Raw genomic sequence first — 576,716 nt, forward strand, 5'->3', positions numbered from 1 at the left:
CGCACGTCTGACGGTTTCTGTAAAAACGAAACCTGTGCACGTTCGCTCTGCTCAGACAGACAACGCGCCAAAAGTAGTAAAGGTGCGCGCTTCCAGCCCACATTTACTCACAGACGATATGAGTCCCACGGGACCCGCTCAGCCCTCCCTCACTCAGCTAAGCGCCATAGCGGGGTCGAGGACGAGCGCTCTGCCCGCTGTCATCAGCGCGCCCCACGCCTCGAATGCCACAGACATAACGCCTGTGTTACAGCACACCGAAGCGCTTCCGTTGCTCAGCCAACAGAGTGCGCTTCGCATCCAACCCTTAGCCATCCATGCAGATGCATGGGCAGCGCTTCCAGGGGTTTCGGAATGGGTGCTAAGCATTATAAAGAGAGGCTACTCGCTACAGTTTTATCGACGCCCTCCCCGCTTTACGGCGCGTGTCGAAACTACGGTGAATTCGGAAGTAGCACACCTACTCCGAGCCGAAATTTCAAAACTGATGAGCAAAGGGGCTATAGAGCCTGTATCTCATGCTCAAAGCGAACGGGGGCTGTACAGCAGATACTTTCTGGTTCCCAAAAAAGACGGGGGCTGCAGACCCATACTGGATCTGAGACAGCTGAACAAAGCATTAGTGAAACGCAGTTTCAGAATGCTTACGACCAGGAAAATCCTCGCGCATATTCGCGAAGGAGACTGGTTCATGTCAATAGATCTGAAGGACGCGTATTTTCAAATACAGATAGCGTCACGTCACAGGCAATACTTGAGATTCGCCTTCGACGGTCAGACATACCAGTATACAGTCCTGCCATTCGGTCTGTCCCTAGCACCTCGCACATTTACGAAGTGCATGGACGCAGCGCTCGCCCCTCTCAGACTCAGAGGCATGCGAGTGCTGAACTATTTGGACGACTGGCTGATTCTGGCTCATTCACGATCAGAGCTCGTGGAGCACAGGACCATGTTACTCGATCACCTCGAGAAACTCGGTCTCAGAGTCAATTGGACGAAGAGTTCACTGAACCCCAGTCAAACGATTTCGTTTTTGGGCATAGTTCTGGACTCACAGTCTATGACGGCGCGGCTGTCGCCACAGCGCGCGCTCGGCATTCAGCGCGCAGCGAGATCTCTCCGCTGCGACGCGTCCTTCCCGCTCAAGACGTTTCAGAAGATGCTAGGTCTCATGGCCTCAGCATCGCCAGTTCTTCAGCTGGGCCTGCTCCGCATGCGCCCCCTACAGTTCTGGCTGAAAGCGCGGGTACCACGCAGAGCGTGGACTTCTGGTCGATTGCGCCTCAAGGTCAACCAGAGCTGCGTTACAGCTCTAGAACCTTGGACGGTGAACGACTGGTACCAAACAGGTGCAAGCCTGGGGACTTCCTCGAGAGTGAGAGTGGTGTCTACGGACGCCTCCACCTCGGGATGGGGAGCGCTGCTCGAGGGCAGACCGTTATATGGCCTGTGGTCAGAACGGGAAAAGCTCCGACACATCAACTGTCTGGAAATGCTGGCAGTAGAAAACGCGCTGACACGTTTTCGTCCCCATATCAAGGGCCATCACGTCTTAGTCCGTTCGGACAACATGTCTGTGGTGTCCTACATAAATCGCCAGGGCGGTCTCAGATCCCGAGATCTGTACAGGTTGGCGGAACGCCTCCTGGTATGGGCTCAGCACAACTTGCGCTCGCTGAAAGCAGCTCATGTGCCTGGGATACAGAATGTGGGTCCAGACAGGCTGTCCAGGAACAACATTCCCGCGGGCGAATGGTCTCTACACCCACAAACAGTCCAGCTGCTGTGGGAGAGATTTGGCAGAGCGGAAGTGGACCTCTTCGCGTCCAGCGAAAACGCTCACTGCCCCGCGTTCTTTTCCAAGAGCGAAAGCGCGCTGTCCCAGAGGTGGCCGCGCTGCCCGCTCTATGCTTTTCCCCCCGTCTCCCTCCTTCCAGAGGTGATAGAACGAGTGAGGGAAACGAAATGCTCAGTGCTGCTTGTAGCACCACTCTGGAGGAACCAACCTTGGTTTCCAGAGCTGATGCAGTTGGCAGACACTGCCCCATGGCCGGTGCCATTGAGAAGGGACCTTCTCTCGCAGGCCAGGGGCTCGATTTGGCACCCTCAACCGAAGTTGTGGGCCCTACACGTGTGGGCTCTCAACGGTTACCCGCTGATTTCTCAGTAGGAGTGCTAAATACTATCACTCAGGCTAGAGCACCGTCGACTCGACGGCTCTATGCCTCAAAGTGGTCGGTATTCTCCAGTTGGTGTGTGGCTCGGGGATGCTCACCCCTCGACTGTGAGGTAACGGAGGTTCTCTCCTTCCTTCAAGAGCTGTTGGATAAGGGCAGAGCCCCATCCACGCTCAAAGTATATGTGGCGGCTATCGCAGCGTTCGCTGAGACAACGCTCGGTCAGTCGATAGGAAGGAACGATTTGGTCATCCGCTTCCTCAGGGGAGCTAGGAGACTGAACCCTCCCAGACCCCCGTCGGTCCCTGTTTGGGACCTCTCTACGGTCCTGGAGGCCATGAAAGGTTCCCCTTTCGAGCCCATCCAGACGATTAGTCTCAAACATCTGTCATTTAAGACAGTGTTTTTGCTGGCCCTTGCTTCAGTGAAGCGCATAGGGGACCTGCACGCGCTCTCGGTGAGCCCGTCGTGTCTGGAGTTTGGGCCTAGTGACTCGAGAGTCATACTCAAACCTAGGCACGGCTATGTGCCGAAATCCCTCAACACGCCGTTTCGGGCTCAGGTTATATCCCTGTCCGCCCTGCCGGTGTTAGAAGAGGAAGGAGACTTGAGCTCTCTCTGCCCTGTCAGGGTTTTAAGAGCCTATGTGTCTCGCTCTGCTGCCTTTAGACAGACTGAGCAACTATTTGTCTCGTTCAGTGGACGTTCCAAGGGAATGGCTGTTTCGAAACAAAGCCTATCCAGATGGATAGTTGACGCCATAGCGTTAGCATACACCTCCAGAGGTCTTCAGTGCCCGCTGGGTGTCAGAGCGCACTCCACGAGAGGCGTTGCCTCTTCGTGGGCCTGGTCTAGTGGGATATCTCTACAGGATATTTGTATGGCGGCAGGCTGGGCCTCGCCGTCTACATTTATCAGGTTTTATAACCTCGAGGTTCCCGCTTTGCAGGCTAAGCTGTTATCGGTGTAATTGAACACTGAGAATGCAAGCACAGTGCGTTACTACTATCTTACGGGCAGTTTTACGTAAGACCCATATTCCCACTTTAGTCAAGGGTGTCTTGTCTAAGTGATGTCTTATATTGCGTCTGCGGACGCAGCCACATATCAGAACGGAGAGTTCCTCCTCTTGTTCTAGGACTCTATGTGAGTCCCTCTGGTGATTGTGCACTGTAAATCCTGGGTCCGCCTCCAGGTTTATGGTTGTTAATCCCTGCACGCACGGCGTCTTACATTGGGTTCCAGCAGCGTCTTAGCTAAGACGCAGTACGAGAGAACTCTCGTAAGAGAACGTACTCGGTTACTAACGTAACCTCGGTTCTCTCTAGTAGAGGGAACGAGTACTGCGTTCCTTGCCGTGCGTACGATTCACTTTGGTTCGCTTCTTCGTTGAAATAAATCAAGTGAGTCAGCCTTTTCGAGCTACCTTTATAGGGCGAGGCCACGTCCGCGTCGGCGGGAAGTGGCCTCATTGGTCTGATGTTGCATCAGCCTGCGCTCGATAGGCTTATGCATTTGCTAGTAGAACAGCCAATGAGCAAACGAGCCGTCTTGCCTATGGCTGCATACTGTTGCAAATGCGTTTTACAAATATTAAAATTAAGGATAATTTTTTGCTTCAATATTCGTGAAAAGAGACTTTTCCCGCAGCGTCTTAGCTAAGACGCAGTACTCGTTCCCTCTACTAGAGAGAACCGAGGTTACGTTAGTAACCGAGTACGTTTCTTCCAGCTTAGAGGCTTACGGAAATTGAAATCTATTTTATCTTTTGGTGACCTAGAGACAGTAATTAATGCCTTCATCTCAACAAGGCTGGACTATTGTAACGCCTTGTATGCTGGTATCAACCAGTTTTCATTAATGCGTTTGCAACTGGTACAGAATGCTGCAGCCCGCTTCTTAATGGGGAAGGGAAAGTTTGAGCATATCACCCCTATTCTATTGCATTTACATTGACTACCGGTCAAATACAGAATTGAGTACTAGGTTTTGACTTTTGTATTTAAAGCCTTGCATGGTCTTGCTCCAGTTTATATTTCAGACCTTATTTGTCCGTACTTTCCTCGAAGATCTCTTAGATCATCATCTGAGAGATTATTAACTATCCCGCACTCTCGCTTGAAATCAAAAGGTGACAGAGCGTTCTCCGTTCTTGGTCCTAGACTGTGGAATTCGTTACCTCAATCTCAGGTCAGGTTGTCTTCTTCTTTATATGTATTCAAGTCAGCACTGAAAACGCATATTTTCTCTCAGGCCTATTCATAATTGTGGATATGTAGCCTTAGTGAGTTAAATTTTTTACTATGTAATTTGTACGACTTTTGTTTTTATTGTTTTTTTGTGTGTTTTTATTGTGTTCCTGTGAAGCACCTTGGTCAGCAAAAATGCTGTTTTAAGGTGCTATATAAATAAAAGTGACCTTGACCTTGACCTAAAATGATGTATATAAAGCACCTGACAGAACCCTTTAAGGTTGTATATAGAGCTTTTTCTTCTATTAGTGTAAAAGTGGCAATCTGCAGCACATCCGGTCAGCATTTAGAGATAACTGAACACTTTGTGTACAAGCCCTGTGAATAACCCTAAAACAACAATTTGACAGGTTATATGAATTAACTGATGCCTTCATTAATCTGTTTATTGTTGTTGTCCTCTTTGGTCCATGTGGAGATTGTGTGAAGTAAGGCCTGTTCCATCATGCCGTCTGCATCATCGGACACTATGCACAGATTATTTTGACCTCCCCTGTCACCATCTCGTCTCCCACTCACAGCACAATAGGCTCCTGCTATCATTCCCAGATCACACCACATCTCTGACGGTGAGCCTGCAAATGACATTTTTCAGGATGACTGTTCTTGTGAGATGATACAGTGTGGCGGAGCATCAGACCCATCCTTTACTGTCACGTCTGGACTCTATCCATCTCAGCCTTTCACCTCTTGTACTGCTATTAGCATTTTGTCACTCTGGGTGTTTAAAGGCTGCGTGCTCTTTTAGACACTGTAGAACGTCTTAAAGCTTCTCTATAGCGGTGCAACAAAATCACCCTAATGATGACTGATGAGGTCTTCTCAGATCATATGATGCACTATTCACTGCTACAGTTTAAATACAAACACTTCCCTTGCAGTGCTTTTTTTTCCTAAATAAAATGACATCTTTATTTGCAGTTCTGCAGCCCACCGAGAACATTACATTCAGCAGTTGGAACTACTACTAGTGATCAACATTCCAGTGACCTCAAGTAAAGCCTGCTGAAATTTAGCAAAGTAAGCAATACTGCATTCGCTGCAAAAAATAAAAGAAAATAAATTGTTGAGAAAACTTAAAGATTCAATGCAACATGATTATTCTCTCAATAACTGTCTTAAAAAAATTTAAAAGTAACACTACTTTGTTTTGTCATTTTGAATTTTGTTTGTTCAAAAAATGAGAGAGCTCAACGCGCAACAACTGAAGAAAACACATGCAAATAGAAAAAATCACATGCAAATAGAAAAAAACACCCGCAAATTAAGAAAACATCTTCATCAGTTTCACAACACATGTGTGCTCCAAATAACACAACCAAATACAGAAACACGCTGCAAAAGTTCACAACACAACCAAATACAGAAACGCGCTGCAAATAACACAGACCACAACGGAAATGTTTCCAGGGGAACCAAATAAGTGACGAACCCGGCTGGGACGTGCTTATTTCTCATGAGCATCCCTATACCCTGCTCCCTTCGAAGGGCAGACGGTAGAGCTCTTGAAGTGGGACTTTGGAGCGAGCAGGGCACTAGTGTGCCATTATGTAGCCGTTTGGAACGCACTTAATGAAGGGAGCAACGAAAGACAACGTAATTTCCTCATTATTTTCACCTGGGATGTTCCCATGACAACGAAGCACAATGCCCATCAGCTGAATAGCAGTTCTTACGACAGAAATATAATGCTGTTAACATAACGGTTGCAAATAAATATATTATTTTTTTACAAAAAAGCTTTTAAAATATGTGTTACATATCTGTGTGTGTGTCTCAACTTTAAAACTTTGGACCCTACATTACCAAACATTTCTTATGAAACTTTTCTTTATGAAAATAATTCCAAATAAACATTTCCTCATGTTCTTTTTCTCTATCTTTTTGGTTTATTTATTTTAGTTTTTAGCTCATTGTTCTTTTCTCATTTTGTATTCTGATGACATTGAACATATTGTTAATACATTTTGTATATTGTATAAAAGTTGTATGTCATAAAAATTTAATCTCTGTATGTTTTGCAACAACAAAAAAAAAAAAAAAAAAAAAGTTAAAATAAATAAAATAAAATAAAATAAAATAAAATAAAATAAAATAAAATAAAATAAAATAAAATAAAATAAAATAAAATAAAATAAAATAGTCTTTTGAGCTGTAAGCACGTCCCAGACGGGTTCGTCACTTATTTGGTTCCCCTGGAAACTGGAAACATTTCCGTTGTGGTCTGTGTTATTTGCAGCGCGTTTCTGTATTGTGAACTTTTGTGTTGTGGTTGTGTTGTGAACTTTTGCAGCGCTTTTCTGTATTTGGTTGTGTTGTGAGTATTTGGAGCACACGTGTGTTGTGAAACTGATGAAGATGTTTTCTTAATTTGTGGGTGTTTTTTTCTATTTGCGTGTGTTTTTTTCTATTTGCATGTGCTTTCTTCAGTTGCAGCGCATTGAGCTGTCTCGGCCACCGTAAAAATGCCTCATTTAGCCAATCATTTTTTGTCAGACTCATTTTCAATAAGTTACTAAAACTAATCTATCATTTTGGTAGCCATATGTAGTTTAGTTTTATGGGACACTTAACATGGGAAGTGAACTATGCGAGTTTCTGATGGGTCAGTTACCTTACAAAAGAAAGATATCTGGGATGTGGTTTTAACCCTCCTATTACCTTTGGGGTCAATTTGACCCCAATCAGTGTTTAACGTCTCTATACATACTTTAAAACATTTTTTTTGCTTCATATTTAAAGACTTTTCCTAATTTAATGGGGACAACTGGGTAAACATAAAATTAACATGATGATAGGTTTTCAATGCTCTGTACGTACTTTTGTAGCATCGGTGTTCTTTGGGGTCAATTTGACCCCAGGCTCATTTTGCTGTATAAAACATATAAGAAATATCAAATTTTTTGTTGTTCACATTGGTGATTAGGCACAAATCCCACATTTATTTTGGATGATATTGAGGTCATTATAAGTTGAGATTTTATGATCTTCAAAAACCTTCCCTCTGCTTTAGGGCCCTAACCTAACATTACCATAGGCCTACTTCAAGTATTGCGAGAACCACTGATAGTTCACACGATATAGTGGAGGGGGGAATCATAATTCTCACAAGAAATTAGATATTTCCAGTGCCAATTATATATTTCCAGGGAAGGGAAAACTTTGATATTTTGTGCCGTGGGGGAGGGGAAAACATAATATAGGGGAGGAGCAAATGTATGAAAGCTTCCACAGAAGCCTTATAAACCATTTCTCTTTGTGCTTTGTGAGCTCTCTCTTTATGCTCTTTCTCAATTGAAAATGACCTCTTAGCAAAGTTTTTTGGGGGGGTTTTTGGGTTCTATACGGACCTGTTCGCCAGCAAGACACCAGTCGACCCGCCCGAAATGCAGGACGATGCCATACCAGCCATCCCGTCAGTGTTGACCAGTGAGGTCAGGCATGCGATCCAGAACATCCAGAAAGGCCGGGCGCCAGGGCTGGACGGAATCGAGGCTGAGCTGCTCAAAGAGGGTGGACCGATGCTTTGGGCAGCATTGGCCAGCCGTTTCAGCCGTTACATGGCGCAGAGAAGAACACCAGATCAATGGAAGACGGCCAAGACAGTGCTGTTGTACAAGAAGGGTGACCGTGAACAGCTGAGGAATTATCGGCCAATCTGGCTCCTGCCGACTGTGTACAAGGTTTTCACCAAGGTGCTGTACAACCGACTAGCCAGGCAGTTGGACGAACAACAGCCACCCGAACAGGCCAGCTTCCGGTCTGGCTACAGCACAATGGACCACATCCACGTGCTGAACCAACTGCTCGAACGCTGCCGGAAGTACAAGATGCCCTTGGTACTGGCCTTCGTAGACTACGAGAAAGCCTTCGACAGCGTAGAGATCAATGCCGTACTGCTCGCTCTACAACAACAGGGCATCTCCTACGAGTACGTGGACCTTTGCAGGAGCTGAACAGCGGATGTGCCACCAACATCACCTTGTTCAACCGGACACTTCCCACTTGAATGACAGGGTACAGCTGTGGCCAAATTAGAAATTTTTGCTGCTTCAGTTGTTATGATGTTGATTCACATTTTTCTAGATTATTGTGCCGAGTGATCAGAGGCATTGTACATAATTTCAAAAAGCTTTATCACAAAACCCCAAATTTCACTGTTTTTGTCCATGGCACCAAATTACCAGCTAACATCATTTTACTAATCATATCATCAGCACATAATTGCTATAAGGAAGGAAGAAGTGCTTCCAATCATTGTGTTCTTCTGTTAGCAATGGTTTCCTCCAAAGAAAGATGGAGGATCATCTTTGCATCAAAATGGCCTCCATTTACCAGATCATCAAGAGCTTCAAGAATAGAGGTTCGGCTGCAGTGAAGAAGGCTTTAGGATGTCCCAGAGTGTCCAGCAAGTACCAGGAACTTCTCCTCCTGAGGAATCAGCTAGGGAATCGTGTCACCACCAGTGCAGAACTGCTCAATATTGGCAGCTGGTGGGTGTGAGAGCATCTGCACACACAGCGAGGCAAAGACTTTTGGACAACGACCTGGTGTCAAGAAGGGCAGCAAAGAAGCCACTTCTATCCAATAAAAACATCAAATATTGGCTGAAATTCTGCAGGAAGTACAAGAATTGGACAGCAGAAGACTGGTGCAAAGTTAATGTATCTGATTAGAACATCTGGAAAATCGATTGTCCAGAGAAGAAAAGGTGAACGCTACCATGAGTCCTGTGTCGTGCCAACAGTGAGGCATCCTGAGACTATCAATGGGAGTGTCATATTGACCCCAAACCCATCCTTGATAAAATATATTGTATAATATAATAAATAAAAAGCTATTAAAACACCAAAAATATATATAATTTTTGAATTTTAGATAAATCAGTGACATTTTATAGTGAATTGCTAATTTGTCCATAGTCGTGCAATAGGTATTCTGGATGTATAAGGGGTGGGGGTGGGGGTGGGGGGTTGGTGGTGTTTTATTTAAAGGGCTATTTAAGTAGTTAACAAAGAAACATAAAGTACCTGACTTAAACCTTTGGGGAAAAAATCAAATTGTGGGGGTTTAAATTGCTGGGGTCAAATTGACCCCAGTGGGTAAAAGATGTTGGTAGATTTGAGGGTAACAGGAGGGTTAAATGGTTGTACATAGACCTCAACACTTGACTCAAACTTCAAGAATAGTGATAACCAACAGATGACAATTACAAAATAATTACAATAAACCTAACCCAACTGGACAATTAATTCATGCTGAAGCGCATTCTGGGAACTCACAACCCCTTGATCTTATTTCTGAATTATGCTGATCTAACATGGCTGTGGATTAACTTTATTTCCTCTGCACTGTATCTCTGTACCTATACCTCAAAAACTAAAATTCTATGCAATTAAGAGTTTTATACCTGCTACAAATTGTGCAATTGTAGCAATCCTAAAGATGGTTACAAATCACGCTACGACACGGATCTAATAAACTTGGGTATGACATGTATGTACAGTCTGTATGATGATGACACCTATTGAATTGTAGGCTACAACGCAAGTTAGTATAGAAGAATAAAACGTAGTCATCATGTGTGCTGAATAGAGGAAGCGAAAGAGGAGAATATGAATGCGGTCATGGCTAGGGAAAAGAGGCCAACTTGGCATGCCAATTTTGTAAGTGGAGTTTGAGGTAAGTAGTTTTAAGTTTTAGCGCCATGTCAGGTTGATAAATACGGCATTTCATGTTGCATTTTTATTGGCTAGTCAGTAGACATAGCAGCAAACACAATGTAAGATGATCATGCTACAGTACATTTCTGACACTGTCAGAAAATTATCGCAGGCTGTCTTTGGTCACAAATCTGTGACAACAGCCATCATTGAACCTCTCACTGTACAACATAGGATCACCATTTAGGAGCCACGACCACAGATATCGCCACGATTGGTCATCTTTCATCAGTGACAGCCCAAAATCGTACAATGTGTACCAGGTATTAGGGCCCATGTCCGAGTGTGCCTCAGTCAGACTCTTTAGTTAGGCTTTTTAGTCATCCCTAGTCAGCCATTTCCAGTGCACTGAATCATTCCCTCCCTAGAATGCACTGTAAAAACATAGTGAGCATCGGCTGCTCTATGTTCACTTAGCTAAAATGGTGTCATATGTCTCAAGTCTTTAGATGTGTTTTAGTAATGTCATTGTGTAGTGTCTTATTGTGACTAGTGCCTTACTGTGACTAGTGCCTGAAACCACAAAACAGAGAACAGGGGAGTGCAATAAGAGTGAGTGATGAATCATTGGATGTGAATTGTGAGCAGAAAGCAAGACATGGAGAAAGAAGGAAGATTCCCTCCAGATCATCTCCTGGCCATCAGAAGTGGATGCATTCATCTCAGATGTTGATTGAAGCATTTCACTTGAAGTGAATGTGTGAGCGGCAGACAGCAGGACGAAGAGACATTGACATCAGAGAGACGGCAGTGTCTTGACCAGTGTGTTCTGTGTCATCTCTGATATTTCATTATCCCAGGGCAAGAAGACATCTAAACCGACTGCCTGCCACTTAATCAGAGAAGCATTTCTTGTCCTTTAGTCCATTCTTCTCTCACATCTTTATATGCCAGTAAAGTTCAATAGTGTCATGTGTTGATGAATGTCAACTGCTGTGGCAGTTCTCTCTCTCTCTCTCTCTCAAAACACACACACACTCATACACAGACATCATGATTATTATACTTTACATTTTATCCCCTAACCCTAAACCAACCCTTAAGAAAACAGAAAAAAAGATTTTTACATAAAAAAATAATAATAATAATAAAAAAGGAACAACAACAACAACAACAATTTAGTGTGATTTATAAGTTGTTTTCATCATAGGGACTGAAAATTTGTCCCACAATGTGAAAAATCTCAGGTTTTGCCACCCTTGTGGGGACATTTGGTCCATCCACACACACACACGCATACTCTGTTTCACTATCTTTGTGGGGACTCTCCATAGACATAATGGTTGACACCATGAGGAAGTTGTGTGGAGGTTTGACTGGGGGATCGGGGTCATGCGGGTAATGAGCGCTTTCTGTCTCCCTGTGGCACATCAGAGCACTGCCGTTCGTTCCCCTGGAGCCCACCTACATGTGCACGCATGTTCTCACTGATGCTGTGGGACAGCGCTGTCTTACCTCCTGGCATCAAGCCACTGCATTTACCAGTTTACAGTCTCAGCTTCAGCAGCCATTACCTCAATCACAACTGACTGACATGAATGGATAAATGAAGCACAGACAAGAACACAGAGGAAAGAGTTCATGCAGCACTACCACACTGATCACATTTCAACACGGAGCCATTGATGATTAAACGTGCTGTTTGTTTAAGCTTATGGGCCCTCTGGTTTGCTTGAGCACAGAGCCCCATCCCTGGGCCTGGCTCCAGGGTGGGGTCCCAGCTGCGCCATGCCTGGCAACGTCTTGTCATTGATTTGATTTGCTTCATAATGGACTTCTGAACCACTCTTAGTCTGACCCGTCACCTAGGACCTGTTTGCCTTGGGAGACTCTACCAGGGGCATATAGCTCCTAGGATCATTCGGGTACTCAAACCCCTCCACCACGATAAGGTGGCAATTCAAGGAGGAGTACCTTTAAGTCATGATTATGATTTACAAAAGCATGCTCTTTTTTATGTGGTGGAAATGGGCTTCCATACAGCACATTATTCAAGAAAATTATTTTTGGGTTTAGTTATTCAGCAAAATCCAATTGGCTGAAAAGTCTGAAAGGGCACAATGCAAGTCCAAAGTCACACCACAGCCAGTGAGCAAGAGAGCATACATATCGTAGTATAAATATTAACTAATTAAGCATTTTCTTTGATTATAGGCCAACTGTGTTAACCAAATGCTTCAAAAAGGACAGCACTGTATATCTCAGACAGTTTAGTGGCAGCCCAAGGCTTTTTAGAGTCCTGACACACACACACACGGCTGCAAGCGCTCATTACATGTATTATGCTAATAAGCTCAGGCTACTGAGGATGAGAATACATTTGCATTATGTTGATGCCCAGATCCACATTAAATTGCATCCAAACCGTGAATCTGGCTTGATCCAATCTGAATGGGCTGTAATTTCTAGGGATTTTATTTAGACTACTTTCAGTTCTGTTTTTAATCATCAAATAAACATGCAAAGATTAAATGTAGTTTGTGGAATCACAAGATTATTGGACACACAAACAGAGGTGCTGTATAGTTTAGCTTGAAAACAAGAGAATTGATTGCAGCCAAAGCCATTTCACAACAATTTCAGCAAGATGCTACTTGATTGCTGAAACATCTTGGCACTTTAGAAGCTTATTTTTACAATAAAGTTATTGAAATCAGATGTGTTTTTTTATGTGTTAAACACTGTAGTCCAGCTGCTTAATATGCTGCAACAGACTGACTTTGAATGCCATTAACAAGATTATGTGACTTAAACGAAACCTGACTTGATTAAATTGTTATTTTGAGCGACTGGAAATTGATCAGTTCAGCGGGTACAGTACTTTCATCAGCTGGCTCCGAACAAGCAATTACTGCACTAACTGAACAAATTACATTAATTCATTATCCACTATTTTTGCCTATCCTGATTCCAGTTATAATTTGAAAAACACAGTTCCTGTTGATGGGAATGTAATTTCTCAACATATGGTGCAGTCCCATGCAAGCCAGCATATGGTGAACTGAGTTTAATTTTCACACAAATTTTACACAAAATGCCTGTCCATCTGTTGGATTACACTAACAAAGTAGTACTATGTTTATAAAACCATATAGGCTGAGAGAGAGAGAGAGAGAGAGAGAGAGAGAGAGAGAGAGAGAGAGAGAGAGAGAGAGAGAGAGAGAGAGAGAGAGAGAGAGAGAGAGAGAGAGAGAGAGAGAGAGAGAGAGAGAGAGAGAGTCCATTGACCTCAGAGGAACCTCGAGTTGGGACAGACAATTTCTTGAGAAATAAAAGTACCTAAAATGCTAAGACGATTCTTGTAGAGAATCACATTTAGTAGGGGACTGTAGCAGCAGGTGTTGATCAAATATCCTGGAGGTCAGTTAAATGACATAAAATGTGAAAGTATTCTAACCCAGATTACTTGTTTCATCCATATGATGCAGTATTTGACCTGTCATTCAGCTTCTGAATTTGACTGTTGTAGCACTCAGCTGAACCCGCACACTGCTATTTCTGCTCCCAAAGAAGTCTTCATCAGGCAAAGAAAATAACAAACATGAACAATTTTTATATCAACTTGATGAACAATCACACCTGACATGGTCAATCAGTGAATTAACCAATCATCCAAAAAAACAATGAATTCCAATAAAAAAATAAAATAAATAATAATAATAATAATAATAATAATAATAATATATATATATATATTATTATATATATATATATATATTATACATTTATTTATATATACATTATACATATATATTATACATTTATTTATATAAATATATTATTATTTATCCTATATATTACAGAAATGTAAAGCAAAACAAAGACAGAAACACTGCCTGTATGTATTGTATATATGCCTGATTTCTTCCCTAGTTCAACATCGAAGTCATGCTAAAAATATAATTATTATTAAAGAGACAACAGCATTTAGCTCTCAACACTCAAACAAGAACTTTCAAAACTCAAGCACATCAAACAAACATGTCATATGTCGCCCTTTCAGGTTAAAGGGATACTCCACTTTTTTTGGAAATAGGCTCATTTTACAACTCCCCCAGAGTTAAACAGTTGAGTCTAACCGTTTTCAAATCCATTCAGCCGAACTCCGGGTCTGGCGGTACCACTTTTAGCATAGCTTAGATCATTGAATCGGACAGGCCCATTAGCATCTCTCTCAAAAAAATGACCAAAGAGTTTCGATATTTTTCCTATTTAAAACTTTCTGCGTAATAATCAAGAAACTTTGCTGCCGTACCATGAGTCCAGCAGGCGTAATGATATGATGCAGCGCCTGAAAATAGGTCTAATAGGCAAACTTAGTCCTGGTCACGTTGGAAGTTACCGAGCTGGGGACTATTTTCAGGCGCTGCGTCATATCATTACGCCTGCTGGACTCATGGTACGGCAGCAAAGTTTCTTGATTATTATGCCGAAATGAGAGTATAGTTCCTAGCCATATCAGAAAATCACAACTTTTCATTTTCCGTCGGTCTTAGTACACGATGTAACTACAGAAGAGTCAAGTTTTAAATAGGAAAAATATCGAAACTCTTTGGTCATTTTTTTGAGAGAGATGCTAATGGTCCTGTCCGATTCAATGATATATGCTAAGCTATGCTAAAAGTGGTACCGCCAGACCCGGAGATCGGCTGAATGGATTCGAAAACGGTAAAACTCAACTGTTTAACTCTGGGGGAGTTGTAAAATGAGCCTATTTCCAAAAAAAGTGGAGTATCCCTTTAAGCACTCTGAATTTGGGACTTCCTGCATAAGGATGAACACACAAGCAATTCTTCTCACAGACAAACAGCTTTGTTATGAGTATTGAAGAGGAGCTTCAACCCAATAGCAAATAAAACCTTGTTTCTTAGGTTTGACTGGAGATTCTCACACACAAACGCTGGGGAGAAGCGGAGGATCTGGGCTATAATGGGGGATGATGGATTCTGTTGTGTGTTGAGGGATTGACCTCCTCCAACCCCGGTGGCCACGGTGCCAGCCGATCTGAAAGGTCTTGCACATAAACGGGATTAATGCAGAACCCCGTCGGCAATCATTACACATTCTCTTTAAAGCATGCACCACAACTCCAAATAAGCATTTGGCCTGCCGTTTGTAAATTATTCAAAGCAGAAAATTGAAAGTAAAATCGCAAAGGGAGTAGATTTAGGGAGGAGGGGAGCTTGACAGAAATAGATAAACTGGGAAAGGACTGTCTCAAAGCAGATGGGAAGAAATGTAATGGGTTTCATGTCAGTTTGCCTGTGTGTGCATGTGTGTGGTGGGGGGGGGGGGGGGGTGGTGGTGGTGGTGGGGGGGGTTAACACCTTCAATAGTATGATATCCAGCCTGTTCAAATTGTAATAACTGTTTACCACACGCTGATTGCAATTAGACAGAGCTTTCAGACACTTACTATGCATTTGTATATTTGCACTCCAACACCGATATACAGCCTGAGATCACATTGGATATCTAATTTAAAATTGGAAATAAACTATATGATGATTTCAAACATTTTTAAATAGAAATTTTTTAAAGTAAAATGAATATGGTTTCAGATTTTGTGACTAATCAAATTCAACCCAACTGTGTCCAAAGTTCACAGTTTTAGAAGAAATGGCCTTAATAAAGGGTTCTGTCAGGCACTTCATATGTAAATTACCTTTTAGGGGTTCTCATTATTGGATCATCTTATTTCATTAAATTTAATTCATATTTTTATTTCATTTAACTTTTATGAATAAAACAGCTTACATACTTTATCATTCGGAAAAAAAATAAAATGACCTGTTAAACATGGAAGTATTATGCAATAATTTAAGATATGTCTCCTTATATAGAACCTTTTCGGCATAAAGCATTCTTTAAAGTTATACCCCAGATTTTTACATATATTTCACACTCTTTGCCTTTAAATTGTCCAGCGACAAAATAAATGCACAAAAAATGTATAACAAAATGGACTATTTTCTCTATAGTCCAGTTGGGTTCTGTTTCAACTCAAATATTCTTTGTGTAGCAATACATGCAGTGTAATTCAAGGTTAGTTGAGACATGCATGGATCCTCTGTAGAAGTGTCTCAAAACAGAAAGTGAATATATAAGGGGGCTTGTGTTTCATCACAGAAATATGAACAGATGCTTCAAAAATAACACTTACTTAATTTCTCTGCACTTAAGCAAATTACAACTTAATTAAACACTCTACTTTTCATATATTTCACATGCGTTTCCTCAGGTAGACCTAACATAGACTGAAAATAAATTTGGAGGGTGTAATTGTTCTGCCTTTGAAAACCCGATCATATTTTCAACCAAGACGTGAAAGAGAGACTGTAAACAACAAGAGTCTTCAGCAGTGGCCCATTTTACACCTTCATCCAGTGAACAAAAGCTGCTCGAGCCATGACAAGAGCCTCTACAGCAATAAGCTTTGATGAAATATAGTTCAAGGAGAGATGCTGCATTTTCACTCACACCATGTCTTTGTCATTTATTAGTAATGGAACATAGGGAGCTTCATAAATAACCGAGCATTCTGTCCATTCTTCAGCACTGAAGGATTACGCTCACACTGAGTAATAAATGTTATTACCCAGGTGTATGCTACGATAGAGGTGTGTGGAAGCCTGTACTTTCATGGTTTCTTGCTCCATGGTGAACCAGTGTTCCTTGAGCTGTGACGCCTTGAGCAGAAAGCAATCCTGCGTATTACGACAAAGCCAAATAATACGCCTCCGGTAAATCTCTATCAGTAAGAAACAGGTGTTTGTAAATGAGTAAACTGTCAATCTACAGCATTAAACAGAGGCGATGCGGAGCAGTCAGTGGTCCTCTGAGACACCAAGAAAGAACAGCTAAACTCTGCAGAGGCTTATTTCACCTGCTCTCTAGAGATCATTCTTAATGGAACAGTTCAGCCCAAAACAATCATTTTGCCTTTATTTCATTTTTCTAAAACTATTTTCCATTAAATATAGGTCAGTTGATTGTGTCCTAACTCCTAAAAATGGTCCAAAAAAAAAAAAAGAAAAACCACCATAATGCTCAAATAAAAAATATATAATAATATAATAAAATAATCTTTGTAGACTGCCATTTGATTCACTTATTTGTTTGCAATTAGAATAAAAAAAAGTTTTTTTGGAGCATGATGCAAAAAATATTCATCCAAATTTCTCCTTTTGTATACAAAAAAAAAAAAAAAAAAAAACCTTAACAGCATACGTGTTTGGAACAACTTGAGGGGTAAATAATGACTGAATTTATATTGATACATGAGCTTACCCTTTAATGTGACTCTAGTCAAACAAATGCTGTTTGATACAAAAAAGAAACAAAGAGTCTGCTCCTCTTTGCTTTAAAAATCAATAGATTCATTAATCACCAAAACACACATTCACTTCACAAAAGCCCAGATAATCCATTCAGCAAAATCAAATACAGCAGTCACTGCCAATATCACAACAGCACACGGTCATCGCAGCCTTGCTCCTGCCGTCATCTGTGAAGCCAGCTTATTTATAACCATATAACAATGTGCTATATGTGCAGTATGCAAATCGACTTGAAATAATTAAACCGTTTTAAGCACATGCAAATGGCTGTATGTGCGGTGGGCTTCATTAGCGGAGGGGAGTGTGTAAGTAATGTGTCGAGCAGGAATAACTGCTGCCTGAGAGAGAACGAGAGAGAAATAAAGGGGGACGGGATGAGAGTGGGCATATGATACGCCTGAGAACAAAGACAGAGTTAAAAAGACAAAATGGCCCTGACATTACAGCATTCTGCCTCTTTCCCCCTTCAGATTGCCTGGCATTCATCTCTGCACTAATTCTCCTGACTAGTCCTGTCACAAACAACCAAGATAAATCCAGCTCTGGAGCCACTGTAAAGCAATTATATAAGCTCCTCCAACAGCGAGGCCCTTGATCGGAGCTCATTAAACACAGCGATACACCGCTGCCTGCGTGTGTGCAGTTCAGGCCACTGTCTAGTTAGAAAGACTTTTATAATTATGCCGACTGCTGCTATTTTCCCACTGGTGCCTGCACCAATAAAGGTTATGGAAATTAACAACCTCACACATTGCCTGGCTAACAAGAACTGCACAGGAGAAGGAGGGCGAACTGATGGCTTTTTTTGATTGTTTCGACAAAATGCCAGGACTGATCTGGTTTGCCTCCCGATGAGAGAAAAGATACAAGAACATATTTAAAATCTTCAAAATGAATCAATGGGCCTGATTGATTTACAGATTGTGATTAGTCACTGTGGTCTCACTCTTATGTTAGTGTGTAACAACTGTAAACTGTGACCGTTGTATCTGCTATGATAGTTTTATTTATCTCATATTACTCCATATGCTCTGGTTTGTTTCCCATCATTCATGGTCATGAGATCATACAGTAAGTGAGTTTTCTGAATTAACCTGATTCTGGTTTAAGGTCAACAGCTAAATCATGTGCAGGACACAGGGAGACCACATCATCTGTCAAACCAACCAGCAACTTCACTTCAAAAACATAGCTTCAATTGGGTATGGCTTGATAAACAAACCAAACCGTCACACGGTGACCAGAGGGTGTCTTACCTTCAGTTAAACCTGATTTCAAACATCTAAACTATATTTTCCAAAAGGAAATGAACATCCAGATTCCTCCAGAGTGTTCAGTGGGTTTTTAAAAGGAATATTCTCTCTCTCACCTGGATGTGATTGATGGTGATTAGAGAACAGACTCAAAGGAGATTCCTGTGCTATTCACTATGAGAGAAAAAGAGGCTCATTAAAATAATATCTTAGAGCTTGAATCTGCGGAGGCAAAGGATTTTAAAGAGAATATGTTGAAGGACGTTCTCACTGAATGACAACAAAACCAACAGCTAAAGAAATTCATTTAGTGGGAGGTACACAATAGAAATAGACTGCATAAAATGCATCTATCTTCTTCCTGTCTTTGAGAAGAACTGATATCCTGTGGATATATAGCTTTAGATTTGAGGTTATATTGATCATGTCAAAACAAATGGCTCGCCAGCCAAGAGGATTCCGAGAGCGAGGGAGGAAAGAAAGAGGGAGGGAGGTAAATTTAATCCTAAAGTGAGTGGAAAAAGGTTACTCTCGGGGTCAACATCAGCATTATTGAAAATGTCATCTATATGAGATGGACACGTTAGTTTCACTGACACAGAGCAAACTCATGGGTCATACATAGCCTTAAAGTCACATTTAATTGGAGAATTCCCCAAGTAAATAAAAAAGGTGACATTTTGCCTCCTATCCGGGTCCAGAATGCTAAGCTGACTACTGGCCTGAAATGTCAAGATGGAATAATCTGAGCTGATATTCCTGTCCTATAGTTTCCCTTTGCCCCAAGAAAATCACAAAGGTCAAGCTTTCATTTGACAACCATTCACTTGAAGCAAAGGACTTATACAGTGAACACAGAGAAGCGCCTGCATGGTCAATGACCTTCAGACTAGGACATTTACAGGAGAGTTTGTGAACAAACACAGGATCACATTCAGAGACCACTCCATCGAGATGTGACACTGGTGAGGTTTTCTGCATTTTAACATCTCTTTTCTGGCTCATCACTGGATTAAAAATGGAAACTAAACATGTTTTTTTTCCAAGATATCTGGACACCCCTCGCTTAATTACTGTTTGGAATGTTTACTAACATTTATTAAATAGTAAGCTACTATTCATATCTGAACATTTCTGTGAGCCTTTGCCAGTTGGAGCATGTAAATTAAAGAATCATTTCAGGAGAATCTTTGAGATCTTGATCATAAAGCCCAATTTATACTTCTGCGTTGAACTCAAGCCGTAGCTACGTCGTAGGCTGTGTGTAGCGCGCGTACCCTTCGGCGTACCCTGACGTGCACCTCTCCAAAAATGTAACAACGCGTCAACTCTACGCGGACGCAAGCGCTGTGATTGGTCTGCTAGGACCGCTCCCTCAGGTTTCACATGCTCCCTCTGCGCGCATCAACACGGACAACGACGCAGAAGTATAAATGAAAACCAACGCGTTGCCTACAGCGTGGAGGCTCCGGCGCAGAAGTATAAAACAGCCTTAAGGAGTAAGGAGAAAGCTGACACTACAGTAGAGTTATATATTCTGTAGGGTAGGGCATTTATTATAAAACAGTGAGAAACATCACCAGAAAAAATATTAATTTCATTACTAATAAAAAAATTAAAATCACCTGAATTAGAACGTCCAGTAGGAACTAGCCAAGATTATTTCAATGCACCTCAGTGACCTTGTGAGATGCAACTTTGTTCGACGTTAATTTGGAAAACTATAAAATGAAGCATGAAGCTCTTATTCTGATTCAGACTAATGGCTCGTTTCCACCGAGCGGTACAGTACGGTACAGTACGGTACAGTACAGTATGATTCGGGATGGTAAACCCTGATCCAGCTTGCGTTTCCACTGCCAACAATGCCTTACTGGATAGGCGTGGTGTAGCGATCGAAGTCATTCTCGCGCGAAGAAGAAGAAAGCAACACAGTAAAAAACAATGGAGGACATACAGCAGATCTTGTTCTTGCTTCTCGGCATATTTGATTTTGGTACAATTCACAACTTCTGACTATCGAAACGGAAATAATTGCATACCGTACTGTACTGTATTGCTCGGTGGAAAGGAGCCATAACTGAAAATGTACCTTTCAAAACATAATAGCGAAGTGCCGTACAAAATCTCTTATTTGATGCCTGTACATGAACCTGAATAAAACATGCAGCAGAATCTCAGTATCCTACATAAACAAGTAGAGCAGACTGCACTCAATAAACACTTTCTAAATGAGAGATTCTGCTGGTCTTTTAGCTTTTTCTGATTAACCAACCTTTGATCGTTTAATGATCAGTTGCATTAGAGGTAATTAGCTGTAAGATTGTGTTCCTCAAGAAAATTCTTAGAGCCTTGAGTGTAATTACTCGCTGGGACAGATGAGCCGTTCGCACTGGCAGTATGGACGCAGTGAGGTCATATAGAGTCTGTATAATGCACTGCTGTGCCGTTTGATTGAGTAATTGCATAGATGGAGTATTAAATCTACTATTCGAAGCTCTTGATTACGGAGTTGAGAAGACCTAATAGATGGTTTACGATGAATGAGAGAGTCAATTAATGAGGTGAACGAGCTCTAAAACGAGCTAATTATTCCCTAATGATATCTTTAATGGGGGATTGAAACAATGGCATCTACTCCAGAAATGCAGAATTTATCTGACTCTCATGGAATGTTCTCCTTCGCTCTGGAGTAATGTTCATCAATAAGGAGGTGCTTTTCTCCAGAACATAAATTAGATTCATAATATTGTCAGAATGTAATGTCGAGTCAAGTCACCTTCATTTATATAGCGCTTTTACAATACAGACTGTTTCAAAGCAGCTTTACAGTGATAATAGGAAATATATGCAACAAAGATTGTTTTGGCTGTACAGAAGCTCTAGAAGAACGTCATTGTCTTGCTTAAGTAAGTTTTTAATTTATTCATTTCCGTTGTAAAAATCATTAGTTATTAATTTAGGGGCCATTTTACACGACACCATTTTTGTGGAGAAGAGATGAAGAGATGTCTTATCGATCACAAGTTCAGTATGGCATACCACAAGGCCCAGTACTAGGACTGTTGCTGTTCACTCTGTACATGCTACCCTTGGGAGATATCATTAGGAAGCATGGGATTAGTTTTCACTGTTATGCCGATGATACTCAGCTCTATGTCTCTTTGCGCCCTGACAAAATTAGCAAATTCAAGAAATTAACGGAATGCATAGCTGATATAAAAATTTGGATGACTAGTAATTTCTAATGATTGGACCAAAAACCTCTGCACGTACTAACCTAGCATACTGTCTATTGATGGCTGCTCTCTCAAGTATTCGTCGTTGGTTAGGATATCTAGGTGAAAGAGTCTCTATGTGATGGGATTTATCTGACCTCAATGACATGAGACAGCAAGCAGACGGTCGGTTTAGCCAGTCTGTCTGCTTCCTGACCTGAGTCCCAATGTCATGTTTGAGCTCTAAAACCATGTGCCATATTACTAGAGAGAAAAGGGGGCCAGAGCAAATTACAGTGCCAGACATTGTACTTGCGAGTTCATTAATGTTGATTTTAATGATCTCCGATGGCCGAATTCAGGCGCTCTGGGTCCCAGCAAACATGTGACTATGGTGGCTGGTGTGTCTATTTTCACGTTCCGTGTAATAGAATCGCCAATCACAAGGGCACTTTCAACAGGAATCTCAGTGGGTGTGTCACTGAGTAGGGAGAACCTGTTCTAATCGGAAAGGAACCACGTATAAAACACCTGTACTATAGGATCCTCCACTTATACTGACTTTTAAATCAATTACACCCAGTCCACACTCCAGATGAAACAAAAAAGATGTAATTCCAGAAGATTCCATATGGTGTGCTCTGCAAAAGAAAGCTGTTATTTTTCTCAGCTGTCCCAGTTCTCCCAGGAGGATAGCAATAATTTTCACACAGGCATGGCAGATTTATCACTGCTATCTGGGGGGGGGGGGAGAAACAGCACAACAAATCTTTTGTTTGATTCAAACCGAAAACAACTGTTAGGTCTGCTGGAAGTGGGACAAAGCTCCATACAAATCATGAATATGGTGCATAGGTTCATGAATATATAAACCATACAGTATCAATGCATCATTTAACCTTAATTGAAGAGTGACCCACAAACCCCAGCCTGTTCTGGGCCCTGACTCTTCTGTGCATGGAGACACTGTCATAAATCAATGTGTTTGCTTCATATATTTATTAGTTCAAGTACAAAAGATTCCACTTGTCTTAGCACCAGTTTACACTTGGTATTTAGATGCATTTTGGTCGATCGGATTACAAATACAGGTGCAAACGGTCAAAAACATTTTGAGCTTGTCCACTTTTGACCACTTTCATGCCCTTTTTACACCTGGTATTAAGATGAGTTTTGGTCTATCGGATCACAAGTAGATGAGGGAGACACATTCCCGTTTACAATCTGTCTCTTTTGTCCACTTTCAAACATTTCTGTCTGGATTTTTTTGAGGGAAAGGTCTATGGCAGGGGAAATGTATATTTTTTGTATGTCTAATGGACAAAATAAGCTGGTGAAATTTAGGTATGAACACGCCCGGAGATGACGGAAAAACCGTTTTGTTTCTGCTCTGATCAAAGAGCAGACAAGACCCTTCCGAACGCTGTGAGTGCATGTTAGAAATCAGGAATGATAGGAGAACTTTGTGCTTGGTACATTTTTTATTTTCAAACCAAGCTTGGGTCTCCAGCCAACAAAGTTTAAATCCCGTCTGACTAGCGCACTTCCCATAATGTTTATGCATTAGGTCAGTAGGCGGCCTTTTGTGGCTGTTCCAACACATTCGACCATATGAACATCTACACTACAGGTCTTCACAGAGGACCCGAGACCCAACCCGAGACCCGACCCAGGACCCAATCTATTACTTCAGGTCCCGGGTCTGTTTAACATTGTGTGTAATACCCCAGTCGATCGGAGAACACCTGGCCGTGATCAGAGTCAGTCAGCGCTGTGCATGTGTTTTGAAACTTGCAACTTGTAAAATTAGGATGACAAAAGTGTGAGCCAGGAAATAAGGTGAAAAAAACACGACCCCAGCTATCAGAACCAGAGCAGGCGGAGTTAATGCAAGCGCGCTGTGATCATGAGTTTTCCTGTTCCTTTTGTGTGCAGCAGTAAATGCAAACAAACTCCAAATCTCAAAAACTGCTTGCAGCCTTGCACACTCACATTTAAATAACATATTTCAAATCGGCAACAAAATCTAAGATGAACTGTCACTTTTTTTACGTTTTCTATGATGCTCAAATTGCGTTAAAAAAAGCGTATATTTAAGGTTGTGCCGTCTCAAGCGCACACACTTTCATTCTCGCATTTTTATAATAATTTTATGAATGAACTGTCTTGTTATATCTAAAAAAAATTCTAAAAAATAAGTAATGCTAACGTCAGCGGCCATGGCACTGAATGAGCCATTGTTGTTTTAGATTAGATAGATCAAAAGGGCAAACAGTCAAAGTGTTACAAGTTCTCCACCGTCTAGGGTTGGGAGAGCGTAACAGGATTAAATTAAATCAAAACTTAAACGTGGAGGGTTCCCTTCAGTCCCCTGCCCCAGAAATGTGAGCCAAAACTTGATACAAGTGTAAAAATATTTATTGTGTAGAAGTGTTCAATCTTCGGGAGAAGATCACCAAAACAGCAAACAAAAGAGGAAACTTACTATTGGAAGGAGAACTACATGACCTACACAGGTAAAAGAAAATAAATTAACAACATACCAAAACTAACCAAAAACATGGATTAACGTATTACAAAAGAAAAAGGTGACTCAATCTCCCTCCTGCTTTCCATAACAGGTAAAAAAAATAAAAAATAAACATAATAATAATAATAATATATAATATATATATCACTGTCTGACAACAAAGCTATAATGCTGTTTTGACACCCAAGCACACACAAAAGATGAACTGCAATACACCAGGACAACGCACCAATTTCACACTCGGTTACTACAACACACAAGTCTGGTGCAGGGGAGAAGTGAACCTCCTCAAGCAGTGTTCAGTCTACTCTCTTATAGCTGTGTAACACTCCTTACGAGTATCAGGTGTGGCTAATTAACTGCAAGGCAAGCAGAGTGAGGGAGAGACATAACAAAAACAACAATATTTAACAAAGTAAAATACATATCAAAAACACTTCTTACATAATACGTCCCCAGGACGTAACAAAAGTTATCTTATTATGTGAATTAACTCGAGATACAAAAAAATGCATTTGTCATCCGTGGAATTTTGAAGCAGGAATAATGAGTGGATTAAGCATTAAATAAATTTTTGGACCCATGAAGACCTACACTACAAAAGCAATCTGGTCAAATGCATTTTTGACTACCTTTGGAAGTGGACAAGCTCAAAATGTTTTAGACCCTGTTTACACCTTTATTTAGCGTCGTCCACTTGTGACCCTATCGACCAAAACCCATCTTAATACCATGTGTAAACAGGGCCCCAGATGCAGTCGAAAATGTATTGGACCAGATTGCATTCATAGTGTAGACACTCAAGGTGTTAGAAGGCATTTGAACAGGCACAAAAGACTGCCTGCTCTCCGCCTACTGATCCAATGCATAAACATTATGGGAAGCACGCTAGCCAGATGGGATTTAAACTTTGTGGCCTGAAGACCCAAGTTTGGTTTGAAGACAAAAAACATATGCGTTCATATGTACATTGGGTGACCTTGTTTCATCCATTAGAAAGATCTGAAAAAGCAGATACATTTACCCTGCCCATAGACCCTCCCCTCGAAGAAATCAGGACAGAAGTAGTTGAAAGTGGACGAAAGAGATGGATTAAAACACCAGGTGTAAACCTATATCCAAGTGAAACGGCTTCTCAAACGAGAACAAATGTAGGGCAGGACTTGATTTTGTTCAATTGATTGGATGGTTGAATGTTTGTGATTTGCTATTGGTCGATCTCATGTGATTGACAGGTTGTCCCACCCTTGTGCCTGTAAACGAGAAGAGAAGAGAAGAGAAGAGAAGAGAAGAGAAGAGAAGAGAAGAGAAGAGAAGAGAAGAGAAGAGAAGAGAAGAGAAGAGAAGAGAAGAGAAGAGAAGAGAAGAGAAGAGAAGAGAAGAGAAGAGAAGAGAAGAGAAGAGAAGATGCTGCAAGAAGGAGTGGAAGTTATTTTGATTAAAGATTACAAGGCACATGAATTAAAAACATAAAAATAATAATAATGATGATGTGCACTGATAAATCATTAATAATAAATACTGCTATATTCCATAAAAATAAGAATTGTTCATTTTGATTTCATGGTGACTTTAAGTAGAAAGATGTAGTTTCACTTTTATTTGCGGTGAAAAATGACGGGGGTTTTTTTTTAGACGTTTTGTTAGAGAAAATTGTACTCCTGCTTCAACATCCGAAAGGTGGCTTCCTATCCAAAGTGAACACAAACTCAATGAGAGAGCTACATGTGCTGCTTATGACAGTGGATTAAAGTTCAGAACAAGGGTTTCTTTGTTACAAGGGCAGATGGTTGCATTGATGCCCTGCGGGATGCTGACCCAAAACCCTAGAGCTTACCAACACCTGGCATGAAAACCACAAGTTTCCTCAAAGTACTCTATATGTGATTGCTGCCTCATTTACATCTGACACGACCCTGTTTGTACTCGCATTACATTTTAACTAGCCCTCATACACAGTAGACTGGGTTCATGCTACTCGTTAACCAGTGACAGAAGATAGTGTAACGCACGCCTCAGTAAGAGTGTTTCAATCAAAACAGCAGGTGCGCAGCTCGACGACAGGCCTGGGTGTGTTTGTGTATGTGTGATTGTCTCTGTGTTGACATTCAGATCTGTATCAAGTGCATTTGGTGCTTCCAGGTAAAATACACGCTTTCTGCCACTCGGTAAACAGTAGTTATATCAGATATGATGAAGCCGTTGTATATAAAACAGAAGATTAATTTGCTGGTTAACTAACAGATCGATGGCCATCTGTCGTTGTGAGTGTTATAGCTCATGAACAAGCGTATGGATCAGACGCAGACTGTCACGCACAAATGGAATGAAGCCTCCATCATAAGAGGCTTTGCAGTATAAATATTAGCATTATCAATTAGACACAGGTGCCTGTATTTACCACGTTCCTCTGAGTGAACTCATACAGTAGAGGATCACTATGGTAACAGGGTTTTCTTCAGAAAGTCAGTGTGTGTGCTTATGAGAAGCAGAGCAGAAATTGTGAAGCATTTGCAGAGGTGCTGCCTGACCCGACACAGAACATTCAACCCTAGCCACATCACCGTCTGTCAGACATCTGATGTGAATGCCTTTACACTTCCAAGTCATCATGAAATGGAAGTTGTGATAGTCTTTTCTTCCCTATTGTGACATATTTCTGAGTGAAACGGCTTCTGGAACAAGAAGAAAATGTAAGTGGGAGGACTTTGTCCATGGGGAATTGATTGGATGGTTGTGGTTTGCTTTTGGTCGCTCTCATGTGAGCAACAGGTTCTCACGCAAGAGGGAGGGGAAGCTATTTTGATTAAAGATTGTGAGGCACATGAATAAAATACATTTAAAAAAGATGTGCACAGATAAATCATTTATAATAAATACTGCTATATTCCATAAAAAAAAACAAGGATTGCCCATTCTGATTTCAGTTTTTATTGGATAGAAATTTGGATAAAATTAGGATTACAAATATAACAGGGTAAAGGTTTAGGAAATAACACAAACTAAAGTATGTCAACATGATGCCATCACACAGTGTGTTGGAGCTACACCAGGCTAATCACATTCAACATTTGTATTAGTTTCTGTACAGAAGTTGGGGTTGTGCGGTATAACCACAATCCTTTACCATGGAGTGAGTAACTGTAGTGACATAATAAAGTTATTGCATCCAAAAGATTGTTTATATATTAAATAACAATGCAGTGTTTACTATTTTGAGATAATCCTGTAAAAGAAATACACTAGCATTCAAAAGTTTGGGCTAATATTTTTAATGTTACAATGTTCAAAAGTCTCTTATGTTTACCAACACTGCATTTATTTGAACAAAAATACAGTAAGCACAGTTATATTTTTAAATATTTTTAAAAAGTAAATGTTTCCAATGTGATTATAATTTAAAATATAAGTTGTTCCTGTGATGGCATTTTCAGCATCATACTCCAGTCTGACACATGGTCTTTTAGAGAGCATTCTAATATGCTCATTTGCTGCTCAAGAAACATTTCTTATTATTATCAATGTTGAAAAAAGTTGTGCTGCTTCATATTTTTGTGGAAATTGTGATGCAGTTTATTTTTCAGGATTCTTTATAGAAATAGAAATAATTTGTAATATACATGATTTTACTGAAACGTTTTTTTCAGTTTAAACTCTGCTGAATAACTATATTTATTTATTTATTTATTTTTTAATCTTACTGAGCCCAAACTTTTGAACATTGTACTTAGTGTATTTTTTTAAATGAAAGTTGCTTCATCTCATTTGATTAGTTTCAATTTTTATTTGAAAAATGATGGAGACAAAGCCATTCATAACAAAGGAATTAATCAGTCTGAAATCAGTGTACAACAGTCAAACTAATATTACAAAAAAACATTTATATAACATTAATATAACAAAATCTGGTCACTCTTTATATTAGATATCATTAATTACTATGAACTTACAACAACACAAATAAGTACAGTGTACTTATTGTGTTCTTATTGTTTTGCAAAACACCTTTGCTGTAATTGAGGTGGGATACGGATAAGGTTACAGTAGGGACAGGTCTGGTAGTATGGGTATGGTTTAAGGGTGGGTTAAAAGGTCAGGGACGGTCAACAGTGTAATTATAGATGTATTTACAGAAATTAATTACAGCTGTAATTACATGCAGGTATTTTTTTTTATATAAGTACAATGTAAAAACATGCATGTACACAATACGTTTATTGTATCAAATGATTAATTTAAATGTTAGTACATAGTAGTTAAAGACACCTAATATAAATTGGGACCCAAAACCCTATCTTCTGACTGGATGAGATACATTTGAAGTATTGTAAAATATTCGATAGAAACACACCTGTGACACACATTAGATACATTTTACATTAATGAACAAGGTAAAACTGTGTTCTGTGTCAGTTTTACTGAAGGAGCTTCAGTGAAATCCAGCATACATATGAACTACACTGAGGGTTAATTATCATAGGACAAGGCACATTTCACTAAGTGGGAAGATCGAAAGGACATTGTTTTTGTGTCTGATCCAATTAGATTTATAATTAGCTATCAACGATTGCATGCTGTGTGGGGAGCATTGTAGTTTGCTGTGAAAAAAACAGACTGCAAATAGACTGGTGAACTCTAGAAATGCTCTAAAAATGACCAATCTCAACACAGTCGACATAAAAGCAATCAGAATCATCCCTGTGGCCTTTAATGAGCCAAGGCTCTTGAGATCCCATTGGCTGTCACGACCTACACCGGGACACATATCCTGTCCCACAAGGCATGTTCAAAAAAGAGTGAGACATTAAATCAATACGTCAAATTCGAATTGAACCTGACAATCATATCAGTAACATGGGAGCAAAGTTTACAGTGTCAGACCGATCAGTCAATATAAAATATCAGGGTCCCAGTGAACCTGGCTGTCCACATCCAGAGAGAAGTGGGCCGTACGCACAATAGAGAACACGTGCCATTGATCTCTGGGTAGGCAGAGGCAGGGGAGACGTCTTCAGGAGCAGGTGTCAGCATGTAGAGTGGGTCTGTCTGCCGTATAGTTCAGAGAGTCTGTCTGTTTGGTTCAGTGGGCAGCCATACCACTGCCACTACAGGCTCCATATGATCTCAGACAAGATCGTGTCCTGGGGAAGCTTACACTGACAGATTAAAAAAAAAAACACAAAAGAAAGATGCGTATTTACAGCTCTGATTGACAGGACACCTGTTCTGTCATGTCAATGAAAGAAGAATCAAGAAAAAGGTTATTCAGTTCAGTAGAGTCTGTAATGGACATCAGACTCCATTCTGAACTAAAGAAACTGTCCCATCCAGCCAGAGATCAATTAAAGCATGCTTCTCAAAGCATACATCTCACTGGAAAGCCAAAACAACACAGAGACAATCCACTTAATGCACAAAAATGAAGCATTCAGGTATTCTCTTTGGACAGTTTCATCCTGTATGCTCAGCATAGATCAGAAACTTTTTGCACTAGTGCCTCCATGTTCAATATATAAAGACTTCAAAATGTATATCCTTTGCCATCTCAAAGGTTAAGCTTCTTAGATGCGTAGGGTACAACGGGGCTAAAGGCACAACTTAAGAAAAATGCGCTTTTCACTTCTCCCATTGTGTATGATTGCAGAAACAATTTATATGTTTTTATTGAACATTGATGAAGCAACAGATTTTGTGTGAAAATAAATCATAAAAGTGTTTTGTTTAGTTTAAAAATCTTATAAATATATGAAGTGGCAAGATGGACCTTTTACCTCACACACGGGGTAAAAGGCTCACCAGCATGGGGCAAAAGGCACTTTTTTTAATTTAAAAACAGTTATTTATACAGTTTTTAATAATATCTAAGTTAATACTTGTCCAAAACAATCACGGAAAGTTTATACTATTTTCTGTTTATTTTGATAAATAAGTTGATTAATTTTTGTTCAATAATTATACTGTCATTAAAATGTTTATTTAAAAAAATAAAAAACAGAAACAAACTTTACAGTAGTAACAATAAATATGATATTTTGTTGTATGATATGATTAATATCGTATTTTTAAATATGATGGTTTCATTATAAATATGGTGATTGTCTCTAAGGTGGACACCCAAATTAATATATGATATTTACCATCTGAATCTAACATGTCATGTCAACAAATGGAAAAGTCAGCCAGCTATTTATTATCATGTTAATTATTGTGTCTTTAGCCTCAACAGCAGGGGTGCTTTTTACCCCAAATACCATACTTTTACAAGTCAAGTCAAGTCACCTTTATTTATATAGCGCTTTTTACAATACAGATTGTATCAAAGCAGCTTCACATTGATAACATGAAAATAATACAACAAAGTTTGTTTCTAGAAGAAAATTGCATCATCTTCCACCCATAATAAGGCAGATTAATAATATTGTTGAATATTAAATGTCCCCAAATAAGCAAGCCAAAAAAGTAGTGTTATTGAAAAACTGTTGCTTTAAAGCAGAACTCCGCAACTCTAGCGAACTCTAGTCACTTCTTCACTGATTTTCCCTTTTGTTGTCGCATGTTTTCCTCACAAGCTCCCCCTACAGCTGTGGGGCGTATATTTCCCAACACTGTCGTAAAAAACTCACTTGCGGCGGCCTCCTCCCCCTCTCTACCGCTGCTCATGTGCGTTTGTTATGATCGGAGCAAGCCAACTGTATCGTGTGGAGCTATGTCTACCGAGGTGGGTAATAGATCATACATGCGTGTGTGTTTATGTCGAATTGCCGTAAAGCAATTAGTGTTTCGCGCTCGTTCTCACTTCTCACGAGACTTCCAATTTCTATCTTGCCGGGACGGTAGTCCCCAAGTTGCAAGGTTGGTTTTCCGCCTGGGAACGCTGGGGGGAGCGGGGAAAGTCACCAATATCACCAGAACAGGTTGTTTAACCATCCAAATAATTTCTAGACAGTTTAATTAAGTAAAAAAAGTTACCAAGTTCTGCTTTAATTACCTTGAACAAAACTGAAACCGACCTTTGTTTCAAAATATATACAATCATTTTAGCGATTCTCATTTGCTACTTAAATCTACAACATTTAAAAAACATCAAATATTAGATCAAATTAGTAAAGAATCAAATTAGCGCTGCTGTCCGCGATCGCGACAAGTATCAGCCAAATGTCCACGTGCATCTTGAAAAGCTGATGTTTTGGTAAGTTTTTGTGCCATTTAGTGGTTTAGAGGAAAATAAAATCAAAGTTGCCTTTTACCCCGGTGTGCCTTTAGCCCTGTTGTACCCCTATGTATCAAAATGTTATATGCTCTGTAGCAAGACAGAAGCTTTATGAGACATGGAAACCAGAGTTTACTGAATTGTATTCTACTTTTATTCCACAAAACAACACAGTGATTCAAACTTAAGGTTCTCCCATTGAGTGAAACTGAAAACTTCTTCCTACATCTTCCTAAACTAGCCTGTGTGACAGCAAAGACTCCAAACAGCTGTTGAAATGCCATTATACTGCAGTCTTTACTCTCAGGGGCTGTAATTGCTAGCGCTCAGAGCCCAACACTAGTGCAATATGAAGAAATAGAGTACGGTAGAGTTATAACTACAACAACAAAACAGAGTTCCAAACGCCCACATATCATCAATTACGTCAACAAGTTCCTTGCCATGCCGGGAAATAGTCTTTTTAGTAAAACACACAAATTCTCTATGGCATTCGCAAGCTACGTGTTTAGTTCAGCAGCTTAAGAGGAGAAAGTGAACAAACAAACAAGTGTTTGGACATAACTGCTGTTAATCTGTCCAATCAGACATGCTGGTCCGTTTAGTATATGTTATGTGCTTCTCTTTTGCCCTCTGCCGTAAATGGATGTGTTAGGATGGAGGTGCTCACAGTTCTCTTCCTCCTCTCCATTAATTAACATTACTGACCCTGGCCTTTGAGGGGGCTCCGGAGAGATGGCAGGATAAATTTAAAAGTGTCAATAAGCCAGTCAGCGCTTGAAAAGGGGAGTGTTAACGTGGTAATGTGACAGCCGAACAAGTCTGGAGAATGTCAGAGGCAAAAAGGTATTACCATCCGCTCTGACAGTCCACAAAAGCCATTAGCCCATCTAAAACTGACAGCTCCCGATCTTGTTACTGGGAGCTGATGCAATGCGAATGCAACACCGTCATTCGCTTGTTCCCTCTCACACTGACTCTCTCACTCTGTCTCTGATCCCTCTCGTTGTGCCTGATATGTGGCTAATCAGCAACGGGTGACCGCAGAGGGACAGTACGGACCCCTGCTGCTTCACTGCTCTACTGAGGAGCCCTTTTTTTAATCAAAGAGCAGACGGTGGGGTCCCTGGCAACCGTCTGCCACCAGCGCCCCATTCTCTGGCCCCGAGACAATGATTTCGGGGCCTTTTGTCCTGAGTCTTGATTACATCCATCACATAAGAGGCCTGCATACAGTGAGAGGTGAAGAGCACACACAGCATATAAAATGAATCCACAGCACAGCAGAGACAGCGATATCTCACGACCAGTTAGTACGAATTCGTACAAGTGAGTAAAAGGTGGCTAATAGGTACGAATTCGTATGATTTGTCTAAACCCCAGTGATGGGTAGGGTTAGGAGCGGGGTCAGGGTTAGGTCATTCGTAAAATATGTACGAATTGCTGTGAGATCAGGTTGGCAGAGAACACATCTGGAGAAAAATACGAAGTATGGAGAGGTTTGGACCAGCGTGAAGCTGAAGTAAAGGTACTCTTCCTTCAGACTTAATAGCACGCTCATTAACACTGCGAGAGACCCCACATTATAGTCCAGATGTTAACAAGTACTTTCAGTTGTTCTTTGTCAAATTGTTTAGCCACTATGGACCTTAGTCAGAGTAGACCACATGTTTTATCTGATGTGAAATGAAACGAGGCTGTGATGGATAGAAATACGGCCCCCAGAAACAAAACATTCTGGAAAACATGAGTTGTACAATAAACGCTCAGTACTTTCATGGCCAATATTTTTGTTATTTAATTTTTTTACTGAACAGCTGCTGCTGGTGTCTGGTCTAGATTTAACAAGCTATCTTTGTGGTCATATGTACATGACTAACATGCTGGTCTGCTAGTCAAATGCTTTTGCTGAGTTTGGTCAGTTGTTGACCAGAAGAACACTGCTCTATTTAACATACTGCTCATGAAAATTTGAAAAGCAAAAATATAACTTATACTTCGAGCCATGAGGCCAAAATCGAACTGTGTTTCCACTGTCGGGCCAGTAGCTCTGCAGCGCTACCCTAAAACTGGCCCTAAAACTGGCCCTTAACAAGCCTCTTTAGAACAATGTCACAGGACCCCACCATTTCACCAACATGGGGCTAGCTGACCGAAAACTAGCTAGATTGCAAAATGAACATGACGTTGGGTCTTTACTTAAAGACATTAGACTCCAACACATCAACACATACAGTAGGCTACTTGTTCAGTCACGATTGCTTCCATTTATTTGTGATCATAGGAATGCACAAAACAGCTCCATGAAGGCTTTTAATTCCAAAAGCTTACACAAAAATATTGATAAAATAATGTTTACGTTGCATGTCTTTAGAAAGAATGAGCATTTCTTTTTTATATAATTGAAGTCTTTATTTATTTGTAACATTTTTAACAAAACCAAATACCCCCAAAAAAAGAAGAAAAAAAAAGACAGCTTCCAAACACATTATTAATTCACATTTGCATTTTGGGCCCATTATCAATAACCACTACAGACAGACACAAAAAAGATACAATAAAATCAAATTATAAAGTGCCTATACATGTAACACCACAAAAATAATAGACTTAACAAAAGAGAAGCGCACAAAAAAATAAAAAATAAAAAAATCAATCTCAGTCAAAAACCCGTCCCCAAGATTTGTCAAAACCCTCCATATCATCATTAATCCTAGCCAAGAATTTTTCATATGACACAATTTTCAGCATATTTTCTTTCCACCTGTTAAACTCTGGAGGAGATGGATCCTTCCACACACTTAGAATCACTCGGGCAGCTGTAATCACCCCCACCTTTATAACCACAAAATCATATTTCAAAACTCCCGGTAACACAGACTGATCCCCTAATAAGCACAATCTTGGTGACATGGGTATTGTCAAGCCAATCCACCTTCCTATACTGTCCAGTACTCTTTGCCAAAAGGGGTAAACTGTCCCACATTCCCAAATAGCATGCAGAAATGTTTCCAGCATATATTATTGGGCATAATTCCCATTCTGTGAAGTTTGGAAGGAGTGAAGTACTACAAATTAATTTGTACTGAGTAAATTTACCCCTGGCCTCTCTTATATATTTATTGGAGTGTGACAGAACTTTGCACCAATGTGCAATTCTTTACCAATGACACAACTCTCTGCCAGATGGTCCTCAAATTTTCACATATCTCTTTTTTTAAATTGTTAAATAATTTGTAGAAAACAGCTGCTCTATGTGCTGAACCAGACAATTCTAAAAACTCCACCACAGCATTTGTGCTTTGAGTAAATTTTCCTTTGGTAATACAATCCCTTATTTGTAAATATTTCCAAAAATTAGTTTTCCTAGTCAGACCATATTTTTGGGTTATTTCAACAAAGGACATAAACACTCCCTCTGAATAAAGATCACTTATCCTGTGTATGCCTTTGACAAGCCATACATTCCAACATACAGTTTTTTTCCCAATCTGTGCAGCAGAGTTGTTACATAACGAGGCATAAGGTTGTCTTAAATGAGATGCTCCACAAATCTTGTGTACCTCTACCCAGACAGCTTTAGAATACATGAGTACCGGGTTATGATGAAAGTCTTGTCCATTATTAGCTGATCCCTGTGAGAGAACATCCAAGGGTGTAAAAGGGCTCACTAGTTCCTGTTCAATCTTGATCCAGCTCAGTTCAGAGTCCAACCCTGTCCAGTGTTTGAACAGTCTTGACATTTCAAATGCTAAATTATACAGTTTCACATTTGGAAGAGCCATTCCCCCAATGTCTCTAGAGGCCCACATTTTCTTTATATTAACTCTTGGCTTCTTCTTGTTCCACAGAAAATCTTTAATTATCTTCTCAAATTGACTAAATATATGTAAAGGAATTCTTACAGGTAACATCATGGAAACATAATTGAACTGCGGGGCCACCACCATTTTAATCACATTAATTTTACCCCATAATGAGATTCAATTTTCCCCATTTATCCAGATTTGTTTTTATTTTTAGGAGGAGAGGTTCCATATTTGAAAGGATAATGTCCTCTAGGTTTGGGTTTAATAATATTCCTAAATACTTCATACCCAAAGGTAAACACTTGAAATTAAACCTATATATTATATATATATTATAACCTGACAACCTTGAATATGACTCAACACATGTGAGCAACGCCGAAAGAGATTGCATGGGATCAGTTAACACTGCTAAGATGTTGTCGGCATACAGAAACAGCATGTGTTCCATACGTGAACACCTCTGATATCTGTATTAGCGCGAATAGCTAGAGCCAGTGGTTCCAGAAATATCGTGAAGAGCAGTGGGGACAAAGAACACCCCTGACGGGTCCCGCGTGAGAGATGGAAAAAGTCTGACACCAATCCATTTGTCAAAACTGCTGCCCTCGGACTGGAATATATAGTTTTCACCCAGCTACAAAATCCAGGCCCAATCCCGAACCTTAAATGGGCTGCCATAAGAAAGCCCCATTCTACCCGTTCAAAGGCCTTCTCCGTATCAAGCGAGAAGGCCGCCACCAGGTTTAGACTAGATTTACTTTTGTGTATGAGATGAATAAGTCTTCTCATGTTATCACCCGAACACCTATTCTTAATAAAACCAACTTGATCACCATTGATAATATCTGGCAATATCTTATCCAAGCGGGAGGCTAAAATCTTTGTCAAAATCTTACAATCAACTCCTAAAAGGCTTACTGGTCGGTAATTCGCTGTATCTGAAATATCCCTATCCTTTTTTAGGAATAAGGGAGATTAGTGCATCATTAAATGTACCCGGTAAAGAGCCTATTTCTAGTGCCTCAAGATAAACTTTATGCAAGACTGGAGCCAGAATATCAGTGTATTTCTTATAATATTCAATCGGGAAGCCATCCAAACCTGGCGACTTCCCATTTTTCATTGATGAAATAGCAGCTCTGACCTCTTCTTCCGTTATAGGTGCATCCAGCCTTGTTTTTTGTTCACTAAAAAGAGTTGGTAATTGTAGACCTGAGAAAAATGTCTCCACCTCCTCCTCATTAAGCGCACCCGCAGAAGTATACAAATCTTGATAGAATGATTTGAAAATTGAGTTTATTTCCTTTGATGAGGTTACCACTTGTATCTTTTTTAATCATTGATATATTGTTTAGGTTATCTTGCTGCTTCAGTTGTCTCGCTAATAATCTACCATTCTTTTCACCACCTTCATAAAATTTTGTTCTAAGCCTAAATAAGGCATATTCAGCCTTTTTATTATAAACATAATTTAACTGATATTTATCATTTATCATTTGAATATTGTCTCGCCAAATCCTTCTCCAATTCACGTATTTCTTTTTCCAAAGTTTTTTCTCTTTCTAAATTACTTTTTTCAATTTTTGTCGCATATGCAATTATCTTTCTTCTTATATATGCTTTGGATGCTTCCCAAACTGTGGCTACTTTATTTGTGGAACCCATATTGATTTCAAAGAAAAATTTCAGATCCTTTGTTAACTCCTCACCTCATCTCCGGCCAATATAACCTGCCCCTCACGATCACCTATTATCTTGTTAATTCCATGAAAAAAATCTGGCTCCTCTTTATTAGGTGCATAAATATTACACAAAATTGTTCGAACCCCGTTAATTAAAGCTTCCAAACATATAATGCGCCCTTCCTTATCATTATATTTTTTTCAGCATCACAAAGCTTAAATTTTTATTAATAAGGATCAACACACCATTTTGTTTGCTTGAATATGAACTATGAAAGACGGTGCCCACCCAATCTCTTTTAAACTTTTTTGCCTCTTCCTCTCCTACAATGTGAGATTCCTGGATAAATGCTATATCTGTATTTTTAGATTTTAAGTATGTCAGAACCTTCCTCCTTTTAACTGGGTTCCCACATCCTTTTATGTTCCATGATATTATTTTAATATACCTATTCATCTTTATCTTAAAAAAAAAAAATAAATAAAAAGTGGAGGGATACTCCCTGTGCGCTTTACAACCCTGGCCAAAGCCAAAAACATTACACAACTCAAATATATATAGGCGCTCAATATTACAAAACACATCTGGCCCATTCCAACTAGCTGTCTTAGAAAAATCAAACATGAACAAAATGAACACCCTTCTTTGCATAGCAACCCAGAACAACGTTGCTAAGCGACCCCCACCTCCCCTCCCTCCCCTCCCTCCAATCCCTCCCAGCCCAAACTAACTATAGCTTGAGTCACTAAACTTTACTTGGTCCGTGAGACACGTTAGATGTCCAACGGCAGCACCTCCCATGCAGCCCCGTTATTGTTTGTTACCTTATAGTTTTCAGTTGACAAACACTTTTCCATATGTTACATTAAGTCCCGCACTCCTCTAAGTCGACTCCTGCAGAAATTTCTCAGCCTTCTTTCCATCTTTGAACGTTTTCTTTTGTCCGTTCCACATAAAAATAAGTGTTGCAGGATAAGCCAGCCTATGCCTCACTTGTAGCTCTCAAAGACGCTTCTTCGCTGGGTTGAACGCTTTTCACTTCTCCGCCAACTCCCTCGTAACATCCTCAAAGGAGGAAAGCTTAGCGCCTTCCCAGTCGATCCCCCGTTTCTCTCTGGCCACTCGTAGTACTTTCTCCCTGGCAGATGAACGTAAAAAGCGGACAAGTATCGCCCTTGGAGGTTCATTAGGATCCGGCATTGGTACAGGGGAACGATGCGCACGTTCAATTTCAAATTCACTTCCAGAAAGCTCAAATGCTTTATCCAGAATCTCCGTCACATATTGATCCACTTTTCCGGGTTACTCCACACTCTTTAAGTCCGATAATCCGCACATTATTTCTCCTACTGCGGTTTTCAAGGTCCTCCGCACGTGACCACAACACCTCCAGCTTCTCCTCGCATTTGTCCACTTTTGCCTCAGTAAGCGCGCTAGCATCTTCAATGTCTGATATACGCTGTTCCACCTCTCCCAGCCTCACTTTTATATCTTCCTCTGAGTCTTTTAGTTCTTTAGTTGTGTCTTTAATAGTGTTGACATATTTTGCCACCACCTGAAGAGTAGCATTCGTTTTCTTTATTTCTTCTAAAACGACCTTTTTGCTGTCGCTCCCCGTGCTCTCCTCTATTGCCGTTGGAGGGGCGTCATCAGTCGCAGGTGTGCTCTAGCTCCGGGGTCTGGTCCGGGAGCTGAGCCGGGGCGAGGCTAATGCTAGCTTGCTTCTTCCTCGTGGTAGCTCCCTTGAAAAAGTTTGCTTTGTTATTACTTGCCATTTTTCCGAAGGCTGCAGTCCTGGAGAAACCTCAAAGTCGACAAAGGGTGTCAAAATTATGACCACAATTGAAGTGTATGTCTCCAAATTCAGAACATTAATCAACGGGCTTTAGGAGCTCCTGCGGCCATCTTCCTCGGTGGTCCCACGTGACTCAAGAATGAGCATTTCTGATTTTTTTATATAACTTCCATGAAATTATGCAATTCGAGGAGGATTGAGCAATCTCTCCATCTCGGCTTGTAGATCTAGCATTCTGCCCACTTTGAATCAGACAGAGATAAAGTAGTGTGTAAGATTACATTTATTTGAATGAATGAATTATAGCATTTATTTGAATTAATTATCGAGAGAGAGAGAGAGAGAGAGATGAGAGAGACAAGAGACGCGTACCTGCGTCTGTTTAGCATCTGTCTCTATTAGCAATGAGGCTGCATGAGTTTAATTACTTTAAAATAGCGATATAACCCTCTCGTTTCTGAGTAAGATATTGTAGCAATTCAGTAGCAAAGATATTTTAATATTAAATTAAACTTGCTATTTTATTACTTAAAGTTTCTGTGCTCCTGAATGTTTCTCTGTGAGCAAAGCTTCAGTGAGAACAGCGCATTAATAAAGAACAGTGATTCAGCTGACTTGGAACTACCTGTGCATTAAACAGTTTTATTGCACACCTTATTGCAAACAATAAATAAGTGTATTTATTATGACAATAGTTAGCATAAGTAACTATTAGCATAAGTAAGTAGGCTTTCACATCGCATAGAAATATATTTGTGCCTCAAACAGTGATCAGAATACCAATGGGATCACAATCGGAAGTTATTTCGGACATTCACTGGTGTCTGAAAGTAAGTTTTGAGTTGAAACGTGTTTTATAGAATGTCTTAAATGTTTATGTTAGCTGGTAGCCTGATATGATGACGTGGAATGTGAGCAGTGGTGTCAACACTCTGCTAACTCAGATAATAAAACCTTTTTTCATTACCACTCCTCAACTTTGGACCAAGATATGCGGTTGGCCAAAAAAACCCGGGCGTTGGCCCAGAGGAGGCCCAATCAAGCACTGGAAGTGACAGTGGAAACGTAACTGGCTCTGGCACCCACAAGCACGCTCACTTTTGGTCTGACATTGGAAACGTGGCTATTGTGGATACATTTCTATTTCTCTATCAATGCACTAAAACACAGACCATGAATAGCACAAAGACCACAATAACAACTTTCACATTGCTTTGAGATGTTTAAATGAACGCATGCAATGCTTGAGTCTTTGGGTTTATTTTGCTCATTTCCATTGGCTAAAGCATTATTTTCATCAACTTAAATTAGATCGCATTTCAGTCAGAGTACGACTAAAATGAATGAATATGACAAGATGAAAAATGGACAAAATTCAAAGGATATTTTCAACAAAAGTATATGACTACTATGACTAAAACTGCCAATAAACTCTGCTCGAGGTACAGGTGGCTGTACTATGTGTGAGATGAGAACTACTGGAGCAGGTCAAGCTTGAACCCTGCAGCTGATAAGTGAACTCCAAATTATTTTCTTCTCATTTTCATTGGAGTCCAACTTCTGCAGCCAAGACAGTGGCTCAGGAATCAATTAACAAAACCAACAGTTATTCGAGAGCCAAGACACTGACCCTACTGAGCTATAGAGTCTCTTCTCCTGCCTGCAGAAACTCACTTTCAGCATCTTAAACCACAAACTCCTGCCTCAGAAAGCCCTCGAGCCTGCATGTAGCAGCTAACAGCATGAGCAGCTGCGGCCCATATCGACTGCCTCCAACAGATTCGTGCAAGGAGTCATTTCTTTGTTTTCAGTTCAAGCTCATATAGAAAACAGGAGGGAACTGCAGCATTCCTGATATCAAGGAGGGCTTGCAAAACTTAACGTCGGCTTGTATTCGAGTGAGACCAAGCAAATATTACTAAATCCACCCAAAATTACTTCAGCAGAACCAAACTCATGAAGGCTATACTAATTCAGCAGGAAAGAAACTACGATAAAGAAAGAGCACGCAGACATCACCATCTCCAGAGGCTTGAAGCAGTTTAGCACGGATGCACAGACAATTCTCCAAGGCACGTACTGACCTATAAACTCCCTGCTGGGCAGAATCTGCAGCACCTGTAAAATCAATATCTCTCTCCCACTAGATGGAAGCCATTGTTGATAATTGTTTCTGCTTGCAGTGTTTTCTTACGCTGTGGCTGCGGTGGACCTGGACAGCAGAGATACTGTATTCAGCCTGGATCCCTAGGCTTCTCTCACATGGGCAATTGGAGTGCTCTCTTATCAGGTGCACTGAAGCGAGGAAGGATTTGAAGCCGAACTGGCACACAGTGCTCCGGGTCTCCTGGTTTGCTCTGGAGAATGTCCTGGCATCGAATCAAACGCTGAGTCCATGACCAACCTGATTTGACTCAGTCTTGGGGGCAGAAGAGGGTCTCAGGCTAGGATCAAGAGAGCGGCGAAAGGCTGAGAGAGATTATCCTCAACAGGAGAGAAAGCAGCAATAGGGGTGAGATGTGAAGGAACGCTGCTCTTGGGTAACACTTTAATTTAACGTGACGTAGTTACACGTTACTATATATGTACTTAGCATAGAAATAACAGTAAATTATGCACAATTACAAGTAACTAACCCTACCCGTAACTCTATAGTAAGTACATGTAGTTAATTAATATTACTCAATACTTATCTAAGTAAGTACAATGTAACTATATGTCACCTTAAAATAAAGTGTAACCTGCTCGTTTTGTATAGTGACGCACACTTTCTTCAAGCACAGGAAGCAGAGGGGAGAGAGAACGCTGATTGGAAAGAAGTGTCTCAAATTACCCATTCCATTGATCCAACTTGCCACTGAGGTGCCCCTGAACAACAGACATAAATGCCACAATGCACGTTAATATTGGTGATACACAAGAATAATAGCGCACACGGGTCAGCAGATCCCAATGAAGGAGCAGAGGCCAGACAACCCAATCTCACGGCAATTCGTGTGAATTTTACAAGATGGCTAAATCATACGAATTCATACGACCTCACTAGTACGAATTAGTACGATTTTTGATATTTTACGAGTTGCCCAGTTCGTATGAATTCATACGAATGACCTACCCCTGACCCCGCCCCTAAACCTAACCATCATGTGGGTTTAGACAAATCATACAAATTCGTACGAGTGAGTTCGTATGAATTCGTATGAATTAGCCACCTTTTAATCACTCGTGAGTCGTGAGATAGCATTGGGTCAGACAACTTAGCTGCATGCATTTTTCATACTTGAGTGTTTGCTAGGCAAAATGCACACTAGATTATTACAGAGATATCAGAAGAATAAGAATGTCAAAGCAGAATGAGCAAATAGCTTAACACTTCACATATTTTATTTAAAGGCATGAACATTTGTTCAGTTAGTTTTTAAAGCAGTATGAGGCCAATCAGTAGATAATTTGGAGAAGGTCAGAAAGGGATCTGTGACAGTATAGCCAGTAATCCTTCATTTGGTGTGATGATTTCAGTTCTTGGGCAGACCTCTGTAAAGGAGCTTAAAGCCATTTCACAGGACCAGGTGCACTGTATGAAACTCCTTTCCCTCATGACGGCCCCAGATGCAGTGCTAAACAAACTCCAATATCAGAAAAGTCAGTGCTGAGAGATGTCTTCCATTGCTTTTCCAATGTCTCTAAACCAGTGGTTCTCAACCTTTTTAACTCAAAGACCCCTTATTATCCAACCCAATTTTTTAAGGCCCAGGAGATATTTAAGATTTAAGATTGTCAAATGTTTTATTTATATATTGAATGATTGTGGTTAAAAAATACATATTTTTATTATCTCAATTTTTTTGTTTAATTTTAGCCTTTTAATTAACATTAGAGTTAGATTGTTTTAATATATTCATAATAATTTATTAATTTAAAAACATTTAAGTCATCCTGGAGAATTGCTGAGGTCCCCGAGTGGGCGCCCGACCCCCGGTTGAGAAACCCTACCCTAAACCACTTAAAAACTGGGCCTGAAAACCCTTTGTACAAAGATACTATGATGTTGTTTTGTTGTTAATAATTTGGCCCACAAATTTCAACCCCAGCTTATACAATATGGACAGGACTTTGTCAAACTAGAAAAGCTTCAAAGCGCCAAAATGGGAAGAAAGAATAACTCCCAATGAGAAACTCTTCCCTCTGGAGATGTGTAATCCTGCTATACGTCTCTTTGTAGATACTATGTGACCTAGAAATGTTTGTATCAACTGATAAAAAAAAGAGGATTGTTGCTGCGTAGCTTCTGCCACATCATCACAATATGTGCCACTTTTACCTTCCTGGTAATTAAAATTCAAACTCCTCTTTTCAAAGATTGAGTGGGTAAAAAAAAAAAAAGACATTCGCTCTAAGAATCAGTTTTTGGTCTTATAACAGTGGGAGATAAACAGCTTGAAATCACTTTGACAGCCTGTGTTACTCTCATCACATACCACAGGGGATTTTAATTCCAACCTGTGAAATTGTAATTGCTTCTCTAGCCAGCACTAGAGGATTGTGGGTAACAGACATTTTCAAATTCTGTCAGCATTGCCCTATATGAATTCTCAATTTCTCTCTCAAAGCCCTCTGTGTCTGCCTGTTTGCTTGAACAGTTTGTGTTTTCCTTCCCAGGTCCCCCTTGTTCTCTGTGTTTGGAGCCGCTATAGTTGACACTGAATTAACTGAAGCTGTCAGGGGACTGTTTCAGAGCAGCAGCGCCACACAAAATAAGATGAATATCTCTTCAGGGTGTGCGTCAAATTCCTCTTCTCCTCGTTTCTATCTGTTGTGTGGTACTTTGTGTCTTCCTCTCCTCCTCTTGCAGTGAGACAACTTCATAAATTAATTTAATTGTGTTTCATTTGTATGACCCCTGCTTAAAGACCTGTCAACAGACGTCCCATCACACCGCAACCAGAAAAAAGCACAGACAAAAATAAAAGACTCTTCTAAACAGAAACTAATAAGCAATGATCAAAACGACGCCGCTCTCTAATGCAGCGTTTGTCGTCCCAGAGAGACCTGCTGAAGAGAAGAATAATGTCAGCATATATTGTCCTCTGATGTTCAGAAGATGGCATCAAGATTTTGAGGTGGGAAATGGGAGAAAAAATCCTAGTTTATTATTTCATGTCTCAAAATGTGTATTTCTTACTTGTAATTTCACCATTGTAACTCCATAAAAGTTACTGAAGTCGAATCTGCCCATGTAATTACAACTACTCTGAAAACTGTGCTAAGGTGAGTCTGAGAGGATAGAGAAGGGGAGGTAAAATCCATAGCCATTAAGTATTTCACTTTCAGCAGTTAGAGTGCTGAGAAAAAAATACACTGCCAAGGAGACTCGTCTCCCTTGGTATATCAACCAGTCATTGTAGAGATGTAATTTACATGATAATAATTTGAACTTCTCCCATTGATAATCTTGAAACTACCTTAATTACGGAGGGTAGATACAGTACAGGTCAAAAGTTTGGAAACATGACTATTTTTAATGTTTTTGAAAGAAGTTTCTTCTGCTCATCAAGCCTGCATTTATTTGATCAAAAATACAGAAAAAAAAATATATATATATTATATATATTATTACAATTTAAAATAATTGGTTTTCAATTTATTATACTTTAAATTATCATTTATTTCTGTGATGCAAAGCTGAATTTTCAGGATCATTACTCCAGTCTATCACATGGTCCTTTAGAAATCATTCTAATATGATGATTCATTATCAAAGTTGGAAACAGTTCTGCTGCTTAATATTTTTTCATAACCTGTGATACTTTTTTAGGATACTTTGATGAATAAAAAGTAAAAAAATAAATAAAATAAAAGCACATTTTTAAAAAATAGACATTTTTTAGAAATTATTTTGTAACAACAATATACACTACTGGTCAGTAATTTGGGGTCAGTCATTTTTCTGCAGTTCTTTTTAACCTTTTATTCATCAAATATATTAGGCAGCAGAACTGTTTCCAGAACTCATAATAAATCTGAATATTAGAATGATTTCTAAAGGATCATGTGATAGACTGGATGTCACATGTGACACTGAAGACTGGAGTAATGGTGCTGAAAATTCAGCTTTGCATCACAGGAATAAATTATTTTTTAAAGTATATTCAAATAGAAAACTATTATTTAAAGTTGTAATAATATTTCACAATATTACAGTTTTTTTTTTTTTTTTTCTGTATTTTTGATCAAATAAACGCAGCCTTGATAAGCATTGGAGACTTCTTTCAAAAATATAAAAAAGTAATGTTTCCAAACTTTTGACCTGTACTGTATTGAATATTTGATCACCATTACATTTCCAAACTGCCATTTGAGCAGCAGCTACAAAATGAAAATAAAGGCCTAAGTTGGACATATAGGCTTCAGCTATCATCTTCACTAAACAGCCAAACATGCTATTTTAATGTAGATGTTTAAATTGACAGCAGGGTGGATTTTTTTCAACTTCAAATGCTAGTTGAGTGAAATTATATTTATATTGTCTTGCTGTATATGTGTAATTTCATTTTCCTTTTTTTTTTTTCTCTCTTTTTTTGTAAAAGTGGCAAATAAGTGCCTCCTCTATTTAAAAACCCACCAACTGGGACTGGAAGGAACCTTTGTCCAATAATCTACAAACTGCCTTAGGAAGCAGAGAGTGTGACACTACAGGGCCACGGATGTGCAGACCTGGGGGGAAAAATCCATACTGGGAATACACAACTAAAACATACTGATCATGAACGTTGGACAATTTTCAGCCACTGGACAGGATAGTTTCTCATTCATCTCTTAATTAGTAGCAAAACAGTTTGGTAAATTAAACACAAGCTGAGCAGTAGAGGACAAAGGTAATTAGCTGCACTCAGCTGGTTGGACAGCAGAATAACCATCACTCACTATCCACATTCATTTCATTTTGTGCCCCATTATGGCTCAGTAACATCATTACATCACTCCAAATAGTGTAACTTATCTTCACTTAGTGGAAGTTGTCGGTCATTAGGGCAGATGTGGAAGTAGGGCTCTCACTGTGGGGCTGTATGTCAGCTGTAATTAGATGGCTCACTTTCACAGTTGATAAACACAACTTTGCTCTTGGGCTGCATTCGTCTATTGTTGGTCGTCTCTCTGATTACCTCTAGCAAAACGGAAAATCTACCAGCTCACCTGTGTTTAGCGTGGTGACGCTAATAGCTTGTGAATTGCACAGCAAAACTGTGTCTTTCTGGCTGTGTGTAAATCCTGTTTTTCATGTCAGCTCTTCATCCTCACCCTAGTAATATTTCAAATCTGTCAAAGTACAGTTGATTGCTCTTGCAGCCTAAGAAAAATAAGTGTGATCGTTTGACTTTCTGAAAAAAAAGAAAAAAAAAGATACTCAGTATTTATTCTTGTTCAATCTAAAGTGTTAAACTAAAACTAATACCTAGGTTTATCTCTAGGTTGTTCATTAAAAGTGAACATGTGGACGCTGGTAAATATTCAACGCTTTCGTACGATTTGTCTAAACCCCAGTGATGGGTATGGGGTAGGTCATTTCACATGAATTCATACGAGTGAGGTCGTGTGAATTCGTATGAATTGAGATCGTGTTGAAATATCTAATCATGGCTGTGAGCTCAGCTGTAAAACCAGCTAAATAAAAATGGTGTAACTGTATTGTAAAATGTGAAGTAAAGTAAAAGTCAGTGGTGGCTTGTCAGGGGAGGCAAGGGAGTCACAGCCTACACAAAATGTTGAGGTGAAAACAGAAGAAGGATGATTTACTGTTAATCAAATTCCCAGTTATTCATTTAATTCTGTCGATGCAATTCTGTCAAATCTGTCGATGCAACTACAATAGTTTGGAAAACTGTGCTAAGGTGAGTCTGATGGGATAGAGGGGGGAAGGAGGAGGCAAACTCCATAGCCAGAGACTTTTTACCAATTTCCGTTGGTTTAAAAAAAAAAAAAAAAAAAAGGCCAATCTCCATTGATTATTTATTTTTTAGCAGTTAGAGTGTTGAGAAAAAAACAACCATCACAGATGAGGATAGCCTTCCTTGATATATCAGCCAATCATCATAGAGATGTACATTACGTGGTATTAGTTTGAATGGCTAGTGCTGATAATTTTACCAACTACCTTAAGTAGGAGTATAGAGATATTGAATATTTGATCAAATTTACCAAGCTACCATTCGAACAGCAGATCCGTATTGCCAGACGTATGATAATTATAGTATTTGTACGATAATTTTGACCTCTGTACGATGTACAATCAACAATGAAAAAAATCCCATAATGTACGATAATTTCAGAATTTTGTGACACTTCAAATGATGGTCGTTGTAATCATAGGGCTTCTATACTCATTGATCTAGCTGTGGATTCTACGTCTACCGTCATGATTGTGAGGAGAATGTGAACGTGGTGTACACGTCTACCATCTCATCTCACGTTATGTCTTCTCGCCCAATCATTGTGGAGAATGGCTCTCACGAGCAGTAAACGGTCTTTTTGTATATTGTGTACAAACTTGTATATCATAAACATGTCATCTTTGTATGTTTTGTAAGAAAAAAAAGTAAATAAAAACAAAGTCAACGTTAGCCGCGGCGCTTAGGTCAGTTGTTTCCAAGCTGAGGTCGATAGTTTAGCAATAAAGTAATTTTCAGGTTGTGCCAAAAAGTTGTTGATATAGATAAATAGCTGTATTCTGTACGTTTGACTCGTGCACAATCATTTTCTTCCAAATACGATAGTTTTGGGCTTCTGGTATGATACTTGGACATTTCCAATATGGCAACACTGCAGCAGATACAAATTAAAAATGAAGGAAGACCCCATGCCTTAATTGGATATAGGCTACAGCAATCAGTTTCACTAAATGGCCGAATGTGCTCTTTAAACACGGACATTTAAAAGGACAGAAGGATGGATTTTTGCTTCAAGTGATAGGCTAGGTGAGTAAAATTATATTTATATCGTCTTGCTGTATGTCATATTTACATTTCCTGTCTAAAAGTGACAAAAAAAGCAATTTTAAAACAGTTAATGAAAAAAAAAATCCTCGAGAAGGGATCCCCCGACCTCTACTATTTAGTGTGACTATTTTAAAACCCACCAGCCACCAATGGTAAAAATGTAAAAGTAAGAAAGGTTTAACCCATTTCAAGTAATTATAATGTAGGTCTCACTTAAACATTTTCTTAACACACATCATACCTGACAGCTAAAAAAAAAAAAAATCTGTACTATGTAAAGAGACTATTCATTAATGTTAATGCAGTAATATTTTTAACTTTGAGGTGTGCTTTGATGTAAGGTAAAGTGGGTTCGTTTTTTTGCCCAAATTCCTCTGACTAAAGCAGATTTTATGATCTAAACCAGTGGTTCTCAACTTTTATGACTACAAGGCCCCCCTTTGTCCACAAGAATATTCAAAGACCCCATGAGTTTTGCATTCAGTCCTGATTTACTGGAAAACGATATTTGCATATATATATATATATATATATATATATATATGGCCCTATTTTAACGATCTAAGCACATGGTCTTAAGCGCATGACGCAAGTGCACTTAGGGCGTGTCCGAATCCACTTTTTACATTCCACCCAGTCTAGGATAGGGGAAGCAACATTAAAGTTAATGATAACTAAAGTATTAACATAAAACAAAAGTTTGGCTCAAAAAGTTACATACCAGAAACAAAAGAAATGTAGTACAACAAGGTTTATTGGTATGGGAAGTGTAAAATAACTTTTTTCAGGAGTGGGAAAAGCCAAAAAAACTAAAAATAATACCTTTAACTACAGGGACGCAATCTACACTTACCTTAAGGAAAGAAAAGGAAAGGAAAGAAATAAAATAGTTCCCTGACTCCCTCTCTATTTTAAACAGGAGAAAAGCATAGTATTACAAAAACAAAAATGGTACCCACTCCCTAGAACTTACAGTACAAGTTTAGTCTATATACAACATTTACAAGAGAAACATCAGATCTACAGTTTAACTGTTGGGTTCAGCAAATAAGTAGTGTCTACATCAACGTAACACTGTTTATACAAGCTTTTAACAACAAAAAGAAATAAAATGGGTACGTTTTGTAATAAATCACAACAGGTTAGCAACTGACAGGATAAGTAAAATAAGCTTTGTAATGATTCACAACCGAACAGCAGCAGCAATGTACATTAACAACAAACAAGGCAAGCCTTGCTTTTCCTTGAAGACCAATCCCAACCGAGCAGTCGTCAGCAGAGGTGAGCACCCTCACCTGGCTTTACCTGCACAGAAGAAAAAGGCAGAAAAACGACCACTACTGCCACTTAGCAGCCTGACATACATGACGTTCAAATTGATAAAATAAAATAAATTATACCGTAGGACTTAACAGTTTAACGATGGGCAAAATGGCTGCATGATCTAAAAGTGTTGTCCCTATTCTCTCTTGCAGTCTATTTCAGTTGCCTCAAAATAGCAACGCGCCTGAACACACCTCATTTTCAGACCAGCATGCCCATGGACGAACAAGATGGGCGCGAATGCATTTGCTATTTAAACAACCTGGCGCAGGACGTGAAAATGATAACTGCGTCGGGCTGAAAGTAGCAAAAAACACTTGTGTTGCGCCTGACGCCGCATTACTCCGGGTGTTTGATAGGGCACATAGTGCCTATTGTTCAGCTGAAGTCAGTGTGGTGTTGATTCAGTACCGTTGTAAAGATCATCAATTATTAAATTAATTAATTTAATCTATAAAGAAGTTCTGCAGAAAACAGCGATGTCATCGTCCAGCTCAGTTCAGTTATCATCCAATAGTGTCAGTGTGATCAAATCAATAATATTTGAATTTTAAGTGTCCCCAACTATGTAAGCCAGAGGCGACAGTGGCAAGGAACCCAAACTCCATCAGGTGACAGAATGAAAAAAAAAAAACTTGGGAGAAACCAGGCTCAGCGGGAGCCAGTTCTCCTCTGGCCAAAGAATGAACACAGTGTGATTATGATTCCGGCTGCATCACAAGTTAGAATTCAGATTGTGGATCGGTAGCTTTCAGATATTTAATCCAGTTCCTTTTGCTTGAAGATCAAACCAAGTTTTCCAAGACTGTAAGAATCCTAAAAATAATAGAGTTGTAGATGAGGTGAATTAAAATAAGAAATAGCATGCTTTTTTTGTTTTAGCTTGTTCTGTCCAATTTTAAAATATTTTAAATCATCATCAGGCATCATTGGAAGTCTGCCTAGTGGGCCCTGGACTCCCAGGTTGAGAACCACTGATCTAGACATTTAATTATTTTAATTTAATCCCTTTCTAATAATGGCACAGATATTTTTTTGTCACATACATGGTTTCTTCTACCAAAAGAAAGCAAATGTGGTAAATGTTAGGACTGTCCCAGTCTCCCCTACACTACACTCATGTACGCATGTGTGATTATTTCCTTCTATCTATCTCTCATGTTGTGATGAGAATCTCTGATAAGACTGGCAAGCAGGGAGCATAATTGCTTTGGATTTGAAGTGCTCATGTCAAAGGTCCTGGTGCTCAGAGGAAGTCCAAGTGATGGGGACAATTTCCACTGTCATCATTCATTGTGCAAACAGGGATGGGGAGACGCTGCTCCATAATGAACGCTGGAGACACTGCAGGTGAACAGCTTGATTAAATGACATTACCACGACATCCATTCACAGTTCAGTGCACACAAAATGACGAGAGACCAAACAAATTAGCCAAGCTTGAGCAAGGTTTCTGTGGCAAATGGCCTGGATGAGTGTGTAAAGGGATTCACTGCTATTGACAGGTGCCACTTAACGGCAGAATGTGCCTCCATTCAGATTAAAGGTTTTCTGACATGCCACATCAAAACATCATTGACAATATAATTGACAATTGTCCCTCAAGTCATTGGAGGTCACAAGTATATGGCCTGGAAGCAGATGTCAATGTATTGCAATTGGCTAGAAAGCTTTTGTGCCTCCCATTGGCTTCTGAAGATGATTTTACATATATTATTTTAGTTCTGCACAGTAAGGCCTCTTTCAAAACAAAATATTTAGCAATGAGATTAACATGAAAATATGCTTAAAGTAGCTTTAAGTGATGAAAAAAGCTGTTGTTTCTCTGATGTTTGGATGTTCAGGTGTGCGTCACTCAGAGCGGTTATGAACATCCATGTTGACACACTAAATATTTATTTAGGTCTCTCCCCAACGTATTCAAATAACCTCAATCGCTCAAAGTCAAAGGCATACGCCTCAACACAAGCAATGCTGGCAAGGGACCAAGCAACTAAACAGAAGCGCTCGTTGTCACAATGGCTCCTGAACTCCCAGCATGCATTGCAACAGCAGAAGTGTGTGTGTGGATTAGATAAAGCAGCGGGAGACTCCAATCCAAGACACAAGGGCCACCCAGCTAAGAGAGCATATGAAAAAGCACTGAATACAGTCCTTGAAAACCCCTGCCAACCCAAATGTGTTTGACTAAAAAACAATGTGACAGAAGCAGTCTGGAAATGGTCTTAACGGGATTTAACAGGAAACATATGAAACATGCCATTTGCACTGTGACTTTCAAACAGACCCTGTTGTTTTGGTGTCTGATTAAATGGTTCCTTTCATTCTGACAATAGAGTATCTGTCTCACAGAGGTTCATTTGGGGTTATTGACACTGACAAACGGCATTATGCAGACAGCAGAGACATGATTGGGGGTAGAAACGAAGCATTCAGACTCTATTTACATGAAAGTCAAGAGTGCACTAAACCCACAAGATTCTCACTTTCCCATTACAACAGTAAAAGAATAATGTCTCATCAGCAAAGCAATTGAGCCATATTGACTCAAAATATATTTTCATTCGAGTTTGTCATGACCTGTGTTATAATTTTGAAAAAATAAATTTTATTTCCACAGCGTTCCTTAAACCGTTGGTTGTCTATGTTTAACATCTCTGATGACTAAATATCTTGTTGTGTGTTAAAATGCTCAATTAAACATTGTGACTCAACGGCCCATCAACAACCTCAAGCAAACAGTCCTGAAATAGAAAGTGAACACCGTTTCTCTATAGTATTCAATAACAGGCTTACAAGGGAGTGGTCTCACTGCTAGCAGCTGTTGAGTGATTCAATATAATACTTTAATAAGCACAAAAAAAAAAACCCACACAAAAAAAAAAATTCATACATAAAACTGCAGACCTGCGTGTTTATGAGTAGAATATCCCTCAGGCTGAACTGACAGCAGCTCTCTTCACAAAGCTATTTGAGGGACTGAACTTTCAACACCTCCAATAAACAGTGAGCTGGCAGCACTCATGCACGGAATTATGGGTCATACCGAGAGCAGGGCCTCTATTCGACAGCTCCATACTAATGGTTTATGCATATGCATGTGCGTCTTCATTGGAGCAGTACAGCTGGAGTCGTCCTCTCTGTCCTGTCTGAGCTGAACAATTCCCCTTTGGCTGTGTTTACCGTGGACAAATGCTGTTTTGATATTCACACACACGCAGGCATCGACCTGCCAATCAGAGCCCTCGTGCCCTCTAGTCTTTTCAGAAACTAGTTCATCTGTGAGGCTGCCAATTAAACAGCACAATGAAAGACTGGAGACCCTCCCAGAAGCCCAAGCGGATGCAGAAGTCTGCACATACAGAGCCAGTAAAAACACTTAGAATTAAATGACACTGTGCATGAAGGTCTCAGATGCAATGTGCTGCCATTCAGAAGGATAAACCCACAAAGTTGTAAGTGAAAACTGCTGTGTGAAAGATCAAAAATGGCAAAGCTTCTGTCAAAAATGTTGTTTAACTGTTGAATGTTTCTTGACAATTTGTTTAATGTCAATGGGAAATGGCTTTCACAACCAATTTAAAAAAGAAATTGCATATTCCTTGAACTCACCTTGAAAATACTTTATCCACAGGCAATTGGTGTGAAGTGGGCGTTCCATTGACAAGATTTTTGAGATGCTGCATCACCTATAACAGCAGCCTAAAACAAGTGGTAAATAGAGTATAGCATGTTGATGTATTTTTGTAGGCCATCCTGTAAGTTCGCATCACCCTGGTTCCTTCAACAAAAACCCAGTTATATTTTTTTCCATTGGCTTTTGGATTATTGCATAAAATAAGCTGACCTACAAAACTTTATGATTCTTACGTTCATCATGATAAATCGTAACAAATTAACACAACTTTCACAAATTTTGAAGCCTAAATACATTCACCAGCTAAAAAAAAAGCTAAACGAAGGCTATAAATGAACTACACCAGTCACATGACTTCATGTCACCACCATTCGACAACTTTCAGTCTTAATTTAAGGATAATTTTCCTTAAAAGTAAGGGTTAGAATAGTTTGCAAGAGTGTATCAATGCAACGAGGCTGTGAAAGCAGACTAGTGAGTTTAATGTGCCTGACTGCCTCTGTAGCCCAATTTAGACACTTGTTAGCAAAGGTTGTTAGCAAGACAAGTAAAAAAAAAAAAAAAAAAAAAAAGAGCTATTACTGACGTATTTCATGCTGTAGAATAAAACATTAAAATATTTTGAGCTTGTTAACCACAGATCTTTAACCAAAACAAAACATTGACTTCAGGACGATGGAACCAAAATGACTAAACGCTAACTCACTTCTGGGTTTAGGCAGACACAAATAAGTCATCCTAGCAGCACTCTATAGATATTTGACTATTATATTGACCCACGTTCCCTGAAATCCAAAAATGATTTGAGTTGTTTTAGAGTAAAGGCCCTGATATACTTCAGTCGAAATCGAAAAACTGATGTGATGTCATTTCGAACCAAATCAGGCCACAACGAACTTCATTTGGAGTGTAATTGAGAGGAAAGCGCACTGCACATATTTACATATTCATCTAACTGTCGCTCTCAGCAGTGTGGGCGGCGTTGGATGCTAACAGTATATTGCTGGTCACGTATTTCAAACTTCGTTTTACCCCTAAGCGAAGAATGAAAAATAACTTTGCCGTGAATATATCAATATTATCGGGGCCTTAAGTAAGAAAGGTTAGTGAATAAAGAAAACAAAGAACATGCATTAAGACAGATAATGGAGTGAATTTTGATTTCTTACTGAGTTTATTGCATTTTGAAATGAGAACAAACAGGAGAAGAGGTTTTTTTTGTGTGTGTGTATTTTAAAACAATCCAGAGTCCCTAAGGAAAAAGCACTCTTCTTTTGATGACCATCCCCACGCTCAGAAAGACACACGCTGCTTCTTTCACAGTCATTTCCATGGTGTCGAGGTTACTGCAGTCTCTTCTCATCTGGCCGGTTAGTGTTCTCTAAAGAGGCAGAATTTCCTCAAGGGAGTGTTGTGAGAGCGCTGCTCCCCTCATGCCGAGCACACACAAGGAGTGTTGACTACATCCCAGTGGACTGGCGTCAGCTCCGCTAAGGCTTCGGTCTACACTGAAACGTGCCCAGGGATCCCTGCTTGCTTAAGGTTTTGCATGTCCTGCCATTCTGTACACTTGTGTAGACAGAGCTGGCTCCAAAATGCCTGCACGGATCGCTCCGCTGTCTCAGCGAGGCTTCTCAAAAGACACAGCCTCTGTTGCAGAAATGTTTGAAGAACACACAAACAACATAAAACAAAACTATTCCTGTGGTGAGGAACTGTCAACATCGTGCATCATTCTGTATATTGTACACTCCCATAAAGACATGTAGTCATTGGTGCAGTTTGAGGGCATTTTTAAGTTAAAAGAGAAAAGAAAATGAATTTGTAGGATTGGCATGATGTTTACAGTCACTGTACTTTATTCCCGTAATATTTGAGCACAAAGTACATGTGGTTTCTTTAATATAAACAGTCCTTTAGCACTTCATTATGTCAACAAGAATATTATATTTTCAATTAAGCTGACATTCAAGAACACGGATGATAACACACACCATGCCAGATCATAAACACACTGTAGCTTTACAAGCACACAAAAAAGCGACTGACCTCCTCATGCCAGAATCCCTGAGAAAACATTCCAGAATCACAACCAAGGAGACAGAGGAGAGTGTGTGGAGTCTCATTTATTAGACATGCTTTTAGCTGGGAACAAAGATGGGAAGAGTCTGTTGCTCTTAGCCCAAAGCCAACAGTGAGAACACCTGGCCCGTAAATGAATGACTGCTGGGACTGAAAATGAACATAAAAGCCAAAGACGCTTTTAAGTTGTGCTAAAAGGCAAAGGGGCTTCAATTTCTACAACAAAATAAAAAATAAAATAACATAAAGAAAGCTATTCTAAAACATCACAACGCTTGCTGTCACTTGAAAGCAAAAAAAAGGTTTCAGTCTTTAAAACCTTTAAACTTTAAAATTGGAGTCTTTAATCTGCAGTAAAAAAAGAAGAAAAAAAAGAAGAATAAAGAAATATTACTAACCATCCAACATAAATTACCTTTACTTGACCTTAAAACACAAGACATTAGTATTCGACCATCGGTTTGAGTCCTTTGGTCACTCCACACACTTATAAGGCCTTGTCCGACACATCGAGATGAATTTACAGTGTCAGTGAAGCTCAATCACAAAAATCATGATTATGGCAGCCAAAGCAAGTCCAAAAGAGAGCAGTTTGAGTCCATCACCATCAAATCTCCATGACCATCCCACTAGCGCAGAGGATGCAACAGAGGCACGGACTGTCTTCAGCTCCTGTGAAATGAAAGAGAATTGAAGATAAATACGAGACAGAGATAAGACAGCGATAAGAGTGATCTCAGTCTTATGGGTCATTCATATCTGTTACTGTACAAGTGATGTGTTAGTGACTCCTGCTGCCTTTTGCATGGGGACCTTCCTAAAGCATGTTAAAGCTCATCTCTGGGTCTGTGCTCAAACAAAAAAAAGCATTCAATAGCTTTATTCTCTACTTTCATGTGTCTTCATTCCACTACTGAAAGCCACGAAAAGCACCTGCGCTCAGCGGCAATCATGGGTGGTTCAACAGAAATAAAGACCCATTAAATACTGAAATCATATTCAACATCATCACCTGTCCTGCACTAATCACAACTCAAAAGAAAAAGATGAATACTGTGACAACAGTTTATGGTTTTATGCATTTATGCATCGATGGTGTTAAATCATCACAATCGCTGGAGCATGAGAACACTTGGATGGAAACTGACTGTGTGATGTGAAATGAGTAAATGTGTGCGGTCCAGATGTCATCCATCTACATCACTCTGACAGGATGGTGACAGAGGGCAGTTGTGCTCGAAAATGGAAAGAGAATTAAGCACAACTTCACATCAGAGGACACATCAGAGACTCAAAGGGTAAAATGGTTGTAAGTGGAAGTCGTGTCCTCTCTAATGTGTTGGCACATTAAAGGATCATCTATAATGGACACAGTAATGGGTTGATGTCTCACATAAGGACAGGCCTGACAGCTCACCCAATAATATGTGTTCATTTCTGTACCCCTGATATTAAATATAGAGCCTCAATCTGAACGGCTATTTTGTGATTTTAATATTTTAGGCTGTCATGGTGTTAATAGCCATGCAGATTGTAATTTGAGCCCACTGCCCATTGCATTTCTGTGCTTTTAGGAAAGTGTAGGTGGTGATCTTTTGGGCAGTCGGAACATTATGAAAAGTGATATTCCTGGGCAGCCATCTTTAGCATCTCTGGGTCATTAAAGACCATTACAGAGAGCGTATATTGCTTTAATGTTAAAAGAATTTAATGAAAGCAACAATGTATAATTCACCTCAGATCTTCAAACAAGAACGTTCAAACTGTGAACTCAATGTGAACAAACAAGTGTATTCAAATGACAAAGACTGTTTCAGTCACCCAGTATATATTTTTAATCATGTTAAAGAGGTCATATTTATGTTTTTGATTATTTGCTAATCCATTTCTTTGCAAGTGCACTGCATCTGCAGAGAGACTGCCCACACCCTCTTCTGATTTTTTATTGATTTTGCCATATTTTGAAGTCGTAGCTGGAATCTTATTGCATCGCATCTGGTTAGGGCACGGTGTAAGTGTACATTACAATAAGCTTCCATTTGTTAACTACGTTATTTAACATAATCTAACAATGAAAAAGACTTGGCCTTTTCTGGACAGACAGGAAATCATGGAAAAGGGAGAGAGGGGAATTTGACCGGGAAAGGATCTTAAGCCAGGACTCGATCTCAGGTTGCCTGAAGTGCAACTGCATACGTTGGAGGACTTGCACACATAGCTATGGCTCCAACAATCTTAGTTAAAGGGGTCATATAATGGTACATGCACTTTTACAAGTTGATTGTACTGAAATGTGTGTTGGCAGTGCCTGTACACAACCATCATAAAATGATAAAAATCCATCCAGTGTTTTTTTTTTTTTTATCTTCTTATGTTTTCCCCCATCTCAAATCAAGCCGTTCGATTTTGTGACGTCACAAAATCGACGCCCCTCCCACGATTATTGATTGACAGCAGCGTTTCAACACAGACCCACCCTCGCCCGTGAGCGAGCTGTCAATCATAGCCCGCGCGTCATTGGTGATAGAATGGCGTCTAAGCGATTGTGGTGTTCTGTTCTTGGGTGTAATAAGGCACACAGCAGTCATTTTGATATTCCTAAATCCAAACCGCTGAAGACGCAGTGGCTGAGTTTGTTTTCGAAGGGAATATTCCCCAAAAACAACGTCAATGCTTTCATGTTTGCGCGAATCATTTCACACACCAGACTGCTTTACAAACGAGGTCAGTATAAAGCTGGTTTTGCTAAGAAGCTGCTCCTGAAAAAAGGATCGGTACCAACTATTCGTGTTCCTGCTGCACCTACAGAAGAAGAAGTGAGTGTAACGTTTTATTAACCTTTATATTAATATTTATATTAATCTTTGCAAATCGCTTGCTGCACGCTTCACGATGAATGCGGCTGTTTACACTCAGGGTACATTACGGCATGTTTTCTATGTACGACGTTCTCAATATAATTCATAATCCCACGCTTATAATGAACAACGCGTTATGGTTATTGTGTTATTATTAAAAACGGTGTACGCACAGAACAGAGGGGCGGGGTGAGCAAAGCTCATTATCATTTAAAGACACATGCACTTAAACGGCGTGCTGAAAACAGAGCTGTTTTTGACCAGGTAAAATGAGTGTTTTCTTACAATACTAATGAGAATTTTTAATTGAAGTATATTACAAACTTTTAATTTAGACCCTAAAGAATCATATTAGCTTGTACAAAAATGGCATTATATGACCCCTTTAATGTACATTTTTAAATAAAAAAATTATTTATTGAATTTAATTTATATATTTAAATTCTTCAAATAAACATTTACTGATACATTATTATAACCAAAAGTTGTATTTGTTAATATTATTTAATGTATCTGAGTAAAGATGAACAATTGTATTTTTATTAAGTAATGTTAACAAAAATGTATAAATACAGTAACAAATATATTGCTTTGTTAGTTAATGAATGAACTTTTTATAACTTTATTACTTGAATTACTTCAGGAGGCATTTTAGGTGTCACTTTTCTGCTGAAAATCGACTTGCGCCAAAAGAGTAACCTCTGACATGACGCTGAAACCTTTTTGCACAAGTTGACTAACATAGGCCATCTGCCGGAAGCTAGTTATTTTAGTTTATAAAGTTTTAAATATGGATATTTTTCTTACAAAAATGCATCACTTTGTTTCAGAAGGCTTTTATTAACCCCCTGGAGCCGTATGGATTACTTTTATGATGGATGGATGCACTTTTTTGGACTTCAAAATCAGGAGCGCCATTCACTACCATTATAAATCTTGGAAGAGCCAGCATATATATATATATATATATATTTTTTTTATATATATATATAATTCCGATTGTGTTTGGCTTAAAGAAGAGAGTCATATACACCTGATGGCTTGAGGGTGAGTATCATGGGATAATTTTCTTTTTGTGTGAACTATCCCTTTAAGGCGTGACTGAAGATATCATAGACAAGGGGGCATTTGAACACTAACCATGAACATGGCTGGTTAGTTAGTAACAGTCCTTATTGAGGAGAAGTGGCACTGGCAGGTATGGTCATGGTAAACACAGGATTTTTTAAATCAAACTTAAGGCTTTTTAAGACCTGCACAAATGAAATTAATTCCATATAGAGCAAGATGGTAACATACTAAACCATAAAAAAAAAAAAAAAAAAAAAAAAATGTAAAAACAATTCAAAACAACTTTACAGTTCAAATAATACAGAATTATAAACATTATTTCAGCCTTTAATCAATTTATTTTTTAAGAAAAGGGATGGGTCAGAATTACAAATTATTATATTTATATGAATTAAAAAAAATTATTACAAATTAATTTAAAATAACTTTATATCTATATTTCATCCTAATTGTTTTGGATTATTCGAAAACACATTAGCGCCTTTTCAATACACTGACTGAATGAAAATGCAATTTTACTCTCTGACAGTATATGCCGCTTATGGATGGCAGAAATATGGCATTTGCAGGTATGATATAAACACCATAAAGTAAACATTTTCATAATAAGCAATCTTTTGGCATAAATGTGCAACATTCATTGATTGTGAACTTCTCTGAAACCACAAGCCTGTAACAGCGCCACGTTTTTACTTTGAAGCATGCAGCGTTCACATTTAATTAAATCCACTGCTTTAGAAGTTTAATAATAATTAATAAATAATAATAATAATTCATTACATTTATATAGCGCTTTTCTCTGCACTCAAAGCGCTTTACATAAGGGGGGATCTCCTCATCCACTACCAATGTGCAGCATCCACCTGGATGATGCGACGGCAGCCATATTGCGCCAGAACGCCCACCACACACCAGCTTATTGGTGGAGAGGAGACAGAGTTATGAAGCCAATGAGTATATAGGGATAATTAGGAGGCCATGATGGACAGAGGCAACTGGGCAAATTTGGCCATTTGTTACAGCGAGGACCTCGGTTTAGCGTCTCATCCGAAGGACAGTGCTCTTTGACAGTACAGTGTCCCCGTCACTATACTGGGGCGTTAGGACCCACACAGACCACAGGGTGAGCACCCCCTGCTGGCCTCGCTAACACCTCTTCCAGCAGCAACCTAGTTTTTCCCAGTAGGTCTCCCATCCATGTACTAACCAGGCTCAACCCTGCTTAGCTTCTGTGGGCAACCTGTCTTGGGCTACAGGGTGATATGGCTGCTGGCCAAATAATAATCACATTAAGCCATATAACGATTCTGTTATTTCTTTCCCCTTGAAATAATAAAGACGTTTCTCTAATAGCAATTAATTTAAGTATTTAATAGAATTTAAGACTTACAGTAAGAAACCGCGGGAACCCTGTATCGTGGGCCTTTTAGTGGCATCTGTGCGTCTCAATGTGTATCAGGTTCCAGATGGTGCCTTCCTCTGCCGAGTGTGACTCTGTGTGCGAGTTTCTGAATGGAAACGTCGTCATTGTGCTTTACCAGAGTGGGATCATGTAGCAGACCCTCCACCCTCAGATGCCCTACATTAATCATTGTGCCTTATTCAAGCACCACCCCACCTCTTGAGATTGTATCCCACAATTTCTGGTCCTAGGGCTATCAAGAGAGCAGTCTGAGGCATTCAGTGCATTCACTTCTGACTCCCACATGACCGTAACATGTTTAGAACTTTTTTTGTGACTACAGTAGAAGAGATAACCTGCTCTATTTAACACGATAAAGTGGCTGAAAGTTCTTTAAAAGCACACAATCCATGGCCTCAGATTCTGAAAGCAGCCCATCTACAAAACCAGAATTGCTATTCAATTTCCTATTGTGCTAGACATATCCTATTCAAGGACGAATATGAACAAGTAAACTGTTCTGCGATGACTCTTATCAGAAGAAAAGCAAAGGAAAAGTAAACTCATTGTGAAATGTTTCCCTTGGGTGTGTGTATTGAGTCTGCGTCCCCACTTCAGCGGGCCTAGAACAGAACCCTGGGGATCTCCAGTGATGAATAATATAATCCAAGAGACGTTCTGCTCTAAGGAATGTCTGAAGTCGACATGAGGTTAGACTTGAGTAATGTAAAGCACCTCTAAGTCTCTGACTGCACTACAGGAGAGCGCAGAGGAACTGGTTGGAGTGTATTAAAACTTTCAGCTGTGTGGGGAATGCCTTTGTACTGAGCGGATATTCAGTGCAATTACTTGCCACCCATCTCATCCGAGGCAGGATGCCTGTGATGAATGCGGGTGCAGTAATACTGGATATCTCCTTAGCAATGGAGATGTGAGTTCCAGTTATCTGCTGATGCTGCACTACATATATTATAGGCCATGCACAGAAACCCTTGCTCAAATCCTCTGCCTCTTCCTCTTTCATCAAATAATCTGCTCATAGCTAAGAGGGAGGTTCATATGAAGAGTGTATTTCAGAATCCTATTCCCTTGTCAAATTGGAGCAGGGGCTGATGGAATGGCAGGTCCCATCAGCTTGTTTAAAAACTTAAGCCGAGACACGGCAGGCAAAAACATAGATTTTTCATGCAGTGGTCAGTTTTGAGATTTTGGGCTAGTTTACTCCTTCAATATGTGTTCTTTCAAGCTGCTATAAAGAAAACGTTGAAAATATACATTAATTTATTTTATTAAACATATGTCTTTATCATATGTTCAGATCTATCTACCGAAAATAAATGCAAAATCGTGCATATTTAATGAGATAATGCCTAATTTGCATAATTAAACATACAAATTTCTAAAACTTGTAATACATTTTTTTATATACTTGTGTAAGTAATAAACTGAGGAAGTTTCATGGTGATATTTATTATTGAACATTTTTACCCTATTCACCTGTAGTGTCTCGCCTTAAAATAAAAACTGGATGGGTCAAACCATTAGGAGATAATGGCTGTGGATTAAGAAGAGCAGTCTGCAGAGGACTAAACCATTCCTGTCATCATGTTTCTATTTTTGACTGGTACCTTGTGCTGGATCGATTTCTACATTTATTTTCACTTGAAAATTAGACAAAAGTAGTTGTATATTTAGATTTTTTTTGAAAAAAAAATGAAAAAAACAAGGAAAAAAATACTAACTAAAACCTGAATTGAATTGAACTGCACTTGATGTCTTGTGTGAAATTCTAAGAAAAATGAAGTAAAACCAGTTGAGAAGCACCAGAATAAAAGATAAAAACATTACCAGACTGTCACGGTTATGCTAGTTTGGACTTTTTGTGTTTCTCCACCTCCTGTCTGAGTTAGTCATTTGTTGTTATGGACACTGATTATGTTCAGCTGTGCACTAATTAATTATGTCATTATTGTGTTTAAATGTTCAGTTCCGTTTCAGTTAGCTTGTCTGGTGTCGTCAGTTCATGGATGAGTTGTATGCTACTCTGTTCTTGTGGATTATCATGTGGACCTATTAACCCTCTGGGGTCCTTCGTTTAACAGTCGGGATTAATATATATATATAAAAAATCATATTTTTTTTTTTTTTACTTGTTTTTTATAATATTTTTTCTTTTCTTTTTTGGTGTTTTGAGATAATTTTATGATTTTAATTAATATTTATTCAATAATTATGACCCATTTTTTCCCATTGAATATAATAGACATTTTTTATATATATTTTTTTTTTATTATTTTTTTATTAAAAAAATGTGTGTGTGTGTGTGTGTGTTTTTTTTGTACTCTTGATGTTTTAGAGATTCACCCCTTCACCGTTGAGTCCTTTTTTTCTGCATCCTGGCTGATTTGTAGATTGTATGCACAAAATTCTGTGTTTTCATATTTTTGACAATTTCCCATTCATTTCCTATGGGGGTAATTTTTGACCAAAGAGCAGAAGTGTGACGTGCTTGGATCATGACCCCAATATTTTTTGTGTGTTCACATACCTAATACCATAAAAGTCACCAAGTTTCGGAAAATTCCGATGAAGCTGTGATTTTTAAAAATTCAAAACAGATTTTTGTAATCTGAATTTATTAGTGTGTATGTGTATAAAAGTGTGTTTGTGTGTGTGTGTGTGGATGTGTCTGTTTTGCACTCTTGATGTTTTATAGATTAACCCCTTCACTGTTGTGTGCTTTTTTTCTGGATCGTGGCTGATTTGTAGATTGTACGCACAAAAAAACTCTGCATTTTCACATTTTTGCCAATTTCCCATTCATTTCCTATGGCGGGTCCATTTGGACCCGAAGGTCCTGAGTGTGACTATTTTTTTTACAACCACTTAGACTATTCAAATCCTGTCCCCAATTTTTTTGGGTGTTCATATACCAAGTACCAACAAAGTCACCAAATCTCGGACCATTCCAATGAAGCTATGATTTTTAACATTTTTTTATTTAAACGCTTCGGGTCCATTTGGACCCGAAGGACCCCAGAGGGTTAAATATTGCCTGTTTACGTTTATCTTCATCTTCATGTGTGTTTTTACAACCACCTGCGTGACACAGTCTAGTTTGGAGGGAGCCAGTGAGTTTTATTTCTCTCTCATTACTCTCTCCGTCTGCCAATATCTTTTCCTTTTTTTTCTCCTGTTCTTTCTCCTCTTTTGATGAATGTCAGTTAGAGTGACCGCTAGTGCATGCTGCATCCAGACACCACATTGATTCATGTCTGCTTCATACACACACACAAATCTAATGAGTGTCCGTCGATAGACTGTGGCGGCTCAGACTGAGGTGAGAGGCTCAAGGACAGGGACGCTGGGCCTCCAGACACCTGAACGATCTCCCGCCCGGCTGAGGTGATAATCCACACACACACACACACACACACACACACACACACACACACACACACACACACACACACACACACACACACACACACACACACACACACACACACACACACACACACACACACACACACACACCAGCCTGTGATCCATCTATCTCAGACGCTTCACCATGGGGATTAGACACAGCCGAACCCAAATAAACACTGACAACATCCAAACACAGGAATATACTAGAATGGAAAAATCTTCTTGTTTTGATGCTTGTCTACACTGAAGTCAAGTCAAGTCAAGTCATCTTCATTTATATAGCGCTTTTAACAATGTAGATTGTCTCAAAGCAAGAACAAGAGCTGAAAATGAAGATGTCCATTTTGACACCTATCCCATTATGAAACATTTTAGGAAATGATGTGAACTGGACTTGAATCTGTGTTGCCCACATGAGCATCAATGTTTCAGCATCAGCATTAAAGCATCAATGTTTCAGAGCATATAGACTAACCACTAATAGCTCAAACCCATATAAAACAAACAAACAAGCAACTTGAAGCAAGCAAGCAAAACATAACAAATCAAAACAAAGTACTTGACTAATCCAGAGTAGGGCTACCACTATATCATATTTTAACTACACAATTATTGTGACCAAACAAATTCACTAAAATTATATTAAGTTATTTATAGAAATTTGGAAATTAAGAAAATAATGCTATCAGTCAAATTTATCTTTAACTATTTATTTAGCGTTTCTCAGTTCTGGCCAATGAATCACACTGGAAATACGATTGTATGGAGACAGAAAGAGAGATTTTTGATCAGCACTTCCTGCAGACTCCCATGTCTAACAACAGAATTGTGTTCAGTAAATCAAACCAGTGACTAAACGGTCAACTTCACATTGTTGCTTTTAGTAGGATGAAAATAATCTGTTATTTAAACTGTGATTCAATTATATATAGAAAGCGATCAAAGAACACTTCCTTTACTATTGCTGGAGCTGTCAATCAAACAGTGCAAGTTTATCTGTGACTGAGTTCTGGACTCTCGCCAAAACTCCCATTATAAAGTCCCTTTTATCTATAGTCTTTGGTTATAATCAACACATCTCTTATTTACATTGTGTTTGCACTGTTAGTTATGATGAAATCATTCATTAGAGTGCAGAAATAGAGTTGCAATGACTAGATCACAGCATTCATGTACTCAACATGTGATCGGCTACAATGCTCATCACTGCAACCTTTCATGCCACGATCTAAATATAATGCCATAGATATAATGCTATAATCAACACTTTTCACTATTAGTAAACCTTGAGAGCTGTAACAAACATGCTAAAAGTTTTCGAGAGAATTCCACATGTAATACTAGCTATTTCATATGCAAAGATGTCAGCCAATCACAGCAGTGGGCGTTTACAATGAAGTCTCACAGCAGACACGCCCCTGTTCAAATCAGAGGGAAAAATCTGGGTAGAAAAAATGCCTTTTATTTCTAAATTATGACAATTTCTGATGAAAAATCACACTACTATTATAAGTACACCCCAGGAAACAGTTAAATGCAGTTAATGACCCCTTTAAATAACATGATTAAAGAATTTCAGCCAGAGCTGCGGCTTCAGTCACCCATCAGGAACATCAACGCTCAGACCTTCAATCTCAGTGTGCATATACAAAGACCCAATGCAGCCAACAGTAATCACTGTGCAATATTTTTTCCAGACATCCAGTAAGCCTCCCATCAGGGTCATCAATCAAGTTACTGACACTGCTCCTCTATCCATCAGTGACTGACCAATACAAACAACAGGAAAACCTCATCTGTACATTAGTGTGAACATTCAGTCTAAGACTGTAGAAGCAGAGACTTTGCTGTTACAGCTTATCAGAGAACTCAACCCAAGAACAGAGCGAGCAGAGAGGAATGGGATGAGCTCAAGGATCCCTCTTCAGTTTGATATCTGGCTTTGCAGTAACAGTAGATACTATGAAGCCATCTTATCTGGAAAGAGAGGAACCAGAGTAAAGAACAAGATCAACGTAAATAACTAACGGTAACCCCTTACAATAAGGTTCATTAGTTAACATTAGTTAATGTATTAACTAACCTGAACTAACCACAAGCAATCCATTTGTTACTGTATTTGTTAATCTTTGTTAACGTTAGTTAATAAAAATACAGCTGTTCATTCTTAGTTCATGTTAATTCACAGTGCCCACCACAGATATAAATACAGCTTGAATCATTTGCACATGAACAAACAACAAACATTTACAGAAATAAGGCAATATGTGCTTTGATAAGCACGTTCCAGCTGGCTGTAGTCACTCAGATGGCTAACATCAAAATAGGCTAGAAGAACTTACACTACGGTTACACTTTATTTTACAGTATGTGCACTTTCAATGTACTTACAGTATACCTACCCACGAAAGTACTGAGTAATAAGGTAAAACCATGGGTTAAGGTTAGGTTCAGGGTTAGTACCTAGTTATTACCTAGTTAGTGTCATTACTACAATAAGTCCATAGTATGTACATGCGAAACAGGACTGTAAAATAAAGTTCTACCTACACTACCATCACTTCATGTTTCTCCTTCACTTTTCTTGATGGGATGCGTGTAGGATGAGACTCAGGACAGGAACGTGTCCACATCCATTACAGAAACAGCCAGTGTCAGCAGGGAAAACTTGGCCAGTGGCTCTCCATATGATGTAAAGGTCCAGCAATTACAATTGCCACTGGAGAAACCCGCTGACACACACACACACACACACACACACACACACACACACACACACACACACACACACACACACACACACACACACACACACAGACATAGAGAGAACAGTGTCTTTCAACAGAGCAGGGCCGTGTTTGTCACTTCAGAATTTCTCTCTCATTGTCTCTCTCAATTGATCGGAGCAGTTTCAGTCATGGAGCGATGAACATACACACGTGTTATAAGACTTAATTATCTCAAACTTATTCACACACATACACTCTCTGGGGAATCTACAGTAAGTTCCAATTAGTCCTTCCTGACCTATCAATTAACATCAGTTAACACTAGCAAATCTAATTAGCCCCTAATAAACAAACAAACAAAGGCTTTATCATGGGAGAACACAGAAACATCTAAGATCAGAATCAGAGGAAAATCCCAGAACTGCAGCGTTCTACATCATTACCTCATGTAGTGCTGCACAAGCCATTTCCCAAACACACAGCTCTTACTTTGGCCTTACACGGGCACCACAAATGTTGAGCTTTAGTCACATCACTTAAGGCAAGTGAGAGTGTCAGATGATTCCTTCCCAAGTTACTGGGCACCATCACACCATTCAACACACCTTCTAGGTTCAGAATAATGTCTTTGTTCAGCATTTCCTTGCTCATCAGATATCTGAGATCAGCACTCCACAGTCTGGGATCATTGCTGGAGGTCAGCGAGTGCAGTTGCAATGCAGTGCCAGAAGACATCACATACACACCTGCAGTGGCACAGCACTGTTCCTCCTTCCGTCAGCTTCCGCTTCACTGGAGTAACAGCTCCATAAATCAGCATTCAAAGCTGGATTCATCTCTCTGATGATGTATACGTGTCATTCTGCTCTCTTTAAAGCAATATAAGCATTTGACAAGCAACAAAAAAACAAACAAAAAAAAAAAGATGAAAAAAAAAGTACATGGACCAAAATGGCCATGAGCATGGGAAATTTCAAGTCACAATGCATTTACACTAGCAGAAACACGTGAGAAGCTCTGCTTTTGAAGCCCAGCAGGTTTCCACAAGTTTCTGGGAGTTTTTTTGGTCTGTCAATGAACAACTATTTGATGAATAGATAATTTATAGCTTCATGTCTGACATTAATGGCAGCAAATACCATTGGTTTTTGCATGTCTCATTACTGTTTGAATATACGTAAATATGAATAGATTTGAGAGCTTCCACAAACAGGAAGATTTTCAGTGAATACAGATACTGAACAATATGACCAAAATAAATGTTGACAGAATTTGATATGCATTCACTACTATTCAAAAGTTTGGGGTCATTAAGATTTTTTTCAATGATGTCCCTAGGGAGTATGTGTCCTCGTGTGTCCTCCACAGGGCTCGCAAAATTTCAAAATAGCTGGTAGCAGGCACAAATTCTGGTAGTCCGAAATTAATTGAACTAGCCCATTCCCACAAAAACATTTTTATGTAGAAAAATTGGATAGGAGTCAAACTCACAAATATCAACAATGGTACATAAAATAATCAAATTACAATAATCAATTCAAATATGCATTTGGTTTTAACTGAACTGAAATTTCTATAAATTTCTATCTTCTTCATCTGAAGAACTCTACATTCGTAGAACTGAAACGTAAATCTATGTGCCTCTTAACATTTTAACACACACAACCAAGTGTCAGCGACTTTCGCAGTTTTCTCCACTACGCACCTGATCGTCACATTACAATTATTAAAATTCTCAGTGTTAAGCATGATGATATGATAACATGTTACACTGAAGTAGGCTGCTTTAAAACTAACATTTATTTAAATGCAAAATTTCCTTAATAGCCTAAACACAGACTTTACACTGTTTATGTCACTGCAACCTCCCGAAAACAAACAAGAAATTAAATGCATTCAGCCCAAGCAAAGGCTGGATATAGGCTTTATTAATTTATTGTCATGTACATAGAGCGCTTCACAGCTGTTACACATCACATACCTAACACATCATTTGTCCTGGTAAACTACTTCTATAATACTCTCACAAGGTACTTGACTTTCCTTCCTTTTGATTAGTTTTTAATTTGGTAAATTAGTACATCAAGGAAAAAAGAAGAAGCTTTAAACAGTTAATATTTCCAATCATTATTTTGGAAAATTCTTATCAGAATAATTTGTGTATATTTTTAGGTAAAACTTAAGTTATATGTTTTTATATACTGTCTAGGTGGTCTAGGCATATGTTATCCTTGATTTGTTTTCCCTGAAGAGACATATGCTAGTTTTGAAAACGAAAGTAAAAGAATGACGCATGTTTGTTGCATTTTACCATGAAATGAGAGTTCTATGTCTTTAATTAAATCAACAGTACACATTAATGATTTATCTCTCATCGACCCGCAATTAATCAGATAAGTCAAGAGAGTGAAAAACGCAAATCAAGGAAGGAAGTTTATTTCACTATTTAAAATAGCCCGTCGGACAAGGCGTGATACATTTTGGTAGCCCGACTGGAAGATACAATAGCCCCGGGACGTCGGGGTAGGGATTTTGAAAGCCCAGCTCCATGAGTGATCTAGGAATGACCCGACTGGCTGTCTCTATTTGTCATTCTGTGCTAATTTGTGTCTGCTGTGTTATTTTTCTAGAGAGGAGAGAACACGTCCACACAGAGGACATCAAATGATCCTTCAAAATGTGATACACATTTTAATTTCACACCCCATCAGATTTTACTGCTGCCCTGGCAGACCATTAAACGCAAAAGACAGAGAGGAGGAAAAGAGAAATAAAGAGAGATTAAAAATACGCTGATAAGTGGTCATGGTCATCTAACAGAGGCAGTTCTGAAAAAAAGGATAAAGATTTTTTTCTGGCAAGCTACAACAATCAACTCTTACTTAATGCCAGATGTCTTTGGATGGGAAGCACAAGGATTCCTCCTCTCTTCAGGATTGCTGGAGAAGATATGCACGCAGCCAGAGGCGGTAATAAAGCAGCAGGACCGTAGTTAAATGGAAGGAGGTCTAATGGTGCAGAATGAACTCTGTAAGTAGTGGCGATCTGCTGTCTTCATATTGGACCGAGTTCACTAGCTAAGCACTCGGAAGCTCCAGGCAATGACAGAGAAACGTGTGTGGAGAGATAATTAGGGCAGCAGAATATCTCGCTTGCACGATTCCTCTCTCAGAAACACTTTAAAAGTCACTGTTCTATATGAAAGACATGAGCACATAGAGTTTATAAGATTCTTCTAGCTCCTTCATCTGACATGAATTGGCCAAAGAGTTACTAAGAACTGGATCCTCACCGTACAACACACAAGTTTTCAACCCTTCAAGTCATAAACTTGCAAGACTAAACCCTTTGATATCAACATCCAGACCAAGTCAGTCAGTCCAATAATCAGGCTGACCATTTGAGTTAAGTGAATTAGAAAAACAGCTTTCATGCAAGACACTGCCATGGAATTACTGGAACAACTAATGGTAATGGTGAATGGCTGTGGCAAAATGTGCTCGAGGTAGTTCTGGTTACCTTTAGTTAGTTGGTAAACAAACAAACTAGCTTGGGCCTGCATACCTGCAGCGCGTGCGTTCCATTTGGATAAACCACACACACACGCACACGCACACGATCCAATCAGCTGTTCTGCTTTTTCAGCAAAATTTAAGTGGTTATTTAATCTTAAGATTAATTGCTTTTTTATATATGAATCACTTTTTGAATACCTTATGTGTAAATTGCTTTGAATAAAACAGTCTATTAAATGTAAACGTAAAACAATGATCAACCCATATGCACTCATGCCCAAATTGTATGAACAAACTAAAGCTGAAATATTCCTTCCACAGAAGGAAGAAAGTCAAACAGGTTTGGAACATGAGGGGGAGTAAATGCTTGCAGAATGACCATTTTTGGGTGAACTATCCTTTTAAAGGTGCTTTTTGGAGGATGGAGGATGGTGGCTGGTCAATCAGCATGGACCAACTAAAAGCTTAAACTAGCTTGAAATTAGCTATTATATTGGAAACATCAGAAAGCTGGTCTTTTTATTTAACAAGCCAGACCAAGACCTCAAGATAAAGACAGTAAGTCTCACTGCTGCCAGGCATCAAATGGTGTTTAAATTTATACAACACAGAGAAACTTTCATTAGACTTAGACTTTCATTTAGCAGGAATGACGTCCTCATTTCTTTTATCAGTTCTCTATGTAATTTAAAGAATGTACATTCTACATTAGATTTGGTTTGCTCAATAGTTGATTCTTGTGTGTAGGTGGCTTCATGTACTATCAGAAATCCTGTGAACATGCTTTTTGAATTTCACACTCTCATCCTAATGTAAAACAGACTGCAAACAGAGTGTGAAGTCTGGACTCTCTGCCTCCAATCTGTCACGTCCATCTCTTCAGACAGACTGAAATAGGGTGCTGCTCACACCATTCTCCTTCAGACAGACTTTCTGGCAGCTTAGCGGTCAATTGGCCATCACAGGCTCTAGGCACAACTGACTGTTCACTCATCCAGCTTCTGCTGATCCCTGAAAGGACCCCATCATTACTACATCACATTCAAGCTATCAGACTGCAGCTGAAGCTGTTGTGCTTCTAAACACCTCAAAAATACTCCACAAATGAGGCCACTGTAAAGAGAGGGTAAACTTGGCTTTTCCACTGATTGCAAACCAAAACCAAAAGTCAAGTCACCTTTATTTCTATAGCGCTTTATCCAATACAGACTGATTCAAAGCAGCTTCACCGTAATAAACAGGATCAGAATGAATGATGCAAACTTCATCAAATATGTGACCCTGGGCCACAAAACCAGTCACATGGGTAAATTTTTTTAAATTGAGATTTATACATCATCTGAAAGCTGAATGAATAAGCTTTGATGTATGGTTTGTTAGGATAGGACAATATTTGACCGAGATATTTGAACATCTGGAATCTGGAAAAAATTTGAATGAATTGGTCAATGAGAAAATCGAGAAAAAGTTGCCCATTCACTCACAAAAATAAATGTTTTATATATTTATGGTAGGAAATTTACTAAATATCTTCATGGAACATGATCTTTACTTAATATCCTAATGATTTTTAGCATAAAAAAACCCCAATAATTTTGACCCATACAATGTATTGTTGGCTATTGCCCATGCGACATGTAACTGGTTTTGTGATCCAGGGTCACATATGAGAAATTATACAATTCTAAAGCAGGTCTTAAAAGACAATAGTGTCATCATTCAGCTCAATGATGATTCAGTTGAGTTCAATAACTGTTTAAAGTTCATCAATAAGGAAATGAGTTCAATTCAGCTATAAGTAGCTCTACAAAAGACAAAAGTAGCATTATTCACCTCAATTCAGTTCAAATTTTTATTCTCATCCAGCAGTGTCAGTGCAGTCAAATGGATAATATTAGTGAAAATTAATGGTCTTTTAAAACCCCACAGTCACTGATTCTGAGCAATTTGCCATCTTCAGAATAAAGACGTGTAGAACAAGCTAATCCGAAAAGACATGGTCAAGTAGACTGACCTGAGGGAGTCCAGACACCTGGCCCTTCTGAAGAGGCTGAGCAATAGAGGGAGTGAAGACCTGCGCATCTTCCACTGGCTGTCCCTTCATGTAGTGCTTCCCTGCCTCGTAAATATTCACTTCGATCATCTTCCCTTTGAACTCAGGCTTCTTTGGCACCAGCACCTGCAGATACATGAAGGAGAACATTTTACCAGGTCAGTCCCTTGAGGTTAAAATCTCTAAATTCATTATAACAAAATATACAAAACAGCATCATGAACAAAACATAACACAATAGGAAAGCAGGGGTATCTACAGTGTTTAGCAACAAATATAATCTACAGCTCACAAATGGATTCTCATTAATCTTTAGCTCTGAGATCCATGATCATATTGAACACTTTAAACTGACATTACACACCATTAAAGTGAATGTGTAATACTGTAATACTGGAAATCAATAGCATTTGACACATCAAACAGTCGAGCCATTGGTCACTGCTTTCACAACATGCCTTCCACCGTATCCAGTCCACACATACATTTTAAACTGCTTGTTAAAGGTTCTCACACACTCCTCAGGACCTGTTGTGCATTTCCATATAAGAAGCTTGTTTTGAGCTTATAAGCACCACATTGACCATCTTGATCAGTGTTGTTATTGGTTTCCTCTAGTGGTAAAAAAGAAAGAAAAAAAAGACAAACAAGCATCTTTTTTTTTCATGTTCGCATGTGCTGTTGGGTTCTTGATGCCGGGTCGCCATACACTCCCTTAATCCCATAGCATCGGACACATTCCGCTGAGACCTTAGATCTGCACGAGGACTGAGGGGAGATGAATCAGTCCAGACGTGGAAGCTGAACTGGATTAAAAAGCTGTGCAGTTGGATCTATAGGGGTTTACATTGAAATTGCCTTCATTACGCTGAGCGGCAGATAAGTTTGGAGCATAAAAACCAGCTTCCCCAGATATGAAAGGCTCGGCAGAAGCTTAACGCGCATTATGATTCATCAAAACACCGACGTATCAGAGGATCTGTCGAATACGTTTTCAATTAGGCTGGGGAAATAAATGTGTTTTCCTTTTCCTCCATCTCTGCCCTGACCAACGTGTGCCATGAATTTTAATACTTTAATATGAGAAGAGTTTTTTCCCATTTACTTTTTCATTCAATTACACAAACCCTGAAGGTCTAACACTAACATTTTAAGGTGGCAGATAAAATACCGTGCATCTTTGTCTCGTCTCTATTGAGATGAGTCCTTCTCATTCTTAAAAAGAAGGGTATTTCAGAGGCTGTGGCAGAGGACAAGGCAGCGTTTCTTTGCCATCTTCTTAAGTCTTCTCTTGAGTCTTTTTGAAAGCACACATCTGTGGCGGCGCTGAAGACCGTGAGCGTGTGCTTGAAGAACACATGAGCAGGATGGTGGAGGACCAGGACGTCATGCTGAGGGTGAGGAGTGTGGCTGGTTACTGTTTGGTTGGCGGTGATTTAACCAGAAGAACTGCTGATTTACACACATGGTGGAGAGCACACACACACACACACACACACTGCTGCTTAAGGCACAGAGGGCGGAGCTTCAAGAGCTTGTGTCCTTTTGGTGCGTTCAAGTCATCTCGTATAGATCGTATTTACGAGTTGAACGCACTTGAACGCCACCACAATGTCGTAAATACCAGTGGGGAGTTCGGGATTTTCTTTAAGCCCCGATCTGTACGAGTTGGGGGCGTGTCAGTGATTAACATGGCGGAATACACAATATGTAAAGGTATTTAGCTGTGATATTGTCAGGCTTTTCTATTTACAGAGCAGTTAGCTAATCGCCAACACAGAATATGATAGTCTTATAATATAACAATGCAACATGTAACGATGAGTTGCAGTGGCTTCATAAATTATTTAAAAACATAAAAATACAAAGTACACCTGATGCACATTTCTTTGTTCTTCATTTTCTAGAACAAGAGTTTAATAACCTTACTGTATTTTTGTGTAATTAATTAAGAGAAAGTACTCCGCCATCTTGAACCGATGAAAGTGACTTGAACGCACATGTCGTTATAAGCGCGACTTCCCACCTCGTACGTACGAACCTCCCAGGAGGACTTGAACGCACCATTTTACCTCACACCGACATGCACTGAAAATTTCAAAAACTTTTAGCCTTTTATGTTCAAACCGGAGTCAGACAATGATGGAGAGACTCAAGAAGAGGTGACAACATGTAGAATGCAACAGGACATCTCTGTGTGGTTAGCTGATGAATTTATGTAGCTTATGTGTAGTTATCTTCTAGTCATTGATTAGCATATCTTGATAATCTATAAATCGTGTTCTGGGGGCGGGGTTTATGTAAATTCTAGGGTTGGTGATGTCACTAACCCTGGAGGAATCTTGTGTAGTCCCTACCAGCCGTTTGTTGTAGTCCTTAAAAAGGAATTTCTTTAAAGAGAAAATATCTCCCTTTGCTTTGAACTTTGAGCGTTGCAACTTTGCAGATGTTGTTTATGCTCAAACAGCATTTAGTTAGCAACCTAACTAAAGTTAGAAAAGTGAAATCATAATCAGCCACCCCTTTAAGGCATGTTTTCAAACATCTCATGATGCTGGCAGATGTTTTCACTCATTTATGCTTAAACCTGCTCGCTGCTGTCCTTGACGAGTCTGAGCAAGGCGCTGGCTGCTCAAAGACAGACTGGGCTTAAGCCCCAAACAACCTGAGCTCTTAATCGGCACCATGTTCATGGTGATCCGTTGAGTAAAGCTGGGCTCTCTCTGATGGATGGTCAGTCACGTCTCAAACACTCTGGAGAGCATTCCAGCTTAGAGACTGCAGATCAAGGAGGAAAAGGAGAATAAAAGGAGGAAAAGAACAGAGGGCTTGGACTCCAGATTAGACCTCCCATTCTTTAATGTGCAGCCCCATCCTCAATCAATGGCACTGGAGATGGCTTTCTGCTGGCCATTATAATGGAAAGATCAATGGCAGCTGGCGGGATGGGTGACCTCTATGACCTACAATGAGCTGAGAGCCACAGCACTGCGCTTGTCTGTGCTCACGACTGAGCTCTCCCTCAATCGGAAACAACTTTTTTATAATAACATCTGTCTCACTTAAGAACATTAACTAGTTAGAAAGGAAACCAATGGCTTATAACAATTCAGAAGACATGTGCATTTAAAAAGTAGAGGAAATAAAACTTTGGAACCGAAGCATTGCAAAACACATCAGGCACCATATGTCTTCATATGGCCAATTCTACAAAAGTTTCTCCTTGCGTTCCATGGAAAAAAGAAAGTCATATGACATGAGGGTGAGTAAATTACTGCATTCTTTTCATTGCTATTTCTTTAACTCTGAGGTGATTCTGGCATTGTTTGGAGACAAACGTCTCTGAAAGGGATTTTCAAATGAGAAGCTGGTGGAAAAAGAAAACGTTAGTAAGATCAATCTGTCTGAGCAGTGGGAAAAGCCAGCTCTGAAAGTAAATGGCCCGTCAATCATCACGTCAGCCTGAAAATGCAGTGATGGCACCGGGTCATGATGAGAAATGCTGGAATAGTGCTGCTGCTTGTATTTCTGCTGTACATATGAGGTGAGGGCTAGATTGAATTAAAGAAAACACAATCTTGTTCGGTTCACATTCATATTGTAGACCTTATGGATCTACAAGTTAAAAGGCCATTTTTTTTCCCCCACAACACTGCTCTGTTCACAATCAGTGATGGACGTTCTGGATAAAAGCTAACATTTTCGTCGGCTTACAAATCACTTAAATAGTACCTTGTAAAATCTTTCACATGGGGAGATATGATCAAACCACTAAATTCTCCAGAAAAAAAGTGAGAGAAGCTTTTTGCCTGAAGACAAGCCTGCAAACATCTACAGCAAACTTCAAACACTTGGAACACAGGTGTTCATGATATATTTGAAGATGTCTTAAAAGTATATTTTTTACTTGGACACTCATGCAGCTAATTGCAGCTGAGTATTTTTCCCATTTTATATTTAAGTGAAGTGTATTAAGCGCATTTACAAGAATAACTATTATTTGTATTATTATATAAATATACAGATTTAAACAATAAAAACTCAATCAGACATGAACTTATTATTCATCTTTCAAAATAATCTTACGATTCATACTATATGAGTATATTTGTCTAGATATGCGTCGTGCTTGTCGGTGTGACAGGTGTTGAGTGTCCCTAATATTTTCTCTGGCTCTTGGTTCATTAGAATTAGTTTTTCCATCTTAATGTTTCTGTACATCTCAAATGGGAAGACATGCTCACTGGCGTTTAGCTGCGTCTTGACATTGAGCACACCTGTGCGGTGCAATCACTGAAGCGTGTTAGGATCTAGTGGCTTTATAAAAGTATGTCTAAGTGTGGTGGTGTCATTCTCCTATGTGTGTTCATGTTCTGTGGGCAGAAAAGGTCTCTGTTGGCTTCTATTTCCTGTCGCTTTTCCCTGGTGAGTTGCCTGATTTATTGCTCTTTCTCACAGTCGCTATTCACAATATGTCTAAATATGTAATTGTTATTAGGTACGTGTGGCGAGAACAGTTAGCATAAAGCCCACTATAGAGTAAGAATTTAATCTGGGAGGTAAGAAAAGTATTGTTTTGTTTTTTTGTAATCTTGTCGGAATTTATGAAGTTTATTCGTGCTCTTACCACATTTGTATTTCAGGTGCGGCCTGAGAGCGCTAGCTGCTGTTTCCTATGCCTGTTTCATACTGAACTTTCACAGTCCAGTCCATACGGCTGACTGTTTCAGACTGCTGTAGACACCACTGTTTTTTACCGCTGATAATCTGCCCTGTTGATTTGTATGGTATATCAGTGATGAAAAGTGTTTGACATCTTCATCTTTTGTGTTTTTACTTTATTTTCCTGGGTAGTAAAATAACCCAGGTGGCAAAGTTGGGCTTTCTTAATACTTTTAGCCAAAGGTTAAATAGGCATGCTCAGTTTAAATTTAAACGTAAAATTTAATTAAGTGACATTTAAAACCTTGGCTTTTGACATGGAAACGTTTGAAATAAAATCAATTCTTCACTTTCTCTCATCTGCTTTCATCAACACTGAATGAACAATCATACCACAAAAAAATATGAACCACAAAGTAGTTCAGACATCATCACTGTTGTAGTTCAGCAGAATATAACTACTACTGTAAGTCAAAGGCAGATTTGATTACAAAGACACAATTCCATTACTTGGAATAAAATAAAAGTTTAATGTAAACTCGTTTTATTTCAGCTAGTTAAAAGGGCAACATTTCTCATTTTCATTTAGTTTAAGTTGATGTACTAAAATGACTAAAACTGAAATAAACAATAAAAATCGATATTGGCATATAATTTTTTTTTTTTTTTTTTTTACAAAAACATATACTAAGATTACTAAAACTAACTAAACTTAAAATGAAAAATGAAAATATAAAAATGAAATGTATTTCAATATATTTCTAAATTACCACTAGTCAAAGGTCAACTTGTACCTGCTCATAGAACTTGTTGTGGGCGACGTAGTATTGGGAGTCAAAGGATTCTTCAGTGACCAGGACATGCTGCCTCTCACCAATCTGTGGAACAATACAGAGAAACACACATGAACAGGTTAAAGTGCATCTGAAAGACACAAACAGACTAGCATGCGGCTCCTTAAAGGCGTCTGTGTGTTTGTAATGGTGATGAAGAGCTGTCAAAAACAAGCATTTAAAATCCCCTTGCAGACCTGACAGCAAACACAAGTGTTTATTAGCTTGTAAAAGATGACATTCGTACATTGTACATATGAATTTAACTCGATGCATGAGACAAACAAGACCATCATTCATTCACATCATTATTATGTGCTAATTGGAGGAAATAAAAGGGGCTGCAGCGCATAAGAGATGGATGACTATTGTAAGCTGTACGCTGATATTATCTTATGATGGAAAATATCTCATTCCATTCACACTGTCACAAAGCCTGTTTTCAAGAAGCCTTTGTGTGCAACCATGGATTTACTAATCACAGTAGTTAATTTAATCCACAGATAGACATTTGGGAGAATAACACAAATCCAAACACACGCACACGCTTTTAGAGGAAGCACAAACGTGTGTGAACTGTGTGCGAAGCCTGCTATGCCTTCAGAAAGAAACAGATGGGAAGGTTGCCTTGAATGATGGGCAGAGAGACGCTTTATGAAATCCAGATTGCCCTCTTTCTATTTAGATGTAGCATCTGGCCTTTTGAAATCACAACTAACTTAATGTGCTTTGCGGAGCCTATTGGCCTGTGAAAGGGGCCCTCTTTGTTCGGGACCTCTCGGCCGACTGCAGGAACAAGAGACGCAGACCTGCTTATGTCTAAACCGCGTGGTTGAGTCCTTGTGCTCATGAAAATTTTCTGCTTATCCAGTTGGTAAATCAACACACACACACACACACACACACACACACACACACACACACACACACACACACACACACACACACACACACACACACACACACACACACACACACACACAAGGGTGAGCTGTACGCTTCCAGAGCTACTGAAAACCCTGCAGATGAACTTCATTGTGGTTCTGTCACAATACATAGAGCATTTCTGCTTGATGAAAATGGGGAAACATAAATGCAACCAATTAATCTTTCTGTCATGCAGCGGCATTCAAATACTTTTAAAAACACAATCTACACAATGAATCACAAGGGCTGTGTCCGAAAGCTTAAGGCTGCTGACTTGTTGCCTTGATGCCCTATCAGGCAATGACTTTGAAGGCTTGTTTATGCTTATTGATAAGGCTGTCAACATGGGACATCCAGTGCGTCAGGCATCGCAAGGAAGTTCTCACGGGCTGGTTGAGGACCGAGCGCCAATGCTAAAATAGCATAAAAAATGCTAAATATTTTTTTTTTTTCCTCTCCCATCTCTCATCTCTGTCTCTCCTCATCCTTCCGTCTCCTTTTCTCTCGCCTCATCTGTCCTTACCTCCCTTATGAACGAACTTCATAACAGTGTTATACTTCAGCAGTAAATTCAAAAAAAATTAATTAACACTGTTATGAAGTTCGTTGAATCACAAGGGCTGTGATTAGTAGTTTCTAATACTACGGATGAGGGAGTGATGCAAATTTCACATCATTCTCTCTTCTGACTGCTGTAATAAATCTCTCTTTGTTTTTTTTTTTACCTCTTTTGTGAAGTCGTGGAAATGCTAACATGGATTTCTTTCTTTTTTATTGGAGCAAATGGGAATACAAAAATGTTATTTGCGGTCATCTCCCGTTCACCACTAAGTTTAGCCAGCTATGACGACTTCCGCTTCTGAGAACCCCAGGATTGTGAAAAGGGTTCATTGACTCCAAATGGCCTACACAAGCTTCAGATGTGCATGAAGTGAATAGGATTATTCAAGTTCCCTCAAAGAGCGTGTAGGAGTTTCTCTTACTCTAGCCTGAGGTGATGAGGAACACTTCTTGTTAATGTTCAAAACTGCCCGACAGGCAGAGCGATCACAGACAAGCCTCCTCGGGTTCCACACATCAATGCGAAGCACTAAAAAGAAACAAGCCACATCCTCGCAGGAAAAGCTGCTTACCATCATGTTCTACTGTGGGCAAATTAGCCAGACGAGAACATGCTTCCTTAGCAAGAAGCTGTGATTTATGCACACACTTTTAAAGCGGTCAGCACACTACACAGGTGCAGGTCACCTACAAATTAACATTCTATCAATATTTACTCAACCTTGTGTCATTCACATGCTGATATTTTCTTTTTGGAACACAAAAGGAGGAATTATCTTCATGCAGATTTTTTTCTATTTAATCACAGTCCAATTCATAGTGACCAAAGTCTGTCAAGCTCCCAAAAGGTATACCATAACAGTATCCATTTAATATTTTGGTTACACTTTATTTTAAGGTGTCATTGTTACAGTGTGATAATACATTTAAATACTGAGTAATATTAATCAACTACATGTACTTACTATAGGGTTAGGGTAGGATTAGGATTAGGATTTGGTTAAGGGTTAGTTGCATGTACTATGGTAAGTACGTGCAACATATGCAACAAGGACACTGTAAAAGTGTTAGCAATATTTTTATATGATGGACAGACTGAAATGGACGTTGCTATTCACTGAAGACCAGCTTTAAGCATTCTTCTCAGCTCGAGCGGGAAGGACAGACTATGATTTCAGTCTTTATGAAGTTTTTAAAGCCCTAGAGCATGTCTAATGATGAATTCGGTGAGGGGTGAGAAGCACATCACCGTACTGAAACATACATCAGAGGAGACAGAGACCAGCAGTGCTGCCACGCATCCTACCGATGATAAAGAATGTCCAGCATCAAGTTTGTTCTGGAAACACTAGCCCCCTGCCTCTGCCATTTGATCACAGATATAATATTCCCTCTTAATAGAGCATAATCTAGGTTGTGGGATGACAACATCAAGAAATCAAACAACAAAGTAAGAGCGAGGGATTACGATCCTGCAGGATACGGTTCCTGATGACGGCTGACGGTTTTATGAAAGCACAGGATGAGAAGGAGAGAATTTTTGTTGTGGAATCTCTTCTTCAGTACTGTCGTGAACGAAAACAAATAGAGCTCAGTTGGATTTGAATCAAAAGAGAATAATAATTACACAGGTCTGCCTGCTTATCTGCAGGGCTTTGCGGGCGACGTGAGAGGATTCACATCAGATGCAGACGAGCCTTTCAGGAGATAAAGACTAGCTGACTCTCTGGCGAGCTTCACGTCTTCAAACACTCTAGTATTCCATAGGTTAAGCTCAAAGATTTCTTCAGGGAACATGAATTTCTTTAGTTTGTCAGGAATCACACACTGTTAGACAACAGACGATGCAGTGTGTCAGGATTAAGATGATGATCATGTTTTAATTGATAATTAATCAATTAATTAATCCAAACAACAATCGGAATGAATTAAACTCAAGCGTTAGTTCTTTCAGCAGAATGAATAGCTTTGTCTGTTTCCTTACTGCATAAATGTTCCTCATAGTTTGGGTGAAGTGAACTTTCTCTGAACGTCATTATTGTCTGTCTGTATGTTCAGACACAGTGAGAGGCAGTGCTATCAGAACACATTTTTATCATTCCACAGCACTGCTTTTACATAGTTTTTCTATAACGTGATAGTTTGCTTCACACATCAAATGTCACTTAAACTCAGCAAAATCTGATAATTGTTTCAGGCAAATCGCTCCCACACCGACTCAACTGAAACATTTTCATCCGTGCAGAATAACATCCAGCAGAACGAACACATTCAGAACATAGATGGCATTCAACGAACCACAGCAACACTTAACTCACTTAACTTAACTCACACCGCACTCCAAAATCTAATTGCGGCCCTGAAACTTAGTGTCTGCTGTTAACGTGACGACCCAACGGGACTTAATGAAGACAGTCACGTTGGATTATATAGTGTTGAAAAGAAACAAGGACAAAAGAGTACACGAGGAAGTAATTAAAAAAGAGAAACTCATGTTGAACATCACAAATGAGAGAAAAACGTCACTGGTGCATGTGCTATTTTTACATTTAATTTAAATGAGGGTGTGCAGGAGAAAACACCACTGACACACACACACACACACACACACACACACACACACACACACCAGTGAGAGCGAGGTGATCTGCAGCAGAGCTCTACTGGCATATCATGATCATGAGCAGCTTGTCTCATTAACAATCACACAAACACTGGAACTTTACATATTCATTCTTCTTTACTTCATCCTTAATCATTTAATTAATGTTGCAATTTATTTATTTTTCTTAATTGTTGATAATTACTTTCTTGGTTATTTGCAATGACATTTTATATTCTTTATTGTTTTTCAATAAAATTAATGTTTGAATTAATTAATAAAATAATTTATTAATTAAATTTAAATTAATTAATACAATTTATTTTTGCTAATGTTCAAAAACTGGAATTTACTGATCACTGGAAAGAATTGCATTTATTCATTTTGGCAGATGCTTTTATCCAAAGCTACTTACAAATAAGGAAGTGTTTTTAAGGAGGCAATAACACGAGAAGTGCTTGAAAAAAAAGGTTTTTTTTTTTTTTTTTTAATTGCCTTGTCTAGTGCAAGCTACAAAATAGATATAAGAGAGATATAAGAAATAGTTAAAGCATTGAAGACGACTACAGTTAAATACTAGTGGAAAAGATAAGTTTCAGCCGTTTCCTGAATATTGTCATGGATTCTGCTGCAGATAGCAATAGGAAGATCATTCCACAAATACTTCCCCAGTCTAGTAAATGGACAGAGCAATATAAAACATTATCACAGAACATGTGTCAAAGGCATTTATCTGCATTATACAGCTTCAAACAAACCTCGTCCAAACAGAATTCAGAGTCTGAAATATTAGCTTTAAAATAAAGCTTTACTAATATCAGGCTATTGCTACACACACCCATTTGTCAAAATTTAGCAAGAAAAAAATAATTTCATTACTTGCTCAGAATCACAGTTGCTCTGTAATGGAGCCACACAAATGATGTGATGGTGAAAAATGTCTTTCATCACTGATGTTTCTCATATTATTCTGACTAATACATCTGCACAAACCTGCACTAGCTCCAAGTGATTTATGGTTCAAATCAGTATCAGCCCGTCAGATTACAGCCACGTGGGGAAGTGAATAAAGCTTCATTAGTGTTCTTGAGTGAGTCATGGCACCACGTTCAGCTGAGAGACACAGTGAAGTCTAAATGAGAAGGACTTTGCTCTTGGTTTTAAGTGTTTCAGTGATTTCAGCAGTACACATAAAGAGGCATTTGTGTTCCGGTGGCACAGACTGAACGTTCATTCTGAAGAGCTCCTGTGCGTTTCACTACATTAATCAGTGCATGTGTGTATTATGTTCTGCTCCATCTGATCAGTGTTGAGTGCTGATGGTGTGTTTTGTCGCACTGGACTCCCTTTGCCAGATCACATGTGACCAGCTGGTTTCTTTTACATTACACATAAACAGGCAGCACCGACGGCATACAGTCAGCTCATAGCCAAATATTTCACAAAGCACATGCACTGAGAATCTGGCTGCACACAGATGAAGTGATTTGTGCATGCATGTACACTAAAACAGAGATGTATTCAGTATGTGTATATATGATCTGTGCTAAGATTAGAGTTACAATCCAAAAAATGAAGGTTTCAGATGGAAACAGGTTTTCACAGCCTGATGCCACAGGAGGATCCACAAAGAACTTCAGTTCTTCAGAAAACCATCTGTATACTGTCACTTTAAAGAATCCAGAAAACAAAACACTGATCTGATGCACAACTGACCCTGTTTACTTTAATACATGTTCCTGATCTTATTGTGAACAATTCTTCTGAACAAGTTATTCCAAAGAAAAACAGATTTAATCAAAATGTTAAAACTTACTTTGAAATATCTTTTACCTTCTCATTGATAAAATCAAGACCTACGTGTACCCTTGTTAAAATGAATGTTATGGAAAAAAAAATGTGTTGCAAACACCACTTCACCTCATCTATACAGTCCAAAAGAACAAGAACCTGTGAAGAACCGGCTTTTGACGAGAAGAGGTGCCGCGATCCAGTTGGATATCTTCTGTGCACCCTTCAATTCTCAAGACAGGGGTGTAAGGTCAAGAGTGTTGGATGGAAATGAACTTTGTGATTCAGAGAACTTTGTGACTCTGTGAACGATTGACTGTTTTTCAGCAGGACAACATGATGGACTGTGATGACAAAAAACAAAGGAGAAAGGCTAAGGAAGGACAAGAGGAATAAAGGATGAAAACATGGACATGGAGTGGTGAGCCACTGTGAGGGTTTGTTTTGCTCCAGCTCTTCAACCTCCAGTTACTGTCCACAGCACAGAAATTACTCCAGACAACACGATTCATACAGCTCCAGTGTGTCAATCTGAGGAGCTCCACGACTCGTACAGCTCATCTCAGTCTGAGGAGCTCCATCATCTAAAACCATCACATCTACCACAGAGTAATTCATGAATGAGTAAAGAACACCTATCTGACCTTTCAAACACATGATCATTGTAGTTTCCCATCATCAGATGAGGTGATGCTGTGTCTGACGTGACAGTGACATGCACAATGTATACACAAACATACTGTACTTAATACTAAGAGTCAGGTTAAACATCTCCTTTTGTGTTCTGGACTATTCCAAGAATGGAGAAACCAAGGGAGTTGATTTCTGCTGTAAGGCAGTATTAATCTTTACCTGTCTGTATGCTTGTTTGTGATGCCTGATTGTGTGTTAGTAAATGAGTGTCAGAGGGAGGTGATGCCTGATTGCTTCATCAGCCATGTCTGTGTGCTGATTGCGTCCAGCAGTTATATATAAGAATATATATAACAGCTTTCATAATGATGCGGAAGAGATGGAAATTATATCTCTAGAATATAATTACACAAAATGCTCCCTGTATCGCTTTTCATCACAAAACAAGTACAATCAGCATTCACCTTGAGCTAATGATATTCCTGTCAGCTAGAAAAAAGTCGTAATTTCAGCCCTGTTTGTCTGACTGAACCTATCTGTCTTCCGGCCATTCACACACACTGTAAATGTCAATCTCATAAGAAGTTTTTGCCTTTTATTTTGGCCTGCTATTACAGTCTCCAGTGAGTACTTGCGATCGCTGATGATTCAGTAACTGCATCACTGACTACGTTACATGTCGATAAAGCGTGTCAAATGCTGCTCACAGACACTCACTGTCACTGCGCTTGAGCGTCTGTGAACTGAACTTCACATGTGCCTCATGTGATCTGTCTCAATGCATCAGTCATTCATTTGTGTAGGCGAATAGTTGATGCTTCTTTTTTGAGCTTTTCAATCAAACGGCTGCTTTCTTTGTGAAAACAGTGTAAAAGTCTAGTTTTGGCTCCTCCATTTGTTTCTGTGGTTTGAGTGATCAGATCTCAGACATATTTATGCTCCTGTCCAGCAAAGTCTAATGTTATTATCACCTCATGGTCCTGTCTGTTTCATGAGTCACCTTATTTCTATAGTGCTTTATACAATCCAGATTGTTTCAAAGCTACTTCACAGCAAGAAACAGGCAACTAATAAACAATGTATATGTTTACATGTGCATTAATAATGTAATTATTTCTAATAATCAGAGTAAAGTTTTAATCACAGTCAGATGTTTACATGACACGAGCAGAACTCTTCACTCCAGTTTACATGCAGAATTCATTATTCTTATTATTTCCTAATAAGTATGGTTATACCACACTCAGACAGGCATGCAGTATGCATGTTACCAGCCATTGTTCTAATCTACTCATCAAATTCAAACTACATTTTTATGGACGTACTAGATATTATTTAGCGCTGTGATGAACATCGCAATGCTGGGTTTGCCTTTGCGTTCTTTACGCCGTGTGGATGAAGATACGGAGCAGAGACTGCGCAGCACGTTGTGTTGACAGAGTTTAGTGATTTAAAGAAGAAAAAACTTCAGAATAATGCCACGGAGTTCATTCATGAACTTGTGTGAACAACACACGGCATCCGTGTAGAACTGAGTACATGCGCACTTTGGTCAGAGCGGTAATAATGAGATAAAGGTGTTTACATGCCAGTTTATTGTGATTAAAATCAGTGTATGCCACAGTTTAATGCGAATATGGCTACTACGATTATGAGCTTAATCTCATTAGATTGATCAAGTATTGCGTTTACATGAGGTAAAGTTAAATCACAATATTGTCAAAATCCCATTATAGTCACATTATGAGGGTGCATGTAAATGCACTCAATGCAAAATTGATCAATTAATGTAAGATAATAGTGTCATTTCTCAACTCAGTATTGATTTAGTTCAGTTTAATAATGGTGTAAAGTTAATCAATTATGAAACAAGTTCAGCTATAAGCAGCTTTATCGGATTAGAAGTTTGGTTCTAATCCGATAGTGTCAGAGCAGTCCATTCAATAATTTTACTGCATATTAAGTTTCTTTGTGTCAAGTGTCAAGAGAGTCTGAATCCAACTTAAATGCAAATACTGTAGACATCCTAGAAAGATGTTTTGATCATTTGAATATTCATCAGTCTCTCTGTTCTGTCTCTCACGCTTCTCTTGGATTGGATCGTGAAGTGGGCGGGGTCAGGGAGAGGGAGGGAGTGAGGCATTATCAGCAGAAGTGGGTATGAGGAGGAGGAATATGTCTGACTAATGCCAGGTTCACTGGGACCAATCACAAGGCTTCATTTTAAGATGATTAATGACAGCGGGCCGGCGGTGAAGTGTTGCTTGTTTGAATGTGTGGTGAACACAACGTACAGCCAAAACCACAGGGCTGCTGACCTGTGCAATACTGCTCAATATATATATATAAAAAAACAATTATTAATATCATACAGCTTGACTTCCGACATGGTTTATGTTTGTAAATATGCCTACAGCTCACATATAAAGGACATAAGCAATTCACTGAAATCTCGCTCTTAGTCTCTATCTATTTCTCACACACACATACAGATGCAATGAGGCAACTGTAGGCCTGCTGTCTGAGAGCTTCTTCAGAGAGCCTCGAACCGTCCCGTGGACCAGACGCTGGAGCACTCTAACACCATCTATAATGCATGATGAATCTGCTTCTCTTATGCCAAGTGTGTTGAACTAAAGCACGCCTCTCAGAACTAGAACACTCGCCATGTTGGATTGTGACATGAGATCAGAGATGAGAAGCATTTGCTTTCTTGAGATCAAGAGAGTTTCCTTCATCATGACAAGAGGAGAAGAGAGGACAGCTGAAATGCTGCTGTCTCTTCTCTGAAATGTTCTCTCCATTCATCTCTTGCAAAATCAGAAACACTTCTGTGTATAAACAGGTCAAGAGAAGAACACTTCCTTGAAAAATACAAAACTTCAATGAAAACCATTCACAACTTATAACAGGTATCACAGACACATTAACACCTGATTCATCAGTGTCATTCACTTGTTCCTCACTTACGGTCACAGTAGCTCTGGTTAAGGAGTCATGCGACCTAAAGCAAGATCGCCTGAAGGTGTAGGTGTAGTGTGTTTGTTCAGTGTCAGTTGTCGGGTCACATCTGAATATGCTGCTGTCTGGATGCCCACACAGACTCAATGCAACAGATGCAAATGTGTGTGTGTCTTTAAAGAGGCGTACTGTGGATGACCTGTGTGGGAAGACAGGGATCAGACGTACAATAATGGCACCCCATGTCACTGGTGTTTTCACTGAGATTGTGACATATCTACCTTGTATATGTCAGTTTATGTATAAGATGTTTTTACATGTACAGCTAATCTAAAGCAGTGAAAGTGAAGCTCTAAGCAGTCATAAAATCATAAACTCATCAGGCCCAACATCCATCATGCTAGCAGTCCAGAACCATTAAATACATTAATAAATAAATAAATAAATAAATAAATAAATAAAATTGTAAATAAAGTATATCAATAGCTATTTGGTCTCAAACTAGTCCCTACTGAGTGTTAATGTAGTGCCTAATTTAAGCTAGATTTGCAACCATGTTACTAGCATAACTATCACTCAGTACTAGTTTTAAAAATAAATTAATAAATAAAACATTTGCATACCAGGGCAGTAATCCAAGGAATCACACAAAACTCAATGCGGAGACACTGCTCTTTTCGGTTAGTTATTTGAAAAAATCAGTTTGAGGATGTTAGTTTTTATAAGTAACAATTATCCATTAACATCAGATTTACAGGAGGAGCTTCAGGCGGGATCTTCAAAGAGAGTCATGTGATATGATCACTATATTATAATATATTCATTTATTAGACTCTCAGGACACACCTGGTACCTAACAGGATAAATCAGATTTGAAAGGTGAAGATAATAAAAGCAAATGACAAACAGTTCGGGATAAGTACTTTGAAAGATTTGGGGTAATTTGGAAGGGAAAGAAAAATCCTAGTCTCATCCTTAAACCACCATGGATTATTCACAGAAATAACAAGAGCTTTCACATCATCTCAAACGCTTCATGAGAGTCAGGTGCTCAGGTCATCATCAGTCTGCAGAGGAACATCTTTCAAGTTCAGGTGCTTTTTAGTAACACTATTGACTTGATTCGCTTGTGACGTTCATGACATCCATTCAACGAAAGATATTGAGACTCGTCTTGTGTGAGGCACATCTTTGCGTCTGTAAAAATCTTAAGTTGTCACTTGTGAATGGATAAAAATGTGACTGAAGTCTAAACACATTTCACCAGTGCTGCTGTGACATTATTTAACAGAGCTGCGAGAAACTGCTGAATGCTTGCAATCTCGTTTAAGGTTTCCTCACTCCAATGCCAAGTTCACGCAATAAGAACTTGTTGAGAAGCTCAATGCCTTTTCACACATTAAATCTGTGATATATCTCTGATTAAAGCCCTGAAACAAACTAAATCCAGCACTCATTTGCTGTATGAGAGAACAATATCATATGTATCAATATAATATCAAATGCTGTTAATGAGTATATAAAGGTAATGGTGGTCAATCGCTGAACTGTACATGTCATGCTCATCCTCCTGTAGAATAAGATGGAAAATGGATCAGACCCTGTGCTAAAGGAGTCAAATCGGCAAACATACACAGACATTGTAAAACTGCAAACTAACAATAAACTAAAGCAAGCGTTATGTAGAAGCTCAGATGTCATATCACATCAAGTCACACAGGAAAATAACAAAATAAATGATGCAAACTTTATTAAATATGAGACTAATTCAAATTCATCAATTATGAAACATGCTCAGTTCAGCTATAAACCCCAATTGTGCAAGCCAAAGGCAACAGTAGCCAAGGGGGTTTTTTGTGAAAAAAAATGGAAATGGCAATTATTGATAATATTTTGCAACTTTAGCGCATACATTCTAGGCCCATAAAATGTCGCGAAAACTAATTTGGAAAATACATATAATAATTTTTGTCTACAATCTAATAAAAGTTAATCCAAAAAAATATTACAACTGCATATTGTTGCTTCTGAATATTGCTTGATGATCAAGTCTAAATAGTCTTTATAACAAAGTTAAAAAACATGACATTATTTAATAATTTATTTAATAATACATGATAAAGTTTTGTTTCAAATGCATGTGGAAAATATAGCGCCAATCTATGCAGCTCGTCAAAAATAAAAATGGGGCGTCTGTCAAGGAAGGCTGTTGGAGTTTCCAAAGCTGACAAAAAAGAAAGGTAAAATACACAACATGTTACTTCTGTATTTGAAAAAATAAAGTTAATGTCATAAAATCACCATTTCATGGTCTGTGGCTGTTTACTTGACATATGAAAAGCGCAAACAAAACAATTTTATAAATACAATTTATTAATTATGGAACATAATTTTATCTAAAATTAAAAAAGTGGGTTGAATCCAAAAAGCTCTAAGCAAATTTTAGATAGACCATTTAAAAAAGTTAAATATAGGCCTACACAAATAAAAGCTGCATCTGTCTCTGAAAAAAATCAGCAACAATAAGATCGATTTGATGTAATTGAACTAATTTGGTTTGAATGATCGGAATATGCGCCATGTCAAAATGCGAGTGGCTTGACTGCATGTTCAAGGCTAACATTAAAGATATGACCGCACAATTCACTGCCAACCCTTTTTATGGACCCTAAAATTTAGCATAGGCTATAGGACAAATGCTGCCCTGTGTCCAAACCCATGGGGTTCGTTACATAAATGCTGTTACAAGCAGTCCTGTCAGACCAATATTTCCTAATTTAGTAATAGGCTTATTATTATTTGTGAAATAGTAAGCAGTAAACTGGCGAATTCTAATTGTCTCATTACTCTCTGCATTTTACAAAAAATTAGGATGCAAAAGATACACTATCATTTGTGATATACTTGAAATTATGTAAGTATGGAAACATATTTTTTGCCAAACAACAAAACTTATGCGACAACATGTTTTTTTTTAGGGATGACGACATTACGCACACCTTTTTGTTTCGGTAAAAGGCTAATTGGATTGAAAGGCTGGAGACAGCAAATTTTGCAATCTTTTTTTTAACGCATGTCACTTTGTCAATAACAAAAAGTGGGTGGAAACTTGGTCAGTGGCATATCTGTCAGAATTGTCCTTATGGTGCTTCTTCAGATGAAGACCTGAATGAATTATGTCCGGTTACTGTGCCTCAGATCACCTGCATTCAGTCGCTCAACATGGCGTCACACACGTCTGGAGCGCATCTCCACCGGCGTCCCTCTCGCCTGTCTGTACATTAATCTCACGCTCACACTCTTCCCTCCATTCTTTCTTCTCTCAGAGGCACACGCTGTTTGTTCTCAATGCTTTTATCCGCTCCCCTCTTCCCCAGCAGGATTAGAGGGGATGTTTCTTAAAAGAAACAAAGCGCTCTATCTCTGGGCTTGTCGTATTGCTCCATATTTCATGGCTGCTGAGGAAAAGCAGTGAATGAAAGCAGATGTTTTCATGCCGCCTTTGATGGGCGACACCACAGGAGATATCTGGAGTTACACATTCACCAACGGAAATGGAGAGAATTATGCCTCTCTTCTGGTCATGTCAGAGCTGCTTTCTGTCTTGATGGAATAACGGCATAAACACGATCAGGATGACATCGACATGACGTGGCCTTCAGCACTCTGACAGACATCATCATCGTCCTGGATGATGACATCACTGTTTTCTCCAGAGCTGCTTTATAGCTGAATTGAACTCATTTCATAATTGATGAACTTTGCACAGTTATTGAACTGAATCAACACAATCAAACTGACTGCAGCTTATCAGCGACTCTATTGTCTTTTCAGAGCTGCTTTACAGCAAAATTGAATTCTGTTTCCATCACTGATCTTTACATTCCTGTTTATTAGTGTAAAGCTGCTTTGAAACAATCTGTATTGTATAAAGCACTATATGAATAAAGGTGAATTGACTTGAAACTGCATGGCAATGATAAACAGCCCTACTTCACTTTGCATCTGTATTGCGTTTAACATTTCTTCACCATGGTAACATCACTGTAACACAGGACCACTCATGACTAATTGTGAAAATCAAAACTAGTACGTTGTACAGACAGATTCTGTCTTCTATTTAGTTCAATTCCTGTTTTAGGAAAACTTTCAAACTCAGACAACATGCTCTGAAGTCTAAGATGTCTTACAGCAAATGAATGGGGTTAGATAGTGAAGACACCTCTGAGAAGATCTGTGATGGAAGACGAAGGAGAGTTGAAAGTAAAGCAGACGTGAAAGAGATTCTTCTGTCTAGACATTGTTTCATCCTGCCATAGAGGATTTACCACTGCTGTAGGCATGGAGTCATATTTGCTTGCAGAGATCTCTACAAACACTGTCTGAAGAGCCCAGGGTTTCGGAGGCCTGGGTTTCCCCCGGTGGGATCTGACTCCATGTCTCTTGCCAGACCTTCCGTGGAGAGCAAACCGCTTCAGCTCAGATGCCTCTGGCTGGACGGACAAACTCAATTCCCCACTTCTGAATATGTAGGGCGGCTTAAGGCCCAAAGGCAGCATGTTTTAAGTGAGTGTCAACAACAAAATCATTTTGATGATCACAAAACACCATCCATGCTGTGCTGGAGACTCATCAGCAGAAAGCAGCTGACAGCCGATGTTCATTAGCAGTCGCTCATGTCATTATACACACCTCAAACACTGAACCGCACGAGGTCGTGAGCTCCGTCAGCAGAATAAAACCAGAGAAACAGGCACTGAAGCTGAAACAGTCTGAAAGTAAAAGACTATCTAAGATCAAGAACAGTCAGTGTCCACTTTTAGCCTTCATCTTACTGGAACAGTAGAAACATTTTGGGATGCAGTTTTTTATTCAGTGAATGTCTAATGTGACAAGGATTGTCAAGTCCCGAAAAATTACAATAAAAAGAATCTTCACATAGAAATTCATCATAAAATCAACTGTGCATGTGCATATTAAAACGATGAGACAAATATAAACCAATGGTGTGTTGGTGCCACTAATAACAATTTAAAATTTGGCCTGAAAGTAACAGCGAGTATAGACTTTTATGATACAATCGTGTTGCTCTCTTTTTTTCTAAAGCTGGACAGCGGCTGATCACCATATGCTTTCACTGTATGAAGAAGAGCAGCTTGGACATTCTGCTAAACAACGTCTTGTATGTTCAACAGAGGACATGAAGTCACAGGTAAAATCTCGCCAACACACACACAGAACAGTGTTCTATGAATATCAACATTAATTCGTAGGATTTTACAATAAGTTTCATTTGTTTAAATCAGTTAACTATGTTTGTTAAAGCATTTATTAATCTCAGTTAATGTTAATTTCAAATTTTTTATTAAAATCAAAAGTTATAACAAATGTATTGCTCATGCTAATTGGTTACCATTATGAGATCTTATTGTAAAGTGTTACCATTAATTTAATATTGTTTAAATGTCTATGAAATGTAAAAAATGAGTTCCACATCTTCCGTGGTGATGATTTATGTGTCCACAATGTGAAAAGACAACACATCACAATGGAAGATTTATGATCTGATGTTAAACGTGGTACCACGTGTACTTTATGACCTGCACATCTGTGTGTGACTGATCGTGCTGAATTAACAGATGGAAGCAGATGAATGAGATGGATGGATTTTATGAGGGGTCAGAAAAGGAGAAGAGCAGATTCCTGTCGCCCTGTTAAACCTCCTGCCCTTTTACCACATCATAATCGACTGCTGATGATATAATTCTATCTCTGAGATACATCCGGCTGTTCAGGGATGCAGTGAGATCAGCAAATGAAGACAAGCACAAACATGAACTGCTATTATAGTATGAAAAAATCTGACCCGCTGCAGTCAGTGTGGGTTCACCCTCATCTGTCCTACATGAGGACATGAGAGCAAGTAAATGATCATGTTTGGGTAAACGATCCCTTTAAGAGTGTGAATGGCACTGGCACACTAGAGAGATGACAGTTCAGAAATCTCAACTGTTCATCTGAATCTTGGGTACTATACGGTTATCCGGACCACACCACACCACACGTAAATAATTTATCCGGGTTATCCGGACCACACGTGACCACGTGAGAAATAGGTGTGGTCCAGATAACCGTATAGTACCGAATCTTGTTTATACATCAGGACTAGTTAAATTAGTTCATAATTAACAATTAGTAACAATTAGTTCACTTTAATTGTTATCACTGCAGAGACACAAAATAGAAAAAACTGAATTTGAACTACAGAAATTGCTGTGAGATTGGAGCAGTAATGCTTTTTATAATAAATCATCATCACAGCTGGACCAGAATCTGTCTTTACGATAAATGCTGTCAAAATAAATTGTTCTGATTGGAAATAAAGGCGGCAATGAGCTGCAGCTGAATTATAGCAAATGAATCCATGTTTGCCATTGTCTTAAATGTGTATGGGCAAACAGATAAATTTAAACACACAGCATGGGATGCTGAGATAAGGTACACTGCTGAGGCCACTGGGAAACACAGCACTGCTGCTGCTACTTGTGATGCAGTGAGGTCAGAGGAAGAATTCTGAAGAACATTCTGGGACTGAAGTTATCTCTCACACACACACACACACACACACACACACGCAAAGCCCTTCTATAAAGCAGAGGTATGTGTTTCTTTGCTTACATACTAAAGAACTGAGCTTGATTCAAAATGTTCACTATCATGTTGAGTCCGACAGCAATAATCAAAGCCTGTATGATCACTTTGAGGTTATTGTGCAGATATGCAAATCATCATCTAACAGACAGATGTCAATCAGCTCTCTGCACATGCATGTATATGTATGCATGGATATTTACACTTTAAGACAGTGGATTATCAACTCGCATTGATTTACAGCATTAAAGGAATGTTGTCCCAAAGCTGTATGACTGTCTTATGTGGAACATAAAAGTGGATAGTTTGGAGAATCCATTGAATTTCACTGTATGGACAAAACAAAAAGACTGGGATATTCTTCAAAACATATTTTATGTTCTACAGAAGAAAGTCCTACAGGTTTGGAATGACATAAGGGTGAGTAAATGATGAAATTATGTTGTAGGCTGAAATAATGGCATATGACCTGTTCAAGGCAAACTAGAGTGAAAGACCTGTACATCCACAGTGCACAGAAACCTGCTTCTGTCTCAAAACAACAATGAGGATATTCATCCGAGCTTCTCTCTGCGTGCTAAATGAAGAGCTGTGAAGGTTTGACCCTGAAGTGTGAGATTTGGCCTGAGTGCTGGCCGAGAGCTGAGCACACACATCAAAGACGTGTTCACTGTTGTCTCCAGGGCTCAACACACACTGAACATCATCAGGTGTCTGCCTGCAGCTCACACGCTCACATATGAGGAGTGGATCGATGGAGAGACGCAACAATCCCCCTCCTTTCATGTGCTCAGAACTCGCTCTTAAAGGAAAAGACTTGCACAAACCCAGGTTTATTTTTTCCGAAGTGTTAACAACTTAGTGTTAACTAACAATTGTTGCAAACTGGTAATACCAACAAAATATTTGTGCATTCCTGGAACTGGGCACTAAGCTTATTTAAATGACACTTGCCTGATGGCTCATGCTACTGGCTAACCTGGACGTCGACATCACTTCAGTGGTTTGGGAAAAGCACGTAAAAGTCCAGGCAGAAAGAAAGTAGCGCCTGCACTAAGCCATCCGGCTGATATTTAAAAATAAGCTCTAACTTTAATAATGTTCGACCAAGGGAAAAATAAGGGGGGTGTTTGGCTCGAGGTAATGGTGCAAAGGACCCTAGGTTGATTTTACTCCGAACCATCCCTTTAACAAGAAATATCATCAATAGCTACCCTTACATGAACCCAAATGATCTGTTAGCAGTCGGATCGAAAAGGCTTCATATAAACACCTCAATCGATTCGATTGAGCTCGATCCGAAATTAAATTTCGATATGATACATTGTGCACGTGTGCAGTGCCGTGACAAGTATTTATTAAAACCTTTTTATAATAAGATCTCGGTTTACATAAATTATACTTCTATGAACGTGCATGTTTATTTAGGTCTTACTAACTGGTCATGGAAGAGGTTTGCCAAAATTTAAAATAAAATAAACAAATAGTTTGTTTTTTTGTCATTAAAGCAAATTTCAAAAATCATCCAGGTGGATGCTGCACATTGGTGGTGGTTGAGGAGATTCCCCCTTCCTTGTAAAGCGCTTTGAGTGCCTAGAAAAAGCGCTATATAAATGTAACGAATTATAATTAAAGCAAAAACGACAATAATTAAATACTCGAGGTAGCTCAAATGACATTATTGCAGTGAACACGGCAACTGGCCACTGTGTATGTGCTGAAGTTTGTAATGCACACGTAAAAATTTTTTTTTACAAATGTAGTGTTCATATGTAAATAGAGATTCAAAATCTGAAATGGTATTGGATTCATTTGGATTTACAATTTTTTGTTGAAATTTGCAGGAATTTGCAGCTTTACTCGCAAACTACAATTCATGTTCATCACTAAGGTGAGAATCAGACCTGTTATAAATCTAAATATACTCAAATTATTTGAATTAATTGAAAAGTGTACTATCCAAGTAGTAATAGTAGATGTTTGCTGCTGTTCCATTCTCCGGCGAGGTTAGTGATCATACTACATGTGTACCGCACCTAAGCCTCTTCCCATCAGGCCAGGGATGGTTTAGCGAACCACGCCTGGGCAGGGTACAGGGCAATCACACTAGTCAGGCCAACCAGACTTTGGGGGTCAAACGTCCTCATGCACAGTTCAGATCTCCAAGTGAGAGAACACCCTCAGAGACAATATCTGACAGACTTTAAGGACAGTTAAGGACAGAGGTGTGTGCTGAAGTGAGCACCGCACAGGACACCTGCTGCCTGATATTCATGTAGAAATTGTGTTTATGTTCAGATAAAAACAGCCGCTGTGTCATGCGTTTCCTTAGATAGTGTCAATAGAAGCTAATTTCAAAGACAACTTGTACTAGCTTCTAGATAATACAATCTTACTCAACAGCATTTGCAAATCCGAACAATAGCCCATGATGAATGCTAGTGTACTGATGTCCTCATGGACAGCCGTTGGATGAAACACACAATGAAGTATTAAATCACAGGCTGTTATTAAGTCATAGCTCAACAAAAGCCATAATCTGGCTCTGAAAGCGCCTGTGCTGTTTGAGCAGATGATTATGTCGTTGTAAGTGGACTAGTTTCAGGGGGCTTTAACATGAAAGGCTTGTTAAATATGGCTCCAGATGTGTTTGTCCACCTACCTACATGCAAAGCAGGACATAAAGCAGATGAGAATACTGAGTCATCACTTCAGCTCACTATAAGTCACATTAATACAACATAAGCAAAACTACACAAACCACAACAACAATGCTCGCTGTGACTCGTCCACCACGGCCACGGACACATCTGAACGCTTCACTCACTTAAAAAAAAAGACTGCATGCATGGTAATGCTTTTAATTAACCAGTTACTGAGATATATTCTGTACTGAAATATGAAATTATAAGAAATACTTTTTTAAACAAATTTAGTTAGAAAACCTTTCTACATGTAAAACTATTAGACATCCTGAATGGGAACAGCAGCTCTGCTCCTAATCCTACTGTTGTCGAACACAATTTATCACAATCACTTTTTTCAATTCTTCACAAAAAAGACAATCCTACAATGCATTGCAACAAGTGCGGTGAACAAAGTTATCAAAGGGAAATGTCACCTAAAGACAACATTATTTCAATCAATACTGAAATTTATTCATAAAGATTAGAAATGGGCACTCATACCCCCTGTGCGTGTGTGCGGATGTTTTTCTATCCCAGTGGGGACTTCAACCTGAATGCACACCGACTCATGGGGACTCGTGTCACCTAAATTGAGGTCCCCATGAGGAAACAAACTCAAATTATTTAGAATGAGGTTTTTTTGAAAATGTAAAAATGCAGAAAGTTTTCTGTGATGGGTATGTTTAGGGGTCGGGTTAGTGTAAGGGGATAGAATATGCAGTTTGTACAGTATACAAATAATTGAATGTGTGTGTGTATGTGTGTGTGTGAGAGAGAGAGAGAGAGATGTTTCTGTCATCACGTGTGGTTGATAGCTGGTATCATGAGACAGATGGTGGACAGCAACACAATTCACTAGTTTGAGAGACTGAACTAGTGACTCTTAACCACAAGAGTTCTGAGCATTCAGATGCTGATGTCTCATGGGTAGTGCATTACTAAACTAACCACATATTGTTGTGACACATCTGCTTAAAGCTTTGAAGAGTTCTCTCAGTGAGATGATGAGTCACGCAAACCACAAGCTGTTCAGGACGTTTCTCCACGTGACACCTGCTGAAGAGTTTACAGGACTGTAGCCAAAGTTCTGAGAGCATTCCTTGTTAGCTGGGTATCAGGATGTGCTACCAACACTGTACTAGGGTATAGTTTATTTAGGGTTAGTAGTATTGTGTTGGCAATCAGCACTGTGATTAACATGACTGATAAAATCTCTATATCTAATACCCAGAATATCAAAATCGACTGCTGGCGGTAGATCCTTTTCCTATTTAGCACCAAAACTTTGGAACAGTCTTCCTAACATTTCCCGGGAAGCAGACACACTCTGTCAGTTCAAAGCTAGACTAAAAACACATCTCTTTAACCTAGCATACACATAACACATTATAGACTTCTATAATTCAATGTTAGGCTGCATAAATCAGGTCAGCTGGAACCGGGAACACTTCCCATAAATCCTGATGTACTCGTTACATCATGAGAAGAATGGCATCTACGCTAATATTAGTCTCTCTGTTTACCCCGAGGTTTTCCGCAGTCCGCCAGATCCAGGCCGTCCTGATGAAGGACCTGCGCCTGGACATGACGACAGCGTAGTCCTGAAGTGTCAACTAGTCTCTCCCCTGTGAAGGCCTCCTTTCCTTCCCTTTACCTCTGTACAGATAAAACGTTGTCGGGATAATTCCGGTTCACGTGGTTACGCGGAAGCGATAAGAATTCTGTATTATAAATTTTAAGGCCAGACAAGTAGTTTGTTGAGGGTTGGTCTGTAGGGAAGGACTACACGCCTGCGCACATATATTCAAACGTGCATACCTATAGACTGAACTCGTAATACGCATGTGTACGCCATCAGCGTTCTCAAAGGTTCGCGTTTTTAAAGTTTGCGTAGAGAAAACTTAAAGGGCCCTATCTTGCACCCAGCGCAATTGACTTTGTACACCGACGCATGTATCATTCCTATTTTGCACCCGCGCAAAGCGGACTTTTCCCTCGGCAGACGCACGTCGGTTAACTAAGAAATACACTTGCGCTCCCCTGGGCGGTTCAGCGCAAAGAGGAGGCGTGTTCCGGCGCAAACGTTCCCTCATGCTATTTTACAGGTTTAGAAAACAATTCCACCACTGACCGAAAAAAAACAGTTTAAAGTCAGTGGCGCGTTGTGCATGTTATTCATATGCTATTTTAAGAGCGCATGCTTGGCCTTAATCAATGTAGCGTGTGCACAACGCGCATACAATTTGATTCTCTCATCTACACACAGACGCAGAAGTTATCATTTTTGCAAATCATACATTATTACGATAGATAGATAGATAGATAGATAGATAGATAGATAGATAGATATACGCCTGTTTAACCGAAGTTAATTTGGGTGTGTTTCTCCATTCCCAACGTCCCTGACGAGAACGTCGGTCTCCTCGGCCTTGAACCGCTCCTCGCGTGCGTCTGGCAAATCCGCCGTTATAATAGGAATCTGCTTTAGAACAAGCGTGCCTGCTCTTAAAGGGAATGTGAGATGTCGCTCTGATTGGTTTATTTCACATTACGCCCAAACCACACCTATGAATAATGAAGCTACTTCAGACCAACCCCTTTTAGATTTGCACCCGGCGCAAGAGTCATTTATCCCACCGGGAAAATAGCAACAGCGCCCAAGACCCGCCCACAAAGTTACTTGCGCTTTGCGCTTGACACTTGCGTTTCAGATCGTTAAAATAGGGCCCAAAGAGTTTTCTGTTAAAACGGTGTCGTGTTAGCGGCACCCTAAGTTAATAACTAATGATCGTTGCGACGGAAGTGAATCAATCAAAACTAACTTTAGCTGGACAATAACTTTATTCTAGAGCTGCTATAAAGCCAAAACAATCGCTATTACTTTAATTTCCTATTATCACTGTAAAGCCGCTTTGGAACAATCTACATTGTTAAAAGCGCTATATAAATGAAGATGACTTGACTTGAAACAAATTGAGTGTGAATCACAATTTACTAATAACTATTGTGGACATCCAGCAAAATATCTCAGTTCAGGGTTTGATACAATATCTGGTGAGTGACTAAATGATGACAGAAAAAAACATACATGTCTGGATTGAGTTCAAGTCAGTTCAAGACTACTTCTGGAAATATTTCAGTCCCCCAATCCAACACCCCCTCCCCCACCACAATCCTCTTGAAAAAATAAGAGTTGCATAAAACATGAAAACAACTTGATTAATAAAGTCTTAGCACTCACTCATGTGAATCTAATAGATCATTAATTAATTGCACTAATTAATTACTAAATTAATTCAAGACTCAACATTTCTGATTTGAAAGCACAGATTCCAGATCCAATTAAAAAGTCTTAAAATACTGCCAGCTGTTCCTGTGTGGAGTTTAATTAAAATGCAAACCTCCACAAGAGCACAAGGTGAGACTGAATCAAGGTGCGTCAGCTGAACGGACAGGAGCGGCTTTGCGTTCATGCCTTCTGACGGTTTTGTGCACATCAGCAGGTGTCCAAATCAAACAACAATCTACAACTATTCAAGAGAGAGCTGCAAATCAAGCGTTTCCCACCTGCCTCTGAAATAATGACGTCAGACAAACAGAGCAAACTGGCCTGCTGTGTGAAAACCCGATTTATTTTACACCCGAAACATGCACACAGAAAGCCGCTCCTCAGACAGCGCGCCAGTACAGATTTGAGTTCTCTTTAACATCTTAATTGCACTTGAACAGACAAAAAGATGTTCGGATGCATGTCAGATACACGTCTTGTGTGTCAGGTCTTAAAGTGACAGCAGCCTAATATACCAGCTGCAGTCTATGTCATTAATGTTGATAAAAGAACAAAAGACAAAGAGAAAATCATTCATTGCTTTTGTAACTTTAGTAAAGATTAATCTTTATTTAATTTATACAGAGAAGAATGTGCAGTCTTTTTTACATTGATACATTTATTAAATGTTTGTATATTTCCGACCTGACCTATAAAGCACTGAACCAAAGAATCCTGAATAAAATAAACATAACTGTTTTCAACATTGATCATAATAATAATAAATGTTTCTTGAACAGCAAATCAGCATATTATAATGATTTCTGAAGGATCGTGACACTGAAGACTGGAGTAATGATGCTGAAAATTAGCTTTGCATCACAGGAATATATTACATTTTAAAATCACAATATTATTATTATTATTTTTTTTGTGTGTGTGTGTTTTTAATCAAATAAATTCAGCCTTGGTGAGCAGAAGAAACTTACTTTAATCGAATGACAGCACTAATATAAACAAATATGTTGCAGTGTCCGAGTAGCGTGCTTTTTTATTGCCATTTTTCCTATTACATATTTTAGTAATCTTTTTTTGTAAATATTTTACTAATAAATTAGGAAAATTTTTGTGAAATCATCTTCAAATTTGGATCTTGGTAGACATATGGCTTTGATTTTCTTTTGATTATTTTATAAAGCATATTTTGCATAAATAAAAATATTTTTTTACAGTAAACTTCTAACCTTCTTTAATTTTTCTGCGCTTTTATTTTTTGAAGGGCTTTCACTTTAGAGTGTCTTCAAAAAAAATAAAAAAAATAAATAAAGACCAACCATAGGTCTGTATTCCAAAGCAATGCACTACAACCATTTAAGTTCAGATCTATGCTCAAAAAGAAGGGTGAAAGTTAGGTTAGGTTAAAGAAGAACAAAATAATTACAGCAAAATTAGAACGCAAAGGAGAAGCTTATGATGAATAAACAGACACACGTCAAGCTCATGTACAGTATTCCAGTGTTTCTTTCTCTCAGAGGAGCCGGTGACCAGCATGAGTGAGAAAACTGTGAGCATGAGTGAAACTGAGTTCTTAATGTGCTAAACAAGTTGAGACTCAGACTGCAGTGTGTATGTTTGCCGGAGCTTATCTTCTCTTTATTGTGGTGAAGGATAAAGATGATGCCGACTGCCCTGCAGTAGGGCTCTAGACTCGCACTGTGTCCCGGGCCGAGCGCAGAGCCCGTCTGTATTGTACGGCTGCTCAATAGTCTTTTCACTGTGATTGATGGGCCTTGTTCACTGCCATCTGGCTGCAGATAGATCACATAAATCACTGCCCCGAAACGCAGGGCTCCTGCGTTCATTATGCATCTGTACAAAATATCAGCCTCTTTAGTGGCCATTCACTGGGGCCAGACTGATGCATGAACAAATTCTCACACACGCACGCACACACACACACACACACGTTTAACTTAACTATCTAAATGGGATCATTGCATAGACTTCTATTGTTTTTTATATACAGCTAGCTACAGATACTACCGACTAACCCTTACCCACACACTAACAGAAAACTTTCAACAATAGAATTTTAACAATAACAAAACAAACAAAAAATACTTTGTTTATATATTGTTTTTTTTATATTGTTACCCAGGCTGCTTCACACACCCACCTCAAAACATGTGTCTCAATCTCACACACTCTCAGAGCATCAGACGTGTCTGCACTTACCATATACCTAACCTAAACGATTGGCACGAATAGGAACAAAAAACAAATAACTAGGAACAAATTTCAAGATTTGTGAAAATGACTGCCATGCATTTTATGTGCATATATGATTATGTAAGTCTTAAGTACTCATTTTAAACCACCTGCTTTATATGTAGTGTACGCAGTTGCAGCAATAATGAAAACAAATGGCTTTTCTTGAAAATTAAACAGGATACATGTAGATTCACGTTATTTATTCACGAGGTTTGACGTGAGGTTTCCACTGATACCAGCTACCTGAATACAAAATAGAAAATAAATCCCCACACAAAAAACACATACACAGAAATTGTTGAAATTTAGCAAAAGTGATGTACATAAAGGGAGATGGCATTAAAATTGCCAGCAACAAAAGGGAGGGTCATTTCTATTTCCCCAAACGCCCTCCTCCTCCTCCGACGACGACTCCGTTGTGCGCCTGTAATTACACCTTTTTGAGCAGAGCGAGGTTAGTGTAATTACTTCATTCACAGCACAGGATATTAGCATAGCTAAGAGGGCAATTTATTCAGCTTGGCAGGAGACACGTCTGTGTGTTATTGTGGAGATGAGTTATCCAGCCGTTGACAAACGCTGAGATCCCAGACGAAACCTTACAGTCATAATGGCTCTCTCTTTCCATCCATCCATCCGTCAGTCCCTTCATTTGAGTTGCTGTGATTGGATCTACCAAATCTGCCTACCTGGACGTGTTCAATCCCACTGCTGAGCATTCTGGTGTTGTCTTAATTGTGAACATTTTTACACAAATCATGTTGTAATCCTGCCCGAGGCTGCCTCTAATGAAGTGTTTTCTACAGTGAGTAAAGCAGTGAGACTATAGAGTCAGTGAAAAGAGATGTGCAGGATGCAGGAAGAAAATAAAATGGGATTGGGCTGTAATCGTTAGGCGATAGGGCTAAGTAGATCTGTGTGTCGTCTGCATAGCTGTGGTAAGCAATTTGGTTCTTTCTCATTATTTGGCTCATTGGGAGCATATACAGGTTGAACAGGAGTGGCACAAGAATTGAGCCTTGAGGGACTCCACATGTCATGGATGTCCACTCAGACTTATGGTCTCCTATACTCACATAATAACCTCTCCCATCTAAGTATGACCTGAACCATTTTAGGACTATCCCAGAAAGCCCCACCCGGTTTTCCAGCCTGTCAAGAAGTATGTTATGATCGACAGTGTCAAATGCAGCACTGAGATCGAGTAGTACCAGCACTGATAATTTGCCTGTATCAGTATTTAAGCGAATATCGTTTATTATCATATGAGTTTGGAAAACTCCCAGAGAGAAGTGAGGCATTTACCATTCTAGAAGATCTGCTTCTAAAATGTTTAACACACTTTTGAAAAAAAGATGTGGGAAGTGTGTCAAGAGTGCAGGTTGATGATTTTAAGGTGCTGTACGGTTTCTTCCAAAATTTTGCCATCAATTTCTTTGAAATCAGACATAGTAACTACTTTCTCAGGTGGTCTGATCTGTCTGACCCCAGCGCAACTCAAGGATGTGCTGATCACCTTTCTGATATTATTGATTTTCTCAGAGAAGAAAGAAGCAAACTCACTGCACTTGCTGTCTGAGAGCATTTCACTGGGAATCTGGCTTGGAGGGTTTGTCAGTCTCTCTACAGTAGCAAAAAGTAGTGTTGTTTAAATTGCTGTTTATGATATTTGAGAAGAAAGTCTGTCTAGCTTTGCCTAGTTCCATATTGAAAGCATGAAGGCTGTCTTTGTAGATGTTATAATGGACTACAAGTTTTGTGTTCCGCCACATGCGCTCTGCTTTTCTGCATTTTCTGCATTAAGCTCTATATTAGTAGAAAACCTGTAGTATTTTCGAATTACCGTGCTTTCCACTCTCATATCCCCCTGAGACGAGAGATTTCAGTATTTTTTGTCTGGAAAAAATCCTCCGATACGCAAAAATCGTAATTTTGCATCATCAGAGGATTTTTTGGCCAGAGGCTAAAGACATGTTTTCAACCCGCCCATAGAGGGTGGGATCTCACTCACAGAATGTACACATAGTGTCAGCCATCTTTTTTTGGAAGCTAAGCTAGCAGGCTCTTGTTCTGTGGAGAAAGCTGAGTAGTAGGAGAAAGCTGAGTAGTAGGGGTTACCATCCTCTTTTTCCCGGACATGTCCGGCCGTCGAGATCGTCCAAAATGTCCGGGATTCGGCTTTTGCTTTCTGCAGTCGCCATACATGAACGCTAAACAAGTGATCGGTTGATGTGCGTTTTAACATTGCTAAGAAAATTCCCGCTCCTCCGTGAGAGATACGAGACCGGTGCGTCTCACAGGTGTCGCTCATCAGTAATCACGCCACCGGCCTCACGTCGTTCTCCCGCGGTCCTAGCCTCGTCCTGCTCGCCACAGTAAACATGATGAATGGCGACTGTAGAACGCAAAAGCCGAATCCCGGACATTTTGGGCGATCTCGAAATCCCGGGCAGACTCGTCACGGAGACTCACTAGTAGCCTAGTTGTTTAACTGCGCTCTCTTACCGGTAGGCGTGGCTTGGGAGTGGCTTAGGGCAGCGATGCAAATGCATTCTGGGAGTTGTCTTTCATCCACATAAGCCAAAAATAAATTTTCTGGCTTTTCTCAGTCTAGAGAAAGCTCCAAATTCAAAAATAATTTCACATTTCTTCTACATAAATGACCCATTTCAAATACACATTCATCTTTCCAGAGGTGAAGTATCCCTTTAAGTGTATTGACCTGCTTTTTATTAATTCATAAAAAATAAAAAATAAATGACAAATTCCGTTAAATTCCGTGTTATACAGTAAATTCCGTTTTTATGACTAGATTGTGTCTGTGTTTTCCACATCGAAGAAATCATAGGGCCCTAAATGTTGCGTTGTAGCTGATGTATGCAGGGAAATTACTCAGTTGCTCAACTGGTCCTGAAAAATCTTTGTAATATCTGTAATAGTAATATCTGGCCCAATTTTTACTCGCATCTAAAATTTTGGTGTCATGGCCGGTAAAACATATTTATGGCCAGTAAATTTGGCAGGTGTGGCAAAAGGAAGGAAGGAAGGAAGAAAAGAAGAAAAATAGATAGATAGATAGATAGATAGATAGATAGATAGATAGATAGATAGAGACCCAGTATTTTTAGATGAATGTGTGTCCATGAAGACACAGCAGCAGATACAGAACAAAAGTGTGTGTTCTGTGAAAAGGTCCAAACCCCAGAGAGAAAAACGGAGAATTACTTCCTGTCGAGGACAGAGAGGAATGCTGGGAAACATCAGAGAACCAAGCGCTCAATTGAATGCATGAATCCCTGCCACTATCAAGGCACCTGTGGAGTTCACACAGGATTTACTCACTAATGATCCCAAACCAAGGAGGATATTAATAATAACAGCTAGAAGTTACAAGTTTAAAATACAAAAAAATTGCTTGCTACTGTATTCTTGTGCTCATTACTTTTTACCAATGTAAAAAAAGTTTTAAAGCATGAACCGAAAAATTACATTTTGTCGTCATTTACTCCAAACCTTATGAGTTTCTTCTGTTGAACACAAAAGAAGATTTTTTTAAACATTGTTGATAACCAGATAGTTGATGGTAGCTATAGATTTTTTATCCTACTATGGAAGTCAATGACAAACATCAACTGTTTGATTACCGACATTCTTTAAAATATCTTCTTTTGTGTTCAACAGAAGAAAGAAACTCATACAGGTTTGGAACAACTTGAGGACGAGTAAGTGATGACAACATTTTTGGGTGAACTAACCCTTTAATGAATAATTTATGTAACTTGGGTTTGATAAATAGGTGTAACAAAACAATAAATATTACAGCACTTGTAACTTCTTGGATAGTAAATGTTGTTCCATTAAACCAGTAAAGACGTGGCTCATCACTGACGCTGATTCTGAACTCAGCATCCAGCATAACCATCATCTGTGGATTTTACGGAGCACTTTAGCGTGAATAGAGTGCTGTGATGTCAACACGCTCTGCTGCAGGCTTGCTTTAGGAAACACACACAAACACGGCTGACTGTGTAATTACCACGCTAACGGCTGACCACAGGGAGCTAGGGGCAGGCTTACATTATGCAAATGATCTGATCTGAGGCCACTTGTCTTCCTTGCATGCAAATTTCAATCAAAAGCAACATGGGCCTCGTGAGTACACAGACTGAAGCAAAGGAACATACAAACATAAAGAGACACACATGAGCAAATTTCAGACAGGAGCGCAGCTTCAGATCACAAGATAATGGTACTCCTGATGGAAATCAGCTTCAAATAATGATCTGCATTTTCTGAATTAAGAGCTCAGACAGACGGTGTATCCTTTGACCTTCTGGTGAAACCCACACGAAGGAATCATGATGTCTTTACTCTTTTTCTAATTACACTTATTCAGAGAGAGGGGGAGAGAGAGAGAGAGAGAGAGAGAGAGAGAGAGAGAGAGAGAGAGAGAGAGAGAGAGAGAGAGAGAGAGAGAGAGAGAGAACAGAGGAAAACAGATGCATGAGTAAATCTAGCAGATCTTGTTTGAGTAAGACGCACTTTGACAGTTGCTTTCAACGTCCAAAAATATGTCAACAAGTGCCTGGGCCAGAAAACAGGAATTCAGTAACACAAGAAGGGTGACGCTGCATGAAGATGTCTGTCCAGTTTACTTACATCAGCAAATATGTATTCTGAACCTTTCTGTGAACACTAAATCTGACTCCAAGTTTTATTTGGAGGGTAAAAACTGACTAAAGCATCATGCCAAAGATCACGATCCCATCAGAAGAGCGATCACTACTCAGATTTTGACCATTTATCGTCATCATGTGTGTTACAGATGGAAAGTGAGGGATTCACGGTATCTTCTATAAAACCAAAGTACACGTTTATCCTGTCTTATTGTACAGACTATGAGCCCTATTTTAACAATCTAAGCACAGGGTCTAAAGCGCATGGCGCAATTGCACTTAGGGCGTGTCCGAATCCACTTTTGCTAGTTTAATGACGGGAAAAATGGTGGGCGCACACGCCGCATGGTCTAAAAGGGTTGTCCCTATTCTCTTAATGAGTAATGGGTGTGTTTTGCCCGTAACGTGCAATAAACCAATCAGAGTCTCATCTGCCATTCCCTTTAAAAGCCAGTTGCGCTCGTGCCATGGCGGATTCGCTATTTACATGGCGGAATTTGCAAGCGGAAAAACTGAACGCTTCTTTAGTGAGGAAACGGATCTGCTCGTGCGCGAGGTTAAAGTGCGCAAGCAGACCATCTACGGGACAAAGTAGACGTGCGTTGTGGACCCGCCTATAGGCACACATTACTAACGCACTCTTTAAATAACAAAAAAGAAATATTGACTTGCGCAATTGACTTTAGACGAGGTCTCAGTTCGCAGTGGTTCACAGTCTATTTCAGTTGCCTCAAAATAGCAACACGCCAACAATGTGCCTGAACACACCTCGTTTTCAGAAATGGCAAACACAAATGCATTTGCCATTTAAACAACGTGGTGCAGGATGTGAAAATAGAAACTGCATTGGGCTGAAACTAGCAAACCACACTTGCGTGCCTGGCGCCGCATTGCACTGGGTATATGATAGGGCCCAATATCTTCCTTTGGTGAGCATGTCACTACATACATATGTGTGTATCTAAGCTTTTTTAAGAGTCTAAGAGTTGTGTGTAAAGCAGGTTAAAGGACAGTAGACTCATCTAGATAGAAATAAAAGATCTAGGAAGAGATGCACCATGTGCAGTAGCTGTATTGGCTAATACTAGACTTATTGTCTGTCAGCACTGGTCTGAAGCTGGACAAAAACTAACCATTGTATATTTTTAAATCAACATTCATTATTGATTTTTGGCCATCAAACATTATATTGGTGTTTATTTCATTGCTAGCTGCTTAATGCATCACCTTCATGCATAAAACACAGATCAACGTCCACTGAAGCAGGGAGCTGGCAATCCCAATGACATTCATAGAAGCTGAAAGCATGAAATATTAAAAACATCTCTCTTAGCAGCACTGCAGTGCTCTTTTGTTAATTAAGAGCTTCTCTGACCATTTTCTCAGGCGGCTGAAATGCACTAATCAGTGCAGTTCTGATTAGTTACAGTAATGTGGCATCAGAAATGTGACGAGAACATTCTGAGCCACTAACTGGACTGATGCTGGATTTTGTCTTTCTGTGATAGAGCCACAAGGGCTGGGCTCTGCTGAAACTTTAATGATGTCATTAAAACAGCGCTGGAGGGCCAACACAACTTCCTGTTCCTGTCCAACATCACTCTACTATTCATAATCATCTTTCTAATCTTAGCTTTTGTTTAGTAATAAAATCACTGTAATACTATGCGCACATTAATTTTTTTTTTAAAACAACAACAATTATATATTTTAATATATCTTAAAACACAGCTTTCTCTTACCTTGTGGTCATAAGGGTTGTATGAGTGGAAGAGAGCGGAGAGATCTTTGGTTCTTTGTTTTTTCTGTGAAAGTGGAAAAACAACAACACACCAATATTAATGAAAGAAAATAACTTAGAGAGTCAAAAAATGATCTGAAGGCCAACTAAAATGACATGAAGACATCAGACAGTGGAATGAAGCAAGCAAACACTTAAAGAGAAGAAAATGAGGATATCTGCCCTCAAGACCTCTGTTTCTGTAATGCCTATAAAAGCCTATAAGTCCTTAATTTGTAAATGCAAACACTGAGCACCGAGGAGATGAATGATGGCTTTTAATGCAGTTAATTATTATGAGCAATTATTCAGCGTCTAGTTGAAGAGTAGTCATGTTTTACAGCCAATGGGGACGTGAAGAGAATTTTCGAAGAGAATTTAGGCTTGTTCGGCACTGCACAGACCGATTGGTTTATGACATCAAAGTATGTCTATGTCATGTTTCTATGTTTGTCTTGTGTTTGCCATGTGCTCCTCATGTCCCGCCTTCTTGTTTCCTGTTACCACGCCCCCTTGTTTGTCTGTCCTCGTTTCACTAATTGTGCTCACCTGATCCTCATGTGCTCTGGTCCCTTCATATTGTGCCTCTTTCCCTCATGTCTTTGCTGGTTCATTTTGTGTATGTACTTTGTGGTGTTTTCTGGTTTGTGCTCTTGAAATTAATCCAAATATCAGATTATCCTTGTTACTATTTTGTTTTGCTTAGCTTTAGCTTTGCTTAGCTTTAGCTTTTTAGTTATTTTCTTCAGTTCTTATTTTCCCTGTCAAGTGGAAGTCTTGCTTCTCTTTAGCGACTTTTTTTTTTTTTATCTTAGATCTTACATTTTTTTTACGTTTTTCATTAGTTTACTTTAGTTTTTTCCTGCCCTGTATCCCGAGTTCCCTAGCCACTGACTCTTATCTGCCTGGCAGCCTGACTGGTGCAGCTATATAACCCCTGTTTCAAGCCTCTGGTTCCCTGAGCCTCTACCGGGTGGCAAGACTGGTGCAAGACTGAGAAAATGAGTGTCCTGTTGAAAATGATTCAAATAACCATTGGTTTGATCTGCATCTGTCAATCTGACTGACACCAAACAGCACAAATAACAAAACGGTCACAAACGTATTGTTCCAAGTCAAGACCATTTCACAACATCTTCAGCTCACTGTCAGACGTCCTGTGACAACATCCATATCTCTCTAAGTTCACTTAATTAAAAGGAGCTAAAGCAAAACATTTCTTTAATTTACTTAATTGTCATCTGCACTTTATTTATTACGTCAAATTAAATTACATTTGTAAATTAAGTTAACAATCCATTTGTGTTGGGAATTAATCATTTTAGTTGCACTGACTGAAACTAAGCAGTTAATTCCTAGTTCCTAGCATGCTTTGCATAGGGCTGGATCAGGGAAGTAAATGTTGCAATGTTGCTATTTATTGTGTTTTAGTAAAGGGAAAGATGTTTAAAGTTCAGGTATGTCTGACATTTAACAGAGTTTCTGTTATGTTGATTTGCAGAGTGAAATATGTTCAGGGAACAGTCACAGTTTCAATATGTCAAATGAAATTGGTGTGATCTTATTGAATGAACATACATTTTACTCATCTGTACAATTAACCTAGTTTAAGTTAATAAATCTATTCAACTGTGTGAAAATGTGTGCCATTTTTTAGGTTAGAACAAACAAGTTATTTTGAGTGAACTCAGTCAATTGTGGAGTGATCTTTGGTCCTGCAGCACACCTTCTGGAGGTCTGATTTGCACGACTGGACCGAGAGAGAGAGAGAGAGAGAGAGAGAGAGAGAGAGAGAGAGAGAGAGAGAGAGAGAGAGGAGGCAAGAGGTTAGCGAAATCTCAGATAACAAAGATGGAGGCCTTCAGAGAATACACTCGCACTCCTCAAATCACACATCTTCATTCGGTAGAAAAATAGTAACTGAAATTTGATCAAAAAAGATGAACCCCAGAGTGACCTCGAGAGACTCAATATTTCAGCCTATTTGGGCCGCAGTCCTGAGATTACACCAGCCTCAAAGCAGCAAGCTGAGGTGAAAAATCATCTCGATAAGCCAAAGAACCAATTTTTTCCCTTTATTTGAAGTCATAGCTCAGCCTCACAGATGAAGGACAATGGCAAGATGGACAAAGGTCACTGTAGGGTTTTCGAAGCGTTTACATTTGACTCAAGCAGGTCTAAATGAGACAATCTTATCTTGTGGTGGAGTACTGCAGGAAATTGATACATTTCCACACAGATCTACACCTCAGGTTCCTCCTCTGCTGTGTCCCTGTGTATAAAGAGTAGGAAGACAAGCCGCTCCACCACTGCAAACAGATCACTTTGCACAGAGTGTGAAAACGTCTCAGGCAAATGGATATAATTTAGAAGCAAGTTGGTATTCATAAATCCAAAACGAATGTGCATCTGACACCTCAACAACTATGAAAGATGACACCTCATAAACTGTCCAGTTGCTTGATTCACTGCTCACATAAAAAAAAATAAAAATAAAAATAAAATAAAAAAACTTCACAGCAGTGAACATAACGGATACATCCGCCATCCCAGGACGAGTCTTTGGTTAGGGCTGGGTATTGTTCAAAATCTTTCGATCTGGTGCCATTTTCGATACCTCAGTTTCGATACCGGTTCCTAACGATACTTTTTTCGATACCAATTTTATGAAATCCATTTTAACAAGATTACATAACACATTACCTCAGAAAATTTTGGTTTTATTTTTTCAGTTTGACTCATGCTCCTTAGCCAGTGCACAAAGGAACAAAAAATGCAAAAAGGAACAAAAAATGTTTTATAAAGAGCTCATGCTCACCAAAGCTTTTTTTTTTTATTATTATAAAAAATACAGTAAAACTTGTAATATTGTGAAATAGTATTACAATTTAAAATCTTATTTGAATATATTTCAAAATGTAATTTATTCCTGTGATGTCAAAGCTGAATTTTCAAAATCATTACTTCAGTGTCACATGATCCTTCAGAAATATGAAAACAGTTTGCTGCTTAATATTTTGGAAACTATGATAATTTTTTTTTCATGATTCTTTGATGAATGAAAATGTCAAAAGAACCGCATTTATTTAAAAACGAAATATTTTGTAACATTACACATGTTTTAATGTCACTTTTGATAACTTTAATGCATCCTTTGCAAAATGCAAAAAATGCTGACTAACCAACACATTTTTGAACGGCAGTGTACATTCAGTAGGTTATAATTGCAATATAAACACTGTCAGAGTGATCAACAAGGTATGTCCTCATTTACCAGTCGAAGACGAAGCAACTTTCTGCTATTATGTTTACTCCGTGGCCGTGCACTGTCAAGGTCTTAATCATATTTGTCGTGGTACCGGTCTTTGCTGCAATTATTTTACCGCAAATACTGCATCGCGCGCTGTTGGCATAGAGCCTGGAGAAATGTACCCACACTTTTGATCGACTTTTCCACATCTTTAAGGTATTATGTGTGTGTGCTCGCGTCTCATATGTTCGCGGAGAGTTTGTGTGTGTGTGCTCGCGTCTCATATAAGTATGCGCGTGGAGAGTTTGTGCGTGCGTCTCATATGAGTAGCCTATGTGTGCGGAGAGTTCCGCGCTTCTCGTGTGTGTAGAGTTACGCAAACTCTACACATGTACATGTGCGTGAGCGACTTTATATGTGTTGTTGTGCATTTCATATGTATTTGTTTGAGCACTGACATTGACGAGTTAACCCCTTAGGTATCGAAATCTGGTACCGAACAACATGTCATTTTTCGATACTCGATAGAATCGAGGCATACTTTACATTTATGCATTTGGCAAACGCTTTTATCCAAAGCGACTTACAATGCATTTCAAGGTACACATTTACATTCTTATCAGTTCTTGTTTTCCCTAGGAATTAAAACCCATGACCTTGGCGTTGCAAGCGCCAACACACTAATGTTTGAACTACAGGAAAGCTACAAAGCTACAAAAATGAACAGCATACAACAGAGCACATATTGAGGAACACTATCCACAATACAATGCACTTAAATTTAACTTCTATTTCTTGTGTGATGACAATGAAATAATACTATCTGACTTTTAACTTTTTAACATTACTTTAAAATGTAAAGTAACCATTTATATTTCAATGATGATAATCGCTACTGCTGTGGAATAAATGCAAAGTCACGTCACAACAGTGACTTACATTGCATTCATGCTACATTTCTCATTTTTGTTTATACATGTGTGTTGAACATATTACTTGTTGAGCATGGTGTTGCTAGCATCATGCTCTACAGGTCGATCTACAGGATAACTTTATGTGATAATGTACCAAACTGCTGTTTGAAATGTTCATCACTACTTACTGTTCTACACTACCGTTCAAAAGTTTGGGGAAGATGTTTTTAATTAAAGAAGTCACTTCTACTCACCAAGGTAGATTTATTAGACAAAAGCACAGTAAAAACACAAAAATTGTGAAAAAAATATTACAATTTAAAATAACCTTTCGATGTGAATATATATTTAAAATGTAAATTACATGTAGTGATGCTTCATATATTTGTGGATACCATGATACATTTTTTTCAAGATTCTTTGATGAACAAAGTTCAAAAGAACATTTATTTGAAATATAATTTTGAATCTTTTGTCACTTCTGATCAATTTAATGCATCCTTGTTGAATAAAATTATTTTTCAAAAACTTTTAATAGGCAGTGTAGTAGTTGTAAACACTATAAGCAGTACTCAGTGTCTACAGTGAGCAGTACATTAATATTCCATTGTGAATATAGCATTATTTACAAGGTGAGAAACAGGCCCTGAACAATACACTTGACAAGCATTGAAACATGCGGTGTACATGTTGTGTTGAATTCGGTGAACAAAGAGGCCAAGATTCTCTCCTCTAGAGGAAGTGCAGTGACGACACTGTCTGTGCACCATCACAACTTCCATTCACAGTCAGTCTCATAGATCGCACAAGACCTCAGGATCTGCTGCTTCACCCACACCTTGTGCGGGTGAAATAGAGTCTGAGATGACGCACGGGAAAGATAACAAGCAAGCTGTAGCTCTGGAGAAGATGTTTCTTCACGGTGACTGAAAAATGGCTAAACGATTTGGAAATGAGAAGTCTGTTTTGTCTAAGCGACACCAGTTTAGTTGTTGTTTTGCTCCAGTTTTCCCCATGAAGCTGACATTGGTCGTTCCAGGCCTTGCCCATCTGTCTTTGTTTTAAGATGAATTTGTTTTCACATGTGTGGGTATTCCTTACTGATCCCTGTGCAGGAATGCTCAGAAAAACTGGCAGAAGCTTTGAATCCAAATCCCTCTAACTTTGACTCTAGGATGCTGCCTTAATTTCCCCTGGTTACAGACAAGCCGCCAAGGCAGACGAGCTGTCAAGGTAAACACCTGTCCAGCTAGTAAGAGCAACATTCCAAGAGATCATTCCAATTTATCTCCACTAACCCTTCCCTCATGTGGGAGTAATTATGCTGTTCTGGAGGCTCCCAGTTTTTCCAGCTCTGCCTGCATGCCAGATCTCCTCGGCCTGAGCGACCATTCGACGCTGATAACACAAAGCAATCCATTACTCTGACCAAGCCATTCATCACGCTGTGGCGGCTGGACCTCAACTATGAGATAAACGTGCTAAGAAACCAAAGCGCCCAACCATCCCGTGGCCCCTGGCAAACTCGACCCAGATCGTTCGGTCCCAGGCAGACATCTGGAAGTATTATTAATGCGCCATCCTGCCAGAGCTGACTATCTCTGATGGGTCTGGTAGAGGGACGCCCCTGTGCGGATGTAGCAGGTGCACCAGGTGGGTCCGGGAGATCCCACAAGACCCTCCATCAAACCTCCATGCTCCCGCAGCTACAGCAGGATTGACCCTGCTGTCATGATGAAATCTTTCCCAACATACTAGAGCAAAGAAGAGCAGGAATAACTCCGCTAGTGGCACACACATTCCAATCTTATCACACATGCTATAAGAACAACTGTTCTGACCCACAACATGAGTAATGAGTCATATGCATAGGTAGGAACCCCATCTACAATCTAACACAATCTTTAATACCAGGAAGATCAATCTGACACAGAAGACGTCTGATTGGGCCACTGCTTGCATATATGATCTTCATTACCTCTGATAAATAGACAGTGAAAAAACATCATAAAGGAATTGAACGGATTCTCAGAAATGGGCAACCCCATCTTCATTAGGGTTAATCACCATTCAGTTCCTCGGATCGCTGATGTTTTACATTACTGAAGGTTCCTGTAACGTGGGATGGATCGATCCATGCTGGAGAGGCAGTGTGCGATCACCTCAGAGGGAGAGGCAACAAAAGGAATGACATATGAAGAAGCTTTTATAAAAGAAACATGCAGGACGTTAGATGAAAGATGATCTCGGTGGTGAGAGCAGAAACACTGACTGTGATAGTTACACATCAGCAAGTCAAATAAAAGGAGAGTGAAAACACTGACTTCAGGAAAGGGTCCAGGAGACAATTTTTACGGGAGCACACATTAACACTGAGAATGTGCTGATAATAACGAGAGCCACACCAACAACTGAGACACAAAAAACAATAGAAGAGTTCTTTACATCTGACAGGTTTTGCTGCACAAAATCGATGAAGGCAGCTAAACTGTTCAAATGTGGATAGAAAGAACTACGGGAATCTCCATGTGTGAAGCCACTCTTCCTCTAATAGTTTGAGCTTCATTAGTCAGTTTAATTGTTTCAGTGGGGTCTAATCGCTGAGAAACTCCATAAGGCCATCACATCTGGGAGGCGTCTTCCAACAGCTGCATTACATAATGAAGAGTAATCGACAGGAAGATTCGCATTTACCTGTTGTCTGGAAGCATTTGTTAACAGGTAGGGTGATTGAGTATGGGTCCTGGTACTATAACCAGTGCTGCATATTGTATGAAGTCCAGAAACAGGCCATACTTCATCCTCAGCAATCTATTATGGGCAATCGGATTTGATATTATTACATTTTCAGCATAAACTCAGCCTGTCATTACAACATTTCAACAGTGTAATGCCGTAAGCCTAAAAAGCCATTGGAAATTCACACGCTCTTAAATATGCTGCATTTCACTCTTAAAGGCAGGGTAGGTAGGACTGTATAAAAATAAAAGATCCAAATTTGTTAAAACTTTCTATATATATCAATACATAATTAAAATGTAAGTACTCTGAAAAAAAGAGTATAAAAATCAAGTGACTCTAGACCGTTTAATCTGTATTAAACACAGCTCATTATTTCGATTCGGGACGAATCAAAGGATTGGCTTAGGCGACTGTCACTCTCTCGCAACCATGGCAACCACCCTTTTGCCACGGGATCTGCCCACTTGCGCGCGCACGTTTGATTTGAGGAATTCAAGAGGCACGGAACCTAGGAATAGCAAAACAATGGCAGAGAAAGAGCAATCAAAATTCACATTACCGGCATGCAGTTAGCGAAGGCAAACAAGGCAAAAAAGGAAGACAGTACAAGAAAAGGTAATGAACAAAAAGTCTAGATAAACAAAGAAATAAAACGTGTGTCAATATCGGCGTAGCTTTCCAGCGACCACCCCGTCCTCAGCCTCTACTTCCTCGGACCCTAGTTGCACGCCACGGCCTCTTGCACGACCTCCTCTGCTTCGCCCTAAAATTATTTTTATTTTACAAAAGGACATTTTACAAACCTACATTTTGCGCATGTGCTCCTGCACGCAGTTTTCCAGTCACAACACAGCAATCAAAGGAGGACGCGCTGAAAACTGTAATGCTGTTCTCTTCCTTCATAACTCGTACTGAGAAGGTTTGAGTTGCAGAGGAGTTTGTGACTGTTTCAGCTGTTCAACCACATCAAAGTTTCGTAATTAGTAAGTCCGTGCTTTTTCTCTTTTTGTTCTTATGTGCTGAAGGGCCGCTGTGCCTTGGTGAAACGGTGTTTGTACGTGAAGAGCTCTTTTCCAAAACGCCATAAACCTAAAAAGCTGCCTCAAAGAACCAGCAAAAGTAATGATTATGAATGTGTAAAATATTGCAATAAGACATTTTAATTGTTTATTAATTTCTGTGTCGGCTGCAAAGATGAAGTTGACGATATTTGACTCGTGATCTTCGCAGTAGTGAACGCACCAGAGAAATGCACATTTATTAGGCTACATAGTTTTATTTTGTTTTGGATGGTTTTGTTTAGAACCAGATTTCTGTAAATATATTCCACATTTTTTAGGCCTGTGAGGCGAGGCTACGTTTCGGTTCACGATGATATAATCTCCAGTTCAAGCACCTTATGTTGTGATTGATAGCCTATATTTACTTTATGTATTTAATCCAGGAATGAAAATATTAATGAATTAATGAAAAAAATATATATTAAAATTAAGATACAATTAATACAAAACGAAATTCGTTTTAAAGAAAGGCTTTGTGGTTTCTGTTTTGAGGTCTCTGTTAAAGTTTGAAAGTCTTAGTGCAGCTTTCAGAGCGCTTGCGTCCATAGTGGAGAACTGTCAAGTAATATTGTTTTTTCCTCATAAATGCAAACACGAAAAATAAAAGACAAAAACTTTTTTAAAAAGACAAACCATAAATAAAAAAAAAAGAAAATAAAAAAAAGATGGATTTATAGCGTTTTGGGGGAAAAAATGAATGGATTTATACCGTTTTGAATTTTTTTTTTTTTTTTTACTTTGAATTGATCATCAACAATATTGTTGTTTGATTTAATAATCACTGTTGCAAGAAGTGCCTAGTTAAGTTTTTTGTTTTTTTTTGTAAGTGGAAAAGGTAGGGGCTGCCACAGATTCTGTTTAGTTAGCTCCTTTATTGTTTTTTTTTCTATAGCCTAGAATAATATAGGTCAAATGCAGCAAGTCAAAAGACCAACTGGACCTTCTTTGCCAGTTTGCTCACATTTCTTTGTAGGATGGCAAAAATATCGCCTGAATATCGATATCTAGATATTGGAAAAAAATATCGAGATATTCATTTTTGTCAATATCTCCCACCCCTACATGCAGAACACCATATATGTTATGAATCTTACACGAAATTCATCTTCATCACAATGTAACTGATGGTAATGTAAAAAAGTGTATCAATGCAACCTGTTTTTAGCTTATATAACTAGCTCGTTAGCGAATCAAAAAAATATATATTTTAAATTTACCAATATCAATATGCTAGCTTGATAGTGAGTACTTTTTTTATTACATGTGATTCTGACATGATGTCACTACATGCACTGTGCTCCTTCCTCTCTGCTTGTCTCAGGTAAATAATGCGTCTTCAGCTCAGCGGTTGGAGTCGCGCGTTCATGTGTTTTGGGGGCGTGGCTTTGGAAGGAGCTCAGAAGGGAGGGGGTGGAGTGAATGGAAATAATGAGCTGTCTTTAAAACAGTCGTGAGAGGTCTACAGACACTCGATTTTTATACTTTCTTTTTCAGAGTACTTACATTTTAATTATGTATTGATATGTACAAAAAGTTTAAACAAATTTGAAAAAGAAGTTTTTTAGACCATTCCTACCTACCCTGCCTTTAAGGGCCGTTCACACCAAGAACGATAACTATAAAGATTTGCGTCCACACCAACAAACAATAATGGTCTGTTTATTCTAAGCTCGTGCACTGCAGTTTCAAACTGTGTACAATGTCATTGAACATGTTTTTGGTCGCCATAAATTCATTTCAACGTTACAGCCAAACTGTTTGAGATATCAAAAATCCACTTGCAATTTAGCATCCTCAATGTCTTGGCTTCATGCTTCAAGCGTTTTTCAAACAACCCTAAATAGCCGACTTCCTGTTGGGCAGAGCTAATGATATACAGTGCGGTGGTTCGGATTGATGAGATCTATATGTGTACCGAGTTCCATACAAATCCGTTCTTGTATGTGTCCAAGATGATAACAAGAAAAAAATAGGGCCTCCACCCCCTTGGAGCTTGGGCCCTAATAATAATCCTTAGGAAAACAATAGTTAAATAAGAAATTAAAACTAATTAAATAAGTGAACAAGTGAGTTTGAGTGAGCGAGTGAACAAGTGGGAAAGAGAGATACAACAGAGCATCAGTATGAGATGTACATGAAGACACTATATATACACACTATACAGTATTCTCGTAAGAGCTTCACATTGAATGAAGCTCTTTGAATCTTCTGAAGAAGAAATTAAATATGAGTAAGGTAAAAAGAGTAGTGTTCAGCTAAAGGTGTTTTGCATATCGAATTTGATTTATAATAATGTAGGATTAGGAACACTCATGAAAAATACTCGTGATAAATTCCTTTCATTTATTGATTTATTAAATTTACTGATCATGTTTTATTTATAAGTAAAACTTTATGATCATGAGTTTAGAGTTTAGTATGAGACAAGTATAATCATGAGTTTTTATTTATTTTATCGGTGCAGATCTGTTCTCTATTTTTAGATCTGTTCTCTTACATTTACTTTCATAATAAACAAAACTGAGCATGAGTAGGTAACACTTGTTATCATCTCACCACGTGTGCTGGAATCTGTTCCATCTTGGCCGCTGGAGTTCCAGGTCGTGGGTAGAACTGGTTGATAAAGAGGCTGGGAAAGCAGTACTGCCTCACGAGTTCCATTGTCTGCTCAAAGTCCTCATCCGTCTCACCTGGGAAGCCGCAGATGATGTCAGTGGCAATAGTGATGCCTGGAACCCTACAGGAGTCGGACACAAGACATTTAATTATTTAATTATTTCCCATTTAACGCATCAAGGGCTATATTGATGGCAAACTCAGAAGTAATATAATTTTAATGTAATCATAATAACAATAACATTAATTGTATACAATAATTTAACAATGTTATCTCTACAAAATAAATACAAATAACAACAATAATACCAAATATAGCTGCAAGCAGCAATTATCGGGGCCAAGCGCAAGCAGATGACAGGATATGCCAACATGGCTGAAGGTGTCAGACCAACTGCAACAATGAGCAATTAAAGACATTTAGAGAGGATTTTAGGCGAAATGGCTGAAAAATCATATAAAAAGTAATTCAGAATATGATTTAATGGATTATCACTTTCGACCAATAGGTGGAGCAGTTACAAAACTGATGTGATGTGGTCAGAGTGAAGTGACAATGACACATACAAAGTTTGGTGTCAATATTTCAAGGGATTTCAGAGATAAAGCCTGAATAGTGCTTTTGGCATCATGCCTCAACTTTGCTGCTGCGCTATACGAAAACGGTTTCGTCTATCGACACGAAATCCATAACTTTTAGTCGGCACAGTCTGGAGATGATACGATTCGATTTTGGTGAAAATCGGACAAACGGTCTAGGAGGAGTTCGAAAAAGTAGGTTTTGAATGAAAATCAAGATGGCGGACAGGAAGTTTGGCCAAATAAGGAAAACTTGGTATCTATGTTCTCGGCTTGACCCAGGGAATCTATTAAGACCAGTGGCATTTCAATAGCCAGATTTATTCAAAAGTTATTAGCCTTTTTGGAAATTTTGTTATAACTTTTGACCACTAGGTGGCGCTGTCCCGAAATATTTTGGGTACCTTCAGGGGATGGAGCTGATGGCACATTCTGAGTTTCGTAATATTACACTAATGCATTTGTTTAGTATAGCATTTTATTTCACAAAACTGTTTTGAAGTCAATGGGAATTTCATGTTTTGTTCTGTTATAGCGCCAGCAAGAGGCTCAGTCACACCATTTTTTTTATGTGTCCTCAGAGTGAGCCCATACATATGTGTGTCAATTTTGGTGAAGATATCTCAATTCGCTTCGGAGTTATAGACATTTATATGAAAAAACACGTAAAAAATGACTGACACATGACTTTGATTGGAATTTACTACCCCTAAACATCAATATTTTTGCATTTGGGCATTGGCGTTTAGCTATCGACCTATGTTTCCAAACTTCTGACGGTGGTTTCGTCTCGATCGGACTAGCGGTTTCAAAGATATAGCCAAATGTTTTTTAAGCGCTGAATCACAACGCTACACAAACCGTAAGGCGAAACCTAGCATGTTTGGTATCGTAGGACTCGGCAACGATTCAGGAGTCTAAAAAGATGAGTTTCGTGAAAATAAGTTGATCACACCCAAAGTTATAAGCATTTGAAAAAAAAAATTCACCACTAGGTGGCGCTGTTTCGAAACTTCTCAGGCTCATTCAGGGCATTGTGCTGATGACCCATACCACGTTTCGTAACAATCCGTTCATGCGTTCTTAAAATACAGCATTTTAGCACAAAATTCAAAATGGCCGACAGCCAAAATGACCGATATGGTCAAATTTGATATCAGTCGACTCGGCATGTTGCCCTGAATCTAACAAGACCAATTTTATGATTTTTGGACAAACTGTTCAGAAGTTATAAGCAAAAATAGCCATTTTTCATAACTCCGGACCAGTAGGTGGCGCTGCGCCGAAACGCAGCATGTAGCCTCAGGTCATGCTTGTGATGACATGTACCAATCTTGGTCTGAATCCGATAAAGCATTGCGGAGATACAGCCCTACGACTGTTTTCGCAAGCGCTACGTAAAATTTGTTTGAGCGTTATTCGAAAACGGTTTGACGAATCAATTTGAATTCCATAACTTTTTGTCAGCACTACCTGAAGATGATCTGGTTCAATTTTCGTGCAAATCGGACAAACCGTCTAGGACGAGTTCGAAAAAGTAGCTTTTTCAGCACATTCAAAATGGCGGCCATATTTATATGCCGGAAAATTACGTCATACGGTGCAATCGAATTGGCATGAGCTCAGGAATCAGAGAAAAAAAGATTTTTGTTGATTGGCCTTACGCTTCAAAAGTTATTAGCAAAATAAAAGTGAAAGTTTGGACAGGTGGTGGCGCTAGAGGGAATGACTTAGAAACACCAAAATTGGTGTATTTAATGTTGGGACTGTCCTCTATCAGAATGTCAAACCAAAACAACTTTCCCGCAATCGGTTCTATGGGCTGCCATAGACTCCCAGTTGGAAGAAGGAAGAATAATAATAATAATAGGAACGGGAACGGATACAATAGGTGCCTACGCACCTTCGGTGCTTGGCCCCTAATAAATATAGCTGCAAGCAGCAATTACCGGGGCCAAGCAGAATAAGACGACAAGACATGCCAACATGTCTGAAAGTGTCAGACCAACTGCAACAATGAGCAATTAAAGACATTTAAAGAGGATTTTAGGCAAAATGCCTGAAAAATCATAGAAACAATCATTAAAAATATGATTTAATGGATTATCACTTTCGACCAATAGGTGGCGCAGTTACAAAACTCATGTGATGTGGTCAGAGTGAAGTGACAATGACACATACAAAGTTTGGTGTCAATATGTTAAGGCATTGCAGAGATAAAGCCTGAATAGTGCTATTGGCATCATGCCTCAACTTTGCCGCTGCGCTATACGAAAACGGTTTCGTCTATCGACACGAAATCCATAACTTTTAGTCGGCACGGTCTGGAGATGATACGATTCGATTTTGGTGAAAATCGGTCAAACGGTCTAGGAGGAGTTTGAAAAAGTAGGTTTTGAATGAAAATCAAGATGGCGGACAGGAAGTTCGGCCAAATAAGGAAAACTTGGTATCTATGTTCTCGGCTTGACCCAGGGAATCTATTAAGACCAGTGGCATTTCAATAGCCAGATGTATTCAAAAGTTATTAGCCTTTTTGGAAATTTAGTTATAACTTTTGACCAATAGGTGGCGCTGTCTCGAAATAGTTTGAGTACCTTCAGGGGATGGTGCTGATGGCACATTCTGAGGTTTCGTAATATTACACCAATGCATTTGTTTAGTATAGCATTTTATTTCACAAAACTGTATTGAAGTCAATGGGAATTTCATGTTTTGTTCTATTATAGCGCCACCAAGAGGCTGAGTCCCACCATTTTTTTTACATGTCCTCAGAGTGAGCCCATACATATGTGTGTCGATTTTGGTGAAAATATCTCAATTCGCTTCGGAGTTATAGACATTTATATGAAAAAACACGTAAAAAATGACTGACACATGACTTTGATTGGAATTTACTACCCCTAAACATCAATATTTTCGCATTTGGGCATTGGCGTATAGCTATCGACCTATGTTTTCAAACTTCTGACGGTGGTTTCGTCTCGATCGGACAAGCGGTTTCGAAGATATAGCCAAATGTTTTTTAAGCGCTAAATCACACTTCTAAATCAGAAGTTATAAGCAAAAATAGCCATTTTTCATATCTCCGGACCAGTAGGTGGCGCTGCGCCGAAACGCAGCATGTAGCCTCAAGTCATGCTTGTGAGTACATGTACCAAGTTTGGTCTGAATACGATAAACCGTTGCGGAGATACAGCTTTACGACTGTTTTCGCAAGCGCTACGTAAAATTTGTTCGAGCGTTTATCGAAAACGGTTTGACGAATCTGAATTTGAATTCCATAACTTTTTGTCAGCACTACCTGAAGATGATCTGTTTCAATTTTCGTGCAAATCGGACAAACCGTCTAGGACGAGTTCGAAAAAGTAGCTTTTTCGGAAAATTCTAAATGGTGGCCATATTTATATGCCGGAAAATGACGTCATAGGGTGCATTCGAATCGGCATGAGCTCAGGAATCAGAGGAAAAAATAATTTTTGGACAGGTGGTGGCGCTAGAGGGAAAGACTTAGAAACACCAAAATTGGTGTATTTAATGTTGGGACTGTCCTCTATCAGAATTTCAAACCAAAACAACTTTCCCGCAATCGGTTCTATGGGCTGCCATAGACTCCCATGGCGGAAGAATAATAATAAGAAGAAATGGAACAGATACAATAGGTGCCTCCGCACCTTCGGTGCTTGGCCCCTAATAAGAACCGGAACAGATACAATAGGTGCCTCCGCACCTTCGGTGTTTGGCCCCTAATAATAAGAACCGGAACAGATACAATAGGTGCCTCCGCACCTTCGGTGCTTGGCCCCTAATAAGAACCGGAACAGATACAATAGGTGCCTCCGTAACAGTGTAATGAATGATGAAATAAACATGAGAAGTGTTAAATAAAAACACTTTACCACACAAGCAGCATCATCGGAACAATCTTTACAGCATCAACTTAGAGCACTCGAACCGATGTGCAAATTGTCCGTGCAACAAAATGCAGTCAATGTAGCGAGTGAATGTGATTGTGTGTGTTCTCACACAGGTCTCAATAACCTTATTAGCAGCTTCAATAACCATCGACTACTGACTTCCACTCTGATTAAATTAGGACCTCTGCAAAGAAATTGGTTCATTGATTTCTTTGTGCATGCATTCTCTTATCATTGATCTTTTAACCAACAGTAAACAAAACAACTTGGAAACTGCCTTCCGAGCGAGTTGCTTGGTTGACAGGAAGTCCTATATAGTCTGTACTGGACTTGTTCGCATGCGTCAACTTTTGGAAAACATGGATGGCATTCATTAGCCATAAATCCATGAACCCTGAACAGGAAGGATTCAGATCATTTTAAGTTTCTAAGTCTGTGGAAAGTGCTCAAACTATCTAAGTGAGAATCTAGAAAAAAGGCTGGAGGTAAAAATGTATGTGCAAAATTTCTATTCTTACATGACATCTGAAACACTTGAGGCACTGGTGATTGATGGACTAAACATGTAGAGGAAATGACAAATGGCTGTGCCATCAATGAAACATAATCACTCTATTTCCTGATATCTGGTGCTGTAGATCTTCTTTCCCCATGATATTATTCCATTAACCAGCCACAGTGCTCCCATAACTCTCACTTCCACACATATATTTATCTCCTCTCTTTGGTCAAGTCCACCATAATGTCAAGTCAAGTCAAGTCACCTTTATTTATATAGCGCTTTTAACAATATGGATTGTTTCAAAGCAGCTTTACAGTGATAATAGGAAATTACCGTAACAGATTGTTTAGGCTTTACAACTGCTCTAGGATAAAAGTTATTGTCCAGCTAAAGTTAGTTTTGATTGATTGATTCACTTCCGTTGCGAAGATCATTAGTTATTAACTTAGGGGCCGCTAACACAACACCGTTGTAACAGGAAAACCCTTAATACGCTCCGGCCACCCATCCACACAAAACAGTGCCTGTTGTCTCGAGAACGCCCTCCCTGAAATGCACATTCATATGTGAAATGCACATAATGCACATCCTTAATCGCGTTAGGGTTCTTCCTTACGTTTCTGGCAGATAACCAGAATTATTGATTATTGATATATCTCTAGCACTGGCCTTCATTAATATTCACAAGGACTTGTAGGCAGTAATGCGTCTCGCCCTTTCCAAAGGAAGAGTCACTGATGGGCATGGTGGAGAAGGTTCAGGTGTTAGCAGGGCCCGCTAATATGTATTCTGTTGCTTTTCTTTTCATGCCATTTCTCTTTTGCCTCAGCAACTCCATTCCAAGTAATTTGCAAGACTTTAGCACCAAAGGTAATTCACAAAGGCTACGTACACACTGTAACGTTTCAGGAGTGACAACTGCATTTAAATGCAGGAGTGATTCCCCTAAATTATCGTTCCATGTGTGTACGGATTGTGACTAACTCCCGAAATGGTGATTATTGACACCGTAGTAACCATAGCAACATTGTGGCATCTTTGGTATCAGCTATTCTAACTAAAGCGATATTACAGTTACAAAAGATTTGCTGTGTTAAGAAATTTTAATGAAAGCAAAGTCGCCGGAGGCATCGTGTTTTGTTTATGTTTTACAGAGAACAAAGAATCACAGTGTTGCATTATAAGAGTTTTTGGGCTTGTTGTTTAAGTTTGGCTCATACAGCAATCACGTTTATGGAGTTAATAAATTGAGCAGAGGCGGGCAGCAAAATTTCTTATTTTCAGCATAAAGCATTTCCATTTGTTTCATTTTTTTATGGGCTTGTTCTTGTTCACTGATTTGCTTGCAAGATCTAGCAACACAAATAAATCAAGGCTCGTACCACTTTCTCTGATTTCTTGAACTGCAATTAAAAAAATATTTATTTTAATGTGCATCAGATGTATTTCTCGTCTGTCATTTCTCACATCTCTCGTTGTAGCCTAGATCATTAACAAATAGTTATTCAGTTTAGTTCCACACACGCTGCGTAGAATTTTTGTAAATGCGGTTGTCAATACCTGCAATTTTCAGGAGTTAATTTGGTTGTAGAATGCAGTTGTCACTTCCGTAAATTACTGAACTGTGTGTGTACAGAGCAGGATTAAGCATTAAAAGGTGAATTGACAACAGCATTTAGCTGCAGTGTGTACGTGGCCAAAGAAGCCATCAGGAGGTGTACATCAGCAACAACAAACAGCAAACAAACTACTTCACATGATGATGGAAGATGACGGATCAGTATTGAAAAATATAGAAAAGTTTTTTTTTTTTCTGAGAATGAAAAAAAATAATAATAATAAATAATAATAATAATAATAAAAACTCAGAACAAACAAAGACCATCAAAATCAATAAGTTACCATTCTTACACTGAACATTGTTATGCACTTGATGATGCCTTAATCTGTTAAAATGTGTAATGTCCTGAGACTAGTTAAGGTTAGGCCTGGTTTTATCCTGTCTCATCAGCTCCTTTCTTCCATGGCACACTAAAAGGAAGACTATTTTTGTAGAAATCTCCAAAAAGAACACAAAAGCCTCATGAAGGTATTATAACTGTTGACACACGTCGTTCCAAGCCATCATAAAATAGAGTGTATAGAGATAGAGATGGCACTAACAAGTTCATTTCAAACTGGACAACAACAACAACAACAAAAACTGCAGTAGACATGGGACCACTCAGGCATTTGGTCAATTTGGTTCTGATCAAATGGGCCTTGTTTCACTACTGGAACAAGTGCACAGTGTCCTTCCTTATAAAATAAACCTGTTAGTTCAGGACATAATTGACCTGAACATCTCAGGATGACACAAAGACAAATTAGAAGTGCATTAGAGGAATCAGAAACATCAGGACTCCTCATCTTTCAAATTCAGGAAGCCTTGATAGCTCATCACCGAGCGTTGAGAAAAACATGCACTGGAGAGCCAGTGGAATGGACTGCTTTCTTCTAAATCCATTATGTTTCCCAGCTCTTCAGCCTTTCCATCCTTCTGTGGAGAAAAACAAACTAAAGAAAAGAAGAAAGCAAATGACAGAATTGGATTCTCTCTAAAGCAAGCAGCCCCTTTCTGCATCTACTGTCCGACAATAGTTGCCCTGTGTGTGCTGGCAGATGGAGGCCCTTTGATGCTTTGTTGGCTTGTCGAACATGATTGCGGTCCATTCCATTTTTGGGCTTATTAGAAAGCATCACTCCCAGGGTCACAGTCACAGTTGCTGACAGCTACCGTCCCTCGAACGATACAGTCCAGCGAACGCCCCAGATCTGAACTACAAAACACTGACATGAAAGGCAGAGGTATCAACATGGAGGAGATCCAGAAGAGCAAATGTTGCAAAGCAGTTAATGAGATGCATTGAAGGAAAATAAACAGCAGCCACCACAGGAACGGCTTTCACAATGACAGTCCTAGAAGCTTGAATAGTACATGTTGGCAAACAAACATGGCCTTGTTTGTTAATCAGCCACTCAATCAGAAAGGCACACACCAACCAAGCAGACCCTGATTGTTAGGTCATTTGATGTGAACTGTGGTGCCAAAAGAGAATGTGGACATTTAATTGGAAACAAAACAGCGAGACAAGTGGCACATTGTTTGATAGTATGTGATCATTAACAAGCCTCTAAATGTCGAAAGGCCACATAAAACTAAGTACACAAATAATGGCCCATTTCTCAGGAAGCAGAAATGCCACAGAGCAATGCAAGTTCCAGCTGAATAAACTGAAAAGAAACAGGAGACCTGAAACTCAATCAAGCTCTGCTTCAGAATGGACAGTAATAGGATCTTCATGAAGCTTGGAGAGGTCCCACTGTGTGTTTTGGTGTCAATGTTTGGTGGATGGGTAAAACTGCTTCTTCTGCATCTGTCAGCCTATCAATCTCTCATGCCAGAACCTTTTGGCCCCTGTTCATGCGGTGGATCAAATTACGGTTTGGCACGGAACTGGAAGAAGCCACGTGTTGAGCTCATCCTCATGGCTGGAGTGCTCATTCCCCTGGGTCACGGAAGCAACCTCAAGAACACTGCATGAAGATCCTTATAAATACACCGATATCTATCCACTGAACAGTATATACTAAACAGTATGTACTGTCGTTGTGTTTATGTATCGAGGGTGCTATGGTGGAGAGGAATGCCGAGCAGGGTAGTTGGACCACTGTGCACTTGAGGACTGTAGATGAACTCCATGTTAGATTGAGCAAGGACATGGGAACTGGACTTGATATACCTGTTGGATTCATTAAATTCATACATTCCACTGAACAGAAAATCCTTAAGAGGTCTTTCAAGAAACTTCCCTTCAGGTAATGTGTGATGAGACCAGGCTCATCTAAGAGCATACAACAGAATTCAACATTCAAACACACACACTCCATGCTCTAGATCACACTGATTTTCATCTCCTGTGTTTACACTTTATTCCTACCTGCACTTAAAATCACTGCAGAACGTTTCCCAGTGGGGCTTAAATCCTTTTAATTAAAACCTTCTGGATATTGTCAAACTTTGAATTAGATTGGCATGTGTGGGGCTAGAAGGGTTTATGAGAGGAATTCACTCTCTGTAGTGAATTATTATAATTTCTTTGTTTGTAGAGGCTCTGAAGGTGTGGGGCAGAGTAATACACTTCTATAGACGTTGGGCTGCTTTCAGAGGTGTATATTTACATAATAGATATACGAGAGTGATAAAATGAAGGCGCAAACAACGGGACAACTCAGCTAAAATAAAAGGAGCAGGGATAAAAAGAGACGAGGCAATCTGTGAAGGTAAACATTTACTCATTCATCCAGCATAGGAGGGCCCCGCTACCCATCTGTGGGCCGCCAGCATCCCAGCTAGAGCGGAGCAGGCCAAGCTGTGAAGTGGAAACATGGAGCCCACCGGCAGTGCTGTGAGTGGTGGAGGTAACATGTAGCAGTAAGCAGACGTCATGTCAAACTGTGAGCCTTTTGAAAAGCCTCTGGAAATATGGAAATAACAATGGAAAAGTGGTATTCACAGAAATTATACCATTATGGGCTCCTGGAAATGGAATGAATATGTAAGAGTGAGATGTAGTGAGAGCACAGATATAGATCCTTTAGTTAGTGCATCTACGTTATTCCTGAACAATGTTCTTCCACATCAACACTAATCAGTTAAACATGAAGGAAATCGAACAGTGTTTAACTACAACATGCCAGTCAACAGTTCAAAAGAACACCATCACCAGTTTATGTCGCATTAAACTCCTATACTCCAGTGGTTTTCAACCTGTGGTCAACTAGATGGCCTCAGTGATCCTCCAGGGGACCGATTGATAACTTAAAATTAATTTAAATATATTCATATAATTCATTAATTGTATTTCTAATACGTTAAATAAATAAAAAATTTAAAGCAGCACCTCTCTAGTACGTATTCTGTTGTTGTTTCAGAGCAGCCCAAGCAGTTTCTCATCGTGCTGTGTGAAATACAGACTTGAATTGCAGCTCAAAACACCCAACCGCTTCATGAACATAGGATATGCAAACTACATTTCTCAGTTGGATAAATTGTAATGAAGGTAAAGACGGTTACAGTGACATACAGGTGTCATACATTAGGCATGTGCGAGTCGTTTATTGATGCGCAAACAAACCATGTACGTGTGCGCTCTGGACCCACTGATCACTATAACATCGTATTTCTGGCATGAACAGTTCAGTATATTCAAGTTGTTGTCAAAATTAATATTCGACTGTGAGTGTCTTATAACAGATGCTTGCTGAGGAAGCATGTTTTGGAGAAGTTTGTGAGGATCAGTGGTGTTTATGTACACATGGGCATCAGGCGCTCTAAACAGACATGATTGCTTGTTCTGACAGAGGAACTGTTCACTGATGACATCGACCCGCCTTCAGATCGCTGACTTTCCACACATTCAGAATGTTATTACTTGCAGTATTGATTTGGAGAGGAGGGGACCTTGGAGTAAAAAAGGTTGCGAACCACTGTCCTGCACTATTACAAGCTGAAAAATTGTATGGGGTAAGTTAATCTGATAATAACATGCATATTCCTTCATACATTAAGGTCTGAGAGAGAGCGGATTTCTTCTGGCTGTCTGTTCCATGTTCAATCTACAGTACACAGTTTTTTATCTGACAAATAAACAACAGAATTATACTACATATTCACATCATTCACACACTTTATAAGATACATGGATGGAAACTGTCAGCAGTGGTGTAATGTAACAAAGTAATAATACTTCGTACTTTAGTATTTTTTTGGTAGAATCTGATATTTGATGATTTCAATTTCCGGGTTGCGTCCATTGTTGGAGTGGCTGAGAAGCGTGCGCTGTCATTATACAGTACGAGAGCGGCCTCTAGAGGAAAAATAAAAACTATCACTGATGCCTCATGGTGTTTGTTTTGACACGTGACATGAGGCTGGCCGCTGCACAGAGCGGGACACTTCAGAAACGGATTTAAAACAGACAACAAAATGGTATGTTATACAGTGTACAATACAGTACATGTTTTCCTATCAATATTAAGTAATTATTTTGTTGACTAGATGCTGCATTGGTGGAGAACAGCATATTGTTTCCGTCGAGGCTGAGTGGACGCTAACATTAGTTGCTCAAGCGGTTAAAACAATGTGACAAAAACACACGCAAGTCTGACCCAAATGTTTAATGTCATGATTGTTACCATCTATTTGCATTAGTTTATATCCATTTGTTCCCTTTTATGCATTCGTTATCCAGCGAAGTTGCATATTTAAAGCTAGAGAAATAGCACATAGACAAAGCAAACTCTATCCTCATGCAGCCGACAGAAACATCACAAATCAGAAATGCATTCAAATTCAGTTCTTTTTTATCGTCACTGTAACACATATTTTGATTAGATAATCATCAAGTGCTCTAAAATAGAAGCAAATAACGTGTGAAAGAATACATATAATAGACGTGTCTAATTACAATGCTATGGCCTTTGTGTAGATATTTAAAGATGACCATCTTTAAGCATGACTGTTTGGATTTGTATGAAATGGTAACACTTTACAATAAGAGTCAATTTGTATAATTAAGGTTAATAAAGTATTGCTCATTGTTAATTTCAACATGTAATAATACATTTTAAAGTTGTCTCTTACATTAGTTAATGCACTATGAATTAACACAATTTCAGACTCAGACAGCCCATAACACATGGGTTGCAAGTTTTCTTTTCAGCTTTTGTGAGCTTCTGACAAGCCAGAAACCTAACTAAATGCAACACATTTCATCCAATGTCCCCTTTAAGTACAATAAATATCACATACTTTAAAACTTTTACTCAAGTAATATTCTAAACAGTGACTTTAACTTCTACCAAAGTAATTTTCTAGTAAGACATCTATACTTTTACTCAAGTGTGGCTTTCAGGTACTTTATCCACCACTGACTGTCAGCAGTGCAGAAGTAACTCCAGGATCTCCTGCCACCTGAAGGGTTAGATATGGTACATCACCTGGATAAAACAGGCCAGAGTTTACTTCCAAGTATGGGTGTTTAAGCATTTGAACATCTCCATGCTGAAGGCCATTAGTTAAAATCAGAATTCAGCTCATTGCACATCCATGATCATAAACGTTAGATGAAACACTGAACATACAGTACAGTATTCATTTTCAGAGACTGAACGAGACGAGAGCTTCTGTTGCAGCTGATTTGAGTAGGTGTGATGTATTGATACACACACCAAGTATCAACACTGCTCAAATTTCAGAGTAAGGACTTCCAGATTTTGGTATTCGGTTACAGTAGGCTATCACCAACAGAATCCTGAGCGAATGCGAATATGTGTAAGCATAAAATTACTTACCATTCACCACATTACGCTTCAGCGAGTTTCAGCTGTGGCCACACTCGTCTGGCCTTAAACATGCGCAAGGAAACTGTGGACCGTTTACACGTCATCAAATTGTTTTTTACATTAACAGAACTTAAAATTAAATAAATTTTTGATTAACTGAAAATGTTAAACTCTGACAAGTCATGATAGTATATTTAATCAATAGGCATAATTTGTGTGTCATCCCAGCTCAATAAAATAACAATTACAAGTAAAAAGTCTAACAGCATCTCAACTTGATTTTTTATTTCACAACAATATATATATTTAAGTAATGACTAAAGGTCCTCTGAATTAGTTTTTAGAGTGATTCAGTTGAGAAGGGCTACAACAACGAATCGATAAAATTGATAATAATTGATAATGAAAATAATTGTTTTTTCAACAAAATTGGTCGCATTTAAGAGTTTTGCATGAAGCCAGTCATGGTGCTTAACATTAGTGAATAACATTTGTATGGACAAAACGCATATGGAAAATAGTTGAGGACACATATGCTGCACCCCATACTATCAGTCCTAAACAGTATTGAAAATTAGAATTAGTGTGTCACAAATAAAAGATATCAGGATGGTGTACTTTTTACAGTTAGAATACGAATAGTTATTTTAACGATGTCTTACCTACCAATCTGGGCCTTCAAAGTGTTAATTAAATAGCTGTTAATTTCATTTAATCAAAAATATTTTAATTTGTGTTACGAAGGTCTTACGGGTTTGGACCCACATGAGGGTGAGTAATTAATGACAGAATTTTCTTTTTTGTACTCTACTAAACAGTTCACTTCACTTCACATTTAAAAGTGTGCGCAATGTTATTTATAAGTATCGTTTGCCATGTGCTATATATAATCACTAACATTATTTTATTTATTTATTATTTATTTTTTTTCAGACCTGAGTGTGTTGACCAGTTTCGACCGACATCTTGCCAGATCTATCCAAAGTGGGTGTAACATGTTGGCGTTTTTTTCTTTTTTTTGGTCTCTTAAGGTTAATTCACTCACTAGTTCCTCTCATTGGGCTGGGCAATTCACACTTTTCTCTTAGACATTGTTTTATCCTCTTAAAACTGTTATCATTATGTTTAAAAATATAATGCAGCATCATTTCAAAAATAAAGATTCTCTTTATTTATTTACCCAGATGCCATCCGAGGTGTATATGACTTTCTTCATCAGAACAGAAATGCATATATTTAATCTGGAGGAAATTCAAGCTCTGTAGGTATGGAATTCCAAAGCTGCCAATATTAAAAATAAATAAATACATAAATAAATATACAAATAAATGTAAAAAAAAAAAAATATATATATATATATATATAAATAAATATACATAGAAAAGCAAAAAAAAAAAAAAAACAAATAATTATTTATACATTTATTTCCTTATGTATATATTTATTTATTTATTTATTTTCTATTTATTTATACATTTATTCATTTCTACATTTATTTATTTCTACATTTATTTATTTTTACATTTATTTATTTCTACATTTATGTATTTCTACATTTATTTATTTCTTCATTTATTTCTTCCTACATTTCTTCCTGCGTATGGTAATGAGGAGGGCGTGGTTTACCTCAGCATAGCAATCGAGCTCAGAGTAAGCGAAGGCGAATGGTTGAGGCCACAGTGACACCCTGTGGCGAAATACAATAAGTATAGCTCACTGACGTTGATACGGTCTGTGACTGCGAAGTATATGGTCAAAATCCTAAATCTTACTGTGTGACATGGATAGGCTACTCTTTATTCCGGACATCGCCGTAGAACATCGTTTGGTCTGGATTTGTAAAATGTCCTGGGCTAACAAACATGAAACAGGGACTCTGAAACGGAAGCGCTTGATATTTTCCATTTTTCGGTCAGAATTCACGGAAAGGAAGCAGGGCACATATAGGCTACAGTGAAGTCGACGCAAGCATATTGACCAATGCTTTTGAAACGAGACCATTGCATTTTAATGTAGCCTAATTTCCAAAAACAATACTGACAGCAACAGAAACATTTTTTTTTTTTTTTTTCTATTAAGCGGTGGTAGTCTTTAGCCTACCTCCATAAACTCATGTCCAGGGGCAACCTTATTAAATGTATGAACATTGATGAATTCAGTAAGAGGATAAGACTTTAGGGCAGTTAGCCTACCACTAAAATCCAACCAGAGCTTCATCAGAGCCATCAATACAGAAGAGATCTTAATGCATTTACACAGCAATTAGCCTACAAGTGCATAAAAATATTATGAAGTGTTTTACATTTTGAAGACATAAATATGACATGATGGAATCAATGAAGTGATAGGCCTACGTTTAATATGAAACTAAAACAGACACCAGGTGGCAGAAAGTCACTGTCTTAATGAGTGAGTTTAATCCACTCGTTTGATTCCTTAAAATACACCGAATCAAAAACAACTCGACGTGTTGAAGCGGTTCAGCTGTGGATTTGTTTCTGATCATTTCTATTTAGGCCTATGCGTTATTTAAATAATAATAATAAATAATAAATAAATAAATAAATAAATAAATAAATGAATGAATGAATGAATGAATGAGTGAATGAATGAATGAATGAATGAATGAATGAATGAATGAATGAATGAATGACCAAATGTTCCAAAAGTTGGCAGAGAGGGGTCATGTTCGGGGAAACAACATATTTGTTGATAGGCTATTTTTCGGGGCCATGAGTTTAATGCGCAAACTTGCGTGACCATATAGCAACTATACAGAAATGGAAATTACGAATGCATTAATATTTTGTTTTGAATTTAAGAAAAGTCGATTGAATATTTACAGGTTTGTATCTCGTTATTATTTTCAGAATAGTAAAAAAAGTCTTTGTAACCAACCATAGTGATCAAATACCGAAGCTATCTCTATCTAATAGGCTACTTCAAAGATCAAATCAAATTATTTATTGTTAAATTTTGTAAAAATTTCTGTAGCCCAAAAACTGCCAAAAACATAACAAAAAAATAGCTAGTAGCCTACATAACTTTTTAATTTGTATTATTATTATTATTATCATTCTTTCTTTCTTTTTATTATTATTATTATTATTATTATTAGGCTATTGTTATCATCATCATCATCATCAGCTGGCAAACCATTATGGAGTCTATTTAAAGGGAATGATTGTGGCGGGGAGTTTGGTCAAACTATGGCAGTGATAGCCTACAGCGAATAACTGGTTGAAATAAAAGACGGCGCCGTCCACAGAGACATTTCTATGTGCACTATTTCATCCGTGAAAACCTTAGTCCCCTGGTTATCATGTCAGAATCTGCAATTCAAAATAAATGTTGCCTGCCACGGCAGCAAATTCAGCAGCTTTTAGATCTTGTTGTTGATTTTGTCAAGACAAACCCGACGGAGCTCAGCCCGAAATTCAACTGCTGTCGCTCTTCTCTTTCTTTTCTCTCCGCTGTAGCTGTTGATTATGTTTTGCGTGTTGCGCTTTTATTGAGATCATCCAATAAAATTAGTGATTTACACCAATAATGTGATGCGCGCAATTAACCCTTCTTGTGGAGTAAATGAATACTATGGCAAAATATATTATGATAGTATAAATGGTAGCCATACTATAGGCTACTGCCAGTTAGTGTAGCGGGTTGATTCGCATTCAAATGTGAATCAACCCGCTACACTAACTGGCAGTATAGTAAGATTTAGGATTTTGACCATATACTTCGCAGTCACAGACCGTATCAACGTCAGTGAGCTATACTTATTGTATTTCGCCACGGGGTGTCACTGTGGTCTCAACCATTCGCCTTCGCTTACTCTGAGCTCGATTGCTATGTCTGAGGTAAACCACGCCCTCCTCATTACCCTACGCAGGAAGAAATGTAGGAAGAAATAAATAAATGTAGAAATACATAAATGTAAAAATAAATAAATGTATAAATAAATAAATGTAGAAATGAATAAATGTATAAATAAATAAAAGAATAAATAAATAAATATGGAAAAAATATATATACATAAATAAGGAAATACATGTATAAATAATTATTTATTTTCGTTTTTTTGCTTTTCTATGTATATTTATTTATATATTTATTTATTCTTTTGTTCTTTTTTACATTTATTTGTATATTTATTTATGTATTTATTTATTTTTAATATTGGCAGCTTTGGAATTCCATATGTAGGATGCATACAATGCAAGAAAATGGGTTCCAGTATTGTGATTAATGTAAGAAACAAATCAATAAGTAAAACATTCTCTACTTTAAACTAGTGCTTCTGACCAGGGCTCTGATACCGTTTGAAATATCAGAATTTTCATGTGAAGGTCATTCTTCTGTTTGCAATCAAAGCATCGTTTTCTACTCACATGAACATGCCATCATACTTGTGTTGCACAGCTATGCAATGAATTTAGTGCAGACAGGAAGAGCTTTTTTGTTAAATCTTTATTTGTTTTGTTTACACCCATTGTTTTGCTACATAAGATATTAATTGATCAGGTTCATGCATCACTTTTGGACTTTCCAAATTATTGTCTTTCATTTTCATGGTATGCATCTAAAGATTTTGAATTTCTTTCTAAAAATGTTTGTGTTCTGCTGAAGAAAGGCACATCTGATGTGCAGATCTGGGATTGTATCAGGGTAAAAGAATCATGAGAATTACATTTTTGGACAAATTCTTTAACCCTCTGGGAGTCACACTTGTTATCTTCGCGGTCAAAAGTGACCGAAGAACACCAGAAAGTTAAAGGATTTGTGTTTGTTAAAGCAAGTGCTATTTTCCTTTTTAACTTACTGTTTGTATTTATGCTGAGATTCAGTTTGGGTCAGTTTCAGCCAATTTGTAAATGCCTATTTTTTGCTTGTGTTTTAATAAATAGAAAATGTACCATAATCTAGTTCTTCTTTATTTATTTTCTCTCCATACTAGAAATGTTAATTATGTATTATGTATTTTTTTTTTTATGTATTGTAGAATTATTGCTGTAACCATTGCTGCAAGTACAATTTAAAACTGTATTGAAATGGTAGAATTACGGTTAATGGCTGGAACCACAGCTGCCAGAACTTTACTGTGAAATTACAGCATTGTTGAAACCGTAAAATTACGGTAAATGGCTGGAACCACAGCTGCCAGTACTTTACTGTGAAATTACAGCATTGTTGAAACCGTAAAATTACGGTAAATGGCTGGAACCACAGCTGCCAGTATTTTACTGTGAAATTACAGCATTGTTGAAATCGTAAAATTGCGGTAAAGGGCTGGAACCACAGCTGCCAGTATTTTACTGTAAATATACGGGTGAATTTTTTTACAGTGTGGATAAACAAGCAATGAGGATAAAAGGAAAAGTTGACTTAGCTGCATTGAAGACACATTCGGAAATGTAAGGAGGGTGAATATTAGACAGATGTGACGAGGACGCTTTGATCTTCCTCGGGAGCATGTGGGGTGGGCTGATCTTGTCTGAATCTTGCTTTTAAGGCCCGGTCACATTAGTGAAAGACGGTGCACTGTCAGTAGTACTGCTTACTTCGGAGGTCAGTACCAAACCAAGCAGTTAATCTTAGTCAACACGGCAACACGTTCAAGGTTCAACAAACTTGTATCCGATGCAAATTCCAAGTAGGGAACACGTTCTTCACGCGAAATCCCTTATCGTGTGTATTCCTATTGAGATTCCCCCGCACCATCTAATTAGATGGAGTTTTGCCATTTAATTCGCTCCTGAGCCACACAATGAAGCCACTGAACGATAACTTAAATAGGAATGCTGTGAAAGGTGTTTTATTCCTATAGGTAGACATATCAGCTGAGCATCAGTTTATGAGAGCTTGACTAAGGTGACCTGTGTGTCTAGCACAACGGACGGCACATTTTCACTGTTGGCACAGTTTCCTGTCTGCCTGAGTGAATTGCGTTTGTGCTTCGTATAGCTTTGTTTTTAAACTCTATTTTCTATATTTCCTGCCGTTTATATTGCTTAATATAATTCAATCATCACAATATATCTCATATTAGGGGTGTAAAAATGAATCGTTTCTACGATGCATCGCGATGCAGACGAGGACGATTCGGTATCGGTTCAGTAATAGACCATAAACGATTATAATGTACTGACGCTTTTCTGACGTCATTTGTCACGTACGTGCTTTGTCGCGGTAGCATACAATGGCAGAGGGAGGCGAGACGCGAGTGCGAGAAAATTAAAAATGCTCCAACTACTTTAAAAGCCTACATCTGGGCACATTTCGGCTTTTATGATCAACCTGGTAAGCACGACCTGCAGAAGACGCGCTGTATGCGCTCATGTCACGCACAAATAGAATATGCAGGAGGTAACACCACTAACTTCATAAACCACATTAGCCGTTTTCACCCCGAGCTGTTAACGCCTGGCAGAGTCTGACTGCTTTAGAGTAAGCGGATGAGTTCCAACGCCGAATCCGCAGCCAAAAATAAATCCTCCACCCGCCCCAATAATTTTCTCTGATTTAAGTATCCACACCCGATGGTCAAATTACAATTATTCTGTGTTACGCGTGATTATAAATGGATGATCATCACCTTCAACAGTGGATTCGGCGACGGTTGATGCGCGCATCTTTAATGGTAACATAATACACTGATTAATGAGCGCTGCTTTTAAATGAACATTTCTTTTGAACAACAGATTTTCCTTTTCTTAATGGCATAAACAAGCTTTACTCCCTTGAAACTTAAACTGTCTGGAATGTCACTGTTTCTGTCACTGTGACTTCCCGAACAGGCGAGCACACGCACAGACACACGCGCACATCACTTTTGAAGTAAAATTTTAAATTGAGGATGCGGTGCATCGCGATATCGAATTGAACTGAATCGATGACATGATAATCGTAATCGAACCGAACCGTGAGACCAGTGTCGGTTCACACCCCTATCTCATATTATCTAATATTGTCCGTCACAGTGATCTGACATCACTAGCTTTCATCTAAATCACTATCACAATGCACTAGCATTTCACTAGCCTGTTAACCTGTTAACCGTACTTACCATCTTTTTTCTCTCACGTGCTCGTGGGTGACTGTGAGACGGCATAGTCACGAGACACAACTCCGCTCTTCCGTTCCGATTACAACATGAAACAGGTTCTCCCCCACTCAGTGACACAGCCACTGAGAATCCTGTTGAATGTGCCCTAGTTATTGGTGATTCTATTACACGGAATGTGAAAATAGAGACACCAGCCACCATAGTCACGTTTGCCGGGAGCCAGAGCGCCTGACATCAAAGCCAATTTAAAATGCTGGCTAATGCTAATTGTAAAAACTCTAAGATTATTTTTCACGTCAACACTAATGATGTTCGACTTCATCAGTCAGAGATCACTTAAATTAACATTAAAGAGGTGTGTGAACTCGCAAGTACGATTTCAGACACTGCAATTTGCTCTGGCCCCCTTCCTGTTCGCCGGAGTGATGAGATAGTGTGAAAAGCCGTATCCGGGCCATATCCAGATCAGATGGAGGACCTGCGCCTAGACACGACCACAACGCATCCCTGAAGTGTCAACTAGACTCTGCCCTGTAAGGCCTCATCGACAGGACAGCCATCAGCACTGATCCTCAACAAACTCGTCCCATTTTTCCCCTGTTATCACTGTAAAGCTGCATTGAAGCAATCTGTATTGTTAAAAGCGCTATATGAATCAAGGTGACTTGACTTGCCAAAACTGATGCTATATGCTTGATCTAAATTATACATTTGGCTAATATATTTCTTTAAATTAGATGTAGGTTTGAAATTCTGCATAACACAAGTAATCTTATTTTTATGAGAGAAGTAAAAGTAAAGGGACTACTGTTGAAGTAGCGATGAACTGTGTCAACCTTATCATTTAGTCATCTATGGAGCATTCCCAGACCGTAGATTGATCCAATCACTCCCTGGGTATGTGCTATTCATTCAAGTGAGAGCAGGACACATGAAAGAATGAGGACACAACCCACTAATGCAAGGATGATTCATAAATCTCAAAATCGATTTATTAGTCTATGCTTCTTTCTGTTGATGGGTTAAACGTACAGTATGTGATTTTTTCTCCACTAGGGGTCGCTAACCTATTTACAATAACAAAGGCGTAGTTTGATGACGCAACATTTGCTAAGAATTATGGATTTTGTCGTCAACGTCAAGCCGACCGATCTAATAATGTATATGGATTACTGAATACATCGATGCTTTTATCATGACTGTGATATGAAGCAGGTCGGGATTGCTACGACAGCTATCAGCTCCAAAAGCGATGCGAGTCCCGCGGATATAAAAGGAATATGGACATTTCATTTTACCGAACTACACGCAGAATTACTACTCACAGGTCAGTTTATTAGACAAATTAAACTTGTGAGGTAACGCAGCGCTGTTTCACTTGGTCTAACATTACACTATCACTCTAAACTGCATTTGAATGTGTTGAAATGTATGTGTTAACGTTAGTTTGTCTGTATGAGACTAGCAGTAAGCTAGATCAACATTAGAATAACATACAGATCATATTCTAACATTTTATCATTGTTGAACTATATAACATTGATTAGTTTTATGTAAATGTGCTCACCTGTTTAATAAAGTACATGTAGGACCGGTCGAAGTCTCGGATGTGGAGCTCTCGTTTATATACTGTCTATGGGAGCTCTCGGCATCTCGAAAACGCCGCGCTGATATTGATTCTCGTTTTAGTTCTCCTTTTTTATCCAAAGTCTTCTTGCCATGGTCCATAATGTTTGAACGAAACAACAACAGCGTGCAAATAGACATTGCGAACTACACAGTTGTCCGCATCAGTTTGGTTACTATCAGAGGGCTCTGGTTCATAGCTCTGGTTGCCATGGCAGCACCAGCGGAAACCAGAGACAACACGGATATGACGGCATTGACGGCGACAAAACGGAAATAAAGACACGGTCCGTGTCTTCGAATTAAAATATTAATTTCTCTGGATTTAGAAGTTAATTGGAACTGTCGGGATAATGTAAATACACAACTTTAAAAAATATATAACATAGATATAGTGATTTTTTATATTTTTAAAGCAAAAAAAATACATATTGTGCCTTTAACAAAACTTTTTTAAACATTTATTGCGACTCCCATCCTTAGTGCTTTGTTACTTTTAATATGACAGTCTCAATTTTCAAATTCTGTCGATTTTGTCACGAAATTCAAACAAATGATGCTTTGGCACTCTTTAGTACAGTGTGATAGGTCACCTCAGTTCAAGCAGCAACAGCGATCAAGCACACATGAATGGTCATCATCTCTTCCTTAGTACAAAATAAACATGAATGAACAAAAGGTATATTGAAGATACAGTACACATTACTCAAATGTATCATGCCTCATGTAATCGCTCAACCAGTGTTTCAACGGGGGATAGACGGCAATAAAACAGCTTGTGAACAATGTCACTTAATGTAACATATACCTCAGGAAACCCATTCAGTTGCCATAAACTCATTAGTTAACCATAAATAAATTCTCTAGAGGAGATTTTTGATAAATATATGCACTAGATTACATTATAATTTTACTTAACTGTTAGAGATGTCTTCATTAATGTTTGTTTGAATAAATATGTAATGAAAACAAGTTATTACAGCCACAGTTTATATTTCAAAACATGGAAATGAAAAATTAAACTTGGTGCACCACTGCAATTCATGAAATTAATTATAATTTGTAAGCAAAATTAGGCTGCCACCTTTCAAAGCAGCATTCACATCCTTAATGTCTTAAAATGCTGTTAAAATGTGAGGAACTACCTAGGACAGGAGAGGACAGGCCAGATTCAAAAATATGGACAGGCCAGATTCAAACCTAAATGAGAATGTGTGAGAGACGTCAACCTGAATCTTTTAACAGATCTGCACAAACGTCATAAATCAGACTGCGCCGACTTAATTACAACCGAATCCAAAAGAAGGTCCACTGTGTAAACACTGCTTTAAGGTTAAAAATACAAACAGTCTGTCTGCCTGTCATTGCAAGCAGACAGAGGTCAAATGTATCCAAATGTGGTGACATTTTGGTCCCCAAGTGAGTTTTGCTGATTTAAAACATTGAGTGAATGTTAATCTGAACATATGAACAAACTAAACAAAACTCCAATGATGATGATAGCTGGTTCAAACACTAGTGAGCTGATGTGTGCTATCGTCTGAGAGAAACTCCAGACATAAATTATTGAAGAACACACTGCATGTGTGTGTGTTCTAGTTTACTGTAATGTAAATGTAATGTTTTATTCACCTACTTGCATAGAGTTTATTTTTAAAATACTGACCTTAAAGTGTCTATGTCGGCAGATCACTAGGTTTGGGACAGAGCTCTAGTGTTTCATTATGTACTTGAAAAAGACTATCTGAGAGAGCAGATGTTCCCACATATAAGACACAAGAGGTTTATCCCACTCCAATCTAGATGTGAAAAATCACACAGATTCATATACATTCAACGTGGAATGCTGCCAAATAAAACACTTTACTTTACATTTCTCTTTCTCTCTCTTTTAATTGATGTTCTGCTGTTTACACACAAGCACAAACACACCGCAATCACCAGCTAAAGAAGAGCTCCAAACGTGTGGACTTAAGGGATACAATAGCTGTCAAACACGGGGCCGTAGAGCAGCTGGCCTGATCTGAAACTCATATTTGAACAGATGTGTTTAAATTACACCTCTCTAAGTCTGTCAGCGTGTGGACTGTGAATGCAGCCAGAGATGAGGACAGACGAATCTTCAGATAGATGGCGCTTCAGGTGACTGTATCTGGGAGTGAGAAAGGTCAGTTCACATGGATCATCTACTGCGGAGACTGAGCACAAAAACTCTCTAAACCTGTCCTGACTCCTGCTTTCATTCTCTAACTCCACTCGTCTCAATGTTGGGATACAACCAGACAAAACACTTTATCATCTCTCACACACACACTCCTTAACGTCTCTCTCTCTCTCACTCTCTCTATAGCATTGGGAAGTCCAATTCAACAAGTTCAAGTTCAATATGATGATATTAAAGAAACATGCTAGATAAATACTGCTCTGATGGTCCTGTATAAACTGTACAATCACACTCTTAAATGGTTTCAATCTAGTTTTTGTTAGTAGCTTATAATGAAGCTGTTTTAAAGGGCAGCTGGACTGGCCTCTAAATGATGAGCGAAATGAAGGTTTCTGAAGCAGCACTGCTCTCTGCGGGCCACACGGGTTCAGTCTGCATGAGCAACATCAGGAGGGACGTCTGCATAAGTGTGTGGTTTGTTCACCCCTCGCAGGGTGGGCAGGTTTCTAATTAAATGAACATATTGAGCTGTCTCTGCGCATTTCCTGCTGGTTCACGCACACCAGCAGTGCTGAGCTCTCATGGCCTATCACTCTCACAGTCTCTTCTGTGGTTTCACTCAACACTTGTTTTAAACTCATGGAAAGTGACCGTTGCTGGTTTTCACATACTTCTTAGAATACATACGTATCGTGTTCTTTATTTTTGAACACCTCTCCAGTGGTCCAGGGTCATGTTCTCAAGTCTCAAAAATGATAATCATCGTCATGTCAAGAGAAACATCTTCTTTTATCAGCCCTGAAATTCATAGAGGCTGGGTTTCATGCTAACACTCACAGCTGAGGCAGCAGCAAACTCCCTCAAAAGAGCTGGATCAAGGTGTCTAAGTTATGAGAGGAAAATTGAGGGATCCAGGCCAGGCGCCCATCATTAAAGAAAAATAGAAGCAGAATAGATGACAGGCAGCCCTGAAAAAAAATGACCCTCTTGACAAGTGCACTTCTCCATTGGGCTTGGGCTCTTCAGGGTTATTAAAGGCTCCTCTCATTCACAGGTGCTGGATTATGGATTTTTTTTTTGTTGTTGGCTTCCTGCCTAAAGGTGTCTTCCAAGCTTCCCCCCAAGACCTGATGTCCATGGTGAGAGTTGACCATTATACACTTGTTAAGCTCGCACATATGTGCTCCTTTCTGATCAGAATTGTACTGCAGTGTATTTCAGCTTTCGAAGTCCAGAAGAAACAGTAATCTAAAGGTCATATAATTCCAGTGTAAGTTTATCCAGATCGTAAAGACTTCTCCAGTGCACAGGGAGCAAACAAAAATTAAAAGATTGGTGGCATGGCAAAGTCACTGTCATCTCAGCAGTGGACTTTCTTTTAGATTGAGCTTGAAAAACCTGCAAAACAATCTACTCAATGAGTTTTTCTTATTTACCATGCAGTTAAAATATCTAAAAAGCACTGAACCAAGATAAATGTATACTTGTGAGGCAATGCTGCATAAGGTATTGTTGTCAAGTGAAGTTATCTTTATTCACATAGCGCTTTATACAATACAGATTGTTTCAAAGCAGATAAACAGGAAAATAATGATTCAGTGATGTAAACAGACTTCTGAAATCTGCTGTAAAGCAGCTCTAAAAAGACAACAGTAAACAGTCATTATTCAGAGTTTAATCAGTTTCTCCTTCAAGGACATCTGAATGTTTTTCAAAAATCCATCAAAAGCAGCAATATCAGCATTAAAAACCCCTTACCAGTCAGGGATCACTGGTGATCCCAGATTATTTTAGTTCTAAATATGTTTGAGCTTATATATCTCAATATTAATAACAGTCTGGTTAATTTTGAGTCTTGAACTATAAACTCTCAAGTGTTGGCTTTCTAAATGTATGTGTGTTATGTTTCTATTCAGAATTACTTATGAGCAGTAACCTTTTTATTTTGGGCATTTCATGTATGCAGCACTTGCCAAAATTAGGGGTGATGGGGAAGGGGTTAAGTCTCTTCTCTGCAGCCAAAGCATGCGTTTCATTTCACATGTTTAGATGCTGATACAGTATGTGCATTAACGTGTGTCTCTCTCTCGCTGTCACATTTAAAGGCTGTAGCTCCAAAGGTCAAAACAAGTCATTTAGATTGAAAATGTGCTAAAGCTCAGACAACGGTTTCTTAGGAAAGCAATGTGCTCAAAACATCCGTCTTAGAAGAGCAGCTCAAATGATTTCCAGTGCAGAGGTCACAATCAGCCCACTAAATAATTAACCGCTCAAAGCAATCAGTTAGCTTGATGTCTCAATGACGCTCTGTGCACGCTTCATTAGTCCAGCCAGAGGAGGATAATGGGGCAGCTCGGCTATGGGTGGAGTGGGACGGTGGGATCGCAATACATACTTTTAATTAGCTGTAGTGAGTGCTGGATATAAACTGCCCGCTATCACTGCGTTTACACCAGACAACTCATCACCACCCACAATGTAGCAAGCGGCCGCAGCTGGTCAATCAAGTGGAAAATCAAGTCTTCTGGATCTCTTTAATTTAATTTCATTCTGCTTTACGGAGGGGAAAGATGCTGCTTACCAGAGGACATAGTATATACTGGATGACAGTGAGGATCACTGGAGACCGTACAGGAAGTTAACACTGATTGGATGGACTGAGTGTGTGCAGTACATTGCACACAGACTTTGATTGGGGACTGGGTCTGATCAGAATACCTAATCTCCAGCATGACCAAAGGAGCCTCTCACTGTCCATGGTCCTCATTCACATGACTAACACACCCAGTAAATAACAGCAGAGAATTCTCACTCGAATGTGAAACCCGTCGCACTTGAGTTGTCAGTTGTCACAACTGACAATCTGCCATCTGGGACATCATAGGAATCAGTGGGTTCATCTGAAGACTTGTGAACGTGGCTACTTCTTAATATGAAGAAGTGTGCAAGCGTAAAGTTGAATTTATCCCTCGAGATCCAGTTTCCAAGCTGAAGTACCATGTAACTGACACACACACCACCTGTTGCTGGAGGCCTTTTTGGCTCATTTGACACGTGAGAAAAACAATCTTTGTTCCGTAAATGGATTTAAGACTCCAGAGCACACGCACGTGCCTATTATTAGAGAAGCCGTTGACACGCCTGAACACACATGTAAAAGAGTGGACCAGCTCACACATTCACACAGTGCATTGAAAAGTGAAGCCAGAGATGTTCTAATCCTCCCAGAGGCTGAGGGCAAAATGACCACTCTCCTCGCTCACGCTTATCAACACGTTGCTGGGGATCCAACAGTATCATCGGTGTCTCATTCTTCTACAAATGAGGTATGTGCATCATATTTGGTTCCTCCATGACTTCATGAGCTCCCAAGGGCTCATGAAAAGAGATCCAGGTTCAAACATCTCTCTCACTCAAACTTCATATTCTAATTTCAATGTTTTAAAACTGAGTTTTACCTTATAATAACTGGAGAAATGGTTTCCGATATCGCTTAGTTCTTGTGCTGCGACATAGGAGAAACGTAAAAAAAAAATTACTTCCCATGAATAAATTCTTGTCTTACAACTGCAGACAACAGGCGACAGCACAAGCAGCCCACATATCACCTGTAGGCCACTTACTGAGCGTTACTCATTAGATCCAGTCAGATTCCCTGAATTAATAAACAGCCTGGACACAGAGTCTTGGTGTACTGGTTTGACCAGTCGGCCTGGAATCAAAAGGCATGCAGGTTTTGTGCTGATTCAGTGAGGAAGAACATTCAAACAAACAAAAAACATAAAAAAAATGTTGTTGCACTTAGTAGCATGTAAACTAGTCATCCATGAGTACGACTGGATATTGTGTTCAATTTTGGAATGAGGGAAAAACAACAGGTATTGATGACTTTTGGATGGAGATATTGTGACCTCAAGACTACACACATTTTAGACACGTTCACTCTACAGTCATTCATGAAGTGGAATTTTTTTTAAAGCATTACTCGAAAGAGTTATTCTTTTTTATATTAAGCAACAGAAAAACTAAAACCAAAAGCACATTCATTCAAGCAGTTGCGGCTGCTAACACAAGGTAATGTGGTGAGTGCAGGAGGCACCAGCAGCCTCTCACCGGTCCAGTTCAGCACAGTTGGCCCAGCAGATGGCCTGTCAAAAGAGGGCTTCAAGGGAGACAGGTCATCCCAAACGCAGATGAGCCATGGGGCGAAGAGAGCTAGAGGAGCTAAGCTGTAATGGCACAGGTGGAGAGTGTCCTACAAGAGTCTGTCTGGCGTGTGTTCCAGACAGTATGTGCCATTTTATGCTGATTTAGCATGAGTCTGGTGTGAATATATAAGAGAAAGAGAACACACAGGACTGATCTCTGGTCAGAAGACAGGGATATGACTTCCAGTAACACCTTGGCATGCCCAGTCCTGCAGGTGGCGAGCTGGTGGAGCAGGTAAAAGACTATTGGCACGGCTGTTCCACCATCTGGAGGAGTCAGACCCTCAGTGGGCCTCAGAAGACCAAACACGGCCAAAAGAACCATCTCAAGAGAGATCCGCTCCCCGCACTGCCTGAAGTAACGATGAAGATGTGATGCACTGGAGATCTGTGCCAGTGGTCCGTAAACATCACCAAAACAACAGCAGGGAATCTGAGTTTTTATTCTTCAGAGGCAGGAGGTTTTTAGGTCAAATAAAAACCTGGTACGGTCCAGCTTCAAGAAGCATTGTGGAGAACATGCGGGCCTACACAAACAAACCGCTGGAATGCTTCAGATTTCAATCCGAACAAACGCAGGCATGCTTGCTTGACTCCCGAGCACCTTCAGGAAATGAGCTCCACAAAAAACAGCTCCCTAAAAGCACCAAAGAGATAACAGAGTCCCAATAAACACTGGCTGTTTGCTTTCAAGACACAGGGAACCCACGTGTGAAGAATAATCAAAACTCACTCTTGGTCTCCAGGTGATCTTTACAACCTTTCCAATCATACAAAATCATCAGTAAGACTGACCCATGGACTCATAAAATCACATGCACAGAGGGAAATTAAGCGTAACATACATTTGCAGGATGATGGAATAAATGCAAATGAAATAAAAGCAAAGTCTATCTGGAAATATGAAACTATTAAATTAATCTTCAGTATACACTGGCTTTCAATTATCACACAATGTTTCCCAGGGGTTGGTGCTGTTGAATCTCCTGTGCTAACTGTTTGATAATTCTCTCTGCCACCGAAGCATATTTCTACCCCAACCCTGATGGACAGAGTGCAAGAACACAATTAAGAAAAAGAAAAAAAAGAAAAAAAAACTGAGGGTCATTGTAGGACGTATCCGTCTATCTGTCCACAAAGGGCAGATCTTCCCACAGGACGCCATTAGCTCAGTCTCTCTTCTGTGTGTCCTTTCTTAAGTCTGGAGACGGCAGACCACCGGCCTCCTCCTGCCTGATTTGTATGCAGCGGTGTGGGTGGCAGGGTCGTGTCTGGCCCACCATAACTCAAATTAAATGCGGGAGATGTCCTCCTACGTGATCCTGCATTTTCTGCGGCAGGTGCCGAATGTGGGGACCACAAAAGTGGATACGGGTCCCTGGGGAACTCCAGCACACATGGGCCTTAAAGTGTAACATGTAAATGAAATGTCAATTTGGTTTATCATTGAACTTTACAGCAATTAGAACTCAAGTTCAAAGGCCACAGGAACTTTCATACTGCAAAATAAATGCCAACACTAACTCACAGAGGAGTGTGAGACCTTAATTAAATCATGAAAAGATGACTGTGAGAGTTCGAGCGAGATCTGGCCATTTAATATAGCACTCTCAATATGCCACTAACTTACTGGAGTTTCCTATGCACTTTTACATGCTAAATTACTAAATCAACTGAATAGGCCTATGGAATCAGGAATGAGGCATTTATAAAATCAAATATCTGCCAGCCGTAAGTTTGTGGTTTAAGTTCATGAGACAAAATAAACTCTGAAGATGCGTTTACAGTGACAGTCATTCAATCACTAGATGTTGTTCAGCTGGTTGCTAGTAGTAGAGGTCTGAACGGGCTTTAAATTGAAGCTCAAACCCGGCCCGTTCCTGAGATCATTTGACCCGACCCAAACGGTAATGTCAAAAAGTTTAAGACCGAACCCGACCCGAACCTGAAATCCGTTGCTATGGCGATGTACTTGTATTCTTGCTGCCAAAAGCCAAGACAGCTTTGTAAGACCTACACTGCATGTAACCGCTGAGCTATTTATTGGTTAAAACGACAAGATCATATTGTACAAGGTTAAAAACATTTAAATGTGTATGTACAGACACAGCAATATTTGACTATTTGACTTATCACGCTTCATTTAAAGGGATATTTCACCGCTGGAAAGATGAATGTGTATTTAAATTGGGTCATTTATGTAGTAGAAATGTGAAATTATTTTAGAAGTTGGTGCCTTCTAGACTGAGAAAAGCCAGAAAATGTATTTTTGGCTCATGTGGATAAAAGACAACAACTCACAGAATGCACTTGCTTTGCTGCCCTACGAGGCCACTCCCAAGCCACGCCTACCGGTGTGGGTATACAGGGCAGTATCGGAAGAAATGATACAACTAGGCTACTAGTTGACTCGAAACTGAAAAGACGCCATTTTATCGTGAGATCCCACCCCCTATGGGGCGGGTTGAAAACATGCGGAACTAGCTCCTACAATTGGCTGTAGTCTCTAGCCTCTGGCCAAAAAAGCCTCTAATGACACGAGAGGTTTTTTTTTCCATACACAGAATACAGAAATCTCTCATCTCAGGGGGACATGAGGGAGGGAAGCACGGTCATTCGAAAATACTACCGGGTTTCTACTGATACAAAGCTTAATGCTAATCGGTGAAGTATCCCTTTAATATACCGTTTGCCATCATTCATCATATTGTACGTTTTAAACATTTAAATACACATAAAATAGCTGATAGCAGCCTACTTTTGACAAAGCTGAGTGTAGAGAAACGCGGCTATTTGATTTACGAACGAGCTGTGCTCATTTCATTCATAGAGTTTTCACTCATTTGAATATCAATCATATCACGTTTTAAAACATTTAAATATACATAGAAAATAGTAGAAAATGTTTATGATGCAGTATTGTATTGATAGTACTCTTGACAGAGACAGACACAGAGACGGCAGAGCGGCTATTTGATTTGATTTCACTTCACACACACATTACTGCGTAGTAATTTTAGAGGTTTATGTATAATTTTGTGCTATCCCCTGACTCACCTGCTATCCAGTAATTACGAGGAGTGATTGTGACTTAAAAATATTTTTTATTTATAAATATTATTTGGTAGAATTTGTTGCAGTGCAGCTTTTGCTGCATCATTTGGCACTGTAATACGGTTTCCCTCAGTCATTTTTTGCCTTATCGCACTCATAGTTAAGGTTTGAGTGCCGTCTGCTGTGTTGTGACCAAAAAAGTGTGCAAGTACAGGAGCACACGTGAAAATAGACCCCTTCACGGTTGACGTCACAGGAATATTCGCAGTTCGCAGGTCGGGGTCAGAAAGTTCATTCCATCCCATTGAATTGTGTGTTAACCAGAGAATTTCTCGTCAAGAAAAAAATGCCTACTTGTTGCGTCGTGGACTGTGAAAATCACACCAGTTGTGGAGTCAAGTTTTTCAGAATTTCTGCAGGATCTCATCCGTTTAAAAAAAATAAAAAATAGACGACATCTGTTCAGATGTTTTTAGGCTACAGTCTATGGTTCAGATAGATACTGCTATCTGCTAAGTAGCATGACACAGGTCACAATTAATGCCAGATATCGAACTTCACCTAACTATTAAACCAGTCTACAGTTTACAGAAAACATTTGTTTACTTACCAGGGCTTAACTCTACCGTTGTTGTCACAATAACTGTCAATAACACAACAAGCACGAGCATCTTTGATCGTAGCATTGTCCCAGTCTGCCCGTTTATAAAAAAATAAAATAAAATAAAAAAAATACACATACAAGTGTTACATTTGAAAAAATACTGTTCGATAGAACTGCTTGGTTTGTTACCACAGTTATCTGCGTGCTTCCTCGGCGATGAAGTTCCACATGTGCGGCTATCCAACACGAAAATGCATGCAGCAAATAAGCCGTTCACAATATTTTCTTCAGATAACTCCAAATTTCTCCCACACACTGGACTTGATTTTTGATGACTGTCGACAACTTTACAATCTCCTCTAGATATTCTTTTCTTCAACTCCTCAGCATCCATCTCGACGACTGCAAGCAGATCGCGCGCGGTTATGATGCATTTTTAAAAGTGAAAGAAGCCTAGGTAACGTTATAGATCCTGGGAGGGCGTGGCGCGTGGGCACAAATAAACTGATGTGGATTTTAAATTATTTTATCAACTTGAAATACAGGCATATTTTTGTAGATGTGTTCCTAAAAATATGCATATATTTTTACGTTTGCATGTGATTGTTTTAAACCCGTGTTTAGACCCGTGTTTCCCCCGTGTCCGGTCCGACCCGCCCCGCCCCACACCCGTATCCGACACAGTTGGATATTTTTCACCTGTTTGAGCAAAATTTGCGGGTCACCCGTCCGAACCCAGGCAGGACTCTAATCAGGCAGACAATCGCCATTAGCTAAAACAAGTTTATTATGGTTCTGTTCCCATTCCTGTGATGGCAAAGACAGTGCATACCCTTGACACAATATGCCGGTCTATTAGCCGCACCATTTTTCTGACCCCATGCTGCGCACGCACCCAACCTAGGCGTTCGATGTTTACAAACATTGAAGGGGTCTATACACACTTACTATATAAATTATATATATTTGTGCTCCCGCTCACATGCACTCTTTCTAACAGTCGACTAACATTGCCAACTCTCATTAAAGACTTGTAGTAAGGACGACAACTGACTGCATAATGCAAAAAAAATTAACTCACTTAACTGTTGCATTCAAAACTCTAACGAGCTGAACAATTCTATGTGGACTTCATTCCTGATATGAGATAACGTTTATTTGGCAACACAGGCAGTGTGAGTACTTTTAAGCAGCACACAGAAAGTCAGTCTCTGGGATAATCTGATCATTTTCTCTAAATGGGTGTATTCAGAACTTCAAGAGTCCACATCCCGCTGAAGCTCACATCTGCACTCCTTCAGGAGAACCATGCCTGCAATCCACAACCTGCAGTTTCAAACTATCATGTGATATCCATTACATGAAGCAGAGGGAGCATTCCACTTGCAGTTACATGCGGAGACAATGCATTATCCTCTAATAGTGAGAACACTTTAAACACTCAAGTGACACTACTTTGGGCCTAATCAGCAGTCACTGATCTGAAATCTGCACTTAAAGGCCCTATCCAGGACAGGCTGATGAACACAAACGTTCCCCTGCTCTTAGGGAATAAAAAGGCTGTGAAGGTCACGACATGTCACAACTCTACTTGTATTCTTTTTGCATATTGCTGTTTACTCACCTGCGCTCATGAAGCATGTGTGACACGGGGTATCAAGTTTCATCATTGTTCTGACATGCTAAAAGAAAGCCCTCAATAACAGCCTTTAGACTCCAATTCTTTCTGTCTTGAGGAGATGTTTTCATGTGTTCTAGAGCAGGGCAGCAGAAGAACTCTACATAAACCTCAAGGGTTTGTAATGACAGGGTAGCCTGAGGAGCCAGTGCAGGCTCGTCTCATCCGTTCTTGTGCACCACCATGCATTTCCCAGTGCCTGCTTTCAGTTACAAATTAGACTCTCCAAAGAAAACACTCAAATACAGATGGAATATCTGACATTTTTAGGCTTAATAGCATCCCTGGAGATTGAAAATAGGCCTGTGTCACAAACGTTGTTCCAGTCACAAAGACCACAGTCAGCTCTCTGTTAAACATCAAACCTACACATTCTTCTGATTTTTTGTTGTGCTGTGACACACAATTTGTTATCCAGACATCTGAGACTCTGGACACTTGATCAACATGTGGGACCTACTGATACAAAAACACTTGTTTCTTATTTTGATACATGACTATTGAAACATTTCATCCTCTAAGCGTAGTTAGCAGTGCGATAGCTGTGACCAAATCATTATGATTATGAAAACAGACCGTGCTGGTGAAGCTTAGCTCTGCTTTATTTTAGGCTACAAAAACCTGTATACAACCCCTGTTTTCATACAATTCACAAACATCTTATTACAGTGGAGATAAAAGGAGACATGGCACAATTACACATTTACATAAGCAGCGTTTTGCTCTAAAGTGTAAGCCGGTTCCTTCCATGTAATTTCATTCAGCAGTTTAGATGTTAAGTTAATCACACACACTGTGTTGTCAGAAACTAGCTGCTATCCAAACACCACAAATCAGACACGTGGAGACACCAATCCATTGAGTCATAAGAGTACACAGAGAACGGAAGAGAGTCGAGCTTTCAACAGCGTACACCAAAACTTCAAACTCACCAGTGATGCATTTGGTCTACAAGTGAAGTCATTTTCATACATCAACCAGCCTGCCAGCAGGAGTCTCTCTTTAAATAACCAAACTAACATATCTTAAAAGAGAGGTGAATGAAAATAAGTCCTCCATTCACATTGCATCTAAAATTAGAAGTGAACTCTTATGTCTTTTGGTCCAACTTTATTATTATTATTCCGCCGTTAAACTGATAACGTTTTATCTGATTATAACTGATTCCACTGTTTGTTTTTTTTTAGGAGTATTTTGACAAACTACTGTTCAGAGGCTGTGATGTGACATCCAGCAAATTAACTGCTATTAGAGAATAATCAAAAGACAAGCTGATTTAAATGTAGTTTTAACAACAGCGGTCCAATGCTAGAGCCTTAAAGTACACCAAGATAAAGCACAGAGGAACCTTTCATACAAATCAGAAAAAAAATAAGGTTTTCTCTGAAAAAGCTCAGTGTACTTGAAGTTAAGGTTCTAGAGTCACTAGCCGTGTTTCCATTACAGATTTGCGCAAAACTTTGGGATATGTTCTAAATGTCAATAATAATAAAAAACTATTGCGAAATTATGGCGTTTCCATTACCTGATGGTATGCAACCAAAACGGAATTTTTTTCCTCTCACGATAAGTCATTAAAAAAAATCATGGCAACAGATGTTGGTAGGTTTACCTATATTCCAGCCACCACACAAACCAATGAAAATTGCATTTTCCATATTTTCAATTCGCAATTTTAATTTGCGCAATTTGAAGAGTAATGGAAACGCAGCTACCGTGGCTGTCCCTGACCAACAGGCCAGCTCATCCTGGACTAGCACTTCTGTTCTAAACTGATCAATGAAAGGGATCTATTAGCTAGTGCATTCAAAGTGAGGATTTATTACTGTCATTGGACAGAGTTAATGAGCCATTATTTATCTACTTCCTGTTTTTGTCAGGCCTACATTTGCTAAACTGGCAGGAGCAGCTCATGTGTGAAATGTGAAGATGTCTAGCATACTCTCACATTTAAGCACAGAATGATCTGCCATTTCTTTCAAAACATCTGCAGAAGGCTATGTAAAAATCTGCTGATTGACTAGCTCCACTTCTCTTAATTATTTGCATAAGACAGACATTTATCTGAGCTTTTTATGTTTCACAGACAGACAGACAGACAGACAGACAGACAGACAGACAGACAGACAGATAGACAGATAGACAGATAGATAGATAGATAGATAGATAGATAGATAGATAGATAGATAGATAGATAGATAGATAGATAGAGTTTAATTTAATCAAGTTAAATGTATCCCTCCTGGCTGTCATAATTATATTCTTATAAGAAATGTCCAGAGTGCAGATTTCTTCTGTATGGACAAGTTTGGTAAAACTTCTAGAAAGATTGCAGGCGAGTGACAGTGCAGTCAGAAGGCATAAACAGCTCACTTAATTACTATGAGGCCACTGTTTATGCAGCTCTAACACAGAGATAACACACATCAAGTTATTCCAGTTACAACTGATGGATTACACAACAAGTTCAACACATGGACAATTAACGTGTGGTAATGTAGAAGAGAGAGACCAGAACCTTTAAGCAGGATCAAGATTAGTTGTGATTTCAGTGCCTCTAGTGTCACCAGAGAGTAATGCAAAAATGACGACTGTTTCCTGAACACTCCCCCATCTGCCATTGGTCACACAAATACAAAGTTCCGTCCCTAAAACCATTGGTTGAGTCAATGTTGCTGTGTCGGTTATGCTCAAACCTAAGGTTTTTTTTTATTATTTTTTTTATAAAAGCAATATTGTGAATGCAGTCACTCTTAAAACAACCTCAATTTAATTATTTGTCTGCTGTCTGTGATGTCATGTTCTTGTGATGTCATCAGTGATCGATGTCAACATGATGTCATATTCCAGGGGCTCCAGAAAGGGAATGCTGACAGACAACATTGTCCAGGTACGACTGACCTCCTCGGCACAAACAGATCAATGTATTATCAAAGTGTTACTCTTTTCATAGAAACCTATGAATAGATCATCTAAAGCCATCTATTTACATTAAAGCATTAAACCAGTATTTCAACAGAATAAATTACCCATCCTTCTCATGTTTCATCCCTCAGGGGGAAGCAAACACAAATCCTACACACGACACACCTAGAACCGGTTTCACAGATTCCAGCTCTTGCTCAGGCGGCAAACACAGGGGTTTGTGCCATCAGAGCCGATGTGAGACAGAAAACAGAGTTAAAGTGGGTTGATGCATGTGCGTGACAGTGAATGCTATGAGGTGACGAGTCATTTATTATACAATAGTGTGGATGTGTGTGCGCGCTTTGAGTCAGCACGCTTGACAAAACAATGACTCATATCAAACAGATTAACGAGACGGACAGAGTTGTCAAGAAACTCTAATCCAGGCGGAATCAGAGCGAAGGAGGCGGGAAGCCGTGTGGCGGGAACCAGTGCAGAGTTTCAGGACACAAACAGCATGACTCAGGGTGGCAAGTGAGCAGAGCGTGTGCCAGGAGTGGGAAATCCCGCCAGTCAGACGTGAGAGCGCCAAAACTTCCCCTCCTGCCTCAAGAGAACCTGATCCATTGCTCCTCTCCGTTGTCCTGTGTACATGTGAAACATTAACCTATCCTTAGTCTCACTAACTACACACCCCCGCGCGTTGGAAAAAGTAGAATAGAATTCCTGTCCCTGAATAAATATTGACCAAAAAGAAAAATGTGCTAAATGCAAATAATAAGATGGAGTAATCAAAAATGAGAAGAAACATATATTGTGTTGCTGATGTCCAGTCAAACCCTTCTGTCCACCTCTCTTCACACAATAACATTAAATAAAAGAGAGGTGCATCACAGTACAGATGAACTCCACACAGCAGAAAGCTCATTTCCTCCATCGGGAACTTGGAAGCCGAGGGTATGGCAGTGTGTTAAAAAGACATCTGAAGGAAAAGACTCAATGATTTGGTGGTGACTGTGGTAACGATAGATTATGACCGATGGAGACTAAATGTGTTACGTGATCAAGCAGAGAATCAGGGCTTAAACATCAACAGGTAATGCTGCGTGTAACTCAAGGACAGGAATGCTAGTGAGATCGCACAGTACTGAGAAACATAATGACTAACTACAAATACATTATCGCCCATGAGGCTGTTTGTCTAGAGAATGCAACAGACTACAAAAGAGGAGTCTGTAAACATCAGTTGTGACTCTCTCCATCACTGCATTTGCACGCTCACACATGCTTCAACACGTCTCAAAGCAATTAAAGCACGAGACAAGCGGGGGCAAGTGAAGGGCCAGGTTCAGCTACTGACCTGAAAGAGCAGCGGATTGTGAACACTGGACTCACACATGAGCTGATGATCTGAATCATGAATCACCAGGAGCATCTGAATCAGAGAACAACGGATGCTTCACCTAGGATGACGACAACTGCTGTTTCAATAAAACAACACTGAATGATCTGTCTATAAAACTTTACATTCAAGTATTTAGATCTTTTCACATTTATATTGTCAGTGTAAGAAAAACAGAAAGAAAGAAACCACATGTTGAACAGATATGCCACTAACAAAGAATGTCTCATGATATCAACGCTTCTCAACACTGATCTTCATCCAAACGCAAACATTTACAGACCTTAAAACAGATTTATTAGGGCAAAAAGTGTGGTCATTCACCTTTAAAGTAGACAGAGATCTCAAAGTAATTTTACAATACTGAAAGATACACAACAGTTAGAGCCCTTTAATCGGAGGCTCATGCTTCAAATTCCTTACAGATTCCTACACTGCGGTTAAATGTTAAAATGTCACTCCCTCCTGGCTGTGGTCAGAGAAACTTCTGACAAAAGAAGTGGAGAATAGAGTTTGAGCTGATCAGGTGCTAAGAAAGCTGCATTTGCAGCCGCAGGTTCTTCAGTTCTCACGGCTGAATGTGAGGGCCTCTGACAGGCCTACGGGTAAAGAACCTTTGATAACATCCTGTCATGAGTCAAATGAGTAAAGGCTCATATGTCACTCAGAATGTTCTCCACATCCTTAATCTTACAGCCCTGAGAAAGAGAGAGAGAGAGAGAGAGAGAGAGAGAGAGAGAGAGAGAGAGAGAGAGAGAGAGAGAGAGAGAGAGAGAGAGAGAGAGAGAGAGAGTCTCATGCCATTTGTTGGCCAATGTCCTTAACCAGGGTCCTGGCAGATCTTCAGGACTTCACAGCGAACTCAGATGTGGTATTCGGAGGGTTCACCACACACACTGACCTCATTTGTGGTCTTCTCCACAACTTTTTTTTGAGGCTCTGCCAATGGCATAATATTCTACTCTTCTGTTTTCTTAGAAAGATCTCCACAGATTTATGGATCCACAAAGGACATTATTTCGAATCAAGGCAGCTATAGGATGCATTACACTGATACACATTCATGTTCTCAGTGAGATTTTGCTATATCGTGTATATTGCAGTATGTAAATATATACACTTAAGTATATAAGTGTCATTATTGACATTTTATAGTGATGAAACTCATGAATGAGACAATACAATAAAATAAAAACTCATGAATGAGACAAAGAGTGGGACGTGCCTGATGTTAGAAAGAGTTAAGCGGCATTAGTCGTGAAAAAGAACCCTGCTGAAACACGCGCAGAAAGCCCCGTCTCACAGTGGGCGATCACAAATTCAGTTATCTTTCACTTCTTATTGTACTCGAATGGACGAATACACATACAATTATGTCAAAATGCCCATTGTGTGGAGTATTCATGTAAACAGTTGATAATGTCTGAAGTGAAAGTAAACAGTTGGGTGTAAACCGGATGTGCATCAGTATAATGGATCTGTGCAATCGGTCTTAAAGTTACAGCAGTCCAATATATCTGCTGCTATCGGTGTCGTTAATGTTAATAAAAACAATCACTCAGTGCTCTGACTGAATAACTTTTGCAGCATTAATAAGAATAAATTTAAAAGAAGACTATGCAATATTTTATTTTTACATTTGATTATTCATTGTCTGTACTATTTCTAACTGCATGTTAAATAAACCTATTGTACCTGAACAAAAAAATGTGTTATATTGTATTTGTCCAATTGTTTGTAATTTGCTGCTTTGTTGTTTTTAATAAAACATTTTTCTTTCTTTTTTAAACGCTTTGGAGCCATGTGAAGTTGGTTTATGATGGATGGATCCACTTTTTTTGAGCTTCAATCTTTTGGTTGCAATCCACTGCCATTATAAAACTTAGAAGAGCCAGGATATTTTTTTATATAACTCCGATTGTATTTGTCTGAAAGAAGAAAGTCATATACACCTAGAATGGCTTGAGGATGAGTAAATCATGGGGTAATTTTCATTTTAAAGTGAACTAATACTTTAAACACTAATAGATCTCTTAAGATCTCAACATTTTCACTTATTACAATCTAGTTTGACTATTTCCTTCATACAAAAGTTCTTATTGAGAATTAACAGAGGTTTAGATGCTGATGTTTTAAAATATCTACAATAAACATTGTAAAATTAACAACTAATATTATAGTATTACATACTTTTATCAGAGGTTTGACTCAGGTTGTATCAATGAATCAGGCCACAACATGATGAATATATCACCACCAATAAGTAGGCAACATCATCTGATCAGAATTTCTCTTGCATTTTCTTTGCTTTAACAAATGTGCTCTAGGCCCTGTTTACACGTGGTATTAAGAAGCATTTTTGTTGATTGGATCACAAGTGGACGACAGTAAATACACCTGTAAACAGGTTCTGAAACGTTTTGAGCTTGTCCACTTTTGACCACTTACTTCCAGAGATAGTCAAAAACACATTTGACAGGATTGCTTTCGTGGTGTAAATGCTCATGTGGTTGAATGCCTTTGAACTAGGGCTGCAACAACTTATCGATCAAACTGATAATAATTGATCATGAAAATCATCTACAACAAATGTCATTATCGATTAGTCACGTCTGCCCACCGTGCATGGAAAACTCCGGCCAGTCGCGTCAAATTACAGCACAGAATAATGCATTTCTATGGACAAAATACATCTAAAAATAGTGGAGGGAAACAGAGTGAGCTGCTGCTGGAAAGGTACGTGATCCAAGTTGCCCAAAACATGAGAATTCTTTATTTTGAGCTTCAAGCTAAGGCCTTAGCATAATGTTTAACATGGCTTTGACAGATGTGTGTGCTGTTTAATGTGATATATATTTCCTGAAAAAATAATAATTTTACAGTTATATCCTTATCTGTAAGTGTTACAAATTCACGCGAGTATTCCCATTTGGCATGAATGCTCATCCTGACAGTCTGTGTTAAACTTCAGACCTTACTGAATAAGAGCTGGCGCGCATGCATGACAAACAGACAAGCATTCTCAAGCATTATGAGGAAGACAATTAATATTCAGCGCAAAAATATTAATTTAACTGAAATATCTGTTGTTGGACTTTGAATTTAGGTTTAAAAGTCAATAAGTAATTCAAGTATTTTATGAGAGTGGCAACTGTAAAGGGATAACAGCGTGTAATTGAATATAAATGCAAGACATTTCTTACATTTACAGGGTAAAGAAATGACAGTAACAGGTGTCCAGAGTGAATGTGTGTTCCTGCAGAACATTCCTCTTATCTGTTAACAGTGAGTTTGTGGGGGTTTTTTTATTATTATTTTTTTAATCTTTATTATCATCTTCATTTTTAATGTAGGAAATTTAAACTGTCCTTTTCCTTTATAGCTCTTTTGCACATAGCATAGATATAGATATATTCATTATCAATGTTTTCATAACATTCAGTTAGCACGTTTGTTTGAAGCATTGGCCAAGATGTGGAATAGTGTGTTTTGTCAACAAAAAAAGAAAAAGTAATCGACTAATTGAAGAAATAATCGATCAACTAATGGATTATCAAAATAATCGTTAGTTGCAGTCCTACTTCGAACAGTCACAAAAAACCGCCTACTGACCTAATGCATAAACATTAAGGGAAGCGTGCTAGCCAGACGGGATTTAAACTTTGTAGACTGAAGACTCAAGTTAGGTCTGAAGATGAAAAAGTTACCAAGCACAATGTTCTCTCACTATTCCTGATTTCTAACACGCACTCACAGCGTTTGGTGTGGTCTGGCGGATGTCAGAGCAGAAACGAAAGCTGCTGCTTTCCGTATGTTTTCCGTCGTCTCCTTTCGTGTTCACATGTAAATTTCGCAAGCTTAATTCATCCATTAGATCGAAAGATCTGAAAAAAAAACATACATTTACCCGCCAATAGACCCTCCCCTTGAACAATTCAGGTGGCTCTATATAATTCAAATGACTGAAAGTGGACAAACATTTTTTATTTTACTGATACTGTTTGTAACTTTACAGAGTTTTAAATACAATTTAAAAGAAAAGAAAATTTTTACAGTGTAGCTATTTGGATCAAATGCTGCTTGAGAGGTCTGGAATCATGGCTGCTGGCAGTGGGGTTCACAAATACATAGAGAAGCAATCGCTCTACTCAGAAACACCTTTAATGACTTCACTATATTACCGGGGAAGCAGACTCATCTTGAGCTCGTTCCACGCCGGGTAAGTCCACTTATTGCACATTATCGCTGCATTCATCAAACGCTAGTGTCATTAGCCCTGTTCTCCAGACTGGAGTTTGAATCACTTTAATTTAGCATGAGAGAAGGTGATTGTAATAGCTTGGGCTTTTAGGAGTCCTACTCACTGAGGCTTAAACACCTCTCAGACAGACTGACAGGATGCCGGAGCTGATGACTTCAGATTGAGAAAATTGTATTAAAATGACTCTTTTAAAGTTCAGAGGAAGCAATAAATGGGGTTTGTTGGCAACCCGGGTGCGAAACGAGAAGTTTGGAAGAGTCTTAATCAGGAACCAGTGCAATCCATATGATAAGGAATTTCATCTCATGTCCAGCAAACAGGCTGGCAAAGTAAACCTTCATTGCAGAAAAACAAATGATTCTTTAGCAGGCTGAACATAGGAACAAAATAAATCCGTTTCATTTTCTCATCCTTCCTTTTCTCACCCCATAACCAAACTCCTCCTGTGTCATGTGGAAATGTTTGCCTCTACGCTCCCAAATCAACCACAGCTGTCAGACAAGACCTCAGGGATCTCCCCAGTTTCTGACATCAAGGGCCTTGGTTTTTCAGCGTTACTTGTCTAAAGTTCTGCTGTGAGCAGAAATTACGTGTTGAGTCGTCTGAAACAACTCTGTGCCACTTGATAAGGAAACAGGAGTTTGACCTCTGCTGCACAGCTGCTGGTAAAGTGAGCTCTGTGTGTCTGAGGTATAAGGGTCAGTCTGTGTAAAAGATAAGCCTCTTCTGGGGCTGCCTACAGATGACTGGCCCTGAGCGCTCTAGGCTCTTAAAAATGAGTGATGGGCATGAATGTGTCCTCTAGGAGGGAAACTACTGCAACTTTGACCCGAATGCCACTAACCTTTCAACGCACCATGTATGGCACAATTTTAAAATTGAGCAAGAAAGACCCTTCATCCTTCTGATGACATCATAGTAACAAGCAGACAAATGTGCACCTCTGTACGGACAGAGTATATCCATCGTCATAGTGACCACTGGGTGGGACTGTCCCTGTCCTTTCTGTTTATTTGTTTGTTTGTCTGTTTGAGTATGTATGTGTGTGTGTGTGTGTGTGTGTGTGTGTGTGTGTGTGTGTGTGTGTGTGTGTGTGTGTGTGTGTGTGTGTGTGTGTGTGTGTGTGTGTACTTGTGAGGGCCATATGTCCTCATTAATATAGTTAAATATATGACAACCAATTTGTGATGCCATTTTTGTGTGTTGGGTTGCAAAGTGAATCAGATTGGAAAGTTTGTTCAGTAGCTGCATTTACATGAATCCTAATAATCCCAGATTCTCTGTGGGATAATTTCTAACAGGAGCGGGGCTCTTAGCATCTCATTGATTTTCTTTCTTATACACATCTTATATAATGTAGCTTTAATATTTTGTTGTAATAATTTTGTTTCTTATTTCTTTGTTTCTTTATTTTCCCTAGACTTATGTTTGTTATGAGTGGTTAATGTTATATTTGTTAAAAAAAAAAATAATAATTTGAACGCTGGTGTTTGATCCCTCGTTTATGTTGCGGCTTGAAACGAGCTGGCCGTAACATAAAATTGGGATTTATATAATACTGAAATCGGATTGGTTTTGTTTGGATTGATGAAAATCATTGCATGTAAAAAACCTGCTCAGTCTGAGCCCAGGGTGTAAGTCACACAAGTTTGTCCAGGTCGTTTCTTCCACAATCAGAGCGTATTTTTACTGAGAAACTGAGAACGTGTCTGGGAGAAAGAGAGAGAGACAAACAGATGTTTTTTTGTGACTCTTGTCGGTAATCAGGTGTAAATGTGGCTGTTGATTCAGGTAAGAAATCGGTCAGATCAGCATCTTTTGACTTTATGAAGGCAAATGATCACACTATAACTACAGCAGCTATCAGCAGTGTTTGTGTGTTGAACATGTGATGCTGTACTCCTTCAGTAGATTCCCTGCCATCCTCTTTTACGATTTTCAGTGTTGAGATAAATGGTAAAAACCATATGAGTGAGAATAGTGAAAGCAAACGAAAGGTAACGTGACTTTCTGCCTTAAAAAGTTTTTCTATGAATGTCATGAAATGCCTTTAAACTACAAACATCGATATCTGACTGGCCTCGATCATTTCCTCCATACGTACCCATGTTTCAGTGTTTCAGACTCATTGATTTGCTCTCCAACAAATGCACTCGAGCACAATAATCATAAACAGTAATGAAGAGCTTATCAAACTCATAAAAACTGACATTTGCAAAATGTCAAGATTTAATCCATACTTTTGAGTGTAGTGCTCACTTCATACACCATTACCCAGCATTCAACACATGGATGACAAACGTCAATCTGAGTAAAAGAGCATTAAAAGAATAAAGAGCATTTCTCTGTCTGGTTATCAATGCACATATGATCGGAAGCGCCAGTCAAGTGTCCATCATGAAGAAACACAGTGATCATTAATAGGTAACTGTAGGTACTCACTTCTCCTTGAGGAAGTCCATGACCTGTCTGAAGTCGGCACAGCAGTACTCTCTCTTCATGTCCATCAGGACGCTGTCAGATGCTGATTGGACAGGCACATGGAGGAAGGCGTAGACTCGCGGGTGGTTAAGGATTTTGCCCATTTCCTGTTGGACGGAAAAAGGAAGGTGAGCTACAACACAAATATAATGTGATAGAAAAAGAGAAAGAAAGCTTTGATTTACACCCCTGTAACATGACAACACCATCAGCAAAGCTAAACTACCTATGAAACAACACATACACAACATATGTGGCACTAATTTGTTTGTGTTCAGATGAGATGTCTGTAGTGTGTCTCTCACATCAGAGGTTTAGAGTAACACAATCTAACCGCGTCACTACAGCTGCTCAGGGTTAACTTAGACAGCTAATGTTTCACTGCAGAGCTGCAATAGAAGCTGATGAACATGTTTGCTCATCTGTGATTGATCATCTGTGAGTGTTCAGAGAAACGTCCACAATGCTGAAACCCCATCAAACACTATTTAGAAGAAAACAACAACAAAAAAACATCTATGCAAAGTCCTTGTATTTTTGTCCCTGTGATGTGAGAACATCAAGTCTTCCTTTCATAAACCATTCCAGGCACATTACCCTTAAGAGACAGAGAAGCAGTGAGATATTGGTTACAGTGACGTCTCTCTGTTGTCCTAGAGAACAGAGAGATCAGGGTAAGACAGCTTCTAAGATGATCAGCGGCTGGGAAGCCAAGCTAAACTCTCCAAACACTGAGTCAATGCAAGAGAGCTGTTCTATTGATCTTTCTATTCATCAAAAGAATCCTGAAAAATAAAATGTATCATGGTTTCCACAAAAATATGAAGCAGCACAACTGTTTTCGACATTGATCAGAGTTCCCAAACCTTGGTCAATTTTAAATTCAAGGACGTTTCAAGGACTTTTCAGGTCCAATACCCTCAAATTCAAGGACTTAATGTGGGGACACATTTCAAGTGAGAGCAAGGTTACATCGTTTCAGCCTATTTTTGCAACGTTTCACGGTGTGTCTGTGAAACGTTGAGGTACCATCGTAGTAGTTTTGTGCCCGCGTGAACGTCATGGCAATGTGAAACACTTGACGTAACGTGTAAATGCGTGTAACAAACATATATCAAGCAAGCTAGTATGCATAGGCCACAAAGTGTTGGCGAAATAACACATTAGCAGACCGGAGGGAATAATATGGAATTTTTTTCCAGGAAATTTCTTGCACATAATAAAGTCAAGCACTTTCAAGGACCTGTATCTATGTATGTTTATTTTCAAAAACTTTCCTGGGTCTTAACATTTTTTTTTCAGATTCGCAAACTTTCAAGGACTTCAAGGACCCGTGGGAACCAACAAGGAACGTTTCTTGAGCAGCAAAAAAGCATATTGAAATATTTCTATAAAAATTCTTGAGAAATTTGACTGCAGCGTTTTGAACCAATTGAAGATGAGCTACCTGAGAGAGTACAGAGAATTGCAATAATCCAATTGCGATGTTATAAAAGCATGAATAGCTATCAAGAGGCAACAACACATGTTTGTCTAATGTTAACCAACTCTCTAGAAAAACACCGTACCGGAAAACACAGGGGAAAAAAATTCGTACACAATTAGAATTAAAAACCAGAGACTAAAAACTCAAATTTCCCAGAGCGGTATTGTTAAACTCAAATTTGTCGAATGAACCAAAAAATATATCCTCGGTCTTGGAATAGTTTAGAGTTAAAAAGTTACTGGCTAAACAGTTTTACCTCATCAAGATAATAAAGATTGTAATGCAGAAGGGTAGTTTCTTTTTACTGACAGGTAGATCTTAGTATCATCCACATAAAAAATGTAAGGTTACTCCATTCTTTCTCAGAATCGTACTCGTATTAATATATGAGCCCTTCTTTGAGAACAACTCTTTGATCCATTGAACTTGTAAGTCAACGTAGTCTCTGCCTGTATTTCATTTGAGGATGCCAGTATTGCCTCCCAGAGGCATACTGCCACCCACCCTCATAAATCTTCCTTTCAATAATGTTCCACCTGCACAACTGCCAGGCTCTGGAGGATCCTGCAGCGAGAGGTTCTTGGGATTCCAGAGACACCAGCAGCTTCAAAAACCTGTTTGCTGCTCATCAGTGGCTTTTTTTTATAGCTGCCATTTTAATAGCATTAATTTGTCTGACAAACTTTCCTTAAGCTTTTATCTGAAGAAATTCTTCTGTGCTGTGAATTACTCAAAAATTGTTTGACAGTTTGATGATCTCTATTCAGTTTTAGATAAATATCAGTTGTTTTTATCACTTTTCATCTTATGAAAATTCTTTCTTCCTCCTCATATTGCATGAGAACTGTGACTTGCTTAATAATTTGGAAGAACAAATATGAATGTTTATTTTCTTGAAATCCTACTGATATATCGCATAATAATTTGGAACACTTTATACACACAAATATGTATATATACACATATAGTGTGTGTGTGTGTGTGTGTGTATATATGTACACATTTTGTGTGTGTGTGTGTGTGTGTGTGTGTGTGTGTGTGTGTGTGTGTGTGTGTGTGTGTGTGTGTGTGTGTGTGTTCCAAATTATTATGCAAATGATTATTATACAGTACATTCAGCTCTGGAAAAAAATAGGAGACGACTGCAAAATTATCAGTTTCTGTGGATTGATTATTTATATTTTTCTGTTTGAGTAAAATTAACTCTTCATTTATTCTACAAATTTCTGACAACATTTCTTCCAAATTTCAAATAAAAATATTGTCATTTAGAGCTTTTTTTTAATATTTTTTTATTTTTTATTAAACCTCCTGAATGTGATCAGCAGGAAGATGGATGCTCGCCACCCATTAAATAAAGCCAAGCTGCTTGAACTGTTTTCGCCAGGAGAGGCATAAAGTCACCCAACAGCCATGCGACCAACTGATAAGGAGCATACCAAGACGCATGAAAGCTGCAATTGTAAATCAGGGTTAATCCACCAAATATTGATTTCTGAACTCTTACAAAACATTAAAACATTTGTGTTGTTTAAAAATGAACATAAACTTGTTTTCTTTGCATTATTCGAGGTCTGAAAACACGGCATATTTTTTCGTTAATTTGATCAGTTGTCATTTTCTGCAAATAAATGGTTTAGATGCAATATTTTTATTTGAAATTGGATTAAATGTTGTCAGTAGTTTGTAGAAGAAAAAAAAAAAAGAAAAAAAATTTTTTCACTCAAATAGATACATATAAATAATATATGTATAATATACACACAGAGAGGATAGGAGCCATTGATTATGGCTTATCATCTCAATTAAACTTCATTGTGGTGGTGAACCCCCCAGCTGATGAGTCTCATCTGGTTCTCTTGTGCATCTCTGCGTGGGCTTCTACATTACAGAATCAGAATTAAAAGAATTAATTAGTTTACAGAATAGTGACTGATTAGCAGTGAAGATAATTTGGGCCCACTTGCTCTGGGACACGTGAAGAACCTCAGAGTGAACAACACGTGTCACATGATCGACACAGACATGAAGCTCGACACAAAACGCTGCATGACGGAGCCAGTCAAACTGAACGTCATCAGACACCTACAAATTACTTATCGAGGATAGGACAGCAGACTCAGTAAAAAAAATTAAAATAAATGTAAAAAACAAAGGGGAGGAAAGGGAAGGAGGTCTTTAACCTGACTTAAGAGTACAAATATATGGTTCCTCCTGTCAGCTATGGTCACTGAATGAGCGATGCCCATCACTTTCGTTCATTCACAACGAAGTACAAAGTCACTTTTCAGACCCTTTACCTTTTCTGCTCCTCTCTGGTGGAATGATGTGCAAACCTCCACCGAACTGTTGAGACCATGACATCTTTAAAGAAACAACTGAAGACACACCTCTTCTGCAAGCACTTAAACCAGACCACAAGGCAGAACAAAATTATTTCCTATTTCCTCTCTGCATTTCTCCTCTTCTCTTCATTCTGAACTCTTCTGAACTCTATTGGAGTTAGACAACACATGTCAGGACCTACTCATTGTTACAATCACAGTCTAGATCTAATATTATCACATGGAATCAATGTTGATGCCGTTAAAATTCTACAGCAGAGCAATGACATCTCAGATCATTATCTAGTCTTGTGTATACTCCATTTAGCCAAGGTTGCAAAGTCGACTCCGTGTTACAAATATGTTAGACCTATCACTTCTGCTACTAAAGATTGCTTTATTAATAATCTTCCTGATCAGTTTAATCTTCTCAGCATCCCAGATAGCTTAGAAGAACTCGATATTGCAACAGAAACTTTTGATTCTCTCTTTTCCAGCACTTTAGACACAGTTGCTCCGTTGCGCTTAAAGAAGATTAAAGTGTAAGAAAACAAAACTAGAGTTTTTTTCACATTTTGTGGCGAGAGAGCACGATTGTGTACAGAGAGGCCTTAAAAGCTGCTAGATCTGCATATTTTTCAACCCATTAGAAGAAAATAAACAAAACCCTAGGTATTTATTTGAAACAGTGGCTAAATTTGCGAAAAATAAAGTTGCAACCCCAGACGTTTCCAAGCAGGCACAGCAGTAAAGACTTTATTGAATGATTTAGATTTATCTACCGATCAGTGGTATCTGTTAAGATCAGTGGTATAGCTAGTTAAAACCCCAAACCGTTAACTAAAACAGCAATTTCTTTGCAAAAGGAATAAAAAGCTGTACAAGAACACTAGTCGGTCTTCACTGAAGAGCTATCTTCACAGGTAAGAAAAACAGTTTGATACTATGATAAATAGTGAATGCTAAAGACCTATATTTTTGTGAATTGGTGAATATTCAAGTTAATATTTTTTCGTGGCCACAAATTAATAATACCTCAGCACGTTTTACTAATTTGTTCCCTCGTTTTAATATATTGTGGCCACGTTGTAATTCGTTAAATCAAAATGAGGGAGGGAATTAGTTCAATGTGTCCACAATTTATTTAAACGAGGGAACAATAAGTCGTCGTAACAACGAATTATTTAGATCAGTGGACAGGGCGCATATAAGAACGAGCAGAGAGAGAGAGAGAGAGTCCTGGCTGCACGCACGCACTCTCACCGTCTTCAAACAACACGAGCGCTGTATTGCTCTCTCTCCCTCGTGCATATCAAAATCAATTGACACCATAGAAGTAAAAGGTCGGAAGACCGATTGTGTTTTATAGATCAGTAGTTTGTTCAAATAAAGTGTTTGATTAGTTAGCAAACACATGTTCAGGAAACGCATAATACAAATTGTATGGGTTAATGTACAAGTAACGGTAAACGGACTCTGCACGAAGCTCTTTTGAAGCTGTCAAATGGTGTCACTATTGGACAATTAATTGTGATTATTGCTGCTCTGAGGTTTCTTATAGGCTACTGTTGACTGTTTTATCAGTTTTTTTTTTTTTTTTTTTTATGAAGAAGCAGCATCACTCTTGCCTCAGAGAAAACAACACGGGAATAGCGACAATTGTGCATATAAATTACTACTTATAGGGCTTGAATTACAACCTTTGGGCAGTTTTTTTACATCCTTTTGTGAACGTCATTTTACACTTGGATGCTGCACAGCGGGTCATCTTAAAAGTGCCATCGGAGCTACCAATCTCTGTATAACGGCCGTTGGAGCCCTCTGCTGGTAGGGAATCGTAAGATGGCCACTCGAACACTTCCAGTGGCTTCACTGCCGACTGACAGTTTAGAACGTCATGAGCTATCCAGACATTACATAGATTTTGCCTATACCGACTAAGCTATTGAAAGAGATGCTTCTAGAGGTCATTGATCCTCTTCTTAATATCATTAATTCATCTTTGTCTTTAGGATACATACCAAAAACGTTTAAGCTGGCTATGATTAAACCGCTTGTTAAAAAAACGCAACTTGATCCTACAGAATTTGTCAATTACAGGCCGATCTCAAAGCTACCTTTTCTATCAAAGATACTAGAAAATGCAGTATCCTCACAACTATGTTCCTTTTTAGAAAGAAATGGAATCTGCGAAGATTTTCAGTCAGGTTTTAGACCGTACCATAGTACTGAGACAACTCTCATTAGAGTCACAAATGATTTGCTCCTATCATCCGATGGTGGTTGTATCTCTCTCTTAGTGTTACTTGATCTTAGTGATGCATTTGATACTATCGACCACAACATTCTTTTAAATAGACTCGAAAATGATGTTGGCATTAGTGGAATTGCATTAGCATGGTTTAAATAATACTTATCTGACCGTTATCAGTTTGTATCAGTAAATGAAGAGATGTCTTGTCGATCAAAAGTTCAGTATGGCATACCACAAGGCTCAGTACTAGGACTGTTGCTGTTCACTCTGTACATGCTACCCTTAGGAGATATCATTAGGAAGCATGGAATTAGCTTTCACTGTTATGCTGATAATACGCAGCTCTATATTTCTTCAAGCCCTGACGAAACTTACCAATTCACAAAATTAACGGAATGCATAGCTGATATAAAAAAACTGGACGACAAGTCATTTCCTACTACTTAATTCTGAAAAAACAGAGATTCTAACTATTGGACAAACAACGTCCCCACGTAATAATCTAGAATACTGTCTAACACTTGATGGCTGCTCTGTCAAGTCTTCGTTGTCAGTTAGGAACATGGGTGTGCTCTTTGATACAAATCTTTCATTTGAAAGTCACGTGTCTAGTATCTGTAAAACCGCATTTTTCCATCTTAAAAATATATCTAAATTACGTCATATGCTGTCAATGATAAATGTGGAACAATTAGTTAATGCGTTCATGACATCAAGGCTAGATTATTGTAATGCTATTATGGGTGGTTGCCCTGCACGCTGCTTAAACTACAGCTGGTCCAAAACACAGTTCTTACCAGAACCAGGAAGTATGATCATATTAGCCCAGTTCTGTCAACACTGCATTGGCTCCCTATTAAACATTGTATACATTTTAAAATATTGCTGATTACTTACAAAGCACTAAATGGTTTAGCTCCCCAGTATTTGAGCAAGCTCTTAACGCATTATAGTCCTTCACGTCTATTGTGATCTCAAAATTCCGGCCAGTTGATAATACCTAGAATATCAAAATCGACTGCTGGCGGTAGATCCTTTAACTATTTAGCACCAAAACTTTGGAACAGTCCTCCTAACATTGTCCGGGAAGCAGACATACTCTGTCAGTTCAAATCTAGACTAAAAACACATCTCTTTGACCTAGCATACACATAACACATTATAGACTTCTATAATTCAATGTTAGGCTGCATAGATTAGGTCAGCCAGAACTGGGAACACTTCCCATAAATCCTGATGAACTCCTTACATCATAAGAAGGATGGCGTCTACACTAATATTAGTCTCTCTGTTTATCCCGAGGTTTACCGCAGTCCGCCGGATCCAAGCCGTATCCAGATCTGATGAAGAACCTGCGCCTGGACATGACGACAAGGCAGTCTTGAAGTGTCAAACAGTCCATCCCCTGTGAAGGCTTCCTTCTCTTCCCTTTATCTCTGTGCAGATAAAACGTTGTCGGGATAATTCCGGTTCACGTGGCTATGCGGAAGCGATAAATAATTCATTGCATTGTACATTTTTAAGGCAAGACAAGTAGTTTGTTGAGGGTTAGTTTGTAAAGAAGGACTACACGCCTGCGCACATACAGTATATATTCAAACGTGCATTACAATGGACTAAACACGTGATGCACATGTACACGCCATTTGCGTTTTCTTGGGTTTCCGTTTTTGAGTTTTGCGCAGAGATAACCTTTTTTTTTTTATTATTCAAGGCTTGCACCTTGACCATATTTCAGGGTTTGCGTTCTCGAGCCACCAGGCACTGTTTTGTGCGGATGAGCAGGCTAGATCGCGTTTAAGGTTTTCTGTTAGAACGGTGTCGTGTTAGCGGCCCCTAAGTAATAACTAATGATCTTTGCAACGGAAGTGAATCAATCAATCAAAACTAACTTTAGCTGGACAATAACTTTATTCTAGAGCTGCTGTAAAGCCAAAACAATCTCTGTTACTGTAATGTCCTATTATCACAGTAAAGCTGCTTAGAAACAATCTATCTTGTTACAAGCACTATTTAAATGAAGGTGACTTGACTTCTCTAGCTCATTTTCTTATCAAGTTGTCTAATAAACCTGCAATTGTATATTACAGACACTGGTTGGCTCTTTGACAAGTTGCTTTTGTTCCTCTTTCGTAAACTGTTGGATAAAAGCGTCTGTTAAACGCATAAATGCAAATAGAGTACTAGTTGTCTGATCACCTGCAGCAGATGTGTTTCAGGTAACAGTTTCCTCCTCCCAGAGGGTTAATGATAATGATGCGACCACTGAATGTGACACATATATCATCTCTCATTGGTCAACACATGACATTGTTGAGCTCCCACAACAGTCCCTATAATTCATCCTCTCAAACATGGAAGATAGTATTATGGAGATTGCTGAGGGAGTGTTGAATATTAAATATGAGGATGTGGTTGTTAGCTTACAGGCAACACACAGGCAAGCATACAGCTTTAATTTCAGAGCAGACGTACAGATCACTCTGGAGTATCAGATCTGATCAGATGTGAAACACAAGCGTTAATTAACAAACATAATTATTCTTCATTTTTGTATGTCCTGCACCTTGTAGCCCAAAGCATAATTTAATATGCATGCTATTTACTCAAGGAAGACATTTATTTATGCAGTCATGCTAATATGTGCTCAGAGCTCATTATAGGCGGACAATAAGCCAAACACACGTCTCGCTTGCTTGGGGGGGGGGGGGGGGGGGGGGGTATGGGGTAGTGGCTCTGGCAGATGGCACACGAGATCAGTGACAGCCGAGAATGATTTAAATGCCTGTGAGACGCGTCTATGACAGCACAGAGACCGGCTGATGATGCAGTGGTCACACGCTCCACTAACACATCACAGCAGCCCTGTGTTTAAACACTGAGTCCAGCTCTACTCCTCAACCTCAATCACAGGAGACAGTCTGATCCAATCATTCCAGCTCTGTATTGCCTAAGGATGGCAAGACTACCGACAATGCTTACATGCTCAGTTAAAATAAATAAAGAGTAGTTAGCAGTACAGCATTGAGAATGGAGGAATTGAACACATCAAACTAACCAAGCATGCTGTTTTCTTATAACACGTTTGCTGAACACACAGGTTTGCTTTATTTTCAGACACCATATATATGTGGCCAGCGTTTATATGCTTCCCCCCCTCCAAGATCACTCTGTCATGAGCACACACAAGCTAAAGCATCAAATAGTGGCAAACCAACCAGGTAGTGCAACCCCTAATATCTCCACGATAATATTACATTAATCATCTATCTACATAATTAAATGCAAATACTTCTTTACATTTAATGAGGTCTAATCCTAGGAGATTGACAGCCTATGAAAACATACTGCACATTTCAAAACCAATTAATTCTGAACTTTGCAACTCATACAGAGGATATCAGGATATATACTATTACTGATCCTCAACAAACTCGTCTCCATACCGGCATGATGACTCCGTCTTCCAACCAGATGGAACTGGATAATATTCTGAATGTTCTGATCCAATCTGACTCCTGACCTGTAATGCTGCCTGGACCATAATCATACACCGTTCGCTCGTTGGCCAGAGGAGAACTGGCCCCCGACTGAGCCTGGTTTCTCCCAAGGTTTTTTTCTCCATTCTGTCACCTTGATGGAGTTTTGGTTTCTTGCCACTGTTGCCTTGGCTTTTGGCTTGCTTAGTTGGGGACATTTAATATTTAACAATATTATTGATCTGCCTTACCAAGGTGGACAATGACGCAATTTTCTTCTAGAAACAAACTTTGTTGTATTATTTTCATGTTATCACTGTGAAGCTGCTTTGATACAATCTGTATCGCAAAAAGCGCTATATAAATAAAGGTGACTTGACTTGACTACTATGTTATTATTTTTTTTTGCCCTTTATTTAACCAGATAAAACTTTGAGATTAAAAATCTCTTTTGCAGAAGTGACCTGGCCAAGATGAGCAGCACATTATCAAAAAAAAGTAAATCACCATTACATTACAGGTACAGGTATGTGTTGGGTAAGAGGGCAAAGATATGGAGGTAATAGTCCCAAAATGGATTTATAAATAAACAGGTACCAATGTTTACATCTGCGTGTTGATAATGACGACCAATCAACTCTGTTGTACAGATCACAGTGATGAGTATTGTATTTACAATTTAGTATAAACCTAAGTAACACAATGATACCATGTATCCAAAGAGCTTAAAAATGTTGTAGTTGCTGATTTACACAAAATATCCCCATAATCAATGACTGGCATAAAAGTGGCCGAGACTAGTCTTATTTTTGCCTCAAATGAAAAACAAGATTTATTTCTATAATAAAATCCCAGCTTTATTTTTAATTTAGTCCTTAATTGATTAAGATGGGATTTCAAAGATAAGGAATCATCAAATATAAAAATGATAAAAAGTAAAGGCCCCAGAAAAGACCCCTGAGGAACACCCCTCATAATCTTTAAAGGTGCAGATGAATGACCTTCCATCCACAAACACTGTGTCCTGTCCAATAAATCAAGCGTAGCGTTAGTTCTGGCAGGTCACGTTAGTCAAGCTCGCATCAGCAGAATCTCTCCGCAGAATGAGGAGACGAGGGCTCAAAAACACAACACACACATTCATGAGAACAGCGGTTTGGTGCTAAAATACTTCTAACTAAAGACAAAAACTAAAGACCCCAAACTAAAGATAACAAAAAAAAAAAAAAGAGAATTTATGAATAAAAAAAATTAAATAATAATTCTTCATATAAGTCACACAACTTTTCCAAGTCTTCTGAAGTTACATGATGTTTTTGCATGAGGAAAAAACTGAAATTAGATTGTTATTCACAAAGTCTCTGTCGTATAGCTCTCAAATCCCATTCACATTTGTAAATGAAATACGCATGTAATATAACAAATTTCAGTCTGTTCTTCACAAAAACAGAAGTCCTCGTCATATTCAAGACATAAGCACCATATATACACTCCTGGGCAAAACACTAGAGATGCACCAATTCTGATACCAGTATCGGTATCGGGCCAGATACTGCACTCATGTACTTGTATTCATTAAAATGCTAAGATACAAACAACCTAATACTTGTGACTAAGAAACACAGACAACAGAGCAAACAGACAGTAGAATGGATATTTCAGAGAAGGATGTCTAAGAAGTAAATGTATGGAATTGATTGTATGTTAAACAAAATTAAATATGTACGCATTTATGGCTACTGGACACAAGCTGAAAAGCGAAACACATGGAGCTGATTAAGTGCGCAGCGGCACAGGCCAAGCTTGTCGAGCACATCCCTTTTTCACAGAAATTCCTGTAGATCCCTGTTGTAGTTCGGTTGGATATGTCAATAGCAAATAATGTTAAATGAGGCACATATTACTAGCATTAACTGGATGTAAAAAGTGAGCAAGAGAGCACACATCTGTATTGCTGATTATTCATTCGGCACACATACGATTTAGTTTTAATCCAATTACGGATATGTATGTAAAATCTTGAACTGTTACGCGATTTATGTGTATAACGAATGGTTCCCTAAATTATTACAGAACGTTTACAGGACAAGGAGTTTACTGTGCACAAACATCCGAAAGCCGCGTCCCAGACAGCGCTTGATACTGCATTGAATTCTCTTTCACGTATTTTTATGCTTGAACTGACAAATTTACACAAACTTATGTAAGAACGCCAATATTTGCGAGTATCCTAGTAAACATAGTTGGTTGTGCCTAAAGCGAACGTAAAGAGTTGAGAAATAAAACGCATGTGTAACAGTATATTTGATCTGTGCATTCAGTCTTAAAGGGAAAGCAGCTTAATAAACCTGCTGCCGTGCATGTAATGTTAATAAAACAACAAAGGACAAAGAAATCACTCACTGCTCTTGACTGAATGACTTTTGTAACTTTAATAAAATTAATCTAATTTGATTACTTTATTCCAATTCTATACCAAAAATAAAAGTATCGGTACCGGCCTCGTTCTGGAAAAAGTGGCATCCCAACTAAACACTAAGCTTTTAATTGTCTTGACCACAAATGATTGGTCAGAAAATTAGCTAAATTTAAGCAAATGCACTACTTAAAAAGCCATTGCTGTCTCAGAAAAACATCAAAGACAGAATATGGGAAGTTTCAGGCAGAATATGGGAAGTTGTGAGTAGAAAAAGAAGTTGCATGGTGAAGCCCCAGAGCAGTGTCTTCAAAAATCTGCTGATAAATATAATAATAAATATATCTCTACCACAGTTAAGAATGGAAGAACAGGTGCCATTGTGCGACAACCAAGAAGTGGCTTCAGAGCAAGTCCATCAGGCTCATGTTTTGGCCTGGTCAGAGACCAGATTTGAACCCTATATTGAATATTTGGTCTCACATTAAACTCAAACGAACTGGGAGACATTTTTCAACTACTCATGAACTGTTTAAAGCCATTAACATTGAGTGGAACAAAACTGACTCTTCTTCCTGTAAAAAGTTTAGGGTTAGGGTTATAACCCTAGGGTTATAAGTTCATTTATCTACAGTATTTGTGCAATTATTGCAAATTTCCTGGGCAGTGATTTGTGATTACAATGGTTAAGACCATTAAAGAAACACTAAATGATTGAGAGAGACCCAGAGACTCCCTGACATGATTGTAAAGCACTTTGGGTGAACAGTAGCACTGTACATGGGAAATGCGCTATATAAATACCTTATTTATTCATTCAGAAATATTTTGCCCTTTTTGGCTTGGCCCATTTTTTATTTTGTTTTGACCAAGAGTGGGCATTTTATGAAGCTTCTTTGTCCTTATTGGAGCATGAAAGGCTGTGGTTAATGTAAGAGTCTCCAAAAGTCTATAAAAAGTTCCACAGAAGATACTTCCTATAAAGAAGTGAATTCATAACAGGTACATTAATGTTTGTAGTAAAACTTTGCTGCAGACACAAATATGTGGATGATATAGAAGTGCAGATATGAGCTCTACCCCAAATGCTTCTTCACAAAATCTTTCATGCAGCATTTTAAATGTGTTTCGCTGCAGCTCAAAATATGCAGACGGCTGTTATCATGAGACCAGTGCACACTTCTCCTCAGATTAAAAGAAAGCTGTTGAACAGATGACTCCCTTACTAAAACCTGCTCTCACTTTGCATTACACAGGATGATCAATCCATTAAAATGTCATTCATTCAGTGAGAAAAGGATGTCCTGGAGGTGCTACAGGACTCTATTGAGCAACACGCAGCGCTAAGCAGTTGATGAACGACGGCTGCCGGACCGTTCATGCTTCCCATTTACAAGGGTAAAAGCTTTTCTATAAACGACAGGCTTCATCTGTCTTGCATATGAATTTCTGCACATGGCATGGAGGAGAGCCGAAGGACGGTCAATGGGTGAAGAACAATTCTATTAGTTCATTAGTAAATTATCTTTATCACATCATTGTTTTAGTTTTTTTCTTCACATTTCTTCACTTCATACTGATATTACAGCCATTCCATTCATGTCTTCTCTATTTTAATTAGAATATTTAAAATAAATATTGTAGCATGGTTAGTTGTTGTGGGGAGGAGGAGTCGGGAACCCCCAAACGTTTCACAGACTTTAAAATATAAATAAACACAAATGAAAGTAAAAGGCGGCAGCCCCTCACGGTCGACTGCCGCACACACAAACAAAACATAACGTAAATTCCAGGCCTGGTCCTCTCTCGTCCTTCACTGTCTTCGCTCCCCCTTTTATTCTTCCGCTCCTCCGTGAGAGATACGAGGCCGGTGAAGCGTACAGGTGGCGCTCATCATCAATCACGCCACCGGCCTCACCCTGTTCTCTCACGGCTCTCGGACCCAACCTGCTTGCCACAAATGTGTTTCCAAATGATTTGATAGTTAATAGTGTAATACTGCTATCCTTATTACTATCACATATCAGTGATCACGTCGCTGTCAGTCAGTATTATGACATAAATTGTAAGAGTGTTCATAGCTGACATAGAATGATCTGTTAAAAATCTAGTTTAGATACTAAGACATCTAATCTTCAGTTATTCATATTGGTTTCAGAAAAAAAAGTTTAAACTTATTGACTCTTAACCTCTTGAGGCGCACTGTCCTGACTTCGGGCTTGACTTCACTTTGTTTACCATGGTAAACATTTACGATAATAAATAAATATTAAGAATGATAAATTATACATCTTTTGAAAGTTCTAAGGGTTTAGATCCATGGTGTCTGTTTTATGATATAGACCACAGTAAAACAACAGTAATACTGTAATTTATGTCGGGAGTGCAAATGGCAACATGCAAAATCAAAACCTTTTCATAACCTTTTTAATGAAATAGCGATCACAAGATGAATCCAATCCCTCGTACTTGGGTAAAATGTCCATGAGAAGCATCCATTAAAAAAAAAAAAAACATCCAACAGCACTTTTTGTCCACAAAAGCGGTTAATCTGTGAAATATTGATATATTGTCCATTGTTTACGCCAAACGATTAGCTCTCCATCATCGTTCTTTAAGAAATTATGCTGCGTCAACACTTTGAAACAATCTGTTTTGTAAAAAGTGCTATATAAATAAAGGTGACTTGACTTGACATGACATACCATGATTAGGCCAATGTTAACTTTTTTCTTTATTTATTTATACATTTTTATCTATAGCATTTGTTATGAAAATACACATTTAGAATCTATAGCTACAACATGCCACAGTTGTAATATTAATCTTTAGTGAAAAATGTTATTCCCTTAACAGTGATCTATAATAAATTCTACAAAGAGTTAGTCAACATTTCCCACAATATGCCACAACAGAACATGATCAATTCTAGTAAATGTGGTCATAAGTATTTAAAAAAGCTTTCTAATTTATGTTGGAGCAGGATTATCTTTTCCACTATTTTCATCAGTCGTTTTAGTTTATGTGGCTGTTTTAGATCATATTTGACTTTCTCCATAGCTTTTTTAAGTGCTACATTCTCAATAGAATTCAAATGGGTTTCACATTTTATCATCAGCGTCGAGATAGGAACACCTCGTGCAAACCTTATCACACTTTTGGAGCGTGCTGGTGAATGTGTCTGCGCGCCACTCATGCAAAATTATAAATATTATGTTCTAGTAAAATGCACCTCATTCTCAAGGAACAGTAAAGGAGTAACAATAGAAAGGAAGATCTAAACCCAGCAATAAATGGCTCAAAACATGTTTTCATACAGTTGAGTTGTGAAAGCAGACAAGTGTAGGACAACGAGACCCTACTATATTAGAGAGAATTGCCATGTGAGAGTGAAACCTAATTATGACAGCAAGATCTGTGGTGATTAAAGCTCTCTGTCTCCTGAGAGACGTCTCTGTTCACACCTGTAGAAGTCGGAGCTGGAGTGACCGTGGATAAACGAAAGAAACTATGTGAAGTGAACAGAGCACAAATGGCTTCATAATGACTCCACTAGAATCACCAGGACAGAAACACTGCTTTATCTGCTGCATTCATGAGTCTCATCGCCTCCTGTCCTTTAGCTAATGTCAGACAAACAGCGTCAACCAGAGAGTCACTCTTTCACAAACAGACAGAATAGATTGACAGTCCCTACAATGGTACATTAAGCCAGAGACTCTCAGGCGGTTCATTAATATGAAAATGGCCCATGTTAGGGATGAAATTAGCGTCCGCTCCAAATACAAATTGTGGTGACTCCCCAGAGCCTGAGCTATAATTGACTGAACCGTGAATGTTCACACATCTCTAGATTCAACACTGTTTAATTCCTTTACTGCTACCACTCATACACTTCCATTCACTTCTCTATTTTACATCATGGTTTAATTAGTTGGAGTTAAGTCAAGCATTACTATCACTATTGCTCATGACTGGGTTACTGATCTAAACAAACTAAGCATTCATCGTTGATGTATTAAGCACCACAGGCATGAATGATTCCTTAAAAACCTGTCTTGAGGAATGAGCCATGTACTGTTACTCACTAAGAGACCTGGCTTGGTGGACAAAAGAAAACAAAAGAGTAACCCTAGCAACCACCAAAAACGCCCTAGCAACCTGAGGCCAATCATCTTCATATAGTGAAAGTCTGAAATGCTTCTATTTTTCCCACTATATGTAATACCATCAGCTTAACAATCTAAGTCCCCAAGAAAATAAAATGAACAATTACTTTTTGTATGGAACATTGCAGTATTTATTATGAATGATGCAAATCTTTTTATTTTATTTTGATGTCCCCTAATGTCCCATAATCTTTAATCAAAATAAATTCCCCTTGCTCTTGCAGTAACATATTTTCTCTCCACTGATGATTTGTTTAATGTCGCAAAGGTGGGACAACCTGTTACTCACATGAGACCAACCAATACCAAACCACAACCATCCAACCAATTCCCCATGGATAACATCAAGTCCTGCATTCAGATTTTTTATTTTTTTATTTCCAGGTTTAAATTATATTGTATTGTATGACATGAACAGACCTGATGGACCTGTTTTCGTTATAATCCACATACAGTGAACAGCTCCAACTGTTTAAAGGTAGAATTGGTGAAAATTATTCTGGATAGGAGGAAGATGAATGATGGGAAGAGAAGATGGGAAGAGAAGATGGACAATTGAAACACAAGGTCATCAGGCTTTTCATCTGAGCTGCCTTTAGCAGGCCGTTTTTTCTTATTTCTTCCAGTCATCAAGGTGTAGTTAACCCTCTGGGGTCTGAGGGGTTTTCTGGGCCCTGGAGGTGTTCTGACATGCTCTGACATTTGTGCTTTTTTCAGTTATTTATAAACATGTTAAAGGCAAAGGTGTAAATTCACTCTATATAGCACAAACAGGGCTACCATAATATGTGATCAACATGCATGTATATGTTTGAATTTTTAAAGCAGCACTCAGTAGCTTCGGGATTTCTACGCTGTATTCTCGCAGGTTTCTCTCTAGAGCTCCCCTCACAGCTTCGGAATAGATATTTGACAACACTGTTGTAAAAACTCGTTGGTGATTCTCAGACACCAGAGGCTAGTATATCAACGACATCAAAGCAGATGGGACATTCTTTAAAACGTCTTCTTCATTCAGGTTCGGACAGCGTGAGGGAGCGCAATAATGACAGCATTTTAGCAGATTTCTTTTAACCGTAAAGCAGTTGTTTACATCGCGAGACCTGATATCACGCGATACTTCCTGACGCGGCGGCCGGCGGCCCGCCGCCCCAAAGTTGCAAGTGCGTATTTTCCGCTCACGGGCACCAGGGGGGTGCGAAACGACCACCATTCAACCCGAAATAAGTATTATAACCATTCCAATGACTCCGAAGCTGTTCAGTTAAGGTAAAAAAGTTACTTAGTTCACCTTTAAGAGAATAATGTTTATGCGTGGTTATTGAAAAAAATTAAAATGAAAGTTGCTGAAATAAGACCACAAAACACATAGTAAATATGTGTCAATAAGACTTTTGACTAATAAATGTTGTCGCTTCGAGTTCTGGCTTCAAAATGATGTGAAAATCATCCTGCCTAATCGTTCACATAACACAATACATTGATTTACACTTTGTAAAACAGTTTTTTTGTCAGAAGAGGTTTATGCATGGGAGTGGTAATGGCCTATCAATAATAATGAGATTCAGACCAGGGGTGTGACAGACACTCCCCACATTCCTAAAAAACAACAACAACAAAAAACTGTTAACATACATTATCCAAAGTAAACTGATGGGCAATTAATTGTTATGGACGCACAATGTATGTATATATCTGTTGATGGTCCATAGGACAGAGAAATATCACTGCGAGTATCTGTTTATGGGCCATGACCGCACGTATTTAGTGACGCACGTAATGAACGGATCGTTCGCGAACGACACATGCATTTCAAACATTTACACCTGTATTCACAAACATCTGTGCATAAGGCAGTATGGAAGCATGATAAGCAGTGTCATAGTCTAGCCAAAACCATACGTTTATATATATATATATATATAAAATGTCTAGTATTTAGACAGTAGGCCTAGGCTATCACATATTTTACCGGAGGCTAAATATATATTTAGACTAAATCACATTACACTTAAGCAGATATTCGCAAATAAGCTACATTAACCCTCTGAGGTCGAAAAACGCGCCCCCGCGTTTTGTTGGACTTTTTTTACATTGTAGCACTTTAAACTTAAATTACTCCGTCATTTATGGTCATACAGAAAAAATAAATATAAAAAAATAATCTGTGATATTTCTACTTTTGTATGTGTCCACTTACAATCAAATCAAAACATTGTGCTTTTGAAAAATAAAGAAAATAAACAGGGTGTGCGTTCTGCCTCTCCGTCGCGTGAACTTTTTTTTCTTGAGCACGTCTATAAACTGAAACAAAACTCAGCGAATACTTGTCACACATTTATGAGCCATATACCTTTATAAACATTTAAGTGTGTACTTTTAAATGATCGGATTCAAACTGAAAACAAATATTTTCTGTTTAAGTAATTTGTATAAAACCAACAAGATGTCCAGCTTCTCAAACGCTTGCTCATTACAGTTAATTTGGCCACGCCCACTCGCGCAAAAGATATTCACATGCAAATCTCCACATGGAACGCGAACGCGCTCATTACCTCAGAAACAAAACACTTCATCAGTCTCTGCTTTTCGTCGAGTTTGAAAGACGTGAGTTTACATTGGATTTACCCCAGAAGAAGAACGCGATTTGAAGACAAGAAAGATAAGGTAAGAAATTCTTACATATTAGTTTGTTATTGTTGCATAAATTTCACATTGCAGTTGAACTGTTGCTAGATATAAGGTGAATATTATAATATTTAGACCCGTGTTTACTGTTACTGTGTTTGTGGATATCTGCTCAAACGTAGATATGTATATGGTAGGCCTAACCATAATGTTTTATATTTGAGCGCGATCGCGTTTGAATGTATCATATCTTTGATCGCGATCGTGTTTGAATGCATCATATTTTGGAAAAGCAAAACGCTCCAAACGGCTTCATGTTTTTACTGTTATCTAGTTTCATATCATCATAACGAATGGAAACATTTGAAGTAACATGATCATCAATATATTTTTCTCTAGCTTAGTTGTTACTGAAATCTTTTTGAAAATGTATATAGGCTGCTATATTGTTATTATTTTATGCAGCACTGCGCATAGCCTATACCTGGCTACAAGGCACAACAAACCTGGTGTTCATTATATAATATATTGTTGGAAACATTTGTGTGAGTGTGTGTGTGTATTCTGTGAATTTTAAAAAGCAATTTTAACCAGAAAAATCTAAAATGTATTCCCCAAATCGTGCAGGCCTTTCTCTTGATATCAGTATGTTCACTTTTTTTATTTTTTATTTTTTTCAGGGCCCAGATGCCACTGAGTCCTGCTGACTTCAACATTCACAGTACATGTCTCTGTACATGAACATGGTAAAGTGAAAATCAAACACCTTGGAAATGAAAGGTATGTACAATGTTTTTAGGAATGGCACAAAGGTCTCTTTCTTTGGATCATTGTTATCAATAAGTGTTTTTTTGTTGTGTATCTTTGGATTATGTTGTAAATAAATCCAAACAATTTTAAAAGCCATTCTTTTTTTAATCTCGTCATTCTTTGTGCAAGGTTGGTCAGAATGATGGGCCCTGATAAGCTCCTAATAGGGCCATTAGGGCGTGTCTTTGTCTTTCTCAGGTGTGGAAAGCTTGCATATTAATGAGATGATCCGCCCCTTCGCATATTGCTTTTTCACACAAAACACGTCGTAAAAATTTTAAATCAATATATTGTCTTCTCTGAATGAGCAGTCAAGGTGATTTTCACATAGTTTTAGAGCAAATATTCTAGGCTACATCATACAATTTTCAAAAGTCTTGTGAAGAAATAATCAGTATGGGTTTCATGACCTTATTTCAGTGAGAATTTTTTTTTGTATTTTCACAAACCACGCATAAATGTCATTATCTCAAAACTACAAACTTTTACACACATGCTGTTGATATATTATTGTAGCAGAGTTTGTGCTGAATACAGTGTAATAAGACTTTAGCCATGAAAATGTCACAAGTAACAGAAATAAGCACAAATGTCAGAGCATGTCAGAACACCTCCAGGGCCCAGAAAACAGCTCAGACCCCAGAGGGTTAAACATAAGGCAGTATTTTAGCATGGTAATCAGTGTTATAAGCTAATCAAAACTGAGTGAAATATATTTAATATACAAATATGTTTAGAGAGTAATAGCCTATCACATTGAAAAAGTTTACACTTGAGCATATACACGAATGTTAGGGATATTGTAAGGCAATCTTTCCTGTAAGATGTCAAAAGCTAGCCAAAACTAAGCAAAAAACTTTGCTCTAAAATGCTGCCGTTCGTCGTCCGAGTTACAATCTTCCTCTGAGGAAAAGGTGAATTCTTCCTCGCTGTCCAGAATCATCTGAAGGGCGTCTTTACCGGAGAAGCGTGCAACTATCAGTGAGTCTGATGAAGAAACTGTGTTTGTATGGCATTGATCGGGGGGCGTGTGCGATGCATAGATCACCTAAACTATTTACCATGTGAATAGTGCCGGGGGCGGGGCTGCCTCAGCTCATCAGAGATAATGAAGGGAGAACGAAAAAACGGTACCTCTCCTTGCTTTTAAAGAGACTACATAAGCTGAGAATATTTGTTTTTTATATAAATTACTTCATTTAAAAGAAGAGATTTCAAGCTTCATAAAGACATATCTCACGTGTCTGTGTGAGAAGTATTCGCTGAGTTATGGTTCATTTTTGGACGCGTTTCAGAATGGACTTAACTGACAGAGAGAAGGCAGAACTCGTACTGTTTATTTTTCTTTATTTGGCGGAAAAGCACAACACTTTGTTTTTATTGTGAGTATACACAAAAATAATACACATTTAACAGGATCGATTGATGTATGAAACTCCTATGGAAAATCAAAGTCAGAGTATTTATGAGTTTCTTTTACACTGATAAAAAAAAAAGCGAGCTGGTATCTCCGGCGATACCGCCGACCCCAGGGGGTTAACCATGATTTTCATGATGAATAGCAAAAAGCGTAGCCGAGTGTCTGAACATGCGTGCACAAAGCAGCGTTCCATTAGCCAACCATCACAGAGGCTATGGCCTGACCTCCACGCTCATCAGCGGCCACTCGCGGTGTGGCCCGTCAGTGGAGGGTGCTTCAACTGAGAGGAGACCACTGAAAAGGGCTCTACAGAGCGTACACTCAGATCACAGTTAAGCGCTCTTGTTTTGCTCTTAGAAAGGCTTGCCTTAATGAGGTGACTTCCCCGTGACCTCCTGAACAGAAGCAGGGATGAATTACACTGATGTTGGCCAGCAATTAAAAGACACTTCAAAGGAAAAATGTGAAGGCTAATGTACTCAGTGTGCTCATGTTTTCCAGCACATATCAAATGCACGCTACTGGCCTGGAGGTTAAGGCTCGGATGGTGCTCAGGTATATGAATGCACTCAGCGCCAAGCACAGAAAGCTTGTATCTCGGTTTAAAGATATCATTTGAAAGCCCTGTCCTTGGATTTCACCAGCCCCACAGCTCTTACAGTATTCAAAATGAAGGTGATATGCTCTGGCTTTGGAAAATAAGGCTCTGGTTTTGCTTCCTGAAATAAGATGACATCAAAGAGAGATTTAAGTAATCAGAAGCATGTTAAAGAGGAAGTTGAACCTCTAGCTCTCTGCATTTAAATTGGGCTCCGCCACACACTTAAATAAAACTGAATGTAATTGTAAACTGTCTGAACGGGTACAACTGCTCACCTACAGTGAAGCCACATTAGGGATTTGACCTAATATGTCAAAATAGATCGTTTTTTCTACTAACTTTATTTTTATTATTTTGTTATATACTATTTTAGTAGTATACTATTATATACTATTTTATTTATCTTTTAAATGCAATGTTTACTTAATTGTTGAAGGCTACATGCTAATATTGTAATGTGTTATTAAAGCAGAACTCGGCAACTCTAGCGAACTCTAGTCACTTCTTCGCTGATTTTCCCTTTTGTTGTCGCATGTTTTCCCCACGAGCTCCCCCTACAGCTGTTTCACAACGCGGTCGTAAAAAACTAACTTGCGGCAGCCTCCTCCCCCTCTCTACCGCTGCTCATGTGCGTTTGTTTTGATCGGAGCAAGCCAACTGTATCGTGTGGCGCTATGTCTACCGAGGTGGGTAATCTGGTAATACATCATACATGCGTGTGTGTTTATGTCGAATTGCTGTAAAGCAATTTGTGTTTCGCGCTCGTTCTCGCTTCTCACGAGACTTCCAATTTCTATCTTGCCGGGACGGTAGTCCCCAAGTTGCAAGAACTTGTGTTGCAAGTTTTCCGCCTGGGAATGCTGGGGGGAGCGGGGAAAGTCACCAATATCACCAGAACAGGTTGTTTAACCATCCAAATGATTTCTAGACATTTTTATTAAGTTAAAATAGTTACCAAGTTCTGCTTTAACTTATATTCATAGCATTAATAATTAACTAATTTAATTTATTTAATATTTTTATTTTAAAATAGTTACAGGTAATGAAAGATCAGGTACTTTTTGCTATGGTACTGAAATCGGAACCATGCAATTTTACTGGTATGGGTACCAACTACTGAAATGCACCTGTCTAAAGGGCATTTACCCCTGATAGCCTTTTCTTTGCACATAAGAGCACAATTATTAGTGCATGAAACCCATTTTCTTCAGAAAGAGTCAATTTTGTAAGTGACATGTAAGATCTCTCTCAAACAGCGCTGATCAGTCCTCTCCTGTCTGACAGGTTCTTCTGCCATTTCAAAACGCTGAGCAGAGGGTCCATAAATCACACATCTGTTCTGCTAAACACCTCTAATGCTGCTAAATGAGTCCTCAGAAAGAGTGTCAGACAGCCACTGCCGCAGCCTCCCAAATCGCAGTCATTTACCAGCGCTGTGAAAGCTCTCCGCCCGCAAAACACTTAAGAGGCAGTAAATGGAGGAGATCTCTCAAAGTCAGGGGTCACATGAGAGGAGGAACAGTTCCTGTGTTAGCTAGCATGTCTTACACCAGTTTCCCTGAGATGATTTAGGAAATGGAAGCCTGTGAGCTTTGAGAGCACGTGTCATGTGTCTGTATGTGAGCGGGGAGTGGACATGATCTCTCTGGACAGCATTTGGTATTTCCATCACCATTACCTCATCCTTACAAAGCATCTGACGCAACACAAATACCATGTATTTGACCACCCATTACAGAGAACGAAGAATTTATAGTCCCACCTGCTCTTGCAGCAGAAGTCAATAGACTTTGTCAATCTTCAAGAAAGCAGCAGCAGGAGTGATCTAGCATTCGTAGAGCCGCTTCCCGCAAGACAAATAGACGCATCAAAGAGGCGATATGTAATCAAAAATACTTGCTGAGCACATGGAAATGAAATAAGGACAAATAGTCCAATGATGGAAATCAAATTAGCACATAAAAAGAAATAACCGTCCTCTAGCACGTATACAAGCACGCCTACATTTCTAATTAGCATTTAATTGTTATTTCTTTTCATTTAGGGGGGAAAAAATCATCGCTTTTTAATTTGAATGTAACGGAGAATAAATGTAACCTATACATAAGGGGACAAAATTACAACCTCAATTAACCCTCCACAAATTAAAACTGCTTCTTCAGAATTTCTTGCAGCCGTCTGAGGGATTACAAGTGTCCTCACCATCTGGGGCTCCAAGGAGGAAACGCACAGCATTCTGGGTATTGTTCTAGAATGATGGAATTGAGACTGAGATGGAAGTCAATGAGCTCTGAATGAGGTGTCACTACAGTCACCACTGTATGCTAGAAAACAACCAGACGAACACGAGAGACACTAAAGGCTTGGGCACACAAACAACAATAAAACACCAGAACACTACACTAAAACTTCTCACGTGGATTATTTATGTGCTATAATAAATTGTCATTTACTGTGGGAAAAGCAAACCCCACCTTAATGAATGAATGAAACACACACACACACAATTAACAATTAATCATCTACTGCAAGATCTTTATGGTGAGGTGCATGATGAGGATGTACCTCCAGATGTTCCAAAATATATGGTGGGTTGGTCATGCCCAGGCGCAACATCGCTCCCTCCGGGATCTCCTTCACCAGTTCCCAGAGCAGAGACGGCAGGTCAGTGCCGATGTCCCGGCCATACGCACCCGTATCCTCGCTGGTCAGCCAGATCTCACAGACACCCTCTGCAAGACAAGACAGTGGCCGCGTTGATTAAACATAGCCATTTTGAATTCAATACAGGAAACTATTGGTATTTAACATTTCTAACTTAAAGTTGACTGCCCAATATCTGTATGTGCTTTCCATTTGATTTTGTGCCTATTAATGAAGAACTTTCAGTTTAGCAAAACGTTGCCATCTTTTGTAAGCAGTTTCATCTGGTGTGCTGCCTATGAAGACAGTCACTTGAGGTTTCATCTCAGTTTAAAAAAAAAAAAAAAACTTCTAATCTTAATTCTTGACAAGGCAATTTTCATACACTGGTCAATTTTGAGATTTTGCTTCCATAACACTGCCTTCTTTCAGACTAGTGGAAAGAAAACAAACAAAGACACTTTAGCGACACTTAAATACTGTACATCAAACTTTCCATTTTTATTCCTATCTATAGATTTTTACATAGGGATTGTTCATATATCATTATCATTTTATCATCTGTCTGTTGACAGCATTTTCTGATTTATGGAATGATAAAATTAGATCCAAAATTGCCTCTGTAAAAACATCTGATACGTAAACAAAAGCAAACAAGGAAACGGTTAATTAGAAAATTGCATTTATAAAAATAACATTTCAGAAAACTTGTGATACAAATCATTTGTCCTAATTTACTGTGATTAATCGACTGTTTAACTATGGCAATATCTATTTTTTTTATTTTTTACCAGATTCATCTGGCTTGTGAAATACTATAGTTAATAAACAGATAGGATAGGATTCTGAGTTGGGATGTTTCTGTAATACAGCCCCTGACCTCTAAGGATAGTAAAGAGCTACACAGCTCACAGTGCTTGACATTAGACCGTTCTACAGACAATGGACAGTTGTCATGTAGTCCACAAATGGAAATCAGTTCAGGCACAGGTCAGAGATAAACTCTAGAGCAGCAGATCTCTCAACCACCATGTGTTACTTCATGCTCTCCAGAGCAGCAGATAATGAAAGCTTCCACATTGGGAGATCAATCTCCTACGCTTTCTTGCACTGTGAGAGACTTAATAAAGGCGATTTTGACCGAGTATTGGAACGCTCAAGGTTCGGCCCATCAGTTCATGATTCTGCATCAAATCTGAGAGTCTCTGCTGGATGCTGCTTAAAATGCAGAGACACAATTAGCAAAGGTGTAAGGATACTTAAACGTGCAAGTGAGTAAGAGAGGCCACGTGCATGGTTAATTTAAAGGAAGTTAGCGTTAAGTCCAGATCAAGGCCATTAGCGGCAGCTCTGATGGGTGTCCTTCTGCTTGCATTATTAATCTAGTGTCAGCGAAGTGGAAGAGAAGGTTACTGCTTCCTGAACATCCCCTGATCATTATAAAGCCATTGTCTCTCAGGGCCATTCAGCAGCTAATGTATGATTCAGCATCGCTCCATCAATTTGCAGGCGTCCAAGTGAAATGACAGTCTGGGCCGTAAAAAATATTTTTTTGTGTTATAGTGCTGAATCTGACAGGAGACAACTGACTGTGATGGACAGAGCAAGTGTTTCTCTTAGATGCCAAGTAAAGTCACATTTCTTTATACAGTATATAATTTTACACAACAGAGATTGTTTTAAAGCAGCTTCACCGTAATAAACAGGAAAATAACAGTGGTGATGCATCCATTTGGAAATAAATTCAATTTTAGCAGTAAAGCAGCTATGCAAAAGACAATAGTGCCATTATTCAGACCAATTCAGTCTGCTAGTCGGTTCAGTCTGTTGAACAGTCCATCAGTTATGAAACAAATTCAGTTGTAAAGCAGCTCTGTAGAAGACACTGACCATGTTTCCATGCACCTTCAGAATGTGATTATAATCAGATTATAATCAGATAATAATCATAATATAATCAGAAGGCAATATTACGATTAAACTATCTCATGTCATCAAATTGATGCCATTAAACTCATAATCGTAGCAACCATAATTGTAGTAAAATATGTGGCATATGCAGATTTTAATCAAAAACAGGCATGTAAACACTTGCATCTTCCACCGTGCATAGTGGTAAAAAAGCATCACATTTTTGGGATGCTGAAGAGTCCATTCTGACAAGATTGTGTGACAAATATAATGCAGTATATTTATGCAAGAAAACATCAAAATGGAAATATTTTAGGCACGTCAACGGAAAATGACTGAGGCCAGAAGAGCTTGCAGTAACACCTACTGTATCAACCTACAGTGGGGGAAATAAGTGTTCAACACGCCAATTTCTTATTTTTTTTTTTATTATTTTTTTTTTTATTGAACACAGTTCCAATGCAATTCACATGAAGTTTTGATCAGACTGGTATTAACTCAATAAATATATGCAGATAAAGAAATCAAAATATTACAATCAATAAAAAATTAAAAAGTTGTGTGTAATAAAGTGAAATGATACAGGAAAAAAATATTGAACACGCTAACTTTTCCAAATGTTTTGTAGTGAACTTCAAACTAGCTTCAATGTGTTAATGGATATCTTCCTGGGTCAGCGTGCACGGAGGCGGTGGTGGTGGAGAGCATTGCCTATTGTTTCCTCTGTGACAACTGTCTTGTGAACAAAAGTCTTTCTGGAGCTATTTATATTTCCTTGGCTCTTAGGTTACTTTTCTGATTAACCTTCTGACTACCAGTTTCGTTGTTATGTAGCGCAATAATCTTGTTGCAAAGGTCTTTGCCTCTACCCATCCTTGCCTTGGTGTACTGCTTTTTCTTAGTGTTTTCTTACTTTTTCCTGTGTCATTTCACATTATTAAATATAACCTTTTTAGATTGTAATATTATGATTTCTTTATCTGCATATATTTCTTGAGTTAATACAAATGTCTGATAAAAATTTCATGTGAATTGCTGCATAGAAACTAAATGTTGATAAATAAATAAAAATGTTGATTTGTTGAATATTTATTTCTCCCACTGTATGCAAGTTCATAATTTGTGCTGTGCAATTGGGTATGTAAATAATTGCAGTAAAAATAACCACAATTCTTAGTAAAATAAGAAAATGCTTTTTTTTATATATTAGCGAATTATCAGAATAATAAAAATTCCATGTAAATGGAAGTGAAGACATTTGCTTGTGTCATGTAAACATCTTACAGCAATTAAGTTTCTACTCTGATTATTGGATATAATCTCATTATTGATGCATGTGTAAACATAGTCAATAGTGTCATTATTGATCTCAATTCAGTTCAATAATTGTGTTGATGTTTATCAATTATTTAAAAAAAGAAAATTCAGCTATAAGCAGCTCTACAGAAGATAAAAATTCAGACTCAACAGACGGTGTTCTTGAGAAAGTTTACTGCAGTGTTTACTGACCAGTGAACGTTTATAGCACTGAGAGAGACAGAAGAGCTCTGCTCCAAAAACTACTGAGCTGCCCACCTTGCACAACATATCGGTGACCTGGTGTCCATTTGAGCAGCATCACATGGAGCAGCTCCACAGTGAACATGAATCTGAGACATTGAGGGCTTTAACATCTGGAGGTGGTTGGATATGTAGCCACATCACATACCAAATTTAGACTAAAGAACGAGACCCAACACAAAATCCATGCGACACAGCTCATGTTTACGGTCTCATTCACAGGGCTCATTGTGTTGGCCACAGTGATTGAGCAATAACAACACTGTCATGAATCTCAGTCATTGGTGACAGCTTCAGCTGGGCCGGGTCACAGCACCATGGGACACCTAATCATGTAACCCTACAAAACACAGTCAATTAACCCATGTGACGCAGTGGGGCATTGTCATAAAGCAAGCGGTGAAAACAGGATGCACACACACAGCCCCAGCACCTTTCCATTACCTGAACCCTGGGCATGAGCTGATGTCATCTACATACACGGGGTGTTCCTTTTTCCAGCAATAAAGTAAGGAGGAATGGAACAGGGTGATGTGGAAAGAGTGGGGTGTGAGGATATATGACATGTTAGGAAACAGCTGGAGCTGCAGTCCTGCCTTTCCTGCAATGAAACGCACAACACCATCCTCGTTTGGCCCGGCTCTGCAGGAAACCCTTGTTTGTCATGTCAGAGCCTGGCGCTCACAGGGCCACGGTGCGTCCATGAATCCTCCATCACTGCACTTCAGCTCCTACTGGTATATAGCTTGTTCTTTCTCTGTGTGCTGTGCGTTATTAACATGTGCGTACAGCACATTACAGCAGGTGCTCCGTGATGAAGCTGCTTTCTGGAGCTCACATACTAAAGAACACGTCAGAGTGGATCAGATGAACTCACTGGGAGGGTCAATAAACTGCACTGTGGAGAGTGGAACTGTACACAATACACTGTCTGTGGATGTTTCCAGTGAAAATAAAGCTAAATTGTTAATTAGCTTTCACACAGACTCATCTAAAGCTGAGCTTGGCCTCTGAATAATTAATATCACATAATGCTCTTAAAGTGATGATGTGCAAACAGAGGAGTGTGTGCTCCAGTCTGGCATCAGTCAGATCCCATCAGTCCTGAACTCTCAGTCCCACCATGACTGCAGTGTACTCTTCAAAACCAAGTCCTGCTCACCTCTGATGAACTGTTTACAGCTATACAGAGTGGAAGTTTGTAATGAGTCAAACGTTTAGACCAGTGTTTCCCAAATTTTTGTCAGCAATCACATCAACACTAAACATGTTCAAACTCTTCCTAATCAATCCTCATTTATCTCATCAGCATAGAGTCAGAGACCTGAAATGGATGGGTCAGGTAGGAGAAACATTCAACATGTGTACTGTTGGTGTGCAACCAGGAACAGGGTTGGGAAACACTGGGCTAGACTAGAGTTGCGCTTTAACTGGAGGTGATTTAGTTGACTGACAATCTTGACCTGGAAGATGAGAAAATGAGTAATAAACAAACAAATAAATTAATGAATTCAATTATTCTTGGGCTTTTGGCTTGGACCAGTAAAGCTCAATTTATACTTCTGCGTTGAACTCCCGCCGCATGTGTAGCACGTGTACCCTTTGGCGTACCCTGACGAGCACCTCTCCAAAAATGTAACAACGCGCGGATGCAAGCGCTGTGATTGGTCTGCAAGAACCCCTCCCTCGGGTTTCACATGCTCCCTCTACAACGATGCATAAGTATAAATGAAAACAAATGTGTAGTCTACCGTGTAGCGGCTCTGACGCAAAAGTATAAATCAGCCTTAAGCAACCACTCAAAAAAACAGTAAAAGACTGCTACGGTAAAAACCTGGTAACTGGTTAACAGTAAGTTTACTTACTATATACAGTGTAAAACTGTAATAAATCGAACAAGAAATTATAATTTTTGCAGCAAAATTTACAATTTACAGTTATCTTATAATTTACAGTGAAAAAATTTTTATTGACATCCCCAGGTTTAATGATGGTTTTTCGTTAAATAACTAAGTTGAGTAAGTTTTGTCTTATCAGTTATGTACATTAGGGCTTTATGTCTAAACTGCAGCGGGTCTGGTCCAGAACACATTCTCCTCCTGGGCAGACGCTTGTCTGAATATTTCCAGCAATTATGAGCACTGCTATTTTGCTCAATCTGCATAATGAACGTGCTGACCACGGGCAAGACTCCTGCTGCCTCTGTACATCTGTATTCAAGCACAGATGAGTTTACTCACAGACACTTTCCCTCTGCCCTGTCTTCCTCTGTTAACCATCCACAACACACACACACACACACACACACACACACACACACAAACACACACAGGTTCTCGTCTGGATCCGGTAGGTCTGTAATCATCAGTGAAAAGGCCACAAGAAAGCCTGTCAGAGGCTCATAAAGGACACATTAAGAGAGACAGAAGAGGACATGGAAACCAGAGTGAATGCACAACTGGAAGAACATTCACTGCTCACACTGCTAAAGCTGCTGATGAAGGTCATCCATTTAGACACTCACCGAAAACACTTATTGTGCCAACAATTCCATCTGACTCAAAAAAAAAAAAAAAACCAGAGCAATTAAACCACTGAAATGTGGTTGGCAAGTATCAGTGTTAAGTCACACTAATGAATAAATACTTATCACATTTTCAAGTATCAAGTATCCAAGCTCTGGCCAATGTGTCACCAGAAGTCCTCCATGGATGCAAATGTAATTATTGTTTCTAAAACTTATACATTTTTCATATGAATATGCCATACAATATACAGTTAATATAAATCTGTGATCCAAAGGCTGAGAAACACTTGTCTAGATCGAGAAGAAAAGAGACGTATGGCTGACTATCGAGTTTAGTTGGTTTTGAGTAGAGGATCAGATTCTGGAATCACGATTCATATCATCAGCACAGCAGTGTCGAGAGCACTGAAGAGCGCTCCAGACTGTAAAATGGTCGCATTTTTCCTGCTGGTGTGACTGATTTTGTTAGAGGTCACACAGGTGCAAATTGGTCCATCGATAAGCGCTGCCATTTCTGTTGCGTATAAGAAACATTAAATGTGCCGAAAGCGTAACAATCAGTGCTGATTGTTTGAACAGCACCACGCAGACCATTTTATCAGCTCGGCCCAAAAGGCAGAGAAGTTTGAGAGAGAATGCATTCACTCATAGACTGTCTCGATCATGTGACCACTAAACAGTGCTGTGAGACCCAGTGAGAAGCATTTGATTTCAGCGGAGAGTTCTCCGATATAAATCACTAATGTTTCTGTCATTTAAACTAATTCAAAACCAGACGAAACAGCGCTGGCATTCTCAACAACACTGATGCAAAAAAACAGAAGAAACATTATGCCACAACGACTCAGTTAGAAAATTTTTAATCCACAAATCACCAACATTTACTATTGATTTACTGTAGCAACAACTCCAACCATGGTACTGTGGCAGAAACATGGGATTTTCATTACAGAAAATGTTATTATTTTATTAATGCAGATATGTATTGAAATCTGTTTTTCAAAACAAATACCATATAATCCATATAATTGTTACCATGGTAATGATAATTGCCATAGAATTGATGTAAAAATCTGAACATGTACAGTTTGTGATGTACAGCACATTTACTAGTGCATTAGCATGTCCTTCAGGGTGTTTCTTTTTCTTATTTGATGGAAAATTTTATTACTGACAAAGTTTAATAGTGAAGATGATTGGAAGAAAAAATATTCAGACGGAGGTTATACAATTGTTCAAATTAAAACAAGTTCACAATTGCTGATTATTTGAACAAAACTAAAGATAAATTAGTCAAACAAAAGACAATACATCACTGAATGCTAAACAGATAAGCAGGTTGTTCAAATGCAAATATATGAGACAATGTATGGAAGTGTTGTGGCATGAATGCACAATAATCTGTTAAATGGATAATTCAACCAAAAATAAACATTTTGTTCTCTCCCCCTGTTGTTGTTCCAAACCTGTGTGACTGTCTTCAGTGGAACATGATTAATTATAAAAAATATTTATTTTTATTGAAGAAAAAATAAAAGTTTATTCCACATCCTGCCCAACGATGTCCTCCAAACAATGTGCAATATAAAGGCTATGAAAACAAATATAGTGAATGTATCCATGTAGGCTGTGCTATACGTTATGTGCATAAAAAGGCTAAAATGTAAACATTACATTAAACCTACATTTAATTTTGAACAAAATATATTTGAGAAAAAACTGCAGTCTGCAGTCCGTCTGTCTGATGTACATTCATGCTCCAGCACTCGTTCATTGTAGTCTGTGAAGTTTAACGGAGACTCATCATTCTTCAAGAAATTAAGGTGCATTCACACCATGTTGTAATTACCATAATTATGAGATTTCAACTTGTAAAAAGCATTCACTTCCTTGTAGAGCTCGTAATTACAGCTTGTAAGATGGGAAATGTCGTAATGACCATAGCCTCGGAGCGGATCATGTCCTCGGAATGGGAATTATGCATTTCTACAGCATCACTATCAACGCCTAAATGAATCTGCAGTGGTCAGGTGGAACAGCAGTCACGTGGTACAAGTAGACGCTCTCAGAAAATTCCCATCTTACAAGCTGTAATTACAAGCTATACCAGGTTACGAGCGATTTTTACGAAAACAAAGTTGAAATCTTGTAATTACGGCAATTACAACATGGCTTGAACGCACCGCAATTTCTTGAAGAACGATGATGGAGGACAGATTGTTCAGGCTGAATCTGATGTAAACAATGGATTGTATGTATCAATATTTCACGGATTTAACACTTATGGACAAAAAGTGCTATTGGATGTTTTTCAATGGACTCTTGATTGAAATATTTACCCAAGTTTTATAATAAAGGTATGAAGTCCCATTTTGATTCTGCATGTTTTCATTTGTATTTCAGACACAAATTCCTATATTACTGTTGCTAAAGCAATTCTATCATAAAACCGGATACTGACGCTAAATCAATAGACCTTTTAAAATGTATATATTTTGTCAACATTCATAACATTTGTGGACAGTTGTCTTAGTGTGTATCTAGTGAATGTAAATAAAGGCAAATTTGCATTTAAGATTATGGGAAGCACTTCCGGTTTGGGGATGTTTCACTCAAAAAGACAAAAAAATTCTTTCCAATCATAAGGTTGAGCTGTACAATTTCCTTTTTTATTTCTTTTATTTTCAGACATCAGGAGAATAATGTAACGCTTGGTATTTTAATGTGACATAGTATAACAAGAATATTTATGGAAGGAGCTCGTTTCAGTTGCTGCATTCTTTCCTTCCTGTTTATGATTTTTTTTTTATTCCACTGTAAAAGTATGAAAAAAAGATATAGGCCTATACTGCACATTTTTGTGGCCTGCTCTCCCGATTTAATTTATGGTATATCCCATGAATAATTCACTGGAATGCACTAATAAACTCTAAGAAACTAAGAATGCACTAAGTTTTCTCCCCAAATCCTCAAATCTCTTTATAGGTTTATCACACAGATGCTTTAAAATGCAATTGTCTCCTCTTTTCACTTCTAATCCCTACTAGCAGTGTTTACTGGAATGCTACTTAAGCAGGCAAAATTATTTATTGTCTGTCAAAATGACAGAAATAATGTTGAAATATTATCAAACAATGTTCTAGTTAAAGGTGGGGTATGTGATTCTCTTTTTTGTCCATTTTTTCAAAATCACTCGAAATCCTATTCCTAACCCACTTACTGTGCTGAGTTAGAAGCACTGAAATGAAAATTAAGCAATTTAATCATCTGTGGAACGGGCAGGACTCGAAAAACTCCAGCCAATCATTTCCAAGACCACCTAGAATCATTGGACAGTAAGTTCGTCAATCAAACGGTCGTACCATACCCTCCCTCCCCCCATCCCACTCCCTCCACATGAATGGGTGGAGTCAGGGCCAGCGTTGGAGGAAAGAAGGTAGGACCATTTGAGTTGTGTATTTTCAAAATCTGCCGGCCGTTTTGCAAATCCCATACCCTACCTTTAATTAACATTTTCGATTAAGGCAACGTATGTTACATAAAATACAGACATACAGTGAGGAAAATAAGTATTTGAACACCCTGCTATTTTGCAAGTTCTCCCACTTAGAAATCATGGAGGGGTCTGAAATTGTCATCGTAGGTGCATGTCCACTGTGAGAGACATAATCTAAAAAATAAAATCCAGAAATCACAATGTATGATTTTTTAACTATTTATTTGTATGATACAGCTGCCAATAAGTATTTGAACACCTGAGAAAATCAATGTTAATATTTGGTACAGTAGCCTTTGTTTGCAATTACAGAGGTCAAACGTTTCCTGTAGTTTTTCACCAGGTTTGCACACACTGCAGGAGGGATTTTGGCCCACTCCTCCACACAGATCTTCTCTAGATCAGTCAGGTTTCTGGGCTGTCGCTGAGAAACACGGAGTTTGAGCTCCCTCCAAAGATTCTCTATTGGGTTTAGGTCTGGAGACTGGCTAGGCCACGCCAGAACCTTGATATGCTTCTTACAGAGCCACTCCTTGGTTATCCTGGCTGTGTGCTTCGGGTCATTGTCATGTTGGAAGACCCAGCCTCGACCCATCTTCAATGCTCTAACTGAGGGAAGGAGGTTGTTCCCCAAAATCTCGCAATACATGGCCCCGGTCATCCTCTCCTTAACCCTCTGAGGTCGGCAAACGCGCCGGCGCGTTTTGCTGGATTTTCTTCACATTGTAGCACTATAAACTTAAATTACTCCGTCATTTATGGTCATAAAGAAAAACGAAATATAAAAAAAGAATCTGTGATATTTCTACTTTTGTATATGTCCACTTACAATCAAATCAAAACATTGTGCTTTTGTAAAATAAAGAAAATAAACAGGGTGTGCGTTCTGAACTTTTTTTTCTTGAGCACGTCTATAAACAAACAAAACGAATAAAATAAAGCGAATACTTGTCACACATTTATGAGCCATATACCTTTATAAACATTTAAGTGTGTACTTTTAAATGATCGGATTCAAACTGAAAACAAATATTCTCTGTTTAAGTAATTTGTATAAAACCAACAAGATGTCCAGCTTCTCAAACGCTTCCTAATTATTTTTAATTTGACCACGCCCACGCGCGCAAAAGAGATTCACATGCAAATCTCCACATGGAACGCGAACGCGCTCATTACCTCAAAAACAAAACACCAAAACACTTCACAAGTCTCTGCTTTTCGTCGAGTTTGAAAGACGCGCCGTGAGCTTACATTGGATTTAGGCTACCTCAGAAGAAGAAGAACTGAAATTAGTTACTGAAATCTTTTGGAAGTTTTATAGGCTGCTATAGGTTATTGTTATTATTATTTTACTTTATGCAGCACTGCGCATAGCCTATGCCTACAAGGCACAACAAACCTGGTGTTCATTATATTATATATTGTTGGAAACATTGTGTGTGTGTGTGTGTGTGTGTGTGTGTGTGTGTGTGTGTGTGTGTGTGTGTGTGTGTGTGTGTATTCTGTGAATTTTAAAAAGCAATTTTAACCAGAAAAATCTAAAATTTATTCCCAAAATTGTGCAGGCCTTTCTCTTGATATCAGTATGTTCACTTTTTTTTCTTTCAGGGCCCAGATGCCACTGAGTCCTGCTGACTTCAACATTCACATGAGTCTCTGTACATGAACATGGTAAAGTGAAAATCAAACACCTTGGAAATGAAAGGTATGTACAATGTTTGAATGGCACAAAGGTCTCTTTTTTTGTCATTTGTTGTGTATCTTTGGATTATGCTGTGTTGTAAATAAATCCAAACAATCTAAAAGCCATTCTTTTTTAAATCTCCTCATTCTTTGTGCAAGGTTGCTCAGAATGACAGGGCCTGATAGCTCCTAATAGGGCCGTTAGGGGAGGGTCTTTGTCTTTCTCAGGTGTGAAAAGCTTACATATTAATGAGCTCCCGCATAAAGCTTTCTCACACAAAACACGTCGTAAAAAATTTAAATCAATATATTGTCTTATCTGAATGAGCAGTCAGGGTGATTTTCACATAGTTTTAGAGCAAATATTCTAGCCTACGTCATACAATTTTCAAAAGTCTTGTGAAGATAATATACTGAATAATCAGTATGGGTTTCATGACCTTATTTCAGTGAGAATTTTTTTTTGTATTTTCACAAACCACGTATAAATGTCATTATCTCAAAACTACAAACTTTTACATACATGCTGCTGATATATTATTGTAGCAGAGTTTGTGCTGAATACAGTGTAATTAGACTTTAGCCATGAAAATGTCACAAGTAACAGAAATAACCACAAATGTCAGAGCATGTCAGAACACCTCCAGGGCCCAGAAAACAGCTCAGACCCCAGAGGGTTAATACAGTGCAGTCGCCCTGTCCCATGTGCAGAAAAACACCCCCAAAGCATGATGCTACCACCCCCATGCTTCACAGTATGGATGGTGTTCTTGGGATGGTACTCCTCATTCTTCTTCCTCCAAACACGTTTAGTGGAATTATGACCAAAAAGTTATATTTTGGTCTCATCTGACCACATGACTTTCTCCCATGACTCCTCTGGATCATCCAAATGGTCATTGGCAAACTTAAGACGGGCCTTGACATGTGCTGGTTTAAGCAGGGGAACCTTCCGTGCCATGCATGATTTCAAACCATGACGTCTTAGTGTATTACCAACAGTAACCTTGGAAACGGTGGTCCCAGCTCTTTTCAGGTCATTGACCAGCTCCTCCCGTGTAGTTCTGGGCTGATTTCTCACCTTTCTTAGGATCATTGAGACCCCACGAGGTGAGATCTTGCATGGAGCCCCAGTCCAAGGGAGATTGACAGTCATGTTTAGCTTCTTCCATTTTCTAATGATTGCTCCAACAGTGGACCTTTTTTCACCAAGCTGCTTGGCAATTTCCCCGTAGCCCTTTCCAGCCTTGTGGAGGTGTACAATTTTCTCTCTAGTGTCTTTGGACAGCTCTTTGGTCTTGGCCATGTTAGTAGTTGGATTCTTACTGATTTTATGGGGTGGACAGGTGTCTTTATGCAGCTAACGACCTCAAACAGGTGCATCTAATTTAGGATAATAAATGGAGTGGAGGTGGACATTTTAAAGGCAGACTAACAGGTCTTTGAGGGTCAGAATTCTAGCTGATAGACAGGTGTTCAAATACTTATTTGCAGCTGTATCATACAAACAAATAGTTAAAAAAATCATATATTGTGATTTCTGGATTTTTTTTTTTTTGATTATGTCTCTCACAGTGGACATGCACCTACGATGACAATTTCAGACCCCTCCATGATTTCCAAGTGGGAGAACTTGCAAAATAGCAGGGTGTTCAAATACTTATTTTCCTCACTGTATATTACTACAGTAATATTTAACATGCCTGTAATGTTGCTGCAGAAATAATTGAGCGTTTGGGGTTATTCATTGTCTGTTGTAGTATATTGTTAATGATTTTACAATTTTAAATTTTCTTTTAATATTCGATGGTTGAAAGGCATAGTACCCAGTTTTTTGAAAATGCTTATCTCGTTCATAGACCGAACCTTTCGCTGATTGTTTACAGTAGTGCTGCCACGATTCTTCGATTCAATTTGAGGACTTGATTTAAAAAAAATCTGCGATCGGAAGTGGCATATTCCATGGACCATATAATCCATATATGGATAGGGATGCACAATTAATCACAATGAAACCGATTTGGCAAAGGCTGCAATTATTTTATGCACAGTTTGTCAGTGTAGTGCAGCTGATCGGTATGAAATGATGCTCCATCTGAACACCAGAGTGTGCTCTCACGCAGACACGCCAAATATGCCCCATTATAAAAGTACAATAACGTGCATCATTTCAGGAAATCCATATGGGCATCATCGCTGTAGCTGAATAAACAGAAGATTGAAACGCTTTGATTAAACATGACTAATAAACACACGACTGCCTTATTCTGTGTAAGGCGGCACATCATCTCACAGAAGGATGCTCAACTGTCGTTATGAAGTGAGATTGGAGTAAAAGTATCTTATTAAATGTTGTCTTTTGTTGGACAAGAGGTTCATAAATGCTTCTCATGTTTGGAAAGATGTTTGATGCGTGTTGCTTTTTCAAATGCACGTTATAGGTGACTCAAACTCACAGTACTTCCAGATGGAGCAGCGTTTACAGAGCCGTACATCAATGACAAGCTGCGCATAAAAAAAAATATAAAAAAAAAAATAATAATAAAAACGCACTCTTTTCGATTTCCAAATCACGATAAGCCAAATCGGTTTAAGTGCGATTACATGGAAATTGCGATTAATCGTGCAGCCCTAGACGAGAATCTATGAATCACATTTTTAGAACGTTTTCTAAGGCTCCACAATGTATTAAAACCATTACAAAAAACGATATCTATATAGTTATCTAATACTATATCATAGTTCTATTGTGAATTCACAAAGGCTGTGATTCAATTAAATAAATACATGCGCTTTATTTACATGCGTGTAGATTACATGGTCGGCTCCATTCACAGTAAATGCTGCTCCACATGAACTGTTATCATTTACATGCATGTCTCAAACTCAATCTCTGCATATTCTGTGAGTTTGGGTTTCTTATGACGTCCATCTGTGAACGCAATGCACCATTTCCTCAGATTTGTAAGGTAAATAATTTATATACCTACACCAAGGAGAATACATCAATATGTTTCTAAATATGCAAACTGTTCCACGCGATTCAAAATAAAAGTGAAACCCTTGCTCTGAGTTGGCATGTTTTGATGTCCATATATTCTTGTTCAAGAAATTACAATGGCTGTAGCATTTCTATCATACAGAATTGGCACAATATTAAAGATTAGGTAAACATTTGAATTAAATGTTGTTTGGCCAATTTTAAACAAGGATTTGATCTGCTGTAAAGTCGTGTAAAATGACCTGTTCCTATAACTCGTACAAAGTGTCATGGGGCGTAGGAAAAAGGCACCTTTCCTGCAGCAGCTCACTCTATATGTGTGCTCCTCTATATGCGTTTTGTCCATCGAAATACTGTATTCACTACTGTAAAGCGACATGGCTGACGGATGGTTTCCAGACGCAGACATGACTAATCAATCAAATTTGTTTTATCGATTAGTTGTTGGAACCCTACTTTCATTGTTTTTCATTTTGTGAAAGTGTAATCAGTTCTTTAACACTTTGGAGGTGGGCTGTGGGGCAGCGAGGGTCATGTTTTATGTTTAAGTTTACATGTTTCATGTTGTATTATGTATTAGTCCCTTATGAAGTCAACAGCTCAACAAAGCACTTTTAATTTGCCCTGTTTCAGGCTCTGTGTGGAGTAACTCACAGTGTGTGTGTTGGGGTATGTGTGGAATTTTATCATATAAAACAAAACACAAAATAACTGTGGATGGTTTTGACATAGTAGTTTCATGCATTAATATAGTTAAACTGATGTGCCGTCACATGTGTGTTTATTGGTTATTTAACAATTGCTTCAAACACTTCACATCAGAAATCTCAAAACAATTTGATCAATGTGCAGTATCAAAAAATGACCCAAGATGAGTCAATAATGGAAATAACAGTCACCTTTTAGATGTATCTGAGAACAACACACATATAACCCAATCAGAACCACTTACGGACTGTGTTTCCTGAGAAATCATGATAATTGGTCAATTCATGCATGACCTTTGACACTTTAACACCTCCTGGAGCAGAAAAGAGCCCTGACCCAATCAAAATCATGTGTTGTGTTCCAGCGTCCATTCAGTTGCAGATAGCCTATTAGCTTTTCAAAACAAGAAGGTCCAATAATCTTTTCACCTACTGGTTTTCAAATACTATATACTACTCTTTTGGCGTACCGTTTTTCACATGCTATATAGTAGGTAAGAATTTAGATCCCGGAAGTCCTGTAGCTTTAGCCAAGCATCATGTCATGTCACTCCATAAGAATTTTCTCAAGATTTTCTGGTTTGAAACGAAACAACCTGCTCTAAATAAATATGTGTGATTTACTATTATTTATGAATGTTTTGCCAAGTTATAAAGCAAAAACCTCATCTGTATAATGTTTATATTGTGACTGGTTCGTGAGATCATGGTTTTGCTGGATTGTGACAAGTCTATTATGGCGCTTTTCCACTACACAGTACCGCTCGACTCAACTCGGCTTTGTTTGGTTTTCCACTGTGTAAAAGGTGTACCTGTACCTGCTTCCAGGTACTTTTTTTCGTACCACCCCCGGCGAGGTTCTGAGCAAGCTGAGGCGATACTAAAATGTGACGTGAAAACACGGCAGACTGCTGATTAGTCAGAGAGAATCGTCACTATTCACTGCGTCATGTCATCATTGCATGCACCAGACAGAGTATCCTGAATAAAAAAACAGCAAAAACAAAAACAAAAACATCCAAAAACAGCATACACTCGATTTCCTCCATTGTCCTGTGTGTGTGGGTTTCCTCCATTGTCCTGTGTGTGTCTCGCGTAGAAGATTAAGTCACGGCAGTTTCCTGCGGCGCCGCTATGACGACCAGGTACTATTGTGGAGGTACTATCTGCAATGGAAAACGGAGCGAAAAGCGAGCCGAGCCGAGTCGAGGCAAGTCGAGTCAAGTCAAGTCGAGTTGAGCTGGTACTGGTAATGGAAAAGCGCCATTAGTCATCTGTGAGTTGAACTGTCAGATAATTTTCAATTTGCTGTTAGTCCTATGAGCACCAGAAATTCATGAAATATTATAACGTGTTATTCCAGAACGTCCATATCTCTAGATCAGTGGTGCCCAATCCTGTTCCTGGAGATCCACCTACCTGCAGAGATCCAAACCTGATCCAACACACCTGTCTGTAATTATTGAATATCAGACCAACGGCCTAGGAGGAGTTCGATAAAGTAGGCTTTTCAGAACATTAAAAATGTTGAAATGAAATTGGAGATATACATTTTGTAGGCCATGAATGTAGGATTCATGGACCATCCTGTAAAGGTTGGAGTCTCTTGGGTGTTTGAAGTTTGAAGATGACATGGGTGTGAGTAAATGATCTGGGGGTGAATTATTACTTTAAATCACATCTGGTGTAGATACTAGATTAAAGTCTGGCTGAACAGTTCTGCTCTCCATCCAGACTTGCACGGGGGGAACACGGGGGTTTTGACAGCGTCTGTATCTGGACTCTTCATATCAGAAGTTCAGAGTCTGCCAAAATGGATTCACAAAAGCTCCTTTGGACTTTTTTCCACTTCCAAAAAGAGGCGAGAAGTGAAAAACCTAATATAATTTCTCCCTGGCTTTGACAAAGAGAGAGAATGATAATAACCGAGCCACTTGCTTCAGCTGCAGCATGCACAGCATTGTGGGAGCTGGCTCCCGCCCCCCATAAGCCAGAGGGAGAGATCGGGGGGTAAATTAGCTGTAGCCTTGACTATTCACTACCTTGAGCCAGTTCTTTAGTGAGCGCTCAGCAGCGAAAAGGATAAAAACACAAAGCAGCAGCTGCCGAATGCTGGGCTGGACAATGGGGCCTATTAGTGGGCTTTAAATGGAGGAGACAAGCCCCCTCCACAAATCCTCCTGCAGGCTAGAGAAAGAGACGAGTGTGGGTGCAGACCACGTCAAAGCTTCTGTGAGATCCAGAAACAAGTGCTACGGCTGTAATTTCCACTACTACAATGACGAGAATACACCATGGCTTTCCATGTTAACATGCAGTCACATCCACAAAAGCCTGGATAACCAGTTATCAAAAAGAGACAGACACCAACTAAAATAAATAAATAAACCTTGTCTTGTGAGTTTTCTTTCTCAGTGATCTAGTCGGTTTTGATCTCGGGTTCCTCCAATATGCATCTGTAGGACTTTTCCAGTAGGTGAATATGGTGCATCTTAACACTTAGTTAAGTAGCAGCACACTCTCCTCAACTACACATGATTTGAGAAATCAATCATGTCTAGAGCACAAGGATGAAACACACACTTGATCAGTCAAAGCACTAGTAATTGACGATTCTCCTATATATACACATACATACGTATGTATGTGTATATATATGTGTGTATATAGATAATATGTATATGATAATATGCATATGTATGTGTGTGTATAGTTTGAATATAGCCAACATTGGAACAGCTAACATCTTAGTTGATGACTATTTTTGACAAAAATAGTATTTATATATATATATATATATATATATATATATATATATATTTACATTTACATTTACATTTAGTCATTTAGCAGACGCTTTTATCCAAAGCGACTTACAAATCAGGACTAAATTAAGCGAGTCATCATGAAGAGGCAAAAGACAACAACAACGCAAGAAGTGTTCAGAATACGAAGTTCAGGCATTATTCAGAGTAGCATAAGGGAAAGGTTTTTTTTTTTATTTATTTTTTTTTTTTTTTTTTATGAGTTTAGGTGCTCATGGAAGAGATGGGTTTTCAGCTGTTTTTTGAATGTTGTCAGGGATTCAGCATTCCGGATGAGGGTGGGGAGAGTGTTCCACCAGCATGGAACTGTGAATGAGAATGATCTGGAAAGTGATCTTGTGGCTTTCTGTGATGGAACCACGAGACGTCGCTTGTTGATTGATCGTAGGCGTCTGGTGGGGATGTAGGCTCGTAGGAGTGAGTGAAGGTAGGAGGGAGCTGAGCCTGTGATAGATCTGTAAGCAAGCGTCAATGCCTTGAACTTGATGCGAGCAGCGAGAGGTAGCCAGTGCAGAGAGATTAACAGAGGGGTGACGTGGGCCCTCTTGGGCTCGTTGAAGACAAGACGAGCTGCAGCATTCTGGATCATCTGAAGAGGTTTGGTAGCACATGCTGGAAGTCCGGCCAGAAGAGCATTGCAGTAGTCAAGCCTAGAAATGACCAGGGCCTGGACGAGGAGTTGTGCTGCGTGCGTATATATATAAATACTATTTGTCAAAAATAAAGTCATCAACTAAGATGTTAGCTATATATAACATATGAGCAGAAATTGCTAAACAAAAGCTTATTTGATGTGGCAGTATATTCTACAGTAAAAACTGTACCCAAATCTAGTCAACAAAATGTTGTCTTTCATATTTCACCTGACTGTAACGTTGTTTTTATGAAATATTAGGGCATATAAATGTTAATTTGCAGTTTAATACGTTACTTATACAAATAGCCTACATTTTATTTCAACATATTTCAGTCGATTTTTACTCATCTCAGTATAGCAATACAGTTTGCTAAAACATCATTCATTCATACACAGAAAGCGATTTAAATTTAAACGGTCTTTTTGCGAGCTGTGGTAAACAGCGCGCATCTCTGCCGTTCATTCATTCACAAACAGAAACGCGATTCACTTGAGAAGGAAAAAAAAACGTACTACAGTATTCCTCAGCTCAGTCGGATCCTTGCTCCTCGAAATACCCGCACTTCTGAGGTACATTTTCCATTATTATTATTCCTCACAGCGCTGTGAGACGGTGTAAACAAGCAGGCTACAATGATCTGATTAAACTTGTGTTTTCTCGAGCTGATATGGGTGCGTTCACAGGTTTGCGTGGATTGCCTCAGTCATTTGCATTTGAATAGCGCGCGCTCTCCATGGGCGTGGTCACATAAAAAATAATTAGATGAGATGAGAACGACTGACATCTCGCTCTTTTCTTACAGATTACATGAACTGAGAAAATTTGTTTTTTATATAAATTACTTCATTTAAAAGAAGAGAATTCAAGCTTCATGCCTGTGTGTGTGTCTGTATGTCTGTTTGACTGAGTATTCGCTGAGTTATTGTTCATTTTCGGACGCGTTTCAGAATGGACTTCACTGACAGAGAGAAGAACTTGCTTCGTGTTTATTTTTCTTTATTTGGCAAAAAGCACAACACTTTGTTTTTATTGTGAGTATACACAAAAATAATACACATTTAACAGAATCGATTGATGTATGAAACTTGTTTGTAATATCAAAGTCAATTTTTTTTTTGAACTGATAAAAAACAAAAAAAAAGCGAGCTGGTATCGCCGGTGATACCGCCGACCCCAGGGGGTTAAAATGTCCACCTCCACTCCATTTATTATCCTAAATTAGATGCACCTGTTTGAGGTCGTTAGCTGCATAAAGACACCTGTCCACCCCATACAATCAGTAAGAATCCAACTACTAACATGGTCAAGACCAAAGAGCTGTCCAAAGACACTAGAGACAAAATTGAACACCTCCACAAGGCTGGAAAGGGCTACGGGGAAATTGCCAAGCAGCTTGGTGAAAAAAGGTCCACTGTTGGAGCAATCATTAGAAAATGGAAGAAGCTAAACATGACTGTCAATCTCCCTCGGACTGGGGCTCCATGCAAGATCTCACCTCGTGGGGTCTCAATGATCCTAAGAAAGGTGAGAAATCAACCCAGAACTACACGGGAGGAGCTGGTCAATGACCTGAAAAGAGCTGGGACCAAGGTTACTGTTGGTAATACACTAAGACGTCATGGTTTGAAATCAAGCATGGCACGGAAGGTTCCACTGCTTAAACCAGCACATGTCAAGGCCCGTCTTAAGTTTGCCAATGACCATTTGGATGATCCAGAGGAGTCATGGGAGAAAGTCATGTGGTCAGATGAGACCAAAATAGAACTTTTTGGTCATAATTCCACTAAACGTGTTTTGAGGAAGAAGAATGATGAGTACCATCCCAAGAACACCATCCCTACTGTGAAGCATGGGGGTGGTAGCATCATGCTTTGGGGGTGTTTTTCTGCACATGGGACAGGGCGACTGCACTGTATTAAGGAGAGGATGACCGGGGCCATGTATTGCGAGATTTTGGGGAACAACCTCCTTCCCTCAGTTAGAGCATTGAAGATGGGTCGAGGCTGGGTCTTCCAACATGACAATGACCCGAAGCACACAGCCAGGATAACCAAGGAGTGGCTCTGTAAGAAGCATATCAAGGTTCTGGCGTGGCCTAGCCAGTCTCCAGACCTAAACCCAATAGAGAATCTTTGGAGGGAGCTCAAACTCCGTGTTTCTCAGCGACAGCCCAGAAACCTGACTGATCTAGAGAAGATCTGTGTGGAGGAGTGGGCCAAAATCCCTCCTGCAGTGTGTGCAAACCTGGTGAAAAACTACAGGAAACGTTTGACCTCTGTAATTGCAAACAAAGGCTACTGTACCAAATATTAACATTGATTTTCTCAGGTGTTCAAATACTTATTGGCAGCTGTATCATACAAATAAATAGTTAAAAAATCATACATTGTGATTTCTGGATTTTTTTTTTTAGATTATGTCTCTCACAGTGGACATGCACCTACGATGACAATTTCAGACCCCTCCATGATTTCTAAGTGGGAGAACTTGCAAAATAGCAGGGTGTTCAAATACTTATTTTCCTCACTGTATATGTGTGTGTGTGTGTGTGTGTGTGTGTGTGTGTGTGTGTGTGTGTGTGTGTGTGTGTATGTATGTATGTATGTATGTATGTATATATACATACATACATACATACATACGTACATATATACATATATATACACACATATATATATATATAGATATATCAAGATATATATAGATATATATATATATATATATAGATTCTATATATGTTATAGAATCTATAAACAATACAGATTGTTTCAAAGCAGCTTTATAGTAATAAACAGGAAAGTAATGATTAATGACAAACAAATTCAATTATTCTGTAAAGCAGCTCTAAAAAAAGACAACAGAGTTATTTTTCAGATGAAGTCAGTTCAGTGTTGATTTAGTTCAGGTAAAAATAAATAAAAATAACGTTGGACTGAAACGCCAAGATGTGCATAAATACACCAAAAAAAAAGTGCATTAAAAACTTCTGTGCTCTACCTGAGGCGGATAATTTTTATCCGGCAAGATGACATGCGCATATAAACTACGATAGAAAAACATTTATTGAATAAATTCCTCGATGTGCAGCAAAACACTCATTTGACTTTGCCTCAAAAGAGGATGTGATTGGATAACTGGACTAACACAGCATCTCAAATTTTGGTGTGGTCATTCTGAAATACCTGAACCAAAGGGTGTCATCAAAATGACTGGATATACACTCCCAAATAATAGCCTATTACATGATTGTGTTCCCAAACACTAAGCATCCACCCACCAAATGCAAGACAACCTGACAGCGTTTATTGCGTTTCATCTGGGCTCCCTGAGAGGCAGGGTTGTTTTTTATATTTTGTTTGGTTATAAACATACATGAAGTGAAGATAATCAATGTATGTGTTGCCTGAACCACATTTGTGTGGCTATTAATATGTTTACGATTTTTTAAAGGAAAACGAAAAGAGGCGGAGTGTTTTATAACATATTTAGTTTTATTAATTATTAAATTTACATACAGAGATAACTGGATTAGCCAGAGTGAGATAAGTATCAAGTACGGTGCTGTTCGATTTGCAGAATTACTGGACTTACGTCCTCCCGTCCAATTTATGAGATGAATGCAATGTTCGTTCCAAACTCATCAGTTGAGTGTTTGAAATGACTTCCTTCTGTGTCTGATGTAGCTTCTTATGGTAGAATGAGGCAGAAAATATATTATTTTATAGTATTCTGTGCAATAATAAAGACTATGCCGATTAGCATTGCATTATACATATAGGTTATTCTTATGAAAATACCCAAGATTGGATATTGAATAATACAGATTTAACCATTTGTTGTCGCAATCATATGTATATTGTCTTCATGTAATTCAGTCAAATCGTTTCTATCTGCCTTTCACTCGCCACAATTTCCATTTCCCGGAACGTCATACGTTGTATGACTTCTATGAGTCTCATTTGTGGGCTTTCTGCACAAGGACGCCCTCTAGCTTAGAGTATGAATGAAAAATACATTGCATGCATGTTTGACGCTCCTTTAGTAAAGGACACTGATGAGAAGAGTATTATTATTATTATTTTATTTTATTTTATTTTTTTTTATCTGTGGATGCATAAGAGGTTCATATTTAATATTAAATGCATGGTCTCAGTTTATTTATTTTGCATACCTTGTGATAAATTAAGAAATTACTGTCACTATACCACACTAGATGCCCAAGAACAAATTACAGAAGCTCTTCCAGGGACATGTTTGTCAAACTCACAGACAGACACCAGAGGCATTGACACACAAATACAACATCTATTATTCAGGCTATTATTCAGGCTTCTGGCTGGAACGCCCAGGCTACGTCTGACCTTCTGAGGGTCTCTCATCCCCTCTGGCTTTGGTTTGTCTCTCGCTCTCTCTCGCATTTCTGCCCACAGATGGGGAAAGGAAGAGTTTCAGGGCAAATGTCAAAAGCACCAGCAGAGAGATTCTAAAACCGAAGGGGAAAAAAGAGAGAACGAGAAGGGTTTTGAGGGACAGAAACGAATAGGATGAATGAAGTGATCTGCGTGATTATCCAGAGTGTGCTCTGGCAGAAAAGCTCTGCGCTTAAGGACAAGTCGTTCTCTTTCAAGAGCATTGCCCATCATTCCAATTGCCAGCATCATTTCTCCCAGACAATTAACGATAATTCTCATCAGACCTTTGAGCTGAGAAAACCACAACTTTGTTCCAGCAAGAGCTTTCTAGAGCTCCTCATACAAACAACTCAATCATGCACCATGAACCCAGTCTGTTGAAGGTGGAAAAAGTATTTAAGCTTGCTTCCTGTTGAGCAAGTAGAAATCACAAGTGCAACAATCAAATAATTTGCTATATGTGGCACGTGGAGAATTAATTGATATGTGGGCTGACAGGCTCTAATACACCCAACCTAACAGCTCAGCGACCAGCATTAATGTGTTTTGAGCTTTAACTAGTTTCACAAATGTTTGGGAAACACTTAAGGCTAATTGTTTGGATTGTCTGAAGTCCCTGTGACTAATGATAAGTGGGCCTTGATTAGAGACCACTGATTAGTCTCCGTTTCAGCCAAATTTAATTACCTGTCACTTTATTTCCCGGCTTTTATCTCCACACGTCGATATATTAATGCCCAGGGCTTAAAGATGATAGCCATTGCTTGGCTGGGAAAACCTTTCTCCATCACACTCCACATTCATTATACAATACGCATCACACGCGCATGGAAACCAAACGTGTCCAACCTTGAAGGCTAAGCTGCGTTCACTTGTGTGGACGTGAATTTTGAGTTCACCCAAACTCAAAATCACAGCTATAAGTGATATCATTATAATTACCACACATCGTTTAATTGCTGTAATTAAAAAGTTAATTTAGGACAACTGTTAGGAATATGATGCTCAATGAATCAGAAACCGATTAGTTCATCTCTCTAATAAAACAATTTCACATCTTCAGCTGTTTTTAGATCTATTTTGAACAAGTAATTTATCCCTAACCCCTTCCATGTATATTCAGGTATCCACACGTCACAAACTAACTGCAAATGTGCCACAAACAGGTTGTTTTTGCAAAGGTCACTATACACACTAATGTCTATTCATGTTGATAGTGTTTTTTTTTTTTTTTCTGGTCGACAGCACAGATCCGAAAGATATTTAATGATTTCAGGCAATTTCTAAGCAATCACATTTGCATTATTTACACCAATTAAAAGCAGGAGAGCAACTTGAGAAAAAGAAGACGCAGTTCAACCATTCTCTGTGCATACCCTTAATTCTTTATCCAGGGATTCCCAGACCTTTCTGTCAGCTGAACCCCTGAGCTCAAATATTTACTTCAAGTTCCTCTGAGATTTCACAGTTTCAATAATTTAACAACACATTCACATATTCATGGTTCTACAATGTTGGTTAATAGTCACATGACATAAAGGTGAAAAAGCACTTACTAAAAAGCTGAAATATTTGATTTTGTTTTGATCTAATGCAATCAAATCGTTCATCAAATTAATTTATAAGATTGTGCCCTGAGCAGGTCAGGAAGGAAGGGTTTTAAATGAATTGATAGGGTGAACAATGAACTTGTGTAAGAATTTTTCCATCCAGCTTTCCTGTAGATTATCACTTGTGGTCAACACAAGTCCCTGATAGAGGCCAGATGACCAGAGGGCTGGAGAGGGCATTCCTCCATAGTAGGTCTGCTCGTGTCTGAGGGCAAGCATGTGCCAGTGTAGGTAGATCCTTTAATGACGAGATGAGTCTGCATATGCAAATGAGCTCTGATTAAAGTCATTGATGTGTTAATGTTTAATATCAGCTGTCAAAGACCTCTGCTGCCTTACCCAGAAGCATCCACACTAAGCTGTCTATCTGCTGAGAGACAACATAGTGACAACATGATTTTTTTTTTAAAGCGCTGACCTCTTTTCTGCAATTTTATTCTCCGCTGACTTTCCTCCATCTGCAGGATCGACTGCAGGTACATTAGCATCAGTCCCCAACATCAGTACATCAGTCCCCAACTTTATAAAAAAAATTACATTTACATACATTATGCACTTTGACCTCAATGTGTTTGGTTTCACTTGCTCTCTTTCCAGGTCCGTCCAGAGAGAAAGAGAGCATGTAAACTTCAACAGTGGTGTTTCTCGTCTCTTTTGTCTTTGATGTGAGTGCTTGATATCGTTGTCGTCATAGTTTTTCTCTCATCTCAGGAGACGTACCTCAGGTTTTATCACAAACTCTAAACTCTGTCTGTCTTGTCACTATTTGGCTGTTCTGCCAGCCATCAAAACACCGGGGGAGCACTTCAAAATGTGAAAAATATGTCGCTCCACTAAATTATTGATCATGGGCACTCGGATGTGACCCCTCTCCACACACACATACATTTGAGATGTTTTCTGCTCAGTGTACTCGCAAATAGGTTTAAATGAAAGGTGTTGGAGCATGAAGAAGGTAGAAAGGTCTGTGAAACCTCACTGATGGGAGATTGGCTAGAGTCGGTCTCCTCATGGCTGCGATGCCCCTGAAATACCCACTAAAAGCCCATCTGCAGGACCCCCACTGCTTCAATCAACCAGTCGCTCTCCACCTGTCAATACCAACTATCCACGGCTGTCTCGTTCCCTTCTTTCATGTCTCTCCAGATCCTGTAAGCCATAAATACTGCATGATGGGAAAGGACTGTTTAAACAGGATGAATGGCCAGTGAAATTAAAGTTGGCATAAGGATTAATGGCAGATTGGGGTCCTTGACTCAAGTTGTGAGCGTTGTGGGATTTCTGACAGATACTACGTCAGAAACCTGTCACTCAACAGGATATCATTGACCGCTTCACTCCACAGAAGAGCACAAACACAGGAGCTGCTGCTGTCAGGAACACTATGTGATGGACTGAAGATTTCTCCAGGTAAGACAACACCATCTACACCTGCTCAAATGTGACATTAGCATTCCTATGATCCACTGTGAAGTGAGAGCTTTGGTCAATGGCATAAATGAACATCTTACTGAACTGAACTCAAACAGCAACCACGACACAGATGTGCCCAGATCAACAAACATGACATCAAACATGCGTATGTACCTGTGTGACTGCACATCAAACTGTGATAATCTTGTATAAAAATGCGATAATAATGTATGCAATAAAAATTTAGGGCGGGACTTGATTTTGTCCATGGGGAATTGACTGGATGGTTGTGGTTTGCTATTGGAGGATCTCATGTGAGGGATAGGTTGTAAACACATCACCAGAGAAGAAATGTCACTGCATAAGGAAGGGAAAGTTATTTTGATGAAGGGCACATTAATGTAAAAATATATAAATAAATGAATATGTGCATGGATGAATCATTTATAAATACTGCAATATTCAAAAAATAAATAAATAAATATAAATTATAAATTATATAAAAATAAATATATATACACACACAATTGTCAGTTTTGATTTCATGGTGACTTTAACCTCTAACTATCATCTAGACCAGAGCAAAAACCTTTAGCATCACGTAACATGCTGCAGCTGCCCTCAGCCCTGAAGTTCTGCTCACCGGTCTTTTAGGACAATAAGTAGAGCAGATAACCAGAATGCCACAACACTGAGACACCGAGGTTTGCCTCGAATGTTTCAGGCCACATTAAGAGGGTGGAGGCACGCAGGGATCCAGCACCCGAGCATGGCCTTGTCTCCTAATCAAAGGCGTCCGGTCTCAGCAAGCTGACATGTGTGGCGAGAGGCGACCCAATCAAGCGAACCTCTTTCCCCAGACTTGAAGTGACATTTACTGCAGCTGGAGAGAAGATGAAATGTCACCGAGCTCTCTACCCTTCTCCTCCACCCTGTTCACAGCACTCCCTGAAGATGACATCGAGGATATGCCCTAACCGGCTCTCAGGACAACTCCAGGACTGCTTCTGTTGGGTCTAAGACCCCTCATCATCAGTCGGCGCCTCTCAGATCCCACACACAAAAGATGCATTGTGCTAAATAAACATGTAAAGCCTGTTTGACAAGCATGTTTCATGATATGAGTGTTTTAACCTCAGTCAACACCTACTGCAGGAGCCAGTGGGTTTAGAGACGCATCTTGTCCCTCTGAGCATAAAGTAAAAAGGATTTGAATGATATGAAATTAATTTTGCACTGTTTAATAAATGAACCTCAACAACTGAAATACACAAAACCAAACTTGCACATAAATTAAACTCAGTCTCACTGGATTACCTTCAAATGTTTGACTCAAATCTTACTCAACCTAATGAGGGACATCTAATGTCACTTCAGGTAAAGGCATTCCTGATCTCTGCAAGGTGACTACGATACTTCTGCTTTTCATTATGCTTTTCTATTTATCTACTTGAGCATTTGGATGTCAATAGATGTTCATTGCGGTGGTCATAAATTATGTGCGAATCACCCGAATCATTCATCAGAAGGGTCAATATACAAAAAACATCCCTGTTAGATATATCGACAGAAAGCTACTTATGTTTAGTCCCAGTGATCACTAAAGTTTACCAATGAATGCAGTTTACATCCAAGCAGGTGTCCTCCTGTACAGAGGTCCTCCTGTACAAAGGTCCTCCTGTACAGAGGTCAGTGAATATGTGAAATATAATGCAGATGATCATCCAAGCAGTGACATTTGCAAGTTTACAAACCTTCTTGGGAAAAAGGCACAGACATGGTATCGACAGTGATATTTCTCTCTTAATGCCTGAGAGCAAGGATTCATTTCCACTTCTATACTTTCAAACACAAACACTGATTCGTTGGCATTTCCATTACAGAGTGACCTGTGCTTTTGTGTGACTGAATTTACCAGCTGTCAGATGAAGTAAACACACGCTCCTCATTGGAGTTTACGTGCGCTTTTGTCTAAGCCAAGGCCAGGTCCAGCATGCCTCTCTCTGCAACATTTTAAGACATTCTTCCTTTTCATTGAGGGGACTTGAGTCTTTTGAGACATTCATCACAGGTCGTGTGTTTGGCGTCTGCAGTGGTGCTCTGTGAAAGGCCCCAGGCTGTTTGCAGGGGTTTGCAAAGCTGCACAGTCAATGAAGCCCAATGAATGGGTGCCTTGGTTTACCTCTGACCGATTCACCCTCCTCCACCACACGTCTCTCTTTTTCATTTCTGTTATGGTCCCGTCACTATCATGGCAACGTCTGGTAAACCCCCAGAGGACAGAACAAAACACTGGCCACGGGTCTAAGGAATAAGGGACGCATGGACTCCATCATATCATGTGATGAGTGGAGTTTTTGGATCGATTAATCGATTAATCGTTTTCAAAGGCGATTATCAAAGGCCAAAAATCGATATGTATTTATCTATCACCCAAAAGCCAGTATTAGTATTCCTACACTGTTCATAGGCTTGCAGCCTCCATGTTATAGCTAATGCTGTGAGATTTTATGTTTGTTTTATCTTAAACATAAAATAACCTGATCCTGTTTGATCAAGGCATGTGACTGGTTCTGACTTGTCCAATTTTCAGCATAAATTTTTCATCTTGCATCCAAATCCTCTCTATTCATTGTATGCCTTTGAAATTATAGTCGGGTGCTGTTTTAATGTACCCGAGTGTTCCTAAAATAAAAAGAGTTTAATATACAGGTTTGTGGCTCTTAATTTATTTTTATTAATTAACCACTTGTAAACTTATGTTCACTGTTCTTTTTTATAAATATAGGATTTGTATGAAATCTATATTCATTGAGTCGAATCGGAAATCGAAAAATCGAATCGAGAATCGAAATCGAATTGAATCAAATTGAGAGCTTGCTAATCAAAATCGAATCAAATGGGAGCTTCTGAATCGATACCCAGCCCTACAAAGGAATCATTTCACAGCAGTGAACTTAGTGTCAGGTAGTTTTAGGATGAGGGACAGTCTCAATCTAGAGAACATCTGATTGGAGGGGGGAAATCTCATTAAGTTATCATTCACTATCAGTCCTATTTTTTAGGAACTTACATTTTAAAGGATTTTAAATTTAGGGATGCACTGAAATGAAATTTCTGGGCAGAAACTGAAAATTACTAATGTTAACAAATACAACCTTTGTTTATTACTAACGTATTAGTAAATGTTAATTAATATTAACTAAGATTAATAAATGCTGTAGAAGTATTGTTCATTCTTAGTTCATGTTATAACTAAGGTAGTTAACTAATGACCTTTATTGTAAATTGTTACCAGTTTTTTTTTTTTATATATATAATTGTATTACACTTTTTAATTCATTTCAATAATTTGACTGAATCTCAATTAAGCCAATAAAATAAAATTACCACTTATTTAAAGTAACACACAAATTAGACAGAAAATACTAGGCCTATATTAAAATAATAGACAGAAAATACTAGGCCTATATTAAAATAATATTAAATATTAACATAGCTATTAAAATCAATATATTATTCTTCATTCAGTTCTAAGCAACAGAATCAGATTTAACAGATTTATTTTTTGACCAATTATACCAGAGGGAGACTGGCACAGGAGATTCACCTTTTTCTCGACTAATTTGGTCTAGGCCTATATTACTTTTGTATTGCTTTTGTATATTAACATGCTTTAGACATATTTTATTTGTTATTTATACTAGTAGCCTATTGTGATGATTTTTCACGACCCAGATTTTTTGGTGCCCCCCCAACCACTTGGTGCCCTACGCGCAGTGCGTGATGCGCGTGTGCGGAGCGCCGGCCCTGCAGAAATGGAAACAGAATCAAATTTAATCACTCTGAAAAGACACGCTTATTTGAAATGGCCATTAACCGGTTAATTACGTTATTTTATAGTTCTGTTAAATTTAAATTTGCCAGTCAACCAATCACGAATTCAAATAGTACAGACTGTGCAAATGTGTGACGCATAGCCAATATCAACCTGAGTGAAATGCCCGTGCTCAGCTGTCATGTCATCATAGGTAAAGTCGCAATGGCAATGCGCTGGCGTTAGTTTTCCCGAGGATATACTGTATATGTCACCAACTGTCAAACAATTAGGCCTACATTTCAGTGAAACTGAATAGCAGGTAATATGCAACTTCTTGTGTTTTGAAACCAGCGAAAATTGCAAGACAGTGTAGAACATGGATTCACACAACGTCACATCACGCACTTAAAGCGCTTCTGTGAACGGAGAAAACAGAATAAAACTGAATGTATAAAACTAATATAGTTTTGTTAATCTAATTATTCAAACGAAATAGCCAATATTTCGCGTATAGGCTATTTCGCTTAAATAATTAGATTAACAAAACAAAAAGAAACATTTTTGCTGAGCTTCGGTTCATTGCGACAGGGTCCAAAGTTCACAGAAAGGAAACTGAGATGACAGAGAACGGCATTGTGTTTGTTTTCTGTATTTTACAAAAGCTTTACAGTTTTGCATCATTTCTTGCTTCTATCCGTATGACCATAGATTATGGAGTAACAGGTTCCTCAGAAGGACAGAAATTCCCGTGATTGCGCCAGCGCCTCACGCGCACGCGTTCTAGCATTGCTAACTTGACATCGCAGCATGTTCATTATCAAAATAAAATAGTCAACCAAACATATAGAAAGCTAACCAAACCATGTCCATGCTACAGAGGTAGCCCCTCGTTTAGGAATGAGCTCCTGGGTTTGTTCTGGCTGGTCCTTCTCCTGCTCAGAGCCACCCGGTTCAGTCTCCCCTTCACTCGCTATGTTATTCACTTCCTGCCTGCATCACCACGGTGTAAGATTGCAGTCATCCAAATGATGAAAACATTTTGCCATAAACAATGTATTTTGTGACACCACAAAATAAACGATAGAGTATAATATGAAACGATAGACTTTTTATTTTGTCCATCCGATATATCATCATATTGCACAGACCTAGGGCTATTACAAACAGAAACAAGTCCAGAAAAACTTCATGTCAGCACGTTATTTGAGCAGACTTTGCTTTTCCGGTGAGCGTGATCGGCAGGGGCACAACTACCCAGTGTCAGAGGGGTATGCAACAACAATTTATGTATTTAACATACATATTGAAGGGTTTTATAATCACTGAGGTCCCGAATGTGAGGTAGGCTAGTTAGGGGGATTCTGGAAATTTTTTATCTACTCTGATCTACATATGTGCATTTTAAGATGTTTTGAAAGCCAAAAAAATTGGATAACAATAGCTTTAAAACCATGTCAGTGGGCAGCTGATTATTTTTCTCTCCTCATCAGCATCACACTCTTTTTCTATTTGTTTTTCTCTTGCCCTGTCTCTTCCCCTCCTAAAGCTGAGCTTTGACTGATATAGGCTTTTCACGTTTGTCTGTCAGTGAAGAAGGTAAACATCTCATATAAATTATCTTTGGTAAAAGACATTTGAATCTGAAACTTACTGCCTTAGCAGAACAACAAAAAAAGTACAACTTTTTTTAGCTTTTGCCTCATACAAGTGAATTTTCCCAGAAAACTTTATTAAAGGTTTTCTCTCTAACTAAACTGTTCTGTAACTGGCAGTAGAAATCACTTTCTTACAGAGCAGTAGTGAGGGTGAGGAATGATTATGACCACAGACTGATAAACAGCACACAATTCCTCAAAACCCTCAGTTACAACTTCAAGTATTTACATTCCAGATGAACATAACATGATTATTAGGTACCAACCTCAACACCACAATGATAAGCTGGTCTGGGTGGTTTCTAGGGTGTTGCTATGTGGTAGCTTGGATGTTTTTAAAATAGACATTTCTTTAACAAATAATAATAATAATAATAATAATTTGGTCACAAATCCTGATTTTAAATGTCATGCCAAGGACAATCAATCGTCTCCCAAGCACAGAAACCCTCATGGCCTCAGATCATGAATTCAGAGACACGGAGATATCAGTAGCCTAAACATCAGCTTTGGAAGGAACATGAGGGTGTTAGACATTAATGTCACATGTGACCCTCAGCACTGGCAGCGAGAGGAGTTGTTTCCTGGTGAAGTGTTCATGAAAAGCGAAAACACATCAGGTCTTCAGGCGGCTCCAGCAGCCTCATGCGTGTATGTGAGGAGTTTTTACACAGCCGTAAGGAGACTCCTCTCACGTTTCACAGTGCAGCCCTGGGCACAGCTGTGTTTCTGGTACAAATCAAACCCCTGCATGTGCTGGATTATTGGAGGGGTTAGTGTACTAAAGAGTGTGTGTGTAAACGTGACATTGAGCTAAAGGACAGCTTGACAGCCATGGCCAGGTCTGCCCTGGTGTTTCCTGAATTAGCTATTTCACATAACAAATGTTTACATAGTTTACAAGAAAATGAACCAATGCAAAAGTTTAGATACCCTTAATGCTTAATACTGATTGATAAATGATAAATGATCCAGTTGTTTTCATGCTTTGTGATGGTTGTTCATGAGTCTGTTTGTCCAAACCAGTTAAACTATCCACTACTGTTCAGGAAAATGTTCCTGCTCCAGCACATTCTTTGGTATTCCAGTATTGAGATCCATATGATATGATATTAAGGTTCATCTTTCACGAGGACGACGAATAAGGAACTCATACAAAACTATTAAAATGCTGCAAATGTTCACTGATGCTCAAAAAGGCAGCATGATGCATTAGGAGATGGGGATATAATTAATGTATATAAACACGATGACCGGTGTAAAATGTTCTTTGTCTATTGGGAAACATGTCAATATCTTACGTAGATTCTAGAGGGTAGTACTAAAAAACATAAGATCTTTAAACAAAATAAGAACAATTTCCAACAATCATGTGTTCAAACACCCCCGGCTCTTAATGTAGTGAGTGCAGCCTTGAGCATCAGTAAGTGTTTGCAGCTTTTGATCATCCAGGTTACAGCACACAGTATTAAAGGGTTAGTTCACCCAAAAATGAAAATTATATCATTAATGACTCACCCTCATGTCGTTCCAAGCCCGTAAGACCTCCGTTCATCTTCAGAACACAGTTTAAGATATTTTAGATTTAGTCCGAGAGCTTTCTGTCCCTCCATTGAAAATATATGTACGGTATACTGTCCATGTCCAGAAAGGTAATAAAGACATCATCAAAGTAGTCCATGTGACATCAGTGGGTTAGTTAGAATTTTTTGAAGCATCGAAAATACATTTTGGTCCAAAAATAACAAAAACTACGACTTTATTCAGCATTGTATTGTCTTCCGGGTCTGTTGTCAATCCGCGTTCACGACTCAGCAGTGACGCTGCTGACGTAAGACGCTGCTGACGTGTTATCTGGTGTGCCCGAGCTTCGTTTACAGTCTGAGGGAGACGCACGCTGTATTCAAGCTATTCTACATTGTTTGTATTTTTGTATTGCTATATTTTTTAAAATGGTGCTTAAGTGTGCATGTCAGCAGCGTCTTACGTCAGCAGCGTCACTGCTGAGTCGTGAACGCGGATTGACAACAGACCCGGAAGACAATACAATGCTGAATAAAGTCGTAGTTTTTGTTATTTTTGGACCAAAATGTATCTTCGATGCTTCAAAAAATTCTAACTAACCCACTGATGTCACATGGACTACTTTGATGATGTCTTTATTACCTTTCTGGACATGGACAGTATACCGTGCATACATTTTCAATGGAGGGACAGAAAGCTCTCGGACTAAATCTAAAATATCTTAAACTGTGTTCCGAAGATGAACGGAGGTCTTACGGGCTTGGAACGACATGAGGGTGAGTCATTAATGACATAATTTTCATTTTTGGGTGAACTAACCCTTAAAGAATCAATACTGTATAAAGTATTAAGAATCTGTATACAGTATTAAGAACTAAGAAGCCTTTGCTGAACCGCTGCCCCTGTCAACATTTGCATTAGAACTGTATGTGTACAGTATGTTCCTTTTTAACCAAACAAATAGCTCATACATCTGTACTGGACACGCCATCACCATCTTAAGCTGATCCTTTAACCAATTTCCCAGAATGACTAGAAGAGCAGTAAAAAAAAAAAAAATCAATAATGAAATAAAAAAACACCTGCATGTAAGCTCAAAGATTATTATTATTATTATTATTATTATTATTAATTATAGGGATCATTAGGAAAACATATCTGAGAGCAGATGACATTAGAGTGTATGACAGAGTGGATCAACTGAGCACAATACATTTTTCGAAGGAAAATATTATCTATAAAGGGAGAGCAGAACAGTTGTGCATCTCCAAGCAACACACAGCACTGTTTTGTTTCTGAATGAATCCGCATTTTGAACGAATCAATCAGGTGAACCAATGATGCAATGGCCCATTCATAAAGGGAGCCATTAGGTGTGTTTGTTTTCGACTGTGCAGACCGATCGGTGTATGACAGCAAAGTACAGCGAGAGCGATTCAAAAGCATATGGAGCTGTCTGCTCTCTAACCGCTCTCTTCACTTTGATGCCATACTTTCAACCGATCGGTCTGTGCAGTGCCACTTTAAGTCGAACACACTTACTTACTTCATCACTAATTGAATCAGCCGTTTCAACGAATCGAATGAATGACTGACTCAACTTACTCATTTAGACATTTACCACTACCTATTGGCAGTTTTAGTTTCTTTAGAGTATAATTTAATAAATAATCTTTATTTATTTTTTTAAATCATATTTTAGGGATAATTTGCCAAAAAATTCAAATTCTGTCATTACAAACCTGTATGACTTACTTTCTAATACAGAACATAAAATAAGATATTTTGAAGAATGCTAATAACCAAACTGTTTTGGTCTGTAAATATATCTAAATACCAATTAAAAAATAAATTAAAAAATAGGCCGTTGTGGACTAAAAGTTTGTGTAACAAATTCTGTGTTGAATCAAATAAAATATTTATTTCTAAAACTACTTTTTGTAATGTAAATTTTGATATTTTTTCTCATTTAAAGGGATACTCCACTTTTTTCGGAAATATGCTCATTTTACAACTCCCCCAGAGTTAAACAGATGAGTTTTACCGTTTTAGAATCCATTCAGCCGAACTCCGGGTCTGACAGTACCACTTTTAGAATAGCTTAGCATAGATCATTGATTCAGACGAGTCCAGTAGCATTTCTTTCAAAATGACCAAAGAGTTTCAATATTTTTCCTATTTAAAACTTGACTCTTCTGTAGTTAAACCGTGTACTAAGATCGACGGAAAATGAAAAGTTGCGATTTTCTAAGCCTATATGGCTAGGAACTACTCTCATTCCGGCGTAATAATCAAGGAACTGTGCGGCCGTACCATGGGTGCAGCAGGCGTAGTGATATGACGCAGCGCCTAAAAATAGTCCCCAGCTCGGTAACTTCTTCCAACGTGACCGGGACTAAGTTTGTCTAACCTATTAGACCTATTTTCAGGCGCTGCGTCATATCACTGCGCCTGCTGCACCCATGGTACGGCCGCACAGTTCCTTGATTATTACGCCGGAATGAGAGTTGTTCCTAGCCATATAGGCTTAGAAAATCGCAACTTTTCATTTTCCGTCGATCTTAGTACACGGTTTAACTACAGAAGAGTCAAGTTTTAAATAGGAAAAATATTGAAACTCTTTGGTCATTTTGAAAGAAATGCTACTGGACTCGTCTGAATCAATGATCTATGCTAAGCTATGCTAAAAGTGGTACCGTCAGACCCGGAGTTCGGCTGAATGGATTCTAAAACGGTAAAACTCAACTGTTTAACTCTGGGGGAGTTGTAAAAATGAGCATATTTCCGAAAAAAGTGGAGTATCCCTTTAACACAATAATGACTTTATCTTTTGGGGGTAATTTCTCAGCCAAATTGGGATGTGCTATTAATTAATGGAATTAACTGTGTTTCAAATGATGCAAGTGACATCAGTAGAATTTCAGTACAATAAACATCCATTTAGTTTTTTGATGAGAGTTGGTTTGTTTTATTTCTCATATCTTTTTAGATAACTTGTATCAATCTCAGACAGGTTTGTTAAATAGTTTGGCAGGCATGAAATCCATTTAAAAAGCATGAAATGATGCAATGTCTTACAAAAGACATGAAAACAACTGATATTTTGTGAAAACTGAACAAATTTGACAGAAACTTTTCTTAAGTCTTTATCTGACAAGGTTATTCTGTGCTCTAAATCACTCATAAATCCTAGTTCGATGATCTCTATTCAGGTTTCGCAAAATATCAGTTGTTTTCATTGCTTTTGCAACATTGCACCATTTCATGTTTTTCATCTTCAGAAAGATATTAATTCCTCCTCATATTGCGTGAGAAATGTGACTTGCTTAATAATGTGGATCAACCTCTAAGTAGTTTACCAGAGTAAAAAAAGAACACTAGACAAGCATGGCCTTCATGTTGGGACATCTTTGCGAATGCCACTCTTGACTGAGAATAACAAAAGGCCAACTTGAATATGCTAAAATTCCTTTGGATAGACCTGTGGAGTTCAGGAAAAATGTTTTATGGAGTGATCCAAACTGGAACTTTTTGGACCCAAAGATCAGCGGTATGTCTGGTGCAAAAAAGGCAAAGCTTATATGCAGAAAAACACCGTCTCAAGGCCAAACATGGAAGTGGAAATCTTGAATGTATGAAGGACATATGAGTTCTTTGAAGTATCAAGTCATTTTGGCAAAGATTATGATGCCTTCATGAACTTTCCTGCAGGACAGCCATCCCAAAGTATACATCCAAATCTACTTAAAGGGATGGTTCGGAGTAATTTCAACCTAGGGTCCTTTGCACCATGACCTCGAGCCAAATTTATTTGGTGGAATTATAAGAAAGCAGTGGTTACGTGAAAACCAAAGATTATCAGTGATCTGGAAACTTTTTCAAGCGAGGAATGGGCCAAGATTTTAGTAGAGAGGTGACAAAAGCTTCTAAGCACTTACAGGCAGCGTTTATTGGAGGTTAATAAAACGTGCTGTTAATAAAAGGTTCTGCACAAAATTTTACTTCTGGGGGTTGAATAAATTTGTACATGAATGTTTAGAGCCAATTTGATATATATATATATATATATATATATTTTTTTTTTTTAAATCAACTTTACGTTCTCATAATCACGCAAATGTGCAATAATAAACATTCTATAATAGTTTACTGATGCCTTTGTTGATTTTTTTCATAAAATGTTGTTCTCTGCAGCAAAATGTCTTGCAAGGTGCGAGAGGCTGTGCTGCAACCCCTTTAGCTGTGACTTATTCACCATACAGCACTAGCCTTGAGAACCTTATTGCTTTTATAAAACGGTTACACCACACAATACACATATTAAAGCCCAAAATTTGTACCAAAGCTAATTTCATGAAGCAAAATTACTAAATGCCCTTCTTTTGCTAAAAAATAAAATAAAAAATGTTTTATGTTTTTCTTCAACACAAACATGTTTATGTTAGTACTGCCTGCCATACTATGGTAGTATTTTAAGTGTTATTGATGTCAAACATTAAACAGTATGTTCTTACATTGTCACCCATATAATGTATGTACAGAATGTGATAAAGGTATAACATGCAGTCAGACAAACAGCCAAACTCAGAGCGCAGAACTTTGAGATGAGGTGGAGATCTAAGTTCACAGAGCAGAAGTGTCACACTAACCTCAATGACCCTAAACAGATGACAGAGAACTGATGAAGCCCTCAGTGTAAGTCATCGCTGACCCCTGCTGGAGGATACGGGAACTGTTCATCATTCCCACACCACAAACACACTGGAGAACTAGAACACGCTCCTCAAAAACATCCCACCACAGAGTTGCTGCTGCTCTAGCATGTGAGCAATCGTAATGTGTCTGCACACACCCCATGATGCTCTACAGAAGATCTCTCCGCACACACAGCAGTGTCTGCTACTTTCACCTCAGGATCATCAGTAGAAACTATTTATTTATTCATGCATTTTCAAGAGGGTAAATCTTCTGTTTGTTAATATGTCAGATCTACAGAAAGTGGTTTACAGGATGAAATTTCATCAAAAAACTGAAGTTCAGATGCAAGTCCAGAATCCACAGCCCGCGAACACATTCATGGTCCACCACTAGCCTAATAAACTGGGCTTTTGACCTCTGACACATAATTAAACCTCATGCTCTGCCTTTAAGCAGACAGAGCTGGAATTTGAACACACAACAGGAGCCCACAGGCTGACGTGACTCATCAGACCCCACAAGGCCCCTGTGTGAGCACATTTCAGCGATGCTCAAGTGAGTCAGTATTTACTAAAGCAATACTATATATGTCTAGATGCATTTTTTTTTATCTTTATAAGGTAACACTTTTTGTCAAATTCTTTAATGTAATCATTATCTTGACTTAAAATAAGATACTAAAGGCTGTGACCAATCAAAATCCACCTCAGTTCTGGCATGAAAGGATTTACACTGCAATTAAAAAGTGCATAATTAATGTTATGAAATGAATGCCTTAAATTGAAAATTTTGAATATAAAAATATGGAAACTAGGCTTGCTTCGACAGTCAGTGTTTACAGTGTTACCGGTGTTCAGAAGCAAGACGCGTTACATCACTTTTTTTTTTTTATAAAATCATTTAGTTCAGTTAGAGAACACACACTATAATTAAAAACTGAACGTGTCTGCTTAATAAATTGTGAGCTGAACGAGAGTCGCAGCACAGACCAGCAGCAGGAGTCGGATTTCATTAAAAGTGAGGAGTGAGGATCTGACTGACAAGATAATGGAATATTTGGGGTCAAAGCGAAATGTAAAAGGGCCTATTTAAGCGAATTTGTCATTGTACTGGTTTGCGTTTTTCATTAAGAAAAATAGGCTAATGAATTCACCATTCAAGCAATCCGGCCACGAATTGGCAATAGTTTGAAAGTTAAACTAAAATGTGCACTGCCACACATGTCCACGGGCACGGAGCGAGCAGAACAGAGCTCCGCACCATTATGAATGCCCGTACGGACACACGCATTTTACTTTTGCCTTCGAATTAGCGATTTAAAAGCCCCCGCCAGTGATAGCGGTATTACCGGTGTTGTCACACGTCGCTTAACCGGTGGGAAAATAACCTCACCGTCACATCCCTAATGGAAAAATGAAACTACAACTGCCAGTAGGTGGCAGCAAGTCACTGTCATAATGAGTGAGTCATCAAATCATTCACTCAATCGATTCATTCCGTAACAAAACGAGCTAAGCTTCTGTTGTGGCTTTGTTCAGAACTATTTTTGTTTGGAAAAACAGCTCAAAAACAATCAATATTGTGTCTAAACTAAGTCTGTTGTATAAAATATTTCGCTAGCCTCATAGCATAATTGCCTAAGTAATATAAAAAAAAAAAAAAATGACTTAAGGCAATTATGCTATGATGCTAACGATTTGCAATAATGCGTCAAGAGAGCTAATGCAATAGTTTACAGACAGTATGAGATGTCAATAGCAACTGCGTAATGAAGCATGATTGAATATTTCTATTATTAACTTGTGCTTACTTCACTCAAAAAGCACGATTGGCCAGCTACAGATAAACTGGTGGCCAGCTACAGAGAAACTGGTAGCCAGGCAACAGACAAGTGACCAATCCTGAGTGGCGACATCACCACATGCATTCTACTTTACCAGCAAGGTTCAACAAGGTTGGCCAACCGTGTAATCGTGTTGTGCCGAACCAGCTCAAGTAGAAGCTATTCTGTCCGTCACTTCCTGTCTTTTCTCCACTATTCAATAAAATAATAAAATAATAATACATAAAAAAATAAAGTGTGTTAAAAGTCACTTTGGATAACAGTAGCAGCTAAATGACTAGCAGTAAAACAGGAGATGCAATTAGACAAGCCGTTCAGTCAGAGGTATGCCACATTCTGAAGGAGCTTCCATGTGAGCTATCGGGTCACAGAGACGGCAGTGAACATACAGAAGGCAGGACGGGAGGATCAGATGTGTTTGGAGAGGCTATGGAGAGGGCACAGCAGGTGGCATGCGGGCAGCACCTGTCCCTTCACCTGCAGCGGACACTTGAAGGCCACCTGGCAGAGGAGAATTACCACAACATCCCATTATAAGCCTTCTGTGCAACCTGCTGTGAGCTGAGAGCCCCATTCAACACTGAACCAGAATGGTGGGAAAAAAAGAGAACCGAGTCCCTCTCTGATTGTTCTTCTATGAAAGGGGCAGAAGGCGGACATGCTCCTGTGAGGTGATGCTGGCGGTGACATCAACGGATGTGGGAGCAGGGATCAATGGGAGCAGTTGGATGCGTGCGTGGGTGGAGCCGAAGCACAGGTGTGCAGAGAGGAAGAGCTGCCTATGTTTAATGGATCTGTGGCAATGGCACACAATGACTGTAGCTAGTTCACCTAAAGCTCAGGAGCAAGTTCACTTGGCTCAAGAGAGTGTGTGATGAAGATAAAACTGAAGAAAGCAAAAAGAATGATCCTTGGGAGAGAAACTTGTGGGACTTGACAAGAGAACAAGAGAGGAAGTCAAGAATTAAGACACGTGCATATTTTCATCTTTAAAGAGAATCACCCAAATACATCTTCACTCACACACACGTTAAACACACACGTTACACGCTCAACATCTGACTGCTCATTCAACATGCAGCAAGAGCTCAAGACTGTTGATATTCACGTTCTGATCAGGAAAGACCGACCAGTTACTGTATAAAAAGATCCTCATTTTCTGGAGACTAATATCACATACTCCACAATGAGAGAAACTAATGCAAACTACAACTGATCACATGGACACACTGTAATCTTCCTAAAACAATGAGAGCTGTGGCCCAAACATCAATATACAGGAGTTCATTCAGGGCAGTGCTGCACAGACCCTGCAAACATTCAGTGACTGGGACAGAACTGGATCCATCAGTCTTCCTTTAGCTCTAATGACTACACTTGTTTCTATGTGTGTCTGTCAAACGGGGTGACTGGAGAACCGTCTGCCAGCGTGCTTATCCACACAGAACTGCGGCTCGCAAACCAAACTTCAACTGTGTGATTGCTTGTCAGCAGATTTTCTGAGTCACTGCATAGAGCGGCACCAAGTGATGACAGAGGCGGGAGAGAGCGCCCTGGAGTATTGATGAATGTGTGCACTACTCAGTGGTCACTATGCTAGTGTGTAATTGAAACTGGAGAGAGGCTTTTTTTTCCCATGTTTTGTTCTAGAAGGGCAAAGGTCCATGACAGATTTAAGAGTCATGGGACAGTGGCCCCTCAAGTTCACCAAGCGACACCCAACATGATACACATCATGATTCAAGACGTCACAATGCATTACAATGTAACTGGATCACAACAAACAGCCAGTGTGTCCGCAGATCTTCAGACCTGCTGCTGCTGGAAACACATGCAAGGATATGAAGAATCAATACAACCTGAGAGAAACCATACAGACAAACAATAGTATCAGTAAAATCACACTGAGACTTAAACAATGGAGAAATGTCAAGTCAAGTCAAGTCATCATTTATATAGCGCTTTTAACAATGTAGATTGTTTCAAAGCAGCTTTACAGAGATAAACGTATAATTTAAGGTAACAGAGATTGTTTTGGCTTTATAGCGGTTCTTTAATAAAGTTATTTTCCAGCTAAAGTTAGTTTTGATTGATTCGCTTCCGTCGCAACGATCATTTGTTATTAAATTAGGGGCCGCTAAGACGACACCATTCTCTCTAAATGTAATGTAGAGAAAAGATCCTGAAGCATTTCAGACACATCTGATGAAGGGCAGTCAGACATTTATAAATGTGACTTCACTGTAAACACTGTGGAAGCTGTAGCACTTATGATAAGTGATGAAGAACATCTGGAGGTGTTTGCAGGGTGAAGCTCATCGTGTGTGTCTTATTTACTGCTAAAAGCCCAGAGCTCGAGTAAACATAGCCGACCAGAGCAACACTTTACCCTGTCTGAACCTTGATGGACTCCCCATTGGGTTCACACTCTTGGACTCATTCTAGTCAAGTCCACAGACCAGCTCCATCGTGTAATGACAGTGTTTTTTCTGCTCGTCATGGACCACAGTGGAGCTCACGATGAGACAAACCACGATGAGAGCTCAAACAGGACTAACGGTGCACGACCCAAACCCAACAGTAACCAAGAGCAGCTTCAGATCCACTTAAGCTGCTCTTGCTCAAAATGCTTTCTGAGGAACTCCTTAAAAAATAATTTTTACTCATGGAGTCTGATGTAATGTGTGATAACTGAGCTCGCCGGAGTTTAGAGCTCATTTGACAGCATGCGATTCATTCCTGAAAATTGGTCAGATTAAACTCATTCTTAATGTCCGACAGGCATACAAACGATCGTGAATAAATGAGTAGCACTAAATAAATTATAACTTCTTAAAGTGCCACATCAGTGGACAAGGTTGTTTTACATGCTGTCAATGTCAGTCTTAGCCTGCGCTTCCCGCTACAATCAATAATCCTGCTGCAAATATCACTTTGAAAGTGAGGACTGGCAGAAGAGCAAATATTATTAAGACTCAAACTTAATCTAACCTTAATGTCCATCACTCCACCATACAGTATACTCCACCATTGGACTGGACTAAAACTTCAGAGTGTCCGTTCAGCAGACAAAGCAACACTGAAACCAGCAATGACACAAATCAGCCAAAATTCCAACTGACTCAGAACATATTGAATCATTCTGATCTACGCTGCTAACGATCGTGAAGAACAGCATGTGCAAACACAGCGCTGGACTCTGATGTGTTTCTGAGATGTGGCTTCAGCATCGGGTGTAGACGTGTTTCCATGTTGAGGAATTCACTGGGACACGTGTGGGCCTAATCTAATAGCTGAAATGAAGTGTGGATGAATTCATGAAGAGCTGCAGTGACTCAAATTGAGCACAGAAGAATCATTTGCTGATGGGACTAAATCAACACACATAAGGTCAGTATATTTAACCACAGTGATTAAAGGTGCAATAGGTGATTCTCTACAGATTTTTTTTTTTTTTTTGGTTATGCTGGTTGAAAGTCTCCTCATATCCTGATAGCAATCACTATGTTAAGCGGTCTAAGAGCAATGTCCTTCAGATGATACATTAAACCAAGGTCCTGACTCTCTGTGGTCATTAAAAATCCCAGGATGTCTTTAGGAAAAAATAAAAGAGTAGGGGTTTAACCCCCATTGGCTTCTGGCCATAATCATGGCCTCCTAATCATCCCTACTGATTGGCTTCATTACTTCATGTCTCCTCTCCACCAAAAAGATGGTGTGTGGTGGGCGTTCTGGCGCAATATGGCTGCCGTGGATGCTGCACATTGGTGGTGGCTGAGGAGATTCCCCCTTCCATAGTAAAAGCACTTTGAGTACCCAGAAAGGCACTATATAAATGTAAAGAATTAAAGCATTATTACTTAGATTTTAGTTGTTAAAAATAAAGATAAAGAAAAAGCTGTATAAGCATTGCAAGTATCCAAAAAACACATATTGATGTTGTTACTGAATAAAAAAACCTCACTGAAACGGATGAGTGCCTGCTGAGGTGTTCACGAGTGCTGCTAGTGCTGCAAAACCTCAGCAGTGCATATCAGAAGATTTCTGATCATCTGTGGAGCAGTTAACAGATCCACCCTGAGTTCTCCTGATGTGAGGAATTGACACATCTGCAGTTACTCAAACTCATTCAGATCTACTGCTCATTCTCTGCTATATTTCAAATCAGATTTTAAATTTTAAATCAAATTTGAATAAATCCATTTAAAAAAAATGCCCAGAGTTCAGTGCAAATGAAATAAATCCTCCGTTTGGGGATACCACTGAAAATTGTGATTCAGTGTGGGTTCAGGAGGAGATTTAGAAGAAAATCGCACATCAAGTCATCTCAAGGCTAAGGCATATATAAACAGAGAAAAAAGAGACACATTATTTAGGACATACTAATTTTTTTGGTTTGTACTACAGCAGGACCTCAGCTCTCCAATCACAGTCCACCTCTAGAATAATGTCACTGCAGTGTATTTGAATTCAGCAAGTGTTACACTAGCGGCAAATGTCTAGACACGCTCAATTTGTTTAATGCGCTCCAGAAACTAAAATGTTCTGCTCATACATTTAAAACAAATATGCATGTATAAATATTTGTTTAAAAAAAAAAAATACTCTTTAATATTATAAAAAAAAATAAAAAAAAAAAAAATATATATATATATATATATATATATATATATATATATGGTTATGGTTACACTTAAAATAGTTACAAAACAGATGTATGAGATGATAAACTTATACCATTAATCATACCCAGCATATATGTAAAATGTTACCTGAGGGATAGAAAGAGAGAAAGGCTTTGGAAAAGAGAAGAGAAAAAGAGCCAGAGAAAAGAAGAGCAAGAAAAAGAAGCAGAATCCAAGAGAAACAGTTCAATCTTCTTTTATCCCTTCCTTGACCATGTGGACTGAAACCCAAAGTGAGACATTCAAACTGACCAATCAGAGGATGGCAACTTCCCCCACCATGCTAAAAGTGTGCCAATTAGCAGACCATTGATGTACACACCTTGGCCTTCAGGCCTTGATAACCATCAACACCTCTTTGTCTTTAGGAATTCCAAATGGTCATTGTGGTAAGAAATAGACTGGTGTTGAAACAGTAAAGCAAATGCATTTGCTCATTTTCAACCCTACACATCCTTTGCTCCACTTCCATCAGTGTTTAATATGCAGTAGTGCACATGCTCAGACAGAACTGATCTTAGTCTCTCACACACTCTATGATCTACTGCATAGTACTGAAGGTTCTGTCAGATGTAGATGGTCAACATTAGCAAACGTGTGGAGCACATGTGTCTGCTGCTGTGACACCACAAGCACTCGCACAGTTATAGAGAAACACACACAAACACACACACACACACACACATCCATAAAGGCACATATGTTGCTCAATGCATTTCTGATGTGACTTACTGATGCTCAAACATCCCATCTTCCTCTTGTAATGAGATGTTCTCTCGGTCCGGACGACCACAAACGGCCGGCTAACATGTCAAACTGACAAGAAGCCATGAGACACTACTGACACGTCCGTATAAACTAGGGCTTCAACTTTATTTTGATAATATATTTATTTCGATGATTTTGATAATTAATATCCCCAACTCTAATAAATATGAACCATAAATTCTGCCACTAATCTTTCAGCTTTTTACTAAAACATTTTATATAAAAAAAATACTTTACCAAAAAAAAGAAAAAAGAAAAAAGTGCCAAGAATTAAAAGGCATCTATCAGTAACACAAATGTCCATGAAGGCTGCAGTGTCAGTCAATGGCTAAGTTTACATGCAATCAAATAATCCGTTAGTAATTAGATTGACGGCTCAATCTGACTGAAAAGCCTTAATGTAAACACCTTAATCGATCCAATTGAGCTCGATCCGAATGAAATTTCGATCCGATTGAAATGAGTGGTTTATTTCTTTTCTAATCCGATCGAGAGAACATTGGCAGGGCTCAATCCAAGGGGCGGGATAAACGGCTGTCTTTCAAATTCCCTCTGCACGCAATAGGATAGCGCTACAACCAACCAGAGCGTTTTCCCACCAGTGGAGTTGATAGATTAAACTTTTGCCGTATCTGGTCGGCAAAACTACGAACACATCTTCCTTTTTTCGTTCTTTGTTCTTTTCTCAAAGAAAAGCTTAACTCCAAGTCCTCCAGTGTCGTGGCCAAAGCCTGTTCGCCAGCAGCAGCAGCCATTCTTTGTTTTCAAGTAGCAGGGAATTCACGCGGAACCGTCGCAACTTTGCCGTCATTATGTTAAGCCCGCCCAACGATATCTATACACGATGTGATTGGCCTGACTAGAATTTGGTTTTTCCAGCTCGAAAGTCAACGGAGAGTTGCTAGACTACCTAGGCTTTGCTAGGCTGCAAAATAAAATTTGCTGCGGCTAGGGTGCGTCTAGATTTCTAGGCTATGTAAACACTTGATCGGATTGAAAACCGAAACTGAAAGGACTGCGCATGTGCAATGACGTTGAAATAGTGAATGACGTATCACATGTGGAACGAGCTGTTGTTCCTGTTGAATTAAGTGTCATATAAATGAGTGTCCCGTCATTCTGAAATTCTCCTTTCACTCAGCATCTGTGAAGTGGAGCAGGACAACGTCCCACCAGTCCATGTTTCAGATTCTCATCCACAGACGACGTTATTTATAAGAGCTAACGTTTTGGGAGCGGGGAAGGGCATTTTTACTGCACGATTAATATTATCAGAACGGCACCACGGTTCATATGCTCATTGTCCCCAAATTATGACCAGAAATGAATAAATATTAAGTCTGCTATTTAAAACAAATAACGAACCAATGTAGGAGAATAGTTAGTATGTGCCAACAGCGAGAAACTCTGTATATTCGAGCATGTCAAAAAATCTATTCTGATTTGAAGCTTGTGACATAAACGCGCACATCAACCCGATCACTTGTTTAGCGTTCATGTAAACACTACATTCAGATTCACCAATTGGAATGAATTCAGTCCGATTAAAACAAAAGTTGTGCAAGTAAATGTAGCTACTGTTTGGGATTGACAGCAGCATTTGCTTACAGGTGTGAATCTTGAAATATTTTGTTCATTCAGCAGATTAAAGAAGCTGCTTGAATACATACCTGTATGAATGAACATCTGAAGTCACATCTGTATAATCCCCATAGCGACAGTATCAAGATAAAGATATCCAATTGAGAATATCTTCTACATCATATAAATGTACATCATTCCTTTGATACACTGCAGGTTTTCCCAGAATGCGGTTGTAAGCACCAAAAATGTTGGTTTGGGTAAAAAAAAAAAATAATAAGTTGTACAAAATAATAGTTGTATAAAATAAAATAAAAAGCTGTATAAACAACCTTATAATGCATGATGCACTTATAACCATTAGCATCTGCTTCAGGAGATGCATCAACGTATTTACATAATCTGTGTTGTTTCAGCCCTAGCTCTCATATCACTCGTAGGAATCATGGGCTGATTAACCTGATCTCTGTCAGACGACTGAAGCTTATGTACTTCAGTAAATGTCATTACACTTGTGGTTTGCTCGGGTACTATTATAAATTGAACAATCTTAATGACACCTTTAAATTATTTTAGACAGAGTAACTAGAGTAAATGTTGAGCAAACATCATTTCCATGTAGTATTTTGTGATCACTCTGACTTCAGGATTTAAAAGTCAAACAGTCGGACTCACCCTGGAAAGACTGTCTGGCTCTCTCCACCAGCTCCTCTATGGAGTAACTGGCCAGATCCCCTCTGGCGTGTTTGGTTTTGCAGTACGTGCAAGCGTTCAGACAGCTGTGGGAGAGAGAGGAGATCATAAACATCATGAGGCGTTACATACACACAACTAAGTATGACGGATATCAACGGCAACACGTCTGAACACTCTGATTTCACCATTTACTGCAGAGCAATCATTCTCCATAATATTTTGATTTGTAAAATACTAACAGAAATGTAAGTTGTCATGGTGAATCGTCTGTCCATGCCATATTTCATACTTTGTTTTGCATAAAGGCAATGAACTCACTTTAAGGAGCATCGAGATTTCATATTATCTGGACACATGAGCTTCTTCCTTCATAATACACCGGCTTATCCTTTGTTCCTGTGTCCTCATGCACATTCCCTCTTCTCTAGGGGTGCTTTGATTGATTGGCCACAAATTGTTATCAGCTGATAATCACTTATAATGTCTTGCCAATCTCAGGCTGATGACTAATAAAGATGTTCGCCTTCCGTGAGAGGCATGGCATACAGTACATGCTTGCAGCGGCTTGCTGAAGGTGAGGTACAATTCATACATCTTTAATAAATAACTTTTGACAAATCAGTAATTTTTCTGTGAGAAGTAATAAACAGTGTGAGTGAATCAGTGTGCTCTTTCTCTCAAAATGCAAAAATGGCACCACCATTTTGTCTGCATTATAGGGATCGACAGATATGGATTTTTTAGTGCCGATGCCGATTTTTTTTTCATCAGCCTTAGCCGATGACCGATACGGGCTGCCGATTTTCTTGGGCTGATATTTGGAGCCGATACTGCTTTTGCTCACTCAATTTACATCATAAAAATGACACAATGATAACAAATGTTACAAGTCTCAATTTAAAAAAGGAACATTTATTGTACTTAAAAAAAACAATATTTGACAAATATTAAAAACGTGAGGTAGAAGTTAAAAAAAAAAGTTCAGTGCTGAAAATAAATATTTAAGCATAATTCAAATTCTGAAAATAAATTCTGAAAATAAATATTTAAGCATAAATAAAATAATTACACTATTGCACACAGTAGCAACAAGCAAGCAGCATAATAAAGTGCAAACTGTACTATACTTAATTTTAAAAGTAACCAACTATTTACAACCTAGTCATTTAATGCTTAGGCCTAAATTTTAGTGCACTTAACTAAAGATTAACTCTTGTAGAGCAAATGGCTTTTCCTCCATTTTAAACAAAACTAAAACGATTATAAACCAAATAGATTCTCAGTTTATTATGAATATTTTAGAATTATTTAGTTCACATATCGCGTCTAAAAACATTTGGAAAGCACAGCCGCGCCGCTTTCTCCTTTCTACAAGCGCTTGCGCTCCCGTGGCGTCTGTCGTTGCTATGCAACCATAAACTGCGCTCTCCATGATGACGAGGAAGTAAGGATTAATTTATTTCTAGCCCTTTACGACTACATATATTTATGGAGATGAGAAATAAAAACCCGCCCTGTCCAGCTATGATCAGCTGTTCGGCCGAGCTTTCGATGTTGTCAAGGAAAGGTCCGTTTTTTGTCACATGACCTGCGTGTGCTTGCGGCATTCTGAAAAGTTTCGATGTTTTCATCTCACCACGGCATAGGAGCGCCTGGACAAACGAGCGCGCTGCATTGCATGCGTGTCGCAACCGCCGCGAACCGCGTCACTTCTTTTATGAGCACACGTCCAAACCTCAGCCAGGTGGTCGCTGAATAAAACTCCCACAAATATCACGGAATCACGGAACAACGTCGGCATTATTTAATCCTATGACCAGTGTTCATAACAGCTGCCGTATGCATATGGATAGCCTCAAACTTAGCTATATGCAGCTCCCTAAATACAATGACAAGCAGTTTTATAGATGAGGCATTCGGCATTTGCGTTTTCCATTTGGACCCACAAACTTGCTTAGCTATAGTTGCACGCACATATAGAGCAACGCGTTTCCACTTTCAAAGTGTATGGCAATATTTCAGCTAAGTCAAACAGTTAAAAGATGCTTTGAAAGTTTAAAACTTGTCGTTGTCTTGAAGAGGCTTCCAGCACTCTGCTAGTGTGGGAGGGGCAGTGCATGGGCTGCACGTGAACTGCAAACACAGAGCTGCCTGCAGACGCCTGTCTGTAAATAATGCCGGGAAAAAACTATCGGCGAACGCAGCAGCCGCGTATCGGCCGATGCCGATACACGTAAAACCCGCAAATATCGGCCCGATATATCAGTCGATCCCTACTGCATTATAAGCGAGCTGCAAGCTGCACAGTTAACGAATTGTCCCTTGCACAATAGGGGAAACAATGTTGCATCGTCACTAAAGTTAAATCTTGCCAGTTTAAACATTCTATCATTTTTAAACCATTCAGTTCTCAAGTGCTCTCTGAGAGCCTCATAAACAGCTTGCAAGTACCAAATTGAGTTACTTCTGTGGTTAATTGCACTTAAAGGGATACTCCACTTTTTTTGGAAATAGGCTCATTTTACAACTCCCCCAGAGTTAAACAGTTGAGTTTTACCGTTTTTGAATCCATTCAGCCGATCTCCGGGTCTGGGGGGTCCCACTTTTAGCATAGCTTAGCATAATGAATTGAACCAGACAAGACCATTAGCATCTCTCTCAAAAAAATGAACAAAGAGTTTACTCCTCATATCAGCACTGTTCTGAGAAACTTTTCTCCATAAGGTAGGTTATATTATGCCTCACTCGATTGCAACGCGCTTTGTTTACAGCTGATGTGGGCGTTCTCAGAATTTGCGTTTGAATAGCACGCGCTCTCCGGGGAGTGGTCAAATTACTTTTGAATGGCTCCTAATGAGCTCGACTGGAGTCGCTCTCTTTTTGTACAGATTACAGAAGCTGAGAATATTTGTTTTTTATATAAATTACTTCATTTAAAAGATGCAATCTCAAGCTTTATGCCCGTGGGTCTGTTTGCCTGTTTGACTGAATTTCCGCGGAGTTACAGATCATTTTCGAACGCGTTTCAAATGGGAGTTTACTGACAGAGAGAAGGCAGAAATCGCATCATGTTAATTTTTCTTTATTTGTCAAAAAGCAAAACACTTTATTTTTATTGTGAGTATACAGAAAAAAAAATAGAAACTGAACAGGATCGATTGATGTATTACACGAAAATGAAAGATCAAAATTAACAGAGCATTTAGTGTTTATTTTCATTGCTAAAAAAAAAAAACGAGCAAAACGCGCGGGCGCGTTTTTGGTCCCCAGAGGGTTAATGGCAAAAAAAAATTACACACTATTTAGCACAAACAGGGCTACCATAATATGTGAGCAACAAGAATGTACATGTCTGCATTTTTGAGAGAATAATGTTTATGCGTGGTTATTGAAAAAACTAAAAACTAAAGTTTCTGAAATAAGGCCATAAAACACATACTAAATATGTGCCAATAAGACTTTTGTCTAATAGATGTCATTGCCTAGTGTTTTTTCTTCAAAATGATGTGAAAATCACCCTGCCTAATCATTCACATAACACAATACATTGATTTGAATTTTGCAAAGCACTTTCTGTTTGGAAAGGCAATATGCGGAGTGGGCGTCACAGATCATGCATATTTAGTGGTTCACACCTTAGGAGACAATGGGGCCTGCATACTTAATGAGCCATTCATTCAGGTGAGTCACTGAGCCACAAGAATGCAAGAGCAACAGTTGGAAGCATCTCAATTCTTTTTTATTTTTCCACATATTGTGCTTGCAATTTGGCCTATAATATCCAAGGAAAACATGTCTAGTAATTGTGCAGTTAATTCTCATACTGTATTTTCAGTTTTGGAATATTTATCCTCTCCCCAAATTTGTCACTAATAAAACACAATAAAAATTATTTAAAGAAAAGACTTATATTTACCTTTTAATAGTTTGTTTACATCTACCTTGTAAATATATTTTTTTATTAAAAAGGTTACAATTACAACAACAATTCAAGTGTAATATTTCTTTGTAAAAACTAAAGTATACATTTTATCATACATATTTCAAAGTTAAAAAGGTTACAACAACAATAATTACAATTTCAACAATATTTCAAGTGTACTCTTTCTTTGTAAAAAAAAAAGATTATAGGCCTACATTTTATCTATGTATTCATTACTTTGAATATAGCCAACATTGGAACAGCTAACATCTTAGTTGATGACTTTATTTTTGACAAAAATAGTAGGCTACTTTATATATAGAAATTGCTAAACAAAAGCTTATTTGATGTGGCAGTATATTCTACAGTAAAAACTGTACCCAAATCTACTAAACAAAATGTTGTCTTTCATATTTCGCCTGACTGTAACGTTGTTTTCATGAAATATTAGTGCATATTGTTAATTTGCCGTTTAATACGTTGCTTATACAAATAGCCTACATTTTATTTCAACATATTTCAGTCGATTTTTACTCATCTCAGTATAGCAATACAGTTTGCTAAAACAACATCATTCATTCACACACGCGATTTAAATTTAACTTCTGGCAAAGATGAAGTTGATGATAGGCTATTGACTCGCGATCAGTAGGCTAGTGAACGCACCGGAGAAATGCACATTTATTAGGCTACATAGTTTTTTTTTTTTTTTTTTGGATGGTTTTGTTTAGAACCAGCTTTCTGTAAATATATTTAAATTTTTTTAGACATGTCAGGCGAGTAGGCTACGGGTTCATGATGATCTCCAGTTCAGACCTTATGTTGTGATTGCTAGCCTATATTTACTTTAAATCCAGGAAATTTGTTAATGAAAAAATTATTAAAATTAAGATACAATTGATACAAAACGAAATTCGTTTTAAAGAAAGGATTTGTACTTTCTGTTTTGAGGTCTCTGTGAATGTTTGAAAGTCTTTTAGTGCTTAGAGCGCTCGCGTCCATAATGGAGAACTGTCACGTAATATTGTTTTTTTCCTCATAAATGGGAACACGAAAAATAAAAGACAAAAGACTTTTAAGTAAAACTTACTCCGAAATTGTGTCCTCGGCGGAATTCGCTCTTCAATATGCTGCCGTTCGTCGTCTGTTACAATCTTCCTCTGAGGAAACAACCCGGTATCGTGCATTCTTCCTCGCTGTCCAGAATCATCTGTAGGGCGTCTTTATTACCGGAGAAGCGTGCCATACTCAAAACGCGATGAACTATCAGTAAGTCTGATAGAAACTGTGTTTTTATGGCATTGATCGGGGGGCGTATGCGATGCATACTAGATCACCTAAACTATTTACATGTGAATCGCGCCGGGGGCGGGGCGCCCGCAGCTGATTATAAAGATAATGAGGCAGAAGGAAAAACGGTACCTCTCCTTGCTTTCAAACGGATTACATGAGTTGAAAACATTTGTGTTTTATATAAATTACTTCATTTAAAAGAAGAGATTTCAATCTTCATAAAGACATAACTCACATGCCTGTGTGAGAAGTATTCGCTGAGTTATGATTCATTTTCGGACGCGTTTCAGAATGGACTACACGGACAGAGAGAAGGCAGAACTCGCTTCGTGTTTATTTTTCTTTATTTTGCAAAAAGCATCACACTTTGTTTTTATTGTGAGTATACACAAAAATAATACACATTTAACAGAATCGATTGATGTATGAAACTCCTATGGAAAATCAAATCAACAGAGTATTTATGAGTTTCTTTTACACTGATAAAAAAAAAGCAAGCTGGTATCGCCGGCGATACCGTAGACCTCTGGGGGTTAAAAGTTAAAGGGCACCTGTTATGCCCCTTTTCACAAGATGTAAAATAAGTCTCTGATGTCCCCAGAGTGTGTATGTTAAGTTTTAGCTCAAAATACCCAAAAGATAATTTTTTACAGCATGTTTCTCTGGATGGCCCTTTTCGATGGCTGCGCCCTATTATACCCGGATTCCTCTCTGCACCTGCTCGGATTTTCAGTCACCCTCGCCGTGGTGGAGCTAATCTTCACAACCTTCGTTCGCTGTGCCGAGAAACACAGCCAGCGACTTTTTCATCGCGGCTGAAGTTCGCTCTCATTAACGCCCGGTCTCTGGTAAACAAAACTTTCATTTTAAATGACTTTTTTGCCTCTCAAACGCTGGATTTCTTGTGTGTTACTGAGACTTGGACAAAGCCCGGCGAGTTATCTCCGTTTTCGGAACTGGTGCCTCGCGGCTGTCATTTCTTAAACTCCCTGTGTTTGTCTGGCCACGGTGGAGGTCTTGCTACTGTTTTTAAAAACACTCTTCAATGTCGACCTCTACCTACTGGCTCCTACCACAGTTTCGAGGTGCAATTGTTACAATTAGTCTTAGTTAACCCCATTTCCATAGCTCTAATTTATCGTCCTCCTCAGCAAAATAGGGACTTTCTAAGTGACCTTGCTGCACTAATGGGTGATTTAGTTATCAGGCATGACAAAATATTACTGCTGGGTGATTTCAACATTCATGTTTGCTGTGCTTCCAAACCATATTCAGCTGAATTTCTCAATATGATTGAGTCTTTTGACTTTACTCAAGTGGGTTTCTGGTCCAACACATATCCATGGCCACACCCTTGATTTGATTTTAACCCATGATTTCTCTATTTCGAATATAGAATTTCGCATCTTTCTCTGACCACATGCCTGTACTTTTTACTGTTCCTCTCACTGGACGCACACTTAAAAATCCATCGCTGGCACGTTTAACTCGTTGTCTTACCCAACGCTCTAGTGAAGATTTTTCTACAGCCTATCATGATGTACGTAACTGCCTGGAATCTGACTCTACCCTGCATAACCTGGACGCTGATGCACATCTTAATCTTAATTCCACCTGCCAGATATTATGAATTCTATTGCGCCTTTGAGGTACAAAAATCATAAACCTGCACCAGTGCCCTGGCACACTGACACTACACGTACCCTTAGACGGGTATGTAGACAGGCGGAGCGCCAATGGAAAAAGGACCATCTGCAGGTTTCGTATGAAATCATGAAAAATGCCTACAAGGTGTTTCAGAAAGCTGCAAAGTCTGCAAAATGCAAACATTTTTCTGAACTTATATCTAATAATTGTCATAAAACTCAAGTTCTCTTTGCTACTATTAACTCCGTTTTAAATCACTCTGTGCATCCCATTTTAGAGCCCTCTACTGCTCTCTGTGACAATTTTGCGAAGTTTTTTGTTGATAAGATCACAACTTTAAGATTGTCAACTGTCTAACTCTGTGTATATACATGATGTTCCATTATGTTCTTCCATCTGGTCTGAGTTTGAGCCGATTGATCTGGACACATGTAATGAAATTGTTGGTCATTTAAAACCCACTATCTGTCCACAGGATATTATTCCACCTTTTTTCCTGAGACAAATTATGGACACAGTTGGTCCTGGCCTGTTACTTTTAATTAACAGATGCCTGTCAACTGGGTCCTTCCTTAACAGTCTGAAAGTTGATGTGGTGACGCCATATCTTAAAAAAACTAATCTCGATCCTTCCACTCTCTCTAAATTTCGTCCTATTTCTAATCTACCTTTTATTTCGAAGATCCTTGAGAGAGTTGTACGGATTCAACTACAATTATACTTATCTGTAAATTCTCTCCACGAAACATTTCAATCTGGTTTTAAAGCTTTACACAGTACCTAATCTGCTCTTTTAAGAGTTTCAAGTGATATTTTCACTGAAACTGACTCTAGTGTACCTCTGAACTGCAGAGTCCCACAGGGATCAATCCTCTGCCCCATATTGTTTATTCTGTATTTGTTACCTCTGGCTTCCATCTTTAATAAATATGGAGTATCCTTTCATCTGTATGCCGACGATACTCAGATTTATTTTCCTTTAAAACATAATGATAAAAATGGTCTACAACCCCTGTTTGCCTGTTTAAATGATCTTAAACTTTGGCTTTCAAGTAACTTTCTAAACCTAAACGAAAATAAAACTGAAATAATTATCTTCGGGCCCAAGGAAAACTGTGTGCTTGATGTTGACCGTGGTTCTCTCACACCGTATGAAACCCACTGCGCAAGAAATCTGGGCTTTCTGTTTGACCACAACTTAAAATTTGAGAAAGAGATCAGTTCTGTTGTAAAGTCATGCTTTTTTCACCTCCGCCAACTCTCTAAAGTGAAACTTTTTTTAACCCTCTGAGGTCGACAAACGCGCCTGCGCGTTTTGCTGGATTTTCTTCACATAGTAGTACAATAAACTTAAATTTCTCCGTCATTCATGGTCATACAGAAAAAAGAAATATGATATTTATAAGAATCTGTGATATTTCTACTTTTGTATGTGTCCACTTACAATCGAATCAAAACATTGTGCTTTTGTAAAATAAAGAAAATAAACAGAGTGTGCTTTCTGCCTCTCCGTCGCGGTGAACTTTTTTTCTTGAGCACGTCTATAAACTGAAACAAAACTCAGCGAATACTTGTCACACATTTATGAGCCATATACCTTTATAAACATTTAAGTGTGTACTTTTAAATGATCGGATTCAAACTGAAAACAAATATTCTCTGTTTAAGTAATTTGTATAAAACCAACAAGATGTCCAGCTTCTCACGAGCTTGCTAATTATTTTTAATTTGACCACGCCCACGCGCGCAAAAGACATTCACATGCAAATCTCCACATGGAACACGAACGCGCTCATTACCTCAAAAACAAAGCACCAACAAACTTCACATGTCTCTGCTTTTCGTCGAGTTTGAAAGACGTGCCGTGAGCTTATATTGAATTTATCTCAGAAGAAGAAGAAAGCGATTTGAAGATAAGAAAGATGTAAGATAAGAAATTCCTTATTATTAGTTCATGTTATTGTTGCATAAACTTCACATTGCAGTTGAACTATTGCTAGATATATGGTGAATATTATAATATTTGGACCCGTGTTTACTGTTACTGTGTTTGTGGATATCTGCTCAAACGTAGATATGTATAATATGGTAACCATAATGTTTAATATTTTGGAGCGAGCTCTGGTTTTGAATGTATCGCGATCGCGTTTGAAAAGCAAAACGCACCAAACAAAGGCTTCATGTTTTTACTATTATCTCATTTCATATCATCATAACGAATAGAAACATTTGAAGTAACATATGATAATCAATATATTTTTCTCTAGCGTAGTTGTTACTGAAATCTTTTGGAAGATTTATAGGCTGCTATAGGTTATTGTTATTATTATTTTATGCAGCACTGTGCATAGCCTATGCTTACAAGGCACAACAAACCTGGTGTTCATTATATTATATATTGTTGGAAACATTTGTGTGTGTGTGTGTGTGTGTGTGTGTGTGTGTGTGTGTGTGTGTGTGTGGGTGGGTGGGTGTGTGTGTGTGTGTGTGTGTGTGTATTCTGTGAATTTTAAAAAGCAATTTTAACAAGAAAAATCTAAAATTTATTCCCAATAAATTTTAGAACTATATTCCCTATAGTTTCTCTTGATATCAGTATGTTCACTTTTTTTTTTTTTTTTTTCAGGGACCAGATGCCACTGAGTCCTGCTGACTTCAACATTCACATGAGTCTCTGTATATGAACATGGTAAAGTGAAAATCAAACACCTTGGAAATGAAAGGTATGTACAATGTTTTTAGGAATGGCACAAAGGTCTCTGTCTTTGGATCATTGTTTTCACTAGTGTGCTTTTTTGTCATTTGTTGTGCATATTTGGATTATGTTGTGTTGTAAATAAATCCAAACAATCAAAAAGCCATTCTTTTTTAAATCTCCTCATTCTTTGTGCAAGGTTGCTCAGAATGATAGGGCCTGATAGCTCCTAAAATAGGGCCATTAGGGAGTGTCTTTGTCTTTCTCAGGTATGAAAAGCTTACATATTAATGAGGTGATCACGCCCCTTTCGCATAAAGCTTTTTCACACAAAACACGTCTTAGAAATTTTAAATCAATATATTGTCTTCTCTGAATGAGCAGTCAGGATGATTTTCACATAGTTTTGGAGCAAATATTCTAGGCTACGTTATACAATTTTCAAAAGTCTTGTGAAGAAATAATCAGTAGGGGTTTCATGACCTTATTTCAGTGACAATTTTTTTTTGGTATTTTCACAAACCACGCATAAATGTCATTATCTCAAAACTACAAACTTTTACATACATGCTGCTGATATATAATTGTAGAGTTTGTGCTGAATACAGTGTAATCAGACTTTAGCCATGAAAATGTCACAAGTAACAGAAATAAGCACAAATGTCAGAGCATGTCAGAACACCTCCAGGGCCAGAAAACAGCTCAGACCCCAGAGGGTTAACTCAGAGTAATCTTCAAATAGTGATTCATGCATTCGTAACATCTCGACTAGACTACTGTAATTCACTTTACTTTGGTCTATCTCAGTCTTCTCTCTCTCGCCTACAGCTAGTGCACAACACAGCAGCTAGACTCCTCACTGGGACACACAAGTATGAGTCGATCACCCCTGTCTTATTCAAACTCCATTGGCTACCTGTCAAATCTAGAATTGATTTAAAAATGTTACTCTTTGTGTATAAAGCTCTTAACAATTTGGCCCCTCAGTACCTGACCGATCTGCTCTGTCTGTACACTCCTTCTCGTACTTTGAGATCCAGTGATCATTGCCTTCTCATCGTGCCTAGATCCAGACTTAAAAAACGAGGCGACCGTGCTTTTGCGACTGCAGGCCCAAAACTTTGGCACAGTCTGCCTCTATATCAGACTGGCTCCTTCAGTTTCCATCTTCAAATCTTCTTTAAAGACTTTTTTGTTTTCTCTTGCTTTTGATGTTCCTTGATTCTGATACGATTACTGCTTATTTTTTCTTTTGTTTTATTTTATTAGTTTATTTTTTGTCCTGTACTGCTCTGCATTTTATTTTCTGCTATGTACAGCACTTTGGTCAGCCTTGGTTGTTTTTAAATGTGCTTTATAAATAAATATTGTATTGTATATTGTATTGTATTGTTTCAATTGTCATTTTTTGGGGCTCAGAAAAACGCACCGTTTTAGTGTGTATCCCTTTAAATGCAAATTAACTGCTGCTGCCGGCCCAGGGGGCGGAGCCTCACGAGCTTGCGCTAAGAGCCAGGACAATCTCATCTGATAATATCAAAACAGAAACTCTCAGTAGTGGTGTTCATTTCGACTCGGAGTCGCACAGTAATGCCCACAGAGCCAGAGAATATATGCTGTATGGAGATAGAACAGGAAGAGTTTAGTTTAATTACGGTTATTTGTCATCTGCTTTTATTCACTATTAATACAAGCCTGCTGTAGCAGACCCCGTCCGAATGATGACCAAAATATACTGATGAGTTAAATTAAGTTTATTATACCTCACACAAAAGATGAAGCCTTAGTTTTACTCCAGAGAATCACTGTAAGAGCCGAATAAACACAGTATATAAGTGCGCATTAAAGTCTTATCCATAAACTCACTTTCTCTCCCTTTCATTATCATGGAACATACACAGTGAAATACACAAAACACTCGTTAGAACTAACAGTAAACAAATATATACACACCTTTTCAATGGGTGCTTAATCAACTGGTAAACTGTATATCCACGACTGGATGAGCTGTCATAAAGTGCGCGCTCTCACTTTCATTTTTGCCGTGATCAGTAACGTTAGGCCTGTCGCTCCGGAGACTGTAAGCTGAATCACGAACAGTACAGATCCATCCTCGAGTATCAACGAGAGTAAATGAAGACTAAGTTCATTCTTACATCCAACAACAAAACACCTCAATCGCTTAGGAGACATTTTTGTCTACAGTTGCTCCAGCGTGGAAACAATGGCGGACTGTGTCCAGCTCACTCAGGGCGGGTCTATGCTCAAACTGCAGTGTCAATTAACAGTCGTGGGAGGGGCCTGTGCAAAGTGACGTCACATTGCCCCGAATCTGAGAACAGCTCGTTCTGAGACAGTGCTTATGATTTATGGGGATTTAAAAAAAAGCACTTGGTGGATTTTTATCATTATAGGGTGGTTGTGTACACACACTGCCAACACACATTTATGTTCAAACACCATGTAAAAGTGAATTTTGCATAATAGGTGCCCTTTAAAACAGATGAAATGACAGCGACAAATACTCGTCTACAAACAAGACGCCATCTTGAAAAGCACTTTTCCTTTCTCAGTCATTGTTAAACTGCAGTATGCACTAGGCCATAAAGTAGTAAAATGCAGAAAAAGCACAGTAAAAATACAAATAAAAGTCAAATTTAAAAGCCTCAATTTAGCTCTAAGTTTGTTGTTGTCCTGCACAAGTTCGGTGCAGAGGTAAAGAGTCTTATCTTTGCATTTCAGACCACTGATCAATAAGTGTCTAGCAGGAGGATGGTGGTATGGATGAAAAATATTTTTGCTGTTTGTTTGTGCGAGAGCTTTGCTGAATGAGCTCCACCGAGAGCCTGACTAGATGGGAGCTTTGAGCCTTGAACGCCGCCACATCTTTCATCACCACTGTTGATGAAGCCCTCTCCGGCTCGCTTCAAACAGCAACAGAGACACCGGCTCCGCAACGGGCCAAAATCTCTGACAGGATGTCAGGCCGTCATCCAAGAGCTCAGAGGAGAGTTCAAATCGCTGCACTGCCATGAGGAGTATCATTAGACTCAGAGAGAACAGCATCCAGCATTACTTCCCCTCTAGCTAACATCTTCTGGAAAAGTGCTGAGCTGAGTGTCTGTGGAACATCAGTGCTGTGCTTAAAGCTGGAGCTTGTTTCTATGTGTAGCCACAGGTTCAACACATACACACATCTAAATGTGTAATTGCTATATGAGCATATTGATATTTGTTCCATACTACTGTCTGCATATGTAGCTCCCTTCAAAGGCAGCATCCTCCCTCAAATCACACAGATGCAGTGATTTTTAATGTTCTACTTGGGCAACAACTACAAAACAACAACATTGTAGATGCACACAACTAATTGGAGTTTGATGTCATTAATAATAAATATACAGAACACACAAATAATGAGTAAGCATGTCAAGTTTTAATTAGACTATTTTTACAAAATGCATTTGGTACTGCATTGTGAGTATGACTGATGCCTTAAAAAAGGTAATGGAGCAGAGTGAGTTGTCTACCTACACAGCATCTCACCATAATGGTTTTCCTAATGAACCATCAGAAACAAGCCCAAATGTAAGGCGGCATTACACATAACAGATAAGGTAATCCCAGAATGCACTGCAACTTTCATCCAAGATGGCGGCTCACTGGGGTTTGATACCATACTGCTGTTTGTATGAACAATTGATGCTTGCAGTAAGTGAGTCAAGAAACATATTCCTCTAACTTCATGAGCCCAGCCACTAAATGCTCGTCTTCAGTGGTTGATGGTTTCATTCAAAGTGGACTAGAGGATAAAATGTGAGGACAAGAAAAGTTAATTAATCAATCTTGTGCATTGAGTGACACTAAATTTGCCTTTGTAAAGAGCTGGAGTCAAAAAATTTCAACTAACTAAATATCATGACCCAAAGCCAAAAGACCAGGATCAAGACATAAGCACTCCCACAATCTAGATTCCCCAACAAACATTTTAACACAGATGACCAAGACAGACGTCCTTTCTGTCCACTGAAATCTCTCTTAAAGAATTTGACATCACACAATTTTTTTAGCAGTGACCATCTATCTCCCAGCACTCCAGCAAATTAAACCAGCTATTGCAGAAGAGGACGACAGGTCATGTGACTCTGCCTCAAAGAAAACGGGCACAGAAAAGAATGACGGGCTCCTCTAAATCCCCTACACACACAGGTCTGACTGAAGCCCCCTACACTGTGAACGGGTCTGCACTGGGGGCTGCTTTAATGTTAGACCAACAACATGGCTCAAACTCACTGTAGTGCCAATGGTTATGACGTCTCTATGCAACACTTTCACATTAAACCAATTCCCATCTACCTCTACTCTGCCCCACAAGGCCCCTGGCAGGAGGTCATGAGACACAGGCCTATTTATACAAGCTAGACCACAGTCACTCATGGCAATGGCTGACATTAAAGTAGGCTGGTCTGCATTCTGGGTAATCTATTTACTTAAAGTCCTGCCTTAGACAATTCCAGGAAAATGTTGCTTCAGTAATAACAGAGCGAGAGACAACAAAAAGAGAAGGCCAACACAGTGAGGCACTTGAAGAGTTTGATGGGTATTTCAGTCATGTTATTGAATCAAAGAGGTGTTCAGTGCTGCTCTTTCACTATATTCATCATGCCAGCGAGACATGCTTCCATCCACAGGTACCTGTCTGAGCTGAGATGCATCCACATTTGAGTAGATATAATACATTCAGGGCATCTCATTGCTTACTGAAGCAGGATATGTGTGATATCATTATTGATGGATGCATGAACAATCGCGGAAAATTAAGGTGCCATCACCATGACATGCCACAAGATCCATCAATACCAGCCAGCAAGTGCAAGTGTAGAAGAACTTGTAAAGCTTGTAGAGCTCCTCAATGGGGTTTACTACAAGACATAAATTAAACACTGGACATCAAGTAGCAATATTCATACCGAAAATTTTATTCTCCTTACGTTCTTTGTGCTAGTCCCATTCAGCTGATAGGGAGATTAGGGGAGGGGGTCTTTGTGTGTGAAGCACATCAATATTCATGATGATTCAAGCCTCCGCGCATACAGCTTTCTGACACAAAACATGTCTTACAAATGTTAAATCAATATATTGTTTTATGTGAATGAGTGGGCAGAATGATTTTCCCTCCCTAAGCCAAACTTCACATCCAAATCAGCCGAATAAGTGATGTAAAATGCAGTCCACTGTTGCTAAACTGCGGGACATGCTTGATATTAAACAGTGTTATTAAAAGCACATTAAGCCGCGAAAGAGATGCTGTTCCCTAGGCAGTCTCCTGTGTGTGCGCTCTGAGACAAGGCAGAACGCACATAAGCAAAGTATACTGCAGGCTTCGGGTACGTGCCTTAAAGGTCAAATAACCTACACACAAATATGTCGAAATGCTGTTTAACGACTGAGACAAATCAGACACAAGTATTTGCTATATTTAACAAACAATCTTTAAAACCCCTCTTCAACCACAAAGGAAGGTGTCTGTGACAACCCCCAAAGTAAGAGAACCAGGCCTCTGGCTGCCATGGTTTTATGACCATCTAGTGAAAAATCTGTTTTACATTATATACAACATACACTAGAGATCATAGTTATAGGCATCAGAAAATGGTATTAATAGTATTTGTATTTCTTTTTTTTTTCTTTTTTTTGAACTATAGCTAAAACCATATCTGCCATGTTCTTTACTGTGAAATTACAGTACAGCTGTAAAATTAGCAACGGTATTAACACTGTGGATTTATGATAAACTGGAACCATCTTGAACCATTTCTACCAGTAATTTACAATGAAATTACTGTGAAAAAAACAAAACAACACAAAAACCTTGTTGAAACTGTACAATTATGGTACATGGCTAGAACCACTGATGCCAGTATTTGACTCAATTTACAGGTAAACCTCTTGCTGTGCGACCCATTAGAACAGACCTGAGACCCGGTTGTGGCCGTTCTGCTCTATTCACAATTATAAACAGGCTCATTTATGAGGCTTCACGGGTTCTATTCTCTCCACACGTACTGTATGGCACAAAATATCAGGGCCAGATTAGACACCTGCAGTAAATAATTTCTTAATTACATCTGCTGAAAGCCACTCGTCGTGGCTGCATCCGTCTGTCATTAATTACACAAGCGATACATACGGACAATATACTTCATCACAGCACTGGGGCTAATGGGCCCCTGGTGAGACCAACCCGCTTTACTCTTTGTTACCTATTCAACAGTACTGTGACAGTAAGACAATGCTGAAAGCTCCCCAGATGCTCCCTGGTCCCTCAATTTATTAATTTGAGCCCCAGCGAGTGAGACGCAGCTAAATTATGCTGACCCCCGCCAGCAGAGAACGTGCCCAAGAGGACAGAGCCAGACACAAGCTTCTCCATAAGGAGAGAGGAAGGAGACTCTGAGTTGATGATAAGCGCTCACATCTGCAAGGCCCCATTAATTGTGCGTTAAGTCGGTGGGCATGTTTGGGGTTGACTTGAACATAATTAAAGAAGTTTGAACTTTGGGTAAGTTACACAGCTCATCCAGCGGTTTGTCATTGTGTTTGTGTTTGAAGGACCGAGGGAAGTCAATTGAGCTCAATTGAGAGAAAGAAACAACAACAGACAAAAACTGTGACCGATGATAATACTGCAGCACTATAAAACTCAGAACTGTGCAGAAGGTCACTGGATACTAAAGAACAGAACAATGTTAATCAGAGCAGGTACAGGATTCGGTTTTCATAAACTGAAAAGTCATAATTGACAAGATGATGAACAACCTCAACCAGCACCATAAACACAAGACATCCCACCACCCCCAGCATCACCCCCAGTATCACCTCCACCTCACTGCGACAGTTAGAAAAAAACATTTTCAGAGGGTCAAACATGAGCTCTGTTTGAGCATTGAGGAGCAGTCTGGAAGACTTTACTGTGGCATTGGTCTCAGATGAGTGGAGAGCTGGGTTTGTTTTCCATGTTTGTGAATCTGAGAGTTTGATTATGTGTTTTTTTTTTTTTTTTTTTTGACCCACTTTAAATGAACAATCTTTATCCAGACACGGGCTGACTCTTCTGGTGCCTGCTGTCTGATCTGAGATGCACTTCCACCAAACATCACACAGAAGCAATGAAAGCTCTTCCCCGGTGTTTGGCTCAGTTTTAGACGCTCTCAGTATTGTGCAGGGTTTGAGTTTTCCTCTCTATCTCTCAAACAGTACGTCAAACACTAATGGAATACATTCAAGCATGTCTGCTTACAGAGCAGCAGAGTCTCACGCTTCTGTGAAGCTTCATCTTGCTGACATCTTTGTCTTCAGCATCTTGTTTGTATTTGTCTCACTGAAGTAAACTTAAGTTTTCCATTATGGCATGTTTACCATCGCCTCATGACCCAGCCCCCCTCCTCATGTTCAGCAGTTTTCCCACAGTAATCTTGTAATTGAACTATAATCTGCTGGTGATCAGTGCTGATGCAGCATTTGTTCACTGAGAGGAAAACCGAAAGTTAGCTGTTAACTAAAGCGGATGTGCAGCAGGCTGTAATCCGAAAGCATTCGTGTGCTGCTCCTGGAAACATCCTCTGTCATGCAAATATGTGCTGGAGTTGGCTGTCACAGGAGCTTGTTTTCCTGCAGTTATAAACCTCACAAGTGCTCTTATAATAGCCCTCAAGACATATAGGACTTTCAGGTTACACTGATTATCTGGAGACACTGTTATCCTGACAAACATCTGCATATTGTGTCCAGATAAAGAAGAATCTCAGGTAAAACACATCAGACGCAACGCAGCAGTGAAGGGCAATAGCATTATACTGATCCGGAGTCCAGTCCTGTCTCGCAGATCCTGAAAACATTTAAAGATCAGGTGACTTAAATGACCACGCTGAACGCAAATATAACTTAAACCTCTTTCCAGAGACCTTGGCATTGTTATATGTGATTTCAATAAATGTATGTGTATGTGATTGCATCAGTATGTGATTTTCTAATTTACATTAGAGGTAATATAGCTGGGGCCTGTTTCAGAAAGGAGGTTAAGTGAAAACTCTGAGTATGTTAACCCTGAAATGAGGGAAACTCTGAGTTTTCTGTTTCAGAATGGGAGGTATGTTAAACCTGAGAAAGCAGAGTAAGTCAAGCCCGTTTCTGAAAGAGAGGTAACTTATACTCAGAGTCAGTTACCATGGTGACTTACTCTGTAAACCTAACCTGGTCGGGAGCAGGTTTTCTTCGGTAAACCCAGAGTTTCTTTCGGTCTCCTCCCATTTTTTAAAGAGGAAGCAGTGTTTAAACACCTCATTCATTCTTTCAGTACCTTTTTATTAATAAAATTAATCTTTTATTAATAAATCAAATATTGCTATTTTTACTGCTGTTTTTTTTTTTTTATAAGATGAAGTCTATATAACTCCTTAACTGGCAACTGAAAATACAGTAGTAGATTAGAGTTACATAATGTAGTTCTAAACAAATTCTACAGAATTAAACTGTGGCATTTACTGAAAATCACTGAACTGTTCATCTGTGCAATAGAAGATGATAGACCGTCCTCCTGCTGTTCTTCCACACTCTGGGGGTGGGGGGAGAGATAAGAATACCCGTTTATACTTAGATTTAAACTTTGATTCTATAGGCTACTCCACATAAAAATGTGAAATAATCAGAATGTGTAGATTGTTTGATGTGTAGACACATAATATTAACATTACCTCTAGGCCTCTCTGTGGCAGCAGAAACTCTTTATCCCCATCGAAGATGAGCATTTGGTTGAGTACACTTTATAACACTATTTGTCATAATTTCTGGTGTATTGAGTAGGCTACTTACAACTGCCTGTGGTTCTGTTGGGACAGGAGGCTCCAAAAGACAGATATTACCATCAGAATCCGTTGGGACCAACAAAAAACCCAACCCAAAGTAAAATAAATGGAAATATCAAAAATAGCCAATATAAAAACTAACACATATGTAAACCTCTTACATTTTATGAAGGCCCTTGGATCTTTGGGACTGGCTCTGAAGTCCCTCCAGGAATTCCCTCAGCCAAAAATGCTGCTGCACTGCTAGACACTGGATGCTTTAGTTATTTAATGTCAAATGTTTGTAAAAAAAAAAAAAAAAAAAAAAAAAAAAAAATTGAATTGTGTTTTTATATTTAATTTTCAGCTGCTGCCATGTTCTTTTAATACCTGCAGGATTGCCCCTACATGAAAATTAAAATTAGGTTGAATAACATACTGTTCTTCCAGTTTAACCTCTGATATTATAACAGTTGGGTAAGTTACTTGTATTACTAACTACAAATGACATCTTCAACAGTGTAATTAGATTAATGTAATAATGACTATCTTTAGAAAGCGTTGGTCTACTTATTACTAATTACTAAATCCCATATCAACCTCAACCACTTGAACAATACAAGGAGAGACAAGAAACTGCACTTTTAATGCTTTCAAATAAACAATATACAATTGCATGAATTATTCTTGAATTGACCAAAGTGTGTAGAGGGAGAAGGTTACATTAAAAATATACCTTTTAAAAATGTATGTTAAATATACAGAATTGTTGTATAGTGTAATGCAATTACATCAGATTTTACTTTAAATTACAGAAGAATTAAGAGTAATCCCTTTAATTAAATTACAGTATTAATGTTCTAATACTGTAAAATTACAGTAATAATGTTCGTACTGGTGAGAAATATGAAGACCTCTTTTTGTCTGGCGCTGTTGCCATGGTGACTCATAATATCTGCACTCCATTGATAATGCCTTTTTATAGCTGTGGTGCATGTGCTTAACTCAGAGTCAGTCAACTCAGAGTTGATTGAACTAACTCATTTCAGCTGTTCTGAAACCGAAAACTCAGAGTTTCCCATCTCAGGGTAAGTCAACTCAGAGTTCAAGTTTCAACTCAGAGTTGGTTGAACCTCCTTATTGAAACGGGCCCCTGAATATGCTAGTTAATAAATAATATTTAATTTATTTGTTTGATGCATAATATGGTTCTTCACCTTATTAGTTTTAGAGAAACAACGGTTTATCTTTCCGTAAGATAACTTGACTCTGCTGAACATCTTAACTGCATGTTTAAAGTCATTCTCTATCAATTCTCATTACTCGCTCCACAGAAAAAAATGAAACCACCACAATTAAACTACAATTAAAGTGCCTGCCTTAAAATGTTATCATATATCATATTTCTTTATTAAAGGTGACAGAGGGTGCCCTCAAAGCACAAGCAATACAGTTGACAGTCCATGTATGAGAACACCAAAAGCAAACAGTAAAACAAAAACATCCTGAGATCATCTACAGAGCACAAACCACCTTCATGTGCCAATATGGACTGTGACTTTTTAAATATAAAGTCTGTGTGTGTCAGAGTGAATGAGCAAGATAGTTTTGTCTACAAGCACACGCAATGCTTGTTAATAATTTAATCTTTTTTTTTTTTTTTTCAAACAATGAATATAACCCAAATCAATAGATTTTTTTTTTCATTCATGTATATAAAATTGTAATAGAAATTAATCAACCCCCAGGTTTATTGGCAAAATTTGTTCATGTTTCTGTTCAACTTTGCACAAAAATGTATTTGTAGTATTTGTAGTATTTGTAGTTATCTTTGTTATTATTTATAGTAAATAAGTAAATACATTTTAAAAAAGCATTGGCTAGTGGGTCTCAGTAAAGAGACATTTGGACTCTGTAGATTTTATTACTAAGTCGGACTATAAAGACAGTTACATTAGGAGAGGATGGATGACTCACGTAAGATGCCTGTACTGACAAAATGTACAAACAGTGATCATCCAAATGGCCTGAACCTTCTAGCGAACAGAGCAGTTCTCTACCAATGAGAGCGAAGTGAACCATCCTCAGTAGATGATCTGCTCCAGTTTTGCCGCTCTGCAGCTGGGTCCATGAGGCAGTGGCCAGTGGCAGAAAGCGACTGGCAAATCTTTCATCTATGACCAGCACTGGTGAGCTCATGACTCATTCTTCTAAAGTCAGCAACACAATAAAACCTACAACATTCATAAAGCTAGGCAGAGCGCTGAACCTTGTGACCCACTCCTCTACACACAGACGCAGGAAAGAGACTCAGGAATAACAGTCTCCGATTTTAAGGTACGCTGCGAGTCTGATGAGAACCAATGTTTGTTGTCATCCAACATCACCTCAGGGAATAGACCTGTCCGACAGCCAAATCATTCAGGAAGCAGGCAGCCCTCATGGGGCACGAGAACCGAGTCGGCAGGGGACCGACCGACACACGCTATGGTACTCCAGCGATGGATTCCACCACCCAAATTGCTTCTCCTAAACAGAGAAGCACAGAGAAGTACAGAAAAACGCTGCCCTAGTTTTCCTCAAACACAAGAGAAACTACAGCCAACAATATGAGCTAAACTGTTTGGCCCTGGAAAACAATGCTTGTAAATAATCCACTGAAGCAGTATTGTGGAGATAATTCCTGAAAAATGGAGACAAGTGAGTAACAGGAGATGTGGATCGCAAATGCCAAATGGATTCATTTTGCTGCCCTGAGAAACACAGACAAAAACAGATCACATAATAAATCTCGCAAAGCTGTAAATGCAAAAAAATTAAAAATAAAACATTCAGACTACAGGCGTATTCAGAGCCAATTACAGAGCAGCTGCATTGCTACCGTCTCAACAGTGCTGTAACGCTCGCTTATGGACACATCCTCAATGTACAAGCAGAATTAGACACATTTAGTGAAATTATTTCCCATTTCATCCAAACAAACAGCTTGTGGCGACAAGACGAGGATTCAGAAGCAAGCTGTAACTTCATACATCATTCCCACTGATTCATGTGTGTTTTATGGAGATTGCACTTAGTAAACTGTCACAGTGCACTGTAACACCTACCAGTCAAATTTATTAAATGGAACAAATTCATTTTACTTAAATATGAGTGAACGTTCATTGCCCTTAATGTTAATGTTGAAATTAAATGTTATTTTATGTGTGTTTGCACTAGATGAATATAGTATATAGATATAATATAGATCTGTTATTGTTTAATGTTATGTTGGAATTTAACAGGTTTTTTGGGGGTTACTATTGTGTTGAAAAGTAGAGTCTGTGATTAGGTTGAGGATGGGCCAAAGAATGTTAAGACTATATTCACACTGCTTTGTTTAAAAGTAGTATTTGCTGATGCAGTGGTAGCAATGTGTGCTATTGATAGCTAGAAAGCAGACAAGTAACTACAAGAGGGTAGAGATACCGAGCCTCATTCATGAAACAACATAAATATGAGTATATTTGGAGTAAACTGCACATAAAACGGACCTTCCTGAAAACTCTCCTCTGGATTCACAAACACTTCGTAAACCTCACATTTGATAGTTAAATGTGTGTATGTTAAAGAATTCCAATCATTTATAAATAGGGCACATGTGCATGCTCATTCACAAGTAGCATAATCCCACCCATAAATTACAACTACGTAAATCACGTGTCCAAGAATGCTGTGGAATTTTCTGGATTTCCTTCTCTGGTTTGGCTCCAGTATATTGCAAAAATGCAAAAGACACAAATTGGCCATATGCCCAACAAAATATATTAAATTAAAGTGTGTCCACCTAAGCGTTTTACCCAGCTGAAAATACCAGGTGCTCTTCTGCTTTGGGTGCATTTCATACGGAATATCCGCGTAAGTAATGTGTTGCTAGCATATGATTTCGCAGTTGAATTGTTTATTACGAAATATTATTTTTATAATGAATTCAAATTAAATATGTTCAGAGCACTCATAACTATTGGTTTCTAAACTTAAATGGATTGAGGCAATCGGTTTCCTCAATTGAAATTACTTATCCTAACTTGTTGGGTTTTATAGTGTGTTACTAAATGTTACAAATGGCACAGTTAAGGAGTGAAAGCGTTTGCTGATAGTTTGAGGTCCATTAGGTAGACACTGGCCAGTCAAGCTCATAATGCACTGAAAAATTCCTCATTACACAAGTTATTACACCCTCCAATAAACAAGCTGGCTGTAGTGAGGAAAACACACACACAGACACAAACAAATCCAGTGTAATTCCTCAGAGGCCAATGGTTGGCCTGCTTTCAAACTACATGACACTAATGACGGCGTCTGTAAAAGACAGGGCTTGTTTACAAATGTGATCACCAAAATGCGCCGAAATAAGAGTGAAGAGCAAATGTGACAAAACACAAAGGCTGTTTTCAAAAAAGTTTAAAGGTTCTTCTCTCTCCTGTCACTGACCTTCAGAGAACTAAAGGACACAAAAAATATATATATATATATATATTATATATATATAATTAGTTCAACATTACTAACTTAAATTCAAGGCTTAACAGAGTTAGGAGGATCAGAGCATGAACGTCTATTAGGACACAAGACAAGACTGAAGTCTCATTAGCGTAAGGAGATTTTGAGTGGCTCAAACCGCTTTTCAGCAAGCAGAAGCCAACTATCATCAGGAGTAATTCTGCCTGGTTTCAGCAACATCAGCTGAGGCTGCTTTAGACTAGCAGACAAACTCATTTGTCAGATTTGTCTTAAAGGGTCATGAAACCCTAAACCAAATTTTCTGAGATTTTAACAGAGGTATGTGTGTTGAACACCATTGAAGACAATGTTAGAATCTGTTAGATTTAATAGTAGGGGGGATATGGTTAATTAATTGTTTTTTTCCGCTATTTTCATCTTCCGGGTTTAAAATCTTCATCGTGTCCACGTCACAGCAGAGCACTATAGTACTTTGATGACTCATCGGTGTCTCATAATTATTCATGACTGAGTTTTCTTATCCAATGAGAAGACACTTTCTCTTAATTATTCATGACACCACGTGGAACTTTCCAATAACAGACATGTCAAACTGTGATATCGCATAGTAGATGAGAGAGCCAATGAAGGGATGCGCAAAGTTCCAGTGCATCTTTCCCCGCGATGCTGCCAGGGCTAGACTCTGACTGCGGGCGGTTGGTTGGCCATCAACCACGGACACATCTAAACTATGTGTGTGTAGCAACCATTCAACTGGAGAATGCTGGACTTCGGCCTTGTACACCAATGCAGGTTTCGTCTTGCGAGTGATGCGGTCGCGAGGACTTTTCTATCGCTTCAGAGGTGTGTGTGTGTGTGTGTGTGTGTGTGTGTGTGTGTGTGTGTGTCTAAAATGTAACCCTGACCGTTTTACTTGCCTTTTGTTAAATAACCACTCGTTATTAAAATGTAGATATTTCGATAATACCTCAATAGTATGGAACATATGCTTAATTTGTGCAAATTTCTATGTCACTGTCCATCTTTATTATGTGGGTTTAGGGGGCGCGTAGATCTAGGCTATGTACGGAACTTTTCAAATATATGCATTTATAGTGTGTATATAAACAAATATAGATTTTATAATGACATAATTATACATATTCATTGTAGATTTATATGTTTTAAATAGAATTATGATTACTGTAGGCTAATATATGTAGCAGGGCATTCAGTTACTTTTGAAAGGACAAAAATAAGGTGTCAGTGTATTTCATTAGACTTTAACTTTGTCAGCTATAAAAAAAAAGAATCTAGCATTTCCTCATGTTTTACCACTGATTTTTAGTGACAGTCGATATGCATGGGCCACTGGCGATGACAGTTCCTTTAAGTTGCATTTTTCAAAAACATTGTGAGCTAGACTTGAGCTGAAAGAGGGGGGTTTCATGACCCTTTAATGGCCAACTAGTGCTCTTCAATTATTTGGGATTTAAGCGGTAAAGCAGCAGCGGTCCAGTATCCATGTGTCTCTATACAGCAAAGACAAATAGACTTGTCCATCCCTCCCTTCACCGTAGGACAAACGCCAGGCTGAACTGCAGTGCCTCCAAGAGCTAAACTAGGTTAGCACTGCATGCAGGTGTACATGCAGATGACGCTCGGCTAGAGGGGTCACCATTAGGAGGGTCATCCTCGCCTGCAGCCTGACAGAGCTTTACATCATCAGCCATGTATCCCCCTTCACAACCCAATGCAGACGCACTCACACAACTAACCACATCGACCAGCCACAATGACTACCAAAAGACGAGGGGGTCGATGCTTAATGGCCCATAAATTAATCTCTGAGAATGAAGAACAGACAATCAATAACAAACCAATTAAACAAATTCCAACGGCAGGATGTTTGATTCATACATGCTAAACGCACAACATGCTAACTGAATGCCAAGCATGAATCCAATTAAGTGGAACTCTGATGGAGAAAATTATTACTAGTATTGTTTAGTAAATAGTATTGTCATGTTAAGTCCTCCACACAGAATAAAAGTAGGGTTGCAACTAAGGATTAATTAGATAATCAGCTGATAATTTATTTGATTAATCAGATTAAAAAAGTCAGATTTTATTTCATTTAAGTGGGAAAAAAAACTATAAAATAAATTACACATTCTGCCCCAACATGTGCAAATGCTATGAAAACAAACATAGTGAATGCTTTATGTAGCCTATACTAAACATACTGTATGTGTAAGAAAAACAATGGCTTAAAATAAAGTTTAAGCCAAATGACAGTTTAATGACAAAAAAAAAAAAAAAAGCACAAACAGGTGAGAGGAATGTTCTTCAGGACACACATTCACTCTTATGAACCTTGTACTGCATTTTCTTTAAACTTCTTACATTTATATCCAGTTACATGTTATTGCCCATTTACAATTATTACACTCATAAAATATCATTACTAAGATTGCACATACCAAACTGAACATCCAACAGCAAATATATAATATTATAAATAGACTCCAGCTCAAGTGTTTTCATACTTGTTGGCACAAGAGGTCAAAATGTCATCCAGATAGGTCAGGTGAAGCCTGGGAGCTCAAACAATCTTTAAGCCTCATGTTTCCACACAAACTGGAGCCAAAAGGCAACATGCATTATTTATGAGGTGTACATATAAAACCAACACAATGAAAATTTTAACATAGATAAATGTATTATGTGTGACAACTGGAATAAAAATGTATTTGAGAACATTTAAATGAATTTAAATTTTAATAGAGTTCTGTGAAGCCTCTGTGGAGACAGACGGCAGCAGCTAATATTACAACTGAATTTTAATGAGAGATTTCAAGGTCAAATTCATGTTATTGTCACTTACTGCTCAGACACATGGAGTTGAGGATCCAAATACAGCTTTATTTGAGGGTAATCAAATAATCCAAACAATCAAAGGGCAGAAAACACAGGGCAAAAAGGGAAAATCCAAGGAACCAGGCACAAGAATGCCCTCTGGTGGAGTCCTCAGAGTCACAAAAATCCAGGAGGGAGGTGGAGAGGAGGGCCAGGATCATGTAGTGGAGGCAAGACTAGGGAGTGAAACAGATCGGGGACCCAGGGTGGACCGGACAGAGCAGGCTGAGTAAGTGGCCAGGGCAGAGCTGACGGGACAGAAGACCACCATGGCGGAGCAGATGACCACCACAGCCGAGCAGACTGTACTGATGGTCCCCACCATGATGAGGAAGACCACCACGGCCAAGCAGAAGTCCACCACAGCAGAGCAGACGGGCCTGAATACCCCCACGGCAGAGTAGAGGACCGCCATGGCGAAGCAGACAGAGCTGGCAACAACCACAGTGGGGCAGGCAGAACTGGTGACCATCACGACAGAACTGGCGGGACCGAAGACCACCTGGAGCTTGAGATCCTCAGGGCACATCAGGAGGAACTGGAGACCACCACAGCTGATCAAGCAAAGCTGGAACACAGGGAGGTTAGGAATGGCCTCTGTGGCCATCACAGAGAGTTCATGTCAAGGCAGACAGGAAGCCCACGGCCGGACGCCGCCACATGGCGACTGTCATTACTGAAAGCGCAGCAGCTGGTGGTAAGACCTCCAGGACAACTGGACTTGGGACCCCCAGACTCAGATGCGCTGAGACCACTGGACTAGGGTGTGCTGGACTAGGGGATGATGTTGGAACCGTGGGGATTCCAGCTGTTCGCACTGACATCAGTGGTGGGACCGCCACATTGGACGCTAGACTTGATGCCTATGGGATGCCTTGGTAGCTTCAGGTGAAGAGTTTATGATGGCCTGAATCTCTGGCGTGACATCCATGACGGCTGAAGATTCTGGTGTGGTGTCCATGACAGCTGAAGGCTCTAGGTGTGGCGGCCACGTTGAATGAAGGCTCTGGTGTGGCGGTTATGTTGTGGACAAGCTCTGGTGCGACATCCATGTTGTTGACAGGCTCTGGTTCGGCAGCCATGTTGTGGACAGGCTCTGGCTCGGCAGCCATGTTGTGGACAGGCTCTCGAGCGTCGCTAACTGAACTGGAAGGTACTGAATGTACAGGGCTAGCGACCATCCAAACTGGACTAGCTGGAAACTCTGCCTCTTCTCAAAAACTGTCAGGGGAAATGTCCTCCTCAGCCTCCCCGACAGTGAAGGAGGACCCAGTCAACTGAAGAGCATAATCTAGGAACTCATTCAGTGACCCTCAAGGACCATCACGGATGAGTTTAGATTGTAACGGGTAGTTGATTCCATGGCAAAAGAAGTCAATCAAAGCGAATTCTGGGAGGTCAGGTACATTAGCAATGTCCAAAAGGTCTCTGATGTGTCATGAGTGAGAGAGTTCCTTGGCGTAGTCAGACTAAGGTGACTGATGGATGCATATGTGGTCTGGTGTTCTGTTACATACTGCTCTGACACATGGAGTCCAAATGCAGCTTTATTTGAGGGTAATCCAGAATCATAATCCAAATTACAGGCAAGGAACCAGTCAGAACCACAGGGCAAAACAATCAAAAGGTCGAAAACAGTGCAAACAGGGAAAATCCAAGAATCCAGACACGAGAATCAAAACCATAAATACAGGAAATCAAAGACCGAATGCTCAGAATTGTCGTGTAACACTAGACAAGAATTTGCAAAGAATGAATGAATAAACCAGCTATATATAGATAGAGATAACAAGGGTAATGCCACATAGGTGGAAGAGATAAAACAATAATGAGCATGGGTTATGGGAAATGTAGTCCATAGTGGAATGGCACTGGTCTGGGGTGGAGTGCCCTCTGGTGGACATTCTGGGCACTCCAGCTGGTGAGAGTTATTAACAGCAATCATTGGACACAAAGAGACTCCAGTGCAAGACGGTGAAATGTGTTTTGTTTACAAACAGAACAGTGTTGCTTTGCCAAAACATCTCTGGATGTTTCACCCACTCAGAAATTACAGGGAAAATGCATAGTGAGGAAAAAATTCATTTGGTGTTATATTTTCACCCCCTCCAAAATGTGTTCCAGCAGTCGAGAGGATTTATTGATGGCACAGCTGCTTCGGACAGGAACACAGCCAATGGGAACTCACACCACAAGCCAAAGCAATAAGATAATGTTTTTAACATTGCACATCTCTATGAGAGCCATAAAGCACTCCATGTACCCGCATTATTTCAGACGAGGGGCTGTTCACAGGGTTCACTAGTAACTCTTGTTCCTTGCTGTAACAAAGGTAATGATACACGGGCCAACTTTTTTGATTAAGGGAATTTGGCCTTTGTGTTTCTTCATATTTAAACTCCTGTGAAACAAGAAGTCATAGCTGGACAATTTCATGTTCCTAGTCACCCTGGTGTGCTAAATAAAGGTAAATATTAATGGGAATATACTTCAGAGATATTTTTCTCATAAAAAATTCTAGGGGTGGCAATAATTGTGGCCGACGTGTTTTGGAGAAAAACATTTATTTCATAATGTGATTTACCCCCCAATTTCAATTCTTTTACTTCAATGAAAGGTTTGATTTTTGCGCATTTTTTGAAGGAAAGATCAAAAGGATAAACAATGCAGGTTTATTTTTTTACAACCATTTTTGTTCATATTTACCAGGGGTGCCATCAATTCTGACCACCACTGTATATTCAAACGCGCATACCTATAGACTGAACTCGTAATACGCATGTGCACGCCATCAGCGTTCTCACGGGTTCGTGTTTTTGAAGTTTGTGCAGAAAGAACTTCAGAGTTTTCTGTTAAAACGGTATTGTGTTAGTGGCCCCTAAGTTAATAACTAATGATCGTTGCAACTGAAGTGAATCAATCAAAACTAACTTTAGCTGGACAATAACTTTATTTTTGAGCTGCTGTAAAGCCAAAACAATCTCTGTTACTTTAATTTCCTATTATCAGTGTAAAGCCACTTTGGAACAATCTACATTGTTAAAAGTGCTATATAAATGAAGATGACTTGACTTGACCTTGGTAGTGCTAGTGCCATGCTCTGCTACAGGAAAGCTGTATTCACTAGGGATGGACATCTTTGTAATTTTAACTGCTCAAAAATCCTCTCACCATTTTTAACATCTAACAGCATGAACACTGCATTTGTAGGTCCCCTGCACTCTCTTTGATGCCATCAGTCTGTGCATCCACTAATCCTCTGGAAACTCAATGCAAAAGTCACTCTGTATCTTTATCTGCAAAAGCAACTCAAACGGACAACAAAGCACCACCCAATACACCACTGTAACTAATCACAAAATTAAAAACGAACTGGAATTAATGGGATTGATTGCTGCCATCACATATTCACAGCTCCTAAGCGATGTTGACATTGTCCCAGTAATGTACACAGAAGAATCCAGGCATTTTGACTCCAGAACGTTTATTTGAACGGGCACAAATTCGGTTTAAAGGCAGCGATTCAGCAGACTCATTCAGGCTTGTCTGAGTGAACAGCCTCCATCAGAGTCATGACAGGACAAGAGGCCTGTGGCCATTAAAAGTTTGTGTTAATCTGACTTTTGTTTTATAGCAACACTGAACTTCTCCAAAAAATAATTCCAGCTGCTTCAGGCTCCAGTAAACAAGCTGCCTGTAATCTCACCTCACCCCTCTCACACCGCTGTAAAATACAACAGCCGTGATTCAGAAATCTGGTACGGTGACCGGGAGGGGACATGTTCGGATCACTTTGCTTTGTTGTTGCCATAACATATTAACTCGTGGGAACCTGATAATATGTGGTGGCCACGAGATATTAATTTGTAGGAACGTCATATTAACTTGTGGGAATGTCGTGGACATGAGATCATTTTGTCGAGGTAACAAAATTCTTATATTGTGGCCATGTGATGTGCCTCGATATTCGATGTTGAGGGAATGACATTTTTCTTGTGGCCATGATTTCTTATGTTGAGGGAACAACTATTTCTCATGCCCACGAGTTTAATGAGTAAACAAACATGTGTGACCATAGCAACCTCGGATTATCAGAAATGGATAGGCCTATTATTAATACATTAATATTTATATTGAATTAAGAATGACAAAAAATTGTGTGGAATTAAAGTTGCATTCCACCCGTGGGAACATTAATCTTTATTGAAAGTGGGTCATATATGTAGTCGAAATGTAACATAAATTTTGAATTTGGTGCCTTCTTGACCAAGGAAAGACAGAAAGTAACTTTAGGGCACATTTGTATGGAAGACAACAACTCCCACAATACACCACATTGCACAGCTCCGCAAGCCACTCCTGTGTTTCCCACACATAGACTAATTGTGGTGGTGCGCCACAGAATCAACACCGGCCGCCACATATTGCGTTTCGTTATAAAAAAAAATTTTTTTACGCTATTTAAAACACGCAGCATATTTATTCAGCTGCATTTCCTTTCCCTGAAAAAAAAATAGAGGTTTTAATCATTGGACCAAAAACACTGACATGTAATAACCTACAATACTGTCTAACTCTCCATGGATGTTCAGTCAAGTCTTTGTCATCAGTTAGGGACCTGGGTGTGCTCATTAATGGCAATCTTTCTATTGAAAGCCACATTTCTAGTATTTGTAAACCTGCATTGTTCCATCTTAAAAATATCTCTAAATTACGACATTTGATCAAAATGTCACATTTTAGGCTAGATTATTGTAATTTTTTACTGGGTGGTTGTCCTGCAGGCTCAATAAACAAACTCCAGCTGGTCCAAAATGCAGCAGCTAGAGGTCTTACTAGAACCAGGAAGTATGACCATATTAGCCGGGTAAACACATGTACCGGTTGTACACATTTTAAAATCTTGCTGATTACTTCTAAAGCCCTGAATGGTTAAGCTTCTCAGTACTTGAGCGAGCTCATATCGCTTTAAGGCGGGCATACACTGTGCGATGTCTGTGCGATTTCAGCAAGGAACCTACTCACACTGAACGAGTAGATCGCATGCGATGTAAAGCCAAAGCTCAGGATTTATGTGCTCACACTGTACGGTCCGAACGTCGATCTGCGACTTGACTGCTCACACTATACGTGTGAAATGCGCGAATAAGCGCAATAAATCCTTGTGCCGGGTTGCGCCTATGGACGATATAATGTAGCCTATCCAGAGATATTGTCAAAACAAGCATCAGCTATCAATATCAAGAAGATTTAGCATTTCCAATTTATATATTGAATTATTAGTAGGCTAGTATTATTGCATTATTATTATTATTAGGGAAGGCTACTTTTTATTATTAAAGTGATAGACTATTATAATTAAATTGCCACGCAACAATTTCATAGCGCATGCCATCACCGCATAACCAACGCGCTGTGAGGATAATAAAATATTACATAGAAGCTTACTTCTCCTCATTAAAAATTGTCAAAAACATTTAGGTCGATTACAATGAATTATATACATATAATTAATTATTAACAGTCTATAATATGTCCGAACACTGCAATAATTCATCAATGAAAATTAAAAACAGCTTTATTTCAAAAACATTTTTTAACAATAAAAGAGGCAAAGTGTAGGCTACATCGCAGGTGGCTTGGAAGAAGTGGGTAATGGTTAATCCATTTTGCAACACGAACTGGAGGTAAGCAACAGTAATTTGTAGCTTTGAACTACAGAACTTAAAGATCTCCCTTTTTTAGTTATTTTTTTTTTTTTTTTTTGCTGCAGATGAAACTGTTTTCGCGCTGGCGCAGTGAGGGAAAAAACACTGAGTTTAGGGCAATCGGTTCATAGCTCTGCTTCAACTGTGCGATATAGTCACGAGGAGCGACCAAAATTTCTAACATGCCAGAAATTCATCCGACCATCCGATTGCCGGTCGTGAGAGGTTAATCGCCTCTCGTTTCCCCCTGTACACTGCACGAACACTGCACGACAAACGACGCACGACAAAGCTGAAAATCGGCCCGACCCGAAAAAGAGTCGCACGAGTCAGAATTCGCCTCAAAATCGGACGAAAATCGCACAGTGTATGCCCACCTTTATAGTCCTTCACGTCCACTGTGGTCTCTTCTGGCCAGCTGATAATAACTAAAATATATCAAAATCAACTGTGGCCGGTAGATCCTTTTCCTAGCTAGCACCTAAACTAAGCAGACACACACACTTCCAGTTTAAATCCAGATTGAAGGCCCATCTCTTTAACCTAGCATACACAACACATTATATTACACATTTCTATCATTCAAATCCCTTAACGGATTGTTAGGGTGCATAAATTAGATAAACCGGGAACACTTCCCATAACATCTGATGTACTTGTTACATCGTAAGAGAAATGGCATCTATGCTAATATTAGTCTGTATGTCTCGTTCTAATCCTGAGGTTTCCGAAGTCAGCTGGATCCGGTCCGTATTGGGACCAGATGGTAGGCCTGCACCTAGAGACGAACACAAAACAGCCCTGAATGTCAGCGGAGAACACAATAACTAGACAAGCCCTAGAGACAGATCCCTTGCGAAGACCTCATCGACTCGACAGCCATCGGCACAGATCCTCAGCCAAGACCAAGAGAACAAGACAAGTCCCTGCAGAGACCCCCTATGGCCAGTTCCAACTCTGCCTCTCTCCATATGCTGGCCTTTGTATCCTGATCTTCAAGCAGAAAGAACTGGATGAAATATCCTGAATGCTATCAATCCACAATCTGATGCAATCTGAAATCCTGAGCAGCTTTAAAGCTGAATTGAACTCATTTCATAATTCACAAAATTTAGTTTCAGTTATTGAACTGAATCAATACTGAACTGACTTCAGCTGAACAATGTCTATATTTTATTTTTATTTATTTTTTTATTGAACTCTGTTTGCATTATTGATCATTACTTTTCTGTTTATCACTATAAAGCTGCTTGAAACAATCTGTATTGTATAAAGTAGGATATAAATAAAGGTGATTTGACTTTTTTCCCATGTGTAATACTGTAAATATGCATGCTTTAAAGAAATACATTGTATAAAGTGCTATATAATTAAATGTGACTTGACATGACTAGAGTGCCAAATTGAAATGTTTGTGCAAACATATCCACATTGCTAGGATCAGATGCTTTCTTAACGGATGTTATCTCACTGCTGTCATTTTCATTGTGTGTTTATTTTGTTATTGAGAGAAAAGTGTGCAGCACATTCATCTAAATATCACTCAGTAGTATGGCTGGATGGGGCGTTAGGACGTTCGCTAACAGTATACCACTGGTCACGTATATGTTGCATTTTCTTAGAATTACACTCTTCACTCTGGTTTCCTAACCAGACGCAATGTGATAAGATTCCAGCAACAAGCAATTTGTCTGTTCACAACAGACAACAAAATCAATGACAAATCCAATCAGAAGAGTGTGTGGGGCATAATCACATTAATGAAGAATTAAACCATTTTAACACTATTCAAAATACATACTCATTGATTGATATCCTTTTTCATGAAATATACTTTTAACGCACACTGATGGATCCTTCACAATAAAACCAGGAACATTTTAAAGTAAAGAGTCAATTGTGATGTCATGTTGACATATTGACTGCATGTTTGATTTTAATTTGAAGAGAACCCTTTATTAATGTCTGTGTGCTGTATTGCACATTGGACAGACATGCATCAGTCCCGTCAGACCAACACAAACAAAACGTATCGTCTTTCATCTATCATGGTCAACAAGATGTCTGAGCCAAAAGTAAACATGTCATGCATCCGTACACACAACAGTGGAAGGAATGAAGAGGAGCTCTGTAACGCCTCCGTCACTGCGGTGCATGAGGTCTGAGACTCTGATAAGAGACTGAATGACAGATGGGGTGTCCAGCTGAGAGAGAGAAACCTCACACAAAGAGCTCTCTATCTACACAGCCTTTAAATGTCAGGCCTGATGTCAGAGGTACCTGAAAAGCAAATTAAAAGCCACTCTGGAGTCGACTAAAGACAGACTGACACTGAGGTGGCATCAGACATGAGCTCTGCTCTTGTTTGAGCTGATAACCATCAGACATAAATGCAAATGAAATAAGAGATCTGAAATCTAAGTTCACCCCACACAGCTGTAAACAAACACGTTTTATTTTAACAGAGTGGCAGTCCTGTTTATCTTCATCTAACGGCACTTGTGACTGAACAGAAAGGTTCAGCAGACACACCATCTCTCAAGATGGGTTTATACAATCACTGAAGATTAGACTATTAACATTTTTAAATGTATTACAATCGAAAACCATTATATTTCGCAAAAATACAGTTTTTACTGTATTTTTGATCAAATAAATGCAGTGAACATAGACTTTTACAGAATAGACTTTTTTCACAAACATTGAAAAAATCTTACAGACACTTTTATGTTAAGTGAGTTTGTTGAAAAGACCCAGTTCACATATTTGATTGATTCACTTGAAAGCTAAATGGCAAAATCATGTTTGACATTTATATAAATTGCATTTTCTAGCTTTTAAGTTGCATTTAATATCAACGTATTGATTTTTCGCTAGAAAACACTGCATAATTTGTTTTAATTTTATTTATGTAAAACACCATTATATATTTTAAAAGACTGTTAGCAGTCTGTAGTGTAGTGGTATTCAAACTAATTTTTGAAAAGAGCAGTATGACTGTAGCTGATGTGTTGTAAATGAGTAACTACAGTTCACTGCTGATGTTTATATAAGCTAATGTGTGTGGGTTTGTGTGTTCCTGTGAAATAGGGCTGTGCCGGTTAACTTGACAACCACATCACCGCGGTGGTAGAACACCACTGCAGTGGCTGAGTAGCACCGGCGGTGGCTGAGTAGCACCGGCAGTGGTCCGCCAAAACACTTTTTTTTTTGTACGTGATTGCTGTTTTAGGCGAATATTGCCATGAGTGAAGCACAAAGCTTTGTTTACTAAAGAAATAATAGGTTATCAATTAAATGTTACATTGTACCCATGGAAACATTTAGATTTGTGCCGAATGAGAGAGGTGAGGCCATAAATTTAAGCTTTGTCTGCTTTGTATTATGTTTAGCGATCTGGTCACCCGATTATCAACGAATTTAACAATATTCCATAGGACATGGAATATTCTGTCTCTTTTCCCAAATCTTCACTCATTTGCACAGGGGATTATAAACATTTCTTCCTTTGGTTCGATTTTAATTTGTCCTACATCGATTTTTCTACTTAAAGAAACAGTAAAAATGCAAATATAATAGGCCTGATACCTTTTTGCTTGGACATCAAATTATATTTAACAGTTTGTGCTTGATATTATGGAAAGACACGTCAAGATTATTTGTATAGCGCATTTCACACACGCCTGAGATTTTAGTTTTGCTTTCTCTGGCAGCACAAAATCAAACATAGCCTAAATGTCTTGACACTGCGGAAGATAAAATTCGCTCTTCAGACCTTTACAAGTGTCAGTTGCTTGGAACATCAGGAGAAAACAGTCTCTTTCCTGTTCGTGTCCCACATCCCTCTCAAAGCGCAGAGTGGTAGGCTATATGACGCATCTTTGTCTGGAAATATAAAACGAATGTTTTTAAAATAATAAGTAAATATACTTATATTATTTAGGTTACTAATTACTGATATTTATTTCAATGTTTTACAGGCTGTGGTGTGGTGTTTTACTGACGTACGTAAGTGCTCAAATAAACACACAAGTACTTGATTTTACAAGACCCCCTAACCCCCATACCCCACACCCCACAACCCACAACCCACAAACACTACCGTGTCACCACCAGTAGTTGGTCCATTACCACCGAGATGGTAAAAAACTGCCACCATCACAGCCCTACGGTGTTCACACTACAGGATTTTAAGACCGATTTTAGTCTGATTTGCACGTCAACAAGCTTGTTGACAGGTCGGGCTGTGATCGGGGGCAAATCAGCGGGTGATCAGCATGCGCCAATATTTATATGTGAACTACTCAGCGACGCATAAGAGGCGACACCACACCGACGCCAGCATGATAAATATCTGGCGCTGTCGGCCGACTCGACATCCAGTGGTCTCAAGTGTCGAGAAGAGCTACAGCCAATGAGAGAGCAAGGCATGGGTTGAGGTCACCGGAACAAAAACAGCAGAAGCAAGATGGCTTCAAGAAATTAAGCAACATGGTTTTTTTCCTCCTGGGTTTTCAAACAGCTGGCAGCACTAATTTCTTCCCAAAATCCATTTTTAAATAAATAACTCCTGTTTGTATAACAAACTCTTAACTGTCAAAAGAACAAGGAAAATTTGAATTCTCAATTCAAATTTTCCTTGATCTTTTAACAGTTAAGAGTTTCTTATAGTATAAAAATACCCTGCAAGTTTTTAAACCTCAAAACTTCCTTGTTCAAAAACTGCCTTTATTGAAACCAAGGCCCACTGGAGTGTTAGTGAATAGCGACATGAAAACTAGTAAAGATCGACAGAGGATCAATACCATTACCTTCCAAACGAATGTTAGTAGTGTTTTTTTTTTTTTTGTTTTTTTTTACAATGTGAATGTCTCAGCAGTGCATTATTTGTTTGTATCCGGTGCATTTCACTGTGGATTATCTGATAAATCAGTGACAATTTCGACGCAGGCTTTGCAAACAGACTTTAACGATATGGATCTGCCAGCAACACAACAAACACGTAAGTAACCATGTTCATTCTAATGCCTGATCTGTGATCAGTGATTTCTGATGTGTATTCAAGTTCAGACAGATAATCTCTTCTCTCAAAATTGTTCAATACTGTTTATGCATCAGTAAATCAAGCCAGAGACTAAAAGATCAACTCACATCGTTTATTTTAGTAGGATTAAATTGATCTTATTTAAACTGTGATTAAATTATATACAGAAAGCATTTAAAGAACGCTCCATTTCTAATTGCCCAAGCTGTCAATCACACAGCATGAGTTTATCTGGACACTTGCCAAAACTCGTTATGAAACCAATGACGCTGTTAAACTGCACAACGAAGCTCTAACTGGATTTGCATTGTTATTTGGGGAAAGCATTCGTGAGAGTGCAGAAATTGCTTTGCAATGAAGTGATCTTCATTAAAGCGATCAACAGACTTGTCTGTCATCTGCTCAATGCTCATCACTGCAACTTTTCATGTGATGGAATAGATCTAAATATAATGCTTTAATCAATACTTTTCACGATTCGTTAATCTCCATAGCTGTAATAGTAAAAACTTTGTAAAAGTATTTGAGAGATTTCCACATGTAATGCTGGCTATTTCATATGGAAAAATGTCAGCCAATCACAGCAGGGGGCATTTACATTGAAGTATCACACAGACACGCCCCTTCAAACAGAGCGTTCAAATCAGAGGCTAAAATCATGGTAGGATAAACGCCTTTTATTTCTAAATTATGACAATTTTCGATGTAAAAATCATAACATTATAAGGGCACAGAAGGCCTGCAGAAAACATTATAAAATAATAAAATAATCCAGTTCATGACCCCTTTAACAGACTTCACTCCCTTCTGCTATGTGATGGAAGCCCTGGAATGTCTTCTCTTTGTAAAGACCAGATGAAATATGTGTATGGTTTTGGCTGCTGGAAAAGCCACTGGTCTTGAACAAAAAAAAAAAAAAAAAAAAAAAAATATATATATATATATATATATATATATATATATATAAATATATATATATATAAATATATATATATATATATATATATATATATATAAATATATATATATATATATATATATATATATATATATATATATATATATATATATATATATATATATATATATATATATATATATACACTCACCTAAAGGATTATTAGGAACACCACACTAATACTGTGTTTGACCCCCTTTCGCCTTCAGAACTGCCTTAATTCTACGTGGCATTGATTCAACAAGGTGCTGAAAGCATTCTTTAGAAATGTTGGCCCATATTGATAGGATAGCATCTTGCAGTTGATGGAGATTTGTGGGATGCACATCCAGGGCACAAAGCTCCCGTTCCACCACATCCCAAAGATGCTCTATTGGGTTGAGATCTGGTGACTGTGGGGGCCATTTTAGTACAGTGAACTCATTGTCATGTTCAAGAAACCAATTTGAAATGATTCGAGCTTTGTGACATGGTGCATTATCCTGCTGGAAGTAGCCATCAGAGGATGGGTACATGGTGGTCATAAAGGGATGGACATGGTCAGAAACAATGCTCAGGTAGGCCGTGGCATTTAATCGATGCCCAATTGGCACTAAGGGGCCTAAAGTGTGCCAAGAAAACATCCCCCACACCATTACACCACCACCACCAGCCTGCACAGTGGTAACAAGGCATGATGGATCCATGTTCTCATTCTGTTTACGCCAAATTCTGACTCTACCATCTGAATGTCTCAACAGAAATCGAGACTCATCAGACCAGGCAACATTTTTCCAGTCTTCAACTGTCCAATTTTGGTGAGCTCGTGCAAATTGTAGCCTCTTTTTCCTATTTGTAGTGGAGATGAGTGGTACCCGGTGGGGTCTTCTGCTGTTGTAGCCCATCCGCCTCAAGGTTGTGCGTGTTGTGGCTTCACAAATGCTTTGCTGCATACCTCGGTTGTAACGAGTGGTTATTTCAGTCAAAGTTGCTCTTCTATCAGCTTGAATCAGTCGGCACATTCTCCTCTGACCTCTAGCATCAACAAGGCATTTTCGCCCACAGAACTGCCGCATACTGGATGTTTTTCCCTTTTCACACCATTCTTTGTAAACCCTAGAAATGGTTGTGCGTGAAAATCCCAGTAACTGAGCAGATTGTGAAATACTCAGACCGGCCCGTCTGGCACCAACAACCATGCCACGCTCAAAATTGCTTAAATCACCTTTCTTTCCCATTCTGACATTCAGTTTGGAGTTCAGGAGATTGTCTTGACCAGGACCACACCCCTAAATGCATTGAAGCAACTGCCATGTGATTGGTTGATTAGATAATTGCATTAATGAGAAATTGAACAGGTGTTCCTAATAATCCTTTAGGTGAGTGTATATATATATATATATATATATATAAAGTGCCCACGGGCCACCAATTGAATAGCCCTGGTCTAGAGGGTAAAAAATATATATATACACTGCTCAAAAAAATTAAGGGAACACTTAAACAACACAATGTAACTCCAAGTCAATCACACTTCTGTGAAATCAAACTGTCCACTTAGGAAGCAACACTGATTGACAATCAATTTCACATGCTGTTGTGCGAATGGAATAGACGACCGGTGGAAATTATAGGCAATTAGCAAGACACCCCCAATAAAGGAGTGGTTCTGCAGGTGGTGACCACAGACCACTTCTCAGTTCCTATGCTTTCTGGCTGATGTTTTGGTCACTTTTGAATGCTGGCGGTGCTTTCACTCTAGTGGTAGCATGAGATGGAGTCTACAACCCACACAAGTGGCTCAGGTAGTGCAGCTCATCCAGAATGGCACATCAATGCGAGCTGTGGCAAGAAGGTTTGCTGTGTCTGTCAGGATAGTGTCCAGAGCATGGAGTGTCCAAAATGAGCTCCAGTAGGCCACAAATGTGCATGTGTCTGCTCAAACGATCAGAAACAGACTCCATGAGGGTGGTATGAGGGCCTGACGTCCACAGGTGGGGGTTGTGCTTACAGCCCAACACCGTGCAGGACGTTTGGCATTTGCCAGAGAACACCAAGATTGGCAAATTCGCCACTGGCGCCCTGTGCTCTTCACAGATGAAAGCAGGTTCACACTGAGCACATGTGACAGACGTGACAGAGTCTGGAGATGCCATGGACAACGTTCTGCTGCCTGCTTTCATCTGTGAAGAGCACAGGGCGCCAGTGGCGAATTTGCCAATCTTGGTGTTCTCTGGCAAATGCCAAACGTCCTGCACGGTGTTGGGCTGTAAGCACAACCCCCACCTGTGGACGTCGGGCCCTCATACCACCCTCATGGAGTCTGTTTCTGACCGTTTGAGCAGACACATGCACATTTGTGGCCTACTGGAGGTCATTTTGCAGGGCTCTGGCAGTGTTCCTCCTGCTCCTCCTTGCAAAAAGGCGGAGGTAGCGGTCCTGCTGCTGGGTTGTTGCCCTCCTACGGCCTCCTCCACGTCTCCTGATGTACTGGCCTGTCTCCTGGTAGCGCCTCCATGCTCTGGACACTATGCTGACAGACACAGCAAGCCTTCTTGCCACAGCTCGCATTGATGTGCCATCCTGGATGAGCTGCACTACCTGAGCCACTTGTGTGGGTTGTAGACTCCGTCTCATGCTACCACTAGAGTGAATGCACCGCCAGCATTCAAAAGTGACCAAAACATCAGCCAGAAAGCATAGGAACTGAGAAGTGGTCTGTGGTCACCACCTGCAGAACCACTCCTTTATTGGGGGTGTCTTGCTAATTGCCTATAATTTCCACCGGTCGTCTATTCCATTCGCACAACAGCATGTGAAATTGATTGTCAATCAGTGTTGCTTCCTAAGTGGACAGTTTAATTTCACAGAAGTGTGATTGACTTGGAGTTACATTGTGTTGTTTAAGTGTTCCCTTAATTTTTTTGAGCAGTGTATATATAATTTTTTTTTTTTTTTTTTTCTAGACCAGGGCTATTCAATTGGTGGCCCGTGGGCATTTTTTTTTTTTTTTTATAACAGATTCATTCAATGTTTATGGGTTTGGTGACATCAAGGCTCAGGAAAAAATATGAATAATATAAACTATTACTGTTTTTTTTTTTTTTTTTTTTTTGTGATTTGTGAAATGTAGATCTTCAGTTGTAACACAGCTTAGTTTTGCCTTCATATTCAAATGCACATTCGTCCCAGCTACAGTCGAGTCAGATATCTTATCAGGACTGCAGTTTGGACTGGCTGACTGACTGACCGAAGTGGTTCTTCATTTATGCCGAATTTATTCAAACATCATAGCCAGTCTTTAGTCTGGTTACCATAGCAATGACCCATAATTATCTCATGAGCACAATGATAAACTCAATTTTATATGGTGAGGAGAGACGGCACACATCCACACAGAAAATGAGAACGGCTAATCTCTCATGAAAACCTGCTGCTTAACATGAGTGTCTGAGCGCTGGACTCAGAGGCACAGATTTATTTGCATGCTTAAATATGTATAAGTAGTAGTTATGGCGGAAGTCTCCTGTGCCTATTGCTTCCCTAAACTTTTGTGTTTCCCCTCCAGATGACACCATGATGTTAACAGTGTGGTAAAAGTCAGCTGTGAAGTCAGTACCATGGCAGACTGAGAAAAGAAAAGAAAAGAAAAGAAAAGAAAAGAAAAGAAAAGAAAAGAAAAGAAAAGAAAAGAAAAGAAAAGAAAAGAAAAGAAAAGAGAAAAAAAAAGAAGAAAAAAAAGAGGCATAACTGTCTCAACTGTCTGTTTTGAGCATGTCCGTTGATCAATGTTTATATGCAAATAAAAGCCTAAATTAAATCTGTTAATCATATAAAGTGATAGTGTCTCTTCAGAAGACTTGGACTAAACCACTCGATTCATATGGATTTATTCTACAATCTCTTTATGAACATTTTAAAGCGTCAGAGTTTTGGGTGAATGGACTTTCAATGGAGGGACAGAAATCAGATTTTATTAAAATCACAAATCTTCATTTGGGTTTCGAAGATTAACAAAATCTTATGGGTTTGAAACAACATGGCAGTGAGTAATTTTTGGGTGAACAATCCCTGTTAGGCTGTTTGAGAAGAGCTCAGGATCCTCCCATGAGGTTGCTCCTAAATTAACATCAGGCTAATAGTGAAGGGCTAGAGCTCTTTAAGACATTATGTATGAGAAAGATAATTAATTTCCTTCAATAAACGACCTCAAACACACGACTAGCAGCTACACTTTGCTCCGACAGTATTTGTTGAGAAAATCCTCATGAGAAAGTCTTCAGTAATATACAAACTTCACTGTACAGAAAAACCCAGCAGAAAGTCACAAAGTCCCCAAACAGCATGTTCTCCTGCCAGGATAACTCTCCTCCGCGTCTCGAGGTGTTACTATTTGCATCTCATTTGCTTCTAACTGGCACTAAGGAACGAGTTTCTAATTAAGCTACCGTCATGCTGGGGAATTTGTTGAATTCTGTCGAACAAACAGGCAGATTAGAAGCGGCAGACGCGAAGAGCGATGGACCTCTGGAGGCCTGCAAACGAGGGACCGACGGCACTCAGGTTTCTTCTGCAGCACTGACACCCTGGATGTCAATGATTAAGATGATTATCTGTCAGTGACACAAACAATATGACACTGATGAATACATCAAAATGATCTATGGTGTGTTGAAAGCTCAGGTCTGGCTGTCAGTTCACTGAAGGTCATGTTCAGCAATGTAAAACTCATACGGTCAATGTGAACAAACTCTGCCAAACATCACACACAAGATCAGGATCACTTGTGTGCTAAAACCACTAAGCAATGCTGTTATGACAGTGTTAGAGGCGTCCAGATGGACATTATTTGTGGCAGAATTACAGTAAAACTATGTATCCGTGTATGTTCTGGGGTCAATATTACCCATAACCCCTTGAAATATGCAAGCCGAGTTTTGACTACATCAAATTCCACTGTCATGATATTGTAATACTGATGCACTGGCTACATAGTGTGCTCGTAGTGTTAGAATGTTACCGCTGGATGTTTAGCAACAGAAAGCTAATCGCATACTAGTAGGAACTATGAACAGTCACAGAAACACTGTGCATTGTATAACAGTAAACTCAACATTTGAGAAAAAAAAAAAAGTCAAATGCTGACAGAAACCGCAACAATACGAATGAAGAAGAGACAGTTTCATTCTAACCTTTATATTCCAATATTTCCATTCAGTATAAACTCGACAGTAGTACAGTTGGCAATACGAGGATGTACAATGCTAAAGCTTTTATGTAAACAGGTCGTGTGCTGCGTTCATCCAATCAAGTGAAAGTGAGTGAGTGAAAGTGAAAGTGAAAGTGACAAGTGACGGCCAAGTATGGTAACCCATACTTGGAATTTGACCTCTGCATTTAACCCATCCAAGTTAATGCACACACATTAGGAGCAGAGTAGTGAGTAGTTAACACACACACACTGCAAACGTGGATACACACACCCAGAGCAGCGGGCAGCCTTTGTGTGGCGCCCGGGGAGCGATTAGGGGTTAGGTGCCTTGCTCAAGGGCACCTCAGTCATTTCCCACCGGTTCTGGAATCGAACCAGCAACCTTTGGGTTACCAGTCCAACTCCCTAACCACTAGTCCTTGACTGCCCAATGACACTGACACCACAAATATGCAAATAAGAACATTAACCCAGGGTTTAGGAATGTACATTGTAAAACGTCAGCTTATGAATACCCAGGATTAATTGTTAACCCCGCGTTAATTATGACCAGTGTGAAACGTGAAACAAGATAACCCAGGATTCCTTTTACCGGGGTTTAGAATGACCCAGGGTTAACTACTTCAAGTGTGAAAAGCCCCAATGACTTTTTAGGATGACATTATAACACCAACTCTGAACTACCTGTTCATCCGACCAATGGCAGACAGGGAGAGTGGCATCATTTTTGCAGTTCTGTTTGGTGACACTAATGTAACAGAGATCACACTCTTCCATGCTTCACCATCAGCAGAACATCATGTTGGGATTCAACCAGATAAAAATATTCCAAAACTTTCTGAAAATACAATACGATAATTAACTGCATAATTACTAGAAATGTTTACCTTGGATATTATACAATTTGCATAAACACAAAATTTGTGGAAAAAAAACACAAAAATTCAAGACGTTTCCAACTCTGACTTTGAACCAATTCTGTAGAATGGCCCAGATACAATCCATTGTATTGTAGAAAACAAACTGGCAAATGGCTTCTATTGTTTATCAACAATGAAGCACCGATGAATGACTCTGCACTACAGGTAAATAACTATACATTAGCCTAAACATATATCCATAACTGTATCAAAAAAAGATCAACATATGATGTGGGGCTGTGCTCCAGTAATGATGAAACAATAAAAACGCTTCTCGATTCAGCCACATCAGTCAAGGCTGTAGATCAGCGACTAAAGTCACCAGTAGCAAAGAACCATCAGTGCCCGAGGAGGCTCATTCTTAATAAAAGAAACATGAACAGCTTAAACAATGCATCTGTTATCCAGCAGTAAGTGTTGATGGCTTCATACTGTCATTACACCAAACATCAACAGGAATTCATTTTTATACAGTTTTTACAATTGAGAGAGTTTTTTGGAGATTTTGAAAGGTTTAGCTCACTTATGGGTACAATTTCTCCCCAAAATATGCTTAATTAGCTACAAACACACTAATTATGTGTGCTTTAATATAATTACATTATATTGTCAATGTGATCGTTCAGCTGGAAACAGAATCCTCTGATGACTGTGAATTGTTCATGAATGTTTGTACGGCGCACAGCTTACCCTGTATTGATGGAAATTATTTCAATCAGCGGGTTCTTTCTGATCTTGGGCAAATCCAGCCGCGCTCCTCCCAGCCGTTTCCCTTTCTCCTTCTTCTGACCCAGCAGACGCACAGAGTGACCTTGAACACAAACACAGCGTCACACACAAGGAATGGCACAAAATCATCATGCCGCAAGCCATGAATACAGATTGATGCCAAAGAGAATAAAGGATTGTGTTCCATTCCAACATAATCACACATTAACTTTAGGCCACAAGAGACTGCGAGCTGTCATTTCCCCAGATAGCTGTTCAAGCCATGAGAGAGCGTCTGCTGCATGTTGACTGAGCCGAGAGCATAAGGACGAGAGAGAGAGAGAAAGGAGCGGACGGAGAAGACAATGAGACGTGGCCATGAATTATCCTGATTCCTAATAGTTTAGAGCAAAAGAACAATGAGAAACCCTGAGCTCAACCCTCCAGATGTTCCAAAAAGCATAACATCATGGAAATGAACTCACAGATTCCTCTGGCGTCAGCAGTAACAATGAGGAGAGATCGAGAGCTCTCTGAACTGCGGTGCACGCTCACCCCGAGCCAACCAGGTGGACATGGTCCCGAATCACAGTCCACAACGTGGGCAATCGCTTTATTCACACAACAATTCTCAAGCATTCTGATGGCTCATGATTAGGGCTACAACTAGCATTTTATATTCATTTTGATAATTATTAATTATATATTCAATAAAGCAGTGTTGTGATATTTTGCGTGGCGATGTTATATCGATACACTGAAACCAAGTATTGGGGTATATTATATTTTCAGGGAGTTAATTTCATCTAACGATTGAGTATTTTACATAATTTTACCATAAGTTCTGAGCTTGTAATGCAGGACAATGTTCATTTGAAATATTTTTTACTCTCACGCATGCAGTGAGCTGTGTAAAGATCGCTTAGATCGCTGTGTAACCGCTTATTTCTGAATATGGAACGCTCGGCCCATGTTTTCGTGTTAATTAAATTTGAATTTGTCAACCCCTAATGCAAGCCAGCTGCGATGCAGCTTTCACTCACTATTAGAATAAAAAAAAAGCTGTCTATATAATGCCATATCTACACAGCGCACGCGTTCATAATACAACACGACTAACAAAGACAGCATCAGCAGTCAAATGTGCTGCTTCGACTTGTTCATTAGGGTGTTCATTAGGTTCATTAGGACAGTGTGAATGCAGGACTAAATGTATCTTTAAAACTTTAAAGTGAGCAGCGCGTCAAAACAACGGAGCGGTGCACACCTCAACCACTCAGGGCTGTTCAAAGTTAAGATCATTTGGCACTATATCCTCTAATGCTTTTATCTAGAGCCAAACCTGTTTCATTCAAGCCCTTTCCAATACGTGCATGTTGCTTCTTTCCCCCGCTAAAGACACTTAAAGGGCCACAAATACTGTACAGTAGCCTATATAACTCTGATCGTTCAAACTTGCTCGGACAGATCATTTGAATCAGTGAGTTGTAACACTGCTATCGTGTATCAAAGCGGATTTCTTCAGTTCTAAATAAAGAGGAATGACATGTTTTTATGAAATGTAGAGGAGCAAAAAGTATGATATTATGCTATACTCTCAACGACATCACACAGGAGCTGAACAAAACGTCCAGGGCCCGTATTCATAAAGATTCTAAGAATCCTCTCAGAAAACTCTTAATTTAGCTTAAGCACTTTTACGTAGGAGTCTTAGGGCGTTTTCACACCTGAAAGTCCGCACCAAGGTCCGAACCAAAGGTCATGTTTTGATACATTGTATACATTTGGTTAGTTTTGGTTTGGTTTCACATTGCAATTATGCGAGCGCACTAAAGAACTTTACATTACGTACTTGCGTCCTGTCGTCATCATCTATATGGGCTGCATCTTGACATTGATTGGTTTGTAAACGGACGTGCGTCTGACGTCAGTGTGTTGTCAATTCGGCGGGTAACTTTGACAAGAATGAATGAACAGACGCATATCGTTGCCACTATACTGTTATTATTACGGCACTCCCTGCAGCACCGACTATACTCGAGGCGAGTTCAAATTCGCCAAACGAACATCCTCGGTTTGCGAACATTTTATCGTCGCCGGCAGGACGCAGGAAAAATGTGTGTGTGTGTGTGTGTGTGTGTGTGTGTGTGTGTGTGTGTGTGTGTGTGTGTGTGTGTGTGTGTGTGTGTGTGTGTGTGTGTGTGTGTGTGTGTGTGTGTGTGTGTGTGTGTGTGTGTGTGTGTGTGTGTGTGTGTGTGTGTGTGTGTGTGTGTGTGTGTGTGTGTGTGTGTGTGTGTGTGTGTGTACGCGCGCACGCGCGCGAATCAGGTGGAAGAAATGCGGTGGGCAGGACTGACAGATCTGCACATAAATATTCTTCTTCAGTTGTTTAGGCTACGCGGGAACCATCGGAACTTCCTGTAAATAGTCTGAAAGTCCGAACCATACAGAAAATGCTGTCACACTAGAGACGAACCAAACCTTTGCTCAGTTTGATCCGGACCGAGACCACCTCTTTTCATCGGACCAAATTTCGTCTGTTTGGTCCGGACCGTGGTCCGGGGGAGGTTTCACACCTGTAATTTTGATTCGGACCAAACTGAAAAGTCCGAAAGTCCGGACCAAACAAGGTAGGTGTGAAAGGGCCCTTAGCTTAAGAGCAATTCGGGACCGATCTGAGAGCAACTCTGAGTAAGGAAAAGACAAAAACTTTCATCTTAGTAAGGAGGCGGGGTTGACCCCGTTGCTATGTATGACACAATCTTTTGAAGACTGTGATTGGTTGGTTGTCCAAGAAGGGGAAAAAAGGTGATTTTAAGTATAGGGTCTATTCTAAGCCTTCACTTTGAAATTACATGCGTAATTTTTCCTATTTGACCGTTCTCACACACACATTATATATATAAATCCTTTTTTTTATTTACCATGCTGTTAATTTCCTATAAGGTATTTGCTTGAATGATAAAAATTGTTCCACTCTTTCCAATTACACTGATTGTTGGCATGTCTATTTAAGTGGTGGTTTGAATGTTGGTTTTAATGTATCAAACATGGAATTTTCCCAGTTGCCAAATATCGTAATGTAGTGATTACTTTCATTTCAGGCGCTATGGCATTTCTGCGCTGTGTTGGAGATATTAGCATGTCTCTAAAAAGATCTGTCACAAACATGATCCCTGCACAATCTAATCTATAGCGTCTTATTAACTCACTGTCATCCATTGTCTGCAACACATTTCTTCTCCCTCTTCGTCTTTCTGCCATTTTCTCCTCTGCTAAAGAAACTCTTAAGCCTCTTAAAAGTCCTCGTCCGTGCTCCTAACAATTTTGACCTTAAGACCTCTTTTAAGGGTTAAGATGCTTTCTGAATTACTTTTTTCTTTACTAGGATTTTTTCTTTAATTTTAAGAGTAAACGCCCACATTTCTAAGAATTTTCTTAGAATTTTGTCACTAGGAGCTACTCTTTGCATTAAGATTCTTTATGAATACGGGCCCAGGTATATTAAGAGTGAAATGAGTAACAAAAAAAAGCTCTTGAGACAGAGACATTCTTACAACGTATGAATAACTTTAGAAGCACTTTTTTCATGCTCTGATAAGAAAATAGATAAATGTTTGCTTTGCTCCAAAACAGAGAGCCATGACCTTATCATGCAGCAATCTTTCTGGCATTGTCCTCCTGTATCAAGCAGAAGGATCTGGATGAAATATTCTGAATGTTATCAAATAAAATTAATCTACAATCTGATTTGTGATGCAGCCTGGAATCACAATCACACCATGTCCGTTTGTTTGGCCAGAGGAGAACTGGTCCCCTAACTGAGTTATTTAGACTGAGAATATTATATTATATTATATTATATTATATTATATTATATTATATTATATTATATTATATTATATTATATTATAATTTATTTATTTTATTTATTTTTTCTCATTTGTCATCTGAGGAAATATATGACAAATTATTTGAAGCAGCTGCATATAGTAGGAAACAACCAATAAAGGCTGACTTCAGTTATGACTGCTATGATGAATAGTGGTACATAATGTGTATTTAATGTGAACTATAATAATCCACAGTAATAGCTTTGATTGTTTTTTTTAGCTTTTACAACTGACAAATTTCATCGCTTGAAGTATACTAGATACTCAATTCATTTAAATGGAGTTTGATGTTAACATGTTTACACTCTAAGAAGCATAATGCATAATCACAATTACTCTACATTTGCATGCTATTTTAAATTATATAACTATTGTGCATAAATATATTTCATTAAATGCTGAAATTGAACAATCTGTAATCTTGGATAAAAGATCACCAAGTTTTCGACAAAATGATGAGCAGATTTCAAGAGCACAGAGTGACTCTTTTTCACATTGAAAGAGCACATCAGGATGGAAATGACATTCAAAGGTCCCGTTTTCTGCTGCTGTGACAGCAGACCTGATTCATTACACTGAACTTATATCAGTGCATTCTGGGATTGCATTCACTGCATTGGCTCCCTATTAAACATTGTATACATTTTTAAATATTGCTGATCACTCACAAAGCACTAAATGGTTTAGCTCCCCAATACTTGAGCGAGCTCTTAAATCACAATTATGGTCCTTCACGTCTATTGCGATCTCAAAATTCCGGCCAGTTGATAATACCTAGAATATCAAAATCGACTGCTGGCGGTAGATCCATTTCCTATTTAGCACCAAAACTTTGGAACAATCTTCCTAACATTGTCCGGGAAGCAGACACACTCTGTCAGTTCAAATCTAGACTAAAAACACATCTCTTTGCCCTAGCATACACATAACACATTATAGACTTCTATAATTCAATGTTAGGCTGCATAGATTAGATCAGCCGGAACCGGGAACACTCCCCATAAATCCTGATGTACTTGTTACATCATAAGAAGGATGGCGTCTACGCTAATATTAGTCTCTCCATTAATCCCGAGGTTTACCGCAGTCCATCGGATCCCGGCCATTTCCAGATCAGATGGTGGACCATCCATGACGCATCCTGAAGTGCCAGCCTCATCAGCCCTGTGAAGGCCTCATCGACAGAACAGCCATCGGCTCTGATCCTCAACAAATTTGTCTCCATACCAGCGTGATGACTCCGACTTCCAACCAGATGGAACTGGATAAATATTCTGAATGTTCTGATCCAATCTGACTTCTGACCTGTAATGCTGCCTGGATCATAATCATACACTGTTCGCTCGTTGGCCAGAGGAGAACTGGCCCCTGACTGAGCCTGGGTTCTCTCAAGGTTTTTTTTCTCCATTCTGTCACCTGATGGGAGTTTTGGTTCCTCGCCACTGTTGCCTTGGCTTTTGGCTTGCTTAGTTGGAGACATTTAATATTCAACAATATTACTGATCTGCCTTACTTAAGGTGGACGATGACGCAATTTTCTTCTAGAAACAAACTTTGTTGTATTATTTTCATGTTATCACTGTGAAGCTGCTTTGATGCAATCTGTATTGTAAAAAGTGCTATATAAATAAAGGTGACTTGACTTGAAGGACAGATGTGTAGTGTAGGCAGTGCACTAGGATTTGTGCAACACTTTAAATGTGTGACCAGCTACACATTCAAAGTATGTTAAAAGTAGCGTAACATGACAACTTCCACATTGACAAGTGCTCAAGGCAACACACACCTTCCCTTCAAAAGTAGTCATGCAGTGAATGAACAATCCTGAGCAACACTAATGAGCACTGAGGCTGCTGATGTGGATCTGTTCCTCCTGTAAAATATCCTGCTGCTATTTTTCTCTCTCGCTTCAAAGTGACCTTCAAAGACGACATCGCAAAGACAGCTCGATCATGCAGGTTTGTACTGCACAACATCAGGAAGATCTTTAGGCTGGATTACTGCAATGCTCTTCTGGCTGGACTTCCATCATGTGCAATTAAACCTCTACAAATGACTCAGAACTCTGCAGCTCGTCTTGTCTTCAACGAGCCCAAAAGGGCCCATGTCACACCTCTCTTCATTTCCTTGCATAGGCCCACGTCGATCGGTCAATGAGCCATCACAGAGAGGCACAAAATCACTCTCCAGAACATTCTCATTCACGGTTCCTTGCTGGTGGAATGATCTCCCCACCCTCATCCGAAATGCAGAATCCCTGACAACATTCAAAAGACAGCTGAAAACTCATCTCTTCCTTGACCACTTAAATCTCATTAAAAAATAAAAATACAAATAAAAAATAAACATTTCCTTTTCCTTGAATCCCTTCCTTGTCTGGCTTATGCTACTCTAAGCAATGTCTGAAACTTTGTATTTTGAGCACTTCTTGCGTTGTTTGCCTTTTCATGATGACTCGCTTGCTGTATTCCTCATTTGTAAGTCGCTTTGGATAAAAGTGTCTGCTAAATGACTGTCGCTGTGGGGTAAGGGCCGTTGTTTCTTCTTTCAAGCTGCTGTAGTTTGGACAAATTGACAGGCAGAGCAGTGGTCAGCTCATCCTAATGCTCACAGTTAAGTGGTCTTGTTTCATTGATACAGTGTATACTTTTTTTCTTTATTTCCCCCGAAAAAAAGTAAGTGAAATGTGACAATATGCCCCATAGGTGGGGAAAGTTGTAACATAACCATACGACAGCATAAAACTAGTAAAATGTCCTTAAAGACACACAAAAAGACTCATCTCTTTTGCCAACATTTGACTCCAGGGCTCCAGACTAACTTTTTTTTTACTAGGAGTGATGTAGCCCCTGACTGAAAATTTTAGGAGTGCAAGCAAAAAATTTAGGGGCACACCTTAAATCAGCTTGCTATGCAATTATTCAAATTTCCCCCAAAATAACTGTAATACTGACAGTCTTTAATAATAAATAGACTTAACGTACAGATATTACAATGTGCAGTTTTATTTAAGTTCACAGGGCTCCAGACTAACATTTGAGGGCAGCAGCACCAGAGCCACTGAGTTCTACAGAAAATATCTGGTAGCACTGGGGCTAAAGCACTAAGCTTAATTTAGGGTGTAGATCAAATTTACTTTAATTATTATCATTTATAATGTCTTAATATTAATTAAAAAGCAAAACAAGTGGAAAAAAATTATATTAGGGAGTGAAAATAGCCAATAAGCATCCTAATGTTTACAATGAATGTTTACTTATTTTTAAATAAGTGTTTAAATAAGAGTTTTCCTACATCTTAAAATGTTTAGTTTTAGGACAATCTTTGAAGGATGAACAAAAAAAATGTGTTGGTCATCACATTAAAAATAACATTTATATATGATATTATGGTTTTGAAGTGCTGGAAAAAGATGTGTAGTACTTATAAGCGTTTGACTATTTCTGTCACAATACCATAGTTATGGTTAGAGTTACTACATTAGCCTAAATCCATGGTGAATGTTGCTGATTTGTGGACTGAAAGCCTTCTACAAGTGTTTCTCCTGGTTTCCACGTCAGCGCTGTTTGATCTGATATCTATGCTTTATAACAGAGAACTCTGTGCCGAATCGGAATGTTTCTCACTGGATCTCGCAGCGATGATGTTATTAATTCTGAGGCGAATTCAATGGATTTCTTCACTGGATCTCCAGAGTCTGGATCTCATAGTAACAATGTCACGTGATCGAGATCGGCCCGCGACTGGCAAGTTTGGGGCGCTGCGTTGTCTATTATTGGTCCGAACTTATAAATGGTCCGTGAAGCATAAATGAGTAGCGCATTTTCGTTCCGCTTTCATTTTGTTTGCATTCGCTGCTCGGCGAAGTTGTGGCCTAAATAAATATTTGGTCGCACCGGCAGGAAAAATGGTTGCAGTCTGGAGCCCTGGACTAATACTAACACTTACTATTCTATAAAAATCCTTGCTACGTGTGCTGCGCTGGTCTAGCTAAGACTGGTCACGGCATTTGCATATTGTTCCCCTATATTTTCCCCTATTGCTCACTTAATTTGTAAGTCACTTTTGATAAAAACATCTAACATGTACAGCAAGCCTCCAACAATGTTGGCACAAAAAATGTGTTGGGTTTGTGTTTTTATATGTATGAATTCAATATTAAAGGCTTTTAAACTATGGTAACATTTTAATGTCATGTTAGAAAACATCGTCGTCTTATTGTATTGTGTTGGATTAGCAAAATCTTCACCTGAAGTCTACTGCAAATATAGATATTCATACACTACGGTAGCAGAGGCACAGTCAACTTGTTCTCGAGTGCTGACATACCGGCATTGACCGTTCCAATCTGGCAGACGGCTTGCACATAATGCCAAAAGAAAGAGCTGCTAATGAGGCATTTATACTGTATACAGTATATATCTATGTAAATTTAAGCCCCAAATTATTCATAACCAGGCCAAATTTTGGTATTTGACAAACAGGCATCTTCTGGCTGGAAATTAAACAAAAAGGTGACAAAAGAAATTAAGACATTGTGGTTAAGACATAAATGAAGAATAAGCTTCTTCTTTGTTTTTTTTTTTTGTTTTTTTACATTGACAAAACATTCCATGTCCACAATTATTCATACCCTTTCTCAATAATCAATGGCAAAGCCTTTATTTTTCATCACAGTTGTCAAACTTTTTTTGTTAATTGGTGACCATTTTTTTGCACATTTCCACATGGATTTGGACCACTCCTCTTTTGCATACAGTAGATCTCCGGGTCCTTGAGGTTGGAAGGCTTTCTAGTCATCACTCTGGTCTTCAGTTCTCTCCACAAATTTTCAATTGGTTCAGGTCTGGACTCTGGCTTGGCCAATCCAAAACGTTGATATTCTCTGCCAACCATTTTTTGACCACTGAGTGTGTTGGATCGTTATTTTGTTGGAAGGTCTACTGCATCCCCAGGCCAAGCTTTTCTGCAGACTGTTTGATGTTTTGCTCAAGAATCTTAATGTAGTCTTTTTTTTTTTTTCATGATGCCATTAACAGTACTTTTACAAGGTTGCCTGGCCCATTGTCTGAAAAACACCCCCAAAGCTTTATGTTCCCACCCCCATGCTTGGCCGTGGGGATGGTGTTCTTGGGGTTGAATGCTTACTTTTTCTCCAAACAAAAGCCACATCCATACTGTCCAAACAACTCAGAAGAAGTGGAGTCCTCCTTGGTCTGTGTCCATGGAGGCCAGCCTTGTGCATTGTCCACTGGAGTGTCTGCCTTAATGTTGTACAGCATTACTCAGATTATTCAGGATGGCTTTGCTGGTGATCCTTGGATTCTTAGCCTCCCGCACTACCAGTCTTGCCACCACAGGGGGCACTTTTGGCTTCCTACACGTCTGGTCTTCCTAACTTTTTTTACAGTGTGAAACTCTTTGAACTTTCTAATAATGCTTTGCACAGTGGCCACTGGTACTTCAAAATATTTGGAAATACCTTTGTAAACTTCCCCTTTCTTGTGATCATCCACAATGCGAAACCCAGTTAAGTTTAAGCCATGACTTGCAATTGACCAGAAACTGACTAGCAAACAGGTGCATCAGTTTGCAATATCAACATTGTCAAATTGATATATATATAAATATATATATACAGTGAGGAAAATAAGTATTTGAACACCCTGCTATTTTGCAAGTTCTCCCACTTAGAAATCATGGAGGGGTCTGAAATTGTCATCGTAGGTGCATGTCCACTGTGAGAGACAATAAATAAAAAAAAATAAAAAAAACCCAGAAATCACAATGTATGATTTTTTAACTATTTATTTGTATGATACAGCTGCAAATAAGTATTTGAACACCTGAGAAAATCAATGTTAATATTTGGTACAGTAGCCTTTGTTTGCAATTACAGAGGTCAAACGTTTCCTGTAGTTTTTCACCAGGTTTGCACACACTGCAGGAGGGATTTTGGCCCACTCCTCCACACAGATCTTCTCTAGATCAGTCAGGTTTCTGGGCTGTCGCTGAGAAACACGGAGTTTGAGCTCCCTCCAAAGATTCTCTATTGGGTTTAGGTCTGGAGACTGGCTAGGCCACGCCAGAACCTTGATATGCTTCTTACAGAGCCACTCCTTGGTTATCCTGGCTGTGTGCTTCGGGTCATTGTCATGTTGGAAGACCCAGCCTCGACCCATCTTCAATGCTCTAACTGAGGGAAGGAGGTTGTTCCCCAAAATCTCGCAATACATGGCCCCGGTCATCCTCTCCTTAATACAGTGCAGTCGCCCTGTCCCATGTGCAGAAAAACACCCCCAAAAGCATGATGCTACCACCCCCATGCTTCACAGTAGGGATGGTGTTCTTGGGATGGTACTCATCATTCTTCTTCCTCCAAACACGTTTAGTGGAATTATGACCGAAAAAGTTCTATTTTGGTCTCATCTGACCACATGACTTTCTCCCATGACTCCTCTGGATCATCCAAATGGTCATTGGCAAACTTAAGACGGGCCTTGACATGTGCTGGTTTAAGCAGGGGAACCTTCCGTGCCATGCATGATTTCAAACCATGACGTCTTAGTGTATTACCAACAGTAACCTTGGAAACGGTGGTCCCAGCTCTTTTCAGGTCATTGACCAGCTCCTCCCGTGTAGTTCTGGGCTGATTTCTCACCTTTCTTATGGCGCTTTTCCACTGCATGGTACGGTACGGCTCGGTTCGGTACGGCACGCTTTGGCGCTTTTCCACTGCATGGTACGGTACGGTACGGCTCGCTTCGGCTCGCTTTAAATGGTACCACCTCTGTTGAGGTTCCAAGCGTACCGTACCGGTACTAAAATGTGACGTGAAAACACTGAAGATCACTGATTGGTCAGACAGAATCGTCACTACCAGTGTCATTGTATTTGCGACACGAGACCATGCACGAGACAAACCCGCTAGATTTAAATAGCCAGTAGACAACAGCCAACGCTGTAGTGTCTTGCAGTTAAAAAGTTTCTTGTAAACTGTTTCTTGCAGTCAGGGGCGGCGCCGGATAATTTTTAACGCATACATACACACATATGTGTGTGTATGTATATATATTAGTATATATATTATTAATAAATGAGCAAAACTTGGCCACAAAATATTTAATATTCAATTATTTTAATGATCACAATTAAAGTTTTAATTTTATTAAATTGAACAAGCGCAAAATTCAGCATTCAATCAAATATTCAAAAAGACTTAATAATAATGGTATTTCTCTCTATAGGCGCGTTTACTACAAATATAGCGATCGTCAACTTCATCTTTGCCATGCACTGACAGAAAACACTATTTTATAAATAAAAATCAGTGCACGCGTCCCCGGATTTACAAACGCACATCTTGCTTGTTGCACGCACATTATGTCGAAATAACGAGATATTATGTTGAAATAACATTATTATCAAGTCTTTTTGAATATTTGATTGAATGCTGAATTTTGCGCTTGTTCAATTTAATAAAATTAGGCCTATATATAGCCTATATATATATACTATTAATAAATGAGCAAAACTCGGCCACAAAATATTTAATATTAAATTATTTTAATGATCACAATTAAAGTTTTAATTTTATTAAAACGCGTGCACTGATTTTTATTTATAAAATAGTGTTTTCTGTCAGTGTCTGTGCATGGCAAAGATAAAGTTGACGATCACCATATTCGTAGTAAACGCGCCTATAGAGAGAAATGCACATAATGGATTACATAAGAGAGTAGCCTATTTCTTTTTGTTTGGAATTATTTCGTTTAAAGACATTTCAAGCTTTGTGTATTTGAGGATGAGATGCGCTCCAGTTAACGTACAATGCAAGTGACCGCTCGGGCGCCTCAATGGTTAAATTGTCTATTTTGCATCTTATTCAATCCAGGCAATTGTTTGATGAAAGAATTATTAAAATTAAGATACAAATTATACAAAACAAAACTTAATGAAGTGGTCAAAATTATGTCTGACTCGCTCCATGTCTCTCTACTCGTGCTGTTCACTTTTCATAATCAACATAGGCAGATGGAAAAAAATAACATAACATTAACATTAAATGCGCTTTTTTAATGGCAGTAGTTTAAAACAGTAGGCTACATTAGGCCTAGACTCTCTATTTGTAAAGATTGCTGCACATTCATTTAATTCTGAATTTTGCACACACAAGTTGAAAGGCATTTGTTCAAATCAAGTTCACGGATAATTGTGCGTGCATTTATTAATCATTATGATACTAAAATCATAAAGTAAGCTATGCTGTGTACAAAAAATCAGATGAGCCCAGAATATGAACGCAACGTTTAATTACACGTTAAGAATTTTCCTTCCATATAGTAAACCATTATAAGAACGTTTAATTTAATTTAAAAACATCCACATGCCGAGAATCAAGAGCACCATCCACTGTGTTGTGCGTTTGAAATGTGGCGCGTTTACGATGATGTCATGGCAGTAGAGGCGGCAACTATAACGATCAGTCCCACCCATTTTGAAGCGGTACTAACTGCAATGGAAAAGCAACCGAGCTAAAGCGAACCGAACTGTGCCGTACCGAGTCGAGTCGTACCACGCAGTGGAAAAGCGAAGCGAGCCGAACCGTTTCGTGCCGAGTCGAACCGTACCGAGCCGAACCGTGCCGTACCATGCAGTGGAAAAGCGCCATTAGGTTCATTGAGACCCCACGAGGTGAGATCTTGCATGGAGCCCCAGTCCGAGGGAGATTGACAGTCATGTTTAGCTTCTTCCATTTTCTAATGATTGCTCCAACAGTGGACCTTTTTTCACCAAGCTGCTTGGCAATTTCCCCGTAGCCCTTTCCAGCCTTGTGGAGGTGTACAATTTTGTCTCTAGTGTCTTTGGACAGCTCTTTGGTCTTGGCCATGTTAGTAGTTGGATTCTTACTGATTGTATGGGGTGGACAGGTGTCTTTATGCAGCTAACGACCTCAAACAGGTGCATCTAATTTAGGATAATAAATGGAGTGGAGGTGGACATTTTAAAGGCAGACTAACAGGTCTTTGAGGGTCAGAATTCTAGCTGATAGACAGGTGTTCAAATACTTATTTGCAGCTGTATCATACAAATAAATAGTTAAAAAATCATATATTGTGATTTCTGTTTTTTTTTTTTTTTGATTATGTCTCTCACAGTGGACATGCACCTACGATGACAATTTCAGACCCCTCCATGATTTCCAAGTGGGAGAACTTGCAAAATAGCAGGGTGTTCAAATACTTATTTTCCTCACTGTATATATATATATATATATATATATATATATATATATAAATTTGACAATGTTCCACGTTCAAAATGATTAATATCCCAGATCTTATCGCAAAATTCGTAGGAAATGCTATCTTCTGCACCATTCTAAATGCATTATAATCAACTTTAAAATCAGAACAACTGATATATATATATATATATATATATATATATATAAATTCTTCTTTTTTTTTTTTTTTTTTTTTTGCTCTAATACAATGTCTTACAGTCTTTGGCCACTTTTTATTTATTTTTTTCATTTGCAGTCAGAAGATACCCATTCACCAAATAATAGTGCATCCGGAAAGTATTCACAGCGCTTCACTTTTTCCACATTTTATTATGTTACAGCCTTATTCCAAAATGGATTACATTAATAATTTTACTCAAAATTCTACAAACAATACCCCATATAATGACAACGTGAAAGAAGTTTGTTTGAAATCTTGCAAATTTATTAAAAATGAAAAACGAAAAAAACACATGTACATAAGTATTCACAGCCTTTGTTCAATACTTTGTTGAATGACCTTTGGCACCAATTACAGCCTCAAGTCTTTTTGAGTATGATGCTACAAGCTTGGCACACCTGTTTTTGGGCAGTTTCTCCCATTCTTCTTTTCCAGAACCTCTCAAGCTCCATCAGGTTGAATGGAGAGCTTCGGTGCACAGCCATTTTCAGATCTCTCCAGAAATGTTCCTGCCGCTGAAAAACATCCCCACAGCATGATGCTGCCACCACCATGCTTTACTGTAGGGATGGTATTGGCCAGGTGATGAGCGGTGTCTGGTTTTCTCCAGACATGACACTTCACATTCAGGCCAAAGAGTTAAATCTTTGTTTCATCAGACCAGAGAATTTTGTTTCTCGTGGTCTGAGAGTCTTCAGGTGCCTTTTGGCAAACTCCAGGTGGGCTGTCATGTGCCTTTTACTGAGGAGTGGCTTCTGTCTGGCCACTCTACCACACAGGCCTGATTGGTGAAGTGCTGCAGAGATGGTTGTTCTTCTGGAAGTTTCTCCACTCTCCACGGAGAAACGCTGGAGCTCTGTCAGAGTGACCATCTTATGTATATGTTTTTATAAATTTGCAAAGATTTCAAACAAACTTAGTTCACATTGTCATTATGGAGTATTGTTTGTAGAATTTTAAGGAAAATAATGTTGGAATAATAATTTTGGAATAAGGCTGTAACATAACAAAATGTGGAAAAAGTGAAGCGCTGTGAATACTTTCAGGGTGCACTGTATATATACAGTGGTGGCCAAAATTAATAGAACGGTAAGATTTTTTAATGTTTTAAAAGAAGTCTCTTCTGCTCACCAAGGCTTAATTTATTTGATCCAAAATACAGCAAAAACAGTAATATTGTGAAATATTTTAAAAAGGCATGGAAAGCCAAGACAACTGCTGAAACCTTACAGTAATTAAAAAGCAATCCAGCCCCCTGTCAGTGGAAATTAATAACAGCTGGTTCAGTCCCAAATGATGGCCTACAAAAAGGTCTCATTGCCAAGGTGTCACACAAGACACATGTCATGATGGGTAAAAGTGAAGAGCTGTCTCAAGACCTTCGCAACCTAATTGTTGCAAAACATAATGATGGCACTGGTTATAGGCGCCATTCTAAGCTTCTGAATGGTCCAGTGAGCACTTTTGGGGCCATAATACGGAAGTGGAAAGACAATAATTTCACCATAAATTTGCCTCGACCAGTGCTCCTCGCAAGATTTCTGATAGAGGAGTGAAAAGAATAATCAGAAGAGTTATAATCGTGAAGATACCTTCACACAGACAGAAAGACAGGGTGGGAGTGTGTGTGTGAGAGAGAGAGAGAGAGAGAGAGAGAGAGAGAGAGAGAGACTGACCTTTGACAGCCTCGTCCACAACCTCCACCACTCTATCAATCTGCTGAACCTACAGAGAGAAACAGAGACATTATGAGAACATCAGACTGTCATCTGCACATATTCAATTTAATCACATTAAATTAGCCCTGCTTCACACACTCTGAAGAAGAAAAGTTGATGGGGTCAAACAGGAAGTTCTCTTACAAGAGGTTCTCTCGTATTGCGTAAGTTGCTTATGCTACGGGTAAAGTCATCTTTTCTCGAGATATGAAGCCAAAAAATTATCCTTAATTTTGTATTTATTGTCAACGCGTTGCAGCAGCTTTGCGCCCTCACGCGTCACAGCCCGCCAGAATGGGGGTGGCTTAGCGTATAAAAAGACGGGCTCGGGGGCTGCTTACCTGATTTTCATCTCTTCAGCGAAGCCCTACTCTGGATCTCCGAGAGAAGCCGCCGCCGTCGAAACAAGCGACAGAGCAAGCCTAAAGGACAGCGCCTGAAGAAGCCGGACGATTCTCGCCGCCTTCAGCCATCCATGCTTGCTACGCTATCCGGCGTCATATCCTTTCTGCTGTGTGTGTGTTCGCCGCTGCGACACACACTCTCTTCTTCTAAAAGAGACATTTCCTACGAGGCGTTGTTTTAAATGCCTCGCACCAACTGTGCCTCGTCAGAGGCCCTCTCGTCGGTGGAGACCGTCACATCCTCTGCGCTTCCTGTCTGGTCCGTTACCATGCAGAAGCTGCACTCGCTAAGGGCGGCTGCCCTGAATGTGACGAGATGGATCTCCCTGCACTTCCCGCTCTCTCTCCCTTTGTTTGAGCCGCACAAACTGCGCCGCTCACAAGGGATGTCAGAAGCGGACGGTCACGGGGCTATCTTTCTTTACGTTACAAGAAAGCTACCCCGCCCTCGCGCCCCATTCGCGTGCGTCGCTCACCGGCGAAAGGAGGAAAGAGAGTGTTTTAGTCCCGCCGAGGCCGGACCAACCTCCAATTCTCACACATTTCTCAGTCCCCTCTTAAGTTCAGGCGGCTGGAAATATCAATATTGCAGTAAATGAGCCTGTTATAATACATGCACGCCTGCAAACAAACGGCGACGCAAGACATGATGACGCTCTCTGGCTACTCGCCTTTTACGACCCCTCTTCCCGCTCTCTCTCCCTTTGTTTGTGCGGCGCAAACTGCGCCGTTCACAAGGGATGTCAGAAGCGGATGGTCACGGGGCTAGCTTTCTTTACGTTACAAAAAAGCTACCCCGCCCTCGCGCCCCGTTCGCGTGCGTCACTCACCGGCAAAAGGAGGAAAGAGAGTGTTTTAGTCCCGCCGAGGCCGGACCAACCTCCAATTCTCACACATTTCTCAGTCCCCTCTTAAGTTCAGGCGGCTGGAAATATCAATATTGCAGTAAATGAGCCCGTTATAATACATGCACGCCTGCAAACAAACGCAGACACAAGACATGATGACGCTCTCTGGCTATTACGACCCCTCTTCCCGCTCTCTCTCCCTTTGTTTGAGCCGCGCAAACTGCGCCGTTCACAAGGGATGTCAGAGCGGACGGTCACGAGCAATGTTCAGCACCCCGCGTGCCTCACTCACCGGCGAAAGGAGGAGAGAGAGTGTTTTTAGTCCCGCCGAGGCCGGACTAACCTCCAGTTCTCTCACATTTCTCAGTCCCCTCTTAAATTCAGGTGGCTGGAAATATTAATATTGCAGTAAATGAGCCTGTTAGAATACATGCACGCCTGCAAACAAACGCCGACACAAAACATGATGACGCTCTCTTATATGCTCACGCTAACTGAAGGCTTGTGTTTTCCCCCTGTGGCTCAGTGGCAAAATCTTAGGCTTTCGCGCCAGAGACCCGTGTTCGAATCCTGGCTCTGGCGGCAGATAAAAATGATGATGTTCGCTTCTTCGCGCTTGCGGCCAGCTTTCTTACATACAGAAAGCGAACCCGCCTCTCGCACCCTCCCGCTCACATGATGTTGCTCGAGTATTTATGAGCGTCTAAACATATGAGCCCATGCCTGCTGTCATGCACGCACCCCTGCACACGAAGTCCTCCTAGCAGCTTCAAGGAGGAGAAGGTCAAGTCCCGCCGCGGCCGGACCGCCTTCAAAGCATTTCGCTCTGTCAGTCCCCTTAAAAGGCGAATGCAGATGTGTATTTTGCAGCCAACGAGCGCGTTGTACAACCCGCCCGCACCCAAACACCGGTTTTACGGCAACCCAGAGAAATCTCATAAGAGTACAATTCTGGTTATCCGGCTCACGCCGATGGTGTATTGAGTTTAGAAAATGTGCCCGCTTCCCAGTGTTCACCCCTACACACAAGCACGGTTCCCCCTGTGTCATTCACTCATGCAGAGCCCACTCTCATAGAGCTGGCATATGCCCCTCAAGTGTTAAATGTAGGAAATGTGCCCACAAAACAGTGCCCACACCTACTCACTGCCCACTCTGCTACACTTTTATTCCGGGGGACAAAACCTATAAAGCCGACACACACCGGCTATGTTGTAAGTCTTGTGTCCGCCCGCGAGCGCCCACGCTTACTGATAAATACAACACGCCCCGCGCTACTCGCGCGTTCCGGGCTTTTCCCCATGAAATGTTCCCCGCTCAAGGTGACCGGGACGTTACATGTAAACCGGCCAGCCGCCGCTTTCAGTGCGCCACTGTGTTTAAGCATCAAGAGCGCGCTCACCGCGCCGATACTTCAGGTTCACGAGCCCACGCCATGTGGCGACCGGAACAGAGAGGCCATTCTACCCCTAGCTATGCATGCTATTCCGGGAGTGTCAGAATGGGTGCTGAATACAGTGAAGCAGGGCTATTCGCTGCAATTCACTCGCCGTCCTCCGCGCTTCCTAGCACGGACCAGGACAGAAGTGCATCAAGAAGTAGCACACCTACTACGCGCAGAAATAGCAAAGCTGCTATGCAAAAGGGCTATAGAACCAGTACCGCCTTCCCTGAGCGAGTCAGGCTTTTACAGCCGTTATTTCCTCGTGCCCAAGAAGGATGGAGCTCTCAGACCTATCTTAGATCTGAGATATTTGAACAAAGCTCTCATGAGGCGACCGTTCAAAATGCTCACGACCAGACAAATCCTTGCGCAAATTCGCCCGAGGGACCAGGGTGGGAAATATACCGCGGTCACGCGGCCATGGCCGCCGTTGCCCTACACTTTGGCCTTCATGCCCCGTGAAAAAAAAATCATCGTACGGCCACAGTGGCCTGTGTGCCCTGGCCTTGTCCAAGTTCCATGTATAAAGCAGAGCATGTGAGCGCAGTGGAGCGGGAGCGAGCGGATCTTGGACAGAGCGCAGAGCGGCAATTTCAAAAGGACGGAGCGTCGCCCTATTTCCCGGTTTCGCTCAGCTCACACCACGAGTCTGAAGCATGCTCAGACAAGCCTGACCCTGAATCCATCTGTCTTGCACAGTCATCAACAGTAGACTATTTTCAGTCAAAACTCAGCTCAATAATGGAGTTCAAAAAGTACTTCAAAAAGGAAAATGAGAAGTCATACAGGTGTAGCCTAATAAGTATAAATCGTAACAGTCAAAAAATGCGCCATGAAGAAGAAAAAACACATAGGCCTAGGTCGCACTGGACTATAAGTCGCATTTATTTAGAAATTTATTTCACAAAAAAAAAAAAAAAAAACAATGTTACAGACTGGACAGTTCTCCGTTAGGACGTGAGCGCTCTGAAAGCGGCACTAAAAGACTGCTTTAAAACTTTCACAGAGACCTCAAGCAGAAAGCACAAAGCCTGTCTTTAAATTTAATTTTGTTTTGTATTAATTGTATCTTAATTTTAATCAATGTTTCATCAACCAATTGTCTGGATTTAATAAGTTAGAAGTGAATATATTAGAAAATAGATAATCACGACACGAAGGCGCGGGCGAAACTGGAGCTTGTCTCATAAATGAACCGAAACTCAGCGTATAGCCTACTTGCCTCACAGACCTGAGACATATAAAGCTTGAAATGTCTACTTTTAAACAGAACAATTCAAAACGAAAGAAAAAAGACTTCTCTCTTATGTAATCCGTATGAAATGTGCATTTCTCTCTGGCGCGTTCACTACTGCGAAGATCGCGAGTCAGCATCTTTCCAGCCGACACAGACATAAAAAAAAAATCTAAAAACTGGTTTATTAGTAAACAATTAAAATGTCTCCTGCTATATTTTACATATTCATAATTATTCATTTTGCCGGTTCGTTGTGACAGCTTTTAGGTGCTTTATTGGCAGCAGCGCCACCCTTACATCGCATCAGCACCGAAAACATAGAGATTCTTTTCTTTTGGGGGCATTTTGTTTGTGTTCAGACTTTCTGTTGTTTTTAGGCGCGATGTTAGAAGACGCTGCTAATAAAGTTGCTAGTAGGCCCACACATTGGATTCACGTTTATTATTATATAGGCTAAAAAAAATACCCCAGTTTTTATGCCGTTCGTATCATTTTATTTTGTTGTATTTATCCGCCACACCTTGAAGGCCGGTCCGTGAAAATATTGTCTGATATTAAACCGATCTGTGGCGCAAAAAAGCTTGGGGACCGCTACAAGTGATATACATGTAGATTTTTTTTCCTTTTTTGGAGCGAGCGGGGGGCGATTTGAGTGGAGCGCGAAGCAAACTGCGTTGAGCGCTGAGCGATAATGATTGTGAGGGTGTACAGCCTACCTTCTGGATGAAATGGTTCTCTCTCTCACACTCACATGATATAGAGGACTGAATGAATATTTTGAATGCTTTTATTGGCATTTGTGTTGTTTCTGAATGCTTTTATTGGCATTTATGTTGTTTCTATTGTTGTGTGAGGGTGTATAGGCTACCTTCTGGATGTAATGGCGCTCTCTCTCTCTCTCTCATTAAAAACTGTTATTTTTGTATTAAAAAAGTCATAATCCATGTCTTATTCCAAATTAGGATGTTATGGTATCAATCTGAATGGGAAAACCATCGAATTGTACTCAATGGCCTTTGTGCCCTGTCATTTGGCCTTGGTGCCCCTAAAAAAAAAGAAAAGGTGGAGGCCAAATGGCCTTGCCCCTAAAATTACATAATTCCTACCCTGCGAGGGACTGGTTTATTTCTCTCGATCTGAAAGACGCATACTTTCAGATTCAGATAATACCCCGTCACAGGCCATTCTTGAGATTCGCCTTCGACGGTCGGGTATATCAATACACCGTCCTCCCGTTCGGCCTGTCTTTACCACCCCGTACATTTACGAAGTGCATGGATGCGGCTCTCGCTCCCTTAAGAAATCAGGGTATGCGAATACTGAACTATTTGGACGATTGGTTGATTCTGGCACAGTCAGAGATAGAACTAATATCTCACAGAACGATGCTTCTCAGCCATCTGGAAAACTGGGGTCTCACGGTCAATTGGACCAAGAGCTCATTACTGCCCAATCAGACAGTCTCTTTTCTGGGAATAGAGCTGGACTCGGTGGCTATGACGGCCCGCTTGTCGACAGCACGCGCACCGTGTTCGACACCTGGCCGCGTCTTTCCGGAAAGGCAGCGTTGTTCCCCTGAAAACATTTCAGAGGATGCTAGGCTGTATGGCTTCAGCTGCAGCAGTGCTTCAGATGGGCTTACTGCGTACGCGCCCGCTACAACGCTGGCTGAACGCTCGAGTCCCACACCGAGCCTGGGCTTCCGGCGGTCTGCGTAATAAACTGTCTGGAGATGATAGCGGTCGAGAATGCACTGAAGCACTTCCTCCCACACTTGCGGGGCCACCACGTACTGGTCTGCACGGACAACATGTCAGTGGTGGCCTACGTGAACCGCCAGGGCGGTGTCAGATCCAGAAATCTCAGTGCTCTGGCGGAACACCTCCTCGTTTGGGCTCAGCACTCTCTGCGAGCCGCGCATGTGCCTGGCCACCTGAACGACGGCCCAGACAGACTGTCCAGGGACAACGTTCCCCCGGGAGAATGGTCCCTGTATCCTCAGACAGTCCAGCTGCTGTGGCGCCTTTTCGGCAAAGCGAAAGTCGACCTATTTGTGTCAAAAGACAACGCTCATTGCCCAAGGTTCTTTTCGAAGAACGAGGACGCACTGGCCCAAGCTTGGCCCAGCTGCCCACTGTACGCTTTCCCTCCGATCTCACTGTTACCACAGGTAATCAGGAGAATCAGGGAAGCGCGCCACTCGGTGCTCCTCATAGCCCCGCGATGGGAGAACCAAATTTGGTTCCCAGAGCTGATGCGGCTATCAGACTTAGCCCCATGGCCGATTCCGGTGAGAAGGGATCTCCTCTCTCAAGCCGGCGGCTCGATTTGTCATCCTCATCCAGAGCGCTGGTCTCTGCATGTATGGATAATCAACAGATACCCGTTGCCTTGCCAGAAGGGGTTGTGAACACGATCACACAGTCTAGAGTTCCCTCTACGCGTCTAAATGGTCTGTGTTTACTAAATGGTGTGCCGACAAAAATCTAGACCCACAAACTTGTGGGGTCTCGTGGGTGCTTTGCTTCCTTCAAGAGCTGCTGGATATGGGCAGGTCCCCCTCTTTAACTGTCTTTAACAAGACATTTAAATGAGTGATTCAGTGACTCAGTCACTTGTTTTGCTCTTGAGTGAATAAGTGTTTTTGAATGAATCCGTTGAATGATCCAATGACTCACACATTAAGACAGTAAGGACTGGTGCACCGTGCACCTACTGGTGTAACTATGTAACTGCAGAAAGAGTCAGTGTAAGGACCTGTTTACACCTTGTTACTTTATGTGCTTTTACTGATCGGATAGCTATCTGATCTCCTAGACCAGGCGTCAGCAACCTTAGGCACGCGTGCCACCATGGGCACGCGGTACCTTAACCAATGGCACGATGGCAATATGTGTTCAAGAGAGTTATTGTGTTGAAATCATGGTTGAAATGCTGAAGCACTCTCATCCGCATGCACAGTTGCGCAACCTGTGTATATCTATGAGTCCCACCCTACTCTGCCTCTGCTCTGATTGGCTAGTACGCTGACGCGTTACTATAGTAACGCTGCTGGCAGAGCGGGCTTGATAGCGGTATGTCGGCAATGGCAGGCCCGCTAGCTAAGAAAACTAAAGTTAATGTTCAGGCATTCCAGCCCTCATGGACAGACGAATGGGGTTTTGTGTTTCAGAAGGACTGTGCTGTGTGCACATTATGTCTTGAAAATGTTGTTTGCCGAACATCGAGTGTTAAACGCCACTTTGAGACCAAGAATGAGAAAACATACAAGGATGTGGCAGACAAGGCTGAATCAATCAAACATGCAGTGTCCAGGTATGGGAAGCAAGCTAACACACTTAAAGTCTTCGCCACGGCCAAAGATCATGCTACCGAAGCAAGCTATCACATTGCTAATTGCATTGCAAAACGGGGAAAGCCATTCACTGATGGCGAATATATAAAGGAGGCTTTCATCTGTAGCTCAGATGTTTCGCCGGCGCCTTCGTGTCGTGATTATCTATTTTCTAATATATTCACTTCTAACTTATTAAATCCAGACAATTGGTTGATGAAACATTGATTAAAATTAAGATACAATTAAAGGTAGGGTAGGTAATCTTTTTTCTAAAAAAAAACATTCCAAATTTGTTTAAACTGTCTTTATATACCAATACATAATTAAAATGTAAGTACTCTGAAAAAGAAAATATAAAAATCGAGTGACTGTAGACCTTTTAATCTGCAATAAACTCAGCTCATTATTTCCATTCACTCCCACCCCCTCCCTTCTGAGCTCCTTCCAAAGCCACGCCCCCAAAACACATGAACGCGCGACGCCAAACGCTCAGGCTCAGCTGGAAGACGCATTTATTACCTGAGACGAGTGGAGAGGAAGGAGCGCAGTACATACAGTGACATCATGTCAGAATCACATGTAATAAAATACCTAACTTTATCACTATGAATATAAACAAATAAGATTTCTTTTAGTACTCACTATCAAGCTAGCATATCGACAATGGTAAAGTTTCATTCGGTAACGAGCTATTTTTATAAGGCAAAACTAAAAACAGGTTGCATTGATACACGTTTTTCCATTACCATCAGTTACACTGTGATGAAGGTGAATTTCGTGTAAGATTCATAACATATACGGTGTTTTGCATGTAAGAGTTTCCATGATGAAAACATTGTTGACTCTAATGAAGACTAACATACACTCCGAGTCCGGAGACAAGTACCGCATCGTCGGTTCGAGGACAGGTCCGGGGTTGAGGGCGAAGCAGAGGAGGTCGTTCAAGAGTGCGGGCAGGGTCCGAGGAAGTAGTTTTTGCCTTGTTTGCCTTCGCTGACTGCATGCAGGTGCTTTGAGCTGAATATTTCCGGAACGGTGACATGTGATGAGTGCACGCAGGGCAGCGCGCGCAGTGGGGCTCGGGCACGAGACATGAAGGCATCTGATTGGTTCTTTACATTCGCACCGAATGGCAGTGATTGGTCAGAGTTTTTACTGTCCTGCAGCTGCTACAGAGGTCTGATTTTTTTCATTCCTTTTTCTAAACACATAATGTATTGACTACTATCAGGATGGAAGGACCATTTCACCCAGTATAAAAAAAAGTGTTTCTGAACAGGATTACCTACCCTACCTTTAATACAAAACGAAATTAAATTTAAAGACAGGCTTTGTGCTTTCTGCTTGAGGTCTCTGTGAATGTTTTAAAGCAGTCTTTTAGTGCCGCTTTCAGAGCGCTCACGTCCTAACGGAGAACTGTCCAGTCTGTAACAAAAGCCATTCACTGATGGCGAATATATAAAGGAGGCTTTCATCTGTAGCTCAGATGCTTACCAAACAAAGAGACAATAAAATCAAGAATAAAAGACATTCCCATATCTGCCAGAAGTGTTGAACGACGCATCGAAGAAATGGCAGAAAACGTAAGAGCGCAGCAGACAGGCGGTTTGAAAGAAGCCATGGTATTTAGCGTTGCACTTGATGAGAGTGTGGATGTAAATGACATACCACGTTTGGCAGTCGTGGCAAGATACGGTGATGTGACTGTAAGAGAGGAACTATGTTGCTTAAAGCCAATGCCTGAAACAACAAAAGGTGAGGACATAGCCAGAGTTTTTCTGGATCATTTTGAGGAGCGAGGGATTGACATTAGCAAGATTTTTGCAGTGACAACAGATGGTGCCCGCGCCATGGTCGGGAAACAGCGGGGAGCAGTCACATTAATCGAGGAACAAGTTGGTCACCCCATCATGAAACTTCACTGCATAATACACCAAGAAAATCTTTGTGCAAAAATGTCAAATTCAGATCTTAATGAGGTTATGGCTACAGTGGTGAAAGTTGTTAACTTCATAGTTAAGCGATCTGCTCTAACACACCGACAGTTCACATCTCTGCTCGAGGAAATGAACTGCGCATACAAAGATATCCCTCTCCACACAGCAGTCAGGTGGCTAAGCTGCGGGAAAGTTTTGGAGCGGTTTGTCAGCTGCTTTGATGCTATAAAGGCCTTCCTGGCTGAAAAAGGCCAAGACTATCCCGAACTGCAGGACGAGTAATGGGTTGTGAAACTTATGTTTCTCAGGGACATTACGGGACACCTCAACGAGCTAAATCTCCACCTGCAAGGTGCAGGGCAAACAGTTTTGGACATGTATGACACATGGGCTGCTTTTGTTGGAAAGCTGACAATTTTTTCAAGCGATATTGCCACCTCCACTTTCCGCTACTTCAGACACTTAAGGGAGCTGTCCACGGAGCACAGCATCAGCACCGCTGAAATATGCAAATACATCAGCGGGCTTGAGTCGGAGTTTACAACAAGATTTCGGGAATTTCAGAAGTATGGGCCCATGTTCTCATTCTTGATTAAACCCGATAGCTTTGATGGACATGAACTGGATTTAGCTCTGATGGATTGGCTGGATATACAGAACGTGGAATTGGAGCTGATTGAGCTGAAGACTTCAACACTGTGGGTGATGAAGTTTGCAGAGCTACGGAAACAGCTGGAAACAGCCGCAAGGCATGATCACGGGACTTGCATCTTCACCTGCTGGATATCTGTACCAGATAAGTTTTGCTGTCTCAGGAAGATTGCATTGGCTTTGCTGACAGTCTTCGGATCAACATATCTCTGTGAGCAGATATTCTCACATATGAAGAGCGTGCTCAGCCCCTCCCGCAGTCGTTTGACAACTGACCACTCCGAAGCTTGTGTGCAACTTAAAGTGACTAAATACGAACCCCAAATGATGGAGCTCAGCAAAGAATGGCAGGGCCAGGGATCACATTGACTGGTAAGCATCTGTTTAATGTAGCACACATGACTTTACAATACAAGGGCTCTGTCCTAGTCTCTTTTTTTCATGTCAGATGTGGATGTTTTCATGGCAGCATTCTTGTATATAGTGTTTGCTAAACTTAATTCTCCCTTTGTGACATTTGCTGCCATGCAACCTTTTTATTAGGGGCCAAGCACCGAAGGTGCGGAGGCACCTATTGTATCTGTTCCCGTTCTTATTATTCTTCTTCTTCCGCCATGGGAGTCTATGGCAGCCCATAGAACCGATTGCGGGAAAGTTGTTTTGGTTTGACATTCTGATAGAGGACAGTCCCAACATTAAGTACACCAATTTTTGTGTTTCTAAGTCATTCCCTCTAGCGCCACCACCTGTCCAAAGTTTCACTTTTACTTTGCTAATAACTTTTGAACCGTAAGGCCAATCAGCAAAATCCTTTTTTCCTCTGATTCCTGAGCTCATGACGATTCGATTGCACCCTATATCGTCATTTTCCGTCATAAAAACATGGCCGCCATTTTGAATTTTCCTAAAAAGGTACTTTTTCGAACTCGTCCTAGACGGTTTGTCCGATTTGCACGAAAATTGAATCGGATCATCTTCAGGCAGGGGTGACAAAAAGTTATTAAAATCTTGTTGATTCGTCAAACCGTTTTCGATAAACGCTCGAACAAATTTTACGTAGCGCTTGCAAAAACAGTCGTAAGGCCGTATCTCCGCAACGGTTTATCGTATTCAGACCAAACTTGGTACATGTACTCACAAGCATGACCTGAGGCTACATGCTGTGTTTCGGCACAGCGCCACCTACAGGTCCGGAGATATGAAAAATGGCTATTTTTGCTTATAACTTCTGAACAGTTTGTCCAAAAATCATAAAATTGGTCTTGATAGATTCAGGGCGTCATGCCGAGTCGACTGATATCCAATTTTGCCATATCGGCCAATTTGACTGTCGGCCATTTTGAAATTTGTGCTAAAATGCTGTATTTTAACAACGCATGAACTGATTGTTACGAAACTTGGTATGGGTCATCAGCACGATGTCCTGAAGGAGTGTGAGAAGTTTCGAAACAGCGCCACCTAGTGGTGAATTTTTTTTTTCAAATGCTTATAACTTTGGGTGTGATCGACTTATTTTCACGAAACTCATCTTTTTAGACTCCTGAATCGTTGCCGAGTCCTACGATACCAAACATGCTAGGTTTCGCCTTACGGTTTGTGTAGCGTTGTGATTTAGCGCTTAAAAAACATTTGGCTATATCTTTGAAACCGCTAGTCCGATCGAGACGAAACCACCGTCAGAAGTTTGGAAACATAGGTCGATAGCTATACGCCAATGCCCAAATGCGAAAATATTGATGTTTAGGGGTACTAATTTCCAATCAAAGTCATGTGTCAGTCATTTTTTTCGTGTTTTTTCATATAAATGTCTATAACTCCGAAGTGAATTGAGATATTTTCACCAAAATTGAGACACATATGTATGGGCTCACTCTGAGGACACGTAAAAAAAATTGTGGGACTGAGCCTCTTGGTGGCGCTATAATTGAACAAAACATGAAATTCCCATTGACTTCAATACAGTTTTGTGAAATAAAATGCTATACTAAACAAATGCATTGGTGTAATATTACGAAACTCAGATTGTGTCATCAGCACCATCCCCTGAAGGCAACCAAAATATTTCAAGACAGCGCCACCTAGTGGTCAAAAGTTATAACAAAATTTCCAAAAAGGCTAATAACTTTTGAATAAATCTGGCTATTGAAATGCCACGGGTCTTAATAGATTCCTTGGGTCAAGCCGAGAACATAGATACCAAGTTTTCCTTATTTGGCCAAACTTCCTGTCCGCCATCTTGATTTTCAGTCAAAACCTACTTTTTCGAACTCCTCCTAGACCGTTAGTCCGATTTTCACCAAAATCGAATAGTACCATCTCCAGACCGTGCCGACTAAAAGTTATGGATTTCGTGTCGATAGACGAAACCGTTTTCGTATAGCGCAGCAGCAAAGTTGAGGCATGATGCTAATAGCACTATTCAGGCTTTATCTCTGCAATGCCTTGACATATTGACACCAAACTTTGTATGTGTCATTGTCACTTCACTCTGACCACATCACATCAGTTTTGTAACTGCGCCACCTATTGGTCGAAAGTGATAATCCATAAAATCATATTTTTAATTATTGTTTCTATGATTTTTCAGGCATTTTGCATAAAATCCTCTTTAAAGTCTATAATTGCTCATTGTTGCAGTTGGTCTGACACTTTCAGACATGTTGGCATGTCTTGTCGTCTTATTCTGCTTGGCCCCGGTAATGGCTGCTTGCAGCTATATTTATTATTATTATTGTATAGTTCTCATATGTCTGTTACTCTTAATTCTCCTGTTTTGACATTTACTGCCATTATAACTGAGTGAAATTTAAGATGATAAAAAAGATTGGTGTAATGTTGGTAAGGTTAATGATTTCAACTCAGATGTTGATGTTTTATAAGGATGGCAGCCTTGTATCATACTCCGTTTATAATTACAATGTCCTGATTATGGGAACTAAATGTTATCAAATGTTGCTATAGAATAAAACTACAGATTCCCTGGATATTAAACTTTTGATGTGATGTCATAATTTAACTTAATGTTGACATGGCACACTAATAAACAAGAAATTTTGAAAAGGGCACTTCATATCAAAAAGGTTGCCGAACCCTGTCCTAGACCGTTTAAAGTGGTTTTATTTACACTTGGCTGCACACGTGTCTCCACAAATATATATGTGATCTTCAATTTCCACGCTATATGCAAATTCACGTCAATGAAAGCAACAGATATGAGCTGCATTTTATTTATCATCAGCTTATTTCAAGATAAAAGACCACAATAGGATAGAGCGACATCAGCACCAGTAAGATGATTAATGCTGCGTCCCAATTCGCCTACTTATACTATGCCCTAAAAGTATGTACTATTTTTGTGAAGAAAAAGTACATACTTTTGAGTGTGTAGCAAAAGAGTAGGCAAGCTTTGGGACATACTACTTCGTCGTCTTAACAGACATATCTGTCGTGTGCATCCTGTCACCATAAACTGCCCTGTCAATCATCTTGTCAGTTAAAATCCAATCTATTTGAATTTCCTACAGTTTCGGAGAGAAATGTAGTTGCACGTTCATCTGCCAGTCGTGGGTCTTTCATGCGGAGACTCTCATCATGTGTTTGCAATTTGAATATAATGATGCATTTAAAAGTTAATGGCTAAACGTATTACAAAAGTTCACGATGCTGCTGCAGATGCAATATAAATGTAGACAACATTGAATAAATACATTGTCGTCAGGTTAGATAATGATAATGAATCACTCAAACCCCTTTATCTAAACCTCTCTACTTAACCGCCAGACTCACGCATCCTGGGCAGTTCGCGCATGTCTGTAGTTTAACACTTTTCACTCGTGTTTGTAGATCTAACCGAATCCTCGTCCAACACGCGATGGGTTATGGGCAATATTAGCCGTTAGAGCGCGCATCGATCTGCACTTCTGATTCTGACCGGAAATAGTAGACCATTCTGGTATCTTTGGAACACTCATTTCAACATACTACAATTTGGGATGTACTAATTCTATTTTCTAAAACTATTTAGGACGGATAGTATGCAAATTGGGACGTAGCATAAGTCTCACTACTTTTAATTAAGATGTGTTGAATGCCTGCGACTTTGTTTTATTTGCGGCAGTTTGCGCGTTGGCTTTCAGAAGTAAAACTCTACTCATCTGTGGCGATGCTGTGGCATATCTGGCTATAACAGTTAGGCTACACTGTAAAAAAGCCAACTTACTGAAAGTTCTCCATAAACAGTCAAATGAACAGATATTTTCATTGGAAGTGTTCATGCATCATACTAAGTTGATTCAACAAATTTGTTACTTAAATGATGAAAACGTACAATGTTTTGTTGTTCAAACTAAATCGTTTTATTTTTCATTGAAGTCCGCGTTTTTTGTTAGCGCGTACGCAGTTTGAACCCTGAACGCATGTGCAGTTTGAGACTTCAGCTACTCTGCGGTTAGGTCTCTGTCTGCAGCTGGTGAGAAGCATAGACGGGTGAGAAGTCTGTAGCGGAGTGCTGCCTTCAATTCAGCGTTTCTGCAGAATCACTGGTATGTATTAATAATTTTTTTATAATCGACTGTATGTTATTTGTCATTTAAGATGTATTGTGCTCTTCCCAAACTGATGGCCTGATGTAATTCACCAGTACTGCCGATTTCGCACACTTTTGGGTGCTTTTGTCAATGCTGATGTTATCCTGCCTATTCAATCCAGCATTTCTAAAGAGTCATCTTTGCTCTTTGTGTTGTTTACTGTATCGCTTGTTTATACAAGGGGTTTGTTACCGCCGGCGCTCTCTGGAAGACTACATTACCAATCACTGCCTAGAACTACAGCAAACTACGGCAGCTCAAATAGCTCAAAATACACAGCACGTTTAGTTTAGTTTTTTTCTCGTGGTGACTCTCCCTGCATTCCAAATGGCATAATGTTATGTATTTTTTAAATAATATTTTTTTATTGTGAATACAATTTTTATTTAAAATTAATTCATTAATGATTTAAGTAATAATTGATGTGCTATATTAGACATTTTTGAAGTAGAAATCCGTTTTGAAAGTTTAAAACACTGTTAATTACAATTACTAGGTTAGCTGAAAGAAATATTGTTAAAAAAAAGGTACAAACTAAGACTTGACTTGGCCTTTAGGGACTTGAACATGTCTGGCATTTATCATTTTTATGTTTTGTCATATCAAATTAGATGTTTGCTCATTATGTATTTACACTAGTTGAGGAGTTCAGAGAGAGATGGCCTGCCACCTGCACTTTTTCTAGATGAGGTAAACCATTTAATAGCAACTGTCAATATTAATTATTATTTCTAAAGATTATTATTAATTATTATTTCTTTAGAACATACTTATAGTAGTAAAACTTTGTGGTGATTCCAAATGACTCGTTTTTTACAGATCTCCATGGAGTTTTCGTGTATCTGTAACGTCGACCATGAGAATCTACTTTGAAATGAACACATATAGAGAGGAAAATAGTCAGTTAAATAACTTTATAATATCAGTTATCAATATCATAAACTTAATTATGACATCAGTCTGTTTTTCATTCAGTTGTCAATTGGGAAACGGTGCATGTTTTGTTGACAACTTTTATGATTTTACATCTTTTTTGATGCCACTGTATGTAAAAGAGCAATCTGTACATTCTTTAAAAAAAAAAATTTGTTATGGACCAAGTCATATGGATTTGGAATTACATGAGGAATAGTAAAAGATGACAGAATTATCATTTTTGGGTGTGCTGTACCTTTAACTCCCAAAGCAGTAGAGATCCCTATGTTAAATTATTAAGAGTTAAGGTCATAGTGCATCTGCAGATATATATGTATATATATGTATATATATGTATATATATGTATATATATATATATATATATGTATATATATGTATATATATGTATATATATATATATATATATATATATGTATATATGTATATATATATATATATATATATATATATATATATATATATATATATATATATATATATGTATATGTATATATATATATATATATATATATATATATATATATATATATATATATATATATATATATATATATATATATATATATACAGTGCTATGCATAAGTTTAGACACCGATGCTAAAGTTGACTAAAAAGAGGAATAAAAAAATCATCTTTTGGAAATTGAACTTAATGCCTTAATTTAAAAAATTAGGAAAAATCCAACCTTTAAGGACACCAATTTTCTTTGTGAATGAATAATGTATCGTAAATAAATAAATGTTCTTCCTTAAAATACAGGGTGCATAAGTTTGGACACCCCTATGTTAAATTCCCATAGAGGCAGGCAGATTTTTATTTTTAAGTATTTAAAAAAAATAAAATTTTAGGATACTATGCATCCTGATAAAGTTCCCTTGGCCTTTGGAATTAAAATAGCCCCACATCATCACATAGCCTTCACCATACCTAGAGATTGGCATGGGGTACTTTCCATAAGATCATCTCTCAATGCAAATCAAACTAGCTATTAGGCTAACTGAAATAAAACCATGCCAATCTCTAGGTATGGTGAAGGCTATGTGATGATGTGGGGCTATTTTAATTCCAAAGGCCAAGGGAACTTTATCAGGATGCATAGTATCCTGGATCCATGAAGTAACTGGCCTTTAAAAATAAAAATCTGCCTGCCTCTATGGGAATTTAACATAGGGGTGTCCAAACTTATGCACCCTGTATTTTAAGGAAGAACATTTATTTCTTTACGATGCATTATTCATTCACAAAGAAAATTGGTGTCCTTAAAGGGATACTCCACTTTTTTTGGAAATAAGCTCATTTTACATCTCCCCCAGAGTTAAACAGTTGAGTTTTACCGTTTTAGAATCCATTCAGCCGATCTCCGGGTCTGACGGTACCACTTTTAGCATAGCTTAGCATAGATCATTGATTCTGATGAGTCCAGTAGCATTTCTTTCAAAATGACCAAAGAGTTTCAATATTTTTCCTATTTAAAACTTGACTCTTCTGTAGTTAAACCGTGTACTAAGATCGACGGAAAATGAAAAGTTGCGATTTTCTAAGCCTATATGGCTAGGAACTACTCTCATTCCAGCGTAATAATCAAGGAACTGTGCGGCTGTACCATGGGTGCAGCAGGCGTAGTGATATGACGCAGCGCCTGAAAATAGTCCCCAGCTCGGTAACTTCTTCCAACGTGACCGGGACTAAGTTTGTCTAACCTATTAGACCTATTTTCAGGCGCTGCATCATATCATTACGCCTGCTGCACCCATGGTACAGCCGCACAGTTCCTTGATTATTACGCTGGAATGAGAGTAGTTCCTAGCCATATAGGCTTAGAAAATCGCAACTTTTCATTTTCCGTCGATCTTAGTACACGGTTTAACTACAGAAGAGTCAAGTTTTAAATACGAAAAATATTGAAACTCTTTGGTCATTTTGAAAGAAATGCTACTGGACTCATCAGAATCAATGATCTGTGCTAAGCTATGCTAAAAGTGGTACCGTCAGACCCGGAGATCGGCTGAATGGATTCTAAAACGGTAAAACTCAACTGTTTAACTCTGGGGGAGATGTAAAATGAGCATATTTCCGAAAAAAGTGGAGTATCCCTTTAAAGGTTGGATTTTTCCTAATTTTTTAAATTAAGGCATTAAGTTCAGTTTCCAAAAGATGATTTTTTTATTCCTCTTTTTAGTCAACTTTAGTATGGGTGTCTAAACTTATGCATAGCACTATATATATATATATATATATATATATATATATATATATATATATATATATATATATATATATATATATATATATATATATATATATATTCCTTTCTTTTTAGGTGAGTGACATTACCACATGTCAGAAAACTTCTTGGTCATTTTCTAAACTATTTATGTTTTGCATGTATTCAGGTTATTTACACAACATCATCAATAATAATAATAATGTTGTTGTTGTTATTATTTTTAAATTTACACTTCAATTAATACCCCTATCTCATGAATTATTCCCCCAGGATACTGATCCTTTAGACCACAGCACCAAAGATGTAGAGATCGGAATCCTTACTGTGGCCGAAGATGCTGCTGTTACATCACTACCAACTCTGACCAACTAATACTGGAAGAGGCCATTGTTATTGAGGACATTACAGATCTACCAGCAGTATACGCTTGTTCGGACTCATGATTGCACTGAATATGGATTATCCAAAAGAACTGAAGTATACTTTCAAAGTAATTCAGAAGATTTTCATGGATCTTGGAGGTACCTTCTCTGCAAGACAAAGCCATTTTGCAAATGTCATGGGAAAATTTGTGTGACATTCCTCCACTGGACACTGGTTCTTTTATAGTTGACTAAAAAAAAAACTAAAAAACAATACTGCTCTGTCAATGTATTGATTAATGTTAAGTATTAATTGGTTTCAACCTTAGCTTTAAAGGGATAGTTCATCCAAAGATGAAAATTCTGTCATCATTTACTCACCCTCATGTTGTTCGAAACATGAATGAGTTTATTTCTTCTGCTGAACACAAAAGACGATATTGTGAACAATGTTACTACTAAATATTTGATAGTAGCCATTGACTGCCGCAGTATTTTAAGGCTACCGTCAACTGTTTAGTTACCAGCATTCTTCAGAATATCTTTTTAATTTCAATTTCAATTTAAGGGTAAATCAATGATGACTGACTTTTCATTTTTGGGTGAACTGAACCTTCAGGCTAATGTTCTTTAACATGCATTGGTAAGTACCATGCATTGAGTTAAATTCAAGACTTGCAACGATAATGTCATTGTTGTGCATCGGACACAAACTGTTTAAATAATAAATAAAAAAGTTATCTGACTCGTGTTATGGTCTGTCTCTTATTTAATTAAACTATTTAAATAATATATAATAAATCAATAGGCCTATAAGATAATAGGCCCATTTGTGTTCAGCCAACTAAAAATACTTTCTTCTGTTATTCATTAGCTAAACATGACTATTTATGTTGAAGCAACTTATGATTTTAACGTAATCTTTTGAGTTGCGTGGACTTCAGTCCCGGTTTGTGGAGTTTACTCAAAAAAGAGCTTGCAATAAGTTGCCTTATTTTTTTAAGTTGACAACTTTTTTCTTTTCTTTTTTTTACAGTGTATAAAACGCTCACAAGTTTATTGGGAGGAGTAAAATTTGTGTATGTGGTTTCAATAACCAGATGCATTTGCACTTGTCCAGTTTTGTTTGGAATGCGTCTCAAACCACCTCCTGAAATGGTTTGAGTGATCGGATTAAAATTAATCTCGAAAGCATTTTGGAGGGCATTTACAACTGGTCTTTTCAGGATTGAATAGCTATCTGATCAGCAAAAACACATGAAGTGACCAAATGTAAAAAGGCCCTAAAATTCCAACCACTTTAGGCCCGTTCACACTAAGAAAAATAACCATAATACTTATAATACCACATAATACTAGGGGTGTAACGATATTCGAACCGAACCGAAAAACCGCGATACACCACCCACGATACGAATCGCGATACTCTCATGGCGTACCGAACACGCCCGCCCCGCCCCCTGCTGTCGGCGCATTGGACCTCATGTCTTATGTGTACACAACGAATACAGCGTTGCCTAACCACCATTAACCACATTTAATCGCAATAAGCTTAGTGTTTTGTTACATTCGATAATAAGCAAGGTATAATCTTTCAAATTCTGTCTATTTGATCACGAAATTCAAACATTAAATGTCATTTTGGCGCTCTTTGATGTGGCGTGACAGATCACTGTAGGCTACTAGGCTCCTCATTTAAAGCGGCAGCGCGGAGCGCGAGTAAACGCGATTCTCTTCCTCAGTTACAGAATAAACATGAATGGACACCTGAAGGTATGTTGAAAGATACAGTATACTTACTGAAAGGCATCATAACTCGTGTAATCGCTCAGTCAGTGTTTCAACAGCGGAAATACGTCAATAAAACGCTTAGTTTTTCACATAGCTTTATTTACCTCAGGCAAGTCATTCACTGTCCAGCTTGTTGGTTTGCTAAGGAAATGAACTCTTTCACTAAATAAATGCACTATATTAGCCTATATATTATATTTTACTTAACCTGTTAATGACATCTTGATTATTTAATGTAGGCCTATGTTTAAAATATCTGTCATGAAAATGACAGCAACTGTGTAAATGATTATATTTCAATAATAAATTAGAGTAAAAATGTTAATGTAAAAACTGCCTTATGTGCAGTTTACATGTTTTCATACAATTTGTTACTTGAGTGTTGATTATTATTATTATATCTAAAAATAAATAGCAACTGAATTTAGGCTAAAAGTCTCTGTTGTTAAGCTTTAATGTTATAGTAATGTGCAAGTAAGGGCTCCTATATAGTTTACAGCATTAGCAGATAATTTAATAAAAAAATGTATCCTTGCGAAACGTTTACTTGTAATTGAATTAATTTAAAGACAAGGACACAATTTGTTAATTAAAGCACTGTTTAAAAAAAAAGAAGCAATTTTAGCTTTCTAAACCCCCCACTCCACCTAAATGAACCGAACCGAACCGAGATGTCAAAACCGTGGGACGTACCGAACCGTCAGTTTTGTGTATCGTTACACCCCTACATAATACCACATCCTTATGCATCGCTTTCTGCCAGGACTTTTACGTGCTTTTCCCAAACCCTTAAAGTAACGTCGACATCAGGGTTAGCAGTAGCATGAGCCGTCAGGCAAGTGCTATTTAAATAAACTCCTGATGTACTTACAAACTTTCCAATGCCTTGTTTTATGCGTACAGAACCTATTTGTACTACTGTATAAGTTTGGTACCATTCTGGGCATTATTAGTGGGGTAATTTATGAGATACATTATAGGATCCATTAGCGCCTGCACTAAGCCATCTGGCTGATTTCTCTAAATAAGTTTAAGTTTAATATAATAATGTTCGACCAAGGGAAAAAAGGCTTCTGGGGGGGTGTTTGGTTGATTTTACTCCAAACCATCCCTTTAACACTAACACAAATAGACAAGCGGAGTGATACAAACTGTGAAAAGTCCCAGTGCTGTAGGACAGTTATGTGAGCACTCTTGGAACGCTGCTCGACCTTTCAGATTAGAGGATTGTAACTAGGCTAACTGTTGCATAGCATATGAGTAGATATGAACAGAAGGTTATGTTGGAGGAAAACACACCAGAGCTCATTTGGAAATTAAGCTTTTACATTAATTTTATGTCATTTGAGCTTTTACTAGCAATTTTATAAGCATTAACATACACCAAAAACAAAATGTGTCTGTCGTGTACATTGATGTGAACACATATATCAGATCAGTCCCTAGCTGCTGTCAGTGTTCAATCCTCATTATAACTGTGACTGACAGCTGATTCAAATCAAGCTCCTCTGCATGATGCACCTCTAATATCTAATACTAGAATGTCACATTGGTAAACGGCGGCAGATTAAACACTGCATTTAACCATATTCAACTAATTTTAGGAGGATTATGCGGTAATTAAGAAGCTCTCTGACAAAGGGAGAACTATTAGACATGTAATTGGTTCTTTTCAGGAAATAAAGCAAGGAAATATTCCAATTGATTAATGTGTGGAGTTGTGTGACCGTTATTTAACTGATGAGTCTGTCATGAAGATGAAGGGTGGTGATTTTCTACAGCATACAAATAAATCTACAACAAATTTTGACTGGTGCAAATATATACACAGAACTGTATGGACATGATTTCAGTTGAAATCATTGTATGTAAAATGTAATTTTCAAGACACCAAAAAAATGTAGAAGCAAGAAATTAATATGAAGAAATAATTTTACACTTACACTACACACATTTTTATCAATTTACATAAACCAGCTGATTATAGTTAAAGTTATAGTTAATAAATTAAAGTTTAGTGTCACTACAAGAATATTCCAGTGAAGAATACCACAACTGACCAATCACAATCAAGTATTTCCGAGAGACAGGAAGAGACCAGCAATCAAATCCTATCAGCTGATCGCTCCGCACAGAACCTGCAGAATTCTTCAGAAACTTGAAATTTAACCCCAACACTGCAAAATTATACACATTCCTCACCAGCTGTGTATTCATCTTTTTTGTTTCTGTTGGAGCCAGAAAAAAAGATAAGAAAATGAAAAAGCCTGTAATGGTGAGAGTAAGCTGGAGGCAGGTAATCTTTCCCTCCTCTGCTGAGGTCATTTCTGCAAGTAGGCTGTGAAATTATAGAAGCTGATCTTCAGTATTAAAGGGAATTCATATCCATTGTGCACAGCACCCTGTGGTTAAATGGCCGACCCGAGGCCTGTGCATGCTTTTCACTAGCCACCGGGTCCATTAATTCAACTGTACTGTGGGCCGAGAGATAGATTGCAGACCCCGGGCCTCCACTGGCTGCAGTTACATTGCATGAAAAACACTGAAACAGAAATCAATTTTGTCCTAATGGGAGCGCAATTTCAGCCCCTCTCTGGGCAGCACCTGCTGGACCAACGGGTCCGAGATCTGGTAGGTGAATGCACTTTAGGCCCCAAGCACAGCGGGGCGGGCTCTGAATGCTACACGCTCTCAAGCACCATGTCAAAGAGGGAGAAGAAAGGTAATTTTATTGAGTGGATTCTTTCATGTGCTGGCAGAGATGTTTTGGGAGCGGCAGGAAGTCGGTCTGTTAAGCATTACTGACTCCCTCGGCTGCAGTCTTATGCTTTAAATACAGCCCTGGTCAGAAGAACTTCAAAATCGGTTTTGTGATTCCCCACAGTTATTGTTTTTAAAGCAAACTACTTGAAAGCAACAAGGGACGAACCGCTTCAGATGTGAATGTCTGTTGTCTAGACAAAAAGATGTGCTGAGGCAACTTCATCAAATGCTTCCAAGCCTCCAGATAAATCTGGGCTGCAGTTTCGATCTGCTCAGCAAAGAGAAATGCAATTTTTGCTTTTGTCGCTGGGGAGTTGGCAGATGGTGCATTGTAATGTTAAAGACTGCAGTTTTCCAGGCTTATGTTCTACTATCCCCAAGCCCCTGACCAAAGCAGAGTGGGTCCATGTGTCTTTGCCCACGATGGTGAAATGTTACCAGGGCACCTCTGCAAATCTTGAACCTCGCATTTGTTCTCCTGCAGGGGGTGCAGCACGGGCTGAGTGCTCCATCACTGCTCTCCCAATCAATACAGCCTTTCAGAAAGCCTCTACTTACCCCTGTCTGTCTTTAAACTGCAGCGGTGAACGCAGCAGGAGGAGCCCTGCTGCTGCTGAAGGCTTCTGTCTGGTGTTGCAACAAGCCACCAGTTCCAGCACACTGACCATGACGGTCAGAAAAAGAAAAAGAAAAAAGAAAATAAAACTAACAATAAATACGTTTTAATTAAATAAATGCAAAATATAAAAAAAATCTAGTGCAGGAAAGTTTTCACTTATTCAAGTGGATGAGGGTTCAAATCCTTATTTACTTTTGGTAACAAAAAAAAAAAAAAAAAAAAGGTTCAACTTGTTAACATTAGTGAATTAGTAGGGGTGGGAATCAATTCAGTTCAATACTTGGGGTCACAATTCAAAATATTCATGGTAGACTTGCCACATCATCATAATATTCACACCGTTGAATATTATTTGGTGTAAAAAAACGGTTAGCTCAGGATTGATGCAAGGTGGTGCTATGAATTTTAGATTTCATTTTACTCAAATTAAAATGAACCTGAACATTTTTTGTATTTTTTTTTTATTAATTGACTCACTTGAAGAAGGTTGGACTAGTCAACTAAAAATGAAGGACACAAGAACAACATAAAACACTGTACGCACGCTGTTGCTGATTTGCCTAATTGCAGTAGCAGTATTTAGTGACGGTCTCGGATGCAGGATATTTTCAATCACTATCACAAGCTGGAATTGTTGTTTGTTACCACAGGAACCACAGATATCGTCCCACGTAACTGGCATAAACATAGGTAAATAGGTATACCCAAGTAAGGCCCATTACTGTACAGTGTGGCAAGCCTAATGAATAAATTTCAATCTAGAATGCTGTAGTGTTCCCAACATACATCAACTTCACTTTACAAAGCTTGGATATTGCATTATGCCACTTTCACACCACAAGCAGCAATATGAATGGCACATATTTCTTAACCACTGATGTTAAGAATTTAAGGTGAGGAGCATCACACTTCTGATGTTCACAATCTCATTGGACTCAACACAATTGCTTGTAATTACTCCACTGTGCTCTCTAAACCATCCATGTGCAGCACTGCCTTTGCAGTAGATGTAAAATGTAACAATGTAAAATGACAAAGACATTTTTTATAGGTTTATTATTATTATTATTATTATTATTATTATTATTATTAATCAATAAGAAATAATGGTGTATAAGTATTGTTAAAATGAACAAACAAATAAATAAATAAAAACATCCATTCAACTGATTTGTTCAAAAGTAACAAAAATCCCATGACTGTGTTGCAGCAGTTCTGCTCTGGCTTTGTTTGGAACAAAAAAAGTAACTGTCTAAAACATTTTGTCTAAAACTTTATTGAATTGGTGCATCAAAAACAATATAAAAATGTTTCTCAATTAAAACAGTTCTCAAAGACTTTGTAGGTGGTTGCTTTGTCGTCTTCTCTAGTTTTCCCTGAGTTAAGATTGACTGAAGCCCCCGGAGTCAATCAACATTTTCATCAGATATAAACTGATCCGGTGAAGCAACAGACGGGGCCGATGCCATTTGGAAAAGTATCTCTGTGGGACTGCAATCTGAGCCGCCTCATCCCAGCTGTGGCTAGTAACCAGTGCGACCAGCTCAGCTTAACATATGAATTACAGAGAGCTCATGTTTAACAGCAGAGGAGAGTGGCAGTCGTCCGCTGACTGCTGCACCATCAGGTCAAACCTCCCGGATACACAGTTATAATTCAACAAAAAAAATCTCTCATCAGGATGAAATGCATCTCTCCAGACTTTTGCACATTTGAAATGCAGTTTCTCACCTCTGTCTTTAAACCATAAAGAAAATCAAGGTTTGTTTATTTGCATATCCATGTTTTATTAAAATATGACCGGTTAGGCTCAGGCCATTTATTATGAATCGTCTCCTTCATAAACATGAATCTGGTGGTAATCCCACATGCTATGTTAAACAGCACACCATAAATAATGTAATTAAATTCAATAAACACACCTGCTTCTGTAAGCCAGTGGCTTAGCTCTAACAGCTGGTGAGTTAACGGCCAAAAGCTCGAGAGCTCTATTCTCTAGAAAATATAATGCACTGATTAGTTCTCCACACATACATCCTGCTCACATCCTGAGACACTAAACGGCCCAGGCATAATATGCAAAACGGCTGTCCATTTGCATAAGGTGATTTTTCCAACGGTAAGAAGGGTGCAGTCAAGAGCAAACAATCATCGCCCACACGTGCTGACTGATTCCAGCTTTAACTAATGCAAATATGGGCTGAAAACTTGAGCAGAAAACATGGTCACTTCCTGAATATCACACCACTGCACTACTCATTCACCACTTCAACACACAGAATAGGAGGACAGAAAGAAATGACCATTGGCATGATAAATTGAGCTTCAACACGTTTGAACATCAGATTAAAGGGTGAAAGGATCTCCAGCATGAGCTTGTGCATTTACCCCGATGATGCTCAGGTCTTTCAAATAGTCCATCCTGGGCTGGGCCTGCGGCACACATCCCGCTAAAACAACCTTCTTTTTCTGCTCCTGAGCTTTCCTGAAATAAAACACAAACAAAACATCACAATCAACATTAGTTTGGCATAGTGGCAAAAATTACTGATCAATGTTCAAACATATTCCGATATTAAAGTGACATGACGTTAAGGCCAAGTATGGTAACCCATACTCGAAATTTGTTCTCTGCATTTTAACTCTTCCAAGTTAGTACATACACATTAGGAGCAGTAACACTACGCAAACCATGGACACACACACCCAGAGCAGTGGGCAGCCATTTTTGCTGCGGTGCCCAGGTAACGATTGTGGGTTAGGTGCCTTGCTTAAGGGCACCATCATTTCCTGCCGATATTGAGTATCGAACCTGCAACCTTCAGGTTATAAGTCTGACTAACCATTAGGCCATGACTGCCCCAGTCAATCAATCACTCATTTATATATTGTATATCTGAACAAATTTCACAGGCATTTGACAAACAACGATGGAATGACTCAGCAGGGGTCAATATCAAAAGAAGCAGTCAGTTAGTAGCAGTCAGTAACCCTTTAAGCCCTGAAGGCAAATTTATTTGTTGTTAATTTGCTCTATAACAGTCCAAACTTGCCTTAAAAAACTGTAGCCATTTGAAATTAGAGTCAACCACTGCATTTTAATCACAATCCAAACAAAGATTCTACACGCGTTGTTTTTTATTTAAATTAGATTGCATAATTTCAAGACTTATATAGAATGGTCTGACTTTAGCTTTGTGAAATTGTTACATAAGACACACCTGCATAAACAAAAACAGACGGACTAAATGAAAACGTAAATTCACTCTGACAGCAGGTGGCGCTTATGGAAAAGAATAATTTCTTTAGGTACTGCTTTAAAAAAGCATTTGCGCTTATTAAACACCACTTTATAAGGAGGTAAGAGGAAAAGAAAATGCCATCGAAACTATTCTGAGGACAGTCAGTTTCCTTCAGAGATCCATGAATATAAATCCCCACCCCAGTTCAATATTTATATATTTTTTCTTCCTATATTTCGAGCATCACCAACTATGATCTTGCTGTGCCTGGTAATTTCTCTGCTGCGTGTCTGCGCTCTCCTCTTGGCGTCCGTCTTTAGCTTGTCCCATCTCTGGCCTGTGTTAACGTCCTGTTAAAAGCCTTTATAATATTTTCACACAAATGACATTTGGGGAAACGATTGCAATGCAGTTTGTGTGAAAGTCTAAAATAGAGATCATCCAAAATTAAACTAAAAACCTTCCAGTAGCCGAACTTGTGTTTGGAGCATAAACCGGCCGTTTCCGATTTATGGCCGGTTGACCGGTGCATCTCTATAAAACAGGTTGCACCACAATAATTATTTGTACTATCACAAATGATCCCAAATAAATTTTGAGGTAGCACAGATTCGATTTCGGGAGCATATGCGATATTTCGAGCCATGATAATCTGTTTTTTGTACTTATTTTTCTGTTATTTTCAGGAGCTACCGAGTGAAAAAGATCTACTAGTCGATTGCGATCGACGGATCAGCATTATGGGCTAGAGAACACCCATAATACACTGTCAGGGTCGTGCCAAATGAATTACCGCGTGTAGTCGAAGATGGTGCCCGCAGCTGAATCATTCATCCATTTTCCAAACCAGTTGTTTAATGTGGGTACAGGTTAATACCATACAGTACATGTATAAATTCCTTTTTAATTGATCATTAAATTGTTTAATAAGGTTAATACATGCTAGTTTCCATGACAAAGTTCAAGGTAAATCTTTTCATTACTACTTGAGCAGCCAGTTTGCTTAGTCTCAAATGATTATTAAATGGCAAGCACAAACTATGCAAAAGCGGCAGCCCTTCCGGCGCACTCAAGGACCTATTTTAACGATTTAAGCGCAGGGTCTAAAGCGCATGGCACGGGTGCACTTTAGGGCGTGTCCGAATCCACTTTTGCTAGTTTAACGACGGGAAAAATGGTTGGCACACAAGGCTTCTCCAGAGACAAAACAGATCTGGCTCGTGCGCGAGGTTAAAGCGCGCAAGCAGACCATCTACGGGACAAGCCGGTTTCCACCATATCTTTATGTACACAATATTAGTCTTTTACATTGTAATCCTTTTATTTTTTATATTTGGCATGTTTGTGTGCTGCTGCGCATCCCTTTGTGTGTAATAAGCAGAGTGTATGCGCTTTGTGGACCCGCCTATAGGCTCATATTACTAATGTGCCCTTTAAACAAAAAAATACTGCACCATTATACTTTAGAACAGGTTTTTGTTGGCCAATATTGCAGTCTATTTCAGTTGCCTCAAAATAGCAATATGCCAACAATGTGCCTGAACACACTGGTTTTCAGACCAGCACGCCCATGGGCGCAAATGCATTTGCCATTTCAACAACGTGGCGCAGGACGTGAAAATAACTATGTTAGGCTGAAACTAGCAAAAAACACTTGCGTTGCACCTGGCGACGCATTGCACTGGGTGTTTGATAGGGCCCTCAGTGTCCGAATTCGCTCACTCATTTTCATTCACTCCTTCAAGTGGACTAATGTAAGAAGTAGTGAATGAGGGTATAAGGTAGAGATCTACACGGAGTCCGGGTCCAGGGTCGGGTCCCAATCTATTACTTCAGGTCTCAGGTCTGTTTAACATTGTGTGTATTACCCGTCGATCGGACTCAGAACACCCGGCCGTGATCAGAGTCAGTCAGCATTGTTTGTTGTGTGTTTTTTGTAACTTGCAACTTTTCTTATCCCAAAAAATTAGGATAAGAAAAGTGTGAGCCAGGAAATAAGGTTAAAAAAACAAACACAAATTGTGTTAAAAAGCTCATAATTCAGGTTGCTCCAGGTAGCTAATGCGAATGTGCAGTCTCAAGCGCATCATGTTTCTATGGCAACCAGAGCTTCTGCAGTGACACAATGACTTTACCAATTGACGATTGGCTCTTTTACTTAAAAGGCGGGACTTATTCTGCCAAACCGTGCTTTACACTTTCTCCCATTTTTATAAAAATATGAATGAACCATCTTTTAAACCATCGTTTAAACTTAAAGTTTTGGTGGTTAGACTCGGCGCAGAGAGCACAGAGATGACAGCAAATAAACAATGCTAACATCAGCGGCCATGGCACGGAACGAGCAATCGTTATTATAGTTCAAAAGGGCATTATGCGAGTTAACTCGAGTCGAAATGCAAATCAGCACCGTGACATCAAGTGGACTTTTGAAGCTGAAATAATGAGTGGATTAAGCATACTTGGAATAACAAGAGAGGAATAACATGGATAGAACTTTCTTGTCAGAGGATTGTAATGCATCACAGGTGCAAGGAAGAGAGACAACCAGGCCCGTCGCGACAAGGCAAGCAAACCAAGCAATTGCCTGGGGCCCCAAGACAACGACTGGTTAAGAATAAAATGCAACAACAAACTGTGTGAGCGCCCCTTTGATAGTCAATATAGTAAAGTGCAATGACACTGTTATCGGGATCCCCCTCAAGGGGGTCCCTCTCAGTAGTCGCTGACAGCAGCCAGCCAACCACATGATCTCTGCTGCCGGCAAAATACAAAACCTCCTCGGCAGTCATCATGAAGCGGAATTATGTTTCAGGAAGCCAGAAAAGAAATTAGAGAAAGGAAGAGGAGGATAAGAAAAAACAAGATAGTGGTAAGTGATAAATTACACTGGATAAAATAGCTCTACTTGTCTTGTACAAATGGTGTAATTTTGCAGCAGGTAGGCTAGCAAAAATATGTTTATGTTAGCTACCTGCCTGACGTCAAATGCTGCTTTTAACGAACAGTTAGTGCAACTTTTTTTTCGAACGGACGGAATATGGTTACATACTGTAATATGTTTTTTAACGGGATAAGGAAGACGCAGATCTGTTCCAGAATCACTGTTTATCGTATTTAATGACATGACATTGCTATAGCTTTGTAATAGGTTTTGATGAAAGTGGCATAGCATGCTATACTAACTATTCCACTGTGATAATCTATTTACCAAATGGGGGTTAGGAAAACCACACAATAAATTATGTGCATCAAACATTAGCTTGGGATGTTTTTAAGCATTGGTAGTTGTGAAAGCAGCTGCATCCCTTCCCTTCTAATATCAAAATATGCACTGTAAACATTTTATTATTTATGCACAGTATATGCAACAGCAGTATTTGCACTGTAAACCTTTTTTATTTATATAAAGTGTGGGTGAACTTAAACTGTATGGCTATGCTGTGGTTCCTGTAGGCTTTGCGTGGCCCTGGAGACAACGGCTACTAAAATTAGGTAAGACAAAAAGTTTTTGGGTTTTTTTTCACAACTTGTTTACTGACTTGGTAACAGCAATTTAGTGTGGAATGTGTGACAATCGGGTCCAGTCAGGTCTGTCTCTTTTTTTGGACCCGTGTAGGTATAAGTATAGTATAGTATAAGTATAGTATAAGGTGCGATTTCAAACACAGATCTGGTGATGTTCAGTCAATAAAATGGTCTCTTTGCTTATATTAGCAAAAACTAAAACTACAAAACTTGCTGTTTATACTAGGAGTGCCCAATCCGATTCCTGGAGATCTACCTCCAGCAGGAACAAGATTGTGCACCCTTGGTTTATACCCTTTCAAATAAAGATCTGTAAAGCTTATTTTGATTTATTTGCAGAAACTGACAATTGGTCAAAAAAAAAAAAGAAATGTTTTCAGGCCTCGAATAAGGCAACGAAAACAAGTTTGTATACATTTTTAAACAGCACAATGTTTTACCTTCATAAATCAATATTTGATGGAATAATCCTGATATCCAATAACAGCTTTCATGCATCTTGGCATGTTCTCTACCAGTCTTTCACATTGCTGTAGGGTGACAATGCCACTGGCTTAAATCTTCAAGCAGCTTGGCTTTGTTTGATGGCTTCCTCTTGATCACAGTCCAGATGTTTTCAATGGGGTTCAGGTCTGGAGTTTGGGCTGGCCGTGACAGGGACTTGATCTAGTGATCCTCCAGCCACAACTTGACTGGCCTGACTGTGTGGCATGGAGCAAACCAATCCTTTAAATTGGGGAACATTGTCAGAGCAGAAGGCAACAATTTTTCCTCCAGGATAACCTTGTACGTGTCTTTAATCACGGTCCTTCACAATATATACTGCATAAAGTAATAATACTAAATGTATTTTCATCTACTGGAGACACAAACTACAGATGAACCATCATTACACAGGCAGAAATAGGTTAGTACAGCTCGAGCAACAAACCCAAAACACATCTATATCAGACAAGACAATGAAGCTTACAGCAAGTTACACCTGTCAAATGTAGACAGAGAGTAGCGAGTGTGAAGACAGTGAGCGAGTAGCGAGTGTGAAGACAGTGAGCAGCCAGGAGTGAGCTCATGTGAAGTGACAGTGATGATGAGCCACTGAGGAGCGCTGGTAGAGACACGGGAAGCTCAGCTGGAGAGACAGACAGTGTCGCCTCTATTCAACACTCTGAAGACATGGACAAATAAATGCTTTGGGCTAAACGCTAAAGGATCAGAAAAGCAACAGAAATCTAAAGAACACGATCAGAAGAAAGTAAATGAGGTGGAGATGTCTCACAAGAAACCACTGACCAAGCACATTTATGAGGACTAAAACAGATGATTTTGCTTTATTATTTTTAGTTTGAAATGCTTTTGGCCCATAATATTTCATGGAAAACAATGATGAAAGGGAAAGTTATTATTTTATATATTTTTTAAGTTTTTAAGTAGCGCAGAACTACAGTTCCTAATGTAGCCAGACAAGAGTATGAACCAGAGTCTGGAAGTGAAGCACCATTGACAAACATTATCCCTCATTTACACAAGGTGGACCAGCGTCGGCCAAGATCATTCTGGTCAATTGTGCTTTCTGGCCAAGCAACGTTCTGTTGTCCTCCGTTTTTAATAGCAGTTAACAACAGTTAATAACAGTTTAATAACAGTTGCCCATTGACCTCAATGTTTCAGAGATACACTGGTCAAGAGCCTGGAGGACTGTTCCTCATCACTATACATGTGAGATGATCATGGTGGTTAGCACACAGGATGAATGTGCCTCCTCTTTTTCAGTGTTTTGTGATGTGTTGATGTTCAGCAGGAATGGCAGCCGCTATCAGAGGACTGTGGTGCTCTTATAATATTTGTTTTTTAGCATGTCAAAATGCACTCTAGTTTTATTTTTTGTTTTTATGTTATGTTATGTTTATATTATACTTATATATTATACCATACTATTAACATACTGACCCCACCCATACACCTCCCATAACTGGTTTTAACTAAATTAAAACCAATACTTTCATTGTATTCATCTTTATAGTTTATCAACCTTAAATTGATAAGTAAACTGGTCTGTAGCATTGCACGGTACACCGGTACTACAGTAGTATACGGTAGTATTGTCATTACAGTAGGTCCATAAGTAATGTATGTGCAGCAGCAAATATTTATTTTAAATGTTAATTTGAACAATTATCTACTAAAACATTACAAGAGAGACTGATAAGAGTTTAAAAATTAGCAGCTCAAACATCACTATTCAACATCATTATATCTTATATAAGAATGTATTCGCTCAGTTTGTCCTTTGCTCATTTGACCACTTCTGGAACAAATCTAATGTTTAGTTTCTAGAATGACAAATGCAATTCCATTCAACTCCAGTCTGAGTCGGGGCAACAATAAAAAAGCTCCTGTATGAGTTTTATATAAGGAGTGCTGATCAGCACGATAGCAAATGTGATTGATTTTTATGTAACAGTTCAATAAACAAAAAGTTGTTTTAGCTCTATTTTACCAATGAAAATAGCTTTAAACAAAGAGGAACTGTTAAGCTTCCAGCAACACACTGCAGCGTTTTGTTTCTGAATTAATCAGTGTTTTTGAACGATTCGGGTGAGTCAATTCATTGAGCCATTCATAAAAACAGTCTTGTTTTGTTACTGAATGAAACAGCAGTTTTGAACAAATCAGTTGAATTAATAATTTCGGTAAATCAATCATAAAGAAATTTAAAAGTAGGTATGTAATTTTATTTTTTTCCAACACTTCATATTTCTAAATTCAGAATTTTATATTTAATCTCAATAACCTTATTTATGCAATTGTAATTGAGTGCAAATGCATTAATACCACCTCTAAGCAGTATTAAACTGTCATTGTAAATACATCTAAATTTCACTTCTGCAGTGCTATATTGCGGATTGATTTTGTTTACACTGATTTCATTTGATTGGTGACAATAGCCAGTTATTCATTCTCATTAATAAAGTATTCAGAGGAAAATCTGGTCTGTTTTCATTTGCATCTATGCATTTATGAAAATTTGGTTCATTTTGTTGATTTAAATTCTGAATTAACACAATACTGTACGGTATTGTGATACTACGTGGTATTGTGATACTTCAGCTGGTACAGACCAAATGTGCCAGAGAAACAAGTGCGCAGCCATCTTTAGAATATTGTCTTTGAACTTCAGTTTATGCGGCCGCTCTGTATATTTCTATGGCATCGCTGTCAAGGAGTAATTAGCTGGTGAAGTGGATTTACTTATTGTAAAGTTAACGAAAGTTATTATGAGGATTACAATGTTTAAAGTAGATGTCTTAACAAATGTCAGTAGACCGGGAAGATTTTAAACGAGCTGTTCATTCATACGTAAGATTGCTGTGAAAATACAGACCGGACGACAAAAGACAAGAGCGCAGCGCTGAAAAGGGGCAGGGCTACATAAGGTCTATAGTATCATAAGATATGTTTGTGGTATCATGACAACCCTAGTCCTTAGCAACAGTCCCATTGTTTATCGGGCTCAATCTGGCAGCTGCACGAAACAAACTCACTTGTATTCGAGTTCATGACGTTTCTCCAGAAGGTACGGCAATGTCACTGAAGACTCTAAGCCCCAGCATTGGGCTCATAGAGACAAACTGGACTGATTTCTGATACAGTGAGATGAACAGGTCAGATGTGAGCACGTACATTGTGACGAAATTGCCATAGCCACTGTGATTGACCAGCATACAAAGCATTGTCCTCAGGTTTTATGTGTATGTGAGCATGTGCATGTCATCTGTAGTGATGTGCCAAACGCTGTAGCCCTGAAGAACTGAACGGGGTTCAGGAGATCTCCACCTGATATCTCTGGACATATGCGGGTCACTGGCGTGTGCTTACGCTCACAGTACATCTACAGCAGTTACAGCAACGATGGCACAAACCGCTTCTGCGACAGGCCCGTCCCCTCCAGTGCCACGGCAACATCTCAGACGCTGGAAGCTGATTGGCCATTTTACTGAGGACAAAGCTGTCTGGAAGCTCATGCACTCACAGCAGACGCTGCAAGTTGAGCTAGACAGGAAGGTGTCAATGGTGTCCACGTGGAAAAAATAAAACTGCTTCACATCTCCACTTATGTAAAGTGTAATCTAGCATAAAATGTATAAATGATTTGACAATCACAAAAGAAAGCATATCGAAGTGTTGAATATCAGCACGGCTGTGATTGGGCCGTAAGCATGCAGTTTACGCATATAAACAAGATGTCCATAATTAGAAACAAAAATTGTACCAGTAATGCAGTGTAAAGTACCAGTACTGTTGGACTGTTATGGCATAACTTTTGGAATGCAGATGCAAGTACCAGAAGTGTTCTATAAAAAAATTAAACAAAGTCAATGTAAGACACAGACCTGGAGCTTATAACACTGAAGACATCTAACTTGACTTCAGTAGCAAGAGAGAAGACAAAGATGAAAAGTGTGTGTAAAGTGTCTGTCTAAAAAGAGATGCTGTTCCTTAGATGACAGCATGTCCATGTACTGTACCATTCTGTAATGCAAATGAATTATACAAGAAAAGGGCTGAAAACGGTTCTCTAAATTTCTCTCAGATAAAAACAATGATCACAGATATGAAATATTCAGGTGATGCACCGGTCCTCAAGCAACTGTGTCAAAACAGTAGGGCTGTCAACTTGGTCGATGCCGTCTTGGTCGACTGACATTCTCATTGGTCGACCAGTCGCATATTTTTTTATATTTGTTTCACCAATAAAGAAATTTTCATTGATTTACTCCTTGAGTCTGTTAATTGATTTACTCCTTGAGTCTGTAGTCTGTTAATTAAGCAATACTTTTAAGGTAGTCTAATATTTTTCTGACTAACAAATTACTGACACAGTAAAGGGTAGATTTAAATAAAGAAAAACGAAATTTAAATAAAGAAAAACGAAATTTAAATAAAGAAAAAAACTAAATTTAAATACAGAAAAAATTAAATTTAAAAAAACGAAATTTAAATAAAGAAAAACGAAATTTAAAAAGGCCTAAAGAAAACCTAAATTTAAATAAAGAAAAAACGAAATTTAAATAAAGAAGAACGAAATTAAGTTAGCCTAAATTAAAAACGAGATTAATTTAGATTGATAATAACGGGTAAAAAGTCGAATACATTTTGTTTCTATTATTCTATTTTCCACAATGTCAAAGCAACAGCAGCAATACAAGCTCAGGCATGCACTTCGGTCCACAAACTCCGCTGTTCTGCGCTCTAGCCAGAGAACTCCCGTTGCTGGAACACTCAGGCGTCGGTTCGCGCCGTATCTCACGCAGGCAGTGTGCAAACTCCAACCTGTTAACATGGGAGCCGAAATAAAAACAGACACCCAACGCAGCTGAGACTCTCACGCCAGCAGCCAGTGTGTCGCCGGCCTTATTCAAGCGCGAATGAGAACCGTTTCGCGCGGGATCCCAGGTGTCAATAAAAAAAAAAAAAAAAAAAAAACTTTTTTCGTTGTTGTTTTATAAATGCTCTGACAATTGTTTAATAAATGTTTAATCAAAATGCAAAACATCGTGTCTTTTTTTTTTTTTTGTCGACTAATCGTTGTGCAGGACAGGACTTTGGTCGACTAAGCATTTCTTTGGTTGACTACAGCCCTACAAAACAGTGCTGTTTAGCACAGCAAGACCTCACTATGAGTCCTTGACTTGGAAACTAAAGCATGTTTGGGACGATTTGTTCCGTACAGGACCAGATGCAGGTTCACACATTCCGACCAATGAGTCACAGATCAAGCTGTCCAAACACTCAAGCGTGAGATGGTCAGATGACTCCGTTCTCTTCTGAAGTATTGTGTTGTGTACTAAAACACACTAATGACAAAGACAGCCTTGGGGACAAACACAAACTGAAAGTCTTGCAGCATTAACAGTCATAAACAGATGGCAATCTTAACCAAGTTTGCCCAAACAGAAACGGTTCGACAGCAGCATGATTTTTGTGTGTGTAATTGCCATATCTGTCTTCCTGTATGTGTGTAATCCGAAAATGATGCCCATACTGAGAGGAAAAACACAAAATCAAGGCAGGTAAAGGTGCAGAGAATTGGCATTGCTAATATTTTGATACTAGTGCAGAAGCAGTTTATCATGCAACACTAACTCACATTAGTTTGTCTTGGTTACACCTGTTTCACACATACTCCGTATTCAGTTCGTATGGGGGAACGTATGCGGTGCAGGAGCAGCGCGGGCTCATTGTTCTTTTTGCAGTGTGCAGCGCAACTTCTCCACGGCAAATACAACTGTATATTTTCAAATCTAAACATTGTTAGTTACTGAAAATACTTTTTCATTATTGTGATTCTCTTTGCATAATACAATCTTCCATAAACGTATTCACGTTTAAAATAAATATAAACAATGTGTTATTCCATTCATCACTTGTATATTTATTTATGCTGCACAAGCAAGTGGAAAACATTTAAATATGGCACTTCTCTTATAGGTAGTATCACAAACATTTTAAAAGTACACTATGTAACTTCTAGTGGTTAAAACAAAACTGCATGCATTTTGCAGAAGAACATTGTTTTGGTTGTGCTTTGGCTCTGAGTGATTGTCGGGATGAATATGGTTCTTTCCCATATCTAAAAAAGAGAGATTATTCTACCGCTCATTAACAACCACAACCACTGGCTCTGCTCCCTTTTACCTAAACTCATTACTCCAGACTTACGTGCCATCCAGAAGCTTGCGTTCTTCAAGTGAACGCCGCCTCGTGGTGCCACCTCAAAGAGGAACAAAATCACTTTCACGGACCTTTTCCTTGAATGTTCCCTGCTGGTGAAATGATCTACCTAACTCAACCCGAGCTGCTGAGTCCGTGGCCATTTTCAAGAAACAGCTGAAGACGCATCTCGGCAACACTTCATCCATTAATACTAACACTTTCTTTTCCTTTTTTCTCTTCTCTTCTATGTGGATTAAAAAAAAAAAAAAAAAATACACTGCATTAGACTAAACTGGAAAAGGACACAGCACTTGCATATTGATGTCATATTGTTAGTTTGATTGATTATATTGCTCTCCTCATTTTTAAGTCGCTTTGGATTAAAGCATCTGCTAAATGACTAAATTGAAATGTAATGTAAACATTCACACCATATACCGGAGCAACGTTTCTTTATTTACGAATATGACAAGACAGAGTTGGACCTACATACATAATACAATTCAACTGCAAAGGGACTGGATACTTTCAGATGGCCGTTGATGCTACGACTGTCATGAAGCTCAGGAGCGATAAACATGCTGGCCTTTCTTCCGAACTTCATTACAGAAAGAAAAAGTGAACCATTTACAAGGAGATTGTGAGATTTCTCATCAGCCCACATCATTTAAATCATGGAAACATTGAAGACTTTGATTTCCTTTTCTTCTATAAATCACCTTTGGGCAATGATGTCTTCTTACTTCTTACAGACAACCATGGCCTTAGGTGAAGTTAAACGAGGTGGCGGCAAGATACCAGAGGCGACCAATAATCCAGAGGCTTGTTAAAAATCCAACTCCCCTCACAAACGGCGGCTTTGACCAGCGTAATAAGTAAAGGCTGAGCACTGGACAGCCCTGTAAAACATCAAGTGGACAGGCACAGCTGCCTCAGGAGCATGACAAATCTCAGGGTTTGAGCCTTTATACAGAAGCTGCAAGCCCACAATAAGTCGCCTCAAGAAAAGCTTCCATGACAAGAGGAGTGGAGCTTAGACAAAAGTGCAGACACCACCTTCATTTCCATGTTTGTAGGAAAGATGAAACGATTGAAGACTTGTGTGGGTGAAATGGAAAAAGCTTCAGAAGCAAACCTGCACATCTCAAAGGATCATATCTCTGACCAGATCAAAAATGAGAAGGAAATGATTAAAAAGGAGAAAAGTTAGCACTTTTTCCTGGTGGATTGCTTCTCAGCAGTGGGGATCAGAAAGATTTACTCCTGTGTTTGTAGAGGGGCGATTCCCCTCACGTGCTAATGGTTTCTGACTGCTGCCTCTCAGTCAGAAGCTGCTCATTGTCTTGTCGACACAACAAGTGACTCTCGCCAGCAGAAATCAAATCTCTGCTGCTGCCTTCCATCACTTACCAGTTCATTTTCTCCTTCACTCACCAAATCCTTTAGTCAGGGAGATTTATGGTGCAGCTTCAAATCCATGAGACAGATTAATCTTGGCCGAATTGGCAGGGTTTACCTGGAACAAATGACCAGGGTTGTTGATTGTTGTACCATTAAAATAACATTCATTTTCAGCAAGGATTTTCATTTCACAGTGAAACGCAGAAATGCGGGCACGTGTTAAGGAAGCTCACTTGGCTCCATATGTTTGTTGGACTGAACAACATTTTCTCTCTTCTGACTCTTAACTCTTCTGATTATTCTTTTCACTCCTCTATCAGAAATCTTGCGAGGAGCACTGGTCGAGGCAAATTTATGGTGAAATTATTGTCTTTCCACTTCCGTATTATGGCCCCAAAAGTGCTCACTGGACCATTCAGAAGCTTAGAATGGCGCCTATAACCAATGCCATTATTATGTTTTGCAACAATTAGGTTGTGAAGGTCTTGAGACAGCTCTTTGCTTTTACCCATCATGAGATGTGTCTTGTGTGACACCTTGGCAATGAGACCTTTTTGTAGGCCATCATTTGGGACTGAACCAGCTGTTATTAATTTCCACTGACAGGGGGCTGGATTGTTTTGTATGTATGGCTTACTTGGGTTGTTACCAACATCTGGTGAAAATTTCATGTCAATAGTACCTTTGGAAATATATTTACTGAGAAAAATTATGACGTGTTCAATACTTATTTCCCCCGCTGTAAGAAAGTTACATATTTAAAAAACATTCGTTTTACATTTCCCGACAAAGATGCTTCATATAGCCTACCGCTCTGCGCTTTGGGAGGGATATGGGACACAAGCAGGAAAGAGATTCATTCTCTTTTCTAATATCTTCATGGTTTCTCCTGATGTTCCTAGCAACTGACACTTGTTGAAAAAGGTCTGAAGAGCGAATTTTATCTTCCGCAGTGTCAAGACATTTAGGCTATGTTTGATTTTGTGCTGCCAGAGAAACCGAAACTAAAATCCCAAGCGTGTGTGAAATGTGCTATACAAATAAACTTGACGTGTCTTACCATTATACCAAGCACAAACTGTTAAATAGAATTTGATGTGCAAGTAAAAAGGTATCCGGGGCATTATATTCACATTTTTACTGTGGTAAAGTAGAAAAACGCTGTAGGACAAATTAAAAGTGAACCAAAGGAAGAAACGTTTATAATCCTCTGCAAAAATGGGGGAGACGTGAGTGAAGATTTGGAGAAGGAACCAGATATTCCATGTCCAATGGAATATTGTTAAATTCGCTGATAATCGGGTGAACAGATCGCTAAACACAATACAAAGCCGACAAAGCTTAAATTTATGGCCTTACGTGATCGACGTACCTCTCTCATTCGGCACAAATCCAAATGTTTCCATGGCTGCAATGTAACATTTAATTGATAACCTATTATTATTTCTTTAGTAAACAAAGCTTTGTGTTTCACTCATGTCAATATTCACATAAAACAGCATTCACGTACAAAGAAAATGTGTTTTGGCAGATCACCACTTGTGCTACTCAGCCACGTGATGCGGTTGCCAAGTTTAGTGGCACAGCCCTACTTACAATGGCTGTCGCATGCGTGTGTCCGTTAAGTCCATGAGGCCATAGGGTATCCAATTTGTCATTTTAGGTCTCAGAAGGGTGCTCACGATCGCACCCTTTTCATTCTATATTGCATCCTCGATGCGCACTTTTGCCGAGCCCGCACTGATGTGAACTCCGCAGCAGACTTCTTCACAACAGTCAAAGCAGCATTGCGTCACGAAAGTGTGGACTCGTAGGAAGACCGTGAGTGCTTAGTGTTCCATTTGGGACAGGGCCAGTATGCAACAGTAACCACTGGTGGGTTTGTGCTGCTTAATTTTCTGAAAAATTATTGTTTTCCATTTAAACTTCTATCAGGTTTATTCTATATGCTACCCATCACTACACTCTAAAACGGTCTCAACCCATGTTTGGGTCAAATATCAACAAAAGCCAACAGTTGGTTAATTTTTTTTTTATTAAATTGTTAAAAACCAACAATTGGGTTGGCCCTTATAGACTAATATACAAGAACCAAACATCGGTTGAAACAACCCAGCATTTTTTAGTGTAACTAAGTTCTGCTTCACGTGCATGTGCTCACATACGGCCACCGTAAAAGAATCCTGACATGCACTGGCATACGATATGCCACATCGTTCATTATTTAATACCCAATGACACACAAACAGCAAGAAATGTGTCACTGGAAGGTCAGCTTAAAAGTATCCACTGTTTTTAGTCAGAGTTGTTTTATTGTCATTTTGACCATATAGCATGTACACAGTGAAACGAAACTATGGCGGAAAAATCAATGGCAAAATTAACGGATTGCACAACTGATCGCAGTAAATGATATTCGCGAGAGGATAACAGATCTACACGTGAGGAAACGGGAACTCGCGAGCTCATTCAAACCCTGCGACATGACATCTCATCTGCACGCAATACAAGCCCTTGCGCACGCGCATGATCATTCCCCACGCTCTCGCGCTTGATCTCCTCTCGCCTGCTGCTTTTGCTCGCTCAAACACTTATTTTTGGCAGTCGAGGGGCGGGACTTACTGTTTTAATAACCTCAAATGTCATTGGTTACAATGTCATTGGACGCCTGTCCTTGACTTCAGACATGAGACATTACTTAATTTGTTTTATTTATTCATATTAATGTGTAATGTGATTTAATGCATTGTTAATATAGAATAGATTCTTACCAGATACTTTATTAACAGGAAGTCTTACTAGTGATTGCATTGTGTTGTTAAGAGATATTTACAGACTGTAATGACGCATTTCCATGGTTATTAGCATTGTAAATCTTGTACGTAATATAAATGGTTCACTATATTTTCTATTAAATGTAAAAGGAGTTCTGGCTTCTCAAGTTAAGATACAGTACACAGCATTAATTATAGCTTACAAATGCCTTTTCAGAATCTGCTACAGAATACAGAGGAACAAAATTTATTAAACCCAGTTTAAAGCAGCAGGCGAGAGGAGATCAAGCTCGAGAGCGTGGGGAATGATCATGCGCGAGGGCTTGTATTGCGTGCAGAGGAGATGTCATGCGAGCGCACAGGGTTTGAATGAGCCCGTAAGTTCCCGTTTCCTCGCATGTAGATCTGTTATCCTCTCGCGAATGTCATTTACTGCGCGTGCCAGCATCAGTTGTGCGCTGTTAATTTTGTCATTGATTTTTCCGCCATACACAGTGAAACTAAACGATGCTACGTAAAAACAACACCAGACTACAAGAGTGCAACAGACTACAACACAAATTAAATAAATGATTTATGATGCTCCTGTATCAGCATCTTGGCTCAATCACATTCCCGAGCTCCACCACAGCATGTCTCATCTGTTTCAGTCACACCAGTTCGGTTCAGTTGCCAAATTGGATGCAGTAATGTGCAGCACTGAGACTGTGTGTTACGGACACAGCTCATACTCTGGCTGACTGAGATCAGGCTCGTCCGTGGAGAAAGACCAGACCACACGTCATCTGCTATGACTGATGATCTGGACTGTGCAGGAGACAGTTCGGAGAATAGACCATTGGACATTACAAATACAAACTGCTTTACAATCCAGTCTGTCCCAATAATCACATTAATAAGGATCTAGTACAAAATAATATTCCTATGAAAACACTGCACTCAAAAAGAAATAACGTGCAATGAAGAATCATTCCTAATAAATCCAGGTTAGGGTTAGGCACATGGTCTCACTAATGGATTAAAGGTCCGTCTGTCGGAAGCTAGTGATTATAGTTTATAAAGTTTTAAATATGGATATTTTTCTTACACAAACGCATGGCCTCACTTCAGAAGGCCTTTATTAACCCCCTGGAGCCATATGGATTACTTTTATAATGGATGGATGCACTTTTTTTTTTTTACTTGCGGGATAGGATATTCCTTCATTAAAAAAACGTCTGTGTTTGCAGAGGTTTAGTGATCTGATGGCATATGTTCAGCCAATCGATCCAGTGACGTCTTTTGGTTCTCCCAATATAAAACACCTTACATTGAGGACATTCTAGTCTATAAATAACATGAGTAGTTTGACAATTAATAAAATGTTTAATAGAATAGATCTTGTTTGTTTTCACATCTAAAAATGTTTTACCTTGCATAACATTATCCCAATGATTACAGTGGTGACATTTAAAACAACCCTTAATTTTAACCGCTAACCAGGAGCTTTCACGAGTGGGTGGTAAATAGCTATGCACTAATTTGTCCCCTAAGGTTGTACTTTTTTTCTTTCTTTTTTTCTTCCCTCCTCCCTATTTTTTGCACATATCTTAGCTTTTTAAATGGTTTCAAACATATACCCTCCATTTAAAAACAGTTTTTCTAGACCCTAAGTTTTCTCCTCAAAATCTTTTTCTTTATCACAAATTCTACTTAATCTTTGAAATTGCCCAAAGGGTATATTATTTATCAACTTAGTGGGATGTAAACTTCCTGCATGGAGAATTGTATTCCTGTCAGTGGGTTTTCTAAATATTGATGTATGTAAATATCCTTCTTTATCTTTAGTAATTTATTGGTCCAGGAAGTTAATCTTTTCCTGATTATATTATAAAGATAATTAGGGCCCAAGCCCTGAAAGGGCGAAGGCCCTATTGTTTCCGGAAGGATTATTTATTTATTTTTTGCCACTTTTGGGGCCCTTAACATGCTCAAAAACTCTTGACATTTTGCACACACGTCAGAACCTGCGGCCATCAGGGCCGGGCTTAAGCTGGTACCCGGGCATGGCAGGGGGGCTTGACAGTGCCCCCTGGAATGGTGTCCGAAAACTTGGTCCATAAATCAAACACGCTTGCATGTAATAATATGAAACTCAGTACACATATAGATCCCATTGGGCCGAACAACTTTCGTGCTCTAAGTTTTACACCAGCCCAACAGGAAGTCGGTTATTATACGTTGTTTGGAAAACGCATATAATATATATTTTTTTCTGCCTTTTTGCCACTTTTGGGGCCCTTAACATGCTCAAAAACTCTTGACATTTTGCACACACGTCAGAACCTGCGGCCATCAGGGCCGGGCTTAAGTGTTAAACTTCAGCAGTGTGTTCGTTGTAAGAGGCCGATCACATGGATATGACTATTGTGAGTCAAAGTTATAGTGCCACCAACTGGCAGCAGGAAGTGTGTCACTTTCTAAATGCTTTTGACAAAAGTGGGGGGGTTAATCTTATGTACAGTCACAAAAATCGGTATGTATATTGGTCTCATCGAGCCGGACAACTTTCTAATTTACATTCAATAGCTCCGACCAAAAGGAAGTCAGATATTTTGGTTTGAATGTGGATTTTCTCCCTCTCTCTCTCTGTCTTTTGAGTTTAATTCTTGTTTTTCAAGGTTTCAGGGGCTTTTGGGGCCCTTAACGTGCTCGAAAACTCTTGAAACTTTGCACATCGGTCAGAACCCATGGCCATGAGGGCCGGGCTGAAGCTGGTACCCGGGCGTGGCAGGGGGGCTCAACAGCGCCCCCTTGAACGGGGTCTGAAAACTTGGTCCATAGATCAAACATCCTTGCATGAATTAATATGAAACTCAGTACACATATAGATCTCATCGGGCCGAACAACTTTCCCCCGGTCAAGTTTTACGCCAGCCCAACAGGAAGTCGGCTATTATGGGTTGTTTGGAAAACGCTTGCTGTGGAATGTGAAATACTCCTCCTAGAAAATTAATCCGATCCCTACCAATCTCGGTGTGCATGAAGTCAAGACATTGAGGATGCTAAATTGCGGACGGATTTTTGATATCTCGAACGGTTTGGCCGTGGCGAGGAAACAAATTTATGGCGAGAAAAGAGAAACACGAAGTGATATAACTTCTGCATACGTTAACTGATCTTGATGAAACTTCAGCAGTGTGTTCGTGGTAAGAGGCCAATCAGATGGATGTAACTATTGTGAGTCAAAGTTATAGCGCCACCAACTGGCAGCAGGAAGTGTGTCACTTTCAAAATGCTTTTGTCAAAAGTGGGGGGGTTAGTTTTACCAACAGTTACAAATATCAGTACGTATATTGGTCTCATCGAGCCGGACAACTTTCTAATTTACAGTCATTAGCTCCGAGCAACAGGAAGTCAGATATTTTGGTTTGAATGTGGATTTATTTGCAAAATCAGCATCTGCATTTTTACCCACTCCTCTTAAATGGTTTATTTTATTCCCACCAAACTTTTTCAACATGATGAAAATACATTAAAGATGCTAAATTGTGAACGGATACTAAATATCTCAAACGGTTTTGCTATGGCGAGGGATTAAAGTAATGTCAAAAAAGGAAACAGTAAAAGCCTCATATCTTCTAAAAATGAAATTATACACCATTTATTTATATATAAAATTATACAAATATCAGAACTAAACCCAGTTTTGGGTTTATTCAGTTTTTTTCAATTCAAGAATTATGTATAAGTTTAAAACACCTGGACAATCGGAACACATACACAAGACTCCTGTTTGTGGATTACAGCTCTGCCTTTAACACCATCATCCCTGACCTCCTCCACAGCAAACTGACCCATCTGAACATTCACCCCCTCCTCTGCTCATGGATTACAGACTTTCTCACCAACAGGACTCAGTATGTCAGGCTGGGCTCACATCTCTCACAGCCCCGCACAGTCAACACCGGTGCTCCCCAAGGTTGTGTGCTGTCCCCCTTGCTATTCTCACTGTTCACCAACGACTGCACCTCTGGAGACCCTTCTGTCAAAACCATCAAATATGCGGACGACACCACCATAATAGGCCTCATCTCCAACAACGACGAGTCAGCCTACCGCAGAGAGGCTGCCACATCACAGCCTGTGACGTGGACAAGATAAAGATTTTAAACCCGGAAGATGAAAATAGCGGAAAAATAAATAAATTTAACCATTTCCCCCCTACTATTAAATCTAACAGATGCTAACATTGTCTTCAATGGTGTTCAACACACATACCTCTGTTAAAATCTCAGAAAATTTGGTTTAGGGTTTCATGACCCTTTAAAGACAAATATATTATTATTAAGGGTCCATTTTGTTAAATTTAAAACAAATTCAGAAGGTGGTAACTCCGTTTCAGAAGGTCATCCTCAAGTTTTCTTTGATGGACTATTACAAACCCTTAGACCATAGAGCACCTTGACTTTACACTAACCGCGTTTTCCATTACCCTTCAAATTGAGAATTGAAAATACACCCAATGGAAACGTCAAACCCATTTATCGCAAAAAAGTTTTTACACTCGCATGAGGTGGTTTTTTTCAGGCAATTCAAAATAAATATTTCGCAAAACTGCAATGGAAACAGTTTTTGTGCATTTACAGGTCACCTGACGTAAATGACACGGTATGTTTGGGCAGAGTTCTTTATTAAATTCATAAAAGACAAAATAATTACAGGAATACTGGATTCTAAAGCTCAAAGAAATTGCGTCGCTTGTTTGCAGGGGAAAGTATTCAGAGGAAAACAAACAGAAGAAGATAAGGCAGAAAATGCTTTATGGCAAATAAATTAGATAAGCACAAATACCTGGCTGCTATTTCAGCATAATGTAGCGTGGCTTATCGTCGCAAGCGGCTGTATTGATGTGCTTTAAAAGCCTCTCATTTTGAGCATCATTATTTATTCTAAACACAATTCTTCTCTGAAAAAAAAAAAAAAAGAAGAAAAAAAACCACTGGAAAGACTGCACAATGCTGGCTACCTAATTAAATTGCTATCCAGTCGTTGTCCTGAAAATGATTTCATGGAATGAAAAAAAAAAAAAATTCCCAGAAAATGTGGGGAGAGGCAATTAAAAAGAAGGTTCAAGGCGAGAAAAGAGTTGAGTGAGAAAACCACAAGATGATTTTAATAAAGATTTAAGGATTCAAGAAGCCACAGTTGTTAGAAGCAACACTTATTTTTCCTTAACATTCCATCCACTTTTGATTTGCAGCACATCCCTGCTTTCCGCACATCTGTGCCTGATGATTCCTTGCATTAAATATTCAACTGCTAATGTTGTAAAATCTGCCTATACCTAGACAGTGACTCTACAGAAATGATTCCATTTACATCTCAGCCGGATTTATGTTCATAAATCTAATCTAATACAGCACACTTTCCTACATTGCTGTTTTTACTTTGCTCGATTGCTCCTGTCTGCCTCGTTGCTTCTGCTGCTGTTTGCGTTGGTGTGCATCTGAAAGCTTCGTATATCTTTCTGTTTTGAATCATTATTTACTATCATTCCCTGTTGTTTATACTGCTAAATATAACTTACTCAACATCACACATTAACCTGACATAGCTAACTTCATGTTATTGTTGCATAAACTTCACATTGCAGTTGAACTGTTGCTAGATATATGGTGAATATTATAATATTTAGACCCGTGTTTACTGTTACTGTGTTTGTGGATGTCTGCTCAAACGTAGATATGTATAATATGGTAACCATAATGTTTCATATTTTGGAGCGAGCTCTGGTTTTGAATGTATCATATTTGGAGCGCGATCGCGTTTGAAAAGCAAAACGCACCAAACAAAGGCTTCATGGTTTTACTATTATCTCATTTCATATCATCATAACGAATGGAAACATTTGAAGTAACATATGATAATCAATATATTTTTCTCTAGCGTAGTTGTTACTGAAATCTTTTGGAAGATTTATATGCTGCTATAGGTTATTCAGGGAGCGATTTGTGAAAAAAACAGATGGGGGGGGTGTTTTGAAACATTTTTATTCTTAAAAATAAATCATGAGAACATGAACTTCATTCACTGCATTTGCTGCTCTGGACCCTTTTCATTGTTCCCAGCTAGCTAGCTAGAGTTTTCGCGCTGAAAAATTACATAAATATTTGTACTTGGTGACATTCTGAAAAGCCATACATGGATCAAAGTTAATGGACAGGATCAGATAAATCAGAGCTTAGATTCTCTGCCCGAGCCCAAACTTGACCCGACCCGGGCCGGGCCCTTGATCGAGCACTTGTGTTACAAAATGCAACACGTCATGAACATGTCATGTTCAGCGTCTCCTCCACTCGCACGCATCACACCGGGCCCGGGATAATAAACTTTAAAAATATTTATTTTATTTTAAAAATATTCTATATTCTAAAACCTTGTTTGAGAGTTGAAGCCTACTAGGCCTACTCCTCCTAGGCCAACCAAAGTTCATTCTTGTTCATTTTCTGTGTTCATCATTGTTCACTTTTTTCTTTTTTCTTTTTTTTTACGTTTCTTCATTCGGATCCATTTGCGATCCATTTCATTCTGAATAAACAAACAAGGCAGTTTACATGATTTGTCCTTGTTGCATTATTCATTAAGATAATAATTAATAAATGCACGCACAATTATCCGTGAACTTGATAAATGTTGCAGATATGTTTTACTATGCACAAACAAATGCCTTTCAACTTATGTGTGCAAAATTCAGAATGTTGATTATGAAAAGTGAACAGCACGAGTAAGATAGGATGCGCAATATTCCGAGAGACTTGGAGTGGGTCAGACATGATTTTGACCACTTCATTAAGTTTTGTTTTGTAGAAAACCTTTCTTTAAAGTGAATTTCGTTTTGTATAAATTGTATCTTAATTTTAATACATTTTTCATCAACAAATTGCATGTATTTAATAAATAAGAAGCAAATATAGCAGACATAGGCTATAATCATGGAGGCACGTCGTGCCCCGGTCACTTGCACTGCACGTTTAACTGGAGCGCATCTCATCATAAATGAACCGAAACTAAGTGTATGCCTCACAGAGAATATTAAGAAATATATCTAAAGAAAGCTTGAAATGTCTTTAAACGAAACAATTCAAAACGAAAAGAAATAGGCAACACTCTGATGTAGGCTAATCCATGCATTTCTCCATATATGCGCATTCACTACGGAGATGGCGATCGTCAACTTCATCTTTCCTTCATCTCAACTTCCCTGGCGCCACCCCTGGTTATAACGGCCCACGTATTAAAAAATGGTTGGGTTTAAATCGGGCCGGGCCGACAAAGTCAATTCGCCTCATTCGGGCTTCGCGTCTACCGCGCCGCACGAAACGCCTTCGCGCCGCAGGACCTCTAGACGCGCGTAAACGCGTCTTTAAATTGACTTAACATTGAAATCACGCGCGCCAGACACTCAAGAGTGAGTGAGTAGGCTAATCAAAAAACCTTTGCGTTTCGCCTCAATTGAGTAAAACACCGTATGTGTAACTTCGGCCATTCTCAGTGGTGTGACTGGGACACTAACTCTGCTTGTCATCATAGAAACAGATAATCAGGGGTGCGTTTCCCGTATAACTATAGCTCGCTGCTTAACTACCATAGTACGATGCATCGTTGGAGAAATCAACTAGCTAGTCAAGACTGTTTCCCGAAACCGTATGTCGCAAAGTATCGTTCAACCACGTTGGTTTATGACGTCTCGCACGTGGTGGACTAATAACTTATTTTAATTAATCTGTTTGAGATCGAATTAACGCTAGATTTTGTCATATAAGTTACAGACATGGCATCTGAAGACCATTTCTAATTTGTCTCAGTTATTTTGCTTTATTACCAGACTCAATATTTGGCTCGTTCTTACATTAGTAGAGCATGTTCGCACATGCGCAGTCTTCAAAAACGGTGCTTAAAATCTCTTGACAAACTAAAAGACGTAAATTACATTTGTATGTATTCTAAATAAATAACACGGGTTGTACTGAATGTCAGCTTGCTTATTTTGCTAAAGATAAGGATTTATTCAGTCTACATCTCATGTAAACTAGAAACTATGCTTCTAACCACAGCTCGAGAGCTGTCGTTCCAACCACACAAGTTTGCGATGCTGTTTGCGAACGTTCATTGGAACGATGGGTGGTTGCCCTGCACGCTTAACCCTCTGAGGTCGGCAAACGCGCCGGTGCGTTTTGCTGGATTTTCGTCACATTGTAGCACTATAAACTTAAATTTCTCCGTCATTTATGGTCATACAGAAAAACGAAATATAAAAAAAGAATCTGTGATATTTAAGTGTGTACTTTTAAATGATCGGATTCAAACTGAAAACAAATATTCTCTGTTTAAGTAATTTGTATAAAACCAACAAGATGTCCAGCTTCTCAAACGCTTCCTAATTATTTTTAATTTGACCACGCCCACGCGCGCAAAAGAGATTCACATGCAAATCTCCACATGGAACGCGAACGCGCTCATTACCTCAAAAACAAAACACCAAAACACTTCACAAGTCTCTGCTTTTCGTCGAGTTTGAAAGACGCGCCGTGAGCTTACATTGGATTTAGGCTACCTCAGAAGAAGAAGAACGCGATTTGAAGACAAGAAAGATGTAAGGTAAGAAATTCTTACATATTAGTTTGTAATTGTTGCATAAATTTCACATTGCAGTTGAACTGTTGCTAGATATATGGTGAATATTATAATATTTAGACCCGTGTTTACTGTTACTGTGTTTGTTGATATCTGCTCAAACGTATGAATATGGTAACCATAATGTTTTATATTATGCTGTGTTGTAAATAAATCCAAACAATCTAAAGGCCATTCTTTTTTAAATCTCCTCATTCTTTGTGCAAGGTTGCTCAGAATGACAGGGCCTGATAGCCCCTAATAGGGCCGTTAGGGGAGGGTCTTTGTCTTTCTCAGGTGTGAAAAGCTTACATATTAATGAGCTCCCGCATAAAGCTTTCTCACACAAAACACGTCGTAAAAATTTTAAATCAATATATTGTCTTATCTGAATGAGCAGTCAGGGTGATTTTCACATAGTTTTAGAGCAAATATTCTAGGCTACGTCATACAATTTTCAAAAGTCTTGTGAAGAAATAATCAGTATGGGTTTCATGACCTAATTTCAGTGAGAATTTTTTTTTTGTATTTTCACAAACCACGCATAAATGTCATTATCTCAAAACTACAAACTTTTACATACATGCTGCTGATATATTATTGTAGCAGAGTTTGTGCTGAATACAGTGTAATTAGACGTTAGCCATGAAAATGTCACAAGTAACAGAAATAACCACAAATGTCAGAGCATGTCAGAACACCTCCAGGGCCCAGAAAACAACTCAGACCCCAGAGGGTTAATAAACTACAGCTGGTCCAAAACGCAGCAGCTCGAGTTCTTACCAGAACCAGGAAGTATGACCATATTAGCCCTGTTCTGTCAACACTGCATTGGCTCCCTATTAAAAAAGTATACATTTTAAAATATTGCTGATTACTTACAAAGCACTAAATGGTTTAGCTCCGCAGTACTTAAGCGAGCTCTTAACGCATTATAGTCCTTCACGTCTATTGCGATCTCAAAATTCCGTCCAGTTGAGAATACCTAGAATATCAAAATTGACTGCTGGCGGTAGATCCTTCTCCTATTTAGCACCAAAACTTTGGAACAGTCTTCCTACCATTGTCCGGGAAGCAGACACACTCTGTCAGTTCAAAACACATCTCTTTGACCTAGCATAAACATAACACATTATAGACTTCTATAATTCAATGTTAGGCTGCATAGATCAGGTCAGCCGGAACCGGGAACACTTCCCATAAATCCTGATGTACTCGTTACATCATAAGAAGAATGGCATCTACGCTAATTTTAGTGTTTTTGTTTATCCCGAGGTTTTCCCGCAGCCTGCCGGATCCAGGCTGTATCCAGATCTGATGAAGGCCTGCGTGCTAAAGTGGCAACTAGTTTCTCCTTATGGAGGATCCCTTTACCACTCTACAGATAAAGCATTGTTGGGAAAATTCAGTTCGCGTATCTACCCCGAAGTGATACAATTCTGTATCAAAAATTGTAGGGAATTACAAACCTGCGCAGTGCGCACATATATTCAAACGCGCATACCAATAGACTGAACTCGTATTACGCATGTGCATGCTATCAGCGTTCTCACAGGTTTCGCGTTTAAAGTCTGTGTAGAGTTTCCTGTTAAAACGGTGTCGTGTTAGCGGCCCCTAAGTTAATAACTAATGATCGTTGCAACGGAAGTGAATCAATCAAATTAACTTTAGCTGGAAAATAACTTTATAGAAAGTATAAAAGTATTATAGAAACTTTATAGAACCGCTATAAAGCCAAAACAATCTCTGTTACTTTAAACTATCCTTGTATCTCTGTAAAGCCGCTTTGGAACAATCTACATTGTTAAAAGCGCTATATAAATGAAGATGACTTGACAAGAAACATCAACAATGCAAAATCATTTAATAGTGGGAAATCCAGAATAAATGTGTTATTGCAATATTTATACACAATAATATGGAATAAATAAAATGTCGTAATGCAGACGCACTTAAGCATGCATGTCTTCCTGAAAGCAGCAGTGCAGCTTTCGATGGGACAGCAGTAACATTGTGAATTACTGAAGGACCAGATCAGGGTCAGGAGGTCATCCAAAGTCAATTCTGCACTCTAGCATGAGTGAGAGGCCATATTACCCAGATAATTCAATGGCCATATTCCCCAGCAACAGATTTCATGAAGGAGGGGCTAATGGGATGTGACTCACACCAATACAGCTAGAAAGACTCCTGCAGTAACACATGCTAGAAAAAAAAGGAAAAAAAAGAGAGTCACTTTGTTCGGTTGTATTTCAGCTTAATATTATTACTCAAAAGAGCTATGAACATTTTTCATTAAGAGGCCATGTCCAACAAGGTAGTCATTATCACACAATAAAGCCTGACAGGATGAGCAGGCCAAGTGATGGACTAAACGGGTGTATTTTGTGACAATGATCAGCTGAACAGCATTGAATATAAAGATACTTAATTAAGAGAACAATACAGCTCAAATAAATTTTAAGAAGCAGTGTACTTCCACTTCAAGTCCTGATCCATAATCAGGTCTTCCAGAGAGTTTAAAGTTTGACAAAGATATAAACGTCACATATTTTCCATTAACATATAACAATTCAAAACAAACTGCACCAGTACCATGGAGGGACCTCGAGGAAGATATCAGTTGAACTTCAGTTGGTGTTTTATTTGTGTGGGATTTTCTCATGCACTGCAGGCAGCTGTGAGAAACAGACAGACTGGAATGAAGAGTCATTCACAGGCTTAATTGACTCCAGAGGAGTCCGATTCATGCTTCCTCCAGGCCAGACACTCAAGAACATTTACAATTCTGATGCGTACGAGCAGCGTCTCTCCCTAAATGCTTTAAGCATTAAGGTCTCGTTTGGATTCAGTGAAATATACCCTCGTAACTTATTCGTTTTTAATTGAGATGGTGTTCCCCACCCATTGCTTCTCTGCTCAAAAACACTCCTGTTTTTTTTAAAGACGCCATTAACCTGACCTTGTAAAGGCTTTTGAATATCTGCTGAGGTACAAAATGAGATGCAGATACAGGCCACCTGAGCCTCTTTACACGCTTCCTCCACACAACAGCATCCAGAGGATTCCCTGCCGGATTTCCACAAATCTCCTATCCTGAACGAACGCTTGAGAGTATTAGACTCATAATGAGTCCCTGCGCACAGAGAGACCAGTCTGAAAAAGCAACAGAGGAAAGGAACATAATCTTTGACAATCTAACAAAACATTTGTGGAATTCCCACAACTCAAGTGTGGAGAACATGAAAATGCTGCAGAAAGTAAACTTAAAGCAGAATATGAGGACTGTCCTATGGCCAGATGGAGCAGGAGATGGAGCAAAAGAAAGAGACAGACAATCGGCAAGAGTGAAGTGCTGAAGATTCATGGAAGGTTGAAGCAGAGAGCCACGTCACCGCAGGTCAGGATGGGATCAGAAATAAAAGCACCAAAGGAAAAGTCAGACCAAGGACAGAAGACTCAGCTCTGACTTTTGCCTTGAAGATGCGAACAGACCTGCAGCCCTGTCAGAACCATAACTACTGTAACGACTAACAGCTGTTCACTGCACACCACCAACTACATGCAGACCAACTATTTACCTTAGTTTACACAATGACCATTAGATCTACTAGTGAGAACAATGGGATCATAAAATGTACTTCATGAGTTCGAATCAAGCTAAAATACAGAATAGCTTAGGTTGTTCCAGCTAACACACATTTATTCTGCAGAAAACAAACAAGTGACTGGCTCTCTTAAAGCTGAGGTGGGACTTAGGACCATCACACCACTCAACACGGAGAGCGATACAGTCTTTGTTAACAACATCCTTTATCCATGAGCTAAATTCATGATATAACTAGGGATGCACGATGATATCGGCACAACATCGGTATCGGCCAATAAAAGCTTTAAATGACCATCATCGGCAGATATGAATATTTCTGCCGATGAGCTTTGCCGATAGGGTGGCGTGTTTCCTATGTGCACGTGATGACCGTGAACGTAGCATGAGCGCCAGCAACTTAAACTTCCAACATGTGGAGGCATTTAGAGCATGGGTGTCAGTTTGGTTTGAAATGTGCTGGGGACAGAGACGCATTCGCAAGTGCATTTTCAGAAGTGCTGGGTACAATGACGCAATAATTTTTTTTCTCTTTCATGCAGCTCATGTTTTGAAAGACGATGTCCTTTAGCTTACTAATGTAAGTTCTCCAAGCTATGCTCTCCACAGAGCATAAAATAATCATTTTATTTTATTTTTCGTGTTCGAATTTTATGAGGAAAAACACTGACAGTTCTCAGTTACGGACGTGACCGCTCTGAAAGCGGCACTAAAAGACTGCTTTAAAACTTTCACAGAGACCTCAAACAGAAAGCACAAAGCGTTTCTAAGTGAATTTCGTTTTGTATTAATTGTATCTTAATTTTAATCAATGTTTCATCAACCAATTGCCTGGATTAAATAAATAATAAGTAAAGCAGATAATAGATAATAGATAATAGATATCACGACACGGAGGCGCCGGCGCTCATAAATGAAACGAAATTCAGCATAGCCTACTTGCCTCACAGACCTGAGAAATATATCTATTATCTACAGAGCGCTTAAAATCATATTTTTAAACAGAACAATTCAAAACGAAAGAAAACTATGTAATCCGAAATGTGCATTTCTCTCCGGCGTGTTCACTACTGCGAAGATCGCGAGTCAGCATCGTCAACTTCATCTTTGCAGCCGACACAGAAAACACTTGTTAATTAATAAACAATTAAAATGTCTCCTTGCTATATTTGACATATTCATAATCATTATTTTTGCGGTTCTTTGTGACAGCTTTTAGTTGCTTTATTGGCAGCGCCACCCTTACATGTTACATGAACGGGTCACCACTGCATCAGCACCGAAAACAGGGGAGCATTTGGTAGACCTGTTCAAGTAGGAGAAAATTTATTTTTATTTATTTTACTCCTAAGGACTGAAGTTTGAAGTCTGAACTTAAAAATAAAATGTGGCACTGGCATATCATTTATTCTCCAAGTGAAATAATTTACCTATTTTTGAGGGGTGAATGTCTGTCTACATTTGTAAAATTATACATTTATGGTAGAATCAAATGTTGTTTTGTTTGTCTTGTGTATTGCCTTATCTACAACACATGAGTGTAATACGGTAAAGGTAGTACAGGAGAGAGACTTGGATTTCTCTTCAGTAAAATTAAAGTGTAAATATATCAGGGGGAAAATGTGTATATACATCGGTATCGGCATCGGCCAGAATTTGTTTGAAAATATCGGCAGAACGAATATCGGCCAAAATGCAATATCGTGCATCCCTAGATATAACCCAACCTCTCATACTTTATTGCTTACAAGGAGCATTTGCATAATGATTTAGGATGAGCAGCTTCTGCTGGAGTACAGATGGTGTAGTGGTCCATGAGTGTGTCCCTCCAATTACTCGCCCATCTGTGACTACAACTACTGGAAGGACAAACCATATTCTATGAACCAGCTGATGCATGCGTTTCAATGCATCTTATAAAGGATCATAATGAGAGTGAAAATTAATCCCAGTAGTCCTTCAAAAATAAGGCTACAAATGTCTGCCTCTAATGGCTCCACTATAAATGAATGAGGACCAGAGGAGATCAAACTGCATTCCATGAAATGTATTTACACTTCATTACAGCAGACTATAAATCACACAGGGTGGGCCAGGGACTGGAGCGGAGGGGGAACGCACTTTAATTGCCAGTCCAATTACAAGCAGGTTTTAATCTCGGAATTCAGAGCATGTTTAAAACTTCACACAGTCCATGCAGCCGGACGTCTGGTAACCATGCTGCACATCAGGATGATGACGAGTAATTAAAAACATTCAGAGGACCTTACATGAACTGCAGTCAAATAAAGAGGATGCATGCAATGCATTGCATTAAAACTGAGTCAAATGCATATTCAGAGGAAAACTGCAATTTCAGCATATATTCGCATTTTAAATGGTTAAATTATACAAAGGAACTAATACGTCATTTTAATATGTTTAGTGAAAGAAAATGGTACCACATTTAATTTTGTATTAGTTTAGTACTCTCCAAACCTAGAGAGAGATAGATAGATAGATAGATAGATAGATAGATAGATAGATAGATAGATAGATAGATAGATAGATAGATAGATAGATAGATAGATAGATTAGAAATATGATATATAGAAATATGTTATATTTAGCATTTTATATGAAGCTATGGGCTATGCTTACCTTTACCTTTATTCTTTATTCATATAAAAATACCCCAAATCGCACGAAAATAACACACAAAACACATATACTTCAATCGTGCATTTATTAGCTTCTTGTTTCGGTGAAGAAATGTCACTTTCGCTTTGTTATCACGGATGTCCAGAATGAGGAAGTGTACACAGGACGCGTCATGCAGAAGAGGTCACATTGAACCACATGAGATGATTGACAGCTGTACAGCAAATGATAGAGCTCTGAGGTCAAATCTGACGCAAATCAGGAAGAGGAGGCACACATCTTGCTCCGTTCAGATTGCAAAATTCAGTGGAAAATGAATAGAAATGTTATTCTGTATGACGAAATATTTTACTAACGTGATAATTAATCATTATTTCTCCAAATATGTGCACCATTGGACTAATAGCCCTGGCGTATGCTGTATATTGTATGTATTTGAACACAAACCAGAGAAGACGAGAATGAATGTTGTGTGAGTGATGATTTCTATTCAGAATAACGATCGTTACAGATTAATTATTTTGCACTCCTAGCATAAAGAAATTAATGCCACTCCAAACCAGTTTAATTATAAACAGTGGTCAAATATCGAAGCTGGAGTCTTAAACCTTTCTTATGATGCTGAGTTTGTCAAGATCAAGTAAGAGTGTGATGTTTTGACGAGTAATGAATTTTGAACAACAATCATCCAGGATCACCAGTGATCCCTGCCGCTCAAGGGGTTAAAATCAACAACAATTCTAGACTTAACATAGGCTTTAAATATACACATCATCTCTCGGCCAGGTCTATTCTCTATTCTATTTTTCCTGCTTATATAGATTGCAAGTTTTGCTTGACAATTACAAAGTTGATCAGCTGCCATTTCCTTTGCTTTTCTATATTATTCTATATTATTTTGCGGACACCACTTAGACAGCCAGCCATTGAGTGAGGCCAATCTACTAAGTATCTCATCACTCCAGCGAACAGGAAGGGGGCCAGAGCAACATACTTGCGAGTTCACACACCTCTTTAACGTTAATTTTGGTGATCTCCGACTGGCGGAGTCGAACATCATTAGTTCTGACGTGAATAATAATCTTAGAGAATTTACGAGTAGCATTAGCCAGCACTTTTAAATTTGCTTTGATGTCAGGCGCTCTGGCTCCCGGCAAACATGTGACGATGGTGGCTGGTGTCTCTATTTTCACGTTCCGTGTAATAGAATAGCCAATAACTAGGGTAGGGCTGCACGATTAATCGTATTTTAATCGTGATAACGATATCTGCCTCTCTCATTTTTAAAAATCGTCGCAATATTTGCCCGCTCATTTTTTATCCTGAAAACACTTTTTTTTTTATTAGACATTTGCATTATCTTGCATTGTTAACAAGTCCCCACTAGCATATTCTGTTTGCATGAAATTGTTACACAGCCAGTCTGTTTCTTCACAAGCCACTTATGCTGTTTGTGTGACTAAATCTGTTTCTAAATGAGTTTCACTGTTCTATTTTTTTAAGTTTAAGTTGTTACTAGGGCTGGGCGATATGGCTGAAAACTGTATCACGATATAAGCGTTTCATATCGGTCGATATCGATAATTATTTCTATTTTTATTTTAAACTTAACCTTCCTCTGATTATAATCCCCTCAGTTATAAAGGCAGAAATGTCAACACAACCATGGAAAACACTCAAATAATTAAAATGTAAACATGAGTCTAAAATCACAATGAACACTTAATTATCTCTTAACATTAAGGTGCAAAATTAAAGAATACGTAAGAAATGCCTAATAAAGTGTAATAAAATAGTGCAGTGTTAAATATAAACAGAGAAACCGACGACGGTCTTGCATAATTTGCAGACGACACTGGTCTGACTACGGTCAGACTTATAAAATCCCCCAAACTGCCATACTGGTGAGCTGACTTTCCCTGTTTTATCAACAATTTCCTCGCTCGCTGCGGCACTCATTTTCCACTTATCACTCCACGCCGGTTCTGTTACTGAAGAATCCAACACGAGACAACGATATGGCGCAACCATACTGTTACATGACTGGCTGTTAGCGTGTCACCCCCTTTGTTGCTAGGTTACCAGAGAGTGAGTGCTTTTGTTTATGGAACCAATCTTGCTTCGCAAACTCTGGTTTCTTCCGACAAAAAAAAAATAAAAAAAATAAAATAAAATAAATAAATATCGAACGTTTTATCGAACGCATTTTTTATTGATATTGATTACGTGTCTATCGCGATACATATCGTTATCGTTTTATCGCCCAGCCCTAGTTTTTACTAGTTTTCATGATGTGAATCAGTTGAAAACGACAGCCACTGACAGTTTTCAATGTGTATCAACAAGTAGACTATTTTTCTTTGCAGTACGAATTTGCTGAGCGATCTGGATCTGTACTTTGTCTCATTTGCAACCGAAATGTGTCGATTAGAAGATCTAATGTGAAGACGCATCACAAAGCGCTCATCTAACGTTAAATCTAGGGCTGCAACTAACGATTATTTTAACCCCCTGGGGTCGGCGGTATCGCCGGCGATACCAGCTCGCTTTTTTTTTAATCAGTGTAAAAGAGACTCAAAAATACTCTGTTGACTTTGATTTTCCATAGGAGTTTCATACATCAATCGATCCTGTTAAGTGTGTATTTTTTTTGTGTATACTCACAATAAAAACAAAGTGTTGTGCTTTTTGCCAAATAAAGAAAAATAAACACAAAGCGAGTCTCTGTCAGTTAAGTCCATTCTGAAATGCATCCAAAAATGAACCATAACTCAGCGAATACTCAGTCAAACAGGCATACAGACACACAGGCATGAAGCTTGAATTATGTAGTAATTGTAGCTTGAAGTAATTTTTATAAAAAACAAATATTCTCAGTTTATGCAATCTGTATGAAAAGAGCGAGATGTCAGTCGTTCTCATCTCAGCTAATTATTTTTAATGTGACCCCGCCCACGGAGCGTGCGCTATTCAAACGCAAATGACTGAGGCAATCCTGCAAACTGTGAACGCCCACATCAGCTCGAGAAAACACATCAAGCTTATTCAGATCATTGTACTTGTTTACACAGTCTCGCAGCGCTGTGAGGAGTAATACTATAATGGAAAATGTACCTCAGAAGTGCTGGTATTTCGAGGAGCAACAGATCCTGAGCTACGGAATACTGTAGTAAGTTTTTTTTTTCATTCTCAAGTGAATCGCGTTTCTGTGTGTGAATGAATGAATGGCAGAGATGCGCTGTTTACCACAACTGGCAAAAGACGGTTTAAATTTGAATCGTGTTTCTGTGTGTGAATGAATGTTTCGCTTTTAGCAAACTGTATTGCTATACTGAGTAAAAATCGACTGAAATATGTTGAAATAAAATGTATTTGTATAAGCAACGTATTAAACTGCAAATTAACATTTATATTTCTTATAATAAAAACGAAAGACCTATGTTACAGACATATGAAAGACAACATTTCGTTGATTAGTTTTGGATAGATTACACATTTTTACTGTAAAATATCTGCCACCTCAAATAAGCTTTTGTTTGCCAATTTTTGCTCATATGTTAAATATAGTATGTTTTGTCAAAAATAAAGTAATCAAATAATATGTTATAGTGTTTATTCCAATGTAACCTAGGCTATATTCAAGTAATGAATCCTTAACTTTGAAATACAGTGAGGAAAATAAGTATTTGAACACCCTGCTATTTTGCAAGTTCTCCCACTTGGAAATCATGGAGGGGTCTGAAATTGTCATCGTAGGTGCATGTCCACTGTGAGAGACAATCAAAAAAAAAAAAATCCAGAAATCACAATATATGATTTTTTAACTATTTATTTGTATGATACAGCTGCAAATAAGTATTTGAACACCTGTCTATCAGCTAGAATTCTGACCCTCAAAGACCTGTTAGTCTGCCTTTAAAATGTCCACCTCCACTCCATTTATTATCCTAAATTAGATGCACCTGTTTGAGGTCGTTAGCTGCATAAAGACACCTGTCCACCCCATACAATCAGTAAGAATCCAACTACTAACATGGCCAAGACCAAAGAGCTGTCCAAAGACACTAGAGACAAAATTGTACACCTCCACAAGGCTGGAAAGGGCTACGGGGAAAATGCCAAGCAGCTTGGTGAAAAAAGGTCCACTGTTGGAGCAATCATTAGAAAATGGAAGAAGCTAAACATGACTGTCAATCTCCCTCGGACTGGGGCTCCATGCAAGATCTCACCTCGTGGGGTCTCAATGATCCTAAGAAAGGTGAGAAATCAGCCCAGAACTACACGGGAGGAGCTGGTCAATGACCTGAAAAGAGCTGGGACCACCGTTTCCAAGGTTACTGTTGGTAATACACTAAGACGTCATGGATTGAAATCATGCATGGCATGGAAGGTTCCCCTGCTTAAACCAGCACATGTCAAGGCCCGTCTTAAGTTTGCAATGACCATTTGGATGATCCAGAGGAGTCATGGGAGAAAGTCATGTGGTCAGATGAGACCAAAATAGAACTTTTTGGTCATAATTCCACTAAACGTGTTTGGAGGAAGAAGAATGATGAGTACCATCCCAAGAACACCATCCCTACTGTGAAGCATGGGGGTGGTAGCATCATGCTTTGGGGGTGTTTTTCTGCACATGGGACAGGGCGACTGCACTGTATTAACCCTCTGAGGTCGACAAACGCGCCCACGCGTTTTGCTGGATTTTTTTCAGTTCAGTTCAAAAGAAATTAATTTTTCTCTGTTGACTTTGATATTACAAGCAAGTTTCATACATCAATCGATTCTTTTAAATGTGTATTATTTTTGTGTATACTCACAATAAAAACAAACTGTTGTGCTTTTTGCCAAATAAAGAAAAATAAACGTGATGCGAGTTCTGCCTTCTCTCTGTCAGTGAAGACCATTCTGAAACGCGTCCGAAAATGAACAATAACTCGAATACTGAGTCAAACAGGCATACAGTCACACAGGCATGAAGCTTGAATTCTCTTCTTTAAAATGAGGTAATTTATATAAAAAACAAATATTCTCATCTTGTGAAATCTGTATTAAAAGAGAGTGATTCCAGTCGAGCTAATTAGAGCTCATTCAAAGGTAATGTGACTCCGCCCACGGAGAGCGCGCGCTATTCAAACGCAAATTACTGAGGCAAACCTGTGAACGCCCCCTTATCAGCTCGAGAAAACACAAGTTTAATCATATCATTGTAGCCTACGTGTTTACACCATCTGGCAGCGCTGTGAGGAATAATAATAATGGAAAATCTACCTCAGAGACAGTGCGGGTATTGCAGGAGAGAGGATCCGAATATGTAGTAAGTTTTTTTTTTCCTTCTCAAGTTAATCGCGTTTCTGTGAATGAATGAACGGCAGCCGCAGAGACGCGCGCTGTTTATCACAGCTTGCAAAAAGACAGTTTAAATTTAAATTGCGTCTCTGTGTGAATGAATGATGTTTTAGCAAACTGTATTGCTATACTGAGCTGAGTAAAAATCGACAGAAATATGTTGAAATAAAATGTAGGCTATTTGTATAAACAACGTATTAAACTGAAAATTAACATTTATATGCCCTAATATTTCATAAAAACAACGTTACAGTCAGGCGTTTCTGTTTGTGAATGAATGTTTCGGTTTTAGCAAACTGTATTGCTATACTGAGTAAAAATCGACTGAAATATGTTGAAATAAAAACAAAGTGTTGTGCTTTTCGCCTAATAAAGAAAAAAAAACACGAAGCGAGTTCTGCCTTCTCTCTGTCAGTTAAGTCCATTCTGAAACGCGTCCGAAAATGAACCATAACTCAGCGAATACTTCTCACACAGACACGTGAGATATGTCTTTATGAAGCTTGAAATCTCTTCTTTTAAATGAAGTAATTTATATAAAAAACAAATATTCTCAGCTTATGTAGTCCCTTTAAAAGCAAGGAGAGGTACCGTTTTTTCGTTCTCCCTTCATTATCTCTAATGAGCTGAGGCAGCCCCGCCCCCGGCACTATTCACATGGTAAATAGTTTAGGTGATCTATGCATCGCACACGCCCCCCGATCAATGCCATACAAACACAGTTTCTTCATCAGATTCACTGATAGTTCATCACGTTTTGAGTATGGCACGCTTCTCCGGTAAAGACGCCCTTCAGATGATTCTGGACAGCGAGGAAGAATTCACCTTTTCCTCAGAGGAAGATTGTAACTCGGACGACGAACGGCAGCATTTTGAAGAGCGAATTGATCCCGCCGAGGACACAATTTCGGAGTAAGTTTTACTGTTATATCATTATTTTTCTGATAATATAGAACTCATATGAATTTTCAGACTATATTTTGCTTAGTTTTGGCTAGCTTTTGACATCTTACAGGAAAGATTGCCTTACAATATCCCTAACATTCGTGTATATGCTCAAGTGTAAACTTTTTCAATGTGATAGGCTATTACTCTCTAAACATATTTGTATATTAAATATATTTCACTCAGTTTTGATTAGCTTATAAGACTGATTATCATGCTAAAATACTGCCTTGTGTTTAATTTGCGAATATCTGCTTAAGTGTAATGTGATTTCGTCTAAATATATTTCAGCCTCCGGTAAAATATGTGATAGCCTAGGCCTACTGTCTAAATACTAGACTTTTTATATATATATATATATATATATATATATATATATATATATATATATATATATATATATATATATATATATATATATATATATATATATATATATATACATACATACATATATATATACACACATATATATATACATACACATATATATATATATATATATAAACATAAACGTATGGTTTTGGTTAGACTATGACACTGCTTATCATGCTTCCATACTGCCTTATGCACAGATGTTTGTGAATACAGGTGTAAATGTTTGAAATGCATGTGTCGTTCGCGAACGATCCATTCATTGCGTGTGTCACTAAATACGTGCGGTCATGGCCCATAAACAGATACTCGCAGTGATATTTCTCTGTCCTATGGACCATCAACAGATATATACATAGTGCGTCCATAACAATTAATTGTCCATCAGTTTACTTTGGATAATGTATGCTAACAGTTTTTTTTGTTGTTGTTTTTTAGGAATGTGGGGAGTGTCTGTCACACCCCTGGTCTGAATCTCATTAATATTGATAGGCCATTACCACTCCCATGCATAAACCTCTTCTGACAAAAAAGTGTAAATCAATCTATATCTATATCTATATATCTATATCTATATCTATATCTATATATATATATATATATATATAGGAGTGTGGGAGACATTTGCCGAAATAATGAAAGATGATGACCAAAGTGCTGGTTTTGTCATGTGTACTTCTTGCGATGCTATTTACACATTTAATAGCCACAAAACTGGCACGACCAACCAGGCACGGCGCCAGGATTTCAGTTTTGGATAAGCCAGACCAATTGTGGGTGGGCCTTAAATTAAAAACGTTAAATAAAAAAATAAAAAACGTTATCCAATCACTGCTTAACTTAATAAAAAAAATATTGACTAATATAGCTGTTATTATCTGTGCGTGCGTATACATAATATAGATTTTAATAGCTTGATGCTCTTTAAATATTTTGTTGCATTGTTAAAAGTTTCGGTGCATAGGACAGACCTATCCTTGATCGCTCTCCATGGTTCTGACCAAAGAAGAGCGCTTTGGAATCTCCATTACGCATCATACCTGGGCTGCATTTTCCGAAAATATTGTCTATTAGCGCGCTACGAAGACTCTTAAGGTACTTAACTAAAGGTAGCCTATACTACCACTAATGTATAGGCTATCATTGCTAGGCGTCTTCATCATCCACTCGCGAGGCAGAGCTGCTGAGAGGCAGAGGCGCTGGCGCCCTCCTAGCAACGGCGCTGTTTTTGGTAAAACATGATTTTGACGACGTTTTGTTTTATTGAAAACTCTTTTTAAAAGATTTTCGTTTTGTATAAATTGTATCTTAATTTTGATCAATGTTTTATCAATCAATTGTCTACTTTTAAACGAAAATATTCAAACCAAAATAAATAGGCTACTCTCTGATTATGTAATCCAAATGAAATGTGCATTTCTCTCTGGCGTTCATGGCAAGTCCGAATTGTCAACATCTTTGCAGCGACACAGAAAACACCAGTTTATTACTAAAAAATTAAATGTCTCCTTGCTAATTTAGACACATTCATAATCATTACTTTAACCGGTTCTTTGTGGCAAGCTTTATGCGTGCGGTCATAACGCTTATTATCCATAGGCTATAGCCTATTTAAGTAGGCTAATTAAATTAATATAAAGGGGCGATTTGTCCACGAATGGCTTAAATGAACAACTACTAGTCGACTAGAAAAAAAATTAGTCGGAGGCAGCCCATATTCCACATATTTTCGAACCAGCAGGCCATTCTGGGTTGAGCGAGCGACCCTGCGGAATGAGTGAGCGGAGCGGAATAGGTTCAGCTCTCCGCTCACGAGCTCGGAACAAACCCGAACCTCACTGTCTGCTGAACTTGCACAGAAACATCAAAATAGACATAGCCAGCTTTTTAAAATTGTTGTTAAAACTAAACATTTAGACTATTTACAAATTATGAGCTTATTGACGATTTTTTATAATTCTTGACAAAATTTGAATAGCCTAGGCTATATTCTTTTTTTTCCCAACGACGCAACGAAGAGCATTTACTACTTTAAAAAAATGCGGGTCAGGAAGCGGGTCGGGTACAATATTTTCTTTTTCTTTTTTTTGCGGTCCGAGTTGCGGGCGGGTTAGTTTAAAACGTCGGTCGGGTGCGGGTTGTTTATACATTGACCCGCGCATCACTGATAGATATATACACAGTGCTATGCATAAGTTTAGACACCCATGCTAAAGTTGACTAAAAAGAGGAATAAAAAAATCATCTTTTGGAAATTGAACTTAATGCCTTAATTAAAAAAATTAGGAAAAATCCAACCTTTAAGGACACCAATTTTCTTTGTGAATGAATAATGTATCGTAAATAAATAAATGTTCTTCCTTAAAATACAGGGTGCATAAGTTTGGACACCCCTATGTTAAATTCCCATAGAGGCAGGCAGATTTTTATTTTTAAGTATTTTTTTTTATTTATTTTTTAGGATACTATGCATCCTGATAAAGTTCCATTGGCCTTTGGAATTAAAATAGCCCCACATCATCACATAGCCTTCACCATACCTAGAGATTGGCATGGGGTACTTTCCATAAGATCATCTCTCAATGCAAATCAAACTAGCTATTAGGCTAACTGAAATAAAACCATGCCAATCTCTAGGTATGGTGAAGGCTATGTGATGATGTGGGGCTATTTTAATTCCAAAGGCCAAGGGAACTTTATCAGGATGCATAGTATCCTAAACAAAAAATTAAAAAAAATACTTAAAAATAAAAATCTGCCTGCCTCTATGGGAATTTAACATAGGGGTGTCCGAACTTATGCACCCTGTATTTTAAGGAGAACATTTATTTATTTACGATACATTATTCATTCACAAAGAAAATTGGTGTCCTTAAAGGTTGGATTTTTCCTAATTTTTTAAACTAAGGCATTAAGTTCAGTTTCCAAAAGATGATTTTTTATTCCTCTTTTTAGTCAACTTTAGCATGGGTGTCTAAACTTATGCATAGCACTGTATATATATATATATATATATATATATATATATATATATATATATATATATATATATATATTAGTGCTGTCAATCGATTAAAAATTTTAACTAGATTAATCACACATTTTTTCTGTGATTAATCGCAATTAATCGCAATAAAAAAAGAAATGTTTTTGTACGTTTTTAATATATTTTATAATGTAATAATTTCACAGTTAATCAAATTAATGTAGAAACAACATAAAGACAGTATATTTTAAATAATTGTTTAATGGCATCTTTTTATGAATGAAGGCCAGTATTACTGATATTAATACAGCTACTGATTTTTTTTTTTTCACATTTATTAGGCTTCAAAAATATAACAGTTTTTAATTTAAGTGAACTTAAAACAATGCTAACATAAACCCATAATAAATGTCATATTTATTCGTGCCCTTCCTGTCTTAACAGTTAGGAAATATACAGAAATTTAATAAAGTTATCAAAGTTATATGCAGTCTGCACTGCATAAACTATAAATTAAATAGTTAATCCTTATTAAAGCTACAAAAGTTATTTAGTCAACAGCAGTGAGTCATTTTCTCTGTTCCCTTTGTTCTTTAACTTTACTGACAGGAAGCTTTATTGGCTGCTGTCCCTTTAAGAGCAGACACACACACACACACACACGCGGAGCTCACCGTTTATATACTGTCTATGGATCTCACACGCGCCTTATTCTCTCGCAACTCTTTGTTCATTTTAGACTTTATATAAATCATTTAAGACTGCTCTTATGAGGATAATCGACAAAATTATTGTTATTGTTAGTTCAAGCGCGAAAGAGAACTGGATTCTGGCGCCCTGTCTATGTGTGTGTGTGTGTGTGTGTGTGTGTGTGTGTGTGTGTGTGTGTGTGTGTGTGTGTGTGTGTGTGTGTGTGTGTGTGTGTGTGACATAAGGACATTCACAGACAGCGCATTCTCTTTTGTCTTGCCGCGCTTGAAATGTTTAAAAGCATTTAAATGAATAAGAGCGTGATCATATAATGTAAAGCTAGCCAACGGATGGCAGAAAAGACGGATGCTGCGTTAATTGCGTTAAATATTTTAACACGTTAAACCAGACAAAAATTAATCGCATGCGTTAACGCGTTAACGTTGACAGCACTAATATATATATATATATACACACACACATACACAGTTAACTGTCTCTTCTCTTTCTCTGTAGTTTCTCAAATGAGAATAATCGTGATTAATTATCGCGATTATAATTTGGAGCATGATAATCACGATTATTTGTTTAACCATTATCGTGCAGCCCTAAACTAGGGCACATTCAACAGGATTCACAGTGGGTGTTTCACTGAGTGGGGAGAATCTATTTAACCCTCATGTGGTGTTCAAAACCCTATAACACTTGTGGTGTTCCCGGTCAAAAATGACCGGCCAATAAACAATAGCTTATAAATCACTCATTATACCATATTTTCACCCAATCTTGGATTCAATCTTTTTGTCAACATGTTCTCTTTCAATTAGGACTGGTTTTATATTTTGATTTGCATCTGAATAATCATAGGCCTCATTTATTTGAGAGTAGGCATTTAATTTTTTGAGTAATTTTTTTTACATTTTTGAATAATTTTGGAAATATTAAATAAAATCTGAAGAAAATTGGTATTGTTGATCACACTAGTCTACTCTAATGTTTCACCAGGAATTTTGTTTTGAAACTTTTGTTTTGTAAAAAATATGGCACATAGTCACACTTGTGGTGTTCCCGGTCAAAAATGACCGGCCTATAAAAAATAGCTTATAAATCACTCATTATACCATATTTTCACCCAATCTTGGATTCAATCTTTTTGTCAACTTGTTCTCTTTCAATTAGGACTGGTTTTATATTTCTGTTTGCATCTGATTAATCATGGGCCTCATTTATCTGAGAGTAGGCATCTCATTTTTTGAGTAAAAAACAAATAATTTATGAGTAAATTTGGAAATATGAAAAAAATATATGAAAAAAATGGCTACTGTTGATCACACTAGTCTACTCTAATATTTCACCAGGAATTTTGTTTTGAAACTTTTGTTTTGTAAAAAATATGGCACATAGTCACACTTGTGGTGTTCCCGGTCAAAAATGACCGGCCTATAAAAAATAGCTTATAAATCACTCATTATACCATATTTTCACCCAATCTTGGATTCAATCTTGTTGTCCACTTGTTCTCTTTCAATTAGGACTGGTTTTATATTTATATTTGCATCTGATTATTCATAGGCCTCATTTATTTGATAGTAGGCATCTAATTTTTTGAGTAAAAAACAAATAATTTATGAGTAAATTTGGAACGCATAATATGCGACATGCATATCTTTATTTTATATATTGTATATGGTCTATTGGTTAATTATAGCATTGATTACTGTGGGGGGGGCCTAAAAATAATTCAGCAAACGCAGGAATATTTACACCAAATGGAAATCTCCGTCCCCCCTGGCAAATCACACCTTGCTTACAAGAACTGCTTTTGAAACTACGATTAGAATTATTATAAAAATGTAAATTCAGTCATTCTGTTGGATGATAATTGTTCCTTACTGTAAAATGGAAATGCATGGTCATTTTATTTTATAAATATAAGCAAAAAAACGATATGGTGTAACAGTTTAAGAACTAGACAAATTTCTCTCCATTTATAAAAAAAAAAAAAAAATTGACAGAAGCCCATGTTTGTTCAGGATTTGAACCAGTGTCATCTAAATTATTGAAACCTAAGTTATCCACTCGACCACGAATTTACTAGAAAGCCCAGAAGTGCGGTTGTTCAGTAGTCAGTGTACGTGCACACGAGAGAGAAACGTTCTTCAGTCTCATTCCTCAATAGAATTGTAAAAATAATTCATTGCACCTAATTTATTTTCACTGACTGCAAGTTATGCCTATAATGGTCTTTTTGTGTATTTTTTTGTTTGTTTGTTTGTTTTCTGCTCCCCTGAGAAATAGCCTTCTGTTGCCCATTGACGTCTACAATATGAAATCTAGGCTATACTTTTGTAGTCTCTATTTATAATTTTTGATTCTATTTTTCTGTTCTAAAAGTTTGTTCTATTCTGTTTAAAATGTACTTATTTAATTTTTGCTTTCGTTAAATTTAACCAATTCTGTTGTTGCCTAATAAGCATATTTAAAAAAAAGAACCTTTTTTTTTGTTCTAAAAGTTTGTTCTATTCTATTCTGTTTTTTTTTTGTCTCATTCTTGTTGAAATTATGAAAAAAGACATTTGTGTGTGTTTTTTTTTTTTTTTTAAACAGATAGCCTACAAACAGAGATATATTATAGTTCACTGTTCGTTCAAATAATAGTCTATATTTATGTATCGTTTGTTTAAAGCTGCAGTCCGCAGTTTTTCCTCTTTGTCGCCATCTCTGTTCGAAATCTACAATTGCAGTTATTCGCAGAATTATCAACTTTACATGAATTGTGCTTCGGCACGGCACAGCGCGGATGAATCCAATGTTTTGAGGTGACTGTCAATCATCCGTGCTGGTGTGGACACTGTCATTCGGAATCACAGATTCTACTTTTTGGAAGTATGACCAACATAAGAATTTTCACCAGAAAATGTCATCTGAACAAGTAACATCCACTTTTGTTCTGACCAACTAAGCGGAAAAAAGCATTGCAGTAAATCGTGCCAATTAAATTTAACGTTCGCTTAACATATGTCAAACCGTGGAAATTATACTTTGTTCTCAAATCCACCAGTACTACTGGAATGAAAAACATTATTACAAGCTTACTGTTTTGAAACGAGCTAAGGCAAGCAGATAGTTTTGAACACTGGCTGGTTATGTACTTGCTCAATTTATTTTGGATAATTTTTAACCCAAAAAAGTTACGGACTGGAGCTTTAAACAACATTAACCAAATTCTTTTTATTTAATAATAAAATTATTAACATGCAATTTCAACTAATTTTAGGTTGTTTCATTATTGTACAGCAAATGTCGCTCAAACTGTAGCTCAAACAGTAGAGCACTGGCACTTGCAGCGCCAAGGTCATGGGTTCAATTCCCAGGGAAAGCAAGAACTAAAGATAAGAATGTAAAATGTGTACCTTGAAATGCAATGTAAGTCGCTTTAGATAAAAGTGTCTGCCAAATGCATAAATGTAAACGTGCCATAGTTGTAGTATTTCATCCTTAATGTTAATTGACATTAGCACCACTTACGTTTCAAAATGCGTCAATTGCTGCTGTTTACAAAATGTCCCTTTGCGCCACCTGGCGGTCATTTTCGCGAACAACTTTGAAATGCGACTGATTTATTTTTGCCGCTGTGACTTTGCCGTGGCAGCTAGCATGGCGGAAATAGGCATTCTGGTTGACTACCTACTGTACCTGGACACTGCCCATGGTATCAACCCAATAGAAGATAAATTGCCGCATAATCTACAGGAGAGGTGGGTTTCCATTGGATCAAGGTACAAAGATGATAACAACGTGCCCTTTCCTCCGTTTTCTTTCTTCACACAATTTGTATGTTGCAAAACAAGGACACAAAACGACCCCAGCTTCAAGCGGTCTACCAGCAAAACCACGACTCCCAGGTATGAGAAGCCCTCATTAAGGAACACTGTATCGAAAGGTTTCATTTCTGCACACAACACAGACATAACCACTTCACTGAAATCTCAAACTGAGAAAGGGGAGAAAAGAGACGATCTAACCAAAATCTGTCCAATCCATAACAAACCCCACCCCCTTGCAAAGTGCAAAGGATTCAGAGTGAAGCCCATGGAGGAACGCATAACCTATCTCAAGGAAAATACTGTGTGTTTTAGATGTTGAGCATCAACCTCTCACTTGGCCAGAGACTGCAGAATGCCACTGAAATGCAGAGTTGAGAAAGTTAATGCCACTCCACATCTATGCATCCAGGTCCGGCTCCTTGGACCTCAAACCCTGCAGAACAAGAGCGTACAGAACAAGAAATTGAAAGGGAAGAGAACCTCAGTGACCCAGCTGCTGTAAGTTCCCAGTGCACAGAGGTATGTGGTACAAACCATTCAGCTCGTTCTTGTTCGAAAATATGCTTAGTGAAAGTGTATAGGAAAGGTCAATCAGAACATGCAGTCAACATCTATGCAATCCTTGATAACCAAAGTAATCACTCGTTCAGAATTCTTTCACTCAGAACCTGTACAGGTGTCATGGAGATGATGGGCAAAAAGGCACATGGATTCCAGATAGAAGCATTTAGCGGGGGTGTGAGCATCGATCTTCCTTCACTTATATAATGCAACAAAATCCTTGACAACAGGTCAGAAATACCAACTCCAGAGATAGTACTTTGTCATCCCCACTTGAAACCTATTGCAAGATTCTTTCAGAGACTAGATTAAAATGCCCAAATCCTGCTTTTGTTCGGGAGAGATTTTATCAGAGTGCATAAGGTCAGGCAGCAAGTCAACGGTCCGCATAATTCTCCCTTCGCCCAAAAACTTGATCTAGGCCTGATCGGCGAAGTCTGCCTCTGTAATGCTCATTAGCCGAACGTAAACCACTTTAGGATGAACGTGCTAGAAAATGGCAGACCTTCCTTCCTTACTCCTTGTGCCAGTCACATATCTTTGAAAGAAAGGACAAAGCATGACGTGCAGTCCAACTAACATAATCGTCGTAATGCAGTTACAAAGGTCCATAAGACATTGGTCACGCAGTGTACGAGAGATCTAAAGATGACAACAAGTGCGCTCTCTCTCCCAAGCCTTACTAAATATCATAGAGAGGGACTATCACAAAGATGAGAGAAACTTCTGGGTCACTCCTCTACCCTTCAAATTCTCCCGACCACCCCTCCCACTTCTCCCTAACAATCGAGATCAAGCAGTCTCGCGGCTTCTCTCTTTGAAACGCACTCTAGACAAAACCCTGTCCTAGTCACAACCCTGTTGGTGAAACACTACCATCAATAAGTGAAACATCAAGATCGTCAATTCACGGAACGAGCAATAAGGACTGCAGGCATGTGGATTGTAAATGGCAAAAGGCTCATCAGTTCCATAGTGTACTGCTGCGTAACCTGACGAAAACTAAGGGGTAGATTTGCACAGCAAAAAAAAACAAAATCTTCCACCAGAGCATATTGACATGTCTCCTCCTTTCACCTATGTGGGTGTGGACGTATTTGGCCCATGGACTGTTCTGACTCGACGCACTAGAGAAGGTGCAGCAAACAGTAAACTTTGGCCAATCCTTTTTATGTGCATGAGCACTAAAGCAGTGCATATGGAAGTAATAGAGTCCATGAATACATCCAGCTGTATCAATGCATTACGCAGGGGTGTGAAGTAACGAATTACAAATACTCACGTTACTGTAATTAAGTAGTTTTTTTTTCAGAAATGGTACTTTTTTGAGTAGTTAAAAAATTGTCTAATTTTACTTTTACTTGAGTACATTTTAAGTGATGTATCGGTACTTTTACTCCGCTATTTTCCTTCCGTTTTTGGTCGTTACTGGTTACATGCTTGTTTCAATTTTATTTTTATCCATCAACGTGATTGGATCGAGTAATCGGTCTTGTGACTGTCATCAAATCAAATTAAGCATAGACAACTTTAACTATAGGCTACCTGCTGTTACTCGTGGCTGCTGTTACTCGTGGCTGCTGTGGAAGTGCATTCTTCAAGCATCAATTCAATCCAGATATCAGCATCTTCCTCTAGTATGCTAAGGTACATTTCACATTTCAGCTTACAATGATATTTATATAGGCTGGCCTTATCTACAGGGCCTGACATTTGGTGTGAGGTTGGGGGTATTGCGTACAGTGTTAACTCCCTCAAGTGACAAATTCATAATGCGGTGAATTCCCGCTCCCATTTACTTCACAATCACATATAGAGAGACACGCGTCGCGATCTGTGCACTGCCACGTCTCGCGCTCGTCATGCAGCCATATTCAGTATGCAGTGCACCTTATGAACCATGGTGTTAACTTGAACTGCGTTTCTGTCAGTGTGACTACAGCTCGTTAATAAACAAAGTTTTTTGATTGATCCATTTCATACAATCTGCCTTCATTTAGCAAGTGCACTTGCACAAAAACATTTTTCATCCTTACAAATTATATAATCAGCGTTACAATGTGAGTAAATGTAGCCGTGTAAAATGTAAGGGATGATGCCACCCTTCTAGAACAATATGCATTTACGTTTAAATTGTAATATATTTAATGGCATGGAATTACAGTGTAATTAGTGTTAGCCTACTATCTTAGCCTTTTTCAGTGCATTAGGTGAGGTAATCTGATAATATTAGTGATTCTCATTTATCAAAACACTAAAACTGGTACCGTCTCGGAGAGAAATTGGGTATTTTTTAATCTCTCTATTTAACTATGTTATTTGGTGTGTGATGCTGAAATACTGATGCTAAAGGTTTTAGAATTCTTTGCACAGTTATGAACATTGATATTTTATGTGCAACAATAGCATGCTCAGGCTAAGTGGCCTTTACAGTGGCCTTTATATAATTTTAAATGATTTTTTTTTTTTTTTAAACAATGATTTAAATGGTGATGAATGTACTGATTTGATGCATTTTAAAAAGATGGATGATAGATATTCTTCAATCTTTCTGACAAAGATCAAAATATAATGTGAATTACAGTATGTGCAATGTTTTTTTTTATTTATTAATTGTAGTGCACAGTGTTTATTATAAGGGGGTAGAATCAATCCGCAGCTCAGTACTCACTACTCATGTTTTAAATAAGCTACTTTTACTCTTACTCAAGTAGTTTTTTGGACAAGTACTTTTTACTCTACTCACACTAAATATTTTGGAATGTAATGGTACTTTTACTTGAGTATGTTTTTTTCAGTACTCTTTCCACCACTGACATTACGTCGCTTCATTTCTATAAGGGGACCAGCAAAACAGCTTAGATCCGATTGTGGAACAAATTTATCTAAGTGAACAAGGCTGTTTGTGGCAGTTTAACCCCCCTCACACATCACACATGGGAGGTGCGTGGGAAAGAATGATAGGGATCACATGCAGAATCCTTGACAGTATGTTGCAGCAAAACAAATCGATCCAGCTTACTCATGAGGTTCTGTGTACTTTGTTGACGGAAGTGTCTGCAATAATCAATGCCAGACCACTGTATGTTTAGTCATGAATCTAATTGGAGATTGTATTTCTTTATTTTATAGTTTCACTCTGATCCTGTTGTGTCATCAAGATATAATAAATGCTGGAACTTCAACTTGCATTTCTTGATTCTATAATGGATTGAGTTTAACTTGCTGTCAAACCTCGCAAAGATTATACATGAAGGAAGGGCAGTATAAGCTCTGTTACAATGACAGGGGACACATGGAGGTCAGCTCCATTCATTCTGTGGAAAACAGAGAAAATAATCTCTTGTAGACTCAACAGAAAGCACTGCACAAACAGCATGGCAGGTAAACATGTCACATGGTTCTTACAACCAAATGAACCAGAGAAATAAAGTAACATTTCAATTCATCAGCTACAAAATACTTCCTGAACAATCCATCTGCCTTGACTTCACACACCATGATGGCTGCCATTCAACACAAAAACAACACTTTTGATCAACTGATCCAACTCCACTTGACATTTTTAGTCTGTAAAGGCAAAGATTGCAGTGAGAAGAAGGACTCCAGTAAACACTTAAGTCCCAATCCCACCCCAAAAGTAAACAGTCAAAATGTTGCCCCAGGGAACTAAAGCACTCCAGTCGGTTCCAAACAGAGCACCGTGACAAGCTGTGAGGAGAACAGAAGTTCAGCATGCACAAAAGGAGTAAAGATCAAAGAAAATAATCAGCAGCCTAAAGCAAACCGAAAATGCATCTGGACGGCAGCTCTGACACATCTGCAGGTAAACAGCAAGTACTCACAGCGATTAAACCTCAATGCCATCTGTCAGATCATCATTCCATGCTGAGAGACAGAACACCAGCAATAACAACTCTATACAAACACTTGCATTTGTCTGTCTCTGCCTACAGCATGAACTCTAAGGGCCTCGTCCCTTCGGATCATGTGCCGACCACCTATAGAGAGTCATGGGATCTTTCATCTGTCCGGCACACACACCGCCTAACGTTCATATGCCTCACATATGAGTCCAAAGTAGGGATGTCATGAGAACCGATACTTCAGTACCAAGTCAGAAGCAACATTTTAAAACCCTGACGGTACTTGTTTTTCTACAGTACCATAAGTACAGATGGTACCGAAGATAGCGAGGCTGCAATTCTTCCGGAACTGACAGGGGCAGCACATCCTCCTTGAAGTGTTTCAGTCAGTCCTAAAACAGTACAGAAGAAGAAAAACGCCTACATGCACAAGAAAAAACGTAATAAAATATTGAAGATCTGTAATGTTAAACATATTTGACTGTACGCCTGTTGATGGGACTTGATGCGTTGTGATTTTCCTCAGAGTTAAGTGCGGGCTCAAGCTAGCTCGCCGCATATCTGACAAAAAAAAAAAAAAACAGAATTATCTACAGGGCCTGACATTTGGTGTGAGGTTGGGGGTATTGCGTACAGTGTTACCTCCCTCAAGTGACAAATTCATAATGCGGTGAATTCCCGCTCCCATTTACTTCACAATCACATATAGAGAGACACGCGTCGCGATCTGTGCACTGCCACGTCTCGCGCTCGTCATGCAGCCATATTCAGTATGCAGTAACTTGCCGTTATTATTTTGCAAGTCAAATTCAGCATTATTTACAGTATTCAACTATTTACAAAGGACAGTAAGTTACTGTAAAAAATTTACCATATTTTTACCTTTTCTTTAATTTCCCAGGACTTGATACTGCAATTTCTGTGCTAGTTATTTTAATTCTAAGCATGGTATTGTTTTAAATACTTGAAGGCTATGTGCCACTGTTCATCAAGAAGCCATGACTTCAAATGGCCGGGAATTGCAATAGTAATGGTCGGGTATTGCAATAAAATTGTGCCTTAAAAAGTTGACTGCATTGCAAAAATGTATCGTCTTGGGTATCGAGTATTGTGTTCTTTTGGTGGCATCGGTACCGACTACTAGATTGTTGGTAATTAATACAGTTCCTGGGAAAGATCCAATTGTAAGACACATTGTTGTCTTGATTATATCACACAAAACCAGAGATCACATTTAAATAAGCCTTGTTCATCTCTGAATGAAGTCCAAACAATGTGATGCTGTTTAAAAGGTTAGAAGTTTCCTTAAACCCAATGCCAAAAAAAAAAAAAACAATAAATTAGAGTGAGAAAGCATCCATCACACAGCTGCTGAGCCCAGTTTACAGGATATTGTCTAGAACTGTGTTTAACATGTTAAGTAAAGCTTTATACACCCAACTAACTGAAGTACCACCACAGGACCTTTCAGATGTCTATTAGGGCTGTGCTCAGAATATCGATACAACGATACATCGTCATGAACTCCTGACGATGCGCGTATCGATACAGCAGCTGCCGTATCGATACTGTTGTGCTTATGTAGCCAATTCAGGGCTCGAATTTCGGCGCGAGTATTGCGCATAATTTTAATCATTCGAGCACTTTAGCATGTAGATTGTATGAGTAAATTAATCCACACGGCCTATACAATCAGATCAGTCATTTTAAAACTTTCTGCGAGACGCAATTTCACAAATAGCGTGAAGCCTTGTTTATACTTTCGCCTGGCTCCGCAGCGCGAGTCTCCGCTGCCTGCGAGCGCACCTCCCCAAATGGACGAGGCATTTATACTCGACGCGCTCACAAACAGCTCGCGAGTAACAAAAGTTATTTTTTGCGGATTATATCACTTTAACAAACAAAAACATGCAAAATTATGTCAAACATTTCGGTCTTGTTGAGTGTACTCTAAACACAGTCGATTATGTCTTCTGCATAAAACGCATGATGGGACAGTATAATGCCATTTAAGCTTTTTTGTGACAATTTTTTTATTTCATTTAACTCATTTTTTTTTTCGTTTTTCAGTGATCACAACTGTTATAACACTGGTTATACAATAAACATTGGCTATTACTGTTACTAAACTCTGAAATTCCAAATTGATCCATATTGTGATATGTATCGTATCGTGGCTTTAGTATCGTGATGCGTATCGTATCGTGACATTGTTGGTGATACACAGCCCTAATGTCTATAGTACCTGGAAGAGGCTATATGTTAGCACATTCATCCCATTCATCTTAATGACAAGTTGTGCAAAAGGTGCAGGACCCCTCGCAAATACACAATCTGAAATGTGCCATCTTTGCTCAAAGGTGCTTAGTTCTGCAGCCAATGTGACAGGTTGATCAATGAGCCAATCACCTGAGCTGAGCATGAGACTAATCATTTCAGAGTCACCATGAAAATGACATCAAAAGAGCAATGATTGGCCGATGACATCACAAGAACATGCACAATTATCTAACCCTGAACTAGCATCTAGCAGCAGGGGTTAATCAGCCAAACTCTGATCCCTGGTCCTTACAGAGAAATTACTTCATCATCGTCATCAGTCATCCAATAAATGGAAAATTATACATAAATATGTATAATTTATCATAAGATAACATTTCTAACAGATTTTAATTATACAAAATCTCTTCTTTTTTTTTTTCTTGCATCTTGACTGTGTGAATCAATTTCTCAAGGTACTCCAGACAGCATGCCAAAAGAACCAACCACATTTAGTTAAGTCACATTTGATCTGCATAGAGGCTGGAAATAAATGCACTGTTTACACTGAGTCAAGCCAAGTGAGCCAAAGAAAAATGACAGATGAATAAGGTTAGGCCCATACAGTTCAAGTCTGTGAGAGAAGGCTCTGTTCACTCACGCTGAAGGCTGGACACATCTAGACTTACTGCACAATCAAAACACACACACACCTGCACTGCAGATCCTCTCAGACAGCACCTCACATCCGTAAACATCCCTAAATCCCCTCTGAAGAAAGACACTGGATAGTCTCTGAATTAAGCCAGGATTTGGCCTGCATCCAAGTGGGATGAGCAATGCAGGAAGATCAAGTGGTTGACAGGCAATGAACAGTCACTTTTCCTTCTCACTTTCTCTGTTTCTGAGTGCAGACCCACAGCAGGCATTCTCCATGACAAACTAGACAGTTTGTAATGCATATCTAAGACATCTATGAGTGCACCTGAGCCGTCCTGCACCTGTCAAATCAGTCAGCTGTGTTCAGCATGTCATTCACTGAGCGACATCAGCCAGTCACAGATATCTGATCACTCTCCTCAAGCACTGTGATGATAATTCAGGCTGAGGCCGCAAGGTTTGTACAGTGGCTTAATTAGACAACACTGGGTTTGGCAAGACAGGCACTGTCTTAAGTGGCCTCGATAGTTATCTTATTAATGATTGTTAAACCAAACAACACTACTAGTACTCATACTGGTCAAGTGTGTGTCGTCCTGCAGCAATTAAATTATTCCTCAAATCACGTGTGTTGAGAAGAGTGTGCTACTATACCAAGTATAGTTTAACCTTACACTTTACCAAGTGATCAGATGCACCATTTTTACCTGCTGGACCAGAAAACAGCTAGGGGCAAAAAAAAAAACCCAGAGATGCACACTGAAGGACCTGGGCCACATCTACAGACCAGGACACAGAGATATGCACAAAGCAACATGCTATCAGTCAGAACACCATAGCAAACATCATTGGGGGAACTTACAACCACAAATCAGAAAAAGTTGGGACACTGTACAAATTGTGAATAAAAACAGATTGCAATGATGTGGAAGTTTCAAATTTCAATATTTTATTCAAAATACAACATAGATGACATATCAAATGTTTAAACTGAGAAAATGTATCATTTTAAGGGAAAAATAAGTTGATTTTAAATTTCATGGCATCAACACATCTCAAAAAAGTTGGGACAAGGCCATGTTTACCACTGTGTGGCATCCCCTCTTCTTTTTATAACAGTCTGCAAACGTCTGGGGACTGAGGAGACAAGTTGCTCAAGTTTAGGAATAGGAATGTTGTCCCATTCTTGTCTAATACAGGCTTCTAGTTGCTCAACTGTCTTAGGTCTTCTTTGTTGAATCTTCCTTTTTATGATGCACCAAATGTTTTCTATGGGTGAAAGATCTGGACTGCAGGCTGGCCATTTCAGTACCCGGATCCTTCTACGCAGCCATGATATTGTAATTGATGCAGTATATGGTCTGGCATTGTCATGTTGGAAAATGCAAGGTCTTCCCTGAAAGAGACGACGTCTGGATGAGAGCATATGTTGTTCTAGAACTTGGATATACCTTTCAGCATTGATGGTGCCTTTCCAGATGTGTAAGCTGCCCATGCCACACGCACTCATGCAACCCCATACCATCAGAGATGCAGGCTTCTGAACTGAGCGCTGATAACAACTTGGGTTGTCCTTGTCCTCTTTAGTCTGGATGACATGGCGTCCCAGTTTTCCAAAAAGAACTTCAAATTTTGATTCGTCTGACCACAGAACAGTTTTCCACTTTGCCACAGTCCATTTTTAATGAGCCTTGGCCCAGAGAAAACGCCTACGCTTCTAGATCCTGTTTAGATATGGCTTCTTTTTTGACCTATAGAGTTTTAGCTGGCAACGGCGAATGGCACAGTGGATTGTGTTCACCGACAATGTTTTCTGGAAGTATTCCTGAGACCATGTTGTGATTTCCATTACAGTAGCATTCCTGCATGTGATGCAGTGCCGTCTAAGGGCCCGAAGATCACGGGCATCCAGTATGGTTTTCCGGCCTTGACCCTTACGCACAGAGATTGTTCCAGATTCTCTGAATCTTTGGATGATATTATGCACTGTAGATGATAACTTCAAACTCTTTGCAATTTTTCCTCTGAGAAACTCCTTTCTGATATTGCTCCACTATTTTTCACCGCAGCATTGGGGGAATTGGTGATCCTCTGCCCTTCTTGACTTCTGAGAGACACTGCCACTCTGAGAGGCTCTTTTTATACCCAATCATGTTGCCAATTGACCTAATAAGTTGCAAATTGGTCCTCCAGCTGTTCCTTATATGTACATTTAACTTTTCCAGCCTCTTATTGCTACCTGTCCCAACTTTTTTGGAATGTGTAGCTCTCATGAAATCCAAAATGAGCCAATATTTGGCATGACATTTCAAAATGTCTCACTTTCAACATTTGATATGTTATCTATATTCTATTGTGAATAAAATATAAGTTTATGAGATTTGTAAATTATTCCATTCCTTTTTTACTCATAATTTGTACAGTGTCCCAACTTTTTCTGATTTGGGGTTGTAGTTCAGTCACACTCCCCATCCCGACGACTACAAAGAGGAGACTCGCGATTCTTCAGTTGACCTCAAGTCGGAAAGCAAATCTGCAAATCTTACTCACATGTTAGTTCATTAACAATGGCTAGAGAACAGGATAAAAATTTGTTTGCTCTCAAGGCTCAAATCATTAACAACTGTTGATTTCCAGAGGTGGGTGAAAAGATTCTCTCCTAAGTCTCATCTTTTTCTCAGACCATGACACACCGTCCCTCAGTTGTTTCTCCTCATTTTTTGTCTCAAAGCAGTAGGCAGCTCCCTCTGTGACCTGTTCTCCTTTCTTGCCCTGCCATCCATTTCCAGAAGAAATGAACTTAAGCTTAAAAAAAAACAGTGAATGTATGGCAAGTTGAAATATTGATATTAGACATTTTAATTAACATGCAGCTTACTTTGGTCTAAAATTTCAAGTCCAGCTGGAGTCCGATAATGTTTGTCTTGTAATGTCATCACTCCATTAACTTTCTCATTCTGGATCATGTAACTGTATAATTGTATAAATGGACTTTATCAGCACTCATGGAAGCAACTCTGTCGACTGAATTTGATAACTGGAATAAAACGTCATTGGATGTCAAGTTGATGCAACTGATGCCTGGAGTTTAACAGGGGAAGAATCAAGAACATCAAACAGCAGATGAAACTTTCTGGATCATGAAACGGTATAATTGTATAAATAGACTTTATCAGCTCACATGGAAGCCGCTCTGTCGAATGAATTTTAGAACTGATATAAAAAGTCATTGGACGTCAGTTGATGCAACTGAAGCCTGGAGTTCAACAGGGGAAGAATTTAATCAAGAACATCAAACAGCAGAAAGGTGAAATAGTGAAACATGGCCAGACTTCAGGGAAGAAACATGGAAAACACAAATGTGAAAGAAAGCAGAAGATAGGAAACCAGCATAACAATCTTCAACTTTAATAGCTGTGAGCTTCATGAGCTTCCTGATATCATAGGGCTGCCATTCTCAAAGCTATAAAGACTTTTTTTCCTTCTTTAAAAACAGGCGATTAATACCATGTTTTTGCAATGTTAATGCTGCAGAGCAGCTCAAATCTCATTACAACACAAACTCATTCATGTACACAGTTATTTCTCACTGTTAAAAAGTTAGAGCAGCCAAAACTGTAAACACATCAACCACAGGTAGAAAGGCAAAGGCTTGCAGAACTGCAAAATTTATCAGTTGTACTGCATTTCATAATGCAACGCACTGCACTCTCAGCATCTCCCGAATGAGCGCTACAGCAGTGATAAACTTAAGTTCTTCTAACGCCGTGTCATAGTGAAGCAACATGTGAACATCTCTCACTGAGTGCTTGAAAACAACAGTAGTTTAGGATTGTGCAGCAGTTGTTTTTTTCACACTGTCACACAGACCTATCTGTGCTTCACAAGGACCAAATGTCTCTTGGGTTTCTAAGAACTCTTTAGGCACGTCTGTAATTCAAACGGCTTTAAAAAAAAATACAGATGGGTTTCTGTGAGGGTTAGGAGATCAGTATAAAAATAATTATGCCATTTATATACCATTTATTGGAGATTGTGTGTGCATGTGTGTGTGTGTTGTGAGCCAGTGCTCTCAGGGATCGAGGAGGAATGCAGATGGAGTAAACCATGTGTAACAATGACAGGAGCAACTCTAGCTCACACACAGTGAGAGGACACTGCCCCATACAGAGCGCGCACACACTCACGCACAAGCTCAGTGTTTGATCACTGCTGCATTTAGAGAGTGAATCAGAACCACCAACTTACGACTCTTAGCAGTTCACTCGTCACAGAAAGCACCACATAAAAGGAATGCCTTAAAGAGTCTGGCCTTAAAGGAACCCAAAGTTTCTCTGATTTTCTATCTAATTTGGCCACAAAAGTGGATGATGTTCTGCTTCTAGGCGATTTCAATGTACATGTTTGTTGCCCAATAAAGCCACTTGTGAAAGAGTTTATTCAACTTTTAGACTCTTTTAACTTAATGCAATTTATTTCTGGTCCTACACATATGCAGGGCCACACACTTGACCTTATGACTTCAGGTTTTCCTATAACAAACATTGATATTCGTGATACTGGTTTGTCTGACCACCTGCCAATAATATTTGATTGTTCTATTGCTGTTTTAAAATCTGAAAGCAGGCCCTCCACTTACCTGTCTAGAGTTATTAACTCTTCTACTGCTGCACAGTTTATCGAGGTTTTTACAGAACTCCCAGCTGGTGTCACTACACAGTATTATGATGTTGATGACTTGGTTGTTAGTTTTAATACATCATGTACTGGGATTTTAAATAAAATCGCCCCCCGCAAAGTCAGGAAACTAAAATCTAGAAAACAGCCTTGGATAAACAAAGAAGTTCGTACTCTAAGGAAAGAGTGTAGAAGGGCAGAAAGAAAATGGAGGAAGGATAAATTACAAATCTCTTATCAGCTATTGCAAAATTCTTTAGTCAAATTTCAAGAGGAGGTTGCCTTGCAAAGGTCTAAATATTTTTCAAATTTGATTTCTCAAAATTCCCACTGTCCTACGTTTTTGCATTCAACTATAAATTAAATCCTTCTACTGAGATTGGTGTTGCTCAGAGCCCAGAGTTGTGTGAGAAGTTTTGCAGCTTTTTCATAAACAAAATAATTTGCATTAAATTCCAGATTGTACTGAATCCATCCCAGAAGGTCTGGCGTTTGCCTACGAGTCAAGCTAAATTTTCACACTTCAACCCGATCTCGCATTCTGAACTGTTGAATATAGTGTCCAGTTTAAGATCGACCACTTGTTCACTTGACGTTATACCAACTACATTACTAAAAGAAGTTTTGGATTCAGTTGCACCAAATATTATATCTGTTATCAACAGTTCCTTACAGACAAGTTCTGTTCCATCTTGTTTCAAACATGCAGTAGTTCATCTGCTGCTTAAAAAAAGCAAATCTGGATCCATCTAATCTTAGTAACTACAGACCTATTTCGAAACTGCCATTCTTATCGAAAGTATTGGAGAAAGCTGTTTTAAATCAGTTATCCCCTTACTTAATTGAGAATAATATATTCGATCCGTTTCAGTCTGGCTTTAGATCTAAGCATAGCACTGAATCGGCCTTGTTAATAGTGGTAAACGACTTATTGTTATTTGTGGATTCTGGAAATTGTGCAGTTCTGATATTGTTGGATTTAAGTGCAGCTTTTGATACAGTGGATCACTGCATTCTTTTGAACAGGTTAAAAACCGAGGCTGGTATCTGTGATTCAGCCATAGAGTGGTTTGAGTCCTATTTCTCTGAGAGGAGCTTCTCTGTGGAGATGGGTCAGTTTCATTCATCGCCTGCTTCTGTCACAGGTGGAGTACTGCAAAGCTCCATTTTGGGCCTGATTTTATTTTCCCTCTATATGCTCCCTCTTCGTTACATTTTTGAATCTCACAAGATTCCGTATCACATTTATGCCGATGATACCCAGTTGTACATGTCAATAAAACCTGGGTCTAAGTCCCTGTCTGATTTATTAGCCTGTATAAATGACATTAAGAGTTGGATGGGTGAAAATTTTCTTCAGTTAAATGAAATCAAGGCTGAAGTTATTTTATTTGGCTCCCCCCATTTGGTAGACGGCCTGACCTCTAGTTTAGGAACTCTGCAAGCGAATATCCGCACTCATGTAAAGAACCTGGGTGTTGTTGTCGATTCTGAGTTAAAATTCGACAAGCAAATAAGCACTGTTGTCAGAGCCATTTTTTTCCAACTTAGGGGTTTACGGAAATTGAAATCTTTTCTATCTTTTGGTGACCTAGAGACAGTCATTCATGCTTTCATTTCAACAAGACTTGATTATTGCAATGCTCTGTATGCCGGTATAAACCAGTTTTCACTATTGCGTTTTCAACTGGTTCAAAATGCTGCAGCTCGCTTCTTAATGGGGAAGAAAAAACGTGAGCATATCATCCCTATTTTATCACATTTACATTGGCTACCGGTCAAATACAGATTTGAGTACAAGGTTTTAACTTTTGTATTTAAAGCATTGCATGGTCTGGCTCCAGTTTATATCTGAGACCTTATTTGTCCATACTCTCCCCGAAGATCTCTTAGATCATCCTCTGACAAATTATTAACCATTTCACTGTCTCGCTTGAAATCTAAAGGTGACAGAGCCTTTTCCGTATTTGGTATGTGGAAATCATTACCTCAATTTGTTAAGTTATCTTCTTCCTTATTTGCATTTAAGTTATCTCTGAAAACGTATCTTTTTCTCAGGCCTTTTCATAATTGTGTATATGTAGTCTTAGTATTTCTGTACGACTGTTATTTTTTTTATGTGTTTTTGTGAAGCACCTTGGTCAGCAGTAATGTTGTTTTAAGGTGCTATATAAATAAAAGTGACCTTGACCTTGACCAAAGTCATTAGCCGCGTTTTCACTGTCGGGCCAGGGCCGGGCGTGCTAGTGCGTGCCAGGGCCAGTCGCATTTCCACTGTCATTTCCGGGGCGTGATCAGGGCTTACTCGGATCCAACGGGCAGGATTTTCTGGCCCATCGAATACATTGGTCCAAAGCAGGCCAGGTAGGGCTAGAGGAGTGGTTACGAACAGAGGCGGGGTTTACATGAGTCGGGAGACAGCAGCGCCGGATGATTCTGTCAGATGATTCTATCACAATCACGTTTTTATTAGGGATGGCCCGATACCGATACTGGCATCGGGGATCGGGCCGATACTGTCCTCATATACTCGTACTCGTACTCATAAAAATTCGCCGATACCACGCACCGATACCACGTACATTTTGCGAAACGAAACTGGCCGCCGCGAGTGCTTTGTCGAGGTGAACTGAGTCATAGACGCACGAGCTGGTCGAGCACATCCCTTTAAACAGACAACAGTGGAAAGTTTGTTCAGTCCGATGTCAATGGCAACGAAATTAAACGAGGCATGTAGCTTTAGCTTATTATATTAACGTTAACTGACGAGAGAGAGAGAGGCAGAGAGAGAGACAGAGAGCGAGAAGCGCACTTCTGTTGAATGCTCTTGATTGCTGATCGTTCACTCAGCACATGTTATTTGGATGAAAACTAAATCGTATATGTAAGTAAAGTAAAACATGAACTGTTACCTGACTGAAGTATAACGAGTGGTTCCCTACATTATTACAGGACGTGTGCAGAGGTCAAGAAGTTTCATGAATGCAAACATCCGAAGCGTGCGCCCCTCAAACCAGCGTCTCAGCGCGCGAATACTGAATTAAATTGTCTTTCACGTCTTGCGCTTGTACGGACGAATTCACACACAACTATGTAATAACGCCCGTCTTGGTGAGTATCCTATAGTAAACAAAGTCGGTTATATCTCAAATGAACGTAGCATGTTCAAATGCGGTCCGTGCGTTCGGTCTTAAAGGGGCAGCAGTTTGATAAACCTGCTTCTGTGTTTTAATGTTAATCAAACAAAGGACAAAGAAATTACTCACTGCTCTTGACTAAATAGGCTACCCTTTTCAACTTTAGAAAAATATCCATCTATATATAATTCATACAGTAATGAATATGCTTTTTTTCACATTTGATTACTTTATTCAAATTTCTGTACCTGTTAGATCTACCCGAAAAACTCTAAAAACACTGTTTATTTCATTTGTAGCCTTTCTTTGTTCTATTGTATATATTTGTCCTATTTGTAATTCAATTGTTTGTTTTTATTTTGTTACTGACTGCTTACTTGTTTTAAATTCACATTAATTAGGCTGCTAGTTTTTGTTGTAGTATCAAAATTGGATTAAATAATTGATATTTCACTGGTTTTGACAAACATTTGAACCGCTGACCCGATCCTCAGCACTGAGCCCTGCTGAAGCAGCTCTAAATATGTGCTGTGCTATTAAATGAAAGATAAAATATGATAGAGCAATAGAATGAACAGTGACAGTAGGCTTACAGAAGCTCATATGCATTTTAGCAGGCTTAATTAAGCATGAAAATAACTGAAAGAAATATATATATTTGATTAACAAATTAAGCCAACTAATATGATTTATAATATTTTGGTTTATCTACTAATACATTTAAAAATTACAAATGCAGTGAAAATTCAGGTATCGGTTACGGTATCGGTATCGGCGAGTACCAAAAATTACAGTATCGGTATCGGACTCGTTCTGCAAAAAGTGGTATCGGGACATCCCTAGTTTTTATTTTGTCTGTCAGTAGCCTATATCTCGTCTATAGGATAAAGCAGCTTTCTTTTCGGGAGCTTCCTCTGTTTCTCTGACTGAAAATATCTGTAGCCTACTGGGAGTCGAGAGAATGCTAAAGCTCCTCAGGTCGTATTTTTGGTGGCATATTTGTAGAAATTATCATTCTTTCTAAATGTGATGTAAATATGTCCTGTAACTACCAAATAAACAGAAACAGCCTTGACTGAATAAGTAAGTGTGTCCTCTTTCTTTTGTGAAATAGACCTAACGGTAATTTATTTTTATGTGACTAATGTACAATTTAATTCATTATGATCAATGTATCACTTTTTTTATTGTAAACCTGTGGTAAAACATCCATGCTTGGGTTTTAAATATTCAAGTAAACAACAAAAATGCCAGCAAACGGTCGCTTTTATCATGTTTGTTTTGCGATCACGCTGTTTCCAGTGATTTCTTTCTGATTAGTTTTCTGATAAAACTTCCATTTGCTGGTGAAATGATGGGTTAGTGTGACGTTGTTCCAGAGAGGCGCGTTACGGGCGTGTTTTAGTGAAGCGCTTCTGGCCCAACAGTGGAAACGCAGCAGATTTTGGGCCCAGTGCTACTGGCCCGAGGCTATTAGCCCGGCACGGCCCGTTTAAAGCCCTGGCTCGCACTTGCACGACAGTGGAAACGCGGCTATTGTTCTCTATTTCACTGGTTGATCTACCAGTCATGTGAGACTTGTTCAACATGGCAGGACCTAACATAGAACAAAACAAATTTTCTCATCTGATCTTACTTTTAAAAATGTTTCAAATGAGTCACTTCTTAAGGTACTTTACAGGAGAAAAACTGAAAAGGAAAAATGTGATTTACAAAAACGGGTGAGATATCATCTGTAACAACGCAGACAGGCTCTTTCTGTCCCGGCTTTTGCAGATTCCCATGCAGGTATGATGTTTGTTTACTCTATTCATCAGGATCAAGGCAAGGCAAGGCAAGTGCTTTACACGGAAAGGAATTAAAATAATCACAAAATATAACCGGGAAAATTAAAACTCTTATAAAAGGAATTAAAAGAGATATAAAGATGATACAGTTCTTAAAGATATTTAAAGAGTAAAAATATGATACATAGATAAACTTCTAATCTGGCAAAACACCAGTGAATAATTGTTCACAGGTGCTTGTTTTACTGTGAGATTTTCCCATGTTGATTGTACTGTGTCTGTGGTGTTCTTTCGGCGCGCCTAGGATCGGTGACAGGATTAGTACTGTGTATTTACTATGTTAACTGTAGTTTCAGTAAACAACTCAAAATACCACTTTATTTTCACTTTGTTTTGATATTTTGATGACTGTGGTTTGGCTCATACCAAATTACTAACATTTATTGTATTAACAAAAACTAGTTTAGGACTGCTATTTAATAGCCTTACATCATAATGTTTATTCATTAATGTTGGTGATATTCTTAAAATGTATGTCCATGTTAAGTAAAGTGGGATGGTACTTGTGTGTCAACCATTTTTGAGAAATATATTTGCTTGATTCAGATTCGCAAAAATGTGTGTCACGGCTTAATGATCATGGGAAAAACCCATGAATCTCTATTTACTATCATTCCTTGTTAGCTAAATATAAATATTTATAGCTAAATATCGCTAAATATAACTAAATACACTCACCTAAAGGATTATTAGGAACACCATACTAATACTGTGTTTGACCCCCTTTCGCCTTCAGAACTGCCTTAATTCTACGTGGCATTGATTCAACAAGGTGCTGAAAGCATTCTTTAGAAATGTTGGCCCATATTGATAGGATAGCATCTTGCAGTTGATGGAGATTTGTGGGATGCACATCCAGGGCACGAAGCTCCCGTTCCACCACATCCCAAAGATGCTCTATTGGGTTGAGATCTGGTGACTGTGGGGGCCATTTTAGTACAGTGAACTCATTGTCATGTTCAAGAAACCAATTTGAAATGATTCGAGCTTTGTGACATGGTGCATTATCCTGCTGGAAGTAGCCATCAGAGGATGGGTACATGGTGGTCATAAAGGGATGGACATGGTGAGAAACAATGCTCAGGTAGGCCGTGGCATTTAAACGATGCCTAATTGGCACTAAGGGGCCTAAAGTGTGCCAAGAAAACATCCCCCACACCATTACACCACCACCACCAGCCTGCACAGTGGTAACAAGGCATGATGGATCCATGTTCTCATTCTGTTTACGCCAAATTCTGACTCTATCATCTGAATGTCTCAACAGAAATCGAGACTCATCAGACCAGGCAACATTTTTCCAGTCTTCAACTGTCCAATTTTGGTGAGCTCGTGCAAATTGTAGCCTCTTTTTCCTATTTGTAGTGGAGATGAGTGGTACCCGGTGGGGTCTTCTGCTGTTGTAGCCCATCCGCATCAAGGTTGTGCGTGTTGTGGCTTCACAAATGCTTTGCTGCATACCTCGGTTGTAACGAGTGGTTATTTCAGTCAAAGTTGCTCTTCTATCAGCTTGAATCAGTCGGCCCATTCTCCTCTGACCTCTAGCATCAACAAGGCATTTTCACCCACAGGACTGCCGCATACTGGATGTTTTTCCCTTTTCACACCATTCTTTGTAAACAGTAGAAATGGTTGTGCGTGAAAATCCCAGTAACTGAGCAGATTGTGAAATACTCAGACCGGCCCGTCTGGCACCAAAAACCATGCCACGCTCAAAATTGCTTAAATCACCTTTCTTTCCCATTCTGACATTCAGTTTGGAGTTCAGGAGATTGTCTTGACCAGGACCACACCCCTAAATGCATTGAAGCAACTGCCATGTGATTGGTTGATTAGATAATTGCATTAATGAGAAATTGAACAGGTGTTACTAATAATCCTTTAGGTGAGTGTATAACTCACTCATCACCATATATCTGATATTTCCTAATATTGCTCATCACATTAATCTGACATCGCTAGCTTTTAATCGAAATCGAAATTATATTTCGAAATTAAATATATTATTTAATTATTAATAATAATTTGTATTATCTATATTATTACTATATTATCTATTACTATATGTTTTTTTTTTTTCAGTAACAGTGACCAACAATATCTTAAGCACCACCACTAGTCCTAAGTAAGTTCAGTTAAAATGACATGGTTACCAAGTTTTAGTTCTAATTACGGATTACTAATTACTTCTATCATTAAACAGTGCTTTTATATATATATATATATATATATATATATATATATATATATATATATATATATATATATATATATATATATATATATATATATATATATATATATATATATATATATATATACACACACACACACACACACATATATACACATACAAATAAATATAAAGAAAATAGTATATCAGTCTGGCGAGTAACCAAAAAAATTACTAGCCAATGGTGATTCTATTGCCACAGTGTGCTCTTTGATACCAATCTTTCATTTGAAAGCCACATTTGGCCACATGAATGTCAGTAGAGACTGTGTCTACTAGCCAATCCCCTGTGAAGGCCTTGTCAACATGCAAGCCATCGGCACAGATCCTCAGCAAAGACCACAAGAGCAAGGCAGGCCCTCCGCACAGACCTAAGTCTAGCTTTGTCTACAATACATTCTTGGCGAGATAAATCTGATCTTCAAGCAAAAGCAAAATTATTTTATTTAAATGCTACCGATCCTGATCTGAATTCTGTCTTGATGCAGCCTGAATCATAATCCCTTAATAATTAATCACTTAACACTAAATATTCAATAATATTATTGATCTGATTGTACTGCCAGACAATGACTTTTTTTTCTTTCTTTTTTGGCAGAACTGCTTCTTAAATTGATGCCGTTATGCTTGTGTTCACAACGTCCACGTCTGTTCTTTTGTGAATCTCTCATGATTGCCATGGCTAATCCTTTCACAGGGTTTTTGTTCTGTCTTTGTAAATGATGTGCGTTTACTTAGTGGTAGCACTTGTGTTTGCCTCCAAGCCCACAGATGCCGTATGTGCCTTCCTTTGTGGGGGGAGGGGATTGAATTGGCAAGCCTAGGGTAGGCATCACTAATTCAAAATGTAAATGAAATGTAACAACCCAGCAAGCACTACGCTCAGAGCCACAACAGCAGGCGCAAGAGGCCCGGCACCGCAGCCTGACGCACAGCTCAATGCAGCTGTAATTGCATTAGCATTATAGCAATGGTTTTGCTAAACTGTGTGGTTTTGAAAAGGCCCCATTCTTCCCTGACTAATTTCAATAATATTTGCATATTCATTACAATTAAGATGACTTTGAGCTTTCTGTTTTTTTAGTTAATTTGTATTTCTGAAGAGATGACAAAGATAATGGCAGAAATTATGTGTCACTGACGATTGTGGCGCATTCTCCAAAAATGAACCTTGCAAATGTCAAAATGTTACATTTTGTGATTTGATAGCTACTTCCTGATGATTATGTTCCATTTAAAATTTTATTTTTATTTTGAAGGGTTTTCAGCTGCATCTCAATTCCTACAGGAGGCTCTGTGTGTGTGTGTGTGTGTGTGTGTGTGTGTGTGTGTGTGTGTGTGTGTGTGTGTGTGTGTGTGTGTGTGTGTGTGTGTGTGTGTGTGTGTGTGTGTGTGTGTGTGTGTGTGATGTTGACAGCAACATTAGTGAAGCTGCTTTGACACAATCTGTATTCCATAAAGTGTATACAGAAATAAATGACACTTGACACACGCACAATAGTAAAACAGACCATTTAAAAACTTCACTAAACTACTCTACACTTGTCTAGGTAGACAGCACACTAAATCCTGAAGCAGGTTGTTTTTGGTATATGGTGCTCTGTGTCGCAATGTCACATGAAGGGCTAAAGTAGGGCATATGCTCTCAATGAAAAATGCAGAACAATTAGTTCATGCGTTCATGACATCAAGGCTAGATTTTTATAATGCTATTATGGGTGGTTGCACTGCACGCTTAATAAACAAACTACAGCTGGTCAAAAATACAGCAGCTAGAGTTCTTACCAGAACCAGGAAGTATGACATATTAGCCCGGTTCTGTCAACACTGCATTGGCTCCCTATTAAACATCGTATACATTTTTAAATATTGCTGATCACTTACAAAGCACTAAATGGTTTAGCTCCCCAGTACTTGAGCGAGCTCTTAACACATTATACTCCTTCACGTCTATTGCGATCTCAAAATTCCAGCCAGTTGACAATACCAAGATTAATCAAAATCGAATGCTGGCGGTAGATCCTTTTCCTATTTAGCACCAAACCTTTGGAACAATCTTCCTAACATTGTCCGGGAAGCAGACACACTCTGTCAGTTTGCAAAGAGTCACAATATGAGACTATTGCCTCATGTCTCAAAGCACATAACATTACAACAATAATGAACGTAAACAACTTACAGAGCTCTTACTTGTACCACCTGACTGCTGCAGATTCATTTCAGCGTTGATAGTGTTGACATAGAAACATTAAATCCAAGTCTGAGGACGTGAACAGCTCTGGGTAGAACGTCATAAGTTGCCATCTCGTAATTATGGTTACGACATGGCATGAAAGCAACATAAGCTCCTTGTTTTGGTTCAGTAGGAACTGTAAAAGGTGTCTGCTGTTTGTTTGCGGCTGTCTGTGAATGTCTGTCGACAACTCTGCATAGCCTCAAGGAACGCGCTGATATGACGTGATGTCTGAGCGAACAGGGTACGCGGAGGTATGCAAACATACACATTGATAGGCAGGTAGGACATTGTATGTTGGACAAACACTTTTTGGTCCTGAGACTTTCACAGAAGATAGTCGTGAAAAAGATAGGACACTCCATGAAATATTTTGTTCTTTTGTAAGAAATATGGACATATCAATATTTGATCTTCTTTCAAACAATATCTAAAGATAAAGGTGATGTAATTGAACCAAAAACATTTAAATTTTAACCATGATATCATTTATTTAACAAACAAAAAAATATAATAATAATAATAATAATAATAATAATAATAATATAAATATATATATAAAAAAATATAATATATATATAAAAACATATATATATATATATATATATATATATATATATATAAAAAAACACACATATATATATATATATATATATATATATATATATATATATATATATATATATATATATATATATATATGTACCACCATATATATATATGCAGTTTCTGCATAACTGTCTACAAGTTTCTGACATCGACTGGAAAAAAGTTTTTCCCACTCCTCCATACAGAATCTTTTCAGCTGTGTGATGTTTAAGGGCACAGCCCGTTTCAATTCACGCCACAGCATCTCAACTGGATTAAGATCCGGGCTTTGACTTGGCCATTCCAGAACGCTCCATTTCTTTCTTTTGAGCCATTCCTTGGTTGATTTACTGGAATGTTTTGGGTCATTGTCATGTTGCATAGTCCACATCCGCTTCCACTTAAATTTTCGGACAGATAGTCTTACATTTTCCTCAAGTACCCTCTGATTCAATGAAGAATTCATAGTGGATTCTATGACGGTGAGCTGGCCAGGCCCTGCTGCAGCAAAGCAGCCCCAAACCATGACATTTCCACCCCCATGCTTCACAGTTGGTATGAGGTTCTTGTGCTCAAATGCTGTCTTTGGTTTGCGCCACACGTCTTCTGCTACTGGGCCCAAACAATTCAACTTTGGATTCATCTGTCCAAAGCACATTGTTCCAGAAGTCCTGGTCTTTGTCTAGGTCAGGGGTGCCCAATCCTGCTCCTGCCGATCGACTGTCCTGCACAGTTTATCTTTAACCGTAATCAAACACACCTGAAGCAACCAATTAACGACTTCAGGATCACTTGAAAATTAAAGGCAGGTGTGTTTGATTAGGGTTGGAGATGAACTGTGCAGGACAGTCGATCAGCAGGTGCAGGATTGGGCACCCCTGGTCTAGGTGTTCTCTGGCAAACTTTAGTCTTGCCCTGAAGGTTTTTAGTTTTTTTTGACAGCAAGGGTTTCCTCCTTGCACACCTGTTATGTAAATCATACTTGTGCAGTCTCTTTCTTATGATAGATGCATGTACTTTGACATCAACTGTGGCAAGAGTTACCTGTAGGTCCCGAGATGACATTTTAGGATTGTTGGAGACTTCTTTAAGCATCTTGCTCTGCTCTGGGGCTGAACTTGCTAGGACGGCCTGACTTGGGCATGTTGGCAGTTGTTTTAAATGTTCTCCACTTGTAAATTATTTTCCGGACAGTGGAATGGCTGATTGTGAATATTTTGGAGATTTTTTTAAAATCCCTTCCCAGACTCATATGCATCTACAATCTTCTTTCTGAAGACCACAGAGAGCCATCTCACCATGGTGATTTCACTCACTACCACAATCAAGAGCAAACCAAACTAAATGTCTAAGGTTTAAATAAGACAGGCTCTTCCACAATCCTCTCTAACGATGTTCTAATCTTTTGCACATGATCCTGATGTACTCGTTACATCATAAGAAGAATGGCGTCTATGCTAATATTAGTCTCTCTGTTTATCCCGAGGTTTACCGCAGTCCACCGGATCCAGGGCGTATCCAGATCTGATGAAGGACCTGCGCCTGGGCGCGACGACAACACAGTCCTGAAGTGTCAACTAGTCTCTCCCCTGTGAAGGCCTCCTTCCCTTCCCTTTATCCCTGTACCGATAAAGCATTGTTGGGATGATTCCGGTTTGCGTGGCTACGTGGAAGCAATACAAATTCTGTATTATAAATTTTAAGGCCCGACAAGTAGTTTGTTGAGGGTTGGTTTGTAAAGAAGGACTACACGCCTGCGCACATATATTCAAACGCGCATACCAATAGACTGAACTCGTAATACGCATGTGCACGCCATCAGCGTTCTCACAGGTTCGCGTTTTTTAAGTTTGTGCAGAAAGAACTTAAGAGTTTTCTGTTAAACCGGTGTCGTATTAGCGGCCCCAAAGTTAATAACTAATGATCGTTGCGACTGAAGTGAATCAATCAAAACAAACTTTAGCTGGACATTAACTTTATTCTTGAGCTGTTGTAAAGCCAAAACAATCTCTGTTACTTTAATTTCCTATTGTCAATGTAAAGCCGCTTTGGAACAACCTACATTGTTAAAAGCGCTGTATAAATGAAGATGACTTGACTTGAGCACCTGATCCTAATTTTATGCATTTTAAGTAGGGATGGGCATTTTTCAAAAATATTGCATTCAAATATTCGGGCTCATAAAATTCGATTCAATTTTTTTTTTTCACCATTTCTGAAGAAGCTTACGATTAGGCAAAATACACAACAAGCTTGCAGTGGCAATATACACAACAATCTTACAATATATGTTAAAGTTTTCTTTTAATTGAAAACATTAAACAGTAGGCCTATGTGTAAACCAAAAAATATAAAGAACAAAAGGATATACTTTAAGCTCAAGCAGCGCGAACGGAAAAAACGCCTAATAAAGCAGAGTAGCAGATTGCGCAAGTTATCGTACAGAACGTACACATGCTCGAGTCAGCATATGATTATCGTGTTTATATTGTTTCACGTTTATGTTGAGAAAAACAATAATATCCACATGGAGGGGCGCCACGAGCAATTTATGCTCGAGTGAGAAAACGCGCTGCGCTGAAAGACGTTTCAGAGAAATAAAGATAACGGTGTTCTAGTTCTAAGTTTCTAACAGCACTTTGCGTTTTCTGTTCTTAAACCTCTCTCAAAGAAAACTTAAAGGAAGAATATGTCTCAAAATCATTTTGCTATTAGATAAGTTATCATCTCGGATCACTCGCACTAGGCTACAGCTACGCTTACCTGCAGTCGTGATGCAGTGATGGACAGCTGTCTGTCCTCAGTCGACTGCTGTTTGGATTTCATGTGATTTCTCATTGTGGTGATGATATTATAACTCCAGATTAATTAATTAATTTGATCAAAAGTAATTCCATTTTGTAAAATAATTTAGTAACCTCATTTTCGACTAGTAATTCCAAACTTCGCGAGGCATACGACGACATTATGATCAAATACAAACAACTTGTTAAACAAGCGCCACAGTGCCATCCAGTGCATTTAATTATAACTGCGAGTTAGTGCTTGGGATTCATCAGGGATTCACTGCATTTACGACCCGCAAAGTATTAACGGCTTCATAAATTTGATAAAATTCGAATAGTATTTTATTTTTCGAATAATTATTACAGATCGAATATTCAAAAATTGGAATATTCGTGCACATCCCTAATTTTAAGTAGTAAATAAATGTGGAGGTGTCCTATCTTTTTCCTCACCAAATATTTCATTTCCATTAAGGAAATTTTACAAATAATTTTAAAGAGACATTTCTTCAGTTTTATTAGTTTTAGTATTATTATTTATATTACCTCCATCTCTCTCATTGGGTGTCCTATCTCTTTCACATGACTGTATATGTACATGTTTTAATATTTAAACCACTTATATTATTGTTTTCAAGAACGTTTCAACCATTATAACAAGAAGTGTCTATAAAAAAAAAAAAAAAAAATGGTCTACCCTACATTTAAGTCACAGAAATTCACATGTTAATTTTCCAGACCCTAAAGTAAACACACAAAACTTTCATGCAGTGACTGAGTTACAGAAACTTACTTTATGGAGTTCCTGAAGTGATCTTCTGCTGGGTTTTTGACTGTGCAACTGTTCAGTAACCACAGATCAGCATCAGATGGATTCTCTGGAGAAAGAGAGACAGTTATAGATTAACAAGTTACACTAGAAGATTCCTGCCACGATGATCTGTCAAAACTATTCACACAGCTGTAATGCAATATGAGATATTGTCAGATTAACAGCTGTCTGTGATTAGGATGCACATGAGAAGAGTGTTTTTAAAACTGCACATCACAAGGTGCGTTTCCATTACAGATTTGCGCAAAACTTTTGTGATTTTTTTCTAAATGTCGACAAAAAACTATTGTGAAATGACGGCGTTTCCATTAACCGATGTTATGCGACTAAAACTTCATTTTTTCTTCTCGCGATAAGTAAAATCATTCCAAAAACCATGGCAACGGATGTTGGTAGGTTTATGTACTATATCCCAGCCACTGCACTAGCCATTATTATTAATTGAAGGAGATGTATGTGTGTTTTCAAAGCATTAATGGTAAGGAACGACCCTTATTATACTTGTGAGCGGCACATATGAGGTGTTTCTGGGTTTCTCTCCCTCATTTCTGCTTCTAGGTCTTGATTGTGGCATTTATTTGAGGTTTAGAATCCATTAATCCTGTAATTCTTTTGTCTTATATGAATTTAATAAAGACCTGTCTCGTATTCTGTCCAAACATACCGCGTCATCTACGTCAGTTGACCTATAAATGTGCAAAAACTGTTTCCATTGCAGTTTTGCAACATATTTCTTTTTCGAATTGCCTGAAAAACCACCTCATGCCAGCGTAAACACTTTTTGGGGATAAATGGAAGTTTTTGCGAAATTGACGTGTTTCCATTGGGCGTATTTTCAATTTTCAATTTCAATTTGCGCAATTTGTAGGGTAATGGAAACGCGGCTACAGTTAATGATTACATGGTAGGAAAACAGTTTCACTACATTCAAATGACCTCAATCCTTTTTTCAAGTTTAATTTTTTAATTTTATTTTTTATGTGAAACGCAAAGCAAACTATGAATTTAGACTGGTATTGTGCATATTTTAATCTTTCTTTCTTAATGTATGCTCATATGTTTTATTTGAAATGTAAAAATGTCCACAAATGCTCCAATGACTCAACCCAGCCCATGGCATTAAAAGCAGTCTCATTAAAATAAGCATGCAATTCTAGTAAAGCAGAGTCAGTTTGCGCAAGTCAATCACTGATTGAACCCAATATGCTAAAAGCATATGTTCCAGTTTCCATCTCTTTTCTATGATTTTCATTCAGAATGATTGTATAGTTTTAATCATTTTATGTAGACTGCCATATTTCCATTTGTATGTCAGGTTGCAATCTTTAGAATGAACAGATTAAAACGATTATGCATATTAGCATACAAACAACTCTAATAGAGCCCATAACAGACAGACTAATGTTATAATGCTGCAACACAAAGCACAACAGTTTCGACCTGATGAAACACTGCAGAGTAAAGCGGAACTAGAAGGATGTAGACATTTCAATATTTCTAGGTTTTCCATGATTTTAAGAAGCTTAATAGCATGTGTATAATCTGTATGACCTAGTGGTTATCACACATGATTGCACACTATTTCCATTACAGCACTGAAGAGCCAGATGCTGGATGACACACCTGAGCAACAGAGGCTCGCCTGCAAAAATGTTTATTTATAGAGCACATTTAAACCCAACCAAGGTTGACCAAAGTGCTTTACAAGAATAAAAGAACACAATGTACATAAAAAAGATAAAGTAAAAAACAAAATAAACAAACAAATAAGCAATCAACAGTATGCAAAGAAACCCCAGGATAACATACGTGTGTGTTAAAAGCGTGTTATAACCTGGCGTGTTAAAAGCCAGGGAGAATAAATATGTCTTGAGATAAGATTTAAAAGTAGGGCTCTAGGTGTGACTGCATTTGCGACTCAAAATTACTGCATGCGACTGTGAAAAAGTATTTAGGAGCACCAGTGCGACTGGCCCAATCAAGCCCGGTTCTATGGGGGTGCTAAAGGGTGCACCCTCAGTTAAAACTAATAACAGCATATTGGCCAAACAGATTTTGCAAACCCGCCTGTGCGTGTTTTCAGTGTTTCAGCTATTTCGTCAACGAAAATAGTTCAAAACAAAATCACAGCTGAGCATCTCAGAGCAAACACAGGTGTTTCATTTATGAATGAATCTGCGTTTTCAACGTATCTAGAGAGTCAATGATTCAATGGCCCATTCATAAACAGTCGCTTGCTTTGTTCCTGAATGAATCAGCCGTTTGAACGAATCGATTTAATGAATGATTCAGTGACAAAGACAGTGACTTGCTGCCCCCTACTGGTGGTTTTAGTTTCATTTTTAAATGATCACTTCAGTTATTTAAATAATTTAATATTTCTATATTTAAAACCTATTTAAAACACAATCTCATAACATTGTTATCATGAATTTAAATATATTCATGCCACTTCTGAGCCTTATTAAACCTGATCCATGTGATCCTGATCCAAAAGGACACCTGGACTAAATTACACACTTTCAAATGAAAGTTTACAAGTTTGTTTAGAGCATATTATTTTAGCAATGAATCACACAGTGGTGGCCAAACAAAGGATTTCTTCCTTCTCATTCTGCTGTGTTTGCTTAGTTTACTGGTGTAATTTTAAAGATATATTTGTACAGTCCTTAATAAAGTCCTTAATAATTGTGCACCTATAAAGCAATAAATGATTTTGAGTTTTTTCGAATTGTCATCACACTAAATCATATGCTTCGCCTTCTGCCAGGACTTTTACTGACTTTTCTCAACTCACAGAAGTGACGTCAACGTCCGATCTAGCATAACCCATCAGGCAAGTGTTATTTTAACATAGGCATAATTTGCGGGTGGGACATGTCCCCACCACTTTTTGCTAAGGTTGATATTGTCCCCACCACTTTTGAAACATCTCGCGGCACATTTAGGTCGTTTGTTAAATAAGAGGCGATCTAGCGCTGAAATGTGTTGTTTTTTAAATAAAGTGATCAAAGTGCTCGTTGCCGCTGTGATCAGTGGTGCAGATACTGTGTTCTGTTGTGGCTCGCGCACAGTCTTCACTCGGACGCGCGCTTCAATCCGTTGTGGAGACTCTCTATTCGTTTCGGTGAAATTACAAAACAAAATGCACACAAAAGTGTCCTTGCCTGATATACAACCACTGATAAACATAATCGGATTTGATAAAAAAAAAAAAAACTATACGAGTGCAGATTAGAACCCAGAACCTCTGACAAGCTTGGCAAAAGTTCTGCCACTGGACCACTTAAGTACACGTTAAATAATGTTGCATCTATATATTTATTCATGTGAAAATTCTTACCACTAACAACATATATTAGACCTCATTAAACGACAAATTAAACCGAATGTACTATTTAAATTGAATTGTGTTAGCAACGCTTTATTAAACAATTGTATTTATTTACATTAGTAAGCTACACCGTGCCTGCTCATAAGCTGCTCTTTTTTTTTTTCTTTTTTTTTTTTAAGAGACCCCCATAAAGATGAAATCATAATTCGAACCCTGTCCAAACATGACAAAAACAGCACTTCAACAGTCCTAATCAGACTGTTGCAGTGCTGTTTTTGACACCGCAACATGCAGAAAAAATTCCATTTCTGCGACATTGCGGCTGGAACATAAAAATTAGGACAATGATAATCTCAGGTAATGATTATAAAAGCGACAATGGATATTTTATCTATGTGAACAAGTCACTCAGTATGTATTTTTAATAATGATTAAATGGTGTAATATTTATGAATTAGATTATGTATTCATCCATTTTGTTTAGAGTAAAGTGCTCCGGCAGAGAGACTCTGCCCACACTCTGCCCACACTCTCCTGATTGGCTGTGAGTTTTGACTGATTTTGCCGTGTCTCGTAGTCGTGTTATGTCTGGTGTTGACAGAAAAATTGCTGGAATCTCACTGTGTCACTTCTGGTTAGGCCACAGAGCTATACCAGAAATACTTAACTTTTTTTTTTGGAGCTCAACAGTCCTCATGTACTTTATGGCAGAGAGCACTGTGAACTTTCTGCAAAACATCTCAATTTGAGAAAGTAAGAATACAGGTTTAGAACAGCATTATGGGTGGGGGGGGGGGGGGTGGGGGGGGGGGGGGGGATTGGTGAGAAGACCTAACCTACATGTTAGGGCCCTATGAAATCCGTTTTATTACTTCCCAAATTCTGTTTAATTTCTTTCCAAATTCCGTTTTTTTCCCCGTTATTTTATTTTTTTCTGGATTCCATTTTAATGGTTTAATTAAATTTTAATAATCAAAAAGCATGACTAATTAATTGAATTAAAAAAAAAAAGACTTTTGTATTCATTTTTAAAATGTTCATTTCTAAGATTTTCTTTCTTTAAGAAATTCTGTGTTGTGCATTTTTATTTTCCTGGCAATCAAATGAAGGCATAAAACATTCATTTAATTTATCTTTTTAATCATATGAAATTAAACCTTTTGTCAAACAAAGTGCTGCACAACAGAGCTTTACTGTTCAAATTAAAACATGGAAGAAAAATGTATTCATTAAATAAAGTTTTAATAATTAATCATTATTATTATTGTTAGTATTAATATTACATTGAGACGTAGCTATTCTACTGAACAACAGTAATATATTTGTATATATATATATATATATATATATATATATATATATATATATATATATATATATATATATATATATATATATATATATATATATATATATATATATATATATGTATATATGTATGTATATATACACATACACAATTTCTTCAAATTTTCTTTCAAGATAAACCAAACTTTTATAGACCTTTTAAGACCTTTGAGTTTATGATATGATGTTTATGATATGACAATATTTTTTGCAAATGAAACAGTAAAATGCTGATGAAGTAACTGCTCTGTTGCAGAGCTGCTCTGTCTCAGCTCTGGAGATGAAGCTCATGTGTTTATGTCCTCATATAGTAAGGCGGCAGAGGCTGAAAACACTGCAAGCATCACGCGTGCTTCAATGTGTGTGTTGGAAATGAAACTGCACGTTTAAATAGTCTTTTTAGTCTTTAATATTCACAGACACTAGTCTATATCATGACTTGATTTAAGTTTACTGACCTGCTTTTTATTTTTTTATAAAAAAAAAATAAAATAAAAAAAAAAAAAAAAAAAAATCGCATTATGGAAATCATAGGGCCCTACCTATATGTCCTTTCTTTTTGGCTATGTAAAAACAGACACATGAGACTTGTGTGATAACCTCAAAAAACACTATCTGAAACTTCTGTGAAAGTGATGCTTGTGGGCCTTCACTGTAGGATGACAGCTGTATGTTTGGAGAATGAAATGGGGTTGAGACAGGCAGGATGTCCAAATGATGATGAGGAGGATGAGAAAGCAGGAGTTTCAGTCAGGGCTGCATCCCAAAACTTAGGCAGCTGACTTGTTGCCTCGTTTGCACACAAAAGTACCTCACGAAACTGATTTCGAACAGACTTCTGGGGCAGCGTAACGGTTTAATGATCTACAACAAAATAGAGCGAGCTTTGTTGATATTTAAACAAATATTAAATTACCACAATAGTAATTTCTCGCTAGAAAAGACATCAGAATTAGAAAATGAACATTTACGCACAAACTGACCACCAACCGCAACTTTCAGATGCCTTATTTCTTTTTAGCTAAACTGTCATGGAATGGAAAATATTGAAATGAAAGTAATGACATTATTTATCTTGAACTCTGTTTAATTAAGATTCTAGTTTCCATGACAATTTAATAATCATTTATGAAGGAAATTATACCTGTATGATATTACGCTGTACCCACATTGGACCAGCGATTTGGAAAATGGATGGATGATTTGGTTACGGGCGCCCATCTTCTGGCGGGACACAGGAATTCATTCGGCACGACCGTCACAGTGGTTTATGGGTATTCTCTAGCCGTTGAACGTACATCAGTTGTACAATAGTTATTGCGGTGCATTATGGAATTGAAAGTGCACTCAATAATGTCCACTATGGTTTCGGACACCACTACAAATGGCTGTTCCCTCAAATAATTCCCTTTTAAGGGTATAGGGGACGATTTCGGACACAGCCCTGCTGGATAAATCAGTGCTTCATGAACACCAAACATCAGGAAGCTAAACGATTACCTTACATAACCTGAAGAGAAGTGCACTCAACAGACATTTAGAAAAAATATTTGCATAGTAAAATTTAAAACATGCCTTAAGTATAACAGTTAAGTTATTAAGTTATTAATTAACCTGGTTTACAAAGAGATAAGGGTCAATTTCCTACCATAATTCCCACTAAGAAATGTGTCACTTCGCAGACACACGACAAGTGTGTTTTTTTGCGGTTTGTTTGCCTGAGGTACCAGCAGTCAGTTTGACAAACACAAACACACAGCTGTTCATATGTTTTCCAGAAGTCATTTGCATGAATTTGCCTGTAGGGCAGAGCACGGGCAATCGCATAGGCTGTTTTGGGTAAGATCCATCTTCGGTTGAATGGACTCACTGCAACCGTCCTTATCTAAGTCACAAAAGATCTTCCACCACCAACGGCCAAAACACACTCAACCAGAGTGCCGAGTCAGCGTCACACACATTTCAACAACGCAGGTTTAATAAAGATTCTCTTTCATTCAGCTTATCACAAAATCTCAAAATGCACAATTCAGTCATTCATTTAGCTGATTTTGGTGTAAAGTGTGTCAGCATTGTTCTGAGTAGCAGCTTGACAAAATTTGAGGTGATCTAACAAAGCACATTTAAAAAAATGTTCAGACATTTTACGTTTAACATGATAATGACCTAAAACATGCAAAAAAAAAAAATGGAAAAAATTCCAGAGAACGGATCAGATGATATTGTATTCTGGCAAGATCCAGATCACAGATTTCAAGGAATTTTGCACAGAAGAATGGACAAAAAAGAAGACAATTAACAGCTACTAAAATAGAATGGAAAAAAGCAGAGTGAAAAAAAAGACTATTTTCTATTGGGTACATATTTATGGATAATTAGGTTAGCAAAAGCATTTTATCTATGGCCAGTGTCTCTAGAGGTGTCCTGTGGTCAATGTGACCAAGCGTTAAACCAAATATGTCACACCTGTGGACCGTGGTACACAGAACAAACAAGATGGCTTTAAACTGTAAATGACTGCTTTCTGGCTCAGCTGATGTCATCAAAACAGCCAATGGCACAAAACAGCCCCACTCAATAACAGGATCTTCCAGAGATCAAATGCTGATGTTCAACTGAAGAGAAAGTACAATACATAGGCAATGTGCACATCTGGAGTGACTCAACTATGGATTATTACTATGTGTCAAAAGCAGATCAGGTGATCTGAGCCATCCTCTATTTGGAGCATGAGGCCCTTCTGAGTTTGTGTCGACTGCATCACATCATCAAATATTACATAAAGCATCTGACTGAAAACATTCTCCCTACAAGCCTACTGTATCTGAGCTGCAATCAGGTCAGCGCTGATGGTGACCCTTTGTGACAAAGCAACGGCATGCATTGGAGGCTAAAATTTGTTTGCGAAGAGCAGTGATTTATAATTGCTTATTCCTCCAGCTAAAAAACAAATGCATTTGAACAAGAGAAGTGAAACGAGAAAAGACTAGATGATGTGGTGCACATGATTCTTTCTAGCACAAACAGCATCAGACCGACAGAGCACACTCCGGCTGCTTTGACCACAAACACATCATGTCAGACACACACACTCCTGCTTTCCCTCTAACATTGACAAAAGATGGCTGTTTAAGATTAAGCCTTAAAATATAAACAGTGTGACAATTCCATAAGCACAAAGCAGCAACAGGATCTTAATAGGCCAAATGTGCCGAAAGAACCAAATGAATCAATGAATGTCTGTGAGACCTGAGGAAATCATATTTCTGATCATAAGCTCATACAAATCCATCTATCCAGTCAAGGTGAAGTGCTTTTACTGCATAAAAAAAAGCAGTGAATATGGGTGCACTGAGGTGAACATAAGACAAATAAAAGTTACATACAGCATACAGGGCCACAACTGATGGACAAAATAGTGACTGATGTGTCATAGCTTCAGCATGTCATGCAAAAACTTATGACTGGAGCTGTAAGAATCCACCTTTGACCTGGAAGATGAGGGATGACACACTGCCCATCCCAGAAAGTGAAACTCACATACATAATGATGAATTTAACACTGGGTAAAACACTCAAAGCCTCAGAGTGATGATAACACTTCATGTGATCGGCCCTTAATAACTCATCTTTAAAGCATAAACAAGGCCTTAACATCCACTGTGAGCATGAGTGCTCCAGTTTCACTTTATTTCAATATCTGTGTTATGGAAAATATTTTGGGGTGTCAAATTTTTCAGTTAGGAAAATATAGAATTTACATGACGTGACTAATGTAATCTAATTTGTGTAAATGTGACAAGACAAAAATAAACAGCCTATCAGGCATAAGATAAAAAGTGAATGTATAGTACGGATTGTGAATGAATTTAATAAATGTGGTAACCTGGCTTTTCTGGAAGTCGTAAAGTAAAATTAAATATTATCTACAAATAGTTCAAATGTCTTAATCCTTGAATTCTTTAATTTCCTTAAAAAAAAGGACTATTTGTGAAAAAATGTCAATCTGTATGAGAACTTATGAAAAGTTATGATTACAGTCCTATTTCAAAAAAAAAATTTATATAGAGCCTGAATATTTTGAAGCTTAAATAGCATTAATGAAACGCATGATAACCAAACAATACAAACACACAAAACAAAACAGAAAGTGGTCTTTTTCAGACAAAACAATGTCAAGTAGTGCATCACGTTTGCTCTGCTTGTATTTGAGCAGAAATATAAATCACCAAGGTCATATAAATGAAGTGGTCTTCCAAACAATGATATTCATTAGAGTATTGTGTGAATGCGGTTAAAATCTCTCAAGACAGCACCAAGAACATTTAAAAACCTAATAGGTTAAAAAGGAGATTCAAAACCTAATAGACATTGAGTAAGCCACTTAGAAGCAGGGCCTTTTTTTCATCTTATTTTACTAATGTAACTATTAGAACTTGCAAAACGACAGATACTGTATACTTTTAAAAACTCCAAGCCCTATGGATGCAATGCATATGCACTGAAATGAGTCTTCATACATGAGATTGCAGGGTGAAGAATCCACATTGATTTCACAAATGGACAGTATTGGGACAGCATCTTGCAGCAATAAAAACACCCATCACCATTCATTATATTTGTGTAGTCAGCTTTTTTTTTTTTAGAAGTGATGACGAACACTTTGAGTTACGTTGTGAATACTTGAATATGGGAGATTTGTTGGGTTGAAAAGTGTAAAGAAGTTAGGTGGAGAGAAGTCGCCTGTCAGGGTCATGATGAGAGGCCGTCAGAGCGATGGGGGCAATACCACTCTCCATTCTGTCATTACATTTTACTTGCTGCTACGGGCACCAAGACATTATGTCACCAAGGTCACATGTGCACCGAACCTGAATACATTTAGAGAGAACACTGATTTCATCCATCCTGTGATTATTGGCTTCTATCAGGAATCTTATGAAGCCAGAAGCTAAGGGACATTTTCCTGCCTGGAGATCAAATCTCTCAACCATCCAGTCTCACACAGCCTTATGGAAGACGGTGACATTAGCAAAAACAAACTAGGCCTGTAATGGGGTTAGCTGTGACATATGAACAAAGGAGAATGAATGAGAGAAAGAGGTTGAGACAGATGTACACTACTTTCTGCAGAAACACTTGTCATGTCCACTAAAAAGAAACATGCAGTGTGGATCTAGGCCAGGGGTGACAAGCCCTGTTCCTACCTGCAGAGTTCAGATACAACCCTGATCCAACACACCTGTCAGCAATTATCAAGTGTTCCTGAAGATTTTTAATTAGCTGGTTTAGTGGAGTTTGATCAGGGTTGGAGCTGAACTTTGCAGGAAGGTATAGAACCAGGAACAGGATTGGGCACACCTGATCTAGGTTATCTGCCTCTGAATTTAAAAACAATGTAGTTGTGAAGATGCCCTACACTACAAAGCATTAAATCACAAGAACAGAATCCTCAGAAACATCCGCTCTGCCTGTTGGTGTCAAACATCACTCAATGCACATATCAATGCACCTCAAAAAGTTATTCAGTTCTTTCATCTTTCACTTCTGGAGAGAATATAAGGCAAACACAGAGGTGTTTATGGAAAGCAGCTGCTTGCATGAAGACCATAACATGTAGAGATGTGCGGATCAGCTCTAGCTCTTAAAAATGAGTCATCCACCCGGGCCGAACCTATGATTTTTTAATGCTTTAGATACCCGCACCGAGCCCCACACTATCGTCATATGATATTTTAATATATTACACAGAAGTAGACTGCTTGTAAACAAACATTTGGTTTAAAGTAAAAGTTCTTCATTGGCAAAATTACATTTGCTTAATAGTCTAAACATAGGCTTTACTCCCTTCAAACTTAAATTGGAATGTCACTATTTCATCACTGCACCTTCCCGAACACACACACAGAAAAATAATTAAGTTCAGCCCAAGCAAAGGCTGCATATATGAGTCTTGTGGCCATCATATACATACAGCGCTTTAGAGTCGTTACACACCATCACATAACTAGCACTTGATTCATCTTGATTCACTAAAATGCTCCCACACAGTACTTTCCTTTCCTTCCTTTTTATGGAGCTTAAAATATGACAATATGATTTGAATTTGAATTGTGTAAATTTGAATTATTTACAAGTGAAATCTAACAAAATTGAATTTTAGGTGGTAGTTTAAATAGTTCTGAATTTGATTTTTTTAAACGAATATTGAACATTTGAAATTTAACAAATTGAAATGTTTTTATGGCTGAATTTTATAGACATGTATTTTCAAACAGCTAGTTTTTTTGTTCTGAATTCGTATACTGCAAATATTCAGTTTAAAAAAAAAACAGATTCAAGATTTCAAGATGAAGAAATTCGGAACTTCAAATTCAGTTTTATAAAATTCAAGTTCAAAAATTCAAGTTCAAAAATTCAGATCTTACAGAAAGTAGGTCACAGGTCATAGGTCATCCACAGGGAAGAGTAACGGATCTCAGATAAGTCGAACAGAGCATTTTGGCTGCAGTGCAGTAGCTTTCTGCCGCAAACGCGGTGGTGCTTCAAGAGAATCCGTGTATCTTTCGTTCAGTCGTTTTTTTATTTCATATTAAAGGTGCTATAAGCGATCTCACGCGTTTTTTAGGCTAAAACATTTTTTTTCACATACCGCAAACATCTCCTCACTATCCGCTAGCTGCCTGTCCCCTGAACACACTGTAAAAAACACGGCCTCTGCAGACAGCCCACGCTCCACAAACTGCAGCAAAAACAAACTGAGCAACAAACAGAGCAACCCGCACCACGAAACATAACAAACTGTTCCAGCCAATAACCGACAAGAATGATGTGGGGGTGGGGTTTGGGGGTTAGTGCGCGGATGAGGAGGAGGGAGGGTCTAGCTAGCCTCCGTTTTGTTTGATAATAATTCAAACATCAACAAAAGGGTTACGCCAACCGAGATCGCTTATAGCACCTTTAAGAGTAGAAAAATGAGAAAACAGCTTGAGTAGCCTATTAGATTTCTAATATTCTAGTAGCCTAATAATAGTCCGCTGCAGCAGTTGCACGGAGCTTACAAAACGCGTGTATTGCAACTATAGGCTACATTTAATTTTCTCATCAAACAACTAGACTAACGAATAGCTCGGTATAACAGAAGAGCCTAAGGGCTTTTTCTCTGTGTAGACCAGTTGGTCTGAATTTGCTATAACCTATTTCCGGACTGTATAGGCTAAGTCACGTTTTATCATGAAACACGCTGTGATTTATTCCAAAGTGACTCAGGCATATATAATGCATTTAACGTTAAATAATCTAAATGCTGACTTTCAAAAGTAGGCGCGCCAAGAAGGCTATTCTCTGTATTTTGGTTCATTTTTGGTGAGCGCCAGAAAGATCTAAAGAGACAGAGACGCGCTAAAAATAATACATTTTACTGTTTCGGATGATGTCATATTATCTGTATGACTATAAATAACAGAGTATTAAGTTAATTCCCAGCAGTGGAACAAATCCAAGTGATGGCGCTCGTGCATCGCGCTCTCACACAACATAATGCTTTCAGTTCTGGCGTTGCTTCATATCGCAGACTGCTCATTATCAAAATGAAACACAGTCAACCAAACATATAAAAAATTATTCTGCCTAATTTAATTGGTCTGTTGTACAATATAAAGGGCAAGCTGTGCCGCACACATGCAGTCCTACGTGTTATTCCAAACATTTCCCTTGCTGTGAAGACGCTGATGTAGCCTATACGTGTATTTTGGGACTCGACTGAAGTATGACGCATTTTTATTTGTATTATAATATAATATATTAAAATACATAATCTTCTGAGTTTTATGATGTAGGCCTTGTGTGTTTTATTCAAATGTATTATAATTTACATCTCAAAAAGATGCGCTTTGTGCATTCTCTGACATTATATTTATTTATTTAATTAATATTGAGTATCAATTGATGTTAAACAAAATGGTGTGTTATTTTCTCTGGCAACTAAACTTCCAAAAAAAAAAAAAACCTTCCAAAGCAAAGCCATTGTGCGTTCTCTCCGCGCTCCGCAGCTTTTCCACACAGATTTTGAGAATTGGCCAGCTAAAAAAAATAGGCCAAGGAAGTATACTAATGGCTAGTGTCCGGGAAATGCGAGGTACGTTCATATTTATAAATAAACATAACTGATTTTGTCTACACCTAAATACATTTCCTAATAATAACAGTGATTAAGCCCAAATGTGGGTGGGGGTAATGAACACAATATGTTTTTTTGTTTGTTTTTTTTGCCCAAATGGTCTCCACTCCACTATGCATTTTGTAATAATACAGCAACATTTTTTAACTGACCGTATTTGCCAGAAAATAAGTCGCATGCATATGACATGAGTGCAAGTCACACCGGATCATGTTGAGAGAGAAACGCGTCATAAAAAAATAAATTTATAATATTAGCCTATTCAGCAATAGTGTAAAAGACCTGTAAATAAAATACAACATTTACATGATAAACACTATTAACATGTAGGCTATGTGTTGCCTATTTTACTTTCCCTTACTGTATGACAAATGAATGCAGAAAACAACAAGAATGAAAAATAAGTAGCCATGTATAATAAAATAATATAGGCTACATAGACTATAAAAATAGCCTCTATTTTGCCCTTTATTACAAACAACATTTAGCCTATTTTAAACGCCAAGCCTAAACAAATTTATTTAAATCGAAACGGTTGCGCATCTCTCATTCAGTCAAAAGTTTTCATATTTGCAATGTAACATGTGGATGCTAACTATTAATATAAAGAAGGCTTCATACTTCAGTCGAGTCCCAAAATACACGTATAGGCTAAATCAGCGTCTTCACAGCAAGGGAAATGTTTGGAATAACACGTAGGACTGTGTGCGGCACAGCTTGCCCTTTATATTGTACAACAGACCAATTAAATTAGGCAGAATAACTTGTTATATGTTTGGTTGACTGTGTTTCATTTTGATAATGAGCAGTCTGCGATATGAAGCAACGCCAGAACTGATAGCCTAATATGTTGTGTGAGAGCGCGATGCGCGAGCGCCATCACTTGGATTTGTTCCACTGCTGGGAAATAACTTAATACTCTGTTATTTATAGTCATACAGATAATATGACATCATCCGAAACAGTAAAATGTATTATTTTTAGTGCGTCTCTGTCTCTTTAGATCTTTCTGGCGCTCACCAAAAATGAACCAAAATACAGAGAATAGCCTTCTTGGCGCGCCTATTTTTGAAAGTCAACATTTAGATTATTTAACGTTAAATGCATTATATATGCCCGAGTCACTTTGGAATAAATCACAGCGTGTTTCATGATAAAACGTGACTTAGCCTATACAGTCCGGAAACAGGTTATAGCAAATTCAGACCAACTGGTCTACACAGAGAAAAAGCCCTTAGGCTCTTCTGTTGTACCGAGCTATTCGTTAGTCTAGTTGTTTGATGAGAAAATTAAATGTAGCCTATAGTTGCAATACACGCGTTTTGTAAGCTCCGTGCAACTGCTGCAGTGGACTATTATTAGGCTACTAGAATATTAGAAATCTAATAGGCTACTCAAGCTGTTTTCTCATTTTTCTACTCTTAATATTAAATAAAAAAACGACCGAAGCACCTTGAAGCACCACCGCGTTTGCGGCAGAAAGCTACTGCACTGCAGCCAAAATGCTCTGTTCGACTTATCTGAGATCCGTTACAATTTCCCTGTGGATGACCTGTGACCTACTTTCTGTAAGATCTGAATTTTTGAACTTGAATTTTTGAACTTGAATTTTAAAAAACTGAATTTGAAGTTCCGAATTTCTTCATCTTAAACTTGAATCTGTATTTTTTTAAACTGAATATTTGCAGTATACGAATTCAGAACAAAAAACTAGCTGTTTGAAAATACATGTCTATAAAATTCAGCCATAAAAACATTTCAATTTGTTAAATTTCAAATGTTCAATATTCGTTTAAAAAAATCAAATTCAGAACTATTTAAACTACCACCTAAAATTCAATTTTGTTAGATTTCACTTGTAAATAATTCAAATTTACACAATTCAAATTCAAATCATATTGTCATATTTTAAGCTCCATACCTTTTGTATTGTTTGTAATTCTCCTTTTTGGATTTTCTCTCTGATCTGTTTTACCTCCATTGCTGCTTAAACAACCACACGCTTAATGAGAGTCTACAAATTAGTGCCTGAAAAAAGTTTTAAACATTCACATTTTAGAGAATACAGCTAATATTTCCATCATTAATGATTTATCTCATCCACCCGCAACCAACCCGCCATTAATTAATCAGAATGTTATTTTTTTTTTATTAATTGGCCCAACCGACCCCCGGATATAACCTTGATCCAAGCATCACTAATAACATGTAAGCTGGATATAAAAAGTGACAATAAAAGGAAATCACTGTAGTTGGTCAATGCTCCAATGCATGATTCACTTGTCTGTGTGTACGCATAAGCATGGGAGTGCATATGAGCCCAAAGAGTGGATGGCTGAGCAAAACACATCCACATAGCATCTGTCACTTTGGATGGGGCCAATTCAAACAGCATCCATCCCTAGACACGAAACACACAATGATCATCTCTCTCACACATACAGACACGAAACACATGATAAAAGTAGCAGCTGCTACATGTGGACACAGAGAGATAAAAAGTGGCCACGTGAAAGAGGAGTTCCCTCCATTTGGAGCGCTTGCTAGTTTCAATGTGCAAATGAGTTCACAAATGATACTTGTTAAGGGGGCAAACGTGAAAAGAGAGGAATCATCTTTGTGCCATTGTGTGTCAGAGATGCTTTGAATCATTAAGGATGTTGTTCTAAGTAAGATGGCAGCAGGCCAGGTGTGAGGGGTGTCATATCGTCCTGCTGAACACACAAAGATGCCACAATGTGCTCTAAAGGCCTATAAGACAAATTGACCCACGGTATTCATTTCACAGATCTGTAAATTCTTGATGGTCAACAGCTCTGGGGGGGATTTGGTCAAAAAAAAAAAGTGAGATGGGGTCTAACTATCACAGGAAGCAATCTGCAACTGTCTCAACCACCGTTGACAAGCAACAAGTGATATAAAACAGCAGGAGAAAGACCATTCAAATTTAAATACTGTCTTCGAGACCTAGAACAGCTGAACAGAGCAGTACAGTTGAGGTTGCTGTTACTCAAGTCAAGTGACTGCCTGAACCTTCATTTTTACAATGTGCGTATGTAATTTAACACCATGCCAGCTGCCATGGCTATTTTTACAGAGAGACCAGATTAGAATTAGGGGTTAAACGGATCATAGTTGATTCGTACGGACCAGGCCCCATGGTTGAATGCAGCATTGAACCAGGAAGTATGACCATATTACCCCGGCTGTGTCAACACTGCATACATTTTAAAATCTTGCTGATTACTTATAAAGCTCTTAATGGTTTAGCTCCTCAGCACTTGACCGATTTCTTTTCCCACTGTAGTCCTTCACGTTCACTGCGATCTCAAAATTCTGGCCAGTTGATAATACCTAGAATATCAGAAATCAACTGCAGGGGTAGATCCTTTTCCTATTAAGCGCCCAAACTCTGGAACAGTCTTCCTAGCCTTGTTCAGGAGGCAGATACACTCACTCACTCACACACTGGTTAAAGAACCATCTCTTTAAAGATGCAGCAAGCGATTTCTGAGAAACACTGTTTATATTTGAAATCATCCCAAAAAAACATCCCTCCCTTCATTTCAAAACAAACATCCCTCATCGTCAGCAAAATGCACAAACATGCAATGCAAGAGTGGATGTCTCTATCATAGCTGAAGCGAAGCAAAATAAGCAAGATTTCATTGTTAGTCGCCAGAAGCACACCAGCTCCAGACAAACAATGACACTCAATACTTTCCTGTTACTATAGCTTACATTACAACAACAGCGCATTTAGATTTTTGTGAAACATGGCAAAATCAAATGTTACTCACGTACACTGTTGAAAAAAAAAAAAAAAACATTGTGGCCTTAAACTTTTAAGTACAATCAACTTGGATGTTTAAAATCATTGATCGTTTAAAATCAAAATCAAACTTTTTGTACTCTAACATTGCCTGAGTTTAATTTGGCCATACATTTTTTGTGTCATTACTGGGTTACCATTACAGTTACATTTCCCACAAAACTAACAAAAGGTGTGTAGAGTATAAATTGTCCTTCAGTAGAGTCGTAATAATCCTTTCAGGAAGGTAAAATGCTCAAAATATCGTATTGGTGATATAGGAAACCTATAGGTGTTCATGAATAATTAGGTCTCCTTGTGTGAATCCAGGCACTTCCTGAATCCTGAGGTCTCCCAGAGGAGAGGCAAAGGCGAGAAAAGTTGGTGTCTTTGTAAGCACCATATCAGCCTTCTCTCACAACACTTTTAAAATGTATGAATTCCAGAAGAGGCCAATGGCAGCCATTATCCATAATTTACAGCAAATCATAAAATCAGATTAAAGTTCCATGTTATGAACTCTTTTTGTCCCATTTGATTTGCAAGTCCTCTGCCTCTATTGCTCCCCTGGTGTGTCCTTGTCTGTGCCTGGGCTTGACTCGACTGGTACACAATTTCAATTTGTTTATGTGATGTAGAACTGTGGGTGTCCTGGAAAACCTCTAGCATAAATCAGTCACGTCACGTGTATACACATAAAGGTGCTGGTCCAAGATGGCTTTGCCCATAAACTCAGAGCTCTGGCCTCCCACACAATAGGCAAAGGTGGACAGGTAGGAGACTGATAAAAAGGACTGGCTGGGGGAAATCTGATCTGGTCCCAATATTACAGTAACTTTGTTTGAATTCTAAGTCTCCTGAAATGACACAATCACTTTGAATGATGAACAGATTTAAATTTAAAAGATTATCTATCAAATCAATAGATTGATCAACGCACAACGCACAAACATCAAACCTTGTTCTTCTTGAATCTGCATGTGCGCGCAGTGATTAAGGTTTTGAAAGTAAGGCCGTGTCCACCAAAGCATTTGTTTTTTCTCAATTATTTTCAAAAGGAGCTCCGCATTATTTAAAAACTGCAGCAGCGTGACAAGGTGCTGAGTGTCTATTTCACGGTCCATATCACTGTCAATTTTTACCCAGCCGACCAAATCACACTGGAGGGGGGGCAGGACAAATACCAAACCGACCAACCGACACCCATTGCTTGTACAACGACAACAGATTACAAGCAGCACAACAAATCAAAACCATTTAACACTGCTAGTCGTTTTAAGAAAAGTGGCTGGCGGTTTAAGATGGCTCAAAAATGCTTTGGTCAACACATGGCCTAAAACAATAAGCATCACAATAAGTTTGTTGATAATAGTCACCTTCATTTATATAGCGCTTTTAACAATATGGATTGTTTCAAACCAGCTTTACAGTGACAACAGGAAATTACCGTAACAGATTGTTTAGGCTTTACAGCAGCTCTAGGATAAAGCTATTGTCCAGATAAAGTGAGTTTTGATTGATTGATTGATTCACTTCCATTGCGAAGATCATTAGTTATTAACTTCGGGGCCGCTAAAACAACACCGTTCTAACAGGAAAACTCTTAAATCCCTTAAACCCTTAAATAATAAACGGTGTTGATTGTTTTATCCCAAAATAAATAGCAATTGAAAATCATAGTTTGCACTGCACCCCTCCAGTATCCATTCTTTCTCACTGTTAATCCTGCTTCACAGATTAAGATGTGCTAAAGTGTTTGTCTAAACACCCAGCAGATATGAGAGCCAGTTTAAGGTCACTACATCATGACCCACTTGACTCCAAAATCTCAATTTGCTGTGACCTTGGGAAAAGCAGTGTTTCAGATACACTCCACTGCACTAACTCCATCATGACAGCAGCACTGCAAACAACTCCAAGATGTCCTGAACCATGACACTTGACACTTCCAGCGTATTAAAGCTATTCAGGCCTTTTTCTTTATTTTATAATCATACCGGGGCATATGGGATTAAGTGCCGAAAAAGTGCTGGGTCAGGCAGTCAGAAGATCCTCCACCCTATAAACTGTAATAAGCCATAGTGACGATTTCTCAACAGCGCAATGATGCCTAAAACGAGATCATTAAAGAGTTTAAAGTCATTAAAGCAATAAATGTTGACTCTAACAGCATCAGCCTCCTTTCCCTCACTCATCTGACAATGGCATTTTCTCTTACTCTACTCAAAGCTCAGAATGTGATTATCATAACTTCTGATCCTGCTTTCACTTAATTGACTCCCCATAAGAAAAAATTAAATATAACATGCGTCCTGAAACTAACAGCAGGGGCTAGTGTATGCATGTGGGATATAGCTAAAAATGTATATCTTGATATACACACACATACACACACACACACAAAAGTGGTGGGCCGTTATCGGCGTTATCGGCGTTAACGTGCTGCGTTAACGTGAGACTCTTATCGGGCGATAAAAAAAAAATATATCGCCGTTAATCTATTCTCAAAGTTGGGTTGGGAGCTGGGTCTATACTACGCAAGCTATAATGACTTTCACCTTGATATTTTAGCGCTCATAATGTAAGAGACGCTGGCGCGACCACAACATTGTCCGACATCAAATGGCAAACGTAATGTAAGCGGAACGAAACTGAGCTACTCGTTATTGTGTGGTTGACGGACCGTTGTTTATCAGTTTGGACCAAAGCAGCGCGAGCCGATCTTGATCAAGGGACACTGTTACTACACAGCGCTAAGAGATCCAGTAAAGAAATAATTTGAATTCGCCACTTAAATAATAACATTGCTGCGAGATCTAGTGAGAAACATTCACATTTCTCCGTTATTAACGGATCAAACAGTGCGTGGAAGCCAGGAAGAAACATTGTGCCATGAATGAACTATCCAGTGTCCACAGATCTGCAACATTTACCATGGATTTACTGTAGTAACACTAACTGCAACCATGGAAGTTTGGCAGGAATAGTAGGCTATAATGCTTTCAACATTACATTGGTTTTATTTTGACATTATGAATAAAATTGCTGCCCTCAAATGTTAATCTGAACTAAAAATAGACCTTAGTTTATAACTACTACAATATTAGGCTACATTTCATGGATTGAGAAACTGCTGGAGCCATGCAGGTATGGTCTACAAAGATAGCGTGTTCATGAATTGGCATACAAGTTCTTTTAAATGTCACTTTGTATTTAAGAAACACGTGCCCTTTAGTCATTATATGGGTAGCACACATATTCTGAATGCCTTCGGCAGAATTCAAATGAGCCATTTTAATCTAGATTAATTCCAAGATTACAGTGAGATTAATCTAGATTAAAAAAATTAATCTATGCCCACCACTAATTAATATATGGGGTTTTCCTGCATAGAGAATCCGCCTCCGTCAAATTTTGTGCCACCTCCGGCTCTCGACAAAACTCAGACAAATGCTCAGATAACCTTTTTCCACCGTAACCGTTCTGTTGCGGGTTCCGGCCTGTGTCCATTCTCAAACCGTATAGTTTGCCGATAGTGCTGCGCGGATCATAATCAGACGGGCCAAGTAATAAAAAAAAATCCAATTAATCAAGGGTGGATGACAGATGAATCATTATAATGTGTTGAGTTTAATAAAGACACGGAAACTCTCATCACAGTAAAACGCAATGAACGTACGTCACTCTTTTACTTTCGTTTTCAACAACATAATTTTCTTCAGGGAAAACCAATCAAGGAAAATGGCATTTGAAAAAAAAATTGTTTGCATTTATCTCATGTCACTAGTAAACACACTCAATGTATTTTTTTTTTTTCAACATCCCAGAATTTTTTAAATATCGGCCTCTACCAAATGGTTGATGTGTCACTTAAAGGTAAAAAAATAAAATAAAAAGTACCGGAATTCATACACCTAGCCTACTATGAAAATCAGAAAATATGAACTATAATACTAATTTATTTAAAAACATAAATCAAAATAAAATATGATTGTATATTGAATCTTCTTTATTTATTGAAGTATGCCATTAAATAGTTCAGGTTTTCATTTTAACACAGGAAATTATATGTTTTCTTGTTTTTTTTAACAAAAAACAAACAAATAACACAAATAACTAAAAGTAACAAAACCAAAGACATTACAATCTTTCTGCATTCAAAAACAAAACAAAAAAAAGAAATGGCAAAAGATAGTAATATAATGGCATTTTAGGCTTTTATGTTTCAAGAAACACGGTGTCAAGTGTGGTAGAGCAACAGGATTTTTTTTTTTTCTTTGCCCATCATAATTTATGATCAAAACCTTTTCTAATCTTGACAAAACACATATTGTCATAAAGGTCTGAGTCTCAAGGTTCCATATTTTGTGACAGAAGTGATGTTTGGACAGAAAGGTATTCATTTGTTATGGCAGAATGCATATAATTAAAATCAATGGAATGTATGTCACCCAGTGGCTATTTTTGGTAGTACGCCTAAACAAAATCTCATGGGAACTTCAAAATTTTGTTATATCAACTTCAAATTTGGAACACAACTTGGTTAGATATATGGATTTGATTTTATAGTAATTTTATAGTAAAAAATATTTTCTAAAATATATATTTTATAGAAAAGAAAAAAATACATATATTAAGTATAAATAAATAAATAAATAAATATATAAATATATAAATATATATATATATATATATATATATATATATATATATATATATATATATATATATATATATATATATATATACACAGTATATTTGATTTACTGTACATTTAAACTTCCATTACTTTTTCATACAATCTGCTGAGTGTCTTTAAAACAAGACCAAACTTAGGTCTTTATTGTTAAAAAATAAGAAAACATAATTCCCTGTGTTAAAATGAAAACCTGAAATATTTAATGGCATACTTCAATAAATAAAGAAGGCAAGCCAGATATTTAGTTTTGATTGTTTTTAAATAAATGAGTATTATAGTTCATATTTTCATAGTTCATATGAAAATGTGTATACAATTTATTTTACCTTTAAGTGCTCTCTCAACCATTTGGTAGAGGCCGATTTTTTTTTTTTTTATTATGGGATGTATTGAAAAAAGACATTGGTTGTGGTTACTAGCGACATAAGTAGATAAGAAATGCAAACAAATTTTTTTTCAAATGGATTTGAAATGAAAGGTGGAGCATATATTTAATAAAATTAGGGGAAAAATGCCCTTTATAAAAGGTAAAAAAAAAAAAAAAAAAATTCTGATAAGAGTGTTTTCCAACAGTGATGTAATGAAACACAGACAATTTAAGTTTGAAGGGAGTAGCCTAAAGCCTCTGTTTAGGCTATTTAGGAAATATAATTTTACCAAAATAACTTTTATTTCAAATAAATGTTCATTTTAAAGCAGCCTACTTCAGTGTGATATGTTACCATATCTTCATGCTTAACACTGAGAATTAGAATAATTGTAATGTGATGATCAGATGTAGATATCTAAATCAAAGAATATCATAGGTTCGGGAATCATAGATGTTCATTGGCAAATTTCAGATGGGCCTCCTGTACATGTGCCTTCTTGAGCAGGGAGAACTTGCAGGAGCTGCAGGATTTCAACCATTGAAATCATAGTGTGAAGGCATAGTGTTGTTGTGAACTTAGAATCGAAAGACCAGGAGACTTGGTTGTTTCTTCAGCAGGATTCTTTATTGAGAACACGAGCTGTCGGTAGCTGCAGTCACCAAGTCTGACGTGAATGTTCTCTTACAGTTTATATACATTTAGGGGCAGGAACCGAAAAAGACAGGTTTAGGAACCGGTTTTAGACTGAGAGCATTGCCCACCCTAATCCACTCAGCATATCTATTCAAACACTGAGACCCGAATACAGGACTGGCTGGACTTTCTTGCTAAAACACAAACTCCAAGAGTTTCAGTAAAACAGGACTGACCAGAGTCTTTTGCTAGAAAACTCTGATAATCATAATTTATACCTAACCTTAACATGCTAAATTCAATGTAAACCTAAATTAAACATTTTAATAAATTTGCATTCCCACAGTGTGTTACCAATGGTTTGCTTGGTGACTGTGGTCCCAACTGCCTTGAGATCATTAACAAGCTCCTCTCGTGTAGTTCTGGACTGATGAGGCAAGATCTTGCATGACGCTCAAGACCGAGGGCGATTGATAGTTATTTTGTATTTCTTCCATTTCCGAATAATCGCACCAACAGTTGTCTTTTCACCAAGCTTCTTGCTAATGGTCTTGTAGCCCATTCAGGTCTACGATCTTGTCCCTGACGTCCTTTGAAAGCGATTTGGTCTTGCCCATGGTGGTGGAGAGGTTGGAATGGAAGATACAGATTCTGTAGACAGTTGTCTTTTATACACATAACGAGCTGACATTAGGAGTATTTTGGCTGAATCAGAAATCGCCCCCTAAACCCCTACGGTAATCCACTAATACTGTTCACTTGACGTAGTGTATGAAAATGAGTGAGCGAATTCGGACATACACTCGTTATTGCAGTGCAGTGTGGGATTGAATGAGTGCTCTCAATAACATCCATTATGGTTTCGTACACCACTACAAATGGCTGTCCCCTCAAATAGCACCCTATTTAAGGGTATAGGGGGCGATTTCAGATTCAGCCTTTCTTAAAGGTGATAGGACTAATCTGTGTGGTATATAACCAATCTGAGGGAGGCAGAATCCTTGCTGGTTGGTAGGGGATCAAAGTGCTTATTTCACTCAATCAAACGATAATCAATTTATAATGTGTTTTTTCTGGATTTTTTTCTCTATCCATTAAAATAAACCTACCATAAAATTATAGACCCTTAATTTCTTTGTAAGTGGACAAACTTTCAAAATCAGCAGGGCATCAAATAATTATTTTCCCCACTGTATATAATCCCCTCAGGGCTATTCAACCGAGCATGAGTTTCAATTGATAATTTATTTTGACTAAAGTCAAAGCATTTGTGCCAATATATATATTTTTTTTATTATATTTTTTCCAATGTATTTGTACTGAAGTCAGAAATTCCAGTATCATGACAACACCGCTGTGAAAGCCAGAAAATTTAGGCCACTTAAACAAGTTTTAGCTTTAGCCTAAAGTGATCTGGCTTTCGGTGATGTGCCATATCGTCCATCATGCGTTGCATCACACCTCTTCATTGGATGGTTATTATAGTATTCTCATTACACTCTTAGTATACTCTATAAAAGTGCTTCACCTCAGAAGTGATTAAGACTATTGTTCCAGAATAAGCTTGCTCAAGGGCAAAGAGCAAAGGACAAAGGAGAATAAGGTGAGGATCATACAATTCACCCCTATCAGTCAGACATATGCCAGTCCATTATTACATCAGCCAAAAAAAAAAAAACATTCACACCTCAGACTTTATTCTTAACCATCCAACACTGAAACACTTTACCCAGCAGAGCTTTCATTGTCTGAGCTCTAAATTACTGCTCATGTCAACTTTGCATCAAAATTTCATCCCAGAATTTGCCAAAGGACAAAACCTTGTTTTATATGATTTTGTTCTATGATCAAAAGCATTCATGCAGTGTTACAGTACTTTGGGATAACTCTCTCTCCAAAGCAGCTGCAGAACTCATCGTCTTTGCCTTTGATATTGTGACAAACATGCTGTTAAAGGCAGGAAACAATAACATATACTGCTAATATTTACATGTAATTTCAAAGCTATTACATGTGAGATTATGTTTTTGTTTGCAAAGTGCTGACAGGTTGCATTCAGACAAAGGGAGAGATTTGAATAAAAAGTACACCTGTCAGTTTTCTCAGCAAACAGACCAAGTATTAAATGAAGACGGCAGCTGTTGTCCAATGTAGGCCTAACCGACGTTAGGATTGCCAGGGGTAGGACAGCACAGCGGACTTAACATGTCAGGACTTGCTGGATTTAAGCACATCCCCGTCGTCTTCAATCATTTCAACAGTACCAAAGCACTCCGTTTAAAGCGTAGGAAGTGGATCTTATAATAATATTACCGCCCCTTAATCTGCACATTTCCACCCACGGCACTGCTGTCATTTGGTTTCGCAAGTGACAACAGTGTAACCAGTTCTAACGCAATGGCAAAAGTTCAAGCAAAGAATGCAACCTGTTCTGTCGTTGGCTGCACAGAACACTATTTGACCCCAAAAAAACAAAAACAAAAGTCACAGCTGTCTTATAAAGACTTTAGGGAACTGTGTCAACTTGTGTAAAAGTTAAACATGATGGTACATGCAAGTCAATGAGATGAATCAATGTAACTCCACAACAAATACATAAATGTATCCACTAACCATTCAAAAACATCCAGGTGCAATCAAAAAATTGCAACCTCTTCCTGAGTCTCTCTGTAAGGCTGCACTTCGCTACTGACTAGATTTTGGATGAATGAAATTTGCGTTTGTTATTGCTGGAGTATCCGAAGCTCGTGTAAAAGGATCGACAGTCTTCTGAATGGTGGCGGGGAAGCTGCTCATTTGCATTTAAAGGGACACACAAAAACAGCATGTTTTTGCTCACACCCAAAAAGGGACAACTTTGACAAGCTATTATAAATGATCTGGGGGGTATTTTGAGCTGAAATTTCACAGACACATTCTGGGGACATCAAAGATTTATTACATCTTGTGAAAAGGGGCATAATATGTCACCTTTAACACAAACTGACAGAGACAGTTGATTGTGATGAGTTTTTAACAAGAAGATCCGTTGTCAGACTAATATTGTAGGAGAACATGTAATATTCATATAATGTGTATAATGACATACCTTATAGAAAAAGGAAGTGTCATTTTATTGTTTTTTTCATGCACTGTAAAAAAATATGATCAATAATTCTTGGCAACATATGTTTTTACATTAATTCTTAAAAATAATTTAAGCAATTTCAGCTTTCTTTTATGTTATGAGATTCAACTTGATTTAAGTCAGTTTAAATATAATTTAAGTTGAAATTACTTTACTTTTATTTTTTTATGGACATTTATGTTAAAGTGTATTCTCGGTTCAAATTTTTTCTGTGGTCCATTGCTGTGTTTGGTTTCGGTTTCTCTTGGTTACCGTGTTGTTTCTAATACTGTCTTTAGTTAAACCTGTCATTAATTATCACTGATTTCTTTGTGCATTTAAGCTCTTGTGTTTCAGTCATGTTTTGTTAGTCTTTTGTTGTATTCATGTATTCGGTGGGGCGGGTGCCTGGACATTCTAGTTATTTTAATTTTTTTACCTTCGTGTTCCTTGGATAATGTTGCTGTTTCCTTTTCTTGTTTTCTTGGTAATTTGGCATGCAGTTTTCATACTCTATGCTATGCCTGCCTGTTTTATAAAGGCCCACCCCCTTGAACATTTCTGGCCTCGTCCCGGCCGTGAGGAGGGGCCAAGTTTGAATGTTGTGTTTACAAACAGTTACTGGATATCCAGCTTTGACCTTTCTGTTTTGAACACCATCCAAAAAAACAAGTAGTCATGTTGTTACAAATCTGTATGACTTTTTCTTTATGTGGAACATAAAAAGACAAATTGTAAATATGTTGGTCACTGGTTTCCATGTAATTACAATGAATGGGGACTGAAACTTTCAATCTTCAAAAACATATGTGCATTTATTTTTTTATATATATATATATATATATATATATATATATATATATATATATATATATATATATATATATATATATATATATATATATATACACACACACAGTATATATATAAAATTAACAAATTATTTAAGTCACATGATAGCTGTGTGTAAGGAAAATACCAAAACGTAGTTGGTTAATGATTAATTGCATTAAAGCTACAATATGCAAGAATTTTTTGCCGCTAGAGGGCGCTACATTCCAAACAACAATAACGGCGTAGCTTGATGACGATGTGAAGGAGCGTGGAATGATGGGAACTGTCGTTTTAAACTCCACCGTGGATGTAAATCAGTCAGACGGGAATCGAAAAATCATGTTCATGGATGAGGCTAAGTTATTTTTTTATAATGACATGCTTTTTGTGGCGAGGGGGGCGTGGTTCACCACGGTCTGTAATGGGAGAGAGAAGAGACGAGCAAGTAGGTCAAGTGCAAATGACGAACACCTGTGTCTTATTGCTGTGATCCGCGTGGAGAGACTGCTTTTAAGCCGCGCGCTGGAACGAGAGAGAGACTGAAGAGAAAATTGGACGCAGAGAAAGAAAACCGGTGGGTCCGAGCTCTCATTTTTGAACTGTTTTGAGCTGTCGCGGTTGCCACGGTGAATGCGCGTTGTGCCCGACTTTTGTTTGTTTTGCTTTATTTTAATAAAGTACGAGTCCCAGTCACGCCGATCCCTGTCTTCTTCCTTCCTGACTCTTGAACCTCATCACACTTTTATTTCATTAAAATGAATTAACCGCAAGAAAAGTAAGGTTTAATACTAAATTGGTTATCATAGATGTTACATATGTCGAATTCATTGTTGTGATAACGCGGCGCAGTTTTACGTGTTCTAAACAATTGTTGTAAAAGTACATTCGAACATACCCACATCATTTGCCAAAATACTGATTAATCTTTATGTATAACACATGCTATATTTATTTACATGGCCATAAACACCAGACGTGATAAACAATGTCAATAAACTAAACACAAATTTAAAGCAATATATACTTCCCTTACATAAACATAACTATTACCGAATGCTACATTTGGAAAATATAAAATTAAGCATGCTTTGTTGACAGACCCAGCTGCAATCGGTAAAGAATAATTGTGTTCCATAACGACTGCACAAAACAAGCTAACGTTTGTTGCTTGATAGACGCTACAACTACAACTTCCGCATTTGTCCAGGACTCTAAGGTTATTATAGTTTTGCTTTTTTAAATTAGTTTTTATTTTAATATCGTTTTCAATTTTGCTTTAAATTTAAGTTTAGTTTTATTTAGTTTCATTAATGGTTTTGTTAGTTTTAGTTTAGTTTTTATTTTGCAAACACATTTCTATTTAGTTTTTATTTTATTTAGTTTCAGTTTTAGTTTTAGTAATTATAGTTTAGCAGAGCAAACAGAACACTTCCAGGTTAGACCAAAGCGAGACGCACAATTTCAGCAAAGTTTAATGTTTGCCGAGATTACAGTTAACTCTTGTGCAGACATCTTAATAATAAAAATAATGGTTTGAGATTGAACAAAGCACCAAATAAATGGAATAAAAAAAAAACCGATGAAAAATACAGACAAACTACTTCATATTAAAGATAAAATCTTGTTAAACATAGTTTACTTTTTTCAGAGTGACTCTGGTCCATACAACAAAAAAAACAGCTAAATTAATCTGACAACCTGCTGTGAAGCCAGTGTGATTAAATAATGAAGTATCTTTGCAGTGTGTGAGGTGTGTATGAGTGTGTACATGTTTTTCTATCGTGGTGGGGACTTAAACCTGAATGTACACACACTCATGGGGACTTGTGTCACTGTGGGCCTAAATTAAATCACACAGAATGAGTTTTTTTTGAAAATGTGTGTGATGGGTCGGCTTAGGGGTCGGGTTAGTGTGTGTGTGTGTGTGTGATGGGTCGGTTTAGGGGTCGGGTTAGTGTGTGTGTGTGTGTGTGTGTGTGTGAGATGGGTCGGTTTAGGGGTCGGGTTAGTGTGTGTGTGTGAGATGGGTCAGTTTAGGGGTCGGGTTAGTGTGTGTGTGTGATGGGTATGTGTGTGTGTGTGATGGGTCGGTTTAGTGTGTGTGTGTGTGTGTGTGTTGGGTATGTTAGGGGTCGGGTTAGTGTGTGTGTGTGATGGGTCGGTTTAGGGGTCGGGTTAGTGTGTGTGTGTGTGTGTGTGTGTGTGTGTGTGTGTGTGTGTGTGTGTGTGTGTGTGTGTGTGTGTGTGTGTGTGTGTGTGTGTGTGTGTGTGTGAGATGGGTCAGTTTAGGGGTCGGGTTAGTGTGTGTGTGTGATGGGTATGTGTGTGTGTGTGATGGGTCGGTTTAGTGTGTGTGTGTGTGTGTGTGTGTGTGTGTGTTGGGTATGTTAGGGGTCGGGTTAGTGTGTGTGTGTGATGGGTCGGTTTAGGGGTCGGGTTAGTGTGTGTGTGTGTGTGTGTGTGTGTGTGTGTGTGTGTGTGTGTGTGTGTGTGTGTGTGATGGGTCGGTTTAGGGGTCGGGTTAGTGTGTGTGTGTGTGTGTGTGTGATGGGTCGGTTTAGGGGTCGGGTTAGTGTGTGTGTATGATGGGTATTTGTGTGTGTGCGCGTGTGTTTGTGTGTGTGTGTGTGTGTGTGTGTGTGTGTGTGTGTGTGTGTGTGTGTGTGTGTGTGTGTGATGGGTATGTTATGGGTCGGGTTAGTGTGTGTGTGTGTGTGTGTGTGATGTGTCGGTTTAGGGGTCGGGTTAGTGTGTGTGTGTGTGTGTGTGTGTGTGTGTGTGTGTGATGGGTCGGTTTAGGGGTCGGGTTAGTGTGTGTGTGTGTGTGTGTGTGTGTGTGTGTGTGTGTGTGTGTGTGTGTGTGTGTGTGTGTGTGTGTGTGTGTGTGTGTGTGTGTGTGTGTGTGTGTGTGTGTGTGTGTGTGTGTGTGTGTGTGTGTGTGTGTGTGTGATGGGTAAAAACAAAGATAACAACAGCACCTTTCAGCCTGTCAACCTTCATGAAAGCATGACATCACCACATTAAAGGTATTTTTGTGCTTGACGGACTTGTTTTGCTGTTGCACCCGCGTCTCTCACGCAAATGAAAGGACATTCTAAAAACGCTTCGCTCAAGTTAAAAGAAGTTCAACTTGCGTCTCATTACCTTGAGTTATTATTTCCCATTCCACTGCCACGGACACATCCTTTATGAACAGCCGCTTAGGACTGTGTTCGCTGGTCCTTCATTGAGCGCGTCACAGGACAGCGGTTAATCGCCTCAGCAACTTCACGCGTGTGAAGCGCAATTTACAGGCATTTCCCTAAACAGCCAACGGTCAGACTTTCCACCAAAGTAAAGAGCTTATTAAATACGAAAACGATTATTTATTTTTGCTAATTATTATTTTATTTCAGTTAGTTTTTCAGTAACTGTTGTTAGTTTCGTTTAGTTTTAGTTTTTTATTTATTATGAATTTCTAATTTTATTTCAGTTTACGAAAATGTTTTTTGACCAATAGTTTTAGTCTTAGTTTCAGTTTTCGTTTACGAAAATAACCTAACGAGCGGAAACCGAGGGTAACGTGGATATGACGCAATTGACTGGCGACTCCCAGCCCAGTCCCTGCTCTAACGCCCCGTTTCCTTGGTTAAAAATCGCAATTTTCTCACGATTTAAAAATAGTTGGAAACATTTGGGATATTGTAAGTAATCAACTTAACAAAATATATAACACTGGCCTTGAGATTATGGGATATTTTAATGCAAAATTCTTGCATATTGTACCTTTATTCGATTCATTTGAATCAGTCTGAACATATCCATTCACAAATCAGACGTAGCTACTTAACTTTTGATCTGTTCATCACAAAAAGCCCCAGTCCTCATTCACAAGAATATTCTTCAAAAAATTCAATCTCTGTGTTCCACAAAGGAAAAAAAGTCACAAGTGTTTATAACAACATGAGGGTGTGAACTATTCTGTTGATGGAAAAACACTTTGGAGCAAAACTCTGGCAGAACTTCAAAAGGTAAGACTAGCTGAGCAAAATTAATCATCCTGCTTAACCAAGAGAGGTTATTTTATCGCATTCTGTGTGCTTTCACCTTGCTCATTGGCCCCTGGATACTGGAAAAAGCCATGCTTTGATCATCATTGGTGACATTGTCCATTGGAGAGCAGAAATATGATTTTATTAGTTAGATGGAAAGCACACACAACATTAGGACTGAGTGAGAAGACCCTTACAGTAAATCATACATCCCCATGAACCTCTCCATTTTCAGCATGCTCTCCGATGTCCACCTTACCGACAAGCACAAAATTGCGGCTTTGAAAAAGCGGATGGAATATCTTTCCCTATGGGTGATAATAATACCAGCAGGTGCAAGATGGTCTCATCTCTCACAGGAGGAGGACCTGTCTGATACTAAGTGCTTGAATTGGAAACGCATGCAACACAATGTCAATAAAAAACCAAGACATGAAGAGAGCAGATTTCAGAATGCATGTGCTAGAAGGCAAGCTTTCATGTTCTGCGCATCATGAACTGCACAGGTACCTGGGTGAAAGAAGGTAAATATCTGAGTCTTATTTCTCCTCCCATCCCCCTGGGCTGAGATAGGTGACAGGTACTCTGCAGGGTCTCACCCGTTGCACGTGACATCAAAGAGATCTTTTTAAAGCGATTGAGGTTTCCACAGTGGAGACCTTCTACTTGGCCTTCCCTGTTCCCTCCAGCCACCTGATCAGTGTGCTCACCTGCTAAAGGTACAAAATACGTGGAGGGCCGACTGCATTTAAATTCCTGCACAACTAGGAAAGATTCTCCAGGGGAGAGAAAGAGAATATGAATAAAAAGATCAACTGAAGGAAACGGATAGAAAGGCGTGGGGGCACAGGGGCACACTGGCATGAAAATGTCTCTATTTCTCAAGCATTGCCAGCTTTATTCATAGTTTCTTTCAAACCAAAGTGTGCACACTGGAAAACAAAGACAGCACAAGACAAAGCTTTACTGCAGAGAAGCTTTTCACCCCGTTCTGTTGCACCCTGGTGGTCTTGCCATGTGCGCTCCATGGCACAGGGTTTTAACTCTGCCAAAAAACAAAACAAAAATACTTTATGCACTGCATAGTCAGACCAAATTGATCCATATTCATACGTAACAGGGCCTAACAGGGAATAATGAAATTCCCAATAAATCAAATTAATTGCATGTAAAGGACCTTACTGACATATGTTCTGTGACACAGTCTTGAAGCCAAACACTATTTCCTTGACAGTGCTTGCAACGGGAAATTAACCCTCATTATCACAACGTGTTTGTCTACTTGTAATAGAGACTACAGAAAGAAACATCTATATGTGCCCCAGTTTTGTCATCAGCCATGGCCTTCTGTTTGCTTAACCTGTTAGCCAGGTTATATATAGCCAATTATAATTACTAATGACTCTTTTAACATTGTTTTAATCCCTCATTTCTTAGATCAATCTTCTCACTTTACCTTCTTTGAAACAGTCTCATCAGCTGGGTAGCATGCAGGTGCATCTTAGGGCTGGCTAGCACATCATCAATACATGACAATTTATGAGATTAAAACCATGTTTTTGCTCCAAACTTACTTTATAACAAGTTGAGTGCTTTAAATAACCTTCGGTGATCTGATGTGAATGCGGATCATAAAAACAGTCAGAAAATATATTACTTTATAGTATTCTGCACATTGATAAAGACCATGTCAATTAGCATTGCATTATAAATATAATCTATTACTATTAAAATACCCGACATGGCTTGAAGAACACAGATAAATCATATATATTGTTGCAATCAGGTGTTTATTTTCTCCAAAACAACTTTATCTGCATGCTACAGCGATCTTTGGAAGCCTGTTAAGTTTATGTTTATGTTAAGTAGTTCTTGGAACATCACATGATATGGCTGTACAACACGAGTCTCGTTTGGGGACTAAAAGCGCATAAAACACCCTCCAGTTTCAGTATGAATGAATCACAGAGAGTGTTCAGTGGTGCTGCACAGTCAAAGCACACGATTTTGTTTAATAAATATTACTCCTCTCTATAGAAATTTGACAAAAACATATGAGAATCTATCAATATTTCTCCAAATGTGCACACTTTTGAACTATAAGCCCAGAGGGATGTTGTTTTGTCAAGCACTTTCATGATGACCGTACAGGAGGGTTTTTTTTTTTCTGAATGGGAACTGCTGACGGTCATAATTCATATTAAATGTATCTGGACTTTTTTTTTTTATATATATAAAAAAAAAGACATATATACTGCCACTATAAGATTTTCAGAATAAAATTGGTCAAATACTGAAACTTGAGTTGGATGTTTTAATGATGTATAGTTTGTCGAGGTAATTGCAATAATTTACATTAAAACTCTGAACTAATATAAAAGAATGTTTCTTTCTGACTCAGTGTGCCGTCATCCTCATGAAGTTTAAGAGGTTAATCAAATCAATCAATCAAAATGGTTCATAGTTCCCAAAACTGAAAACAATTTAGGTCATCTAACTCCCAATTCCCAGCCATGCAGAGACAATGCAAATGAGATGCAAATTCAACAAAACTAAAAACCAGTTAAGGTATGGGAAATAAACACAGAATTTAGCTTCTTGCCATTTGCATATTGCCCCTGGAGGCTGTTTGTAATCACATGCAAATACCAGCACTGCTTTTATTTTTAGAAAAAGAGAACCTGCAAACACCAAAGAACTAAATGCTTACATGAGCATGAGTACAAACAGAATATTATCTGACTTGTATGAAAGAAGGTGAATGATCTCCTCCAGATGAATGAGGGACAGACAATGGGGACTGGAAAAGCAGGCATAAAAACATTTTGAAAAGAAAAAACCTCAGTGAATGCTGGCTTCAGATTACAGCCGCTCAAGCAACGGATATCTAGCCTACTGTACATGCATCTGCAACATGCCAACTGGCCTCCCCCTAACTGAAAAAAATAAAGCCAATATGTAGATTCCTGTTTAAACTGAACACACAAGCCTTGGCTGATCATTTTCAAGCATCCAACAGAGCATCCACCCATAAAGATCAATGGGATCACAATGTGAAAGGTGGACATCCAGTCAAACGAAGTCTGAAGACTCAAAGCACTCTTGCGAGACCATGTCTTCCTGTCTAAATTATGAAATCACAATAACCCCCTCAGAGGCAGCTATGAATCCAAACTGTTTTATTAGCAGTGTTCTTAAGAAGCTGGGAAAATGTTCATGAGGTTTTTGCAGTCATGTCCATCTTTTTTTTTTTTTTTTTTTTTTTTTTTTATTGCAAGTTAAAACATTGTAGCTTATACAAGGTAAAAGATCAATGTCATATATACACATACAGAAGAGAGAGGAACATACATAACACCCCCCAAAAAAAAAGGAGAGAAAGAAAAGAAAAGAAAACAACTAAATATAAATATCAATATAGTGAAGTATGCAGGTACATTGGTAAGTTTAAGCAATGAGATATTTTAGTGATATAGATAGAGGCAATTTTCAGAGATCATAATAATTGTGACAGAGTTTGTAGTAAAAGTAGTATTCATACTACTATTAATAATAATAATAATAATAATTAGAACAAAAATAATAATAGTAGTAGCAATAGTAGTGGTAGTAGTGGTAACACTCATATTCATGATAATAATAGTAGGGGTAGTAGTAGTGGCAGTACTGTAATTACAATAATAATACTAATACCATATTTTAGGCCATTCAATACAATTATTGTAGATACACATTATTCTCTAGGCCTGGGGGCCACTCTACTACTGCCAGTGAGCATAAACAACAGACCCCCCCAACAAAGACACCTCCCTCAGATTCACCGATCCACCTGGCCCCTCCCACCACCACCATCAGTGACACCCAACCCCAGCAGTTAAGCTTCTATGTTTCGCTGAGTCTTCCTCTGCAGAATATGCTATATGGCACCATTACAGGCACCTCCAGACCCAGCTCACCTAGTCTGGTTGTGACCTGACAGGACCAAAGTCCCAATTAATTATTTATTTATTTATTTATTTATTTATTTGGTTAGTCAAATTTTGGTCAGTCATGTCCATCTTGAATTTTCACTGATAGTTAGGGTTTGATTAAACAGGTTGCAGCAACACAATGATTTAAAATAAATAAATAAATAAATAAATAAATAAAAAAGAAGAAAGCATTCCCTCTTCCGGTTAAAAAGAGAAGTAAAAAAAAAAAACAATCTGTATAAATATGGTTTACTGTCATGAATCACTGATAAATCACGCCATTGGACATCACAGGACAATTTCAAATGAACGTGAAGATTTCATTTGCAGCTCAAAACCTAATTTATTGGAAGCATTTATCTTAAGAACCTTTCATTTTTATAATTTATTTCTATAAGATGTTTAGCCTTCTAACCTAATGCTTGCAGATTAAAACATAAGTGTTTGATTTATTATACCACAACAGCAAAGAAGTGTCTTTATAGAAATTGTACAATTTATATTTTGATATAAAATTAAATGGACAGCAATATATTTAATCATGTCTGGCAATTTGAAAAATGTATTTTTTTGTCTATAAAAGTTATATAAACATTTACTGATTTATAAGCATTTCACAGATTTCTACACTAATTATATAAAACTAAACTGTCAGTACACAATAGTTATACAAATGAACTAGATCTATGCATTTATTTCCATTCAAAGAAATGGAAACTGATAGAAAAAGATTGGCTTAAAAGATTCATTTTCATGTGGCTCCATCTAGTGGATAACATTAACATCACAGCATTCAGTTGAAATGGCGAGTTTAAAGGGATTAGAATTTGTTGTCCCAAGTATCATAAATTCATGAAACTAAGAATGTTTGCTCAGAATGACTACAATGGCGCATGATATAGGCATAATAGCCGCAATGGGCCATACCAGATACGAATAAAAAAAGTGCATCTGCTAAAAAGTGTTATGTACATCAAAAATCTTTTGATAATTTTTTCTCAACATGGTCTAGAGCTAATGTGTGCAAATTTTGGTGAGACAGGTCTGACAAACTGCTTAGGAGTGTCCGGGCTTAAAGCAAGGATTCAGAAGAAAGAAAAAAAAAATTGACTTGGTCAAAATCATTTTAAAGTTGCCACTTTGTGGCTGATTTTTACTCAAATTGGTCCACATTCATTTTCACAAGATGTACAAATATATAAATTATATCCATTTTTGTAATTGCTATATCGACTTCTATCTTTATCCTAAAAAATAATAGGCAGGAAATGTAATTAATAAAATTGTTCAATATAAAATATTTAGATGTAAAACAATAACATAAGATTGAAAAAGAATAATTCAACAAAAGTTTAATTTAAGTTTACTTACACCTATGAGTTGTATTTAATATCAATCAATTTGGGGCACAGGTTTTATAATAAGGTGGAGGGCTTCAAGGACAATAAATTAAATTAAATTCAAAAACAAGTTTAGAATAAAATCTCAAATCTATGCGTATACCGAATCTAAATTTGATACAAAATTGGGAATCGATTTTAATTTAATCTTGAGATTCCAAAACATTCCCACCCCTATTGTAGATGTATACTGCCCTACAAAGGCAAAAGACCTTAACTCGCTGGAGTGTGGAACTGAGAAAAATTACATTTTTCGTTGTCCCGCCAAATTAATTATAGGTAGGACACTGGAAATCTGGCAATTAGATGTTTTAGTAATGAAAATTATCTACATAAAATCTTGACCTCAAACTTGACTTTTGACCAATATTTTAAAGTTACTGTACTCTGCCTTTGTATTGTCAGCAAAAAGTGAGAAGTCACGCCATGGCAAAAGGCAGTAACTTCCACATTATCAATATTTGGTTTCTGATCACCATTGACAAAATCATTATAGTAACACTTCTATAAAATCTAGTGATCATGGCATTTATTTTGTATGATTTACAATTACTTATAGCCATTTACTTATTGCTATCCTGTGCTTTGTTTGCATTCTGATGGCATTATTAATACATTTGACATGACAAAATACCTCCATAGATATATTAGTCCAGCGTTGGCTCGACCGTGTTTAGGGCGGTGCTAAAGGCGCCGGTGAAGTTTTGGCACTCTGCCAGCCAGATGCATGAGTGTTTCAACCAGGTCTGGTACCTGAACTGGGTGAGGCGGGGCTTTAGTTCTTTGTTGTATTCATCTGCTACGGCATGTGTAAAAAATTTCTGTCAACTCTGCATATATCCTTGGCGATCAATATCGCGCGTTTATCGATGGAGCGGGTTCAGACCATAGGCTACTAAATGTTTTGACCGCGTTTGTGCAGGACAAAGCTCTGAGGACATCATGATACAGGGACTGACAGGCAGCTGTACAAAGTACACAGGCTACACCGTAATTTCAATTTTAATGGACAGTAAAACATAGGCAGATAACCATACAATCTGATAGGTAGCATTATTTGATAGAACACCGGCACTGTAACTTCATATTGACGCACGGCTAAACAAAGGCAGAGTACCTCAATTTGAGCATTCCAAAACAAAGCCAAAGAGCGGTAACTGGTGTTACGGCGTTCTGCCTTGGTTTCTCATGGGCTTTTGGAAGTTACTGTTAAGACAACTCATTATTTTCACGAAAAAACAACAGAATTGACTCAAGATACTTATCCACATGATAAAGAGGTCTTGAATGTGCCAAAAATATCAATAACTCATTTTCGACCAAAAACTAAGTTACGGTCTTTTGCCTTTGCACGGCAGTATAGCACTAGCATGTTTCTTGGAAAGACAGAGCCTCTTCCAGTAAAGGCACCAAGCCTTTACTGAATACACCAAGCAAAATCGACATTTCGAACAAAATCAGGCCAAAACGATGTTCACTTTGTGTTTGTTTCAGGAGTTTGAAAAGGCTTGCCAAAGAGAATTTTCCGGAAAAGTAATGGCTGGTAAACGCCCATTGGTCCGTGGTGATCACGTAATAGGTAGGTGTGCACGGAGGCTCCGTCTTCTTTCACCTGGAACTCTTCAGTCATACTCCGTCATTTATGGTCATACAGGCTTAAGAAATATAAAAAAATAAACTGTAAAATGTCTACTAATGTGTCCACTTACAATCGAAACAAAACATTGCGCTTTTGTAAAATAAAGAAAGTAAATAGGGTGTGCTTTCTGCCTCTCCGTCTCCGTGAACTTTTTTTCTGGAGCACGTCTCTAAACTTAAACAAAACTCAGCGAATACTATTCACCCAGGCATGAGCAATATATCTTTATAATCATTTTAAATTATTATTTTTACTTTAATATTTGACCACAGCTTTATAATACAAATGCTACAACGACTAATTTCTTCAATATCATAACATGAGAACATCACAACTTGCAAAATCAAAGAGTTATTACTACTACTTTTTAAATCAGGATGACCTGAAATGTGCCTTTCAAAAAATATTGACATTCACATTTATCTATCATGACGGCAGAGAAAATGTTTATTAAATGTCAACAGTGTTAATGTAAAAGTGTCATTTTCAGGCTAATGTTCTAAACAAAGGTACACAAGTAAGAATATTCATTGGGATAACATCCTGTAGCACAAGCTGCTTTGAAACAATCTGTATTGTATAAAGCGCTATAGAAATAAAAGTGACAACTTTTATAGCGACCTTACTGTGTCAGTGAAACATGGGTTGTGGTTGCGGAGCCTCGTCTAAATGCTATCATAATGACTAATTTCTTTAATACAACATGAGAACATCAAAACTTGCTGCTAGTTACCCTATGGGTTGCACCTAGCATATATCCTTAATGTCATCTGTGTGCAAGTTATACAAGAACAGAAAGCAAGCTATAATTGATAAAGGTTAACTAAAGTCTGGGTAATGGCCACTACTTGATTTAGGCCTCCAGTATATCTTGATTTACCATTGATGCTAATAATAACTGTTTGTCACCATTGCCTGTCACAATAACAAGTTAAGAATATTTAGATACTGGAATAAAACCTTTGCTAAAAGTAAAATTTGATTTTTCCCTTACCTTCTTTTCTCAAAGTAAGGGTGCACACAAAAAAACAAACCCTACTTAGCAGTCAGATGTCCATGTAAACAAAGGCACAGATGCCTCAACACCCCATATCTGCTGCTAAATCTTTATTCTAGAGGAGTATTTTTTTTAAAGTTTAACTGTTCTGACTTGTCCAATTTTCAGCATCAATTTTTCATCCTGCATCAAAATCCTGTCTATTCATTGTATGTATTTGAAATATGGAGTTTGGTTCTGTTTTAATGTACCTAAAATAAAAAGTTTAATATACAGGTTTGTAGCTCTTAATTTCTTTTTATTAATTAACCACTTGTAAACTTATGTTCACTTTTCTTTTTTTTATAAAATTAGGATTTGTATTAAATATATATTCATTGAGTCGAAATCAAAAATCGAATCGAGAATCGAAATCGAATCAAATTGAGAGCATGCGAATCGAAATCGAATCGAATTGTAACATCTGAATCGATACCCAGACCTATACATTCCAGTGCATTTATTCAATAAAGTTACAACACATCACAATATAATAAGTGGATTGTCTGAAAGAGACTGAAACGGAGCGAGAAACATCCAGTGTGTTCAAGACCGCAAAACTGCAGATTCCATTTCAACAGGTTACATCTCATTGAAATACTTAATCACTCAGACCTATTGTGAAGCGTGCACACAGCTGACATGTTGACATTCGCTGCTTGGATTCCCCTCTGCCAGATTGGTCCAGATACAGTGTTCAAGTGCAGTAAAACTACTAAATGCATTTAAAAAAAGTGCATTTGCTGGAAGGATGTGTATTAACAGAGCACAACATGCAACAACTGTCATTTGGACGGCCACACTACTAGGATGGTTCGATGAAGATGGATGTGCTTTCGACTGCTAGCCTATTCACTCTCCACCTGGCTGTCTGTGTGCTTCAAGTGCTCTCACACAAGGAGAAATTCATCTAAACAATTAAACCAAGCAAGCAATCAGGTCACACCTCCAATAAACCTCTAATTTACAACATTGACCAGACGTTCCAGACATCTGGGTGTTTCGGCTGCATGAACCACATTTGTATGTAACACTTTCTCTTCCCAGAAAGGAGAAGCGGAGACATTCTGACCTGATAGAGTGAAAAGGAACAACATTCCTGTTGATCGGCCCTGACAGTGAGATCAGTGAGAGGCAGATTATGGCCCTCAAATCCCAGAGTATTATTGATGAGGGATTGGTGAACCGTCATGGCAGTAAACCCAGATCTAAACCATTTAGTGCTTTGTAAGTGATCTGCAATATTTTACGTATACAATGTTTTAATAGGGAGCCAATGCAGTGTTGACAGAACCGGGCTAATATGTCATACTTCCTGGTTCTGGTAAGAACTCTAGCTGCTGCATTTTGGACCAGCTGTAGTTTGTTTATTAAGCGTCCAGGGCAACCACCCATAATAGCATTACAATAATCTAGCCTTGATGTCATGAACGCATTAACTAATTGTTCTGCATTTTTTCATTCGAGAGCATATGACGTAATTTATATATATTTTTAAGATGAAAAATTTGGTTTTACAGATACTAGACACGTGACTTTCAAATGAAAGATTGGTATCAAAGAGCACACCCAGGTTCTTAACCGACGACGAAGACTTGACAGAGCAGCCATCAAGTGTTAGACAGTATTCTAGGTTATTACATCTGGAAGTTTTTTTGTCCAATAATTAGAATGTTTTTTTCAGAATTAAGTAGTAGGAAGTTGCTAGTCATCCAGTTTTGTTTTTTTATATCAGCCATGCATTCCTTTAATTTTGTGAATTGGTAAGTTTCGTCAGGGTGTGAAGAAATATAGAGCTGTGTATCATCAGCATAACAGTGAAAACTAATGCCATGCTTCCTAATGATATCTCCCAAGGGTAGCATGTACAGAGTGAACAGCAACGGTCCTAGTACTGAGAAACATGAGCAGAGTTCTCTGAGGTTCCTAATATTTTGCTGCACACACTAGTATTTTTCTCTACCCTTAACCCCTTAAACTCAGACCCGCTTGAATTGTATCCCTGTGCTACCATTCTGTTAAGATAGAAAAAAAAGTATCTGTCTACCAATAGTAGATGAGTGGTCAGCTGGTTTCAGAGTTTTTGTGAGTGCTACAGCAACTGTTCTGACCTTTCCCCTCAATGTAATAACTCTCAGACCCCTGATTTGAGGCATGGGCTGATAGTCCAGAGCAATTTATTTCCAGATGTTGTGTGCGAGTGATGTTATTGGGGGGAGGCAGGACCTGCCCAACATGACTTAGCTTTTATGTATTTGAAGACCGTGGCAGTGTATGTATGCATGAACACATCTATATATACACACACATACGTATATACTGCCATGGTCTTCAAATACATAAAAGCTAAGTCATGTTGGGCAGGTATTTGAAGACCGATTACATTGTGCGTCAAGTTCAAGGGTTACTCTTTTGGTGTAAATCGATGAGTACGGTCGTCTGCCAGAAGCTAGTTATTTTAGTTGATAAAGATTTAAATATGGATATTTTTCTTACATGAACATGCCTTCAAAAATCACTTGAATCAAGTGAATCGCTTCACTTCAAAAGGACTTTTTTAACCCCCGCAGAGCAGTTTCGAGCACTTTAATCATAAATAGATGCGCTTTGATGGACTTTCAGACAGCCATTCACTCCCATTATCAAGGTTGGAAGAGCCAGGACATTTTTTTATATAACTCCGATTGTATTCGTCTGAAAGAAGAATGTCATATACACCTAGGATGACTTCAGGGTGAGTAAATCATGGACTAATTTTCATTTTTGGGTGGACTATCCCTTTAATGATACCCATCCCGATTTATAAAGGAGTACTAATACTAGGATATTGGCTGTTTTTTAGAACTTATAAAGCACATATTAATGCCTTATTCTGCAAGACCACATTCTACATCCTTTAATCCTACCCAATACCTAAACTTAACAACAACCTTACTAACTATTAGTTAGTTTATTGAGGCAAAAGTCATAGCTAATAGTTAGTTAATAGTGAGAATTGGAGCCTAATTTAAAGTGTGAACCAGTCCACCAAATTATTAAATTAATTATAGCATTGTGTACGTGACAGCATTGCATGATTATGTACATACTAGTATATAAAGCGCTATATAAATGCCTCATTCATGTAAACGAAATGAATTGTTTTTTTGTTTTTTTAACCGGTTCACTTAAACTGTCAGAAAGAACCAGTTTGCGGAAAAGAATCGGACTTCCCATCACTACACCCAACTACTAAACTTTTCTCATCTACAGATGAATGGTTCACAAAGACCAGTAAAGTGCAGCTCACATCTGAATGTGAGCCAATGCATGTGCCAACACCTATGCTCAGCAGGCTTTTTCTTCTAAATTCCCTCAATCCTCTTTTGCTGTTCTCAATCTACATCTCCTCTCTCCGGGTGTGGGAAGAAGGCTAGTCATAGTACTGAACACTTCTCCTGGCACCGAGGACTCTGAGAAACAGTGGTAGCTGCAAAAGCAAGCAGCAAGTTGCTCTGTAGCCAGTGAGAGGAGGAGGCTGTAGCGTCACAGCAGTTGTGCGCTTTCATTGGTCACCTCTGCCAGACGTAACATTGTGTAGAGATCGAATTCAGCCACTCATAGCACTGTGAACATGGTCTATTTTATGAATGAACAGTGAGACAAATACATAAATATACTGTTCATTGAAAACATGAAATCAAGCACACAGATGGTGTTCTAGTCTAAAACACCTTACAGAAAGGTATCTCTGAAACAATATATTTAAGCATTTATACCCAACACATTCTTAATAATGGTTTTCTCCAAAAGCATAAATAAAGTTTATGTGGTTAAAAAAAATATATACTGTAATACTGTCTATTTAAATCATTGTGGTATCCCAACCATCAGTGCTGACTTTCTATGAAGACAATGCCTGACAATCAAAGACAAGGAGATTTGGTCACTGCCGCTCATTTCATTTGTCAAGAGTGCCACCTACAGATGGGTTAGGGTTATGATTAGGATAAACCCTATGATTCAGACACTTAAAAGAGGAAAGTTTAGATATATATTCTTCAACATGCAAGCACAAAGTCAGAGTATGTGTGTGTGTGTAATAAATTATTAAACTATTTTGGTACACATTACTGCTTATGTTTTGATATCTTGGTGTAGCAATAAATAGATTAGATAATTATTTGCAGCATTTTAGTTCTTGCTTTAAACATTTTAATGTATTGGGCAACAACAGTTCTATGAATAAAATTATTTGGAATGAAAGTTTCAGAGCAAATGTAAAGGTCTTTGTCCCTGACTGAACATTACAGACAAATGAAAGAAAGGAAAAACAACTGTATATTTGACATCAAAAGCTTTAATGTTTCAGAGAAGATGATGATCACTCCAAATGAATTAAACTTTAAATTCCCTCAGGTTTAAAGCTTTAAAAACATTTACCCCTACAAATAGGTATAAACAGAAAAGGCAAACTGAGTAGAATGCAGAAACGAACAATCTGTGTTTGTAGTCAAAATCGCAAAGTGATGGGTTTTTGTAAGAAAAATATCCATATTTAAAACTTTATAAACTATAATCACTAGCTTCCAGCAACGGCCGTACGCGTGTTCACGAGAAAGTCATTGTGGCGAGCACGACGAGGTCGAGGACCGTGGGAGGACGGCGCGAGGCCGGTGGCGTGATTGATAATGAGCGACACGTGCGCGACGCACCGGTCTCGCATCTCTCACGGAGAAGCGGAAGCATAAAGGAGGAGCGACGACAGTGAAGAGCGAGAGAGGAACAGGCCTGTGTTTTATTTGATGTTCTGTGTTGCCAGCAGTCGTCCGTGAGGAGCTGCTGGCTTTTACTTTCATTTTTGTATTTGTTTTATTTTTGTCATTAAAAGTCTTTAAATGTTCACCGGTTCCCGCCTCCTTCTTCCCGTAACAACATACCTCATTACACTGGTGCCGAAACCCGGGAGGAAGGAGGAACGTGCTGTCAAAGAGCCCTCGCCGCTGTGGTGAATCCGCGGTGCCATCGTGGCGGGCAGTTTCCGTCGCCATGGACGCTCGAGGCGGTGCGCGGGAGGGAGTTGCCGGGGGGGACGGTCGAGCTCGCTGCTGGCCGTCTGGGTGCTGGAGGGGCGGCTGCCGTCCGTGATGGAGCGGAGGAGTCGCCGCCGTTTGCCGTGGGCCGGAGCCTGCTGCCATCTGCCATGACGGGGAGGAGCAGGGAACGGGGACTCTTGCCGACTGCCCGAACACTGAGGAGCCGTCGCCGTCCATCAGGCGGCGGAGGAGTGTCAAGCCGTCCACCGAGGGCTATCCAGCGCTACCGCCAGGCACCGCGGAGAAGATCGCCCAGCTGGTGTAGGGCCAGATGGCAGTCTGACCTGGCGTATGACGTAGCTCATCTTCTCTGATATCCAAATATTGGACATTATTTCCAAATATTGGACATTATTTCCAACATGAAAACAACTACTTGTTCTCTCAATGCAATTCCTATTAAGTTGTTCAAATATATACTGGACTCCGTTTTGCCTAGTGTACGTTCTACTTTTAACAGCTCCTTACAAAATAGCATTGTTTCATCCTGCTTAAAATAACAAACCTCAAATCTTCTGATCTTAATAATTATGGTCACATCTCAAAATTAACATTTCTGTTAAACAAGCTATCTCCTTACTTGGTTTCTATCAATATTCTGGATCCTTTTCAGTTTTAGAGCCAAGCACAGTACTGAGTCTATCCTTTTAAAAGTGGTAAACGCCCTCATATTATCTGTTGACTCGGGCAACTGTGCCATCCTTTTATTGATGAGGTTAAGTGCAGCCATCGACACCGTGGATCACCGCATCAGCTCTATTTTGGGTCCAACCTTGATTTCCCTGTCCATGCTCCATCTCTATTCTATTTTTGAGTACCATAAGGTCTTATATTTATGCAGATGATACCCAGCTTAATCTTCCTATAAAATCTGGAATGAACTCTGTGTCTTCTGTTTGTATGTCTAAAGGACATTAAAGGTTGGATGGATACAAATTTTCTCGAGTTGAATGAGAAAAAGACTATTCTGTTTTGCCCCTCACAACAACTAAAATTCCAGTGCTTACCTAGGTCCTCTTCAAACAAACATTCATACCCATGTCAAAAACCTGGGGGTTATCTTTGATCCTGATCTAAATCTGACAAACAAATAAATTATGTAGTCAGCACCAGCATATTACAGCTTATGCTGGGTACACACCAAAAGATAATCGGGCTGATTTTGGGCCGATTTCTCCCCTTCCAACAATCCTAGCTATGTCCCGATTATCTTGATGGTTTAACAGATTATTTTATCAGATTTTCCCTTGGTGTGAGGTGTGTTAAGAGTGTCCGAACCTGCTCGGAAGAACGTCGGAGCCGCTCCGATCGCGAATCGTAAATATTAAACATGTTTAATATTTACGATCAGAAATCCTGATGTGTGTGGGGAACTCCGAGGACAAACACGCGCACGCTCTGGAGATTATCACGTGAAACGAAACAATATCCAATCAGAAAGCAAGATGATGGAAGACACGGTCATTCTCTCACACACACACACACACACACACACACACACTTGCAGGAAGCTTAATGTTAAGATTTAGTATTCATAAGTGTAAATTTCGAGGAAACAAGCCTTTGTTTTTCATTTTAAGAGCGGATATTTTACAATACCTAAACACAATATTGGGTTTGAAAAATAAGAAAGCTGCAAAGTGCGTTTCAATCTGTAAACATTTTCAAATTTTTGTTTAACTTTTAAGTTTGTCACTGTTTATGTATATGTCTTTTTATGTTTGTTTATCGGCTTTACTCTTTGTACCCCCCTGACTGTAATTGTATAATTCTTAAAATCAATTTAAAAAAAAGATAAAAAAAAAAAAAAAAGCTGAGTGTTAAGGGTTCAGTGAGGTTCTATAGACTAGAGGGATTAAATAACTTTTTCTAAAGAGACAATAAATCTAATAAAGAATAAATAAAGACAATAAAGAATGAATATATTTCTGTATAAAAGGTTATAATGGTAGGTACAATGGTTTTTTCACGTGAATTTTCTGTGAAAATCATTCCAAACATTCCTGCATATCGTCCGTCATGCTTATTCTGAAGTCTCACGATATTTTGCGAGATTTCCTGTGTTCATAGTCGAGACTCTGGTTGAAAATCTGTTTGTGTGTGGTGTGCTGTCTTTGTCACATCATGGCACACCACACACTATAGGAGCAAAACGCTTAAATCTAGTATTTTTTGTCCTCATGTTTGTGGTCTGTCACATTTTGAAAATCTTATAAGATGTAAAAAATCTTTTGGTGTGTACCCAGCATTAAGGGGATTTGTAAGCTCAAAACTTTTCTATTTTCAATGATTTGGAGACTGTTATTCAAGCATTCATCTCTACTAGGCTTGATTACTACAGCGCTTTATGTTCCAAAATTAATCAGTTCTCATTTTTATTTCACTGTCCTGTGAAATAAAGAACCAACTTTGTATTGTGTATATTAGATCTTTTCTTATAATATTTTTTTTTTTTTATCATAAATTTTACTTCATTTAGGTTTATACATAACTGGTCTATATTATGTTATGTTATTATTCGTTTATGTTTTTGTTTTGTTTTTTTGCAGCATGATGCTCTAACCCTATGTTGTGCAGCACTTTGGTCTGCATTCATCTCGTTTTGGTTACACTTTATATTAAGGTGTCATTGTTAGTGTAATTATATATTTAAGTACTGAGTAATATTAATTAACATATTATAGGGTTAGGGTTTGGTTGAGTGCAAGTTGCATGTTATTATGCATAGTTTATTGTTATTACTTTGGTGAGTACATGTAACATATTTAACAAGGCCACTGTAAAATAGAGTGTTACCCTTGTTTTTAAAGTGCTATATAAATGAAATTTGACATTGAAGACAGCAGACAGCCTAATCTGTTTACACAGAGTACCTGTTATCTTATAGCCGCTGGCAGCCAACTGCCCCGCCATGTATTCCCCATCAGAGCTGTTGTGAGAGCAGCCCCACGTCCTCACCCAGATCTTCTGTGTGCCAGGAATCACACTGTAAATAAGGCAAAAGATTAAAGGTTTATCATCTATGAATACTTGCTGTCCAGGGTTGTTTGGATGTTATATTCTGATACACATGAAAAAAAAAAAAAATAATTTAGGAAAATCTGACTCTATACTGTAAAACAGTCATCTTCAAGATCATTTAATAGTGATTACATTGTTGTAATTCTGATATGGCCCACACTGTCAAACATTTATTTCCAAGCTTTATCCACTAGATGGCAATATTTAATCAGTGTAACTGTAACTATCACAAAATGATAGGTTTCATTCAGATATTTATTTTATGTAATGATGCACCAATCATGATTTTTCATGGCCGATTCAGATTTTTTATAAAAAAATAAAAAATGTAAAAATTTTGTTGCGGGTTCGATCCTCAATACCGACTGAGGTGCCCTTGAGGAAGGCGCCTAACCCACAAATCACTCACTGGGCACCGCAGCAAAAATGGCTGCCCACTGCTCTGGGTGTGTCTCTCCACAGTTTGTAGTGTGTGTGTGCGCATTCACTAATCACTACTCATACTACTGTGTGTGCACTAACTTGGAAGGGTTAAATGCAGAAGACAAATTCCGAGTATGGGTTACCATACTTGGCCTTCACATGTCACTTTAACAAGCATTTGAAATTAGAGGCAATCACTGAATTTAATCATGATCCAAACAAGGATGCTACACGCATGAGTTGTTTTTGATTCGTATTATTTCAACATTTAAAACAAAAACAGAAAGGCCTGAAATCAGATTTGTGAATTATGCTACATAAGAGGAATACACAATTGTAAAATTGAAAATTCCCTCGGTAACAGTAGGTGGCGCTTATGGAACAGTAGCAGTTTCTTTGCACCGCTGTACACAAAGCAGTGCTGCGCTTATAAACACTACAGTCAGTTCCTTTCAGAGATACATATAAACCCCCACCTCCAATTATTATTAGAGGGGTCAATGGTACATGCACTTTTACAAGTTGATTGTACTGAAATGTGTGTTGGCAGTGCCTGTACACAACCATCATAAAATGATAAAAATCCATCCAGTGTTTTTTTTTTATCTTCTTATATGTTTTCCCCTCTCTCAAATCAAGTCGTTCGACCTAGTGACGTCACACGGTTGGACGCCCCTCCCACGATTGTTGATTGACAGCAGCGTTTCAACACAGACCCGCCCTCGCTCGTGAGCGAGCTGTCTGTCATCATAGTCCGCACGTCATTGTTGATACGCTGGAGCACTGTCTATGAGCAGAATGGCGTCTAAGTGATTGTGGTGTTCTGTTCTTGGGTGTAATAAGGAACACAGCCGTCATTTTGATGTTCCAAATTCGAACCGCTGAAGATGCAGTGGCTGAGTTTTGTTTTCAAAGGGAATATTCCCCACGATCAACGTCAATGCTTTCATGTTTGCGCGAATCATTTCACACACCAGACATGTCCCCCCCACATTTCAAAATCTAAGTTTTGTCCCCCCCACTATTTCCCAATGTAAGATTTTGTTTTGCATTGCCTGCCTATCTCTGCCGATTTTGGAGTCTCCAAATGAATCCATTCTGCAACTTTTAAATACATAATACAAATTTTTTAAACGAAATTATAGGCTTAAGTGCAGGGTCCAAAAGTTGGTCGTTTTGTCGCTATGGTTACACCACACACACACACACACGCACACACACCGTTGGCGGTGCGCTCAAAGTCATCTGTCAGTTGTGCAGTTACCCAAAATCTCCTGAATGAAGATAAAACCCATCATGTCACTAGATGAAATAAAATCGACTAGCAAAAATACAGGAGGCCACCTTATTCTTGTTCAGCTGCTTAATCTCGTTGTCCAGTCGCCCATGATCGCGCACCGCTCGCGCATGCCATGCGCATCTAGGTAGGCTACTCAGAACTCCGACATGGATAAATGTACACAGCAATATATAATGAATGTTCCTGGGAGATCCGTAGTTGCGCGGGATGTGGAAGCGCGCAAAAGTTCCAGAACCTTCTACTGCCTTAAAAATAAAAAATTAAAAAATTAAAAAAACAACTCACGAGCTGCTGGCCGCCGCAGATCAATTTTGTCAAGTTCAGCACAACGTTGGTTGTACAAAAAGTGTCCTGGCCTTGAATGACAAGGTCAGGAAAATATGTTTGGCACAATGTATGGGTCACTATATCATAACAAGGTAATACAATGTGTAATCAAGTGATGTCAATTCCAGCGTTATGGACGTGACATTTGCAGTAAAAACTTGAAATATAAATTCTCAGAAAATGCATTTAATAGGCCTACCAATATATTGAAACTGTTTATATATCCATACTCCCTTAATAAAGAAATATCAGTCTACACATGCGTTTTATATTTAATATGAGGGAAATAGGCTACACATGCCATGGACATGACAAAAAATCTTTAACTTTTAGGTGGCAAAATATATTTTTTGTAATTCTGTGAATTAAACTGCAAACCAAAGTACTACCCACCGGATGAAGAAGGGTCGGCTCTCCACAGAACAGAACATATTCATTTTATTTTATTTTTCACGTTCGCATTTATGAGGAAAAAACAATGTCCGCAAGACTGAGCGCTCTGAAAGCGGCACTAAAAGACTGTTTCACAGGGACCTCAAACAGAAAGCACAAAGCCTTTCTTTAAAATGAATTTCGTTTTGTATTAATGATATCTTAATTTTAATCAATGTTTCATCAACCAATTGCTAGGATTTAATAATTAAGAAGTAAATATAGCAGACAATAGGCGCCGGCACGTGAACTGGAGCTCGTCTTACAAATGAACCGAAACTCAGCGTATAAGGTAGCCTACTTGCCTGACAGAACGGAGAAATATCTATAGAAAGCTTGAAATGTCTTATTTTAAACAGAACAATTCAAAACGAGAGAAAACAGACTGCTGCTTGTATAATCCGTATGAAATGTGCATTTCTCTCTGGCGCGTTCATTACTGCGAAGATCGCGAGTCAGCATCGTCAACTTCATCTATGCAGGGCACTGACACAGAAAACACTTGTTTATTAATAAACAATTAAAATGTCTCCTTGCTATATTTTACATATTCATAATCATTACTTTTGCTGGTTCTTTGTGACAGCTTTTAGGTGCTTTATTGGCAGCGCCACCCTTAGGAGATTTTTTTCAATCCCTGTTTTGGCAGGGGAAAAACTGATCAGAAAATGTAACGAAACGTTGTAGAAATGTAGTGGACTAGAAAGTATAATAATTGCTGCAAAATGTAACGAAGTAAAAGTCAAAAGTAGGCCTATGCACTATTGATTCTACTTAAGTAAAGTAACCTACAGACAGGTAAAGATACAACTACGTGAAAAATGTAGCCTACTTCAGTAAAGTAACGAAGTAGGCTATTTGTACTTCGTTACATTCCACCACTGCTGATTAACAGTAATGTAAATGCTAAATGTCCTAATACCTGTTGATACTACAACAATGCAAAGAATAGGCTATGCTCTTAACCTTGCAGTTTTTCACATATCTTGTAAGACTCAATTTCTCTATTTCTTTGTACAAAACTCTCCAGAAAATGCCATTTAATGGTTTATTTTTCAAAATTGCTCCTACGCCCCATGTCAGTATAAAGCTGGTTTTGCTAAGAAGCTTCTCCTGAAAAAATGATCGGTACCAACTATTCGTGTTCCTGCTGTACCTCCAGAAGAAGAAGTGAGTGTAACGTTTTATTAACCTTTATATTAATATTTATATTAATCTTTGCAAATCGTTAGCACGCTTCACGATGAATGCGGCTATTTTTACACTCAGGGTACATTAAGGCATGTTTTCTATGTACGACGTTCTCAATATAATTCATAATCCCACGTTTATAATGAACAACGCGTTATGGTTATTGTGTTATTACAAACGGTGTAAGCACAGAACAGAGGGGCGGGGTGAGCAAAGCTCATTATCATTTAAAGACACATGGACTTAAACGGCGTGCTGAAAACAGAGTTGTTTTTGACCAGGTAAAATGAGTGTTCTCTTACAATACTAATGAGAATTTTTAAATAAAGTATATTACAAACTTTTAATTTAGACCCTAAAGAATCATATTAGCTTGTACAAAAATGGCATTATATGACCCCTTTAATATTTTTTCTTCCTATATTTCGAGCATCACAAACAATGAGCTTGCTGTGCCTGGTAAAGCATTTGCTTTGCTGATGCATCTTGGGTTCTCTTCTTTGCGTCCGTCTTCGGCATGTCCCGTCTCTGGTCTGTATTAACATCCTGTTTACAGACTTCGCAATATTTCCATACAAATGGTATTTTGGAAAATTATTGTAATACAGTTTGTGTGCAAGTCCGGAATAGAGATCAGCCAAAATAAAACTAAAAACCGGTTTCGATTTATGGCCAGTTGACTGGTGCACCTCCATTTTTATGTTCGTTTCTGTTGTAACTTCATCTTCACAGGAGCCTACTGTTGCTATAGCGACAAATGCAACTTTAATGCCTATTTGACTGACAGATAAACTGCATTCTTACTTCAATATCCCCTTTTACACAGCAATTATTACAAATTAACGTAAAATTACCAGAATGACTTTTCTGGTACACAAATGGGCTGTTCACACATGATCTCTTAAAGGCCAATTCACATTGCAATGACAGTTTTTTATTGTATGTTATGGTGTAGGGCAGGGGTCACCAACTGGCGGACTCCGGTCCGAATCCGGACCGCAAAATGCGTCCATACGGACCGCGAAGCCTTTTGACATAATGAAATAAATAAATGCCGCTATTTTCTAATAAAAACACATTTATATCAGGCACATCAAAGTCAGCTCAGTAGAGCCGTTTGGGTCCAACAGCGCAACGGGTTGCTATGGTTGCTACTACAGTTACTATGCTCACTGTTGCTACGTTCAGACGCGCAGTCATGCGTGCAATGAAGAGAGCAGAGAGCGCGCAAACAATGGTATTTTCAAAAATGTGTAAAGTTGACGCTGAAAACCGAGTTTTCCGAGATAATTGGTGGGAAAATACGCATTTATTCTTCCTGCATCGAGCTGTAACTGTTACAAGGCCCGTGTGTCTCATTTGCTCCGAGTCTGTCGCGGTTGTCCAAAGTCAGTGGAAACATTAAATGTCATTACGAAGCTAAACATAGACACTTAGAGGAAACTTATCCTCAGCAGTCCGAGGTAAGGGCGCAGAAAATAAATGAGCTCAAAGCCCAGTATGAGCGATCTACACGGGTCGTCCTCTCTCACTCATTCGCCGCCCAACATCGAGCATATGAGTGTTCACTGAGAATACAGTGAATTTTAGACAATTTTATTTAAATTTCATAAGAGGTTATTTACATTTTTATGGACTACAAAATAAGAGATAAAGGGTTTCTTGCACTTTTTCATTTTTCCAACACTGGTGGCACTATTTTTTGCATGTGTTTCTGAATGATATTGCTGATTATCTTTACCAATACAACTTGAAGCACAGAAGAGAGCAGTGTTCAACATTAGATACATTTAGTTAAGTAGAGACAATACAAGGAGGTTTGCGTTGATTGTTAATCTCAGTTCAGCCGAAAAAAGCACTTTAGTTTTCCTTTTAAGTTGTTAATGTTGAAATTAATGTATGTTTAGTGCAGATTTAGAGATGAAGGCATTTTGCACAGTTTCCTTTATCATATTTTTGTCAGACATTGTTACTGGTTGAATTCAGATATTTTCTACCAAATCAACTTAAAGGACATAACAGAACAGCATTAAAAATAGATCAGTTTTGTGAAGGATCACTTATGGCTGCTTATACATATGAAAAGACATGTTTATCCATAACATTATATTTTGTTCAATAATAATAAAAAAAAATTATCTACACTCATTTCTTTAGTCTGGTAAAACCCATCAATTCATATTTTTAGGTATATAATTGCCCGGACCTCGGCTGGTGAGGAGGGTTCATTTACTGGACCTCAAGCAATTTTAGTTGAAGACCCCTGGTGTAGGGCTTTGACTTTTGCCCAAAAATCATATTCGAAGTTTGTTTGTTTATTAATTCTAATATTCAAATATTTATTAATAATATTTTGACCATTAAAATGCCTTCAGTAAGACATATTGGTATCAAACTTAAGTTGTATATGTTCTGTCCACCAGAGGGCAGTGTATCAGTCAATGTCAATAGGCAGGCAATGATGTTTTCAGAAAAAAAAAACACTGTCAGGACTGTTTTTTTTGTTGTTTTTTATGGACTTTGTCCTTACTCATGATTTTTCCCTGTTTCTTTGGTAACCCAAAGTAGCGCCACACGTTGCTTTTCAAATTGTCAGGAGTGTAGATTTCGAACTCCTATGCTGCGTTCCAGTCCAAAACTGTCATGCCCTTCACTTGCTAACTTCCCTCCGTCTCGTTCACTCGGATGTACGTCATTGCATACGTGTACCCACTACTGGCGGAAACTGCAATGGGCTGAATTGGAACGTCCTAAGCCCCTGATCACTTGGAATCAACTATGGAGTTGATTTATTATTTACATTTGTTTTCCATTTAAGAATTTGTTTAATGCAGCATCCAAATGTATATATGGTGTTTGGGTTGTTTTCAATTTAAAAAAAAATTAATTAATATATCAGAGTTGTTTGTTGTGGTGGTGATTAGACGAGATCTATGGTGACGTCACAATCGTACTGCATTGTGGGACATATAGGTGCCTGAAGTGTACATATGAAGTAGACTCGCTCCCTCTGTCAAAATCGAGGGAACGAGGGTCTGTCCATCTAAACTTTCCTCGTCCACTCCACGAAGTGGAACGCACTTCAAAATGGCGGCAGGGATTCCCCCGAGGGGAAGTGCTTAGGGAAGTTCGCAAGTGCGTGTCTAAAAGTGGACTGGAACGCAGCACTAGTCAGGCGTGGTTGTTGTAGGCGTTGGCGCGGCCATTGTTTTGGTATACAAAATAGGCGCTAACCAGGACGCTAACGTCACCTACAGAAGCCCAGATGACCAATAATAGCCTTGCTAATGAGCTCGCGATTCACAACTTCACCAGGCGTGAAAAAGCCTCGGAATCGGAATTGAAAACAACGTTTACAAGCAAACACATTTGCAAAAAATAATGCCCATAACAGGTTCGAATATTAAAGGATGCCTAATATTCGTACGAATATCATTATTTTTTAAATATTTGAATTATATTCGAATAACGAAGTTCGGAGTCAAAGCCCTATTATGGTGTAGCTGAATGTTTACATACAGACACAATATTTGCATAAAAATAAACAGATGGAAAGTCAGCAAATAAGATGTGCAACACAACTTCATCACAACAGCACCTGAGCGCACCAATAGGTCTGTGAAATCTTGACAATACCTTTCATACAGGGTTAGTTTAAAGAGAGGACCAAAGTGTAATGTGACTGCATGTGACAGTTGTGTTTCTGACCTGTCTGTCAGAAGCTCCTCTCCTGCAGGCTGTTGCTTGTGCTTGCGTGCGCGAGGCACAATGCTTCTCCTGGCAAACTGGCGCTCATGAGGAGTAGGGTCATAGGAGGTCACCATATCCTCAATATCATCAACAAGAGAGTCACAAGCAGACGGCATGATCTAATGAAAACAAATGCACTAGATGAAATACCGCAGAGTAATTCTGTAAAAATAGCATACACAGTCGATTACGGGTGGGACAAAATATCGACAGAGTAACATATTGTCCTTCATGCAAAAGGAGAATCGATATGCTGGCGCCAAATATTTATATTTTAATTAATAAAATAAGGCGCTCTAAATGGATTTGCCAGCTCCAAGCATCGCTACTTCATGGCTCTTCGAGGTGGTGCTCAACACATGAATGAGGGAAACATGAAACATGAACATAAGTTAACTAGCCTAAGAAAAAGAGGTTTTTAATGGGATAGCAGATAGCAGTGTGAGTAAAATAGATGCCCCAGCCATGTTTAAGTCCAAAGCTGGACCCACTTCAGCTTTTATACCATTGATTGGACAAACAAAATTGACGAGTATGTGATATACAAGAACTGCCAGGTAAATGTAAAATGCACAGGTATTACCACAAACATGCAAAGCCACTTGCAATGCCATCACCCTGATCTCATTAAAAAGGTTCAATTTACTTAAATTTTACTTTGTAAAAATGTCTAATGATCTATTACTAGCTGCTGATTCTGGTCTTTTATCAATACTTACACTTCTTGATCTTAGTGCAGCATTTGATACCATTTCACATTCTATACTCTTAAGAAGACTGGAATCTATTGGAATTAATGGTATGGCTCTAAGCTGGTTTCGTTCCTATCTCACAGACCGCATTCAATTTGTAGCCAAGTCAAATATTTCTTCTGTGGTAATAGATAATTGCCCTGTTCCTCTGTCTAATCAGGTTAAAAGTTTGGGTGTCATTCTTGACAGAACTCTTGTCTTTTGAAGCTCATATTAACAATGTTACCCGTTCTGAATTCTTTCATATTAGGAATATAAATCGTCTGCATCCAGTCCTTTCACTCAAGAGCACTGCTATGTTTGTGCATGCCCTTGTAACATCACGAATCAACTATTGTAATGCTTTGTTTTATAGGCTTCCTTCCAAATTCATAAATTAAAGTTGGTACAAAATGCCACAGCTTGAGTTATTACCAAAACTTCCATTTCTGAATATATTTCTCCTGTTTCACAAAATTTGCATTGGCTCCCAGTTAAAGTCTGTGTAAATGTAAAAATGTTACTTTTAACCTAGAATATCAAAATCAACTGCTGGCGGTAGATCCTTTTCCTTTTTAGCACCAAAACTTCCTAACATTGTCCGGGAAGCAGACACACACTGTCAGTTAAAATCTAGACTAAAAACATCTCTTTGACCTAGCAAACACATAACACATTATAGACTTCTATGTTAATTCAATGTTAGGCTGCATAGATTAGGTCACCCGGAACCGGGAACACTTCCCATAAATCCTGATGTACTCGTTGCATCATAAGAAGGATGGCGTCTACGCTAATATTAGTCTCTCTGTTTATCCGAGGTTTACCGCAGTCCGCCGGATCCAGGCCGTATCCAGATCTGATAAAGGACCTGCGCCTGGACACAATGGCAACGCAGTCCTGAAGTGTCAAACAGTCTCTCCCCTGTGAAGGCTTCCTTCTCTTCCCTTTACCTCAGTACAGATAAAATATTGTCGGGATAATTCCGCTTTGCGTGGCAACGCAGACACGACAAAAAAATTCTGTATTATACATTTTTAAGGCCAGACAAGTAGTTTATTGAGGGTTGATTTGTACACATATATATTCAAATGCTAATACCTTTGGACTGAACACCTAATGCGCATGTCTGTGTTTTCGCGGGTTTGCGTTTTTGAGGTTTGCGCAGAGATAACGGATAATCGTTTGCACCTTCGAACCTATTTCAAGGAGTGCATTCTTGAGACACCAGGCACTGTTTCATGCGGATGGGCGGCCAGAGCACGTCAAGGACTTTCCTGTTAGAACGGTGTTGTTTTAGCACTAAGTTAATAACTAATGATCTTCGCCAACGGAAGTGAATCAATTAAAACTAACTTTTGCTGGACAATAACTTTATCATAGAGCTGTTGTACAGCCTTAACAATCTGTTACGGTAATTTCCTATTATGTAAAGCTGTTTTGAAACAATCCATATTGTTAAAAGCGCTATATAAATGAAGGTTACTTGATTTGACTTGGAAGAGCAAGGACATTTTTTAATATAACTCAGATTATATTGGTCTGAAAGAAGAAAGTCATTACACCAAGGATGGCTTAAGGGTGAGTAAATCGGGGGTAATTTTTGGGAGGACTATCCCTTTAATGACGTCATCAGCGACTAGTCGACTCGACTTTCATCATATACATTTAGACTTTAAAGGGCACCTATTATGCCCCCTTTTACAAGAAGTAAAATAAGTCTCTGATGTCCCCAGTGTGTATGTGAAGTTTTACTTCACTGCTATGTTCATTCTTACATCCAACAAAACACCTCAATCGCTTAGGAGACATTCTTGTCTACAGCTGCTCCAGCGTCGAAACAATGGCGGACTGTGTACAGCTCACTCAGGGCGGGTCTATGCTAAAACTGCAGTGTTCGTTAACAGACGTGGGTGACGTCACTTTGCCCAGAATCTGTGAATGGCTTGTTCGTAGACAGTGCTTATGATTTATGAAAAGAAAAAACACAGGGTGGATTTTTATTATTATAGAGTGGTTGTTTACATACATTGCCAACACACATTTATGTTCAAACACCACCATGTAAAAGTGAATTTTACATAATAGGTCCCCTTTAAAAAATCTGAAGTCGTTTTAGCGAGTAGTAGTACTGACCGGCATATAAACTGGCCAACCATCGATAAGTTATATATGATCTAGCCAATGAGATTAGATCTTTTGGATTTAATTCTCAATTTCCTGAGACAGAGTGAAGTTGACTAGATCAATTTGTTAGAAATTTCCTAAAAAAAAAAAAAAAAAAAAAAGTAAACACCCTCAGCCATTACTTCAATAGCAAGTAGCTGCTTCAGGTATCTGTAACGTTACGTATAACTTATTGATTGCATTGTAGTTTGGTTAGAATACTGATCTCAACATCTGTCAAATAAGGCTATTTGCAGCTTCTTTTTTTCTAATTCACTTTTAAATTATGAGTCTGCTTTGCAGTTTTGAACATCTGACGGCAGCGCAGTCTTTTTAAAACACACGTACAGAGCGATTATACATAAACACTCCGTGTGTAGTTTTATAAGCATGGTCTGTGTCAGACTTTTCTTCATGGCAACAATTTAATGAACAAGAAGTTAATATTAAGTGGCTTAAAGTGTAGAGACAATTTTTGTCAGATTTTTTAATAGTATTTTTTATTTATTTTTTGCTGTATTTCCCCAACAAAAATGGTTCCAAACAAAGCCATGTTGCGTGGTTTTCAATCCGATCCAGTGTTCACATGTCCTATTATCAAAGAACTACAAAAGGTTTAAACCACCCCTTACGGTCCAAATTTATTTTTAAATTTGACCAATTCGTTCAGAATGGCGTGGTAACGTGACTTTTTTATTCCGACTGTGGAACTAGTCCGATAACAAATTATTTTGTAAACACTGCTAATGATTCACTAACCCATTCATAAAGACAGTCAGTTGCTTCGTTCCTGAACGAATCAACCTTTTTTTAACTGAAATCGAATGAATTGGAGTATTTGCACAACAACGAGGTGCTAAAAACATTGTGTAAAGAAATACGCACATACGCATTATTTTACTCTACAGTGCACTCCAGCCAAACACACATGCCTATAGACATAAATTACATAATTTATACTTTTTTTTTGTCCGATTTTCATTCCAAGGATGTTAATCTTGATAATACTGTATTATTACTTTGTCTTCTGGGTAAATTTCATCTTCACAAAGGCAGCAGAAAGATTCACTTTAATACCAATTTTAGAATGTTCTCCTCTGATATAAAAGTGCCGTTTTACTTCCTTTAATAAAATGTCAAAACCTTTTAACTAGGTTTCGAAAACAAACTGATCCATGAGTCTGTTGTAAAGAACCTTACATTTTTCATGCCGACAAAATGTTAGATTGTGTTGATTTGTGCAATTCTTATAACCACTAGTGATGATGTCGGTATGCTGTTAATATCTGTTAAAAAAAAAAAAAAAATATCTAGAAAAAAAAAAAACTATATCTAAACACATCATAGCCTACACATGTGCAGAACGTCACCGTTTTCTCAGATTCTTGTTTTTGTAGTTTGCACGGAGATAAGGGTTTCGTTTTCAAAAATGTGCACTTTGAATCCCGTTTTTTAAAAGACGACATAAAATGTCTTACATTTTTAGTTAAAAATGGTGTCATGTAAACAGCCCCTAAAAGACCCAATGGCTCACTCGTTAAGGACGGTGATTTGCCGCCACCTACTGGCGGTTTTTGTTTAATATTTAAAAGTACCATTCTATTTTTTCTAGCACTTCATATCCTATATTCCAATTGTATTATTGAAAACATTAATCACATAGCATTTTTTATGCAACTGAAGGCTAATTGAAGTTTTATGCATACAAGAGCAAATATAAGCGTAACCTGCGTTTTTAATTCTAACGTTACTTGGCTTTAAACCAGTGTTTGTTTGTGTAAGTTACACACGTGTGTGTTTGTATGGTCCTTTGACTGGTATATCTTTCTTTGTAAGAATACGTTTTCAGTTTAACTCGATGTGACTTTTAAACATACCTGAGTCGTGTATTATGACACATGTCATGAATGTGTCTAGGCTAAGCCCCGGATATCCACTGAGGAAAACCCATGTGTTTACCTCAAACAAACTCTATATAGACAGTCCAAGAGTGCGTACTTACTGGAAAGACGCCAAAATCAATCGTATTGGGAAACACTGAGAAATCCGTGGGAGTTTGAGGGAAGATATAGAGTTGTTCTGCTCTTTGATCGGTTATATTCGCGTTGTTTTGCTTTCAGAGCGCCATGCTGACAAATTTCACCTTTAACCTCGACGCAATACGGCAAGTATAAGAGGACAATCCTCAAACTAGTGATGGGCACTTTCGAAACACTAGGGGCGTTCCGATTGACAGGGGCTGTGTTCGGAATGGCACACTAACTTGCTGCTCACTGCCCTGTGGAGCATACAGAATAGTGTGTGAAATAATATGCAACAAATAATGTTTCAGAGTAGCCTAGTATACTAAAGTGTTGTCACATGACAAAACAGCTGTCAAGTTGTTATGAATGAATGTGCTAACCATTCTTTTGTAAAGGCAAACCTGAGTGAAAGTCTGCATCCGAAACCGCATAAACAGTAGGCTATGTGATAAAAGAAGTGTGTCCGAATTCACAGTACACAGAAAAGAGTAGGCAAAAAATACCTACTGTGGATTCTGAAGTGTGCATGGGGTGCGGATTACACAATGGTCTTCAGGGGGGTCAATGATTTTGCACAGTGTGCACTGCATATATGTATATATATATATATATATATATATATATATATATGTGTGTGTATATGTAGGCCTTTACTTTACTTTATTTTTAAGCCTTTTTAGGGGACAGTTTTTATAATTAGCCTACCTAATTAAAATCTACTTGAATCTGCATATTTGTGTTGTTTAAATACCTACATTTACCCAGTTACTTTAATCAATCACAATTCTACAGACTGTTACCAATTAAATATTTTTCAACCATCAACTAAAGCCATTTTTACACTGCGAAGGTGGAACAGAAGCTGCATCTACATGGCATTTATGTTTATTTGATTAATCAAAAATACAAAGAAGGTGTGCACATCCCAAGCACTTTGGCTCAGGTGCAGGACAACAAAATAACAAAAATAGAAAAAAGAAAAAACTATTTTTTTCTATTTATGTTTATTTACAAATAGGCCTACTGTTTAATGCTGCTCATGTAATAATAATAATTTGTTACATTTTATTTAGAGCTTTTCTCTGCACTCAAAGTGCTTAAACATTACATAAGGTAAATAGCCTAAATATTAAGTCATTATAGGGGTGAAGCTGCAATATCATGACAAAATCATTATGGTTGATATTGCTCTTGAAATTGTAATGATGATTATTAAGTCAACAAAAAAATTAATTTGGGTAGGAAAAAGCACATCATATTCCGGCTACAGACGGATGGTCCATGACTTCAGTCTACTGTGAGTAATACTCCTAATTCACAAAAACTCCTCTCTTACTTGCATCTTTTCTGCATTGTGTTGTTTATAACGCCTCTGATTGCACATTGCATTCCTAAACTCAACAGAAACATGTATGTCATTGGTTATAATGCTCAACACTGCAAACTATGCGTAAAAGAAAATAACTATAAATATGATGTATCACAAACAAATCTAATGTAAATGTAATGTCACAATTCATATTTATTTTATTCATATTTATATTTATTAAATGCTTCACATTTCAGGTAGACTGCTTTCTTTGAGGCCACAACATCTTATTTTGATGTCCTTCAGGGAGGATCAAGTCTTCATTAGGGGGGTCCTCAAATCCCCCCGTAATTCCCTGTGATGGACACTTTACTATCCCATGAGGGCACAGGAGAGGATTTATGAATGACAGTGAAGCAACATAACTGACACTGGTAGGTCACATGATAATGTCAACATGATGAATGCAGTACGTCCAGATTACATTCATACTACACACATTCATTTAGAACATACTTTTTTTGCGGTCGTGAAGTAATACCTATTCAAAATAAGTATCTACTCAAGAGGTACTTTGGCTCGGACCCAGCCAAAATGTCCAACCTGTCCTCACCAATGGTCTTGATAACCCCATAAAAAGTCTATTTGTTGGTGTAAAGTACAGTTGATCTGGTTAAATAAAAACATGTTTTCACTTAAAATCAGGTGATTAAATTTTATTTGCTTGACAAAAAAAATTCACACTGAAGAAATTTTAACATAACAATTTCTAACATGCTTAATGTGGTAACATAAATTAACTGATTTTTGATTCAAGTCAAAAGTATAATTATCACGTTTGAATCAAACTGACTATTAGGTTAGCTATTTTTAACCGTTCAAACTGAAATGCACGAGAATATCATTCGCGTTTTGAAGGAAGAAAAAGCTGAACAAATTGACATAGCAGTTAAACAAAATACTACAAATCAAGGACTCAAAAAGTCGCTCAAATAATTGTTATCAAGGCATTGTCCAGTTGAAGACTGGTATAAAATTGGCTTGACGTTGGACATTCAATTATCGCAAATTTAGGGGCCTTCAGTTACATATGACATTGGTATACACGTTTCTAACTTCATCAGCATTTGACAAGGATGACTTACAGTAAGAAAACCAACTGTAAAGTATTCATGAAGGTGTCAGGTATGATGCACACCTTTTAGATTCTTGATATTTAATAAAATAAACAGTAAAATCATAAGTAAATATTGCTGTCTTTCACTACTGAATGGGTTCATATACTCAAAATATACAATAATTTAAAGCTTAATAGCATTTAAAGAGTATGACATTCAATCACCTTAATCACCTTTATTTATATAGCGCTTTATACCATACAGATCGTTTCAAAACAGATTGTTTCAAAGCAGCTTTACAGTGATAACAGGAAAATTATGCATTTTGGCTGTTGTTCAGCTGAAGTCAGTTCAGTGTTGATTTAGTTCCGTTGGAAGGGTCATCAATTAATAAATTACTTAATTTCATCTATAAACCAGTTCTGCAATAAATAAATAAATACATAAATAAATAAATAAATATTGTCTTCGTTCAGCTCAGTTCAGTTCTCAGTCCAATAGTATTGTTGAATATTAAGTGTACCCAGAGGCGGCAGGCTCAGTCAGGGGGCCAGTTCTCCTCTGCCAACGAACAAACATGGTGTCATTATGATTCAGGCTGCATGACAAGTCATAATTGTCATGTCATAATCTTCCATCTGGTCGACGTTTTCGTACCCCAAGGTTTAGATATCCGCTATAAAAATAATTTAGTTCCTTTGGCTACAAGGCTGTTAAACTCTGGTGCAAAGGACACAACTGTGTAATTGTTATGGTATTGATGTGAGTATCTTGTTATGCAGCTTTCACCTGTATTGCCCAAAACAAATTTCCCTTTATGGGACAAATAAAGTATAAAGTAAGTAAATAATTCAGATTGGGATCGGGAGCATTCAAATATCCATCCAGTTCCTTTTGCATGAAGATTGGATTCATCATGCTGGTATGGAGCCGAAGGCCGAAGCATTCACAGGGGATTGTCTAGTTGACACGGTCTCTGCACTGTAAAAACTTTCTAACCCTCCCAAATCAAAAATTTAAAGTGACCGATAACATCTAAATTTTTCAATTGGCCCAAGTGAAATTCTTGTTGCAATAGTCTGTTAACATTGGCTCAATGAGAAATAATACGTCAGATTAATTGAAAAATGTAGATGTTATCGGTCACTTGAAATTTTTGACTTGGGGATGTAATTTTTTTTTACAGTGTGCTGACATTCAGGGCTTGCGTTGTGTTCTTGTCTAGGTACAGGTCCACGATCTGCTGTCCATTTGGGTTTGACAGACAGAGAGACTAATATTAGCCTAGATGTCATTCTTCTTATGATGTAACCAGTACATCGGACGTTATGGGAAGTGTTCCTGGTTCCAATTGACCTAATTTATGCAGCCTAATAAATAATAATTTAATAGCCTAATATCCTTTAACGGATATGAATTATAGAAATGTGATAGTGTTATGTATGCCAGGTTAAAGAGATGTGCTTTTAGTCTAGATTTAAACTGATAGAGCGTGTCTGCTTTCCAAAAAAGTTTGGGTGCTAAATAAGAAAACAACACTGTTAGACTTTTCAAGGGTTTTTTACAGTAACTTACTGGCAACACTGTTGCCAGTAAGTTACTGTAATTAAAGGGATACTCCACTTTTTTCGGAAATAAGCTCATTTTACATCTCCCCCAGAGTTAAACAGTTGAGTTTTACCGTTTTAGAATCCATTCAGCCGAACTCCGGGTCTGACGGTACCACTTTTAGCATAGCTTAGCACAGATCATTGATTCTGATGAGTCCAGTAGCATTTCTTTCAAAATGACCAAAGAGTTTCAATATTTTTCCTATTTAAAACTTGACTCTTCTGTAGTTAAACCGTGTACTAAGATCGACGGAAAATGAAAAGTTGCGATTTTCTAAGCCTATATGGCTAGGAACTACTCTCATTCCAGCGTAATAATCAAGGAACTGTGCGGCCGTAACATGGGTGCAGCAGGCGTAGTGATATGACGCAGCGCCTGAAAATAGTCCCCAGCTCGGTAACTTCTTCCAACGTGACCGGGACTAAGTTTGTCTAACCTATTAGACCTATTTTCAGGCGCTGCGTCATATCATTACGCCTGCTGCACTCATGGTACGGCCGCACAGTTCCTTGATTATTACGCCGGAATGAGAGTAGTTCCTAGTCATATAGGCTTAGAAAATCGCAACTTTTCATTTTCCGTCGATCTTAGTACACGGTTTAACTACAGAAGAGTCAAGTTTTAAATAGGAAAAATATTGAAACTCTTTGGTCATTTTGAAAGAAATGCTACTGGACTCATCAGAATCAATGATCTGTGCTAAGCTATGCTAAAAGTGGTACCGTCAGACCCGGAGTTCGGCTGAATGGATTCTAAAACGGTAAAACTCAACTGTTTAACTCTGGGGGAGATGTAAAATGAGCCTATTTCCGAAAAAAGTGGAGTATCCCTTTAAGAGTTACAGTACCAAACCGTATTTCAGTTTTGTGTAATACAGTGCATTACTGTAAAAACGAAGCTAATCAGTACAGTGCATTACTGTAAAAACTAAGCTAATCAGTACACTACTGTAATTATTTTTATTTGTACTAAAAATAAATTAGATTTGATAATTTTGATATATGATTAATTTTATTTTTATCCTACATAAGTACTACTTTCATACAAACCAATTAGACAAAGATATCACAAAATACCATTTTTTTATTTAAAACATTTCATATCACAAAATAAACATGCCAATGCTGGAAATGATGTGTGAAATTTGTACACATTAATGGGTGACTTTAGAGACAACATTTTTTGTGTTAATTTTAACTCATTCATTGTGTTAATGATTTTAACAAAGTAAATATGTCAGAGAGGTTAGCACAAAGATGTGTAAACGTGTTAAATTAACACATTATGTGCTGTCCTTCACTGCAAACATTTTTGAAAACATACATAAAACCATAAACAAAACATTAGCATTTGACTAAATGAATGTAGAGTCATTGGTTGTTTAGCTTATACAAGTATTATAATGAAATATCAACCATTACATTCATAAAACTGCAGAATATAAATACATTTTTAAGCATTCAAAAAGGAAATGTCCAAAACAGGACAAAACACAGTTCTTTTCACAATACAAGACACATAACCCCACCTTAAAAATAATTTCACTTATTTCCAAAAATGTGTTGGATTCATGTACACTGGTGGCCAAAAGAAGTATTTAAGTGTCGTAATGTTTTTGAAAGAAGTCATTTCTTATTATTATCAATGTCTGACTGTCTACTCCATCTTTTCTACAGCATCGGAGTAAAAGTCATCATCAAAATAATCTTTAAAAAGCCAACACAATGTTTTTGTCCACCTTTGTGAATAAATGAACTTCTCCAAAGATTGGTTCCTGTTCAGAACTTGATTGACAACATCAGAGTGTTCCCTGGTCTGCATGCGTGCCCACAAACACAAATGTACTCAGTCCTTCAGAGGAGATCCCGGTTCCAAAACTATATGAGAGAGAGAGAGAGAGAGAGAGAGAGAGAGAGAGAGAGAATATTAGTGTCACATTATTTTTAACCTCATTTTTTGTTAATTTTTATTATTATTTTCACAAAAACTTAAGAATATATATTTGTAAACAGCTTTTGTCAATAAATAGCATACAAAAGAACTAAATTAAATTATGCCAGATTAAATTTCAATACTTACAAATCCTAAATTCTGTCCAAAAATGCTGAGATCCATAGAAAGAACGACTGAAATAGATGATTTTAGCCCATTTCAGCTTGTCTGCAGTGAAGGAGTACCTGTTTGAGACAAATACACAGTAAGATACATGCAAGAAATCACTGTGTGATGATCGTTCTCCTTCCTAAAGTAGTTAACCCACCTGTGCGCTGATATTAGGACCTTCCTAGTCAGGTGGAACTGCAATGGTAGAGTCTTCTGGCTATTAAAATATAAAAATAATGCAAAAATATAAACTTAAGTTGTTTAGAATGCTAGATTTGGTCTGAATGAATTAGTGAGAGTTTTACTGCAGTGCTTACCTGGATACATTTAATCTGGTGAGACTGAACAAAGACAATGGTCCATCTTCTGATTGGTTCATTTGCTGTGTAATAAAGTTAGACATAATGCAAAGGTCACTTATTTGATATAAAGTTAGCCAATTTTATAGAGATTTTATAAGATATTGTAAGCTACCTAGTCTGCACCAGTGGCTCAAAAGCAATTTTCACATAGCGTATTGCTAATCATTTCAGCAAACTTATATCAAAATATATCACAAATGGGCTGGCCTACCTCTGGAATCTTGCTAAGTCACTGGCGCGAATTGGCGCTTTGTTGCAGTTGCCTTTAAAGTCCACATGAATTCAAAATTGACCATATTTACTTTGTTTGCCTAAATTGTTAGTTTTGTGGTGAACAATTCATCCATGCAAGTCAATCCACACAAAAAAATTTTTTGGCTTTGTAATCTTTAATCAAAATCTGAAAATGCTCCTCCCCTCTGCCTTGGAGGACCTTCTCTGATGACGTATGTTTGACGGCTTGGTTTGGGAAACGCTTAACCACTCCCCTCAAACCGTTAGTCTGCTATGAGCGAGAGATGGAGAGGAGGAGCGCTAGAGTAAAACCCTGCCCTCTGTTCAATATTCCTTTTCACTGGGAAATACGTCACAGCACTGGAGAAAAGTCGTTACCGCCATGTTGACGACGAGTAGCTAACGTTAACGTTAACATAAGTTACGTTAAACTGGGCACAATCCTGTCAACAGCCAGTCTATGGTCAACATACACAGAATGTTTTTTTTTTTTCTTTTTTCTTTTTTTTACCTTGCTTGCTGATCTCTCTCGCGGTGAAGTGAATTCCGTCTCTTCCCTGGGCCAGACACGAACGTCGCGATCCAACAAAGGACAGACCCCATTACTTACACTGGATGTCTGTCTGACGCGACACGACAAATCCCAGACAGTGTAGTGATGCGCCGCGGCCGTTATATTTCAGACGTAGTCCGATACGAGTCCAAGCGCTCGCGCTAGTTCTTACAAGGGATAAACAGGTTTGCATTTAAAGGTCCGGTCGCTTCAATGTGTCCAATATAGACAGCCTCTGGCTATTATAGCGTTGTAGACACGCAGTGTAAGGCAAAAATTAGGAAATAAAAAGCACGGTGGAATGGTGCCAGCCAGAGAGGCAGTTACGTCAAATACAGTAGTATAGGCCTACAGCAAATTTAAAAAATACAGTAAGTCTCTGTATGTGGTGTTAGACGTCACAGAAAATTCCCATGATGCAATTGGAATCACAGTTATTTACTGTAAAGAGAAATAGCAGTATAATACTGGGGGATTTAAAGTAAATAACTGTAGAAATTACAGAAAAGTCTAACAGTGAATCTACAGCCTGCAGTTGATTTTGATATTGCAGGTCTTATCAACCGGCCAAAATTTTGAGATCGCAATAGACGTGAAGTACTATAATGCATTAAGTACAGAGGAGCTAAACCATTTAGTGTTTTTTAAGTAATTTGCAAGATTTTAAAATGTAGTAGTGCAGCAGATTAATGGCATATTTCAAGAGAATCATTCAAATTGGTATAAAAGCATGAAATTTGGCACAGATACTCTCTAAGGGTCACTTTTTGGGAAAAAGGCGTTGGCCACCCAAATATTTAACATTTTTTCAAGATGGCCGCTATTTCTGTCAAATGCTCATTATGTCAATCGTTCAAACAGTGATGTAGGCATAACATTTTGTGAAAATACTCTCTTCAGAATGTTTTTTTGGAAAATGGTGCTTGTCCCTCAAAAATTCAAGATGGCAACCATTTTTCAAGATGGCCGCCATTTTTCTTGAATCCTTACTTTTTTTTCAAATGGTGATGCTATCATGAAATTTGGTACAAATATTCTTCAAGGAACATTATCATGGAAAAAGATGTGTGCCACTCAAAAATTCAAGATGGCGACCATTTTCAAGATGGCCACCATTTCTGTATATTTGGGTCACAAAAATATTTAAGTGTTTATATATATAAACACTTAAATATTTTTGTGACCCAAATAGGTGAGTGAGTGTGAGTGAGTGAGTGAGTGAGTGAGTGAACCCACACTTAGGTGAGTGTATATATATATATATATATATATATATATATATATATATATACACTCACCTAAAGGATTATTAGGAACACCTGTTCAATTTCTCATTAATGCAATTATCTAATCAACCAATCACATGGCAGTTGCTTCAATGCATTTAGGGGTGTGGTCCTGGTCAAGACAATCTCCTGAACTCCAAACTGAATGTCAGAATGGGAAAGAAAGGTGATTTAAGCAATTTTGAGCGTGGCATGGTTGTTGGTGCCAGACGGGCCGGTCTGAGTATTTCACAATCTGCTCAGTTACTGGGATTTTCACTCACAACCATTTCTAGGGTTTACAAAGAATGGTGTGAAAAGGGAAAAACATCCAGTATGCGGCAGTCCTGTGGGCGAAAATGCCTTGTTGATGCTAGAGGTCAGAGGAGAATGGGCCGACTGATTCAAGCTAATAGAAGAGCAACTTTGACTGAAATAACCACTCGTTACAACCGAGGTATGCAGCAAAGCATTTGTGAAGCCACAACATGCACAACCTTGAGGCGGATGGGCTACAACAGCAGAAGACCCCACCAGGTACCACTCATCTCCACTACAAATAGGAAAAAGAGGCTACAATTTGCACGAGCTCACCAAAATTGGACAGCTGAAGACTTGAAAAATGTTGCCTGGTATGATGAGTCTCGATTTCTGTTGAGACATTCAGATGGTAGAGTCAGAATTTGGCGTAAACAGAATGAAAACATGGATCCATCATGCCTTGTTACCACTGTGCAGGCTGGTGGTGGTGGTGTAATGGTGTGGGGGATGTTTTCTTGGCACACTTTAGGCCCCTTAGTGCCAATTGGGCATCGTTTAAATGCCACGGCCTACTTGAGCATTGTTTCTGACCATGTCCATCCCTTTATGACCACCATGTACCCATCCTCTGATGGCTACTTCCAGCAGGATAATGCACCATGTCACAAAGCTCAAATCATTTCAAATTGGTTTCTTGAACATGCCAATGAGTTCACTGTACTAAAATGGCCCCCACAGTCACCAGATCTCAACCCAATAGAGCATCTTTGGGATGTGGTGGAACGGGAGCTTCGTGCCCTGGATGTGCATCCCACAAATCTCCATCAACTGCAAGATGCTATCCTATCAATATGGGCCAACATTTCTAAAGAATGCTTTCAGCACCTTGTTGAATCAATGCCACGTAGAATTAAGGCAGTTCTGAAGGCGAAAGGGGGTCAAACACAGTATTAGTATGGTGTTCCTAATAATCCTTTAGGTGAGTGTATATATATATATATATATATATATATAATATATATTATTTTGTATTTATGTCTATTTCAATTTATATACAGTTTATGTATGTTTTATTTAAACTACTTTAATTATGAGTTTGCACTGGACAATTGCATTTTCTGAATTCGGAGTGGCAGTTGGGAGTTGAGAGTTGCCATTTCTTTGTGTGTATATTTGTTTACTTATTTATTGAGAGTTAAGAAAATTACATTTGTTTCATGACATGGAAAACTATGATTAAATAATAGTGGCATACCTTAACCCAGGTCAAGTACCCGTCATCACAGTTGACCAGCCAATATATGCTCTTGCAAAGCAAGTGCAGTGGCACTGGCCAGAGCAATATGGAGAAGACAAGTATCTTGTCATGTTTGGGGGTCTACATATTGAAATGGCAGCACTCAAGTCCATTGGCACTCTTCTTCAGGGTAGTGGGTAGTGGATGGACAGGTGCCCTCTGGCACTGCAGATTCATTTCTGTCAGTGTCACCAGAACACATCAAATGCATCAGGTAACAGCATGTAGTCTCTACAAGCTCTTGAAGGCAGCATACACTTGATTACTGCCAAGAGAGGGCAGATAACAGTCAAGAAAGGTTGGGCTTTGAAGAGTGGTGTGAAAGACGCAAAGAAGAAAGTCCACAGTTTCAATACTGGCACTAGATTCTTTCCATGGAACTGGTGATCTTCTTGATCATTAGGTCATTCCGTGAGGCTAATTTTAGTCTTGACTGTGAGGCACTGAGTGAGCTGATTCCATACTTCTTTGCCAACAACAACACCAACTATGCTCGCTGGCTTCCCATCCACCTCAGGGACATGTTATCTCTGGACAAAAAACACCCAGAACTGACTCAGGAGTTCAGGCGTGGCAACTTTGTTGTCCACAAAACCCGTCGCAATTTCTCTGCACTTGCCCTTGATCAAGCCCATGAGCAAGCAAATGCCATCATCAAGGCAGACGGTGGAGCTATTGGTCTCACAGAGAATCCATCTGCCCTGAGGAGATGGATGGTCGCTGGCCCTGAGGTTAGCCATCTGGTGTCACTATATGAAACTGAAGTACAAACCAAAGAAGCACAAGAGCAAACAGTCCACCATGAGCAAACTCCTCAAGCTCAAAAGATATTCCTGGAGAGGGTCAAGAAACTATCTAACTGTCTGCAAGACCTAGGCAACCCATTTGAAGAAGAGAGTCGTGATCTGTATTCTATAGAAGTAGAATATTCACAATATGTGTATTCACAAGAGATATTGCAAATCCCAGCTCTGCTGAACTCCTACAGACATACCTTAAGAAGGGACAGACAAAAGCCCAGGACTTTGCACAAGGTCTGCAAGAGAACCCAACTTTCTATGATCCAATCAAGAGAAATAGAGTCGACTTCTTCAGCCAAGAAACCGCTACTGTTGAGCAATCAAAGCAGAAGTTGGTGAAGGAGGATTGCCAACTATTCTCCAAACTCTTTATCTCCTGTCAGAGCAGAGAATGTGACCTGCAGGAGTTCTTCCAACATGAGAATCAGCCCTACCCCACTGCACTGAGTGATGGTGGAAAACTTTATGCTTGCCAGAAATCACAGCTGGTCTCCATCCTTGAAACCTACATCACATCCCCAGAAAAAGAACCAGACACTGAAGTCATCATCATAGATGGTTCAGCTTTGGTCCATACACTACCACCAAAAACATCGAAGACATTTGAGGACTATTTAGCACTGGATGTTCTACCCAGTATATATGCTTATGCCATGAAGTACAAGAGCACACATATTGTGTTTGATGTGTACAATCCATCAAGCCTCAAAATGGAAACAAGATCTAAACGAGGCCAGGGAGGTCGACAGCAAGTGACAAACAAGAATATAGTTCCATCAAATTGGCGCAATTTCCTGAGACATAATGATAACAAAACAGACCTCTTCCACTTTCTGACTGACAAGATTGCTCAAATGACTATGCCAAACATAGTTGTTGTAACCAAGGGACCTGATGTCTTGAGTACATCTGACTCGATAGTCTAGACAAATGTTTCCATGAGGAAGCTGATAGCTGCATCTTTGTACATGCCAAATATGCCACAGAGGAGGGCAGCAAATCCATAATGATCAAAGCCAATGACACTGATATTCTTGTTATAGCACTGAGCATCTTCCCATCCCTCCAGGATCTTGGTCTCCAGCAGCTGTGGGTTGCATTTGGGCATGGTGTGAGCCTACGGTGGATTGGTGTTCATGACCTGTACCATGTTATTGGGCTGGTTAAGACCAAAGGCATTCTATTCTTTCACGCCTTTACAGGTTGTGATACTGTATCAGCATTTCGAAACAAAGGCAAAAAGACTGCCTGGCAAACCTGGGACATTTTCCCTGAGGCCTCTCTCATCTTCAGCAAACTAAGTCAATACCCTCCTGTTCTGACTGATAGTGACCTGGAGATCCTTGAGAAGTTTGTGGACCTGCTGTATGATCGATCAAGCACAGCTGTTAGTGTAGATGAGGCTAGACTTGACATGTTTGCCCAAAAGCAGAGGCCATATAAAGCCATTCCTCCAACAAGAGCAGCTCTGCTTCAACACACTAAACGTGCTGCATACCAGGCAAGCTGCATATGGGGTCAAGCAACCCAGTGTCAGCCAGAAGCAGAGAGTCCTGCTGACTGGAGATGGAAAAAGCTTGGTGAACAATGGGGGATCTTCTGGACAGCAAATGCACCAGTTGCACAAAGTTGTGAACAACTAGCCAAGTGTGGCTGCAAATCAGAGTGCCGTGGAAGATGCAAATGTTTTAGATTGGGTTTCACTTGCACAGAACTGTGCAATTGCAAATGTGAATAAAAAATGATGGCCATCTTGAAAATGGTCGCCATCCTGAATTTTTGAGTGGCACATACCTTTTTCCAAAAGAGTGTTCCCTGAAGAGTATTTCTGCCTAATTTTATGCTTGCATCACCATTTGAACAATTGAAATAATTCATATTCGACAGGAACGGTGGCCATCTTTAAAAATGGCGACCATCTTGAATTTTTGAGGGACAAGCATCTTTTTCCATTAACATGTCCTTTAGATAGTATTTGTATCAAATGTTATGCTTGGATCACTGTTTGAATAATTGATATAATAAGCATTGAATAGCAATGGCGGCCATCTTAAAAAATGGCCGCCATATTGAATTTTTGAGTGGCCAACGCCTTTTTCCAAAATAGTGGCCCTTAGAGAGTATCTGTGCCAAATGTCATGCTTTTATACCGAAGTGAACTATTTTTTTTTACTAATCTGCTGCACTATAGTCAATGTTTAACAAGGAGCCAATGCAGTGTTGACAGAACCGGGGTAATATGGTCATACTTCATGGTTCTAAGAACTCTAGCTGCTGCATTTTTGACCAGCTGTAGTTTGTTTATTAAGCATGTAGGGCAACCACCCATACTAGTATTACAATAATCTAAATCATGATTCATGAACCCATGAACTAACTTTTCTGCATTTGTCATTGTGAGCATATGTCATAATTTATATGTAAAAGATGTGGCTTTACAGATGCCAGAAACGTGGCTTTCAAATGAAAGACTGGTATCAAAGAGCACATCCAGATAACTGACGACGAAGACAGAGCAGCCACTAAGTCTTAAGACAGTATTCTAGGCAGGGGCGGCGTTAGGGGTGGGCTAAGGGGGCTGGAGCCCCGAATGTTTTCAGTAAAGCCCCGAATGTTTTATAATGTTTTTATTACTATGCCATCAATGAGTTTCCATGCCCAATAAAGTAATTTATATTAGAATTTAAATAAATAAACAAATAAATAAATACCTCTCGACTCTCGCGTCTACAGTGTCTGTCAATTTACGCGTTGTCATTCACACCCGACAAAAACCGCCCACTGAGTCTAGTACTTCTGACTGACATGTAAACTGGCCAACCATCGATGAGCGTCTGTACGATCCAGCCAATGAAATTAGATCTTTTGGAGCCAGGCGGTTTGTTGGCGTGTAGTATTTTACTAGATCAATTTATTTGAAAAATAAAATGGATATTTCAAAATTCTTCAAAAAAAAGGAAGTAAAACAACCCCAGCCAACACTTGAACGCCAAGATACAACAGCTTCAGGTATCTGTAACTTTTAATCATAGTATTATATTTATTATTCGGTTTTAAATTGTGTCTGATTTAACGTTACATTTTGAACATCTAACAGTTAACGGTTACGGTTGCGCTTGCGCAGCACAGTCTTTAGGACACACACACACACAGAGCGGTTATAATGTTTGGTTAGCATGGTCTGTGGCAGACTTTTCGTGTCAGGGCAACAATTCAATAAACAAGATAATAAAAAAAAAGAGACATATTTCGCTAAGGAAATGGTTCCAAACAAAGCATGTTGTTGTGCTCTGCAGCAACACACAGCGGTGTTTACTGAATAAATTTGCGTGAGTAAATGATTCACTGACCCATTCATAAAAACAGTTGCTTACTTTTTTTCTGAATGAATCATCTGTTTCGAACGAATCGATTGATTAAATGACTGACTGACTCGCTCATTAAGGCAGTGGCTTGCCGCCACCTAGTGGCAAAGTACCATTCTGATTTTTTTTCATCATTTCATATTTCTATATTCAAAATGTTATTGATACATTAGCCTCATAAGATTATTTATGCAATTTGTAAGTGCTGTGTAAGTGCTCCTTCAAAAATATAAGTGTATAAAGCCCTGCGTTTATAATTATACTTGGCTTTAAGTGTTTGTGTGTGTATTATGTATGTGAGTGTATAAAGTAAGAATAAGGTAGCCTATAAAATGTAATATGTGCAGGAAGAATGGGTGAAGGTTTTTTTTTCGTTTTGTTATTATAGATTCTTTATTCACTTTTTTTTAACCTATTCTCACAAAAATCACGTTGTTAAGTGAAGGCTATTAAAACAATAATAGAGCTGAGCTTGCTATTTTACCATGTCTTAGATGAGTCAGCAAGGAAAGAAGAGGTTTTAGAAGGTGAAAGGGATGATCTAGGAACACTGCAGACAGGCCCAAAACACATGAAGCTTCAACAGTATCCCTTCACCCAATTTGGAACACAGCAGAGAGCTTTTAATAAGAATTGGCTAGATGCATTTCAGTGGCTTGAGTATTCCGTATCCAGAAATTCTGCATTCTGCTTTTCTTGTCGTCTCTTTGGCAAGCATCATATCCGAAACAGCAAAGACACATTAACAAGTGCAGGTTTCTCCAACTGGAAAAGGGCTTTAGAATCATTCAGAGAGCATGAACAAAGTAGCCTTCATTAGGCTTCCATGACATGCTGGAAGAGCTACAAAACAACTGAAACACATGGAGATATTACAGAACAGCTTCATAGAGCCAGTGTAGGAGAAATAACTGAGAGACGTGAATACCTCCATCGTGTTGTTGCTGTGACGTTATTTCTGGGGAAGCAGGGGATTGCATTCCGTGGACATGATGAACAGAGCCAGAGTCAAAATCAGGGAAACTTCCTTGAGTGCATGAAACTTCTCACACAGTTTGACCCATTTCTACAGCAGTACAATGCTCCATCCCATGCTACCTACCTGTCTCACTCATCGCAAAATGAAATGATTGCATGTATTTCAGAAGAGGTCACAGAAAGCATCATAAAAGAAATGAGAAATTCAAAGATGTATGCTCTGATGGCAGATGAGGCAAGGGACAGGCACTCTGAACAACTGGCAGTATGTGTGCGTTACGTTACGTCCGAGGGCAGAAACAAGGAAAATTTCCTTGGTTTCAGCAAACTGGTTGGTTTTGATGCACAATTCATCACTGATGCAATAGAGCAAACATTGAAATCACATCAAATTGACCATCTTCTGTGTGTTGCACAAACATATGATGGAGCTGCAGTCATGAGTGGAGCTGTGAGGGGCGTACAGGCCCGGTCCAGAGAACGTCATCCAGAAGCAGTGTACCTTCACTGCTATGCACATGAATTAAATCTTGTGCTTTGCCATGCATGCAAGGCAATACCAGAAGCCACCAACTTTTTTGATTTACTGGAGAGCCTTTATTCATTTTTCAGTGCATCTCTAGTTAATCACCAAAAGTTCACTGATGTTCAAAAACAGCTTAGACTACAATCATCTGAGCTGGTACAGCTGTCAACAACACGTTGGGCATGTCAGGTGAAGTCTGTGAGTGCTGTAATTGACAATTTCTGTGCTATTCTGCAATGTCTTGACAAAATTTCAACACCAATGGCTGTAGGCCTCAGGTCCAAACTCAGCAACTTTAACATGCTGCTGATGTTTGGTAGACTTTTATCCATCACTGAAGGGCTCCACAAATTCCTGCAGGGGGAAACCGTAGACCTGGGACAAGCAGTTCAATACAAAACAGCAGTCTACGACTCTCTTAAAGAACAACGCACAGCTCAGAGTGCTACAGAGTTATTTTCAAAAACAAAGGCCTTGTGTGAGGTAAATAACATTCCAGAACCTTCAGCAGGTTTTAGACGGAAACAGAAGAGGCTTGATGATTATGTGGTGGAAACAGCATGTAGGACAACCTCAGAAATCAGTTCTTCACATGACCACATGTGTACATTGTACTACCCTTGCCTTGACCGAATGATGCAAGAGATTGACAACCGTTTCTCAGGAGTAGGAGTAGATCTTATGAAGGGCATTCAAGCCTGCCATCCAGCATCAGACAGCTTTCTTGATGAAGAATCTCTCAAGATTCTTGCCAAACATTATAAAATAGAGTTGCAGTCAGAGGAGCTCCTGGTGGCAAAAAACTTCTTGAACAGAAGGAAGGAGAAAGAAGTAATTCCTGACATAGTCAGTGTGTTCAAGATGCTAAATACTGACATGTTCCCCACACTGAATTCAGTATTTCAAGTAGCACTGACAATCCCAGTTAGTAGCTGCAGCTGTGAACGTTCCTTTAGTGCCTTGCGTCGACTGCATACATGGTTAAGAAACACAATGGAACAAGACCGGCTTAACCACCTGGCAGTGATGTCCATAGAGAAGGAGAACTTGACTGCTGTTGACCATGACATGGTGATAGACAGATTTGCCCAGATGAAATCAAGACGATACGCTCTTAAACTACCACCATCAACGCAATAAAGAACCATGTTCAGACAGAAACGGGATGGAGGGAGGCAGATAAAACCACTTTACAGTAAAGTTTTATTTGTTATCATTAGTTACTTCATTACCAATAAACTAAGAATTGTTTTTTTTTTATTGCATTCATTCATATTTGTAAATCTTTTTAAAAAAAAATCAAAATACAATTGTTCATTACAAAGAATTTACAATTTTTGGACCATATGGACATAGTAATTTATGTAAAATTAGCAGTTAACTATTACACTAACTAATGTTAACAAACACAATTTTACTGTAAAGCATTATAACAAAAAGAAAATTCAAAGCAAATGAAAAAGGCAAATACGCAAAGTAGAGAAGTGGGAGAAAAAATAGAGTGGAGGGAGGAAAAATGAGAAATGAGTGGACAAGATGTATGGAGAAGAGAAAGGGAGGACATTAAAAAAAATGGAACAAATAAGAGGAATGAAGACATTAGATTAAATGAGAAGATGACAGGTGTGGATAGAAGAAGAGAAAGGAGTGGAGAGAGGCAAGGAGAGCCCAAATCAAAAGGAGAGCTGTTATGATGAGAAGAAGAAAAGCAATTGAGAAAAGAGGAAAGCAGGCAACAGCAAAGTTATAGGACAAAACTTTATGAGGCAGCCACAGCAGAGGAATGATTCACAGACTTCAGTAGAGGGTAAGGTTTATCTGCTAGACTGAATAACTTGAATCTGTTTACTGTAATGCATAAACACGTGAAAAGCAGAAGTTAAGAGAAGGAGAGAGGAGAAAAATGTGTGATGAGGAGTGGAGAAATGGGAGAGAAGAGGACAAGTGGAAGTCTGGATTTGAGTAGTGGAGAAGAAAGGGATGAGTGAGGGAGAAAGCAAAGAAAATAGAGGAGGGTGGAGGAGGACATAAATGAAGGAGAGAAAATAAAAAGATAATGGTCTGGTGATGAGGAGGAAAAATAAGTGAGTGAAGAGGCAAGGACACGAATACACCTGTGGAGCTGGAGAGGCTGGAGGACAAGAGGAGGAGAGATGATGAAGAGAGTGAGAAAGAAGTGAAAAGCAGAAGTTAAGAGAAGGAGAGAGGAGAAAAATGTGTGATGAGGAGTGGAGAAATGGGAGAGAAGAGGACAAGTGGAAGTCTGGATTTGAGTAGTGAAGAAGAAAGGGATGAGTGAGGGAGAAAGCAAAGAAAATAGAGATGAAAAGAAATGAAATATGAAAGCAGGTGAATTGGAAGAGGGACAAGAGATGAAAATGCGTTTAGCAGTAAGGAGTGAAGAGCAGATGAGTAAAGGGGAGCACAGATGCCAGAAGTAAATGTAAGAGAATAAGATTTGCATTTAATCTTTTTTGCATCTTAAGTTTGTGATCAGAAACACTTATACTTTCTTTGGTTTATACTTTTTTCTTTCAGTGGACGAAATTTCCAGAGATGAGTGGAGCATGAGTAAGAGAAGAAGAGTCAGAAGAAACGTGACCAGTAGTCAAACAAATAAAGTACCATGACATAATAATATATGGTCATGTTGTTTATCATACTGTGCTATTTCCCTAAGAAATATAATATAATTTTAGTAAATGTTCTTCTGTTGGCCTGATATTCGATTCAGAGTATTGAAGAGCACATTTACTCGGCACTGCAGCATTTGCTGTTTGCTAGTAGAGCAGCCTAAATTATTATGGCATGGATTCTGATGTAGCAGATTTGTCAGCTAAGCACAAACTAAACAGAACTGAACTCTTAAGATTAGTAATGATGTTTACACCAAATTCCAATTTTACCTATGTAGGCTAACTTGAAAATAGTCAGATAATGGTTGCCTCTTTTTAGTTGTCAGGGGTGAAAATGAGTCATCCTTAACATTTTTGGTCTTTTGGATTCACTACAGCTGGAGAACAGTTAAATACAAAATAGGTTGTAGGCTCTACTGGGTGATTTTTATTTTTTTTATTTTACTGAGTAACATTCATCATTTTCCCAGATAGTGTATAGATTTTTAGGCATTCTATTATCTCAAACAGCCTGAAAAATAGTGCATTTAGCTGATGAAAATGGGAAAAAAAATCTCCTGTGTGACATCGTATGTTGACATCGTCTGGCTCCGCCCTTGATTCTAGGGTATTCTATGCAGAGGTTTTTGGTCCAATAATTAAAATCTCTGTTTGTTTTTTTATTTTTAATTTTTTTTAAATTTTTTTTTTTATTAAGTAGTAGGAAAATACTACTCATCCAATTTTTTATATCAACTATCCATTCCATCAATTTTGTGAATTGGTATGTTTCGTCAGGGTGCGAAGAAATAAAGAGCTGAATATCAACAGCGTAACATTGAAAACTAATGCCATGCTTCCTAAAGATATCTCCCAAGGGTTGCATGTACAGGGTGAAAAGCAACGGTCCTAGTACTGAGCCTTGCTGTTCTGTTGGGGAATTTCCTTTGTCTCATGCAAAAGTCTATATGCTGTAATGTCAAGCGGAAGAACTGAGTCGGGTTTGTGGGGATGGAAAATAAAAATAAAATTCATTATATGGGAAGGTGGACATGGTGAAAGCCACAAGAAGGTACTGAAAACATGTAATATGAGGTGTTTTCAAAAAAAGTATATGTAATATGAGATGTTTTTAAAAAAAGCGTATGGTCAGAGATTCTCCACCAATAGAAAGAAGGCCTCGGGGAAGATGGTTCTAACAGTTGCGATATCTCGAGGAGGAGCAAAAAGAAACAGATAACTATACGGATGCCCATTGGGTAACTAGCAATAAGAAAAAGGTATAAGACCTGAAGACTGACCATTGTAAGTCAGATGAACAGCTGGCATCTCACTTTGTTGTTTGTTCAATAAAGTTAATTCTTCTGAGACCTGGAACTTCGACTCTGAAAGATTTCTTTGAGACCTGAACCAAATACTTTAAATCTGACACAACATTCTCCATACTGAACTTTTGATCGATATGACACCTTTTTATAGAGTTTCAGATAAACTCTTTTGAAAGAATAAAACTTTTTTTTCCTTTAATTTAAAGGGACACTAAGTAGGAATTTCTCCCATCTAGTGGTGAAACTGTATTTTGCATTCAAACGAATAATGCTCTCCAGCGCCTCACTTTTTCAAATGCGCGTTGCATCTACGATAGACGACCAAAAAGCTATGACAGGATGTCTTATAATAGCACTTTGAGTTTTCCTTCGGGTGAACAGGTTTGTTTTTTAAAACAAACTGAAACTTGAATCAACGAAAAAAAGAATGTTACAGTATAAATTACTGACTGTGAAAAACATTAACTATGGTAGTTAGTAGTAATGCCGCCTTTATTCATTATATTTTTGAAGTACGTGTACTGTTAGATATCATCATCATCCGTGCCTTCTCTAACGTTACTTTACTCAATAGCTGCTATTCATCAAAGAGCCTGTTTAACTTACTATGAATAGATAAATAGATATAACTATAAATGTTCTACTATCTATATAATAAAGTTCACAACCAAGCAATGAAAAATAAGCTTGTAATTAAGACCGTAACATTGACTTACCTGTCGAGAAGAAAGCAGGCAACTTCAGCAGCTCTTGTTTTGAAAGCTTTCTCCTGCATTAGCGATCCCGACATTAACCCTTGTTTTTGTAATCTCCGGTCACGTTTCCTTTTACGGTCTATTTTGGACTTTTTCGATGATGAGGACTCCTTATCCTGTGACTCATATGTATGTATGAATGAACGGTGTATAAATAACCGTGCAGTGCATCCTTTTAAACTTGCCGCGGCAGTGACAAGCGCCTCTCAACTGCTCTGCTCCTCCGCTTCTGCTGGCTTCAGTCCATCTGCACCCATCTGAGGAAAACTCAGATCTCTCTCTCTCATATGTCTCTCTCTTCTCTCCGCTCGTGAATTGCTTTCTTTTTAGAGAGCGTTGTAGCGACAATGGGTAGAAACCAACCACCAACTAATCTTCTTCCAGAAAATTAGTTCAAACTTCACACTTCCTGCCGAACAAAGAGGAAGATTTGTTCAGAACATCTCATGATCATCACCGGTCTGACTAATTACAAGAGCCCCCAGGGCTAACACATAACTAGTCAATGCTAGCTTTGTTGCCAAATTACTGATTGGTTAAGAGAAAGACAGAGACCAAGGTCTGACACAAGAGTCCTCACATTCCAGATTCAAATCACCAATCCAGGGCCATAAAATCAGGCTCCAGCTAGTCTACGCTAACCAACGAAAACCCCCAACTAAGAACTTTTATGAGCCCAGCTAAAGGAAGAACTTGTCAATGTGAGATAGCTTGGAAAAGAATGATTGGTTCAGAGATGACACAACTCGAGCCCACAACATTCCAGACCCCCTCCTCCTTAAGGACCTCTGAACGAACAAACCAGTTCTCTTCTTTTCAAACCAGAGAACTGAGATTTTACCTAACTATACATAAAATCATTCAAGAACAATTTTCAACGGACTTATAAATCAAACATCATGCAACTACAATGATTCGATTTTGTGTCTACAATAAATGTGTGTCTAATATGCTTAGATCCCATATAATTCATGTAATTGTTATAACTGTTAGATGTTTGAATGAAAGTGTGTTGTGCTTCATATCAATATGATCGTATGCTCATGATTCAAAAGATGGCTTGATTGAAATCTGTGTAAAATGTTCGTATTCTTATAATGGTAATAATGTCTAAACTGTGGCCTCTGTACTCTCTGCTAGAGCGTGGAGAGTAAGGAGATCCCAGATAACACATGATTTACGACAAGACAAAGAAAGCCAGTATCTAATTGGTCCGATCTCTTCAGGAGGTGGGACAAACTTTGAGTTTAAAAATCTTAGACAGAAACAAAGCTTCTCTCTCTCTCTGCTCTCGCTCTCTCAGACCAGTAACCATGTAAACGCACAGACGAAATAACCCAAATCAAGATCTGAAGAACATGGGTTAAACAGCTTCATTCAAGCCATCATCTACTCCTCTCAATTTCCTTTCTTTTCTTAGTTTCCTTTCTTTTCCGTTGTGAGTCTCGGTTCTAAGTTAAGTTTTGCGACAAGATTTCGAGCCACGTTTCTTCTGCAAAGCCAGCTTCAAACAAAGACTTTCATTCCGCCAGCACACCACGTGACTGACCACGTGACCCCGACATCAGGCACGAGGACGAACGAGGGAAACCCCCTTTTACGCAACAAAGGGAATCCCCAAAAGCAAAGACGCAAGTACCTCCAGACAAAAGCTGAACTGGTGTATTGATATAATTTAATAACCTGTCTAAGAAACGATAGAAGGGTTAAATTAATGTTTGATGGTTCGTTCAGGTCATGTCTAATGTGCATATGGAATCTTGAGATTTCATCCTCTCACTTTTAAACCCACTCTTTCCTCACTCTATCCCTTCCTGCAACGTGTATGAATGTGTGTGTGTGTGTGTGTGTGCGTGTGTTTGTGTTAGATATTAGCTTTATGTGTTAGTAGCCTATATAATCAATAAAGTATTGTTTGTATTTTAAAGAGATTACTTGTGTTATCTGCTTATCAAATTTATTGTCATTAACTTCGATCTAAGTTACCGATGCTTTTACCCGTGATTATTTCTTAATTTATTGTTAGCTGGGGATTAATACTTTCTTGGCCAGGAAGACATTATATTTCCCAGAGGTAATAATTGTTTAGGCTTTCTGTTCATTGGATGAACTGATAAAATGATCATACTATTGATTCTGCTACGGTAAATTCTGAAAATAATTAAAATATTAATTATTATTCATAATCCGTTATGAAAAATAATTAATGATATTTATACGTGGGCGTATAAACGCTACAGCGTCTCCACCCCTCGCGCTTTCCCGTTTCTCTCCTCCCAGGAACCTTGGAGGAAGAAACAACAGGCCAGAGGAGTGAGCGATTGGATATGAGTGAGTCATGCCGGCGCAGATCCCGCGTGCCTCACTCTCTCCTCAAAGAGAGATTCCTCCCATGCTACCTTGTTTGGAGGTTCTGAAGAGATGTTATTGGTGGCCTGATTCGAGAGCTGTGGCAGCCCACCTCTGTCCGCCCACTGCTATTGGATGGAAGATAGCGCATCCATCTAAGCCCTGCAGGACCACTTCAGCCCTTACTGTCTGGACCTACGCGGCCTCCGCTCTTCACACCATGGCGGTCCTCCAGGTGTTTCAGGCCAAACTCTTCCAGTCACCAGCAGCCATATCACCCTGTAGCCCAAGACTGGTTGCTCACTGAAGCTAAGCAGGGTTGAGTCTGGTCAGTACCTGGATGGGAGACCTCCTGAGTAAAACCAGGTTGCTGCTGGAAGAGGTGTTAGTGAGGCCAGTAGGGGGCGCTCACCCTGTGGTCTGTGTGGGTCCTAACGCCCCAGTGTAGTGACGGGGACACTATACTGTCAAAGAGCACCGCCCTTCGGATGAGACGTTAAACCGAGGTCCTGACTATCTGTGGTCATTAAAAATCCCAGGATGTCCTTCGAAAAAGAGTAGGGGTGTAACCCCGGCATCTTGGCCAAATTTGCCCATTGGCCTCTGTCCATCATGGCCTCCTAATCATCCCTACATACTGATTGGCTTCATCACTGTCTCCTCTCCACCGATAAGCTGGTGTGTGGTGTGCGTTCTGGCGCAATATGGCTGCCGTCGCATCATCCAAGTGGATGCTGCACATTGGTGGTGGTTGAGGAGATTCCCCCTTTCATATGTGAAGCGCTTTGAGGACCCAGAAAAGCTCTATATAAATGTAACGAATTATTATTATTATTATTATTATTACCACTTGTGGCTGAATCTGACAGAGATCAAGAATGCAGACAGAACTGCCTTCCTCGACTCACCAACCTCCACAGACCTTTGGCCCCACGGTAGATGGCTTCGCTGAGTGCTTCACGGCGACACAGAAGTCTTCGCCGGCAATGTGCCACTTCCTGCTTAAAGGGCACCTATTATGCCCCTTTTCACAAGATGTAAAATAAGTCTCTGATGTCCCCAGAGTGTGTATGTTAAGTTTTAGCTCAAAATACCCAACAGATAATTTTTTACGGCATGTTTCAATTGTCATTTTTTAGGGCTCAGAAAAACGCACCGTTTTAGTGTGTATCCCTTTAAATGCAAATTAACTGCTGCTGCCGGCCCAGGGGGCGGAGCCTCACGAGCTCCTGCTAAAAGCCAGGACAATCTCATCTGATAATATCAAAACAGAAACTCTCAGTAGTGGTGTTCATTTCGACTCGGAGTCGGACAATAATGCCCACATTGCCAGAGAATATATGCTGTATGGAGATAGAACAGGAATAGTTTAGTTTAATTACGGTTATTTGTCATCTGCTTTTATCTACTATTAATACAAGCCTGCTGTAGCAGACCCCGTCCGAATGATGACCAAAATATACTGATGAGTTCAATTAAGTTTATTGTACCACACACAAAAGATGAAGCCTTAGTTTTACTCCAGAAAATCACTGTAAGAGCCGAATAAACAGTATATAAGTGCGCATTAAAGTCTTATCCATAAACTCTCTCTCTCTCCCTTTCATTATCATGGAACATACACAGCGAAATACACAAAACACTCGTTAGAACTAACAGTAAACAAATATATACACACCTTTTCAGTGGGTGCTTAATCAACTGGTAAACTGTATATCCATGACTGGATGAGCTGTCATAAAGTGCGCGCTCTCACTTTCATTTTTGCCGTGATCAGTAACGTTAGGCCTGTCGCTCCGGAGACAGTAAGCTGAATCACGAACAGTACAGATCCATCCTCGAGTAACAACGAGAGTAAATGAAGACTGCTAAGTTCATTCTTACATCCAACAACAAAACACCTCAATCGCTTAGGAGACATTCTTGTCTACAGTTGCTCCAGCTTAGAAACAATGGCGGACTGTGTCCAGCTCACTCAGGGCGGGTCTATGCTCAAACTGCAGTGTCAATCAACAGTCGTGGGAGGGGCCTTTGCAAAGTGACGTCACATTGCCCCGAATCTGGGAACAGCTCGTTCTGAGACAGTGCTTATGATTTATGGGGATTTTTAAAAAAGCACTTGGTGGATTTTTATCATTATAGGGTGGTTGTGTACACACACTGCCAACACACATTTATGTTCAAACACCATGTAAAAGTGAATTTTGCATAATAGGTGCCCTTTAAGCGCTCCAGCTCTGCAGCAGCGAGTCGCCAGAAAGCAGTGCTGACTCAGCAGCCAGCCAAGCCAGCGACTGCTCAGCCATAGTCTCACTACACCTGGACCAGTGTTTCCCAACCGGGGTGCCATCTGACGAGAGACGTGTAAAAGTCCTTCAAATTCGTTTTTTTTTTTTTTTTTTATGATTAAATGTGAATAAAACAATAAGTATATATGATGAATGAACGTCTGAGAACAGTGGATCAGGAGCTTCGTGTCTGTCTCTCATCCATTCCTGCCAGAATTGATAGTCTGTGTGCATTATCTCAGGCTCAGGCTTCCCACTATTTTTAGAAACTTTTCTAAGGGTGCCATGACTGAAAAAAGGTTGGGAAACAATGGTTTGGACTATCCTCCAAAAAAGTCTTGAGTGTTCCTCCTAACACCTTGTTCAGTTCCGATTGTTGGAGTAAATGTTGCAATTTCAGACAATGTTCAAGTTCACGCACACATGCAATTGACCGCTGTTATAGCGAACAAAATGAAAAACAAAAATACTCTCGAAGAGCACTTTTCCACTTCCCAATTCCACGGGCATATGATGCATACTTTCATATCCAAATAGCCCCCCATCACAGACCGCTTTTGAGATTCACGTTTGAAGGGGTGGCCAACCAGTAAACGGGCCTACCATTTGGACTGTCCCTGGCACCACGCACTTTTATGAAGTGCATGGATGCAGCACTTTCCCCCCTGAGACAGAGGGGGATGCGCATCTTGAATTACCTTGACGGCTGGCTCATCCTAGCCCAGTCAAAGGCAGAATATAATTTCTCACAGATCTGTGATTCTCAGCCACATGGAATGCCTAGGACTCAGAATCAACCTAGACAAGAGCTCACTGTCTCCCTGCCAGAGAATCTCTTTCCTGGGGGCAGTTCTCGACTCAGCACAAATGCGGGCATGGCTATCATCCGAGTGCGCTCAGACTATCCACAGCTTGCATTATCATTTAGAGTAGGTACCTCTTCCCCTCTCAGAACTTTTCAGAGGATGCTAGGCCTAATGGTCTCCACATCGTCAATACTTCCAGTGGGCTTGCTGAACATGCACCCCCTCCAGTACTGGCTGAAACCCCAGGTCCCAGCTCATGCCTGGTGATCAGGTCACCTTCGCGTCAAGGTGACCTGATCAACTGCCTGGAAATGATGGCGGTTTTTCAGGTCCTCAAAACCTTACTAGCAGACCTGACGGGGCACTACGTCTTAGTCCGGTCGGACAATATGGCGGTTGTGTCCTAAATAAACCACCAAGGTGGACTAAGGTCGAGACCTCTGTACAAACTAGCCAGATGCCTCCCCTTATGGGCACAACGCAACCTGCACTCACTGAGAGCAGTGCACGTACCGGGCAGCCTGAACCAAGGAGCAGACCTGCTGTCCCAGGGCAATATGTTCCCAGGGAATGGACCCTCCATCCCCAAACGGTTCAAATGAATTGGAGTATCTTCGGCAGGGCGAGGTCTTCACCTCCGAAGACAACTCTCACTGCCCAATATTCTTTACAAAGAGCAAGGATGCGCTGGCCCACGAAATACCCAGCCATCCCCTTTACGCTTTTCCCCCGGTCGCGTTAATCCCTCAGGACATCAAATGGATCAGGGAGGACAGACGCACCGTCCTTCTGGTGGCCCCTCTCTGGCAGACCTAACCTTGGTTCCTCGAGTTGATTCAGCTGCAGCAGCAGCCCCATGGCCAATTACCCTGAGGAAAGACCTCCTTTTCCAGGCAGAGCTGTGGGCCCTCCATGTATGGCCCCGTCAACGGGAACTTACGGACCTCCCAGAGAGAGGTTCAGTCTGGAACCAAGATTTGGAACCTATTTCATGTGAAGTACTGCTGGTACTTTCCTTCCTATAGGAGATAATGGGTGCGGGTCGCACCCCCTCCACGCTCAAAGCTTTCCACAATCCTTTGGCCGGCCAATTGCTGGGTAGAAGCAACCTAGTTGTTTGCTTCTTGAAAAGGGTATGGAGGCTCAACCCACCTTACCATACCCTCTTTGTAAGTACCGACAGTCCTTAGGGCCATCAAAGGGCCCCGTTCGAGCCGCTACAGTCGGCCGAGATGCAGTCATTTTCACTTAAGACCGCACTCCTGCTAGCGTTAGCATCGGTTAAGGGAGTGGGCGATTTGCAAGCGCTCCCCTTCATCGCTTCCTGCCTTGATTTTGGGCCTAACGACTCTAAGGTCGTCCTCAAGTTATTTCATTGTCAGCTCTTCCCACCTTGGAAGATGAGCATCAATTAATCTTAGGCTACTCTGCACTGTCCAGGTCACGAAGCAGAGACTGTCCTGCTGGATAATGGACACCATCGCATTGGCTTACACTTCATTGGGCCTTCAATGCCCCATCGACATTAGAGAACCCTCCACCAGAGATGTGGCCTCTTCTTGGGCATGGTCCAGTGGTGTATCTATTGGCAACATCTGTGCGGCGGCCAGCTAGTCCTCGCCGTCCACCTTCACCAGGTTTTACAACTTGGAGTGAGCTTAACCCACTATACTATTACATCTCTGGAGGTTCCGACCTCAGTCCGAGCCCTATTCTGGTTGGGCTAATTCTGCCCTCTCTTGGCCCAAATAGGGCCCTTATCCAAGCATCTTAGGCTAGGGCCCTAGAACATGTTTGTTCTGCTTGAACATAGCACGGCATGATTGGACTGGTTCCCCATTGAGTCTAGCGACCGCAATACGAGTGAATGTTTAGAAAGGGAGCGTCTTGGTTACTAATGTAACCTCATTTCCCTGAGATAACGGGAACGAGTATATACGGCTGTGCTATGGTGCTACATGACTTGGCATATATTGCTTCAGTCGAATTAACCTGAATCCTATGGCGAGACAAGCTGCTTATATAGGCAGATGCCCCGTCCCCTTTGGCTGGCTCTGCGCTTGGTTTGGGGGTATGTGCCCCAATTGGCTCGTGCAGATACGGCTGTGCAGTAGCACTGCGTGATTTTATAAAAGGCTTCAATAATCGGAGAAAAGGAGTTTTACCTATAGCGACTAGTAACGCAATATGCATTCCCGATATCTCAGGGAAGCGAGGTTACATTAGTAACCTAGGCGTTATACACAAACCACCCTATTGCAGGCCTGAGACGTTGCTGGAGTACATAGTGGCCTTAGAAACAACAAACTGGCCTCTTCACTCTCGAGCAGGAAAAAACAAACAAATAATAAGTGACTCTGATGCACTGTAGTAAGCCTCCGGGAAATCTTCCTCCTGTGCACGGCTGCATGCTCTCGGAAAATGGGCTACAGACTCCTCCCTCACAGCCTGCGAACTCCTGATACTCACGTTAACACAGATCAACAGGGGCTTCCGGTGATGTCATGGTTGGAACAACAGGTTAGAGACGAGGCTCCGTCAGAAAAAAGTTAGAAAACAGTGACAACTACAGATATATAAAGCTTTCAGGGTGGAAAATAGCCCGTGAACAACATGACTACCACATCAAAAACGAGAGGACAAGGAAAACCAGGATATTTGAAAGAAACCGACAATAAACCACCGAGCACGAACAGCGCTAGCTTAGACGCTACTAGCCGCGAGGAGCAGGTAGCACGTGAGGGCGAAATGTCTTTGATACAAGAAATGAGAAAACTTCGCAGTCAGGGACATAAACGAACAACAAAGACCCTTGAATGCTTGGAAAAGACTGTGACAGATATTAAGGAGCAGCTCGGTGACCACCAGCAGAGGATCGGTGAGCTGGAGGGGAGAGTGAGCGATGTGGAAGATGCGGGGGCAGGGCAGCACTGTGTGATACGGTACCTGTTTCAACGCGAAAAACATCTCACAGCTGTTTGTGATGATTTACAAAACAGGCTGAGGAGAAACAACCTTCGAATATTTCAAATACCAGAGGAGAGTGAACATGGAGATGTGGTTGCGTTTGTGAAAGCCCTGCTTCCCAAAGGATTTTCTTCGATCAAGATTATTCTCCTGAGCTATAAAAGAAGCGAGCTAAGGTTCACGCAGTCGTCAAGCAGCTAAAGCAGAGGGGCATTCAGGCAAAGTGCCTGTATCCAGCACGACTGAAAGTCAAGATGGACTCAGGAGACAAAACGTTTCCCTCGCTGACAAACGCTGCGGATACTCTGAAAGAGATGGGTGTAGAGGTGCAGTGCGGAGAGAAAGAGCGCATCGAGGAGAAACTAACTGGAGGATGGAACATCAGCGCGAAGAGGAGGAGAACCAACATGCTGGCCTTAGCTGACTTGAAGGCTATGATTCAGGAGGAAGATGAGGATGAGTAGTCGGAGGTAGGCCTATATAACACTTAACATTTATTTCAGTTTGATTTCAGACTAGGGCTGCTAAAGGTACACATAATGTTGAGTGTGTATGAACAATGTATAGACTGAAAGCAATAATAGCATAATACAAAATAAAAAAGTAAAGTTGTCACAAAGGGTTAAAAAAAAAGGAAAAAGGTCTGACGGACTCTTGATGTTTACATGAGTGGTTCACACTCACTAAGACCTTTCTTACATGCTAGTGTAATACTGGTCACTATTGCACATTGGGTGCTTTTCTCCACAGAGGGATTAGGTCACCACTCTCTGTCCCATTATCACCGGAGGTCAGACATGGTTATAGTTTATTCTCTGTGTCTGACTGGAAATGTGGAAGTTCTGTTCTATGTTCATAATGTTATTGTTTTGTTTTATCTGAGGCAGGTTGCAAATTTCTTTTTGTTTAACTTTGTACATTTGGAGTTAAATTATTTTATTTGTTTTTGTCTAACAGATGCTTATGAGAGGTTCGGGCTGTTACATGAATCAGTATAAATACAATGATGGCATTACTTAATTTAATTACCTACATCAAAAGGAATAAACAACCCAATTAAAAGAAAAAGATACTGGGACAGTTGAAGAAAATGCAGTGCTCTATAGCCTTACTTCAAGAAACCCACCTCACAGAAACAGAACACCAAAAATTAAAAAGAGAATGGGTGGATCAGGTTTACAGTAGCTCTTATGGGAAACGTAAAAAGAGAGGTGTGGAGAGGAGAGATACTATTTAGTGGGTCTGTGTACTTTCATTGTGAAAAGGTTTTCCAGGATACAGAGGGTCGTTATGTTATGGTCATAGGAAGGATTGCTGGTTTTAAATTAACTCTTTTGAATGCCTATGCACCAAATGAAGATTGTCCACAATTTTTCAAAAAGCTTGCACATTTGGTAGCAGATCATGGGGAAGGTTTTTTCTTAATGGGTGGGGACTTAAATTGTGTACTGAATAATAGAATAGATAAATTACCATCATCCTCAAAACCTCAAAGCAGAATGTCGAAAAGTCTAATGAATATGATGAAGAAGTTAGGGTTGATAGATGCTTGGCTCCACCTTCATCCAAAAGAGAAAGACTTCACCTTTATGTCACAAGTGCATGGAAGCTACTCACGGTTGGATCATTTTTTGGTGTCCAAAAAGGACACATACCGAGTTAAAAACTGCGTTATTGAGCCAATAACCACTTCAGATCATAGCCCAGTACAAATGACACTTGATTTGGGATTGGAGCCATGTATTGGAAAATTAATGTTTCATTATTGACAGATGTTAATATAAGAGAAGAAATAAGGTCAGCAATAATGGAATATTTTGCTTTGAACGACAATGGAATGGTCTCACCTACTGTTTTATGGGACGCAGGAAAAGCCACAATAAGGGGGAAAATAATATCTATAGGATCAAAGTTAAAGAAAGACAGACTTAAAAAACAAGTAGAATTAGAAACTGAAATCAAGAGATTAGAAAATGAGCATAAACGAAGTGGAAAACAAGAAGTATTTAATAAACTTAAAGAGAATAGAGCCAAGTTAGATGAGATTCTGACCTATAAGGCAGAGGGTGCCCAGAGAGGTTTATCAATAGAAAATACTATGAATTGGGAAACAAGGCTAGCAGGTTATTATCATTTCAACTACAGAAAGCACAAGCTAGTCGAACAATTCCTAAAATTAAACAACCTCATTCCAACGATGTCGAAACTAGTCCAAAAGCAGTAGCAAATACCTTTGCCAAATATTATGAACAATTATATAAGGGTCAACCATCAGGAATTGAAAGAAGAAAAAATACATGATTTCTTTAAAAATCTTAAATTAGACAAGCTGACGGCAGATGAAGCCTCTGCGTTAGTAGAGCCAATTAGAGAAAAGGAGGTGAAAGAAACAATTATTAAATTAAAAAATAACAAAACAGCAGGAATAGACGGGTTTGCAGGAGAATATTATAAAGTGTTTGTTGATGACTTCACTCCAGTATTATGTAAGTTATATAATTATGTGTTAAATTCAGGGAACCCTCCAGAGTCATGGTCTGAGGCTATCATCTCAGTCCCGCACAAGGAAGGAAAAGATCCATTGCAGTGTTCTAGTTATCGTCCTATTAGCCTCCTGTGTGTGGATTACAAAATATTAACATCTATTTTAGCAACTAGAGTACAAAAATACATTAGGAAATTAGTAAAACCAGATCAGACGGGGTTCATTTCAGGTCGCCAAGGGACAAATAATATAAGGAGAGCATTAAACCTGCAGTCACTCATGGCAAAGGGTACTCAAACGTCAATGCTTCTCAGCTTAGATGCTGAGAAAGCATTTGATCGGGTAGATTGGCAATTTTTAGAACAAACATTAACTGAGATGGGCTTCAGTGAAAAATTTACCTTTTGGTTTCGGCTGTTGTACAAATAAAATAAAAAATTCTCTGACATTCTCTGACGGACATTGCTCTGACTTTTTTGATATAGAGAGAGGCGTAAGACAGGGTGATTCTCTCTCACCCATTCTCTTTGCTCTCAGTATTGAGCCTCTAGCGGAGGCAATAAGACAGGATGTCCAGATTGAGGGGGTTGAGGATGGTGGGGGGAGAGTTCATAAAATTTCCCTTTTTGCTGACAATATCCTGCTCTTTATAAAACATCCCCTTACTTCAATACCTCGACTAATGCAATGCCTAAAAGATTATGGAGACATTTCTGGATACAAAATTAATCAAAATAAATCAGAGGCAATGATGATATCAGGAATATGGCCTAAACAACTAAACGAGATGGTGTCATTTCACTGGTCTAAACAAGGATTTAGGTACTTGGGGATTATTATCACACCTCCTATTTTTATTCCAGTCATTGCCCATAAGAGTTCCAATTTCCACTTTTAATATGTTAAACAAATTAATTTCTCAAATTATATGGCAACACAAAAGACCCAGAATTAAACTTAAAACACTTCATCTGGCTAAAAATAAAGGAGGTTTGGCTTTGCCAAATATAAAATTGTATTATTGGGCAGCTCAACTAGCAGCAATTGTGACTTGGATCAGTGGAGATGAGGAAGCAAAGTGGAATTAAATAGAGCAAGGGGAAGTTAAGGGTGCACAACTGTCTGCTCTACCCTTTATGGATCTAAAACATGTCAATAAAATGAAGATTGAAAATGAATGGATAAAACATACAATAAAGGTATGGGCAGAAGTAAAGAAAATGCTTAAGGATGTTGGAACAATTTCTCGAGCTATGCCCATAGTGGGTAATGTAGATTTTCCACCTTCAATGTGTGACCATGGTTTTAGGAGATGGGCAGTTAAAGGCCTCTTTATTTTTAATCAGCTCTTTGAAGAAACACACTTAAAGTCTTTCACACAACTTCAGGAACAATTCGATCTTCCCTCAAGTGATTTTTATAGATATTTGCAAATTAGGCATTACATTACAAACCACAAGGAAAAAGAAAAAATTGGCAAAATCGCATAGAACAATATTTTATCACAATTTCAGAAAAACGCCTCCCTGTTGGTAAACATGTTTCTCATCTTTATAAAAGATTGTTAACAGACATGGTTGGAAACACTTACAATATTAAGGAAAAGTGGGAAATAGAAGCTAATACAGTAATAGAGGATGAGTAATGGGATAAACTCTGTTATAGGTGCCATAAGGGAATTAATAGTCAACAGTGGAAGGAATTTGACTGGAAAATTAAAATACGTTATTTTCATACTCCTCTGGTTATTTCAAATTTTGTAAAAGACCCCTCTGCAGCTTTATGCTGGAGACAATGTGGTAAAACAGGTGACCATACACATATATTTTGGGACTGTCCAGTAATCCTTGCGTATTGGAAAAATATTAAAGAAGAGATGGAGAAAATTGTAAAAAGAGAAGTTCCCTCAAATGTATGGTTTTTCTTACTGGGTGTTATATCAGTTGATGTTTTTAAAGGGATACACCGCTTTTTTTGGAAATAGGCTCATTTTACAACTCCCCCAGAGTTAAACAGTTGAGTTTTACCGTTTTCGAATCCATTCAGCCGAACTCCGGGTCTGGCGGTACCACTTTTAGCATAGCTTAGCATAGATCATTGAATCGGACAAGACCATTAGCATCTCTCTCAAAAAAATGACCAAAGAGTTTCGATATTTTTCCTATTTCTGTCAGGTCCATTAAGTCAAGAACACACGGACAATAAAAATAAAGAATTTTCATTGAACAGATTGCAAACAAGTTGATGTTCCTGAATTGAAATTTGGCGGTATGGCTCTGTTCAGGGAGTCCTCTGACCTTTCATGAGCACCATGAAATAGCAGAGAGTCAGAGGACAGCAGCAGCAGCATTAGGGAACGCTCACACAGTTTAGGACTGTGAGAGCTAAAATATCCCCCCTGTGAACAGAGCAGGCAACTAGTGATGTTACGTCTGACACCGACGCTCCGAAGCTTGCTTCAAACTCGAACGGTCCTTGCAATGAACCACTGCTTCGGAGCTTGTATCATTACGTCACTAGTCACGTGAAAATGACTTCTAAAGCAAACACACTGGTTCACTCCTGTAGTAAACCACCTGACTGCTTTGACAGCCCAATCCAGTGTTGACAGGTTTGAAACCTGGCGGATGTATTTCTTATAAAAGTGAAGGTAAAAAAAACTATAGAAACCATTACAGAAATTCTATTGGATTTAATGGTTTTCATGGGAATTTTATTGGTTGTAATGGGAATTATAGTGGTCTCTGTGGGTCTACTGATATGTGTTGGGTTGTATTGGTGGGGGCATTAAATCCTAATGGAATATGTCCCTAACACACTACAAAAAAGAATTATGTAGTGGTTTAAATGGTAAAAGCCAATGGTTCCTATTTTAATATAAACCATTAGAATTTCTGTGATGGTTTCCAACTTTTTTTTAAGCTGGTCTGATCTTCTGTCCTTATCTAAAGAAATAATTATACACACACATCATGCTTAATGTTTTATTATCAAGGTGAACACATGAAATTCATCAGTATCTGTAAAATTCACCTACATAAATGAGTTTCACAGCACTAACACTAGGCTTGTTTGAGATGCGCCTTGCCTCGCCTGAAATGTAGTCGAGAGTAGGCGGCTGCAGTGAGAGGAGGAGTGAAAAAAGAGCAGGCAAGCCGGACAGTTCTCTCTTCACGCAGTGGATCTGACACCTGTGAGATCAAAGATGGATATCGCGGGATTCACGGGATTCATGCTTGTGCACAGTGTTGCCAATAAACTGGATGGAATTTAAGTTCTGTACGTTGCTTCTATATGAAAATAAATAAAATGAACAAGACACCCAAAGTACTTGTTATTTAATTCCATTCCAAATACATGTTTATCAATATTTTTTTCTTTAATACATACATATGTGTTTTTATTATGACCGCCACTAGCGTAGCTAGCGAAAGCGGTCATATAGGGATTGTCAAAGTTTTTTTTTTTTTTTTTTTTTCAATCTACTGAATTTTCCGTCAACGATACCAGGGACACCGAAACACCGGGGAACATGAAATTTGGTGAGCATTTAGCCCCACTAGACTTTTACGTAAAAATTTCGTTTGGTCCCCGGGGGCCACTCCCCCCCCCGCGCTGGGCCCCTCCAAACCCAAAAAATGCAGTTTTTCCTAAATAACTACCTGAACCGTGGCACCGAGGATGAAGAAATTTGCAAAGTATGTTGGTCTTAAGGGCCCACATCAACCTAGCCCATAATCGATTGTCAACGTTTTTTAGTTTTTTTTTTTCCGTCAATCTACTGAATTTTCCGTCAACGATACCAGGGACACCGAAACACCAGGGAACATGAAATTTGGTGGGCATGTAGCCCCATTAGACTTTTACGGAAAAATTTCGTTTGGTCCCCGGGGGCCACTCCCCCCCGCGCTGGGCCCCCCCAAACCCAAAAAAATGCAGTTTTTCCTAAATAACTACTTGAACCGTGGAACCGAGGATGAAGACATTTTTATGGTATGTTGGTCTTAAGGGCCCACATCAACCTAGCCCATAATCACTCATTTGTGATTTGCGCCCCTCCCATAAAAAATGAAAATGCAATATTATTCTGCTTTAATCGCCCCTATCTTCAGTGGAGATGTTCAGAACTGCACCATATTTCATGTGTATGATTAACTTGACATCCTCTGGGGGTATGCTAAGTTTCGTAGAATTTCATCCATGGGGGGGTATAAAATAAATTCATTTATGTGCACATTTAGTGACTGTACACTCATCGGCCTGTAGATGGTGCTGTTGAGCGAAGGGTTGCTGGTTTAGGATGATACTGTCACACACACACATGCAGGAATACAAACAAACGCAAGCATGCACACACACTGACATCCACACGCACAGACACACACCCATACACACACATACAAATCCACATGCACAGACACACACACACACAAACACACATGCGCACACACAAACACACACACATACACACACACACACACACACAGACAGACATGCACATACTACTACTTTTTTTAGGTATATACATAAACACGCAATACAGCCAAATTGCTCCACGTCATTTATTTTTGTGGAAAGCCAGTGCAGGCCTGAGCGGCGGTCATATTTTGTACCGCCATGCGGTACATCTAGTTTTTTTTTGTTTTTTTTATAAAAAATGTAATTGCATAACCCAAAGAGATCGCACTGTCAGATAGTTTGGGAATATTCACACATAACATAGGCTATACACATAAAACATGATATTAGAGTTTTAAAATCAAACATTTTAAAAGACAACAATAGCCTACATCACAGTTGTTTAAACCAATGAGCATTAAGCTGTGTCGTCAGTAAGTCGTTTCCCATCATGCTTTTGATCAGCGCAGTCGGTGGAGAGCAACTGCGCCTGACTGCAGAATCCGACACGTGCGCCTTGCGCTCGCGAGAGATTTTTGACATACGTCAGCATGACTTCAGAGCAAGGCGGACCGCACTCGGACACATTTCTAACCGGCATGCATCTCGCGGTGATCACCGGTGATCGATTCTGCGCAGATTTTGCTCATCTCAAACAAGCCTACTGTTTCAGCTTTGATCGCCTCGGTAAAAACACGTAATAAACGGGGCGTTACTTGCATTTTATGGTTGTCAGCTTTGTTGCATTACATTTACTTCACCAGGAGATGGTGCTGCAATTTCTATCTGAATGAAGCTTCGAGTAATGAACCATTTTCGACACAATTGTATCAGAAAGCAATAATGCTTCGAAACGCTTCATTTGGCCATCACTACAGGCAACATGACATAAAGCAATGCCACATTATGCATAAGGAGGAGCTGGGGAGGTGGCGGGCAGCAGAAGCGAGCAGCAAGCATGTATGAGCAAACTGAATGTGCTTTAAATAGGGCGCCTTGTTTGAGCTTTGGCCATTGAGCAGCGAGGGGAGTTAACGAGCTAATGCAGCTCAGCTGGAGCAGATCAGCTGACGGGACAGTGTTCTTAGCAAACAGCATTAGCAGCGTCTTGACTACCTGGCCTGCCAGAACTGACGCTGACGCTCAATTTAAAACTTGACTCTTCTGTAGTTACATCGTGTACTAAGACCGACGGAAAATGTAAAGTTGCGATTTTCTAGGCTGATACTATATGATTATGAGGCTGATTTTCGTGGCTATACTATACTCTCATTCCTGTAAAACTCAACTGTTTCTGGGGGAGTTGTAAAATGAGCCTATTTCCAAAAAAAGTGGAGTATCCCTTTAATGCTGACCAAAGATATATTTTACGTGAATTACTACTAATTGCCAAAAAAAACATTACTGCTAATTGGAAGTATGTGAAATCACCAACTGTAACTGAATGGAAACAGAGACTAAAACAGATTTATATGATGGAAAAAATGACTGCATCATTACAATTGAAAACTGACCTTTTTAATCAGAGATGGCACATGGTTAAAGAATATTTAAATCTATAAATTAAAAAAAGTTTTTTTTTTTTTTTTTATATATACATTATATATTTTATATTATTTTATGGCTGTATATTATTGTATCATGTTTGTTGAGATGTGAACATTCATATTAGGTGCAGCAATATATATATACAGAATATTTTTATTTATTATTATTATTATTTTTCTCTGTATTATTCTTATTTTATCACTTGTCTCAGATAATGTTCCTTTTGTTTTGTTCTGTGAAAAAAAAAAAAAAACACACAGATCAACAAACCCCAAATAAAGTGTCTTCAGTCTTTGTGTCTGTCACCAGTTATCTTTAGAATAACTTGAAACACAATCTGTATTAGCGATCTATAAAGCTAAAGAATGAAGAAAGTGCTATGTCGAGCAAACATAAATGGAGAACTCAGATTCTAAACAAATAACACTCATTCAAAACTCATGTGTCTTACACGTTACTATGCACAATTCAATATTTTAATCTGATGTATTATCGATTAAACAACTTTTCTTTACCACAATCTCTTAGCTTCTCTCTCTGATCGGCTGCACTTGTAAATCTCTCCCCTAATCTCTCTCGAACAACCACTCAAATTACACACCAGTGAAGGCGGGACTTAATACTCATAAGCCAATAAAATAAAGAAAGACCTAATTTGTAGGTTAAAACCAAGTTTTTAACATGTTCAATTCAGTTCAGTTTAGTTTATTTATCCCTTAGGAAATTAATTTTGCACAGGTGCCACACATCACATAAACACAAAAACACACAAGTAGACAAGTTAAAAAAGGCAAATGGTTACAGGCTATTCAACAATAAAATAGCAGTTGGTATGAATGAGTTTTTGAACCTCTTGGTTTTCCCCCCCATTGCTCTATATCTACGGCCTGATGGGAGCATTACAAACTCTTTGTGTAATGGGTGAGATGAACAGTTGATTATCGAGTAGGCTTTTTTAACAACCCATTCTTTAACAATGTTCTGGAGCAATATCTGTTGAACTCCAATTACTTTAGAAGCAATCTTAATCAGCTTAGTCGTTCTATTTCTATTGGACAGGCTAGTACAATCAAACCATACTATGGCGCAGTAAGATAGTAAACGTGTTTATCAATCAAACTTTAAAGTATGATAGCGTCCTTAAAGGCATTCGTACACACATTTCATACATCACAATCTATTGCTGTATACTCTATTCGAATGTTATCTCTGGGCTAGAACTAAACAAAAACAGATACACTGAAATAAACCCATTACCTGTATAATTGTATTCTACTGGGTTACATATTTATTTCAATATCATAGGACCCAGACACATGACCCAGGACACACTAGCATTCACTTAACAAGCACCCAGAACACACTAGAAACACCCTAGCAACCACCTGGGACATCCTAGCAACGACCCAGAATGCAACCCAACACCCTAGCAACTGGTAAATGGCTCTCTCCATGGTTCACCTGCTATACTTCATTTACACTGTAATACTGCAGTCTGCAGGTGTAAATGGATACATGATCTTAACCAAAATTCAAGCTGAATGATCAAAATATTCTTTGCTTTCTTTCAGGTTGATTCAAAATATATTATAACTGTTCCACTGAGACAGCTTTCAGTTATGTGGTAGATAAGGTCTATAAAAAATCTGAATGTGCCGATTTTTACAACAAAAAAAACAAAACAAATAGTACATTTAAAATAAAAAAACTACCATCCATGAAATCAAACCATGTAAACCATGGAACCAAATCAAAGTCTGTTTTTATCCTTTCATTTTCATACTTTTATTGTTGCAAAAGTGGATGGTTTTAAAATCAAAGTGAATACATTTCCTTAAATTTATTTCACAATAACATAAAACAAACAAGCGATACACAAGTTATATGTAATGCTTTCACCTTCCAAATACAGCATTGAAATACAGTGATCTTTAGCAAATTGGAGAACTTCAGTCTGCATGTGAGGACTATGGCTTAAGCTTCACTCCCAAACACAGGGCCAGCTCACTCTTTTGAATCTTTCCGTCTTTATTCATGTCACAGTGATGCAGCAGAACCTCACGGAATTTATCCAGATCCACTCCGCTGATACTGGGCTGAGAAAAAAAAGGGGGTTTGAATAAAGGGGCAAATAGAGAGATAGATGTCACAAACAGATGCCACTATTGACAATTATTAGTAGTATTGTACCAGGGCTGCCAACTTTGGTTGCCTGGCTGGAGTGAGATTTTGATAAAGAATTAGTGACACACCCCTTTTGGGGATTTTAAGAATCCAGCAATTCATTTTTAATTTCCAGTTAATAATGCAAATTAACCAAATACTTAAGCCTAATGTTGTACTAGATGAACCTTTTAGAAACTATTTGTGTATGCTCTGTGTGAAAAAAAGTGTAGTATATACATGTTATAGTACACAAGTATAAAAGTAGTGTAAAGTAGTGTATACAATATAAGCTTGTTTGTCCACAGCTGTAAAACAGAAAGTCACAATCCAAGAGTTAATAGGTCAGAGGTAGAATGTTCTGTAAGAGCACACACATTCGGTCCTCTCAATACAGTAACATATTACTCTCATGTATTTTTCCTATGTAAAAGACTCTTTTATGAAGATCCCATTACAGTATTGTTATAAAACTAGTTTTTGTGTACATTATATGATGCATGAAAATACATATTTTAATCAAAATGCTACCACCTGTTTAACACTCATAGACATGCATTTTTAAGCTATAGCTTTAGCTCGGTTATAATATCATTTGGTTATGCCAAACTACTGCAAAAACAGCTCAAATGAAACTATGCATATGAGTCAAATTGGATAATGCCCTTTTCGCACTGTGGTCTCTGTCATCTTTAAATTGTTCTTTAATCTTACAAACTACATTACTGACAGAGCGCCATATTCAACTAATTTACAACCAAATTATCACCTTCACTGAATATTAGGGCTGCACGATTATGCAGCAATGAAACCGCACACGATTTGGCAAAGGCTGCGATTATTTTATGCGCAGCTTGTCAGTGCAGAACGGCTGATCGATAGTAAATGCTGCTCCATCTGAACACCAGAGGGCGTCTCACGCAGACACACCAAATATGTAGAAGTATGATAATGCATATCATTCCAGGAAATCCCTATCGGGCATCATTGCTGTAGCTGAATAAAAAGAAGATTAAAATGATTTGACTGATTAAACATGACTAATAAACACACGACTGCCTTATTCTGTGTAAGAAGCCACATCATCTCACAGAAGGATGCTCAAACGTGTTACGAAGTGAGTTTGGAGTAAAAACATGTGTTTTTTCAAAAGACAACATATGTTGTCTTTTGTTGGACAAAAGGTTCATAAATGCTTCTCATGTTTGGAAAGATATTTGACACGTATTGATTTTTCAAATGCACATTATACGTGACTCAAACCCACAATGCTTTAAGATGGAGCAGTGTTTACAGAGCCGTACATCAATGACAAGCTGCGCATTAAAAAAATAAATAATCGCAGCCTTTGTGATTTCATAATCGTGATAAGCCAAATCGGTTTAAGTGCGATTTCATGTAAACTGCGATTAATCGTGCAGCCCTACTGAAAATAAGAAAAAAGAGATTGAAAAAGAGAGAAAAAAATCAGATATTGAAAATTCTGAATGCTTAAAGTCAAAGCACATCCCTCCTCAACAAAGCCATACGATTTGATCTTTCCAGAGCACAAATTATGCAGAATGAGTTACATGCTGATATTTAATACTCATGGTTAGGGACAGACCCGGACAGTAACAGAGTGCATTTACTTGAGTACAGTACTTAAGTACAATTTTGAGGGATCTGTACTTTACTCGAGTATCATTTTTGGGGAGTACTCATGACTTTACTCAAGTACATTTGAGAGGCAAATATTGTACTCTTTACTCCACTACATTTCTATCCATAACCGTGAGTACCCGTTACTACTTCTAAAAAAAAAAATAAAAAAAAAAAGGAAAAAAGAAAAATCTCAGAAACCCTCAATTTGTTGTTTCCCTCTCAAACGTGATTGGATTGTGCAGGCGCCACTGATTGGGACAGCCTATCAGCAATCACCTTCAGCTTTCCGCCAAAGTCAACTCCATGGTCAGATTTAGATAAGAGACGAAACCATGGACGAAACAATGGATGAAGACGCAGCAGGTCCATCCCGGGAATGTGCAAACCCGTGGCCCCAACTCGCCAGAGTTAACTTTACTTAAGTAGACATCTGACTGTAGTACTTATACTTATACTTGAGTAAAATTTAGCAAGGGGTATCTGTACTTTTACTCAAGTAATGAAGCTGTGTACTCTGTCCGCCTCTGGTTAGGGAATTATTTTTATAGGCCTAGCTGGAGTGCCCTTGATCTCAATCAGAGGGCACTCCTCTTGACTCTTGTGCTTTTGCATTATGAACTTAATTTCCCAGTCTCCTTTGCCTGTGCTCATGAGTGTTGTGATTATGTTCAGCTTTGTCTTTTTATCTTGTTAATGTTTCCCTATATAATTCCTTGTGTTTCCTGTGTTCTTTGTCTGGTCTTTTCCTTTGTAGGATGTTGTGCTGTTGTTTCTCAGTTCTGCTCCCTGCTTCTTTGGATTTTCTTTTATTTTGTTATTTTGTTTGTTTGGCATTTTTCTAATAAATTTTCTCTGCACTTGGATCCTGCCTCTTCTCTGAGAGTTCATCTTAACATACATAGGCCTATAAATATAATTACTGTTATATTACTGAATGCTGGGGACTTTTTGTTGGGCTTTTGTAGTGTAGTGTAGTGCAGTTCAGTCCTGAAGTTTCACGTTTATCGAAGTTTATCCTAGCGAGTGCGTGCTAGTTGATGTTTGTTGAACTTATTTAAATGTTTATTTAAATAAGGTTTCTATTTTTTTAATAACATCGTTGTGGCGAGCAGGACGAGTGGTGTGATTGATAATGAGCGACACCTGCGCGACACACCGGTCTCTTATCTCTCACAGAGGAGCGGAAGCATAAAAGGGAGAGCGACGACAGGGAAGATCGAGAGAGGACCAGGCCTGGACTGTTTTAGTTGGACTTATGTTTTATTATATGTAACAGCAGTCGTCCGTGAGGGGCTGCTGTCTTTTACTTTCGTTTTGTTGTTTGGTTATTTCATTATTAAAGTTGTTGATTGATTGCCGGTTCCCGCCTCCTTCCCACAACATCTAACCTTGCTACATTGGTGCCAAAACCCGTGAGGAAGGAGGAACGCGCTGTCAAAGAGCCATCGCCGCTGTGGGGAATCCGCGGTACCATTGAGCAAGGCTGTGCAGAGCCTGTCGCCATGGACGCTCGAGGCGGTGCTGCCGAGAGAGGCGACTGCCATCCGCGAGGGAGTGCAGGAGTCGCCGCCATTCGCCATGGGCCGCAGCCTGCTGCCGTCCACCATGATGGGGAGGAGCAGGGAACAGGGGACTCCTGCCGTCTGTCCAAAGGAGCCGGAGTGTCGAGCCGTCCACCGAGGGCTATCCAGCACCACCGCCAGGCACCGCTGAGTTCATCACCCAGCTGGCGAAAGCCCAGATGGCAGTGCGTTGTGGGAACCGGTCCAAGATTTTTTTTCCCTATCTTATTACTTTATTACAACAATCGATCACTTACCTTGACAAGCTCCATCATGTCTTTGACAAACCCGTCCACTTCTGGACCTTCAAGTGCTCCAGTCTTACTCTAGAATCAGAGCCAACCACTAAGTGATGGAACATCAGGATATGTATCTAATGTGATACTCATACACAACAATAAACAAGACATACTGTTAATAAAGTAATAAATCATCAGTCTACTCAGATTGATGCAAAGTGAATTGAAGGTTAAAAAAATCTTACAACATCATAGTGAGCAAAGATCTTCTCAAAGTCTCTCTTTCTCTCCATTTGACTACTGGCCTGTGGAGGGCAAGAAATCATGACAGCATCATGCACTTTATCATTAAATTTGAGTGTCACAAGCAGGGGGAAAAAATTGAGATAAAGTACTCTAAATAAATTAGAGAAAAAGTACTAACATCCATTTTGAACTGCAACAGGAAGTTCTCTTGTAGAGACAGAATTCTGGGAAGGTATTACAGTTAAATTAGAAGGCAGGCAATGAAAACATTGTGGTAGCACGTGCGGATTTCACACGTCTGGAAATATATTAATGGTATCAATGGAGTAATATGGCAGCATAACATATGACAAAAAAACAAGATAAGAAAAAGCAACTGGCATGATTCACGGAGTGACTACCTCCCTGTCTGTTCGATCGCCTACCAGCAGCCACACGTGGAGCGGCACGATCACTGATGCTCACCTCATCATCACCACTAACATTAAATGCTAAATATATTCCTTTCTTCTTTTCTTTGTCCGACACCACGGCATACAGAGATGAGTGACGGACCCGCATCCCAGACTCGATTACAGGCTGCCACAACCCTCACAATCTACTGGCTTTTTATTTTTTTATTTGAATATGCCACATTTACTGCAGCCAGTACTGGTGCCACTATAACCATGAACCACAACAGCGACATCCATGAGATCATTTAAATTCAGATGAATTTCATGTCATAGGATGGTATAGGCTACTTTCAAATGAGTGTAAAGTTATCATATGCAGTTAAGTCCATAAGTATTAATTCTATTTTTTTTTTGTAATAAATAATAGTATTAACCTTATTATTAAACTTACTATATAAAACTATGTTGTCAGTGCACTACAAATAAACTGGTTCTATGCCTTTATTTTGTCATTAAAACTGATAGAAACAGATCCTCCCTAAGTCATAAGGTATGGAGTGAAAACAGTATCTAAACCTCCCACAAATGCACGCAAGAGATCCACACTCCATGAAGCACAGCAAGCATATCGGTGAGAACACTCATTTAAACAGCACAAACGAGGACATTTGACTGCACATCACATTTTCACATTATTGATACTGCTTGCAATCGTAATGCAATGGACTGGTAAATAAAAGGTTATTAAGCTGTTTACACTGTCATATACAATAAAACATCCTGCAAAGCAACAACAACAACAAAAAAAACAGCCTACCTTACACAACACCAAAGGTGGACTTGCATTTAGGAGTAGAGGGGGTAGAGATGCATTAACTTTTTTTAATAGCCCAATAGTCTTAAAGTGTTTATTACAAATAAGGTACTAAATGCTAAAAATTAATAAATGAAAATGAACAAACATTTGCGTTGCATTTACAATCCTGTGAAAATCCAACACCCCTACTTCCTGCACCTCTGACTTGACGGTAAAACTTTTGGATTATTTTGAAAGAAATCTTTTACTTTGTTGGGTACGAAATTATGTGGAAGCATTCACACTTTACATACGGGTTTAAAGACTCACTTTCCTGTTATCTGAATGGTTTTCTTAATATATATTTTAATCTCTTGTTCAAGAATAAAAAAACAGGCTTGGTTTTACTCTACTGTATATTTACATTTATGTATATGATATTTAGTGAAATATTAAATGTTTAGAGTTCAGTTGTCTCACAAGTCTCATAAGTAGCGTCCTCTGGAGGAAGACACCATATCACATCTTTGCAGGTAATGTAGGGCAGTGGTTCTCAACTAAGCTGACCATGGGACCTACATTTTCCCATAAGGGACCCCACTTTTTAAATAATTATATAAAAAAAACATAGGCTTGTGCGCATTTGTGAATCAAGGCTGCGGAGCGACCATCTCAAAAGATTCCACAAATACAAGTCAAGTCACCTTTATTTATATAGCGCTTTTTAAAATACAGATTGTTTCAAAGCAGCTTGACAGTGATAACAGGAAAATAATGCAATGAAGTTTGATTCGGCATCATAATTCGAAAATAGCATCATAATCATGCATCGTGGCGCTCTCGTGAACTCACGTCAGAGGTCCAACCAAAAGAAAATGAATAGTTGAATAAAGTCATTATTTTTGTTTGCTTTTTGCGCACAAAAAATATTGTCTTCACTTGATAAACTTAAGGTTGAGGCCTTGTAGTCACTAACTTTTCTAGGCCAGCATATGAAATTACATAGCACCCTATGAAGGAGTGAGGAAGCTCTCAGATTTCATCAAAAATATCTTAATTTGTGTACCGAAGATGAACGAAAGTCGAAGTTGAAAGTTGAAACAACATGAGGGTGAGTAATTACTGACAGAATTTTCATTTTTGGGTGAACTAACCCTTTAAGGCAGAACACCAATGCAAAAGACTTGTGATTTGTTGTGCATGAAATTACAGGTGAAAAAGGTTTTGTAGATTGTAAGCAAAGACACAAATGACAATAATGTACAATCCATGTGATTGGAATGGATCTCTCCCGTGCATTTGTGGATCCTATCAAATGTGGATTGCCTTGTGTGTGTGGATCTCTCTCATGCATTTGTGGATTGCTGTGCGTGTGCGCGTCTCACATGCATTTGTGGTTTGCCGTGTGTGTGTGTGGATCTCTCACGTGCATGTGTGGATCTCTCTCATGCATTTGTGGATTGCTGTGCGTGTGCGTGTCTCACATGCATTTGTGGATTGCCGTGTGTGTGTGTGTGTGTGTGTGTGTGTGTGTGTGGATCTCTCACGTGCATTTGTGGATTGCCGAATATGTGGATCTCTTGCTTGCATTTGTGGTTATTATATAACATGTATTACATATGATTTTATTTCTTTCAACCAAATAGCAAGAAAAAATAGCTGACAGAGCTCTGTTGGTCAGAGCTAGTGACTGTAAATTAGAAAGTTATCTGGCTCGTTGAGAACAATATATGTAGCGAGTTTGGTGACTGTAGGTAAAACTAACCCCCCACTTTAGCCAGAAGTTGGCACTACTGAGCCCCTCCCCTACATGCTAATTTCTAAGACTTTGCCCATGTCTACTGGTCGACAACTAGTATATTACGCTTGCGGAACCCCTGCAATGTATTAAAACGCAACAACCTAAGCCCTTGATCACTTGGAATCCGATATGAGGCTGATATATTTTTTAGTTTTTTTCATTATAATTTAGTTTCACACCATTCTATAGGACTTTTTTTATATAAACAAATATGAAATGTTAATATATTCACATATTTACATTAAATATAAAACATGAAAAATACACAACTGAAAATGATTACAATACAATAAACTATAACGGTGTAACAAAAAAAAAGTCAGCTTAAGGTAGCTACAAGTATTAAATGTGGTTAAATGTCAAAATAACTCCAATATCATACACCAGAGTTGTGTGGGGTGGTGGTAAATTGCTGTAACATCACAGTCATGTTGCATTGTCTATTAAGTCTATCTGCCTGAATTGTACACATTGAGTAGATTCGCTCCCTCAGTCAAAATCGAGGGTTCGAGGGTCTGTCATAAACTTCCTTCCTTTATTTGAAGTTGACCGCACTTCAAAATAGTGGTGGAGAGTCCCCTGTCTTGGCCTCATGCTGACTGAGTTTGGTGGCGATTGGAAGAATCCCCTAGGAGGAGTATATCAAATTCCAGCATTTTTGAAACAACCCATAATAGCCGACTTCCTGTTGGCTAAAGAGTGTGAAAGTTTTTTGGCCCAATAAGATATTTAAGTGTATGAAGTTTGGTTACTGTAGTTTAAAAAGGGGTACAACCATATAAAAGGCTGCGCCACAGAGCTCCACCACTTCCCCCCGCCCCCACCCCACATCAACTTGTGCCTGGCCCTGATGGCTGACGATTCCAATGTGTGTGCAAAGTTGCAAGAGGTTTTGAGCATGATAAGGGCCCCAAAAGTGACAGTAAAAAAAAAAAAAATTGTACCTTAGGAAACCAATAGGGCCCTTCACCCCTTAGGGCTTGGGCCCTAATTACACTAACGGTGCTTTATGCAATTGGCACTGAGCCTTTGCCTCTCTCTTTCAACAACACAAACACCCATACTCACTCTTAATACCAATGCCTAAACAGCTTCACATGTACAGTACAAAAGTGCTATCATTAAACACACATCACCTAGCCAGGTCATTAAGATCCAATCTGCCATCTTTGTTTTTGTCAAAAATGTTCATCTGAAAGACACAAAAAAAAGTGTTCATATTTAGAAAAACATTTACTCAAGTTAGACTCAAATAAGGAAAATTAACACAAAAATAAACAAACAAAAAAATAAGAGCACTTGCAGTCATTTTACACAGTCAATTTTTCATACCTAAATGTTGCACTTATCGCTACAGTCTTTTAAAAAAGAAGTACACCGACATGAAATGAACTAACATGAAATGCTTATAAAAACTACATGACCAGCCAAACACTACTCACTTTAGGAGAGGCTTGAGTGAGGAGTATCATTCATTTTTGGAGTGTACTTATACAATAAACTGACCTTAGCCACTAACAGAGCAGTGTACCTATATACACTGATGGATGGTGTATATACTTTTTTTAAAGTTTAATTTGCTTTAAAGGATTGTGCACTGTTGTATGATAAAAACTAGTGCTGTTAATTCAACATGTTAATTTAGTGTAATTATACAAATAATAATGTGGTTAAAAAATGAACAGTTAATATACCACTATACTCAGGATCTTAAAAAAAGCATAACTCAGACTTCAAGATGCTGAAAAACATACAATGATTTGTATGTATACATAGACAACAAATAAAAATCATGCAGATGGAATGACCTCTAAGTATTTTAATAGCTTGCATTTATAGGGGCTGAAAATCAACGTGGTTATTTAAGCGGTGAATATTTCAATTGAAAATGTTCACTTTTACACACAATTTCATTATTAAAAATGTAATAACCCATATCAACTTTCCAGACCTCATTTCTAGAATATTCAGTCCTTAAAAATTACCACCTAATTTTGCCTTCAACAGGCAATTTACAGTCTTCAATCTCTCTTGCAGGATGGGTTGTATCGTGAGAATATCTGCTCTCACATCAACACAACACGGATGCGTCATGGCTGAGATCTATGCAGAAGTGAAGATATTTTGTAAATAAATACTTTTTTTTGTGTGTGTGTGTGTGCACAAAGCATTCTTTATAAAATTCTTAGAGATGTTTAGGGAGACATCTAAAATGTGCAATGCTGGGGGTACTCATACCAGAATTGGGAACCAAAAAAGAAAGTAAAAACACATGCATAAATACTGAAATTAAATGTATACTTATTTACATATTTACTAAATTAGAAAGAAATAATTTGAAAATGAATATGAAAAAAAGTTGACCTTTGAAAAATAAACCGATATACACTGCTGTTCAAAAGTTTGGGGTCGCTAAATTTTTTTATGTTTTTAAAAGAGTCTCTTCTGCTCACCAAAGCTGTGTTTATTTGATTAAAAATACAGTAAAAATTGTGAAATATTATTCCAGTGTAAATCAGCTGTTTTCTATGTGAATATATAGTAAAGTGTAATTTATTCCTGTGATCAAAGCTGAATTTTCAGCATCATTACTCCAGTCTTCAGTGTCACATGATCCTTCAGAAATCATTCTAATATGATGATTTGATGATCAAGAAACATTTATGATTATTATCAGTGTTGAAAACAGTTCAGATTTCTGTGGAAACCATCATACATTTTATTTCTCAGGATTCTTTGATGAATAGAAAGTTCAAAAGAACAACATTTATTTGAAATAGAATCTTTTGTAACATTATAAATGTCTTTACTGTCACTTTTGATCAATTTAATGTGTCCTTGATGAATAAAAGTATTAAAGGGGCATTCCACCCATTTGAACATTGTTTTTTATTTAAAGTGGGTCGTTTTATTTAATGTAGTCGAAATGTAAAATAAATTTTGAATTTGGTGCCTTCGTGACCGAGGAAAGACAAAAAATAACTTCAGGACGCATTTGTATGAAAGACAACAACTCCCACAATGCACCACATTGCACAGCTCCGCAAGCCACTCCCACTAATCCAGAAAGCGCATATCTGCCAATAAGAGAAATCACTCTTCCGTCTACAAGGCTAGCTACCACCAGAGCTTGAAATTCATTTCACATTCACACAAAATGTCTAGTTAGTTGGCGAACTCATTACTCCTCGTTTGTATTTCTTTCGAAAAGGTGAATTATTGCATGGTACCTGGATGTTCAGTCAGAACATATGCGGTGCGAAACTAGGATAGTTCTCAACACAAATGTCCGTGTCCTCGTCTGATTCAGAGATTTCGTCCAGGAGAAATTGTAATCGTTGAAATTCTTTGCCGCAGACGGACTCTATCTCTGTGTTCGTAGTTGCATCTTACAGTCTATGAGTTGCATAGTGAGATCACCGGCGCCACCAGTCCACCCTAACTCGAGCCAGTCCGGGCTCCTCGTCCGCGGCAGGCAGGTCTTCTGCCTCGGCTGCTCTTCGCTATAATGCGGCTTGTAAAGGTAGCCACAAACACCTGATTCAAGCATCAGACTTCCGAAATCCTCTTCTTCTATATCATATTGAGCACTCTCCTCCGCTATTGTCATAACTTTACATCTGTCTCCACAGCGCCTGTTAGCTTAACTTCAAACAAGATGGAGGATATTGCTTTCAGTTTCAGAGAGTAAAGTCCCACCCACTGATCTGTAATAGGTCTGTAGCGTGAGCGGGTCCCGCCCCCTGGGAAAGATGAGGAACTAGTGCTTGTAGTCTCAACAGAAATCCCCCCCTCTTACACTTCCTCCTACAATGACGCAAAATGACGATTTTTGCATCATTGTAGGAGGAAGTGTAAAAGGTAAATAACGGATTTCTCCCGTCTCAGGGGAAAATGAGAGAGTGTTGCACGACCATTCAACAGTATGACTGGGTTTCTAACAATGCAAAGCTTAATGCAGATGGGTGGAGTGTCCCTTTAATTTCTTTAACTTCTTTCAAAAAAAAAAAAAAAAAATTCTTACTGACCCCAAACTTGTGAACGGTAGTGTATTTTAGATCAGTTTCTCAACCAGTGGGTCACGACCCCAAAAAAATGTATTTGGTTCAAATATCAAAAAATTTGAGGCGTAGCTTAAAGGGGTCATATAATGCCATTTTTGTACAAGCTAATATGATTCTTTAGGGTCTAAATTAAAAGTTTGTAATATACTTTAATTAAAAATTCTCATTAGTATTGTAAGAAAACACTAATTTTACCTGGTCAAAAACAGCTCTGTTTTCAGCACGCCGTTTCAGTGCATGTGTCTTTAAATGATAATGAGCTTTGCTCACCCCGCCCCTCTGTTCTGTGGGTACACCGTATTAGACATTCTCTGACCGTATCTAACACAATAACCACGTGTTATTCGTTATAAACGTGGGATTATGAATTATATTGAGAACGTCGTACATAGAAAACATGCCGTAATGTACCCTGAGTGTAAACCTTAGACGCATTCATCGTGAAGCCTGCAGCAAGGTTTGCAAATTTCGCAAAGATTAATATAAATACTAATATAAAGGTTAATAAAACATTACACTCACATCTTCTGGAGGTTCAGCAGGAACACGTTGGTACCGATCCGTTTTTTCTCGTTTGTGAAGCTGTCTGGTGTGAAATGATTCGCGCAAACATGAAAGCACAGACATGAAAGCACAGACGATCGTGGGGAATCCCCGTGAGGGAATCCCCGCGTCAATCCTTTGGGCATATGCTTCAAAAACAAAACTCAGCCACTGCTTCTTCAACGGCTCGGATTTAGGAACATCCAAATGACTGCTGTGTTCCTTATTACATCTAAGAACAGAACACCACAATCGCTTAGACGCCATTCTACTCCAGCATATCAACAATGGCGGACTACTATGACGACGGCTGTCACAGCTTGCTCAGGGCGGGTCTTGTGTTGAAACACGGCTGTCAATCACAATAGCGGGAGGGGCGTACGATCTTATGACGTCACAATATCGAACGGCTTCATTTCAGAGATGGTCAAACATATAAGGAGATTAAAACAAAACCACTGGATGGATTTTTATCATGATAGGATGGTTGTGTACAGGCACTGCCAACAGACATTTCAGTGCAATCAACTTGTAAAAGTGCATGTACCATTATATGACCCCTTTAATGGCCATGGGAAAATGAGGGTCCCATGGCCAGACCAATTGAGAACCACTGCTTTAGACAGCAGCTTTTCGATTCTCATAGTATTTTTCAAAAAAAAAACTTGACTTGACAACACGCTGACGTCAGACGCACGTCCGTTTACAAACCAATCAATGTTAATGCAGCCCATTTAGATGATGACGACTGGGTGCAAGTACGTCATGTTAAGTTCTTTAGTGCGCTCGAATAATTGCAATGTGAAACCAAACCAAAACTAACCAAATGTATTAAATGTATCAAAACATGAACTTTGGTTCGGACCTTGGTGCGGACTTTCAGGTGTGAAAGGGCCCTGAGGAGAGAGAGAGCACAAGACAAATGGACTGACCTTGAAATTGAACTAGAGAATACTGCTGAAAAGCTGGCTTTTTGTTGAGTTTTATTATGTTTGGTTATTTTTGAAAAAAAAACAGTACAACTGAGTACAACTGGCTTGCTGCCCCAATCCTTCTTTCCCTCACAAAATATACTACAATAGTGCCGAAACCCAGGACTGATGGTCAAGTCAAGTCACCTTTATTTATATAGTGCTTTCTACAATATGGATTGTTTACATTGATAAACAGCTTCACAATGATAAACAGGAAAACAACATGATTCAACATGTATCAATTCAATTCCGCTGTAAACCAGCTCTAAAAAGACAATAGTACTTTTAAACAGTTATTAAGTTGAAATAAGTTCAGTGTTGATTCAGTTCAGTTTAATAACTGTGAAAAGTTCATCAATTATGGAGAGTTCAATTCATCTATAAAGCAGTTATGAGGAAAATAGTTAATCCAGCTCAGTTCAGTTCTCATCCATTAGTGTCAGTGCATTCAAGTCAATAATATTGCAGAATATTAAGTGTCCCCAACTAAGCAAGCCTTTTGGCGACAGTGGCAAGGAACCCAAACTCCATCAGTGATAGAAATGGAGAAAAAACCTTGGGAGAAATTAAGCTCAGGCGGGAGCCATTTATCTTCTGGCCAGAGGATTTGTGTGAGGGGCTTATGAGATACAGTAGACACAATTTTAGTTTAAAAGAATACAAAGACATTTTTATCGGTCATAACTTAGACGTAAAAAGACGCAGACACTGGACACAAATGAAACTTTCTAGAGCACGTGTCAACCACCTGCGTTCGTGCACACTATCAAATGGAGTATGCTTTGAAAGGCTAACGTACGTGTAAAAAAACTAAGTATACTCTGGGCTTAAGTCTGCAGGGCAATCACCCAGTAAAGCATTACAATAATCTAGCATTGAGGTCATGAATGCATAAATTAACATTTCTGAATTTGACAATGAGACTCCCTGTTACAAATATAGTAGAAATATCACCTTCTACCACTAAAGATTGTTTTTTTAAACAATATTCCTTATCAGTTTAATCTCCTCAGCATCCCAGATAGTTTAGAAGAACTTGATGTTGCAACAGAAACTACTGTCTCTCTTCTCCAGTACTTCAGACACAGTTGCTCCTTTGCGCTTAAAAAAGATTAAAGAAAATAGTCCAACGCTGTGTTACAATGAGCACACTCAGGCCCCTCAAGAGAGCAGCCAGAAAAATGGAGAGCAGCTGGAAGAAAACAACACTAGAAGTTTTTCGCATTTCGTTAAAAGACAGCACTGTTGCATTCAGCAAGGCCTTAAAAACTGCTAGATCTGCTTATTTTTCTACCCTCTTAGAAGAAAACAAAGACAACCCCAGGTATTTATTTGACACAGTGGCCAAATTAACGAAAAATAAAGCTTCAATTTCATTCAAAGTTCAAAGTTCCATTCATTCATTGCTATAGGAGAGGAAGAATTGTCTAAACTCGTTAAATCATCTAAATCAACATGCATGTTGGACCCTATACCGACTAAGCTACTGAAAGAGATGCTTCCAGAGGTCATATCCACTTCTTAATATCATTAATTCATCTTTTGCAGAAAACTTTTAAGCTGGCTATTATTAAACAGCTTATTAAAAAATTACAGCTTGATCCTAATTAGTCGATTACAGGCCGATCTTGAATCTATCTTTTCTTTCAAAGATACTAGAAAAGGCAGTATCATCACAACTATGTTCCTTTTTAGAAAGAAATGGTATCTGTGAGGATTTCCAGACAGGATTTAAACCGTATCATAGTACTAATGATAACTCTTACCATCTTGTACCATGGTTGCATCTTTCTATTAGTGTTACTGGATCTTAGTGCTGCATTTGATAACATCTACCACAACATTCTTTTGAATAGACTCGAAAATGATGTTGGCATTAGTGGAATTCCATTGGCGTGGTTCAAATCATACTTATCATACTTATTAGCCTGGGTGCCAGCCCGAACCCCGCCCACAATATTTTTTGGTCGGGAAGTTCGGTCTGGACTCGCTCCGTTGAGGAGCTATTATGCCCGAACAAAAATTGTTCGGACCAATCAAATTGTCAGGGCGGGCTTTATACGATGATGGACAGATGAGCAATGCAACGTAATCGTCCACGTCACCAAAGAGCGCTTGATTTGAATTAGTTTACAACAAAGACGACTGCTGCTGGAGAATTGAGATTTCACGAGTTCACATTTACAAATAAGTCAGATAGAATAAATGCGTTTATAAGATTTCACACAAACAAGTCGATAGAATAAATGCGTATATGACGTGCTGTCCGAGGAGAGGGCTGTGGGCTCGGTAGCCATGCTCCCCCGTATTCCTGGTTGTGAGAGAACAAGACAAGAGTGAGGATTCGGGGTGGTGGAGGGATGCTGAAAAACTGTCAAGGAGTGTTAGGTAAGTTTACAGAGTGAATATGCTTCCTCATGCTGATAGATAGGGTAACGTTAGACATGGTATTGTTTGATGACAAGTTTATATTGGATTGATTATTTGTACGTGCTCCTCCCGAACTTTGTTTATGAAACATCATGTGTAGATTCCGCCATCGCGTCTGTTATATCGACAGCGCATTCATTTTAAAAGAGGAACAGAGAGCCGCGACATTTTGTTGGTTGAAAATATGAATGAAGAACATGCGTCATTTACTCCGTTGCTCTGATTGGTTGTAGGTCTATCCAATTGAGTGCAGAGTTTTTTTTTTTTCCTGGTTTGGTTGAGACACGCCCCATAATCAAATCTCTATGGAAAAGTATCAGACTCACATTCTGACTAGAATTGAGTATGACGACGTCAGGCTACATACTTATACTTATTGGACCAAAAACCTCTGCACGTAATAACCTAGAATACTGTCTAAAACTTGATGGATTTTTCTGTCAAGTATTTGTCGTCAATTAGGAACCTGGTTGTGCTCTTTGATACCAATCTTTTATTTGAAAGCCACGTTTCTAGTTCATGCATTTATGACCTCAAGGCTAGATTATTGTAATGCTCTAGTCTAGTGGGTGGTTGCCCTTCACACTGAATAAAAAAACCACAGCTGGTCCAAAACGCAGCAACTAGAATTCTTACTTAAGAAGTATGACCATATTAGCCCAGTTCTGTCAACACTGCATTGGCTCCCTATTAAACATTGTATATATTTTAAAATCTTGCTAATTACTTAAAGCACTAAATGGTTTAGCTCCCAAGTACTTGAGCAAGCTCTTAATTCACTATAGTCCTTCACATCTATTGCAATCTCAAAATGGCCAGCTGATAATTCCTAGAATATCAAAATCAACCGCAGGTGGTATATCCTTTTCCTCTTTGGAACATACTCTGGAACAGTCTTCCTCGGGACGCAGACACATTCTGTCAGTTTAAATCTAGACTAAAATCACATCTCTTTTACCTGCCATACACATAGCACATTATCAATTTCTATAGGCTGCATAAACTAGGTCAGCCGGAACCAGGAACATTTCCTATAATACCAGATGTACTTGTAACATCATAAGAAGAATGGCATCTACGCTAATATTAGTCTCTCTGTTTATGTTGAGATTACTGTAGTCAGCCGGATCTGGGCCGTACCCAGATCAGATGGAGGACCTGTGCCTAGACACGACCACAATGCAGCCCTGAAGTGTCAGCAGAGATTGTCAACTAGACAATCCCCTGTGAAGACCTCATTGACACGACAGCCAGTGGCACAGATCCTCAACATAGCCCGTCCCATACCAGGGTGATGAATCCGATCTTCAACCAGATGGAACTGGATAAATATACCGATTCCAATCTGACTTCTGACCTGTAATGCTGCTTGAATCATAATCATACACTGTTTGTTTGTTTGTTGGCCAGAGGAGAACTGGCGACAGAGCCTGGTTCTCTTACGAGAGGTCTCTCGTACTGCGTAAGATATCTTACGCTAGGGGAAAATCCTTTTTCCGCGAGATATTGAAGCCAAAAATTATCCTTAATTTTTTAATAATGCAAAACTCGTTGCGGCAGCATACAGACATAGGCAAGACAGCTCGCGCGCCCATTGGCTGCTCTGCGGCAACTGCAGCAGCCTATCGAGCGAGGCATGGCGTGACATCAGACCCAATGAGGGCGCTTCGCGCCCGCTGCGTCACATCCCGCCGAAACGGGCGTGGCCTAGGCCTATAAATACAGCTCGCAGGCAGCTGATATCTGATTTTTCATCCTTCAAGCGAAGCACGCGCATCGCTGGATCCGGAGAGAAGCCGCGCCGTCTGAAAAAGCCTTTCAGCGGGACGAGTCGACACTCTGAAGCCGCTGGCCGCGCCGCCTTCAGTCGCCTTCCTGCTGTGCTATCCGGCGTTATATCCTTTCTCTGCTACTGTGTTTTGTGTATGTGTGTGTGTGCTCGCCGCCGCGACACACACTCTCATTGCACTAAAAGAGCCGGGTGTCTTTTTCAAGACGCCCCTTTCCTGAGGATCACGCAGCTCTCGCGCTCGCTGACGGCGACTGCCCTCACTGCGAGCTAGTTACTGCCTGTGGTGACTCTTAGGACTCACCTGGCATCCTTCTCCGAGACTGCTCCTCCGGATCTCCCGGTCTAACGGCAGATAAATTATGCCGCCAATGCTTCGCTCTGTCAGTTCCATGAAAGGCGACTGCAGATGTGCATTTTGCAGCCAACGAGCGCATTGTACAACCCGCTCGCCTGCACCCAAACACCGTTTCTATGGTTCCCGTGCGTCACTGGCGAAAGGAGAAGAGAGTGTTTTTAGTCCCGCTGCGGCCGGGCCGACTTCCATTTCTCACACATTTCTCATTCCCCTCTGAAGTTCGGGCGACTGGAAATGTCAATATTGCAGTGAGCAAGCCTGTTGTAATACACGCACGCCTGCAAACAAACGGCGGCATGTTGACGCTCTCTGTTTCTATGGCAACTTCTCGCTCGTTCAGTTCCAGTAAATGTGACTGTTCCAGTGTATTCTGCAGTAAGCAAGTCGGCGACGCAGCACGCTTGCCTGCACACAAACGGCGCTTTTACGGCTACCCAGATAAATCCCATAAGAGTGAATTTTCTGGTGTCCCGGCCACGGCCGATGGTGTTTTATGTGTAGAAAAAATGCCCACTGCCCAGTGCCCATTCCTACACACAAGCACAGCCCGTCACACAGGGCTCGCGCACATAAAATCGACTCAGATCGATTGCGCATTAAACGTGGTAAATGTGCCCACTACCCAGTGCCCACAAACACTACGTTCTGCATGTCTCAAGGTTTCTGTAAAAACGAAACCAACGTGCATTCGCTTCACTCAAGCGGACAATGTTTTCAGTGTGGTAAATGTGCCCACTATCCCGCGCCCACATCCACACACAGACATGATAGTTCCTACGGGACTCGCCCAGCCCTCCCCCTCTCGGTTGACCACCACAGAGGAGTCGAGCGCGGGCAATCTGCCCGCTGTTATCAGCGCGCCCCCTGCCTCAAATGTCATAAGCGCGATGCTTATGTTACAGCACACCGAAGCTCAGGCACGTGCACAGGTAGGGCTCAACCTGTGCAGAGCACATGCCCTTTTTGCCCTTACACTCCGAAGTGCCCTTTTTTTGGTGGTGTTTTATTTTTATTTTTATTAATGCTATTGGTCACCCTTTACGTCTGTCTGTCTGTTTTACAAATATTTAGCCAATGAAAGTTCTTAAAACGAGCTTGTGTAAATCTTATTCGATCCTCAAGCTGTCAGTAAGCTGATAACTCCGCCCCCTCTATATTCACTGAATCAACTGAAGTTCTACAGCAGCCGCACAGTAGACAGCAGCTGAACGAAGTTTTGCGAAGGGTAAATAAATATCTTGTTGTTTGAATATGTACTACTAAACACTGTCTATAAAGGCTCATATTTTATTTATTTGATGTCTGATTCACTGACTGAGACATGTGGGACGTCGCCTGAGAGAGAGGTCTAGGCTAGCATTTGCCATCTAGTCATAGCCAATACATAGCCTACACTTAAATAGCCTGTGCGTGCATACAGTAGCATTTCATCTTTTATAAAATGCGATTTTGGCCAAATGTATTTTACAACAGGAAAAACTGAGCGCCCCGCCTATATAGCTACAACAAACTAGTTTGTAACCTGTTTATGAAAATGTAATGTGATGCCGGCAGGCGCCGGCGCCGTTTTAATGACGGACAAAAAAATAAAATGCACATTTGCACACATTCGCTGGTCAAAAACTATATATTGATAAGTAATACAACAACATATAATTTGTTTTTACCATCGGAAAATGATAACAGGTGCGCCCCCGCGCTGTTTCACACACGAGTGATCCTCGTCACTTAGGTAACATATATTTCTAAGAAATTTCTTCTTTGATTTATGATTGCTGATACACTTAATTTATTAACATTTAGGCTAATCATGTTATGGTAATAATATTAAATTATGGTTAATTCAAGCCTGTTAATATGCACGTATTCGCTATCTAGCTAATTTTTTAATCTATAGTATTCTATACTCTCCGCTCGTCCTCACATGTATAAAATGTAGTAAAACATTGTTTTTTCTACAGTAATGTTGTAGTAGTAACTAAAAAAAAAAAAACATTACAGAAGATCACTGTGAAATCTTTATATTTTATCATGCAGAATGTAATTCATGATTTAATTCAGTCCAAGGCTTCATTTATTTGATCCAAAATACAGCAAAAACTCTAATATTGTGAAATATTTTTACAATTTAAAATAACTGTTTTCTATTTGAATATATTTTAAAATGTAATTTATTTCTGTGATCAAAGCTGAATTATGGTTGTTATTAATCGTGAATAAATCTAAAGCTTTTGAGACTATTATTTTGTGTTATTGAATTTGTCATGAAGATGTGACCATTTCTTCCTTTTATGTAGGCTTACTAAATAATCTTGATATAAAAATAAATTAAAAAAGGGAGGGGGTGCCCTTTTTCAGTTTCAGCACATGCCCCTCAAAAGGTCTGTGCACGGCCCTGCCGAAGCTTCTCTGTCGCTGAGCGAACGGAGCGCGATTCGTATTCAACCCCTAGCCATTCATGCAGACGCATGGGCAAAGCTGCCTGGGGTTTCGAAGTGGGTGCTAGACATTATAAAAGGAGGCTATTCGCTGCAGTTTCGCCGACGCCCTCGCCACTATACGGCGCGCGTCGAGACCACGGTGAAAACAGAAGTAGCACATTTACTTCGAGCCGAAGTTGCGAAACTATTGAACAAAGGGGCCATAGAGCCTCTCTCTCAAGTTCAGAGCGAAGGAGGGCTATACAGCAGATACTTCCTGGTGCCGAAAAAAGACGGAGGTCTCAGACCCATACTAGATCTAAGGCAACTGAACAGAGTGCTTGTGAAGCGACAGTTCAGAATGCTCACGACCAGAAAAATCCTTGCGCAGATTCGCCGAGGAGATTGGTTTGTGTCAATAGATCTGAAAGACGCGTATTTTCAAATACAGATAGCGTCACGTCACAGGCGATCTTTGAGATTCGCCTTCGAGGGCCAGGCATATCAGTACACAGTCCTGCCGTTCTGCTTATCCCTAGCACCCCGTACATTTACGATGTGCATGGATGCAGCGCTCGCACCCCTCAGACTACGGGGCATGCGAGTACTGAACTATTTGGACGATTGGCTGATTCGAGCTCAATCTCGCTCAGAGCTCACAGAGCACACAACCATTTTACTCGATCACCTCGAGAATTTGGGTCTCAGAGTCAATTGGGCGAAGAGCTCTCTGTCCCCCAGTCAGATGATATCTTTCCTGAGCACAGAGCTGGACTCGCTGTCCATGATAGCACGGCTATCACCACAGCGCACGGTAGACATTCAGCGCGCAGCAAGCTCTTTCCGCTGCGCCGCATCTGTCCCGCTCAAAAAATATCAGAAGATGCTAGGTCTCATGGCCTCAGCATCATCAGTGCTTCAGCTGGGCTTGCTCCGCATGCGCCCACTGCAGTTCTGGCTGAAAGCGCGAGTGCCACGCCGAGCATGGACCTCCGGTCTGCTTCGTCTCAAGGTCAATCAGAAGTGCATCGCAGCTCTGAAACCTTGGAAAGCAAACGACTGGTACCAATCAGGTGTAAGCCTGGGGACTTCCTCGAGGGTGAGGGTGGTGTCTACGGACGCATCCACCTTGGGATGGGGAGCGCTGCTCGAGGGCAGACCGTTCTTCGGCCAATGGTCAGAACGGGAGAAGCTTCTGCACATAAACTGCCTCGAAATGTTGGCAGTAGACAACGCGCTGACGCGTTTCTGTCCCCAAATAAAAGGACGCCACGTCCTGGTCCGCTCGGACAACATGTCCTACATAAATCGCCAGGGCGGCCTCAGGTCCCGGAACCTGCACAGGCTAGCAGAACGCCTCCTGGTATGGGCTCAGCGCAACCTGCGCTCGCGGAGAGAAGCGCACGTGCCAGGGCTCCTAAACATAGGACCAGACAGACTGTCCAGGAACAATGTTCCGGCAGGCGAATGGTCTCTACACCCACAGACAGCTGTGGAAGAAATTCGGCAGAGCGGAAGTAGACCTGTTTGCGTCTCAAGAAAACACTCACTGTCTGGAATTTTTCTCCAAGAGCAGGGACGCGCTGGCTCATGTATGGCCCCGCCGCCCGCTCTATGCTTTTCCCCCGTCTCTCTCCTGCCTCAGGTGATAGAGCGGATCAGGGAAGAAGGATGCTCAGTACTGCTCGTAGCACCGTTCTGGAAAAACCAACCTTGGTTCCCAGTTATGATGCAGCTAGCGAGCACTGCCCCGTGGCCAGTGCCAGTGAGGAGAGACCTCCTCTCCCAGGCCCACGGCTCGATTTGGCATCCTCACCCAGAATTGTGGTCCCTTCATGTTTGGGCCATCAACGGGTACCCGCTGAACTCCCAAAAGGAGTGTTAAACACGACCACGCAGGCTAGAGCTCCGTCTACGAGACGTCTCTACTCCTCGAAATGGTCAGTGTTCTCGGGCTGGTGCGCAGCCCGTGGCGTGTCACCCACAGACTGTGGGGTGACGGAGGTGCTTTACTTCCTACAAGAGCTGCTGGATAAGGGCAGGACCCCTTCCACGCTCAAAGTCTAAGTGGCGACTATAGCAGCGTTCTCGAGAACAACGCTTGGTCAGTCAATAGGAAGGAACGATTTAGTCATCAGCTTCCTTAGAGGAGCTAAGAGACTGAATCCTCCCAGACCTCCCTCAGTCCCCGTATGGTACCTTTCTACGGTGCTGGAAGCCATGAAAGGTGGCCCATTCGAGCCTTTACAGACGATTGATCTGAAACACCTGTCTTTCAAGACTGTGTTTCTGCTGGCTCTCGCTTCAATGAAGCGCATAGGGGACTTACACGCACTCTCAGTGAGTGCGACGTGCATGGAGTTTGGGTCTAATGACTCAAGAGTTATACTCAAACCTAAGCACGGTTATGTTCCAAAATCCCTCAACACACCGTTTAGGGCGCAGGCAGGGACGGATTGACAATCTGTGCGTTCTGGAAAAGTCCAGAACGGCCGTCCAACCGAGGGCCGTCGGCACAAAAAAAAAAAAAAAAGTCTAATAAAGCAGTATTAACAGCCAACAGCAGGGGCACTAATATGATCACTTATGCTACGTGTAAAAAACAACAACTGAGGAAGAAGAGTCGGCCTATAGCCACTGACATTTTATAAGGCTGCACTTTTAAATTTGCTTACATTATATTTGAATAGCTGTGGTCTCCAACGTGGTGCCTGTGAGTTGCCCGCTAAACACATTCTATAAATAGCCCCAACTTGCCGTCGGGGTTCCAGACTTCGAATAAATGGTATAATTTTGCGACCTTTTCAACTAAACGTTTCAATTTGAACTTTTGCCTCTACAAAATTACCCAACTCTCTTTGATTGTACGCTGTCATTTGCGTTGCATATGAGAAACATCAAATGGCAAACGCTTAAAAAGCGGAACAAAACTTGTTTGATCTGAGCAGCGCATTATCAGCTCGGCCCAAAAAACAGCGATCGCGGACAAAGCTGATCTCGATCACGCGAACATTATTACACAGAGCTGCGCGATCCACTGAGAACCATTTCAATTCAGCGCAGAATTCTCTATCTCTATTATAAACCACAAATGACTATGTGATTTAAGCTTGTAAAAAGCCAGATGAAACAGCGCTGATATTCTCAACATATTGACGCAAAAAAAAACAAAAAAAAAAAAAACAGGCGAAACATTGTTCCGAGAACAAACCAGTTAGAAGACATTACACACCAAAACTTATGAATTAACTATTAAAAATGATGTTATATTAATACAGTTATGTATAAATGTATTAAATGTAATGCAGTAATGTTTTTGTTTAGAAGTTATGGCAGTTTATTATTATTATTATTTTTTTATTTTTTTCATTTATATTTATACTAAATGTTTGGGCTACTGTTTTTGATAACACGTACAATAGGTTTATAGAAAATCAACAAAAAAAAACTAAAAAAACTAAATAAATAAATAAATTTTCATAAGTTTTCAGGATTTTTTTTAAACGCTTTTAAGTCTGAACCAGAATATCAAGATATTTTATTATTTCCCATATGATGGTGAAAAGTAAAAAAGCTTCACCATGTTATGTATAATAAATATTGGAGTATAACAAATAAACATTCCTTCTAGATGTAGCCCTTGCACACAAAAAGGTTGGAGATCCCTGGTATACAGTAGCCTAACTATATGTTTTATAATTAGAAGTTTGTGTAATTTGGGTTACTGTAGCCAGTGACATTTCATTATTTGTATTTTATGGCATTGTACATTTTTTGTTTTTATTTGAAGGCTGAGGCTTCATTAATAAACACAACCCCAATTATCATCATTGGTTTTGAGATGTTACTTGCTGTGAATACCTGTCTGATAGGCTACAGTATTGTGGCATAGTATCAGGACATCCTGGCTAGTGTCTGTCCCACACGGCTAGAGGCGAATGACCGGATGATGGGCCTATTTGGGAGAAAGTCCAGGGCTGTTTTTTAGCCCCAGTCCGTCCCTGGGCGCAGGTCATTTCCCTGTCAGCCCTACCGGTCCCTGATGAGGAGGGAGGCGCGAGCCTCCTCCGCCCAGTCAGGGCATTAAGAGCTTGTGTGTCTCGCTCGTCTGTTTTCAGACAGACAGAGCAGCTCTTTGTTTCGTTCAGCGGGCATTCTAAGGGACTAGCCGCGTCGAAACAGAGCCTATCCAGATGGATAGTTGACGCTATTGCGCTAGCGTACGCTTCCAAGGGCATGCAATGCCCGTTGGGTGTCAGAGCACACTCCACGAGAAGCATGGCTTCATCGTGGGCCTGGTCAAGTGGGATTGCCTTGCAAGATATATGTATGGCGGCAGGCTGGGCCTCCCCGTCTACATTTATAAGGTTTTACAACCTAGAGGTTCCCGCCCTGCAGGCCAGGCTGCTGTCGGTCTAGATAACCAGTATTGTCTGTCCTGATGCTATCAGCTCAGAATGCTGCGTCTACTAAGCACAGCTCAATGATCGACAGTGTAAAAAAAAAAAAAAAAAAACAGCACAAAGATGTGTTTTGGCCAAACTGTATAAGACCCACATTTCCCCATCAGTTCAGGCCGTACCCCGCCCTGTATGTAGAGTTCTCAACGGGCCTGAAAATAACAACCCGACCCGACCCGGCCCGTGGCTTTTAAAGCCCGGACCCGATGTAACCCGACACATCAACATGAATTATCTGGCCGAACCCGGCCCGCGGCCCGACGCTGCGTCGGATTTTTTTTTTTTCTCATACACGTATTATCATGACCAGCAGACGGAAATTCAAATCAACCTTTAATGTTCACGCCTTTTAACAATACAAACAACTAAAACAATAAACTTTAAATATATAAATAAGAGCTGCTGTAACCCATATGTGTGTGTGTGTGTGTGTGTGTGTGTGTGTGTGTGTGTGTGTGTGTGTGTGTGTGCGCGCGCGCGCGCGCGTGCGCGTGCGCAACGAATGCGACCGTAGCTGGCCTGTTAGAAACCATAGACTGTAAGTTAGAAACATAGACTGTAAAAAATGGTTAGAAACAATTAGAGTTCTCAACGGGCCTGAAAATAACAATAAACTTTAAATATATAAATAGGCTGTAGTAGCGACGGTGAATTCACCTGAGGCAAGTTTACCTTTCACCAACTCCATCTTCTTCTCCAGGCTAAAGGCGTGCACGCAGCGGCGTTAGGTCTGCCCCCGCCCCTCTCCGTGATGCGCTTGCACGCAGCAGCCAGACTTTCTTTACGGTGAACAGCAGCGATGATTAATAAATGTTTTTTTTTTTCACTGACTGGAAAAGATTAAGCCCGAGGTCCGACCCGACCCGAGTCATTTGATTATATTTTCGACCCGAACCCGGCCCGAACCCGCCCCGAACCCGCGGCTCCCGTCGGGTTTGTCGGGCCGACCCGACCCGTTGAGAACTCTACCTGTCTGTATGATGTAATTCGCGTCTAAGCGACGCTGCTATACGCGGAAGAGTGCGGCTTCGCCCCTCCCTCTTCCTGGACTCCCTGTGAGTTCCCTGGGTGATTGTGCACTATTTGAACCCCGGGCTTTCGCCCTTGGGTCTTTGGTGTCAGATCCCAGCACGCACGGCGTCTTGCATTGGGTCCCCTAGCGTAAGACATCTTACGCAGTACGAGAGACCTCTCGTGAGAGAACGTACTCGGTTACTAACGTAACCTCGTTTCTCTCTAGTAGAGGAAACGAGTACTGCGTATCTCTCCGTGCATGCACACGCTCTGGTTGCTTCGATGACGAAGCGCCCTCATTGGGTCTGACGTCACGCCAGGCCTCGCTCGAAAGGCTGCTGCAGTTGCCGCAGAGCAGCCAATAGGCGCGCGAGCTGTCTCGCCTATGTCTGTATGCTGCCGCAATGCGTTTTGCATTATTAAAAAATTAAGGATAATTTTTGGCTTCAATATCTCGCGGAAAAAGGATTTTCCCCTAGCGTAAGATATCTTACGCAGTACTCGTTCCCTCTACTAGAGAGAACCGAGGTTACGTTAGTAACCGAGTACGTTTCCCCCAAGGTTTTTTTTCTCCATTCTGTCACCTGATGGAGTTTTGGCTCCTTGCCAGTGTCGCCTCTGGCTTGCTTAGTTGGGGACACTTAATATTCGGCAATATATATAATTGACTTGAATGCACTGACACTAATGGATGAGAACTGACCTGAGCTGGACAATGACATCACCGTTTTCTCCAGAGCTGCTGTATAGATAACTGAACTAAATTAAAAACTAATGATTTTTACAACCAAAATAAATCAACACTTAACTTACTTAAGCTGGACAATTAAACTATTTTCTTCTTGAGCTGCTGTACAGCCGAAACAAACTTTGTTGCATTATTTTCCTGTTATCACTTCCTGCTATCACTTTCCTGTTATCACAGCTGCTTTGAAACAATCTGTATTTAAGCACACAATAAATAAAGGTGACTTGTCTTGACCCTTATTTTTCTCAGTTCTGTGTCCTGTATTGTATTTACATGTTAATTCTAAAGCTGTTGCATTTTTTTTTATTTTTTTTTGTGGATTACCTTTCTTTGTTTTCTTTTGTAAATAAAGTGTGAAGCTGCAAACAGAACCTTATCTCCTCTTCCTTGCTTGCCAGTCGGGATATACTGATTTTTAAATAATGAAATTGTGATTTTATTTTCAGTTTAAATATTTAGTGCTTAAATATAAAGAGGGTATATTGAATTTGTCAAGCTATGTGTTTTAAAGGTTAAATGTCCTTTACAATTAGGTTTATTGATTAATTCACTCAATGCTTGGGAGAAACTACCCCTAAAGAGAAATCTCTAAAGCGGTTGTTTTAACATTGTTTTTAACTGCCTATTTTGAATGCATGTGTATTATTTTTTGCATTCGATTATTTCAATTGGCAACCAAAAACATATTGAAACCGAGACTAACATGAAACATGAGCTCAATTTAAAGGGATACTCCACTTTTTTCGGAAATAAGCTCATTTTACAACTCCCCCAGAGTTAAACAGATGAGTTTTACCGTTTTAGAATCCATTCAGCCGAACTCCGGGTCTGACGGTACCACTTTTAGCATAGCTTAGCACAGATCATTGATTCTGATGAGTCCAGTAGCATTTCTTTCAAAATGACCAAAGAGTTTCAATATTTTTCCTATTTAAAACTTGACTCTTCTGTAGTTAAACCGAGTACTAAGATCGACGGAAAATGAAAAGTTGCGATTTTCTAAGCCTATATGGCTAGGAACTACTCTCATTCCAGCGTAATAATCAAGGAACTGTGTGGCTGTACCATGGGTGCAGCAGGCGTAATGATATGACGCAGCGCCTGAAAATAGTCCCCAGCTCGGTAACTTCTTCCAACGTGACCGGGACTTAGTTTGTCTAACCTATTAGACCTATTTTCAGGCGCTGCGTCATATCAGTACGCCTGCTGCACCCATGGTACAGCCGCACAGTTCCTTGATTATTACGCCGGAATGAGAGTAGTTCCTAGCCATATAGGCTTAGAAAATCGCAACTTTTCATTTTCCGTCGATCTTAGTACACGGTTTAACTACAGAACAGTCAAGTTTTAAATAGGAAAAATATTGAAACTCTTTGGTCATTTTGAAAGAAATGCTACTGGACTCATCAGAATCAATGATCTGTGCTAAGCTATGCTAAAAGTGGTACCGTCAGACCCGGAGTTCGGCTGAATGGATTCTAAAACGGTAAAACTCAACTGTTTAACTCTGGGGGAGTTGTAAAATGAGCATATTTCCGAAAAAAGTGGAGTATCCCTTTAAGAAGCATGGATAGATATGGATAGTTGAAAAGTTTAGGTTTATACAACTAAAATAAATGCATGGTGCATAATTGAAAATAGCAATGTTACCATGGCATCTGTGTATTCTTCCAACTTGTTTGAGGAAATATTCTTTTTGTGCTGCTCAAACAGGTCCTTCAAGAAACCCTGCCATGAAAAAGAGGCATTTTATCTTTACAATTATGATGACTAGACTAAAACAAAACAGAAAAGAGAAGGTAAGAGAAAGAAGTGATTGTACTATTCTCATCACAATTTCATAAAAATATTTCAGAGCCCCTAAAGTGACTTTTGAAAAGAAAAAAAACTTCCCGTGTGTACCGTTTTCTAAACTTCTACGTAAATAACATAATTGATCATTACATTGCAAAATCTATTGATAATCTATGATTAAGATGTTGTCACATTTCTGTAATCAATTTGGTGCTTGGTGTTTTGTGAGAAACAGTAGAACGTTAACTTATGAGAAAAAGTCAGTTGTTACCATTCTTGACAAGGACATCGAGGAGAAACGCGAGCTGTTAAACATGAAAGTTAAACATGCTTCAAAACACGCTTTAAACTCATGTTTAATGTGATATGTTCATTCTTACATCTACTATAAAACAATGTATTGTTAGTCCCGAGATTCTTCACGTAAGTGAATAAATACATAGATCCGCAACCAGCATTCATATAACCTAATGGTCTGGTAGTAGAACTTTTGTTAAGTGTTAGATATTCCGTATTCTAATCTGCCCTCGTATAGTTTTATACAAATCAATTCTTTAATAAAAGGTCTTAAAATTGAGTATATAGTTTACCTCACTAAAATAAAAAAATTTCATCAATGATTGAATGATCAAGTGCAGGATCAATGATCAATGATCAAGTGCAGGAACACATGCGTGTACATTTTGTTTTGTGATTTCTCTGGAAAGAATTGAGTCTCCACAATGGCATTAAGTGATAGATTGACGCGATCATCTATGTGAAGACTGCATGAGCCAAAAGAGGAAGTTCCGCTGCCACTGATAACATTGGCAACGAACACTCAGCATGATTTAAAAAACAACACATTAAAGCACCAGATCGCCTCTTATTTAAGACAAATAAACGTCAACTGGATATGTTTCATTTCCATTAGGTATCTGTGCTGCAAAATTTTTCACCCAAAAAAATGGTGGGGACAATATCAACCCTGGCAAAAAGTGGTGGACATGTCCAACCCTCTAATTACGCTTGGAATATAAATCTCGCTGTGAGTCATGTGTGTGCATTTACCCTGAGCTCCACAGCTGATATGTAACCACTGCTGTCAGCATCATGTTTCCTCCAGATCTATCATGGGAAATGTGGAAACTTTTTTAAATGGAAAAGTGAAATGAGAGTGTGATTATGTGAAGTGAAAGGTTACCTTCATAAATTCCACACTGTTGTCTAATAGAGCCTCTCTACGAAAGATAAGAAGGAAGTTCTCATCCTCGGGCAGGATCATATTCGCCATCTAGTATACATGCATGCACACACACACACACACACACACACACAAATTACATGTTTACTGTTTAGTACCAGCTAATAAAGAGGTTTAATCATACTGAAATCAATTATGCCACCACTCATAAAAGTGAATTACTTCCTTAATGCAAGGCAGATGTCATACCAATGTTTTTGCCCATATGCTAGTGTTAGATACGGTAACTAGAGTGCTCTAGGTGGATGCTAGGTGGTTTCTTACTGGCCCAAGTCTATGATATTTTGCTCTCTTGATATGGCTCAGGTCCCTCTTTGTTTTTGTTTTTGTTGTTCTTTACCAGTTTTATCATCAGATCAGATTTATTACCAATACCCTTGCCTTTTTGTACTATTTTCCTGAATGATCCTCTGTCCTAATATTTTATGAGTAAATGCCTTCTTTGTGTAGTGTTGCCTGGAAGGGGAAAACAAGACTACACACAAACATACACAGATTCAAAATTAGGGGCGTGCAGTCCATAAGCTTTGAATGCTCTGCATACCCAAGCCAACTGAGAGAATGGGTTTGTGGACTCGCTAATTAATTACTATTCCTTATCATTTTAGGTGTAACGTAAAGTTTGCACAATAAAATGCTAGTAATACGTATGTAACTGTCTGTCATTTATTTATTTGCCAAACGACTGTAACTTTCTTTAAATCTGTGATTCTGTGCCAGTTATGGAGGGTTTCGGGTAAGCGGAGATCCACAACAGCTTTGGCATGTCATCATTGTTCTGCATTCTCATAGGATTGCTGGAAAATGGGGGATTACATTGTGCAGGGAAAGCCATAGATATAAAATACATAGATCCCCGGTGTTGCCAGGTTGTGCGGTTTTGAATTTGTGCCGATAAAAATTGGTTTGGGCAGGTGTAATCCCCCATTTGCCAGCAATCCTATGGACAAAATTGGGTCTGGTTTGGGGCCAGTTCTGCGTTTTTTTAAACATCCAAATTTTATAGGCTTAATTGGTTAATAAACAAAACTCAAGTGTGCATGCACTTTTATGCTTGCTACAGACTGCAATTTCGGCAATCCTATAAGATCATAACAAATCACACTGGATCTATTAGACATGGATCTAATAAACTTGGGTATGACATATAAATAAGCTACGTCCGAAAACTTAACCAGCTGACTTGTTGCCTCGCTGCCCTATCTGGTAATGACTTTGCAGGCAGCGTCTGCGCACAAAGGTACCTCACAAAACTGATTTCAGACTTCTGAAGTTCTGAGTTCAGAGTTCTGAGGCAGCATAACAGTTTAGAAACAACATCATAGGTGGCAAACGTTGATCAAAAATGTACATTTACACAAACTGATGACCAGCCGCAACTTTCAGACGTCATCTTTATTTTTCTAGCTCAACTGTCACAGAATGGAAAGCACAGGATTGTCGAATATCAAAGGCAGTGAAGGATACATCTATGCTGCCTTCAAAAATCGATCAGATGAAGGTATTTCAGGAGACAGGAAGTGAAACTAACATTGCATTCGGACATGCCTTGATCCCTTCTGACCTTGGAATGTGTCCTCCGAAGACAGCATTTATCAGTTTTAAGACTGTACGATGATGACACCTATTAAATTGTAGGCTACCTACGACTCAAGTTAGTATAGAAGAATAAAATGTCATCAGCATGTGCTAGAGGTAAACAAATAGAGCAAGATGAATCGCACTTTGGCAATTGTGGTTTTTATGTGCACTGAAAAAAAGAGGAGAATATGGACATGGAGGAGAAAAGAGAGAAGAAATAGCTATGAGGCATGCAAATTTTGTAAATGGGGATTGTGGTAAGTATAGTTTTAAGTTTTAGTGCCATGTCGCGTTGATCAATACCTACGCTATTTCATGTTGCATTTTTATTGGCTAGTCAGTCGACATTGGTCGTAGCAGCAAACACATTAGGCTCATTTGAGATTAGCAAAATCTGCGCAGAAATTATCACTGGTGATCACCGCGAAATGCATGCTGATTGGAAATGTGTAATGTGTAGAAAAGAGTCTTGTCCGACTGGCTTTGATATGAAGATAAAAGAGTAGCAAAACTCAAGAGCACATAGATGTAAATTTGAGAACTTGCACAATAAATATTCGTACTTGTACGTGAACATTTACACTCACAGCTCGAATGTGAAAACCTGTAAAAATCTGAAGTTGAATGTTGAAATTTGCACTCGCAGACAATAGTCACAAACCTGTATTCTGAATTTGAAGCTGCAGACATGAAGTCACAAATGTGTAAAATGCCATTCACAGAAATACAATGACAGACACAAATTTGTAATATACATTTGCATTTATTCTTACATTCACATTCGCAGTACAACCTCAATTATGCACTTGCAACTTCTCAAATCTGTCACTGCAATTTCAAATTTCGAATTTGAAATGGGACTTCTATTGTACGCGATGATGTCACGAAAACCGTGTCCTCGGGGACGCTCTGAAATGCTAACATGGCTTAATGCATTAGACTGATATTAAAAGAAATAAATGAAATTATCAAACTCAGTAATAATAATGCATACTACAGAAAAGCAGATGAGCACAGAATATGAGCACAACGCGTTTAATTAAGACAGTGGAATTAAAAGACCAAACTCAGGAAACACCATACATTAAGCCATGTTAGCATTTCAGAGCGTCCTCGAGGACGCTCTGAAATCTTGACATCATCGCGTACAATAGAAGTCCCATTTCATTGGCGAGGCGCCAACCAATAAAACGGCTCCTTTGAACAACCCTGCTCCTGCCCTCCTTTCTCTCTCGCCGCCACTGAGTTTCAAGTGCACAAGTTATTTTTGCACCTAATATATCGTGAAAAGAGTAGCTAAAGTCAAGGAGTGACATTTGAGGTTGCAGTGACAGATTTGAGAAGTTGCAAGTGCCTAATTGAGGTTGTACTGCAAATGTGAATATAAGATTAAATGCAAATATATATTACAAGGTTGTGTCTGTCATTGTATTTCTGAGAATGGCTTTTTACACATTTGTGACTTCATGTCTGCAGCTTCAAATTCAGAATACAGGTTTGTGACTATTGTTTGCGAGTGCAAATTTCCACATTCAACTTCAGATTTTTATTGTACAGGTTTTTACATTGAAGTTATGAGTATAAATGTTTGCGTACAAGTACGAATATTTATTGTACAAGTTCTCAAATTCACATCTACGTGCTCTCGAGTTTTGCTACTCTTTTACCTTCATACTTTGATGTCAAAAAACCTTCATACTTTTGACTATGTCAAAAAACTCTCGCGAGGCGGCTATGTCGGATTGTGCAGTCAGGCGCAGTTGCTCTCCCCCGACTGCGCTGATCAAAAACACGAAGGGAAAGGATTTGCTGACGACACAACTTAATGCTCATTGGTTTAAACTAGTGGTTCTCAACCTGGGGGCCGTGAGACAACTTAATTTATATATTTAATATAATTAATTGATTTTATTATTAATAAGTTACATAAAAAAATATTATTAAAGCATCACCTCGCTATACCATAATATTTCTGCATGAACAGTTTATATTCACATAGTTGTCAAAATTAATGTACTGTGAGTGTTTTATAACAGAAGCTCACAGTGTTTTGAAGAAGTTTGTGAGGATCAGTGTGGTGTTTATGTACGCATGGGCATCAGACGCTCCAAACATAGACACAATACTTGTTCTGACGGAGATTGTTCTGTTCACTGATGACATCGACCCACCTTTAGATCGCGTTTCAACATTCATAATGTTTTTACATTTTTTATTTGTATTTTGGTGAGTTTATTATTTATTATTATTAAATCTGAATGATCCGTATGGTAACTATATGCAGTCCTTTGGCGTCTCCCTGTGGTCTTGTTTGGTATGGCAGGTTGACTTGTGCTTATTTGTTTAATTTACTGTATAACTGAGCACATTTTTGAGCACACGAGTACATTTTTAAGTTGTAAAGAATGTCTGTAGTGATATTTTTGGTTTAAATCTATATTTAATTTATTTTGTTGGGGGGGGGGGGGGGGGCTTGTAGTATTGATTCAGAGAGGAGGGGGGCTTTGGAGTAAAAATGGTTAAGAACCACTGCTTTAATCCTTTAATTATGATTAATTTAATTGGGCCACGAAAAATCTCCTTTCTGAGGGTTGATAGATGATCAATACTGAGTGTTCAATAGACTAACAGATTAACTGATTGTAATATTAATTCAGCTTCAACAAGTTAATAAGATTAACTGATCTAAATATTTACAATTAATTATAGCACATTATTATTAATTATTCATATTTCCCTTTTGAGCTAATTTGCTACATCTCTTTCCCTCTCTCCCCCGCAGTTTTTCTCTTCTTCTCTCCTGAAATAAGGTAATGAAGTGTAATGATGATATTTTAGAAACTACTATAAGAATTGATTTAAAAAGGTGGAAAATATTACAATTATCTTTGTTTGAAAAAATAAGTACAATTAAAATTAGTATACTCCCGAGATTCTTAATTCTGTTTCAAATCTTCCAGTTTATATACACCTTAATAGATTCAAAAAGTACTATAGCATTTTTAGAAAATGTATCTGGGATGAAGGGAAACCAAGAGTAAAACTTAAGGTTTTAGAAAATAGTAAAGGAATGGGGTCTAGCATTACCAAATGCTTGATGCAATTAGTACATTAATATTCTGTGGGAGAAAGAAAAATATGAATAATTGTAATCTTTTAAATGTTGGAAAAGAATTTGGAAAGTGGTGAGTATTAGGGTTCATGAGATGGTTTCTTTAAGAGAAATGGCAAAAGATCCAGATTTTAAACCAAATACTTTTGATGATGTTTGGGCTAGCAAAGGGCTTATTAGATTTGATCTTATTAAATCAAATTTATGGAGACAACGCGATGGGGACATTTGAGAAAAAAGGGGAAAAATATCTATTGTCTATAGCAGTGGTTCTCAACCGGTGGGGCCCGCCCCCCTAGGGGGGCACGGACACTCTCCCGGGGGGGCGCGAGTAGGCTACAGGATGGGAGAAAAAAAAAAAAAAACTGAAAAAAAAATAATAATTGCTGAGAATTTTCACGTAAATAAAGAAATAGATCCGACAGTTTCAAGTGTGTATTTAAATGGTAAAAGAGCCACAAGAGAACACAATATGCGCGCCACTGATCGCAGCGGCAACGAGCACTTTGATCACTTGATTTCAAAAACAACACATTTCAGCGCTAGATCGCCTCTTATTTAGCAAACAAACTAAATGAATGCTCTGCTAGTTAACTGGAGATGATTTATTTATTTGTATTGGTATTGGTACATTCGTGCTGTGAGATAATGTTAATGTGCTCTGTGTGAGGCAGGATTCTCAAAAATGACTGCACTCAAAACGAAATACCGCAATCGTGCACAAATCGAGGATGATTTGAGGCTATGTTTATCAGACATTGTGGCAAGAATTGAGGATCTTTGCAAGGCAAAGCAGGCTCAGGTCTCACATTAACACGCCTACCTGCAAGCTTCTATAAAAAATGCAGATGCCTAATATTAGGCCTTGTAATAATAACAATAATAAAGCATAAATTCATATCAGAGGTCTGGTGCCAATTCCCAATTATAGCAATAGTAATGATAATAGGCCTCAACTGCAATGAACCAGCTTTGGGGGGGCCCAGCTTGCAAAAGGTTGAGAACCCCTATAGGAAACTATTTTCAAATAAGAAGTTATTTAAAAGATTAAATTAAAGTAAATATTTTAGACGATATTCAACCTCTGATGTGCTTTATGATTAAAGTTAGAAAAATTAACAGAGTATAGAGTATAATTTAATAGGACGAATAAATAATATATAAAGGATAAGATTATATAGTATTAAAATAAAATGGGAAGTTGAGTTAGACAATAAAATAATTTGATTGGAGATTGGAAACCAAGTTTAAAATAATTGTTTTTAAAAACAGCAATCTCCATATTGGCAAGAATACGCTTGGAAAATTAATATGAGATATTTTATAACACCAGAAATATCCTCTAAGTATAATCATTCATCTTTAGGATGATGGAGAAGTTGTGGTGAACTTAAAGCTCATTATACTCATATTTTATATTTGTAAAATAATAATAATAAAAAAATTGGACAGAAGCAATTCAGGTAATGGAAGAAATATTTAAGAAACCAAATATAGTAAAGACAAAATATAGTTTTGGGTATAGGACCTATGCTACTTAATAAAGATGAATTATATTTATTTAGAATACTAAGAATTACAGCTTTTAAAGCAAATAAAAAGGTTAAAAAAAGAAACCCCAGTTTTAAATGATTAGATAAAAGTTCTAAAGATCTAGGTTCTAAAGTACATTCAATGGAAACAATAACATATAAAATGAAGAGCAAAAGTATACAGTTTAAAAAGACATGGGCACCTCTAAAATCAAAGAATATGTTATAAAATAAAGGAATATATATTACATCAATTACTTTTTTCATATAATCCTCCATTTTAATTTATCTAGCTACTTATTTTATTTATTTATTTATTATTTTTATATTATTATTTGATGTTTAAATAATTTTATTTGAATTATTTATTACGAATGGAAAGACATAAGTATAAAAAAATAAAAACCTTTATTATCTTACCAAACATCTTTTGTGTTCCAGTGAAGAAAAAGTCATACAGGTTAGAACAACATAAGAGGGAGTGAATGATTAATTCTTGGGGGGTGGACTAGCCATAAGTAGTGTACAGCTTAACAGCCCATACTTACATGGTGAAAGTGGCAAATGAAAACGGCTATCACCTAAGAATCAGTTGTTAAATTGCAAAATCTATAATGTGCTTATGAAACTACACATTTGATTTCAGTAACAATGTGGTTCTGTCCAGAACATTATAGCACTTGTAGTTTTAGCTCGTCTCTGACAGCTGGAAATAGTTATATCTAATCCAGTGTTTCAACCATCCCCAGCCTCACTTTACTTACAAATCTATTGCACAAATATGTGAAGGAAGCAAAACATCAACTAGTCATTGATCTGACTAGTGCAACCGTGCTGGAAACAGCCGGAAGCCATAAAGCAGCTAGATAACAGCTGCAGCAAACCTCTGCCATCAATGCATGCAGAAAGTAATTCAGCGGTTTGTTTGTTTTTCTTTTCACACAAAAAGACTAATTATAGAGGAGTAGCCAGAATGTAAGGCATGTGTTTAAAAACACTATGGGTTTTTATTATTCTTTCATGCTTAATTTTGACCAGTTCCATCAAATTATTATATTACAGGAATATTCATTTTTAAATATCAGTTTTTACTTCTATATAGGACTAAACACTTTAAAAAAAAAAAAAAAATTAAGGGAAATGTAAAAAAATGTAATGTACTTCCTCAATCTGCAGGCGTCCATCTGATGTGACATCATAGGCAGACATAAACCTCTTCTTTATCTGCTGCACGCTTCCCTTTGTTATCTTTTCCTAAGGAGAGTAGAGAAAACAAACTGGTTACCATGACCACATTTTCATAATTTACCTCTCATTAAGCTCACCAACATCACTCAGCAAAGCCATTAGATTGGTACACCTGTGCACCAATAGAGATGCCCTCAAGATATGCTGGTACACAGTGAACATCTGGCTCATCATTTATTTATAAAAGCCTGCTTGCTTACATCAATATAACGCTTATTCACTGAGTGTACAAATTTAGCAATATCAACTTCAGAACTACTATTGTGTAAAAACAATGTAACACTGTACATTTAGTCAAATGTAATCCTACAAAACATTTGTGGATCATATACACGATCATTGTAGATCTAACTACAGAAGTGGGTTTTAGAGTCAGTAGAGAACACAGAACATTGACCATCAAAATAAAACAAAATGACCATTTCTAGTACCACAACAATTTTAAAATAAATCAGCAATGTTAAATGGCTGTTGACTTTATTATGTCAGCTTCCTGCAGAAAAGAGAGGACAGATTCTAGTGTGTAAACAGCCAGAGAAAACTGATGACCTAATTTACAAAAATAGTATGTTTGTTGTTCTTCCATAAATGTCAGCAATGTAATCAATAACACCTGTGTCGTCAAAAACAACAATGTATTGGACACACTTTATGATAAATTTCATTAATGAAATTATCAAACATTGGTTTACTAAAGATTATTAATTTATGTACATTTAGATTTACAAGTAATTGTCAATAAACTTTCTCATCTATTTGTATATCTATTTGTATAGCTATCTTATTTAAATGTGCACAAACTGCTGTTAACCATTATGTAAAGTTTTTTTTTTTTTTCATACCTCTGGCCCTAATTTCTTCAGCATGAGCTGGAAAAAGTCATCCAACTCTTTCCCTTCAATGTAGCCATTATCTGCAGAAAAGTATTTATCAATGCAATTTTATGAACAGATACAGATAGAGACAATACTTCAATCTAAACACAATACTCACAATATATGTAAATATCACATCTGAAAGCAGAATTGAAATGATATTACATTCTCACCATCAGCATCAAAGTGTTGCCAAATCTGTAGAAAACCAGCAGCATCTAGGTTGGCAAAAGCACAGTCCATGATGGAAAAATAGCGTTAAGGATACAGGGATTATAGAGCAAGAGAAGAAATGGACCTGTGCTCAGAGAAAGCGACTGCAGATGTGGCCAATTTCCTCTGACTCACTGTGTCAGAAAAAAAACCCTCCTCTTTCACACCACGAATCAGTCATATCCTGAGAGCCTGATATGATCTAAGGACAAACTTTAGTATGTTTTATCATGATCAAACTGCAGGCTTATTACTTATTACATGTTACTTCACATTCACTACCAGAAACTATTAGCAAACTGTTTGAATAAAAAGTAGGAAATGGAGGAATACTACAACTGTAGAGTATCTAATATAATGGTGCACATAGCAAAAAGCATGTGTTATTTCTGTTTTTACATAGATTCCTCACCAATAATAAGTCAAAAGTTAATATAACACATAATATATGAATAAATATGAAATTGTGTTTGATTTTCCTCGGTTTTCTGTTGTCTTCTTATCTGAGTTTCTTTATTAATCTAGTTTGTTAATTAGTTCAGTTCTCCTCTGTTCCCTGCCTGTTTGTCTGTGCTTTCTGATTGATTTGAGTCCAATCTGTTCAGGTGTGTCTTGCTAATTGGCTACCTTGTCTTCCATGTATTTAAGCCCTCAGTTTCAGTCTGTTCCTTGTCTTCCATTGTTTTTGTTATTTAATGTTCGTTACATGGTTGTGATACCCCTTCTGTGAGTTTACTTTTGCCATTTGGATTTATTTATTAAAGAATTGTTTGCTCGCTCAGATAATCTTCATCATTGTGCACTTACATTACAGCCACCTAACCATGACAGAATGGAAGTCCCATACTACAGAAGGATTTAACAGCACTGCCAATAAAAATGGTCACAGTGCCTCCAAGTCCAAAGACTGCAGCATTGCCAATGCAAATGGTCACAATGCTTCCATTGAGTGGTATCCCCGAATCCGTTCCAGTGAGTAATGTTCCTGAGTCCGTTCCAGTGAAACAAATTCCCGAGTCTGTTCCAGTGAGAAAACTTCCCGAGTTGGTTCTAGTGTTAAAAATTCCCAAATCCGTTCCATTGTATGAAGTTGGAACTGTAAATGTACTTTGTTACCGTCCACCTCTGGATGTTTTACACAACAAGCATATATTCCCATTGGGTTGTTGGGTTTTCATGTTTAATGGGAACTTTAGACATAATGATTTTATGTAACTCTAATGTAACAGTTATGGGTTGGTGGGTAGGACATCTAATGTTACGGACATATTATCATGGTACAGTTCAGCCTATTATTGAGTTTTATCCAAAGAGATATTTGAACTATTTGCACTGTATTTATCAATGGGAAATACATCATGCTAAACTAATCTGTCTGTCATATACTGTGGCTCACATCAAGCGAAAGCTTGCAAGAAGCAGCAGCACGAATTACGTGACCAGCAACATATTTCTGCTTCAAATATTGTGCGTAGTTAACAGTGAGTGGTGGTTTCAGACATTATTTTATTAAAGTGCATTTGTCAGTGCCGCACTCGTACTGACTCTTATTCTGCCTGACAGAAAGAAAAGCTAGTAGCTTACTGAAGGTGGAGCGTTTTGACCAATAAGATGAAAGGGGCGTTTCAGCGCCGCCCACGTGTGCAAATGAAAGATCGAACCCATAAACCGATTTGTAAACCACAAATGAAAAATGATAAATCGAGCCAAAATCTCATTTTTCGTTTTTTAAACTAAACTAAAAAACGAATAAACGAGCTGGTTTTCATTTCTCGTTATTCCATTCCAAACAGGAAATGAAATGATCAAAAAGTACACGGACCCTAGCTTACTGAAGGCAGAGCGTTTTGACCAATCAGATGAAAGGGGCGTTTCAGCGCCGCCCACGTGTGCAAATGAAAGATCGAACCCATAAACCGCTTTGTAAACCACAAACGAAAAATGATAAATCGAGCCAAAATCTCATTTTTCGTTTTTTAAACTAAACCAAAAAACCAGTAAACGAGCTGGTTTTCATTTCTCGTTATTCCATTCCAAATGAGACAGGGGTAGCTGCAGCTTGGAGTAATGGGCGTGGCAAGAGGTAGGGGCGTGGCAGGAGGTAGGGGTGTGGCAAGAGGTTTCTCATTGGTCAAAGGAGTTTCCTCCTGGACAGAGTCAGAGCCATAGAGAGAAAGTTGCGACACAGCAATGGCGGCTCGTGGAGCCTCTCAGTAGTTCCCGAAAGTAGTAGCAGCAGCAGCGCGGTAGAACAGACCGTTTGTGATGCACTTTTAAAAGGTAAGACGTTTAACGAATAACATTGTATATTATCAGTACATCTGAATCAAATTAACTTGTGTATTAAAGCATGCTAGTTTACTATTGCTCTCTAAATTAGTAGTTTTAGGGGACGTTATCAGATAAAAGATAGGTCACTGGATAAAGTTAGTAGTGCATAACAAACCACGAACAGCCTATTAATTGTTAAAACCGTTCTTATCCTTTGTTGTGTAATAAGAGATAAAGGCTTCTAAACAGGTGTTAAATATAGCATTGGGGAGTGTGATAGTGATAGGTGGAAGTGATAAAGTGAGAATATCATTTGAGACTATTCGAGAATATGTGCAATAACAAAAAAAAAAAATCCTTATTTTAAATAGCATATTTGAGTAACAAAAACGTATGGGTGGAGTTTTTTAGGCATTGTGTGTTCCTGTAAGCTACCTGTTTATATTATGTTTCAGCTCAGCTGATTTTTGGATTGATGGGAAAGGGAAATGGAAGTTTATTCGTGAGATTAAAAACAATGCTTAAAAGCAGCAAGCCATTTTAAAAAACAAATCACTCTAGACTAAATGGGGAATAATACTAAATACCACAACATGTAATATATGCTACTATAATTTGTCCCGTTTGTCTCCTTAATCTCTTTCAACACAAGAAGCAGGAGGGATTCAGTGGATCCTGAAGACTCCCTGCACTGACGCTGTACCCTCACCTTCAGTTTCAACTCCTTGGATTTTACAGGACTTTCCTTGCTCCTTATTTTTAATAAACATTAAACTTCCTAGTGTTGGTCTTTGTGAAAAAGTTCAGATGCACCCAAGTATGATTAGTGCACAATATAGCATAAAATCTTTAGTTCTATTTAGACTGCTCCTGCTGACTCAAGCATATTTTCTCCTCTGTGTCGGACACTACAAGAACAACAGAGGAAATGACAGACAACATGCTTGACGTGCAGTTTATTAGACATTTATAGACATTATTAGACATTTATAAAATCCCATTGTGCTAAATCAATGCTATTTATATGTGTATGTGTGTGTAATTGACAAATAAACCTTCAAAAATGTGTTTTTAAAAATCTCAAAATCTTTTCAAAACTGATGTTTTAATTTTAATTTGTTTTATTTATTTATATTTTTGAGTCATTAACTTTGACTTTTTGAAATTTAAACAAGTTTCAGTTGTTAACATTTCTAAGTGTTTAAATTTTACTGACATGGAAAGTGTACTAACAACATCATACTTGAAAGCAGTTTTTACCAGTATTAGAGAGATCTACATCCCTTTTCACTCATCATTAAGGCTCCTCAGAACGATTTTTTGGACAAAGGTTTTTCAATTATCTCAACAACTTTAAAACTACTGAAATTTATTAACTTTGTTTATATGAAAGGTTCAAATGATGCCATAGAATTTCATTTTTTATTCTTAAGACACCATTACTGTTCATTTGTGTGTGGACAGTTGCTACTATAGTATGAATCAGTGAAGGAATGAGTTTTGACTTAGAACACAAGCCTTTGATGACAAATTCTATTGACGTTTCAAAAAATTAATTGTAAAAATGACAACTGAATAAATGTTTTTTTTGGATAAAATGGTGTTTGTTTTGCTTAATTGATTAATGTCACTTAAAAGAAGATTATTAAACCGTTTTTACTTCATTTTATAAGCTTCATTGGTTATGGTGAGTGTTTGATCAAACACGTATATATGTAGGCCTATGCCTCTAATATACAGCAAAAACATTTGCTGTTCCATTATTATAAAAATAACATACTTTTAGTTTGTATGTACTTTAAATGAAAGTATAAAACTAGTATAACTTTAATAGTGTCAGGAGACATTTTTATCTTTATAATAATCGAATTTGTTTTTTAATGATTTTTAAAAAGTCGCGGTGGTGATGACGTCATGTAACCCGCGCCATAAATTTCGTAGGTAACTGTAACATACTTTTGAATATATTCTCAATATCATTATTGCTATTTGTACAGTGAAAGAAATGTATTTGGTCTTGTATAATTGTTTGTTGACCAAAAGTGACTGAGTTTATGGCTCGCTTTTTTGCGGATCAGGAAGCTTTCGCGTCCAATTGTAAAGACCTTACGGCACGCCCCATTCCTCCTGGGACGCCCCATTCCTTTCCGACCTCCTGGCACGCCCATTGCTCCAGCCTGCAGTTACCTCCATAGATATCATATATAAAGGCTAGATGTCTTATGGCGCAGTCACTTCCGGCATCATCGTTCGGCCATCTTGTCACAGTGCTCTGTGCATTAAGGTGAATGATCAGCACGCACACAAATCCTCTTATCTCGCTGAAATCTTGACGGATTTACAAACGGTTTGGTTTCTTACAAACGTTATTAACGTGGCTATAATTCCGAATGCTTGAACATGTATGTTATAATTTTTCATATGTATGCAGTGTATGTATGCAGTGTCATAACTACATCTCTGACGTTTATAACAAACCAAACCGTTTGAAAATCGGTAGAAAAATGAGCAAGTTATGGTTATTTAAAAGTACATGCACCATTGAAGTAGTGAGCGAGTACACTGTGGCAAGATGGCCGCCACGTGCGGACGTCGACCTCCATTGGCCAGCAGTGCGCACGAGACATCTAGCCTTTATATATGATATCTATGGTTACCTCTACTTGTTCCAAACAGGAAATGAAATGATCAAAAAGTACACGGACCTTGTAGCCTACTGAAGGCGGAGAGTTTTGACCAATCAGATGAAAGCAAAATATCGAACCCATAAACCGATTTGTAAACCACAAACGAAAAATGAAAAATCGAGCCAAAATCTCATTTTTTAAACTAAACTAAAAAACGAATAAAGGAGCTTGTTTTCATTTCTCGTTATTCCATTCCAAACAGGAAATGAAATGATCAAAAAGTACACGGACCGTAAACAGACTAAATGATTCGTATAGCCTACCCATCAAGATCACAAAAAAACTAAATAACAATTACGTTTTACAACGTATTTTCGTCTCTGTGCACAATACCGATCCTTATGTCATGTACAGACTTTCACTTTCAAGTTGTTTCTGATCACGCTATATGAGTAATTAAAATACTGTTTTTGTTTTCTGTTTTTGGACCCCTTTAACTAGTAATATACTGTGTTAATCTTACCTGCAAGAAATTATATGACAGTATAAAGTTAATCACAAGTGGAGCATCTCAATTGTTGTGCGTCATCTGCTTGTCTCTGCATTAGCCGTTAACGTTATCGTATTATAAGCTCTTGAGCAGACCTTAGCGAGAGCTCCCCCTAGCTGTTTGGATAATTTACATCGCAGTATACACCTGAATAGACGTAACATTCATGCAGATTCTCTATTTCTATGAAATAGTCTATTATCTTAAACGGCTATACTCATTGACACCTTTTGATGTTACATCAGCCAAACAGTAGTTCTCCACATTAAACGTTCTATACATACTTGACTCCTTCTGATGTTCTGGCCAGACGGTAGTCAATATTTGAACTTTTGAACATATCATGGTCCGAGCCGTCGATTATGAACTTTCCATGCTTACTCATTGACACCTTCTAAAGTTACGTAAGCCAGACAGTAGTCCGTATTTGACACACTGACCAAAGTGTCCTCGATCTTGAACTCTCTACATACTCATTGACTTGTGATGTTACGTCAGCCAGACAGTAGTAGGCCTACATTTTTGACCTAGTGAATATATTTCTGGCCAAAGAATCATCGATAATGAACTTCCAAGACAAAACAAAACATCATCATATTATGATCATCATAACTTTCTTGGCTGAAGAAAAACCATGAAACATCAGTAGTTTATTAGTATATAGCCTAAAATTAATGTTCGAGGACTCTTTGGCCAGAAATATGTTAAGTAGGTTAAATATGGACTATTTGGCCGATGTAACATCAGAAGGAGTTAATGATGTATAGTAAGTTAAAGTTCCAGGACTCCTTGGCTGGAAATATGTTCAAATGTCAAATTAATATAGCCTAGCTCATAACATCAGAAGGAGTCAATGAGTATGCGTAGAAAGTTCAAGATCGAGGACTCTTTGGCCAGAAATATGTTCAAGTGGGTTAAATATGGACTACTGTTTGGCTGATGTAACTTCAGAAGGAGTCAATGAGTTTGTATAGATAGATAAGATGAAAGACTCTTTGGACAAATATACAGTATGTTCATTAGATCAAAAATGGACTAGGGCTGACTGATGTAACATCAAAAGTATGAGTAAAACTATGAGAATGTACAGTAAAAGTTCTAGAACTGTTTGGCCATAAATATGTTCAATAAGTCAAATTTGGGCTACTGTATGGCTAATGTAACATAAGAGGGATTCTAAATATAGAAAGTTAATGTCCGAAGACATTACCAGAAATATGTTTAAAAGTTAAAATATGGAGAACTATAAGGCCAATGAAACATCAGAGGGAGTCATTGAGTATACATATAAAGTTCAAGATTGAGGACTCTTTTGCCAGAAATATGCTTAGCAGATCAAATATGGACTACTGTATGGCTCTTATAACATGAGAAGGTGTCTATGAATAGGTCAAAAATGAAGCACTAGCTGTTGAAACATCATAAGGATTCAATGAGTATGTATAGTATAAGTTAAAGTTCCAGGACTCCTTGGTCAGAAATATGTTCAATAGGTCAAATTTGGACTATGTATGGCTCTTATAACATCAGAAGTCGTCAATGAGTATATAGAAAGTTCAAGATCGAGGATTCTTTGGCTAAAAATATGCTAACATCAGAATTAGCAAAATTCCAGACTGAGGACTCTTTGGCCAGAAATATGTTCAGTACACTCTCAGAAAAAAAAGGTACAAAAGCTGTCACTGGGACAGTACCCTTCAAAAGGGTTCTAATATGTACCATTTAGGTACTAATATGTACACTTTTGGTACCAATATGTACCTTTGAGGGACTAATATGCACTCTTTAGGTACAAAGGTGTTGCTTTTGAAAAGGTACCGCCACAGTGACAGCTTTTGTACCTTTTTTTTCTGAGAGTGTAGATCAAATATGGACTATAATGTATGGCTCTTAACATGAGAAGGAGTCTATGAGTATAGAGATTTATTGTCCGAGGACCCAATATGTTCAAAAGGTCAAATATGAAATAGCCTACTATCTGGCTGTTGAAACATCAGAATGCGTCATTGAGTAGGCTATGTCTAGAAAGTTCATGATCGAGAATTATTTTTGCCAGAAATATATTCTGTGGGTCATATATGGAGTACTGTATGGCTCTTATGACATGAAAATGAGTCTGTGAGAATGTTTAGTAAGTTAAATAGTCATAGACAAATATTGACTACTGTCTGGCTGATGTAACTTCAGAAATAGTAATTGAGAATATGGAAGGTTCTTGATCAAGGACTCTATGGCCAGAAGTATATTCAGTAGGTCATGCACTACTGTGTGGCTAAAGAAAAATCATGAAAATGTATTGCTTATAAAACATCAGGAGTCATTGGCTATAAATAGAAAGTTAATGTAAATGGACTCTTGGCCAGAAATATATTCAAAAGATCAAAAATGGAGAACTGTATGGGTGATATCTGAATGCATACTGATGACTGAACTCTTTTGGACCCAGGAGAACAGTTAATTTGCTCCATACAGGGCTATACGGCCATCTAGTGGCAAGAGTCATGAAAGATCATGTTATATTATTTTTTTCCACAAGAGGTCTGTAGAGACACCTAATGTGAGATATTTTGAGCTGAATTAAAAGTGCTATCCATGAAAGGATTAGTTATTTTGAATTTAAGTTAAAAAAGAAATGTGAAGAATGTGCTTAAATTGTTATTCATTTATTATTTATTGATACAATCTAGCAATTTAAAGGTAAATTAAAAAAAATAAAAAAGAAAATTGCATTAAAAAGAAAATTTGCATTAAAAAATAAAAAATATTATTAAAATAAAATGAAATAAGATTTCTGGACAAAAAAACTAAAGTATGTTTTTAGGACTTCTGGTCCTTTTTACCCCTTAGGGAAGGATTTGTTACAAAGTGCGAGGGAAGGATGAGGGTTTAAATACACGTATTTCATACTGTATTGTTTTGCAGTGTGTACTTTGATCTTTACACCTTTAACCGAATTATTTTACTTCTTGGCCAAAAATATGTTCAATTGGTCAAATATAGACTACAGTCTGGCTGATTAAACATCAGAACAAGAATATGAGTATTATAGAAAGTTCAAGATCGAGTACTCGATCGAAAGTTTGGTTAAACTAAGACATGTTCAATACGTAAAATCTGGAATATTTTCTGCCTGATTTAAAATTAGGAGACTATGAGAATGTAAATTCCAGGGCTGTTGCCAGAAAAATATTCAATGGGTCAAATGTGGACTAATATATGTTTGAACATATTTCTGCCCAAAGAGTCCGCGATCTTGAACTTTATAAACATACTCATTAGACTCCTTCTGCTGTTTCTTCAGCTATACAGTAGTACAAATTTGTCCTTTTGAATATATTTTTGAAAAAAGAGTGCTTGAACATTAACTTTCTAATCATACTGAAAGACTCCAGTACGGTGTTGCTGCATTGCATTGCACAAACGATCTAACGCTGTGCATCGGTAAAGAAAAACATATAGGCTATTCATTTCTTGCATTGCATTGCACACCCGAACTAACTCAATCCCATGTTAATTAAAGAGATGCCATATGTGTTGTTGCATTGCATTGCACAAACGATCGAACGTTGTGCATTGAAGAATAAAATATAGGCTCTGCACTTCTTGCATTGCATGCACACCCGAACTAACTCAATCCCATGTACATTAAAGAAATAGCATATGTGTTGTTGCATTGCATTGCACAAACGATCTAACGTTATGCACTGAAGAATAACATCTACGCTATGCACATCTTGCATTGCATTGCACAAGAGAACTAACTCAATCCCATGTTCATTAAAGAGATAACATGTTTTGGTGCATTGCATTGCATTGCATTGCACAAACGATCTACCGATGTGCTCTGAAGAATAACATATAGGTTATGCACTTTTCGCATTGCATTGCATTGCACAACAGAACTAACTCATTCCCATGTACATTAAAGAGAAAACATATTTGTTGTTGCATTGCATTGCATTGCACAAACGATCTAACCTTGTGCACTGAAGAAATCTTAGGCTATGCACTTCGTGCATTGCATTGCATTGCACACCAGAACTAACCCATGTTCATTAAAGAGATATGTGTTGCTGCATTGCTTTGCACAAACGATTTAACGTTGTGCATTGAAGAATAACATATGCACTTTTCGCATTGCATTGCACACCAGAACTAACTCATTCCTGTGTACATTAAAGAGATAACATATTTGTTGTTGCATTGCATTGCATTGCACAAACGATCTAACCTTGTGCATTGAAGAATAAAATCTTAGGCTATGCACCTTGCATTGCATTGCATTGCACACCAGATCTAACCCATGTTCATTAAAGAGATAACATATGTGTTGCTGCATTGCCTTGCACAAACGATCTAACGTTGTGCATTGAAGAATAACATATAGGCTATGCACTTCTTGCATTGCATTGCATTGGACACAAGAACTAACTCAATCCCATGTACATTAAAGAGATAACAGATGTGTTGTTGCATTGTATTGAACAGACGATCTAACGTTGTGCATTGAAGATTAACATAGCTATGCACTTCTTGCAATACATTGCACTCCAGAACTAACTAATCCCCATGTTCAATAAAGAGATAACATATGTGTTGTTGTATTGCATTGCACAAACGATCTAACGTTGTGCACTGAAGAATAACATATAGGCTATGCACTTCCTTGCATTGCATTGCACACCAGATCTAATTCATTCCTATGTTCATTAAAGAGATTACATATGTGTTGCTGCATTGCACAAACGATCTAACGTGCATTGAAGAATAACATCTACGCTATGCACTTGCATTCCATTGCATTGCACAACATAACTAACTAATTCACATGTTCATTAAATAGTTGACATTTGTTGTTGCATTTGCATTGCACAAACAATCTACCGTTGTGCTCTGAATAATAACATATAGGTTATGCACTTTTCGCATTGCATTACATTGCACACCAGAACAAACTCATTCCTATGTTCATTAAAGAGATAACATATGTGTTGTTGCATTGCACAAACGATCGGTTAGATTGTTATTGGTTACAGTCTATTGGGTACAATAGGTTATTGTGCATTGAAGAATAACATAGGCTATGCACTTCTTGCATTGCATTGCACATGAACTAATTCATTCCCAATGTTCATTACAGAGATAACATATGTGTTGCTGCATTGCATTGCACAAACGATCTAACGCTGTGCATCGGTAAAGAAAAACATATAGGCTATTCATTTCTTGCATTGCATTGCACACCCGAACTAACTCAATCCCATGTTAATTAAAGAGATGCCATATGTGTTGTTGCATTGCATTGCACAAACGATTTAACGATCGATGTGCATTGAAGAATAACATAGGCTATGCACATCTTGCATTGTATTGCATTGCACAAGAGAACTAACTCAATCCCATGTTCATTAAACAGATAACCTTGTTGTTGCATTGCATTGCACAAACGATCTAACGTTATGCACTGAAGAATAACATCTACGCTATGCACCTTGCATTGCATTGCATTGCACACCAGATCTAACCCATGTTCATTAAAGAGATAACATATGTGTTGCTGCATTGCCTTGCACAAACGATCTAACGTTGTGCATTGAAGAATAACATAGGCTATGCACTTCTTGCATTGCATTGCATTGGACACAAGAACAAACTCAATCCCATGTTCATTAAAGAGATAACATGTGTTGTTGCATTGTATTGCACAAACGATCGAACGTTGTGCATTGAAGATTAACATATAGGCTATGCACTTCTTGCATTGCATTGCATTGCACACCCGAACTAACTCAATCCCATGTTCATTAAAGAGAACATGTGTTCTTGCAATGCATTGCACAAACGATCTAACGTTGTGCATTGAAGAATAACATAGGCTATGCACTTCTTGCATTGCATTGCATTGCACACCAGAACTAACTCAATCCCATGTTCATTAAAGAGATAACATATGTGTTCTTGCAATGCATTGCACAAACGATCGAACGTTGTGCATTGAAGAATAACAAAGGCTAACCACTACTTGCATTGCATTGCATTCCACACCCGAACTAACTCAATCCCATTTAAATTAAAGAGATAACATATTGGTTGTTGCATTGCATTGCACAAACGATCTAACCTTGTGCATTGAAGAATAAAATCTTAGGCTATGCACATTTTGCTTTGCATTGCATGGCACAAGAGAACTAACTCAATCCCATGTTCATTAAAGAGATAACATGTGTTGTTGCATTGCATTGAACAAACGATCTAACCTTGTGCACTGAAGAATAAAATCTTAGGCTATGCACTTCTTGCATTGCATTGCATTGCACAAGAGAACTAACTCAATCCCATGTTCATTAAAGAGATAACATGTGTTGTTGCATTGTATTGCACAAACGATCGAACGTTGTGCATTGAAGATTAACATATAGGCTATGCACTTCTTGCATTGCATTGCATTGCACACCCGAACTAACTCAATCCCATGTAAATTAAAGAGATAACATATGTGTTGTTGCAATGCATTGCACAAACGATCTAACGTTGTGTTTGAAGAATAACATACTTGCATTGCATTGCATTGCACACCAGAACTAACTCATGTTCATTAAAGAGATAACATACGTGTTGTTGCATTGCATTGCACAAACGATCGAACGTTGTGCATTGAAGAATAACATATAGGCTATACACTTCTTGCATTGCATTGCATTGCACAAAAGAACTAACTCAATCCCATGTTCTTTAAAGAGATAACATGTGTTGTTGCATTGCAATGCACAAACGATCTAACCTTGTGCATTGAAGAATAAAATCTCAGGCTATGCACTTCTTGCTTTGCATTGCATTGCACACCAGAACTAACCCATGTTCATTAAAGAGACAATATATGTGTTGCTGCATTGCATTGCACAAGCGATTTTACGTTGTGCATTGAAGAATAACACATAGGCTATACACATCTTGCATTGCACAAGAGAACTAACTCAATACCATGTTCATTAAAGAGATAACATGTGTTGTTGCATTATATTGCACAAACGATCGAACGTTGTGCATTGAAGAATAACATAGGCTATGCACTTCTTGCATTGCATTGCATTCCACACCCGAACTAACTCATCCCATGTACATTAAAGAGATAACATGTGTTGTTGCATTGCATTGCACAAACGATCTAACCTTGTGCACTGAAGAATAAAATCTTAGGCTATGCACTTCTTGCATTGCATTGCATTGCACACCAGATCTAACCCATGTTCATTAAAGAGATAACATATGTGTTGTTGCAATGCATTGCACAAACGATCTTTGTGCATTGAAGAATAACAGGCTATGCACTTCTTGCATTGTATTGCATTCCACACCCGAACTAACTCAATCCCATGTACATTAAATAGATAACATATTTGTTGTTGCATTGCATTGCAATGCACAAACGATCTAACCTTGTGCATTGAAGAATAAAATCTTAGGCTATGCACCTTGCATTGCATTGCACACGAGAACTAACTCATGTTCATTAAAGAGATAACATATGTGTTGTTGCATTGCATTGCACAAACGATCTACCGTTATGCACTGAAGAATAACATCTACGCTATGCACATCTTGCATTGCGTTGCATTGGACAAGAGAACTAACTCAATCCCATGTTCATTAAAGAGATAGCATGTGTTGTTGCATTGCATTGCACAAACGAGCTACCGTTGTGCTCTTAAGAATAACATAGGCTATGCACTTTCGCATTGCATTGCATTGCTCACCAGAACTAACTCATTCCCATGTACATTAAAGAGATAACATATTTGTTGTTGCATTGCATTGCATTGCACAAACGATCTAACTTTGTGCATTGAAGAATAACATAGGCTATGCACTTCTTGCATTGCATTGCACACCAGATCTAACCCATGTTCATTAAAGAGATATGCGTTGTTGCAATGCATTACACAAACGATCTAACGTTGTGCATTGAAGAATAACATAGGCTATCCGCTTCTTGCATTGCATTGCATTGCATTCCACACCCGAACTAACTCAATCCCATGTACATTAAAGAGATAACATATTGGTTGTTGCATTGCATTGCACAAACGATCTAACCTTGTGCATTGAAGAATAAAATCTTAGGCTATGCACTTCTTGCATTGCATTGCATTGCACAAGAGAACTAACTCAATCCCATGTTCATTAAAGAGATAACGTGTTGTTGCATTGTATTGCACAAACGATCGAACGTTGTGCATTGAAGATTAACATATAGGCTGTGCACTTCTTGCATTGCATTGCACACCCGAACTAACTCAATCCCATGGACATTAAAGAGATAACATATGTGTTGTTGCAATGCATTGCACAAACGATCTAACGTTGTGTATTGAAGAATAACATAGGCTATGCACTTCTTTGCATTGCATTGCATTGCACACCAGAACTAACTCATGTTCATTAAAGAGATAACTGTTGCATTGCATTGCACAAACGAGCTACCGCTGTGCTCTGAAGAATAACATAGGCTATTCGCATTGCATTGCATTCTCACCAGAACTAACTCATTCCCATGTACATTACAGAGATAAAATATTTGATGTTGCATTGCATTGCATTGCACAAACGATCTAACCTTGTGCATTGAAGAATAAAATCTTAGGCTATGCACTTCTTGCATTGCATTGCATTGCACACCATATCTAACCCATGTTCATTAAAGAGATAACATATGTGTTGTTGCAATGCATTGCACAAACGATCTAACGTTGTGCATTGAAGAACAACATAGGCTATGCACGCATTGCATTGCATTCCACAACCGAACTAACTCAATCCCATTTACATTAAAGAGATAACATATTTGTTGTTGCATTGCATTGCATTGCACAAACGATATAACCTTGTGCATTGAAGAATAAAATCTTAGGCTATGCACTTTCGCATTGCATTGCATTGCTCACCAGATCTAACTCATTCCCATGTACATTACAGAGATAAAATATTTGATGTTGCATTGCATTGCATTGAACAAACGATCTAACCTTGTGCACTGAAGAATAAAATCTTAGGCTAAGCACTTCTTGCATTGCATTTCATTGTACACCAGATCTAACCCATGTTCATTAAAGAGATAACATATGTGTTGTTGCAATGCATTGCACAAACGATCTAACGTTGTGCACTGAAGAATAACATAGGCTATGCACGCATTGCATTGCATTGCATTGCACACCAGAACTAACTCATGTTCATTAAAGAGATAACATACGTGTTCTTGCATTGCATTGCACAAACGATCTAACCTTGTGCATTGAAGAATAAAATCTTAGGCTATGCACCTTGCATTGCATTGCACAACAGAACTAACCCATGGTCATTAAAGAGATAACATATGTGTTGTTGCATTGCATTGCATTGCATTGCACACGAGAACTAACTCATGTTCATTAAAGAGATAACATATGTGTTGTTGCATTGCATTGCACAAACGATCTAACGTTATGCACTGAAGAATAACATCTGCGCTATGCACATCTTGCATTGCATTGCATTGCACAAGAGAACTAACTCAATCCCATGTTCATTAAAGAGATAACATGTGTTTTTGCATTGCATTGCACAAACGATCTACCGTTATGCACTGAAGAATAACATCTACGCTATGCACATCTTGCATTGCGTTGCATTGGACAAGAGAACTAACTCAATCCCATGTTCATTAAAGAGATAGCATGTGTTGTTGCATTGCATTGCACAAACGAGCTACCGTTGTGCTCTGAAGAATAACATAGGCTATGCACTTTCGCATTGCATTGCTCACCAGAACTAACTCATTCCCATGTACAAAGAGATAACATATTTGTTGTTGCATTGCATTGCATTGCACAAACGATCTAACGTTGTGCATTGAAGAATAACATAGGCTATGCACTTCTTGCATTGCATTGCATTGCACACCAGATCTAACCCATGTTCATTAAAGAGATAACATATGCGTTGTTGCAATGCATTACACAAACGATCTAACGTTGTGCATTGAAGAATAACATAGGCTATCCACTTCTTGCATTGCATTGCATTCCACACCCGAACTAACTCAATCCCATGTACATTAAAGATATAACATATTTGTTGTTGCATTGCATTGCATTGCACAAACGATCTAACCTTGTGCATTGAAGAATAAAATCTTAGGCTATGCACTTCTTGCATTGCATTGCATTGCACAAGAGAACTAACTCAATCCCATGTTCATTAAAGAGATAACATGTGTTGTTGCATTGTATTGCACAAACGATCGAACGTTGTGCATTGAAGATTAACATATAGGCTGTGCACTTCTTGCATTGCATTGCATTGCACACCATATCTAACCCATGTTCATTAAAGAGATAACATATGTGTTGTTGCAATGCATTGCACAAACGATCTAACGTTGTGCATTGAAGAATAACATAGGCTATGCACGCATTGCATTGCATTCCACACCCGAACTAACTCAATCCCATTTACATTAAAGAGATAACATATTTGTTGTTGCATTGCATTGCATTCCACACCCGAACTAACTCAATCCCATGTACATTAAAGAGATAACATATTTGTTGTTGCATTGCACTGCATTGCACAAACGATCTAACCTTGTGCATTGAAGAATAAAATCTTAGGCTATGCAATTTCGCATTGCATTGCATTGCTCACCAGATCTACCTCATTCCCATGTACATTACAGAGATAAAATATTTGATGTTGCATTGCATTGCATTGCACAAACGATCTAACCTTTGTGCATTGAAGAATAAAATCTTAGGCTATGCACTTCTTGCATTGCATTTCATTGCACACCAGATCTAACCCATGTTCATTAAAGAGATAACATATGCGTTGTTGCAATGCATTGCACAAACGATCTAACGTTGTGCATTGAAGAATAACATAGGCTATGCACTTCTTGCATTGCATTATATTCCACACCCGAACTAACTCAATCCCATGTACATTAAAGAGATAACATATTTGTTGTTGCATTGCATTGCATTGCACAAACGATCGAACGTTGTGCATTGAAGAATAACATAGGCTATACACTTCTTGCATTGCATTGCACAAGAGAACTAACTCAATCCCATGTTCAGTAAAGAGATAACATGTGTTGTTGCATTGCAATGCACAAACGATCTAATCTTGTGCATTGAAGAATAAAATCTCAGGCTATGCACTTATTGCTTTGCATTGCATTGCACACCCGAACTAACCCATGTTCATTAAAGAGACAATATATGTGTTGCTGCATTGCATTACACAAGCGATTTTACGTTGTGCATTGAAGAATAACACATAGGCTATACACATCTTGCATTGCATTGCACAAGAGAACTAACTCAATCCCATGTTCATTAAAGAGATAACATGTGTTGTTGCATTATATGGCACAAACGATCGAACGTTGTGCATTGAAGAATAACATAGGCTATGCACTTCTTGCATTGCATTGCACAAACGATCTAACCTTGTGCATTTAAGAATAAAATCTTAGGCTATGCACTTCTTGCATTGCATTGCATTGCACAAGAGAACTAACTCAATCCCATGCTCTTTAAAGAGATAACATGTGTTGTTGCATTGTATTGCACAAACGATCGAACGTTGTGCATTGAAGATTAACATATATGCTGTGCACTTCTTGCATTGCATTGCATTGCACACCCGAACTAACTCAATCCCATGTACAAGAGATAAAATATGTGTTGTTGCAATGCATTGCACAAACGATCTAACGTTGTGTATTGAATAATAACATAGGCTATGCACTTCTTTGCATTGCATTGCATTGCACACCAGAACTAACTCAATCCCATGTTCATTAAAGAGATAACTTACGTGTTGTTGCATTGCATTGCACAAACGAGCTACCGCTGTGCTCTGAAGAATAACATAGGCTATGCACTTTCGCATTGCATTGCATTGCTCACCAGAACTAACTCATTCCCATGTACATTACAGAGATAAAATATTTGATGTTGCATTGCATTGCATTGCACAAACGATCTAACCTTGTGCATTGAAGAATAAAATCTTAGGCTATGCACTTCTTGCATTGCATTGCATTGCACACCATATCTAACCAATGTTCATTAAAGAGATAACATATGTGTTGTTGAATGCATTGCACAAACGATCTAACGTTGTGCATTGAAGAATAACATAGGCTATGCACGCATTGCATTCCACACCCGAACTAACTCAATCCCATTTACATTAAAGAGATAACATATTTGTTGTTGCATTGCATTGCATTGCACAAACGATCTAACCTTGTGCATTGAAGAATAAAATCTTAGGCTATGCACATCTTGCATTGCATTGCATTGCACAAGAGAACTAACTCAATCAAATGTTCATTAAAGAGATAACGTGTTTTTGCATTGCATTGCACAAACGATCTACCGTTGTGCTCTGAAGAATAACATATAGGTTATGCACTTTTCGCATTGCATTGCATTGCACACCAGAACTAACTCATTCCCATGTACATTAAAGAGATAACATATTTGTTGTTGCATTGCATTTGCATTGCACAAACGATCGAACGTTGTGCATTGAAGAAAAACATATAGGTTATGCACTTCTTGCATTGCACACCAGAACTAATTAATTCCCATGTTCATTAAAGAGATTACATATGTGTTGCTGCATTGCATTGCACAAACGATCTAACGTTGTGCATTGAAGATTAACATTTAATCTATGAGCATTGCAAACAGTAACTATCTCATTCCGATGTGCATTGAAGAGATACCAATTTTGGAGTTACATTCCACTGCATAAAAGATCTAACCGATATTGTTATTATTTATTACATTATATATTATTATTACATACATTATTATTCAACGCTAATTCTTAGATCGTTTTTGCATTGCAACAATGCAATGTAAGATGTTATCTTTTCATTGCACATATGAAATAGTTTAGTCTATTCATTGTAACGCAAGAAGTAAATGCAATCATTTCCCTTCAAAGCAAAAATGAATTAGTTAGTTAGTGCAATGCTAAAGCACATATGTTATGTGTCAAATCATAAATATCTTCTGATTTTTCATCAGCCAGGCTACTGTCCATATTTGACAATTGAACATATATCTGGCTGAAGAGTCCTTGATCTTTCTATACATACTCATAGACACTTTCAGATAGTACTTCAGCCAAAAAAAATTGTCCATAATTGACTACTAAACTCATTTCTGGGCGATGGGTTTATGAACTTGATTTCTCTATACATATTAATTGATGTTACAAGAGCAATACAGTAGTATCAATGTGACCTATTAAACCTAAGAGTCTATGAACATTTTTCTATACATACTCATTGACACCTGATTTTACAAGAGCAATATAGTATTTCAAAATTTGACAAATTGAACATATTTCTGGCCAATGATTATTGAGACCTTGATTATTCTTTCTATACATGCTCATTGACTCCTTCTGATGTTTCATCAGCCAGATAATTGTCCATAATTGACCTACTGAACATTTTTCTGATCATTAAGTTAATATATATAAAGATTGAATTCTTATGATGTTAAATTAGCCAGAAAGACATTTGACCTACTGAACATATGGGCACTGGGCACAAGAGTACTTGAACTTTCTATGCTTCATCTTCTGATGCTTCAGAGGCCATATAGAAGTACAAATCTGACCTATTGAACTTATTTCTGGCCAAAGGGTCGTCAAAATTACTAACAATATAACTGCATAGACTTCTTATGATGTTATATTAGCCAGACAGATATCTGACCTACTGAACATATTTCTGGCCCAAGAGTACTTGATCTTGAACTTTCTATACATACTCATTGACTCTTTCTGATGCTTCAGAGGACATTTAGAAGTTCATATCTGACCTATTGAAATTATTTCTGGTCAAAGGGTCGTCAAAAGGTTTTAAACAATTTAAATGTATAGACTCCTTCTGATGTTCAATCAGCCATACAGAGGTCCCTTTTTGACATACTGAACATATTTCTGGCCAAAGAGTTCTTGATCTTGAACTTTCTATACATACTCATAGACTCCTTCTGATGCTTCAGAGGCCATATAGAAGTCCATAACGGACCTATAGAACTTGTTTCTGGTCAAAGGGTCCGGTCCTCAATAGTTTTAAAAACGATATAAACTTATAGACTCCGTCTGATGTTAAATGGGCCACAGAGAGTTCCCTTTTTGACCTACTGAACATATTTCTGTCCTTGAACATTAAATTACTACATAATTAACTTCTTATGTTGGTATATTAGCCAGACAGATATTTGACCTACTGAACATATTTCTGGCCCAAAGGTCCTCGATCTAGAACTTTTTCTACATACTCATAGACTCCTTCTGATGCTTCAGAGGCCATATAGAGGTCCATATCTGACCTATTGATCTTTATCTGGTAAAAGGGTCCTCAAGGTCTAATTTCATGTCCTCACAGACTATTTCTGATGTTAAATCCGTCAGACAGTAGTCCATATCGGACATATTGAACTTATTTTTGGTCAAATGGTCTGGTCTTCAATAGTTTTATAAAACTATATAAAATTATAGACTGTCTGCCTGATTTAAAATAACGAAAAGTCAGTCTATATGTATAGTGAGTTAATGCTCATGGACTCTGGCCAGAAATATGTTCATTAAGTAAAAAATCGACTACTGGCTTTTTAATATAACATCACAAGAAGTCAATCTGTAGTATAGCAAGATAATGTTCAAGAACTCTTTGGCCAGAAATATGTTCCTTGGGTCAAATATGGACTTCTGTATGGCTGACGTAACATCAGAAAGAGTCTATAACTTTATATAGTTTAAATTCTTTTGAGGACCCTTTGATCAGAAATAAGTTCAAAAGGTCAGATATGAACTTCTATATGGCTTATGTAGCATTAGAAGGAGTCTATGAGTATGTATAGAAAGTCCAAGATCGAGGACTGTTTGGTCATAAATATATTCCTTGGGTCAAATATGGACTTTTGTAAGGCTGATTTGACATCAGGAGTCGATAAGTTTATAATAGTAAAAAACATTTTGAGGATTCTTTGGCCAAAAATATGTTAAATCGGTCAAATATGGACTACAGTCTGGCTGATATAACATCACGAGAAGTCTGTATGGTATGAGAAATATGTATAGTAAGGTTAAAGTTCAAGGTCTCTGTCCAGAAATATGTTCAGAAGGTATGGACTTCTGTATGGCTGATTTAACATCAGAAGGAGTCTATAAGTTTATGATCAACAAAATCCTTTTGAGAACTCTTTGGTCAAATTTTTTTCAATCGGTCAAATATGGACTAGGGTCTGCCTGATTTAACATTACGAGAAGTCAGTCTATATGTATAGTGAGTTAATGTTGACGGACTCTGGCCAGAAATATGTTCAGTAGGTCAAAAGTAGACTACTGGCTGGTTAATATAACATCATAAGAAGTCAATCTGTAGTATAGAAAGATAATGTTCAAGAACTCTTTGGCCAGAAATATGTTCAGTAGGTCAAAAGGGGACCTCTGTATAGCTGATTTATCAACAGAAGGAGTCTATAACTTTATATAGTTTAAAAAATTTTGAGGACACTTTGACCAGAAATAAGTTCAAAAGGTCAGATATGGACATCTATATGGCTTATGAAGCATCAGAAGGAGTCTATGAGTATGTATAGAAAGCCCAAAATCGAGGACTCTTTGGCCAGAAATATGTCCCTTGGGTCAAATATGGACTTCTGTATGGCTGATGTAACATCAGAAAGAGTCTATAACTTTATGTAGTTTTAAAACTTTTGAGGACCCTTTGATCAGAAATAAGATCAAAAGGTCAGATATGGATATCTATATGGCTTATGTAGCATTAGAGGGAGGCTATGAGTATGTATAGAAAGTCCAAGATCGAGGACTCTATGGCCAGAAATATCTTCAGTAGGTCAAAACGGGACCTCTTTATAGCTGATTTATCATCAGAAGGAGTCTATAAGTTTATATAGTTTGAACAATTTTGAGGACACTTTGACCAGAAATAAGTTCAAAAGGTCAGATATGGACTTTATGGCTTATGAAGCATCAGAAGGAGTCTATGAGTATGTACAGAAAGCCCAAAATCGAGGAATCTTTGGCCAGAAATATGTCCCTTGGGTCAAATATGGACTTCTGTATGGCTGACGTAACACCAGAAAGAGTCAACGAGTATATATGGAAAGGTCAAGTTTCAAGTACTCCTTGGCCAGAAAAAATTCATTATGTCAAATATGGACTTTTGTCAGGATGATATAACATCCAAAGATATCAATCTGAATGTATAGTGTTAATCTTTTAGTACTCTTTGGCCAGAAATATGTTCAGTTGGCCAAAAGGGGACCTCTGAATAGCTGATTTATCATCAGAAAGAGTCAATAACTTTATATAGTTTAAAAACTTTTTATGACCCTTTGATCAGAAATAAGATCAAAAGGTCAGATATGGATATCTCTATGGCTTATGTAGCATTAGAAGGAGTCTATGAATATGTATAGAAAGTCCAAGATCGAGGACTCTTTGGTCGTAAATATATTCCTTGGGTCAAATATGGACTTTTGTAAGGCTGATTTGACATCAGGAGTCGATAAGTTTATAATAGTAAAAAATATTTTGAGGATTCTTTGGCCAAAAATATGTTAAATCGGTCAAATATGGACTACAGTCTGGCTGATATAATCACGAGAAGTCTGTATGGTATGAGAAATATGTATAGTAAGGTTAAATTTCAAGGTCTCTGTCCAGAAATATGTTCAGAAGGTATGGACTTCTGTATGGCTGATTTAACATCAGAAGGAGTCTGTAAGTTTATGATAGACAAAATCCTTTTGAGAACTCTTTGGTCAAATTTTTTTCAATCGGTCAAATATGGACTACTGTCTGCCTGATTTAACATTACGAGAAGTCAGTCTATATGTATAGTGAGTTAATGTTGACGGACTCTGGCCAGAAATATGTTCAGTAGGTCAAAAGTAGACTACTGGCTGGTTAATATAACATCATAAGAAGTCAATCTGTAGTATAGCAAGATAATGTTCAAGAACTCTTTGGCCAGAAATATCTTCAGTAGGTCAAAAGGGGGACCTCTGTATAGCTGATTTATCATCAGAAGGAGTCTATAACTTTATATAGTTTAAAAAAATGTGAGGACACTACACCAGAAATAAGTTCAAAAGGTCAGATATGGACATCTATATGGCTTATGAAGCATCAGAAGGAGTCTATGAGTATGTATAGAAAGCCCAAATTCAGGGACTCTTTGGCCAGAAATATGTTCCTTGGGTAAAATATGGACTTCTATGGCTGACGTAACATCAGAAAGAGTCAATGAGCATATATGGAAAGGTCAAGTTTCGAGTACTCCTTGGCTAGAAAAAAATTCAGTATGTCAAATATGGACTTTTGTCAGGATGATAAAACATCCGAAGATATCAATCTGAATGTATAGTGTTAATCTTTTAGGACTATTTGGCCTGAAATATGTTCAGTAGGTCAAAAGAGGACCCCTGAATAGCTGATTTATCATCAGAAAGAGTCTATAACTTTATATAGTTTAAAAACTTTTGAGGACCCTTTGATCAGAAATGAGATCAAAAGGTCAGATATGGATATCTATATGGCTTATGTAGCATTCGAAGGAGTCTGTGAGTATGTATAGAAAGTCCAAGATCGAGGACTCTTTGGCCAGAAATATGTTCAGTAGGTCAAAAGGGACCTCTGTATAGCTGATTTATAAACAGGAGTCTATAACTTTATATAGTTTGAACAATTTTGAGGACACTTTGACCAGAAATAAGTTCAAAAGGTCAGATATGGACATCTATAAGGCTTATGAAGCATCAGAAGGAGTCTATGAGTATGTATAGAAAGCCCAAAATCGAGGATTCTTTGGCCAGAAATATGTTCCTTGGGTCAAAAATGGACTTCTGTTTGGCTGACGTAACATCAGAAAGAGTCAATGAGCATATATGGAAAGGTCAAGTTTCAAGTACTCCTTGGTTAGAAAAAAATACAGTATGTCAAATATGGACTTTTGTCAGGATGATAAAACATCCGAAGATATCAATCTGAATGTATAGTGTTAATCTTTTAGGACTGTTTGGCCTGAAATATGTTCAGTAGGTCAAAAGAGGACCCCTGAATAGCTTATTTATCATCAGAAAGAGTCAATAACTTTATATAGTTGAAAAACTTTTGAGGACCCTTTGATCAGAAATGAGATCAAAAGGTCAGATATGGATATCTATATGGCTTATGTAGCATTCGAAGGAGTCTATGAGTATGTATAGAAAGTCCAAGATCGAGGACTCTTTGGCCAGAAATATGTTCAGAAGGTCAAAAGGGACCTCTGTATAGCTGATTTATAAACAGGAGTCTATAACTTTATATAGTTTGAACAATTTTGAGGACACTTTGACCAGAAATAAGTTCAAAAGGTCAGATATGGACATCTATATAAGGCTTATGAAGCATCAGAAGGAGTCTATGAGTATGTATAGAAAGCCCAAAATCGAGGATTCTTTGGCCAGAAATATGTTCCTTGGGTCAAATATGGACTTCTGTTTGGCTGACGTAAAATCAGAAAGAGTCAATGAGCATATATGGAAAGGTCAAGTTTCGAGTACTCCTTGGTTAGAAAAAAATACAGTATGTCAAATATGGACTTTTGTCAGGATGATAAAACATCCGAAGATATCAATCTGAATGTATAGTGTTAATCTTTTAGGACTGTTTGGCCAGAAATATGTTCAGTAGGTCAAAAGGGGACATCTGATAGCTGATTTATCATCAGAAAGAGTCTATAACTTTATATAGTTTGAACAATTTTGAGGACACTTTGACCAGAAATAAGTTCAAAAGGTCAGATATGGACATCTATAAGGCTCATGAAGCATCAGAAGGAGTCTATGAGTATGTATAGAAAGCCCAAAATCGAGGACTCTTTGGCCAGAAATATGTTCCTTGGGTCAAATATGGACTTCTGTTTGGCTGACGTAACATCAGAAAGAGTTAATGAGCATATATGGAAAGGTCAAGTTTCAAGTACTCCTTGGTTAGAAAAAAATTCAGTATGTCAAATATGGACTTTTGTCAGGATGTTAAAACATCCAAAGATGTCAATCTGAATGTATAGTGTTAATCTTTTAGGACTATTTGGCCTGAAATATGTTCAGTAGGTCAAAAGAGGACCCCTGAATAGCTGATTTATCATCAGAAAGAGTCAATAACTTTATATAGTTGAAAAAATTTTTATGACCCTTTGATCAGAAATTAGATCAAAAGGTCAGATATGGATATCTATATGGCTTATGTAGCATTAGAAGGAGTCTATGAGTATGTATAGAAAGTCCAAGATCGAGGACTCTTTGGCCAGAAATATGTTCAGAAGGTCAAAAGGGACCTCTGTATAGCTGATTTATAAACAGGAGTCTATAACTTTATATAGTTTGAACAATTTTGAGGACACTTTGACCAGAAATAAGTTCAAAAGGTCAGATATGGACATCTATAAGGCTTATGAAGCATCAGAAGGAGTCTATGAGTATGTATAGAAAGCCCAAAATCGAGGATTCTTTGGCCAGAAATATGTTCCTTGGGTCAAATATGGACTTCTGTTTGGCTGACGTAACATCAGAAAGAGTCAATGAGCATATATGGAAAGGTCAAGTTTCGAGTACTCCTTGGTTAGAAAAAAATACAGTATGTCAAATATGGACTTTTGTCAGGATGATAAAACATCCGAAGATATCAATCTGAATGTATAGTGTTAATCTTTTAGGACTGTTTGGCCTGAAATATGTTCAGTAGGTCAAAAGAGGACCCCTGAATAGCTTATTTATCATCAGAAAGAGTCAATAACTTTATATAGTTGAAAAACTTTTGATGACCCTTTGATCAGAAATGAGATCAAAAGGTCAGATATGGACATCTATAAGGCTTATGAAGCATCAGAAAGAGTCTATGAGTATGTATAGAAAGCCCAAAATCGAGGACTCTTTTGCCAGAAATATGTTCCTTGGGTCAAATATGAACTTCTGTATGGCTGACGTAACATCAGAAAGAGTCCACGAGTATATATGGAAAGGTCAAGTTTCGAGTACTCCTTGGCCAGAAAAAAATTCAGTATGTCAAATATGGACTATTTGTCAGGATGATAAAACATCCGAAGATATCAATCTGAATGTATAGTGTTAATCTTTTAGGAATCTTTGGCCAGAAATATGTTCAGTAGGTCAAAAGGGGACATCTGATAGCTGATTTATCATCAGAAAGAGTCTATAACTTTATATAGTTTGAACAATTTTGAGGACACTTTGACCAGAAATAAGTTCAAAAGGTCAGATATGGACATCTATAAGGCTCATGAAGCATCAGAAGGAGTCTATGAGTATGTATAGAAAGCCCAAAAACGAGGACTCTTTGGCCAGAAATATGTTCCTTGGGTCAAATATGGACTTCTGTTTGGCTGACGTAACATCAGAAAGAGTCAATGAGCATATATGGAAAGGTCAAGTTTCAAGTACTCCTTGGTTAGAAAAAAATTCAGTATGTCAAATATGGACTTTTGTCAGGATGTTAAAACATCCAAAGATGTCAATCTGAATGTATAGTGTTAATCTTTTAGGACTATTTGGCCTGAAATATGTTCAGTAGGTCAAAAGAGGACCCCTGAATAGCTTATTTATCATCAGAAAGAGTCAATAACTTTACATAGTTGAAAAACTTTTGAGGACCCTTTGATCAGAAATGAGATCAAAAGGTCAGATATGGATATCTATATGGCTTATGTAGCATTCGAAGGAGTCTATGAGTATGTATAGAGAGTCCAAGATCGAGGACTCTTTGGCCAGAAATATGTTCAGAAGGTCAAAAGGGACCTTTGTATAGCTGATTTATAAACAGGAGTCTATAACTTTATATAGTTTGAACAATTTTGAGGACACTTTGACCAGAAATAAGTTCAAAAGGTCAGATATGGACATCTATAAGGCTTATGAAGCATCAGAAGGAGTCTATGAGTATGTATAGAAAGCCCAAAATCGAGGATTCTTTGGCCAGAAATATGTTCCTTGGGTCAAAAATGGACTTCTGTTTGGCTGACGTAACATCAGAAAGAGTCAATGAGCATATATGGAAAGGTCAAGTTTCAAGTACTCCTTGGTTAGAAAAAAATACAGTATGTCAAATATGGACTTTTGTCAGGATGATAAAACATCCGAAGATATCAATCTGAATGTATAGTGTTAATCTTTTAGGACTGTTTGGCCTGAAATATGTTCAGTAGGTCAAAAGAGGACCCCTGAATAGCTTATTTATCATCAGAAAGAGTCAATAACTTTATATAGTTGAAAAACTTTTGATGACCCTTTGATCAGAAATGAGATCAAAAGGTCAGATATGGATATCTATATGGCTTATGTAGCATTAGAAGGAGTCTATGAGTATGTATAGAAAGTCCAAGATCGAGGACTCTTTGGCCAGAAATATGTTCAGAAGGTCAAAAGGGACCTCTGTATAGCTGATTTATAAACAGGAGTCTATAACTTTATATAGTTTGAACAATTTTGAGGACACTTTGACCAGAAATAAGTTCAAAAGGTAAGATATGGACATCTATAAGGCTTATGAAGCATCAGAAGGAGTCTATGAGTATGTATAGAAAGCCCAAAATCGAGGATTCTTTGGCCAGAAATATGTTCCTTGGGTCAAATATGGACTTCTGTTTGGCTGACGTAACATCAGAAAGAGTCAATGAGCATATATGGAAAGGTCAAGTTTCAAGTACTCCTTGGTTAGAAAAAAAATCAGTATGTCAAATATGGACTTTTGTCAGGATGATAAAACATCCGAAGATATCAATCTGAATGTATAGTGTTATTCTTTTAGGACTATTTGGCCTGAAATATGTTCAGTAGGTCAAAAGAGGACCCCTGAATAGCTTATTTATCATCAGAAAGAGTCAATAAATTTATATAGTTGAAAAACTTTTGATGACCCTTTGATCAGAAATGAGACCAAAAGGTCAGATATGGATATCTATTTGGCTTATGTAGCATTAGAATGAGTCTATGAGTATGTATAGAAGGTCCAAGATCGAGGACTCTATGGCCAGAAATATCTTCAGTAGGTCAAATATAGACTTTTGTAAGGCTGATTTGACATCAGGAGACGATAAGTTTATAATAGTATAAAACATTTTGAGGATTCTTTGGCCAAAAATATGTTAAATCGGTCAAATATGGACTACAGTCTGGCTGAAACACCATCACGTGAAGTCCGTATGGTACGAGAAATATGTATAGTAAGGTTAAAGTTCAAGGTCTCTGTCCAGAAATATGTTCAGAAGGTCAACTATGGATTTCTGTATGGCTGATTTAACATCAGAAGGAGTCGTATAGTTTATGATAGACAAAATCCTTTTTTCAATCGGTCAAATATGGACTACTGTCTGCCTGATTTAACATTACGAGAAGTCAGTCTATATGTATAGTGAGTTAATGTTCATGGACTCTGGCCAGAAATATGTTCAGTAGGTCAAAATAGACCACTGGCTGGTTAATATAACATCATAAGAAGTCAATCTGTAGTATAGCAAGATAATGTTCAAATACTCTTTTGCCAGAAATATCTTCAGTAGGTCAAAAGGGTTGTTGCATATCATTGGGACGATCTAACATTGTGTTTTGAAGAATGACATAAGAGTTACATGCAATCCACAGAAGAACTAACTCTGATGTGCATTGAAGAGATAGTATTTTGCAGATGCATTCGAATGCACAAAATATATAACTATTTCATCTATGCAATGAAACATAATAACGTATGAGCTTTCGCACTGCAATGCATACTACAACAAACTTATTCATTGTTGCATTGAAGGGAAATTATTGCATTAGCTATCGCATTACAATGCATAGAATAACCTCGTGTGCAAAAAAGAGATAAATATAAGTGTTACATTGCATTGCTCACACAATCTAAATTTTGCATTTAAAAAAAAAACATTTAAACTATGCACGTTGCATTTCAATGCATGTCATAAATAACTCATTCCTTTGCGAGCCAAGGAAATTGACTTTTTCCGACGAGTGCAATGCTAGACGTGCATAGCGTAGATCAGGGAACGACAACTGGCGGCCCGCCAGCAATATTTTCTGGCCTGCCGGATTATTTTGGAAGTCCTAAATGCTGCACAAAACTCTTCCACTAGGCTACATGAGAAAAGCCGTAGTCGCGCGGCGATTTCACCGCCGCATACTGTGTGAAACGCCCATAGGGAATCATGCGGCGCGGGATTCACGATCTAACGTTGTGCATTGAAGAATAACATAGGCTAACCACTACTTGCATTGCATTGCATTCCACACCCGAACTAACTCAATCCCATTTACATTAAAAGAGATAACATATTGGTTGTTGCATTGCATTGCATTGCACAAACGATCTAACCTTGTGCATTGAAGAATAAAATCTTAGGCTATGCACATTTTGCATTGCATTGCATGGCACAAGAGAACTAACTCAATCCCATGTTCATTAAAGAGATAACATATGTGTTGTTGCAATGCATTGCACAAACGATTTAACGTTGTGCATTGAAGAATAACATATAGGTTATGCACTTCTTGTATTGCATTTCATTGCACACCAGAACTAACTCAATCCCATGTTCATATAAGAGATAACATATGTGTTGTTAAAATGCATTGCAATGCACAAACGATCTAACCTTGTGCATTGAAGAATAAAATCTCAGGCTATTCTTGCTTTGCATTACATTGCACAGCAGAACTAACCCATGTTCATTAAAGAGACAATATATGTGTTGCTGCATTGCATTGCACAAACGATTTAACGTTGTGCATTGAAGAATAACACATAGGCTATACACATCTTGCATTGCATTGCACAAGAGAACTAACTCAATCCCATGTTCATTAAAGAGATAACGTGTTTTTGCATTGTATTGCACAAACGATCGACGAACTAACTCAATCCCATGTACATTAAAGAGATAACATATGTGTTGTTGCAATGAATTGCACAAACGATCTAACGTTGTGTATTGAAGAATAACATAGGCTATGCACTTCTTGCATTGCATTGCATTGCACACCAGAACTAACTCATGTTCATTAAAGAGATAACATACATGTTGTTGCATTGCATTGCACAAACGATTGAACGTTGTGCATTGAAGAATAACATATAGGCTATGCACTTCTTGCATTGCACGCCAGAACTAACTCAATCCCATATTCATTAAAGAGATAACATGTGTTCTTGCAATGCATTGCACAAACGATCTAACGTTGTGCATTGAAGAATAACATATAGGCTATGCACTTCTTGCATTGCATTTCATTGCACACCAGAACTAACTCAATCCCATGTTCATATAAGAGATAACATATTGGTTGTTGCATTGCATTGCATTGCACAAACGATCTAACGTTGTGCATTGAAGAATAACATATAGGCTATGCACTTCTTGCATTGCATTGCATTCCACACCCGAACTAACTCAATCCCATTTACATTAAAGAGATAACATATTGGTTGTTTCATTGCATTGCATTGCATTGCATTGCATTGCATTGCATTGCATTGCACAAACGATCTAACCTTGTGCATTGAAGAATAAAATCTTAGGCTATGCACATTTTGCATTGCATTGCATGGCACAAGAGAACTAACTCAGTGCCATGTTCATTAAAGAGATAACATTTGTGTTGTTGCAATGCAACGATCTAACGTTGTGCATTGAAGAATAACATATAGGCTATGCACTTCTTGCATTGCATTTCATTGCACACCAGAACTAACTCAATCCCATGTTCATATAAGAGATAACATATGTGTTGTTAAAATGCATTGCAATGCACAAACGATCTAACCTTGTGCATTGAAAAATAAAATCTTAGGCTATGCACCTTGCATTGCATTGCATTTCATTGCACACCAGAACTAACTCAATCCCATGTTCATATAAGAGATAACATATGTGTTGTTAAAATGCATTGCAATGCACAAACGATCTAACCTTGTGCATTGAAAAATAAAATCTTAGGCTATGCACCTTGCATTGCATTGCATTGCATTGCACAACAGAACTAACTCATGTTCATTAAAGAGATAACATTTGTGTTGTTGCAATGCATTGCACAAACGATCTAACATTGTGGTATATTGAAGAATAACATATAGGCTATGCACTTCTTGCATTGCATTTCATTGCACACCAGAACTAACTCAATCCCATGTTCATATAAGAGATAACATATGTGTTGTTAAAATGCATTGCAATGCACAAACGATCTAACCTTGTGCATTGAAAAATAAAATCTTAGGCTATGCACCTTGCATTGCATTGCATTGCATTGCACAACAGAACTAACTCATGTTCATTAAAGAGATAACATTTGTGTTGTTGCAATGCATTGCACAAACGATCTAACGTTGTGCATTGAAGAATAACATATAGGCTATGCACTTCTTGCAATGCATTTCATTGCACACCAGAACTAACTCAATCCCATGTTCATATAAGAGATAACATATGTGTTGTTAAAATGCATTGCAATGCACAAACGATCTAACCTTGTGCATTGAAAAATAAAATCTTAGGCTATGCACCTTGCATTGCATTGCATTGCACAACAGAACTAACTCATGTTCATTAAAGAGATAACATTTGTGTTGTTGCATTGCATTGCACAAACGATCTAACCTTGTGCATTGAAGAATAAAATCTTAGGCTATGCACATTTTGCATTGCATGGCACAAGAGAACTAACTCACTCCCATGTACATTAAAGAGATAACATACTTGTTGTTGCATTGCATTGCACAAACGATCTAAGCTTGTGCACTGAAGAATAAAATCTTAGGCTATGCACTTCTTGCATTGCATTGCATTGCACACCAGATCTAACCCATGTTCATTAAAGAGATAACATTTGCGTTGTTGCACTGCATTGCACAAACGATCTAACGTTGTGCATTGAAGAATAACATAGGCTATGCACTTCTTGCATTGCATTGCATTGCACACCCGAACTAACTCAAGCCCATGTACATTAAAGAGATAACATATGTGTTCTTGCAATGCATTGCACAAACGATCTAACGTTGTGCATTGAAGAATAACATAGGCTAACCACTACTTGCATTGCATTGCATTCCACACCCGAACTAACTCAATCCCATTTACATTAAAGAGATAACATATTGGTTGTTGCATTGCATTGCACAAACGATCTAACCTTGTGCATTGAAGAATAAAATCTTAGGCTATGCACATTTTGCATTGCATGGCACAAGAGAACTAACTCAATCCCATGTTCATTAAAGAGATAACATATGTGTTGTTGCAATGCATTGCACAAACGATCTAACGTTGTGCATTGAAGAATAACATATAGGCTATGCACTTCTTGCATTGCATTTCATTGCACACCAGAACTAACTCAATCCTATGTTCATATAAGAGATAACATATGTGTTGTTAAAATGCATTGCAATGCACAAACGATCAAACCTTGTGCACTGAAGAATAAAATCTCAGGCTATGCACTTCTTGCTTTGCATTCTATAGCAAACCAGAACTAACCCATGTTCATTAAAGAGACAATATATGTGTTGCTGCATTGCATTGCACAAACGATTTAACGTTGTGCATTGAAGAATAACACAAAGGCTATACACATCTTGCATTGCATTGCACAACAGAACTAACTCAATCCCATGTTCATTAAAGAGATAACATGTGTTGTTGCATTGTATTGCACAAACGAGCTACCGTTGTGCTCTGAAGAATAACATAGGCTATGCACTTTTGCATTGCATTGCTCACCAGAACTAACTCATTCCCATGTACATTAAAGAGATAACATATTTGTTGTTGCATTGCATTGCACAAACGATCTAAGCTTGTGCACTGAAGAATAAAATCTTAGGCTATGCACTTCTTGCATTGCATTGCATTCCACACCCGAACTAACTCAAGCCCATGTACATTAAAGAGATAACATATGTGTTGTTGCAATGCATTGCACAAACGATCTTTGTGTATTGAAGAATAACATATAGGCTATGCACTTTTTGCATTGCATTGCATTGCACACCAGAACTAACTCATGTTCATTAAAGAAATAACATGCGTGTTGTTGCATTGCACAAACGATTGGACGTTGTGCATTGAAGAATAACATATAGGCTATGCACTTTTTGCATTGCATTGCATTGCACACCAGAACTAACTCAATCCCATGTTCATTAAAGAGATAATATATGTGTTCTTGCAATGCATTGCACAAACGATCTAACGTTGTGCATTGAAGAATAACATAGGCTAACCACTACTTGCATTGCATTCCACACCCGAACTAACTCAATTCCCATTTACATTAAAGAGATAACATATTGGTTGTTGCATTGCATTGCACAAACGATCTAACCTTGTGCATTGAAGAATAAAATCTTAGGCTATGCACATTTTGCATTGCATGGCACAAGAGAACTAACTCAATCCCATGTTCATTAAAGAGATAACATATGTGTTGTTGCAATGCATTGCACAAACGTTCTAACGTTGTGCATTGAAGAATAACATATAGGCTATGCACTTCTTGCATTGCATTTCATTGCACACCAGAACTAACTCAATCCCATGTTCATATAAGAGATAACATATGTGTTGTTAAAATGCATTGCAATGCACAAACGATCTAACCTTGTGCACTGAAGAATAAAATCTCAGGCTATGCACTTCTTGCTTTGCATTGCATTGCAAACCAGAACTAACCCATGTTCATTAAAGAGACAATATATGTGTTGCTGCATTGCATTGCACAAACGATTTAACGTTGTGCATTGAAGAATAACACATAGGCTATACACATCTTGCATTGCATTGCACAACAGAACTAACTCAATCCCATGTTCATTAAAGAGATAACATGTGTTGTTGCATTGTATTGCACAAACGATCGAACGTTGTGCATTGAAGAATAACATAGGCTAAGCACTACTTGCATTGCATTGCATTCCAAACCCGAACTAACTCAATCCCATGTACATTAAAGAGATAACATATGTGTTGTTGCAATGCATTGCACAAACGATCTAACGTTGTGCATTGAAGAATAACATAGGCTATGCACTTCTTGCATTGCATTGCATTCCACACCCGAACTAACTCAATCCCATGTACATTAAAGAGATAACATATTTGTTGTTGCATTGCATTTGCATTGCACAAACGATCGAACACAACGCATTGAAGAAAAACATATAGGTTATGCACTTCTTTGCATTGCACAAAAGAACTAATTCATTCCCATGTTCATTAAAGAGATTACATATGTGTTGCTGCATTGAATTGCACAAACGATCTAACGTTGTGCATTGAAGAATAACATTTAATCTATGAGCATTGCAAACATACAGTAACTATCTAATTCCGATGTGCATTGAAGAGATACCAATTTTGGAGTTACATTCCACTACATAAAAGATCTAACCGATATTGTTATTATTTATTACATTATATATTATTATTAAATACATTATTATTCAACGCTAATTCTTAGATCAATTTGTGCAATGCAACAATGCAATGCAAGATGTTATCTTTTCATTGCACATATGAGGTATGGAATAGTTTAGTCTATGCATTACGCAAGAAGTAAATGCAATCATTTCCCTTCAAAGCAAAAATGAATTAGTTAGTGCAATGCTAAAGCAGATAATATGTTATGTGTCAAATCATAAATATCTTCTGATTTTTCATCAGCCAGGCTACTGTCCATATTTGACAATTGAACATATATCTGGCTGAAGAGTCCTTGATCTTTCTATACATACTCATAGACACTTTCAGATAGTACTTCAGCCCAAAACAATTGTCCATAATTGACTACTAAACTCATTTCTGGGCGATGGGTTTATGAACTTGATTTCTCTATACATATTAATTGATGTTACAGGAGCAATACAGTATTGTATTGTATCAATGTGACCTATTAAACCTAAGAGTCTATGAACATTTTTCTATACATACTCATTGACACCTGATTTTACAAGAGCAATATAGTATTTCAAAATTTGACAAATTGAACATATTTCTGGCCAATGATTATTGAGACCTTGATTATTCTTTCTATACATGCTCATTGACTCCTTCTGATGTTTCATCAGCCAGATAAATGTCCATAATTGACCTACTGAACATTTTTCTGATCATTAAGTTAATATATATAAAGATTGAATTCTTATGATGTTAAATTAGCCAGAAAGACATTTGACCTACTGAACATATGGGCACTGGGCACAAGAGTACTTGAACTTTCTATGCTTCATCTTCTAATGCTTCAGAGGCCATATAGAAGTACAAATCTGACCTATTGAACTTATTTCTGGCCAAAGGGTCGTCAAAATTACTAACAATATAACTGTATAGACTTCTTATGATGTTATATTAGCCAGACAGATATCTGACCTACTGAACATATTTCTGGCCCAAGAGTACTTGATCTTGAACTTTCTATACATACTCATTGACTCTTTCTGATGCTTCAGAGGACATATAGAAATCCATATCTGCCCTATTGAACTTATTTCTGGTCAAAGGGTCGTCAAAATGTTTTAACAATATAAATGTATAGACTCCTTCTGGTGTTAAATCAGCAGTACATAGGTCCTTTTTTGACCTGCTCAACATGTTTCTGGCCCAAGAGTATTTGATCTTGAACTTTCTATACATACTCATGGACTCCTGATGTTTCAGAGGCCATAAAGAAGTACAAATCTGACCTATTGGACTTATTTCTGGCCAAATGGTCCTCCAAAGGTTTAAAATGTATATAAACTTTTAGGCTCCTTCTGATGTTAAATCAGCCATACAGAGGTCCATTTTTGAAATACTGAACATATTTCTGGCCCAAGAGTACTTGATCTTAAACTTTCTATACATATTCATAGACTCCTCCTTGTGCTTCATATTCCATATAGAAGTCCATATCTGACCTATTGAACTTATTTTTGGGCAAAGGGTCGTCAAAAGGTTTTAAACAATATAAATGTATAGACTCTTTCTGATGTTCAATCAGCCATACAGATGTCCCTTTTTGACCTACTGAACGTATTTCTGGCCAAAGAGTTCTTGAACATTAACTTTTCTATACATACTAATATGACTCCTTCTGATGCTTCAGAGGCCATTAGAAGTCCACATCTGACCTATTGAACTCATTTCTGGTCAAAGGGTCGTCAAAAGGTTTAAAAAGTGAATAAACTTTTAGATTCCTTCTGATGTTAAATCAGCCATACAGAGGTCCCTTTTTTGACCTGCTGAACATATTTCTGGCCCAAGAGTTCTTGATCTTAAACTTTCTATACATACTCATAGACTCCTTCTTGTGCTTCATGATGTCCATATCTAAAGTATTGAACTTATTTCTGGTGAAAGGTTCCTCAAAATTTTTTAAACAGATTCTTATGATGTTATATTAGCCAGACAGATATTTGACCTACTGAACATATTTCTGGCCCAAGAGTACTTGATCTTGAACTTTTTATTCATACTCAGAGACTCCTTCATAAGCTTCAAAAGCCATATAGAAGTCCATATCTAACGTACTGAACTTATTTCAGGTCAAAGGGTCCTCAAAAAGTTTTAAACAATACAAACTTATAGACTTGTATGATGTTATATTGGTCAGAGAGATATTTGACCTGCTGAACATATTTCTGCCCCAAGAGTACTTGATCTTGAACTTTCTATACATACTCATTGACTCTTTCTGATGCTTCAGAGGACATATAGAAGTCCGTATCTGAGCTATTGAAATTATTTCTGGTCAAAGGGTCGTCAAAAGGTTTTAAACAATTTAAATGTATAGACTCCTTCTGATGTTCAATCAGCCATACAGAGGTCCCTTTTTGACCTACTGAACATATTTCTGGCCAAAGAGTTCTTGATCTTGAACTTTCTATACATACTCATAGACTCCTTCTGATGCTTCAGAGGCCATATAGAAGTCCATAACGGACCTATTGAACTTATATCTGGTCAAAAGGTCGTCTAAAGGTTTTAACAATATAAATGTATAGACTCCTTCTGATGTTAAAGCAGCAGTACAGAGGTCCCTTTTTTGACCTGCTGAACATATTTCTGGCCCAAGAGTTCTTGATCTTAAACTTTCTATACATACTCATAGACTCCTTCTTGTGCTTCATGATGTCCATATCTAAAGTATTGAACTTATTTCTGGTGAAAGGTTCCTCAAAATTTTTTAAACAGATTCTTATGATGTTATATTAGCCAGACAGATATTTGACCTACTGAACATATTTCTGGCCCAAGAGTACTTGATCTTGAACTTTTTATTCATACTCAGAGACTCCTTCATAAGCTTCAAAAGCCATATAGAAGTCCATATCTAACGTACTGAACTTATTTCAGGTCAAAGGGTCCTTAAAAAAGTTTTAAACAATACAAACTTATAGACTTGTATGATGTTATATTGGTCAGAGAGATATTTGACCTGCTGAACATATTTCTGGCCCAAGAGTACTTGATCTTGAACTTTCTAGACATACTCATTGACTCTTTCTGATGCTTCAGAGGACATATAGAAGTCCGTATCTGACCTATTGAAATTATTTCTGGTCAAAGGGTCGTCAAAAGGTTTTAAACAATTTAAATGTATAGACTCCTTCTGATGTTCAATCAGCCATACAGAGGTCCCTTTTTGACCTACTGAACATATTTCTGGCCAAAGAGTTCTTGATCTTGAACTTTCTATACATACTCATAGACTCCTTCTGATGTTTCAGAGGCCATATAGAAGTCCATAACGGACCTATTGAACTTATATCTGGTCAAAAGGTCGTCTAAAGGTTTTAACAATATAAATGTATAGACTCCTTCTGATGTTAAATCAGCCATACAGAGGTCCCTTTTTTGACCTGCTGAACATATTTCTGGCCCAAGAGTTCTTGATCTTAAACTTTCTATACATACTCATAGACTCCTTCTTGTGCTTCATGATGTCCATATCTAAAGTATTGAACTTATTTCTGGTGAAAGGTTCCTCAAAAATTTTTAAACAGATTCTTATGATGTTATATTAGCCAGACAGATATTTGACCTACTGAACATATTTCTGGCCCAAGAGTACTTGATCTTGAACTTTTTATTCATACTCAGAGACTCCTTCATAAGCTTCAAAAGCCATATAGAAGTCCATATCTAACGTACTGAACTTATTTCAGGTCAAAGGGTCCTCAAAAAGTTTTAAACAATACAAACTTATAGACTTGTATGATGTTATATTGGTCAGAGAGATATTTGACCTGCTGAACATATTTCTGGCCCAAAGAGTACTTGATCTTGAACTTTCTATACATACTCATTGACTCTTTCTGATGCTTCAGAGGACATACAGAAGTCCGTATCTGAGCTATTGAAATTATTTCTGGTCAAAGGGTCGTCAAAAGGTTTTAAACAATTTAAATGTATAGACTCCTTCTGATGTTCAATCAGCCATACAGAGGTCCCTTTTTGACCTACTGAACATATTTCTGGCCAAAGAGTTCTTGATCTTGAACTTTCTATACATAGTCATAGACTCCTTCTGATGCTTCAGAGGCCATATAGAAGTCCATAACGGACCTATAGAACTTGTTTCTGGTCAAAGGGTCCGGTCCTCAATAGTTTTAAAAACGATATAAACTTATAGACTCCGTCTGATGTTAAATGGGCCACAGAGAGTTCCCTTTTTGACCTACTGAACATATTTCTGTCCTTGAACATTAAATTACTACATAATTAACTTCTTATGTTGGTATATTAGCCAGACAGATATTTGACCTACTGAACATATTTCTGGCCCAAAGGTCCTCGATCTAGAACTTTTTCTACATACTCATAGACTCCTTCTGATGCTTCAGAGGCCATATAGAGGTCCATATCTGACCTATTGATCTTTATCTGGTAAAAGGGTCCTCAAAGTCTAATTTCATGTCCTCACAGACTATTTCTGATGTTAAATCCGTCAGACAGTAGTCCATATCGGACATATTGAACTTATTTTTGGTCAAACGGTCTGGTCTTCAATAGTTTTAAAAACTATATAAAATTATAGACTGTCTGCCTGATTTAAAATAACGAAAAGTCAGTCTATATGTATAGTGAGTTAATGCTCATGGACTCTGGCCAGAAATATGTTCATTAAGTAAAAAATCGACTACTGGCTTTTTAATATAACATCACAAGAAGTCAATCTGTAGTATAGCAAGATAATGTTCAAGAACTCTTTGGCCAGAAATATGTTCCTTGGGTCAAATATGGACTTCTGTATGGCTGACGTAACATCAGAAAGAGTCTATAACTTTATATAGTTTAAATTCTTTTGAGGACCCTTTGATCAGAAATAAGTTCAAAAGGTCAGATATGAACTTCTATATGGCTTATGTAGCATTAGAAGGAGTCTATGAGTATGTATAGAAAGTCCAAGATCGAGGACTGTTTGGTCATAAATATATTCCTTGGGTCAAATATGGACTTTTGTAAGGCTGATTTGACATCAGGAGTCGATAAGATTATAATAGTAAAAAACATTTTGAGGATTCTTTGGCCAAAAATATGTTAAATCGGTCAAATATGGACTACAGTCTGGCTGATATAACATCACGAGAAGTCTGTATGGTATGAGCAATATGTATAGTAAGGTTAAAGTTCAAGGTCTCTGTCCAGAAATATGTTCAGAAGGTATGGACTTCTGTATGGCTGATTTAACATCAGAAGGAGTCTATAAGTTTATGATAGACAAAATCCTTTTGAGAACTCTTTGGTCAATTTTTTTTCAATCGGTCAAATATGGACTAGGGTCTGCCTGATTTAACATTAAGAGAAGTCAGTCTATATGTATAGTGAGTTAATGTTCACGGACTCTGGCCAGAAATATGTTCAGTAGGTCAAAAGTAGACTACTGGCTGGTTAATATAACATCATAAGAAGTCAATCTGTAGTATAGAAAGATAATGTTCAAGAACTCTTTGGCCAGAAATATGTTCAGTAGGTCAAAAGGGGACCTCTTTATAGCTGATTTATCATCAGAAGGAGTCTATGACTTTATATAGTTTAAAATTTTTTGAGGACACTTTGACCAGAAATAAGTTCAAAAGGTCAGATATGGACATCTATATGGCTTATATGAAGCATCAGAAGGAGTCTATGAGTATGTATAGAAAGCCCAAAATCGAGGACTCTTTGGCCAGAAATATGTTCCTTGGGTCAAATATGGACTTCTGTATGGCTGACGTAACATCAGAAAGAGTCTATAACTTTAAATATTTAAAAAAAAATTTGAGGACACTTTGACCAGAAATAAGTTCAAAAGGTCAGATATGGACATCCATATGGCTTATGAAGCATCAGAAGGAGTCTATGAGTATGTATAGAAAGCCCAAAATCGAGGACTCTTTGGCCAGAAATATGTTCCTTGGGTCAAATATGGACTTCTGTATGGCTGACGTAACATCAGAAAGAGTCTATAACTTTATATAGTTTAAATTCTTTTGAGGACCCTTTGATCAGAAATAAGTTCAAAAGGTCAGATATGAACTTCTATATGGCTTATGTAGCATTAGAAGGAGTCTATGAGTATGTATAGAAAGTCCAAGATCGAGGACTGTTTGGTCATAAATATATTCCTTGGGTCAAATATGGACTTTTGTAAGGCTGATTTGACATCAGGAGTCGATAAGTTTATAATAGTAAAAAACATTTTGAGGATTCTTTGGCCAAAAATATGTTAAATCGGTCAAATATGGACTACAGTCTGGCTGATATAACATCACGAGAAGTCTGTATGGTACGAGAAATATGTATAGTAAGGTTAAAGTTCAAGGTCTCTGTCCTGAAATATGTTCAGAAGGTCAAATATGGACTTCTGTATGGCTGATTTAACATCAGAAGGAGTCTATAAGTTTATGATAGACAAAATCCTTTTGAGAACTCTTTGGTCAAATTTTTTTCAATCGGTCAAATATGGACTAGGGTCTGCCTGATTTAACATTACGAGAAGTCAGTCTATATGTATAGTGAGTTAATGTTGACGGACTCTGGCCAGAAATATGTTCAGTAGGTCAAAAGTAGACTACTGGCTGGTTAATATAACATCATAAGTCAATCTGTAGTATAGAAAGATAATGTTCAAGAACTCCTTGGCCAGAAATATGTTCAGTAGGTCAAAAGGGGACCTCTGTATAGCTGATTTATCAACAGAAGGAGTCTATAACTTTATATAGTTTAAAAAATTTTGAGGACACTTTGACCAGAAATAAGTTCAAAAGGTCAGATATGGACATCTATATGGCTTATGAAGCATCAGAAGGAGTCTATGAGTATGTATAGAAAGCCCAAAATCGAGGACTCTTTGGCCAGAAATACGTCCCTTGGGTCAAATATGGACTTCTGTATGGCTGATGTAACATCAGAAAGAGTCTATAATTTTATATAGTTTTAAAACTTTTGAGGACCCTTTGATCAGTAATAAGATCAAAAGGTCAGATATGGATATCTATATGGCTTATGTAGCATTAGAGGGAGGCTATGAGTATGCATTACAGAAGTCCATATTTTACCCAAGGAACATATTTCTGGCCAAAGAGTCCCTGATTTTGGGCTTTCTATACATACTCATAGACTCCTTCTGATGTTAAATCAGCCATACAGAAGTCCATACCTTCTGAACATATTTCTGGACAGAGACCTTGACCTTTAACCTTACTATACATATTTCTCATACCATACAGACTTCTCGTGATGTTATATCAGCCAGACTGTAGTCCATATTTGACCGATTTAACATATTTTTGGCCAAAGAATCCTCAAAATGTTTTTTACTATTATAAACTTATCGACTCCTGATGTCAAATCAGCCTTACAAAAGTCCATATTTGACCCAAGGAATATATTTACGACCAAAGAGTCCTCGATCTTGGACTTTCTATACATACTCATAGACTCCTTCTAATGCTACATAAGCCATATAGATATCCATATCTGACCTTTTGATCTTATAGATCAAAGGGTCATAAAAAGTTTTTAAACTATATAAAGTTATTGACTCTTTCTGATGATAAATCAGCTATTCAGAGGTCCCCTTTTGGCCCACTGAACATATTTCTGGCCAAAGAGTACTAAAAGATTAACACTATACATTCAGATTGATATCTTTGGATGTTATTTCATCCTGACAAAAGTCCATATTTGACATACTGAATTTTTTCTGGCCAAGGAGTACTTGAAACTTGACCTTTCCACATATACTCGTTGACTCTTTCTGGTGTTACGTCAGCCATACAGAAGTCCATATTTGACCCAAGGGACATATTTCTGGCCAAAGATTCCTCGACTTTGGGCTTTCTGTACATACTCATGTAGACTCCTTCTGATGCTTCATAAGCCATAAAGTCCATATCTGACCTTTTGAACTTATTTCTGGTCAAAGTGTCCTCAAAATTGCTCAAAGTATATAAAGTTATAGACTCCTTCTGATGATAAATCAGCTATACAGAGGTCCCCTTTTGACCTACTGAAGATATTTCTGGCCATAGAGTCCTCGATCTTGGACTTTCTATACATATAGACTCCTTCTAATGCTACATAAGCCATATAGATATCCATATCTGACCTTTTGATCTTATTTCTGATCAAAGGGTCATCAAAAGTTTTTCAACTATATAAAGTTATTGACTCTTTCTGATGATAAATAAGCTATTCAGGGGTCCTCTTTTGACCTACTGAACATATTTCAGGCCAAATAGTCCTAAAAGATTAACACTATACATTCAGATTGATATCTTCGGATGTTTTATCATCCTGACAAAAGTCCATATTTGACATACTGAATTTTTTTCTAACCAAGGAGTACTCGAAACTTGACCTTTCCATATATGCTCATTGACTCTTTCTGATGTTACGTCAGCCAAACAGTAGTCCATATTTGACCCAAGGAACATATTTCTGGCCAAAGAATCCTCGATTTTGGGCTTTCTATACATACTCATAGACTCCTTTTGATGCTTCATAAGCCTTATAGATGTCCATATCTGACCTTTTGAACTTATTTCTGGTCAAAGTGTCCTCAAAATTGTTCAAACTATATAAAGTTATAGACTCCTGTTGATAAATCAGCTATACAGAGGTCCCTTTTGACCTACTGAACATATTTCTGGCCAAAGAGTCCTCGATCTTGGACTTTCTATACATACTTATAGACTCCTTCTAATGCTACATAAGCCATATAGATATCCATATCTGACCTTTTGAACTTATTTCTGATCAAAGGGTCCTCAAAAGTTTTTAAACTATATAAAGTTATAGACTCTTTCTGATGATAAATCAGCTATTCAGATGTCCCCTTTCGACCTACTGAACATATTTCAGGCCAAATAGTCCTAAAAGATTAACACTATACATTCAGATTGATATCTTCGGATGTTTTATCATCCTGACAAAAGTCCATATTTGACATACTGAATTTTTTTCTAGCCAAGGAGTACTCGAAACTTGACCTTTCCATATATGCTCATTGACTCTTTCTGATGTTGTATAGAAAGCCCAAAATCGAGGACTCTTTTGCCAGAAATATGTTCCTTGGGTCAAATATGGACTTCTGTATGGCTGACGTAACATCAGAAAGAGTCCACGAGTATATATGGAAAGGTCAAGTTTCGAGTACTCCTTGACAAGAAAAAAATTCAGTATGTCAAATATGGACTATTTGTCAGGATGATAAAACATCCGAAGATATCAATCTGAATGTATAGTGTTAATCTTTTAGGAATCTTTGGCCAGAAATATGTTCAGTAGGTCAAAAGGGGACATCTGAATAGCTGATTTATCATCAGAAAGAGTCTATAACTTTATGTAGTTTGAACAATTTTGAGGAAACTTTGACCAGAAATAAGTTCAAAAGGTCAGATATGGACATCTATAAGGCTCATGAAGCATCAGAAGGAGTCTATGAGTATGTATAGAAAGCCCAAAATCGAGGACTCTTTGGCCAGAAATATGTTCCTTGGGTCAAATATGGACTTCTGTTTGGCTGAGGTAACATCAGAAAGAGTCAATGAGCATATATGGAAAGGTCAAGTTTCAAGTACTCCTTGGTGAGAAAAAATTCAGTATGTCAAATATGGACTTTTGTCAGGATGATAAAACATCCGAAGATGTCAATCTGAATGTATAGTGTTAATCTTTTAGGACTATTTGGCCTGAAATATGTTCAGTAGGTCAAAAGAGGACCCCTGAATAGCTTATTTATCATCAGAAAGAGTCAATAACTTTATATAGTTGAAAAACTTTTGAGGACCCTTTGATCAGAAATGAGATCAAAAGGTCAGATATGGATATCTATATGGCTTATGTAGCATTCGAAGGAGTCTATGAGTATGTATAGAAAGTCCAAGATCGAGGACTCTTTGGCCAGAAATATGTTCAGAAGGTCAAAAGGGACCTCTGTATAGCTGATTTATAAACAGGAGTCTATAACTTTATTTAGTTTGAACAATTTTGAGGACACTTTGACCAGAAATAAGTTCAAAAGGTCAGATATGGACATCTATAAGGCTTATGAAGCATCAGAAGGAGTCTATGAGTATGTATAGAAAGCCCAAAATCGAGGATTCTTTGGCCAGAAATATGTTCCTTGGGTCAAATATGGACTTCTGTTTGGCTGACGTAACATCAGAAAGAGTCAATGAGCATATATGGAAAGGTCAAGTTTCAAGTACTCCTTGGTTAGAAAAAAATACAGTATGTCAAATATGGACTTTTGTCAGGATGATAAAACATCCGAAGATATCAATCTGAATGTATAGTGTTAATCTTTTAGGACTGTTTGGCCTGAAATATGTTCAGTAGGTCAAAAGAGGACCCCTGAATAGCTTATTTATCATCAGAAAGAGTCAATAACTTTATATTGAAAAACTTTTGATGACCCTTTGATCAGAAATGAGATCAAAAGGTCAGATATGGATATCTATATGGCTGATGTAGCATTCGAAGGAGTCTATGAGTATGTATAGAAAGTCCAAGATCGAGGACTGTTTGGCCAGAAATATGTTCAGAAGGTCAAAAGGGACCTCTGTATAGCTGATTTATAAACAGGAGTCTATAACTTTATATAGTTTGAACAATTTTGAGGACACTTTGACCAGAAATAAGTTCACAAGGTCAGATATGGACATCTATAAGGCTTATTAAGCATCAGAAGGAGTCTATGAGTATGTATAGAAAGCCCAAAATCGAGGATTCTTTGGCCAGAAATATGTTCCTTGGGTCAAAAATGGACTTCTGTTTGGCTGACGTAACATCAGAAAGAGTCAATGAGCATATATGGAAAGGTCAAGTTTCAAGTACTCCTTGGTTAGAAAAAAATACAGTATGTCAAATATGGACTTTTGTCAGGATGATAAAACATCCGAAGATATCAATCTGAATGTATAGTGTTAATCTTTTAGGAATCTTTGGCCAGAAATATGTTCAGTAGGTCAAAAGGGGACATCTGAATAGCTGATTTATCATCAGAAAGAGTCTATAACTTTATATAGTTTGAACAATTTTGAGGACACTTTGACCAGAAATAAGTTCAAAAGGTCAGATATGGACATCTATAAGGCTCATGAAGCATCAGAAGGAGTCTATGAGTATGTATAGAAAGCCCAAAATCGAGGACTCTTTGGCCAGAAATATGTTCCTTGGGTCAAATATGGACTTCTGTTTGGCTGACGTAACATCAGAAAGAGTCAATGAGCATATATGGAAAGGTCAAGTTTCAAGTACTCCTTGGTTAGAAAAAAATTCAGTATGTCAAATATGGACTTTTGTCAGGATGATAAAACATCCGAAGATGTCAATCTGAATGTATAGTGTTAATCTTTTAGGACTATTTGGCCTGAAATATGTTCAGTAGGTCAAAAGAGGACCCCTGAATAGCTTATTTATCATCAGAAAGAGTCAATAACTTTATATAGTTGAAAAACTTTTGAGGACCCTTTGATCAGAAATGAGATCAAAAGGTCAGATATGGATATCTATATGGCTTATGTAGCATTCGAAGGAGTCTATGAGTAGGGTAGAGTGGGGGAAAACGCCCCCCTTAAGGAAAATGTGACATTACAGTGAAACAAAACATAAATGTGACTAGAATTGCCATCCCGGTTTTGAGTGACTATGGCAGGAGTTATTCACCAAATATTAAAATTGCTCAGCCTTCATAATTAATTAGTATTTTCACTGAAAATATTTTTGTACAAAGGGGGCGTTTTGCCCCAGCAGTGGGGTAAAACGCCCCCCAAGGTGGGGTAAAATGCCCCCTTTCTTACCAACCAGTTTGCTTCATAGATCAACAGCAAAATTAACAGACAATAGTTTTTAATCTCTAAAGGTAAAAGGCAAGTAATGTATCAACATGTATATATATTAATATTTATTTCAGAAATGTCCAAAATAGCCAAATTTAACTACCTTCCATCAGTGAGCTAACTTTGCTAGCAAGCTAGCTAGTTAATGCTCACTTGAGGTAATTCTTTCATGTTTTGTTCAAATATTTAGATTTTACCACCTAGTTATACTGCATTAAGTGTAAAACAAAGGATTTGATAGACAGAAATATTTTATTATAGTAATTATGATAGAGAAACTATGCCCCCAGGGGGGGGCGTTTTACCCCTCAGCGTAGGGGGCGTTTTACCCCACAAGCTATGAGTTTTTAAAAAAAAAAAAATTTTTTTAAATATAATTATATTCCTTATAAATAATATATGATCTCAAACTACAGACTTCACTATTCATCTATCATACATCACTGCGATATCCTGCAGAACAATATTCTCTTATTTACTTATTTACTAATATCTGAAAATTATAGCATTTACCATGTAATCCTCTTCTCTTCAAATATGTCGCTGGTGTCAGCTTCTCCGTAGAGATTTGTATATCCCCGTTATCAACGTAGTGCATAGCAACAGTAAAAATGTATCTTGACTACTTTTAGTGGTTATTTTGGGAAAAACAGGTGGGGGGCGTTTTACCCCAGGGGGGCGTTTTCCCCCACTCTACCCTATGTATAGAAAGTCCAAGATCGAGGACTCTTTGGCCAGAAATATGTTCAGAAGGTCAAAAGGGACCTCTGTATAGCTGATTTATAAACAGGAGTCTATAACTTTATATAGTTTGAACAATTTTGAGGACACTTTGACCAGAAATAAGTTCAAAAGGTCAGATATGGACATCTATAAGGCTTATGAAGCATCAGAAGGAGTCTATGAGTATGTATAGAAAGCCCAAAATCGAGGATTCTTTTGCCAGAAATATGTTCCTTGGGTCAAATATGGACTTCTGTTTGGCTGACGTAACATCAGAAAGAGTCAATGAGCATATATGGAAAGGTCAAGTTTCAAGTACTCCTTGGTTAGAAAAAAATACAGTATGTCAAATATGGACTTTTGTCAGGATGATAAAACATCCGAAGATATCAATCTGAATGTATAGTGTTAATCTTTTAGGAATCTTTGGCCAGAAATATGTTCAGTAGGTCAAAAGGGGACATCTGAATAGCTGATTTATCATCAGAAAGAGTCTATAACTTTATATAGTTTGAACAATTTTGAGGACACTTTGACCAGAAATAAGTTCAAAAGGTCAGATATGGACATCTATAAGGCTTATGAAGCATCAGAAGGAGTGTATGAGTATGTATAGAAAGCCCAAAATCGAGGATTCTTTGGCCAGAAATATGTTCCTTGGGTCAAATATGGACTTCTGTTTGGCTGACGTAACATCAGAAAGAGTCAATGAGCATATATGGAAAGGTCAAGTTTCAAGTACTCCTTGGTTAGAAAAAAATACAGTATGTCAAATATGGACTTTTGTCAGGATGATAAAACATCCGAAGATATCAATCTGAATGTATAGTGTTAATCTTTTAGGACTGTTTGGCCTGAAATATGTTCAGTAGGTCAAAAGAGGCCCCCTTAATAGCTTATTTATCATCAAAAAGAGTCAATAACTTTATATAGTTGAAAAACTTTTGATGACCCTTTGATCAGAAATGAGATCAAAAGGTCAGATATGGACATCTATAAGGCTTATGTAGCATCAGAAAGAGTCTATGAGTATGTATAGAAAGCCCAAATTCGAGGACTCTTTTGCCAGAAATATGTTCCTTGGGTCAAATATGGACTTTTGTCAGGATGATAAAACATCCGAAGATGTCAATCTGAATGTATAGTGTTAATCTTTTAGGACTATTTGGCCTGAAATATGTTCAGTAGGTCAAAAGAGGACCCCTGAATTTATTTATCATCAGAAATAGTCAATAACTTTATATAGTTGAAAAACTTTTGAGGACCCTTTGATCAGAAATGAGATCAAAAGGTCAGATATGGATATCTATATGGCTTATGTAGCATTCGAAGGAGTCTATGAGTATGTATAGAAGGTCCAAGATCGAGGACTCTATGGCCAGAAATATCTTCAGTAGGTCAAATATGGACTTTTGTAAGGCTGATTTGACATCAGGAGACGATAAGTTTATAATAATATAAAACATTTTGAGCATTCTTTGGCCAAAAATATGTTAAATCGGTCAAATATGGACTACAGTCTGGCTGAAACACCATCACGTGAAGTCTGTATGGTACGAGAAATATGTATAGTAAGGTTAAAGTTCAAGGTCTCTGTCCAGAAATATGTTCAGAAGGTCAACTATGGACTTCTGTATGGCTGATTTAACATCAGAAGGAGTCGTATAGTTTATGATAGACAAAATCCTTTTGAGAACTCTTTGGTCAAATTTTTTTCAATCGGTCAAATATGGACTACTGTCTGCCTGATTTAACATTACGAGAAGTCAGTCTATATGTATAGTGAGTTAATGTTCATGGACTTTGGCCAGAAATATGTTCAGTAGGTCAAAAATAGACCACTGGCTGGTTAATATAACATCATAAGAAGTCAATCTGTAGTATAGCAAGATAATGTTAAAGAACTCTTTTGCCAGAAATATCTTCAGTAGGTCAAAAGGGTTGTTGCATATCATTGGGACGATCTAACATTGTGTTTTGAAGAATGACATAAGAGTTACATGCAATCCACAGAAGAACTAACTCTGATGTGCATTGAAGAGATAGTATTTTGCAGATGCATTCGAATGCACAAAATATATAACTATTTCATCTATGCAATGAAACATAATAACGTATGAGCTTTCGCACTGCAATGCATACTACAACAAACTTATTAATTGTTGCATTGAAGGGAAATTATTGCATTAGCTATCGCATTACAATGCATAGAATAACCTCGTGTGCAAAAAAGAGATAAATACATTGCATTGCTCACACAATCTAAATTTTGCATTAAAAAAAAAAACATTTAAACTATGCACGTTGCATTTCAATGCATGTCATAAATAACTCATTCCTTTGCGAGCCAAGGAAATTGACTTTTTCCGACGAGTGCAATCAGATCAGTTCCCGAGTAGATCAGGGAACGACAACTGGCGGCCCGCGGGCCAAAACTGGCCCGCCAGCAATATTTTCTGGCCCGCCGGATTATTTTGGAAGTCCTAAATGCTGCACAAAACTCTTCCACTAGGCTACTTGAGAAAAGCCGTAGTCGCGCGGCGATTTCACCGCCGCATACTGTGTGAAACGCCCATAGGGAATCATGCGGCGCGGGATTCACGAGCTAACGTTGTGCATTGAAGAATAACATAGGCTAACCACTACTTGCATTGCATTGCATTCCACACCCGAACTAACTCAATCCCATTTACATTAAAGAGATAACATATTGGTTGTTGCATTGCATTGCATTGCATTGCACAAACGATCTAACCTTGTGCATTGAAGAATAAAATCTTAGGCTATGCACATTTTGCATTGCATTGCATGCCACAAGAGAACTAACTCAATCCCATGTTCATTAAAGAGATAACATATGTGTTGTTGCAATGCATTGCACAAACGATCTAACGTTGTGCATTGAAGAATAACATATAGGTTATGCACTTCTTGCATTGCATTTCATTGCACACCAGAACTAACTCAATCCCATGTTCATATAAGAGATAACATATGTGTTGTTAAAATGCATTGCAATGCACAAACGATCTAACCTTGTGCATTGAAAAATAAAATCTTAGGCTATGCACCTTGCATTGCATTGCATTGCATTGCACAACAGAACTAACTCAATCCCATTTACATTAAAGAGATAACATATTGGTTGTTGCATTGCATTGCATTGCATTGCACAACAGAACTAACCCATGGTCATTAAAGAGATAATATATGTGTTGTTGCATTGCATTGCATTGCACACCAGAACTAACTCATGTTCATTAAAGAGATAAAATTTGTGTTGTTGCATTGCATTGCACAAACGATCTAACGTTATGCATTGAAGAATAACATCTACGCTATGCACATCTTGCATTGCGTTGCATTGCACAAGAGAACTAACTCAATCCCATATTCATTAAAGAGATAACATGTGTTGTTGCATTGCATTGCACAAACGAGCTACCGTTGTGCTCTGAAGAATAACATAGGCTATGCACTTTTGCATTGCATTGCTCACCAGAACTAACTCATTCCCATGTACATTAAAGAGATAACATATTTGTTGTTGCATTGCATTGCACAAACGAGCTACCGTTGTGCTCTGAAGAATAACATAGGCTATGCACTTTTGCATTGCATTGCTCACCAGAACTAACTCATTCCCATGTACATTAAAGAGACAACATACGTTGTTGCATTGCATTGCACAAACGATCTAAGCTTGTGCACTGAAGAATAAAATCTTAGGCTATGCACTTCTTGCATTGCATTGCATTGCACACCAGATCTAACCCATGTTCATTAAAGAGATAACATTTGCGTTGTTGCACTGCATTGCACAAACGATCTAACGTTGTGCATTGAAGAATAACATAGGCTATGCACTTCTTGCATTGCATTCCACACCCGAACTAACTCAAGCCCATGTACATTAAAGAGATAACATATGTGTTGTTGCAATGCATTGCACAAACGATCTAACGTTGTGCATTGAAGAATAACATATAGGTTATGCACTTCTTGCATTGCATTTCATTGCACACCAGAACTAACTCAATCCCATGTTCATATAAGAGATAACATATGTGTTGTTAAAATGCATTGCAATGCACAAACGATCTAACCTTGTGCATTGAAGAATAAAATCTCAGGCTATGCACTTCTTGCTTTGCATTACATTGCACATGTTCATTAAAGAGACAATATATGTGTTGCTGCATTGCATTGCACAAACGATTTAACGTTGTGCATTGAAGAATAACATAGGCTAACCACTACTTGCATTGCATTGCATTCCACACCCGAACTAACTCAATTCCCATTTACATTAAAGAGATAACATATTGGTTGTTGCATTGCATTGCACAAACGATCTAACCTTGTGCATTGAAGAATAAAATCTTAGGCTATGCACATTTTGCATTGCATGGCACAAGAGAACTAACTCAATCCCATGTTCATTAAAGAGATAACATGTGTTTTTGCATTGTATTGCACAAACGATCGAACGTTTGTGCATTGAAGAATAACATTGGCTATGCACTTCTTGCATTGCATTGCATTCCACACCCGAACTAACTCAATCCCATGTACATTAAAGAGATAACATATGTGTTGTTGCATTGCATTTTATTGCACAAACGATCTAACCTTGTGCATTGAAGAATAAAATATTAGGCTATATCTTGCATTGCATTGCATTGCACAAGAGAACTAACTCAATCCCATGTTCATTAAAGAGATAACGTGTTGTTGCATTGCATTGAACAAACGATCTAACCTTTTGCACTGAAGAATAAAATCTTAGGCTATGCACTTCTTGCATTGCATTTCATTGCACACCAGAACTAACTCATGTTCATTAAAGAGATAACATACGTGTTGTTGCATTGCATTGCACAAACGATTGAACGTTGTGCATTGAAGAATAACATATAGGCTATGCACTTTTTGCATTGCATTGCATTGCATTGCATTGCACACCAGAACTAACTCAATCCCATGTTCATTAAAGAGATAACATATGTGTTCTTGCAATGCATTGCACAAACGATCTTACGTTGTGCATTGAAGAATAACATATAGGCTATGCACTTCTTGCATTGCATTTCATTGCACACCAGAACTAACTCAATCCCATGTTCATATAAGAGATAAAATATGTATTGTTAAAATGCATTGCAATGCACAAACGATCTAACCTTGTGCATTGAAGAATTAAATCTTAGGCTATGCACCTTGCATTGCATTGCATTGCATTGCATTGCACAACAGAACTAACTCATGTTCATTAAAGAGATAACATTTGTGTTGTTGCAATGCATTGCACAAACGATCTAACGTTGTGCATTGAAGAATAACATATAGGCTATGTACTTCTTGCATTGCATTTCATTGCACACCAGAACTAACTCAATCCCATGTTCATATAAGAGATAACATATGTGTTGTTAAAATGCATTGCAATGCACAAACGATCTAACCTTGTGCATTGAAAAATAAAATCTTAGGCTATGCACCTTGCATTGCATTGCATTGCATTGCATTGCACAACAGAACTAACTCAATCCCATTTACATTAAAGAGATAACATATTGGTTGTTGCATTGCATTGCATTGCATTGCACAACAGAACTAACCCATGGTCA

At 38.6% G+C, this 576,716-nt stretch overlaps 2 protein-coding genes and 1 long non-coding RNA gene across 6 annotated transcripts; all 3 read right to left on the minus strand.

Moving 5' to 3' along the window:
• Nucleotides 1-55,057: 55,057 nt before the first annotated feature.
• cdkal1 (CDK5 regulatory subunit associated protein 1-like 1) lies at nucleotides 55,058-448,054 on the minus strand. Its single transcript, XM_084385852.1, has 15 exons — nucleotides 447,862-448,054; nucleotides 442,921-443,081; nucleotides 435,392-435,504; nucleotides 389,014-389,098; nucleotides 319,032-319,128; nucleotides 293,459-293,507; nucleotides 278,405-278,525; nucleotides 234,072-234,175; nucleotides 186,962-187,128; nucleotides 162,771-162,916; nucleotides 118,915-119,095; nucleotides 108,354-108,416; nucleotides 77,545-77,628; nucleotides 72,050-72,214; nucleotides 55,058-55,703 (listed from the first exon to the last, which is right to left on the minus strand). The coding sequence occupies exons 2-15, from the start codon at nucleotides 443,076-443,078 to the stop codon at nucleotides 55,560-55,562; spliced, it is 1,677 nt and encodes a 558-aa protein (XP_084241978.1). The 5' UTR covers nucleotides 443,079-443,081; nucleotides 447,862-448,054; the 3' UTR covers nucleotides 55,058-55,559.
• A 5,046-nt stretch (nucleotides 448,055-453,100) lies between these two features.
• On the minus strand, nucleotides 453,101-455,169 carry LOC311276231. 2 transcript variants are annotated; one of them, XR_014625043.1, is made up of 6 exons: nucleotides 455,132-455,169; nucleotides 454,598-454,649; nucleotides 454,342-454,406; nucleotides 454,182-454,241; nucleotides 454,001-454,098; nucleotides 453,101-453,798 (listed from the first exon to the last, which is right to left on the minus strand). It is a non-coding gene; the product is annotated as an uncharacterized lncRNA (long non-coding RNA). The 2 variants fall into 2 exon arrangements; XR_014625044.1 differs by lacking the exons at nucleotides 454,598-454,649; nucleotides 455,132-455,169 and having other exon boundaries at nucleotides 454,342-454,526.
• A 30,724-nt stretch (nucleotides 455,170-485,893) lies between these two features.
• On the minus strand, nucleotides 485,894-524,581 carry scgn (secretagogin, EF-hand calcium binding protein). 3 transcript variants are annotated; one of them, XM_084385853.1, is made up of 11 exons: nucleotides 524,409-524,581; nucleotides 524,203-524,273; nucleotides 523,274-523,366; nucleotides 515,828-515,917; nucleotides 515,695-515,751; nucleotides 514,501-514,578; nucleotides 495,187-495,242; nucleotides 491,237-491,282; nucleotides 491,058-491,117; nucleotides 490,831-490,899; nucleotides 485,894-487,300 (listed from the first exon to the last, which is right to left on the minus strand). In XM_084385853.1, exons 1-11 carry the CDS (start codon nucleotides 524,476-524,478, stop codon nucleotides 487,172-487,174), a joined length of 819 nt encoding a protein of 272 aa, XP_084241979.1. In that variant the 5' UTR covers nucleotides 524,479-524,581; the 3' UTR covers nucleotides 485,894-487,171. The 3 variants fall into 3 exon arrangements, with proteins under 3 accessions (XP_084241979.1, XP_084241980.1, XP_084241981.1); XM_084385854.1 differs by lacking the exon at nucleotides 515,695-515,751 and having other exon boundaries at nucleotides 524,409-524,547; XM_084385855.1 differs by lacking the exons at nucleotides 514,501-514,578; nucleotides 515,695-515,751 and having other exon boundaries at nucleotides 524,409-524,547.
• Between the last annotated feature and the right edge of the window lie 52,135 nt (nucleotides 524,582-576,716).

The sequence above is a fragment of the Rutilus rutilus genome (assembly GCF_951802725.1).
Source record: "Rutilus rutilus genome assembly, chromosome: 17".
NCBI lineage: Eukaryota > Metazoa > Chordata > Actinopteri > Cypriniformes > Leuciscidae > Rutilus > Rutilus rutilus.

Coding starts and splice junctions, on each gene's coding strand:
- scgn (XM_084385853.1), bottom strand. CDS start 524,478: ATGGACTGTGCTTTTGCCAACCTAGATGCTGCTGGTTTTCTACAGATT. Junction 491,118..491,236: donor TGTTGCAGTTCAAAATGGAT/GTTAGTACTTTT, acceptor TGCCCTCCACAG/GCCAGTAGTCAAATGGAGAG. Junction 487,301..490,830: donor ACATGATGGAGCTTGTCAAG/GTAAGTGATCGA, acceptor TTTTTTTCTCAG/CCCAGTATCAGCGGAGTGGA.
- cdkal1 (XM_084385852.1), bottom strand. CDS start 443,078: ATGCCGTCTGCTTGTGACTCTCTTGTTGATGATATTGAGGATATGGTG. Junction 162,917..186,961: donor ATATTTTGGAACATCTGGAG/GTACATCCTCAT, acceptor TCCGTCCAACAG/GAAATGGGCAAAATCCTTAA. Junction 77,629..108,353: donor ACAACCCTTATGACCACAAG/GTAAGAGAAAGC, acceptor ATTGTTCCACAG/ATTGGTGAGAGGCAGCATGT.